Raw genomic sequence first — 549,362 nt, 5'->3', positions numbered from 1 at the left:
ACGCAATCGGTGTTTAATTTCGTATGAGGATTACTTTTCATGTCTAAGGAAAAGTTTTCCTTTTAAGGATCTACAAAAATTTTCCTTCCTATTGTACATTCATCAATGCAGCTGCTAAAATTTTGGCGTGGGTTATCAGATCTTCGATTTTCTGTTGGGTTGATTGCTAAAATCGAAGAATTTTTCTGCATATGTTTCAGTTTTTAGTGTTTTTTAAATGACGCCCTAATGGCTTGTGAACGTTTTGATAATCTGATTATTGTCGCATGGTATAATTAAAAAATCAAAAATTGGGTGTGCTCTCAAGATGTTTTGTGATCAAACAATGTCCTTTAATTAACATAGTTATGACTGTAAGAATTTTGTGACTTTCTTGAAGGCAAGACAGCTATGTCAAGGTCAAACGAACTCTTGATCAGCTGTATCAATGCACGTGCGTGATTCTTCTCTCAATGTTTACGAATGGACAGTGAACTGAAAAATAATGAGTGAATGATAACAATATTTAATTAGAAATTTCTACTTCAAACTTTTGTGGTCGATTTTCAACATTGTGCTGTAATGCTGATCAGTGACAGGAAAATGCTACCCTGGTTACCAGTTTCACTTTATATAAAAAAAGAGTCTGGTACAGTGCGCCTGAAAGAACTTTAGTCAATTTAACAGACTGGAAACTAGGCCTGTAATATGCTTTGCTACTTCGTCGGTTTGCAAAATTGAGCATCGTGGCAAAGTTTCCTTCACTTAAGGACTGGGCCTCTTGACCTCTTGTATAAGATTTATATACTTGGACATATAAACTGAACTCTCTGCAAGCTCTCTTAGATTTAATAACGTTGTTTGTTTGGACTAATATTTCCAGCCCAAAAATTATCCAAGCTGCAACGGTCCCAAACCACCGGTTGCCCAGACAAGGTCAATGCAGCTAATAGAGAAGTCCTTATTCTCTATTTGCGAAGAAGTAGTGACATAACAGAATTTTGCAAGGCATCTGCCACGCAAATCTAAGCCATACACTCACTGAAAGTTGAAATCTCAGTGTTTTGAACAAGAAGTCAAGAAGATCTTCATTTTCAGATTAGGATGTATTTAAAGCCAATTTCCTATTTCTCCGGCATCAAAAACTTGAATGATATCACTGACAATATTCGAAAAGAAGATCCCATCTCTCGTTTGTAGATTGATTTTACAGAGTATTTTTTAACCTCAGACACAGAATCCAGGCTTGGCTTACTTAGTAGAGAGCAACACATTGCTTTTTTTTACTTTCGATTATCAAATGCAAATTTCAATTGGTTAAAAAGAGTTTAGGTTTTGTCCGTGAAATTGTTTATGCATGAATACTGACAGTAAATATGTTTTTGTTCCCCTAAAGAAATGGCACGCACAGGGACGCAGGAGAAGGGGGCATAGGGGGTCAACCACCCCTGTTGCCTTTGTATAGGAGGAGCAAGAGAGGCCAGAGTGCCCTTTTCATTAAAGTGCCCTTAAAGCCGGCCAATTGTAATAATCAGGGTAATAATGCTAACTGCTATTTCTATAAAATACTGATCTGCCTGCTATTCTTATAGATTCCTATAAAATTCTGATTGCAGTGCTAAATTCATGATGACATTTCTCAAAACTTTTAAAATAAACTCTTATGCCAATAGCTAGCCAATTTTAAAGATACCCACAGAAGATCGAAATAAAATAGCAGTTAGTAGAAAGAATGATTAGAAGCTAGAATTTATTATTCAAATGCCCTTTTACTCAAACCTGTCCCCCCTTGTCTCTTTGTCTTTCCGGCGTCACTGGTTCCACAGGGTTCTGCCTCTATCGGGTGAAAAATACCCAATAACCGATAAAACGGGTTTGGAATTCTAAATTACAAATATTTTATATCTGGTCATTACAAAACAATGATTGTTATCACTGGTTTGCTGATAGTGACGCTTGGTTTATCACTTGACAATCAGCAGAGCCTAAAATAAGCCTGGATCTGACCCGCTTTGTGGAGTTGAAAATTATCATTGTGGATTTGTAAAAAGTCCATTTTTTTAAAAGTGCAGCATAAAAACCAATCGAAACGTTTAAATTGAAGTATTTTAATAAGGAAAATGTTTTTTAAACGCAAAATGAATGCACAAAATGTATTGCACTCTATTTCTTAGAAAATTGCTTTATACGAAATGAGTAATGGACAATAAGAAAGGGATAGAAAACTTGATCTGGAATGCCTTGCTATTTTGAAGTAAGATGTACTCAAGATATCATCTTCAGTTAGTATGCATTTATTACTTACTTATGTGTGCATTTTGAAAAAACTGAAAGAATTGGGGCTAATTTTTTATATCAGCCTCTACTTGTGGACTGGTGCGCGTTACAAACTAAATTTGTTTAGCTAAGCAAAAAACGAAGAAGAAGAGACCACCACCATTTGTACATCAGTGAGAGAAGAGATTATTTGCCATATGCAACCAGTTTTTCGTTAGTATCGAAACTTTTTGAAGCAAAGTTTTAATGACGAAGAATTTGGTGGGCTGAATGCAATTTAAAACTTGCCATCAACAACAAGAGACTTAAGAAGCTTCACCCAGCTTTTGAATCTGGCAAAAATTAAGCTGGTTTAGATGCTTGACCACGCAAATTTCATATTACGTTCAGCTGCAAAGATATGGCTTTATAAAAACCAAAATCACCTCAATCATTCTGCTCCAAAGTCTGATAAACAAGATTGTTTTGAAGGGGGTTTGAAGGTGGAAGGAAGAAAAACAACTTTGGCGGAGATCTGAAAAACGATATAAGAGGGTTTCCTTCCGATACCTTTTTGCTGACGAATTAAGACATCGCAACTTTCGTTATAACCAAACCCATATATTGTAAAAAATCGGCTTTTTTCTAATACTTCGTGTCTAAGGTCTTGGCTAATTAGGATGTGCTATTGCCACTAAGGTATTATATGTATTTGCCACACCCATTGTGTCAATCCCAGCAAAATACTATGCCAATTTTTTTAAAAATTTGTGGATCTGTAGAAATAATAGGCACTGTCAATTAAGGGAAAACAGTTAATGGCCATACCTACTAGTGGCTATTAATCAATTTGACCAATTGGTGACTAAAAAAGATGTATAATTGCTATGTGGACAACTTTCATAACTAGATAGGCCCAAAAGGCTTGCATGGGAAGGTGATATTAGTTTGTGTAAGAAAATATGAACAGAATGATATAATAATGAGAATCATCATCAGCTAAAGAAATGAACCTATTCGATGAGAAGATTTTCCCCTGCAGTTTAGGACGGGCACTGACAGATTTAATAGTATTTTGGGAAAAGTTTAGAGTGAGAAAGCGGCAGAGAGTTCAAAGTGTAGTAACCTTTCCCTTGTCCAATTTCGAAACTTTCAAAGTGGCTAGTTAATATTGGCGGGTAGCCACAATAGAGTTTTCAAGTGTGACGCTTTAAAAAGATATCTTCAGGGCTTTAAATTTGTACCACATTACTTAATAGGACCTCACGAATTAGATCCAAATATGCAGTTTCAGTTAGATTTGCTATGAATTGAACGAAGTTGGCCAGTAAATGATATTAAATTTGGAAGTATCCTACAGATTTCTGCTATCTTTGCATGGTTCATCAAATTTAGAGCAGAGACAAAATTTCAGTGATTTGATGGTGACAGAGCCTGGGCTCAAGTTTCTACTTAGCCTCTTAGCCAGTTTACTCAAGTTGCTGTTGATGATAAAGAGGCCCCCTAAAAATGTCCCTCTTCAGTAACGTTCCGCACACTATGAAAAAAGTTTGCGCTTACGGATAGTGGAATTACAAGTATCAATGCAGTGATTCTGCTTTTAAAGATGCTCCTGCCGACCAAACATAGTGTGGTCTTTATCCTATAAATGTTGGTGGCAAACCGGGTGTTGCAGGTGGCAGTGAAGCTGAGACTAAGGATGTATATCCACAACCACATGCTTAGGGCTTAGGCCGCTACACTGTCAGAATGAGCTTGATTAATACCGTTGTTATACCACCTGCAAAGTTATAGATAACTCTAAGTTCTTTCACGGAGATTGATACACACAGCAGTTATTTAAAGGTAGAGATATGTTAGGCCGTTTTTAATTCAGCGGTGTATCCTATTGACAATGACCGATGAGACGCTCGATAATAATGGGTCTTTACAAAATACGACGAAAGCTCCAGTTTATAACGACGACGAATGTGATCAAGAGGTTTCTAAGATTACAAATGGGATTGACAATATTGGTTGCAGAGTTGGAGATAAGAAATCAAAAGATGTACTGGAATCCAGTAACCAAGCGATAATAACGATGGAAGCGAATGTCAAACAAGATGGTGATAACGAAATTGGCCAACGTGAGCAAATGTCTTGCCAGAGTTGTCAAGATACACAGGAGGTAATTTGATTTTTCTCAGATATGTACCTACATTGAATTGCTAGCAAATCACATTTTCATGATGGTCTGAATTAGCAGTGCCCCTGTCTAACACAATAATGACTCCGGTTTTACGATTTTCGCAATATAAGCATGGTTAAGGCAATGAAGCAGCAAAGTCAAATAATGTAATGTGTGTTTTAGACCATTAGCATGTCTACATTTCTTGAAGATACAATTATTACAATTATTTTTAGTTTTCTTTGTTATTTAAATGTATTTGCCTTGGCAATCTTAATAAGAATTAATTTACGATTAGGCTTTAAATATCTCTATCCTCTTATTTTAAATATTTGCATATGACTCTATTTAGAAAACCCTGTCTTTTCAAAAATGCCAAATCAACTTTTTTCTCTCTGTTGGTTGAACATCAAATAATTTCCTTACTTTACTCTTTGTTTAGTAGATGGCAAAATATTGAATAAAAGTGGTTGACCAATAATACAAATAGACCAGGCTGTGGTTACCGCAAGTATCACCTGAGCCTGGACAAAATTGTGGGGCATTTCATTTTCAGAGACTAAGAAGAAAAGCCTCCCAGCTCCAAGTGGCACCAGTAGATTCCCGTTTACCATCGCGATTCTGAACACCCAGGTCTATAGCTAACTGAAAATGCCCATCACAATTTCTCTGGGATCGGGTGGTACTTGCCGTAACCACAGCCTGGTCTAAAATTATTACATGCAGTTGCAGTGACACTGAAATTTCATTTTCTTGTTGAAACAAGTGCCCATTTTGAAACATCAAATAATTCCTGGTTGCAAGAAATAGGTGCAACTTTGGTTGGGTTATGATAATCTTCCATTATTCAGGCCTTTCCTGATTTTTTGCGAGGGCTTTTTTCGGCCCACACAGTTTTTTATAACAACGCCTTTATCGAAAGGCGTTGTTATAAACATTACTTCATCTCACTCTCTAATGTTTTAACTAGCTACCACTATATATCAGGGTATTCATAAATAATGTTGTGTCAAAGAGATATATGGTTTTATAAATGTTGTCATAAAAAGGAAATTTCCGTTTCTTTTGACATCAAATGTTAACAAACCATAGTATTACCTGTTGCAACTAACAATGGAATAGAAGATGGTTGTGCAGGAAAGGAACAACAGATAGCATAAAATAGCAAGAATGAGAATTGTTACACAACATTGTCAAGTACGAAATTTTTGTTACAAACACACTCATTTTTTTAAAAAAACAGGCTATAAGAAACGACATCTGGGCAATCGGAAAAAAATTAAAAAGTTTCAGAAATAATTCGTTTTTGCTCTTTGACTCTTCAACAAGGTAAGTGATAAGTGGTTGGGATTTGTCAAAAACATAGAACCCATCATACACCCTTTCTGTACTCTCTCTTTACTTTCGATCCGCATTTCTGCTTCCTTGTATGCTTTGAGGTTTATGTATATGTCATTTGCCGATCTTGATCATGTTATTTTTTTGCTCTTCTGTGCTTTTTTCAGATTAAGAAATTCTTAAGAAAAAATGGGTATTAGAATTTCCTATACCATTAAGAAACTGGAGTACTCAAAGTCGACCTTCATTTCTAATAGAAAAGAACTGTATTTCAGTTATTCTTTGATGCGAATCAACTCAATCTTCCTTTACCCTTTAAATGACTTTTGAATTTTTTTTAATTTTTGATATGTTCTTTAATTTTTTTTAATTTTTTTGAGTTTTTTTCAATTTTTGTAATGTTTGTGAATTTTTTTGTCTTTTTTAATGATTATGGATATTTTTGAATTTGTTCGACTTTTTTTCATTTTTCTTTCATTTTTTTTCATTTTTTTTTCATTTTTTTTTCATTTTTTCCATTTTTTCATATTTTTTAATTTTTTTTGCATTTTTAATTTTTTTTTTCATTTTTTTCATTTTCTTGAATGTTTTTTATATTTTTTTATTTTTTTGATTTTTTATAAAGTTTTTGTATTTTTTAATTTTTTTGTGAATTTATTTCATTTTTTGAATTTTTCGAAGTCCTGCTCTTTTTCTTTTTGAATAAAGATGAGTTTCGTTGGATACTACTCATTATATCTGGTGTTTCTACACAAAACGTTGCCATTTTGCAAAAAAACCAGATATCTCTTTTGTCATTTTAAAGCCTAGTAATGCACATAAAACAACTGTCTTCTTAAGATAAATCATGTTTACAAGTAGACAATGTGATATATTTTTTGGCTTTTATATTCTCAAATATAAATAGATAAACAACAAATTCTGCAAGGGCTAAATAGCCCACGCAGCCAAACCAGCAGAGGTTTTTTTTAACCTGCGTGCTTTTTATTCCCAGAGAGGCCTGATTATTCATTATTCTGAAATCAGATTGTAAGTTATTTCATCGTCTGTTGTATCTATTGTTTGCAACTTTAAAAAACACTTGTATAAACCTTTGATAGAATCTCAATGAAGTTAAACATTTATTCAACTTTTGTCTTCAAGAAATGGGAGTCGTATAAAACCTCGACAGAAGCAAATTTTTCCTTGCTTAAAGAAAAACTAATGAACACAAGGTAAGCTAAATCATTTGTTATTTTGTTTTCTTGCTTTTGATTAATGTCACTTTTATTATCATTCAATGCAAGCTATTTGGTAGATTAAGATTTCGGAAATCGCAGTCTAATAATGAAATTAATAACCAGTATGACGACAAAGAAAAAAGACATAATGTATTTGTCAACTTCTTGCTACATCATAGACAATTTCAATTTAGACAGATCCATTAAGACAGATTAAGTCCATTAGATTAAATAAAGCGTTTCGACTCTGGCTAGAGTCATCTTCAGTATAATTACAGGCGAGAAAAAATCAACTTAAATACAATAAAGGCTAAACAAAGGGGGTCATAAACCATGTGGTAAAGAAGTAAACTGGAGGAGCAATCAGGATGCCAGAGAAGACACAAGGAATAAACAACATAGAGAGATAAACAAGGAGTAAAGGCCCAACAAAGAAAATAATGCCGGAGAGAAAGTGCATGATTTTATTCACTTTCATTCAATTTCAAAAGGTACACCCTATTTTTATAAAAATTTTGCAGGCTTCTTTCATTTGATCTAATGCAGTTTGATCTTTTCTTTCAGTGAGCTGATTAAAGCATACAAACAAAAATGCTTGGGTATGTACATATGTATTTTTGATTTCTCAATAAAATTTGCAGGTCCAGCCCAGATCATAGGCTAATTGCTAGAAGCTAGAATTTGGTTCACTATTTGATGAAATTTTTTCTCAAATGACCTCAAAAGCTTTTTTACAATGAATTTTAAGAACCCTTGCTTTGATTTTAAACTGCAGAAATTTCTACTTTGTGAATTTAAGAGATGTGACAGAATTTTAATTTGATAATTTGATGAAAATTGTTCATCTTGATAAAATCTAATAATTATTCATTATTAAATTTATTAAACTAAGGTAATAGTTTATATTTAAAAATGTAAAATACAGTTTTTGATTGTCTCTAAGGTACTAGCAGTTGAAATGTTTTCTTGTAGAATGTGACAGTCTGTCAAAAGAAAACCAATCCATGGGAGAAAAACTAAAGAAATGCTACAGGTTTGAAATTTGTTTATATTTTTAGAGCTGTTTCGTGCAGATGTAGCCAGTAAGGATTTTAGCAATTTAGACTGAAAAGTTTTAACTAAGATTAAACCAGTTGAATTATAATGAAAAGTCTTTGATCTTTTCAGTGAGAATGGAGCCTTGAGAGTTCAACTAGAAAAGGCAAAGCAGGCAAACGAGCCCTTGAAAAAGGTTTGCATTCTCACTTTCTTTTTGTCCATTTGTTGTTGATGTTTTATGTAATCCAGAAAAAGCTTCATCCTTTAGTCCTAGGAATTTCTAATTGCACTTACTTAAATTTGAAGACCCAATGTGGAATAAAAAATTTAAACACTTTTTGTCTTTTTATAGTACAGATTGAAAGATTTAATTAAGCCCAATGTTTTAGTGTTCTGAAATACCCATTAGAGCTTGAGGTCTGCTCAATTGTCTTTTTACAAAGAGTCTTTTGCTAAGGAGTACTAACAATTGGTATTGCAGAAATTATTTGGAAAACCCTTTGGTCAACTTCTTCTCCTTTCAGTAAAAGAATTTTTAAATAAGTTATCAATTATATATATAGAAGAAAGCATTTCAAAAGCAGAGGGTCACATGTGGGCAGAAAAAGAGCACCTCCATGAACTGCAATTAGGTACTTTTGCCTCTGTTTTCAAAAAGTGTTTTGTAGGGACCCCTTTGCACCCTGGCTGTGTCCATGTTATCAATAGAACTGCAAGATTATTTGCAGTCAGGTACTAACCTTGAGTTTTTATGTGTTTTCTCAAAACAATACATATTAGTAGATATGCTTATCTCCCTAGAAAAGTATCTGCTTGCAAATATGCAATTTCCCCTCACAATATTACTTACACTTTTATTCTGTTAGTAATTGGGAGGTCTTTTATATATGGCCATCTAATTATTTTTTTACAACATAGCTTGTACTCTCCTTTTGATTTAAAAAATGTGCCATTTACCTGTGTTTTGCTCTCTTTTATGCTACAAGAGTTTAAAAATTGTTCAAAAAAGTCATTTGAAAGTTGGTATTTTGATGTTGTGATGTTCCTTAAAACCTTAAATTTACTGCAAAGAAGTCTCTTTCATAAGATTTTTGTCATGACAGCCCTATCTGCAACCATCATCAAAAGCAAATTGTAGCATTGAAGTTAGTTTCTAAATTTGAATAATCTAAATGTAGCTCCATGAATTATTTTTGCATCTATTATTTTTAGGCTGCTACCAGGTTTGAAAATGAAAAGAAGTACTCTGAAGCACGGATTGAAGATTTGACAGAACAACTAAAAACAAAACAGGTAATTTGAAATGAAATGAATGAAGTTAAACCCCCAAGAAATGCTTTTATGCAAAAAAAGGATTCCTCTTTTCTGTAATTTTCTCTTTGTCTATGTTGGTCTGTCAGAAACCTTTTCTACATCTACAAAAGCCTAGAAGGGAACCTAGCATTCAAGGTACAAATATAAGTTTACATTCTTACTAACACTGATTCTAATCAAACACATTGTTTTAGAGTCATGTTGACAACCTTGAAGATGCTTTGATCGACAAAGTGGCAATGTCAACCTCAATCAATGCCTCTTCAAAGAAGTTCGAGAAAGAAAATGCATCATTAACAACCAAGTAAGTTTCTAAAATTCCATATCATTTTTATCAAATCATTAAATGAAAAAATATTCAATTGTTTGTGAAGAATCAATAAAAGGCAGTCAAGGTCATGTTTTCATCAATTGTTAGGGTTGATTATTTGAATTAGAACAAAAGGTTTATCTTTGTTTGCCCAGCTATAAATACTTTCTAACGTAATTGTAGTCGTTCATTTTTTCTATAATTGACACAAATATCTTTTTCCAGGTTAGAGAAAAAAGAAAAGGAGATTGAAAAGCTGAAAACCCAGGTTAAAACGGCAAAAAGTATGTTTTGTTGTTTGATACTAAAAAAGTTTCTTTTGTTCTTGGCAACTAGTTGTTGGCTGAATGGTTTTGATGAAGATATGTATTATGAAAATAGTTAATATATTTATTCAGTAGGTAGTTGTGGTTTTAATTTGAAATCTAGTAATTCTGATCATACAACTCTCCTCCACAAGCAAGTTCTTGATAGTCTTTTACCGTTTAAACAACATGCTTTAGTGTATATAAATTTTGAAGAACATTTTTTAGGATTAAAGAGGCTCGCGGGGCAAGCTAATTTATGAGGCATGCATTTTGTTTATCTTTAATGTTTATCTTTTTTCCATGAAGCTGCTAGGCGAGAAGCAGATAAAAGAACCAAAGATGCTAAGAAGCAAATTGAAATGATGACTCAGCAGATCAAAAACTTCCAGGTAAAGTTGTTTTTTTACAATCTTTGGTTATCCAGCTCACTATGTTTGATTCATGAAAGGCAATGGACTATTAAGACAAAGATTCCTATGGCCAATTTTCATTGAAAAGTAATGTCAACTCACATTTTATCATGAATGTGGTAGTTTCATTTTAAATAAAATGTACCATCAACTTCGCGTCCCTTTTCTACCGTGTTTGTCATGGTCGGTCACCTGTGGCTAAGCTTTCTTTTTGGAGGCCTTGGGCGTTCAATAACCCTGCTTCGATAAGGGTAGTAACAAAAAGTAACTGCTGGCCATCTAGAATTTTCAGTACATTCAGAACGTGCGGTTGAATTCTCAACATCTAGAATTTAAGAGCGGGCTGCTGTAGGTCCATGAACTAAAGTTTGGGCGCCCCTGGTTTAGAAGCTGCTATACATGCCTCTACAAGCTTTGAACCTTTTAGTGAGCTTTTAATATTACAGCAAGGTTAAATGTATTGATATTGTCAATAAATTTCCCTTTAGTTCACTAGATTATGTCGTGCATTTTCATATATTTATTCAATCTCATGATAACATATTATCTTTTATATGAATCTATTTAGTTTTTTCCATTACAGCTTTACTTGTTGGATTGCTGCTATGATTAGAATTTGTCGGCTCCAATCAAAATAATTCTGTTTGACCTGTAGTTATCTTGACTTATAATTTAACGGATGTCAATTTTTAAAAAAAAAATTTCTGTTGTCAGGATAAACTAAATGGCATAAAAGAATCTCCAAAAAAAGGTGAGTTATCCCTAGTTTTGTATGTTCCAGCAGCTAGTTGAGTTTTGTTTCTACGTTTACAGAAAACAAATCACTTTCCAGGGAAGCCGAATTTTTACCATCACCATTGGATAGAGTAGCTTGACAAACACATGGCACCGGGGATCTTCTGTTATACTTTTACTTTGTACCCAGAATTACTTTTGCAGGAAATTTATAATTGGTTACAGTGTTATGTTCACGGTTTTTGTATAACATTCTTCTTCTTCATGAATTCCCTAGCTTATTTTGCTTGCTTGAGCGGTTTTCGAAGGCTTCTGGGATTCTTTACCCCTCTCCTCTCCTTTGTTGTGGCTGATTGTGTTATTTTAAGCATGTCTTGTTTTAAATCTTTAGGACAGCGCCAAAGAAAGGGAATCAAATCTCAAAAGACTAGCATTCGGTTTGTTAAAAGGTGAGTCTGTTTGAATAAAGTTCCAAAATGTAACGTCATAAAAATCTGTTTCTAGAGTTCTTAAATTTCGACAACATCGCAAGAAAGAGCATTATAGAATAACTCAGAATGTACAAAACCAGTTGAATGTAGATAAAATGTATTCTGTGGGTATGACAGTATAAATCCACAGAAAGCAATCAAATCACTCATTTTAACTTTCAGTGATTAAATTACTATCTTTATACACAGTAGCTGTGCCGGCACACAAAAGAGAGAGGATGACTCACCTAACGGTGAAATTACCAATCTTGAGAATGATACAGGTAATTTCATCATATAATTTCAATGGGTTTACTGCCTCTTTAATCTTTCAATACAACTAGAGAGTAGTTTTGCTTTCGTACCAAGTGCATTTCACTCAGAGCTCTATCATGCACAAGAAAGTTGCAATAACCACTATGCAAATATAGATACTTTGTACATGTGTCTGTTTTTGCATTCTTGTTTATAAAAGTAGCGGAAAAAAGGAAAGATGTTACTTCTTTCTGAATAAAAACACTGTAAAAGCATCTTAAACAACCATCTTTGTTATTTGGTTTGGGCTCTGCCTGACACAAGTTCGTTAAAATTTGATATATTGTCTGTTATTTATTTTATAAAGTTATTTAGATTTGGTTAAAAATTCTGATCGCACTTCGCTTTATGTCAGCTTGTGAATGTTTCCCTAGACTTTTTGCAAATGAAAAGTGACTTGCTAACAAAATATGCTGTGGGAAAACACCACAGGAGTTGAGTCTTGTTTGAATGATAGTATACATGTACAGTTATTCAATCTCTGGCCCTCAACCTTTTGCAACTGGACCCTCTGTCATTTTCTTTCAATTTCATTCTAGTCTAGATAAATTTGATGAAAATCTTTCTTTGCTTTCAGAGATAAGCACCAATGACGTAATAATTGCAGAAGATACACAGGATGACGAGGTAGCTGAAATCCTATGCAATGTTGTACACAAGCCACCTGGAAACTCAGACTCTTTCAAAGACAGCTTTGTTCCCGAATTTGCCATTCCTTCGCCACCATTATCACCAATACCTCCATCTCCAGCTCCAATAAGAAACAGAACCAAAGGGGCTGTCCAAATTCAAAGAGGAATGCAAAAGAAAAGGGCAAAATTAGACTTTAGCAAAAGCGAGAGTACTGTTTCTAATCCCAGTAGATCTTTGAGTCCAAAAATCTGCAAAAGTGATGCAGCGAGTATGCCTCGAAACAAGAATAAACATCGAAAAAGGAAGTTTATTGATCGTCAGTATTCGAGTGACGTGGATGACGACTCGAATGAAGATGTTCCTTTTAAAAATGTCTCTGTTTTGAAAAGGTCTTCTAGTGAACCTGCGTTAAACGCTCTCGCAAAAACCATGGCTGGAAGTTTTGATATAACACTTGAAAGGACCACGTTTATACTTAAAGGCGAAAGAGATGGATCGTCAAACAATGAAGAAACAGAGTGCTCTCTGACTGGCCAAGATGACCTTGTTTTTAGCAATTCAAATGAGGATAATTCCAGCAATATTTCAGATGGGGCTACTTGTAGATTGACGGATGATTTATTAGGCACTATTTCCAGTGATGAAGAAGATATACACGACTCTAATGGCGATGAAGTGAATGGCTATGATGATAACCTTTGTAAAGCCTCTCGAAGCCCTAATATCAGCAAAGAGCAAAGTACTCCGTCAGTAATAGGTGACGCAAACTGTAACACAGTGCCAGGAACGAATGAAGAAGCATCAGATGTCAATTTGGAAGAGACAACAAAGAATTCCGCAGATTTCTCGAACTCCTTTCTAGTTGCCAATTTAACTGCAAGGACTGGAGGTACTGCATTTTATAATCTGAGTGCAGAAAGCGTTCAAGATACTGTTATGCAGCAATGTGAAGAAAAAGATACAAGCACATCTTTAAAGCAAGACACTCTTAAAGAAGACTCCGAACAAGATCAAGTGCACAGTGAAAAAAGGACAGAGGATTATAATGTCAGTGACGTAGGTCCACCAGTTAGTTCTGAGGTATACGAGAATCTCGGTGAACATTCATCAGCTGACCCGGACAGAAATGCTGTAAAGTCTAGTAATGAATCGGTTAAAACAGACACATGTGAATTTCCTGGAAATCACGAGGTTCTATTAAGTGAAGATCGAGCTGTTTTTACAAAGATACACGGAAGTACCCATGATTCGCAAACAGCGGAAGACGAAAATGAAAATGAAGTAAAAGAAAGCAAGGATCAGAAGGGTAGATCGAATTCCTCAGAAAACAAAAAAGACAGTGATGGAAAACATTTAGATGATTTCAGAAAAAGTCACAATAAAAGGTCAATTAAGTCATTGGGTATCTGTCAAGACGAACCATCGGTCAGTTTCAAGAAATCGAGATTCACTGAAGACAAAAAGGAAGAGATTGAACAGGAAATAGTGAATAGCCAAAGAATTGCAACGAAAACTTCCGGGACAAGTTCAGAAGAAAATCTTGATAAAAGTGTTGACATAAGTTCTGCAAAAACTATTACATTCCAAAATGTTAGTATTTCAGACTATTCGGCTTCAGAGAGCGTTGCTAAGAAACCAAATCTCACGTCAACTGAGAGTGTAGATATGTCGGTAAAGAGCAAGCAAAATTTGGTTTCGACTGAATTTTATTTCAAGCGTTCTCAAGCCCCAGCTTATCTAGACAATAGTTCGCATTTAAAAACAGCTGTTACTACAGACGAAGGCCATGTGACAGTAAAGAGTGAACGTAAAGATTTAAAATTACTTACAAAAGTGGACTTTGTTGTTTCTGAACACAGTAATACCGTCCAATGTGTTTCCAAAACCAAAGAAAGGAAATTGGTATCAACTCTGTCAAGTGAAGAAAAATCTCAAAACCTGTGCAGCTTAAACCAAGAGAAAGACAACTTTTTGTTTGAAAATCATGTTTTGTCAGAAATAGAATCAAGTTTCGATAGCAAGAAGTTGTTAAAAACAAAATCCTCGGAAGCTTTGAAAGTTGAAAATAGTTTCAGACCGTCTGTCAAAACCTCTCTGGAAGGGCAAAGTCAAAGCGGCGCTGTATGTGTTGATCTGAATTTGCAAAAGGAGACCAATGGAAAATCATCTTCTGGTTCAGAAGAACCCGGATCAACATTGATTAACAGATTGCTGCAAAGCTCTGATAACTGCGTTTCAACAGCTTCGGGTGATAATGACATTAAAGAACAATCAAGTGGTCCTCTTGCGCAGGCGATTTCTTCAAGCCAAAGTACTGCCATAAAAATGACGTCATCTGATAACGTAGCTGACTTAGGACAGCAAGAGATCGAGATGGAGATCTCCATTGCTTCAATCATGGCGGAGGAGACAGCCTCTTTTCCGCGACTGTCCCCTCTCCCTCCATCTCCCCCTTGCCAACAGCTACCAATGTTGTCCCCACTGCCAATTACTCCATTGCCAGATTTAGTGTCGCCTCTTTTATCGCCACCAAAACTTGCCTCGCCATCATTAATGCATGGCATCAGCCTGGTTAGCAGCGCCAGTCAGCTTTCAATGCTTGCAAAACCCCAGGCAATGCTGCCATTCAATTCAAAACGAACACTGGATTTCACGTTGAAAACAGATGGTTCTGCCAAAAAAAAGTTGGTTAATGGGATCAAGAATGGCAGTGTGCCTCCTGAACCAGCGCTTGCTGAAATCGCCGCTGAAGTCAAGAACGACTCTGTTAATGAAAAGATTGAACTCCTGGCTGGTAGAAGTGCAAACACATCATTACTGCAGGAGGTTTCAGGTCACAGTGCTAAAATTGGTAGTGATAAAAATGGGACAGTTGCAGAAGGGAAAGCAGGGTGTAGGGTTTCATTATTTGCAGATACCAAGTCAATTTTGTCGTTTGATGCGAATTTTGATGGAAGTGTTGAGAGGGGAACTGAAGGAGACAAAGAACAAAGGTTTGTTGATACAGAGAAAAGTCTCCGCAAAGAGATACAAGAGCCCTGTTCCCGTCGAAGTAAAAGAAAGGTGGAAGAAAATTCTGATGAGTTACACGGGCGATCATTGCGAAGTAAAAAGGGAAGTCAACCAAGTATGATTGGAGAAAAGAAGGTAGATGAAGAAAGAATATGTAACAATTTTGACACTTTTGAAGAAGATGCTTCGTCCAGAGGATGCGCCCCTAACAGGAGAAAAGGACAGAGCAAGCCGGAAAGCAAGCGAATCCTTCGCAGCACAGTTCAAGGTAAAAAAGTCAAGGACAATCCATTTGCAAATAAAGTTAACGCTGGTATAGGCAATAGAGGCAAAAAATACACAGGGAATAATGCTAGAATTTGCCAAGGAGATGCCCAGCAAAATGTCAAATCGGAAGTCAATGATATGGGTGATATCAATCGTGATATAGAGTCCAAAGAAAGTTCTTTAAAATCAACGTTGTGTATTCCCACAAGCTGTCCAAGTGATTATGACCTTGTGAATAATGATAAGGTCGACAATAATGTCGCTGAGAAGAGCCTCCCTACCAGGGGTGTTAGGCAGTCCGAAGTAGAATATGCGCAGTTCTGTTTAGCATGTTTGAAGAACAATGCAACACCCAAAGAAGTGGTTCAACGGTTCAGCTCATTTAAGAACGTGTCATCAGCCACTTCAATCGTATCGGCCATAATTGCGTTCTTAAAACTTGAGGGCCAAGAAAATCTTCTTCCTGCTTATCAGAGATTGGGCTGTGTTGACGTCAGTGGCCAGTTTGAGGTTGAAAGCATTAAAATGCAACCGAGGCAAAATGAAACGAGTAATCATGTAGAAAGTTTTAGCAACCTACCCGTTCTTACAGAAATGGAACAGCTGATATTGAGGGTTGTTGCAGACTGTATGAAGATTCCACACTTAAACAATATCCTTAAGCTTTTACTGCAGCGTTTACCCAAGTCGATTCTTGGCGAATCAAATACGAGAAAAGAAGGAATGTTATCGCTAAGGTGAGATACATAACATTAAATTTTAGTAAGTTGTCATTGCTCATTGTGATTTTATAACATAGTACTCCGTTTTTTTTAAAGGGGTGCTCCATTTTTTGTTCTGTGTATCATGCTACCTTCTCGCAGCTTCTCTAAATTTTGAAAATCTTATTTCCTTCTTTTGTAATTTAAATCTATCCATTATTTGTTTATTTGTCAGTTTATTATAAGACAATACACACAAGGCTTTGCAAAAGGGTAATGAATTAGACAATATCCAACAGTCCCTACGATACATTAGAGATATCTGTAAGTAAAGCAAGAATACGAACCTTAACTTTATTGTGTTGTGTTTTAAGGGTCTTTCACACCGCTTGCTGCTTCAGAGTTTCTAAATTTTCTTATTCAGAAATTCCCTTCCTCCCAGAATCTGACAACCCGTATCAATCCAAAATTTGAATCGTTATTAAGACCGTATCAAGAAACATTTCAAGTTTTGAATCACGACTTAAAAGTTATTCATCATTTCTTCATTTCTGAAGCTTCAATAGGACTCCTTGGACATTCCCTCGACATTCATTATTGCAGAAGAACCTCAACCTCTTACTTGGGATCTACTCGAACTTATATTCCATTTCAATTTTTTGCAAAATTGTTCGGTATAAATGATAAATTGGTTTTCGACCGCCTTTCAGCCGACTAATGACAGCTTTGAGTTGTGGCAACCAGAATGTCGATGGCTACAAAGATTTCTTGTACAATGTTACTTGGAGTAAGGCTCTCTCAGAGATTCACGGTGCTATTTTGATTTCCTGCTTTTGCGTGTGGCCTAAGTTGTTTTCGAGCGCAAATGACCCACTAGAGATTCTCGAACGAAGGGATAGATTTGGAACCCAGTCAATTTTGTTCTCAACTCAAGTCATTGCTTGCTACAAAGCATCAGAGGACAAAGACTCGTTGACGCACAAGGTAAGTTTTTGATTCTGTTTTGGAAGATTTGTTTGATATAGAACACTGTAAAGCAAAGATTATATTACAAAAATTCAGTGATATTGCTGTTGGTTTTGTTCGCAAGACAAAAGTAGCGATTGACATTATCCAACGAACTTGGGAATACTGTATTGAACTAATGTCATGAACTTCTGAATGGCGCTTAATCTTGATGCTAAAAACCGCACAGTCTCCTTTAATTGATAGCCGTCGGTACGATTAATATTTCGACATCTTTTTTCAGGCTCTGCAGAAAATTCTTCCGTGGTCTTCGACAAAACACGATCTTCTCGATAGTCTGTGCGATGTACTGATGGACTTGCTGGAAAGTGACCATCTCCAGAATGACTGCTTATCCACAGGTGCGTAATTAGAATCAAGTGTATTTTTGTTTGTCGAATGCATCTGATGCCAGGATGTTTCCCTCGCCAGGCCACAGCTACATTGAGGCCCTTTATCCTATTCTAAAGTTTACTGGTCATACTGTACGCCCCCCCCCCAATCTTAACAGCAGTACCTCTTCTAAAGCTGTGCCTCTCTCCTTCCAGATTTATGAATTTTATTTAGGTTTGCATAAAGATTTTTATTTCTGCCTTCTTCCCCTAGATTCAAACGAGTTCTTTGGACCCGCCGTAAATGACATCAAAAGGTCATTTCTACTCTTAGCAAGACACAAAGGTTGGATCTGGTGTAACAATACGCTAATTCGTGAATATCTGTGGAACATTTTTCGTCGATGGAGTCAGCAATTCTCAGCTAAGAGCAATGCTGTTGAGAAAAAGGTTTCCGATGCAACGATTGCCACATCAATTAGGATTATAGGTATTTCGGTCGATATTATCTGTCAATTTCGTTTTTCTTGGGGGTAAGCTATAAGGAGTCGTTGACGCTGCATGCTGATGTCTTGCTAAGGATTGGAAAAACATGTGTATATTTCTAATGATTCGTCACGTTTACCTCTCGGCGTCGACCACCTTATGATTCAAATTGATTTGGATTTTAGTTTGTTTCATTTAAGAACCCATTTTATTTGCCAGTAGCTGTGTCTGCCACAAAACTCTTAATCTTTGTTGGTTTATAAATTGATTTTCAATCATTTAATTGGGTTTTTATTTCAAGACTGAAATCTGTTTTGCTTCTTCTTGTTTCAGGGGAGGTATCACAACTCGGGCTGGAAGAAGGATACGAAGACTTTGGAATTATTGTCAGAATGTGTACTGGAATACTCAGTAGATCCAAGATTCTTGCTGCAAGTAAGTTGTTGCCAGTTTTCCGAATTAAAAATCAGTCAGAAATTTTTTTGTATGAAATCTGCCATCCCTTAAAATGTCTTTGTATCAAGTCTAATGCTCTCGAAAATGCCTACATTGAGACATTGAATAGTGCAGTTTTGTGCAGAAAAGAAGTCAACAGACTAGATGTCTTAATAGAACGATAAAGACTGGAGCTGTAGAAATAAGTGAGGAAGTAACTAGCGGCACTGCAGCTCAGACCTTTGAATAGCTAAAGCCCATATTTGTTGCTGTCTGTCCACCGTGAAAATGTTGATTAATACCTAGTTAAAATATGCTTAAATTACAACAGTTAAAATATAATAGTTTTAATCAAAATGCAACACTTCTATGGGCTTGCGTGAAACCAACATCTAAGTTCTCCTTTCCTTTATCTTTCAAGATTGATCCCATTTGTGCAGTTATTCTCTGCAGCTGGCGAACCTTTGGGCTCCTTATCTCCAAGCGAAGCTCTTTTTATACTCCAATAATAAAGCCCTCAATTTGCTTCCTATTTATTTGTCTGATCTTTTTTTTCTAGTACCAAAAATTGTTCAGACAGCCTCTGCCTACACCTTGCTAGACATTGTATCAACTGATCGAGAATCAATAACAGCTCAACTAACATCGTGGCTTGCTCAAACAAAATGCGGCATTCCCTTTGAACTTGAGCAGAAGATACACTCCTTGCAAGGTCAGAAAGACTTTTGATTTTCAAAAAGCAGTCCCAAATGGTCTCTCCTTGCTGGATTTGCTATCTCGACACACTCAAAAGTTCTTCGCGAAATTAAAAGTCGTAACATACAAGCGAGTTTTTATAACCCATACCATTTGGTGTATCTTTGCAAGACATTTTTTGTTAATAGTGACATTTCTTATTGTACATAGATGTTATTTTTATATGTTATATGTTTGTGTTTCTTTATAAGATATCAAGCGCTCTTGTCCAGGATCTATTTTGAGTTTGCGCTTCCTAAGAAGACCCTAGTGGAAGACAAGCACTAAAGACACTAATTTTATTCATAGAAAATGCTTTTTAATGTAACGTCACCCTAATACTGCCCTCGTTTTTATACTGAGTTCTGCTGATACGCTCCTTCAGTGCAAAATATTATCAATGCATGCATTTTTCGTCACAGACTCATTGTGTGGCCTTGCATAATAGTTCGAGGAAGGCAGAACTACCCGTTGGCTATATGGTGTAAGCTCTTACAGTGCCAACTTTAGTGTTTGTAATTTCATATCTGTGTTAGAAAACTATTCTTTGACGTTTATGAATGATTTTTACCCCTCCTTGATGAAAAGACCGTACAATTATACCTTTTGCATTCACACCTTAAAAGCAGCAATTATTTGTAAAAACAAACCTGCCCCGTGTATAGTAGCTTACGTCGCAGATTTGTATCATACTTGATGTTCAGATTTATATACCAAAAGTTATTTGATTTATACATGAAAATTTGGAATTGATACTGTAAAAAGACCTCGATTATGTTATACTTTTAAGCGTCATTTTCTTTTGTTGTTATCTTACGAAAGATCAGACTCTAGTAAAGAATTTTGACTGCTATCGAGATTTATGCATAACGGTAGTTGTACCTTAATTATGCTTTCAAAAGTGGAGATCCCTCCACCCTGTATTCTTTACCAGTTGCTTAGCCAGTATTTTGATTAACAGAAAATCCAGCGCACCAAAAGTACATTTTATTGCTAGTTAATTTGCAACTTTTTGTTCTTTACTTTATAATGATAGTATTTTTTAGTCTTTTTTAGTTGGATTGTGGGCTCTTAATAACTTTATCTCTCTATCATCTTAATTCCTCTAAGTACACATTATGTCATAATGTTTCTCTTATTCAGTGCAGTGTAGTTTGAAATTTTTGGCTATCATGTATAAATGTTAATCGTCCATTTTTTAATTAGGTGATGTATAACGTTTTCTATGCTGTACTTAGATATAATGCTTAATAAAGCTGATATTGGTAGGAAAGCTTTAAGGCATAATGGTACACGAATTGTAAAAGTTTTAGAGCCATGTTTTATAGCCTCCCGCCTTTCCGGCCCAAGGGTATCCCGTCCCGTCCACCAGCATACAGATACATAGGTGAAACACTTTCCTCCATGTAAAAGAAATGATTCTTTCAAATGTTTGAACATTTTTAAAAGTTTTCAAAGGTCTTTGTTCTGAAAAAGCTTTTTCAAAATTCTTTTTTTCTCCGGGGAAGGAAATAGACACAAAAAGACGAAAAATTGTCCAGAGAATTTGCAAGTGAGCCATATGATTTTGAGACAAAAATCTTTTGTAATTATATATTCATGTGTCACCTCCTAGATTTCTTTTCCTGCGATGTTTTGATCGGGCGTTTCTAGCAGCAAGCAATCTTCTTACTCTGTTAATGGCATTTCGTTATTCCTTGGACCTGTTCCTATTTACGTTTTTCCTTACCGATGTCTCCGGTCCCAACCGTTTCAAACAAGAGGAAATTCGTCGAGGTTCGAACGGTGAGAACGGTACTTTTTGTCTAATCTTTGTTGCACGTAGGGTTTGACTGTTTCTATGGCTGTTTGACTGTTTATGGCTATGACGTAAAACCTAGTGTCCGACACCTTACATTTCCACCACAATAACCTGCTCCACCTCAAAAAGCACCAAGGTTTAAACTAAAACGTATTCAAACTCGGCAATCTCGCCGTTTCTTTGCATATTGTGGTAACATTCAATCAGTGGATCATCAAATGAAAATCTTCTCTTCGTCATTTAGGCTTTGTTTTTACTTAGGGTACTTACAGTAGATTGTGTTCACCTCAAATGATATTTAACTCACGCTTTAATGCACAGGACTAGATAACAGAAATAAAATTTAACATTATAATGAAAGCAAATTGACGGCTACATATGTTACGTGTCTGTAAGTAACCACTTATCTTTAGGCCTTATCAAGAAATACCTGATACGTTATCATAATTCTGCCAAAAAACCACATGGGTCTGCAAATCGATTTTATTTATATTTCCAATCTTCTTTCCAATATTTATAAAATTGAAATTCTAGCTCTTGCCTCCATTATAAATTAAAAAACCTTATCAAGCAGCTGCATATTATTTCAGTTCCTGATAATAAATGAATATTTTAGATCCAAAGCAAGCGGATAAATGGCTTTGTCATCGATAAATGCATACAACTTTTCAGGGAACTATTTTTATAAATTCTATAGCCATTTCAATATTCCGTCAAACATAACTAATAGCTCCTCGAATTGCAAACAGAAGACTTTGAAACAAAGAGTGCAACCTTTTCCCCAAACACAAACCAGATCTTCAAACTTTATAAATCATCAATTCTGTTCAAAATAAACTAAATAATGTACAATTTATCGTTTTACTAAATATTTATAATCGGCTCCCAATGGAAGCACCACTACACATCTGTGAATAAAACAATCTATTTCGTTTGTATGTTGACTTTGCTAATGATTTAGTTCATAGTAAAAGCAAGTACAAAATGAAATCCAGAGAGTATCTTAGGAAACAATTAAAAAAATGCTCTTTGATGTAGAAATAAAGAGCAGTATACGAGTCGTTCTTTTTGCGTTATTTGTATCAACTCAAAGTGAAATTTCCCATGACCTAAACGAATCTCTTCTACTCTAGACGTTATTTACTTTATGAAAAATCATACAGCCTTACAAGACCGTTAACAAGATCAAAACTAAAGGGGTGATTGCCCTACGATCCAATGGCATCATAAAAGCGATCAAATGGCATCATAAAAGCGATCAAATGGCATCATAAAAGGACTTGATGATTATCGAGGGGCTGAAGTCGTTAAGATTCCTTGCGCGTATATGCAAAGGAGTACATGGGGAATTGTATGCCAGGCAAAATAGAAAACAGGCAAACATTCTATGGATATTGCTAGCTGTGCGTGTTGGAAAGCTTCTTACATAAAATGCTCTGGCTTAATATGGCTTTCAAATAACGCAAAATTACGAAGGACATTTTAGAAATAGGGCATCATAGACGAATCTCACAGTGCGCCCTTGAAGCACTGAGCCCTTGAAGCAGCTGGGTATTGAAAATCAGTGTATACTAGAGGACACGTTTAAAAGTACTGTGATAAAACAAGACATAAGGGTAACGTATTCTATTTAAATACTGAAAAATCATATCCCGCAATTAACTTAGTCACCGTAATTTAATATGTTAACACTAATACTTTATACTTTCAATCAAGCATGGTCATTGTTATACAATTATGAAACAGCACACAGGAGACAATACACAACTCAAAACCATTTACAAACATAAATCATCAGAGAACGCTAGCTTGCCAGTATTGCCGCATTGCAGCTTACCATCCACGTTTTGCAGGCATTTCCTAATTAAGCGCCAACCTGTGTATTCAAACAAAGTCCCCAAAAATGAAGTTGTGGTTGAAAACAAACATGGTGGAGTTTGAATGAATGCTGGATCAATGACATGCGCGCATTTAACACTTCGGACGTATTTCAAACTAAGATGGGGGACTTAACATTCAAAACCTTCTAACTATCCTGCCTTGGCCTGTTTCATTACATTTCACTACATCTCAACCGTCTGAAGCTATATCCTACATGACAACAATATCCTATCTAGATCAGTTGCAGCCAGGATGAACTAACCATCAAGTCAGGATAAAACATTCTCACAAAACTTTTCATGCCAACACAGGCCAAATATCAAGCCATTATGTAAATGGCAACAGGTACACAGCGCATACAATTACGAGCCTCTTCTCTGACCAGCTCCTAATCACAGCCTAGTCACAAGATAGTATCAGGGGTACTGCGGGGTGCTACAGGGCGCAAGAAGGATGTCATGGAGGCGAATTTGTACAAACATCTTGCGCACTTTTTGTACGTTAATTCCCTCTAACTACCCCTGCAAAACTGGCTAGTCTTATTTCCCTTTGTGATTCACTTTCCATGGTCGCAGCACAGCTGGATGTCCACAGTACAACAGCAAAAAATGCGCTATCGCTACACCCTCACTCAATTAAAACAACATTGAAACTAAAGGGAACAGTTTCTACAAAGCTAAAACCTGCGATATGCTGCCATTTTGCGAATTTGATGCAAATCCAGAAGTCGACTGCCTTTTAAAAACATTTCAAGTGCACAACTTGAGAACCTATTTCTGCATACTGATCAGTTGTGACACACTGTTGTGAAAAAGTCGACAATGAGCTTATAACCGATGCACCAGTCCATGTAGCAGTGACTGGATTGTTGGCTTTCTTTAAAGAGAAGTGACAAGTGTGGTCTCCAACAGCAGACAGTTCCTTTTCTAGTCTCTCGGTAAAGCCTGGTAATCTAGTTGTTCCCCCTGTAATCACAGTGTTTTTCATCAACGTCGTCTTCAGGTCTTGTTCCGCACTGAAGCAAAGATAGTCGATTAGAAGTCAACAAATGAAGGCCGTTACAGCTCCCTTTAAGTTTTGGAGGTCCAACAAAAATCAAAAGTTCTCTAGTGAAGGACAATATATTGTATATATAGAAACTACCGAATTCCAATTGCTTCAGAGACTAATTAGAGGGCTGTAACTTTGCACAGTTAAAGTACTCCTTATAACATAAACACAGTATTCAGTATTTCACTCATGAGTTCGTTATAATTGTGTTATTCTATGAATGAGTTGATAACTGGTACTTCAAAAAAAGGGCACGACTTCACGCGACTTCAAAAAAGTTCCATCACTGTTACTGTGGTTCTTCATTCACCAAGATCACAACCCTTTTTAAAGGATTGCATTGCAAATGTTAGCTGTCTTAGCTTTAAGATAGACGTCTGTAGTTTATTACTCCATGCAACAACTACACTGTTGAGTATTTGAAGTCCTTATTGGGAACAAGATAAACAAACTTGAAAAATAAGTTTCAGAGGGTGAGCGTGCCAGCGTATGCCATCTGACACAGCATTCGATGGCCTTTCGAGAATATAGCATAACATACCTTGCAATGCTGTCTATCATCATTTCATGCAAAGGGCTCTGCTCCAATCCCAGAAGATCAGGATTGTACAGTGTCTCGGGGGATTCATATCTCTCAGAATCGATATCAATGATTTGTCCATCTGGAAGCTCATATATTTTCCTTACGTCATCATAGCGTTTCTTCAACAGTTCTCTTTCTGCTTTCAGGTCTGCGAAAGAGCAAGACAAGTCTAAATAATCTGGTGTTTATTAAGCATGAACGAAACCAGATTTACAAAGCGCAAACATAGAATCCTCACTGAAGCTACCTTATAAATGCTAATGAGTACAGGTATGAGAATTCACATGCTTTTTGTGCCATTATTAACATCTGTTGCCAGTAATACGTTCAAATGATCCGAAAAAGTCAATTATTGTTGCTCAACAGTGTACTTTACTAGAATGCCTCCACTAAGCCCTAAGACCTGGGCCATCATTTATTTCTGTATATTTCATAAACACTTATGTTACAGTAAATTAATTTTCATCGCAAAGTTGTCTTCATCAGGGCAACTTTACGGTCATTACTCAAAGAAGCTAATATTGCGAAATTAAAAACAGTTTGATATGAGACAAAACTTAACATACAATGTCTAAATGATATATTTTAGAGAATCGACATATAACATACCCTCAGCAACATAACAAAATTTCTCCATCATGTTTGAGAGGAGAAATTTTTCTGACGATGTACTGAATGCTAGGCCTCTCTCTGACAACAACAGCCTCCCTAAGTAATTCGCAATCTGATTGCCACCAATATCGAGTTGGTTAGTGCAATAAGGTAAAGAATGTCCTTCATATACGGGAATCGACTGGGTCCTTGAATACCCTGAGTTTACACACAAGCCTGTAGTTAGCCCCATTGAGTACAATGATAATGGTCCTTGGTTGGCCAAATAGAATGCCTGAGCTCCAAACCTTTCAAACATTATCTATAAAAGAACAACAACAAAATCATTCACAAATCCACACCAGCGCTAAACACTTGTTATATCAATACATTAAACAATTTTTCAGGAAATAAAGAATTACCAAGGCAAACACTTACTACAGGTTCATGTTGTGGAAATAAAGAACTACCCCTTCCACTCAATATTACAATAAAGCTGCAAGTGCAACCCGTACTTCATATTTTTTACTCTTTCAAAAATATAACCATGGTCAGAAAAATCATGGGTAAAAAAAGCCAAGAAAAAATATGGGTTTCAAACACACATATAAATTTATATCGTTGCTGCTATCTCTTGACATTACATCTGCCCTTTTAAAGCATTCTGCAGGATTTTACCCAGCATCAGAGCACAAAAAAGCTTTACCATAACACAAAAATCAAAAGTTGATTTAATTCGAAATTTAAACCATCACATTAAGCATTAAGGGGCATTCATTTAAATATTAAAAAATAAACAAAGCCAATTCCCTTACAAAGCAGGTACCTGACATACTTTCTAATGTTGATGTTAATTAATCAAATTCTTTCAATAATAAGACCCGTTGATGGTGAATAACCTATCTTAAACATTCACCCTGGCTGCAAGTCAGCTCTTGTAGGCCTTACTCGAGATATGCACAAAGAACAACACTTAAAATTGTCGAATATCCTTGGTAGTAAGTTAATTTTGCAATGGGCTTCTGCAAACACTTTACTTGTGAGTACGTTATTCCCAGAACAGACTGCTAATTTCAAGACTATACATTGCGACATCATGTACAAGCTAGACAGATTGGGATGAGGGAAATTTTTAAAGTTTTGACGAAAGAGCAAAGTCTAGTTGCTTTGAGAGGGTTGTCTGACAAGTGCAAATTAGAGTCATCTTTCAAATTCTAGTTATTGTAGCCCATCTTTTAAATATTTCATACCTCTGTGATCTTCTCTCTGTGTTTCTTTGGCATCAAACCAATCTCGGTGAGCAAAATCGGATGTTCTCTAACATTAACTTGTAATGTTTCTTCAATAACATATTCAAGAAGACTGTAAACATCAGACCAATTTGTGACCTCAGGCTTCATTGGATGATCTGTGTATGAAAAAAGGAAAACTGCAGATATTCAAGCACGTATACATCTCTGTTTCTTGCCTTTTTATGATTCTGTTTAATCTTTCTTCAATATCAATACAGGGTTACAACCAGAAAATCAAAATTTCAGATTCTGTATTGGAAATAAATCTTCTGAAATAGATAAAGACTGTTCTCTGACAAGAATCTGAAAAGAAACATAAAATAAATTTGTTGAGCTACCCAATACAATGTTAGTTAAACTAGCTGGCTCTAAGAAACATAAAACTACTGACTGATGAAAGACCAACTTTCACTTGTTTCAAGTTGAATAATGTTTCAACAACAACCTCAGATAATTGATAAATTTCATGACCTTACCTAACTGAAGCATTCCAGCATGCATAATTGCCTCATCACCAACATAATAGCCTCTTGTCATCCGGCTAACATCTTGAGAAAATCGTCTTGGAATTCCAATCACAGAAGGCAAAATCATATGTGGAGCCAGCTCACCAGCTAACCCAGTCTTCAGAAAACCACATCCAGCATCAACAACAACAGTTCTCTGCATTTCTGATTGAACAAGAAACAGTTATTTCTGTTTCAATCTACAGCAAGGCAGTGTCCAAGCCACATCATATTTTTTAAATTTAAGTTTCAAAATCACATAAACTAGGCCCCTGGGCATGACATGCACTGTCATACATGCCAACACTCCCGCAAATTGCGGCAGTCTCCCGATATTTTCCCTCAATAATGACATCCTGCACGCTATTATCATATCAGAGAAAAACTCCCGGAGTTTTTCGAGTTTTTGAATTTCTTGTAAGAGAGATAATCTTCACTGAAATGCATTCTTGTAATCAGTCTCAAGGGTATTTCAATCTCGCCGGCAAAAATCCGAATGCTCCACTGTTGGAAACAACATTTTTTTGTTTAAACGTTTTTTGATTGACAAAAAGGGCTCACCCTTAACAAAGCACCAACTATCTCCACCTTATCATGTAATAACTCAATATAATTGCCTAAACAAGTTTCTGAGACTCTGCAAGTCTTAGCCTTACAGTAGCAGGGAAGGCATAATGTTGCATAAGGTTTAACAAGGAAGAAGTCAATCAATATCATCATTTTCCGCCAGTGGATATTCATTTTAACATTAAAATTTTACTTTTAAAATTTGCTTCAAAGAATGCAATGCATTACGATTATAAAAAATTTTAACTTTATTTTACCTTTGTCCTAATCTACCTAGCCAAATGTCAGCAAACTCAATTATATGATAAATCAATTGAAAGCTTTTCAAATTCACATTCACATAAAACCTAGAATTGGTAAATTGTACAATTTATTTTGAATATTTATGGATTTATGACTGTTTTTGCCATTATCGATGACATCATCAATCATGTGATACTGAGGCAAAAGATTTATTGTTCCATCTCTGATTCTGAATCTCCATATTCGAAAGTATATAAAACCATCAAGGACATCTCGGTTAGGTGACAAATCAGATTTTTACAGCCATAGCCCTGCCTGATAGCCATAGAATATTTTATCCATATCAGTTGTTTCATATTTATCACTATTTGACAGTTTGTTTGCTTTGAAAGAGCAGATGTAAAATTCATTCATCTTAAATAACTTTGGCTGCCCACTCAAACCTCTAAGCTACTTTAAAATGAAATTAAGCCTGTGCAGGCATATTTGAAATTCTCATTGCAATAAAAGTCTAACCTAAAATTTGAGGAATGTATAAAAAATGATAAAATAACAAGTCGCAATTGACTTACCAGAGCTTGGACTCAAGAGCTGATCATCAGAGAAAACACCCCTCATTGCATCATCAGTATCAGTGTAGCTTAATAAGGAACTTTCAGACAGTGTGCTTGTGAATCGTTCTTGATCTGATGTATCATCAAGGGCATCAACACTCAAAGAATGCTTTCCCATTTTGTTGGAACTAATGGAGCCTTCTGATTTTCTACGGCACTCACTTAGTCTCCTCCGTTTTTGTATTTTTGTACTCAGATCTTCATTTTCTTTGTACTTTTCTTCTAGCTTATCTAATACTGCATTAAATTCTTCATCAGATTCAAACATATCCAATGTGTTATCATCATCTGCCAGAAAATCAACTAACTGTTCCGCATAACTAGACAGAGGTCTATCTGAATGAAGTTTCAATTTTAAATTATTTTTATTTCTAATAACAACTGGAGACTTAAACTCATCATCAGAATAAATAGAATCATCTTCCTCTTCCTCTTCATCATCTGCATCAAAGTTTGATTGCGAGTCAATTCTTTTTGGAAACTGTGAGTCACCTTTCTGATCATAATGGAAGCCATTTGTGTTGCCATTCTCTATCATACCATCAACATGTGTATTCTCTTCTGCAAAGGTAACATTCTGTGTTCGCCCATTCCTTTGCTTTTTGCATTTATCTTCACTGTCATCATCAGTCACCATACATTTCAATTTCACATCATCAAAAGCACTTGACATAACTTCTTTGCCGATTTCATCTGAAAACCTCTTAAGATTTTCTTCAAACAGATCATTTCCATTAACAGAATTTACTAACAATGTACTTTCAGGGGCCTTTCCTGATATTGTTTGGTACTGAACAGTATATTTTGCATCTTTTATTACAGAGTTACTAATGCTAACTGCCAGATTTTCAAGATTTCTTGCAGTTCTGGGAGCATCCCGACAAACATCTTTTGCAATTGACTGGCAGAAGTCTACAGATATATTTTGACCTGATTTTTTACATACAGCTGGTAAAATCTTGAAGTCTGCTTGATCTTTTCTTGTGGATTTGTCTTCAGCTAAGTCCCCATAAATAATGTCTTGGGCTAATCTGTCTGCGTACCTTTCTATCTTCCCAAAAAGATGACTGTCTTCTTTCATGTTTTCTAAACAGTCATTTGTCAATTCGTTTACAAATATTTGTTTACGAATGTCAGCTAAGGTTGAACTTTTTTTTAAATCATCCAAAACATCGCTAAAGATACAAGATGTTGTTTTGTTTGCAAAGGAATCTAACATGTTTGCCTTTTCAAAATTTTTGCAAACAGAAACTGATACGTTTGCTTCTACATGCATGCTCAAGTCATCCAAAATATGTTCAACGACATTGCACGTTTCTTCTTCACTTATCCTCGTGTTGGGTCTATCGTCATGGTTCTTGTCAGTGGCGTCAATTTCACTGTTAGTCCAAACCGAACGCGATTTGTCACCATCCACGCAAGTCCTTGTTTCTGTTAGTCCCATTTCAAACCCGTCAAGTTTGCTGTCATCCACAATTTTACCTGGATCGCTTACAGTTTCATTTTTTATATCATCATAGATTCCGGAAGTGAGACACCTCGTAAAACTTTCCGGTTCCAAAATATCTTCTTGGAGACCAATATTTATTTGTTCGGTAATGGAAGTCATGTTCTTGTCCAGCAAGAAAACTTCCGCACATTCTCTAGGCTTTTCCTTGCAAACATCGTTGGCGCATTCACAAGTTTCCTCGCGACTGACAAACTTTTCAGCAGCTAACTGACCTTTGGCAGACATATTCTGGTTGCCATCTTTATGGATCGATCTAGGCCTGATCTCGCCATTATCAATATCTTTGAGAGGAGGGTCCTTCCTTCTCCTGATGTTATTCTCCTTATCATGGGTTCCTTTTCCTTTACTGTGTTTCAAGCCCATTTCTCCTGTATCTTTCCTTTCTGACCCTTCCTGGTCAGATATTTTCGATTTCCTACGTTCCGTTCGTGATTTGTACCGCTGTCTGCACACGATGAGAAGGCCTAGTATGAACAAGAGATATACAAATACAGCATAATACGTTAATTTGCCCAAAAATCGCACTTCAATTCCCTCTGCCATTCCCACTGTTTTCCAAGCAAGATTATTTACAAATTTATAATGGGTGACGTCGGTCTTTGAGCCTTGGTCAAATGAATCTAACGTCTCCGATTGTTTTGCATGAAAAAGACCTCACCGCACACTGAGGCGCAAACAGTGGTCTGGTAACAAGCATAACTATGGTTTCTTACAGGAAACCCTATCAAAAAAATGCTGTTGTGACGTTGATAACCATTCCTTCTTGGATTTGGTTTCAATTCAATGTGTCATCATGGAAAGGACACTTATATGTAGAAATATTCGTAGCATTCGTGATCAAAACCAATTAGGAGCTAGGCCATAAATACAATCTAACAAATTTATTTAGTTACATTATTGTACAATTATTTAATATGCATTTTCAATAATTTATCTGTGTTGATTGCTCTAAATTTGTTCTTAAATTAATAGGGTGTAAGCAGTGCTATTGCTGGCTTTTTCGCTCTAGGGAGGTGTGTAGGCCTCGTTTGCCAACAAAGTGGGAGAGACAATTTTCATCGAAAAAGCACCCAAACATGGCTAAAAATCCTCGTTTTTGAGGTAAAATGTTGTTCAAAATTGCATTTCTCAGCCTCATTTCGTTCTTAATTTGTTCTTAACCTTTGACCAGTTTTGAGGCTCGTGCTCTTATAAAATTGTTCTTATAAAAAAAAGTAATGTTTTCATGAAAGGGAATGCTTCTTTCTTATAAGGACTTATTGTGCTAAAATAAGCGAATCCCGGTGGTGTGTGACAGACTAGTTGTGTCGTGCTTTTAACAAAAGGTAAGCTAAACGACAATTTTCCTTTTTTTAAATTTTAATCCATCAAAAACTCACGATCAATTACGATTTTTCCAGAAATTGACGAGAATACCTACAAACACAAAATTGTCTTGTCGAATTTCTGCATTGGAGAGCTGGAAAAATTGCTAAACACATAAAATGACTGTTTATTTGCTCGTATCTTATTTATGGAGCTATCGAAAGATATAGGTTTTCTGCTGGTAAAACCAAGAAAAAAGTTAGCGGTCTCCATGCTCAGGTATATATTAACCAACACCATATACTAAAATACATAAAAAATACAAAATACATCACCTAGCCTTCGAATTTCGTATCTTTCACTGTAGACTGAAAACTTAGCTACTGATCCTCGAGTATACCAGTTGATCTTTGGCTACACCAAAGTACAATAACAAATCTCGCATAATCCCAAAAGGCAGGGTACAATAGAAAGCTTCAAGGAAAGGCTAATACGACTGGGAAATATTTGGCCTAATTTCATCAATGCTGGCAATGAATAGAATGGAATAAAGAACAGTCCTTCGAAAAGAAGTTTTTGTTCCTTGTTTACAATAAGTTATAGAAAATGCATCTTATTAAATTTCACAGGGAATCATTACATTTGCCATGCGGTTTAGAACTATTAACCCGGAGTCTAGAAAGCGTAAAGATTAGGTTGCCGCCCAGTCATAACCTTGGTTTTGACGCTAAATTATGACAATAACAGTGAAGCCTATCTATTTGAATTTATTAAGATGGTATGTACACGCAAAATTCAATATGTCAAAATATTTAGTTATTTGGAGAAAAAAGTTGCCAGAGATTTTCTCTTAGTATCATAGTTTTAGTTCAGCAGTGTCCCAGCATCGTCACCGCAACACACCTCCGCGCCGTAAAATTAGTTTTCGAGTTAATAACTGGCCTGAACTTGGTTATACAATTTTGCCAACCTTCTGCTTTGTGCCAACAGTGTCCCAACAGATTTCACTGGTATGTATCAGATGCAGAATAATGGCACGAAACCCTGTCGGGTATAAGAACAACCTGTCATATGAGAAAACCCTCCACGAAAGTCCAATAAACGCAGTAACTTCCAGGCATGGCGCCACTGGGGGACTGAAGCCCCCCCCCCCCCACTTTTCCAGAGATCAAAATTTTTCTACCTCTCTTTCTATTATCTTTTAAAATAGAGTATGGAATCAGAAGAGAACAAAGTTTTTATATACTGCTTGACTTTATTTGATCTATTTACTAACTTATTGAGATATATTTCTTTTATATTTCTTTTATTTGCATTAATTCAATAGATAACGTTCTCTATCACTACAATGTCATTTTTGATGTGTAATCATGGCCCACTGAAAATTCTCGAGGAAAAGAAGATGCACGTGTGTCCAGGAAGTAAAATTCTCTCAGTCAATTCAACATCATTGAGATGTGCACTCTGAACCAATGGTCACCCTTTCTTCCCTTCCCCAACGTCTGTCACCAGAGTTTTAGCATGACTCCTCCCCCTCCCCCAAATTTTTTCTAAAAATCGATAATCAATTTTTTCGTTAACCAAAAATTTTCTTTCGCGTTAGACCCAACCGTTGTGGGTCCTCCTATGGCACTAAACTTGAACATTTCTTAGCCCTCTCAGGTTCAATTTCGTGGCGCCATCTCTGACTTCTGCCAAACTCTAGGCAACCTAATATTAATCAGGTATAATTAATAACAAAATACGATGAGATACGATACGATGTATTAAATTTCTGAAGCAAAATACGATGAGAGAAAGACTCTGGTAGTTGTTTAGCTCGCCAGTTCTGGGGCACTTTATGTGAGTCTCACACATAATATGTAGAATCGATGGAAAATTGAAAGAACAATAGAAACAGCAGTAAATAAGCAGGTAGAATAATAAGTAAGACACAATTTGGAAACACAAACATGGTAGCAAAGTCTTACCAACCAAATGATATACTCTAAATAGGGCCGCCGGAGCCAGGGGTGGGGGCACGGGGCACAGACCCCCATGTTTGCAGAAAGTATAAACAAGTGCCCCTAAATAAACAAGTGCCCCTTTTCGATAAATACGTTGCGTGTATTTTTTCGATACTAGATATTCTGCCTTCAAAAACTCAGTTAAATAACCTAACTCTGTTGGAGGACCATTCGCTGACATTTCCTTACATTTTTACTTGCTCTTGATGCAAAAAATTCAAGCTCCTGTGATGAATAATATCAACTGCAAAGGAGACTGCCATTTTCGCTAGAAAATTTCCTCAGTATGTCTTCAGCAACAAACGCGTTAGTGAAAAGTCCGCATCCTAAAAACTTGTTTTGGTTGTAAGACTGATGAGATAAACCTAATCAATGTTGCAGGGCCTATTTTAGTGTGGTTTTTCCCATATTTTGTGGTCTTGGAAATCCAAAATGTGGTCTTGGAAAGTCAAAATTGTGGAATTGGCTTTTTCATTTTAGCTATATTTTTGTTATAAATATGTTTTTCTGTTGATAGAGTTTTGAAACTTTATAACATAACAGAACAGTACAAAATATCCATGAATCGTAGCGCAAGTTCTTTGTCCAGATTAATCTGATCCAACAAGCAGCTTTTTGCTTTTAAATGGCGTAAAATCCAATCAGAGCTTATAAAATACCCCTGAATCTAGCGATAATAACAGCAATGGCGGCCAAACAGCCACCAAGCTGCGTGAAAGTGCACTACAAACTTCGAACTGCTACAAGCGAAAAAATCTCAAGGCAAAAAAGTCTATGATTTTTTAAATATGTAAGGGTCGTTCTAGATTGTCATCGTGCGCATTTTAGAATTACGCTCCTAAACTGGAGATATGACTGCGTAAAGGTTGCCTAAATTCGCCAAACTCTTACTCTGTTGAATAATTGCACAGGGGTTATTGTCATTAATTTTTTATATCGATTCTCTATATCATCCTCTAACGCTAACGCTGATGTCGATCTCTGAAACCTGAAATAAATGAAACTGATCAGCTTACTCAAAGGCCCCCAATAAACGGACTCCCTTCATTATTAATTTTTCAAATATCTTATAGCCCTCTGCTCTTATCTTATCGTTTTACACGAGTAAAGAAAAACGCTTTCTACGGCAACGGTCGATATTTTGAAATTCCATGCTTCATATACAGCATTCTTTTCTTAAAGTGTGGTCTTGGAAAATTTCCATAAAATAGGCCCTGCACTCCTTGATCCTGCGTTCCACTTACGTTCCTTCACTTGCAAACATAATGAAGATCGTTAAATCTGGGAGTAACTTTCGTCCACCTCCCCCTCCTAAGTTTTCAGGGCTCCATGGGCCTGTCTGTATCCAAGTTATGAAGCCATTCCCAGGGAATCAAGATAAAGTATTTCAACTACTGAAATTCAATTTCCAACAAAATATTTATTAATGGTTACTTTTATTAAACAATCGATAAAAAGCAACAATTAATTTAGCAAATGTCCGTAGAGTAAAGCAAACGGTTGCAATTTTGGTTTGAATCTTTCTATGGCCTCGATCAGGCGGCCGACACTACGTAACCGTATTAGGATGCAAATAACATCCCTGATATTACGTAAGATTCAATGATTATACGACTTACGCCCTGAACAGAACAACAAACACGTCAAAAGCCTTTTCAAACATTTTTCAACAAAACAGTGTTAAAAAGGTCAGACTTTATTGCTAAAGACATCTTTATGTCAGTTAAATATCTGTGCTAGTACGGAATATTAAGAAATAAAAAAGCTGCAAAATTCAGTCGAACATCTAAACATTGATACAAAATGAAAACACAAATAAAATCAGTAAAATATGATATAAATTACAAAAAAACTAAGAGAGAAGCAAGAACTGATGCGAAGTAGCAAAAGCAACTTTACCAAAGAGTAACTGAAGTTTTTGATAAGCAAAAAAGCTATTACAAACATATCAAAGTTAGTTGTTTAATATTGCTATGAATAAATATGATGCCGAAAATTCCTTTCAGGTTTCACTCAATTTATTTCTTTTCAGATTCGAAAACACTTATTCCCTTTTTTGAGCCCAATTATAATGGCAGGCAGGAGACAGTGTTTATTTTGCAAGGTGACTTTCTGGGCCTTTCTTCTGGATGGATTACAATTAAGTCTAGGTTAAAGGCACGGAATTGATTATAACAGCGCTGCAGCACCAAACAAATTTTCAGCCATCTCCACATACAAGTTTATATATAGTTTCATGAAAGCTCATCCATTTATTAGTAAAACTTATGATTTTGAAATTACCAAATCCAGATGCAGATTTTTGCGCTTGTATTTTCAAAGTTAAATATTGCCAATTAAATGGTGTAATGTACAAGAAGAAAAAGGAAAAAAGAAAAACGTGCAAGTCTAAGAAGTGTGCAATTTTGTGATATTACTTCAAGCTTGCAGAGCCATACGAAGGAAAGAATTATTTTGGGGGGGGGGGGGCATTTCTGTTTAAACCCATGGGAAGAAAAGAGATTGTTCATTGAAAGCAAAGGGTTTTATTCAAAATTTAATTGGGCCAAAAACTTCCTTAGGACAAAAGTAGTTACGGGCCTGAAGCTTGAATGATTAAAAACAAATCTTAGGGTTTTTGAATACTTTACAGTGTGTCGAAAATCATATTTGGACGAAGGAAAAGCATGCCTAGCGGGAACAAACTTGATCAATTTTATAAAGGGGAATTGGTCAACTAATCATCACAGACGATCTCTTCAGTGTACCCAAGATTATATTTTTATAATGGGGTTATGGCAGTAACAAATTTATCTAAGCACGGTAAACAACAGGCATTTTTATAAATAGGATTAACAGTTGAGCAAAAAATATTAACCACGAACTTAAAAAAGTATCAAAAGGAAGGGTTTAATGTAACGACAGAATCAAACGAAGGGGTTGCTCGGGCGAACTAATATCAGATCAAATGGTCGATTTTAATGGGAAATTGTTTTTCAATATTCACAAACTCTTTCAGGTTGAATTTAACTCAGTTTCTAGCCATTGATGTTGTAAGAAGATACATTTGATATTCAAATGAATCCCGGGCAACGTTTGGTAAAAAATGGGCATACTAGCTCCACGGTGGGTGCAGTGCAAGGTGGATATACCATGACCTCATGTTCATGTAAAGAATTTAATCGATCCCATTTTTTTCGGATGGTCTATAAAACCTCCAAATATTTTTGCAGAAACCCCAAGGATACGCATGAGGGTGTAGAAACCAGCAAACTGCACCCTCCGGGACTAGTCATCTTTGTGGCTATTCAACATCTTCTGGGCGAACAGGATCTTTTAGCGGTATTACCGATTTCCGATGAACATCCCGTGAAAGGGCCTTCCGCATATCTGCAATATAAAATATGACAGTCAAAATTTTTGAATCAAATCGGAGAAACAACATCAAAGAGCTGGTAGATATCTCATATCGACGACGCTCCAAGATCACTTAAAACTTCTGCGGTAAATTTGTCAGAACACCTTTTAAGTAAAAAGTTTAAAATTCAGAATTTAGATTCCTATGATTTTTAAAATTCAGAACGTGATTTTATCAACACGACTGTTAAATTTAAAGATGATATAGAAATATTTGGCAGTACCAGAATGTCAAACAAACACTCTTACAATATGTAAGCTGATGACGTACCCAAAAACAATACGACGATGACTGGAATTCCTTAAACCTTCCTTAGTCTATTCCTTCTTGATGATTCAATATATGCCACCTGGGTTATCTTATCCCATCGCATTGAAGCTCTTAGACAGTTAAGAACTGATATGCCTATCGGTTTACCATACAAAAGAAAAAACCTGTCACATAGATAGCCATGGTATATGTTTCTAATGAAAAAACCGATAAGCTCCGCCTCTAAAATTTGAAGAACTTCTTCATATGAAATGTGAGAAACAGAGAAAATCCAACAAAGGCTTATTCTTTGGAAACTTCTAATAAATGTTTGGGATTCTTTCAAATAAACAGCTAAGTAGAAAGGAGTCTCGTACATATGTTCCTTTTCGTATTAGAAAAGACTTCATGCGTTTCTCCACAACGTGAAGAAAACTGAAGCAAAGATCCTGTTTTATTCTCTATCCACTCAAATTGATTATCATACTCGACTGTGTTGCTAACTTGACGTCATATGATGTCATTAGGCAGTGGATATAGTATTTCCTGGTTGCTACAGTTATTTCAACTGATAAATAATTCCATTGCAAAGCCAATTGACTTTTTGATATCGTTATTCTCTATGCAAAACACACAAATGAGGTTTGCTTCATTTATCAGGAAAAGTAGTGAAAGAGACTTTTTTGAGTAAAATGACTTTGGGGACTTAAGAATGATTAAAAGCAAGGGCTTTGCCCAATAAAGACAAGAATTCATAGCAGTGAAACATCTCTCGACCGTTTCTTTACCAAACAGGAAGGCAATCAACCTTGAGAATATCACCTGAAAAATTTCATAAATTCAGCGTCCATTTTCCCTTTTAATGGCATTTGTTTAATGGGTGCTTGCCTCTTCAGCACTCAGCCTATATCTTTTGAGGCATCAACCTTGGTAGATATCTACGATGTACACCTCCTGAATAGTTCCCTAGTCCAACCAAACTCCAATTTAACATCACACATTTCATGCAAAGAGCAATGGTATAAACTCATACGATACCATAAGCATCTTCGTCCGGGTCACCCGAATAATATTGCAGTACTGTTCTATAAATCGTGTATCCAAGTTTCTTGTACATGTCAACAGCAACCTTGTTGGAAACTCTGACAAACAAATCGACAAAGAAAGCCTTTTTCCTAAAAAAGATGTTAGCAATATTTCATGAGCCTCGTCATATAAAAGATGTTGGATTTAAATGTGATCGAGGGTTGTACCGATCAATAAAGGCTAGGAAAATAAGTGTTTGAAATATTCAAATTATAGTAGGCAAATCTAAAATAGGACGAGCTAGGAATCCTACCAAGTAAAACCTATGCAAATAAGGAAAACAGAATGTCCAAATAGATTCTAAACTTAATTACATTAACAAATCAGGTGGACGTTCCAAGAAGGGACAAACTGTTTTACGTCATTTGGTTGCAAAAGAAAAATTAAAGAAAAATCCAGCAAGTCCTCGTCCATCGCAGCGATTTCCATGATCTTCATTTGCCCTATCCTTTCGTGAACATCTTTTTCTTTCATTAGTTAATTTAATTGTCATTGCTTTGTGTTTTGTTTTTAAATTTAAGTCCATAGGTATAATCAAGGGATGTATTACCCAAATTTTAGCCTAAATATGACCCATACAGAACTCAACAATCTTCAATTTTCAGACTCATGGCCTGACAAATATTTTTGCTCGCAAAGATATGACCGTAGGGTCCTTATCTAGTAAGATATGACTTTTGTGTCAATTTTTTTCTGTGGTAAGGTTATGTAATTTTCTTTGTCGTAAATTTTTGTGACATTGACATTCTTGTACTTAAATATTGAACACATGCATAAAAGCTTCAATTGTATAAAAGACATATTCATACATACTTCTGTGATACAAATCACACTATAATTACAACCCTCGAACAATGTTTGCAGCTTTGTGCTTTACTTGGTTTTGAAAATTGCTGATCTTCCTATTCAATTTTTTAATATTAATAATAAAATTGAATCATAGCCACGGTTACAGAGGAAGTTAAACTTTTTTGAAGGAGGGGAAAGTTTCTCGAAAATCTGGTAAGTTAGGGGACGATCACAGCGTTCAGCAACTATGCTCCTGGACAAAGCCCATCAGATTTGTCAAATATCTAGCAAAATTTGATAGCTTTTGTCGTGTAGGAAGTTGCCATGGGCATAAATGTTAAGTACATATACAGGCTTCTAGTGCAGCCTGGCTAACAATCACAACTTGACAAATCTAAGAATGAAAACGAACATTACACTTTTTTTATAAGAACCAGTAAATTTAAGTTCAGGCTGACTGTTTTCAAATTTTTCCAAAATCTGAGGCTGGGTTGTTCTTAATTTGTTCTTAATTTGATAGGCTGTTAGCAGTAAAATTGCTAGCTTTTTCGTTCTAGGGTGGTGTTCAGGCCTCATTTGCCAACAAAGTGAGTGAGACAAACTTCATTTGCCGCCAAGTTTAAATATTCACCGAAAACCACCCACACATGGCTAAAAATCCTCGTTTTTGAGAAAAAGTTGTGTTCAAAATTGCATTTTGCAGAAACTCAGCCTCAGCTTGTTGTTCTCAATTTGTTCTTAACTTTTGAAGAATTTTGAGGCTCGTGTTTTTATAAAATTGTTCTTATAGAATGAAAAGAGTGTATAGGCCTTTCTATAAATAATAGGCTAAAGATCTTGAGTCCTTGAGATTAATCTCATTCATTTGTACTAGAAGTTGAGCATAGTTGAACGGGGCCTTACTGTTCAGATATTCTTTCCAGCTCACTCATCAATTTGCCTGCTAAACCAAGTCTTCGGAACTGTGGCGAAACCGAAAGTGCTGTCACGTGCCCATGCCATTGCTCATTTTGCACTGTGCCTTCTGCCTTTCCCATTACTATGGTAAAAGTCATATGAAGTATAAAATTAGTTGCATGTCGATATCCCCATAAATAAGGATCGGGCAGTTGATTTTCATGCTTTCTGCTATTACAGCTAATAAATAAATGCAATTAAAGAATTCAGAAATAAATGTATCGCTGTTTACTTATTTCATTTTCAGATAGTTTATAATAATTTTATTTAATGTTTAATTGGAATAAAATGAACGGAAAGATGAGATAAAATGAAAAACGCGAGGAAGAACAAAAGAAAAAACATAAAGTACAGGGTAGAGGCAATATATATATATGATCCAATGAATATATATATATGATCCAATGGATCTATTCAAAAGTTATCTAACAAGAATTTCTTGAATTTTTTAACCAAGCTTTTTTACTAGAAGATCTTCGAATATTTTTAGTATATATTGTCAACAAGGAATTCAGCTTTCATTCAGCATTCTATGAAACAAGGAATGAAATATCACTAAAAAAACCCGAGGAACACAAGTCTTCATAAATTCAAATAAAACTGAACACACAAAGAAGATATTAATGGCTCTGAAAAAGCAAACATTTTGAGCCATTCATAGGCTTTTCGTCTGATACTCTTAAGGGCAGGCTGTCGGAACCGGGGACTGGGGTGGCTAGAGCCCCCAATAATTGTCAAACCGTAGTATGTTTCCTTTATAACAGTGTACTGAATAAGAAGGAATACAATGGCCAGCCTCCCAATATGAATTTCGTTCCGACGGCACTGAAGAGAAGAAAACGTTAGAACACAGACGTTAGAAAACACGAGGCTAGGAAATATATATATACCCAGTTGTTGGTCGAAATAGGCCAATCAGAAACGCGAGCACACGACAGCTTGCCGCTTGCCTATTGAAAATGTTACAAATGGAGTCCTAAGGTGAAAACGAACTCTTTCTGTCTACACGTGTTTGCTTTCTTCAAAGCCATTTTTAACTTTATACCACGAAGAGATCGTTTGCATATCTAAAGAAGATATTATAGTTTAGCAACACAGATACCCTTTAAGTTCTCAGACTTTCTTAAGGTAAAAACAGGATTGTAAAAAATTGTTGGTAAAATAACAACGGCAAAATTTAATAATAAGATAAAATTTGATTAAATTAGCTAATTGATTTGAGTCTAACAAAAGTAAAATGTCAATAGACCTCTTACATGTCATACTTAATATGTCAATAGTCAAAAATCTTATGTAATTATAAAGTTAGAGACTGCTTGTCTCCTTGTCTTGGAAGCAGCAAATTCACATGTTATTATCTTGACATCAACATCAAAATTGGTACCATTTTGAGATGATGGACGGCCTTGCTCCATGGTGGAGTGCAAGTAGCAGCTGAATGTCCTTCAAGAATCAGTTCCAATAAGAGCTAGGAAATTTTTTTTGTTCGAAACTGTTTTTACTCTTCCTGCCTATTTTGTTGATCATGGAAAGTTTCCTTTCACAAACAAGATTTTGAAGAAACTCCTTTTCATGTCTACAGAACGGGATCATTGCAATTTCTTTGCATTCCTCAAAACGAGCAAGCAGATTGTCTTGCATCATTCAAATTTTGAAAAAAAATAAATCAACCACTTATGACAGCTATGCTTTAAGTCCTCTTGCTAGCTCAATTTTAAGGCTGTAAATAATTGGTAGAAAGATATTACCATAAAAATGGAACAAGTTTTTCATTCAAACTGTGTTCTGCTGGCTACATATTCAATTGCTTGCTTTTCCGTTTTGCTCTTCTTTGTAATTTGTTTTTGAAATTGTTTTAAATCCAAGAAAGAAACTTAACTTTCACTTTCTGAATAATCTTCAATAATTCTCTTGTTCTTCAATGCAGGATAATGAGTATTATGATCATATGAACAATGAACAACTTAATTCCAAGTCCCAAATTTCTATATTTGCTATAAACTCTGATTCAACTGGTGTAATGATGCACTGTATCTATGTGAAGCAGGAGCCATAAGATCAACTTATAATGATGCCAGAAAATGTAGAGTGGGGGAGGGCTCTTTAAAGCCAGGGCCATGATCACAGTGATGATTATTGGGGCACTGGAACAAAAACAGCAATGCAAAAGTTACAAGAAAAAAAATGAATAATTTATAATACTTACTATAACCCATAATTTTTCCATCTGCAGACTCTGCAACTTGGAAATACTCTGGCCAATGTGCCAGATAAGATAGATAAAATGGCAACCCATACTGATAAAAAGTTAAGGTTGCCTTTGGATATCTTGGTTGGTTATGATGAAAATAAATCTTACAGTATACATGCTTGAACAAATTTACTTATGTGTTGAAGTTATATTTTAATAGTGCCTATCTACGTGACAAAAAAGGATGGCTATCTGATTATAGCATATAACTGGGCACTTTTAGAAACACATTATTTTTTGTTATACATTATACAGTGTTCATTATGCTGATCTGTCAAAGTGCATGCACCATATAGGGCTAACTTATGAAATACATTTTATGGCTGATAATAAAAAAGTGGTTTGTTAATAACTTGTTTGAAAAATTCGAGGAAATGATACAGTTTCTGTCAATGGATCCAGATTGCTGAAAAATATCACAATTGATAAAACTATCGTCGAAGACAATGAAATTTATAAAAACATTAAGATAAGATTTTGTTGAAGTCAGGTTGGAGGTCAAGTGCCCACTTTATAAAATACCATCCTTGGTAACACTTCCTTCATGTTGGATTCATGTAATGAGACGCAAGGGCAGGGTCCTGCATGAAAATTGTAACTCTTTCTGGCTCATAGCAGATTATACAAATTTTTATAACCTGTCACAGATATACCTTATAAAGTCGGTGACCGTTCACAGAGTCACTGGTGTGGACCTGAAATGATGCATGTTGAAAGTTTGAGAAACCTGGCACAGCAGACTTTGAGTAAAATTAGACTAAAATCTTCCATTTGATTATATCAACAATACAACCTATTGTTTGTGTACAACTTGCAAGAAATAGACAATCCTAGGTCTTGCTATCTTCTGCTAATGGACAGGCTCTGTGGTTTGCATCCATGGCATGACTAAACTTTCACCCAGAGTGAGGAGAGTTGCCAGATCTCTGTAATTCCAGGAATAGGAATCACGAGGGGTGGTCACATCGGAAGGAAGGACCAGCACACTGCTCGATAAGCATAAGCTTCACAGTGTGACAAACAATACAAAAAACAAAAACAAACATAGCACATCTTCCATCTGCCATAGGCATTTAACAGAGTTAGGCAAAAGGGATGACCATAGGATAAATCAATAGCAAAAAGATATGGAACAATGCCCTTTACAAAGCATTAACTTTGCAGGCTAGATTATCAAGATGTGTATCCAAAGTTTTAACGTTTTTTTCCATTCTGAAAACAAGTTTTGCTGTTAAATCAACGAAGAAATCATGTAATTTCGTTTTGTTTGTTTTTCTTTGCCATAACCATTATGAAAATTGCAAAAGGGCAGTTTTTGGGCGATATAAGAGTTTTCAACATTCCCATTTCAACATGTCAGAATCGGCTTCATAAAGTTAACAGAATCACACATCAATGATTCTGTCATGATTCACATCATGTTATCCTAAAGAAAGTTCTAGTTGGGTAGGATTACATTTGCTTCAGTGAAACCTATGAACTGTTTTGCGGTACTTACACATTATTAAAGCGGAATAGATCGTTGCAAGTAAACGGCCGTAACGTTGTCATTTTCTACAGTAATTATGCCCTTATTATGCCAATTATTTTTCCCTCTTCCAATCAACCCAGTTCTTGGATCTTTGATTTCTTGTTCTATGTAGCAACAACCACATGGAATTCACTTCGAGGCTGGCAAGTGTTCTGGGTTGTGGGCCTAGCCCGAAATCACTGTGAAATTGAACGTTTTACGCAAAAAACGCTCGTAGTTGGAGTATCTGCATAGAAATGTGGTTCACGCGCTTCTTGATGAGTGCCAGATCATTTCCAGGACGAATATGGTCGGGGTAAGATTTTTCATATGTTTTACTTCTGGCACCTCAGCAGACTGCCAGACTACACTGCCAAGTGCAAGAATGGCTTGGGACTGCAATGGGGGAGTTGTCAACAAGTATTGTGTGTACCAGAGCAGAAAAATGCGTGCAAGTGTGCTAACATAGTGTGCAGCCTTTGTTGTTAAACGTATGTAGTTAGCTTCCAAAGGGCATAAAGTGCAGCCTAATAAGAATAGCTCTAACACATTTTCTTGTTAAAAAAAATATCACATAGCCATATCACATATAAAATTTAATGTTGTAAGCGCTGCTGTGCATGTTCAATAATCTAATCAAAAATATAATTTTTTTTATTAATCTGGTTAGAGGTGGCTCAAGAGCAGTGGTATGGATCAGTTGTGAAAAAACCTAACACGTTTAGGACCTACAAATTTAAAAAGAAAAAAATCAGGAACTTTCAATTTCCAAACACAGTGAAAGGAACTTTGGGGGATCATTTATTTTCTTCGAACTTTATTTCTTGGAACTTTGAATTTCAAGAACTCGAAAATCCAAAAAGTTGAGAGAATCAAAAATTTCATTTACTGACATGGCTCATTTCCTTCTGCAGTTGGGCCACCTCAGCTCTTGATTCTTAACATCAAAATAAAAGAAATAACTCTTTAAACAAAAAATTGCAGTTTTAATTTCTGGTCTTCCCAATGCTTATCAAGCTTGTTCTTAAAGATGTTCAAATTTTTCGCCTGGACTACTTTTTCTGGCAAACTATTCCAGGTACTGATGCATCTCTCTGTGAAAAAGTTCTTCCAAATAATATTCAGCCTTCCAGATTGGGATCTAGCTGGGGGCTCCTCTGATATTTTACCTTTGAAATTGTATTTACTTTTTTGTTATTTACAAAAGGAAAAATTTTAAAATTTCTGGTTTGGTTGCAGCAGCTACATGCACTTATAATGGGAAGGTTATAGAAATTAAAGCACAGTGTAACCCCTATCCTCCAAAAAGTATACCAAGCTAGTCAATTTTAAAGGGCAATCAAAATATTGTTTTCATTGTACTTTAAAGATAGTTCATACTTCATGTAGTATAATAATTCAATCCAATATTTTTCATGCCATGCAACTTTAAAATACAGTTAAACTACCATTATATGTGACCCAGGAAAAAACGAAACCTGTGTTGCTTGCATTTCTTTAATGAAGATTCCAATAGAAAAGAAGCAATAGGCTAAAGAAGACTACAAACAAGCTAAAGGCAGCACAGCAAGAGTATGGATATAGGATGGATTTAAACTATAGAAAATTCAGAATCTAATCATCCTGCATAATTAACTTGATAACAGCAGGTTAAAAATCGATAAGTTGATAACAGTAATTTCAGGCCTTGCTGAAAGGCAAATTTCACACCTCTAAATATAGTTTTCTTGAGAGGGTTCTTTGGAAGAATGTTAAATAACAACTGAAATGGGGGAAAGAAATAGTACAAGATTATGAAAAATACATTAACTCGTCAAAGATGTGCAGTTTTTCTAAATATCTGATTCTTGTTTTCATTGAGCCCTCTTCACTGGAAGAACTCTTTCGGTATCACTACTGATCTTTGGCAAAAGGTATTTGTCTGAAGACAAAGTAGCCTCCTTGTTCATCTGTATTCTTAACATAAAGCAGTTTCCATTATGCCACTTCTATTTCATAGCATAGCCATGTGTGCCTGTGTAAAGAAAGCCAGTAGGGTATGTAAGGTGGACACTAACAAAATGTTGCAAAAACAAAAGCAAAAGAAGACTCCAGCTCCATCTTGTCATTGACAAAAGGGATGGTACCCCTTGGACCACATCCCAGCATATATGATTTTGTATCACATTCATTTGAATTCAGTAATATATGGATAAGGGCCTAGGCCAGTTCTATATGGGAACGGATAAGGAATTGATGTGTTTCCAAATGTCATTTTGCGAACGCCTCCAAACTTGCCTCAGAAACTTTACGATGGCTTGATTGAGTGCCTAGAGGATCATTACATAGCTTCTCCCGTTCATGTGTGAATTTGAGAAGTTACTTAATATAAATTTTCAGCCAAAGTCTTTCTTGTATGTGTAAAAACAATAATAAATATGTTCAGACTCTTTGTTGAAAGTGTAAAGTTTTCATGGGCTTTGCAAGTGGCAATTAATGTTCAAATCTCATATGCTATTTTCCATTTGCCTCACTTCTGTGTTGCAGGCCTTTTCATTTGATGCAAGTGATTACTCGCGATCCTGTTAGCACTCTTGCAAACCCAACCATACAAGCATTGAATCGCTCAGGCTCATCAATTAACACATTTCTAGTCATCTTTTGAGACCCAAGCTAGTGGCATAGACGATTCAAAGCCATCAGACATTATAGTATCAAAACAAAGGAAATAAAAGCAAGCTGAATTAACCAGATCTCATGGAAAAATGCATTTAAAGAAATTCCAACAAAAATGTTTTGGAATACTATAGGCACTCAGTATTTGAACTATATTAGCACTTAGAATATTTTCATGGCAGTTAAAGTGATTTTAAAAATGGTTGGAATATTGGATAAGGAACATTGGATGAAAAACATTAGGTCAGGTTGTTATGGGGCTTGTGCCCAGGAAAATCACTGAAAACAATGCTTTTTAGAATGTCTGTAGAAAACAAACTCACCTTAATGGGATATTAGCAGTATGCACTTTGTGAATGGTTTGCATACTGCAGCATCGTGTAGTTTTTTACTTTCAAGGGCTTATGTTAGTATTTTCTAGATTTTCTGTTACATCTTGTTGTAACTGAATCCAATCACTGAATATATACCGATTGCACACTTTCCCAATTGATTGGAAACAATTTCTTCTTTGCAAGGGCTTTTATAAAAAAAGCACTGAAATTTCTAATATGCAGCTTGAAAAGAAGCACTATACTTCTGTTTGTTTGATAAGCATACACACAGTGTTGCTTGGAGTACTTTACATTCTATTACTTTATTAACACAACATCCCATATGTAATTTTCAAATGGTATATTAATTTTATGGTTCATAATATGAAGACATACAATAACTTGAATGAATAGGTCTATTTATATGACATCTGTCTAACTAAGACCAGCTGATTTATTCCAAGTAACCACAGATTTTTACAGAGGCTTCCCTTCTTTCTGCAGAAAAAACAGAAAAGTAAGAAAAGTGACTGGTCACATGAAATACAACAAACTACAAAGAGCCTTGTTAGTCCGCCAAGTTGAAGAAATGATTGCTACTCCATATTTGACAGTTGTGAGTATTGTTGAAATCTCCATTTTGCCATCCTTTGGTTGAATCTACTTCTTGACATGCATGTTGAAAAAAGGTGCTAATCCGATCAGCAAGCGTGGAGACAGGGCCAATGAAAGCAATGTCTATGTATCAATGTTGTATCTATGTAGGTGAAGAATGCTTATAGGCCCCTGTGTGTTTGACTACAGTTTTCTTATGGTTTCTAAAGTTACAAAAATCCACCCTTTGTAAATAAAGTGTTTGAAATTAAGCCAATGTTAATGTTTAAGAAAAAGACCGAGAAATTTTAGTTTATGGTTTCATTTGAAATTTTTTTGACCTCTTGGTTGGTTGACCTCCATACGATAGAAAAATTTTTCCTTAATGTTAGTTTCACTTACTGCACTATCTCTTGGAAAGGCGTTTTTTAAATCTTTTAAGGGCCTGCACAAATGGTTTGAAAAAGTGGTCCAACCCTTTACATGTACAGCAAAAAGGTCTTTATATAGAAAGTGCAGAGCTTAAAATTTAACTCTGATTCATACAGTTCTTGCTCTTTTCAACTGTCCTTCTAAAAATTCTTTGTGTAGTTCTTCACATATAATTTGGTACAAAATGTATTGCTAGAGAACTGAGTCCTTCTATCTGAATATTTATAAAGCAAATGTAAATGCATTCCCTGCAACGTTTCTATATAGGCTTAGCCTTCTTGTAAAGATTCTCGCTGTTTAATTGACCATTGCTTCCTTCTTTGTCATTAAAAGTAAAGACAAACATTACACAACAAGAAATTTAAGGTTATTCTTGTAACTGCTTTTTTCCAGGAAGAGGAACATGGGCACGCTGTCATGAAGAAGAAGGAATCAGTTAGAAAATTCTTTGAGAAGCAAAATAGATTAAAAACTTTAGGACCAGATGTTCTTGGACTAGACAGTTTACATGCAACTAAAAACACCAAGAGTTTTTTAGAGCATATTAATGTTGCAAGAAAGTGGAATCCAGTAGATTAAGTCCTTATGGAATCCAGTAGATTAAGTCCTTATGGAATCCAGTAGATTAAGTCCTTATGGCTCTTACAAATTATTTTCAGTGTTGATTGTTTTTCTTAGTTATGTAATTTTGGTAATAACAGGCTCATTGGGCTGTATTAAAGTGAAACAGCCATTGTACAATGTGGCAAATTTATATAACTCTCTTTGTTTCTTTCTTCAATATACACACGATAAAAAATTTCTATTTGACCAAAAATGAACTGATAAAGCTTCCTATTACTTTTAATCTTAGGGAAGTTTTTAACAGATTAGATGTCAGGGCAAGTAAATTGTTATAATGCACTTGAAAGGAAGATTTCTGGTATTTCGCTTTTATAGCGATCTAAAACCGTAATGCCAGAAATTAGTATTTACACAGTTAACAATCTTGAAGAACTCACAGATGAAAGCGGAAAATACATTTTCTATCCTAATTTTGAAGAATGAACATGACTAATAGTATACGCTTGGAGTGGCGCTGCCAGGAAATGTTTAGCGCAAATCAATTGCAGGAAATTGCTGCTGTTTGCCAGGAAATTTTAAGAGTGAAATCTCCATTGCTTGATTTTAATATGAAAATTAAATTAACGTTACTCACTTTCTACGGAACGCTGTTTATTTGTTGTTCTGCATTACTAAGAAAAAACGAAGATTAGTTTTCAAAACACAACCATCTGGTATTATCAGCGTCTGTTATACCAAATTTCCGGCAATTCTGGCATGATTTTCAGCTACTGATCAAATTCTATCAAGCTAAAACAAAATTCATTTCTCTTTTTACATTAGCCATTAGATAAGTAAAAACACTTAAAGACAGCCAGTCTTGTTACGTCAATTGTATTGAAGGTGCCCCAAAACCTGTGCAGATATGTCCATTATTATTCATACTTTTCTACTGGCAATCGCATACATTTTTCATCGCTAGCTTAATAGAATGTAAGCGTTTGGGATTACATCTTTGCCTCTAGCACGACCCCTGATTTTAACCATTGAAAAATGAAATAGTATTCTTACATGTTGTATGAACTAATAAATGATGATAAAAATGAGCAGCAAACATAAAACCCAGGGCAAGGGGTAGGATACATCAATACTTCAATAGTATCTAGTTTGCTAGTACTGATATGAAATTAAGTCAAAGTTATTATAGATTTTCAGATCTACTAACTTTAACCTTGAAAACAAACTATGAGTATTGTGCTCGATCACATCTCCTTGATCATCTTATAAAGGAAAAACGAAATGATTGCTTTTAGAAAACAAATCAAGCAACTTAAAATATCACTTTCAGTGGCTGAAGATTTTTTTGAAGCTTCTCAGGAAATCTTGAATTTTTTATTTTGCTGACAGGAAGAAAAATCTTTTTTCAAGCCCTGATGCCAACTCATAATCGTTGTGTTCTATTAACCAAAAGCGTGCACAGCTTTGCTAATACATCGAGCACTTTACAGCTGACTGGTTAGCAGTGGTTTTCATAACTAATACAGTGTATATAACTAGATTCCTGGAGAGTTTATATTAATTATATTGAGCTTGCATAGTGCTTATGAAGAATAAACATCTTATCTTATCTTAAGCTATGATTATTATTTGATTTTTAGAACTGAAGCTATCTCTTGTCAGATATTGTAATAGCTGTCAGATTTATCATCTACTCCAGATTTAAGTCATTTAATTGAACGTAACAGATATTTTACTACAGCTCGTCGAAACTGGAGGCTTTATTTTTTATGAGGTCAAATACGTAGTCAAAGTTTTAAAGACTGTCTACTAAATTTTTGAGGACAGACCTTTAACCCGTTGATCGGCCAGGATTCAAAAGGATAGGAATAATTTGTTAATTATAATAAAAGAAAAATGGCATAAATAAAATTTATCGCATTATTTTTCAAATGTAATTAGATCTGACTGGAAATGTCAAACTTGATGATTCAATTATCATCTCATTTTATTGATATTTCTGCCAAAATCCTCTAAGCTACATTTTAACTTTCATTCACTTTTTTGGCACAGTTTTTGGGCCATGGCTTTATGCTAAACGAGACTTTGTGGCCATTTTCTAATGGTCGATTTATCTAATATACATTTGCGTGTTTTCGGGGTCATTGCTATTGTAATTGGTTGTAAACTAACTTAAGTTTTAGACGCACACTGTTACTTAGAAATAAACATTGTAATAATTTTTATTCCAACAAGTTGAATTAAAAGAAGCCTGTTATAAAGGGTGTAAGGGTCCAGAAGTCTTGTTTTCATTATGTTTACCACTTCTTCTAGGAAGTTCACGTTGCGTTGTCCCCCACAAGAGCCAAAATACATTGCTGGCTATTTATGTGTGACTTTATTAGGAATCAAATGTAAATGATAACTGTCAATCTCGCAAAGGATTGATCAACCTCCAGCGTTGGCCTGAACTGATCGATCGATTACTGTAAATAGTTTGTCTGAATTAGTTTTATTTATACGTATTATGTAAAATCAACTTAAAGGAATTTCATAATGATAATAAAATATAAATAAATAAACAAATAATAATCGACTTGAAGCATTGATTAATTGATCGACCTCCAATATAACGATGCTATTTGGACACAGACTTGCCTTTGAATGTGTTTCAACGTATTTTGTAAGCTTTGGTCTCCTTTCAAGAGATTCCATCTGTTTCCGATTTTTTCTGTTAGGCATTGTTCTAGTCGTTCTTTGATAGATTTTTCGCAGATCTGTCGCGCTTTCTGGCAATCCAAACCTCTATGTACGATTAGATTTCACCACTTAGATTCCGAATTTTATCAGTGAGATGTGTAGAGACTCTTAAATAGCGTGTCATCTAAAGATTGGATACATATGTTCTAGGCAAGTAGTTTCTTGTCCCCCTTTTCTTATATGTAACCAGTTTTTTGTCAGTATGAGATGAGATCCTTATATTCTTCTGTTGTTTACAGTGAACCACCAATGCAAATTTCCTTTTTAAGGCATGCATGTAGAAGCAAGCCTGAGCTGTATCCAGCTGTTAAAGATTAATTTGAGCCAATTTGGAGAGAAAAACGCTATTATATAACAAAAGGGCTATAGCTTCGACTTCTTTCAGATAGTGCGCCGACTAAAAAGATAGAAAAGCGGGCATTGTGTCGCTAACACTTTTGGACAAAGTTTATCATAGAATGGCGTGTAAGTATGTACAAGATGTATGTATGTTCTCAGGACAAAGTCTTTGGACAGTTCGTTGATATTTATTTCTTTATTTTTTGCTGTCTTTCTTGTTGGCAATTAGTTTCTTTTTATTCAAAGAAACTGTGGCCATTAAAGTTGTTTGCAATGACAATTAATCTTAGAGACGTACAATTGCCAAATGAGGGCAAAGTTCTGCAGAAGAATACCATTGGTTTAAGAATTGAAATTGGAGCTATAAACTTCAAGACAATTATTCTGATATAGAGCTTTATGAGCCTGTTTTCCATGAGGTTGGGGGGGTGGGGGAACATCTTACAACTTAAAGCGCATTTTCCTTAGATGTCTTAAAGCAATAGAGATATCAACAGACAACTGCCAATAACCTTTTTCACATTACGGAAGGCAACCTTCTTCACATCACATTACGTTCTTAAATATTTGGAGTGCTGGATTAAAGAAACGATAGATTTGTCTATGATTAAAAATCATACTCGCTAGAATTCGATTTTTCATGATATGATACGATATCAAAATTAGTGAAAAAGAAAGCTGTGAAACAGTGTTATGTAGGAGAGTAGGAAACCACATTTTTGACGTATTTGCTCTAAGACTCAAGTATTTGCATTTTGTTTTATTTATGTTTATAATTACAAAGAATTGGAAAATCTTTATCATTGCAACTTGTTGTTAAAAAACAAGTTGTTAAGGCTGCAATACCCTGGGTGCCAGAGCCTCAGAGAGTCAAAGGATGGAGAACGGGGGAAGGAATTGCGAAGGAGGATGGAATAGTAAAAGGGAGAGACGTCTCTCCCCTTTCCTCTTCCATTCTCCTTCGCATTTCCTTTCCCCCGTTCTTCATCCTTTGACTCTCTGAGGCTCTGGCACCCAGGGTAAGGCTGCAACTGCAAAGGTAAAAAAGTTTACATTTTTAATGAATTAAATGGGTAGATATAGAAAACTGATGAATTCTATAGGATAAGATTATTACAAGGTGGCTTGCGAAGAGTGCAAGTTTAGAGTTCCAAGGTGCAATGTTGGCTCAGTTGTTAGGGTCGTGGACTACAGGTCATGGGGTGCCAGTTTGAGGGGAATCATCAGCTTTCTACAATTCCAGGCGCAGGAATCACACAGGCACGAAGCCAGCACTGAAAAGATGGGCGGACAACAAGGGCGAAGCTAAAAGCTTTTTTCGGAGGGAGTGGTACGGTACTATTTCTTCTGACAAAAAGAGCGAATCACACTTTTTTGGGTTGGCCATAAGTTAAGTAATTTCAATATCCAGAATCTAAAATTTCAATTTGAAGTACTTTAGTGCTTTCTTTGGAAGTCAAACTGCTACAGAAATCTTAATTCGTTACAACTGTTACACAAAATTGTGATACTACAGGGTGAGAAAAAATTATGTGCCGACTGACAACATTGGTAGATTCATTTCGATACATTTACCTTTTAAGTTCGTTCTGGGGATAAAAGTAAAAAGAAAGTTCAACTTTCCTATACTGCAACGTACAGTAACCTATCAACAGTAAAGCCTTGAATTCATTGTGATTTTTTACAAGTACCAACACAATTGCATATATAAATATAACAGTATTCTTTATCTTTGGAAGCCTTATTTTTTAAAAGAATTATACGCATAAATTTGTATTAATTCTAATAAGATCAATAAACACATACGGAACGATGCCACATATACAACGCTACAACGAACTGAAACACTAGTCCAGCAGAATGGTGTAAAATAATGGTAGAATTTTAGGTTTTCAGGTAAAAGCATATAATTTGACATAAATTCCGCTGTATATAAATGTTCTTTTTACAATTCAAATAAAGTAAATGTTTATTTCACACAATTAAGGGCGAATTTGAAAGTAGAGGTGGGGCAAGGCTAACGAAAGTGGAGGGATTGTAAAGATCTTGATAGGTAGCACAAAAAAGGTACTAGATTACAAAGGAGCTTCATTTTTCTATCCTTCATTTTCCAGGTTTGTGCTAAAAGCACAACATCAACTTCGGTGCGAAGCGCATCATAACATTTAATCGATGCTAATAATGCCAAAGTTGTTTACTTCTTTCATAAGTTGACCCTTCAAGTTCCTCATGGCACATTACTCCAAAGGTCCAACCGGATAACGAAAGCTAGAATCTTCCTATGAGAACATCGAGTAAGCCCGGACAGAAAATTTTTCTTTCGCTTATCTTTGAAGCTTTACAAAACTTCCATCTTGGTATTTGGTTCTACTTCTCCCGTTTTCAATCTAGCTTTTGCTTGGTTTGTTTATTCGTTTATAATCATAATCTTATTTTAATTCATTATTTTCTTGCATCAAATAGAAACTAATCTAAATTGAATATTTCGCTAATAACTATCTATAACTACATATTTCGGTTAGGAACATTATTGTGTCTTATTGATAGTGAAAATTCGAAATAACTGTAAATGTTTTGATAAATTGCAAGGCCATGTGCTCTGTTCATGGCGCAGCCTAACACGTGGGCAATTAAGAAAGTGGCATTCATAGTTTCCATTCAATTCAATACAATTCAACTGAGTGAGATCCACTTACATCCGGGACCTCGCGAAGCCGTAAAAGCACGTCGATAGAACAAAGCTACACAAGGCAAGGACAGGGAGAGAACAAGGGAATCGAGGATCCCAATCGTCTCGCATTCACTGCCGCCATATCGATTCTTGATCGTAGTATTAACACCTTCGATGGTACGCCGATTGATGCTTTGGTTGAGAAAGAAATCAGGCCCTGACCATCACAGCAACTTGCCATTTAATTAGAGCACCGCGTGCCCGAGAGGAGGTTAGAAAATCCGAGAGGGTAAGAGTTTGATAAAGGAACTCCTAATCGGGGCTCTCCCCTTTAATGAGGAAGTTATTAGATCTATCCGTTCTTCGTTTCAGCTGTTTGTTTTGTGATTTTGTTTTTATAAGAGTCTTCCATAGATCAGATAAGTTGGTATTTAGATCATAAAATTATCCACTGTCAAGACACCGCAACGATACGTATACCCTGACGGAAATACGAGGGGGTCAGTACTATCTGCACCTGATTGCACACTGGGGTAAGACACACTTTCAAACAGTAAATGTAACTTACTTTTATGTTCTTACTAAGATCGAAGTGGCAGGTTCTGCATGACATGTCGTCCACTTATTGGAAGAGATTCGTAGAAACTTTTGGCGCTCAAAATTGATGGTCCTCGGTGTTTGGGAATTCTAAATAGTTTCTTTGTTCGGGAAATAATAGACGATTAGAAGGTATCTGCTGTGATAACGACAAAACGGAAATTGCCTGGATGAGCATTTGACACAAGGATGTGTTTTTTGGAAATTATTGTTACAAGAAGAGATAAATTTTTTTTAGATAAAGTCACATTTCAGAGACGATATGATCTTGATGGGTTTCACAAGGAATGCTTCCAAAGTTACCACTAGCCGAAAAAGCACTATCAAAGTAGTGTTAAACAAGTATTGTCGGCATGCAAGCTACCATTTTAATTTGATGGTGGGGGTTTTATTATAGGCTTCATCATTGGCAAGTTCTAGAGATGCATAGCAACAAGATCTTTTCTATTTTAGACACTGAAAGATCTGCAATTATTGTCAATTGATTGTTTCATTTATGGCATATGCAAACCTACAGAGCAGATACAGTTTCTTCAATAGGTTTCTACACACAAAACCTTCTCATTGTAAGTTTTTGTTGAAGGTCTAGGGAAATCCAAGGGAACCATTTTGATGAAAAGGCACACAGACCCACATTGCACACAAATCCAGCCAGTTTGCTCACACACACGTACCTTGAGATGTACCAAATCTCCTTAATCTACCATGCTCTGTAGATATGGCCCAATGAGATCACTAAAAGCAGAAATACAGATATCTTTATATTTGAGATAACCAAGACCAATATGAAAATCGAGCAAAACTCCATGAAGTGTGTTTCTACATAGAATGGTTAATGTTCTATTTGTCTGCCCCTTGTCAATTACTTAGGTTGTGTTCTTAATGTTCCCATTGGCTTTTTATGATTTGAAAGAACGCGTGATAATAGCAAAAACATTCTACATCATGGATGGTGATGTGAGTTTTCCAAGTGAATTTTACTTAAGTTTGGAAAATGTTGGCTCAGACTAGGGTGCATTAGGAGAAACAATGACATGTTTTTATCTGCAAAATAATTTCAGAAGCCAGAAAATGAGACGAGAAAAGGACTCCTGTCTATAAACAGTCTTTCATTTATTTGAGGTCTATTGATTTTTAACCTATGTGATAGATTCATTTATCAGAATAATTGAATTACTTTAAGAAATACCAGGCTGATATTTATTGCCTTTCTGATGATTGGATATCTGATTGTGAGGCAATGAAATGTCATCTGTCATGTAATCCATTGCTTATAAAACAGGGTTAATTGGCTTAGGTATGTATTGGTCTTATGTTGTAACTGTCCTGAAGAACTGTCTTTCAATAAGTAAGAAGTCATGCAAATGTGCAAATGAGCTTGACATAAAAAACCTGCAGGACTTGCACAGTTGCAAGCTTTTAATTTTTCAAGGCCTGCCACAAGATTTGGAAAAAAAGTGCTTAGTAATGTTATTATTTTGTTGATATAAATAGAAAAGAATGAAATATTTAATTAATTGGCAAATGCAGTCTCAACAACAGACCAGTAAATACACCAAGAAGTTCCTATAAGTAGAGAAGCTTCACTGCTAAAGCCACATTTTTCATTTGCAATCTTTTTAGTTCAAAACTCAATTCAATAATGTTTATGTTATACCAATAAACTAGTTTTCGTTTAAATAATCCTTTAAGAATAATCCTAATACCACGATGTTTATTGACCCACCCAGTCAATTTTCTAGCAGTATTTTGGAAATAATCCAATTTTTACATCCTGAGCCCTTTTATGATAGTAATAAACATCAAATTTTGAAAGAAACCCTCTTTAATGAAAACAAGTTAAATCAACTCAATGCAGAATTGTTTAAAATGCTGAATTTTTGTCTTGATGTTGTAAAATTTGGATGAAAAATCAAGTTGCTGTCTTGAAGGTTTTGCCGGTACACAGCAAAACCTAGGTAAAAATATTTCCTAGAGATGTTTGGTAAACTAATTCTTGTTTAGAAATATTTTGTTAATTTTTCTAAAACATAGTTTGCCGTAATGAAAATGCACAGCCATTTTGATATAGAGATGGTAATGAAAGCTGTAAGAATCTGAAGACACTGAAGTCTAGGGTTGCATAATTTGATTCATTGCATAATTTTAACCTCTTTCAGACCCTTTTTGATGAGGGGTCTTTGCAGCTTGCAGTTGCTTCAGGTTTCTTAGAATTTTCAAAAGTGACCAAGTGTCCATCTTGCTTCCTAAAACCAGCTTTAAGAATTGTTAAGAACACTTGCAGTGATGTTTCCTTCTTAAATGATGGCATGGTATTTGTTGTTGCGTTTCTCTGTCTCTTGTCTATCAGTTTTCAATCAGATTCCTAGTTCAACTGATGGCTCGATATCATCACAACAAGCGAAAACTTAGACTAACAGTGTTTTGGCATTTTTGGAACAATTCTAGCTGTAATCATGCTTGGCTGATTGTTTTTTAACCTGGTTCATACCAACACCAGTTTCATTTTTGCTTCTTTTTCCCCTCCAAAGCATTTTTAATCTTCCCTTCACAGTAAGACTGTCAATCAATATTTGGGCATTAAAGCTCGCTCTGATTCCAAAGGCGCTGACAAACTCGAATATCTAGCAATGCTTTGGCTGAAAAAATCACGTTGGTCCTAGAAGTTCGGGAAGTTCATTCGGAAGCAAATTAAGTTCTTTGGACTTCGCAAAGAAGTTACGACAGTGCTTCGATAGAACACCCTAACCCTAACTCTAACCCCAACTGTTCGATAGAAGCCCTGTCTTTGTAACTTCTTTGCAAAGCCCGAGGAACTCCCTTTGCTTCCGAGGGAACTCCTTTTGCTTCCGAGGGAACTCCTTTTGCCCCCAAGGGAACTCCCCTTTCTCGAAATTCATGTGATTTTCAGCCAAAGCACTACGGATAATGAAATTATTTTGATAAGAAACATTTCAAGTATCGTGTGCTTGTGAGACTTAACACAGACATGAGTTAAGGAAAGACTGATCCTTAAACGGACCAACTGTCCCGCAATCTTCTGCTTCCTCCGCGGTTCTTTTTGCAAATATTCTTTCTAAAAAATCATTTGCCAGATGCCCTGCCTATTTCACATTTGAAATACATCTTTTTTATTTTTTGATATTCCTAAATTCCCCTTTCTCATTACATTATCTATGGACCCCTTTTCCAAAAACAGGTACTGCGATTAATGTCAAATTAGCGCCTCTTTCTTGAATATAAATGAAGCAAGAAGTGTGAACGGTCAAGGTAAATGTAGAAAACGAAACTTCATGAGTAATTTAGTCCAAAAATACACGGTAAAATTCCTCACGAATTCGGAAATTCAATTTTTAGATGGAGGGACAAAATATCCGAATTCAAGCGAATTTGCCGACAGATGACAAATGTTACGACAAAACCACTGAGAACTGTGTTTTAACTGACAACCCGCCCCCCCCAAAAAAACCCTGCAATTATCGCCCCTGGTATCGACAGAGGGGTCGATTGAAGATTTGCGGTAAATTTGATATTTTGGATGTTAACTCCATCCAATCGTAACATATTGTAGCAAAGGTTTGAATAGTCTTTTGATAAAATATAAGTGCAGAATTTTGTTTGAGTTTGTTTTTACTTGAGATCCTCTTGATTTGTGCGATCTGATTGAGCTCATTTTGTTTAGAGTGGAACCCATTTTAGTTGGTTCGAATTAATTGATGGTGATGAGTGAGTAGTTATGTATCATTTTAGGTTGTTTGTGTTTTGAAAGAGATTTTTCTTATTGTTGATAACAGTGGTTCCATTGTGATTTGTTGCTATTGGTAACTGGACGTTGTAAGGAAGATTTGAAAAGGTTGCGTTGGCAACTAGCTATCGTGAATTTATGTAGATGGGAACGAGGCAGCTTTTTGAGCAGGTCTCCGAACAGGCTCGACCTTGCCTGAAACAGTTTTTATAGAAATGGTGGGATGATTTCGTCTTGACAGGCCACTCTCCAAAGTTGTTTTTCAGACAGTTAGGTTGCATTGTTAATGATTTATGCAATCAGCTATTCTGGTGCTCAAAACACCACATCTGCTCTTGAATCTCCATTGAAGGTTTTAATTGCTTCACAGTTCATCCTACATGTTTTTCTTTTCTCTTCATCAACTCAGTAACATTCAGGAACAGTAAATAAATTTGAATTCAGGAAACACCTGGCAGCCTTGATATTTATTCTAAGTCCTGTAATTTGTATTTTCAGGTTAGTGCCATGAGAATTTCCTCAAAGCAACGACAACAAAAAACGAAAAGCCATGGCCCTGCAGAACGCGCCACACGAAGCTCATCTACCCCGAGAAGTCTGCGACGATCTGATCTAAGTGTGAGGAGAACAGAAACGAAAAAATTAAAACGGGATATTGCCGATTTCAAAAGACAATCAAAGGGGCTCAAGAGAAACACTAAATTCTCCGTGGCCGGGCGACGTATGCGGGACGACGCGATTAGAAGTAAAGATACTATGCTGTCAGATGATATTGGCGGACAAGACTTGTCCTACAACGAAGATCGTTTGCCCGAGGACAGGATAAGCGAATCGGGAAAATTAAGGTATTCCGGGGAAAATGGATTTACGGAAAGGCTGCTGGACCAGAAAGAGGCCGAAGTCGCCTCATCGTGCGACGTAGGCGCGAAAAACCTGTCCTCACATAGGCATGAGGGAGACACGGGGAAAGCAAGCCGTGACGTCAGTTTATTGTCTGATTCGGAGGGGGAGTGCACTTTAGAAAATCAAGACTACTGTGGCTTTGAAAAACTTGCGGCTACTGTGGCTTTAGAAAACGATTTGGCAAAAGGCAAACGAAAGAGAAAACGAAAACGCTTTGTTCCAAAAAAGAAACCGAAATTGGCAATTGGTTTCCAAGGTCAATTATTGGAAAATGTAGTGCAGCACAATGCGGAAGGAGATTTGCAGAATTTAAGTATGCTTGGTAAGTATGCTAAATCGAAGCGAAATCGAGACCAAGGAGATCGAGCTGGTATGTCAATTGTTAAGGAGCTACAGACATCCACCGGGTTTGTGGATAAAGTGGATTTAGGCATACCACCCGAGGAAATGGTGCCGATGAAACGTACACCAAGGATGGCAAGTCTTAATGCTATTGCAAAAGTTAATGCTGTTCTTGAGTCGTACAGCCCGATGGCAGGTAAAACACTGAACCAAATTAGAGAAAAAGCCCAAACAAGGAAAGCGGATTACGGCACAAGGCCAAAAGAAGACAAAAGGCGAAAGAGAAGCACTTCTAGTGTGACCCAAACTGATGACATTCTGTTCTTCTCCTCAATGAAAGGAGATAATAATGAATGGATGTTGTCCGGTCCTAGTGACGTATTCAAACAATCTGCAGTATTTTACGATAATCAGCCTATTAGTGACAGTAGAGTTTCGTCAACAAGTAATTGGACTTCTGAAGACGAGAGCACAATGACCAAGGACAAAGCAGTGCAAACTATGGTCAATCACAAAGCCGTCCAAACAGATATTTTGTTACTTGAAGATGTTACGATTGCTAATAGTCCTTCGAGTTGCACTTGTGGTTACTTGGAAAATATTTCTTTCAGGGAAAACGGGGTTTCAAACCAGGGCACAATTATGCAAGAAGGCTGGAAAGGTTCGGATACCCCAGTGACTGTCTATCGTACTCCACCAACTATCTCAACAAATACTTTGAATGTTCCTCTTTGCAGCTCCATAAGTACAAAAACAACAACACACACTATTGCAATCCCATTTACAAAAACGCATTTACTGGCACACACAGACATGTGTGAATTTCAGGCTTTTGCAAACCAGCCCATAAACCCTCCTAGTAGCAAAAGAATGGCTAGTCTGAACGCTATTGCGATGATGAATGCCATGAAAGTTCTAGACAGACCTTTGTTTAATTATTCTGCTGGCCAGGCCTCAAGGACGCATGACATAGCAAAGTTTGAAAAACACAATTCCAGCGGTATAAGAGTTCCAAAGATTAGTTTCCAGGCCACCTCCACGTCTCGTTTCAGTGTCGGCAGCAAGGGTAAAGTTATGAACCCTATTAAAGCTGCTCAAATGAAAAGCTTAACAAATCAACTTGAAAATATTATTGAAGGAAAGAGGCAAGCCATGCGGCAAGGCAACAAGGTACCTACTCGTTTTTCCTATTTACAGATAAAAGTAATTGGCATTGATTTATATAGATATGCAGGTAATTTTATATGATTATATTATCGTGAATTATTCTAAATAAAATCTCTGACCTTGATCTGAGTAATATTTAGATTCATTTAAAGGCTATTTTTGTGATTAGCCCGTTGGCAGAGATCCGGTCCGAAAAATCCCCTTCAAAAATCTTTTAAGGTTTAAGCGGAAAACATTATTATGAAAGCAGAAAAGTCGCAGCTATTCAGCCATCAAATTTTCCAGCTGCTCAGTTGGTCTTAAAGATATAAAACCTTATTATTCCATATGATTTTGATAATCTTTTTGTGAGGCGTGGCGTGGGCGAAGTGCATTTGCAAGTCCAGCCCTCTCTGTTAGAAGCGGTTGTTTACGCCCAACACATGAGATTGCAAGGCTTTTCATTCAGTTGCGATTTTCAACTGCATTTCTTATCAAGCAATTTTAGCTCATCCAAAAAAATTTAAAAGTCTGATCAAAAATCAAGATTGTATCAACCAATTCAGTTCTTGTAGCCTTGCTTGAAAATGTATGTCATTCAAATTTATGGATATATTTTTCTGTTTTATTAATTTTTATTATTGTCTTGAAAGGTTTTCTAACCTTTGTTTAAAGATTACTCCGTTAGTAAGAAGCGCACTTTTTACCCTTATAAATTACTTAAAAATGGCACTTTAAGATTGAAACAAAATATTACAGTGGGTGGTAATAATTCTCTGTCGCCTCTGTAGCTGATTTTGAAATAAAGTTTTTTAGTACTTTTATAGATTAAATCCACTGCATGTTGTAATAATCTGTTCTGTTGTTTTTTGTCAACGTTATAAATAAGCAAACGAGAAAGTAACGTACAATTTAACAGAATACAAATAATATTTTGTATCTCTGCTTTGTTGCATAATGCAACCCCTTGGCATTACTTTTCTATTCTAGTCGCTTTTTTTAGAACTAACTGATATATGTACAATAATCGAATGATTTGTTGCATTTATCACTATTCAATTTTTGAAACTCTTGGGCGAATTGCAATCCTAATTATTGTTTCCTAATCACGTAATGATTCACGTAATCAGATTCTTTTCTGAGGTTAATCAAATTCAATGTGATTCTCAACTCTTCGTCTCTACTTTATGAATTATTTTGGGTCTCAAAATATTTTGTTGTTTTTAGATAATTAATGGTTGGGTGTTCGAAGGTGAGCCCGTGGAAAAGCCTGTTGCGTTTGTGAGTATCCATTATGTTAGTTTCAATTGTAGTTAAACCTTCTGCCAAGGAATTTTAGTTAGGCCAGTTTTCTGTAGCACGGTTTCTCTCATTTTACATTGTTTAAGAAGAATGGCTTGAAATTTAAGTTAACATAACCGAAAACTGGGTCAACAACATTTTACTTATGTCGAAACTTAGATGTTTTTCTTTTCATGGGTTATCCCTCTTTTTGGCCTAGGCCACTTGTCAATACACATCGTCAAAAATCAACTTCCGTCAATGCCAACTTCCGTAATCACCTTCCAGTTTTCTGGTTTAAGTTAAACGAATCTGGAAATTTGCTTTTGTAAAAGCTGTTTTTTGAATGAGTTGTCAAAGGAGGCAAAATGCATTTCTTGATCCTTTTCCATTAATATCCTAAGACGAACTACAAAGATGTTTAACAGAGTTCGGTGATTCCTATTTCATATTCCTAGTTTCAATGGCATTTACCATGTTAACAAATGAGTTCCGTTTTCAACCGTTTCAAACTGCAAAAAACTTGCATGATTTAAGAACGGAATCATGTATTTGCGCTTGTCCAACGAAGCCAAAGTAATACGGAACCGTGCCCAATTTGGAACGCCCAACTAGTATGGAACCATGATTTCACGTGAAAACGCATTGTCGCGTGTTCAAGCACGGAACCATTCTCTTTATCCTACTGCAAACGCTGTCCTCGTGTGAAACTTGAAAAAGAAACTTTTTCTGCTGGTTAGAGAGTTATAGATCTGCAGGTTGGAGAGTTAAACTCACAGCAATTTCTGCTTCACTACAGAACAACAAATATATTTGCATCTAATAAATACACCAGCTGCTTTTTAATGTAATGCTAATTAATAACCAATAGCCCGACACCATCATCATTTTAATGACAATATGATGCATACATCACTGAAGGTGTTTTCCCCAGATTACTAAAAAAAATTTCTTTGATTTTCTTCAGGAGGATCGCATTGTTATTCGGAGGTACTATCCTTGTATGCGACGCAATGAAGAGGTTATAAACGTGCGCGATGCAGTTCTTCTGAAATCAGGGCCAAGGAAAAAGGACCTGCCATTTGTTGCAAGGGTTGCTGCTATATGGGAACAAGATGAAGGTTTGTGCGTTTGTCCTAGACTCCCGAAAATCATCTTAGGTCTCTACTGTATGCACGCAGTGACTACACATCATCGTATGAATAACACTCAATCTAAACAAACTACCGTCCATGTTCATTTTGAAAGGCTCTGAGCACTTAAATTCTTCAAAATTAATTCTAAATAGTCTAAACTATGACCTAAGAATGGCAACCCTCTTGAGATACCAACGACCAGAACTACCAATTATGGGTTCAAATTGCTAAGCGTGCAGGAGGCTCTGAATTTGAAATTCCGTTGCTTCTAAAATAAAACACCCAAGACCTCAAAGGCTTCAAAAATTTGAATATAGTTCAAATGAACAATACGACATTTCTTGCAAGTATATCTTGTCTGCTCATTCTGCAGCAACTGACATTCTTATGCAGTCTCTAATGTGTTTTAATGTTGGTCTTAGTTAGTGTGATCACGATTGTCAGAACAGTAATCAAATAATAATACTTACTGTTTTGTACAATGTTTTGTAAAGTGGACTTTTCCCTCAATATCGATTATAGAAATACCTCTAACTAAATACATATTTTTGTGATGTTTTGGCTGACGATTCATCTGGGGGTAGCAATGTCCTGCTAACACCTTCAAAGGTCAGATTCTCCTGCGCGATTTCAGCCAAGTCTGTCAGCTCAGTGCTTTCTGAAACCGCGACCATCATCAATATTATTATATTCTAGCTGACGTTGGACTTGCTACAAGTCTCTCTTTTTAAAGAAAGGGAAAAAAGAGAAAATGGGAGGTGGGAGGGAACGAGAGTCTCTCCTTCCCTTCCATTTTTCCCTTTTCCCTTTCTTTAAAGAGAGAGACTTGTAGCAAGTCCAAGCTGACGTGTTCTTTCATACCATGTTATGCAAGCTTAATGTCCTTCTGCATTCAACGTTGCTGAACATCATGCATCGTTTTCTCAATCAACCACGATACCAATCATAAGTGATGACATTATTTGATAAGGACATTGAATTAGCCTGCAATTTTCAGGGCCTAGTTACTGGAGGACTTTAATTTCAAGATGATAGTTTGATGATTTCAAACCATTTATTTTGCTCCTCAATTTGTTGCAATTTGCTTGAGATTTCGAAATTAATAGATTTTTTCAACTGTTTTTTCGACTTTCTCGGCCTGTTCTTTTTAAGCAGTTGTTTTTTTGTAGCTTCAGTCATATCACAAAATCTGTTTTTCATCTCAGCAGAATATTCGTTTCTTTAGGTGACTTAGCTGGTGATATGATGATATCTGTTTTTTGGTACTATCGCCCAGAACAAACTGAAGTCGGCAAGTTACAAGGTTATCATGGAGAGGTATTTAGCTCTTCGCTGTATTAATTATTTTATTTTTTGGTAATAAAGTCACAGCTTATCAATATTTTGCAAATTCGTAAATCAAATGGCATGCAACGAGTTCCAAAACAATCTACTTCTTCTAACCTGTTGTCTGCTAGAAGAGCCAAGAACTATTTGCTGTGCTGTGTAACGAAACATTATATCCATATCATGTCATTTATCTCTAACCGAATGTAAGGCAAATTAATGCAAACACCATTCTGGAGGAAACTCAGTACAATTTTATTGTGAATCTTCAACGAATTATTAAGGTTAAAATGGAATCAGTTAATCACTACATCATCATTACCATAGTTGTTTAAAGAATACTTAAATCAGGCTACGCTATTTAAGTCGACGTGTTCTAAAATTGGAGTTATTCCCCTCCTTCTATCGTTTAGCTTCACGCTCGACTGACACCTTTTCGTTTTACTCTATGTCAGAGTGATTAACCAGGCTCTTATCCATTTATGAAATCCAAACTCAGCAAGATCTGGAAGAAAGGCTTAATTGTTTGGTCCAAAGTTAAAGTGGACATTGGTAAAAGAGGCAATCTGTACAGTGTTAAAGTTTGGACACTTTTGAAATTTTCACGACGAGCTTTACTTATCCCAATTTTGAATATACGGATTTTTGGTGTTGTAGACTTCTTCTAGAAGGACTTCATTGTTTTTTATTGTTTTAAGGTAAACTTCCACCCACTTTTTTGAGTACGACTAAGTATTGGTACTTGATTTTATCTGTTTGATGTGCGAAGAAAAAGCTTTCTCTGCGCAGGAAAATTAATTCTTCCCGTAGCTTTACCTATGACGTAGTATAGCTATTTTCCTAAAGTCGTGTCAGCCCCCGTAATTAGCACGAAGCTCCATTATATTTCTCTCTGTTATAACTGTAGAGTCTTGCATTGTTTAATTGTTTTGTTTTTATTCATTCTTATCAGTTGGAAGTCCTTGCATCTCGCCATCGTGATGATAATAGTGCTGCTTGTGTTGTTGACAAATGCTATGTACTCAGCTACCCTCAGTACTGCAGGTAGGCCTATTTTGTTTTCGTCTCTCACCTCGTCACTTTTGTGTAACCTATTACCTATGGGACTAGAATTCCCATTCAGGGGTTCACTTCATTAAGCTGCCATACAACTTGGAAATTATTTTGCTCCTAAACGAATCTTGTTGAGAATGCACGCTTTGCTATGATTGGAGGAGCAACCCCAATGAGCATTTTATGCTGGCCTTTTAATGTTCATTTTGACAGACGATGGTTACGATATTTCAATAATTGCTACAGTTAAACGCAGTTGGTTTCATTCACCTGATAGTCTTTGTCAAACCCATCACGTTATTGATAGAGAACTCATTTCTCTGCTGTTGTTAATTTGAAGAATATTTTGCATGAAATCAGATTGTTGTGATTTTTTTTACTTTCATGCCAACTTTTTCCACAGATTTCGAGCCAAGAATAAGCTATACAGGGAATCAAGAAGTGCACCCTTATCTCCGGTGCCTCCTACCGAGTCAACTCGTCCTGGAATTACACCCCTTGCAAATACAGACCCAAACTTAGTTTTCTTTTGCCGTCACGCGTACGACTCTCGAACTGGAAAGATTCTCAAGAATCCATTCTATTGAGGACGCACATCACTTCTTCCAACGTGTATGTCGTATTTCTGAAATCGACATCGCAATCCTCCTTCTGCTGGCCATGGAGCGAGTTGCTATTGCCAAAAAATTTTATTAAGGCATTCGAGTTGTCTGTATTCTGATGCCTGTAGTATGATCATGCTTGCGTCAACTGCTATTCAAATACGAGTAATCATTGCATTTACGTTAGCCACCAAAACACCATAGTGGTTTTTTGAAATGATTGCTTCAGCGGGTTTGATGTCATACAATAATTTATAGTAACATGATAACAAAAAACGTAAGCGCAATGAATTCAAGTATAATCTCTCAGGAGAATAATATCAACTGCAGATTAAAAGGAGCATTCCCCCCTGCATTAAATCCGGCAGGTTTGATGGTGTCCTGGTCCAAAGGGCCAATCATTAGAAGGTATGTGAAGGCTTTGGGGGTAACGAATTGCCTTTTCCGTCTCCAAATTCCTATGAACCTGTGTCCTGTTTTCAAATAAGGGTAAATAATCAACTTTGTAGCAAATGTTCCACTCATTCCCACCATTAAGCATTCGCCACGAGTTTCCAATCTCAAATAACGCTGCTTCATTATAATTTATCATTTTTGACGTACTTAACGATTTAGATTTGAATCATCAGTGAACCAATCCTTAACTTGATAAGAAATTTTAGTTATCTTATTTCTCTCTGTAATTGATTAAATTATCGTCTAGGTAAGATTTCCTATTTGTAGACTCGTGTATGCTTTCATATAGGTTGGGTTTCATGTGTAGTGGGTATCTGTGATTAGCTTCATGTGTAGTGGGAAATGCTGTTATGCGCATAATTGTAATGTGTATCCATTATAGGATTATAAAGATTCTCTGTAGAGTAGATGGGTAGTATTTACATTAGTCTATTTGCATTACTAGCAAAATGATAGTGTAGAGCAGAATAGGTGTGAATATTTGTAGGCGAGTAAAATTGTCACTAGGGTTTCTTTAAGGTGATTTAAAGACGTTGTCACTTTTTCTGCGTCATTAAAAATACCCAGCTTCCGCTAAGAATACTTTGTGTCTGTGTCACTTGGTTCTTTTTAACTGTCACTTACCTCGGCTGGTGCTGTGTGTGGCCCATAGTAAAAACTTTAGGCAACTGTAGAACCCGTAAGTTCTCAATAAACATGGATTTTGTCAATCTATTGGAATTTCGATTGCCAGTATCACGAGCAATGGAAAATGTTTACAAATTGAGAGCAATGGAAAAATTTATCAGTGAAATGTCGGTGAAATCATTTATTGACATGTTATATTTTGCGTTGATTAATGTTTCAAAGTAAAACATTCTGCCTCAGATTTTCTTGGGGACCCCTAATAGACAAAATATTGAGGGCCCTTATTTGTAAGCCCATGAAGGTTACAGCAATCGTGGTTATTTTTATCAAATACCGTATTTCCTCTTAAAAGCTATTATGGCAATTTTGGTGGAATATTTTAGCTCGATATACCTAAAGCGAGGAGACCATTACCAAAAGAATACAGTTTTACTTTCAATCGACAACAACAACAACACTTTCGTTTCTCGCAATCACTCAGCATCATGGGAAGGAGCATTCTCTTGAACGTTATGGAAGCATGCTAACAAGGCCTAACGTAGGGCTCACGGTAAAAACAAACGTCTAGGACAAAGAAGAACGCAAAACCATGGGTGAAGGTGGAAATAATGACAGTAGTACTCATGCAAACCAGCTTGAAAATAAAATCATTCGGCAGGTCGAGGTAATCTCTATAATCTTTTCGGATATGATCGGGAATTTGATTGACTTTTCGCGTCCATGTGCATGTGCGTCCTAGTTGTTGCTGCATTGCTATTTACTCACGTTTTTAAGAAATCTATCGCTTTTCAGCTAAATGATCTTTGGTAACATCAATATTTTCAAAAGCTGGGTAAAACAGTTAAAAATTCTGTTCTGAGCCCAAAACTTTTATCTGAAAATGAAGGCCTGATGTAAATCCAATGATACTTGCAAACAGCTTTTTTCTCTTTACACTTTTAAAAATACCTCGGTTCCCCAAATACATAAGTTCTATAAAATTATGGCAAATGTATTATGCACTCTAATTTTGTGCATAATGTACTAGATTTTTTTTTAAAAAATTGAATCGCTTTGAATGAAATGGAAATTATAATCTTGAATTTAAATACGTCACTAGGACATATGACTCGATAGCTCCTCGCGAGTTTTTCTCATGTGTCCTTCAGCATAACAAAACCAATTTATCTAATGTACCTAATTAACCAGATTTTTGAAACTGCTAACTTTTGTATTCTAACTTTTAATTCTTGGTATATTGTAATTAACATTTGTTTTTGCTGATAAAGATTTTGATAAAGATAAAGAAAGATAAAGATTTTAGCTAGCAGAAAAGAAGCTGATATCAGCCAAACTATCAAAATTTTACAACAAATATATTGTACTAACCCTATATAAACACATCTTCTGTGATCAACACCAGTGTGGAATCCATGTAGCTTACACCAGAGATATTCTGCATGACTAACAATTTCACATTGTCTTTCTATTGTCTATTGGTGTATATCGAGCGTGAGCTTCACATTGATTCCACCCTGGGATCAACAGGTTATATGTTATTTGATACAGCAGTTTTGAGGACAATTATGCTATCAACTCATTGACTTATGTTGTAGTGAAATTGACTGTTGCCATTTAGGTCAACTTCCCCTTACTACCTTTCTCTTTCACTGATCCCTGTTACATCTCTGTATGTCATGGATGCCATAACTCATCACACTTACCACCAGACTTGGTCATTTATGGCAATCTCAGGCAATCCCCCCATATGCCTTCATTCTCCCATAAATTCAGGAGAAAGAGCACCTGTCCTTCATGAGCTGTCAATAAATTGGCTCTTGCTTTTCTTCTTTCAGTTCAATCTAGAGTTGCCCCTGAAGAGTTTTCATTCCAAGATTAAATCCATCAAATATCAAACACCAGACCATAGATAATTATTTCTAGCATATAGGGAATCATCTCTATTTTTGTTTACATCTTGCATACTCCATTCAGTCTTTCAAGAATATCATCATCTGTTACCATCTTCTATCAGAAGGTTGGCTACCATGACCCTCCAACTGTCTCAAAATCTGGGTTTTGGTTTGTTGTCATGGTCATAGATAAAACTAAGGGGCTAATAGTAGGGATGGGCCCCCAGAACCACCTCTACAGTGTTTTTAAAGGGACACCATCCCTCTTTCCAGGAGTTCTTCCGCCCAAAGCTGTTGACCCCTGGAGTCCTAGCTCATTCGCCCTTCCTGCCGGTCTCCTGCCGAGTTAGCCGTTGTCCATCAAGAATAAGCAATGTATTTAACAGAGACAGAATAACATTTTGAAATCCTGTTTTATGTACTCTGACTCCGGTTAGATTAGACTTACTGATTTGGAAGCAACATTACTGATTTGGAAGCAACAAGCAAGCCAATGGATGAATATTTAGTGAATGTTCCTAAAATGTTGCAATAGTCTCTCAAATGATAATATTTTTATTAGGTAATAGCTAAGTTATGCATGATAAGGCAGAGAGAATTTGAACCATTCTGTAATTCAATAAGTGTTTGGTAATGCAAATTTGAAGATGACGCAAAATAGCAGAAACATATCATATATACTAAAGTACTTGTTGTCAAACACTCTTGAAAGTGGAAATGTTAGATAATGACTAAAACTAGTTGAGAGGTTAGCGGCCACTGATTAGTAAACAAATAAAAGAACCAATCAATAAAGTAATCCTCTCTCATTACTTTCAAAACCAGCCTGGATATAAATCTTCTCCTTTCTTTCGAACATTGTCAATAATTTATATTTTGAAGAGTGTCAAATGAGTACTCCAGTATGTTATGTTTTGACTGTTTTCTGCCATCTTCTCTTTTGTAGTTATAGACTTACTGAACCTTAATATGGCTTTTTCAATTAGGATGAGAATCTCGAGATAATCAAGTATATATATATTATTGTTTTGCAGTACTACTTTGGTGACAAAAATCTTCCAAGAGATAAATTCCTTCAAGACAAGATTAATCAAGAAAATGGATGTATCCTTTTCCTGCAGTTTTGTCTTTGTTTCATTAAAAATAACCTTTTTATGAGAATTCATGTTAGCAATTTTATCCAGAACCTTCAGGCATTTATAAAAGCAAAATGTACATAAATTATTTTGAGTATTTTTTAAAAGAGTTTCCTTAATTGAATGAAAGGGGTTTCACTGGAATGCCTCATTACATTTAACCGGTTGAAGGTAAGAATATTATATATTTGATGTAAAGATAACTTTGTACTTATTACTTTCTTTAAATCCCAGTTATACTTTTAAGATTAAATTCTTCATTAACTTTTTTGGAATGTTTTCACATCTTCCTCAGGCCTCTCCGTGAGCATTTTAGCAGGCGCATGCTCCAACGCACTACTCGCCTTGCTAAGGCGCGCGTTTTACCAAAAAATACATTTACGTTAAAGTAGGCAAAAACGGCATGTTTTCGCATGTAAATACTTCGTATCTAGAAATATCTAAACAAACTACTTAATAGAGCACGAAAAACAAAAAAAACACATTATTGTTGCAGTTTGTCAATGTCCAGCTCAAATTCCGATGAAGAATCGGAGTCAGAAGAAGTGGAAGAATCAAATCGTTCCATTGACGTACGATTCAATTGCTTTCCTGGCACTTCCTTTACAAAGAGGATTTGATAAAATAACGCTTTTGTGTTTTGAGCAAACTTTACACCAAATTGAAACCATTATTGTCTTCCCATTCCATTTTTCGGTCTTTGATCCGATAACTTCGTCCTTGCGATACTTGCGAAAAGTAGATAGCTTTATGGCTTGACCCTTTGAATTACTGGCCATTTAAAAACTTCTGTCATGAAAAAGGAGCCAAAAGAAGCAGAAGTCTGTCTCCATGCACATGTATGAAAGAATGAATGATTTAAGTTGCGTCAATGTGTTGAAATCCAATTATAACAATCAGGAATCACAATGACAGTTTATTGGTTATTGACTGGAAATATATTCAAGATGGGTTTGCTTTAACTTGGCAATAACAATTTCCTCAAAAGAGTCTCTTTGTATAATAACTATTCAAACCAAAACACAAGGAGCGCCATTGAAGGGTTCTTATAAACCAGGCGCGTGATTTATTGCACGTCTCGGCAATGACACAAGCATGCCAAGGTGCGCCTTAAACGGAGAGGCTGCATTCTTTACATTGTGCTTAGTTCTTGAAAGTCTCCAATGTCTGATTTACGTCCTTGTTATAAGTGGATATGTTTTCTTAAAATTAATGTCTAACAATTCAAATCCTTCCATTTAATTTTCAGATATTGTCAACAGATTTTGATGTGATCTTGGGAGCTCTTGAGAAGTCAAAAACTGGTTTATTGGAGGTCAGATCTAGCTTATATATGCCCTACCTGATATGAATGCTGTATCTAACTAAGTCAATAATTAATTGAAGCTAACAGTAATTCATGACATCAGTAATGGCCTTATAAGAAATTTATCTGCTTTTGCATATATTTTACAAGAGAAATGTCATCAGTTCCGTTTTAAAAAGGTCTACTTTTTTGTACTCTTTTTAGTTATTAATATCAGAAACAGTATTTTAATATTGCACAAAGTAGCTTGATATTGAGAATAAACTCTGATGTATCATGACCATTATTCATATAATGAGAATGCACTCTAATATTAATGTATCATAATTAGCTGGATAAAGACAACAAGAAAATAAGAAGAAACCCACAGAAAGAGGTTCCATCAACACTTGATCCCATTATGATGAAAGCCTCAAAGCAAAAAACATTATATGTGGTAAGATAGATTTTCCTGATTCCCACCTTATCAATGAGCAAACATGTGTTTTCTTTATTTATTTGCAATATGTATCTAAGGTAAATTAATGATAAATAAGTAGCATATGATAAATAGACATGAAGATGGAAGTTTATATTGAAGTTCTCAACACACATATGCTACAATCCCAGACAAAATTGGTTGAGACTTTTCAAAAAAATGTTATATTTTCACTTTCCTTTAAAAATAACTTTCTCCCCTCCCCCAATTCAATGTTGAATGCATGATTTTTAAGGAGAAATGATAGAACTACAAGGGGCAAGGTAAGGTAGAAAATTACAAAAATTGCATTTTGTCTTAACATTTTTGTTGGGTATTGTACCTATTGATTTTGTTATTGTCCTTATTCTTTTATGTGTCATGAGTTGAGTCCTCATCTTAGTAAAAAAAATTTGAATTCCAGAGTTGATTTGTTTATGACTTGTTTCAATCTGGATAGCTTTTTATCTATGTAAATGTGTGTTTTCAGAAAGGATTTCCTACTGACTACACCCTTGACCAAGTAGAGGAGTTCTTTGAAGGAAAAGGGGAGGTAAGTTTTTGTAAACCAGTATTTGTTTCTTAGGAAATATCTGAGCTCTAAATGAAATTATATTTTTCATTCGCAAGTATCATTTTCCTTTTTGAGTTGTTCTTTATTCCTTGATTGTAGGTATTCTGGAAATCATCGCAGCCAATAGTTCTTTATTATTTATCGGAAATAATAAAGAACTATTGGCTGCAAGTGATTAATATTTTGCCATTTCTGGTCTTCAAATGGCAGTCATGTAAGCCACTAAATGTCTAGGTTGGTATGTTCCAAAGTTTTTCTTCTGTTTTAGACCATCTTCATCAAAATGAGAAGAGATGGTGAGAATTTCAAAGGCTCCGTATTTGTTGAGTTTGCTACCACAGAAATGGCAAAAAAATTCTTAGATATGGAAGACCTAAAAATTGGAGATACAGTTCTATTGAAGATGACAAGGTGAGCAGAAATCAAAATCATTGGGCAGGCAATGTCGTCATTTCTTTTAAATGTTTTAGAATCTGTTTACATCAAAACAAATGATCCAAACTTGCGTAATCAGAAAGAGTTCGTTTTCTCTCTTTGACTCTTCAACTATGTGAGAGTTTAGCAGTCAGTGACTGGTAAAAACAAAAAAGCCAATCAAAGGCGTCTTTCTACTTTTCACGTTGTTTTCGATCCACACTTGGGTATAAATTTTCTGCTTACTTTCGGTCACGTTTATACTCTGAAGAGTGTTGGATGAAAAGTAACTACAGTATGCTATGTTTCTGCTATTCCGTGACATCTCCAGATTTTGCCGTACCAAAAATTATTTGATTAAATCTTTCTGTTTATAAATTTTTTTCCTGAAATGATATTTGAATATTTTCTGAAAAGATTTTTTAATCAGATTTTTATCAACATTGAAAGAAGAATCTAAATTCTTTAGAAAAGATGCCGAAGACAGAACTGCCATCAATGGCATATTGAAATTACCTTAAAAAATATCCATCACAGAAGAATGTATTTTTTTTAAAGGAAAGTGTGAAAGTCTACCTTAACTTATCTTGTAGAAAACAAACAGATTCATTTAGGTGGAGTCTTTTGAAGTATGGCCGCAAATTTTAAGCAACATTTTTTAGAAAATTTCTGAGGCCTTATTAGTCTGGTGCCATGGGTCACCAGGTGTCGTTCATACGAGAAATGCCGGAGCCTTTAAAGAGGTTTGTGGAGGAGCTGTGAAACTAGGCCTTTTCCAAGAAGGATGAAAATAAACTAGCATGAGATCCCCTTAGTTTTACCAGATTGTCTAATTGTCGGAGGCAGCTGTGTTCTCTACATCTCTCACACTTTCATAGATCTTCTTTACTTTTTGCCAACCTGGCTGAGTCGAAATCGATTTTTTAACTCCCTCATACTGGCCTCTTGACTGTCTTTCAAAGTAACTTCTAGACACCATGACACAACATAAACTCCAGCTAATAGAAATTGCCAGATACCCAAGGACCACGTATTCATCGGAAGAATGTGTAAATACCTCACCGAGAATATTGTTGCTTTTTTGTGTAGCGCTGCCCGAATGGAGCTTTAAATGCGATAAATTTTGGTTGATAAGAGGGTCGCAGTCCTCCCAGCCCCTTTGTCCATAGGCCTATGCTTGATTACACATTTTCTTCTTTCAGGGATGACTATTATAAGAAAAAAGACGAAGAGAAAAAGAGTGAAAAGAAAAGCAAATCAAATACTGAGTATGAAGTTTTTTTACTTAATTTATTATACGTAGTAATAATGTTGTTATTCCGTACCAAATAAGGATATGCATTTAACCCAAAGTCTCGGAATTTGCTCATTTATAGTGGCAAAGTGTATAGTCATAAGATTAACATACATGCAAAATTTCATTTCAAAATCTGAATTTGATTTTTTAACTCTGTGATTATGTATCGCTTAATAAATGTATCGTTGTTATGCTATGCAGACACGGTGGTGTTTTGGAGGAAGCAAAATTGCTCAGATGTCGAAAAAATCAAACCAACTTGATTTTATTTTTTTCAGCATGCAAGTTAAGATCCTCCGCGTGTGTGTCATTTCTTCGCTATATTCCCATTCCGAAACCGTGTTCGAATCTTTCATGTAATCCCCGGCATTTCCTTTTGCTTGTTCTTGTTTAAAGTATGCATTCTTTGAAATTTCAATGGATGGAGCGGATACTGTCGGGAGAGTCCCTTTGATCTTGCCCAATTCATGCTATTCGTCACAACTATTTTTGTATGGGGAATGCCAGTGTTTTGATGAAACTATCCCGGGAGCATTTTAAGCTGTTTATGGTTTAAGGTTATATAATTCTGCTTAGCAGTGCTTGAAGTCCATTTCCAATGCAGTATGTTGTTGCGGCCAGTTTTTGCTGTGATTTCTATTTCAAAAAATCTGTTTATTTTCTTTCAGTGGCCAAAAAGAAGAAGAGGTACGTGTTTTTTGTCTGATTAATATAAATCTTTTCATGCTATGACTTTTGGTATGAGATGGCTAACTGCGTATAAATGATGTAAAAAAGGTAAATCAACAAAGAAGGGATTACCAAGATAGCTTTATGGTGTCTCATTTACTCAGAAAAATTCGAGTTTAAGTCACTCGATTTGTTGTTGACATTACAATTGCTTGCTCTTTTTAGCGCCGGGATTCATGTCCTGTCCAGAAAGCTATCAGACAATATTTTCACGATTTTTTGCAGGTAGAAGATCCATTTGTTAAAGGGTGTGTGATTTATTTTAATGGTGCAGGGGAAGGCACATCTCGTGAAGACTTGAAGGTAATTATCCACAGATTTCCTCACGATATTTTGACGAGTAAGACATATCCTGCCTACGGGATATCTATAAAAATATTCAGTAAGTTTACATAAAGATAGAGAAATTTTCTTTTGGCCTTTTTATTGTAGGGGAACTTTACTCTAAATTTCTGTAAAAGAATCCAGAAAATAAGCAAAAAGGATCTGCAAAAAAGCAGTAGTAAATGGCTGCTCAATTTTAAAACTTTATAAATGAGTCAAATTGACACTGACATTATATGGAGTTACCGTTAATAAGATTTACATCAGCGTAATTTCATTTTTCACATTGCCCATTAAGGAGTGAACGCCTTAAATGTTTCACATTTTATGCTTTCTCGGCATCCAGGATCCCGTTGAAACTAATGCCCCATTTTACTGTTTATTTTACGTCTGATTTTTCTATCAAGAGAGTACTTAAGATAAAAAAAAGTTGATGTATAAGTGGAAAAATACACCACAAACTGCTTGTATTGTATATGAATCTTGAAATAGCTTGGTTCATGCTTTTCTTATCTTCAGACAAAGAACCATTGCAAACAGATTAAAACTCGAAAAACTGTTAGCTGGATTTAAAGCCGTCAAGGCGATAAACATAATTTTTGCCTTCAGAGTAGCAGCAACATGATTTTATTTCTCCAAAACTGTTAAATCTTTAAGTAGTTTCCTTAAAGTGGTTTTTCACAAAACATAGACAAAACAATGAGCATTGAAGATATCAGAACTTGTATTGCTTTTCATGGGAAATTTCCAGCTATTAATTGTTCCTATTGTTCGATTTAATAGTAGTGTTTTTTAATGATCCTATGCAAACGAGGTCTTTACATTGATGTTTACCTTTGTTTAAATTTTAAAAAGTATTTTATAACGAATAGGAATGGCTTTTGGAACCTTTTTGATTTATTTTCTGCTATCCGCCGTAGAAAAGCTTATTTGACAACGATTCTATTAATCAAATAACGGCTTTTGTGCTTATTTTATAATGAAAAAGTTGTTTTTAAGATTCTGTCAAATTTATTACATGTGGCTTAGAATCCCATCATTTTTTGACATTTGCTTTTTGAGATTGTTTTTACAACAGCGATGTTTGTTTTGTCTATTTGATCTTCTTCATTTTTTTGCTTTTTCTTATTATCCTAAGCTAAGAGCAATTGTCTTCTCGCTAGAGAAAAGAAGTATAAAGCTGTAGGCTTACTTATTTTCTTAAAACTCCTAAAGTCCTGTAGCAAATACGTGAATTATGACCACTGCAACCAATGGTTTACTTTTCCTTTATTCACTTACCAAAGGCTGCCGGACCCATTCATTGCAGAATATCTTTGAAGAAGTTTTATATCTAAAAGATTCTAATATGCTTTTTTGTTTCCCTTTTCAAGGCTCTATTTGGAGAGCATCACGAAATATCTTGGGTGGATTTCAACAGAAACGATACCGAGGTTTGTCAGCTTATTCTCAGCATTATCATGAACCTCGAGTCTTTCGCGAAATTCCATTTACATATTTCGGGAAACTCATCATCATCATCATCATCATCATCATCATCATCATCTAGACCAATCAGCGGGTTTGTTTACAAAATGTCATTAGCCAATCACCTGCCTCAATTTCGAGTCGAATGACATTTTGTAAACAAACCCGCTGATTGGTCTAGAACAATGTGCTCTTGTTCATCATCATCACATAATTTATTGTCGCCATTCTTATTGGTTGTAATCAGCATTGATCGTCCTACTCCTTGATCATCATCAGTATCATCCAATCATATAATGATCATAACAAGCATTTCCCTTGGTCATAATCATCATAATTATCAACAGTCATTATCATCCTAGATCTCCATTACCATTTCGTCACTCAGTCTCGTACATTTAAATAATGCTGCTGTTTTACTGTATTTAAATAATGCTGCTGATAATGCTGCTGACAATATGACAATATTATCGTTTGATTTTCGCTGCGTAGCAAATGACCTTGTGCGGGACATGTTTCCTTCCCTCTCGGTTTTGGCTGTCTCGTAAGTTTTATCTTGGCTGCATTTTACCTACCTTGAAGTTTAGCTCGGAGACAGCTGTCATTGAAATCATTGTCCAATTCATTTTGATTCCTACATTTATGATTTGGCAATTTTACTCGTTCAACGGCGGCTGTTTTCAACCTCTCAAGCCTATTTGCCTAATTACTTGCACTTGATGTGCTTTCCAGCGAAGAATCTTCACGTGGTGTGATTGCTTTACATGCAATTAGAAAACCTGCGCTTCTTTTTGTCTCTCCAATGCTGTGTTAAGATATCTTAGTACGCCTTCTATAAAGCATTTTACGATTTTTGACATTTCCCATTAAGATGGCCTGACATTACTGTGTAATTCAGGGTATATGCTTCTCTGCAACACACCTTGATTTCTACAAAGAAGCAATTAATGGCACTAAATCAACAATTGACTGTTAAGAATCTGAGTAGAATAGTGAGTAGAATACGTAGCATTTGATCTCATGACAGGGTCATGTGCGGTTCAAGGAAGAAGGAGCTGCACAGAAAGCCATTGATGCAGTTAAAACAGCAAACGATGACAAGGTCATGATTAAAGGGGTGGAAGCGACAGTTCGTATCCTAGAAGGTGAGTGCCTGCGTATCATTATGTTTTATGCATCTCTTTCAGTTGTTGTATATCTGTTTTTCACCGTGAAACTCGAATTTGTTGATGCTTTGATTTTCCTTTGTGTCATCGAAATTGCTTTCTTGATCACATCCAAATGCGACATAGTCTAATTTTTTATAGGTCTTTCTTAGGTATTATGTAGAAATAAACTCTGAAAACGTGGTTTTTGTTTTATACTAATTAGGAGACGAAGAAAAAGCTTTCTGGGAGAAATCACAAAAAGAAAGAGAGATGTTGCGACAAAAAAGAGGTATTGATGTTACTGTATTTCTTTCAAATATACGTAATTGGAGTTTTTTTTCTTTTCTTTTGAAACGGCACACAGCTTTTGCTAAAGTTTATACCTGCATCAAGATTAAATTCCCATGATTGCAATTGCTACGGTACGATTTTTGCTACGATTTTTAGTCTATATATTTAAGAAATCACAATCTCAATCCATTATTAATGGTAGATATTATGAAATCGCACTATTTGAAATCGCAAGCTGCGCGAATTAATTTACTATTAGAGGTTTCAGTCAAAATTTGAATGCATCTAGGTATCGGTGATGTTAATTATGCTTTCCAGAGGTTTTTTATGCGGCTTGCTATAACGTCTCGTTTGATTGCCTTCGAAGGCATTTGAAGATTATTGGGACCCGAAGCTGACTGTATTTTGAAGTTTTAAAAAACTATCTACAAATGATAGACCTGTTTAATTTCGAAGACTGTCTCTGAAAGACAAAAATCTTTGACAACCAGTCACGGCAGATTTAATTTTTTCAACGGCAAAAGACAAAAATCTTCGTCTTTCAAAGAAGGAAATCTGCTATGTGCTATTGGCTTTAGCATTCAGTTGCCAAATGCTCAATCTGAATTGATTTTCTCCTCTAGCACCAAAACTCAAAAATCAGTGTCTTGCCTTCGCACAGCAAAAGTATTTCACAAGTTTGACAAATGAGTGATGGCGACCGCGTTGTAAACAACGTGGTGATCGAAAATAAAACCACTTTTGTGAAGCCATTAGCTAGACGTCTTTTTATAGTTAAAGACCAATCAAAACAATCTTCAAACTGTTGGCAACAATTTTGATTTAAATATTGTAAAAAGTAACTTTTTAAGAAAGAAAAAAGTGGAAATTTTTATCAGACAATCTCGCAGCTTTGAAACCCTTGTGAAACTTGCTAGGCTTTGTCAAAAAGTTTTGTAACAGGTTCTGTTAATCGCGACATGACAAGTTCAAGAAAACATTTGCAAGATCGCATATAGGTGTTGGAGTACCAAGTTGATCATTAATGGCCTTGTATTTGGTGGAAAGTGGCATATTTTGATCCATTTTATTAAGCCTAATCTATTACAGCTATTGAGGCACTTAAGTAACCTGTTTATTGCGGGAAATTTGGTATTTTCATTTAATGAGAGGACGAAATGTTATTTTACGCAATTTGCAACATTTTTTGTTCCCTTCACATGATCACAATCGGTTGGAAACGATGGACTTGATGATTTGTGACATATTTTGTTGATTGAATTCTGCTGCAACAAATCACGAATCGGCCGCTGCGACTAGACCCATTCGATTTGAATACCAATTCAACGTTCATATTTTAACTAGGGGCTTAGGTAGATGTATTAAATTAATAAAGGCGTTAATGCTTGTCCCTCGTTTGTCCCAAATCATTGCACCCATCTTAGCAACTGCATCAATGAGCCCCATGTCAAGTATAAGTAAGCAAATATACTCTTCGTAGCAAACCAGTTGTTATATAATGCTTGGAAGTTCGTTTATTATTATCCATTTTTTCAGGAAAAGGAAAGCGAAAGCCCGTAAGATATCAAAAGAGGACGAGGCATTCTGCTGGCAGTGGTTCTGCAAACGGAGAACAGAAACCGACTGGCAAGCATAAGAGGTTCGATGATGACGAAGAGCATGAGCAGGTTGCATCGGAAGAGAAACCCAATGCAAAAGAAAGCAAAGAAAAACAATCTGAGGATGAACCGGCTGTGAAGAAAGGAAAAACAGAATAGAGGTTTGATTCAGTTTCAAAGCATTCGATAAATGCAGCAAAAGAACGGTTTTCTTGATGGAAGCAGTTTCAGTGACAGCACACTATTTAGAGTTGATGCAGAGCTTATCCTGTTTAGATATTATTATCACCGAACGTTAGATTATTTTCTAAAATGTAGGTATGATTACTAAAAATAGTTCTACGTCACCAGGGAGACTATAGAAGCCAAACGTGATATTTGTAGGTCGGGTAAATTGGGACATTGTTTTCTTTCCATTTGGATCGACTAAATCGGCCGTTTATGCATAGCACTTTGCTATTCACCGCAAGAGTGGAAATTTAGAATTTTATGAATCCATCCTTGAAACTTTGTAGGTCTCTTCAATATTGCCGTTTGGTTTTTTGCTGTGCAGCATGTTTCCTTTCTCTCTCGGTTTTGGCTGTCTCGGAAGTTTTCTCCTGGCTGCATTTTATCTGAAGTTCAAGTGAGCGACAGTTGCCTTTGAAATCTATGTTTCTACTCACTTTGATTTCTATTATTCTGATTTGACCTGGCTTTGAACAGCAAAACAAAGTAACCTAGCATCCTGACAATAAACGAAGGGAATGATACAATAAACGAAGGTAATATCAATGATATAATATTATAACCAAAGTCTTAAGTGATAGTATCACTGAATTTAGGACAAAATGACTTTCCAGTTATAAGATATATCATGACAATTCCTTCATTCGAGAACCGATTCACTGTTTGACTGAACTACTAATAAGCAGCAGCCAACAGCAACACAGCAGCAGCAGACAAGACTACTTTTACCCATGACTTAAGAACGATGACGGTGATGATAGTGATGACAGATGATTATGATGATGATGACAATGACTGTTATTAAGTATGAGATCCTATTGTTGTTGGAGAGCTAACGAGAGAAGTCTTTTATTAAGTGAGACGACCTCTGTCCGGGTGTCAAAGAGCATAATCATGGAACGAAGTCATTATTACAAATGCTTTGCGACTCCAGGACGGAGGATTCCCTCTCCCTTTGAAGATTTCCCAGCGTTCTTCACTCCAACAAACTGACTGTTTGACTAAACTACTTCTAGCAATAGCAACCAGAAGAAACAAACAACAACAGACTAATGACTACCAATCCACGTGACTTTGGAACAACAACGGGGATAATGATGGTGATGAAATATAATGAAGATATTTCTCTTATACGAGAATCATTTGAAAGTTTGACTGAACTGAACTACAGAGAATGACAGCAGCAACAACAAGCAACAACAAAATGCAACGACAACTGCAACCAGCAACAACAGTAGAGTAAAATCTACCTTGCTTGTGACTTTGATGATAATGATAAAATATATTGGTAACATTTGATAAAAGCAGTTCTCTTGTATGAGAACAAATGCCGTTTGACTGAACTACAAATGACAACAACAGCAGCAACAACAACACCGAGCAGCAGCAACAGCAACAAGCAGCAACATTAAGCAGCAGCAACAGACTAAAGACTACCCATACACGTGACTTTAGACTGATAGCGAAAATAATGATGATGATGAAATATGATGACGATATTTCTCTTATATGAGAATCAATTGACAATCCGATTGAGCTACGACAGCAGGAAAAGTTAGCAACAACAACAACATACTAAAAGCTACCTATAGATGTGACTGTTGCACGACGAAGGTGACGATGATGTCAAAAGATGATGAGGATGATAATGATGGTTCTCTTGTATGACAACCAATTGACAGTTTTGACTGAACTACCAATAACAGCAACAACAACAAATGAGCAGCAACAGCAGACTGCCCATAGACGCGACTTACGAACTACGACGACAATGATGATGATGAAATATGATGATGATGATAATGACAGTTCTCTTATATAACAACCAATTGAAAGTTTGACTGAACTACCAATAACAGCAACAGCAACAGAAACATACTAAAAGCTACCTATACCTGTGACTGTAGCACGACGAAGGTGACGATGATGACAAAAGATGAAGAAGATGATAATGACAGTTCTCTTGTATGACAACCAATTGACAGTTTGACTGGACTACCAATAACAGCAACAACAACAAATGAGCAGCAACAGCAGACTGCCCGTAGACACGACTTACGAACTAAGATGACGATGATGATGATGAAATATGATGATGATGATAATGACAGTTCTCTTATATGACAACCAATTGACAGTTTGACTGGACTACAAATAGCAGCAACAACAGCAAATGAGCAGCAACAGCAGACTGCCCGTAGACGCGACTTACAAACTAAGATGACGATGATGATGATGAAATATGATGATGATGATAATGACAGTTCTCTTATATGACAACCAATTGACAGTTTGACTGGACTACAAATAGCAGCAACAACAGCAAATGAGCAGCAACAGCAGACTGCCCGTAGACGCGACTTACAAACTAAGATGACGATGATGATGATGATGATGATGATGATGATAATGACAGTTCTCTTATATGACAACCAATTGACAGTTTGACTGGACTACAAATAGCAGCAACAACAGCAAATGAGCAGCAACAGCAGACTGCCCGTAGACGCGACTTACAAACTAAGATGACGATGATGATGATGAAATATGATGATGATGATAATGACAGTTCTCTTATATGACAACCAATTGACAGTTTGACTGGACTACAAATAGCAGCAACAACAGCAAATGAGCAGCAACAGCAGACTGCCCGTAGACGCGACTTACAAACTAAGATGACGATGATGATGATGATGATGATGATGATGATGATAATGACAGTTCTCTTATATGACAACCAATTGACAGTTTGACTGGACTACAAATAGCAGCAACAACAGCAAATGAGCAGCAACAGCAGACTGCCCGTAGACGCGACTTACAAACTAAGATGACGATGATGATGATGATGATGATGATGATGATAATGACAGTTCTCTTATATGACAACCAATTGACAGTTTGACTGGACTACAAATAGCAGCAACAACAGCAAATGAGCAGCAACAGCAGACTGCCCGTAGACGCGACTTACAAACTAAGATGACGATGATGATGATGATGATGATGATGATGATGATAATGACAGTTCTCTTATATGACAACCAATTGACAGTTTGACTGGACTACAAATAGCAGCAACAACAGCAAATGAGCAGCAACAGCAGACTGCCCGTAGACGCGACTTACAAACTAAGATGACGATGATGATGATGAAATATGATGATGATGATAATGACAGTTCTCTTATATGACAACCAATTGACAGTTTGACTGGACTACAAATAGCAGCAACAACAGCAAATGAGCAGCAACAGCAGACTGCCCGTAGACGCGACTTACAAACTAAGATGACGATGATGATGATGAAATATGATGATGATGATAATGACAGTTCTCTTATATGACAACCAATTGACAGTTTGACTGGACTACAAATAGCAGCAACAACAGCAAATGAGCAGCAACAGCAGACTGCCCGTAGACGCGACTTACAAACTAAGATGACGATGATGATGATGATGATGATGATGATAATGACAGTTCTCTTATATGACAACCAATTGACAGTTTGACTGGACTACAAATAGCAGCAACAACAGCAAATGAGCAGCAACAGCAGACTGCCCGTAGACGCGACTTACAAACTAAGATGACGATGATGATGATGATGATGATGATGATAATGACAGTTCTCTTATATGACAACCAATTGACAGTTTGACTGGACTACCAATAGCAGCAACAACAGCAAATGAGCAGCAACAGCAGACTGCCCGTAGACGCGACTTACGAACTACGACGACGATGATGATGATGATGAATTATGGGTATGATGATGATATTGACCGGTTACTTTTAGGGAACAGGGATTGACAGCCTGACTGATCAGCTAACAACATCGATAAGAAATAAACAAGACATGTTTGATAGTGATCATGAACCCATAACGATTTGTAACTGTCGTCCATTGTAGTGAAACTGACTAGATAATCGAAAATAATTACTATTACGTTGACGAAAGAGAAACTTGCTTTGACACTGACCATTGGACAAAGACGAAGATGAAGAAGAAGAAATATTACTTTACCGGCAACAACAACAACGAGCACTGACAACAGAATAACACAAAATCAAACTTGACAATTGAGTGACCAGAGAATGGAAATAACGAGGGAAGATAATGAGTAGTTAATGATGCTGACGTAAAGTGATTACACAACGGACGTTCTTAACAGTAACATTAACATTAACAGTAAGACAAAATAAATTAGTAAACTACGCTAAAACTACGCCGAAACTATGCTTTCCCTAAGCCTAAACTTCGACATATTGACGACGTTATATATGATGAAGGATGGAAAGATTATGACAGCTCCTTCTGGAAAGGCAATTTGACTGTTTAGCCAATCAACTTAGCGACAATCATGGCAGCAGCAGAAGTGAATGTAAACTTACTTTTTGACTTGACCATAGAAATATTAGAGCTAGAGTTAACGTGACTGACAATCTAGATTTCGTTTGTTACTGAAAAGAATTCGTTTGTCTTCAGATAAAATAATACTAAGAATATAAGGAGAGTATCTGACTGACAACGACCCTCGAGTATTGGCCTAGACCGTAATGAAAAAGAAATGGTATTGCAACACTTTCTCAGAGGGGTCTTTTGTAAAACAAAAATGGGAACCATCGATTCAGTAATTAAAGCCATTAAACTTTGACTTCCCTTTTAAAATATCTTTCTCTAATTGACTGTTGTTGGGATATAGACGTGAATTTTCTTAGCAATTGTGTGACTGCTTTTTGGCACTTGTCCTGTTCTGTGCTACGCGGAGTACTTCCTATCTGAGAACTCGTCGAGTGCTTCTTAGAAAGATTCCTCACAATGACCTGCTGCCTACTAGCAACTATTTGTCTCATAAATCCAATATGACTATTTTTTATCCAATCTGACTTTTTATATCTCTGACCCAAGGTTCATTGTACTAACAGCCAACCATTTGCATATCCTTAAAAGGATTCGTCTGTATGTAAAATACAGGGGTTCATTTTGGAGGGCGTTCTAAAATGTTCGATTAGACTCCTTGATAAGGCAAACAATGTTCTTTTTGACTCAATGCTGTTTGTATACAGTATCTTATACATGCAATTCTGTTTTATGATCTTACTAATGTTAGATGCAACTAGGAGTGATAGCCGATGTTAGAAACATTCGACATCTTGAACAGATGTCCTAAATAGTCAATGTTACGTTTGTTGCTTTATTGGTTATGAAATTATGGGATACTTTTAACTGCAATTTACATATCATGTCTTCTCCTTTCCTTCTTCCGTTAATTTGATGCAAAGCTTCGCCAATGGCGCTTGTAATCTGCTCGTAACTGATTTATTATTGCTTTAGATGAACAACCTCGTTCTTATGTATTCACGGCGGTCACGTGACAGGAGCTGTAAAAATGGCCTTGTATGAGTTCTTCAATAATCCCAGCACCAATATTACTTTGGCTAGAACAACCAGTTTGTTAAAAGTTTGCTTGAGAATTGATATCAATTCTTTGCGATGTTAATCGATCTGCGTAAATACCAATACCTTAGATGCTAAGTGAGTTTCTGCTCACGGTTTTGCTTATTAGTTTAAGAATGGCATTTTGCATAAGACTGTTCAGTGGCAGAGAGTTATGAATAATGCAACGTGCCGAGCCATGTTTTTGCACCAGACAAGCTATCGTCTGAAAAGAAACTCTTCCCAGCATACAAAGTTTGTTTGAATGACCTCATTTCAGTCAAACAAATTTCTTGGTTTCAATAGCTTTAAAATTTACGGCCAATTGGAAGAAATAATCAATTTTTAATAAGGAAATTCTTTCAATTTGCAACTGGACTAATTTGTTAGACGCTTGATCAACATACCCGTTTGCCAACGCTGTCCACCTGCTTCGCGTTTCCCAACCGCAGAGTGTGAGTTCGCTGGAAAATTATTATGCATTGATTTTGCAGATTAGAGTTTTGCAGAGAAAAGTTCAAAAACGCGCTTAGACGAGACCACAATGTTTTGCCTTCAATGAAAGCCGACCAAAACTTACAATTCTTGTCTTGATAAGATCTTAGAAAACCGTGGTTGCGCAAACGAAATTGACTCCCAAAAATTGGTAAAGTCATTCTCCGTAATGCGATAATCTTTGTCGGTTTTGCGAAATGACATCATACAATTTGGGGAATTTGAAGCTGATCGAAGAGAGCTTACGGATGGAAATGATCGAGAAAGAGCGTCGTAAGTCCCTTAAATCAAATGAAAAGAAACGAAAGATCGAAACTGCAAGATTGCTGGAGACTGCTTTGCAAGATGCGCGGTTGAGGTTCAAAAGGGGTGAGTACGAGGACGCCCTCGTTTGGTTTTCAAAGGTAAGTGAACTTTCACTTTCTTGGACTTTCACTCATCAGGTTTTTTCATTTACGATCGTGTATCTTTAGGGGGCAGCAGTAACTGCGACTTGGGGCCTCATATTTCGAGAGGCCTTGCAGTGACATCCATACCCTGCGCATTTGAGCAAACAGTTTATTGCTCGGTTACCTGGACTTTTTATCCCTTGAGTTTCTGGCCACTGAAGTGCCTGTAGCTTGATTTTTTAGTCTTTCTGTTAACTTAACTTTTATTTTCAAAATATAATACATGTCTTGGGTTAGGCTTCCCAACAACGACTGTAAGCCTAGCGCACCTTTGTCCTTGCTACCTTGACTTAGAAGACACATCGTCGCTAAGACCCAGTTCAGTTGTCGCTGTACCCCAAGAGGACAAACTCATTTGAGAACAAACTCAAGAGTCTCCTTATATTTGTGAACACTCATTGGTTTTACCTGCGACTGTTTAACTGAACGGCGACTGTTTAACTGAACGGCACCTGACATGGGTTTTGTGTTGAGAAGAATAAACAGCTTTCCACCTTTGATTGAAAACTCTTCTTTCGAAATCTTCTTCTTTTCTTCAAACACCTAGCACTCTTCATATCGATAGCAGGTTTTGCAAAGTTTAGCAGTAAACATTTACAAATGGCTTCTTCATGTTACAGTAGATGATAAATATTAACAAGAGTGGCACGTCTTGAAACTAGTGGCACTTCAAGGACACAGTATTCAGCGGGACGAAATCTACGGCTATGTTGATGATATTTTCGGTAAATTTGTCCAGGAATTTTCTCAATGATTTTAAACATTCTTGAAAAACAATAGTACATTCAAAGCGAAATCTTTCGTTCTAGAAATCCGCACTTGTATTTTCTACGGATCAGGGTAAGTGGAACCAGAGCTATGAGAAATATCAACGTATAGAGACTCCAAGAGCTAATCAAACTTTTTACTAGCCATAATGCATAGCCAACAATTTTCAACATTTGCAGACAATTCTAAGATCAAAGAGCAAGGCACTGTGTCCGATACCTTACGAAAGTTCTCGCTTCTTTGTCTTTACTTCCCTCAGAATTTTTTTATACAGAAAATCATTTTTACCCCAAGCTCCACTCCGATATGTAGCAGTTCATTTTGCTCCTCAAGTAGCAGTTCTTTTTGTTCCAATTTGTATACACCGTTTGCGATTATTTCTGTCAATATCTTCCACATTAGAGGAATGCATGTTATCGGGCAATAATTGCAAACAATATTTCCTTAGGAGAAGTCCTTCTGTATATAAACTGTCCTCACCTTTTTCGTCCTGATTGGCACCTCACCTGCAACAATAAGTCTATTCAACTGTGTAGCAGTTTGAGTATGGAGCGACGAAACCTTCCTGTACTAGAACCCATGAACGCCATCCATCAAGCCAGGCGCTTTCAGGTTTCCCAATTTTGTGCGATAACTTTCACATTTTCACTGTCAATAGTCAAATCTTCCCGCTGCTCTTTATTAAAAAGCTCCTCTTTTAAATCTTGTAACCAATTTGTGTCACATTTTCTTTCACGGTTATCCCAGGTATCATTCCAGAAACTTTACTCCACTTCTCAATTTAAGGTATCTTGTTAATCTCTTGTCTTTATTTTTGGTAGAATTTTCCCCTCGTTGCTGTGAAAGGTACGGTTTTGATTGAAATGACTGGTGCTGTTTTGGTGTCATTTCAGCTTGCCGTCTTTAGCTACGATTCTCTCACTGTCCCCCTTACTGTCCCAGATTCTGTGCTTTTCTCCTTTTAATTTATTTGATGCTTTCGCTCGAATCTATAATCATGCTTTCGTTTTATTAATTTTCACTCAATGCTTTCATTCTTTTGCAACCCTGATTCGGCTTCCTGATTTATTGCTTTAATCGTTCCCCCCAGGCGGGTTTTGATCGATTTCTTCTCCTTTTAACATGTTGAGTTTTTCTGCAACAAATACAGCACCAGCCTAATCCAAATCATTAATTTCTGTTACGTCATCTATTTGTTTATTTTGTAAAAGCTTGTTAATATTTTGCCTTCAGTTTGTATTTATCAACTGCTCGCATAGCAGGCAATTATATCTCTGTTTTAAATTGATGAATGTAATTGTTGATAGTAACATTTGACACAGCTGCGGACTTTCAAATCTGATACTTTCTGTCTCCATGCTGATAGTTTAAAAGAACATTTCTTGCATATACCAGGTGATATCAGTTTCAGGTCACTTCTAGTTTTGTATATGTCCATCATAAGTAACAGTAAGTTCGTTTTACAAATGATAGCTACACTGTCCTTCTCTAGTAGCTGACTTATAGGTAGATTTGGTGACCTTCTATGTCATTCTCAAGGTCTTTTCTTGTAAGTTACCTGCTGTGAAACATCGAGATTAAAGGAAAGTTCTGCACAGACTATTAACAATTGACCACATTAAATTTCTTAGTTTCTTCTGATTTATATACGTGGATAAACGGGCAAGTTCATAAAGTTTATAGCTAGCTTTTTGGCAAATTTTCGAAGTGTGGCGGTGGAAGGAGAGTTTTGCACAACTAGCTCTCTTGAGAGCTGTTAGTTACATCAGCGTTTCCAGTCTTAACCATAAGTGAATCATTTAACCTCTGCTTAATGACCTAAAGATAACAGTATCTGCATCTATATTCATGGAGTTGTCGGAAAACCATTCTAAGGCTATATTACATTTTCAAACTTGTTAGTTATGTTGTAGGCTCTTATCGCAATAGTTCCGTTTTGATCAAAAAGTTAAAGATCATTAATGTTTATCCTAAACAGCAGAGGGCCTAAAACTGATTACTGAGAAACACCACGAGCTACAGCTTACCAAGATTTGAAGAAACTTGGCTCTCTATTTATGGTTTGCTAGATAAGAACGTTATTGATTGTTAATGCTTCGTAACAAAAACCATAGGCATGTAATTTTGCAATGAAGATGTCATATCTAATACAATCTTATGCTTTGGAGAGATCCATCAAGAACGGCTTTAATTTACCACCTTCATCCAGGGGCTGCAACCTCAAAACCGCCCTCGCCCTCGGCTTACCATCCTTAAAACTAATCTTTAATTTTTCTAGAAGCCTTACCAAATTTGTTAACCACGATATCCGTGCTTGAAATCACGCCCAAATGAGGTTAAAAAGGTGTAATAAAAGCATCTAAGACTTGTGGCAGAACAGTTATTGACCTAAAGTTAGGCCTAGTCCTAGTATTGGTCTGTCCATTTTTGTGAAAAGTTGTAAAATTTGCGCACTTCAGTTCTTCATACTTTGTTAACAATTTAAAAAGAAATGGGGTCAGCATTTTGATAATCATCTTTCACTTTTATAATGCTAGTATAATTCGATTTATCTTGTTTTTAATGACTGCAAAATGACATGTAAGATAAGATGTAGTTTGGTTTTGGTTCTAAAAACTTTGCGACGAATAATATGTACATAGAAAGACAACATTGAACGTATTAAGAATGTATGAAAAATTGCACTCAAGCATAAAAGGCTTTGTCAGCTTTAAGCTAAAGGAAAATTCCACCTCATGTAGAGTGTAGACGAGGAAAACACAACACACCTGATGTTTTCATTTGTATTCATAATGTTTGGCTGAGAAGGAGCTTTTTCATTATGAGATTTTATAAACTATACATGAAGTACCTCGTTGTCATGACACTGTCAAACCAAAGTTTTGCGGAGGACATTCGGCGATTGTCGCCAACAACACCTATAGCAAAACAAAAGTTAACCCATTAACGATAGCCTGCAAGATGAAAGACTCGTATGAAGATGAAGAAGAAGAGATTGAAGGCCCAAAGAGCTCATTCAGTACTTACTTAGCTGAAGGCGATGCTCTTTATAAGCAAGGAGAGTACAAGAAAGCTCTGGAAAGTTATCGGATGGTAGGCCCATTAGTTACAGTTCTATTGTAATGATCTGTGAATGTGTTGTTTAAAGGATAAATTCCTTCGTGAAATTTCTGTTCGATAAAAGATCATATACGATAATATTACAATTTCATTTGTCTTTAGCAAGAGATACGAAATGACCTTTGGTAAAGAGTTTATTTTTTTCCACGAGAAAATAGAAACATCGGCAAAATCGCCTGGTAACTCTGCATTAAAACTTCACCTGCGATCTGTTAGCAAATTAAATTACTTGCCAGAAAACAAAGTGTGTGTTTTCATTCCAATAAAGATGAAATTCACGGTGGATAAAGTTGAAAACGAGATTTGATGCTATATTATTTTACAAGGTGTTACAATTACTTTAAAAATGATACCATATCTTATATTAATTCCAGTGAGATTAATTCCAGTGAGATTAATTCCAAAAAATGATACCATAGATTAATTCCAGGTTAACACTATCCAAGTTCTGTGCTTTATATGCCCCCCACCCCATAAACCTGATTCTTAATTTGCTGGTCAGTATACCAACAGAAGCAAAACCTTTTAATGTGTTGAAGGCCTCTATTTTGGATAATCAACTAATATGTCATCATCTTTAATTGTTTGCAAGAAGATTTTATGCTTGGTATACATTTACTTTGTGTTTCTGTTGCTGCAAGTGTTTGCATGATTCATACTGGAATTGATTTTGGTCATGCCACAGATGTATGGCATTAAGTGATGCCATGAACCTGGGGTGAACAAGGTCTTCTCTGAGAAGCAAATTTTGCCCAGAAGCAGAGCTTTTTGGCTTGCAAAGGTCCTTAGAAGGAAATCAAATGCTAAAATCAAAATGATTTATCAGATTCAGGCTGTCAGTTTATGAAGTCACAACCACACATTCAAAAAGTATCTATTTGTTTATATTCTTTTATTAAGTTAAAACGATGTCTTTCTTTTTCTGCACCCCAGGAGAGCACTTTGGAAGGGGAAATGGGTGATAACATTAGAGCAGAGAAACAAGAGGCTTGCTTGAGGTTGCAGCAGCCCCTGATCATTTTGTCACATCAGATAAACAGAAATGAGTAAAAGTGTTATTTTGAAAGCCTTAATGCATGTAAACTATTTTTGGGATGAATCTGCAGTTTTCTAAACAAATCTATTACAAACTTAACTCTTTTATTTTCTATATTAGCTTCCCTAGTCCATTTTGGAAGGTTTTTCTAAAAAATTCCCTTTTAAGCAAATCAGGCACTTGTGTTTCCTATATGCATGCATCTCAGAAGAAAAGACACTCTTTGAATGGAAATGTACAGATTCCATAAGCTACTAGGTACTTTAAGAAAGGCTTCCTGACAGAATTGGCTGACTTTGAGAAAAATGTTGTGCTTCACTGACAGAATTCACTGACTTTGGGAAGAATGATTTGCTCAAGGTCCTACTTTAGGTGGCTTTCACCATCCATCTCAATGAAATGGTTTCCAATTCGAATCAGAAAGTGTTATGGTTCCAGATTTATCCTGTTTTGCATGAAAAGTTTTGTCTCTTGTTTGAAGCAGTTACAGCTGCAAATCAGCTCTTTAAAAAATGGTTTCCAATCTCAATAAAGTGGTTTCCAATCTAATATTTTATTTCCAAATCAAAATATACTTGAATTCTGCATAAACCATTTGAATCGGGAAGTGTTATGGTTCCAGATTTATTCTGTTTTGCATGAAAAGTTTTGTCTCTTGTTGGAAGCAGTTACAGCTGCAAATCAGCTCTTTTAAAAAATGGAAGTTGCAAAGTTTTATTTTTTTGTTTTTCATTTCTGTCCCTGAATGCTCTTTGTTTTTCTCTTTTTTATCTGGCTTTTGGTGTGGCCTCTTCATTAAGAAGTTTGCCCAATTTACCCTGAATCACAGAAATAAAAACATATGAAAAGAAACTGATTTATTATTTGTCTTTCTATAATCAGATCTCACAATGAGGTATTTAGATCTCACAATAGATCTCACAAATATTTTAGTGTGGAATGGAAGTATGTGAGCTATCAAGGCAGCTCTTATGATGGGTGTTACATAAGAAATTTTGAATTTGAGTTTCTTTAACCATATCTGGGCAGGCAAGCCTTCTTATGAAAAAAGCCTTGGAACCTGATCAGTATGTCCCCTAAGTTCGTTGATTTCATTATTAAATATCTTATTTTTTTAGACTTTCAGCACTTTATTTTATCTTTCAGCTTAATATAGATTTTTTAATTCAATTGACAGGCCTTGGAAATCCAGCCAAATGATAAAATCTGTCTTGTATCAAGATCAAAATGTTATCTTATGCTTGGTGATCCACAAGCTGCCTTGAGTGATGCAGAAGCTGCACTTGAAGAAGATAAAGAATTCAATAAGGTAGAGCTACTTCATTGCCGGTGCATTACTTTTTCAGTGGTATTGTAGCGCTTTCGAAACCTATTTCTATTCAGTTTGATTGCATTATTTTGAGCTGAATTAATCTTAAATTTCACTAACAAAATATTGTTCAACAAAATGTTTTTGATTAAGAAAACATTTTCTATTCCAAATCTATATTCCTTAATTTTTTTGAAAAAATCAAATATTTACATTTCAAAAATTTGTTTATCCAGGGCTTATACCAAAAGGCTGAGGCTCTTTACTCAATGGGTGATTTTGAATATGCTTTGATGTACTACCACAGAGGTCACAAACTAAGACCTGAGTTGGATGAATTCAGATTAGGAATTCAAAAGGCCCAAGAAGCAATTGACAATTCTATTGGAAGTATGCCAGTGCTATTTATTTCCTTTTATTTTAGTTAACAAAATCTTTGAATAAAATAAGAATATTTGCTTATTTTCTGCTTATTTTCAATATTTACTCAGTTCTTGATTTTTTTTCAATTATCCTTGTTGTTACGCTTCCATGTAACTGCTGTTGAATAAAGGGTCACTAAGGATACATTTTAAAGATAGCATCTTTTAAAGGATACATAAGAATAGCATGTTTTTATTATAATTCATAGATGCAGCAAAGGTGAAATTGGAAAACAAAGGTGATCTGTCATTCTTCACAAAGCAGGATGATCTAGTTAGTAACTTTATTTAAGATATATCAAATTTTACAATGTTATCACTTTAGCACTTTTATGATTACTAAGACAGTTTTTTCAACATCTTCATTTAATTATTTTGGACTAAAGAATATGAAGTCTTGGAGTTCTTTTTTACACATTCAATTGGAAAAATCACACATTTAAATCGACCTTTTATCTTCTAAAGCTTTCTTCATGCTGATCTCTTAGCAATAGGTACCCTACCTGCTCTCCTTTACCCCTTTTTAAAACTACTTTCCCTTACCCTATTCAATATCTTAGATAGATTCAGACTAAAAAAAAATCGGAGACGATATTTTCAAGCTCTCTTGTATTACTAAACACCATAGTTTCATATACGTCAGATTCGATATGAAATAGGAAAGTTCCTGCAAATTTTGAGAGTAGCCTTTTCAGTTAAATCTGATTGTAAAAATTTTCGGGAATAAAGCGCTCCTAATAAAAACGACTCCAGACTTGAACAAATTTCAAATTGAGCTTGTCAAAACGATTTTTAATAGAATTTATCAGTACGTCTAGAATTCAAAAGTAGATTATTTTGACAGTTTTCCTTTGGTGGGTAAGAATCGAATGTTTTGCCATTACTTGAATCTCCCTCTACAATTAATTTTTTTTTACAATCTTGAAGCTCTCTTGACTATTATTTCAAAAACAACTCTGTGACTCTTCTTTTCTCATATGTTCTCAAAATAGTTTTCTTCCTAGCACTTTCAGCCATCTCCTTTGAACTTTCGCAAATATTCTCTCTTTCTGCAATTTTCCGGAAAGGTTGCCCTTTAACAATAGACCTTGTGAGCCAGGTTTCGGCAGTAGAGAAACTTAACTCGGTCAAGCTCGTAGCCAGGTCAGTGGAGTAGGGGTGGCAGACTCCCAATGTCCAATGCAGGCAAGGTTCAAAGTGAAGAGTTTGTAGAGAGGGGGGGGGGGTTGGTTAATGGAAAAACAAGCAAAAAGGCTGTAACATTTCTTCAGCAATCAACCAGCTGAACTTCCATTAAACTGAATTACTTTCAAATGTTATGTCTTCCGTCAAAATTTTACTTCGAAATGCCAGGGATGCAGAATTACTTTCCCTCTCTGTCTTCATGGAATGTCGTCAAGGGGAATCTACCCTTAATAATGCACGTATTGACTCCTCCTCAATCAAGTGCCACTATTTTTTTAACACATTTACCGAGAAAATTCCGCAAGCATCTCAAGCATTGGTCCTCGGTCGAGTTTTTACATCTTTACTGAAGGTCTTGCCTCATTGCTTTAACTACAGACAGTGCTGTGACTCGATTTTCACTGGACGATTAAAGCTGCTTCACAATTATGTTTATTGGCTTTAGGATGTCCATCAGTATGTACTTTGCAAAAATGAGAATCTCACTCAGATGCAGTTATTTTTTAGCCAAGCGACGGTCATCGCTTCTTAAACTTGATTCTAAGAAAATTTTCAAATTTTTCCCAAGAAGCTTTTTTTAGCATCGGAAAAATATCTCAATTTGTTAAGCACCAAGCACTATCTTAAGTCCTACATTGGAAATAGGAGATTCCGATATGAAAAAATTTCTTCAGTCAGTGTTGGCTTGACTCAAATTGCCACAGCAATCCAATAAAAACGACAAAAAAACCATTGAAAAGATTTAAAGCAAAATTTCTCAGGGTGGCGAGCAGCTGGCATTCTTATGTTCCAAAGGTGGTATTGCAGTAATATTTTCCATTATATTTGGTATTGTAGCATTCTTATGTTCCAAGGGTGGTATTGCCGCCCCATGCCCCCCTTATCTATGGGCCTGAACTCGGTACTTCTCTGGATTCTCTGGATTGGGTTAAGCCAAGTATGCATTTCGAAGATCGTACAATGGTTTATAGTCAGCAATCCCATTTTGCCCGTACTTCGTATCTTTGATCAAATCTCAATGTTCTTGTTGCTCCATGTGTTCTGAATATTCAAATGGTAAGACATGGCAACGAAGATAGAGCTAATGGCCCTAAAAAGCACAATAACTTACAGAATGATAGAATGATTTCTTTTTCCTTTGTCTAAATATGTTTATTTTGCTTTCCAAAAAGTGGTTTGGCCAGGTCTATCTTCTAACTTTCATAAAAAATTCAAGCAAGAAATTACATTTCATATTACGGGGTACTAATTGACAATAAATTAAATCCTGCAATAAGATTTAAGTGAGATTTCATTGTTATATTGTGATCGTGGTTTTAATCCTTTTTAGGGTAAAAAATCAAAAGGATATAGCAAGCCAGCTACAAATAAGGCAAAGATTGGAGCAAGCAGAAATAAAGAAACTAAAGCTCCAGCCCCTTCAAACAAAACAGTAAAACAGGTTTGTAATAAGTTTTATTTCATGCTGTTTTATGTCTCAATTCTTATCCAAACGTAGTTTTCTGTTGATAAATGCCGCTGCTCAGCCCAGACCTACAGTTGTCGATAGTATTCTTAATCCAGACTCTTAGATGCCTCGTATAAGCATTAATATTGTCTATCTTACATTGAATAAGGTTGCTGATGATCCTGATGCCGCTGCAGGAGTTAAACCCTATTTATTAACCTGATTGTTTCAATAGCTGTAACGGTTTAATAGTTTAATAGTTAAAATGAAGAAATCTGCAATTTTTTGCCTCACGGACGTACCATTATCCTTCATTCGATTTTATAGATTCCTAACTTTCACTTTTTGTGCTAGTCTATTGACAAGTGTCTGCACAAGGATCTATTTGTGCTAAAAAGTCCTTCACAAAAAAGTTTCCTACAGAGAAAAATTATGCCCATGATCAATACCATTCTTAAATGAATTCCTTTCTATATTAGGTCCCGTATGCCTCGAGGCCCTGGGACATTTTGCCTTCTTTGCCCCCCTCCCACCTCTATCGGTAGCCCAGCGTGTGATACCCCACTCACATAAGCAATATGACTTTTCTATGTATGTGTCTTTTAAGTTGTTCTCCCAGATGCAAAATTCTATTAAGAATCACAGCAATAGCATTTGTTTCTGTAACAGTTTTAAAACATGAAAGTTTATTGTAATATTTACTTGTTTTAGCTTCTTGGTGAACTGTATGCTGATAAGGAATACTTGGAAAAATTAATGCAGGATACAGGTATATGTTAAAGAATGTTTTCTCTGCAATTTGACTAGTTGGAATTGTAATTAAGAATGTAAGAAGATAGGAATTTCTGCAAAAAGTCCTTTGAAAAAAGGTCAAAGCTTTTAAAGCATTTTAGATCAACAGCTAATAATTTTTCAGTTTTATAGCTTTTGCCGAAAATTTAGCTTTGTATTCGCATAATTGTTATGTTATTGTAAGCAGTTACGGGCATCTCGGCCTACATACTTGATTTGCAAGGTTATTTTGTATGTAGTTACGTAGAGTTTGGCTAATTTTTGTCAAATAATTTGTTGCGGAACATCTGGTATTTCTTAAACATGTGCTTTACGTCATTGTATCTTTACAATAGGAGATAATATATGGTTCCATTGCACGTATTTACTCTGTTGCTATCAATAACATATCATGATATAAAATTATCTTTTCTGAATAATTACGAAAAAAAGAAATTGTGGATGCTGAAAATCTTCACTTCAGCACCGATAACCGCCCTGCTTGTGCGATTGCAAAGGAGATGCCATTGCTACTTAAAGTAGCCCGAAAATATCTTCTTCACGTAGATTTAATTATTTGCTAATTTGGGCTTCTGGAGAAATGCAATATAGACTCTTAACCTACTTGCACCATGTTTAAGGTTTTATCTCTACAATCATGTACATAATTTTATTGTAATAGTCTGGCCTAAATGCGACTCGTTTTCCTTTCAATGGAAATAAAACGCATGTATATGTTGGTTTTCTTGTTTTAGACTTTATAAAGAGCGAATCAAACAAGAAAATACACGAACTTGTTGAAGATGGTCTTACATATTTGAACAAGCGAACAGACTTTTGGCGACAGCAAAAACCGCTCTATGCAAGGAAAAAAGATAAGATGTCAAGTCAGAAGAAAAATGTTCTAACCAAAGATCAGGTCTCAACGAAGAAAATGGCAAAATTTATGAAAAAGCTAGAAGAAATTGACGCAGGTTTGTAAACATATATAGTGCGTTTATTCTTATTTATTTTTTACACAGATATGGTTTAAGGCTTGTCAAGTGGTTATTTGCAATATATTCTTTTTATATGACAATAAAAGCATTGTGACTTACTGTTTATTGCTCGAAGTTGTTTAGGCAAACCTGTAATGGCTTTAGGGTGTAGAACAGAACAACTTTGAGAGTTTTGCTTAGTGTAATCACAATAAAAGCAGAGCCGCCAAGAGCGAGGCCGTGCCCTGGAGCAAACAATGCGTATGTGCTCCTTGCTTGACAACGAATATACTTTTCAGAATATGACAATTGACATAGATTTAAAAATTACATGCCTCAGAATGAGGCCTGGCTCTGTGGCACACGCTTCAGCTACACTCTCCTGTCGGTGGTTCTTAATAAAATCACTCACTGTTGATCACTCAATCATTCAGTGTTCAAGTCACTGTCAGGCAATTACCATTCAGTGTTTCAAAGATAGTAGCCTTTATACAACGATTGTTTCTGCAAACATGTCTGATTTCTTTGAACCGTGTACTTCATGCATTATACTTGCTACATACTATTTAATATCAGTATTAGTACTGTAGTAAACCTGGCGCCCACGAAATCGTTACCAAGTCAGGATTAGGAATTGAGAGTCACATCATGAAAATTGGATTTTCTACATTTTTCTTGTAAAGTCTGCACAAAATGTTGTTTTATAAACTTTGAAGTTTAAAATAAACTTCTCCTGATATACTGCACCAATACTAAAGATGTTAACAAAATGATGGATCAAAAAATTTTTTAAAATCTTTGTATATGATACTAGATATAATAACATGATGATCGCATTAAGAGGGAAACTTCGAGTAATAACTTAGGACCGTCCTGTTCTATATACCAACAGCGCTGGCTATACGGCATCGAACGTTTCTTGGCATATCGCTAGACAGTAATGTTAATAAATTCTATGACTAGATTGGAAAAATCTTTTCAAGAGCACAAGGAATATTTTAAATTTTTTAGAGACGTGAGTTGAAGAAGGATCAATTGAATTTCTTTTCACAGACGTTTTCTAACGCCATGCGTTGCTGGTCTAGGCCTGTACGTAGCCAACCATTGAATACTGATTGTCTGCCATTGATTAGATATGCACATTGTTTTCCGCGAATATTTCATAACTCTGATAAGATAACGAGTTTTTAAACTGTGAAAGTGTTGCAATGCCGTTTCTCCGATCACAATTTTCAATCTTTTGCAAGTGAAAAACCATTCAATCCGTATATTTCTCTGATAATCTGGGACAAAAAACTTAACACGTTTATTTATGTAAAAAGGTGTCGGTATATTTGATGCCTGATTTTCTTAAATCTTTAGAAAGCTCTTTTCTCGACAGCGTTATCAGATGGACATGCTGATAAGAGTCTAAAACTGGCAAAAAGTACGCTGAAAGAAGTTGAAGAGACAAGCTCGATGACGCTGAACAATCGTGATGAGATTATCGCAAATCTGCATTCTTGCATTGGCAACGCTCTCCTTGACCTTGAGAAACCGCAGAAAGCTTTGAAACACCACTTAGAGGACTTCAATATATCTGAGAAAAAGTAAGAATTTTGCAGCTGATGATAAGTAGGCTTTATGTTCATTGGACACTTCCTCCTCTAGACTTCTTCTTTTGGAACTCTGTTTTTTCATAGTTTTGAGATACAGAGCTATCCCAGACCTATTTTACCTAGCTTTGGTATTTCAAATTAATCGTTTGAAAACTTTACGTAATACGTACAAGACCGATGCCGAAATCTTTAGTCAATTAATATGGAATCGTTTTGCAGGAAACTCCCTTTGCTGGTTATGTTTGTATTTTGAACATGATCAAAGTCCAATTAAATTCATTAAAGCTTTATTTTCAAGATTTTCATTCCTAATATTCTTGCATTTAAGTCTAATTGGGATTTTCATGGCCTACGCATCTTAATAATCATTCGGTCATGTTTAGTCTGAGCTCTGCGCCTATAATCATGCCTGTTTTATGGTATTTCCCGCTGTCTACAGGCTTCTTCGATTGCTCATTCTCAATCTTTCTAAACATGATTGTGAAGTTAACATGTAGACTGAGCTTTTGTTTTACTTCATGATTTACCTTCACTGATGACATTCTGTTTCTGATGATGGCATAAAACCTTAGAACCGTCTTTTTTATTGGACCAAGTGACGATGTTACCTGTGCTTTCTTTTAACGCATACCGGATTCAGCCCAAGTTGGGCCTGATGCTGCAGCACAAAAAGAGCCTATTATTGGGCTTTTTCAGCTCCAGGAAAGTTTTCGTCTTCTTGTCTGGGTCTATTTCAGGAATTGGCCTAATGGTGCAGCACCAAAAGCACCCACCTCAATCCAGTCCTGCTTTTAACTTTCTCGAATATGTTTCATAGATATTTTCTAGAAAACATAAAGTAAATGATACATTGTAAGACCAGATATGGGTCTAAGTGAAAACACACTGTATAGATAATTATCTCTTTTTGCTTTGGAAGTTGTCGGTTGTCTTTGTCGTCTACTTTTGGTTTGTCTGCAGTGACACACTTGTCTTGATAATCGCTAGGCAACCTTCCATTCATCTTTCAAGATCTTTGATCAAGATTAAAAAATTCCAAAAACAGATTTTTGTGTCGCCATAGCTCAAGAAATCTATTGACTTTTCTGCATTTTCAAAAAATCATGTTTTTTGACTTTTTCAGCCCATTTAAACTTCTATTTGCGTTATGCTGCTATTAAACACATTATCCGCTAAGGCCGGTAGAACTTTAACAGAACTATTCCATAAATTGATTTCTCTATAGCCCACATCACTCGTGAATAGGCCCTCAATCATATATTAATGGGCAAAACGAGATATCCAAAAATGACACCCCAAGTATTTTTTCTGGGAATTTTGCTCCAAATTGTTTTTGGTGACGGATTTTAACCAGTATATTTTTTGTTATTATGTTTTGTGTTACTTGCTGGTTTTAAACACTAGCAAGTTTTCAGTGTTGCGTTTCTGAATATTTGCCTAACCGATCCCATTTATTTTTTGCGCTAGCAATCACAAAGATGGCGAATCGCGTGCTCTTGATAACATTGGAAGGTCGTATGCAAGAACCGGGAACTACGAAAAAGCTATCGAAAAGTAAGTTTTTGGACAAAATATTCTATATTTAACGACTTCAGGGAAAATTTCCTTGAATTGGAAATTCGGAAAAAGTTTGCTTCTCGCCTGTTTGTCTATTCACATTATACCGATGAATTTGAATATAAAAATCTCTTGTGCGTTAGATGTATACAGATGGTTCCCTTTTTTCCTTGCCTCAATTGTAACCGAGATAGAAGAGCTGTTGCGAGTACTAGGGGAAGAACGAATAAGATTGAATTATTATAAAAAGAGTTATGGTATTTTACGCGTGAAAGGAAAACGCTTAAAAGTTATAGCAATTTTCATTAGCCTCTTCGAAATCTAACAGTGTTTACTAGCCCTGTCACAGGTCTGGATGTCTTTATCAACAGTTTCCGAAAGAAAAAATACAGCAAATAGTGGTGCTCCGCACTTCCACCCAGATAATGTGGGTCTTAAAGCTAAAACCAAAACTTTCGAAAGTCAAATTGGATGAAAATGAGGCATTGAAAATAGTGCGAATGAAGTTCTTCTCGTGTAGAGAGTAGGACGTTGCTTGAATTATGCTAAGTTCGTATTCTACCAGAACCTTGTACAGCTTGACTTATGAATCTTTCCATTTCTAAGTAGTTCTTTATCGACAAAATCATTGATGTTGTTCGAAATTTGCTTTTATTTTCATTAATTACGTTATTTGAACGCGAATTTGTTTCTTGTAGTTGGAAGAAGAAGCTTCCCCTTGTTAAAACGCCTCTTGAAAGTACCTGGCTACGCCATGAGATCGGTAGGTGCCATTTTGAAATGGGGGAGTACGATGAAGCACGTGATTATGGTGAGCAATCACTGGAGGCTGCGAAGGAGGCTGAAGATGAAGTCTGGCAGCTGAACGCATCTGTTCTCATTGCACAAGCTGATGGTAAGTCAAACACTGTGCTTTCAGACTTTAACAGAAGATTAAAATTAAGGTTTTCATTTCGGTATACTTAGCCCTGCTAGCCATTTTTGCAGTTGTCAAAGTCTGAACATTTAGCTGAAGTTTGGTCAAATAGATTCTTTCTCGTGAATTTATCAGGACAGACAGTCAGAACAGACCCTTGATCTTAATATTGCTTTTAAATTAATGTTGCGTTATTGGATATAATTTTTCGTGTGACGGAGATTAATATTTCTGAGTGCGTTCTGTGGCCTTCGGTTGGTAAAATAGCTAGAAAAATAACTAGCATGTATTTTGTGATCAATACGATAAAAGGCAATACATTCCAGAAGGAAGGAAGCACTTCTCCTACTGCATCCATCTCAGGACGTCCCTGTTTAAATATGGAGAGCAAAAGGCTGCACTTTATCAAGGCCAAACACTCATAAAAAATAATAATTGTTCAATAAGCTTTTTCGTCTGACACTCCTCAGAGCATAAAACGTCAGAATAGGTTCTGAAAAAACACGATGGAAAAATATATACCCAGTTGTGGATCGAAATAGGCCAATCAGAAAAACGCAAGCACAAGACCGGTTTAGTTACTATACCGGTCTTGTGCTTGCGTTTTTCTGATTGGCCTATTTCGATCCACAACTGGGTATATATTTTTCCATCGTGTTTTTTCAGAACCTATTCTGACGTTTTATGCTCTGAGGAGTGTCAGACGAAAAAGCTTTAAGTATGTTGTAAAATGTTTGCTTTTTTCAAAGCCATTTTCAAATTCTGTACCGCAAAAAAATTGTTCAATAAGGGTAAGTAAGACAGTGACAGTAAATATCAGTGTTGCCACGACCTTTCGCTCCGCTGCTCACATGTATGCTGCCAATATTAAGTGTCGTTTTCAGTCCTCAGTTATTAACAACCGTTTTACGTTGTGGCATATATATCTTCTGGTATTTTCGAATGACAAATAGATATGCTTCAGTTAGCAAATCAATGATCATTTATGGTAGAAGGTAGATATGTCAATTCGATTCCCCATTCAATCATATCATAAGTCGCTGATATCGTCAGTTGCTACATCCACCTTTTATTTTATGCTGCGTAAGTGATTTTGATTTATCGTTCTTTTCGTTTGCACCTGCTTCAAAGTCAGCTGGGGCGGAGTAATCTGCATAATCGATTGAAGAAATGTGTGACTTGTCGTAAATCGCCTTTAACAGAGATGAACGCGAGAATGAGGCATCGTAATCAGTCTTTTTCGCATGTCAATCTCTCTTTGACACTGCCAGACTGCGTAGGAGCTCTGAGTTTGACGTGCGGATTTCTATATAATACCCTAAATAGGTAGGAGGTCAAGAGATAAACTTCTCGTCATCTCAAGAATTATCTTACGAAAAAATAAAGGCTTACTAGCAACTGAGGACTTGGAATTTATATTTGCATAAATGAGCCAGCGTTTAAAAATGTGAAAATTTTCATGACATTGAAAAAGATACAAACAATCTGATCGTTTGCCACGATTTTAGCTCTGAAATATCCACACCTAGATATAGATCGAGCTAACTTCATTATCTGGGTCCTCCACGAATCTTTCTTTGGCGAAGAAGCTTCGAAGAGTTTAAATCGTGTTCATTTTTTATCTGGGAAATAAGTCACAGCTTTGAAAACCTTTGTAACACTGTGAAAACAGGGCGTGGTTCGAACGTGGTACTTGAATTTGTTTTGTTTTCATTTGTCTCCGTCGATGTTTTGATCCGTTCATCTGCCACTATTGCAAATGTGTTATTGGCCATGTTGCTTCTGTCTCAGTCACTGATTTAAGCAGCTTTATTAAGTCCTTGATAAAAGCTTGGGTTGGTAAGGATGCCTCAAAAGTTTGAAGACTTTAGGGTGGGAACGATTTTAGCTCTAAAAGACACCTCTATATGCAGAGTTTGCAATGTCGTGATATTAAATGAGTTGGTCAAGATGGTTTTTCGTCAGGCGCCAGTAGTTTTGACGCAGATTCAGTTCAGTCTATGGTCGTGAAGCTTACCAGACGAAAAGGTTAAAGATACCCGTTTTTTATCTGTATCACGCGTTTTTGCTTTCAATGATGGCTGGAGAGGGTGCTATGGTGAGAACTAACGAGTGGAGTATGAATTAAGCACTGTAGTAACTAGTCAAGTGATATTGTTTTGACGTGCATTCCCTCTTCGGGGTGCTTGGTACTACCGCACTCCAATCCTTGAATACTTACGATCTAAGTGGTTTCAAGTGGCTTATCTAATTTGAAGTACAGCATATGGCAGAGCGTTTAGCCCGCCCACTAACCACAAAGCCCATAAATTAAAATGCTATTAGTGCGATTATCTTAAAAATCTCTTTCGACCCTAGCCGGCTTAGATCATTCCCTCTAGCTTTGCTTACTACTGACGCTTGGAAAGGAACCACTGGTAGAAACTGCATAACTACAGTTTTAAGATCGGCATCAACGGAATCTAGAATTTGCTAGTGTTTAAAAGCTTTTATTGCCTTTACCTGTTTGAAACACAAATAGTATCTCAGGATGAACCTTATAAAAGGTAGTCTTTAAACTTTACATTGCCGGCTACAAGAAAACTACTCCGAAATTAGCACAATTTAAGCAACGTCCTACTCTCTACACGGGAAGAACTTTATTCGCATTATCTCAATGCCTCAATTTCATCCAATTTGATTTTCAGAAGTTTTGGTTTGAGCTTTCAGACTCACGCTATCTGGGTGGAAGTGCGGAGCACCACTATTTACTGTGTTTTTTCTTTCGGAAACTGTTGATAAAGACATCCGGACCTGTGCCAGAGCTGGTAAACAAACACTGTTAGATTTCGAAGAGGCTAATGAAAATTGCTATAACTTTTAAGCTGTTTCCTTTCACGCTTAAGATACCACAATTCTTTTTAAAATAACTCAATAACAAAGTAAAGTATCTATGCCATCAAGGCCCACTCTTATTCGCTCTTCTCCCAGTACTCGCAACAGCCCGGTGCGCTGAGCCTAGCCAGCCCGGGTACCAAGCTGAAGTTTTTATATTATAGCGAAACGCAGTGTATTTAAATTTATGATAGCTACAAAGCGAGCTTACCCGGGTACCAAGACGGCCTAAGTTCTTGGTTGAAAGGTATCATGTATTAAGCCCTTGGTATTTTGAAACCAATCCGACCAGATTTTGGGTTGAGTTGGCAGAAATATACTTTTTAAGTAATTTGGGAACGTTTTCTTCACCAAATAAAATCTGCATCAAAACTTTTTAATGGAGAATACTTTATCCAACATTGAAAATATTTTATCCAAATGGACATAATAAAGCGAAAATTCTCATTTTGCATTTATAGAATAAGGGGACCTGGAAGTGGAAATGAGAAGTTTTCGTCCTTGGTGTTTTCTTGTTAATTTCCCATCCAAAGCTTAGTCTTCTTCAGCTAGAGGGAAATTCCAACTGATATGTTTAGTCATCATTTGCTGTTACAACTGCCGTTGATTATGTAATCACTTAAATGTTAGCGTGACGTCATCATCCTAACAATTGGCTCTAGCGATCAATCGTCAAGATCAGTTTTACCATCAGTTTTACCTTTAGTTTTATCATTCATCAGTGAAGGAGCTTGGAAGTGCTTTTTCATGTTTCACCGCCGTCACAACACCTGTAAATTGTTGATAACCCTCTTCGCTCTTTGCTTCGAAATAAGAAACATGTTTTTAACTTATTGAACTTAATTCTGCCTATTTGGATGCAGTTATTCCGTTGACTTAACAGTAATTGTGCCATATAGTACACCTGGCCTGGATTGGAAGCTGTCTGTGAGAAAAGGAGCGAGACAGTGACACAATTCTAATGATACATAGTGACACATAACAATTTTGTTAACAGTCATCTTTTTTGTTTTAGTTAAGCTGAACGATTTTGAAAAAGCGAAAGCGTCATTTGGCAGATCGATGGACTTGGCTAAATCTCTGGATGACGAGGCGGCCCAAAATGCCATCGCAAAAGCAATGGACGATTTGGAAAGCCAAGTTGCCAACGGTTTGTTTCTTTCCTGTACATTTAGACTATTGTGCTTTTTCTGATGTGTATCAAATTGTTTGAAATTATATTCATAGTTAAATAAATGCTGCTCAATATTCCCATTGTCGGTAATAGAACGAACGAACAGTGAGGTCTCCAAACAGGCCCATACATGGTATGATAAAACGGCAAGTCCTTTTCATTAAAAACATAACTCTCCCCTAAAGAGAACTGCCTCCTCGGTCTTGCAGACCAACAACACAGTAAAAAAATGCGATTCTGTCATCAGGCAGCATTTACTGGAAAACCAAGATTGTGCTAAAAAAACTTTAATGGCGACATTTTTCGAAATATTGGTAGAGCTCGTTGTCCTCCCATCTAGCAGTTTTGGAATCTATCTACATAAACATAAAATTGCTTTTGTGTAGACAGAAGGAGTTCGTTTTTACCTCAGGAATCCATGCACGCAAGCTAGTACATTTATCGATTCTGTTCTTGTTTGTTATGAAATGGTGAAAACCCAAAATGATGTTTTCTTCGAATGTCCTGACGTTAATCTAAAAAAACATAATGAAAATGTTACCAATGAATTCCTAAGGTGAAAACGAACTCCTCCTGTCTACAAAGAAGGAGAGAAGGCAGAAGGAGTTAGTTTTCACCTTAAGACTTCATGGGTAACATTTTCAATAGACAAGCAGCATTGATTGGTCAACAGTTATTGACTCGCGTTTTCTGATTAGCCATTTTTGATCCACAACTGGGTATATATATTTCCTAGCGTGGTGTTTTTATCTATGTTTTGACGTTTTATGCTCAAAGAGTGCTACATGGCAATTTTCAAAATGTCTGCTTTTTTCAAAACCATTTTCATACTCATACATATTTTCCAAATGGGCTGTAGATATTGCGATTGCAATTCCTGTGACTTTTCTTCCCAATGACAGCTGGAGCTGTGCACATGTAGCAATTAAGATATGCAACATATCCACTCAGAAAAACACTTAACTTCTTGTACTTCATTTACATCCACAATAACTCGTGGTTTTTTGCGCTAATTTAAAAAAACTCATATTTCCCGTTTGAGCTTTTAAACTGTTATCAAGCATTTTTCCAACCTTGTTTTCTACCATAATTAACATATTTTGTGCTTTGATGGAGGTCAAATATTTGTATTGAAGTTCAAAGTATAAACTCGTAAAACATGTGTTATAATGGATGTATTTTTTGTGCGGAATGTCTATATTGAATTGAAAGATATAATGTAGTTGATAACGTAACTGCGAAGTCCCAGCAAATTTATCTATCATTTCAAAGGCGAGAGCGGTGAGGGGGAAGGCGATCAGGCAGAAGAGAAACAAGAACAAGCTGAGCCAGAAACTCAAAATGCTAGCTCTGAAAAGAATGATGAAGCAATCGGAGATAAAGAAACGAAGGAAACTGATGAGGAAAGCAAAATAAACGACGACCAAGAAGAACAAGACCAAGCGGAAAAAGAGCATGGCCAAGCGGAACAAGAGCAAGGCCAAGTGGAACAAGAGCAAGGCCAAGTTGTGGCGCAAGAGGAAGATGCAAAGCAGGATTCGGATGACATGAAGCCGGATGAATCATCAGCTGCTGATAAAAACAGTGGGGACGAGAAAGAGTAAATGATTTATCCATTAAATTTTATACGAAAAACTGGAAACGATTTGCGGGATATCGTTGCCTAGACAACGCTGTAATTATTAATGCCTGTCCAATGATACCTATATTTAATACAAATGGCATGTCTTAATACGAATGGTATGTCTGTGCCTGTCTTAAACAACTTAATTCGATTTTCTCTTGCGCAAATAGAAATTAAACGAATTCTGCGATTATATATTTGTGGCGCATTGCGTTGGCACCATACCTTCTCATAGACCAGCTCAAAATTATCTAATCTTGCTAGTGTAAAACCAAGACAATTATAATGGTTCTTATCCCGAAAACAGATTTTAATCACTCAAAATGGCTTTGTCTAGAAAACGTCGATTTACAGACGTAAAATTTTGGCTTAAAAGTATTAAACTGTTATTTTTCGGAAAACGGGTAAATATTAGAATGATACTCAAACGCCATCTTGGCTCCCCAACCTTAAAGATTGAAGTACGCCTCTTTATAACAGTTACCGGTAGTGCTTTTGCGTTTTTGTATGAGATGGCACTGGTCGTCGCCAATTTATCATTTAAGTCTGATATTCAAGATTAAAGATTGAAGATAGCACAACCACATTTCCCTGTCAAAAAGAATGCACCAATATTAGAAACATTGGAGTACTCCAGTTTTTTAAAGCTTTGGCAAAATACAGTTCTTATTGCTTCCTAACAGTTTCTTAATTCTATTTCATCAATATTAGCATTCTTTGTGTATTTTTTCATGCTGGGAAAAAGTTATTTTTCATCTTTTGGTATTTTCATTGGTATTTGGTATTTCATTACGGAAGCTAAGAGACTTAAGAAGTTGGTTTGGTTTTGGGAATTTCAAGAAACATTTGTATAAGTTTATTTTGTAAGGTCATAAAATTTCGGAATTCTACAATCTACCGTTTCATAAATTTCGGTTCATCAGACAATATGTTTTCAGCGGTCCTGTTCAGTGTTGCCGCATAACCTAAAATAGGTGTTTTTAGAGTTTTGCAGGTTGAGGGGAAAACCTTCCCTCGCATGTAGATAATTTTAAGGAAATTATACGTAATGATTCTCAAAAACTCAATTGTTGGAGCAGGCGCGGATCTAGACAAAATTTTGACCGGTTTCGGGGTGCTTTACCCCGCTACAGCCCTATGTCTTACTGGTTCATAAATATTGCTAAAAGATGCTAGTGAGGTTAATGAAATGTGATGGATTTGCCCACACTTTATCTAAAAATGTCAGAATTTACTCCGTTTCAGCATGGCCTTTTATCCTTATCTTGCAACTTCGATTCTAATTCTCTTGATCCGAGAAAGAAAGTCTAGTCCCTCAATACGAAACCTCAGATTCTTATCTGCATCCGTATTTCATTTTGTTTGAAAGCGTCCACATTTTCGAGCTATGGATATCGATATCGAATATGCGTTTTAGTCACCGGTTTTTCTCCCGTAAGGGAAACATATGGGCACCGGTTTTCACAGGTTTTCAGAAAACAATAGCCACCGGTTTCAATATTGGCGCATAGATAGCATACTCCAAACTTCGAGTGGCGACTGATTTCCTCGATTGTGAAATCCTCGGATACTTTGGGATACAAGATTAATTAGGAAGCTGGGAACTCTGTCCGAATCTTATGGGGGTTCAGTTCAGTATGTAAACAGAAAAACTGTAGTCAGTCAGGGAGAAATGCAGCAATTGTTGCAATTTAAATTTAGATCAAAATTTCAAGATTTACAGAAAAACATAGCTCTCAGAATTTTACCTGTTTTTGAAACCTGTGCAACCGGCCTAGATCCGCGCCTGGGTGGACTGTAAGTCTACAAAACTGGCAAGTTTGCAAAAATAATGTACAAGTTAGGGTTTTCTGGTTTTTTAAAACTCAACAAACTTCTCTTTCATTACAGACAACGAATCCTTGCCAAAATTGAAAAGCTGCCTTAACTTTGCACACAGCCCCCTTTACCTCCAATCAATTTTGAATATTTCCCTGCTGATGCTTTATAAACAAGGTTTTTTACGTGCCAACCTGTGCTGCAGTCAAATAAGAATAAAAATTTTAAACCCATAGTGTTAAGGGGGTGAAGAGGGGTTGGTGTGTTAAAAGTTGCGTGGTTCGGAGAAGTAGAAGGAGCATCGTATTGCATTTCCTCGTCAGGTTTTGGCAAAGATTGGAGTAATTAACGTCACATTTTTCTTTCGTTCTTTTATTGAGCACCTTTCTTACCTTAATTGAACATATGTTGGAAATCAATCCTCATTTGTCTTTTGCGCTTATGAATTAAAAATATTGATAGCGAAGGAATGAGAGTATTTCTGAACTTTTTAAAGAAGCTACTAAAGCTTCTAATAAAAACCTTTTCTTCTGAAATGTATGTTTCTATTCATCCTATGTAAATGAATCCTCTTATATCTTTTACCTTGGGACCATTGATCAATCTTGCATCATTTTCTATATGATCAATGAGCTTAGAGGAATTATTTTCAATCACAAAGTATATTTATTATACAATTATGTTTGTGATCCCAGAGCACCGTCTGTTCAATTGGGAGGTTAATTCTGAATCAGAGGGTTATACAGGTTATACATAACAAACTAGAGATAAGATTTTTGTCGCCTTTAAACTTAAGGAATCCTGAAGATTCGTATGCAACCACTAGTGTATTCACCCTCTGGCGTTTAAGCCTTGTCAACGTATTAATGATGGATCAACTTGAATTGTACAAGTAATCTCTGCCTAAAGATAGAGTTTTCATTTGGTTTCTAGATAATACGAAAGCTCTGCGGTTTGCTGAACTTTATGCGAAATACTTGGAGTTTCAACGAGATTTGGCCATTTCTTTAAGCCATGTCATCTCCTCCCATACAAAGGGTCCTCTGACATTGTCATGAACCTTTCACACCTTCTCAAATCCCACGCTCCAAAAGCATTTTCTGTGAAGGTAACACAACGTGAAGGGAATTGTTAACTTTCAAAGGGGCCTGAGGTGAATTCAAGCATGAAGGGGTTCTTTGTTTCCCAACCCAAGAAAAGATTCTTCTTCTTTCTGCTTTTTCCAGGTTAAGATATGCTGGAGGAAGGTGCATTTGATAGTGAGTGAGTTTTGTCATATGCCTACGTTATGTATGAAATGATCAAAATTTGTAATGAATCGAAAGAAGTTAAATGTAATATTTGAGAAATGCAAGGTAAATGCGGGAGGCGTCGGGGAAGTGTTTTCTGTACAAGGAAAGGCCTCACAATGCTTCTTTATTTAGGAAAACTAACTTTAGGTTTTCAAGCCACAACATGTTATGGATAAACAGAAGTAAGAAAATTACATCTGCCGGACATATCGAATGCAGACAGGCAAAATGATATAGCTTGCTGGATGTCATCTTAGCAGGACAGCGCTCCCCGTTTCCAGACCCTAGGCGACCTGCGATTCGTCCATTCGCTCATTCGCCCATTAACTTACCTTTACAAATTCTTCGCAGTTGTTTCGTTTTCATACGACCAAAGATCTGCTACTGCGTTCAAAATGCATAAACTTTGCATTCCTTATTAATTAAACAGTGGTTAGTATTATATGTTAAGGAATTGTGGTTGTGTTGAGTACTTTTTTCACTCGAATTTATCTCTTCCGGATCTTCCGGAATAAAACTAATTCGAATTTAACGAATAAAAGCAACTCTTCCGGATCTGCAGCTAGCTTCGATGACGTCATATTTGAAGAAAATAATATAACTGGTAAGTGCTGTTTCAATGAGAGGTTGCTTACATAAAGTAATATTTTGCATGGCAACAGCAAAATAACGAAAAATTATCGTTGGGACAACTCTCCCCCTACCCCCTAGAAGAAACTACTTATTAAAGATTGCGAGAAGGCAAAATGATCAATTTGGTGCACTTTGACTTTATATAAAATCATAACTTATAGATAACAATTTTGTCTTTTCGTTCTCTATGATAGACCACCACTGGGCTCTTATCTTGCCGCTAGCGCCCCTTACTCACTGGTCAGGTAAATCTTTTTCAGAAGATTTTTTTCAACAGAAAAACCAACTCATTTATTTAATCAGGAAAGAAATGAAATAAAAAAAAGTATTTCTATTCTCCCCAACTTAGTTTCTCTTTGTGGCTTGAAAGAAGCTTTTAATTATAATGCTTTATCAGCCGCTTAGTCTGCACCAATGTACCCTGGGTGCCGGAGCCTCAGAGTGTCAAAGGATGAAGAAGGGGGAAAGGAATTGCAAAGGAGCCCCTTTCTTCTTCTTTTCTCCTTCGCAATTCCTTTTATGTGTTGGGTTCCAATTCCTAATCGTTTTTCAAGGAATTGAGTGCTTTTCTAATTGAGAACTGAGAATTTAGAAAAGAAATTTTTAAAGTTTCTTAATTTTTGGGGATAGCAAAGTATCATTTGAACATGGAATTGAATGTTGCGCCGACTGAGTTTTAACTATTCTCTGTGTCTAAATTTTTGTGATGGATTTTTATGTGTTCCTGCCTTTTTCAGAATTCAATCGTTTCCAAATTTCCCCCATTTCCTAGTATTTGTTTCTTATAGCGAGTTTCTTGTAGGAATGACTGTACTTGACTCAAGCTTTACTCAAGCCTGTTCGCAAGGATTGACTCACTTGATTTCGTCAAAAATGGAACTGAATTGCAAAGAACGGAAATGCTCATAAAAAAGATTCGAAATTTGGTTGTTAATCACTAAAAATTGAACGTAGGTGTGTGAGTTTTAGTTGACCTGATTTTAATACCTCGCTTTTAATACCTCGGTTATTATCATGCACGGTCACAATGGTCTAATGAAAAGCCAAATTAGAGCAGGTGGGGCATTTGGCAGTGACTTTCAAGTTGAATGATACTCTAATTACCAGGAAATACCGAAATAAATTTCTTAAAAGCTATGATACATGCACTCTGAAAAAGGTCATGTGACTGACTAACAATGCCTCAACTTATAGCGTCTAAAATAGTGGGACGAAGTATATATAAAGTTGTCCTTTTTCGTCAATCCGCTTCTATTTAACAATTTAACCCTCACAAATCTTTATCAACAACCACTTCTTACAAATCTTTTCTCAATCGCTTCTACTGTCATTTTCTCTTGCGTTTCAACCCTCCCACTGACAACACGTGACGTAATAATCTCCTAAAAGGATCTGTCACAAAATTTACAGAAACAATCTGTCTTTGGGTGTTTTGAAAAATACGCTTATCCTAAAAGGAAAATATTTGAGTTTCCGAGTCAATTTTTCGAGCCATGTAACGGCGAACGACAAGTACACGGGTCTCATTGTTTGCATCATTTGATTTCTACAAATATTTTCGGTCAGAATTTTTTTGACAGACAATTGAAGATAATTTTAACCATTCTTCCCTTCCTTAAAAATGTTTGTCTCTAAATCATTCTGGCTAACAAAGCAACAAACTTTGTGGCTGCCAGAAAGAGCAGAAACATCATGCTTGATAAAGTAATCACTTTTTAGCAATAAAATTTAGAAAATTGAGCTTTGCTAGCTCAGTTTTAGTTGGGCAGTTTTAGTTGGGCATTCGAAGGGGGTGCTAATAAAAGAGGGTGTTCATGTCGGCCAGTTTTCAATAGAAGGGGGTTGCTAATAGAAGGGGGTGTTCAGGTTGGCCAATTTTCAATAAAATGTCGGCAAATTTCAATAGCAAAGGGGAGCTTATAGAAGGAGTGGATGTTGTTAAATCTTTAATTAAAAGGCAATGAAATTAGTAGGATGGTGATACTGGTTACGTGATAATGGATAGATGGCTAGAGATAAAGATAGACAAACATAACAAGGGGAATTATGACAATTAAAAAAAACTAAATAACATAACAAGGGGAATTATTAACAAGTGATAGATTTGGTCATGACAGATTTGTAAAATTTAATAGAAGGGGGAGGGCAAATTCTTCTGACATTTATACACTAGAGTAGTCCTGCCTAGATTAGGCCGAGGGGCAATTCACTCTTGCAAATAGCGTACGAGATTTTCCTCAAAACCATAAATTTTCCATAAAAGTCACTTTAGTTCAGAACACAAGCCTTTCTAGCAACGGGGTTCTGGATTAAATACCGGCGTGGCTCAAAATGTCTCTTGCAGCGATGTTCACTGTATTGGAAAGGGAGACTTGAACGCAAAAATATGTCATTGACCTTAGTTACCCTCTGTGATGACAGTAAAGCTTTGAAATCTAGGAAGAAAAATTTGTCTATATTGGACCAAATATCCCTTGCGTATAACAAAATGTAAAACAGAATTGGGAAACAAAACGTAGACAACTTTTAACTAAAAACGTACAGACTCCGACTATAAAAAACCTGGTTAGCAGAATAAAAAGAATCTAGATTCTCCTTTTATCCATTCTTAACTTTGTTTGCTGTTTAGCTTCCTCTTGAAGCTTTTCATTATTTGATATGTAACATAACTATTGTTCATCCCTTGGTTGACGTAGACGTATCTTTTATTTTCTCTGCTAATTATTCATCTCTGCATCCAAGAATGTCTAAGAATATCTAAAACGTACAGTAAGAAAAGTAAAGAAAAACACACACAGAATTATATTGCATTCGTGCAGGGCAAATTTTGACGGCTGAATCTGTAACAACAGAAGCCTTTATAAATCAAAAACTTAAAAATGCTAGCCGTCCTTTTGGATCCAGATTTCGCAATTGCTTAAATAATCTCCTTGCCTCTTAAACAAATGCAACATTCTGAAAACGAGGTTTGAGATTATATTGTTGCCAACGCACTGAACCGTTTCAATTAACGTGAAGCCCAGTGTCAGTATAAGACCATGGAAGTGTAAGTTATAGGGTTTAATGGGCTGAGCTTCCATTGTTAAGAACAGACTTGTATAGAGGTATAAAGCTATTTTTCTTCGACTTACTTGAAACAAACTCTGCTATATACAAATAAACTAAAATAGGCTCTCATAAAAATTTCTATTAGGCCCTACCTATGGATTGATTATGTAATAGTCTCTGTCAGTGTTGGCCTACCCTGGGTGCCGGAGCCTCAGAGCGTCAAAGGATGAAGAAGGGGGAAAGGAATTGTGAAGGAGCCCCTTTCCTCTTCTATTCTCCTTTGCATTTCCTTTCCCCCGTTCTTCATCCTTTGACTCTCTGAGGCTCTGGCACCCAGGGTAGTGTTGGCCTTGCTACTTTTCCTGTACTAAAAGGTCTTCCTGCAACCCATATAAAAAGTACGTACTCACTTTCTAACTCACTAGATAATTATTTGTTTATTTAATGTTTCGTGCAAGTCAGTACTTGTGGTATTTTGGAGGTTCTTAAAAAAGCTCTGGCGTTTATAAAGAAAGATGCAATGCTACTTAAACTAACCTTCAATATATCGAGGCGCTGGCTAATTACACTCAAATGCCACAAGCATACTTCTATGTTCATACCAGATTTGAAATTCCGGGAGCGGGGAGTCAACATAGCAATGTTTCCAGACAACATCATTTTCAAGATGCTATGAGCTAGTTTTTCAATTTAGATATCAATGCGAGAAGTGTCGTTGGATAAAGAAAGCCATTTTGCCCTTCTTTTGATCATGGCTTGATTGAAAACCTGAGAGCGGTGAAATTTGATAGACGATTTTACTTAAGACACTGATTGAAAATATCTAAATATTTGAATACGGGTGGCCTTCTCACATCATCTCCAGTTAGAAAACCACGATATAAAAGGCAGTTAAAACCTTGGTTAGCATCCAATATAAATTTGCCATCACATAGATAAAAGCACGAGATATAGTGAACTTTCCTTCCAATGACTTTGATTAATGAGCAGTTCAATCAGAATCTGTCTGCCATAAAAACTGGCAATTGGCCATAGAAAACCTTGAAGACGAGGTTGAAATGCCAGAGGAAAGACAGGCGCCTAAGAAAGAGCAACTGCCCACGTCTGGACAGGAATGTAATTCGAGTTTAGCTCGTTAGAATCGGTAATTCGTGGAAAGAATGTCATTAATTGCAAATCAAGGTTATTATATTATGATATAGTAACGCATCAAGAAATTGAATTCGACTTGTGACGAGACAACTTCGGAAAGCTGCCAGGTGGCTGTAATACTCTTCTGGGCCCCATTATCAACAAATTTTGTCATCGCAAAAAGTTAGAAGCTACACTAAGGTTTTGCGTAGCCGAGCAAGCGCACCTTGAATAGGAACACAAATACCAAGCAGTGCAGGCGGGGCTGAATAACGCCCACTGATCAGTGCTAACGCCCCTCTCGGCAATAGAGAGACTCTATTGACAAGCGCCCACTTGAATGCATTCGAGACTACACAAGCACTTTTTCGCTAAAGTGCTTTCCTGGTAAAGGCTAATCACAGGAAAATTCTTTCATCTCAAAGGAAATCTTGCCTTAAAGAAATATTACAGACCATCACAAGTAATTCATTTGCAAAAAGTTGCTGATGACATAAAAAAGTTTGATTTATATTTATACGTTTCCTGCTTGTCTTCAACAAACTAAGTTCGAATGCATATCTGAGAACTTCGAATTTCAGAAATTCAAAACTATTTTCACAGGAAGTTTTCTGTAGAAACTTTGCGGCGACATGAATTCTGTAAAAACTGACACCTTGATAAAGAATGGTCATAAATTCTTCTTGTGATTATGACTGAATACAAAAATAACCGCTTGCTAGATTGTAATCTACCAAGGATTTCCAGAAAGAAATGCTGATTTTTCCCTGCTGCGTCAGAGTAATTAAGGCTGGCTAGCTGATTGTGCGCGTAAAAGGGTGGGTATTCATGCAAGCAGTGCCTTGCGCAGCAGGGACAGGCATAGTAGGCAATACAAGCATACGCAACGACGTAGGTACGTCAAAGGCACTCGCAAGAAGGTGTGTTCCGTGTGGTTCCAAAGAAGCTTTGCTAATGGCCCAGAGCATTGTATCTAATAGCATTACTGCCTGTGTAGCTTGACTCTTTCATGTTTTAAATACCATTACGACACCATACGGCGTTCAGTTGATCATGCAGGGGAGTAGGTATGGCCTCATTAATTCCAAGAATAATTCGTGGCTACACAGTCTTCGATCTAGAGATGTTTTTCTCTTTGTCTTCTATAATTCTATTACAAATGACCTGACCCCTTTTCAAAATTTATCATTAGCAAAGTACATTTTTATCCACGACCACGGCAAACTAAAACAGTCAAAGGTTTTCCTTTTTTCAACGTGGAAATGAAATAAAAAAGTCTGTATCAGATAAATATAGGTGCATTTATGGGTGTGCGACAACCGACTTCAATTTCCATTGGCTGACTTCTTCTTTACAGTTTTAGGCCAAAGTGCATAGGGAAACAGAGAGCACTGTGAAACTATGAATGTTCACCCTTACAAATTAAAGCAACCACTAATCATATCTTGGGAAATGCTAGTTATCAAATAAAGGTTTCATTCATTGAGATGACCTTAAAGCTGACGTTGCAGCTATCAGATGTTTGTTTTTCTTTGCTGTTCTGAGGTCAGTCGTAATCTTGCAAACGAGGGCTCTATATAAACGAGGCTATATGTCACATCGAAATGAGCAATTGAATGTCGAAAAATGTTCACAACTGGAACCAAACTTAGACCTCTTCTAGACAAGAATCGCTTAAAAAGATTTTCATCATAAACGTTGTAAGAATCAACAGTAATATCTTAGCAGCGCTAATAGTTGTTAATAACAATTAAAAAACAACAAAATTCTTCAAGAATTCAAAGTCTTCCGTCCAATGTGTCCAAGTAGCAATTTCATAATGGGTAAAGACAAATACTCATAATCGTTCGAAAAGGAGATAAACGAGATCTGTATCGCATCAAGCCAAATATATTGAAATAAGTGAGAGGTCTCTATCTAAATCAGCAACTTTTAATCTTTATTTGTCTCTTCCAATAATTGCAATTGCCATGCCTGTGATATTCTGGGATGTCGTTTTAAATTAGCAACTTGCCAGTAATAAAAACAATATTTACTGACATTGCTATTTGCATGTGACGTCTAAAAAGTATCCTTGACAGCCCCCCCCCCTCAATTATCACGCCTAAAAACGTCCTGATTTCGGTCTACCCTCTAATAAAACTGGGAATAATTCGCACGATCTTGTTTCTTATTGTAAAAATCATCAACGCTATAAATCTGTGCAGCTTTAACCATTTCAATTTTCCAAAATGAAATTTTTAATAAGAGTTGCTTGATAAGTTGCAGATAAAATTTTGTTTGGTGGACAAACTCTTTTGCACCCTTAGTTGGTTAGTAAATTGTATCCGAACTTTGAAGAATTGAAGAAATTTTCAAAAAATGACAATTAACCTCGAATTGGCTTGTTGAATTTTTGGCAGTCTAGGTGACTTGGAGTCCTCTAGGTGTCCTCGAATTTCCATTTAACAAGGAAACTTATTTTTTTCAGTACTCCATTGATATGCTAAAATGGAGATAGAATATTCAACTGCTTAGCTCCACAGCTTGTAATGGCGATTTCGTCCTTTTGAAAGAAAAAATACGTTGGTCCTGCTAAATCGCAGTTGGATCGAACTGATAAGACTTACAGCTCCTCCCACTTCAATCCTAATAGCACACAAGTAGGATAATGGTTTTTTTCTGTTGCATAGACAATACGTTAAGACGGACCTGGATCTGCTTAAAAATGGCTGCGGTGAAGTGGATACGAAACCCCCATCAAAAAAATAATGTAAGATATCAGATCTTGAAGCACTTGTATTTTCCCAGCTTTTTAGCGTACGCCAGTTATCAAGTATTGTAACAGACACCAAGGAAAATCCCCCATTACAGTTTTATTATTGTTTTTTTATTTGTGCTAGTGGAGTTGTGGAAGGCAGCCAATTTTCCGAATTAACTCTGCGGTTGCTGTTACCTATATTGTATTGTTGCTCTTATCCTGTGGCTTCTAAATTGCGGAAAGTTCATGAAAGAATGAGAAAACAATTTAAGATCTGTGCTGTCATGGAGGAAAGAATCCGGGGACGCATTAGGGGCATGTAACCTCTCATTCTATCTATAAGATGTGCCTTCAGAATTTTTGCAAAAGCCTTTATATTTTCGAAGACAAGTTTGATATGATAATTGTGAATTAAAGCTGTTGATAAATATGTATAGCACTTAAGATCATGATATTCTACAGTTTTAAATTTATTAATAGGAGGGCTCTGGTAAGGATTGCAACTGGGGGGTCATAAGCCCCCCCCACTTTCATGTGCCTCTTAATGATTCTTTATCTCACATCACTGTGTTTTCGTTGCAGCATTGAGAAAACACGGGGGCAGTGGCATTAGTGTAAATTTCCTAGAAACAGCTGTTTGGCATTTTGAATAATATCTCGATTTCAACTTGAATCTATGTGCATTGCTTTCGAAGTCAGATAAACTGTCACTGTTGTTCTTGAGAGATAAACCACAAAAACGGCAGCAAGCCCACCCAGATTGGGAGCGGTTTTTCTGACTTTATCAGCCAGATTAGCTGATTTGAAAAGTGGAAAGCATACGGGTCTTTCATGAAAATGAAGAAATCAATCATTTTTAATTTTAACTAAATAATAATAATTTAATTTTAATTGAAAGCGAAGTCGGAAAATTGTTAGTCGTGGGGGATTCTCGTCCTGTGCACTAATTGCAATCGTTTTCTCCCTCGAATCAGTGCCTTTATCACTACAAACTTGAGGATTTGATCTGCTTGCCATTCTACAAATTCGGTGCCAAAGCCCTTCTGGCTGTAAAATCTATAGTATTATATAGGGTTGCCAACACAGAATTCTTCCAACCAAATATGAACTCACTTGTTTAGGGGGGCTGAACATTATCTCTGAATTTTAACAAGCGGTGATGAACCCCCTGAGCCCCCTCCACGCCCCAACTGTGTTGAAATATTCAATTAAATGGCTGCAACAAAGTAAGAAATTCTCACAACGTTGTTAGCTGAATAAAAAAGGAAATAGGAGCTTCTTAGCTCTATCTAATTGAGAATTGAATAATCCAGATTTAAGAATTAATTTTTTATTACCAAAATCTATGTTATGCCGCTAGAATTCAATTCAAAATTGAATGTTTTGAAACAAACAAAAAATAAAACGATAAGACCAAACAATGATTCAACGAGTATATAAAATTCTACATTATATAAGTATTCCAAACTTTACACTTAACTAAAACCCAGGAGTAAAATGAAGTCTTTTAGGCCATGCAATTTTTTCCATACGTTAAGCCCAAATTTAGCCAATAAGAAATGCCAATGACTAACGTCTGGCTACCTCAGGCAAAATCGAGAATCACATCACAAAGAAAATTTTGCCAAAAAAATCACATCTCCCAAGACGTTTTCCTCATCGAAATTGAACGAAATACAAGACCAATCCTGCCAAGAACTGGATGGACGCATCTCCCCACTATCGTCCCATTTAGGCCGCCATTGCTAAAAGTCGATTTGCTTTACTCAATTACTATCTTTTCGTTGCGATTGAAGCAAATTCTTTGCTTCTTTTAAGCTACCTGTCAAACAAAATATACAGATAAACACCAGATGGGCAGATTACAAGCAATTATTCTTAGTGCTAGGCACCCAACAATACTTGTAGTTCAAACAATATATATATCTAAAGTATAGTAGACTGCTATTGGATAGATAAAGGGAATATTATGACTGGCGAATTGTTTATCACAGAGACTATTGAAAAATAACCAAAGCTTTTAGACACTGATATGTGAAATAAGAAATGAGGAAAAATGTAAAAGCAGCGGCTCTTCGCGTATCAGAATGAATATAAAATTTGCTAAAAAAATAAGTGAACTTAATTTTTTAAATTGCTTTCGAAAAAGATTAGAAAATCAACTTTGGAAAGGACTTTGATACTATGATTTTTCTTTGATTCGTAATTTTTACAAAAGAAGACAAAAGTTGTAACATTTTGACCAACAATAAGATTTTTTGTGAGTTTCGATCTGCATGTTGAAACAGTCTAAAAGCACCTATAGATTTGTTTCAATTTAAATTTTTAGATTTACGTGATGATAAAAATTAAGATGCTCTGACAATAATATTGCAGAAATCGCTATCGCTTTCAAAACAATAATCAGCGTTATTGCTTGTCCCTCCCCCATCCCTCTGTAAGGTCAAATCTGTTGCATATCCACTGTTAACTAAACATTGTCGCTCTTTAGTCTTCTCGCCAGTTCCACCATTTACAAGCTTTTTTAGCCCCCAAGCCCCCTCGCTATTGGTTTCGCACCTATGACTACATATTTGCTTTACAAAAAACTTTGTTAACAAGAATCGACCTTGTTAAACTGGAATACAAGTCAACAGAAAAGTTTTTTGATTGAATAAGTTACATTTGGAAAGAGGATATGAGTTTGAATTTTGGAACAGCCAATTCGGACTAAACTTTTTAGATCAGTTGTTAGTTGAATGGGAGGGAGTGTTTACAGGAACATAGAAATTCCAACATAAAATATAGTTTCTTCTTATTACCTAAGTTCCTGAAAGATGGAAAATAGCGAAACGACGACCCTTAAAGATAAATTATGCCCGAGGCACCGGCAGTGCTGGATTTATACGATCGATAATTCTATGGCCTAGGCACATTCATCGAACAACAGTTAATTTCAACTGATAATTCTGTGTTTTGTGGTCACTGATATCGATTGACTTGCTAAAGATTTATTGGTTCTAGTGTTGCCTAGGGCTGTTTAATGTAACCACTATGGACAAAGTGTCCACTTTTAATTACGCTCTTGTTCAAATTTGTTAAAGAAATTCTGATGATTATTATGACCAAGAGAACATGGGTTTTAACCACAATGGATAAGGGATAACTCGAGATAACTTATGATTTCTGGCCGATGATGAGAATGACTATTGACTCTGATTGATCATGATCGATGATTCATCGTGATCATGACTGAATCTTCATAATAGGCATAATCATAATCATGATCACGAGGAAGGGAAAAGCAAATGATGTTTTTCTGACAGCGGGCCTTATCATCAACTGTATATTGGTCGTGTACGAAAGTTTGTTTTCAATATTGAGTGCGTCTCCATATAATATCGTCTGTCTTGTTATCGCGTTGGTAAAATCCGAAATACGCAAAGAATTGGGGCACATTTTGGTCTTTGCAGGGCACTAATAGATTTTTAATTGGTCATTTGATAAAAATAAAACAGATTTTCACTGTCATGAAGATACTTGACTCCCATAAATATGCCTTATCAAATACAAGATTCCTATGTGTAAAGCTTATGTTTAATAAGAGGCTTAATTTGTTAAATTTGGGCGTAAGTGTCTTGATCACCGATGACAAGATTATTCGATAATTTTTGCGGCCTAACGAAGCCACCAACCTATGGCCTTACTCAAAACCATGGTAACACGAAGCGCGGCCCTGAATTGCGAAGACGACAAGTGGCCGGCTTCAAATCCGCAGTAAAAATAACAGATAATAGGTTGGAGGCGGAGATGTAGGGTTTTCACGACAGAAACAAGTTTATTAGGTCAATTCTGTAAGGCTTTAACCATGAATGTATTTGGGCTAGCGGATTGAGGCAACGTTCTTCTGACCTTATCTTAATCGGAATTACGCCTCCATTGTCTATTGAAGGATTTTCTGTAAATGCTTGACGGGGAAACAAAAACCTGCTTTTCTTTGATAATCATCTTTTCTGCTAAAAGATGAATGTTGAATTAGACGATGACAAACGCCATTACTGAATCAACATTTGCGGTCACACGCTACGTGATCAAGCACAGTGCTGTTGTAATAGCCTGTCAATCACTCACGTCCGGTCCTCGCTGATTGGTCAACGATTCCTCATTTACATATGAATCACGTGCAAATGAACCCATGCAGCTGCTTGATGGCCGGGAACAATTAGAAACGAGGTACATGCAGAGAATATGCCATAGCAATAAGGAAATTTCGTGCTAAAGACTTGCACGATCGACACGATCAAATTGGCACTTAGAGCATGACATTGTTAACCACGATTGAAACTGAGGAAAAGTTCCTTAAGCCAGAAGATCGAGTCAAGGTAAGCATGTTAATTATTTATCGTTGTATATCGTCGGGAAATAATTGATATTAAATCATTTCACACTTGAAATATCTCACACCCCTCTTCTAATCTTGCCCGCCCCCTAATCGCAGGAAATACAGCCATCGCCGTTAGCTTTACTAGCCGCTGCTTGTAGCAGAATAGAACAGAGCTTAGAGCAGCCAGAATTACGGAGGGCAACTAGAAGATCGACTTTGAAAGGACTAAAAAATAAGGACCAAAGTGACAGTTCATCAAGTGGGGTCGAATTTGCAATTGCCAAGGACCAGAAGCTTTTACTACCAATCACAATGTCTCCAGAACTTCAAAGAAATCTCTGCAAGGAAAGCACTGAGCTGGGTGAACATGAATTGCCATCTTGCAAACATGCTGGACAAAACCCTCCATATTATAACGACGTTTGTGAACAACAGAGGCGATTTAATACATGCCAAGGCCCACTCGAATACCAAGTCATGAATCGACATCATATAAATAATTATTCCCCTTACCATCACGCTCAAATTCAGGGCAATTTTGCAACATCGCCTCTGTCAGTCACCCCAGTTCGCTTCAATAATGACACTCCGCACAGTCAAATGACGACTCCGCCTCAAAGATTGGTTTTGAAACAAGAGCAAGAACAATCTTTGTCTTTGAAGCCAGCCTGTATGTACGGATCACCTTCCAATAATGGAACTCCGCCTCAAGAATTATCACCTCAGTTTTTTCAGCAAGCTCCTGTGATAACTTTAAGCGCAAGCCAAATAAACTACTCGCCTAACCCGTATCAGACGTTCGCTCCGTATCGTTCAAATACTGAGATAAAGCCCCTCTCGCATTTACCGATACAAAACAGACTAAACTGCTTCTCGAATAGTCCTCAAATGCCTTCTCAAACTCGCGACGGATATCAGCAGATGGGCGGACATTTTGAAGAGGCACTTCCTACCCAAGAACAACAGGTTAATTTTAAATGGCTTCGAAGTGCTCCGCCTACTGTCCTTGAAAACACAGCCATGGCTTCACAAACTGTCGCCGTTAATCTGCCAATGAATTCGAACTTATGCGATAACTTATGTGATAATTGCTCTCAGAATCCTCATATAAACAATCAAATACTTGATCCACAAATCCAGTCTTCTATTTTGCAGAATAATTTCATGGAAACTGAGTTGTGTTCGAGCTCTGTAAACACGTTAAACATGATCGCTGGTGTGTCTGAACATAATTTCGCTCCGCCTTTTCGGGAAGGCAGAAGGCCGCGAAGAATTGCCTGCACGTGCCCGAATTGCAGAGATGGGGATAACAAAACTGTTGCAACGAAAGATGGTAAAACTCGAAAATTGCATATTTGCCACGTTCCTGGGTGCGGGAAAATATACGGGAAGACTTCTCATCTGCGAGCGCATTTACGTTGGCATAGCGGGGAAAGGCCTTTCGTTTGCAACTGGATATTTTGTAATAAAAGATTTACACGATCGGATGAGCTGCAGAGGCATCGAAGGACTCATACCGGGGAAAAGAGATTTCAGTGCAATGCCTGTGGAAAACGCTTTATGAGAAGTGATCATTTATCGAAGCATATGAGGACACATCAAGGTCAAAATATAAAAGAAAAATCAGTGGATGACAATGAGGACTGCACAATAACAGAAGGCGAAGAGCAAAACAAAACAGACTTCAAGAACAGTTCTTCATTTTCTGAAGGGGAAAATGACGAAGAAACGAACATAACTGGGGAAAATAGCTCAGTCTTAACAGATAACAAAATAAATACCGAAGTCATAAGGAACCCCTTCGAATAACGGATTTTCTCGGCTGTGGCTTGTTATTGTTTCCCGTCCACAAGGTTCCTTTTGCGCATTCACATAGATCGTTGTAAATAGATATTTTAATGGTTTTATTTTGATAGAAAATAGTTTAGATTTTTAACACATGCTTGTTTAGTTCCTCCTACTTAAATTTCAAATACAAGCAATCACTGGTATGAATTCCTTTTACACAGAGGAATAACTCAATAAATATTTGTGTTGCGAGCACAAACTTTATCACTGAAGGTAATCAGTGTAAATATTTCCTGGCCTTTCCGAAGCCAGGCTCTTTAGTGATAAAAAAATGAATTGAAAGGGTTGTTATTTTGAGAAAGGGCTGAAATTTAGCCTAAGGTGGTAACAAGTATTAATGACCAAAACACATTCTATTGTTAGCAGGTTAAATTAGATGCCCTGGTAGACAATAACCAAACCTGCTTTGTGAGGCCCTGAAATTGAAATTAGTTTTGTGCCTATTACCACAACTTCCTCTGAATAGAACTCTTTTAATAACTTGATAATAAAAGTAGGAATCTAATATTGAATGTTTTATAGTCGTTGCAATCGTCAGTGATACAGCGTATTTTCAGCGAAATTTTTATTAATCGTTCAATGCTTGATTCCTGTTGATACCGTTGAAGGCAGTTTTCCTCGACGTTTACACGAGGTACACAGTATTTACGTGGAATTTTTAGAGGTGGTGTTTGTAAACGAGCTATGAATTTAACAATTGCAGCAGAATTTTGAAATATTGCTGATTTCTACTTTCTAAGAATCTACACATTTTCATCTCATTTGTTGATTACTGTAGCAAATGGTTTTGTAACAGAGAGACGTCATTAAGTGGGAATGGATCTGTATATATGCATGGTTCCAGCCGAATTGGAAGCGTTTCTATGCATACTTGTCAGAATTTGATTTTTCTAATCCTTTAAACAAAATATTCTAGTGATTTCAAACATCTGTGGAAAAATTTGAACCGCTTACAACAAGGTACGCTGTCTATTTTGAATGCATCTTTCGCGAATTAGTGGCAAAATCACGCGACTTTCAACTATTTTGTTGATTAAAAAACTGGGGTTGTTAGGATTGCGTTCAGTGCTCGGTTTCAAAAATATGGTTTCTTCATTGTTTATGTGAGTTTAGGACGGTTGTGAGACCTTCTTAACTGTTTGAGATGGTGTCAAATTATTTACTTGACAAAGCCCAATTAACACTCAGAATCTATCCTTCTACGCCATCTTAGAAAAACTTAGCACAATTCGAGGCACAATTAGCACATGCCACAGCTATGAAAAGATTCTCTAAGTTAAATGTGCTTGAGGCGTTAAATGTTTTTCACCGTGAGACGATTAGGCAACCGCATGACTCAAAAATTAACTGCTCCCCCATACCCAATTAAATTGAAAAGGATTTCATCCAAACACATGTTTCCAAGGCTTGTTAAAAACACAAATTTAGCTTCTCAAAATTTAGTCTAAAAAGACCAAAAGTGCAAATTTTTGAATCAGAACAAAGTCCATATATATTTAGTTGCTTCTCTTTGTAACTAGAATTCATTTTTCGTTCTACAATTGAAGCATTGCTTTCCAAAATGCTTGGCTGGATACATAAATTCACAAACTCGGCAGGCATCAGTTAACGTTGTAGAAATTCAAAGATCTATTGAGGACATTTCAAATGAAAAAGTTTTTAATGTATTCTTTACTTGCAGACCAGAATTATTTCAAATTAAGTTCCTTTTGAGCTGAAATTTGGCTGGAGCTGAAAAAGCTTAACTTGCGTTCAAGCTAGGAAACCAAATCTTTTTGCAAATACTGTATCTTTGATTGAATTGTATTCAAGTCACAGAATCCCATCATTTATGACAAAATTTCAAAACCTCTTGGCGCAGCATTTAGCTGTGAAGCAGTAAATAAGCGATGCAATAACAAAGTCAAACGAAACCATCATACAAAATCATCGAAATTGTATTTCATGTTGCAGTTGTTTTGGCCGCAGTCAACCGCTCAGACCATACTGATTTTGAAACTTTTGTCAACATTATTTAAAGTAAAACCCCTCTCTTCCTATCTGTTGGCAGCGTCCTAACTAAAAACTTAATTTATGCATACAAGAATACAGCTTTTTGTGGCTCATGTAAGCATAAGCTGGGAACAGATAGCATTTACTGTGAATCAGGAAATTTCATTTCACAACTTATTGAGATTTTAAACCTACCATTCATTATTCCTCTAGAAAGGGTATCTTTCTAAACAATGCATGTTTATGGAATTAATGCAACATTACGCTTAAGTTCATGTTTGTGTTAAATGCTCATGCTAGTATTACAAGAAAAACAACTTTTTTAACCGCTGTAGTTCTAATTTAAGTTGGTCCATAGATTTTCTGTTTTCCAAGCGTAAGGGAATGAATCTTACCAAAGGGTTGGCGGACGCCATTCTAGGGCCAAGTCATGTCACTGGCGGGTGAAATAACGTGATTGGATGTAGAAAAGCGAACAGTCATTTGTGTGGATTTTATCTAAGGTTTGCTAGATACATAGGAAAAATTAGGAGTAACAGAATGATGCAACTCTTGAGAACTCCACCAAGGTTCTTGTATCGATAATTATTGGATTTAATTGCCATATATTCCATCAATTTTCACCCCGTCTTTTTAGATAATGTCGCAAAAATTTGCGAGCATTTCATAATTGCCGCTATAATGTTTACTTTGATATGGAACTTTAGGGGGGGGGGGGGCTGCCAGGACGTACAGAGAAATGAAGCTAAACAAATATTAATCACTAGCATTAGTAAGATAATTTTTGTCGTGAAGCTGTGTACTAAAAACTTTTCATTTTCATAACAGTGTATTCACTGTTTTTTTATAAGAAAACTTTCATAAGAACCTTAGCCTAGCCTAACAATTTTAAAAGATTGAAAACAACTTAAGAAGCAGCTTTGACTCAGGTACTGTAGAATGTAATATTAAACACCTCTTCCCGTAAAAACATTTTCATGACACGATACCTTTTGCCAATGTTATTAAAAAACTAGCAAAAACTGTTGTGCCTTATGCACCGCAATTAATTTTGCGCACTGAGATTCTGCCGGATATCCAAAACTCTTAAACTTTGACAATCTAAGATCAAATTAAAAGCAATCCAGCCTCGTGATATTGAAAATTCAGAACAGCCAAGCCATTTTAAAATTAAAAACAATCTTTAATAAGTGTGTATTTGATTTGATAATTACCTTTCCACTTCAATTTCAAAATTTTAAGTTTAAATTATACTTTGCCAAGAGGTTTTTTTTTCAATTTTGATTATGAAATTTATAAATAACTTCACGAAAGACTGCTCGTGCCTTCAATTTTGTTAGTTCTTCAAATCTGAAAATACATTTTGATGGTTGAAGCGATGTTCGTTATAAGAGAGTTTATAAGTGATGTTTGCATCGCATGAATATTGGTTTTATGGTTCCAAATTGATGTAAATTGTAAACAAACTTTTTAGTCACAGGAATCCGTGCTATAGCCTATTTTCGTGAAACTTCATTTTATCAATCTTTTTAATGGCGTTACGGTTACCAAGTCACTATGAACTCAAGCAAAAACAGTTCATCAAACCAAGCTTCAAGAATTGTCAATAATTGTTGTTGGTGTAGATAAATGTCCATAGCTTCTTACTGTGTTACTATAAGTTGGATGAAACAAAATTTTAATTGAAGTGTTATTGTTTGGAGTGACATAAATAAATGGAAAATAATTTAAGGATTCAGGAAAATGTACTGAAAACGTCTTATTCCTTGTTTAAAGCCAGTTTTATCAAAACTAAATCATTTCATTCTGGTTCTCAATTTATTTGCTTACTATATTATCGTAGGTTGAATTAATGTCTGGTATAAATTTATCAATTTCCAAAACATTTTTATATTCACATTTCCACATTTCTTGGTGCCCCTTCTGAAAATTACCTTATTATCACGAGTATGTTTTGAAAATGAAATAATTTTTCCAGGTAATGTCAAAATTTCATATTTGCGGTTTCCACAAAATAAAATTTTCGTGATATATTGCTCATAGTCTGTTTTGTTGCTATTCATAGGTAAAGCGTTATGATGTTATGATTTTGTGCATCAACCACGTCCTCGCGCTGCCAATTATGGGGGTTGAAGAAAGAAACCTTCATTAGACAAATTAAAGGATGGCTTAGCCTCTCATTGATTTCTGAAAGGTACAAAAAGAAAAATATCGGCTTACTCTTTTTAGCATGACTAGCCCCCCCCCCCACTCCCAAAAAATGTTTCTAGTGTTTCCAAGCTATAATATGCTCCGTGGCCTTTGCCTGACACATTTGTATTCTAAATGAAGAAACAGCCAGATGTTGCCAAATCAAAACCTCAGCAAAATAGTCAGTTAGTCAGATGGGCACTGCAGAGGACACACCATATGCGGGGTGAAGTGGTTCCACTAACCCAGCAGAGAAATGTGGCAAATGACTTAATTTAGACATAAAAGTATCTGACTGATCCCCCCCCCCCCCCCCCCCCGTGGACGTGGCAAGAACTACCAGAAAACCATGAGTGCTAAGATCAAATTCCAACAACAATTTTAGGAATATTTACAGAACAAGGCTGTCCTCTCAAAGCGTATTTATGCGCATTTTACAAGGATCTTATTAAGGCAAGAAGCTGGCGCAACTTTTGATCCAGCATTTGCTCTTTTAGCAACGATTGGCTGCCTCGATTAGCAACTATTTTGACTGATATGGAGGTCTGCCCCCTTGCTGCTAAAATAAGGGACGCTGGAGGCACTTAGGGCGCCACAATGTGAGAAGGGTAAAGGGCGTAGGCCTCAAATGACTCTCAGGACCAGCGCCTTTCTACATTACAGAAGTACCGTAAATCCTCGAATTAGCCCCCTGGGCGCTTATTTATTTTTAATATTTTTGGGTGGCTTATACGAGGGGGGCTTATGAATTTATAGTAGACATCAAGAAGACATTAATAAATGACCTCGTATATTTTAGTTGGAATTTCTTTATGAAAATTATATTAATTATTACCAAAAGTATGAATTTTTGTAGTAATTCAATAAAACGCCAAAGGCAACCTCAGATGGCAAAGATCAACAAATCGAGGGAGGCCAATTCGAGAATTTACGATAGCAGTGGGGCTCATTCGAGAGGGGGCTTACTGACAATTTGTAGTTCTAGGGCGGGGGCTTATTTGAGGGGTGCCAATTCAAGGGTTTACGGTATGTCTTTTCGAATCATTTCAGTGCAAAACCTTTATGAAAATGAATGTTTCTCAAATGTCAAATTTTGCTTCTTCTTGACCAATTGGTGCAAAACTCTGCCAATAGTATTTAATTATCTGTAGATATTGTAGTATTAGTTACCTTTAGGTAGCAGACAATGCTTATTCAGCCCAGCTCTCAGACTTTCTTAGCTATTTCCTAATTGCAGCACCAAAACTTTCTTAAAATTTTATAGCGTAAAGTTGGAAAGTTTTACATTACTAAGCATGTGCAGTGATGGAGAAGATGAAATGCTATAAATATGCTATATTTCTCAAAAACCCTCAACGTCATACTGTATTTATCGTTTCCTGTTCAGCACATTACTGCATTGTTGAAATTTCCTTTGAAACTTTGAGATCCAAATTTTTCAGCTAGGTTTCAATGATCCAGCCCTGAACTTTCTTAACTTTTTGAAGAACCGAGCAAAACTTTTTTATAAAATACTTTCTTATTATAAAAGTGTTACGTATTCCCACCACTTAAGATATTTTAGCGCTGTGCATCATGGCCTAGGGGAATCCATTTATAAGATGAAGACCTGATTATGATCTAATGACTTAATTCATATATTTGCACGTCATGTTGATAATTCTTGAGCTAAATGTTTTTTATCTTCACCATTTGTTGTCTATAACAGAAAAGTTGTTGTCTCCTTTTACGTCAATGATATTAGGCTGTGAAACTAATGATGGGTGACGTTAATTAAATAGCAATAAATTTATTAAAAGCTTTCTTGTGAAACGACACTTAAATAGTTTTAATCACGGCTCTAGAGCCAAGAGAATTTCTGACTGCAAAAACGTATGTCGCGACAGGAAATCCTGCAATTGATTGATTCACTTTGATAAAATCATATCTTGAAGTAAATGTAACGTAGAATGTGTTTTGTACCAATTTTTGCCTTCTGTTATTTTGAGTAAGGCTTTTCTTTGTTTATGCACAAACCGACTGACTGGCAACGTTTTTAGGTGGAGTAGCCCTTGATCCACTTAACAAAGAGCCTTTAATTTTTTCTCTTTGGACAACCCCCTTTTGGTTTCTATTTCTTTTTGGCAGTCATTTCACAAATCAAGTCATTTTTGTAAGAAAATGGGCAATGATATACTTATTGAAAGATCTAATAATTGTTTTTTAAAAGAAAGAAAACATTTCTTTAGGATTTTAGCTGAAAATAAACTGTGAATTTATCTTGAAAAAAGTGGCCGAAAATACCCCTTATACGATGAGCAAATTAACAAATGAAGCAAAATGTAAGATATATAAATTATTATTGGCATTTTACGGGTCTAGGCCAGAAAGGCCTCTAGCCTGATGACAGCAAAAACACCGCTTAAATATCGACTTATCTTAAAATGATGCAACTATTTATTACGAATGAACAAAAATGGAATTATTTACTGCACAAATTTTGTAACTCATCTCAACCCATCTCAAAGTAAACAAGCCACTTTTCAACCTATTTTGTTGTCGATCCCTTATGATTACAGTAGAAAGTTTTACGGTGAAAAATCATTAAATTACTTATAAAACATGGTGCAATAGTTTTGGTTTCCGACTCTCATTTATCCTACGAGTTGAAAGAATCACTCACATATGATTTACATGCCATTTTCATTGGTTCTCCATCCAACCATCGGAAATGTGTAACAGAAAGTAATTTAAAAAGTTACGATTGGAGAAAGTAAGCGATGTTAAGAAAATATTAAACATTTTTAACGATATTTCTTTGTAATTCCTAATTTTATCTGCAGTGATGATCATTTAGTTTGATTTTCAATTTGTTCCTTTTCTGCAATTTATGCCACCTTTCTGTTGATATTGAGTTTAATGCAAAGCAAAAGCAAAGCATTTAATGCGAAACTTCGATTAAAATTTTTGCCCTAATTAGCTAGGCCTATTAATCTTGCTCTTGCTCAAATCTTTCTCAATTTTTCTGTCAATTCAGCTTGCAATTTTTCTTCCGTGTTTAGCTTGATGTTGTACTTTCATTCTCTTTACAGTTTATTTTATCAATGTGTAGAAATTCCAGATAACGAAGTTGTAAGATTTCAAGTTCACTTTTGACTTTAAAATGGATAGTTCTTAAAAAATTAATGTTTGTTATAAGAATGAAGAGATACATACTTTGAATTTTACATTTTTTATGATTCAAGATATTGAAACTAGCACTATTTCCAGAACTTTTTTTGAAATGATTGATATAATTCAACTTTTCCTATTATTGCATACTCAATTCATGCCTATATTTTGGCCATTTTGAATAGGTACAGCCTTTTGAGGTCCTCTTTGACAATCCATGATCCTGTCTGAGACTTATAGCTGTTCAGATTAGTACGAAAATTGCCCAGCAGGAATCTGTAGTCAATAAATAATTAAGTTAGGCCAAAACAAGACGAAGACTATCACAAAACAGTGTGCATACTGTACCATCAATAGGATGCTGAATTGTGTAAGGTGGCATTCAAATACCCAAACAGGCAGCCATTGCCTTTGCCGATGCGGGGAGTTCAGATGATATAACTAAGTGTGTTTTGTTTCTATTGAAAATGCAAAATTAGTCCAACGATGAGACAGTTGTTGAAGGAATAAAGCTACAATGCGGGATAACCGTTTGTTTGGTTTGCCACATGCTGGCCTAAATACGCTTTTCTTTGCCAGTATTAGGATGAACGTTGAAATAATGATTTACATAATCTTGATGGCATAGGCCTTTCTAACGCCTTCATATTTATGCATGTATTTTCTTTCGGAATTATTGTTTTTATTGCACTCAATAGTTTTTTGTGTAGTGAAATGTAACATTAATAACTATATCGCCGCAGTAATTGAAATAAAGGCCGGGTTGAAAGTCACAATCGAGTCTTGTGTTGCAGACGGCCGAGTTCTTAGAGTTGAAGAAGTAATGAATATTTATTAAATTAATTCGAAAGTAAATGTTGATTTGTAGCTTAATTTGGGTAATGTTGATGTGCTTTGATTTTTGTGAATGATATGAAAGTTGAAGTTGCACTACATGTTTAGAAACCAGTTCAATATAATCAAAATGATTGTCCTCCATTAAAGTTGTTTTTCCTCTACCTTTCCTAGAATATGCCGTATTCTGGAATGAACCATCAAAGGTGATAGAAGTAACATAAAATACTGTTAATCTTGAATCCGCTCAACGAACAACATTTGGAGAAGGGCCATGGTCCAAAAAGTTCAAACCTCTGATCATTTGCGTTTCTGAGTTTAAACAGTATATTTGTTTAAGTAGGTTTTAGTGCGAGATTTTGCATTTGCAACAAAACCTTTGCAGGTTTTTTAACTTTATTATGGCGTTTCTGCACTTCTTCATGCTTTTCTTGCAGTATGTAAAATCTAAATGTGAGTATGTTCCAACACGCAAATGTTGAATCTCTTTGCACCAGACAAAACAGCCCGACTTATCTGAAGTTCAACTTACACATATGAAAAACCGTATCAAGATCTAAAAAGTTAAGATCATGACACCATCAAATGGAGAATAGATAAAATATTACACTATCGCACCATTTACACTATTTCATTTTCTAAAATGGCCACAAATGTGTGGCTCAAAAGCGCCATCGAGATTAGCACACGTAACAATATATTGATTTTGTTGCAGGCTCCATTCTAACGCGATTTATGACATTTGATTTCTATTTTTCACATCCAAATGATGTTATGATATGCCAACACTACTACTGTTTTGCAATACAACAGAGTTGTAAAGCTGAGGTTTCACCCAATAGTGTTAAAACTTTCCTTTGATGATAAAACAGAAATAAAATTTGGAAGACTTCATATCAATGTTCAATCGACACAGTGTTAGCTGAAAGTTGAGGCTGTGGAGGGCATGCCCTTGTGTAAAACAGTTAAACAGATAGAGCAAAATATAATTATTGCTGACTCTAAAATAAAGCACGAGATTTTTTGGCCAAATGTATCGAAGACTGTTATATTACATATGAAAGTCAGAATTTGGCTACTTTGTGGTGAAGCAGGGTGAGCCAAAGGAATGGCGTTTCTGTAATAGACGGTCACGTAGCTCGACCTTCCTTGGGTTGAAGTTCATAAAAGTGAAACTCATAGATGAAGATCAACAAAATGTCAGTTGCACTTTCACCTACTGTCAAGAATTTTACCGAGCAACTAACGATTTTATAGAACAGCTGAAGATTTAGCGACCACACCCCTTCATGTCCGCTACATAGGCCTATGTTCATAATGTACACAGACGCTGTGATGGTAGAATTGCATTTTGGAGTGAAACAGTAACCTTATAAATACTGTTGCAAAGTAGGCCATGCTTTGGACCAAAAATGTAGAGGAAGAGGTCATAAAGTAAAATAGCGTGATAGTTAGTTGCAAAAGTTTTATAGGAGCACACTTAATAACGAAATCAAGGCTCGATTTAAAAAAAAACACTGAGAGCGACGTTAAAACATTTCCAGTCCAAATTGAAAATTAGAAGCCAAAAAATGCATTTTTGAAGATTTTTACCAGGTTATCAACTGAGTACGAAATACCACGAAAACTTTTGATTTGTGGTCCTAGAAAGATTTTATAGCATGTAAATGTGAATAATTAAAAAAATAAACAGCGAGCCTTAGCAATAAATTATCTGGTTCTTTTTCAAAGAGTGTATTGAAAAGTGAACGTTTCTTTTATTTGGTAAATTCGGCTAATTATGATTCCAGAATAACAAACTTCCTAACAATTGATTACTCCTAGAAAACGCCCACTCTTGAGTCTGAAAATATCCGCCCCCGCAGAGAAGCACAGTATAGAACAAAGATATACATGCAATGATGGAAAGGTTAAAAAAGAAGGCTTTAAATGGTTGATTACTTGCCCAAGGTGAAGTGCAAATATCTAATTGAATTGGTTTATAGGAGATTTCTTTGTATGCCTGAGGCGTCGCTTTGAATATTGCTCGCTGAAAACCAAATCGATAAACCTGTTATGTGAATTCAATTGGTCCAGGGAATCTATTGATCAATATGAAGGCTAAGACAATATTAATAATTGTTGTTTGAATTATTATTCAGTGTTGGTAAATATCTAAGCAATTTATACTTTCTTTCATGCCTAACATTAAAGTAACGTAAGGGAGCAATACAGATTCGAGCCCCAGTAGATAACAGTGGCAGCGTCAGCTATATTACAGAGTGGGAGGGTAATGGGCGCGGCTAGTGGGACCACGCCCCTTTTGCCTCATTTCAGTGATTTGTACGAAGTAAATTTTCCTTAGGAAATTTGATCTACCCCTACCCAGCGTTTTTTAATCCATTTTTAGAAGAAATATGCAGACCATATTTTCAGAAAAGTGAGGGGGGGGGGGGTAATTACCCCCATACCACCCCTTGGCGCCGCCACTAGTAGATAACCATTTTTCCAATGTGTAAAAATTACTTAGAATTATATCAATATCTAGCTGTTTATGTATCTTCTTGCGTATTTTAAATTATAAACGATTGGCTATATAGGTATGGCTGCAAACTCTCGAATGCTAAAAGCAACAAAAGACTCTAAATGAAAATTAATTTCTAGACTTTGCTACTGATTTGTTTTGAAAGTTTCCGGATACTGCTAAAAAAAATCTAAAGTTTGATCTAACTGCTAAGAAAAGCAGAAGTGTTTACCACACGTATTCACTGCCAATTTTTCACCTGCACGTTTCTTTTCAAGCAATTGACAAAAAGAGTAAATAAAGTGAACGCAAGAATTTCAATTAACCTCGCAACAAAAGCAAACATTGTACAAGAAAAATCTCGAATTACTGAATACTGAATGCAAAAACACTTTGTGTAGTTTACGGAAGCACCAAATGATGCAGATTCCTACTTAGTTTTCATTCAGTTGAAGGTTTTGATTATCCAGCTGTTGACCTAATAAATTTGGACATATTTGCAAGTTAACGTCCTTCTGCTTAAATAAAAAAATTGCTAATGGTCGTAGTTGATAATGAAGTTCAAAATGATGCAAAGGCGATGAAAAAAAGACACAACAAGAATAAAGTACCTAGAGTGTGTAATTTCACTTCGATGATTCTTAAACAGATATCATCTAGAGAAAAATGCTCACAACCTTAAAAGGAGCAATATTTCTCGAATACGGATAAAGAAAATATGCAAAGAAATACTGACCATTAGAAGACCAGTTGAGCTGAGTTCCAAATGAAGTCATGCCTGCTTATGGATGAGTAGGGTTGTCGAGATTGCCGAGGCTCGGGCCCAGGAGTGATTCACGAAACTGGGCCCCCTTAAGAAAAATTTCTGAGACAACGTTTTCCAGTCTTTTGGAGAACTAGGGTAGTACCCTATTTAGGTAGTGATAGTTTTTTTAAGATTCTAAACAAGATGGTGCTACAACATTGTACTCATGAAAAAGGTCTTGCAAGCATCCTTTTGGCCTGTGATGAACTTTTGGGTACTGATTGCTGATAGCTTCACTAAGTAGCTGAAAGAATAGGATTTCTGCGTTTTGTTGTACCATAGACCTTGTAACATGGCATAAGATTATGACGGGTCTCATCGGTGCACGGGCCCCCAGCCTCTTGATGCTCCTGCAGATGAGATAAACGTCTTTCGGAGCTAAGGAAAAACAAGCATGTTATTGGGACTAACGCATCCTACAACATAAGCTCAACTATTTCTTTACTTTTTGATAAATAGTAAAATCAAACAATTCCTTTGTCTGTTGATACATGTTGATAAGACCCTTTTCCTTGTCCCTCTCAGGCTTGGGCAGGTAATTATCTTTCCGAATTGCTTTTCATTTATTTTGATTTCAACTTGAAACTGAATTGAGATAAAGGTAGGGGCTGCACGTATTACAAAATGCATTTGTATATCTCACCTATATTGGATCTGGGGAAAATTCCTTTCCACCGTCCTTAATCTTTTGACTCCAGGGCTCACGCCGCAGGTTTTAAAGTAAGAGAGGGGGAGGGGGTAAGGCTAAGGAAAGTTGGGGACAATGTATCTTTCACCTTATATTGCAGCTTTGAAATGATCTGTTTTGCAAAAAGTAGGGGGAGGGGGGGGCATCGCCATCGCCCAAGGTAGAAAGTGATCTAGCTTAGCAATTACCTGACCTGTCCGGGCATATGTCTTTTGATTTTAATAAGGAGCAAATATCAAAAGGCAATAAGAAATATATAAATTCGAGTCCTCCCTTTTCTTTCAAAGTTCCATCTATTTTTTGTACTTCAAAAGTAAACATTTAACATTGGATCGGAGAGAACGGTGAAAGTTTTTTTGAAAGGAAAGAAAAAACGTAAAATTTTCTTGAAATGTCCCAAATATTTATGCCCGGGATCGTAGTTAACGATAGATTTATACGATAGATACGCGTTAATAAAAAATGGGGAAAATTTCTTATCATTATTACCGCGGTAAATTTCGCCGAGTTAAAACGAGGTTTCAACATATCGAAAGCTCGTTGTTGCTGTTGTATTCCTATTGCAATTTTTATTTACGTTTGACAATAAATATTTCGTGAGCAAATCAATATTTTGCAGAGTTTCAGTCTAAGAATGTTGTAAGCACAGTTATGAATCGAGAAATATATTTAAGAGTCAATGTTCTTGTTATGTACGTTTGAAGGTTTTGCACAGACGTTTATGCACAGAAAACAGACCGCGGAACGAATGCGTCGTCGTTATTTTGGCCTAAGTTTTAAGAATGGCGTCGTTTGATCCAAGAGAATGTAAGTAAAATTTTGCATAACTGGTTGTTGAAATGAAAGAAGTGAAGTTTTATTCAAGCAACCTGAAGCAAAGTATTCAATCACTGCTATGTTTACATTTTGTGTAGAACTATTGAATAGTTTCAAGTTATGACATGATGAGCAAAAAGCCAAAAGTACTAGTCTACAGATAGTAACTTAGTATCACTGATACTGTATCAAAAATGAAAAAGATCCTAAAATTACTTAAGGGGTAATATATTTGCCACTGTAAAGGCCCTCAGGGGTGACAGTATTTAGATTCCAAGATAAGAATTTAGGAAGATCTTTGACCTAGAATGTTATGCGCATGTGACAATTTGATTTGGTACATGATGTTGGCTTCCAACCTAAACAATTATATAATTGCAGTATGCTTGGGATATCTAGGGTCATTCCATATCACATCGATACAGGAGAAAAGCTCAATCTCTCAGATTTAAAAAAAAATAGGTTCAATTGCTAGTATCATTACAGAAAGGTGCCAATCTTTTATCCCCATCTAGACATCCCTTTCCAAAATATTAAATGACTCCTCTCTTCTCTTCTAGATTTTCAAATAATTAACAGTCTTGTTTATAAAGGTATTGTCATGTGGGTGACAAATCATGTGTGTGATTTACACTCTCGCTCAGGGCCCCAAAACAACAAGGGGCTGTGGCCCATGCCACCCAATTTTTTGCAATATAGAAGATATTTTTTACAAAATTATTGCCATCCAATTACAAAATCATCTGGAAAATCATTGCCATCCAATCTTCAAAATAACTATTTTGGAGAAGTTTATTTAAGCTGGAGGTGATCTGCACTATTGTAAGCAGTTCAATTTTGTTACCTTTACTTGTTTCTATTACAATTAAACACAAGTGAAAACAAGGGAAGTGACAAAAAAATGAAAATGAAAAAACATTTGAAATAACACAGTCAATCTAAGCAAAAAGGGTAATGCACAATGTTCTAGCACTGCTGCAAGGCTATCTTTTACCAGTGGAATTTAAGCAAAGCACAACGATTAGCCCATTCATATAACAGAATTGGGCAACTTTTTCAAGTGTTAGTTTTTTATCACAATACCCAGGGCTAAAAAACTGGCATACCTGCTTATGGGCATACCTGCGTACAGTTCAGTTCAGTTCATTTTATTTTTAAAAATCCATCCATACAAATCTGTTAAAATACAGCAACAGGTTACAAAAGATTAAATAAATTACATACAATGAGAGAAATAGAGACCAAGAAAAAAATATAGATGATTTTACAAAATCGAAGGAGATTTGCATGCAGGAATTTCTTAAAGGAGGAGCTCCCTCAATAGATAGACTAGTCGAGAAGAGAGCACCCCCTGTGGTAACAATCTATTAATCTAGTATTTACACCACAGGCTGCCCAGGAGGGAGCCATAGGACCAAGGAGAACAACTGCCACACAACCTTCGCCCCCTCAGAAATAGCAAAGACTGTCTGACAGCCATCCCCATCATAATTGACTTGCTCTTCTTAGTTACATCATCATTTGAAAATGATATTTTGCTGTCACTGCAACCTGGTCAGGACCATTAATGCTGAGCTTTATACTGCGATGATGCAGGTACCTTTGGTATTTTGGTACTGTAGTTATTGCATTATATTTCTGATATGCAAAATATTTTTAGGGATAAAGAAAGAGGACCCTCCTGTCCATGCTGAAAAGCTTCCGATCGCAAGGCTAGAACCAACACTTAGAAAATTTATACAAGTTGCACTACCCACAGACCTAGAACGATTAAGAAGACATCAAGTAAATATTGAGAAGGTATACACTATTCATAACATAAATTTCTTTGTAATGAAAGGCTATGGGTTTAATTGAAAATATTATCAATTACAAGTGTAAGTTTTAGAGGATAACTTAATGTTTTGTTCTATCCTATGTAAACAGTTTGAATTTTTTCTCTGCATGTTTCCTTTAATTATTCTTTTAGTAAAAGTATGTCCTTTAATATGTATGTTCTGATATAATCCAATGTTAATAGAAATTCCCCTAGTTGAACATTTTTATCTTAATCTTAATTTTTGACTTTACCAGGTAACTCTTCCACTGCACTGCATTGCTCACATTGTTTACTTAAGCTGCATACTGATGTTCTGCAACACTATTTCCTTTAACTTAATTTTTTTCTTCAGTTCATTTATTTTGTTTTATTCCTTTGTATTCATTTCAGTATGTTTTTGCTAAACGTTGGAAAGAGCTGAATATCGAACAGATAAATGCTTCAAGGACAGTACAGGTAGGTAACTGGCATTAGTCGCATTATTTAACAAACTTTACCTCCTCTGAGTATGCTGCTGCAATTTAATGTAAACTATATTTTTGTTATTGCATTTTATTAGAAATAAGAGTTGTTAATAAAGCATAATGTGCTGAATATTGTAATGATGCTGGGCTCTTCTAATGGGTCCATGAGCAATACAATCAAAAGAAATATCAGGCAAAAATAACATTTTGATAGGAAATATCTGTTTGAAACATCACTAATAATTTTGGCAAAACTTAAATTATCTCAGCAAAACAAGAAGTGATAAAAAGTTAATAGGCCATGAAATTGAAAATCAAGCACTGCCTTCAGCTATAAGGGGTATCTAACACCATTTCTTTTAGAAAGAATACACAATATAATTGATATTAATAAAACTAATAAGGCAGCATCTTGAGAATGATGCATCAACCATAAGTTTTTACTTGACAATACCTGCTCTTGCTGTCAATATTTGGGGCATTTGCTTAGCAATATTTCAAAAATTACAGCGTGGTAAATTATTTATATCATTGACTGTATTGGCTATTTACAAAAACTGTACATTTTTACTTTCATTCCTTCGAATTTGAAGTAAATATTTGCTTATTACGTTATACTTTAGTTTATTACTTTCGATGCATAACAGCTAGGTATCTGTCAATACGTGTTGCAACTGCAAGGTGAGCTTTAAAGTGGTAACATTACGATTGACATGTTTGAGCAGACTAGGGCATAAATACTTTCAAGATATTACTTTCAGAATCGTGGTTTTATGGTTTCTTCTGTTTGTTTTAATTTGCAACAGTATTTGGTCACGAAAGCCTATTTAGAAACTCTGAATCCAGCATCGATAATCACGTTTGAAACAACGGTCAGTAGAAGTATAATTGATGAGGTGATAAGAAATGCCAGTAGTTATGCTGATTTAACAAATGTTTGTTTCCTTTTAAAGCACTCAATCCCCTCCTCCTTCGTCTATAAGTGTAGTCAAGTAACCCGCTCTTGCCGATTACTTAAACCAATGCAAGCATTTTCTCTAAAGTTTTAATAAAATCTTATCTATTTCTAAGCAGGCACGCCGGAGCCGGGGGGCTGAGAGGGGGGCTATACCCCTTCACTTTTTTTGTTGAACTATGATATTCAGGTAATGGAATCAAAGATTGTGGGAGAAAATACCATAGAAGTTTGCAAATTTGTCTAGATCCCCCCCCCCCCCCTCCACTCCAAACTATGTTCTGGCGTCCCTGCTAAGTCCAGGTTGATCAAACTTAGCAGGGACAAAATATTTTTTTTATATTTGCCAACTTCCAAGTTATTCTACATTTAAGCATTTTTTTATTAAGCCAAACGTGTAATCCTTCCCAATGGTGATTACGACTATTTCAGGACCATATAATCGCAGGAAATCGTGTTCAAATCTTAGTTTTAAGCTTTGTGACAATAAAAGTAGGTGCGAAGTTTATAATAAATAAACTATGGCAATTTATCTCTTACTGTCACGTAGAATCCAAAGAGCAAATTGTTGAAACTAGCGAAAGCCCATTATAGAGTCTTTGCTAAATAACCGCTTCACACATATTTACCCAAAGATTAAAGGTCTAATTTAATAGATGGTCTTTTTCTGTGTACGTGTTGAGTTATCGAAGAGAGTTTCTTGAAAAATGAGACCTCTGCAAACAATCTAAGCTTTTCACAGTCAGTTGATGTGGCTCATTGCGTTTCATGCCCATTCATCATGTGAACATGGGGCTACTTGAAGAATTCAAGCGTTAATCTGTATTTGTTACAAAGAAGTAATGTCTTCTAATTTTATTGCAATCTTTGTTTTGAAAAGTACCTCCGATTCGCATCATTAAAATTCTCATCTGGACAGCATTAAAAGCCCTTGACACAGAATATGCTTTTGGAAGCCACTCCTCTCACAAAGGGTTACACGAGAAAAAGTATTTTCAATATACCATGAATAAGCGTAAAAAATATGAACAATTGTTGCCTTTAACTGACTGTAATAAATATGCGTACTTTAAATGCCTTTGTGCAAGAAAATTCAGGGCTCCCTTGATGTCTGGGGCCCTGGCCACAGTGTGCTACATTTTTTTTATAAGAACAATTTCATAAGAACACGAGGCTTAAAATTGGTTAGAAGTTAAGAACAAATTAAGAAAAGGGGGATTTTTAGCTATTCTTGGGTGCTTTTTCGGTGAAAATTCCAACTTGTTAGCAAATTAAGGTTGTCTCACTCACTTTTTGGCAAATGAGGTCTGAATACCTCCCTAGAGCGAAGAAGCTAGCAATAGCACTGCTTACACCCTATATTTTTAAGAACAAATTAAGAACAATCTAACCTCAGATTTTCGAAAAAATTAAGAACAGTCGTTAATACTGTACTGCAAGGGTGGGCAACCTTTTTGAAGAGTGGGCCAGATCCTTCAAACCTTTTCTTTAAGCGGGCCAAAAGCCCTAAGAAAGACGAATAAGATAATCTTGTAATTATGATGATGGTGAAAATAATGAAAATTTTGCATTTCAATTACACTGCAGTTAAAAACCTCTCTATTATACTGTTAGTTTGCAACTGGCTGGCTAGCCTGGGTCTACAAGAGATGACTATCAAAATCGTAAATGCAAAAGACAAAACTGAAAAAATACAACCAGAATTAAAAAGGATTTAATTCAGGGTTTGATCCTAGAAAGGAGATACTTAATTATCCACCAATCAATGTTTGGCATCGGCCTAAGGTCAGGCAATTGACTTTAATAAACGTAAACACCAATTTGTCCAATATGGAGAAAAAGCAACCGAGACATGAAAAATTCGTGGCAAACAATAAGTGCTCTACTGCTATGCAGTGCACACATCGAAATTCGTTCTGGCTGCATTTGTTAACTTTCGCCCCAACCCTCTAAGATTCTGCTGTCCTGTCTTAAGCAGGATGAATTCGTGACAACGGATAGTAATCTTTCCATGATTCCCAGGTTTAACGAAGATAATCTCATTTTGAATCGATAATTATCATACGCTCGGGATATGGTCCTTGCCAAACAAAACATTTTCAGATGACTTTATAATTTCACGGGCTACAAGATATCACTTCCCGGGCCGGGTTTTGGCCCGCGGGCAGTAGGTGGCCCGCGGGCAATAGGTTGCCCGCTCCTGCTGTACTGTCTTCATCGTGTTTTTAACTGGCCTGCCCGAAAAAGAAGAACAGGTAGCTCCAGTTAGCACGGCTGCATTCTAGATTTTTGATGTTTCACTGTACAATGAATTTTTATGGAAATATCCTGAAATCCTTGTCATCGCTGTCATGTCAAGGATTACCTTCCAATAATCGTAACAGTTCAATTCTCATTCTAAAGACCTTTTGGCAGGAAACTAGTTGATTGAAAATAGCGTTTCCTTGTTAAAGGCGATTTTAGTTCTGCAGTTTCTTAATTTTCATAAATGTATAAATGCATATAAATGCATCTATTTATAAGAAACTAAGCTCGGGATATTTTTTCGATTCAGTTTTTTAATTTTCTGTCGATTTGATTACTTCACGTTTCTCAAAGGTTTCTTAAATATCAAAATACTAAGAGCTACTTTTTAGAAGAAAAAAGCATAACATAAAATAGCATCAAACAGAACACATACACGAATTTCCTTTTTATAAGAGCCATTTTTATATGAATATCACGGCTACAAGTTGATGGAATTTTAGTATCAATCAAGATTAATAATCAGCCTCGAATTGCATCGATGTGTGAGCTATGTGTGCTATGGTTGCTTAATTTTTTTGCCATCATAGGGTTCCGGTTTTTTAATGTGGTTTCTTGTGAAAAATGCCTTATTCCAATTCGTTGATTTTAACTAAGGAATTGAGTGTTTCTCCACTTATCCATATGACTGCGACCCATTTGATTGAGGCGAAGTCTAAGTTTCATCATAAAAACGAAAAAAGCCAAAACTTTCGAATTGAGTTTGAGGACATAAACCTCAAAGTAATATTGCATCTACATGATATTTTTTGCTGTAAATTGTAATGGAACTATTTTCGGATAATTCTTCTTGGCATTTAAGTATACCTATCTGTAAATGGGTAGACTCAAAAATTGTTTGGTTTTTCAAAAGCTACATGGTGTTCGGAGACATTTAGCAGAGATTGTAGATCAATTGCCTTTTAACTGCATGCTTCATCATTTACCAAACGTAAAATTGTGCTTCGAGGGGGATTTCTGTTTGGTATCCATAAAGCGTCAACAGGATGCTTGAAATCTTGGTTTGTTGTTGCTATTGGCATTGAAAGTGGCTTTTTGAGATGCCATAAGAACAAAATGGAAATCGCACCATTTTGACATTCTAAACTTTGACACTGTTATAGATGACATTGTTTTGAATTTATAAGGAGCCTAAGCTATATCTTATTTTGTGGAAAATTCAATTCAAATGCTTGTAAAAACCTTAATTTGTTATTGGAGTAATTTTGAGTTGCTCTCCTGGTTTTCCTATTTTCCTGGTTTAGGGCTTTCCTGGAATAGCTAGACAATTTCCTCACCTAGTCTAATTTTCTTAATAACCTAAGATATTTTGTATTGCCATTGTTGGAAGTTAAAGTACGAATATATATTATACATTTACTGTTTTGAATTTTGTTAGTTTAATCAAAATAAACTGATATACACAGCTACGTTCTGAATAATTATTTTCTAAAATACCTATTTTTACATAGATCTGTTTTACTTTTGTGATTGGAGGACCTTTTCGCTAGTACATCAGCCGAAGATGTATTTTTTTAAAAATGTGACACAATAAAGCTTTAATTTTTTAAAAAAATTGTGACATCAGATTCTCTGGTGTAATGGCTCGTAATTTTTATCACTGAACTACATAGATATGCAATAACATGCTTACATGATAAATTTAGCAAAGTGTTATTTTCAATTACATAGCAACTCAAAGCAAACATGAGGGAGCTGGATAAAACTCGGCATCAAATTAAGGTTGAAGACTTGCCAGCCTTCGAGAAGAAAATTGCACCAATAAAACGAGAAGCTACAGATGCAATTAGTTCCTTCGGTGATTTGCAAGCTATTTTAAAAGAAAGACGGAAAGATGACAACTGTCAAGGTACACTTCAAATTCCTAATGAAGAATTATGCTCGAAATGTCCTTGTACAAAATCGTTTTTAGTTTAAGTTCAGATTTTCTCATTCTGCTTCAATACGCTTATCTACATTGCTTATCTTCATTTCAAACTATTCTGGTGCTAGAGTGTTGTAACTTCAGCTGTTGTGGTGAATATTTCCAAAAGATATAGCGGTCTTATCCGTCACACGTCACAATGTTAGAGATTATTGTATTGAAAGTGATATTTCCAGCATATCAGCTGATATGTATAGCATGTTATGCTAATTGTGTGACAGAAAAGGTGTATAATTGGGATTTTTGCACCAGGTGAAGATGTTATTATCGGAGCTGCGTCATCAGAAATCCACTCGCTGTCGCAGACAGTATCAAAGGCAGATGAAGCAGCTGCCAGTGCATCATGGGACGAACTCAGAGAAGTAGGTTGCTCCTTTTAGTATCATAACGACGATATATCTTCGAGCAACATCAATAAGCAATTTAATTCTTGTCTTAGTATTTTCAATTAAACCAATGTTTAATAAAGCATACAAACTAGCAATGTACAAAGTGAATTCTTCATCTATCCGCTGACCAGCGAGCCAAAGCTTTTCTTACGGAAACAGGGTGTGGTCTGGGCGTCATCGTTTAAATTCTTTTGTTTCCACTGAAATTTTTTTCTCATTTTTTCGGATCATGCAACCGGCAATTTCAAGGACTCTATCAGAAGGGATTGGAAGTCAACTTAATTTTCATTTAATTTGATCTGTTTTTGAAATATTAAAGGACAAATAATTTCAAAGAATTGTTATACTAAAGCGAGATGGAAAACTACATATTCTGCAGATTTAAAGCTACGCAGATGAATGGTCTTCGAATTCTCCGCAGAAAACAATTTTTGATCCAAAACTTAAGGAATCCTACTGTGAGGATTACAGCAAAGTGTCCTAGAAAAGTTTCAAAGTTTCCTACTATGACGAGTTTCTTATACACATTAATGCCCCTGACTTGTAACTTGTATGGATGAAGCAGTCACAACGAACACGAACTTGTTTTCTTTTTAGAGTCTAGTGGATCTCAACTGCATCATTCACCAGTTTTCTGACATTGTTATTGTGAGTTTTCATTTTCTTTTTGTTTTTTTCTAGATGATAGTTTCTATCTTGTCAAACGATTTTTAACATATGATTGTTATCAGGTTATCTAGGTATCTGATTATAAAGAATATATCTCCGCTATTGCCAGTCCTACGGAGTGTTTGTTATTATTCTGGGCAAAATGACACTTAAGAGCAGATGTTTTTCTTAAAGTAAGGTCGATTCTTTTTTAAAAAGAACTGTTTTATCTCCAGGCAATTTAAATCAGCTGCGAGCTTTCCACGTGCCTTTTGAAAATTGGCTTGTTCTATTGATCTGTTCCCTTGATAGCTGTTTTCTCAAACAGTGACCAGATGCTGAAAAGGGGTCGAGTCACATAGGGATCAGTCAGATTTTACCAGCTTCCAGTGGATTTATTCTGTGTGCAGAAAACCAATTTCTGCTTTTTCATTGGACACTGAGCTCGCCAGGTCACAGTTCCCCTTAAGGCATGATACAGCGACCTTCTTATGCAAATAATTCTGACTCTAGTTTTATAATTCCGATTGCATATACAAGTAGAGACCCGACACCTGCAAGAGACCCGAGATGACCTGACCAAACGCTTTGATCAAATTTTAACACCCTGCGTTTTTGTATCAGTCAAGAACGTCATATAAACCACTGCGCTTTTGGGGATATAAACCAATGCGCTTTTTGATAGATGGAGCAAAGTGCTATTTTCAATAAAGGCTGTTGGTGAAGGGTTTCGAAATTCCAGTTACTTTCAGATTGCAGTGATTCTTAATCAATTCCTACTTTTTACCGTGACAGTGTGTACAGAATATCAAAACTTTCATGTGCGAGAAGTTACCTCATTTTCAAGGTGCCCACAGCAGTTACAAAAGTTTCAATTTTCAAATGTGAGGAATCATTTTCAAATGTGGCGCTGCCCAGAAGCCTGCCTTTTTACTTTTTATTTGTCCTGGTGTTCCTGGTATTTTTGGCAGCAAAAAATGTTTTTTACCCTCTTTGTATTCAGTTTACCAAGCAAATGTATTTTCCTATTATTAGTCATTAATATATATATACCATTTTTACAGCAACAACAAGAAAAGGTGGATTCGATTTCTGATAATATCGAAAAATCACACAGTAACGTGAGAGAGGCAGTTTGGAATCTAGGACAGGTAAATTTTTGTCTGTGCTTCAAAATCCTTATAGAAAAGCAATCACTTTGTAGAGATGCATATGGAAAATTATTCACTGATGTGACCTGCCATGCATAAATGTAGTATTCTATGCTTTGTCCCATCAGCAGTGATTCAAAGAAGTAAACATATAGAAACTGCTAACATATCTTGTCGGTCTCTAGATATCCCGACTGGCTTCGGCCTTAACAAATAAGAACCAATCAAATTGCTCGGTACTAGCCAATCATATCGCTGGTTTTTGTCACGGTTATTGAAGAAGTTAAGGTTATTCCAATATCGGGTGAATTTGTTCCGACTCGCTGTCACAGGCAGTCGAAGTTTGATTTACAATATGTTTGAAGTTTTAACATTTTAGTTTTGGGTTAAAGGTATCTGTATAACTGGGCTGGTTATTTTTTGCATAGAGTTTCTTGTCGTTTGCGTGGATTTTTCTGCAGTTGCTTTTTGAGAACTTCTGACAGGAAAGAAGCATAGTTGTTCAACTTATATGAATAAGCAGTTTTCTTTCTCGAGGTAGGGAACACAGGATCGCAGAAATTCTAGCTATTAGCTAATTGAGTATAAAACGATAATCCTATTTGATTCGAAATTTCCAAGAGCCCGGAGCTTGGCGTAAAATACTGGAAGCAGTTAAGTCAGCAAGATCAATCTTGATGCATTTAAAGTTGTATCGCCGATGAAACCTGACTGTGATTTTGTCATTGCCATCCTTAGGCCAGTAAGCTGAAAGCAGCCATGGTTCCATTAGCTGGAGCTGTTGTTGGTGGACTAATTGGAGGTCCAATCGGGTTGATAGCAGGTTTTAAAGTTGCTGGTGTTGCTGTAGCCACTGTTGGTGGAGGTGTTGTTGGATTTCAGGGTGGCAAGATGCTGAAGAACAAACGAAACGAAAAAGTGGAAATGGAACTTGAGAAGCTGAGTGATCGAAGCGTACCCCTGAAATCATTAAAAGATAAGACCGCGTAGCTCCCTGGTTTAGGGTTTGTTTCTGTCAACTTTTTAAGGTTGCCTGTTGCCTAAAGGCTAGCATTACAGTTCAAAGCCCTGAACGTATCTGATTATGTGGTATCATCACAGTGAAATGTATTGGCATTCTGTGTCTAAGGCAAGGCAGCTTAGTACAGCTTACTTCTATTAAAATTAAGCAATTATTGTTAAAATATTTATTTATCTTATTAAAGACTCTGTTAAAGTTAAGAGCCAGAGGGAACCTAGAGAGAAAAAGGTTTTAAATGCTTGAACCTGCCCAACCCTTAATGTTGTAGAGACTGTTCTCAGCAAGCTTTTTTCTTAGGCTTGCCAAGGGTTTTATTGGGGCGTTCTCAGGCGTCTGCATGAACTATGGTGATGTTTCCAAGCAAATGTCTTTGGAACGAATGCATTTCATTATAAACTAAGGATTCTCTCTACTTGTCTGTAGAATATTTCCAGGCATTTTGTAAAATAATCCAGGAAAACCCACCTGTGTAATGGTATTGATAATTTATCCCTTTTTCTGGACACAAAGATAGATGAATAAATTTGGTGTTTCGTTTCAGGATTGTGAATTTGCTAGTGACGACTAACATCTGTTTCAGGTTTTTAAGATGTGAGCTATGATCCTGAAAATAAACATCAAAGATAGAGTAACGATGTCAAAAATGACAGTGTTATTGCTATTAAATTTTAAAGAAACATCGCAAAATGCATAAAGTCTGTACTTATTGCTTGGTGCCGCTGGAAGTACTTCTAAGTTTAAAATTTAATCTTAACTTTTTGTGTCTGTTTTTGTCTTGATATTCGATGTTCTATATGCAAATATTAATCGGCTACAAATTTTTATGGAAGTGATAAATTATATGATAGCTTGGTTTCAAATTATATGAATAAATCTAAAAAACTTTGTAGAGAAAATTTAAATGTTCGTTTGTGAGATTCTTAGTACTGGTGTATGGTTATCGTGTCATGAAATCAGTTTTCGAAGGCGATGGCACTCAGGTTTACAACTATAGAACCAAGGATTTCTTTCAAGGCTGAATACAGAGCATGTATAGTTTCATTTTGAAGAAGAAGAATCCTTGAAAAAATATTCTCATTGAAAAGTATTTCTTGGAAGTAATCGTTTGAGGAAAAAGCTGATAAGAAACTCATATAACTTCCGATTTAGTTTGAATATAGGAAAGAATCGGTCAAGAAGTTTGATTTGACGTGTTTATGGGGAGTTCTAATGTACTTAATAATTATACCTTTTTGCTTAGAGATCTTCAAAATGAAACAGCAGGAAATGTGAAAATCTTCTAAATAATTTAACATTAAAAGCTGTCAGATTTAATGGAATGCATTTGGAAACTCTATTTAAAATTCCATGTGTAATTTTGAAGAACAACATTGTCATCGCCTTGAATTTCATTTTCATCAACTTTCTTATGCAACCTGACTTGAAAAGGGTTCCATGTAAATTGTTGCATACGAAGTTAGCTTTTAGCTGCGCATTCTGTTCTTATTTCACAACAAGTTCTGTGACTCTATCTTATAAGATAGCAGTACTGTGAAAATCCACATTTCTGTGTACCTCTACCCAAATCAACCGTTCTCTTATCATTCTTTCCTGAAGTATTTTATTTTTATTATAGTTGCATTGTATCATCCTAACCAACCCAATATTTATCATATGCTTTATTTGAAGTTCTACAGCTAAATCGCCTCACTATTCGAAAACTAATCTAGGAAGCATCTTCTTTCAACAACGTTTCGACCGAGCTGTGTTGTAATGATGATTTTGTTGTTGTATCTTTCATGAAATCTCCGCATATCTTCTTGGCCTAAATACTATGTGATACCATAGAAATCTTTCCCAGACAGCAATGATCGATTGGGCTTTTTGCTTTCATCAACACAGTATTTTTGAGGAATTTTCATATTTTGAAAACCATATCTCTACAAAACTTCCTAAACATACCCAGCAACATCGATTTAATGCCAAACCCCTAGCAAGCCCAGTCGAGAGCAACCATTACGCCAGCTTGTTTTGCATGTCAGTTTTGTATGATAATTCAAATATTATCAAAAACCATGCTGTAAACCATTTTTTGCTGCGGGAGATTCGACTGCCTTGACAGAATTAAGTACGCTTGTCAGATCTTACTTTTAAGTTGAATCTTCTTTAAACATGATAATGAATTCCTGTTTTTACAAATATGAATCTGAAAATTTATAAACAACAGCCTTGCTGCAAGTGTGCATTTGTTGTGCTGTTTGGAATAGTTTTGCACCGTCTTAGATAATATCAGCAAAGTTTATTTGATAATATTTCTAAATTTGACCTCGTGAGTTTGACCCTCTCCAACTTCCAGCCTTAGCAGGGCTTTTCGCCCATCTTTTTAGTAAAGATCTTTTGTTGCTGTTTCTAAGGCTGTCAGGTCACTTTGTGTTACTGACAACTTCTCGAGCTGTATCTTTCCGTTCGTCTCTACCCTGAACCTCCTCGATGTTTCATGGCATCATTTGGCAAGCACAAAACAACTTGTGTCTCAAAATCAGACTGACATGGTTCATTTATCATTTTAATATTATAACAGAATTCGCAAGTGTTGTAGTACTCGGTGGATCAGGAAAGGGGAATGTTAATGCAGTCACATGAACAATCTCTAAACACTTTTTTAATTTCTGGTATATTTGTAGAATCCTTTTTTATTTTTGTAACAACAGCCCCGACAGAATCATACCTCAAAGATTCTCGTTTCCCAATCATCTCTTGTATTCATCCAATCTTTACATCCATATCTCTGATAAAATTAATGCTTTCATTATTCTAATATTTATTATCTTTACGCCTTGGCATAAAGATAAAAAGCTTCCCTAGTCATAACTATGAAGGGGGGATTTGTAGTAATTTCTTGAATGATATTAAATTTTTACATAATTTTAATAAAACTGTTGGAATATGTACTGATATTGTTTTATATAAGTTTGTAAAGAATGAGATGGAAATAGGGGGACCTTTATTGGGGAATCATTCACTTGTCGAAACTGCGGGACTCTTTGCAATACCTTTATTAACACTTTCGCTGATTTGTAGCATTTAGCCATCGAATATAACCTAATTCACATTTCACCATTTTTACATCTTATATTTGTAATTCTACTACAACCATGTCCTGGGTCTTGAACCAAATTTTTAATCTCTAAACTATGAGATGATGTGCATTCTGATTTCAATCACGTGAAGATGATTGGCCCTCCCAGCTGTGAAGTAAATGATGACCCTTTTTAATGAAGAAATACCAAAGTGTTTTTAATATTAAAAAGGCCTTTCTCAAACAGTTGAGATGCAAAACTAGGAGCTTTGTCTGTTCGGTTCTCTTATGAATTGCAAAAGTATTTCACGCACACATGTTGTTATATTTAGTTGTAAAGTTGTTCTTGCTCACTTGCATGCCATGCAATCCTCAAAGGATGTATTGTGCAATTCTATTGTCTGCCAGGTATAAAAACTTCTTACAGCCTGACATCTTAGAAAAAAGTACAAGTAATTAATCATGGAGCACGTTTAGTCGCAACAAAGTTGAGGAAGTAAGTTTATCGTCTTACAATTTTCTTTTGAGCTTTCATCCATATATCTTTTCAGCTGTTTACTCCTTAAAAGCAATTAAATTTTCACACCTGTTTCAGTAACGAACAAACGGCCTTGTTTTGAGGATTTTTCAAAGGTTGTTTTGCTTACAAATTACAGGATATTATCAGCAACCATCATAGCTTCATTGTAGAAACTTGACTGAATCGTTTGTGAGGAGAATATTTTGTTATACGTTGCCATTTCAAAACCTGCTAGGACGTCATTTGGATGTTTTTGCAGGAATTGTAACACGATTTATCCTGCGATAACTTTTTTTACCTTGCTAAATACGGATTGCTAAAGAATTATCACTGTACTCTCAAACGTCCTAGAATCCAAACTTAAAGCTTTTCAATAAAAGGTCACTTTTACTGGATATTTGTCAGTAATCTTTCTATACACAGAAGATTTTAAATGAAGTCTGATCATGCTAACATGTTTTCTCATCTTTCATAATCCATCTCACAAATAATCCTGTTTCAGATTTTTCTTGGTCTTGATTGGCTTATGTTCTAAGCCATCTTGAGCCACTCCCGAATCCACGTTAATCCAATTATAAAAATTAACTGGATCGATGATGGACCTCCAGTTGAAAGATATCCCATGTCAAGATGACGAACAAGCATCACGTGATCAGAGGAAATTATAAGGCACAACAGTCTCATCGAAACGTTCCTACTTACCCAACTGTAAACAATTTGTGCGGGACAGTCGGCGTGTAAGAGAGATTTTGTTATCTATTGTCAAAGCGAAGTGTTTGACAAAACGGTGAAATCTTGTTGCTTGCAGCAATGTTGCTAAGTCTGAATAATTCTTAAACCATCGCTTTCAGCTGTGTACTGTTTGTGAACCTGGGCTTCCACAGATAATTTTGTGCTGTCCCTTCCGTTAAGACGTTTGGACGTTCACTTTTGTATTCCCGCTGCAGTTCAAACGACTTCTTTTTCGTGGACTAATCAGGGGCGAAAATCCTGGGGTTGTGGGGATTGTGACACCCCCCTCCCCAATCTCAAATATTGTGGATTTCGCAGGACAATCGAAGATTTCGCAGGGCGCTAAAAAGAATTTAATTGCAGCGTAGGAATGTTACCTCTTACCCTGGGTACCAGGCTCACTCTATATAATTTTTGAACATTATTTCTCATCTTAAAAAACAGAACAGAATTTATCAGAAAATCAAATTCTAGCAATGTCTTGAAATGAAATATCTATTTAGAGGTCTTAGAAACAGTTTATAATATGTATTTGTGGAAAAATCAATGTTGAAATAAGAACAATATTTAGAACACCCGAACCGCAACTTTACGAAAAGAGATCAATATCGAGCCTTGGCAAAAACTCTTGTTCTCTTATTAAAGTGGCATCATTCTGGTATAAAATAATTGAGTAAACCTCGACCATTGACGAACTTAGACGCCCAGAACTCTTTAAAACTGGAACAACGATGATTTGTCAATACTGAACTGTACCAAAAAAACTTTAGTCTCTCGAAAATCCTTAAAGTCGTTTAATTAAAGTTACCCCAGAGAAAGAATTATATCAACAACTGAGGCTTACAAGAATGTTTTTTATCAAGAGAGTTATGGGCAAGAGTCCCAGAGTTCCTATTGCATTGTCCTAAACACGATGTGTGTTGATATACGCTACAAAAATGAACACCAAGCCAAAGAAAATCTGGAACACAGTCTTCTCCCACCAAATCATTGATTGGCCAGTACACAGTAACCCATTGTAATGAAGTGTCTCCAAGCAGCAATTCAGGGTGTATTTTAAGAAATTTTTATCGCTGCACATAGAGAACTTCTAGATACTGAATTCGACAAAATTTTACGGAGATTTCATAGATTATGATCATTGCTACTGATATATTCTCGTTTTTAATTTTGTAATATGCTCTTTTATAAGCTTTATCTGTCGACTGATAGTTGCTGCAATTTTACTTTTCAATATCAGATCTCTTTTTTTAAGTTTATCACTACACAAAACTTGTTTATCACTGCACAAATGGGTTATCATTGCGCGTTGAAATAAACCCTTCAGCAATCTTTATGACCAGAAAGACGTCTCTAGCGAAGATGATTAGAAAGCCAAATCCAATTATCGAATCGATCAACAAAAAAGTGTACCACAGTTCACTCCATTGGTGTTTAATATGTTAACAAATTATATTCGCCTTTTTAATAACAATATAAAGAAAACAGGCTGTTGGGACTATGATAATTGTAAAGTTCAGAAGAAGACACCTTAGAAAGTACTTTTAACAACAATCAATTATCGCGAAGTTTTTTGAAAAGCCTTACCAGGCAAAATGCATTAGACGGCTGGTTAATTTGAAAGCGTATCATCTGAATAACGGAGGATAGTTCAAATTAAGGTGACTAAGTTAAAATAAGGTTGCTAGGTTGAAAAAGGTGTCTAGGTTGAAATAAGGTGGTTAGTTCTCCAATTTAAGTTTGACAAGTTTTCAATTTCGGGTGGGCCGTTGGCAGCCAGTGAATTTGTTATGATATTCAAACACGATAAAGCGTAGTAAGGTTCTGGTAATGCACGATTAATACACGCTGTGAAATTCTGATATCCCTAGCTATTGTTCCCGAGCGATGCCCAGATCCCAGCTGCCGACAAAGAAGACGAGCTTGCCGACAAGTATGAAAATTCGCTGACGAAACACCCCTATATGACGAAAAGCTCTTGCTTTTAAAAACACCCCTCTTACCCTCAATAAGTCCAGCTTGACTGTGCGACACCACAATATATCCATTGATGTGAGATTTCTTGACTCATTTGCAAAATAAACAAACAACTAGACCCTTGGAACATTAAAATCTATCTCTTCGGTTTTGTGTGTAACTGACCATGTAGCGTGTATTTTCAATCTTAGCAAACCGATAGTGCACTGAAAGCTTTAAATAAAACAAAATGAATTAAAAAAAAATTACAGAGAAGATAATGGGAAATGCCATGAAATGAAAAAAGGTAGGAAGGTTCCAAATTTAGACTCTTTTGAGTCCCTAGGTATCAGCTTTCCAAACAGCTTGAAGAAGGATTTGAACCATAATAGACGATTTTAACCTCAGTAGGTCTCATAAAGTACGCCTGTTTTATTTTTCATACTACATTCACTCATATTTCTATAAGAGCAGAAGGAAACCTTTTCTTGTGCAATTTTCCCTCTTTTAACAACACATAGGACTAAAACTAATTCAAAGCACGAAATTAATGTAACAATATCCATGCGTGGCTTTATCTCAATCCTATAATTCCATTACATCTCATGCAACTCAAAGATTTTTCAACTATTATGAAATGTAGTAAAGATATACAAAAATTTCTTTTCTAAGACACCTTTGATCCGTCTACTTTTTCTTACAGTTACCTTCTCAATTGAATATAGATCCTAACACTTCTATCACTGGTAGGAATGTTGACTTGGAATACAAGAAACGAAAATACAGCATTTTTAACATTATCATAAAACTTTATGTAACCTTAAAAAGATTTTTTAAACATACAAAATGCACTGTAATACAGCCAAATCCATGGCAAAAACTTGGGGTGTATTATATAAATAACAACGGTCACCCAAGTGGTAAACTGGGTCACACGAGGTAAAAGGTATCAGCTTTTAGCTCCGATTGTTTCAAGACTGTTATTTCATATATATGCATTGAGAAGGGATGGTGCGGATGTGGGGTTCTAGAATACTGCCTTGTTATCCCATTAAGCTGTTACATACCTTTACGCAGAAATAATAAATTCAATATCTACGTATCAAAATATTTTCGTTTCACTTGCATCTCCTTTTATTAAAGTTCGTCTCTATATCTTAATAAAGTGTACCTATTCTCGCTTGGCAATAATTTACTAAATACAGTCTCAGGAGGACCACTTTTGGCACCACTTCCACTCTCATCGTAAGTCGATCCCGCTTGCTCCTGGCTAGCTTTGTCAGGGTGTTCTGTCTTTTGCTCCACCTGTGCATCGCCTTCTCCAGCCTGATGTAAAGAGCGACAAATTTGAAAAAAGAGCCAAAACAAAGTTCTTTTACTCTAAAGATTCCACTTAAGTTTACAAAACATTACACAAAATATTAAAGTTTGTCCCGAAGATCCAAAAGGCGTTGGAGTATTCAGTTCCATCACTCTGGACCTGTATAAATTCCATTACGAATAGCTAAGAGAACTAAAAAGTACTCAACGCAAAGCCGCTATAGTTGGTAATACCTTCTCTAAAAGCAGTCGAATAACGACTCATTTAAACTGGCAATCATACTTTAAGGTTTAAGGACTTTGTGTCTGTTCATTTCACTTCCCAAGCTTAAAAAATATGTATGGTAGGTAGAGTGTAATGAGATATCGTTAGGTTTTTTCGAGTTTACCTTGAATGCTGCTATAAGTTCAGATTTACAAAATATAAGGACGGCAAAAATGCTAGCAGATTCGGTAAAATCAACGGACATACCTCTTCGTGAACCTCTATCTGAGGAGGTTCTGTCGGGTCAGGCCCATTGTGGTACTCTCTATGAAGTTTACCCGAGTGAAGATCATCGATAAACTGTTGCAGCTTGCCAGGGGTGCTATGGATAAACGAACAGTTTGTTAGCGTCAATATCTGATATGATAAACATAACGAGAAAACGTTTGGTGCAAAGAGGTTTGGTTGAAGCTGTTATAAATCTAGTTTTTTAAGGATTTCTGCTACACAAGGAACTGACCTGGATGTCTTTGCTTTTCAGGACAGCAACAATACTCAGTACGGGCGGAGAAGAAAGGTGGGTTTTTGAAAAAAGTTGTAAAATTAATAAAGTGGATACTTATTAACAGAAGCGTAATTTAAGACTTTAAAATTTACTAAAATTTAATTGATTTTAATGACATATGCATTACTTACTTGATATCTTCGAATTTAGGAAACAGATACATGTGTCTGAAACTGTCGATTGCTATCATTGGTAGATCCTAAAAGGGAAAATAATATTGTGTAAAAACAATGTTTGTGCACTCCATGGAATCTAAACCCGTTGATTAAGGGATTTCAAAAAAAGGTTAAAGCCTTCCATCCACTTTCATGTGTACGCCTTTTACTAGGAAACGATCATTCAATTTCTGATCATGCAAAATCATAACACTTTTGGCAACGCAAGACAACAAAGTCTGTCTCAAGATTGGAGCCTTTTGGAGCCCCAGATCAAGGTAACCGATCACAGTGAGATCAGACACGAATCACAACGATCTCAGTGACAAACAACCATATATGAACACCAGTAGCTTCGACGCTACACAGATTAAAATCCCAAGGCGGTATAACCTTGCCATCTTGTGTAACCTTGTTTGAGCTGTCGTCAACTGCGAAGGTAATATGACTGCTATTAACTATTTATAACCCTAAGAGCTGATATGATCAAAATACAGCAGTTTCAGATGAGCTTAACTGTTAAGCCGTCATGTGGAAAAGAACTGTTTACCTGTTCACTTTTTTCCAGATGATGGAGTGGATGTGAGAATCTGGTTCCATCCGCATGTAGGAAGTTGATTCTCTCTGTTGAAGGAGAGCAAAGCAGTGAGAAAGTCAATCTTTAAAAAGAAGTCTGTTAGTTTTGATAATTAAGGACAGAAATTTAATGCGAATAGAGACAGGCTGAAGAAAAAAATTGTTAATTAAAAATCAGCAATCAAAGCTCATTTAATGACCATAAAGTGTAAAAAATACTAGCTTTCTGAATTTTTTGCCGTGCCCTTTGCTCTTTAAATTTTAAATACACAGTATAATTCTTAATTTGTTTAAAACAAATTACTATAAAGACCAAATTCAGTGTAAAAAAATCGAATTACTTGGGGAAGTCTAGGCCCGCTGAGAAGAAAAATAGACGGGGACATGGAAGTCAAAACCAAAGGGTCGGTGACGGGGGTCGTGTGCGTATATCACATAGTGGACGGTATTGCGTGTTTTCATTGGAGCTTCTTGGTCCAGTAGAACAAAATAACAAATGCAATTAGAAATGAAAATTTCGGATTCCAAATCCCAACGAAGCTTATCTAGAACTCGGTCTAAGCAAAACATTTTTTTAACCAATAAACCAGCGTTCAAATTAGCTCAGGGGGTTCTCCAAAAATCTATCCTCGTTTATATTCGCCCTACGAGTTTGTGTAATAACAATTATTTTATTTCTGATAAACACATCTAAGAGTTCACGTGCTTGGGTTATTTCTACTGGTAGAATGCAAACCTACCTTTTTCGTGGTATAACTCTTTCGCGATTATATCCTTGAATTTTTTTATACTTTCAGTGTCTTCTGGCCGATGAAAGAGCAATAAAAATGGCAGTCCTTCTTCAGTAAGTTCTTCACCATTTTCAAATGTTATTTCTCTGACAAGTGGTACGCATTTGTCATTGACCCAGGCTTTCAACAGTTCAGACTTCAGCAAATCACCAGTGTATATAAGATCTTGGTCTACCGGGGTCTGAAAGATTTTTAGTTACATAAAACCAATGTTGCAAAGAAAGGTTAAAGTCAGAAAGAATTCAGAAATTGCCTCGACCTTCCTTCGGGTGAAACTTTTGTTTTTATCCAACATTTAACTGGTATTTTTTTAATCAAAGTCTCTAAGAAATGGACTTTAAATAGAACCGTCTATGGTTTGCTTTGTCAGAAGCAAACCATAGATGATTCTATTTGATTCTATTCCATAGATGATTTTTTTCAGCTTTGTCAGAAAAAAAAAGTTTAACCACAACAGTAAATTCCTCTCACTTAATATCCTCTTGCTTAGTTTTGCATTTGCAATGCTCGTATCTACTGCATCATTATATGGACTTCCTCATTTGGAACTCACAACAACTGCCAACAATATAAATTCGCGACATCAAAATGCGGGGTTCGTCGAATAAACAAAAAGGAGAAGCTACAATCTATTTAATAAAAATACTCACCATATCTTAGAAAACAGAAAATGAATGAATAATTATTATCAAACGTTGCACTTGCAATTATCTGAAGTGAAATGAGTTTTATCCATGCAATTGAAAGTTAAGAAGTAAAATTGAGAAAATACGGCAAACAAGGACACAATATAGCGATTCTGACATGTTTTGCTTGTAAATTAACCGATATTGTAAGGCAAGGAGACACCGCGAAGTATTATGAGGACCTAGCCCACTGGGATATCAAAGAAACGGAATGCTCAATTGCCAAATTATATTTCAGCTTACCTGCTTTGCACGGAATACAACACCATCTCCAAGTGCCCTCTCCTTCTGCGATGCTTCGCTAAAATGAAAGGATGGATACAAGTTAACGGAATTCAAACCTTTGTAACAAGACCCTACATCGACCAATAAACTTCTGTGATGCGTATGGCCTTTGACTGGTTCATTATTCCCAAAATTTTGAGGCAAAAGTTTCTTCAAAAAATATATATAGCGTAAGCATAATAATAGAAGATAAAAAATACCGTTACAATTTATTGAAAACAGATGCTGCTTAACTTATTAATAAAAATGGCTCAACGGTTTTTGGAAATTCAAAATGGTTTGGAAAACGCAGACATTTTGAAACATACTTTAGCTTTTTGTCTGATAATCTTCAGCGAATATAACGTGATACAAAAAAATGATTGAAACTCTAAGCTAGGAAATATATATACCCAGTTACAGGTCCAAACTTTGTGCCCAATCAGTGCCGCTTGCCAGTACTGTTTTATGCTCTGAAGAGGGCCGGACAAGAAGTCTAAGTATGATTTTAAATGTTTGCTTTTTCAAAGCCATTTTGAGATTCTGTTCCGCCAAAATAGTCTATGGAAATATAAAACATGAAACATACCCAAAGCCAACCCAAAAGTCACAGTCATCCCGTAGTTCATCTGCAATCTGAAAATGGGGATAGGAAATTCATTAGTGAGTCTAAAAATAGCAAGCTATCACAGACAAACAAGGAACAGAAACAAATTTACATCTTTGCTTCTTGCTGTTACTAATAAAAAGACAGTGTTATGCACTGTAAAGTATTCTTTTTGTCAAAATCTTGGTAAGGCCAGCCTCCAAACATGACATAACTATATTACTATTCGTAAACTTACATAGGATGACCAACAAATAATGGTTGCATTTTTACACTTGTGCTATCATAGATACCTTTTCACACAAGTGACTTACCTTTTCGAATACTTTGTAATCTTCAGAAGTTCTTGATTCAAAGTAGCCAAAAACACTATTTCTTTTTGTCTAAAAAAGCAAGAAAAATTTAATTGGCTAAACAAAAAGTCAGCTAAACAAAAAACATCAAATGAATAACATTTCAGAACGTCAAATCCAAACATATTTCAAAACAAATGCCTCATCTGAAGACCTCTTGTTCGGTAGCATGAGTCAAATATCTTTGAGAAAGAAGCTATGGGATACACGAGCCTAGTTTATGTTTTCATAAACTTTTGAAAGCCAAACGTATAGTTATTGCCTTGCAAATTCATCAAACATTGCTGGTCTCAAAGCTGACTTTTGGTAATTTACCAAGGCAGATAATAACTTGCAACAAACAGAACTTACATCTGGGGTAAAATCTTCTTTCGAATGATATTCCTTTACACTTGGTTTCATTTCCTTTCTGATAAAATTTGTAAAAGCATCGACTGATCTTTGGCCTCTGTACTCTTTTCTCATGGGCTAAAGAGAGAAGAAAAGTTTGTAAAATGTGCCTAACAAATTTACCACAACAAAGTTTTTTAAATTACGAATTAGATTTAACTGAATGTGGTGGAAAGGTACATGTTTAACAAACAATCTGCCTTAAAACGTATCATAAAACAATGTGCTTATTAAGAAAATAATTCTGGCTGAATGACCCTCATTTATATATTGTGAAAGTGCAAAACACTTGACACTCATTATGGTGAATTCCCATACTCTCAAACTTTCGCTTTCTTTTCCATAATTTCTTTCCACTTCCCCTTACTTTGATATATCATCTTGAGCTCAGTTATATATATTGTGGGAATGGAATTAAACCAGAAATGAAAACAGATGACCATGGAATCATATACTTTATAAAATGAGACTTTGATTAAATTAGCCAAAAGTTATCTTAAACTTTTTTCAGTGCTTTATAACTAATCTCAAACTTAGTTAAAAAAGTTAGGATTTTGATGGGACATTGGCTATTTCAAACATTGGCTGGAAAAAAGCTCAGTTCTTATCAGTTCTTATCAGTTCAGAATTATCTGGAAAAAAGCTCAGTTCTTCTATAAAGTTTGAGATAGCTTATATCAACTGTTGCACATTTTTATGATCTTAAAAGTACATCTTGAGCCAAAAGGAAGGAACTCAAAACTTCCTGTCACAGAATTTAAAAGGGGCTGGGTCACGTAACCTTAACATTTTGTGCGGGACAGTCTGCTTGTAAGAGGAATTTTGTTTACCATTTGTCAAAGCGGAGTGTCTGACAAAATGGCAGGCCGTGAAATCTTGATGCTTACAGCAATGCTGTCAAGTCTGAATCATTCTTAAACCATTGGCTTTCAGCAATGTGTACTGTTTTGAACCAGGGCTTTAAAAGACAGATGTTTATGTGCTGTCTCTTTGGCTAAACAGCCCGTTAGGATGGTCATTTCTTATGTTCCTGCTGCAATACAAACTGCTTCTTTTTCGTGGACTGATCGATGAAATGATGTTGAGCAATACGTATAAATAAAATCTTTGGTAAAATCTTCAAGGCCTTGGCAATGAAAAAATAATTTTTTTGTAACAAATGACATTAGGATCTTCCCGATGGGCTGTGATTCTCTGTCCTACCAAATCTCATTTCAGCTGATGTGGTGGATTCAACCCATTCACAAGCATCCACACAAAAACATTGTCCCGCAGCCTTACACATGACCCTGTCCCTTTAAAGAACTCAGATTTATCTTTCTCCGTGTACTTCTTGGCAAGGTTAAAGCTATCACATCCAGTTCTGCCTCATCCAAATGACTTCCAAGTTTTCAAATTTAAAAAGAAATGAAGCAAAAAAATTGTTTTCAAAATGTTATTTAAAAAGACTTTGACCAGCATTTTGGATTTGAATCACAGTGAAATAAGCATCCGAAGCAAATATACCATAAACGTTTTTGCATGGTTTCACTGTCTGATGATATGAAACTTAAGCATAATGTTACAGTTACCATAAGAAACGGATTTGTACAGCAACTGCAGATGGAGCCATAAGTGGCTAAGAGCAAAAACTGGCCAATCTCACCACCAGTAAAAAAACTAACTCATTTACAACCTGAAATGTCATTTTACTAAAAAATAGGCTTCTATCAAATAGATATTTTATATCGTTAGTTAACATTGTTTACACGTTTATCCATATACATACCTTTCCATTTCTGAAAATTTTCAATGTTGGATACTTGGAAATTGCATTATCTGATGAAATCTGATGCTCTGTTTCACAGTCAACTTTTCCTAATGCTGCAGAGTCCTGTGAAGTCAATAAATACATATTATAATTACAAAAAGGCGTTCACAGAAGGGTAGACATAATACATACAACATCTACAAAAAAAGAACTGCTATAAATTGAGCCAAACACAAGAAAATGATTCTGTTATGAGAAATATGTCAACAGGGCCACCCAGAAATAATCGTAGCATGTTTTACATTAAACAAAATAATACATATAGTGAAGGGTAATGAATATTATGTTGGAAAATTATCATCACAATCTACTGTAAAATAAAATGGGTTGAAATGTGATAATACTTACTGGATACTCTTCCTTAATTATTGCAGCTGCCTGGTCAAATATGGGAGCAAGCATCTGGCTAAATCTGCACCTGTAAATATAAATTATCCCTTTAATTTATCTGTGGTTGACAGAAACCTTTTAGTAGCTTTATGACCTGCAGTCAAGAGCAAAAATTAGAAATTTTTTTGGATGAAGTATTCATTTCCTAAAAGCCCTATTAGTGGCTAGAGAAGCTTGCTGAATTCTGTAGGTTTTAGATGATGGAAAAAAGGTGGTGGTTATAATAGAAATGTTATGAAAATGGAGAGCTTATTCTAAACATTAGAGAAAACATGATGTCTTAACAGTTGTGATACAGGGGTGGCGCTAGAGACAAACCTTCAAGGTGCCGAAGTTTATATTCTCCGTAACTGCCGACGCTGGATGTGTCAAATTGCCGACAGAAAAAAAAATCGATTTGCCCCATATAGCAGGCAGGGCCGTCGCGAGGCAAGCCTCGTTGGGGGGGGGGGGGAGGGTGTGGAATGCAAATTTACCTGATTAAAAAATTATTGCCTGAAACTTTTTAGCTAGTGTCACAAACCTCTGCAATACATTTTGTCAATCTAACTCTGTATGAAAATAACCTACTTTCCTAATAGCCTTGTCAAATCTCTATATCGGGACGGGCAAAATGTATAGTTACTAACTGAGGCGGCACCATGGTTGCCGCCGAAGGGGCAGGAAATTTTCGAATTGTGATGCTTCTAGTTCCCTGGAAAATGCACTCTTTTAAGCAAATTTCACTAAAGCAATCCTCCTAATCCTATTGAAAATTATTGTCTTTTTGCAAAACTTTTTTACAGCAGATAAAAACAACAATTTCGCCGTGGTCTTGAAAAATACCAGGTTGTCAGTTACTTTTAAATTTAGATCCCTCTCTCCAGCATGCCTTATGAATGTTAAGAAAAATCTGGAGATCATAATGAATTGCAGTTGAAGCTTCTACTGAGAAACTTCAGGAGAAATGGACACGAGGCACAATTTTACCTAAGATTGCTTGAACCTTTATTGATTTTATGACAGGAAGGTCTCTGAAATACCTAAAGCGTTTCTTCCACCGAGCGGATTTTACCTGAAATTTTCTATTGAGATACTATTGGGGTGGGTGTGACAACCCCCCAGTCGCGACGCCCCTGAGCAGCACCTCCAATGAAGGGGCACCGATATAGAGCATTTTTCCAAGAGCAAGCAAGCATATAGAGCAAGAAATAGAGCATTTTTCCAAAATCGTTTGTTGTGGGTGCAAAATTCTCCCTTGCCCCCTCCCCGTCCCCACTTTCCAACCTATGTCGGAGTCCACGAGATTTTCTCGGCAATTTGTGCCTTGTAAGAAACTTAATGCGCAAATATTGCCTATTGTTGAATATTTCTTCCTATCTATGTTGGAAGAAGTTAATCGATGGTTTTCTCTAAACCATTTGTTTGTCGCAAGCTATGCGGTGAACAATGCTATTGAAAAATAGTTGATGAAAAAGGACAAGAAGTGCTTTTTGAAAGATTTATTACGCAAAATGTGCTCATGATCGAAATGTTTTCATTGGCAATAATAATGTCTTGAAACGAAAAGAGAATCCTTTAAGAAGAAAATTCATTTAAGACTTTTTTATTACAGCGTGATTTTGCTGTTGTTAGGGTAAATTTCCTTGAAACGGTCCAAAACATGGTCCAAATCAAGCATCTCTGCACGTTTCGCATGAATTGGCATTAGCATGAGCAGCAACAGGGATTTCAACCGAAAGGAGCACGATGGTATTGTGGGTCATGCGAAGGAGCACCATGAAATTAAGTCACAGCTTTCACGGAAGCGACAGGATATAATGCCACTATGATAGTAAAATTGCCGAAGAAAAGCCATTGGGAAAACCATAAACCAGCCAGTACAGTTTTCTCCTCGATTATTTATGTCATTCAAACAACATGTAAACCGGGTGACATCCATCAAGTGCCGACGGTATTGAGAAAGCAAAAATTGATTGGCTGCCGACGGGGGGGCTAACAAAAATCTAGGGGGGGCTAAAGCCCCCCCTTGCCCCCCCATGCCGCCACTCCTGTTGTGATATATCTCTGTGATTTTCAAGATTGTGCAGTAGATGAAAGTTTAGGCATTGAACTGCCATGTCAGCACCCTGATCCTATTGTATAAACATGGGGGAAAATTTCCAAAGACCTGTAGCCAGGGTATTTATCTTAAGCTATTTTGAGTTTTAATGGGCAAAGATAACAACAGAATGGACCTTGAGAAATGGAAGACCAAGAAGAGGAAGGCCAAAAAGACGATGAAGAGATGAGATAGAAAAGAAAGCTGGCAGCCTGTGGACTCATGTGGCACAAGATTGAAGAGCGTGGAGACAGCTGTGGAGGCCACTCCCCAGCAGGCTGAGATGATGATGATGATGATGATGATGATGATGATGATGATGATGATGATGATGATGATGATGATGATTTTGAGTTTTTACCAACTAATTTTCAAAATTAATACATACATACAGACATTGCTGTACATCTGGAACTTATGTTTGCAACCAACCACAGGCATTAAATTCTTTATTTGTGAGTTTCAAGCTTATATCAAATTACTCTTTTAATGAGGTTGTGCAAATGTTCAACTTTTTTCAAAAGAACATTGGAAAAATCAAAATTCAAAAAATTTTTATCAACTTTTAGGGATAGGAGATCTCTGTATCATACATCATTTTTTTTCCATACTAATTAAACTAATGGCTTTCTTGGGATTGGAATAAAAAGAAAGATAGTTGCATAAATTCAGATCATAATTTATCATTAATGAATTCAAAAAAGTTACACTATCACAACCACTCTCATTAAAAAAGGACATTTTTTAAAACTCTTTTTGACCGCCTAGCCCCTCCTTCAACTGTACATTATATTATCCAAATCTGCTCAACTCTCACAACTCATTGGAACATCATTTCAAAAGGCAACTAACTGTATGTAAAGCAACTGCTACCATTATCAACAATAAATTAGAAGAAAATCTTAACACAATACAACCCACACCAAATCCAAAGTCACAATCTATCAGGAGGCCTGGCCACATGAATTTTGGCAGGTAGGAGGTAAATCTCTCTACTTGTTTGAGTCAGGCAGGTGACTTTTACATGATGTAGAATTCATCAACTAATTCTTTGAAAGCAACTATTAAATACCATGCAAGTTAGAAGGAAAATATCAAAAATCAAGATGATCTTCAAAACAAAACAAACATTCTGCAACTAAACAAAATGGATCACAAGTTATATCTACTTTTGTTTGTAATCTGATTTTTATTCACTAATTCCTATAACTTCCTCCATATTCTTAACTCCACAGCTGATCTATTTTGAAAGAAGTATCTACCACATTTTACAGCTCAAGACAAGATAACATGAACCTTGAAACTGGGAAACACTTCTCAAAAGATCAATTCTCTGAAAACACTTTCCATTATTAACTTAACAAAAATGCTGTTAAAAAGCGTCTCAGTGTGAGGAAGGGTTAAAAGTGACTTTAGAAAGCACTTGTTTTGATTCAAACATGAACATTTCTGTTTGAACATTTATGATGTAGACCAAAGTAAATTGAGTTGTGTGTAAATGAAGGACAGGCCACGGTAGCAGGCTGCTCAATGGACTCCAATGGAATGCCTGTGGCAAAAAGTTGATAGAAATGTTGAAAATAAAAAACAACCCAATGAAATGCTGATATAGTGTTTTAATTTCGTTGTTGAATGAAACTATGTTGTGAGGTAGTCTTCTTAAAAACACATGGAGATCTGATATTTTCACTAGTTTTATAAAAGCAACCAAATGACAATGCCAATGTTTGGTCAGACTAGGTCAATGCTTGGTGGGACTATTTTGTATTCCCAAAAAGGCAAAATTCTTGACATAGCACTAATATATGAAATATGATGCAAGATATTTCTATGTGATTAACGTAAATAAGTTATGGTATCCTGGATGAACAGACATTCAACATGTGAAAAATATTGTTTAGCTTCAATGCCAACACAAATCTATGGCTGGAGTGGCAGGTGAATTATTGTTTGATTGATTAGTGCTATTGCCTGCCTCATATAGCCAGGCCTTCTATTTAAATGAATATACATTTGCAGATTTGAAAGTTTTAATAATTTAAACCACAGTGAGATCCTTTGAAAATAACTTTCTTATCAAACCATGACGAAGAAAGCATTTATATAACTCATACACAACTATAGTCAAACACATACTTCACAACGCAAAATAACATCTCTTGGTTTGGAACTAACACAAATCTACATCGAAACATTCAAAGCAATTCAAAGTAAACTTTCATGTGAGGTCATCCAGAATCATATGCTATTCTGATTGTATTTATAACCATTTGTCCTTGCAAACTGAGTACACACTGAGCGAGGAAATGTCTTTTAATGGTTTGATGAATAAGAAATGGCAACAACACTGTAAGTGACATGGCAACTTTCAATATTACTTGTTCCCTGAACAACATTGAAATCATCAGGGAAAAAGGAACTGTAAGGCTTGCGACACATCTTAATCATCTAATTCTGCTTTAACATACCACAACATTTTGCATGTATTCTTTTATATACCATACCTTCATAAAATGTGTTTCTTAATATGACAATTTTTTATAAAAAAACAGAAGTTCTCTTACCATTCAGCATAAAAATTGATTAGTGCAACTTTATTGGTATCTGAAAAAAGTAAAATTGAAAAAATTAAGTTTGTAGATGACACAACTTCAAATGATGCTGCAAATGTTTTGTCATATGCCTGCCGAAAGTCTTGGAACACTGAAGTAAGTTTGCAAGGTCAAATTCAGCCATCCCCCTCTCCCCCATGGATATAGCTGCCCATTTGTAGCAATATTCAAGAAATGTTTTATTCAAGCAAATTTCCAATTTAATTCTGATTTAATTGTAAAATTCTTCATTTAAAGGAAGATTTAATGTAAAGCATACAATCAATACAACAAAACGCATCCGAAAATCTGTATTCAGTTCAATAAAAGGTATTCAGTTCAATGAAATATATTCAGTTCAATAAAATATAATCAATTCAAGAAAATGTATTCAATTCAAAAATTTATTCAATGCAAAAAAATTGGTTTTCAGTAGAGAAAATATGTTCAATGCAAAAAACACATTCGAAGCAAAAAGGCATTCAATGCAAAAAATGTGTTCAATGCTAAAAAACAAAGCTATTCAATGCAAAAAAGCTGTCCATTAAACCTTCCTTCAAATAGAGAATTTTAGAATTAAAAAAAGTACTAAATGGGGTATTGAATCAGGTATTGCATGAATAATACATTTTATTGAATATTGCTACAAATGGGCAGCCCAGCAGCTCAAAACAGGTAAGGGAGCAATTAGGAAGCAGCTTCTTTTGGATTTCTCTTTATGATATTTTGCCTTAACCATCAACATTGTTCTAGGGGGAAGAGGACAGAAGTAATAATTTTTTTTGGAAAAGAATGAAAGATCTAAAATTCATCGCAAATTGCTGGGTGTTCCAAGTACTTTTGGCAGGCATTGAAGGTACCACATTTATCAAACTAAAAAAAGCCTTTTCCTAATCAAATGAAGTCTACTGGAATAAAAAAGCCCTTTAAAAATGATAACTTTTTTTTAAATTTCTTATATCCAAAATTTTCGTCATGATCTGTTGTTTTATATTCTGATGGTTATGATTGCTTCTGCACTTTTATATATTCTATTTTATATGCAACTATTTTAACATACCAAGGACATAAATAAACTGGTTTACATTTAATGTGATCCCTGATAGCCAGATAAGAGCCTGAATAGGTCTGCACAAATCTGATAAAGATAACCCCCTTCCCTTAAGACATGTAAACAAATAATGATTGGCAAAATTGTGAATGTAAAATTGCACTTAGAGAACAGCCACCAGCATATTAAATGTTCTTATAACCACATGGTCTTACCTCTGAAAATAAAAGAACCTCTTTGGCAGGTGGTAAATTCAAACGGGTTATCCTAACTGAATTATTGAAAAACCAAGCACATTGTCAGTAGCAACCAAAGTTTCAAGGTTGTAGTGACAGTCTTTAGCAAAATTTATTGGTATTTTACTTCCTAAAGAAATGTGGGTATTTTAAACTTGGAGTTTTCTCATAATTGTATTCTACACTATTGAAACACTATTCAAAACTAAAAGTTGTGTCTCTTATATTTCTTCAATTTTGAATTTCAATTGTTCTTTTACAAAAAATGATGAGAAAAATCTATAAATATAAATAAAAATAATAATATAAATTTAGCAAATTGGGGAATGAGATAGGGAGAAAATTATATGCAATAAGATTATTTATTATTTTTAAAGAAATACTTTGACGCAGCGCTTAGTAATTATTTGTAATCAATATGGTTCTACTCTGATTTCCAAAATTTCATTAAGATAAAATATTTTTAATATATTGTTTATGATTGGAGCATCTGCCTAGCTAAAATTAATGAATGTAGACTAGCTACTTGCCCCGGAAACAATCATAGATAAAATATTTAATCTAGAACGGTGCCGGGGAAGAAAATGGGGCACCGCCAGTGAATTTTCTAAGTAGAATACGGCCAGTGAATTTTATAAGGAAACCATTGAATTTTCGATAAAATTACAAAAATTAAAAAGAGTGAAGCCATCTGACCTATATACCACCAGAATAGAATATATTTGTTGATGAATGTTTAACGACCAATTTAATTTATAGAAAGAAAGCAGATTAAACACTCCTGTATAAACAACTCACCTAAAAATGTTTGATAATTAGAACTGTTCAATTGGGTTGCTGATGAAGCTGATGACTTCCCAATTAATAGGATCTGAATATGAAAATAAAAATATTTCAATATCTTTTGACGGAGTGACCACAACTTTTAAAGGATTTAGGCCAAGAAACGCTACCATGTTGATATCTGCGCAATGGCCTAATGAGGATTTGAAAGAACATTTCAAAAGATTCGATGCTAAAACTTTTCAAGACTTACCGATAATATAAAAAGGGGTGCTCGAAGACACTTAGGCAACATCTTTAGATTGCAGATCTGTAATACAGCAAGGAAATTTGAATGACCCTTTCTTCCTATCGTAGGCCTAAATCGGTGTTTTTTTCTCGTGTGATGTGCTGACGTATTACTGGCTAGAAGTCTCGCAGGTAGACCGTGACTTTGCGCGGGAAATGGCCACCTGTTCGACAGCAAATGAAATGGTTCCATTCCAAGCGGGATTTTTAAACTCGTTATTCACCTGTCGTGTCGTTAGATATTTTGTCAATTTGAAATAAGATGCCTTGACAAAGATATGTTCTCAAAGGCTATTGCGACTGTTGATCTTAGCATATTGTTTTCTATTTTACGTGTTGCTCTCGGCAGACAAAGTAAATGCCAAGTAAATAGGCAAAAAGCAAATGTGTGCCGCCAGGATACACATTGGGGCTAGCAATATTCAATCGATAACATTGGCTTGACAGTTTAATGCCTCACCTTGTTACTTATTATATTGTGTGTATAAACCTTGGAAGCAATCTTTTTAGAAATACGTTAGGTTGAGTGATATCTAAAAATTTGTCCCTAAAGATCTTCATATACAGTCAATTCCACCATAGTCTATAACCCATTTATAGTCATTTCACTGAAAGTCACACTACCCGTTATACAGTCACATAAAATTTAGACCCAAATTTGCCAAACCATTCAATTTAGCTCCGCCTTACAGTCAAACTCAGCTTACATTTGCAAGTTTTAAAGCAACATTTGGTGTGACTATGCCAGGAGACTACTGTATGTTGTTATCCATGCAAAATCTTAGCTTTCATATTAAGCAATAAAAGCCAATATCCATGATATCTATCTACTTTGCGTGTTCTTTTATCTTGGGTGGGCTGATCTAAGCAAGTCTTGAATTTTTTGGGCTATATTTTGTATCTTAGTCATTGTTGTACAAAAACATCTGTAACTGATACCTAAGCAGCTGCGATTTTGCTATTGAACCAAAAGATCCCAAAAAAATAGTTTCTCAGAAAAAATGTGAAAATGACATATAATCTTCAACTTTCCTTTGCAGGGCCGCGGAGAGAATTTATGGGCCCCGGGTCAGGACAAAAATTAAATCATAAGGCAGACACTTCTAGGAGGTATGGGGAATGCTCCCCAGAAGTTTTTGAAAATTATGGTTGCCAAAACTGCTAGGGTGGCTATTTTGGTTGCTAAAATTGCCATGGTGGTTAAACTGCGCTGGTGGCAATGGTGTAGATAGAGGGGGTCAGAGGGAGCAAAAACACCACTGTAGAGCTAAACTGCTATTTTGTCTGAAAACCTCCGCTCTTTTCAAAAATTTAACATGGTTGTCTATGTTTATCTAAATGTCATGTTTTGATGGGAAAAATTTGTATCTAAATGAACATAAGAATATTCAATATATCAAAAGATCTTTTTTCAGTTCTGATGTCGTTATGTTATGTTGAAAATTATGAGAAAAATATAGAAGCTTGTTAGATTTTTGTCGGAAAATCCATGTTTCTCACCCCTCCTGTGAATTAGAAAGAAATAGAAAATTACAGGTACAAAATGATATGTTTCAATAACTGAGAATAAAAAACAAGTGGGATAGGCACAAGATTTAGGGATATTTAATGGAAGAGATATAATTTATCACAAGTACATTTAATACTTTGGGCAACTGTTTATTCTGTTTCCTTCCATATCGCACTGCTTCATTCAACCTGGCACTTCTTAAATACAATCGATATACAATGTACGCATCAAATATCATACTTACCATACCTGATCCGCTGTTTAATATAATTTGAGCATAACTGATATCTTAGCACCATAATGCATGAAAATGAAATTTTCTTAGAAATTCTCAGAGTTTAGAAAATGAAAAACACTCAATTCGTTAACTAAATTGGACCACAACCGACACACTGTTGCAAATAGATGCGAACGCCATATTGTAAATCTGTATGACATACATATTGCCCTGTATGTTGCCCTGCAATCACATTTTTTGTTAACATTCAAAAGCTTTTGAACTTCTTAAGCCCTAGCCAACAAAGATGATAAATTCGTAACAAAATTATATTTAACACTGAGGCAGTCAATGACTTCATGGACCTTTGTCATTATTGTCTCTAATATTATGTTATCTTAATATTGATTGGGAGGCTGGATTATTACTTAGAAATGTTTTTCAATTGAGTTATTATTTATGGGTCCCTAAAGCCAAGGGCCCCTGGGTCAGTGACCCCCCTGACCCCCCCTCTCCTCAGCACTGTTCCTTTGTGCTGATCAGATCGTTTTCAATTTTTGCACTGGCAAAAAAGCCACCGTTACGAAAAATGCTGCTTGAGAATGTTGCTTGTCCAAATATTTCAACATAGATCAAATAGATCAGACAAATATAAAATAGATCAAAATAGATCAAAAATGCTAAAAAAATGATTTTCCAAGAGCCTGAAGGGCGTGGCCGAGAAAATTTGTTTTTGTTCACCCAAGTTTTCTCAAGCTGGCGACGCCACTGGGCTCTGCTACCCAAGGTAAATAAAAACTTATCAATGGATCTGAATCATCAATGCAGCTTGAATGCACCTATAGTCCTTTAGTATCAATAAGAGCAAGTCATTTGTACATATAGAAATATCAGATCATTTATCTCTTCCTGCATAGCAACTTTTCCAGTCTCTTCATATCAGTCATTAGATTGAGTATAATCACAAAACGTACTTTCAAAAAGCTCTCAAGATCAGTTTGATGTGATGAGAGCAAAAATAAATTGAATTTGATGCTTGTGATGAGAGCAAATGAGAGCAGATATGATGAGAGCAAATGTCAAATTTGATGCTTATGAAGATTTCCCAGTCAGCATGAAATGTGACTGCCTTGCAAGAGCCATTCATGATTGGCAGCTTGGTCAGCATGAAAGACTCTTATATACTCCTTATTCAGTTCAAGTACCCTTAATCTCGAAAACTAAAATCTCTAATACGCCATGTCCATTCTAATAATCGCCAATATAACACAAAACCATTATTTTTAATATCAAAGTGCTGTCTGCCTTATCCACCAGTATATGGCTAAGTAAAGGAACGGCAAACGGCTGGCTATTGAAAAGATACGTGGAATACAGCTTTTCTTGGATTGCAGGTGATTTACAATGGTTAAGGTATAAAACATATTTTCCTTCATCAGTGATAGGTGCAACAGTGTCCTTAAACATAACAAAAGCCTGTTCCAAATTGGCAGAGATGTGGCAAATGAAATACTTATGTTTCGGTGTAGAATATTTAAGCTATCGAGGTGCTTTTGATATTTCTTAAGAAGCTTTCCACTTTTTTGATTGCGCTGCAGTATATAACAGGTTAAAAGATTTTTATTTGCTCTCGGCGCATTGCGGCGTTCCTAATTTGCAACATTCCATCGGAGTTAGCCGAGCAGCCTGCTACTGTGACTGTTCCTTGCATGATCTGCTAAAAAATTTAGCTTGTATGATCTACTGTTTTATTTTATGTCCATGGCTATTGCATTTCCTATATATTATTAGATCGATCCTCTTTTAACTAAAAATAGTGAGTGAAAGAGCGGCTTTGTTATGACTGCTTATGATACTAGCCAACGATTTTCAGCTTTTAAACACTGAATTTTAAAAGCTTATGACGATACAAAATGACTTATAACTTTTGAATAGGGAGACCCAAAAGCCTCACGTGTTCCTTCTTGCTCAGAACATAAAGCAATAACCCGTACAAAAGTTGAACATCATTCAGCAAATTTGAGTTTGAAATTTATAGTTTAGTTGAGTTCTGTTAAATAGAATGTGAAAGAATGCTGCCTCCACCAAAAATTCTTGCAGTATGTACTTACAGCTTTCTTCACTTTAACAAATTTTTATTTCTTTTCAAAATTAGATGGTCATGTAACTACTACTGCCTCATCAAAAGAAGATTCAGGCGAGGGGCAAATCACGCCAAGAAAATCTCGTACACCTTTTGTGAAAATCCTATTGTTTTATATGAAAATCCCTAGAAATCCTTTTGTTTTCCAGAAAATCTCGTACGCTATTTGCAAGAGTGAAGTGCCCCTTGGATTCAGGTCTTCTGCACAAATGAAAAATTGAGGGCTAGCTAAGAGGAGTATTCAGACAGTTGTGAATGTTAAAAAATTTCTTCTTTTCTTCAGGATGATCAGGGATGATAGAAAAAGAGTCAGTATGTTTGATTTGCTGAATTACTATTTACAATTCGTGTTCTGATTTCTACTTGATTCATAAATACTAAAACCTCTTATTAAATATAAATCTTCTACCAACGTTACAATTATAAGAACTGATAAAGTAATGAGGAAATTGAAAGCACTGACATAAAATAATACTTGGTAAGAAACTACTGGTAACTCAACATAAAAAGTTACTTTAAGGGCAAGGCATTATTTAAAGTAGCCTAAGAGCTTTGTTTTTATTCTTTGATTTGCTTTTGCACTTAAAGTCAATAGAAAAACTAAATTGCTAAAGATGTAGGCTAAAGATGGAGTTGACGTGTTACTTTATCTGTATACCTATCGTCACAATTGAAATTTAGCAAAATCAAGATTAAGAGAGATTACCTGTATTCAAGAAATTTATTAGTTTTGTTTGCTTTGAAAGCTTTGACAATATAAAATCCAAAGCATTTTCTGTTCATTTGAAAGTTTTGGATCTCAGCAACTTTCAATAAAATTGTAACAGTTTTTATTTTTAACCTATTCAAATTTTTGGGTCATAAATATGAGCATAAATGATTCCTTGCCATGTGAGAAGAAAAATCAACATTTTATGTTGATTCAAACCACAATTGAAATACATCAATTAAACGAACGAAAAACAAATTATAAAAAAGATTGATAATACTACTGTTTATCATATGTTACGCTTTCCTGTTTACAATAATACGCATCAAACATTAGTTCAGATACACTACATAGAACATTTTTAAACTTGGATGATTCGCTTCAGTAACGACACATCACTAAGAAGCAGATAAAAAATACATTTTGCACACTTAGACACAATTCATAAAATACAAGCCTAATTCAACGTTGTTGGAAAGGTCTTACGTTGATTTTGCAAGAACAGGCAAATCATCTACAAAACTATCCTTTCTGTGCTCTTCAAACTTCTTCAAAACATCCTTTATTGTTCCTTCCTTCTTTTACTTGTTACTTTGTCTTTACTTGTTTCTTGTTTCTCGTCATTTTTCTTTCTAATTTCATTAACTATACCTTGTCAGAAACTTCATTTGGCTGCTTTTAATATTCCTTGCGTTGACTATTGAAATGAAATTGCTGGTCAAATTGGTTGGAAATAGTTTAATTGCTGACTTTAGTAACTAATATTCTTGAACGTATGATAAACCACAATCTATAATGCTGCGCCGTTGTAACATCAAAATCATCAGCTATTTCTGAAGCAAACGTCTTTTCAATAAATATGCGACAGCAAGAATATTATATCTTTAACACTGAAATTGTTTAAATAGACGGACTAGAAATTGTGTTGCCATCAATTATGTCTAGCGATCTGAGGTAACAAGCTCTTGAACACGTGTACACACCACTCCAAAAACATCTTTAATGTGTTTCGATAAATTCGAAACGGCATTTATAACACACCTGTTATTTGTTTACGGAATCACTATCATACGATAACACAATCGTTTGGCCTAATTTTTTAGATCTACAACAAGATATTTTTAAGATATTCGAAACACTAACAGAGAATTAGCTTCATATTACGCATATCAAATCTTTGCTGGTATTATGAGTTCGTTCGAAACAGTAACCTTGATCTTTTTGTGCCTTACGCAGCTCGATTTGTCTTCGAGGCATTAAAATTCTGTGAGGCTTTCTCAGCCTTGATACTGACCGTAAGAGCACAGCATTCATTTTCCGGTTTTTTGTCTATTTGCAAGTATAAGACGTAACGTTTTTTCTACAAATTTCACAGTGCACATCACAACAGTATTGAAATGTGCAATTACAATGCTCCTCCAAAATTACAAAACTTTTCTCTTCTCCTTTATCACAGCATAAAATAGAGCAACTGTTTAGCTTTCCATCACCAGGCACACATCGCCTACCAGACGTGCCCATTGACCCAGTCTTTACGTTTGCTTTACAAAAGTCTGGCGAATCATCTGTGTAAACCAAATCAGTAGAAGTGTGGTGCTCAAAGGACTTTTCCTTGGGAAGCAATTTGGTTCCTTTGTTGTCTATCATCACTTTAACTGCGGAATCATACTTCTGGAGAAGAAAGCGACCAATGTCTCTAAAGTCAGGTAGCTTGCGAACGCAGGTTTTCAAGTGACAAGCACCTGAAATTCCATGGCACTTGCATTGTGATTGATGTCCCAATTCCATTGATGTCAGCGCCTAAACGAAACAAAGCAATTTGAATTAACTGAAAAAACATCCAAAACATTGAAAAAGAAGAGCGAAGAGTTGTCATGGCAGATAACAGCCGGTTTCTGTACGATGTCCAACCGGAGCTGGTTAAAAAGCGATGCAATGCAAGTATCAGCTTGTGTTTGAGTTTGAAATCAGAAGTGTTCGTCAAACAAACAATCGTTTGGGACTTTCTCCGAAGACTACAAAGAAAGGAGACTACAGTTGAAAGGAGAAAGAGCACTTCAGAAATAGAAGATCTTAATATTAAATTCCATTTAAAACCTGCTTTTTAACCATCTACCTATCTATCTATCCATCTATTTATCGATCTATGAACAAATTTTTTGGCCATTCAGCCTACTTTGCTACATAAAGTGACAGATAAACAAATTTAATTTTGTACTTTGTTTTTCATTTATGCTTTACGCCTTCTTATCTCATAATTTCATCACGTGGTCAAAATGATCTGCACAGGAGATGCAATAGATTGCAACGATAAAAGCATGCATCGACTCTTTACTCCCTGCTGATGGTACCACATACATTTAAAGCGATTAGATTGTTGGCATTAAAATAACATTGGAAAGCAACGGCAGCGTCTTGCAAATGGTGGGCAGTACTTATTTGTGTGTAGTTTAAACCTTCATGTTGCGAAATTGCAGCATGTGTTCTAGATGCAAGCTGATAAAATGAGAGGTTTACGACAACAACGGTGATGCAAAAATACCTAGTGGATGCCATGAATCTGGGCCATTATTTTGGAACAAAAGAACCCAAATTGCTCTTAATATCAACCCTGCACACAGCTGGAGAAGGTTACGACCTCATAAAGTTTCCTAATCCAATTTGAGGCATCTTCTACAATTTATGCAAATGAAAAGTCTTGTATCTTCTCTAATGAGCAATTTTTTGAGGTGGGGACAAGATTCCATAAGAAACCAAATCTTTATATAATTTTACCTGTTTTACAGAAAAATTTTACAAAGCATTCTTCGACAGAGCACAAGAACGATTCTGTAGTAACCAAAGACCATAAATGATGAAAGACCTTAACATCACATGATATACTTCACCGTCTAGCTAAATTGGCGTTTAAACGATGCAGAGCGAAAGTTGCATGCATTATGAGAAGCTGGTGGCAATACGAAGCAGCTATTGCTAGCACAATGCAACACTTTATTTCAGTAGAAGCCTTGAATATATAAAATCAGAGCAATGTTGAAGTGGTAATTTCTTGCTTATCAAATCACTATGTCAAAGGTATTAAACGTTTGTCCAAGGTAGAGTTAATAGCTAAATCTGTTTGTTGTCATACTGCAGTCGCGCTATGTTAAGGGTCAGGCTTGCGTATCATTTTAACTGATAGAAAAATTGAAACCTAATGGGAGTGATTCATTGATACGACTTAAAGAGAAATTTTGTTTAAAGTATCAGCTTGTAATTATCGATTTTGCATTTTTAAATAAAATTAACAATAAAAAGTTGTAGAATAGACGGACCGTTATTTAGGTTGGATACTGGAACTTCAATAATAATTGCGAACGTTAGGCGAATTATTGACCCTTTTGATGTTGATTGCTTTAGAAATGAGGGATTGTCTTTTGACATGGGAAACCATATGGTGCTTAAGTAATCGGTATCAGGGATGCCTTAACGTGTTCAAAACGTAGGCCATTTAATGGTATTAGTGAGTGCGCATGTAATGTAGAGCCAAATTAAATTAGCGGGATGTAGAGAGTCAATCATTACTGATCTCCTATAGAGCAAGGCATCATCTTATTGAAGCAAGGTTTACGCTAGGATTTTACAGATTGCTATCTTATTGAATACGATTAGCAACTCAGCATAATATGGATCATTAAGTCTTCACGCCGCAGAATTCGCATATAAAAGTACTGTCGAAGACAAAGAATTTATGTCTAGTTAAAATAACGAAATTCAAAAACTTTGTTAGTACAGGTCTGAAAAATTTAAGATTTATCCCATTAGGTTACAAGTTATGGGAAAGTTTTTTGTGGTTTTAAGAATTCTTTTTTGTCAATTATTTGAAAAATTACTCTTATTTTCGATATGATTACAGCCTTTACCTTGTAATTGATTTTGTCACAAATTTTTATCACTATGAATGCATATGTAACAAAAGGTGGTTTTGGGTGTAACATTTAACAAATGGCGTTTATACGTATAAATGCCTTGTAAACCACAAGAAGGTATTTCACTCCTCCCTCTTGAGGCCTGAAAGAATCACGGAAAACTTTAACCTATGGAAGACTTAGCTGCAAGGTGAATGATGGCTGCGATTTGAATTGGGTCTTTGCTTCTTATCAGAGTTTCTTACAGGAATTTAGACAACAAGAACATGCTAAAGAGCATTAACATAGATTTGAACGATATTATCGTAATCTTGTGATTGAGATTACACCTACAAGAAGCGTTGCCCAGGAAATTAGGTGAGCTAAAACTGGCTAAGACGAAGACAAATTTCTCGACACAATGAATTGACATCAATCTTCGGTACAAAATTTGTCTTCTTAAGTCTATTTCAAAGTATGCTGTTTTTCTGTGTCTCAATTACGTACACAATGTTTGAGTGTTTGGGACAATAATGTACAATGAAATTTAGGTCTACCTGTAAACTTAACCACTTTTCGCAAGTGATTTCCTTCGAGCTACTTGTTACAAGATAGGCTTTGCTACTTTTAAGAAGAATTTGGAACAATTAAAAAATATTTTTAAATTTTTGGTTTATTAAAAGTGATCTACTTAATGGTAAATAATAAAGCAGAGTAAGGGGTTTTTTGTCAACATAGTTAACTGAACCACCACATTTCATCTATTTCTCGCAATTACCTGTTTCGTTGATCAGAATCCTTCATTAATCTACTATGGCTCCTAAATAACCTAGACTTCCCACTTTACGTCATGACAACTTTCAATTTTTCTCTACTCACCAGTCTTCCAGCTTCCTTGTTATGTCTGTCCACCAACCCGCGCACGTCCCGCACCTTGTCATTCCGCATTACTTTCCTTGACATTCCCTTTCCATAACTGATTGCTCGCTCAAGGCAATGGTCTGACCAATCGTAAATGTTTCCTTTGTAGTGAAGGTTTCTTTTCTCGTGCTTAGCTAATTTTCGTTGTCTTCTTTTCTTTTTAGATTTACATTGACAATTTGCAAACATTCCCATATGGCAGCCTGTTGTTATAGCGTGCGCCACTCCAGCAGACTGTATTGCAAAAAGGTAGGCCACTTCTTTGTACCCTGTTTTTGAAGAATGAAGTAACAATTAAATTTTTTTGCCTTTGGTAAAAGTTTAGTCATTTTCTCCTGAATATAATAATCTGAATCATAATTACCCTTAGCCAGTCAGTGTTTACCAGAAACATTTCCAGAATGCTAATCTTTTAGCTGCCTGACATGTTGATTTACTGTATCGCCTGGCATAATTTGTAAATGATTGGGTTTTGATTGACGTTTTAATTGACATATTGATTGACAGGTTGATTGCCATATTGACTGACGTCTAGATTGACATCCTAATTGACATTGATACTGGCATTTTAATTGGCATTGTCAAAAAAGACAGTTGGCAGCTCAGACAAATCAAATACTACGGTTATGTGTCTGGAGCTAGCTTCACAGACATCAGGTTTGTTTTGAAAATGCATGTTTTCTTTCAGCTTTTAACGAAATCAGTTCATAGGCTAGGGATACTTTCCTAAAGTGTATAAAGGAGTATTCTAACTAGAATATTTTGTTACCTTGTCCAAAAATAACAAGGGTTGAGGAAACCAGATAAGAACAAACGAAGGTTGACCTTATATCGCAAACTTTTGTTGGAAAGCAAGTGAAAAAAGGTCTCGTGCAAAAGGAAAAACTTTTCAATGTAAGCATTTTATTGCTGAAAATAACAGCAGTCACTTTGATAGGCCACGCATCGATATGGACACAGAAAAACTCTGCTCGGGAAAGAATTAAGTCAATAATCTTTGGGATAATCTAAGAACAACGATGCCCTGAAAACAATGCTTGTCAGTCACTGGTGTGGCCACTAGCCCCCCCACCCCCACACCCCTGCTCCACACTCCCCTTGAAGAATTATTTGAAAATTCCACAAGAAAACGTGTTGAATACAGGATACGCAGGCTCAAAATACCTTTTTAAGGTGTTAGGGCCGAGGTGGCCTCTGGAATTTTTAGGATCCCTAAAGACCTTTATACCTTTTTGTTTCCACGACGTACGCACATTCTGGATACCCTGTCTCCCTCCTTGCACTAATAAATGACAACAGTGTCTTAGGGAATATCCCTCTACTCTGGATACCGTTTTCAAAAAGAGACATTTCTGGCGACCAAAGGCTCTTTTAGGCGAGAACAGAAAAACCGAAACGGACAAAAAATGTCCTTTAAGGTGTTCAGCTACTTGCTGTTGCGACCTGAATCATTTCAGATCACCAGACACCATTTTTGGTTGCGGCTTTTTCTTTCAAACTATTTTTTGCAAACTCATGCCTAAGTTAAGCTGTCCTAAAAGTCTGCGGTATGTTTCAAGCATGGGGAAGCAATTTTGCCGATCAAAACAAACCCAGCACCGAAATCCTTTAGTTTTTAATAATTCATAAAAGCTGAAAATCACAGTTTTGGATAACTGGAATAATCAAAATCATTTAACTGATTAATTAAACTTTATTTCTCAAAGAGATATTTGAGATTGCAGACAAGCTTCTGGCAATATCATCACTATTGAAAAATGAACGACGTAAATCACAAAAACCACAATTTCTATTCACCTTTATTTTATCTAAATTTTAAAAAGGAACAAACAAAAAGCTTTCATTAAGGATTGGAGCATGAATAGGCTTGATGACGTCATCACTTTGGTGAAATCTTCAGATCTTGACTTTTAAGTCAACCGGCACCAAGATTTCCGAATATAAGTTACACAAAGCTCCTATACTTCCAAGCAGATAATAAGATATATTCTTCATTATTAGTTCGAGACCTGCTTATAAACAAGACATTCATTGGCAATCTTAATACCACAATGCCTTGCGTCATAGAGCCTATTGCAAAAAACATCTTCATTTATAAGTTCATCTAGGTCAATCGCCACAGCGACCCGTAATCTTGTCGGTGATTCAAACTCGGGCACGTTGTGACGTTACAATGCTGGATACAAAATGACAGAACAAGTACACAGTGGCTGTGAGTCATAATTTATAGATTGCTATCATTAATAAACACAAGGCGTAGAGGTCCTAAGAGCAAAATTCAAATGAAATATTAATCGCTGAAGTGATTTAATTGCGATATAACCAGATGTAATTCATGGATTTATAAATATGAAAGACTCCGCTTGAGAATATTCACCAAGCGGTTTACTAGGACGAACAAAACCCTGCATCGCTGGCTTATCCAAAAATTAATTTAACATTTCTTGTCTTTGTAGGTGGTGTTTCCTTAAAAACCAAAGTATCGGCTTAGACGTAGCTTTCTTGAGTACAATCTTTGTTTCTATTTGACACTGCCGATGAACCGAGCTCCGCTTTGATAAACCTACTAATATATTCTTAGAAAGCACAAAGTCACCCGGCCTTTTTCAAGGAGGCCGTAACGAACAGGTCCAGGACCATAAATGGATTATCTTATCAAGCCACTTGCCCAGTATCACTTCAAAAGATCGCAAAACCTGTCTATTATATGCTGCTGAAATAACAATTGTTTTTGAAGCTCAGAATGTTAATGTTTTCTTACAAGCAACCTTTGCTAGCACATAACCTTTGTTTGAGTCATGGACACCGAGAAAACATTTTGAAAATCTCAAGAAACCAATGTTTTCCTGGCAATTTCTGAATGTTCTGCAGCTTTATCCGTAACAACTAGTCAGAAACGTGCCTCGTAGATTATGTGAAAGCAAACTAAGGGCAACAACACTCAAGTCAATAAAGTTTAAAGAGAAAATAGGATATATATCCCATTTTTCTATGCGTCTATTTGTCTAAGTGAACACACAGTCTAGCATTGTCTAAGAAGACATTTTGCTGGTCATGACTGATTCAACATGTTTTTATTCCTCTACGGAGACTTCACTTAAAGAAATGTTTTTATCTATAAGGAAAGATGTCGGAGATGAGGTGTGCTGTTGATTGGAATGTGCCAACTTTCCAAGTAATTGCTAGCAGGGAAATAAAACTTTTACTGTTTGCAAGATCAGGACTGACTCTCCTCTTTCATAATTTGCATTTTCCTACATCTTAAGGGTGTGTATGTGCACATCCCCAATTTGTGCTTTTACTCCTTTGTGGATCAATTTCTGCATGATTAATCTTTGTAGGCCTTTTAAAGTATTCATTAAATCATTTTAATTAAAGGAATGCATGTTACCTGAATAAAAAAAATGTTTTACCAAATGTTACTGAAAATTATTTGCATACATTACTTGCAATGTTGTACTTCATAATACATTTAGCTTCTTTTGCAGAGAATCACTACACATGTAAGAAAAGAACTGCATATTATTTCAAATGAACCAACTAACCGTATGAGACGATTGCTTCAATGGATCTTGTGTCATGCGAGCAGTTCCATCGTCTTGATCTAAACTGCTTCTGGCACTCCAAAATGGCCATTCTAGTTCCATTCAAAAGAACCAGGCCAAGCATGGTTTCTTTCACGCTCTCGCATAATTGCGTATTTCTTCTTAGGTAAGCTGGGAATTTCATGCATACAGACAAGTGACTTGTCCGCTGAAATGGATTTCGTGGTCGTCTGTCGATGACAAAATAATACCGCTGTAAGTCTAAATCAGAATTTTCTTATCATGTTTACCAGAAATCATTTATAAATGATTCTTTAAAGTTCCAGCTGTTGTCATGACAATTGTTATTTCATTGAGAATCTTTAAGATAAAGTCATCGTTCGAAGGAATACTTTTCTTTGATTAGAGATTGCTAGCTATCGCTGTAAATGTGGGAATATTGACATGTAATTGAACAGAAAGCTAAAAACTACCAAAAAATTTTAATACTCTTCTAAATTTATCATAATGCTCGTCAAAATTTATAAAGCATAATCTAATTGAAAGTTCTTTAGCTGCTCCAAACAACTTTGGCATTTGCCCACTCATCTTCGTGTTTATCGATCCATGTAGTGTGTTTACTTGACAGTATGGCTCATGGTCCTTCACAAACATAAGCTCATAGGAAGCACATCTGGGCGTGGCATTGTCTCTTGAAGCTTCCTTCATAATTAGAGAACTCCTTAATGAATGCCGACATTCCAAAAAATGGAATATTCTACGCCGAGGGTGTAAGCCGAAAAGCCCCCTAATAATGTCAATTGCCTTTCTGCAAGATAATCGTTGCTAAAACGATTAAATGTAAGCTGCTGCTACGCGTCAATGTAGAATCTTTATGGCTGGAGCCAGTCGTTTTTTAACTAGTCGCTTTTTAACCATTAGATTTGGGCAAAAAGGACAATACAATGTAAGTTTACATGCGACTTTCGTGATATAGTTGATGGCTGTTCATTCTAGTTTACACTATTGATTGATTACTGCCATTTTGTGTTGCTTGATTTTTTGAGCCAAAGTCTCATTCCTAAGCATACACCCTATTTCGCTTTCTGTAGTAATGAAAGCGGGCGTCTCAAAATTACGTCACTACATACAAAAAGCTAGTGATCAATGTTTCTTCAAAAACCTGGAACCTTGAAATCTATTTAAATTGCTTATTCAAAGAATGCAGCTGTTTGAAAGGCAGAAAATTAAAATGTTATCTGAAATGGTTATGCTTTGGTTGGTTTGTGCATTAGATTGATATTTCTGGCCATCTGTTGGAGATTTTTTGGTTTTATACAATAAGGCTGAACCTTGCCACGGGAGTTTCAACAATATTTACAGCTTTCACGCAGTTGAAAAGTACATGAAGATGGGACCTCAATTTATACTAAAGTACTTCAAAGATCTTTGAATATTATATAATATAACTGTTACAAGCTAAGGCAAGTTTCTAAAACATTTTAGATTGTAAAGTATTGATCGAGTGAGTTGAGTAAATTTGCTTTATAGAGAGCATAAATACTTTGGAGATCTCAGGCAAAAACATTTGCAAGTGCGGGGTGCCCATAGAAAGTGATTGTCTTTCTTTTCGTCTTATAAGTATCCATTCTGCGATTTCAAAAAATCTTCATATCACAAAAAATGCCAGTGTCATTTAGAAGGAATCTCTTCTCCATATCAACAGACTCAACTCAACTGGGACACTTTCATGTTCATTTGCTTTGATTTCACTGATATCTCAAAACTGAAATTCTATCAAACTTTTTGCTGTTGAAAACTTCAGATAGAAGTTTTTATGTTGAATATCTTGTATTACTTCGGTTAGAGGTGTGTCAATATAGGATTTTAATTAATCCAGACTTCCTCTCGTTTGAATATGAAAAATGTTTTCTATGCGGTGTTCAAGGTGATGCCTGAGGGGATTTACAGAAGTTAGTTAGCAACAGAGATAAAAAACTTGCCAATGCATTCTTAGCATCTTGTGCAGACTTCGAGCTACTGAAATTATTGCTTTGATCATCATAAAAATAGTTTAAGCAGGGATCGATAAAAAGCATTGAAGGGCTTGTTGAGACAAGTGCATAAGAAACTTACAAAATCCCATATGCGATGTTAAGCAGCATAATTATGAAGATCCATTTTGGTAACATTGCACCAGCTATGCTCTTCATGATGGTTCTTTAGTTCAGCAGTGTTATTGTGTGTTAGTAGAAAATTCTTTCTCGTCTTTATGCAGAAGGTCTTGAAACGCGCCAATCCTTTTAAACTTCAACTCAATATGCTTCCATGCCTTGAGTATTTCAAATGAAAACTGGCTAATTAAAATTCAAAGATTCATGTTAAGTTCCATTGCTCTTCTACACACATCATCTCAGCGGTACATTTTCTCTGCATTGGCTAAAACAATGCGCAAACGGTCTTTCCTTTAGCAGTTCATCACAAACAGCAGTATGTGGGATCGCTGCGCTCCTTTAGGAGAAATGTCAGTTACCCTCGCTTTCTGAGACGACTAATGCACTTACTTGCGCATTATATGAGCGGATACATGAAATCACACATGGGTTTGACTAGTTAGAATAAACAATTTGCCATAAGAGACAGCTAAGCAGCGTGGAATTCCTTTAGAACAAAGGATCATAGGATAATGCGCTCAGCTCAATTTGTCTGTAGCTGTCTTTTCAGACTGACTTTGACTACCGAGTAATGGAATAGAACGGTGACAATTCGTGTATTTTGGAATGCTTCTCTGTGAAACAAGCTATAAGTAAATTATAGAGCTAAGATAGTTTGTAGAATTACGAAGCTTAGTTACATCCTGTACACGTGAAAAGACAGGAAGAAAAGAGAATCGTGCACAGAAAACTTGAACGACTCAACAGCCTTACTGGGCCTGTAAAGCCGGACGATGTCAGGATGGGTGCTAAAATCGTTTGCTCTAAAGTCGATGATGACAAAGTGAAATTCACACGCTCCTAGCTTTGAGTTTAGAGGAACCATCTTTTTCATGTACCGGCGTAAAAGAAACACAGGACATGAAATATTTCCTCAATGTTCGTAGTATAATCCATAGCTTATTGAAAATTAAGAGTTCTTTGTGCATGCAGAGTGCCCAGGGGGGTTGAAAATAGATCAGGGATTATGGTATCTTTGCTAAAAATGCAATAGATGGTCTTTGATGTTTCGATGTGGCTAGTTCTAAAGAATGTTTCATGTTTCAGAACGTTTGATGTGCGTTTCATAGAGTACCAAAGTGATGACGTCACAAAGATCTACTTTTAGGACTTTTCAGTTTTAACCATGTATCCCAAAATATTATTATTAAATATTTCTAAATGTGCAAAATCAGTTAAATGTGTTACAAATTGGATGAGATATGACCAGATGAGCACAGAATCTTGCCCTTTTAAACCTCTGTAATTTGGTCTTGGTTAATAACTTTATTAAACAGACCAGAATAGCAGTAATCCGTTAGCAAACTTGAAATTTTTATTGGCCATCTCTTGCCCAATTTGGAAAACATTTAACTTATTTTACATGTTGATGGGTATTTTATGCTGTTCTTTCCGATTATTTGGTCAAAATTAAGAAAAAATTAAAAATAGGTTTTTGATGACGTCATACTTTGGTACTCTATTGACAGCTTAAAACAGTTGCTTATGTTCAGGGTATGCTGAACCTTTTCAAAGCGGCTTTTCCATGCATTTAAAAGGTCTGGCATCTGAAAATTGCTGACAGCCCAATGCATGTATTTCTCTTATTGTTCGTTCATTTTAAAGATATTATTTCAGCTACCTTCTTACATTTGAATGCTCGTCTTCGTAGTAGTTTTCTGCACAGAAACATGTTTCGTTAAATGAGGTGCAGTTCGTTTATCGTTTACATTCCATCTATGTTATCAAACCTTGAGTGTGCCGTGTACTGACAAAGCATTCATCTTTTGCTTTGGCAAAAAGATTGTTTTTGAATTTTTCCGATTTCATGCACCACAAAAACTTTCATTAGCAAATACCCCCTTATCAATAAGAACTACGACATGTAAAAACCAAGATGGTAATGATAGCTAATACATTCTGCATGAATATACTCCCAAACCAGATCGTAAAAAGAGCATGCAAAATTGTGTTTCTCAGTAGAGTGATTCATTACTTACATGTACCCATACATTGCTTACACATGTCAAATATACCACCCAAAAATGCTTTTGATCTTTTTGTTTGATTAACTGAAAAATGTTTAGATTGAAAACAGAAGCTAGGTTTTTTCTTCTATTTTTTGTTCGAATAGCAGCCAGCTCTCTTCAAAGCTAGGCTGACCACAGCCTTGACAAAGGGAAGTTGGTTTGCTTTTGTAGTTTTTATTCTCCTGATTCTGAATATGAAATTAATTTCAAATATAGCAAACATTCTTAATTGCAACAATCAGAAACTGCTGCTCCAGCAAATACGTGAAATAATTATCTTTCATGAGGATGAAAATGAGTCGTTTCCTAAGAGAATGCCATTTGGAATCTTGTACAATAGATTCAAAAGTTCGTCCATAGCATCATAGGACTGTGAACTTCCATTAAACCAGCAGTTGTTTGACCAGAACTCTTGCCAGTTGTTGGGAGTCATGTTGTACACGGCATTACCCACAGTGAGCCATGTCCGTAATAAAGAATATTCATCAATGATGTTTACTATGTCTCAAATACTGTGAAGAATATTGTTGGTTTATAATATTTTGCGTCCACAAAGACATATATAGACTTGTCATATTTCCAGATTTTCTTATACACTGTAAGATTGTCTTCAAATAAAATGACATATGCGTTTTTCCCCCATGGAGATAGAAGAGCTTTGATCGAATAGGAAAATTTGATATTCTAGTAAATTTGATTTTACAAAGACCTTCTGCTTTCACCAAATGTGCTTAAAGAGTCTATCAAAACGATCAAACTTGAATAATCGACTTGATCACTACATTGTAGATGAAGACCAAGGATTGGTTTAAGTTCTTGCAGAGAAGTAATGTCTTTTAGAGTATTTAGAGCATGTTTTAGGCAGAACCAAGTTGCACCATCATTTCAGTACCGTGTGTAATGAATGGAAACAACTTATAGAGAAGTGACGTAAAAGGTAATGGAAAAGCTTTTGGCTGTAAAGAGCATAACCATTTTCAATGCAGTTTACTAGAGGAAAGTCACTGGAGTTTCCAATGTTCTGATAGGAGCACAGAAATATCTTCATCGCAAACTAAATCGGTTGTCGTAGACATGCGTTGTTGGTGAGCTCAATTTTATGGCGTGCGTCAGTTCTACTTTCAAATCCATTGAATATGTTCCATGTTGACTTGCTTTAAATGAATATGTTCCAGGTTGACAGTAACAAACTTTGCAGATTCTGAACCTGAACAGATGAATCAAGCATGACGAGAGAAAATATTTCTAACTATCGGCAAAACACTTCAGTTGGATGAAAAAGAAGAATTCTGCTGCAAAGGTTGAAGTCTAGTATCTTGAGTCCATCATCCGCAGGCATACGTACACGTTGTAATGTCTATGATTAGACCAAATTGAAGAGATAATAAAGAGCAGGAAATCTTTTAATGGCATTTCGAAGCTGCGACGAAGATCGCTATACTTTCTCATGTCAATGCGCAAATCGGCTGAACATCAAGTCTGAGCCAGATTAAGTCAAGTGCGGGCTCTTTTATGAAGCTTTTACATGCATTGGGCAACCTATGCTGCAATACTGTGTAATCTTGTAAGCCAATTTACTGTAAGATTACTAACAGCACCATACTGTAAAGACTTCCAAGCAAACAGTCTCTGATATCATCATATAACGGAAATATGGTCAATCAAGCCTCCATGTTTGTTTTCAGGTTACTTCGACTCAAAAGATTCACATAGATTTATTTTCAAATTACAAAAGATATTAATAGCCACAATTGGTCTCATTGCTAGCTGATCAGTGCATGGGCACGGCATCAATACCGGTCATACAGAACCTCCCGATCTGGTTTCTTCTTGTGTCGCCTACGTTTGCGATGTCGACAGATTATGCGAAGGAGTCTACCAAGATTCTCTGCGTGATAATGGACCTTGTCGGAAGTATTGAGCTTTTTTGATGCTCTCGAAAAGCAGCTGGTTAAAACTAAACAATGTAAACATAATTTATACTTCCTAGCACAGATGCACCACAAATGATCAATATGCGCTAATTTCTTCTTAATCATCTTTAAAAGGGATTCTCGCTACCTCGCAAATGGAGAGTCTTTTAAAAGTCGAAGCCTTTTTGAGTGCTGCTTCATGACACGTAAGGACATCAGTTAGGAGAACACTCTTTTGCTGAATCTTCTTTTGAATGCTTATGAAGATTTCAAAGATGTCACCTACAAAAAAAGTCAGCCATATCTATTTTTCTTCTCATAACTTTTTAAAAAACTTAAAAGACCTTTCGCGTCTCCATACCTCTTTGCACGCATTCATGTTGGCAATGGCAGCATAGGTCAATTTAAGACAAAATTTTTGCACAATCCTTCGCTCCTTCAACCCTTTTTTGCAACAACGGCAAAATTTTGCACTTTAGTTGACTTTGCAATGTGATTAGCATGTAAGAAAATTCTTACTTTTGTAGGGCCATCTGTTTTTAGAAATTACACAACAACATGTGCACAAATGGCAACCTCGTCGCAGTGCTGTTATCAGCAGCATCGAAGAGAATCAGTCTCTGCTGCTTTTTAGTTGTAGAAACAACTCATAATTATGAATGTTGTCATATTTTCTTAGATAAACAAGCTTTTGTTAGTTAGGAAATGTCAATTTCCCAGGCATTAAAATTTCCTCTGCAATAAACATTTCACAATTGCATGAAAATGTTTAAACATTGCCATTTAAATTGATCTGCCATCTTCATATATCCACTAAATAGAATCACAATGGTCTTGAATGAAATTCTGTGTAGATGGAGTACGTAGAGGAGTGACTTGCCCCCTCGTTACTTTAGTTGCTTTTATTAATGTCTGCCATACTGTTTTCTAACAGAGAAAATGGCACCAACTAGCATCTCTTGAATTTTACTGAGAAAAGGAATGTTTGATTAAGAATTTAGCAGGCTATTTTTGTGAAGACAAGCACTGCAAGAATTCTATAATCAGATAAGAAAAAGTTTTACCCAAGAGAATCTTAGGACCATGTCAAGAATTTGTCAAAAACAAATTGAATTAAGTTGTCAAAGTTTTTGGTGAAACTTCACTAAGTACCCATAATGAAGCGATTTTCATTCCAATCAAGCATGTTTTCTAAATTTCAAGATTTTTGTGCCAGTTATGTTTAGGATTTAGCTTCTATCATATTCAAGAAGGTATTTAACAGCCGGATTCGATGTCAAAAATTTTACATGCAAGTCCCTTCACGTCAAACCGCTAACGATCAGTAAGTCTAAATGCATTTTAGCATAATCGTTGCAAAACTCATTTTAAGTTCTGTATGTCTATATGTGGTGATTGCCAGGAAGTGACTTATATTCATAAAAGCGAAGATGTTCTAAAATATTATATCCTACTTTTTTCATATCAAAAAGCTCTTTGTTACAAACCATATCAAATGGTAATTGCTAGAGTATCAAAAGATTATGTAATTCATCAAGTAAGTCATTGTTAATTAAAAGAAATTTGTTGCTTAGGCTATCATTTGGTTTTCTAATTAAGATTTCGTTTTATTTGCAAACGCAATGGCAAAGATGAATTGTTCGAAATCATGAAGCAAGTGTTTTGAATATGGAAGAAAAGTTCACATGTATTTTCTACTAAGTAGTGAGAAGAACAGTCATGTTTCTAGCCCTGACATAATTTATCTTCATGTGGTAGAGATCAAGAGAATTCTAATCATTATAACCCTCGTGCCATTTTTATAAAGCTTGTGAAAAAGTCAAAGTACTTCTCTCTGCTAAATATTGTTAGATTAAGCCAGGACGTAAAAGAAATGGAAGGGTTTATACAAACTTTCTATTTTCTTCTTCATATCACTTTTTGTCATTGTAAATTTAAAGATTTATCATTAAAAGTTTAAACACTGACGTTTGAGACTAAAGCAAAATTCCCTTTGAAAGTACGGATTATAACAGTGACCTAAAAATGGATCGCAAAACAGCTACGTATTTGACAAAATCAAAATTAGCTACGATATTTATAAGAAAAATACTTGAAAATTTTTAGATATTGTCTTCAAATGTTTTCTTTTTCGGCTTTCATGCTATTTTGATATACTACTCGAAAACAACACATGTTTTGTAGTTTTCAATCAATTCAACAGCAGCTAAATTCTAAAATATGCTTACATTATGGCTTTTTTATGTTAACCTTATTTGAAGCAGTCGAATTATAAATTCTTCACTTTTTATATATTGTGACTTAATTCAAAGCAATCAAGATATGCATTCCTGTATGACAGTTATATGATTAGCTGTCTAGAATCTCGAAAAAGTAAATGAGTTTTATTCAAATGACAACTTATACCAATTAAAAATCCAAAATCCTCCAAACTTTCCAAATTGTAAGGTATTTTGATTATATGTAAGACGATTTTGTCTTTCAAGGTTTTCAAAACAGTTTATAAACATGGAAAAACCTGCTAAACATTTGCGTTGGTGTCTCACCTGGCATATACTTACCCTTCCCTGGGTGTCTCGCCTGGCGTATACTCACCCTCCCTGGGTTTCTCTCCTAGCATATATTTACCCTTCCCTGGGTGTCTTGCCTTGCATATACTTACCCCCCCTGGGTGTCTCACCTGGCATATACTTACCCTTCCCTGGGTGTCTCGCCTGGCGTATACTTACCCCCCCTGGGTGTCTCACCTGGCATATATTTGCTATCCCTGGGTGTCACACATGGTATATACTTACCCTCCCTGGGTGTCTTGCCTTGCATATATTTACCATTCCCTGGATGTCTCACCTAGCATCAGTTTTGGAATAGATTTTTTGTGATTTGTGAATGGCTATAGGGTTGTTATGAAATTTCCACAAACTGCGGTACCGTTATTGTGCTGTTGTTTTGTAGTAATGTATTGAAAATCTTAATGAGCAAAGGAATAACAGTTGATATAAACTACCATAACTGCCTTTCTGTCACTGTCTGATTCATATCTAGAGATAACAGTTGTGGATATTTTCCTTCTCTTATTTATGACAAATTCAATAAGAAAAAGCTAATTTCGATTATAATTTGTACAATTGGCTAAAGAACATAGTTTTTAATTGGTTTCATTCCTCCCTCTCAAAACAATTATTTTACAACTGAGTAAGCAATTCATTAAGGCTCCTTAGAAATTGTAGAGAGGAAAAGAAACATCCGATTTTGTATACAACTATGAAGGTCTGTTCGCGTGACATCAATCAAAGCGAATTCAATAAATATCATTGGAATAGACGATGAGTGATGACCTCGTAGTGCTACTAGTCCCGCAGCAGCTCCACCATAGGGACAAGTTCAACTGAGCTGAAGAGCTTGGCAAATAGTCGCACATTTTCGTAAGAGAAAGTTATACCTTGCGCATGCTTGGAAATGCTTTCAATTTCTCTTGCGATTAAAGCAGATCATGTAGAGACCTGCCTTTAAGTAAATTAAATTAATACTTTGCAGTTTGATTGATATTTCTAATTTGTTACAATGTTTGATTTTCGGGAACACATCCACAAAACAGAAAAGGTTCAGAGCATAAAAAAGACATTCTATGAAAACGAAAGTGATTTATAAAAATTGTCTTAAGCAATACTTATGAAAATTACTGTTTACCGGTCTGTCATAAAGTGCTCGATCCCGTATAGGCTGAGCTGTATACGCTTTTTGGTGTATAGAACAGGACGGTTCTAAGTTACTACTCCGAGTTTTACGCTTAATGCGACCAACAGGCAACTGTTCTGTACACCAAGTAATGTTAAGCAATATATGCATTTTTGGCTAGCCTTTTCACGTTGGAAAGTCTCTTATTTATTGGATTTAAATTGCAATCTAAATTTAACAATTCAATTTGTTTTACGCGAAGGAATTTAAACTAAGTTCCTCTATAAGGTTCCTCTATTATCTATCACTGGACTAGCTTACAGCATACAGTCTATCAACAAAATTGATGATGAGTATCTTTTTACTTTTCTGTTGTAAAATTGACCAGAGAAAGATAAAAGAGCGCTTTACATGTTCATTCTAAAAAGATTCATGTGTTTATCTTTTGCAAATGTGCAGTGTCTACATTATACCATTATCAAGAAATCATTTGTTTCATTTTTATAAAAATTCCATATAATTGTAACGTAGCAAGCAGCTAGTAATAGATTTTCAAAATAATTTCAAAACAGGGACATTGATGGGGCCATTTCTTCTCTTCTTGAATAACTCCATAGGCAATTTGTTATTAGGGCTTTAGAACTAGAATAAAACTTTATTCTGACCCAAGGCAAAATGCCATTGCATGAAAAGACTTTTGTTAAGGGTCACTAATAATGAGAAAATGTTAGATTAGAGAAAAGGGGGTATTTTGAGACTTTTTGTTTGCTTAATGGTCGGCTTCTTAAAGAATGATGATCCATAATACATTTCCCATAAATTAGCACCAACAATTCTACAACAACCGGTGTTTATATCATAATTCTGTTATGCATCCTTTCATTAATAAACCAAAAATAAATCTGCTACATTTACGTCGAATTCATCAATAATGAAAGCATTCCTTGTCTGCCAACTCATTCATTTATTCTTTCATTGATTCATTTCTTCTGGATTTAGATAATTGTTTCTTATTATACAACTCAAGTAAGAGGATTTCTTAAATGCTGATACATCTGCCTCTTAGAACGTTTGTTCAAGCAATAAATTTGCAAATTTTTCCTCATATAACAAATCTTCTTAAAGTATTAGATATTATAAGACTTAATCTTAATAACTATACTTGATGTTGACAAATCCTTGCGGCTAGAACATGCACCAATATTACAAAGTTTTGATTACCTAAACCATACAGTAATTGATTTCTTATAATTAGCTTAATGCTAAAACATGTCAAGTTATTTCCTTTTCTTAATTCCAAAAGATGTCAGAGTTTCCCTCTGTAGATTATACGGTAAATCGAAATAATTCTCCTTGAATACCGACAAAGATATAACAGATTAGTCGATTTTGGCTTGAAGTCTCATGCAAATTCATTAAAAATGACCGCCCACTGCAAGATTAGATTGGAAAAGACTACAATTCTTAACTCTTCTGATGATAAAAACTGATATCACAGTAAATCTTTCGTATTTTAGCAGGAAGTCAAATTTTTGTTCACGGCAACAGGAACTCTGAAAAGGATTATGAACACAGTCACAAGCTTTATTAAAGAGATATCACAACGAAATTCGCGGAGTTTGTGTTTTTATGCATGCCAAAACCGGCTTGTCTGTGTGGAGGATGAGGTCTCTGCGAAGTTCTAGGTGTTTACAATAAATTAAAACCTTCTTATCTGTTTTGCTCAAAAATTGCTTCTCCGTTTAATTTTCTTACGATATAACTAATAATTTTTACTATTGTTAGTTTATTGACGTGCCCAACATTCTACTTTCCTAAGGTTACTGGTTATAATTACTGGTGATAATTTTTGTTACTGGTTATCTAAAAAGATTGGCAATTATTTTACTGTTGCAAAATTAATTATGATACGTATTTTATTGTAAAGTTATTAACAATAGAACTAGTATTGCTGGGAAAATGCTCAACTAATTGTAAATCTAGTCAATAGATTGATTATATGACTTAATCATCAGTCTGTTTTGAATTAACTGATAATGTTCACAAATCATTGCATTACCATTAATTATGTCCAAAAATAATTGTTTCTATTGCCCATTTATCGTAAAGAAACCTAATACCTTGTTGTATATACCTTGTTATCTCTAAAGGGTAAATTTACTAATTGATAATATATATAATATAGATAAATTGGATAATATCAAATAGATATGAAGGGAAAATCATATAGATAATATGAAATTAATGAAATTATCTGAATAAGGTTAATACAGGGTATACTGGATAAAATTAAGCCCCTTTTTGAATTCGGATAATGAGTTGAAAGTCCATGACACGAAAGAAGCTGCTCTCCACCTTATCCTTTTAAACTAACCGATAAGACTTATTTATCAGAAATTTCCTCCCCTTTGGTTTAATTTTAACAGAAAGCTGCGCAGTTACAAATGCTTTTATGCAATGAAATCGTAAATGCTGTTTACAACGTGATGTTAACAAAGATTGACAAAATAAATATTTTAAGGCCAATACAAAACCGGTAAAAATCCTAGATGAATAGAATAATACCCCCTTAATTAGTGATATATTATCCACTCTTAAATTATATTTTCAACTAGGTTGTTTCTCTCTTATTGTATGCAGACGAATTTTTACTGACAGCTACAATATTTTGGCTTGTAATAATGCTTGCCGCGCAGGGCTTTTTCAACATGATAACTAGGGGAGCAATTGTTCCTCCAGTCTAAATGGCTTTCCATTGTTTTGAAGAATTTGCAATTGTCCTCTTCTTTATATAAACAAAGGCTATGCTGGCGCGGGCTTCTTCTTCAAGAAAACGGGAAAGACAGAGGTTTTCTTACAAAATATACCTAAACTTTACGATATAGGCCTTTGACATCTGCACTTGCTCTATACATTCTGCACTGTTCCCTTTTCAGCTTCTGCAGGTCTTTTCTTTTTTTGTTGTTGAAATGGCTAAGTGTTTTTGCTTTCGATTCAGTCCTGTGAGTAGTCATTTCCTACTTCTAAAAACTTTGCATATTTGAGAAAATATGTTCCTTTGAAAAGCTGCATGCATTCAGTTCATTTGCACAAGTCTATAATGCATCGCCTGACAGTCTCATTGCAATAGAGAAAGTCTTCAGACCTTGTATTGCAACCTTATCTTATTTTTCTTTTTGGCAATTGTATCTACAGAGAAACAAAGAAAATTCTTTAGAATTTGCTTAGTTGCCGGAAGAAAATCAAGATCAGTGTACTCTGGGTGACAAAGATGGAACTAACAAGATGAAGTTGTAGAAATCTGCTTTCAATCTATCAAAATACTTTGAACAAGTCCTGAACAGCCAAGATATTCCTCCCAATATTTCTGAATTGTTACTTGGAATTAAGTCAATTACCTTTTTGATTTCGACGGACCACTCGATGAACCGATGGCAAAAAGCTTTTATAATCCAAATAAATGTTTGGAAACCTTACTATGCAAAAGCCGTCTTTTGCTTACTAGAATGAGATACTTTTCAAACTTGTTGAATCGATCCAGGTTTTTGATAGAACAAAAGTTTGATTTTAAATTGTTATAAAATAGACAGTGACCTGAAAAATTCTGCTAAATGACAAAAGAGAGTAACCCTTGTTACTGCAACCAATACGAAAAAAGGTACCTTGCTGAGCTGAACATGGAGAAAATGAAAACAAAAGCTTGATCTTCCTAAGAACTTGTACCTTGATGACTTTGCTGACTTGGAAAAGAACTTGACCTAGCTGGGAAATCGAGCCTAGCAGACTTTGCTGACCGTGGTGACCCTACTGACCTTAATGATATTAAAAATAAAACAATATTTATACAGATAAACTTGTTCAGCAAAATAAATTTGCTGCTTTCAACCAAGGCACTGTTAACCTAGTGTTCCTTAAATACATGTTTTACAATAGATGCAATTTATAAGCTATTATGTCTAGAAACAAGCAATGATAAAGTCGAAAGGAAAATGTTAAAACTCTTGAGCCTGTGAATTAATGTTATGTGTTTTTTTGGGATTTTATTGAATATTTTTGCACCCCAGAAGGCAAACATTTTCCGTCCTTCTACAGATTTCCCTTTTGCAAGTAATAAACTGAATAAATTTAGCAATTTTCAATTCATTCAATTTGATTTCAAGGCTTTTGCTGTTTTTTGGTTTTATCAAAAAGAATACACTCTGTTTTTGATTTATTTAGGTTTATTATAGCTAAGTTATTTTCATTGTACCAGCAACCAATATGTTTTAATTCATTGTTCAAGGTATTTTCAATATCTATACTTGTCTTTCCGGCATATGACATAACTGTATCGTCAGCATATAAAATTATATCGCATAATTTTTTATTTGTCTCAATTTCATTCATCAATAATATGAATATCAATGGACTAAGGATAGATCCTTGCTGAACCCCACAGGATATTGGTCGCATTTTAGAGCTATGTCCATCATGTACAACAAAGTGCTTTCTGTCAAGCAAATAACTGTTATAAAAGGTAACATTATGCTAGATGGTACATCTATTTCTAAAACCAAATTATCGTCTTGAAAGCAGTTTATCTTGATCCAAGTATTCATGTAGCTGTTGATGTACTATGGGATCAATGAATTTCGACATAACTGGAAGCACTGATATAGGACTGTAATTGTCCAATGCAGATCATTCACCAGACCTAAAGATTGGAATCACCTTGCTGACCATACTGACCTTGATGACCTTGGTGACTTTACTGACCTTTGTGACCTTACTGACCTTGGTGACCTCACTGACCTTGCTGACCTCACTGATCTTGCTGACCTCACTGACCTTGGTGACCTAACCGACCTTTGTGAAGTTACTGACCTTGGTAACCTTACTAGACTTGGTGACCTTACTGAACTTGGTGAACATACTGACCTCACTTACCTTGCTGACCTTGCTGACTTCACTGACCTTGCTTACCTAGCTGACTTCACTGACCTCGCTTACCTTGCTGTCTTCACTGACCTCGCTTACCTTGCTGACCTTGGTGACCTTTGTGAACCTAAATGACCTTGGCTGACTTAAATGATCTTGCTGACCCTGCTTACCTTACTGACAACGCTGACTTTGCAGATCTTTGACTTGACTTTGTAGAACTGGACCTCGCTGAACCCTACAAGGAGAAAATGAAGTTAAGGGGGAAAATGACAGAAGAAAAATGTAAAGGATATTAAAAAAGTAATGAAAGTGCCAATAATATCGGAGCAGTTTCATGAAATCAACACTGAAAAAGCATGAATCAATGTCACAAGGAATGAATTTGCATCAATTGTATTGAACTGCATTGGCCGAATTTGCATCAATTGCATTGAACTACTTTATATCATGAACTGCATTGGCCGATCTCCTAGGCCGTCTTTTTTCTCTGATGCATATTCGCGAAGTAAACTGGACATTCACTTTCAGAAATTTCTTACGGTTCAACTTCTTTTTATTTACTCGTTTTTCTATAACTTTAAGGATAAACCACCTCATGTCCATCCTCAAACAGAATAAGTCGCTATTGATTCGGCCAAGGCTTCCGTGACGTCACAGCATAATATTAACTTTGTTTTAAACACGAGGCTATGACCGAGAGCTCCATCACTTTACAATCTATTTCCAACTACCAGAATATTCATTGACTCCGATTACGTCAATCATTATACCCATAGATTTTCCAATGAACCAATTAGCGACCTTGTTTTCAAAACGTGCTCATTTATTGCAAATTCCTAAGAATCTTGATCTTTCTTTGACTTCACCGCCAGGTCTTTCTATGCTATCAAGTCTGAAGCTTCTTAGAGGCAATGGCTCCAAGCATGGTTTAATGCCTGGACACGCAAACCAGTGGCACCCCCTGTGACTGATTATAGACAAAATTGAAATGGATTCAAAAGAAGAGCGACTGTAAATCATCGAATTTGTGGGCAAGAAGCAAATCCGATTGCGTGCTGAAATTTGTAAAACGATTTTGATTGAATAGGGCATGAGTTTATTTTTTATATCGATTTAATAGTGGGTCCGGAAGTCTCTTAGCCAATTAAAACGAGGTCTCATTTTTGGAAGCGCCTAGAAACTCAATAGCCCGGAGTACCTAGAGATTGGCAGATTCAAATGCATATACTTCGCTGGATATGTCGCAATGATTTGAGCAAAAATAGTGCAACTGCTATGTTTTTGTCATATGTTGTTTTCTTAGAAATAAGATTTGCAATGCCAAGGTATTCTGATGAACCTTGTTCTTTTGATAGGCCTTTCAAGCCATACATCAAATGTTTGTTGAAATATATTTTAGAAAATTCCTTTACGCGTCAAATGGGTTCTTTGCAAATCCACGTGACAGCCATTTTCCAGCAAGTGGAGGTTTTTCTCTCTACACACTTAATCATTGATAATGGAAGTTCTTAAGACAATGATCGTAAAAGTAATCATGATTATTTAGGCTGAAAAAATGGCACAGATTATTCAGAAAAGCTTGTCAGTGAATCCAAACCACGCTTTAAAGAAGAGGTAAAGGGATACTTTAGTTACCACAAGTTGCCTAGCGATAACTTTTTAACGTGACACATTTATCGACTAGTTAACATAAGGGAACAAAATGTTATTGGCCTATCTTCATTTCTCGATGATTAACCTTACAGAGATAATTCGCCAAGAAGCGCTTGTGACTTTATAGGCACCTTTGTCAAGTGCAGAATTCACTCAGAATTTCTTGAAAAAAGCCCAGTAGCCAACCCCCTGAAAAATCACGGTAGAAAGAAGATTGCATGCACCAAGTTAGCTATCGCGGCTTTTAACAAGCCTATAGGCATGGATTTAAGGAGAATAATCTGAGATAAAAAATAATCTTGAGGAATTGCTTTCCAATTTACCATGTTGACCTAGACTATGAATTATGGTTATTCAGTATTTTCAGTTACTCTAGCAGTCTTAAGATTTATTGGAAGAAATGTCTTAAGACATGAGACCTTATTGCATCATCACAGGAGAAATTAAGTCTAGCCAAATTTTCATAACTGATTTTATACTATGTTGCAAAAAGTTTCTAAAAAAGTGAAAATTGATGAACTATCCGGTCTATCCATTTTAAAAAACAGTTCTTAAGGGATGACGTCACAAAAAATATAGTTCTAGATATTTTAATTTTGATGTCACAACCTGAAAGAGGATCATGGTATACCTCTTGTGCAAAATAAGTCAAAGGTGTTACGAATTGGCAGAGATGTGGCCTCAAGTGCACTGGCCCTATCAAACCTCTATTATTTGGTCTCTGTTCATAACTTTATGATTAGGGGCAAATTAAGAGTGATTTATTAGCAAATTTCAAATCTTTTATTGACCATCCCGATTTTAGACATATTTAACGGATTTTGCATATTTTGAAGTTTTTCATGGTGTTCTTTTATGTTTTGTGGTTAAAATTCAAAAATTCTGAAAGCAGTTTTTTGTGACGTCAAACTTGAGAACTCTACAAGTCTCATTTAGAATATCAATATCACTTTCAATGATGCAAGAGTAGAGAAACATGCACTCTCTTATTAGAATCTTGTCCCCTCTTTTAGGGTTGAGAGTTTTTAGCTATGGAAGAACGCAAGGCTGATAAAATTTGGTGGTGCAAAGCTCTACCACCTCAGATAAAGCGAAAAACTAGGTTTAAAAGATGCAGTCAAATTGCCGGTCTTGAGATTAAGTGCTAGATTAGAGATGTTTTCTTGGTGTAAAGATTCAAAGATAACAGAGATAGCCATTTTAGCAATTAACACTTCAGCAAAGATAAGAATAAAAAGTTATCTTTATTGAACACAATTAAGTGTCAGGCTCCATTTTGACGGTTGAAATTTTTCATGTCTGATTCCATTTAATGTTGCTGCTAAGTTTCTTTTAACTCTTAAACTCGGCTGTCTTGCGCCTGCGTTCATAAGTGCTGCTTCGAAGGGGTATCCATCCCCACGAGGGTGGGCTAAGCTTTCTACCACTAATTGATTACATCCCATCTCAGTCTCCCTCGCCTTCCTAATAATAACCAGCCATGTTCTATTTGTGGAACATTACCAACGCATCTCTAATCAATATGAGGAAAAGAAAGAATACAATCTTGTTCCTTCTTTTGGAAAAGGACATCTATCGTGGTTTTTTGCGTTGTTGAAACAAAAAGGGACATGGAAGGAGAGATTTGTCATTTGAACCCACTATTCCAACTGTTTTAGAACATCATGGCTTGTGGTCACTAACACTAATTAATTAGGAATAATCACATTGCTGCTGCTTAAGGAAGCAACGAGAAATCCGTTGCATTGTTGATAGCCTTGACGTCATCAATTCTTCAGTCTCCTATTTTCAATGAAAGAAAATCTTCGTTCTGATCTCCTTCTTAAGGAATGGTAGGCGGGTATCAAACTCGTTTATGGATATATCATTTAAATTATTTTTTATTTTTAGTCAATCTGATTATTAATGTACCTTTTTTAAAACAGGAGACTTTAGGATAATTTAGATCAAATATGCAAAAAATATTTTTTTGGCCATGGTATACCTCTTGTGCAAAGTAAGTCAAATGTGTAACGAATTGGCAGAGATGTGGCCTCAATTGCACTGGCCCTATCAAGCCTCTGTTACTTGGTCTCTGTTCATTAATTTATGATTAGGGGCAAATTAAGAGTAATTTATTAGCAAATTTCAAATCTTTTATTGAACATCCCGATTTTAGACAAATTTAACTGATTTCGCATTTCGCATATTATAACACGCATAGTGTTCTTTTATGTTTTGTGGTTGAAACTCAAAAATTCTGAAAGCAGTTTTTTGTGACGTCAAACTTAAGAACTCTACATGTTTCTTTCTAGAATTTGGATTGAATGGTTACTTTGCCTTGATCCAAAAGCAAGTTAAACACCGAGCTTCTAGAAAAATGTTTATTCCACGATATGTTTATTGCCTTGATATTTCTTTAGCTTTTTTGCATTGCCGTGAATCTGCTTATTATAATTTTTAAATTGTGTTTGCTAAATGTTTGCTGAGAAAAATTAGTTTAACGAAGACATTTGAAAGGCTTTCTACTGCTGGGATGAATAGATTTTAATGCTGTAAGGATTCGAGAGAGACAAATAAAGAGAACGACAAACGTTACTAGCATATCCACACGAGGTATATTACAACGAAGCAGCTAGACTTAACCATACTGCTACAATGGACAACAGACATGCTTGTTTACTTAATAATTAGTAAGATGCTTGCAAAAAGTACATCTAGCTATAAGCCAGGATAATAAAAATATAAATTACTGAAAGTAAATTATGTACAATAAATATTTTTCAATACCCAAATAAGAAGTGCTTTAGGAGTATGTGCGTTTGATGACTGGATGCAAATCGGGAGTGGTACGCCCTAGTCAATGGCTTGTTTAATTGAATAGCTTTAAACTACTTTATATCAAAAGGTTACAATGTGATTATAAGTGGTTTGATAAGTACCATAAATGAAAAATATTAATGATGCACAGAGCAAGTAGTATTGGTAGCATAGTCGAAGAGAGTCCTTCACAATTGTATAGTAATCACTTTGATTCCTTTTACAACTCTACCTTGTAACATTTTAGGTAGTTCTGGCTAGCTTGTAGTAGTTTTTGCTAGTTCTAAAGTTTTAAGTATAGATAGACCAGCAAAATAGAAAATTGTATGAATAAAAGTCTAATCGTTTCGTACCTGCATGCTATAAGCTATCTTTCTTGTCATTTTATAATGACCTCACGCCACAGCACACAATAAAGATCAGTGTAATAACACAAAATTCATTTTTTGCTTCATTGAGAATATGAACAAGTTACAACTTCAGCCTTTTTGAAAATTTGACGTCTTGCTGCCCTTAACATGAAACAATGAACCTCATGCCATCCTTTCTACAAAACCTGATTAGACTTTACTTACTTCGTTTAGAAATTGAAATTTTCTCTCACCTTACAAGATCTATTATTCTCAATGTTCAAATCACAAGTAGAATGAGCAATTTTTCGGTGGCCTTATGAGATGTGACTGTCTTTCTATCCTGATTTTGCTGCATTCCAGCTTTCTTGTGACTTTGTTAAATTCCAGCTTAAAAGTTGCCCAAATCTAATATCTTACGTCGCTCTTCCTAATTATTTTTCTTCAATTTCAGCAAGAAATCTGAAGCAAAAATTTTTCTTGCCTTTGCCTAGGTAACAACTTTTTGTTTACTTTACACCTGAGTCTTTCGACTCCTTTCCTAACGATACTTTGCCCTTCATTGGCTCGCTTCATCCCAACAACCTTATCATATTTATAATAAATTTCCTTGATTAAAATTCTCTAACAGCTCTTACGGTTGTAATTAGTTACAAATACTGATATGATTTGAGTGTTTGCACGACCGGCACTGGACATCACAACACCAGGTGAAGCGACAATCACAATTTTTCTGACGGCTAACTTTGATAACCTTCCAACCACGGCTACAGCAAAGCAGATCACACCCGTCTATTCCTAATGATGCGTTGTTGCATTGTCTTCCGCGCGTTCCAAGTGAACTAGTCGACAAATCATAATGGCAAAAGTCTGGAGAGTCTTCATAATAAACGAGATCACCAGAGGTAATATCTTTGATGAACTGCTTCACTGGTTTGATTTTGTGATCCCGAATTCTTCTTCTTGCCTTGACTTGGGCCACCTGAACCCTAGGTGCCGTGTCGTACTTCTCCTTAAGTAAAGCACCTACTTGATCAAAAGAAGATAGCTTTCTACTGCATACTTTCACTTGACATGAACCTGAAACACCATTACATCGACAAGAAACCTCAGTTAAGCTGCTCACGGCCTGTTGAGAAATCAGAATATTAAATCTTTTTAGATATATCCGTATGAGAGAACTAATCGAATTATCAAACTAGATTCAATCTCCTAAATCTTTCTTGACAAAAAGGTTGCAAAATGGCTTATTGAGAGACTTGGATCGATTGGTTTCTGTACTAATATATCAGGGAAGGAGTTTCACAAAATTTGGTGTTTCATAAACGAGATTATTAAGGCTTTTGATGTTCCCACGGATTTTAACGATTTTCAGATATTACAAAAGTATACGAAAAGATGATGGTTTATCATCGATGTCGAGTGTTGTAATTGCTAGAAAACCAAGTTAAACTTACTGTAATCGTTCCTGAAGAACACAGCTATATTTTACTATATATTAATTAAATATCAATCGGAGCTAAGTCATCTGCTTTAAGTCTGTTTTGGTTGGAGCTTACTGATCCTAATGCTGATTTCTCAGTACATAACGCAATCTTCCCTGAATAGCTAAAGCATTGGTTTAGTAGGAAAAGAAAATCATTCGCCAGTTTTCTACATCTGCTTAGAAGAGTTCAATCTTAAAACGCTTGTTCAATCATAATAAAAATCAATTTTGATCTTTAATCCTCTTTTGCATAAGCAACCTTTTAGAATTTCAACAATAATTTTGTCAATCTTGCTATTTTTTATAGTTTGCAGGCTAATTTTTCTCCAGAGAAATTGAGTACACTTGGTAGATATCTTAGATACGTGGGACATAAGACGTAGAAATAAACGAAAACAGGTGAAATAATTTGAATCCGCTACTGCGAATAAACGTTTCCTAGCTCAGGACTTTTGTCACATTTCTGATGTTTCATTTTCTGAAGAGTGTATTTTAAATCTTGAAACAGCACAAAATGGTGACTTGAATAGTAATACTTTATACCAAGTGCCCTTTTTTCGCACCTCATAAAACACATTTAGCCCTTTCGACATGAAAGATCTTTCTTTATATTAGAAATCCTTATTAACTGGGGTTCTTCTTTTGCTCTGTATACAAATTTCTTTTGAAAGTCACAATCACGTTAAATGCTTCTTTAACAAGTGAATGGTAATCTTGGTGATAAAAAGGATGACGATTTATCTCTTAGCAAAACAAAATACTTTGACACTTACCATTCTTCCAGCCTCGTTATTGTGTAGGTTCACAGTGGCGCGGAAATCTCTGCCTCGTTCGCGACTGTCAACAAACCTCTTGCCAATTCGATATCCAAACTTGACATTGTCATGACAACCTTCATACTCCCATCCTTCACTGGTTAATTTGTGTCTGTTTGATGAAACGCATTGGCAGCCTTTCAAGGAGCCATCTGAGCAGGCACGTGTTAATGCGTAGGAGACTCCAGCTGCCGTAATTGCGTAGGCAAACGCTGTTTCTCTACATGCTGTAAACAGAGACAACAAGCTTAGCTTCAATCTTTTTAATCAAAATTTAATGCCTGAATTGGCAGCTTCACCTTTGCAATTAATGTGTGACGCTATGCAAATTATATAACATATATGTATGTATAATATTTTTTAATTTGTACACCTATAATCATTTTCTATAATAATACCTTAATTCATTTATGTAGAGGCTCAATATTCTTATGGACATATAATCATTCTTTAATTTTGCTTAAGAACGAAGTACAAAAATTTTCTATTGTCATTCTTCAGGACAAAATCAATTTAGAAATTGAAACATTGCAAAACAATAAAAATTATGATGAATTTTTCTCAAACTCTTTGCTTTAAAGTCACGCTTGTTTTTTGCTCAAAAATCGTATACATAAAAAGTCACATTTTTGATGAAATTCAAACTTGGCTTTTATTCGTAATTGATTATTAAATTTTCCCATTTTCAAGCCCTACTATTCTTTTGAAATTTTTCTTACAGCAAAATGTGTGTTTAATTTGCTCGTATTTTATTTTGTTGTTGTTAAATAAAATCTCGTTTGAAAGATCGATTTCATTGTCAATAAACACTAGCAGCAAATCAAAACTAATTGGCCATACATTATGAGGAAATCATTCAATCGAAGTAAAATGTTATCCAAGCATGAGGAATACTGGTAGTTTAGGAAAAAAGATCGTCAGCATAATTTGGCTATCAAGTCTAATAAAACAGCTAATGCATGCTTGTGTAACTTGTAAAAAGTTGGGTTGCTTGAAGTGGTGAAAATAACTCTTAAAAGAGCTGATAATTTTGTATATTTTCCATTTTGAAAGAAACACAAAAAATAGAGCAGATAACATAAAACTGCAAAGCTTACAGTTACGAAAGAATAAATTGAGCTATAAATAGGTTTTTGAGAATTATATTGCTATTAGAACAATATCTGCTACAAAAAATATCTGTTCCGTCTTTGTGTAATTTTTCGAAAATAAACCTAGTTATAATATTGGTGAAGTGACATTTACATATGAATTCGCAAGGACGCTCTGGATTTCAGTTACAAGTGACTTCAGATGATTTTAATTTAAATGCTTTAAACAAATTTCATGTTTATCTGACACTGCTTCTGCGCATAAAAGAATTTTGATAATGATTTATACAATATCTACGTCTGTAAAAGTTTATTATAAATTATTGTTCATTGTAAAACTAAGGTCATTTGGCTTTTAAACAGTAGGTGACGCTATCCTTAATCTCAATTAATTGTGATTATTCTTAAAACTTCCTAGCTGTCGTACCTTTTTTAATAACTTTGTTCTGTACCCATTTTGGTTAGATTGTGGACAGTTAAGTAAAATGATTTCCTAAGCAAAACTATTTTATCATAATATCATTGTCGACTTAAAAGTAGGATTTAATTGTACTATTTTATGCAAAAACTAAAGAGATGGGATACATGATCACTATTCATCATAAATTGACTGACATCAGTCTCCCAGACAAAGAATATACTGCCTAGCCACCACCCCTCCCCACCCCCCCCCCCCCCCTCCTCAAACATCAGGGCTGCTCTTAAAAGTGCAATTAATTGCTTGTTTTTTCAAACAATTTAGCTCTATACTGATTTACTCACCCATTCTAACGATTTTGCCAAAAACTGACTCCGAGTGATGGGACGAGCAGTTCCATCTCCGATTTCTAAACTGTTTCTGACACTGCATTATTGCAATTTTTGCTCCACGGGCTATTGATGGCATCAGTGAAGGGTCCCTTCTAAGGAGCCTCTGTTGACTGACTGACAAGGCTTGGATGTGATTTGCCAGCTTGATCTGGTTTATATTTACGTTGCCATACAATGTACCAAGAGTCCTGCAATTCAAAAAGCAATTTCTTAACACCAGTTTATTTAACACATTGCAATTGTATGGATGATTAATATTTTTTACATTTTTTGGCCAATTATTAACGATGACGATCAGACCCAAAAATATGTGTAAAAAGCTGGAAGGTCAAACCTTTAAATCAAATTGGATGAATTTTTGAGGTCGGATTGCTGTTTATTTGAAACTTTATGCTTTGTTTGTGAAATCCTAAGTCATTTCAACAACTGCCCTCTAATCTCTATCTATAAAAAAACTTGATCCGTAAGCGAGACCTCAGATTGTCTTCAGCAATTGTGTGCAAATTTTGACAATAAGAACAATGTTGCCAATTTAGCAAAAAGAAAAAGATTGATTTTGACATGCTTCAAGTGTTTAAGTATTACGACAAAACTTTGCACTAATAAAGGCCTAAGCAACTACATTTTTGACATGGGTCGTTTTATATAAACGCCTCGGTAAACAATATGCAAATAAGTAAAGCGATGAACTATTGCCTTGCTATATCAGTCGATTACGCTCTATATTATTTATTTTTATAGAAAAAAACTAGGGCCTGAGTCGTTTAGCTGAAGGAATAGATATAAGCTTAGACAGAGTTAAGTGATTATATAATCAGACAAGTTAGGCAATAAATGCCAAATCCTTCTGCCACTAGCGTAGATAGAGGGGAGTCAGAGTGAAAAACCATTGCAAATCTAAACTGCTATTTAGTTGGAAAAATTCTGATCTTGTCAGAAATATAACATGGTTGTCTATCTAATAAAAGAGTTACATTTTTGGGAGTAAAGATTTATGTAACTACTTTTAGAGGAGAATACCAACAAATCTTCTTGTAGTGTGATTAACGACACTGAGTAAATGATAAGCCTTTTTTCTGATTTATTTAGCTCTTATGTCGCTATGCTATGTTCAAATGAATGGAAAAATAAAAAAACCCGCATTAGATAATTGTCGAAATTCTAAATTTCTTGCCTAATCTATGAATTTTCATTGCAAAGCCATTCTGCATGATTTGAGAATTGTTTTTTTATAATAAGAGAGAATATAATCCTTCCATATAAACAATGTTTCTAGCTATCATGGGCTGCATGCAAAATTTCATGTTATGAAGTCTCCCTTTCTAGAATAAAACCACTTATTGGATTCATAATTCTAATTGTTTCTTCTAAAAACAGAAGTACGTCCCAGCCCTTAATTTTCAAAGAGGTACCGCTGACCTTACAAGAGCTGCTAGGCCTAACCAGGCTGTCTGTTCAAGGTACGAATATGTTAGATGGCAAAGCAGCAAGTTAGGTCATCGGTTTTACGATGAGTTTGGATCAGGTCGAGATTAGTCAATCGAAAACGCTCCCCAACGTCTTACGGTGAAATCAAAGAGACTAAGACGACTTCAAAATGGCCGACAGTTAAGCTCAAATGTTTCATGCCCTTCTCAGAACAGATTATCCTAACTGTAGTCATTGGATTCTTATTTACTTTGATTTGCTCTAATTTCGTGAGAATTGTTTCAGCTAGCGCAATCCTATTATTTTGCTATATATTTCCTTTATCCATAGTTTAGTGTACTCGAATGTCACATAGGCTAATTGAAACTTTTCGAAATGCTTTTTAAAACGAGTTTAGGCCTGCCTGTTACGATTGCCTCTGCATAAGACGTCTTATACCTGTTCAGGTTAAATTAGGCCTTCTAAGAGTTTCCCTATTATCTAAAGTTACCTTCATTAGATACATAATATGTTCTGATTTCTCATTATATGCCGCTGTTCAAAAGCTCAAATTATTTTTCTGAATTATACCTATTCGTCTAAAGGCCTTCAAAATGGTATTTAGTGCGTCGAAAGACTCATGATGACTAGCTGATTTCTTTGAATGTGGCAACAGGTTGATGCTCATCTCAGTTGGCGATAATTGCTAATGTGTTCTGTTGTTGTTTATGAAATGTTTGTCGTTTACCTTGCCTCGTTTTGGCTTTCGTCTCGGTTTCGATGGTGATGCAAAGTCATTTGAAAAACTTTTCAATAGGACGCACTTCTGATTTCTAAAATATTAATTTCTATAACGTTATGACTTATGAAAATGCATCCATTAGATAATTCGTAAACGTGACAGTTGGAGGGAGCCATGTTTGGAATATAGGCTTTCCAGAATGCTCTGTTATGTTCTGACGACACGTGGATTATTTTGTGTATTACCCGCGATGCAAAACATAATAATTTTTTATACGTAAAAACTATATACGCTGTGGCCTTCTCTTTTCGCGTTACTTTCACGGAAGCAAAAACAATGACAAAAGTGTCTGGCTTTCCCAACGCACGTCTAAACACAGCAGAACACATTCAAATCGTTATAGCCTTAAAAAGATGTATGCCAAACCGGATGGTAGTCTTCTATCGTATACATAAGTTTTGAAACATAAATACACACATGATTTTCCGTGATTCAGTTATGCGTTCCAGTAGTTTCCCGTATGGTAAACCAAACTAAATCAATCGCGTTGATCTTTATTCTAGATATTGTCTAACCAATCAAATCACATATCGATGAGACTGACGCGAGAAGGCACGAACCTAAGCGTTACAATGAAAGCTAATTGGATGGTGAGGTCACATGGTTTATGTATTGCTGCTTCTAAGGTAACGCACTGGTTCATGTTTCGACTCAGCTTATTATTCTCAACGCTTGTTTATGTTGCGTAAGTCTCAAATGAAATACGTCCTTCATACCCATCACACGACAGCTATAAAAGAAAAGCCTACTGAAATTCCCTGTCCACAACCACTCACTTGGGTCATGCTTAAAAAGTTTCTCTTATGCAGCAAATCGGATAATTCAACGGAAACAATAAACAAAAATATATTTAAAGCAAAAAATTGTTTACATCTAACTTATTACAGAGCGAGATAAGTAAAAAGAGATTTGAATTAGGTTTTATAAAATATTCTCTATGCTCCAATTAAAGAGGAATAAGAAAACACAAGATATTTAGCGTGTAGAGTTATTGATCTTGCCTTTTTTTAATATTTAAAACGGAAAGCAATTTGTGAAAATGCTGCAAAGCAGATCAAAATCAGACTTTCTTTTAAATTTGAAGAAGTGCATTTTCAGGCTAGAATTGGTGCCTAATTGACAATATGAAAGTTCTGTATTAGCATTCGGAATTGTATGAAATAGGTATGACTTCTGTTGCATAGCTAAGTACAAATATTCAAGTGACCATGAGCCGGGGCTTCTCAAATTATAAACTTTAATTTAGAGTTTGCTTATCTGCGTCCAAATTGGATGTAGCTGTAAACAGTACTTTGACTTGAGACCGAGTGCCTAAAAGGGGAGTTGCCTGTACTTTTAACAGCAACAGTTTATATATGGCAAAGTTGGTAAATCCATGTTAGAAAGTTTTGCTTTTTAATATTATAAATGCATCTGGCTGAATACTCTGTGCATTTTAAAGTTAAAACTGAGTTACTGTTGTCCAACATATTGTGAAGGGATTGGTACACATAGCTCAATTACCGGGTTCCATGTTACTATCAAACAAAGCTAGTCACGATAATGTACTTAGATATTGGGTATGGCATGCAATTTTCTTGCTTGCTGTTTGAATTGCCACTTAAGATTTTCTACCAATGAATTACCTTGAGGAAAGATAGAAATGAAACATGCTATCAATGAAAAATTTTTGGCGGTTTTCTTTGCTGATAATTGCTACAATTGCGTTGCATGATTCGGCGTGCTTGGGTCCTGACGAAGTTCTTTCCCAGGAAAAGATCAGTGAAAGTTCATTTCTGTTCAGGGACTTGAAATTGGATTTGTTTGAATCCGGAAAGCTGTCCGTAAACAAGAATGTTGATCGCCACTATTCGCTTAAAAAATCTATCCAAACTCTGTATTTCATGTTTCACGATTATATCGTTGCAATTACAGTTTACAAACTTCATAATTTACTTACAATAAACCGAGTCACGACATTGAATTCTGAAAATTTTTCAGCAAATAAAAGAGCACGAGAATGCTTCTAAACACACCGATATAGAATGCTGTATCCCACCTATGCATTTCTCCCTTAATTTCGGGCTTTTAAAAAGATTTGGAAACTGGGGTTTTAAATTCCTAGTTGCCATTCAAGGTTTAAAAACCCTTAAATGTTGCCGACTTTGGTATAGACGACTTAGCAAAAATATTCCAAAACAAGGGCTTAGGCACTTTATTTGTTACGATATTGTTTCCAAAGAGAAGATACAGCCTTATTCTGATACTGAAAGCAAATTTTATTTTGGGACCCTTTCATGTTTCTTCGTACATTGCATGCAAGCTTATTTTTGTTCATTTTTCCTGATTTCATTTAGGTTCTTGTCAAAACAATTTGTTGTAACTTATTTTTTAAGTGGTCAAAGCTAAACTGTCTTATACAAATAAAATCGTGTAGTTTCGCGTTTGGTTATGCTAATTGTTGCTAGCACAAGGTTGATGCCAACTTAGTTGCTGATTCTCTGATAAATTTCGAATCACTGCCGTAGTTTTTTGGTTGTGATTCCATTAATTTGTCTTCTTGTTAATTTGTCTTTTTTTCTTTCGTGACTTTCTCTAAACATTTTATGATTAAAACTTTAAAAAAAATGGAAGAATGTTTCTGGCTTTTGAAATTTCGAGTTATCGAGCGTTCAATATACTGATTACGAGTCAATTACAATCAACCTATAATTTCAATTGCAATCTATACAGCTGCATGGGATCTACAAATACTGGCCAGCCAGAGATTCTGTAATGGATCAGGGAGCTTGGAAATAATCGATTTTCTGTTTAAAATAATTGTAATGCTTAGCCTATAGATAAAAGTCATTTTTGCTTCAATGTTATGTATTCATGAACTGAGAAATCACGATAAAAGTTGCTGAATAACAGGTCTGTTTTTATAATCATGATGTTTCACAGTCCTGCAACCTTGAAGACCCTTTTAGAATGGGTATTGGTATTGCTTCATTATAGCTTTTCCTTCCTCTTTTCATAGTATTAGAACACTGCGTGGATAAACATCACACATAGTAGGCTCTAACAGTCCTAAAGTTTTCCATTCCCAGGAAGGAATCTTCCGTGATCGTAATCTTAGTTTTAAGAAAGTTGCTCAGTTATAGCGACATGTTGGTAAACTCAAATGGTTTGTTATAAAAATGATACAATCAAAATACATTAGTTTTAAAAACTACACATTCTCTCGCAATGTTGAATCCTCAATGTGAGTAAGCAAAGTGCCTCACAAGCGTACTTGAAAATTTTACACTAATGTAACTACAAGCATGTTACCAAAACATCCAAAAGAAACTCAATTCAAAGATAATTTGTTCATAAAATTGAAGGATAATATTTCGACGTGCGCGCCGAGTATTTTCAAGCAATAGCGCTGTGTATGTTTTCAAATAAATACACCTCATCTCCTGGATTGCCCTCTGAAATGCATTACAAAACAATCTATAGTATTTTGCTGATAACGTTTAGTTCCTTGTCTGTCTAGTTTCCAAACGCAATCGACAACTGTTGCTTATCTTTCATACTGTTGTGATAACTGCCAAATAATATTTGTCGTTAGAAATAATTTCAGGGGTTGTTATCTAAGAAATAATACTGCCACTGGGGTTTGCTAACCACCTAACAGGATGCTGCCAAAGGTTTTTTCTTTAACGCTGTATATTCCTACGAACTCCTTGATCAATCCGAGAAGTGAACGTTTTTCAATCATATGTAATTATGACTACATTTTATAATTATATTAGCTGATATTATATGGCGTTTATTCATCTCAATACTATCGCTAGCAGCTGTTGATATACGACGTTGAGCCCTTTTCCAGTTGATATTGGGTCCAAAAGCTACTTCTTCGACAAGAAAAAAGATGTTTGTCCAATTACCAAAAAAATTATCATACTTAAGTCTTATATTAAAAAAGATATTTGCAATGACAAATTTTTTAATGTGACAGATTGAAAGAACACAATAGAAAACTATTTTGGCTCGCAAGTGTACCATTTTTCTCACGAACCAGTGATCCACGATTTGTAAAGATATCTTGAAGAAAAATTCAATGAAATCTATCCTGATAAGCTCAAATCCAGTTACCAGAAACAATTAACTCTTGGGTAGAGCTACGTCTTACGTCTAAAATCAACCGCAATCTGAAAGAATATTTTTTCCACTACACAATCTGCAGACATTTAATATTATATATTTATATATATGATATATTTTTAAGTCTTGTTATTGACAGTGGAGGAGGGCATTTTTCTTCAGAAATACATCGATGCATATTGGATCCGTCATATTTAGACAAACTGCATGATATAGTCTCTAGATTTTTTTACAGAACAAAAATGCTATCTTGTTATTGAAACTTGAATTTTCCAATCCGAAATAATAACTTCAAAAACAAAACTTATAATTTTTGTTAAGTAGTTTGTCAAGATAGATTATTGACGTGAGAGAAATTAAGTTAAAATTCCTGTAAAAATTAAACTAGAAATGGCCTAGATAGACAGTTTTAGACTCATTTGCTCACTCCTCCGCATAAAGGTATGATTTATCATATGTATCTCAAAGACGAGGTGTGAAGAAAATGTAAACAAAGGAACTTAGATTAGTTTTGAATGCCAACAGTCCTGTTTGTTTTGTTGTTTTGATTCATGAAAGGGAAGCAAGAGCCGAGCAGACTGATGGTGTCGTTTTGATACGCAATAAAATGAATAGTAAGTGACGTATAATCTTTAGGCAATGCCTCATTTACAAGCATAATAAAGACGACAGGCCACATTGTGGCTTTTTGAAGCTTTTGAAAAGCAGGGAACCGAGACACGCTGCTTGATGTTTGTTCTGCGAACACGCTTTGCTAGAATTTTTGGAGCCTTTTTATGTACTTGATCAGGACAATTTTGACTAGTTTTTCCTCCCAAATTGCATCTCTAGTTCATCTTACAAGATCATTACCGTTTAACGCTAGGTTCTAAAAGATATTAATAGCAAATGCTGTGACATTCATCGATTTCGTTACCTTCAGTGCTTGAAGATAGACACCAGTCGAATATATTCCTTACTCTTTATTATTTATCTAGGTTTTTCAGCACTTCTTGTTATTTATTCCATTAGGAAAGCGTAATGTTTATTTACTTGTAATATCTATGAACTAAACGAGCCAGTTGTTTTTAGCGTTATTCAGTATAGACATAGCTGTATACGCTACCCTATGTTTCCTCCCAGTCATCATATGCGAATTAGTTAATTAGTTAAATATATTTTAGATCTTTTTTACTGCTTTGTTAACCAATTAACTCCCGAGTCAGCTTTCAGGGAGGTCATAAATCTGTGATAGTATTCGATTACACAGCTAACTTAATAAAAACCATGTTAGTTATTGCCAAATTACTTACTTACTTACTTAGTTATGAATTTTTCGCGCTATTTTCTAACTTGAGTTGTGAACAAACTGCCAAATACCTTGCTACAGAACCAACTTCTCGTTACTACTTAATTCACTAAATTTCTTCTTTCCTCAGATTTTGCAAACTAAATAGGACCAAATCGCATCTATGGAGTGGAAATAATCTCTTTAAATTGCATGGATTGTTTACACAATTCAAGATACATTGTTGCAATTGACGATACGTAATCTACCTAAAAGATTAAGCCAGTTTTTAGAGGTAGCTAATGCCACGTAACAGGAGTAAAGCCCTTACATTTGTGTCTTCAAGCTTTCTGCTTCAGCTATCATCAAGTGCCTGATGAATTCCACGAGGAAGAACTATCAAACTCACATTTCACTTATCTGAACACATTTTTGTGAATTGCTTGTCTTCTATTGTGAGATTTCTCATCAAAAAGAAAAATAATATTCTATGAAATGATGAATAAGGGCTACTATGAACCACTAGAAAGTAACCCATTTTATATGCTTCGCGTAAAAAATTTAAAATTCCAAGGAGACGTACTGCAACTGTTCCTTTAAGAATAGTTATTCAATGATGATATTAGAAGCAAAAATTGAAGTAGCAACTTACAGTTACCATGATATAAAACATCTGTTTCTCAATTGATGAGCTTTTGTTAAATGTCATGCATAAAAGCACACCTTTACGGATTTTTTTGAAAAGTGTATTTGATGATCTTTCCGTTTAAATCTTCCTAATTTGCGATGGTATATAAAAAAAATACGTGAACTGCTTGCAGCGTTGCAATTTTTGCCATAAAAATCGAGGGACTTCATCATAAGAATGCTTGCCATAAGGCGTTGCCATTTGCTGTTATGAGGCAGTGCCATAAAGATCTAAAAGGAACCTTTATCTACTCTCTGTCTAGATATCATTGAAAAAATGCAGTTACTGTCATGCTCGATTTTTTGTAGTAGCTAATTCAAAATGAAAGATGTATTGCGGGTAACAAACTGAAATAATAGTTAAATGCTAGTTTTTGAATTTAGATCCTGGCAATCATGCTCATAGGAACCGACGTCTTTTTAGCAGAGAATGTCACTTTTAAAATATCATTACACGAAACATTCAGCAATTGAAGGCTTTTAGAATGTCTGCATGTTGAATAACTTCCATCTTCTATCTGCATCAGCTCTGCATTTTGAAGTACAGCCTATCTATCTTAACGTAACGCGCAATTTCGGATACTCAATTCTAATGATATCATTACTAAAGACGAAAATTTTGTAGCTAAAGAAATGTTAGAACAAGCATCAAATACCAAAATAAAACATTGCACAAGGTAGTGTTAGCTGTTTGATTTTTAGAATGGAAATCATATTCGGAAGTTATGTGGTACAAAGTACAAAAGACTAGCTTTGTTTACGACGATACCAGAAATGGAAACTACCATTCATTGTCAAATTTTGTGAACTATGTTAAAGCTTTTCAAATGCCATCGAAACGGTTTTCCTATCTAAGCGAGTTATATGTCAAGGAGTTGATCTGTGGAGTAAGAAACTTTGATATCTTGATAATCGAATGCATGAGGGTATTTCATTATCTAAAGAGTTTTGATAAGGATGCAAGCTAAGAAATTAAGATCGCCATACACTATCACGTAGCCTTTTTGAGTGTTCAAATCAAATGGAAGATTGGATAGAACTAATGTATCGAATGCATTGCTAGTTAATCTTTGATACTTAAAGTAAATCTATTATAAAAAACCAAGCAAACACTGGAAAGCAAACAGAGGCACCTTTGAGAAATATCGTTATTTCCCATTTTTAATGCATTCCTAAAACAATTTCCTCTACTTCCTTTAGATTTGATTATTCTGTTTTATTTATTTGATTTCATACGCTCTCATTCACCTACCATGCCATCCCCTGAGGCAAAAAATGCCTCAGCGACAACAGCGACAGGTCACAGGAGGAGTATGGCAATTCTATACTTGCAAGTATCGATGTAAGAAAAGGATTATACCTAAAGTGTATTGTACTTCAGAATGTATGTTTTCGTCAGTTCTTCCAGGCAAACAGATCAAACATTAGAAGATGCTTAACGTCATACTCAATATCTTAAAACCTGGTACATAGCAATGGTATATGCCGAAGTTTTGATTAAATAGGTTTTTTCGTCGCAAAGTTAATTTTTTCTCGCTTAAAAGAGAGACATTGCTGAATTGACAGGCACATGCTGCTAAACGCCTTCAGTATTCCTATAACTCTAGAAATTACACTTGAAGCTAAATGCTAGTTCCGTCTTTTTGATAAAGAAAGAAGCAGAAAATGGGCATAGGCCTATTAAATGCAACGCTTAGGTTACAAAACCGTTTAAAACTGTGCTTATTGAAACAGATTTACTCCGCATAGTAGACTGAAACACTCAAATGTAATATATTTACAAACACAAGACAAAGCGTAGGAAATGCAATGGATATGTGCGACGTTTGCGCTTGCAATGCTAGATCAAATAATCTAGCTGTTTCTTAGAGTTGATTGCAATCTTTACTAACGATTAATTAATCACAATAAACACTGCTCTACTTAGAGAACCGTTTCGAAATATGAAATAAGCTGATACAAGCACCGAAACACATGAGCACATCTGACGGTTTTCAAACCACGATATGAGCTTATCGTTTTAAGTCTAGCCTTCTCAAAGGACGTAGTGTATTATAAATTGCCGAAAAGAATGCCCTTCGTTAGTATCTTCGTCGTCTCATAATATAGCTTTTGCTTTTGATTCCAGGCTTAAAACTAGGGTTCATACATTTAATTTTGCCAATTATATGATCATTTGGTTCTGATATCTAGAGACATCAATAGTAAACATCTTCCAAACTAAAAATTTTGTGAAGGGAAAAGTGTATGCATGCTCCTGATATTAGCTTTTTGGTGAAAATTGTCATGCACGCAAACTTCAAGTGATTTCATCACAGGAAAGTGACAGTGGAACAGGAGTGAACCTTAAGCTTACTTAGCAAAAGAAAAACTGTAAAATAGTTTTTATACTAAGCTGTTTTTGTAAGGAGAGTTAGGGGCAAGTTGCTCTCTCCACTTGCTATTTCTTGAACATAGCGACAATATCTCATTTTTGGATAATCTTTAGATTTAGATGGATTATCATGGGTGAAAATGCACCTTTCACTTTTTCTAAAGCCAGTAAGTTACAACTTTGTGCAAAGGACAACTCTGACTATTAGACGATGGCTATGGAAAGCCTAAAACGACATCCATATTCTGTTTCGGAGAACTCTTTACCGTTGTATATAAGAATATTTGCGGGGTAGAACTGATTGTTTGCAAGCTTCAAAAAACTTCACAAAATCTTTAATAAAACATTATTTCTTTGTGACGAAAAGATTGCTCAAGATATCTGTATAAAAAAATTCTTGAAATTACAGTATATATGACTTCACCCCGTGATCAAAGATTGTAATTACGGATGTTTACATCCATAAAAACCATAGAATCAAATCAGCGAGCCCACACTCTTTCAATTATTTTCAAATAACGAAAAGCGGTAATTCTATACGTTTTATTACACTATTTTGAATATACGTTCGTTGTTATTAAAACTCAATCGTCGATCGAAATCGGCAAAGGCGAAGAGGAGCGAATTGATCTCAAGTAGCTTTCTGATTCCTAAATGACATTAATAAAAGCCAATTAAATCTTAAAATGAGCCTACGGCCTGCAGCATGGATCTGTGACTGAGATTACTGACTGGCCCAATCTTGTTATTTTTAGGACGATACTTAAGAAGACGCAATCGGAATATAGGAAAATAAAAAAATTATATTTCATTAAATTGACTTACCACCAATATGACTGGGTGGAAGATACAAAGCTTCCAACACAGAGAAAAAGTAACCACGCTCTGATCAAATACATGTTTTCTTCTTTTTTGTTCAATGGTTATAGCGACCACATTCGCTTTACCTGTCCGCTTCTGTAGCTCTGTCCTGATATCTGTGCGCGAGACGATTAGGTCGTTGATGTTCATATGCAAGGACAATAAGATTTCTTCGAAGGATTTCAATGAATAACGACCCGAACAAGTTTGACAAAACAAGCGGCAATCTTGATTGATCGCTTCAATTGTCAAGGAGGCAACTGTTCAAGAAAAAATGTCTGGCACTAAAAATGGCGGCTATTTCACACTTATTGCTAACTCAAAGCTGAGCTGATTCCAATTATTAGTAATATCAATCTGGCTTTTGTTCCACTGTCGAGTGACACTTTTACAATCGATCATGATCCATCGATGACGGTACGGGAAAACGGATTTCGTCAAAGATACTTGTTGTAAAATGTCTTTATAATTCTATGCAACGTCTTAAGTTATTGGACCGACCGGAAACGTATTATTGATGCACTGGTCTTTTACGAATCACACACGAGGCTGGCATTGCACAGGATCGGAACCGATCATCTATTTGTAGTTGATTTAATCACGCCCAACAAATATTTGCGAGTTGGCGTGCAAAACTATTGCCCGGCCTATCTACTCAAATTGGCGATTAATGTCGGTACAGCTGCCATGTAACTGACGACTGGCGAAATGTTCCGAGATAGGACAACCATCGAGGGCTCTCTCCTCTCTCTGCTCGCAATGCTAGCAAAAGAATCCTGCTTGGATCATTAACTTCTAGAAAGATTCTCTGTCAGTGACATTTTCCAAAAAACTTTCAATCGAGCAATAGTATAGAAACACTTAATAAATTATCACATAATTGCTGGAGCTTGCTGTTTGTGGATTTTTTATCAAAATTGAACAATATCTTTACAGGCCATTATCAAATCTTTTGAAAATGGTAAGCCAAATATCCAAACAGCTTTTGAGTAATCCCTCAATCTCATTTTTCATCGTTTTGCCTCGAAAAGTGTCCCACCAATCGTTTGACATTTGATGGAAACAATCGATGGAGTTTACATCCAGGCAGGGCTATGAAAAGGTAACATTTATCTTTCTTCTGAAAAATTAGCATGCCAATATATCACTTTATTCGGAAAAATTACTGACTCCGTTCTGTGCTCTTGCACTACACTGAAATTCTTGTATCACAGCTAGGAGGTGTCTTTTACAGTTAAGCACCGTTTTATCCTAGTTAACACGCCTACAGGCAGTTTCTACAACGTTTTTAGTGCAATTATGATAAATGTCACTATGCATTTATGATACATTGACAAGTTTCTGTTATCTTTGTCTCATTGCGCGGATAAGATAAATTGACAGCTCTATTTGCTGTGACAAACCTATTAGATACAAGTAGCAAAATGCATCAATGCCAGAAAGGGTAGACTTTCCCATTACAAGACAGTTGCACAACGAGAGAAATCAATTACGCCATGTTTTATTTTAAGACCGTCTTCTCGAAATGTTCTATTTCAATTCATCTCCAGGTATTTTCATAAAATATAAAACTCAAATGACGATTTAAGGAAGTTGATTAAGTTTTATTAGAGAGATGCAAGCAGTATTTCTTCATTTCTATTTTGGCATCTCGGGATCCAGCACACTATCGTTATAAGATAGAAGATCAGACGTTACTAAGTAATGTGCAAGTAAATTGAATATGCTTGCGCGGAAGATTTTTCGCATGCATTTCATGTTGGAGAGAAATATTAAGCTCTACATAGAGTTTTTCAAAAAGTCGAGCTGTCATCGAACTGAGAATTTCAATCGTTCAAAGATATTTATTCCCAATTTCTTCATAATTTTCTACTGAAATTCTTTCTATACTTCATGACCAACAAAGATGGAACCTTCGAAAATAGAAGTACACAAACAAAAAGGAAAATAAAGTATCAACATTTTTCTTGCAACGTTTCTGTGGAATAACTTGCAAAATGGACCTCATAGGCGATGTCAAATTTAGAGTTATAACGAAATGCGATTACACTGAGACCATCATAAAATTTGAATGCGATTGAGGGTTTAGAATCGTCTTACTGAATTTCTTTTTATTAGAGGTAGAGTATCCGCTGAATACATCTCAACCATATTTTATCAATGTATTCGCTTTCACATTCTCATGTACTTTGAAAACGGTGTGCCAGCTTACGACCATAAACAGGAATGCGAAACTGTATATTCGTACTTCTATTATGCTTATTTCTATTAGGGATTTACTAAATATCAGCTATACAGCTTCCAATAACTTAAATACAAGAGACTTCCTTTGCCCGCCCAATGCCTCAGCTGATCCCTTCCCTATCACCATTGAATAGAAAGAATTCCTTGCCCTCTAATTCATCGTAATGTAACCATGTACGTACATTTTTCTTCATTTTATGACGCAGTTAATTTCTTTGATATCTAAGCAAAACCAGGTAATTGTATTTCTAAACAGAGAGCTCAACTTCTTTGTGTCTTCTTTGAATAAGCTATCCACAGGCGCCTCAAATTAGTCATCTATCCCTGGATCTTTGGTACAAAATGTTGGATCAACTCAAATTTCACTAAGACATCGCTATTTCACACTTTGCGTAAGAGAATCTCATTATTCCGCATAGAAGCGTCCTGTTCTATACACCAGTGCGTGTACTTCTCGACCTTTATGACATTGAGCAATTCATAGAAGACCGGTAAACAGAGATTTTCATCAAGCATCATAGTGTATGCTCACTTTTGCAAGATTTTATGAAAACGATACTTTTTCACCAACGCTACATCTTTCCTTATTCAAAACTCGTCGAGCGCTTGTCTTTTAGTAAAAATCTTGGTAAAAAGAGTGAATTGTTTGTAATCTAGCTCACGATTGTGTAAAAGAACAATATTTTTAGCGGGTAACGGTAATTAAAAGAGGTTCTTTGACATAAATTCTACGTTATCTCAAGCCATCGAGAAGCTCGTCGTGTTTCACAATTTTCAACTAGGTAATATATTCTGTAATCACGTAGAAATCATTATTTACTTGTGATAGTCTGGACTCAGCCAAGGCATTGCCGCATAAATTCAAAAGCAGCAAACCACTACTGGGCAAATGCAATTTATTAGATTTCTTATGTATCTGGTTTGCTTTTTCGGCCATATATCAGGATAACAATTCGATCCCCACAAAATATTCAAAAAATGAGTGGCTGAGCTAGTCCAGAAACGAAGCTCTTTTGATGAGGGCTTCTAGAGCTTGGCACTATTTCTGAAACCAAAGACACCTGAGCTTCACAAAACTCAATAGATGTCCATGCAACGCTTGCATGATATTTCTGTTGGTTGAGACATCAGTTGCTCAAAAATCAACTATCATTATTCTGCTCCCAGTGGCTCTTTCTCTTAAAATAACTTGTTTTTATATTCACCTATAACTATAAGGATAAAAATGATGAAGAAAAAGATGCAATTTTAAACTGGTATGGAACTTGTCATTCACCTCTAATAAATATTCACTTAGGAGACCTCATGAAGCCTCCCGATTCTAAGCTTACTCACTTTGAAATCAAACTTTCTAAAATTTCCTATTTACTTATTGGAGAACGAAAGCTATGTAGACTAATCAATTAACTAGGCATAGCGAAAGGTAGTTTGCTAATGAAGATGTTTTCATATGACTTCCTACAACGATTCAAAACATGCCTTGTGCACAAATTAAGCAGAGAAAGAGATCGTGACTGCAACTTATCAACGGATGACGTTTGCCATGAACTTCAAACGACTTGCTTCAAGTATCTTCCCTATCCAATAAATTCTAATATCACTAGAACTTAACGGATATTTGCAGAGACTTTAATCTTTCCTTTCGTTTTCAAGCAAGCGGTACAAAAACATATCAATTCTCTTTACATGAAGTAAAAACAGTCGAAGTAGCCATTCGACCGCTCTTTCGTAAAAGGTCGGCTTTTCCAACTGCATGTCACTCCCTTGCCAAAGTGTACTAACAAAGCTGCTTCTGTGAACTTTTGAAGAATAACTCTCCAAACTGCTCGGAATTTTCTTTCAAACTGAAGGTTTGTTCCTATAAATGCGCGTTGAAAAACGTTTATAAGTAGCTTGTCAAAGTTTCTGCAGCATTTTATAGATCATTCGCAAGTCTTAGGTTCAGAATAGAAAGTAGGATTCATTGTTGCTGTTAGCAAAAATAAGCTGTTGCTGTTGGCTTTTTCTAAACTTTTACACTTCATACACTGTAATTCGCTGGCCTTTTGAAACAAAAAATAATGAATAGTAATAAATAATCATAACTAAAGGTTGTAATGCTCTTTGGTTTTCTACAAGCTTTGAACCGAGGACCACAGCTTTTAGCCAAGGACCGTAGTGAGATTCTTTTTGGGCAAAGCGTTTTTGACAGATTTTTGCAAAAAGGTGTATGTAGTAGAAAGTAACATCTTAGTTTTGAAATGCAGTTATCTCGAGAATTTTGTACTTCATTGATAGTAAAACCACAACAATTTAATTAAAAAAGTAATAAGAAATTAAGTGCCATAACACTATGTGTTAAGTGCCATAACAAATTTTGATTCTGGGATGAGCAGTGCCCTTGATCGTCGATGCTCGACGGACGTTATCAGATGAGATACCAAAAACCATGAAACGTTAAAAGAAATGTGGCTTTGCATTCGTCAGTAAACAAAATTAGCTTAACATGCCAAAAAGACTGACTCCCTGTGACGTTGCAAACCTCAGCATATGCGTAATAGATGATCGTATTAAGAAATGTCTCTAAAAATATCCACCAATTAATAGAGGACGAAGAACAAAGGGTCTGTGGTTAATAGCAGCGCATCATACTCTGAGGTCAGGAATAAACGAGGCAATTGTTAATTTTTTCGGGATTTTACCCTTCTTATATCAAACTTCATGTTTCATCCAGAAAAAATTTTAAACTATACTCGAAATTCAAATATTCTCGCGATCACACTCAACAATAGCCATTCAATAACGAAGAACCCCCTCTTTTTTGACCTCTCCTTTTTTGTTAGTCTCTCTTGTGTGTTTTTTTACTTGTTCCCCCTCCCATTGATTTAATCCCTCCGTTTATTTCCGGCCTCAGAATAAATTAGTTTGAAAGTTAGCGCAGCTTTAAAGGACGGGTACCGCACAATGTTCACACTCTTCAGACTTAGAAGAAAAAACTGACTATCAATAAGTAACAGGACACAAATTTTTTCCAAAAAATTCAGAATTATTATACTGCTAACATCTCGCAAAGGGCTTTTTTCGAAAGTATTGATACTTGCAAGATAACTTCTCAAAGTTTTGAAGACTTTTTGAAGGCTTTGAAAATTTGAACTGCACGAGTTTAAATGGTCAACTGTCATCCTTAATTTGCTGTATAATAAATATATTTATGTCATTTCCTTTCGAATACATATGCTAGGCGATTAAAGTTTTATTCATCTAAATTAGAGCATTTTATCTTATCATAAAGAAAAGACGCTAAGCAACAGTCTTGACAAAAAAAGCTGATTGCACCTTATTGCAACAGGTGAAAAACACTTACATTGGTTTAGTAAAAGGGGTGGATGATACCATAGGTCCCTGAGATTCTTCTTAATATAAGCAATTTGTAGATGAAAAATATGGGATTATTTAAGGTGGGGGCTGTTTAGCAAGTAAAAGAATTTACTGATCTCTAAGATGCTTTTTGGTATCATAAGCGAAAATGATTTCTTAGCCTTTTTATCTCTGTTTGAGAATGTAAGTTAGTCCTTTCTTCTGGAGGTTTCTAGCATAATGTAAAATCTTTAAAAGCAATTCAATGTGCTTTTTTATGGCTAGATAAATGTTGTGTTAATCGTTCTATGTTATGACAGTTCTCGCCTCAATTTATAATCGAAAATTTTTAATTACCCTATGTATACTTCGACCATTTTCAGATCTCTGTCTAATTCATTAATTCAGTAAAGCATTGTAATTGAAAACTGGTCCTTCTATGATTCAGTTCTTTAAAAGTGAATTTCTAAGTCGTTTGACTAAAAAAATATCGTGCTGTGCGATGTCGAATATCTCACTATTTGTCTTCAACTGATAATTTGGTCTTCAGACAACAAAATTGTCTCAGTTCTTTGCTTTTGTCGCCCGTTTCATATTCTTATAAGTTATTTTGAAGCACATCTAATTAGAATTTGATAAAATATTCCAATAATAAAAACGTAACTGGCTGGTTGAGTTATAGACTCGCTTTAATACGTCACAATGTCTTAGTGAAGGAAATTCAATTTTAATTGTGAGGATATTGGATCTTCAAACATTAGTATAGAAACAGTTTATGAGGATATCTACAGTTTAATGATTCACATAAAACTGTTATTGTTAAAACAAGCTTTTGAGCCAAGTTATTACAAATTACGACATACAACCACCAAAATATTATACATGAACAAGTCACCTTTTAAGATCTGGGAGCCCGTGACAAACAGTCTTGACTTTAGGAGACTGAATCTTATCAAATACATATGGGAACGGCTAGTTCAAAATGATTTGGTAAATAGGCATGAGCCGTGATGCCTCCGAGGATAATGTTGTCTCGGACCAATGGAGTTTGGCACTTTCATTACTTATGGGGGCTGGTATAAAAGGATACCGGCTGTTGTTGTCCTAATTTCCATCAGCTGAATTACCAAGAACGTCTAAAGCTGAGCGCAAAAAACACAAGCAATTCAAGCAACGGCAAGCTTCTGTTAAACATATCCAAGACACCGTTTCTTAATCACCAGATGACGATGTGTAATTATAGCAATAAGGCATTCATGGGGTAGCATTTCTTTGTATCTCGCCCCCACTATCATTTTAAATTGATTCGATTTCACTGTCCTTAATTACTTTGATTTTGCCGCTGACAATTTGCCGTTTATGCACACAGATTTTTATCTGAAAATAGTTCTATAATTTTTAACAAAGAATTTTTAGCTGCCCATCCTAGGAAATTAAGCTGCCTAGAAAAGAAACCTGAAGCTATGAAATGTAATAAAAACTTCGGCTATAGTCACACAAAATGTTTTCTTAAAATTATATGTTAGTAAGCAGTGTCTGGCTGCAAACGGATCTCGATTCAACAGTTGTTTGCGTTGCTTCAAGCAGAGTGACAGAGCTTAATCTTATACTTTGAGTCTAAAGGGATGACATTTGTAGTAATTAAATTACAAACTAGAAGAATTGTAAAATAAAATGTCACGATTTAATAGTTGAAATTTTAAGAAAAAGGGGTTTAAACATTAGATTAATAATTGAATATAGTTTGCCGATTGTGCAATTATGCTCAGAATCAATCAGAAAGCTTAAAGAAATTTCCAAAACGAGATCAAAAATCGAGTTGTTGTAGTTTTTCTTTCAAGGCCTCTTTATTCCGTCTAGCCTATACGGCCATTATTTCAACTGAGGTCCAAGTCCATTAAATTTGCATAAGCAATGTGTAAATTTCCACGAGGAAATGTTTTTGGTTTGCTTTTGGCTTCTGTTTCTAATCCAACTAACCTATTTTAAATAAGATTTGTCGGATTAACAGATGTTTTTACGTAATTGCCTGTGAAAAACTTTATCCAAAGATTGGAAGGACTGCTAATGACGGAATGATCACATCATCATTATCAGAAATTTGTGTGTGATAAACCATATAAATCAAACACAAATATGTTTTTTTGATTTTTGCTTTAGAGAATTTGATAAAATACTCTAAGAGCTGATAACTTGAACATAACAATTGATAAATGGCTTAGCTTATCGATATAGATACTTCAAAACTTGGTTTCATCACTTCTTTGCCCGGACATATCTAATAAGCTTTAATGATATAATAGCATTTACATTTATCGTTCCGACCTTTTTTGGAACAAGACCAAGGCTATCTTTTGACATTTGACAAGTTTGATTGATTCTGTATCTCTTTGAAAAAATTTCTGAAATAACTCTACAAACATCTTCGGATCGTGGCTATTGCTCTTTTTCTTTCTTTGTCTCTTTTTACAGCAGAAACACTGGAATGTAGATTTTTGTACTCGCTATTAACATCACTTAAACTCTTCAAAGCCTTTCCCTAACCAGTTTTATTTTTGCTACTTGAAAGACACCCTGCCAATCTCGCTTAGTATGTCTATTCTGGCGTTGCTAGTGGTAAAATGAGTCTGCCCAGACTGTATTGCTAACATTCGTTTGACAGTTTTCATATATAGCCACCCATTTTGCCTTCTCCTTAGTACCTTTATCAAGGTGGTGATCAAGCAGTGGCATTTATTCAGTGGCATCGCCTGCTCAAAAAACAGGGGTGGACAAAAAAATTCCTTAGACTCTCGGAGAACGTGATAAATGCATTTAAGTATATTTGACCTACAGTATTTCGAAATATTTGGAAAAGCAATTTGCTCGTGCAGCATTATTTGTAACACTGCACAAAAGAAAATCGAAATCAATCTGATCAACCCCCTCCCAAAGATTTTTTAAAAGGATTTCGAGGCATTAGAAAATCGACCTCTTGGAAAACTGGGGAGGACATGACCGCCGAAGTCCAGACCGTGGCTACACCACTGCATTTATTGCTTTCAATGCAAATAATGCGAAACTAGACGCAGCAATTGACGCAAAAGCAAGCCGGGTCTAAGTTGAAGCAAAAATCGCTTTCAATAGCCATCATCAGACTCAAAAACAGAATTACAAGTCTGAAATACATTATTCGTCCGATTACGAATCATGTTTAAGCTACGATTTACGATTCCTTCTTTGGACGATGTAAGAAAAGCTATCAATGCATCTATTTTGGATGTCTGTTATATTAAACTAACGCTCTTGGTCCGCTTAAATCGTGCACGATGCTAAAGATGCAAAGTAGAAAAACCCTTGTTTAAGTTCGTTTGTGTCTTGATAACAAATCAATTCGTCTATATTAAAGTATCGACAAGGGCATTTTGATACAAGGTAATGCAATTTTGCAGTTATGCCTATAGTATGTCTTTAAAAGTTTCAAAATAATACTATGTGGTGTTTCGAAAAGACTTGAAGAAAGTTATTTGATATATTTCAGGAAGCTTAATATTCCTTATCTTATAGTTTTTCCATTTCAAGTTTACGAGCACAGAATTATCGCCAGGAACCGTCTGTTCTGAATGGAAGGATTTAGAAATTAAAAAGGGTGTTATCTTTTAGAAAAAGGCGTTATCTAAAACCGCGACAATGGAAATAATTCAGCTGAAATTTGGGACAGTAGTGTTTGTATTTTCCCAAGTATGTGTCCGTGGCACCCCTTTTCTAATGATAAGAGGAATATGATAAATCTTTTAAGTACAAGCCCTGTAAATTTACGTTTTCTTTGCAAGTGATAGTGCTTTTCCTTTGCTAAAATCCCTTCAAAAGACTCTTATTTTTGTTAAATGGGTCTGCAGTAGCTTACAACGTAGACCTTTGTGGGCATGTGCTGTTGGTTTAAGAGACGTTGCAAGATTCTTTGCTGTCGGCCTCTGGTTTTGCGAATAGGTGTGCTAGAAAACAGTGCAAACACTGTAGTTTATCAGGCCTAATATCTATTGAGATTGTTTTTTTCTTTTAGTAAGAATAACAGAGACCTAAAGGAGATTCTAAAACTTAGCAGAATTTTCAATTGTGCCATGAATCAATTGATCATAAACCTTAATTAAACACTAGGTTTCGGCTCTCCATGGCAATAGACGTAAACAAATATCAACAACAAGGAGCACAGGGTAAAAATGCAGCTAGAGTTTCAATTTGATAGATTAAAAATCTTTGCAGCTAAACAGATATTATGTGCTATTAAATCATTTTGAGTATTGAGTTTTAATCTAAAACGATTTTCCGATACTCTTGCTGCCTAAGAAGCACCCTTGTGTTGGCTGACAGCACACCTTTTTATTCTCAAATTTTTAATTTAAGCCTAAGATTTTTTTCAAGAAATATTGCTCTTCAGCATCACAAGTTTTAAATTTGCCTGAAGATCAGAGAAAAAAATTAAATCTTTGTTGTTGTATTACATCATCACAAGAACAAAACAAGAACGGAACAGAACTGAATAGAGCTAATCGTAAATATAGAATATTTATGTAAATATAGAATCAAAACATAAAACTTAATCTTACAACACCATCTCACTCCGTCTATTTCATCAGTTCCTAAGCAATCTTCGGTACCAATTGCAAAAATAGCTCTGCATTCAGCAAAAGTTTTGTTTAAGTACTCAAAGGTCTGATACATTTGTTTCAAAAAATATAACGTTAAACTGATATTTGTTTTGCTTTCATAAAAAACTCAATGAACAAAAAATCTAATTCTTGATGAAGTTTGAGTCTTGGATTATTCTTAATTGTTTCTAAAATTTCAGCAATTTTGAGCCTTACTATTCTTATTGACTATATTTTTATCAACAGGGTGTAAGTCTGTCCAAAAGGTTGAGAAATTAAAAAAGATCTTGATGTCTATTTTCCCTATAGATAATTTGAAAGTACGTACTGCAAAAGGCAACGAATTTAATCATCAGGCTGGTTTCAAGGCTTTAACTAGAATAGACTGAAGGGGGGAGGGGGGGGGGCGATGGGTTGACACTTCCACAAGCTTGGTATCTGTTGGCAAATTCATAAATAATTGTTGATTTCTTATAGGAATAATCCAGTGAGTACAAACACCTTTTCCAAGTCAATGCTTGGTCTTTTTGGGTCACAGAAATCAAGTAATGAAAAAAAATCGTAACATTCAATGGCGTGTCGCTAGTTTTACACATCTGCTCATCTGATTGTACCCTACCAAGCCAATAGCCACGCCCAAATGCGCTCACATTTTGAAGAGACTCAACAAACGGCAATGGCCTTTTGCGCGTTTTGTCGTAGCATAATACACAGAGACAGACCGTCCCAATCATAGTGACATTCAGACGATTTTACCAACCAACTTGCTATATTTCGATAGTTTCATAGGCGGTGGAGTAGCAAAACAGACCCAACCCTGCACGATATGTACTGGACACACTGGGCTCTTTCCTAAAAGGTAGACAGAGGGGTTGTGATGTTAGCAACTTGTAGAAGCCACACCCAAGACTACATACAATACAATTGCTTTTGTGTTAAAGACTCTCTTCTGTTTTGTATATGAAATCATTCAAACCATTCACCGACTCAAAAAGACTGATAAGAAATTGCTCATTCATATAAATTCTATAGCATAATAAGTGTTTGCCAACAAAGAATACATCCAACCAAACATGAGGGCTGGGCCCTGAGCCCCCTTTCAATGGTACCTCTGTGGCTCGTGACTCAGCTGCATAGAGTTTGTTACTAACGAAAGGGTTAACTTATTTAATTCGCTGTACTTGAAACTCTTCTATTATGCCATCTCATGATTTTAGTACCTTTATTTCAATGACAAATATTTGGCCGCACTTAATACGTGAATTGCTCTCAGAGAAGTCAACTAAGGCTTATAATCTTCGATGACATAACCAGCTCGAGCATAACCTCTTTTCCTTAACAAAAAACACGTATTCTGTTGGATCAGTACCCATTTAGAAATGTCTTAGTGAATTATGACAAGTTTGCATTTTTTCACTTTTTAGTTAAATAATTGCATACCTTTAAATTGATGAAAATGCATTTGAACTACTTTCAATTCATCTGAGATGCAATTCATCGCATTCTAACTTTGTTTCATTTATTAGATATATCTTGACTTTTTGAAAAAAAGTTGTATAAACCAACATTGCCAGTGTACGTACCTTTCCGTTATAGTTAATCTATAAAGCCTCTTATCCAAACAGAGATTACATTTGAGAACCCAATACGCTCTTTGTCGGCCAGACTTCTTTCCGTTACGCAGGGCAGTGATGTCAATCTTACGTAAACTCCTGTGCCTAGGAAACGGCTAAATCTCACACTTTGTGATAATTGGCAACCCCAAATTATCGTTTGCAAAAATATTTACTTACTTATTCAAATCTTATCTTGAGAAATACATGCTTTTGCATCATTGCATTTCGCATCGACTCCTTATGCAGTACTGTAGGAAGGATCGAATTAATATAGGGGCACCATTGTTTTAGAAACTTAGGAAAAAGGGATGCTGTACACCACACCGTATCACCAGGCAAAAATTGTTCCTGTACCCATTCAAAAAAATTGTTGGCTGCGCCCCCGAGTAGTTAATGCCCTATCCTTATGAAAACCTGACATTGAGCTAATGCAGGCAAAGTTTGTCACGTACAGAGGATCACCCTCTGATTCGTGTGGTTTGATACAAAGATGTGCAGCAGAATTTTTTAAGCTTAGAATGTGGTATTCTCTGTTCTAATACGCATTCAAGACATGAAACCACTTGACCAGGCTTATTTCACTGCTTCATACAAGATTAAGGATAAATATAATTTGACAAATTGGTATTAAATGCTTTTAAACGCATTACAAATACCTTATGTACCATACATTGAAGGCATGCACGTCTATTGCCATGGAAAAAATACTTGACCCGATGCGAACGTTTCTATAGGCCGAATTCAGTATTTATCTTACAAAAACTATGCATGAGTGATACAAGAAATTGGTCGAATGCTATGGTCTCGGAGGATATTCGTTGCAAAAAAGTATCTTAATAAAAGCAAATGCTAGAATTAATTGTAATTTTGTTTCTTTGATGTGGCATTATGGCTCAATTTGTATTGAGCACATACATTTTTATGTTGAGTGAGAAAGTATCACTCGATGCCTGCATCAAGTGCATTATGTAATTTTCACTAGCCACCGTAGGCAAAATACCTTTTTACCGTTTTTTGTATCATTTGCAGGTACATAAAGTTTGACACATTCTTTTAGGCGCCTTATTGATGGGGTGGGTCAGAATAAATAGCGAGGTTGGAATTTTTTCTGAAAGTTGATAAACAGTTTTCCTGCAAAGTTAGTAGCCTGGAGTCTGATGTTCAGGCCAAGTAGTTTCGGAGAGTCTCAGCAAACACAAAAGGGAGTGATAATTAATTAATAATCATTTATTTTGAAAAACAGGCAAATGAAACTTCTTAGCCTTTATAGATATTTACAAATGAAATATGAAATGATAATTTTTAACGTAGGTTGAGCTACTTGTACCCTTAAAACATCGACCCTGTTTCTTTTGAATGATACGCTTTATACGAAGCATATCATTTTAGTGATGGTGACTGCCTCTTTCAATGTTTGCTGAGGAACATCTTCCCTGCTGGAAAAATCAATTGCTTAAAATGTTAAATGAAAGAAATCGACAGAACAAATATGACTTAAACGCAGCAAATTTTTAAGGCGCTTAACAATGATTTACTAATTGCTAGCTTTCAGTTTAAGCATGAGTTCACATAAGAATACATAAGTTCAGTTGAAATTTCGTTCAGCTTGCTTAAGAAACTAACCATCCTGGTTCACCACGAGAAGCGCTGGGCCACATCCTCTTTTGAATCTTGGTGAAAATTAATAAAATGAATCGATAAATGATGATGTGCAGCCAACAGACAGAAGTTTTTGAGCAAAATTTTGGGTTGTTTGAGCATTTCTGCATTTTCACGCCTAATATTTGAGAAAATATTTGATGAATGTTGGGTAAATTATTGGATGACTTCAAAGGGTCATAATAATACCTTCAAGATAGCGAATACTTTTCCAAAACATTGCAGCTTGTCGTGAGCAAACATCAAGGTTATTCTTTGGCAAAATTTATAAGCCCTTTTTAAATCGGATTTCGATTTCTGCATCCAGATTTGAAAAGGGAACCTATTCTTTTTGCAAACGCATATGTCAGTCTTTCGGTTAGGTTCTGCAAAAATGACGTCAGCAACAATCCATTAAACAAAAAAATTTATAAACTCAAGGTCTTAGGAGTACTGTTTTGACTCCATAGGTTATTGCGAAGCATTGTGCCCAGTAGCTGGGCTAGAGATAGAAATATTGTGGTCAATAATAGAGCTAGGAATAATAGGAATATTATCAACAATATTTCAGTTATGGAATATTGTTGCTAATCGATGGCAATAAAATTTCTGCTCTTTGCTTTTTTATCTGAAGTTCAGTCTGAAGTGACAAATCTCCTTATTAAGTGAATCAATGATGATTTCAAAAAGTAAATGATACATTGAATACTGCCATATCAAATCAAAGCATAGTAGCAAGAAGTAGCAGAATTTGCATAGTAGCAAAGTTTTAAAATGTAATTTGAAGTTCAAAACTTGTGACAATATTTTTACTTGTATCAACTTTTATCTTTATTGTTACAAAATTATTTATGTCTTTTTTCGAGCAGGACCTTAACGCTAAAGCTCGATAAAGCTTAAGTGAAATACAAAAATCAGCAGTAAGCTGTCATTTCATAGTCGTTAAATGCTTCAGTTCTCCCTTTAATTCATTTGTCATTCGGCAACCTGATCAATAAACAAAATTATAAAATCAAAATTGGCGTTTGAATAGAAATAAAAGAAATGGCAAAACACATCTTGATTTTCAGCAAGTTTTACATGGGTAATTTGAACAAGTCAGGAAATGTTTAGACGATGAAGGCGTAATATAGAAGAAGGTTTTTCGGGCGGTCAATGGCAAATGACTCTTTCATCTTCAATTTTTTTATAAGAAAATTTCATGTGTATAAAATTGACCTTCTTAATATTCGAATGAAATTAAATTTCTTTAACTTGGGAAAAAGCACATATAAAAAACCAACATGTGACAGCTGACTCTATGTCAAATATATCATCCCGCAAGGATAGGAGCTAGGCCCTCTGCTATTTGATATAATAATAATAATAAGACGAATATTTATACCGGATATACACTTCAACGAGTTAAAACTGCTGTTCTTCATGTGTCCTGTGTCCTATGCCTTAATGCCAATTCCCTAAATATTTACAGTTAAAAATGAATCCAATAAAAGTTAATCTTTTTAAGAAATATTCGACACAAAAAAACTTCTAAGATATGTATTCTTCTTCTAAGCTTTTAAGCTTCTGAGATATATATGCTTCTAAGATATGTATTACACCCAATTAATATATTTTCTAGTATTCTTTTTTCATTGATTATCAATTTATTTTTCTAATAACGTTGAATTAATGATCATATAATTAACAGTTTTAGTTGATTACATTTGGGATAGGCCTGAAGAGCCTACAGCAAGGCCCATACAAGGAAAAGAAGGGAGAAAATAAAAGGGATGAAAGAAGCAAGTAAAGCTTGTAGCTTGAAAGAATGAAAGAAGCAAGGCGCTAATATCCTGGGGCGAAAAAGGGAGCCAAGCATTCCAAAGTTGGCAAGTTACAAGATTTGAAGTAGTTGTGATAAATTAATCCTCAACATTGTGCTGATAAACTCGAATAAAAACAATTCAATGATCAATTCAAAATAGAAATATTATACAGTTTTTATTTACTGATGAAGCGACCCGGAACTTAACTCTGTTGGAATATATGAGATAATGAAAACGTTGCATTTACAATATATGTTGTAAAAGAAATGAGATATTTGATAGATCCTGATTCAATGAATATCTAATGCAATGCATTATAACCTTATTCAAAAGATGATCCAAATTTACACTGCCTTCTGAAGGTGAGGTGTATGATTGCACTTCTAAAATAATGTATTGGATGAAACGGGCCAAAAATTCTAACTAAATTTAGGATGAATATTTTTACGGTGTTGAGCTCACTTCATGCTTTGGGGTGAGTCTCAACTGCAATGCCAAAAGAAAGTGAGATACGCCACCAAGTAGAGGTACACAAAGTATGCCACCCTATAACAGCAGATTTTTGAATCCCGTAGCTCTGCTTAGGCATGTGCGATTCCTTGTTTATTGATAATGCCAAAGTCATTTTAAAGAATACTAACCAAGAGCTATTTCCTATTTAGCTCTTAAATTTTAAGCTCGATGATTTTGAATACTGCGATTTTAACAACTTTATTTTGTGAAAACAACTAAACTGATACATTAAATCTTGAAAGACTTGTAGTTGTAGAATAGCTGAAACCAAAAAACAGTAGTTAAATGCAAGCTGTGTTATTTAGGACAATTCTTCTATGTTGGAGTCAAATGATGATTTATAACTCGATATTTCTTTAGTTTTTAAATATCAGCACTCCATGTAAAGACCTTAAAGGTAATCTAACTTTTTATTACAAAGTTTTTATTAAATCTGTAAATTTTACATGAACAAATTTTATGTATCGTGTTTGAAAAATTTGATAACGTCACAGAAGTTTAAGCTCTTTAATGTTTTTTATATAGAACAATAATCAGCGCATTTTATAAACATTATGCAATTAAAGACATGATTGCAAAAGTTCTAAATGATTGCAAAAGCTAATTTGAAAAATCCCGTCACAGATGTATGATGTCGAAATATTTTTATTTTTTGCACGGCGACATTATTACCTTTCAATTCCATAGAGCTTTATATGAATTTTACACAGGCTATATGCCAATGCAACTGTCTTTGACTGCAATTTTAAACTATATACAACAATTCAAATAAGAGAATTGCATAGTTCGACCTAAATTATATTCCAACAGATATCAATCTCGTGTTTTCAAACTTTATTTTAATTTATGCACTTTTTTCTGCGCTACTGTTTGCTAGCAAAGTTAATAAATCTAAAAGCGAAATTTCATTTAAGTGTTTTTTCTCTGATGTATTTTACATCAATTATAATTTCCTTCTAAACAGAAATTTTCAAGAGACGTTTCTAAAACACTTTTTCACAAAAAATATTATTTGTTTCATTTCAGTTTGAAGTTCCAAACAGGTCTTTTTCATTACGTTGTACCTTTATTTATCGCAAAATACGTGTTATTATTTGTGAATGCTTTTCAATTAAAGTTGTTTTTCATGCTTTTTGTGACCCATTCGGATCATATTTTATAAATAATTTTCTTTTGCAGCCTTTGTGGTTTGATAAACCTGGTCAAAGTTTGTTTTAAATTAGATCTGTTATACTTTAGTATCCTAGCTTATTGTAGCACAGTGTAAGGAATGCTTTTCTTAAATTTATTTCACGATAACTTTAATTATTAATCATCAATTCCATACACTTTTACGGAGATTCAGACAAAGTTATATTTTGATGCGATCTTGATTTTATATTTTTACAGTAATTTGAATTCTTAATCATTAAAAAAGCTCTTATTCTTATAGCATAAATAAAACACCACACCCTGCCTCAATGTTATCAGATTCAAACTCTAAATCTTTTTTCATCACAAGCAAGTTGATTATCAACATGTGATGCAAATACTTAATTTGATATTAACATCTTGCACAGCTAATTATTACCCTATATAATGGGCTGCTTCTTTCTCAATTTTGGATGTAGAGTGGTTCCAAAAGAGTTTTTAATGTTAGGAAAAATTACCATATCTGAAAATGAAGCTACGTGATTATTAGAAAGTTTGTAGGTCACAAAAGGTTGTTGGTTTAAGATGAAACCCCTGTTCAAATGTCTTTAAAAGCCCAGTAGCTTAAGCTTTTTACTACAAATTCAACATTTTCAGTTAAAAGCTGCATTAGGCTGCCCTGTCTCCATAAAAAATCGTTGTTGTAGTGTCAGCTAACAGATACGTGACAAATCAGGCCTACTTGAAACACCAAAATTGCAACAAAACATTGTTTGAACAAAGAAATGGGGATGCAATTGAGAATATGAACAGGTTTTTGTATAGTGCACAAATTTTTTTGACAGTCTTTTAAAACGTTGCCTTATCACATATTGAATAGTATAAAGCTTTAATAATGAATACTAATGACGATTGAGATTGCATTTTGGGTCAAGTGTATGTTATTTGCACCAGAAAAACTAACAATAGGTTTTTATCATTGTATAACCAACTACACTTGATATCTTTCTGTACAAAGTACTAATTTGCAACGTGTAAACATTTTACATCAATGTGTTAACCCTTTGTTGTTTTAATTGAAAAAAGTCTAAAGCTTTAAGGAGAAAAGGCACCAGAAGACAAGAACAGGAAACATTTGTTGTTTTGCTGACATTATACAAAACAAACAAGTGTGGTTATTGATAATCTTGGGAATTAATGAGGTACCCGTTCTTCAAAATTTTCCCACGTCTAGAACCTTATTATCACCTATCCTTGTTAGCACTGGCAATTACATATCCCTTGAGAGACATTTCACTCGATATAAGTGGCTGAATTTTTCAACGTTTTTATGCAGTAATCAATAAAAAAAGTTAGCTTTTGCACGAGAAGTTCTAGTAATGAATGGGCAGCTTGCTTCAATGGAGCTTTTATTCTACAGTCAGAAAACCAACTTTTGCGAATGGGAGCTTCACATTTAAAAGGTATGTTTCATATTTAGGACTGAGTTGAATCTAATAGCTATTCTTGAAAAATAAAGAATTCTGAAAATTGCTTGTATAAAGAATTTAGATAATAGCAAAATTGCACAGCTTTGTTTTCTTGTCGAAAGAACTTCATTCTTTTTTTAATCATGGCATATAATATACAGTTATCTTGTGATTGCATTGCATATGAATTCGTGTGAACCAGTATTTGTGCCAAGACTCTATGACTTACAGTAATTAAATTAAAGAATATTTTTTTAAAAGCATCTATGTGAAACATAAAAATAAAGGTCAAGTAAATGTGCAAAAAGACTTCAAAGTATCATTATACAATGCAAATGGATTTGATGGTTGAATTTGGTACAAGTTAGAGCTGTAGGTCTTACTTGGAATTCAATGCCATTTCAAGCTGTCCTTCTTTGAAATGGTGATTTTGAAGAGAATTTCGAGAAAGTACAATATGCGAAATGCAAAATGAGGTTTTCAAAAATTGTAAGAAAATTGCGAGCGAGAAAATAAACAAAGACATAGTAGCATGCAAATCTTATACAAAGAAGAATCTATTCATCAACTATTAGCAACTTACTTACTCGTCCATACTAGTGCTGCAGGCATTTGAAATTGTGGGAAATGACGTTGTAGACCGGGGAGGCCAAACGATCCAAAAGGAGAGAAAAAAGGCTTCAGTTTGCAACGCCAGCTTGCACTTTGGCGATCATGTATATCAAAGAAGGCAGTGGGGGGTGGGGGTTCTTTACACAAATGACGTCCCTAGAAACATCGAACGCCCGTGGTGTTTATAAAACAAACATTTCTGCCCAAGTTACGCGTTTTTTGCTCAAACTCCTTTATTCAAAATAACTTGCTGACCATCACGGTGACGCCTCCTCACTACGCCAATACAAGAGTGTTATTAAGATAGCAATTAAAGCTTTTTTTGCAAGAGACTAAACTTGTAGGTGACGACCATGAGTGAGCTCTCCTTGAGGTTGTATTAACGATACGTGTGAAATTTACTTTAAAGTGGTGTTTTTGTTAAAAAAAGTCTCTACCTTGGCAACCTTGCCTTGGCTACCTTCTTGCAAAGAAGAATTTGTCTCTTTGGAAAATATTTACAGTTGTTATTACTTTGAATGTGCCTTAATTTCGGGTTTTTGTACTGAAAATGTTACGACACATGATTTGGATACACAGCCAAATAGCAAAACATTTCCTTTCTTCTGTCTTAAAGGTCACATTTTGAGATTTACTTTCTCAAGCAAGATTTCTGTATGCTAGAATATGCGTTCCTGGAACTGAACTTCGAATTAAGACATTATTATCAAGGGGTATTATTGAGGAACCTTATTAAGAGAAGGAGTGAATACACCCGCTGATCTTTGCAGTAAGAAGTAAAATACTTAATTAAAACTCCGGATATTTGAAAATAAAACGAAATATTATTCTCTTGATAAATTCCAAAGACGCTTGTTTTTGATAAATACATTGTAGGCAGGCATGTCATCGAGTTTGAAACTGCTTTTAGAAAATTCACTGGTTCTTTTCTTACCATGGGTACCAGAGCAATATAATATCGAGTGCAAAACAAAAGAAAGGAGAGGAGTGGTGGCGAAATCTTCTACCTTCCAATTCCACGCTAAAATTATTTGGCTTTGATCCCCATTGCATCCTTTTCTGAAAATATACAATTTTTTTTAAAGAGAACGAAAAAGATTACATTATTCCCATATTGTCTCTCCAAAATATTTATTTTCATCTAGTAACCAAATTCATCTTATACACTAATTTCATTTTGCAAGAAACGGTCGCAATAAACTAAACCCAAAGTTGAGAAAATTAAATAATGATAGCATTAATCACCCTCAACCTTGCAAAACTGTTCAAAATTCATTTTAATAAATAGATTGAAAGAACAGGCAGAAGAGCTCCATGTGCTTAAAGCACAACATCTTATGTTTTCGTGTTTCTAAAAAGGAGCTCTTTAGCATATGTTATTTAAAAAGTCTTTAAAAAAACTTTCAGCACAGATATCAACAAAAAATCAGCAAAATCTTGTAAAATATGTGTTTTTAAAAAGATAATCACCAAAAATCATTGCGCCTAGTCATATGTAAATGACAGGGAAAAGTTTCTATAAAAATTTATATAGCCTGCCTGGAGTTTCTAAAATAGCTATTCGAATATCGTAAATCCTCGAACTGGAATATATACAATTGCAAATTTTTTATTAAAAAGCAGTTCAACAATGTTTGGTTTAGGCACGGCTGCCGAGTGCCACACCGGATCAAGGGGTACGTCCAGTACTACGTATGCCCCCTCTTACCCAAAGCAATAAACCAAAAAAAAATTTAACATGAATTTAAAATACAAAGAATTTTCTTTTTTATTTCAATTCAAAATTTTAAAGCATTGTTAAATTTTCCGAATTCAGACATGATTCGTTTTTCTTAAAATTATTATACTATGTTTAAGGGTTTGTATTAAAAAGGCCTAGTTAACTACCAGCAGGCCTTTCTTTGCTTATGGGGCCAGGGGCAATCGCACCCTTGTCCCCGTCTCTCGGTGGGCCTGGGTTTAGGTGTGGCTCGAATTCTTTTATTCTCACTGACCCCTCTGACTGTATGTGTTTTTATCACTGCATTCTATGGTTGTAAATGAATGGAAGTCCAGTGCAATCATTGTTGGTGAAATCAACAAGATGTTTACGTCATTGGCATGATGCATCAACACGATTGTCAATGCATATTCCTCTATTATTGGCTTACACGATTTCCTGAAAAACCAATATGCATTTCCCAAAGGGCCTCGTTATCGATGCATTGCTTGATGAATCACAGGCTAAACAATCATCCTGCACTGTTCTGTTTAGTTAACCTGAAAACCCGACCCCTTATGTTACGTCACAAATATGCAGTTTTAATATGATTTAAACAGCCATTTTCATTTGATTTATTTGATAAAAACTTCAGAATATTAAGAAACCTTCTTGCGGGCATTATCTTGCTGAAGTTTCCACCCCTCTTGCTCATTGGTTGATGTGAACGATGCTTTTTTCATCATTTCGGATCTATGACTAACAACTGTTGAATGTGGATGATTGACAGTTCATCGCGGGGGGTGAGACGCGCCTGAGATGCCCAAAACAAAGCTTTTCATCATCCTCAAAGGCAAGGATCGTCGCCATATTTGATCCGAGTTTTGAGGATAGCACAATTTCATGGGTTGCGGTCATGCTGTAGATATGACTGAAACTCGCTAGAATTTCGCGTGCGCCAAACCCGAGGAATAAAGCTGTTTTTCTGATAGGTAAGTTGGAAATATTCTGGAGCTGTAATGAAATTAAATGTGGTAGAATCAATCGACTTTCTGCTCTCACGAAGGCCTATTTGTACTTTGAAGGACACTGTATTTATTTACCAAAGCCTTTAGTGAACATGAAAATTCTTGGGTTGGCCTTATTTAACATTTCAGCATTATTTGTAGCCTAGTTTAAGCATGGATGGAAGTCTCGATTTTGAATAGAGCATTTCAAATGTTCACCGGCTAGTCCAACCGCCAAATGTTTTTGGAAGGAAAAAATCATGGTTTCCTATGTTTGGAATCATTCCAATTTTTGTTAGTGGCGGTGGTTTTACATATTTAAAGCTGCTGTGTCATCTTGTCGGGAAAATGGAGCCAGCTTGTCGGGGTAACAGCGGCTCGTGGCCTGCACAAGAAGCAACTTTGACGTAATCTTCGCCAGACTGGATTTCAACCCGGTAAAGGGATTAGGCACTTGCACTAGTAAAGCTGGTCTTGATATTTTGCCTTGAGTTTAAATGAAAACAGTCTTCACCAATTTCGTCTCATTTCAGTGGCATTATTTTCCTATGTTGAGTAGAATTACATTGGTAGTGGAAAGTTCCGCGGGAGAGTATTTTGGGATAAACAACATTGTAGTTTCTTCTTCGACTATAGGATGTGTCACGAGAACCATTATTGTCATTTCCTGTGGAAAGGGCGGTTCTTGTGATGATGCATTTTTATCAGAGATCGACAAATTTAAAGATTTGTTCCTCGGATTCATGCAGTTGAATTTAACAACAATTATATTTGTGGTAGAGGTGAATTTCAAGGCTTGAAAAGTATCCAAACATCCCATCAATTGGCCTAGCCACAACTCATCAACTACATTTACTTAATGTATGCCACTGTAAGTTCATATGACATAAAAATTGCTAAAATAGAAGCATGTTCATGCATAAGGAAAGTTTCATTTGTTTTAAAGAGAATTTTTGTAGACAAGAGAACTGATAACTGGTATATATATATTTAAATTAATATTATTTGCATTAGGTACTATTGTTGTGTTAAGGGCTGTCCTGTTTTGTTTACGATCTTGATAAATGATATTTTGGATATTAAGAGAATTTTGGAAAAAGGAAACTGGGCCCCATTTATGTCAATAGTATGAAGTGTTTTTTTGAGTTAATTTTTGAGCCAGAAATATTCTTTACAGCTGGTTATTTTCCCCAGTATGGGCAGGGAAGGTTACTCTGGTCTCTCTCTTCCACTTATTTCTGTCTAGAAAATCTTCTCTGTGAAAGGTCTTGCTTTTGCATATTTCTCGCCATTGTAATCATGGTCTGCCCCAAGGCCTTCAACTGCCACTTTCAATTAAGATCTTCTTTCCCTCATTTCAGTTCTTGGATACTATTCAATCCTCACCTTAATAGATGAAGAGCCCAGAGCAACTCTGTAACCTTATGCAATATGCCACACTTCTTATCTTACTGATGCTCTTTTGTTTCTTAACCAATAAATTTAACAAATTGGTTTCAATCTTTCTCAATGAAGGTGAATAGTTTCCCTTGGTAAATATTCTAATCACTTATAACTTATTTTAGCTTTTGAAGCCAAAATTTTTGTTGTTTACTTCTTTACATGAATTCTTGATAAAAATGATTTTGGAAGAAGGCATTGTTTTTTGTGATATTCAGTGTTAAGTCAAGTTTTAAGGCTAATTTAAGGCAAAAATGTTGTCCTTAAAACAAGAAAAAAACGAAAAAGACAAAAGGATTTGTGATACTTTAATATCAAAACTCTTATTTCTCTTTTTGAAATAATTAGTTAAAGCAAACCAAATGGGTGTTTTTAGTTACTAACAAGAATTCTATCAGATTTGCAAATAGGCCAAGCTTATTGTTATTTGACACACCAGCCTATCAATCAAGTGAAAAAGCAGAAATATTCACATTTGGTATTTTATTTAAGTCAGGTAGTTACCTCAATAGATTATGCTTTTATAGTCTAATGAACTACTCTACTTGCACTGGTTACTTAATTGTTTACGGCTGCAGCAATAAGCTGTGAGACAGACAACAGCAAATGGATCTGTTACAAACCTGGATCTTGTAGCTCTGTATGGATGAAGTCCATGCTTTGTTGTTCCCTAACCGAACTAGGGTTCACTTCATGCCAACAAGTGAATCTCATTCAGTTAAATCAATCAAGTGAAAGTCTTTAGAAAAGACAACAGTAAGCTATCAGTATGGAAATTTCTTCAATTTTATAACTTGCTAAATAAAATAAAAAAATTTAAGTTGCAAGTGAGTTGCTCATAAGTTGCAAAATACACATTGTTTAGTTTCTTAAAGGTTGGTTTTTTAAAAATAGGGGATGATTGTTTAATCAATAAATTGGAAAGGCTTTGGTACATCTCAGAAGTACATCAAAAATTTTAGCTGTTTGTTCTCGCAGTTTACAAAATAATTGAAAATGTAAGGCATCAGGAAACTAAATTATGAAATCATGACCTTTGGGGTTGATGAATTTTAACAATTTGTAAGCAAATTTTTCAGCTAATGTCATTTAAAATCTTCAAAATTTACAGGGTCAAGTAAATCAGAAGGGATTTAAAGGTAAAGAATTTAAAATAATTTCCAAAGTCTTGCAAGGTTTTATCAAATATGAGAAACCAGTAGGCTGGCATAACTGATTGATGGTCTCAATACAAAAGTGTCTGCTATTTGAGGATTAAGCTGTGCTAAGAGAGCCAAAGCTTATGGTAATAAACTAATGTCTGTCTGAATGAAACATCTGCAGTCGCTTGATTTCAGACTGAAAAGCAAAACATTTCAAGAAATGAAAGAAGTTGGTAAATAATACTCTTTTGAGTTTGCAATATAAAATTTGAAGAAAAACTACAAGGCAAACAAATATAACATTAATAACATGTTAGTTACAAAGGTTCTAAGCAATCTGTTATAAAATGCCAAATAACTTGAGGTACTTTTTACTAAGTTCTTAAGTATTTTGAGTGCCGTGCCAGAAAAAGATGTAGATTTTCTTCGGGGGGCCACTGGGTTCTCAACATTTAAATTCCTTGTGTTAAAGAGCTGCTCAAAATGAAATTCAGATCTCATACTGACCAGGCTTATTTTTTGCCTGCCTATCTTATCTCTAGCATAGTACATAAACCTAAAAAACTTTGTGCTTCTTGTACCAGGTTGAATCAAAAGATGGTTCTATGCTACTTTAAGGCTAGAAAATTTATCTTTGTAAGTCTCTTGTCAGGTCAACTTGAAGCGCAGTCAGTCCAGGGACTGCACTGTACAGTGTTTTTTAAAGAAAGGCCAAAATGTGATGTTTGCAGCTTGGAAAATGTTTAGCTTTTATTAATCTAGGAATGGCCAGAAACTCACTTCAAATAGAATTCAGGGGGAGAAATTCCAAGTCAATATTCGTAAGATTTTTTACAACTAGGTTCGCTAGTTGTATCTGTTTAAAGGTTGACATGAAAAGGAAGGACCTTGCAAGGTTTTAGAATATCTTAGCATCACAGTGTAAAAGATGGAGAAGAGAAATGAATAAAAAACAGTAAATAAAAATGATTAGATTATTAAATGAAGCATTTCCTATTTTGGTACTCCTTTTCAGACCATAAGTGTCTACAAAATGCATATTAAAATTTTCTGTAGAGAAAAAGAAGATATCAGAGCGAACAAAAGAAAAAAAGAGATAAATCAAATTCCAAATTATGAAAATGTTAGCTAAAAAATTTTTGAGGTAAAAGCATGTGGCGGACCTGATGAAATCTTGTTGATGGCCAGAGTTGGTCTGTAGGCCGGAGGTTAAGATTGACTGCTGTATGGTTTAATTGTCTTGGCTTATCAGCCTCATTTTTCAATTATGCATACCTTTATGTTGTCATCAGTGTTTCCACTTTATACAAGAAGAAAGGTGTGGTAAAGCAGATTTTACCCATCTGAAGATTGTCAAATTATTTGATTTATATGAATTTTTATTTGTTACCTAAACCTTATGTTTGAGCATCTTAGTTATGTAATGTAATCTTTTGATTTTGAGAAACAAAGATGGTGTCCTAACTCATGTGTGCCCAAGCTTGCATCAAACTTTTGAATTTCCTGGTAAACAATAGGATCATGTTAAGATGGAATAATACCAATTTTGAGCTCAATTTAACAAATTCACCATATTAATACCTGCAATTGTGATAGATTTCCCTTTATGAATGAATGCTTTTCAATTATTCACATAAAATGACTTAATGACAGAAACTCAATTGTGATCTCAGTAGGAATATTTTTGAGTGACCATTACTTATACATTATTCAGAAGAACTTTGAAGTTCTTTACAACATATTGTGCAGATCAGATGATATTTACAAAACTGAGAGCTTTCTTTGCCATTTGTACATAACTGGGATATGAATTGATTTTATTATTTTCACTTAGCTGTTCCAGCTATCAACAAATTTATGTGTATTAATAAGTCAAGTCATCCAAAATGGCTATGATGGATGATGCTGCACGTGAGTAGCATAACTTTTGCTATTCTTGAATTTGTATATACTTGTTGAACTTATCTTGAACTGATATCTGCAAATAACGCAATTAAACTTATATTGGCTTGTAAAATCAGACAAATTTTGATATGTTCTCAAATACTTGAAAATACTCTTTCCACTCTAATTTTTAACTTTTCTCTGTTTAGTTAGATTTATCCTTTTTTCACCTCTACACTTCATAAAATAAAACAGTTTGTCTTACTAGTCATCAACTTTTTTGTCAGCAAAGGGCCTTTGCACATTATATCTATCATGGGCACAATATTAATTGTGAGAGTTCTTAAGAATTCTTTGATACTAATGATTTATATTTTTGAATTATATACGCATATATTAATATTTGCTCATACTAAATTTGATCATTTATCCATTTTTTCTGCAGAACGCATGAAGTATCAGTACCAGCCTTACGAGCAAACCCATGAAAGGGTATGTTTTTTACAACATTTCTGGTATCTGTGTTGTCTCTAAACATAGTTGTTTTGATAAACTTGATTCTCATTTTGCAAAGTACAGCAAAATTCTCTTCTCTGTGTTGTCTCCACATGGTCAGATATTTTAGATAGCAGATATATATAAGATATATATGTCTCTCGAAGTCAAGCATTGATAAATTTCCTGTATTATCTTGTCTCACTTTCAATGTTTCTGTAAAATGTGACTATACCATTATTTTTTACCTCTGTGTAACAATATACTAGAAGTTATTATTAATACGTTTAAGCTATTTTATTGATCTGAATATAATCTTTCATGTTTTTAATAGAATCTTTCTTCCCCCATTTAAGGATTTCAGGTTGCTCGAAGATAGAAGGCAAAAACTGATAGATATGATTCAGAGAAATCCTCCTGAAAAGTATGTCTTTGCTTTTTTAAGTATTTCTTTAATCAGTAGCTGTAGCAGAAAATCTTAAATTGAGAGAATAAGGAGTATAAGTTTGACACAGACTCTATAGTAACTTTGTTCGAAATATGCCTTGGTACCACCCCCCCCCCCCCCCACACACAGTCTTAAATGAATGATTGTTTTGCATATTATATTTCATTTGTTGAATAAAGATCTCTTATTTGTGTAAGAGGAGAAAATTGCCATCTGCTTCAAACTGAAATTTCTGTTTATTTCTTTTGCCCCAACATTTAAAGCATGGTGTATTTTACTGTGTTTGCCCAAGTAAGCTATTTTTCTGCAATCTGTTTTTGTTTTTTAGCTTATAATAAAAACCTATTATTGGTGAGTTAAAAGTCACAAACTTCAGCATTTTTATGCAAGCAGCATGTCCCAAACACAAGTTTTTAGAAATTGTTCAATCTAGCTTAAACTTTTTGTTTACTGGTGGATGATGATAATATGTTTTGACAGAATGCAACTTCAAGTTCAGCTTAGAGCTGTTGAGCAAGAAATGCAAAATCAGAAGCATATGATGGCAAAGCAAGGCCAGCAGGGATACAATGTGCCAGGTAAGTGAATTTTTCTTGATGCTGGGAAGGTTAGTTTAACAATTAGATGTTTATTTTTGCTCCATAAGCTGTTGTTATTGTTTAGGTAGTATATATATATTTCAAAAACTGTTTTTTGCTTTAACAAGTTGTATGCCTTGTATGGATTATGGCAATAGTTTTGGGGTGAAGGATTTGACTGTGCAACCTTCTTTTTTGTTTTTTGGGGAGTTCTGATTGTTAGGTTTTGCAAGATTTGATCAAACTTATTGCTTATGTTGTTATTGACTGTCTGTGGAACAGCTTTTTGAAAAATTTTATACTCAGCTCTTGGTACACCAGATCAATCTCGGAAATCGTTTATAGCTACTAACAGTGCAGTTTTGGTACCAAACAATTCAAACAACATTTGGCAACAATATAGATTTTACTATTATATCTGGGATGGAAGTTAGTGAGTAGTATGACTTTCTGTATCTCTGTTGACTCAAATTAAGTGAAAGCAAGGAACAACTTGTTGCAGGTGGTTTTGTTGCAGTTGAAAGAGATGGCCAAGTTTTAAAGTTTATATGGATGTTAAACTGGAAATAGCCAATGAATATTGCCACACACTGATTATATATAATTGACAAACAAAGCTGATTGATAGTTGGAATTAGCAAGGAGAATAGGATAAAATATTATTAGCTATAGACATACTATCACAACATTTGTCTGTCTTTTCATTCAAATGAACTATCCAGTTGTAACATAAGTCAGGGGTAATAAGATAAAATACTACAATGCATCAAAATTGTAGGAGATGCATATCTATTTCTTCTTTGCATCTGCATTAATTTTTGTCCAGGAAAGAGTATAGCCAGGCTGAATACTTTATAAATGCTTTTTGAAAAACTGTTCTACAAACAGTAAATGACAACAGAGGCCATTAATTCACCTAAAAGAATGTATATTTATATATAAAATTTTGTAATAGGTCCTCTTGATGACAAGATCTCCAGCAAACAAAAAAACAAAAAGACCTTTACAGTCAAATCTTTCACCCAAACTGTCATTTTTGTCAAATTACTGCTTTTTATATTTGAGTTTTTTTTTTATATCTTATTTGATGTTGTTTGTAGTTTAAGGCAACTTTACTTATTTGTAGACTAAAGTGCTAATCTTCTTACAATTCACAGGACAAATGAGCAAGGAACAACAGACAGCCATGTGGGCACAAGGTGGCTATGTGGATTCTGGTATTCAATCTGGATACACTACTGCTGCACCTTCAGTCAAAGGAGGTATTCCCGATGATGAAGACATGGGGACACAGTATACATTTGAGTGGGAAACTGGCTTTGGAAGTGAGCATATGGATGCTATGAATGACCAGTTCAATTCAACCAGAAGGTTTGTTGCAATACATTATATATTTGTTGGTTCCCGACTGTTTTTAGTGACAGAGCAGATGATTTTATTGCATCTTCAGATATTCTGTTTATATATATATGATCTGCACATTTATTTGAAAGGTATAATTGTGCTTATTACTCTCACAAGTCCAGCAGTTACTCTTATCCTGTCTTGGTTTTGTTTTTCCTTGTATTTTGATTTTAGCATCACTTCTCTGTTTCCGGTTTTTCCTTTATGCCAAACTCATAGCTAAGAATACATTGCATTTTTTGTAACCAATTATTCAATTTTTCATATCACTTCATCCAGTAAGCTGATCAATTTTTTTAAATGATTTTAACTTTTTTATTTTTCAATTAGCTACCGTGTGAGAGCTGCCATGTTTCCTGAGACAGTGGATGAAGCAATGGAAATACCTTCAACACAGCTAGATCCTGGCAACCCAACTGCAGTTCAGCGACTTGCCGAACCATCACAGCTGTTGAAAAATGCTGTGGTTGATTTAATCAACTACCAGGTATGTAGTGTTCTGCAGCTAACAATTATTTGCTTACAATTCCTTGCCACACCTAGAAAATGCATATGCAGTGTCTGGCCCTACCCTATTTGAAAAGCTTGTGCTTTTATTAATTTGAATTTTTTTACAGGATGATGCTGACGTTGCAACAAAAGCCATTCCTGAACTTGTTAGACTTCTTGGTGATCCTAATCCTGTATGTATTTGCAAATTTTATGTATGTGTAAGTGTTTAAGAAAGAAAATGAAAAAGTCTCATCCTCTACCAAGAGAACGAAATGTATATATTCAAGAAGAATAGCAAATTTTTATACTGCCACTGCTGCTTTTTTTAAACAATCATTTTGATATGTGTATGTAAATATATATGGTAATTCTTGGATAATTAAATTATATACTTTTATATAAAGAAACAACAGGTTATGTAGATAGTTTTAAATTTTTAGCTTTATTGACCTCAAAGAAAATTCAACTAGTTTAAGTATTCAACATAGAGCCTAGAATTTACTATCATGATATCAATGTTGAGAACCTTGTCTTATCATAGAGGAATTTTTTAGGCTACTGTGAAGCAAGCAGCGGTTATGGCTCACCAGTTGTCAAAGAAGGAGGCAAGCAGGCATGCTATAATGAACAACCCAAACATTGTGGCTGCTTTGGTTAGATGCTCAACTAGCTCCAACGATACAGAAACTGTCAAGTGTGCAGTTGGAGCTCTACATAACCTATCTCACCACAGGTACGTTCATTAAATGTATGGTTAGGAAATTTTGTAAAATGAATAAAGGTAGATCACCATGATTGTGATGGACTCATCAGCAAATATTTATGTTTTATTTTGATATATATGTAGTGTTAATAAAAATTACATATCCTAGGTCCTAAGATAAGAGGTTCACAATAAAGTGCGAATGCCTCCACCCATGCATCCCAAAAACTCTACTGGCCAACTATTTGAGCACCTGCCATTTTGTCACAGTCGATTCTTGTATTTTTAAAATAGAGATAGCCTGTGTTTCTTTCTATTTCTTTATCATAAAAGCAAAGAAATTCCTCATGCTCCCAGAAATCTCAAGTTAGCATTCACATAGTATGCACCATTGCAAAGCTGCCTAATTTCCACTTTGGTTGCCCCATTGTGGTTTGAAGAATACACTAAAACTTTTGATTACCTGGCTTTGCTTCGAAACAAAACATCTAGGAGCTTCAAACGACCAACTAAAATGAGGGGCTTGATCAACCATGCGCAGAACATTATGGCCTGATGAAAGCTGTTTTAAGTTGGTTTCAAGGCCATGTTGCGATTCTCCATCAAAAAGGTCATAGTTATTTGTCGCCTTATACATTGTATATTTAGTGCTTATTCCAAAACTTTATGATGTTGAATTCTCTTTCAGGCAAGGCTTACTGGCGATTTTTAAATCTGGTGGCATTCCAGCTTTGGTTCGTTTATTGAGCTCCCCAATTGAAGCTGTTCTCTTCTACGCAATCACAACACTACATAACCTTCTGCTACACCAAGAGGGTGCTAAGATGGCTGTCAGATTGGCAGGTGGCCTTCAGAAGATGGTTGCTCTTTTGCAAAGAACAAATGTGAAATTCCTTGCAATTGTGACAGGTGACTAAATACTAAATATTTTATGTCTAATTACTGCCTAATTTCCAATATCTAACCACTTCTCTTTCTGCTCTGTATGTCGCATTACATCAAAACACAACTTATTTCTATATTTATATGTATTTGTATTTACTCAACAAGCCTTTCTTTTTTAAGACTGAAAAGAAATTGTAAATCTTCCATGTTTCCATTTAGACTGTTTGCAAATTCTTGCTTATGGTAACCAAGAAAGCAAGCTGATCATCCTTGCATCTGGTGGGCCTGCTGAGCTGGTACGCATTATGAAGAGCTACACGTATGAGAAACTATTGTACACAACTTCCAGGGTGCTCAAAGTGCTGTCTGTATGTTCCAGCAACAAACCGGCTATTGTCGAGGTAATGTCGTTGTCAATGCATGCCATTTTGCTTTGCTCTAAGAGGGGAAAGCAATCATTATTGTTTGAAATATGGGTAGAATATTTGGTCCCTGTAAAGTGCTAGTAACTTTCCTAATCTGGGGAAATGTTTTTCTCGCAGAGAAATATATGGATAGTCTCATGTACAGATAGTTAATCTTTGACCCCTCAAATTCGCAAAGATAAAACATTACAGCACATACTTAGTTGTATTATTTTTCAGGCTGGAGGCATGCAGGCTCTTGCCAACCATCTTTCACATCAAAGCAACAGACTTGTTCAAAACTGTCTTTGGACCCTAAGGAACTTGTCTGACGTTGCCACAAAGCAGGATGGCTTGGATGGACTGCTTCAAATGCTCGTTCAGCTTCTTTCTTGCAATGACATCAACGTTGTTACCTGTGCAGCCGGAATATTGTCAAACTTGACATGCAACAACCCACGAAACAAGGTAACCTAACGCCATTACTTGTTAGGTGGGCCCGTTTTAATAAACTTCATCTGCAGGCCGCCCTCTTCTTTATCTTTGTTTAGAACTTCAAGTTTAAAACCTGCTGTAAAACTGGCATAATATAATATCTTGCGAATGATGACAAACATGTGTCTAAAGTGGCCAATTTATCACATATATCCTTTTTCTCTTAACAGCAAGTCTGCTGCCAAGTTGGTGGAATTGAGGCGCTTGTGAGGACCTGTTTGCAAGCTGGTGATCGAGAGGAAATTACTGAGCCTGCTGTCTGTGCATTACGTCATCTGACAAGCCGTCATCCAGATGCTGAAGTGGCACAGAATGCTGTCCGCCTACACTTTGGATTGCCAGTTTTGATCAAATTGTTAAACCCACCGTCAAGATGGCCTCTAATCAAAGCAGTCATTGGATTGCTTCGTAACTTGGCATTGTGCCCAGCAAATCACTCTCCAATTAGAGAACAAGGAGGTCTCCCTAGGCTAGTTCAGTTGCTGATGAAAGCCTACCAAGGTAGAGAATGGCTGCCTTTTTGTTTGTTTACATCTATACATGATGCGCGCATGAATTAAATAATCTGATTTGCTGCCTGTTCACACGTTCACAATGGCTCGCCTTCTTTGAGCATTTAAATGTCTGTATTTGTATCGAAAGTAGTGATTGACTGTGCTGCAAAGGCCAACTGTTTATCAGCTCAGAATTCATTTTTGGTACATACTTATTTTTTATAGACATCAAACGTCGTGGTCCAGGAACACAGAGCATGCAAGACGGTGTACGAATGGAGGAAATAGTTGAAGGAACCGTTGGAGCATTGCACATTCTTGCGAGAGAGGCCCATAACAGAAATATCATACGTGGATTGAACTGCATCCCTACCTTTGTCGAAGTACGTACAATATTTGTATCTGTGTTGATTTGAATTCGTTTTGTTTTGAAAATATCCATTCACTTTGTCAGTAGCTTCAAACAAACACTTTAATTTAATGTTCCAAATTGATGCCAACAAGATGGTATTTGGCACGCATTTTCTTATTTTTAAGGGTATATAATGCCTATTTAGGCTGTTTTTTCTGTTTTTATAACCTAACTGTATTGTTTCTGTAATAGTTGCTGTATTCAGACGTTGAGAACGTAGTCAGGGTTGCTGCTGGTGTTCTCTGTGAGTTGGCCCAAGACAAGGACGGTGCTGATGCTATCGAAAGAGAAGGTGCCACGCAGATACTGACAGAGCTCCTGCACTCTAGAAACGAAGGCATTGCGGCATATGCAGCAGCTGTTTTGTTCAGGATGTCAGAAGATAAATCACAAGACTACAAGAAAAGATTATCTGTGGAACTGACCAGCTCCCTATTCCGTGATGATATGCCGTGGGAAGTAAGTAACTGCATTAATATTTGTTAAATTCGAAGTTTTATCTGCCATAATGAACCGCCATTTATTGAAATTTTTTCAAGTTTCCTTCCTTTTTAATTTTTCGTACTTGTTAAAAATAATAATATAATAATACAGATATTTAAAGAGTTAATTTCATAAACCCATTGACTCGATGATAAATTTAGTTATTTGTGTAAAATATCTGAATTTGTTATCCTCCTACAACAAAAACTGTTTTGATAACATTTCTTCGCGCTTTAAAGCCCAATCTCCAGTGAGACAAAGTATTGCGAAATTTCGTTGCGAAAAACTTCACGTGAACAAATTCCTTTGAATGCTTTTGTTGACCTCATGACATTGGAATGTAAAGTTTGGAAGCGTGACAAAGGAATACGGAATATGATTGGCTGTTGAAGGATTTCGCAAGCGAAAAGCGAAAAAAGTTAAACTCATTTTAGCATTTTTCGCTGAGAAATTCTTCACGAGAAATCCCAGCAAAAGATCACTGCGCATGCCTAAGACGTATTTCGCGCGAACTTTTTCGCCTTTCGCTGATTTTTTCACACTGGAGATTGGGCTTAAACAGCACTAAGACCTCATTTTATTACGCATTTTTAATGACAGATATATTTAATTTATATATCGTGGACGTGCGTCCTGAATACTCATATTGCCCCCACTGTAAAATATATTCCAGTTTTGCCGGTTTAAACCGGTTTTGCCCTGGCTATATAGAGCCAAATCAGTTGTCAAGGCGCATGTCGTGGCCTGCTCATCAGAATTGTCCTTTCAAGTCGGTCCGTTCTATTTCGTAATTGTCAGCATGTGGTCGCATAGACTATTGTACATTTATGAAACTTTCATCTCAGCGAAAGGATATTTAAAGCCGGGGGTCGCCTGTTTTTCTTATGCTGTGTAGAATATGTCCAGAGTAGCCTTAAACTCCCAGGAATTTTTAGTTATATCTGTTAGCTTGCAAATGGCGAGTGTCTTTGGTTCTGCAAGGACCTTTACTTGACAATCGGCAAATTCATTATCTGCTCTAATGCGTTTTCGCTCTCCTTTTTTCCGTAGCCTGGAGATACGCAGATGGCCGATATTCTGACTGCCCAGACCTACCAAGATGAATTGTACACCCCTGCATCACAGACACCCCAGCCTGCCCCTCAGTACCACCAGCAACAGTATGATCCAAACTTTGCGTACATGCAGCAGCAGCAGCAACAACAGCAGCAGCAGCAACCACAACAAGGTGGACATGCCTGGTTTGATACTGACCTCTAGTCTGTAGACATTTGTCCTTTGAACTTTGAAACTTTTAGCATAGTGACTCTGCGTAAAGTGAATGGTAACTTTATGTCTTCTTTATTGTCTAAGAAGTACATGACGTCATAGGATAGCCGTGTCGAAGATGATAATTTTCAAATTACGCATCGTTTTTATTAATTTTCTTGAGTTGTAACCAAAGAACACCTTGTAATGTCTTCGGTATTTTGTTTCTAAGCGTGACATGTTGTGCTGATTGTCAGCTAAGCATGCTATGCATCTTAAGTTTAATTTTAATACTGAATCGAGCCAAGTTTTTATTGCTTAAGGACAAGATTATACCTAAAGGCTCCTCTTTCTCGAATATACCTGAAGAGCATCAATCTCCGTTATTTAGCTATGCAACTTTCAATCAAATGCTATTCCTTTACTGTTTTGAACTTACCTTCTTTACAACGTGATGAGCTGTTATGTGACTTCCGATCAGTGTTCCAAAGAGAAAGAGAGGCCTTTTTAAAATGGTAGCTGTTTGCACGAAACCAGTAGATATTTTAGATCTAGTTGTTTTATTTGCATTGTATTTCTTTGTATAATTTAACATTTTAGAATTTTTACTCGTCTTCTTGCACAAAACTCTACGGTTCCCCTTGATAAGCTTCTTGTAACATAGGGTAACTAAATTTTTATTATTTATCTGAAATTAGTTTTTCTTTTGTCTTACGAGTGAACTTTTTATCTGTCGATTAGTATCTATTGAGATTTGCGTAGATGTAAGTCATTTATTAGCCCTGGTTTAGAAGATCACAGTCGAGTTCCGTTTTGCCGTCAAATCTGTTTTGCATCCTCTGCTCAACTTCATACAATTCTTCGTTTCAATCCAGGAGTGTTTTGCAACTGTTGGCTATGCAGTAACTAGGTCAACGTTGATCTTGTACAGGCTTGGTTTGTTTTACTGTTAAGCTGACAATGGAAACAATCATCGAGAGTTTTGACGGTGCACCAAAGTTGATTCAATTGAAATAACTCTTTTGCCGCCTTACATCACTCACCATTTCACTTCTTCCATTTAACTCCTGGACTATCTGTTACCTGTAGTCGACGTTGTTTTTCTTTTAATATTATGCATCAATGTGCTTTTCTATTTTCTCTAAAGGATTTCGGTTGCGTGGTATCGTCTGTTCATCTGTCAAACTCGGGCATGTTCGTTTGTTTTTCACGTTTTGTAGCTTAGCAGTTTGCGAAAGTATTAGGGTAATTTATGGTGTAGATACCAGTCAAATGAGAATACTTAACTTGTTTAATTCTTGATAAAACGAATAAAATCCAATGTTTATTTTATTTACACTTTTCTTCGCATTCTTGTTTTACGACACCCGTAAGATTAAGAAGGTTAATGCCAGAGACAAAAGTGCCTTGGGGAATGGTATCAAGAAAGTGCCTGGGGGAATGGTATCAAAAAAGGAAATGGGAAAATGGAAATGAACCTTTTTATTAAAACAAGTTTTGTTTTCAGGAAAAAGTTTTCGTATGAGGTTCTTCAACAAGTTTGTTTTTGGTTCTTCAAAAGTATTAAAGAGGGCAACACATGCCAAATGTTATAGATTCAACGTTCTAGTTACCCCGACATAATTCATAGCCAGGTTTTTAAAATGGCTAATTCCAATCAGTTTAATGTTCATAACCACGGAATCTGGATAGAATAATCAATTAACATCTGCCCATACACGTCAAGGAGTTTCTTGACTGTATCAGCAAATGACTGGTCTTCAAGGATCAGGGAACGCTCTATCCAGCGAAACATAGTCCCTATTCGGATTCGCTTAACTGTGCTCTTTTTGCAGAAAGAACGATTACAACAATAACAATTGTGCTTATTTTCTTGCATTAACACTTTCGTTACGTTCGAAAAGTATTGCACCGCACGCCACAAAATGGCAGCACTGCCAAAACTTTTTTAGTTAACCGAAATTCAAATAGATGTAAAAGGGCCTCTCCAGCCAAATTTTGCACTTGCATTTTATTGGCTAATTTAAAGGAGTTGAACCTGCTGATCACGAATTCGTTATTTGTTTTTCGATATTTTTTTACAGCTTGTGAGATATAAGCTCTTGCATTTCGGTAATTGAATTGAATTAACCGACAAAAAGTTTTCGGTTTGGTGACACTGTGACACAATTTTGACGGCGATTCGCAAATTGAACACTGCAAGTGATGGTACTCTCAGTTCTGTTCCACCGGCTTTTAGTTTGAGCATTTCAGACACCAATTCTGAACCCTTTAGTTGTTCATCGTTTCTGGAGAACAACACGCACCAGATGTTAACTTTTTAGTCAATAAAAAAAACTTTTTTTGGCTGGAGAGGCCCTTTAAATAAGCAAGTTAAATAAGTGTTTTAAGATTACTGTTTGGGCTGAGAATAATAGAAAATTTACCAAGGAATAGTAATGAAATTGAAAAATAAGAAAATACGCATTATACTTTCTTATTTCCAAACCATGCCGACCACTGCGAAAACACAAAAAGTGAGCTGTGATGATTGGAGTACCTGTAAAATTATTGCAATAAAAATTGTTTTTCTCAGCATAAACTTGTAAGATTTTATAAAGTTGAACTCAGAGATAATCACTTTCTACTTGTGTGCCCAAAACTGTAATTTCCCTGATTGATAAAGCATTTTAAAAAGTCTTGGTTGCACGTCTTTTGTACTGCAACGGGCCTAATTTCGAAGACGATTTCGTAGCATCTCGCAAAAGAATTCAATCCATAAAACATGTTACTAGTTTTTCATGTTTTCAAGTTTATTGTGATATTGCTTAGTGAACAAATAATACTGTAAATTGCTCAAAATAACACTTCATCTCCTCGTTGAAAGAAAATATCAAAATTTCTGCGATAAATAGTCACGTCACAGGCACGTAAATGCCTTAATGGCATCGAAAGAGTCCTCATTAAAAAACCGTAAAAGTGCCACTCTCTGCAAAATTTAAGTGTAGTACGTCACAACTTTTTTTAGGAATTCCTCTTTATTTAATAATATTTCATCTATGGCACAGTACTTTCAAATAGAGTTGTCAAGTGATGACGTCATAAAAACATGCTTTTAGAATTTTTGAAATTTGTACCCATATCCTGAAAGAGCATCAGAAAATACCTCTAAATATGCAAAATCAGTTAAAGGTATTACGAATTGGCTGAGATATGACCAGATGAACACAAGCTCTTGCCCCATCAAACCTTCTGTAATTTGGTCTCAGTTCAAAATTATATGAACTGAGCCAAAATAACAGTAATCCGTCAGCAAACTCCAGATCTTCTACTAGCCATAGCTCACCCAATTTTTGACAAATTTTACTGATTTTCCATATATTGAAGTATTTCATGTGTTCTTTTATGTTATGTAGTCAACATTCGAAAATCCTATAAATAGTTTTTTGTGACGTCAAACTTGAGAACTTTATTGAATTTTAATTATTTGCACACAAAATGTCTCCTGTGATCAAACAGAAACAACAGAACACACAATATAGGACCTGCTGAGTAAGGCATTCAGTTGTTGCAACGGTATTGTTCTCTTGTTTTTAATTTACAAAAATCATTACGTCCGGAGGAAAGATGATACAGGGGGGGTCATGCTGAAAAATAGACAACGGAAGCCCTTTACTCTGTGATTGATTTTGATGGCATTGCAAAACTTATGCTTTTTATATAAAAATAAGTAACATGCCATATAAAAACAAAATGTAACATCGTTTTCGAAAATATATTTTTTCAGCGGGAACGGTGAGCCAATCGTCAAGAAACACAAATATTTCGAAAATTGCTGCCGTCTACGCTTATCTATTACCAAGATAAGATGCAGTAAATATCAAACATGTAAACAGGTAGTTCTGTTTGAATACTGACCTTAATTCTGTATAAGTAATTAAAATTTATGTCGATCTATCAGAAAATCATTCATATGAAATTAAATACTCTCCTTTTTGCTGATGTAAGCAAAATGTGCTTTAAAGACGCAATTTTTGTAGAGACAAAACACTTTAAGAAAACGAGTTTAGTTCTTTCCTGCAATTTGATATGTTAAAACCATTTGCCCATTCTTTGCACAAGAATTTGGTGATCAATGTGATATGGCTTTCTATACTTTTCTTAAAGATTCGTTTAATCTATTATTGTTTCAGATTTTCACCTCGCAGACAACACGGAGCCAGCAATAGACGTTGTTCCATACCACGGCCTTGGTGCTTGGGAATTTTATTCGGCAATCATGGGAATGCAAAAGGTCATAAAGAAATGATACACGTAACATAAGATGGTATACTGGTAATCTAATGATGCTAAAAGATAATAAATATCACCTGAAGGTTTTGGAAAAATTGAGAAAATTGAATCAACTCTGATTGATTAAGTGATTGCCTAGTAAAGTCTGTTGTACATAAAGCTGCATCATTCGCATATCTGCAGATGTTTGCACTGTTCATTACGTATAAAAGGTTGTTGATGTAAATGTTAAAGAATAGGGTTCCCAAGACAGAGCCTTGTGTCATAGCTAGTGCAGTTTGAGCCAATGCATTGTATGAACCGCTTATTTCAACCGTTTTGATGTCGGTGTAATAGATACCGAGGGGCAAATCACTCCAAGAAAATCTCGTACACCTTTAGTGAAAATCCTATTGTTTTATCTGAAAATCCCCAGAAATCCTTTTGTTTTAGGTAAAATCTCGAACGCTATTTGCAAGAGTGAATTGCCCCTCGATAGATACAATCATTGCCAAAAGTACATTGAAGACCAAGCAATTTGAGTTGTGTTTTCATATTTTTCAATTCTTTTCCCGGATACTCCTATTTCCGCACCCACTTCTCCCTGAAACAATGTTGATAACTTGGAAAATATCATAGAAGTCGCAGAAAAAAACGTTTATCCTAATCCTCTACGTTTTGCAGTAAACCAACATTGTTCAAAAGGGGGAAGGGGAATGGCTGAATTTGCCCTTGAAAACTGACATTAGTGTACCTAGACTTTTGACAAGCATTTTAGCTGGATCTTTGCTGAATTCATATGCTCATAGCTTCTAAACAATCCTTTGATGAGTCATTTAAAAGTAAACCTACAAATCTTCCTTACATAATCATGAATTTGCCGTTCAAAAGGTTTAGAGGCTGCAAGGTAATATTGCTATCGATTTATAATGTATTTTCGAGAACGAGTCCTCTGTATCAAACATTTAAGATATATCTTTTTGTTTCGGATCATAGGGAAATAGCTCTCCGTTATACAAGTTTTGAGTGTACTTCCTAAGGGATGTTGAGTATATGGTTTTATATTACTAGTTTAACAGGTATACTCTCAGTTTCACTGGTATTCTTCCCGTCAAAAAAAACCTATCATGTAAAATATTTTTTTTAAACCCTGATGTGACTAATGTCTCTAATTGCAGTTGCTATTAGGTCTTTTGATATGCATTATAAGAGGTACCTTCATTGAATTTTACATGATTGTTCTGGTAGGTGCAAAGTGGTTTCTAAAATTTCACAATCAAACCCGTGGTAGTTCCTATAACGGACGACTTTTTGTTTATTTTTAAGGCAAACGACAGTTATTAAAGTGGTTCAAGCTATCTGCCAATCAATATTAGCCAATCAATATGCATGTTGCTATCTCACTCACTGTTTGTTAAATTTTAATGAAAGATGGCTTAAGCCCCTTTAGGATCTGTCAATTGCCTAAAAACCAAATAAACTAAATAAAAAAGAGCCAATACCGTAAATCCTCGAATCGTCCCCCCTCTCGAATAAGCCCCCACCCTAGAGCTACAAATTGTCAATAAGCCCCTCCTCAAATAAGCCCCCACTGCTACCGTAAATTCTCGAATTGGACCCCCCCCCCTCTATTTGATGATTGTTGGCATCTGAGGTTGCCTATATGGTGTTTTATTGAAGTACCACAACAAATTCATACTTTTGGTAGTCATTAATAAAATGCTCATAAAGAAATTCCTACTAAAATAAACGAGGTGTTTAATAATGTCTTCTTAATGTCTACAATAATGTTATAAGTCCCCCCTCGTGTAAGCCTCCCGTCGAATAGGCCTCCATCCAAAAATATATTAGCCCCCAGGGGGCTTATTCGAGGATTTACGGTAATTGTCCTACAATATTCTGTTACAACTATAATTATATTTTGAAAACTTGATTTCAAATTTGGCAATGCCAAGTTAATTGTTCTGGGGTTTTCAGATTTGTAGCATGTTGTCATTTTTCAGAATTATTTTAGTCGTAACTATCTAGACAATCGTTGTAACTATATAGTCGTAACGATGTTCCATGATCTTGACCTTGGGCAGCAGAAGATTTTCCAGAAGCTCTACCGATCGTAGAAGTTACATGTTAGAATTGTCGTAAAATCCTTGTTGCAAAAAAAAGTCGGGGTCAAAATCTCGTCGAGGCGGCTTGGATTACTTTATTTTTACAGTTTTAAGCATCTATCCGAATTGATCCTATAGGAACGCTGGTTGGTGTTGATTTGCTCCTATATCAATTCTTTTGCAAGTTCTTTAGAGACATGTATTTAACATGCAGGAAACACGGAGCCAGGAGAGACAATGCTGCATGACCGTTGGGTCTTGATAAATTTACTGACTAACTTAATAAATACAAAACTGGGCGTATTCACATAAAACGAGGGGACGCTACAGAAGTGTTGTTGATAACGTTACTGTGGGTACGGAGACAAGGAAAGGTCTACAATGATATAATAGAGGGCATGGTCACATTCGACAATGATAACTACAGTCCCTCCTATCTAATTTCTATTTTTCAGGGGGTATGTCATAAACGTACAATATTAAACGTAATTTTGAACAATATATAAGATAGAATGTAACAAATTTCAAATGCAGTTTTATGACACTCCAAAAAATACTTAATAATGCAAAAACGGCAATCGATAATGCAAATTTCATTTTTTCTCTCAAGCATGGCTTTCAATTTTCATTTAAATAGGTCAGACGTCGTAAAAGGTTTTATTTCAAAATATTGCGACAACTGAATCTTTCTTGGTAGAAGAAGGTGTTTCGTCTTGTCCTATACATACGTTTAGTTCTATTTGCCATAGAAGAAGTTTGGTACGATGGATAGGTGCATTGGCAATATTACGTGCCGCGACAACTCTTTTGCCATGTGGAGAAGTAGACCAGGTTATTTTTTAGTTGTTCCCAAAAAAAAGTTTAAGTCTTAAGTCTTTTGCGTGGAGGATATAACCTGAAGGGGCCAGTTTTATACACGTGCCTGGAAGAAACAATGAACTTAGAGGATTCTTGAACTTTTAATTTTAGGACATCTTCTTTGGTTCTCCTAACAACTAGTAAATTCAGTTGTTTAATGGATTTTTTTCATACTACAGTCATACTGTTATTTCTAGTCACTTACAGTCTTAGGTGCATTCAATAGAAAAAAATAATGCTAAAATAATGTTAATGTGAAGCTTAAGCTAAGTGAAATAAACTCTTACGATGTTCTCAAGAAGAAATCGTAATAAATGCTGCAGATTGACTCCGTGATTCTAAAGAATAGATATTTTATAAACTGGGAATTTTGCATAACCATCTACCAACCAGCCTAACCGAAATTTTTAAGGTTTAAATCATTAAGCCTTGGGAACCTTCTGGCAGAAGACCGGAAGTCACGTCCACGTTACAAGCTTTTTTGATGGTATCATCAGATTTGAAAAATTCGAATGTCGCAATTTTGCTGACTGTGCATTTTTCATGCTTCCAGTAAATCGACTTCTGGTCAATTACCAGAATGCTTCCAAGACTTAAAATGATCAGTGACCTTTATTTTCATGATTTAAACTTTCATCGAGTTTGAAAAAAACAGTTGGAGTGGAACAAATTCTCTTCACTGTTGCGTGTTCGTGGCTTTTCATAATATTGCCTTATAGTTTGATCTTTTTGCGTAACTTATAATCACTTTCAGCATTACTTATTGACGCCATACTGGAATCAAAGATATGGTCGCAAACAACATTTTCAAGATAAGAATAACTTTTCAGTGAACATTTTAGCTCCAGATAAAAAAAATTGAAGAACGAACAATATCTTTCTGAATATTTTTACCAGCAAATCAATCCTGCATCTAAATGGCTTACAAAACAGTGGTTTAGTAATCTTAGGAAGAATTCCTAGTACGTGTTTGTGTACCCTGGGTACCAGACTCACTATATAAAATAATATTTCATTTTATATATAGTGAGTCTGGTACCCAGGGTAGTATTTGTGGAACAAGCAATGTAGATAAAACATGTTTATGATGTTATTTGATGTTCTCGTCTATTTCGTTGAGATAATAGAAGCCCAAAATATTTGCGGTAGACTAAACCAAGATGACATTAAGGTCAACATCGGCGAGGCCATTGTTGAAGAAAGCTCTGAAGAAAAACTGCTAGGGGTGATAATAGATAAAAATCTTAATTTCAAAAGTCACGTCTCAAATTTATGCAAAAGAGCCAGCCAAAAACTGCATGCCCTTGCTAGAGTTTCGCCATTTATGGGTTCTCATAAACTGCGTCTCCTATACCCTGGGTACCAAAGCCGCAAAAATTAAAAAATAATGAGAGCTCCGCCGCAAAATTTAAAAAATATTTCAATTTTTGCGGCTCTGGTACCCAGGGTACGTCTCCTGACGAACAGCTTTATAAAAGCTCAGTTTAGCTACTGCCCCCTAATTTGGATGTTCCATGAAAGATGTCTAAATGCTAAAGTGAATAAAATCCACGAAAGAGCACTCAGAATTGTTTATAAAGACAGTCATGCTGACTAAGAAGCATTGCTGACATTGGATAATGCAGTATCGATTCACCAACGCAATCTACAGTACTTGATGATAGAAATATACAAAACCAAACATAACCTGAACCCTAGTTCTATGAGTGAGATTTTTTAAACAAGAAATTTACATTATGATTTGCGAACTAAAAATGATCTTTGCATTCTAAAAGCCAGGACAACTTTTTATGGTATAGAAACTGTGAGATATTTAGGTCAAAAACTGTGGCAAACACTACCTAACAAAGAGTTCCAATCTTTGGCAACATTTAAAAAAGAATTAAGAGCACACCCGTAGAATGCGACTGTGGATTGTGTAAAATATTTATTGCTGGGTTAGGTTTTATTTAGAATATTATACCTTGAACATTTCCAGCATTGTACCATATATTTATTTCATACTAATTCTTCATAGTTGGCCTTAATTAGCTTCTCTAAAGGATTTGAAATTAGCCTTAACTGCAATGCAGAAAGGAAACGTTTAAAATATGCTCGCCTTGTCTCAGATCTAAGACTAAGGTTCAAATCTGTCATATTTGTAAATTCTCCATCAGCTCTCTTGACATCTTTAGCGACTCATGCGGCCCATTCCTTGAAATGTGTGACTCTCTTTCCATCGATGATCAACACAAACGATATCTCATTTCCAAGCTTTCTACGATATCCATTCGTACCACCTATTACATTTTTTGCTGTAGGAACAAAACATGGACTAACCCAGAGCTACTCCACTTTTAACGCTTTTTTTCTTTCTCTTTACTACGATTGTAATAGTCTTATTTTGTAAAAACAGGCTAGCCAGTTACAAATTACCTTGTAATAGTGAGATTTGTAATTGTAGTTTTAACTGGAATTCAAAATGAAAAGTTTCCATTATTATCATTATTATTATTATTAATGGCTTTGAAAAAAGCAAACATTTAGTAAACTAAAGCTTTTGGTCTGACACTCTTCAGAGTTTAAAACGGCAGAACATAGATCGAAATCTCTACGCTAGGAAATATATATACCCAGTTGTGGATCGAAATAGGCCAATCGGAAAACACGAGCACATGACTGTATCGGTTGACCAATCAGTGCCGCTTATCATTGAGAATGTTACCAATGGAGTCCTAAGGTGAAAACGAACTCATTTTGTCTACACAGTAGCGGTTTTTTCGTGCTTATGTAGATAGATTCCAAAACTGCTAGGTGGAACGACGATCGGGCTTTACCAATAACCCGAAACATGTCGCCATTGTAGTTTTTTGCACAATCTGGGTGTTCTAGTAAATACTGCCCGATAGCAGAATCGCGAGTTTTAGTTGTAATTTTAGATTTGCAAGACCGAGGTGGCTGTTCTCTTTGCGGATGGGTTTCGTTTCTAATATTAGACGGAACATGTTGTTTTATTCTATCCTCCAATCTTTGGGTGGTGCGTCCTACGTAGCCAGAATCACACTGGCACGTAAATTCATAAACAACGGAACTTTTTTGTGTGGCAGGAACGCAGTATACCGTAAACCCACACTAGTGTATACCGTAAACCCACATTTTCGGGGTTATACACTCGATGATATTCGTTTTGCCCAAAGATTGGAGGATAGAATAAAACAACATGTTCCGTCTAATATTAGAAACAAAACCCATCCGCAAAGAGAACAGCCACCTCGGTCTTGCAAATCTAAAATTACAACTAAAACCTGCGATTCTGATATCGGGCAGTATTTACTAGAAAACCCAGATTGTGCAAAAAACTACAATGGCGACATGTTTCGGGTTATTGGTAAAGCCCGATCGTCGTTCCACCTAGCAGTTTTGGAATCTATCTACATAAGCACGAAAAAACCGCTACTGTGTAGACAAAAGGAGTTCGTTTTCACCTTAGGACTCCATTGGTAACATTCTCAATAGGCAAGCGGCACTGATTGGTCAACCTATACAGTCATGTGCTCGTGTTTTCTGATTGGCCTATTTCGATCTACAACTGGGTATGTATATTTCCCAGCGTAGAGTTTTTCGATATATGTTCTGACGTTTTAAACTCAGAAGAGTGTCAGACGAAAAGCTTTAGCTTACTAAATGTTTGCTTTTTTCAAAGCCATTTACAACTTTTGTACCACCAAAAGATTGATTGATTATTATTATTATTATTTTTATTTTCATTATTATTCTTATCTTATGCCATTGGTATTTTTCCTATACGTAAAGTATGAAAAGCCTTTTAAACCCCTAGAAAGATTGAAAAGATTAAAAGAACAACCCAGGTGAAATATGGTTGGTATCTTGACAGGTCTACAGATCAATTGTCATATAGAATTAATGTTCCCCGGGGTATCGTCTTTGTAGTGTATGTAAAGTAGCGTGTAGTTAAGGTAATACAGTAACTTGTTATGTAACTTTTTGGAATGTATAAGAAGTCAATGCTGTTTTCAAGTAGATAATTCTCACACAACATTTAAAAAGATATTCGGCTATTTTGTTGTTTCATATTTCATACTGGGGCAAAGTTATTTCATATTTCAAAACTTAAAACCTAAATATTTATATTTTCATTCCGAAGATCTCAATTATTTCATATTTCAAACACCCCTTATAGGGACTCACCGAGGCTATGCCCTTTTTAACGCCGAAAAACGCTCCTTTCAGAAGATTCTTTTCCATCCTTATTTATAAACAGTTTGATTCGGACAAGATTTCAATTACTATAAAAAGAGATATAATTAAGCATCAAGATAATGACCCAAAAGAGTTCCGTTATCTATGAATTTACGTGCCAGTGTGATTCTGGCTACGTAGGACGCACTATCCGAAAATTGGGGGATAGAAAAAAACAGCATGTCTTTTCCAGGATTAGAAACAAAACTCTTCCCCAAAGAAAACAGCCTCCTCGATATTGCAGATAAAAAACAACTAGTAAAACATGCGATTCTGCTATCAGGCAGCATTAACTGGAAAACCCAGGTTGTGCAAAAAACTATAATGGCGTCATGTTTGGGGTTATTGGTAAAGCCTGATCGTCGTTCCATATGGCTTTCAAGGGCGGTGCCTAGAAATTCAAAGAGAGGGGCTCGATTTGAAGGCATTATATGACAGAAAAATCAACTCTTCAAAAATGCCCTAAAATGCTACACGGTATGTTGTGCCTATGATTTTATGCGGTACTCAGTTATGTTGGCGATACCTTGGAAGGGCCGGCGAGAGGTTGTCTAAGAAAATTTTTGCGACCCCGCCCTTCAGATTAGCTTAAAGTACATTTCAGAATATTTCTTGCAGACATTTTCTTGCAAAAATATTTTACTATTTTCAATGCATGCTTTTGTTATATTTGATTAATTGTAAAACTATGAAGTTTTACGGAAGTTCTTCTTTACATAAAGTACAGCAATTCAATTAGTAGTAGCAGTTTTATCTAGAAAAATCAACAGTTCGGTAATTAAACATCCAAAAAGCAACGGCGGTGATAATAGGTTCAATTTTACTAAACAACGATTCCACGTAACGGCAACATCGCAAAACGGCACGGATTCAAAACGACTTTACTTGACGGCTTTACGTAACGACTGAATTCACAAACAAGGGCATAGCATAAAAATCACATGACAACACACCCTAATTACGATAACAAAATAATTACTTCAAACAAACAAAAGGACTGATTACAGCATTAGTGGCGATGGGATGATGCAATAACACGGAATATTGATGGCAAGGTGACAAACAACGGAACAATCAAGAACATCAAAAGAACAGGCAACTGAATATCACAAAACTAAATAAAACATAAAACTAATTGCATAACATAATTCCAGTCTCAAAAATGAAATCATTTCTTTATGAGGCCTCTGCTTATTTCTTTGAAATTAAGCGATAAAAGGATTCATTGCACTATTATTTTCCTCTCATCATCTTTTGTTCTTTTCTACATTTCTTAAAAGCATTTTATGCAAAGAAGGTTTTTTATGCAAAGATGGCGCCGCCCATGGTTTTCCCTCTCCGGTTACCCTGTTCTGTGCCCTCAGTAAAATCCTGGCAATAGACTGTGACCCCCGTCTGTTCAAGAATCAGTTTTGAAATTGAGGATGAATACTCGCTGCCACCATTCTCAAGCGGCAAAAACCGATTGTTATCACGAATCGTTTTGTGATGTGTTCAATTTGTACCTTTATGACACGAAATGCCAGTTGACAGGGGTAATCAGCCATGAAGAGACACTCGACAAAAGTTCTTCTTTGTAGGTAATATCTTGAGCTGGAGCATAGGCCATAGGCTTCAAATAGGAAGTAATTTATTGTTTTGAGGCAGCCGGGATACTCAAGGTGAGCGACAATGCATTACTTTTTTATCAGTTTAATTAAATGCAGCATCGAATGAGGCAATAGAATGTTTCAGGAAAAAAGTGATATTTTGAAAAAAATGAACACTTTAAATACTACAGAAACTTGCCGCCTATCTTATTTGCTCCCCCTTTGTCTTGCTTTATGTGTTTATTGAGGTGCATCGTTCTTCTTTGTGTTGTCACTTTTCTGTAAAGAAATTTCCTTCGAAACGTTTCTATGACATACTAATTTAGGCCCTTAACGACGCGAAACGATCCCTAATTATGCTCTAAGTGGGTGAGAGAACATATAGTTTACTGCTTGAAGAAATCTAAGATTCCGGCTGAGTTATTTTCGTCCGATCTTAAGCATTCGTGAATTCGCATGCGTCCAAGCTCTACTTGATTAACTTTTTAATGTCAAACAAGAGCTAAAGATATCAAAACTTTATATTTGAAGCTATCAATTACTTGCCCAACAACCCATTTTTTCATTTGTTTCTGTGCGGTTGCTGTTTCGGGGGGTGTTAACATTTTCCCTATCTAGCATAGCAGAAACATGTTAAATTAGGATTAGTTAAATTTTTGTGACTCTAAGATGTCTATGGTCAGAACTATTCTCTGTAAATGAAAAGCCAAAATTAAAAAATTCCCAAAAGTACTTTGTGATTTTCTGCTAAGCTACAAATGGTTTTGCGAAACTGAATATTTGTAAAATCCACATCCTGAAATGATAAGAAGTTGTAATGTTTATGTTTGAAAGTTTTCAATATCATGGAATTGACTGTCCTTCCTAAAAATCTTGCATCTAAAGGCGATAATTATTAAGGGTTTACAATTTGAATGTTGACATTTCTTTTGATAAGAAATAACATTGAAAGTAGTCTGCATTCACGTTCATAAAGAAGTTAAAACCCACTTATGGTGTAAAAAGGTTAAAAATTAATGATGCTTTCTTGAAAATTTTACTTTATGTTGCTCTACACCATGTCAGCTCATTGAATTAGCAGTTTACTGCCATTTGATTCCTTTTTTGAAATTTTCCATGAGTCAAATAACTCCATGAGAAATTTAGTATGTCAATTTCAGTTTGCCTTCAATTAGAATTAATGTTTATCTTGGTAAGTATTTTTGTAGAAATCTGATTTCTGCTTTAAATGTTTTTTGTTAGGAACTCTCTGCTAGAATTTATCAACATGACCATTATCAGTCCAGGCAAAAGGAAAAAAGTATATGGCTAATTTGCAACTAATTAAGGGCTACTAAGAGCTTTTTTAGGTCCACTAATGACTAATTAATGCCTCTAGCATCCCATTAAGGCCTACTTTTAAAGTGATAATGTCTTTCAACTTTTCATAATTTCCCAACAAAAGATTTTGGAAAAACTGATCAGCCACTTTGTGAAGAGTTATAAATTTTGTAACATGTACAGAGACAGTGACAATAAATAGTTACTTTAACTTCAGTAAACTTTGTTGTTTGCAATTATGTGAAAATAGACCAGGTTGGCTCTGAGCATTCCAGTGGGTAAGAAGGCTATTCAACTTGCCTAAACTGAAAGGCTGCTAACTAATTTTGAACTTCATGAAGAGTGATGAAAAATACTCAGGTTTAGAAAATTATTAGTTTGTTTCAAAAAGAAACATTTTGAGACTCAAGATATGAATATGAAAGCTAGATTTCTACCTCAGCTGTGTTGTTGTTGTCTTCTGTGTTCCAAAATCATGTACTACTTAGGATTAAGATTCCAAAGCTTTTTATTTAGAAGTGCTAAAACAGTGCACCTGTATTGACACCTTAACTGTTTATCATATGCTAAAGTTTTTTTAAAAAATGTATCGTATCACACTCTCTGCTATTCAGTTCCCACTACACCTCTGTTTAATGTCCAATATTTTAAAGCATACCAATTTATGATAAAGCATCAAAGAATTTAGCATTTAAAATCATTGTTACTTCTTGAAGGTCATATTTGATATTATTGGTACAGTCAAATGTTTTATATAATCTTATTATTGTTGTTCCTTCAAACGAGAAAGGAAATGGTGGACATGCATAACTATGCAGGTTTTCTAGAAGCTGCATAGTAATGCTTGTGATGATTGGTACAGTCAGGAGTTTTTGGTTGCTATAAACTTAAGATCATTTGTTTTACATCACCTGTGCCATCATGTTTGTGAACACAATCATTTGTTTTTGTAATTTTCACACTTCCTCAAAATGCGCAAATAACATATGTTGTATATTTTAATCAGATTTATGAGAGGATTTAGGTTGCTTGAAAAAGTGTTCAGAAGTAATCTATTCTATTGATGGATTCAAATTGATGTCATCAATTTTGCATCTCACTATCTACGGATCTTTTTCAAAAATTGACTTCAGAATTGAAATCTTCATCTTTAAATTAGTTTATATTGAAAAATTAATGTTGTTTAGACCGTTCGGTTGCATGTTACTTTGTTTCGAATATTTAGATATTTCTTTAGAGTTGACCGGAACTTGCTGCTGCAGTGAAAAAATTTCACTACAGCAACAAACTCCATTGAAATTTATAGGAAAAGCTAAATTTTGAAAATAGGGTAATTCGCAGCCTGATGGCCCAAATCTATGACCATGACAACAAACCAAAACTCAGATTTTGGGATAGTTGGAGGGTCATGGTAGCCAACCTTCTGATACAAGATGGTACCTGATGATGATGATGATGATGATGGCCTACACAATTTAAATTTTTGGCACAGACTAATTTCAACATGAAGGTTCCAATTCTGTTATCCATTTTTGCCAAATGTGAAGATACAAATTGCTCGATTCCAAGAATTGGTTTAGTTTCATGTCGAGGGATGCCAATGCAAGTTTTGGAGCGGGGAGTTTCAGGCAAGTTGGAAATCTTGCCATACTCTTTGATACTACAACCTTGATATTATCCTTCAGCTAGAAAATGAGCAGTCCTACCCCCTCCCTCAACTTTGGGTTGCCTACATGTATACTTTCAAGATATCAGACAATATTCAATAACTGTAGCTTCTGTTAGAATTTTTGCATATATCCTGTTTAGACTGAGATCTGTTTTCAGTTGTAAAAATTAAGCACTTAGATCATAGGAAGTTACCTTTTCAGCCACAATGCCCAGTACAGTAGCATCAGGTTATAGTCAAATCAGGTACTGATTAAAAAACTACAACAGTATGTGGAATGTGACTGTAAATAGAGCTTAATTAAACAATTTTGTTTTATTTGATCTCAATTGTATATGACTGTAAATTGTAATTAAACTTGAAGCAAAATGACTTTAAGTGGAGTCAACTAAACCTTTATTTACATTATGCGTCTATGAAAAACGCAAAAAATTTTGCTTTTTAAATTGAAACCATGTAAAATTGAGTGCTTTCTAATGTGGAATTGTCATATTTGATATCAAGGGCATACAAGGACAAATCATCCTTGCTAAACATATGCATAATTCAAGCTTAAGTTACTAAAATGAGAAGTAGGGTGGTTAGTGACAGGTACTTTAATTACTTTCAGAAATTTATGTTCAACAGTTTTCAATACATTTGTCTACCTAGCAAAACAGTCATACATTTTCTATGCGTTGTTGAGATTACTGTTTACATATTTGCTGCAAGTGTTCAATGCATTTAGACAAGTCTGTTCACAGTGTGGCGTGTATAAGAAACGGTTGTAAGCTATTGCTCGCAGTTTTCTGTCATTATTTGTACTTATTTTGGTCCAATAAATAGTTTTATAAATTAGAAAAAAGTGACCGCGTTGTAAACAACGTGGTGATCGAAAATAAAACCACTTTTGTGAAACCATTAGGCGTCTTTTTATAGTTAACAACCAATCAAATCATTTTTCAAACTGTTGGCAACACTTTTAACTAAAAGGTTCAGAGAATTTACTTTTTCAAAAGTAAAAATTTTTGACTTTAATTGGACAGTCTCGCGGCTTTAGAACCTTTATGAGGCTTGTAGAAGTTTGTCAGAAAAATTAGTAACAGGTTCTGTTAATCGCGACATGACAAGTTCAAGAAAACATTTGCAAGATCACACTTAGGTGTTGGAGTACCAAGTTGATCATTAATTGCCTTGTATTTGGTGGAAAAAAGTGGCATATTTTGAGCCATTTTATTAAGCCTACTCTATTACAGCTATTGAGGCACTTGAGTAACCTGTTTATCGCGGGAAATTTGGTATTTTCATTTAATGAGAGGACGATATGTTGTTTTACGCAATTTGCAATATTTTTGTTCCCATTACAACATCGTAATCGGTTGGAAAAGATGGACTTGACGATTTGTGACACATTTTATTGATTGAATTCTGCTGCAATAAATCACGAATCGGCCGCTGCGACTAGACCCATCGCAGCTTTAAAAATTTTCGACCAAAACGATCAGGATATTCTCCAACAAAAGTGAAGAAAATGAGCAGTTCTAGACACCCTAGCATAAAGTAAATACACCCGAGAAATGGGAAAAAAGATGACACCAAAATTCTGCATGTTTACAACTCCCCATACTTTAAATGATTCGGATAATTGATTCGAATTTATTGTCATATAGAAGGGGTTTCTTTAATCGGGAAATTTAATTTAACTGGCTTGAAAAGTGTAGTAACTTGGAGTAGAAAGAGTGCTTTTTGGCCTCGTTTGGATCATTAAAGTCGATAAAAACAAATATCGTTAGCGTCAAGCCATCTGTGAATCTAAATTTCATACGAAAGTGAATTTAGTTAAGACATACATTATTAAACAAATCTAAAAAGCGTTGTCCATCTGTTTCTTTGGAAGTGATACAGTGAGAGCTCATGTGCTACATATGCATATGATAAGCTCTTTTGGCGAACATCTTCCATATCTGTATTTATATATTTTTACGGGTTGCTATGTGACCACTGATTAATCGCGTTTGCGTTATCAATTTCTTTTACCTGTCATAAAGCTGAGCAGCAAAACAGGTTGTATTCAACTAACTGGCAATGCCTGTATGACAAATTCCACATTTGAGTGAGTATGTTTTTCAGCCAATCGTAAGAACTCCACAATGATATATTCGGAGTAGTTCAAACATGCAATGTTGTTTTGTGAAGTTTTTGTTTCTGTTTCGCTATAGAAACTAAATTACTTTTCCAAAGCAACATTATTGGCCTCGCTGAGATAGAGAAAGCATCCTGCTCTTTAGATGAAAAGTAGGACAGAAGGGTTTTCAAGAAACAGCTTCAAATGATGGTAAAAAGCATCGTAATCTACACGAATTGTCATCATATCTGTATAATTTTGTATTTTTGTGTTTGCTTTTTAGACATGAATCCGGCCGGTAGAAAAGCAGGCAAGCTTGCCACATCTCATAAATTAGGATTTCTTCTGATACTTCTTGGATTAGCATGGGGACTGTATCTTCTGCGTCTAACAGTTGTCTATGAAGAATCGCAACACAGGGAAAGCGATGTTCTCAAACAACGGATTATTGAATTGTCAAAAAATTACATATCAGCATTAGCGAAAGAACACACCTTTAATCACATTGGACCCCCACTGGAAGGACGAAGTCTAGAGCCATGTGAGTACCTTATGAAATTTTAAAATTCGTGAAATGTTGGGAAATGTACCTTTTTGAAAATGTTTTCCCTTGTATATTTTTTAAATAACCCGGTTATTGGCTGTACAACTTTTGGCAAATTCCAACTTTTTTGGCAAATCATCTTTCTTACTTTTGAGGGGAGATGCCCCCTCACCTCTCGACAAATTAATCCATACCCCCAATTGCTACACTACTGATCATGAGTTGTAGATGGTGGAAGGGAATGGAAACTCAAATTTTGAATTATTTATTCTTGTTTTTGTCAACTGGTTACGAAAATTGACAACAGCCGGTTTTTGTGCTTTGCACGTTCTGCTCGGTTCCACATCTTCTTTCCATGCGGTGTGGTACTTCGTCGTTGATGTCAATTGAATAGAAACATCTTGCTTTTCAGTTGATTCAAGTCGTACTGCAGTGAAATAGAACAGAGTGACCTGACCTTATGCAGGTGGTTAACCATCCAATGAAATAACCATATACAATTATTACCGCTACTGGTGATCGTTTTGGTGTCCTTGATGTCTTTCTGTTAAAGAGCGAATGAACATTTCCGAGTAGAGAAAAGTCACGTGATGGCTATATTTACTTTCTGGAATGATTTGGAAAATAAAGGCAACTGCATTTGCACCTGAAGGGTCATGTGATCACTTATTGTTCAGCCGGTGTTTTCATAAGCCAATCGTCTTTTTGCAAAATTATTTTTACTCACAATAGGTCTTCAAAACGAGAGTTCAAAGCGAATTATCAGAGTCACAAGACTATAAACAGCAGCCGGATGGAAATTCGTATTTGCAATAAAAACAAACTATCTATCAACGAGAAAAAACATTTTATAGAAGAGATGAAATCAGAAAGATCTTTTTTCCTGATTTATTAAAAAGATTCAGGTTTATTAAGCCCAATAGAACCAATCAAACAATAGAAGCTGCTACTTTTGGATTCACTTTTGCTGCTTATCATTGTGAATAATCTACATGTTTTCTAGTAAGGTTCAAGCAAAGATAAACCCTCTTCAACAAAACACGAATTATAGTAACAAAGCGATAAGAAGGCTAAAATGTTGTTATCAAGTCCGACTCTACATCTTTTTTCATCTATATAACAGTATAAGAATGGCCATTAGAAGTGTACGGAAAACCGAGTTTGCCCTTGTATTAAATAAATATTTTCCCCTTCCTTTTCCTATTTCAAGTGGACAGATCCCCTCCCCCTTGAATAATTTAGGAACGGAAGATGAAAATTGCGCTAAACATCTGATACACTATTTCTGTCCCCTCCTCCCTTTGTTGACACTTTGTGTAGAGGGGAGGGGGAGGGGGGTGACATTAAGGAAAAAGATGACGAGATAGTTCCAACAATTTTGCAGTTTTGGCAGGGATCGTAGTAATGCTATACTCATCGCAGGATGTTGTCTCTTTGGGTACTCCTCTCACGAGAAACTTTGCTTTCCCTCTCTTTCGTCTTCCCCGTTTTGTTTTTACAGCAAACGCTTATCAGCCAAAGCGCAAATTACCTACTGTTTTAAGAGCGCGAAGTAAGTTGACGATGCCATCAAACGCAATGGTTGACAGTTACATCCCACCACTTTAATCTTAGATATATTGTTTGACAAATCAAGAAAAGCTTATTGCAAAAAGACGCTTCTTCTCAATAGAATATTGCAAAATAAGAAGACTCTTTTTCTGATCGGATCTTTTTCGTTGTTGATGGTTGGCATCTTTCTAAGACCGGTGGATAATCTAACTGAATCTTTCTTAGGCCTTGAGTTTTGTATTTAATAGTGAATTACCTGAACATTGCACTTAAAGCTCGAGGTCTGTCACGATAGGTCCCCAGGATTTTCTGTTGCGACCCCCGTCTTTTTCAGGCTAATTGTAGCTAAAAGGAATGCACCTTGGTTAGCCTCGATTTTGTTATTCTCTTCAAAATAGACTGGATATCTGTCTAATATGTTATTAGCTTTATGGTTCTACTTGTGAATTCGTTCCAAATAAAAAAGTGCTATTTAAAAAGCTTTGATTTATTTTATTTGTTTTGCACTGCAGTTTTAGGGATATACGTGCTACAGAACAGCAGTTCTGGGTGTCTTCAGGTCCCTGAATATTGACTTGATGAAAGGATTTCATAGCAGAGGTTGTCTTACTTCAAAATGAAAAACAAATCAAAATCCTGTTTAGTACCATATCTATTTGCATGTTGCCAGCAACAGCACGGCTAGAAATATGTCGATGCATAAGAAGACGTATATGCCATTCCTGATACTGAGCCAATTCTTATTTGATCAACCCACGAACAGAAAGTCGTTTCCCGTTTCTAGTAAGATAGCTGTGCGACCTGACTTATTTTTCCCACAAACTGTTTTGTCGTATGGTTTCAGAAACGAAGCAATGGTGTTATTTTTGACCTGACTCGCTTTTCCTTTCAGATTAATATTCTTTCTAAAATGATTTTCTGCTGATAAATTTATTCTTAGATTAAATTAAATTACAGATCACAAGCTTTTGAGAAAGGAATGTTCCTACCTTTACCACTGGACCACCTAACTTAAAATATCCATGGAATAGCTCTAAAGGTTGAAATACACAATCTGTTTTAGCTGATCAGTTTCAACGGAGGGTTTTTTCAGCAGTTTTTCCGATAGGCCTACCCATTTACACGATCAATCAAAACTGATAATCTAGTATCATTTTCCTTCATTTTCACAATGGACAGGGACACTTGCTGCAGCTTTAGTTACAGATGCAGTTTCAAAACTGAAAAAATACGACTTCAAAGCGGAAGAAAATATCTTCATTGGTTGGATCATTGCTTTAAAAACGAGTTAGGTTTTCATGAGAGTGTTTCAAATGAGCTTCGCCTTGAAAAGGCAAAAGAGTATTTTGTATGAAGAATAGCTACAGCTTCATTAGACGTGCGGGTAAAATATTCACGTTGACCGGAACAATGCTCAAGTTCTTAGGCTTGAAGGTGCAAGCCTCGGTCAAAACCCAAAGCACCTTTTTGTTTTTCCAGTGCGTCAAGTGACGTTTTATTTGCCAATTTTTACAGGAATTCATTATTTGTTAGTATTTCAACTTATGTAAATACCAAACCCACTTATGCGCGTCATATTTCAGAAGATGCCGCCTTTTCAGGGGTAATACCCTTCTTGATACTCTTTGGCTGTCTTTCATTTCCCAGATAATCCCATTTACTTTGGATCAGAACGTGCACGTCAGTAAAATACTCTCTAGTTGACAGGCATCTTGCTGAGCATATTTTTTTAATCGTAAAGCTCCTTCTAAGTAGGAGAAATCCAGTTTATCTGAGAAGACATTTACACCAAGGTTAATCATATTCCATCAAATATAGGTGTTCAACGAACATTATCCACGCTTATCTTCTTTTTAAAAAACCCACGTCATCAATCAATAAAATATTCTGATAATATCATGTGGTTTTTGCCCGGTTGGTAGTTTCTTGTAGAAGTACATTTTATGTGAGATACGAGGCGCCTGCAAAATCCCAACTTTTTCATTAAGATTTAGATTAGATTTGTATCTTGGTGAGGAGACAACTATTTCTTAAATTCATTACAGGAGATCTCAGCTTTTTAGCTCCTCCTTTGCGGTCTTTTCGGCAATTCTTGGCCGCAAAAGCCGATTTTGCTGATGAAAATATTTTTTTCCTGTCAAGTGAAAATTTTAAGGATTTTGGTTTTTCGTCTGTTGTGTTCCTTACCCAGAGATAATGTCATCTACAGATGAATATGATTGGTTTTTCATATTATTGTTTAATACTTATTTTTAATCTACAAAAACCTGCCGCCAAATGGAACTTCTCGTTGCCAAGTTTCATATAAATCTCAGTATCGTTATCAGTAAAATTCAGACCATTTAGTACCTTTCCACTGTTTTAGACGAAATAAGGAATTACCATATCAAAGGCAGTTGTAAACATTTGTCTCAAAACTATTGTGTTTATATTGTTTCTCAATTGTATCTTCTTTCCTGCCATTAGAGTCCTGAGCAGGGGTCTTTAGCTGACGGTACCACGAACTTAGTCATAGTTGTTTTGAGCGTGCCTAAGTTGTTCTAGTTCCTGCATGATAGTTTTGAGACAGTGTCCCTGCAGAATGCAAATATATTGATGCTATGAGAACTTTTATGACTTGTTTATTGATTTGTTTATCACAATTTCAAACGGCATTATTGATGATTTGTTTATCATAATTTCAGCTGAGATGAAAAAGGCCACATCTCTTCTTCTCCAAAACATGTTAGACCGTATAAAGAACCTCGAAGATGACCTCCACTACGTCATTATAAATAGCACAACACAGTTTGCCAAAATGACCCAACAGATCGCCATTCTTAACTCATCAATTGGATCGAGGGCAAATGAATCAGGTTTGTCTGACAATCGTTTGACAGATTTAGTCTTGTTACTCTTGATAGTTCATTGGTGGAAGAACTATCTTGTTATTGCTTATTTTATTGGAAATTTTAGTTTACGTTGTGTTACTTTGCAGCTGAAGAGCAGATGATCAGAAAGTGTCACGTGATGAAATTTTCGTAGTGTGATTGAAATATTAGTAAATGATTGACAAGACGTAGAGTGAAAAAATCACGTGACACAGTAAGAGTTAAATTACAAGCGAGTAAGAACAGTGATCACAGATCAAAAGACGCGCTGTAATAAAATATCGAAATTGGTTATATGTTTTAGGAACGGCTACTTTTCCAGGATATATTTTTTCTTTTCAACCCGTTTATCTAGATCGTCATGTGTAATTAAATTTCGGTAGTATTTTTATTATGCTATGGCTCGCAGGAAAGCCAGTTTACTTTTCTCGGCATTGCACTAGCATTGCCGATCTTAAAGTTTCCGAAACCAACAAAATTTCCCCGGCATCTTATGGATAAGGTCACTAAGAGCTGATAATCTTTGTTGCGATATCTTTTAGCATGTCTTTCATTTACCTAATATAGTGATATCTTCCGATCTTTAATAGATATGCATTTTCTACTGCAATTTTCTGCATTTGACATTGCTTTTTTTTCTCAGATGGTGATTTCACTTGGATGTGTGAATTGCCTTTTGAACAAAATTTCCCAAACTGTGTCCAGAAAGTGTCGGTACGTTATTTGATATGATCTTTGAGATATGATCTATTTACAAGTCCAATTCTATGTTGTTATTATTTGCTCAATAATGTTTACAGGAATTGTTTTATTGACATCACCTGGCTACTCCTAAAATAAGTCATCATACTACCGTCTTGATTTAATGAAAGCTTTGAAATCTTTGAAATGAATAGAATTAAACTTTTGCTTTACATCAATATAGTTTTGCTTTTTTTTGTATCTAAACATTTTGCACCATCTAGAGTTATAAAATTCAGATTTAGCCCTTCATGCCGTATTAAGCGCCAAATATTGACAAATTACCTGAATCTCAATGCACGGATTTCAAATTGTGGTGAATCATGAATATTTTGTCTATTTTTTAATTGATTTGTCCCTCGCATTACCTCAGTCTTAAAAACACGGATTTCAAATAGTTGTAAATCATTAATATTTTGACAATTTTTCTTGATTTTCCATGGATTTCAAATGGTGGGAAAAAAACGAATGTGTTTAGTCTATTCATTTCTTCGTAATGCCATTTCTGCGGCAAACATATGTAAGCAAGTTCTAGCACACCTGGCAAAGGTTTTTGATGAAGGAAATGTTATTTTGCAAATGATGTTGAAATTCAAGTAACATGGGTAGTTTCTATAAAAGCTCTCTTGTTTCTAGAAGCTCATGTGTATTTCCATATTTTGCTAATAAACCAATGCTAATAAATTATTGATAAGTGTTAACTTAAGCTTTATGTGGTGGTTTTGCCTTTTTATCAAACCCTTTATGCTATTCTGTCATTGTTGCTGCTGAATCCTAGCTCTTAGCTGTACTGCAGATTTCAAACGGTATTGCTTTATCCCTCTCTTTCTGTCCCATTTCCATTTGTCTTAACGCGGCTGCTATGACATTCGAGGCTTACTTTGCAGAACATTTATGTTTATGCTACAGCATTGAATGGCAAAATTTTCAACAATTTGACCTGTTAGTTTTATATTTTGACTTGTTGAGAAATGCGCGTTTTCCTTATTAGTATTTTGAATTTGGATCTGTTCCTACCATCCAAAGGTAGGTTTTAGGACACTGAAAAGCCCTGCTTATCGAGCAGTGTCTTGGTACTTTCTCCTGTGTGACGACACTTTGTGATTCCTACACCTGGAATAGCAGTGAACTAGCTCTCCACGCCCTAAGAGAAAGTCTGGTCATTGCAATGACTTAAACCCTAGACCCTTGCATCTGTGCCCGTGACGCCAACCACTGAGTCAGCAACCCACCTATCCTATGTTTATTGATCGTAACTGCTTTCCCTATCTTTTCAAGTGGCTGAAAGAAAACTGGCAGACCGACCCGAAATACAAAAACCGTGGTGTCAACGGCTCGTTATGCAGCTTCTTGACTTATCTTAGTGAGGTATGTACTCAATGTTTTTATCTTTAGGAAGGGTGCTTAATAATGTAAAAAAGGCATACCACTTAGCATCACAAGAAGCAAACTTTTTTATTTCAAATTTAAGTATTTGAACTGAAGTGGTAGGCCAAATCATTGCTTTTATAGTGGAATACTTTCTGTATCGTTTTCCCCCGTCCAGTCTACTCGAGTGTTACACGCTTATTTCTCTGACCATATTTATCTTATATATACCTGGACTGTTTTTCAAATGCAACATGAACTCATGTTTAGTAATGATATTCACAATTCTACCATTTAACTCATTGCTTCTGCTAGTGCCATTTATTTTCGTTAAGTTGTGAAATACAACCCCCTCCCCCATCCCCCTCCAAGACAAAACCAGGCATTTCATAATCAGTCTCGCTTTAAATGCAAAGTTTTAAGAAGTAGAAATGCAGACGTTTGCTTCGGTGGCCTAAATCTCCGCTAAAGTTGCTTTTGAAATCTCCTTGTTACAATGATCCAAACGTTTGTTTTTAAATCATTTTCACCTTTTTTTAATCAGTAATACTAACTTGCATTTCCATGCGACCTGTAAACGAGGACACATCACATTGCTGGATCCAACCCAAATAAAACTCAAAATAAAAGTTTTCATTCAACTTTTCCTAACGCTGCAGTTATTTAAGGTAATACATTTTCATATTTACAAAGTCTCATTGTATTATTCTTTTTAGGTCGAAAGCTTCTGCCCTAAAACCTTTATAAAAAGGAAAGTGCCCCTGGGACGCGGGGAGAGACAGAAAGCAATCAATCAAGAGTGCGTCATTCCCAATGATCACGCCTACCCACATTGTACTGCTAAAGTAGCGGTAAGCGCATTCTATTTTCGCCTTGTTTTAGGATTAGGCATTTTATTAAATCTTCTGAATAATTAGGTTTTTTACACGTTTATGGTCCTTCAATCGCCACACTCGTTTTTCGAATGTAGAAAAATGGTCTTGTTATTGAGCAAAATTTGCAAAGTACAGCTCTGTGCGGTTGATTTCCTTATTCATAATTGATAATTGTGCATTCGTTCTTTTCAGTGGATGAAACAATACTGGAAGTCCGACCCATATTATGCAAGCCGGGGTGTTGATGGCAGTGTCTGCTCGTTTGTTCATTTTTTAAGTGAGGTAAATCGCGATCCTAAATTTGAAAATGGCTTTGAACATTTAGTAAACTAAAGCTTTTCGTCTCTTCTCTTCAGAGTCTGATTGGCCTATTTCGATCCACAACTGGGCATATATATTTCCTAGCGTAGAGTTTTCGGTCTATGTTCTGACGTTTTAAACTCTGAAGAGTGTCAGACGAAAAGCTTTAGTTTACTAAATGTTTGCTTTTTTCAAAGCCATTTTCAAGTTTTGTACCACCAAAAGATTGATCCTAAATTTGTTAGCAAGTCTTCCCACGCGCAGAAAGTACTCGGGATGAATTACATTCCTTCTCGAATCCGATAATGAGCAACATATCATAACATTTTCATCTACTCCAACGTAGAACGTCCACAATGTTGAGAAAGTCCTTGATTTGAAATTGAACAATCTTTCTATGTCGTTTACTTAAGAACTGCGCAAATCTAGAAGGCTGTGATTATGTTTCTTACAAATAAATCAGAATATTTACAGTTGAAAAATTAAAAAAAACCAAGCAAATCCTCTGTGAAGTATTTCACAAATTGTCGATTACGTTATTGATTCGCTGAATTTTCATATATTTTTTATCTGTCCGTCTAACTGTCCGTCCGTTTTATATGTCCGATAAAATCACAAATTTCTCACAGGTTGAAGACTGGTGCCCCCTTCTGGACGGTCGAAAGAAAGAGGAAAAACTCTCATGCCAAATCCCAAAAGATCCCTCCTTTCCGAGTTGTGCAGAAAAAATCGCCGTAAGTATAAAAGGTTTTTGTTGAATTCCGAAATACAAAGTTAATTTCATTACGCGATATTTTTTGATATTGTGAAGCTTATTGTATTTAATCAATATTGTTCGAATTTTCTCTTTGCAGTGGATGCGAAATTCTTGGAAATTAGATCGCTGCTATGCAGATTACGGCGTGAATGGTTCAATTTGCTCTTTTATAATATACCTAAGTGAGGTAAGTTAAATACAGCTTTCTATAGAGGATGCACAACTGACTCTTTTTGCATCTTTTGGGAAATCTTGTGCACTATTTTAAAAATCTTTATTCAGCCATTGTAACAACGTACATTTAAAAAGATTACCTTTCAAGAACCAAAGGCTGGAATTCTGGAGACTAACCTCTGAATCAGTAGAATTGAAATAGAGATTTTGAAATGAGCTATGTGCTTGAGAGATATCACTTATGTGGCTTTACTCTTTGGAAATATTCTTGATAACCTTTTCATAGCATTTATCTCCCTAAATGTTTTGATAGTGTTATTTCTTTTTAAATTTATTGCTCTTTTTTGTAAACAAAGTGACATTACCACTTATGTTCTGTTTTGTCAGAAATTTCCCGTCATTTATTTTATATATAGGCTGCTCGTTCCCTAGTTTATAAATTTGAACGAATGACTATTTTTCAGGTTGAGCACTGGTGTCCCTTGCTACCAGGCAGATCCCGTCGTCCGACCCCAACTGTCCCACTTAAGGTTGAAGAGCAGCCAGTAAGTATCAAAGCACTAATTTATTAATCTTTAGTGATATCTGCCAGTTAAACGGAAGTTTTAATTGCCTGTTTTCCCCTTCAACCTTAATGGATAACACTGTTATCACTAATAACACATTAGTCCCTGTATCACTCTTCAAATCCTGTACAGTATGCTCTACCAAGTACTTATACAATATCAAAAAGACGTTGTCCGGTTTCATAGACACGGCGTGGAGTCAATCGAGCTTAAAACTTTACAGCATAGGCACTAAGTTTTCATTCTTATTTCTTTTACCGTTTGGGTTGATTCTTTTTTAAATATAATTTTGTAGCACAATTTGATTTTGTTTCGACTGCTTTAGGCCCCTTTCGAATCCTGGATATTTGAAGGAAGTTATAGAGATTGCGAGCTTCCTTGGCTTACGATTCCCTAAGGCAAACTTGCTTAATGATTGATCTAGCCATTAAGGACCAGTCCTGCAGTTTAAAAGGGTTTTAGTTCCTAAATTTAAATTGACATTTAATTTTGTGAAACTTTTTGTAAAGAACTAAAATTTTGTTTATTTTTGCTTCATTGCTATGCAAGAGTGTGAAGTTATTCAAATGTAAGTATTGTTTTGATAATTGATTATCTTCTAACACCGATGATTTGTTCGTAGAATTTAGAGCAAAAAGGCATCCGAGATTTGCTAGCAAAACTGGAAGATCCAAACAAACACAAGTACAGCTGGATCAAAACCAGGCTGACTTATACGTGGCAAAATTGGCTCAATGCACGTGCTGAACTTGAGAAAAAGCGACCGTTGAAAAGTTATCCCAGGAAAAGGGTAGGCAATTTCGATTTATGTAAATATTCTTTAGATTGACAAATGCTGAAAAACACAAATCTTTTTCTGGAATAAAAAATAGTTTGTTTTGGGGTGTCCATGACGACATTAAATGCTCTATATGCCACAAATGTGTTATTAGAACGGGTAAAGAGGTTTACCATTAGTCGCCACATTATTTATTTATGAAGTAACTTGCGTTATATAATTTATTTCAAGAAGGTAAAATTATGTAACTTGTAACGTTCATTTTAGTTTTTATTTTGAATTTTGGTTTCAGCTGAATTTACATTCCCCCTTTAACTAATTACTTCCTTTGGTCCTGGAGATTGTCTGATGGTAAAAGGCTTTATTTTATCAATGCTTTCACTTTACACCCAATTTCTAGTTTAGAAATAAAAGACTACATTTTACTGTTTTTCTTGAAATTTTTAGTATTTAATCGTGGTATTTCTTCACATCTTTGTCATCGTATAATTGGTCGTTCTTCCCTTTGTTGAGTTTTAATGTAATCAAGGAAGATCCCTGAGCAGATGTATTTTCGTATAAGCGCGTTTATTTCCGATGTTAATCGCCACGAAAGTAACATTTTATCCTGGAGGTTAATCATTTGTGGTACTGTGAGTGTAAAACAAAAACCACTGTCTCAGAAAGATAATAACATGATTTAGAAGAAAAGAGCTTAATTTTAAGCGCAAATGCCCCAAAATGATGTATATTTTAAGATTCTGGTTTCATATGACAACAGATTTGCATCTTTTTTAATCCAAATTACGTAACCTCGCGTGTTCACCAATTTTCGTCTTTTCCCTGTAATTATTAAACTCTGTAGCTGCAGATCGCACTGCATGTGAAACACTTTCTTGTTGAGAGACAAACAGTTAAATCTTTTGGTGAGTGAGGCAACCCTCCATCCTAGAGTCAAAGAGAATGCGCATGGAAGAAAATCATAATTGCATGCACTTTGACGACAGGACGAAGGGTTACCTCACATATTTTAAGATGTTCGCTCTTTCGTCTCCCCAACAATTCCATTCAATTTTCAACAATTCAACCGTGCGACAGACTCGAACCATCGAGCAGCAACACTGCACGTCGTTACTCACCAACTGAGTTACCAGATCACATTTTCAAATCTGAGCCCAAAGCCGTGTCACTCGCTCGCGTTTTTTTTCGGTATATTTTCTCAAGTCCAGTTCTGTACTTAGGTATAAGATAACTGCCTGACATAGAACTGGGGCATTGAGAGGTTTAGGAGAGTTGTTATTTGCACGAAAAGAATTCAGAGGCTAAATTATTATAACGTAAATGATTTATATTTATTTTTTGCTTCTCGGGCTGTGTAGAACTCCATCCATTTTTGCATCTCAATTTTTAACTGAACTTCTATAAATGCAACTGAATTTGATATAAGCTTAGTATCAAAATAAACTTTTGTCTTCAAGTAAAGCACCGTATATAGTCACGTAAAACTCGCTTAGAGCACTGACTTTAGTTTAGAACACAAACCATAATGTCTTTCTGGATTTCTCTATGTTACTGCAAAAATGTTTTAGGTATTTGGTAGCAGAAGTCAATTTGGGATGAGATTCTATCTCCACCTCCAATGCACGGTCATCATTTTTGCACCCTTATAATATTTCAAGGGCTTTTTTCGAAGCCACCGTAAAAATATCCTGTATTCAGGATGTTCTATGTTTTGATGTTTTACACATTAGCTCCACCGAAAAAATTTATGCAATGATAGTTAATCAAATAGCTTGATACCTACTGCTTTTCTAAATCACGTATCATTCTCTTTGTTTGAAGATTCTAATTTTCATTGGACTGCTTGCGGATGAAGGAGTGTATCACTTTGGCGAAAATGCAGCCTCTGGAGGACCTTTGGGTGAGCTTGTGCAATGGAGTGACCTGATTGCCTCTAGCTTTCTGCTTGGCCATGATATCAAAGTGTCTGTTGAGAAAAACCAAATCAAAAGGTATGCGCTGATTTATATCAATTTGCTCTAAGTTATTACCATTGAGATAATTTCTTTGATAACTTCGTGTAGTCTGCAGTACGAATAGCACGGAAATGAAAAACTTTTCACATCAAAGCCTGATCTAAATGCTAACCATTTGTCATAAGGTGATCAGTGAATCCTGCAAAGAACAACCTACTTTCTTAAAAGTTAGACTTTTCATGGTCTTATTTTAAATTTTTTTTCAAAGGTTCTTTCGTTAGATTTTTTTCTAAATGTCGTGTTTTGATGACCAATTGGTACCTTGCTTTAGGGGTGTGTCTTGACAATATGTGGTTAAGGGGACAATGCTTTGAGATGAAAAATACGTTCTTAAACATGGAAAGCTCGGTCAAAACAACGTGTAGGTTCTTGAATCCTTGAACCCTTTTTGCGTTTTAATAGTAATACCCAAATGCCAATCGAACTAGACCACAGGGGAGAGCTTGCAATTTGCTTGTTGGCTTTCAACTACTTAACCCCTAACCAACCCCTAACCCCCCTTCAAAAGATGTTCACTTTGTTACAATAAATTATTTTTCGATCGTGCAAAAATACCATTTGATATTTCCTTATGTTATGAACGTGCCCTGATGACTCTAAAAATCGTGAGCGCTGACGTTTTTAGGAAGAAGTATGTGATAATTATCTTTGATTCTGATGTCTGTTGTTTTGTTTTCAGGCTTCTGGGGGCCTCGGCAAGCTCATACTGTCCTAGCACAAGTCCGTTACATTTTGATATCATCTACCTGGACTATATTGGCCTTCTTCTTGTCAAACAGCTACTTGGAAATATCGAACAAATGAAGTAAGCATCTATTTCATTCAAAAAAAGATATGAATAATCCGATGCTATTTCGATTTTTCAGAGGCTTTACTGGCATCTGTTGAGGACCTTACAAGTGGCTGTATATGCAAGCCGTCTCTAATCCAGCATGTAGAGAGCGAACTGATAAGTGGATGTTCATTTAGATAGCGCAGCTTCATAAGAATATTGGTCATAAGCCTTATTTCGAGATTGTTTTTGGATAAAACGCACAGGCTTAAGCTGTTCCTTTTTTACACGATGATTGATATGGTAATTGAACTAAGCAAACATATTTTTACAAAAAGGACAGTTATCGAATGGCAAGAATCGACGAATTTCAGAGTTGCATTCCGAAGGCCTTTTGCTGTATTTTGCTTTAGTTTCTTTGGCTTGCATTTTATTTACAGTGCTTCGTTGTGACGTTGTTACAACCTATTACCGTCTATTCTGTAATGGTTCAACTTCATCTATTCTGCCACGACTTGCGCTTCTCTATCTTTTTTTGCTTGACTTTCATTAATATTTCTCCTTCCTAGGTGTCGACTTCGTATTGTTGATTCGTTTGGAACCGAGGCTCAGTTTAATCATTTGACTGACAAGGCCTTAAAGACGTCGTTTGGCAGCCATGACCTGCAGCTAAAGCAGTTCAATACGATGTTCCGTAAGAGTTCATCTCTTTTATAAGTCCTTGTTTCCAAAATTCCTAGATAACATCTTGGTTTTGAGTATAAAATGTACTCCCAAAAGCGACGCTTCTTATAGCAAAAGAATTAGGCCCAAAATGCTGTATCACGCTCAACATGTAGGCTGTATATAATGCTGCATATAAGAACACGTGCCCCACGTACAATGTTTGTCAAAAGTCTCAGAAGACCAACGGGCGGATTCAGCCTCCAATTCTTTCCCAGTGGGGTGGGTGGGGGGGGGGGGGGGGGGAATCTTGTAACCAATTTTGGTTTGCTATTGAAGATTGCTTTTTGTGTGACTTGTAAGATATTTCACACTCTACAAACATTGTTTTGGAGAGAAAAGGAGTTAACATTTCTGTTATCTATTACCCTGCATAATACTGCGTGACACTAAAATTTCAAATCATGATTCTGTATAACACAACTTCTTTCTTGCAAATCCCTCATAACTTGTAAAAGTTTTTAATTTTGTTTTGTAGCACACAGTCCTGATAACACTTTCCTTGGATTCGTCGTGGGTCCAAAAGTCAACGAAAATCAAGTGATAGAGAAGAAGCCAATCGCACTGGTTTATGGAAAGCACCGAACAATGTGGCAGGTCGGTTGCATAGTTGTTGTTGCGTCATCATTCTTGTGTTATCTATGTTATCGAAGCGTTATTTGTTTCGCAATCTAACTAAATGGTAAATGGGTTTGCATGCAATAGCAAATAGGCTAGCGATTCAGATTTTTTTGCTATAAAGATCGTAATTTGTTTTATTTTATTCCACAGAATGTGCAAAAGACCCGCTTTCTTGATATTGTTAGTGAATACTTCGAAGTACACGCAACGGTTGGCACTAACGGACAAGGCAAATTTACCATTCCTTCATATATAAAAAACCATGGTGTGTTGCAGCGCAAAGATTTAATGACCCTTCTCAAGTCTGCCAAGGTACAATCTGTTCTCATTACTTCCATGACCTTAAGCTGTTATGCGAATTTTTTTGGTTGTACAATGTTGAAAAATGCTTTCAAAGGGACCCATTTGTAGACATGCTAAAGTTTTTTCGCTGACACTCTTCTGGTCTAAAGACTTTATTTAAGGAATTTTCAGACATTTCTGTCATTTGTTTGTCGTCTATTTTGTGTACGTTCTCCTCTACATATTTTTGACATGAATTTCATATGAAATTGAAAGTTTATTTACACTTCAAATATTAGTTTAGATTTTACAAATAGATAGCTGCTTTAAGGCTTAATTTTTTTTATGAACATTTATGGCAAAAAAATTATTTTGAGGAAGTTTTTGAGAAGTCACTTGAGTATGATGTTTGTTTAACTCCTTGATAACCGCTGTATTTTCAGTGACTTAGCCTTTATAAAGTCCATATTTCATTCCTCAGGTCTTTGTCGGCATGGGATTTCCTTTCGAAGGACCCGCCCCCTTGGAAGCCATTGCAAATGGATGTTTCTTCATCAACGCGAAGCTTATACCCCCGTTGAGTGAGTTCGCTATTACACTATTGAAAATCCTCCTTTTTACTGAAGCGATCAATCAATAAATAAAAACTTTTAATCAAAATCAGAATATTAAGCTTAGAAGCGGATTCAGCAAAAGTTGAAGGGAAGTTTTATGTGATTAACATACGGTAGTGTTTTCTTTTTATTCTTCAACTAGCAAAAGACATATCAACATGAAAACTCAAGCAATTAAACATTGCCACATTCATCATTTATTTTACTTTTAGCAAGAAAATTTAACCACTGCCTCGATATTTCATTTGCTTTTAATCATAGAGAAGCACCCCTTCTTAGATGCCCCATAAAATTTTCTATGGATCTTATCCAAATAAAGGTAAACTTGATGTAATTGCCTAGTTTTATCAAAATTCTATTAAAGCCTGATTTCATTGCCCTAAGATTACAAAGTATTCTCTTTGTTAAATGTTATCGGATAATATTTCCTTGTTTTTGTTTAGGCTCGGAATAAATCCCCTTTGTAAAGCCTTGTCTAACTTCATGCCCAATAAGTAAAAATGTTGCTTTTGCTTACCCATGCAAAATACTGGCTTTAAGTCACCACCACTATCCACGATTTCCTAGGTCTATTAGATTTTTGTTGGTAAGCGCTGAAAACCTTACAGTGCAGTAGGATTGACTCAGTTAATTTTATGTTTCAACAGATCGAGAGAATTCTCAGTTTTTCAAATCGAAGCCTATGTTCCGTAAGTTAGACTCGCAGCACCCTTATGCCGCTCGTTTTATTGGAAAACCTTTTGTGCAAACAGTAAATTTGGACAACAGAACTGAGCTTGAGGTTGCTTTGAAATTTATCAAAAATAACTCGGTAAGTTCCATTTTTAAGGGCTAAATGTCGTATTAACAACTAGAATAGTCTTTATAATAATCAATTTATTTACAGCAGGCGGGTATAATATAGTTATCTATGTACAACTTATGTACAAGCTAATTTAGGCCTACTTAACAAAAATTTAGAATAAAAACCAATTAAGAATGAATCATTTATAACTTGATTTATATATATAAAACAATTAGTTAATTAATGAAAGAAATGAAATTGAAGATTAAAAAAAACTTCGAACTTGTCGAAGATGCCAAGAAACTAGAACGTTAGATTTAAAAACTGGATCCAATAAATCGTTATTCATTTTCTCATCGAAGGTAGAGTAGACAGTTAACTGATTTTTTTGAGAGCTGATGCCTCAAGCTGAAGTTGAATGCAAAAAATATGACTGTGTTGGAAAGTGTATTTTAAAATATTATATTAATCAAATGCTATTTATGAACAATGTTTTAGCCTTGGTAAAAGTTTTTAAATGGGCCCTGCATTCATATTATATATTTCACCCGAACTATCCTCATCTAAATAAATAACACCTCTTAACTGATGTATGCTCTATGAGATTTGTTGTTTTTTGAATTTACATGTCTGTTGTTGGTGTAGTACAAAATATCTTGCGTTTGTAATCATTGACGTGGGACCGAAGTTAGTATCTCGGTGACGAGGCAGGTGAGGTATCTGTTTCATCAGAATCTTTACTTTGTTATAAAGGAAATATCTTAAATATTGGTCATTATTGGAGGGAAGGAGGGAAGGGTGAGGTTTGGCGGAATAAATAGAAATACAATACGTTCGATGAACTGCTTTCATTTTCTGATGCATCTGTTGATCTTCAAATAATTGATACTATGTTGGCTTAGTGTGGTACAATTCTTTTTAACAGATAAAACCAACTCTTCCATACGAATTCACTTTTGAGGGGACTTTGGAAAGGCTGTATGCGTTAACAAAGTATCAAGATTTTTGCGTGCAAAATAACTGGCCCCCATTGCGAAATCGAAAAGTTCTCGCTGGTCGAGACAATTTATCGTGCAAAGAAGTTTGTGAAAATCAAGGTAAGTAACATTACATTTTTATTTTCTATCTTACATTTATTTGTGCCGTCAAAAGAGATCCTAGGCCACGTATCGATAGGACACTTAGTTAATTCCGATTTATTCCCCCCCCCCCCATCTCTAATAGACCGGCCAGTTTCTAACCCTGTGTCGCCCGTATTTACCATCTCAGACACAAAATCCTATTTTGGTTCTAAAGAAATCACACAATTTATTGACAAATTCAAATTCAAGTTCATGTAATTCAGCAACAACAATTTTGGTTTACAATTTATTATGATAATTAATTAGCTATGTATAAAAAAATTAAAATAATTAAAATAGCAACGCTTTTATTAGTATAATTGCCTAGGATGCTGAGAGAATCGAGACGATTTTCGAGCCCAGCACCCTATTTAGTTAACAAAAATAATGAAATTGACACAATTTAAGTAGCAAAATTACATAGAATAGAGTTAGACAGTATGATATAATAAAAATAATATATAAATGATACTAAATATTATTAATCAAGATGCAATTACGAGAATACAATAATTCTCCCTTTTTATGTGACTCGCCTTCGACACTCTTTCTCATTGCTGTTCACTCTTGCTTAATTTTATCCCCGTGTTCTTTCCTCTCAGAATTTCCCCTTTCTGTGGATGTGAAAGAAATATTCAAAAAAATATTTTCAGAATGCAACATTTTTTCTTAAAGGGGCTAATTATCAAATAATCGCACATTCATTGACTCATCGTTACATTTTAATCATTTTAGGTATGATTTGCGAACCAAAATATTTTGCTTCGATAAACACCGAACAAATGTTGAAACACCACACAGGCTGCACATCAACCGATCGAAAAGCTTCTTTTGTGGCACCTGCTGTAAACTCTCAAGGCAACGTCTGTACGTTACAAGACGAGAAACTCATGTTTAGTTGTACTGCAAACAGCCCAACCTTTTCAAGACTCTGCCCTTGTAGGGACTATATAAAAGGACAGGTTGCACTCTGCAATGGTTGCATATAGTCTTTCCAAGCACTAGCACCATCCACAACTCATGCTTCTGGGATATTTCAGAAAATATGAACCGCTGGGTTTGTGCGTCAGGTTAAATGTTCTCAAGCATTTTTCCAGTTCAAAATGCTGTCATTTGTCGTAAAAGGACATTGTTAATTTTGTTCGACCTTAACGACTCTTAGTTTGAGTCGCATCCTATATCTAGCAATGCTTCGATGTTTAATTGTAGTTCGAACTAATCTGGAACAATAATTTACTTTGGAAGGGCTTTTAACACACTCACATCTTATACAAAGCAACCCCTCTTAGTAAAGCAGATTCGTGTTATGGGGAAGTTGCTATTTTTTATACCAACAATTTTATTGAGAACTATCCTGATAAGGTTACGTCATCTGCGTGTTGTAATTATTTGTAGTTAATTGGTACGCAATTTATGCCAGCTGAAATGGCATTGTTTATTCATCAATCAGGGCCTTTCCTGTCGTTGCAGCTCAGGTATCATCGATAAAAAAACTCCATCAGATATTCGCCCTCTCCCCCAGACCCTTTTAGAATTTGCCTAGAGTAGTGAAGGCAGGAACGAACTTTTGCATTTATTTTCTAAGTTGTACAGGCGCTGTTTGTAGTTTATTCTTACAGGATCCAGGTTGTTGCGTTGCTGCTTATCGTATTTTTAAAAGAAGTGTTGTTTAAACAAGGAAATAATTTCAACTAGAGTATACTAGTCAACCTGCACTTTATCTTCAGCGCTTTAGCCCATATACACAGCAAAGCACGTTCCCCTTTTTTTCAAGCTTATTTGTTAAGGTCATTTAATACCCCTCGGGTGGTGCAAATTTACGAAATGTCGCTATTCAATAATTTTTAGACTGTTGCAAGACCATAACTCTGTGCCGAATTTTTATACCACGTCTGACACTTTCTAAGCGTCCAGAACCTTCCAAGTGTCTACGTTCACTAGTGACATGAATATTCACTACCTTTATATACAGTAACTTAGTTTAAATCAAAGATCTTTTAGCAATCATCCGGAAGTTTTATTTAGGATATCAATCCTTTAATTAAGTTTCAACTATTTCTTGAAATAGATTTATTTAACGAGGCGGATATTTTTCAGACCATTAACGGGATATTAAAATTGATTTCTTAAATTTTTTTAGTTGGTAAGATATTTTACCAAATGACTCTCGTAGTGTTTAAACGTGGTGGCGCTAGAGACAACGTTGAAGTTACCGATCTTCTTAATCCAAGTCACTTCCGAAGAAAAATATACAAGTTTGCCGAGAGAATTTAGGCCCAACCTCCCATAAAGAAACTGATAGCCCGAAATTTCTAGTAATTTATTTTTTCATCTGCTTGCCAAACGAAGAAAACGTTTATTGAAAATCAATAAAGATTGGCGTTGTTGCCGAGGCCGAGATGGGTTGTCAAAGGGAGCCAACTCAGCTCACGAGCACTCCTCTCTTATCGCCATTCTTGTATTTAAAATCCTTTGTTTAGAAAGTAATTTCAATGGTGCGCAGAAAATAAGTAAAAAAAGTACATATTGTGTTGGTCTAGGATTTTAGGTAAATATTTAGTTGTGGGTTGTCACAATATTGACACAATTTGCACTCAAGTACAAATTAATTTCAGGAGTTACTCTTCCAGAGATTTCATGTTTGTGGTTATAACTTATTTTTCAAGAATTTGAGATTTGTATTGATGCTGTTTAATACTTATGGTGTAGTGTAATGTTCATTGTATAATATTTCAAAGTTGCCTGTAGCAGTTGACCTCTTTGTTCATGCTGCTTTACATAGCGCAAGATCTGTCTGTTCCACTGTTCAAGGCCAGTAATTTACGCATGCGCAGAGACAGCCAAACAACGAATGAAGAAACTAACGAAAAGATAGCCCAACCAATTTTAATTTTGATGCCCTACTCTCAAGTGTTTTGGTCGTCTGATGGCGGGAAAGCCTTTTTTGCCGTTCTGAAGAGAAAAATTGAGGATTGTGTCATATTGAAAGCCACAATGAAGAAGAAGACTGTTTGTAGGTTTACTTCAATAATATTACCGATGATTTTATGTCATCTATTCAATATTCAACATTTTTTTTCATTACCTAGCTGAATTTTCCCAGTGTGCTTAATATGTTAATAAGGTGCACGCCCAAATTGATTGGAATCCTCTTTCAACTTAGGCCGCGTAAACGCATACTGAGGATCGGGTCCCCAAACCCTACCCAGTTATTCATTTCCCATGAAAAAGTGGTATAAGAACATAGTTACTTATATAACATAGGTATTTCAGCCAGGGCGCCTACACCGGGAGGGGGGAGGGGGGTAGAGGGGCAGAGGGGGCAAGAAGTGCCCTGAAACATAAGAAAATATTATAGAATCTTATCGATGATTGATGACCACTTGGACCACTCTTGTTATGTGAATTTCTATTAGAAAATATTGGAAAGAGGATGACACCAGCACAAAAATGCAAAAGTTGAAAAGTCGGTCTGTGACAAGATGGGTCACAAGGGAAGATGATAGATGATTAACGAAAGACTTGTTCTCTCAGGAGTACTCCAGGAACCTAAGGAGAATAAATCAGTATTAAAACTTAGCGGGCAATCCTATTTTACAACCACCCCATTTATAACAGCAATGATCTTTATAAAAACCAAGTACTGTTAATAGTGACAAGGCCATTTAATACCCATTTTTATGTATGGATTACTTCGTCAACATTTTCTCTTTAGGTGGCACATATCCATGTTAATATTTTATCATGTTACCCTACCATCGATTATGTTAGTAGAAGATTTCTACGATTTGTCCTTAGCACCAACACTGCCACTCCTGCCCTAACTTGTGCAGGCGTTCCTGATCTCAACAAATAAATATTGACAAATGTTATCTTAGCAGGATGAATTCTTTTCTCTCTAATCGTTTAAAGTGAGTTCACAAGTAAGCGAGACACTTAGTGACATTTGTTTGCCGAGCCTGATTAGAATAAATAATACATCGAATTTTGACATATCAACTTAAAGCATGGTTTTCGACGGCAATAAAAGCGAACTTCCAGCTTTCAAAGCAGAGCGATCCAATTTAGAGGAATCTGGAATTCAAGTTAATGATTGTACTATCAAAGAAAGTAAAAGTGTTAAATTACTAGGAGTAATATTAGGCCAACGAATTAGATTCGATGAATATGTTGAGAAAGAAACTGGAGAAAAGGAAAATTCCCCAGCCGAAGTTGCCACAAATTTGCTCTAATATGGATGAATAGAAATGGATTATTAAATGAAAACAATGTTTGAATTATTGGCCACTTACTAGGTGGTGCAGGAAAAGTAATGACCGGCATCATCATAATCATCATATTCAATGATTTTGCCAACAAAATACCCCCCCCCCCCCCCCTTCGACACAATACACGATCTAAACCATAAAATGAGGAGCCCCTCTGTATCAAAGTATGTATTACAGACTATATAGGACCAAGAATACTACCCTGGGTACCCGATCACTTTATTGAGTCTTGTACCCTACACGTGGAGCAGATGCTTTGTAGCTAGTCTGTGTCCCAGGCCCCGAAAGAAATAGTTTCAAGCTGTTAACCTTTTCGTTTAGGGGTCTGGGATACAGGCTCTACATAGCTAGCAAAGCAAATAACCAAAGGCGCCTTGGCTTTCTAAAATTTATTGCGCAAATTAGGCAAAAGAATTGACTGTCGTTTTAAGCCTCGCCAATTTTCAAACGATGAATATGAAATGATGAAATCCAATTTTCGTCAAAAGTGTAGAAAGTTTCGACTTAAATTATAATCGTACTAAACGGCTTAAGGTAGAAAGAGCCAATAAGGCACGAGGGGATCATCTTGTTTTAAAGAAATTTCCATTTATTGTGTTGGAGGCCAGCTTAAAGATTTGAAAGAGAGGATGAACCCATTTTGTTCTCTTGTTGGCTTTCAGTAATTCAAGATTTATTTTGTAAACACGTTTGTGCGAAGGCATGTTTAGTACAAACCATAGCAACGTGAGACCGGATTTAAATTTATTTTCTTTTCCGACGATTTGACATCCAATTCATTGAACTACACTGCTTTTGTCTTATTTGTGATAATTTGCTGGCAGAAATTTATGATACTTCCCATCGGCTCTTCTTTGGCAGGGCAACAAATTGGGCTCTTTAATGTGAAACAGAGATTGTGATAAACGGAGAGAACACATTCATAAAGAAACCGTTGCTTCTCGTTTCGAGTTACCAGAATTGTCTCGTTCACTTCACCCGTGTTGTTAATTCTCTTTATGCGCATTCAGAAAAAGAACAGTCCCCTATGGCTAAACATCGAGCTAGAAATTCAAGGTGGAAACGCATAGTAATTGGGGCTTCATCTTCATGTAAGGCATTTCCTGCTAGTGGTACAGGCTCCCTTTCTACACCCCATATCCTGTCTATTGTCTACCTTTCAGATCACAAACCCGTTTTTAATCACCTTTAATCTAGTAAGCCAGTGGTGGCACCAACCTCTAATAAACAAATGAAGTAAGTATAGTAATTTGTTAATTAGCTTTAAATATGTCCTTTGCAACGCTTTGATCCAATCTAGCTACAGCTAGTGGCCACGCCCGATTGTTATGGTCATCGTGCAATATCCCACCCCACCCCCCCTCCTTTCTCAAATTCAAAAGCATCTAGTAACGGCACTGACTCTACCCTCGAAAGCTCCATTTCCATTTCATATGAATCTTTCTGTACAAAACTCTGGAGTGGTAATGTCCTGCTACCGCTGCTCGCTGAATTTCTCTATAGTGTTAGATTTGGCTTCCTTTTCTTTTTGTCACTGTTATCTTGTCTTTTCGAAACAAAATTCGTAAGAAACAATACTAATTGCATATAACTTTTTCGTGACGAGATTATGTTAAATACAAATGTCATAAGCACAGTCAACGGCAAAGGAAGGCAAACAAACGTGAAAATAACTCAATTGCCACACTCAAATTTCGCCCTTTTTCTTTTTTTTCTAAGAGTATTTTAAGAGCCTATGGAAATATTCTGGCGGAAGAGAAACACTGGACTCTGCCCCTTGCGCAAGACGATATTAACAAATAACAAAATATTGGCTGCAGCCAAGGCTATCAAAATACCATATCATATTCAAACCAGGAAAGAAATTGCTCCCAGCGTTTCTGAAAGGCAACTGCAGGACTAATATATTGTGAAAAGATAAAAAATTGCATAAAGGCATTTGGCTGATAAGCATTGAAAGGGTGGCTTGCTCCTGAAGACATAAAAAATAAGGATAACTGCTCTACGCTTATCTCATCTTTTTAGCTTATCGTTTTTATAGGGTCATTCTTGATGGTATGAAATAATGCAGCAGAAAGATTTACCCACCACAATCACTAGTGAAACTTAAAACAGTTTCTACAAATCAAGCATTTTTTCCTGGATTTACCATGCGTATACATATAAGAACCCCTTGAAAGCAAGCGAATTGGCCATTGTGCAGTTCAAAGTAAGATTCTTGCCTGATTAAATTTTTTCACAGACTGTTTTCGTATATTGCTAAATCATGAAGACATACTTCACAAGGAACCGTAAAATGTTGATGTCAGGCAGAGTTCGAAAGGTGGCTTCAGTTGAGTCTCCGGATAGGCTCTGGATTATGGCGTTTCAACTCTAAGAAAAGTATACCACAGATGCCAAAAGAAACAAGCCTATCGATCATAAAATCCCCGAAACAGTGTAGCCTGCTAAATACGACTAGACTGGGTTTATTCTCCTTATACCATGGCATAAGCCCGGACTGCAGAGTTCGGCAGTTTCCAACGAGATCTCTGGGGCGCAAGAACTAAAATGTTCAAGTGTGCACTTTGTTCTAAGTGTGCACTTCAATTGTGTATAGGGTACACAAAATTACTGTATGCTACAGCGCAAGGATATAGACGAAGATACGAAAATGGACATAAGTGAAAGTTCATTTTAACCTCTCAAACAAATGCAAGATAAAGTCGATCTTGAGAAAACATGATTCTTCTTTCGCTTTAAGAAATAGAACACACCCATTCCACTCCCAGTGTCATAGAACACACCCATTCCATGAACCGTATCTATTCTACGCAAAAAAGTGCAGTAAATGGCACAAACAAACAGGCTATAATAATCCTTTCTATTGGCACTTCGAGCTGCGTGTTACATTCATTGCGTTATTTACGGATTTATTGACGTCAGAATGAACTGTGTAGAATTCCCTTCAAAAATTCAAAAACAAGCTTGTGCATTAGAAGGAAACTTTATCTGATAAGCTTTGTCATACGTAAAAAACAATACAGCCATAATCTTCGCATGTTTTTGAAAGGCCTTCGGGTTCATATTGGACTTCGTCTGTACTCACAGTGTGTACGCCAGTGAAGCACGCTCCACACTTATGCTTTTTATTGGAGCTCTCTTTATATTTCCATTTTCCATCCAGCCTGAATACAGATCCACAACGTTCACATGCAAAATCAGTCCCAAGTTCGTCTTCTGAGATTTTCATAACATCATCTCTCCTATGGAATAGTTCACATTTTTTGTCACCATGCCTTGGGTCATATTCCTTGTGACAACGTACGCAGTGCAGTGTTTCTCCTTTGAATTTCTTTTTTGGTAATAATGTTCCGAGTGCCGCTATCGTGCCATTGTCTCTCTGTTTCAGTTTTCTTTTAAGATAGTTATGCAGGCGTTTTGGGTCAATGTTATTAATTACAGCGGTCAATCGGGTATGTTCGTTCGTAATATCACCTTCCAACGATGACCCGTCGCTGCAAATGCTACTTGAAAGCGACAATGAACGCACATCAGGTAAAAAGTTAATTCCATTTCTAAAACCGTGAATCGATCCAGCGCTACCTGCTAGATTATGTACACCATCTTGTTGGTTTGTCCTTGGGCTTTCTTTTGAGGAGTTTATGTTTAAGTTTTGGATTTCCCAGTCATTTGAATATCCATTTTCTTTGTTTATCAAAGGGCTGTCGGGAGGCAATATATGAGCACTCGCATGATTGCCAATGTCAGCCGCCAATAAACTACCAACGTATCCACTTTCATCAAATTCTTCATGCGATAAACCTTTTTCTCCCCAGTTTCCATGAGGACGCCCATTCCTTTGATGGTACTCAGCTTCATCGATGACTCTCGAGGTTGTCCCCAAAGGAAACTCTCTATTTTGGGGGGACTTTGTCATGTTGACGCCAATGCTTTGATGCTGTAACCTCTTGTTTATATCCTCAGCCGTTATGTCACCGTTGGCGTATATCTGGTCAAAGATTAATGAACTTTATTTTTTGTTGTTGATGTGAATGACTCGTTGGCGAAACCCCGTGCCGTTCAATTCATTGTTTTCTTCCTATATTTCTTTTAACCTACTTCAAATTACACCAGGCTGCCATAAAGCGATACTTCCTTAATACGGATTATGCGTCATACGACCACAAATTTCCGAAATATTTCTTTCGCGAATTCAGAGCAGTGATTATCTAGCAAGTTAAACAACACACTTGACTCGCGACGCACTCCAATTCAGAGCAACACTACTGCATCGATTCCCCTACACCGAATGAAATTCCAGTATTTGGTCTCGAATAAAGCTTTAATTGTTCAAAGTTTGAGCTCTATCAATGATGTTGGTATCATGCATTCGTCTATTGTTCGCAGACTTTCTTATCTCTTCTGCAAATTCAAACACACCGATTGTCCTGAAACAGCAGGTTAAGCATTATGTAAAATTTCCCTCTGTTTTCTATTTATTTTATCAAATTATGAGATTACTGTAGATACGAACGAAAACACAGGCAGTTCAAACCTAATTCTTCATTGAGGCTAGTGTAGTCCAAGTTTTATCTAAACAATAACCATGGAGCCACTGTGCAAAGAGCCAGGAGTGCCAACAGATTAGGTCACAAATGTACATCCTTCCTTGGTCTCTATTCCACAAGGAAAATATTTTCCTGTAAATCGACTGTCTGCTCTATAAAACTTTGCTAATTTGACTTTACAACCTGTTCTTGCAGCTGATGTCCGTAAGATATACTATACCATGAAAATAAATCGAATTATTTAGTTTTGCGTTCTAGAAATTGTAATTGACGGTTTCTGGCCACATAACCTGAAAGAACAACAAGAAATATTTCTCAGTGCGCATGACAAATAAATTATTTGAAGTTTGCTAACAGATTACAGTTATTTCGACCTGTCCCATAAAGTTTTGCAAAATCTTAGCCAATTCTTAATCTTTTTAGCCGATTTTGCATACTGAGGTGTAGTGCTAGTGGGGCCCAGGGGGGGCTGAGCCCCCTTGTTGATATCAAAAATTGGCAAATTTCTACTTTTACAATTGTTGCTCAAAACATTTTGTGCAAGAGCCGCCTTTGTTATTTGATAGCACTATACCACTGCTGGAGGTATCTGATAATGTTCTCTAGGTTATTTGGTCAAAAGTTGTGACACAAATGCTGTATTAAGGCTGATTTCCACGAGGCGAATTCGCGGCGAAATCGCTGATAAAGGCATCAAGGCATGCGCAGTTTTGATTTTTGATTTCGCAGCGAATTCGCAAGTAAGTAGAAAAGAGTTCTACTTTTTCCCGGCGAAATATTTCGCAGCACCTAATAACCAGTCAAAGCATGGTAAATTTGCTTGATTTGTGAGAAAACAATCTTGGAACATTCGCCATGCGTGCAGTTCTGAAAATGGGCGCCTTAAAGTTGAGTTGTGGTGGTAATTATTATATAATTTCGCAGCTAATTCGCAGTCTCATGGAAATCAAAGTCGATTTCGAAGCGAATTTGGTGCGAAATTCGCTTCGTGGAAATCAGCCTTTATCCAATCTAGTTGCGCTTATAGGCTCTTTAAATATACCTGTTAATAACCAACAAATAAGCTTTCTTTCTTCTGTCAAATTATGTCCATCACCATAGCTTTTGTAACCTTGAGTTGAAAATGATAATACTTTAAATGGCACTGAGATTGTGAGGAAACAGTCAAAAGTATCTCTTTTGTAAGGGAAGTGAGGGGAGTGAGGTGAGCGGGAGGCAGCCACTGGCATACAGCGGTTGTCCAGTTTATATCAATCCATCCAATAATCCTGAAATAGAATTGTCTAATATTTCGAATCGTCTGACATGTCGTAAACAGGCTTTTCCTGGAACTATTTGGAATGATTTCAGGCTATAACAGGAAGTTTTTGCAAAGTTTAGAGATTTTTGCCTGACCTCTCAGACACAGTAGCCTGGCTGAGATGAAGCAGAGGGTCAAAATAGGCAGTTCTTTTAGCAGCTGGAAAAGATTATCAAAAGACGTTCCACAGGGATGCGTACTTGGCCTCCTTCTTATTCAACATTTTTACCCATGACCTTTTTCAAGCCTTAGATGAAGTAGCCGAATGAATTGGAGATGACATGAAAAGATCAATTAGCTGGTATAAACCTACCGAAATGGTTCAAAACCCGGACAAATTCAAGTTAGTTTTCTTTGGGCTCAAAGAAAAGCTATTGTTATGCATTGATATTCGCTGCATACCATAAAGATATCTATTACGGTGAAACTGTTACGATGAGCCTCTCCTTCCTCTGGGAGTTCTCCAATAGAAAACTGCTGCCATACAACTTAAGAAAAAGCGACCTTCTCCAACTTCCTAAAACCAAAACAAATAAATATGGAAACGAGTTTTAAAAACAATTTTTATAAATAAATCAAAAAAGTAATTAGAGCAAAGTTGGCCTCTTTTAGCACCAGATATTTCATAGCTACCTATATGTAAATAAACTGTGTTATTATATCATTTAATTTAGCAGAAAATATCTATATAATGACGCATTGAAAGAATAGTCTCTCCAGTCATGAGCATGGCAAGACGTTAAATGATTGCTCTAAAGAATGGGTTTAGTTTAAGTAGGTCTGAACAGAAAGATATGATTCAGTAGAATTAAAGCTCCTTCGAAGCTCTAATGAAAGATTTTTAGGAAGTTGACTTTCACACATAACGCTATCAATGATATCAGCAAATAGCTTGTACAACGGCATCGAGCACTTTATGACTTATAAACCAAGTTTTTCATTCATAGAGCAATCACTGAAAATCATTATTGCCAATTTGATAGTAACCAGTCAACAACCTCCAAATACAGACGTCATCAATATGTCTTACACTGATATGTAATGATACGATGGCATGACAATTCACTCACAAAATGATAGTCACACATGTGAATGAAAAGTGTTGAAATACCAATGGAAACAAACTATGGTTTTTAGCAAAACAATGCTAGATTTCAAATTATGCTAGATTTACTGCAAAATGAAAAATTGTGGCAAAATTATGCTAGAAGCATAATACCTGGTTAAACTTGCTTTTTCAAAGGAAAAATAGTTGTCTCTGGTGGGAAAGATTCGACCCACGGTTCACAAGATAAATCAACAAGCAATGGCCTTGTTTGAGGATAAATATCTATAAATATTGGATAATCAAAAGCTAACCATAAAAGCAGCTATGGTCTCTTTGATATTTTGTTCTAGAGTGTAAGCTTATTCCCTGCTATTCTCTGTACTATTTCATCATGAATTTCACCAGGTCATTCTTTCATTAAAGCTTATTCCAATATTTATTGACCATTGACGGAATTCAGAAGGGATAAAGAATCAATGGGAGAAGTGGAGTGGAATAGCAGTTCGCCAACATGAACTATCTGCTATGTGGGTTGAGATTAGCTTATATCCTTGAACGGGAGTGCAATGGAGGAGTGCAAAGCCATTTTCAGGCTACCGAGAAGCGCAGTTCCTCCATCAAAAGTTGCTCCTTATCTAAATGCCTATTCATTTGTCACAAACCCTCCTTTGTATGTTCCTTTTACCCCTTAGGCCCCTCTCCATAGCTTGCTTACATTTTCCCTTAGGCTCATCTATTTGGGATCTTCTTTTTGCATATTATTATTGTAGGCTTCCCCTGGCACTCACATAAGCAAGTCTGCATCATATCCATGCATCCCTTTTCTTTGTTTTGTTTATAGGTGCGGGATTTTTACAGGATTGTTAGACCGTAATGCTTAGTTTACTCATCGTTGTTTTTTCGTTTTTCTTGTATCACATATATCATTTAAGTATGTTTTGTTTAGTTTAGCGTCATTAAGCTTGTTTTAGCATACCTATTCAGCCCTTCCTTTCCTTTCCCATGTTTTCACGTCGTACTTTTTACATATCTTATGTCGTTAATGAAACTTACTCATGTTTTTCTTATTACATATCCTCTTGCCTTAAAGCATATATATACAGCATGTAAAGTTTAAATTTTCAGAATGCTCAAAGGATTACGTAAACTTTCTGTGTTTGTGCTATCTGAAGTTATACCTTTGGTCTTTAAGGACTTCTGTTAGGAAAGCTAAAGCCTCACAACACACGGTGTGTGACATTCTAAACCTATTTTCTCTTTACTTCATTTTCTCTTAGTAATGCTGCGAGTCAGGAGGGAAAAAAAATTGTTCGTGGTGAATGACCTCATGTGGCACAAACTCTCAACGAAAATGGATTGATTCGGTTTGATCAATGGTAGCAAAAGGTGAGAATTCTAGCGTTGGTAAGAATTAGCGCTAATTATCCCCTACCATAACTTTGCTTCAAATTGTTGACTGTCTCTACCATTCAGAGGTAGGCGTGACATCCCTAAAACTCTTTTTAAGCATTTCAATAGTTTGTGGCCATTTGGCACTCAGAATTTTGAAACGATTTCAGTTTAAATGGGCAGATATTTCTGGTTTCAATTCAATTTAATTTATTTTGGAAAATTTATCTCACAACGTTGGATTCTCGTCGCCGTTTTGCTTTGTTTCTGAATTTTATCCTCGTATTTTTATCATACTCATTGCAAGATTCACAGAATCCGGCAGACAGCCTATCCTGCGGTTCTTCTTTCTCACACGAAAAGTTTTGAACCTTCCTCCAGACAAAAACATCCCAGAAGGCAAACCTTCCTCACAAAACAATAGAGAGTGGGCGTGGCTTGGGTGTGCCATTGGAGCTTTTATTGTTCTTCATGGACCTTCCTCCGGTCAGTGACCGTGCCACCGTAATGAATCTGGGCACACGAATGACATAAACTTGAGAAAGTGGGCAGGGGCTAAAACCAAACAAAAGGAGGTTTGCTTCAAGCAAAATCTAATTCTTTGCATTTTGGCAAAAAGTAGGGGACCATATTTCCGAGACATTTTGCTTATGGTTTGCCCACCCAGCTCCCTTGATAAACATGTAACATATCCACATTAAAGGCAGCCCTGTTTTCATTTCCCATCATAATCAAATTAAGAGGCGGAGAAGCAGAAAACAGCTGATTCAAGAACAACGCTTTTACGATTAAGTAAATTTGAAAATTTGATCTCATCCGTAGAAATAGACTGTTTAAATTAAGCCTGTTGGCATATTGAGGCATAAATTTAATCATTTTTGTCGCTGTGGTCTATTTCATCTCACTTGGTATGCCCCTGTTCAATGACAGCCAGCATATACCATTATACTCAAGCATAAAACGATTAATTCTCATTTATTTTATTCACATAGAGAAGCAAGCATAAACAAATCAAATATAATTCGCATTCATAAGTGATTTAACGTTGCAAAGGAAACGAAATCGTTAGTACGCATGCAAAAATCTAAATAATCTAAAGACATTAATCTAAAGGTAGTAGAGATACAATCTAATGGTTTGAAAAAGCACATTATTATGATAAATCTAAAAAAAATTGGTGGTGTTATCATAGATATTTCAAATACCTTGTCCCTTGTCATTATGTAGCACTTCAAAGATTAGTTGATGGCTTGCCTTTGGCCACACTTATTGCGTTGGTTCTTCAGCATTTGAACAGAGTGAACATTTATCTAGTTACCTTGTGAAAAGAAGGAAGAGGATAAACAGATCATGCGCTGTTCCTAAGCAATCAGCTATGGGCCAATGCTTGTTAAATTTCATTAATTGTTGAATTGGTGTTGATGTGTTGTATGAGATAAGAGAAAAATCATTATTTTGAATATAAGATTAATATTTAAAAGAACTATTTGCAACAAAATCAACACATATTCTTGAAGAGTGGCTTTGCTGCCTTTCACTGTACGTAACATTCAAATCTCTCTCTAACTGCACAAGCAGCATGAATTACCGTTAACAATAATTGACGTGACCATCACGTTAGGGCCTGGACCATACAGAAGTAATGGATGATAACACTCCCAAACATTTAGCGTAATACAAAGCTCGAATACCAGTATTGTTATTCGTGGACACACTGTCCATGCATGCAATGCTTAGAGTTGCACCCTGCCTTGAAAGTTGAGCGTGCTTTTTTCTCGGTTATGACAATTGTTCTGCCTCTCTTTTAGTGGGGACATTGTCGAGGCCACGAATCAAGCAACTTTTTGGGGCATAAAATGCTTTGAAATTGAATTTTACGGGAGATGTAAATGAATTATGCAACCGATCAAGTCGAAAGCTTTATCTCAGAAATAATTTCAGGAGTTATGGGAATCAAATTAAAGCAATTCAGTTTCATATTGCAAGGGTAGTTATTTTACAGTTCTTTCTGTTCCGGATCATTTCCAGTGAAAAATATTTAATGCATGTTTTCATTACAATCAACACACATAGATGAAAAAAGATGTGTTTGTAGACAGACATATCGCTCAAAGAAAAAAGCTATATCGCTTGTGTCACGCTTCTCCAGTTGCCAAGCGATATTTACTCGATTATAAATAGGAATAGCAATCAAACAGTATTGCCGGATTAGAAAACAGAAAATCGACAAAACGTAAACTTTTTTTCATTTGGACTACACAGGCAAGATCCTACATATTGATCCAGTTTAATTACAAGAAATAAGGCAACCGAACTTTGTCTGGCTCCACAGTGAAACTTTTGTGATTTATCTAAGCACGTGTATAGGTTCTTTGTTATCTTAGCATTTACTAAAACCAAATACAATTTTGTTTTAGTAAATACGATAGTTTGTTTGAAATTGGTCTGTGCACAAATCTTTTCGGCCATAGATGATTAAAAATACATGAGACTGATTTTTTTTGCCTTTACTTTAGTGTGCTATGAATGTAGCCTGCGTGAAGACTCTCAAAACTTATTAATGCGAAGAACGCCATTTTGCCAAAACGATACTAGAAGAACAATTCATTAGTAATTACAAAGGTCGTGAAAAGTCTTTCAGTTTAATTAAAAAGCAATAAACTGAAATTCAAGTTTTTTTGTTTTTTTTATCCTCTCTTTCTTTTTTTTGATTTTCTACTCAGATTGATTGTCTTCTTTGTTGGGAAATGAATTCCAAAACCACTGTTTTTGGCAGAATTCGATGGAAAATCCGGATAACCTTTACTGAATTGAATATATAACGCGCAATTTGCCCCCCCTTCCCGCCCCCTTTCCCTCTATTTCGATTATTCTCAGTCTATCAAATTCCTTTTTCAGAGCTGAAAAATTTGAAAGCGTGAGAAAAATGCGTAATATTTTTCCGCCTTGCCTATAAGTACTAGATTTATCATCGCACACTGCACAAATTGGCTAACACTATGGAATAGGAGCTACATAGTGTCATAGGTTTGAAACATATAAAAGATCGTTTCAAGGGCTTTTCGTCAGCTCTAAGTCTCTTTGAAGGTCGTCAACCCTTGATAAAAATCAATTTAATTGCTAAATTCAATTAAAAAAGTGATAAATTTAATAGACAGAGATGCAGAAAATCACCTTCTAAAATCGGATCTTATACAATAAGTAAATTTACAAATTTAATCTTATTTTAAGGGACACTGTATAAAAGCTTAAATAAATCCTGTTGACAATCCAAGGTTTTATGCAAAAGTTTATTGTATTTTTGTGGTATATTCAATCTCACACACAATCTTTTTCTTACATCGAATGAAAAACGATTGTTTTGCCTGAAGTATCTAACTACAGATGATCGTTAGTCTGCATATGGGTACGCAAACCTGATCTGTACAAAGTTTACTTGCCATCAAAAATAATTTGACCCGTACCCCTAAACAAAACCATGAAAAATCAGGTGCACTTGATACATCTGTTTTAAAATATACATTTGAAATGCTCTTCCTAGCGGCGCAATTATCTTCTTCAGCAATTAAAAATCGATTTATTTTGATACGATGCTCCTCAAGGTTCCTGTCTTGGACCTTTTTGCATCATATTTGCTTGAAAAACCAGTACTGTTTAGGCCTGTACAAGATCTTGTGCTTTCATTGTGCCAACGTGGCATGGGACTAAATGCAACTCTTGAAAACCATCAATATTTTTCAGAGCAGGTTACTTTACAGATCATGTTGAATAAACAAAGCCATAGAGATGTCAAGGCCAATTTGAACTTCCTCGGCATTCTTCTGTGCGAAATCGGTATCCACAGCAACAATATCTATCCAAATATAAATCCACACACCTACCAAAGCTACATTATAAAGCCAACCAACGTTTACGAATACGCAAGCTATATTCTACAGCTAAGCCGTTATCCAGAAAGGCTCACTTTTAATGTCTTTATCCGAAATTGGCACGTGCACAGTCTTGTCTTGTAATGAAATCTTCGGGCAGCTGCAGTTTTGTCATCACATCTGGGAAAAACATATTTCCATGGTTGCTTTTCGTGATAATATTTTACAGTTCATTGGAGCTTTCGTTGCTTTTTATAAGTCTTTCCAAGTGGCCAAAAGAAGGGAAACACATAGGCAATGAAAAGTTGCTTCCACTAGTCGTTCCAGAGCAGGATATTACGGAGAACACAACCCATCGGCTACAGGAAAAGCAGAATTTGCTTTTGTTTGTTGCAGTTTTAAACAAAGTAACAGCATTCGATAGAAGAGATGCAGTCAGGTCTACATGGATGTCAAGATGTAGGAAGCAGAACAGAAAGCTAGCCTGTTTCTTCTTTACAGATACGACAGAATCGCTATCCAAAGTAAATAGAACAAGGGTCAAAAATGAGAAATTGCTTCATCAGGACATGTTGTTTATGCCATACAAAGGTTTGTGCTACTTATCCCCGTGAAATTAAATCGTAAAGTTGCGTAATCTCTTCTAATTACTTTTCATTCAAAGTCGAGTTGCATTGCCATTTACAAACAGCCTCGATTCATTGCTATAAGAAATGCTTATAATGTTCGATGCATAAAATTTTAAGGCTTCTACCATCTTGAGTCTTAAGGAATTTGAACAAAACTCACAACATGAGAGAATATCATCTAATTTTTCCAGTATAGCAGCAAGGACTAGCTTCTAACCAATAAGGCTTAAATCTCAAGCCGTTCAAAAGGTTTTTTTCTCGAGCAAATTTTTCTTTCTAAATGAAAATATGATAGCTGTTTTGAAGTTTTGTACAAGAGGAAAATCTTTGATGGCAACCAAGCTTTGCACCCCTCTCTTATGCGGACTACAATTCATCAACACCTGTACAGATCATGACATGTGGTTTCGACACACTTGTATATAATCACTTAGCAATAGCATCTGGCTTGTTTCGATCTTTTGGAATGACTGTTTTGATAAGTGTTTTTTCTTGTTCAAATTTTTGTTATAAGTTTCAAAACATTCTCCCAAATCTTTAAATGTTTTGCATTTTGAACTGCCTTTCTCTAAATTCCAAACTCGTTAGGTGGTGTACACTGGGTAACAAAGCCATAAAATTTCGAGCGCATAAATAGAACAACAACAGTAGAAGCGGAGGAGCGTCTAGCAGAGGAGAAGATAGATGCTCCTCCGCTTCTCCACTCCTATCATCTATTGACGCTCTAGTATAGTGAGGGCAACCAGTGGCAGATTTCATAACAATCGTGCATTTAGTGAAGAAAGCATGAAAATTGGCATACCTATAGATTTTGACATGCTGAAAACGATGAGATCGGGACCCCACCTGTAAAGTACCCCAAAAAGCTATTTTTAGATGATGATACTCGGACCCAGTCCTCCTCAACTAATTCTACCAATTTTACACCACACTTCCATATTAAAAGCATACAGAGTTGTATAAGTGTATAATCAGGCATGAAAATGCAATAATATTGTTATTTCAAAATGAATTGCCCCCATATTCTATTTTTAGATGGGGTTCTTGGTCCCAGACCTCCAGGAAAGGTGCTGATCATTTTTCTGTAGTACCCGGGAGCGAAATACTAAAATTACTAATATCACAGAGATTAAGATCCTCATAACGATGAAAGCAATTTCTCAACTTTCATATTAGGCCCGCAGTCTATTTTTAGAAAGAGGTACTTGGATCCAGACCTCTACTAACGATTAATTGTTCATCAAGCGCGAAAATTTCATTGTCAAAGGAAAATTAGTTCAAATTGAAAGTTTAAATGTCTAATTCTTCGAGGCACTGCCCATTGCACATGCACAATTGGAGGTAGAGTGCAGCACATGTCACTTGGTGAACGTAACGGCAACGCTTAACTTGCTTGCCTTGAATCATACTTTCGATTCTTCCTGGCGTGCTGATGTTGGATTTTACTAAAAGTTCAACCCAACCGCTCCCATCAAACCAATCACCAATGGTTGAGAGAAGGCACATTTTGATATGCAAGGCACCCATCATCATTAATAGCTTTTCCTCACCATAAAGCTCGAGGTAGAGCCATTGCACTTGCTTTGAAATCGCGTATACTGGCTGATCCGCTGTCATTACAGGAATCTGTCCAGGATTCACATGCTGTAATATGAGCTTAACTATCTTCATTGTATGGGCAACTGTGGCCGTCGACGTGATAGACTCTTTCAGAAGTGGCAAGAGCGTTGAAAGTGTTGTCGGAAGTGCTTCGTTTCGTTCCAGCTTCTTTGCATTGTATGCCGACCAAGAAACTCTTTCGAACAAAGGAATTTCTACCTCTCCCAGCAGTGCAAATTTTGCAACCAGCCATTATCTTCAAGCAATTTTTGCGCGTTATTGCTATAATCTTCAGTGTTTGTTCTCTGTAGTGGATATTCCGGTATTTTCGATTTTGTTGGGCATATTTCAGTATAGTAGCTTGGCAGCTCTAAGGGAACACTGCTCTTCTCGATATCATTCTCCAATTGCAGTTGTGTCTGCCCTCTCATGATTTTCGGATGTTGGAAAATTGAGATACTGGTACCATGAAAAGCACTCAATGCTGTAGATGAAGATGGATTGTGGTCAATGTTGTCGATCGCTGCAGACGTGAACATACCATTCTGGATACTTGGTGGGCAAACTACGCCGTTTTCTCTGTAAATTTTACACAACTGTTTTGTAACCGCTAGTTCGAAATTTTGCACGCGATTGTACGGGACGCTTATTCCATGCTTTGCAAGGTTTACTACCAAGCCCTTTTTTCGCGTTTTGCTGTGTATCATCAATCCAATATAGAGAGGAAATGGTGTTTCGTCAGCTTTCATGTGCCGTATTTTTTCAACAATGTCATTATGCTTCTTTTCTTTTCTGATTGTATTAAACCGAATCAACTGAGAGATAGATGTCGCAGCTCTACTGTTGCTCAATTCACAAGGCTCCCCTCCAATCACCGAAACACCCAGGATCATTCTTACTAAGCTATAAAGTGAGGCCGGAACTGATGCTTCATGTTTTGGTTCTTCCTTATCGTCAGCAGACATTTGTTTTCTAATTATTTTGGCTGCTCTTGCAAGGCATCTACCATCATCCTCTCCGCTAAACGAGCACGAATCGAATATTGCTGATCCCGTCTCTTCCTTCAAAGTCAAGAGTATTTCTCTTCCTTTCTTATGCTCACTCAGTTCTGGAAGTAGCTCAATAACTTTCTCCTTGAGGCGAGTGCTGTGAATCTTGCTCTTATATTCTTCAGATGCACCATATTCGACAAGGCGCTTGCAAAAAAGAGTTTTCAAAGCACTTAGTTTGAAAACTGGGATTGTTTCTTTAACACTGCAGCATTCTTGTATGTAGGAGACTATTTCCGCTAAAACGACTCCGTAAATAATTTCGTACTCAACATCTGCTGCAGGTTTAGAAGATTTTATGGCTCGTACTCTATTTCCTAGAATGGTCAAACAGTTCTTGTGGTAACGAGCCTCAATTGCGACCAAGTCACCTTCACTGAGTCTAGCAAGAAGCTTGTCGTCCGATAACAGAATGGCCGCATCGCGAATTCTTTTATCCAAGCCAAGTGTGCGCGCATGGTGCAAGTTTTTGTCGGAATCATGCTCATCACATAATATGCATGTTGGTTGAAAATTATCTGCAGTATACTGAGATCGAGTTTTTAAAGTCACAGTGGAACTTTGTTCCTGGCTGCTTTCATCAACGCGCCTTTTTCTACATACCCTGTTGTAATGATAATTGTCGTAACGATTTCTACAACTTTTATGAAACTTTGCTTGGTATTGAACAAAATTATCTAAAAGATTCGGATTTTGGAACCTTCGCTTCAGAGATGACGGTAGCTGTCCTATCTCCTCAAAACGTCTAAGGTTTTCTATTACAGCAAGATATCCTTGACTAGCATCAGCTCTAGTAACATTCGCTGGACACACGAGCGCAGTTTGATCGACTCCTTGACAAAGAAAACAGAGATTCCAGTCTATTTCTCTATCAGTCTGACATCTATCAAAGTGATCGGGTACGTCCAAGAGCTCAAACCTCTTTCCGGACATGACACTTTTTGGAACCGTTCTGGCTACTTTCTGCTTACAGTCATGTCAAAATATCCCCTACTCATATCATGCCACGCGCCCCTGTATCTTGATAAGATCAGGCTTTTCTTTTTACCAGGTATCTCACTTCAAGGGTAGCGTGCTCGCGCGTTCTTAAGACAAAGGATCTTCTACATGCATCAACGCAACTGATCAGATCAGTAATTATACCACGTTTCTGGAAATTCAAAAGATGCAACGCTTACAGATTGCTTTCAGCTGTTAACTACGGATTCAGCTTCTGTATCGCGAAAATCGAAATTGTCCATCCATTGCATACATAAAGATAGATTGATAGAAAAACTGCTCTACCCCATTCTGAAAAAGCTTTTTGGTACAATTTAATGATTTGAATGAATTCCCCTCTCAATTAACTTTTATGACTTGACGCATTGTTTTTGAAAATTTTGTAGAGGTCTGGGTCCAAGTACCTCTTTCTAAAAATAGACTGCGGGCCTAATATGAAAGTTGAGAAATTGCTTTCATCGTTATGAAGATCTTAATCTCTGTGATATTAGTAATTTTAGTATTTCGCTCCCGGGTACTACAGAAAAATGATCAGCACCTTTCCTGGAGGTCTGGGACCAAGAACCCCATCTAAAAATAGAATATGGGGGCAATTCATTTTGAAATAACAATATTATTGCATTTTCATGCCTGATTATGCACTTATACAACTCTGTATGCTTTTAATATGGAAGTGTGGTGTAATATTGGTAGAATTAGTTGAGGAGGACTGGGTCCGAGTATCATCATCTAAAAATAGCTTTTTGGGGTACTTTACAGGTGGGGTCCCGATCTCATCGTTTTCAGCATGTCAAAATCTATAGGTATGCCAATTTTCATGCTTTCTTCGCTAAATGCACGATTGTTATGGCTTTTTCCCTCACTATACCCAGAGTAATTCGGGAGAGACTGTACGCTGACGAGGGTTAAACGATTGTCATTTGCTAGCTGAAGAGCTTCAATTTCTCTCCACCGGTTTTATTAACTTCAAGATGACCATATAAATATCATAAATTTGTCTTTGTAACTTGTATCCATTTACTTGTAAACCTTCAATAAAATGGTAATAGGAACAGGATTTTGGGCAATTTGTAGCTGCTTCGAGGCTAGAAAACTATCAAAAGTGGTCCCTGGATTAAATGATAACAATCTCATCAACATCATCTGCTTGTCAGGTTTACCAGGTAAAATAAAAATACAAAAAGCAAAGGTTATGAAACTTCATTTCATCCGTGTTGGGTCATGTTACGTTAAAACATCATCAAAAATGTGGATTGGAATAGAAAATATCGTATTTTAAGAAGCCAAATAAAAAAGTTGTCAAACATTTTGTCAAGTAAAATACATTTTAGTCTTGTCCAATATTTTTTCCAGCAGTATTACATGATGGCTAAAGTTCTTTAATTTCATCTCTCCTCTTGCTTTTCCAGGTGGAAATAATTTTGCATTGCGATTGGTATGGATGTTGAAATGGGCTGCTGCTCACTACAACTTTGACTTTTTCCTCCGAATCGATGATGACCATTTTCTGTGTTTAGATCGGCTTGTTTACGAGCTCCCCCACAGACCTAGAAACTCTCTTTACTGGGGATTCATTCATTGTCGCAAAGATATTGTCAGGGTTGATGAAGGTTGGATGATTTTGTCGGGTAACCTCGTTCAAGAAGTTCTTTCTAAAGTAAATTCAACATTGCCATGTCATCCATTTGGCGACCAGGCCGTTGCATTATGGATGCTTGATAGTAAATATAATGTCACATATTTTTACGATAACGATCGTGTCATAAATTTTGCTACATCATACGATCTAGAGAAATATAATCGACCAGATATTTGCACGAAATACCTCAGTTTACATGGAAGCTACCCCAATACAATGAAGATGTACTGGAATATATCTTCTTATATTGAAAATCTTCTTGCAGACAAACCAACGCACTATGAAATACCTCCAATTCCTCGCTACGAAGACAAGTGTCGATTTTCAAACAAAATATTTGATGTCAATAAATTTTGGCCTCAACTTAGATTCAATACAAAACCGTGCAAGGATGAGCCGAGATGGACCAACAGCAATGAAGAATTTCACAGTCGAGAAACGTACGGCGAGGATATCTAAACAACGTGCAATGTTGGTTGTCGAAAGGAGCTGTTCAAAATAGATAAGATCATAAATAGTGATTCAAAATTTGATTATAAAGTTATTTTATATACGGCACAAGTTGTTTTATATACAGTACTTTTTAATCAATTAATTGAATGTTTTGAATGGTAATACGAGTACTTTAGCATAGTTTGCAAAGCATTTTGATAGATAATGAAACAACCTGCAGAATAATTCAAATTCTGTTCTCAGATACACTGCTTGATATGTATCAGTTTTCCACAAAAGTGATTTAGATTGATTAAAGGATATTAAGCAATACGATATACAAAATTGCAATGGCTAGACATGCATGTTGGTAAAAACCCTAATTATAGAGACAGGGAAAGCATTAAAGGTCAATTTGACTCCATTTCCATAACGGTACCTTAGAAATGGTTGCACATAAAATTAGGAAAACAATACGCCGGGGGCGCTTATTTGAATTCTGGCCTCAGCTCATTTTAGAGGGGTGCTCACTGAAAATAGATAGAATTCCACCAATGAAAAACTGAGCTTTGAAATTCAAACTATCATTTTTGTGATAAAAATTAATATTCCATTTGCATCACACTTGTTATAGGGCAAAGATTTATAAGATGTCAAACTATACTGAATCGGAACCCCTGTCGATTTTCATAAATATTGGGTGTGGCCTCTTGAATATCTAAATTTTCAATACCTTCCAAAGGAATTTTATAAAGTTTTGTCAGCATTTGCAAATAACTTTCCCAATCGAAACAGCGTAGGGTTTATTGAATAGGTTCCAGCTGATGACTTTTTCGATGATGCCCCTTATTAGAGAGGGTCGCTCACTAGAGGGAAAGGGCGCTCTTCAGAGAGAATATGCTAACTACGAAATTGGTTTGACATCGTGGGTCTTAATAGAACACAGAGGTCCCATTTTTTTCTATCTGCATGCATTCAAACAAAACTTTTTGTGACCTTAAAAGTTTAAATCTTGGTTTATTTTCAAATGTAAAAGCATGCCAATTTATGCAACTTTCAAGCGAAATAATCAAGGGAATTTCAGAGGCAAATGCTTTAAATAAAGATTTAATCTCACTGAAAATTTTGCAGTACATCACAGAAATATTTCATGAAATATTTTTTTCTTACTTAAGCTTGATACCGGTCGAGATACACGAATGCAAATCTGAGCTAGAGAAATTTTCTTTGAAGCAAAGAAGAAGAGAAAAGTGGCCTACGTTTTTCTAAACATAGTCAGTTTTCTTTGATTGTTTTGAATGTTGAACAGCAGAACTACTCTCAATGTACACCAGATCTTGTAGAAATTTCGCTTTAAGCATTGCTGTCAAATCTAAATTCTGTTTCCAATTCTAGGTGAGACTGAAATGAAAAGTAAATATATCCGTTACTTGCTTCCGTTTTCAAGAATTTGAAATGTTTGTCAGATTAAGTAAAGGTTTAAACTGCAACACCGAATCCTATACAAACAACAGTCAAAAGGAAATTTGTGAACTTTTTCGAAGACTTATCGTTAAAAGTTTATTCTTTCATTTGCTAATTTATTTGTTCATGCATTTTTTCATTCTTTCATTCATTTTTTGTAGGTCTTTGACCTATTGATTTACTTTTTTATTTATTATTTACATACTGTTTATTTCTTAAATTCGAGCACTTGCAGCGGTGTTTTGCTGGCTTAGTAAATGATATTACAAATCAAATCAAATGTAACTATTTCATACTTCGAAAGAAAGTTTCTTTATTAATGTTACATGGAATTATTCATCAAATGGAGTTATTCATGGAATTATTAATGTTACATGCATCGTTGCTACTAGCAACGTAACAATAAGAAGCATGGTATATAATAGTGAGTCTGGTACCCAGGGTAGGTAACCGTGTGTATATTGTAAATCCCAATTAAATTGATTTAAACAAAATTAGAAATTATTCTATTTAGAAACAGCAGAGAACAGTTTGCGAGAACGCACGATTTGACATCCCTTCAACTGGAATGCAGTGGAAAACAACAATAACAACAGCCTGGTTGTCTTAGCGACCATGGCATCAGAACAATGGTAAAGAAGCGCAGGCGCTTCTATATCATTGCATCAGAACCACTGATCTCAAAAAAAGATTTGATCGAGCTTCTCCAGCTCAGCCTCGATTGCACAATGCAGCGTCCATGTTAGGACCTTGCTGTGTTGCTTGAGACTAGAGAGTAATCATGTTGGTTTCAGTTCAACTTGCTTTTTCATAGCAATGAAAAAGCATTCGTAAGTGACGTTAAGCATTTTTGCCGTAGTATTTAGTTTATGCAAGGGAGAATCCACTGTTCACTTACCTTCTAGGCTTGTTGTCTCTTAGGTTATGTAAACTCTCCTCCGCAGAGGCTATTTGGGAAGGAGAATGGGAGGGAAAAATGATGGGATAAAAGGAACTGCGGAAGAAAAGAAAAGGTGGAGGAGCTGCGAGAGAGAAGGAGGAAAAAATAGCGGCAATTTTCATTTCCTCCTCTCCTCCGCCCTTATCCTCCTATTCCCGCAGCTTCACCATTTCTCAATCCCCACCATTTCTCAATCCCCATCTCCCTCCCCAATAGCTTCTGCGGAGGAGAGTCGGTTATTTAAGAATTTAATGATTAATGCACAATAAAAAGCGCAGCACGCTGTTTGTACAGTTTTTACGCATGGCAGCCCTATGCTTTAGGCGCGAGAGGTCCCAACATGGAGAGACTCGGTCACTTCCACGTGCTAATATAGGAGATCAATAGTTTGTTCGATCCAGTCTTTTTTTAGATCAGTGATCAGAACAGGGACTAACTTTTTGCTCCATCGCAGGGTCCTTAGAGCCATTCGGTTTTGTTCTGTTAATTTTTACAAATATTTGTTGTTTACAAATGGCATATTTACAAATAAATTAGGGGAAATATACTAGCTTGCGTGTTGTACAATAAAATGCGTCAATATAACTTTAAATAACTTGAAACTGGACGAGAGAATAAGCGAATTTAAAATAACGACATTTGGAGCGTACCCGTTATCAAGTGCAGATAAAAAGGAAGGCGATAAAGGCATATTTTAATTCTTTTATATTTTCAATAAAATTGGTGAACAAATATAGTTGAAGAGTCAAAATTTTCTGATAAGTTTGACTATTGATTTTGTGACAACATCTGTCCTTAATGCGATAACTTTTACTTATTTGTGATTCAATTAATCACTAGACGGACAGGGATTGACTAAGCTCATGAAATGAATTATGTGTTACTACGTGGAAGGGACTAAGGTATTACACATTATGTTTTTATAATTTCAATATTTTACATGCTGCACAAGACTTGAATAAATAAATACCACGAGGTAACCAGCGTGAGAATGCTTCTGTTTAAACCAAATAACTGTTCTGTACATATTGGTTTACAACTGACTGATCGACGTTTTCGATTTTAAATTCTTTGATACATGTATGATAAAATCATCGAAATACAATGGTGCTGGCGGTGATTGGTAGTGGCGATTAATTGATTGTGATTGGTGATTGCTGATTTGTGATTGATGGTTTTATTGTTGAGATTATCATTACCATCGTTGTCATTATCAAAATACATAATTATCATTCTTTATTTTTTGTATTATATTCTTACAGAATTTTTTGAAACACCAGATTGAATCGAAAATGAGATTTGCAATTGAATCGAAAATGAGATTAATTCATTGTTATTACCATCATTGAAGATAATAGGGATGGTGATGGTGACGGTGGTGATAAACTCCAAAGGATATTTATTCTAAATCTTTATTTACTCTACATCTTTACTTAATTATTCGAATTCACAGCTCCCCGGAAAAATTCTAATCTATAGCATACATAAAAAGTGGGAGTGGAGTTACATTACATTAATATATGGATAAAAATAAATAGAAATTAAACTATCTATCTAAGAGGGGCCATTACTAATAACTATGAGCGTAAATTATAATAAGAATTTACAGTCTCTTAATCTGTTGATCAGTTTGAAACAACGTTGTTCCAAGAGTTCTTCATCTTCTTTGCAAAAATAAAACTTCTGGATTTTGCGTAAATGACTCAAAATTTTAGCTTTTTGCGAGACAGATTGCTGAGCAAACTCTGACGAGATATAGTCATGAAAGCAAAACATGAAATTGACATATTTTACTTATGGTCTCTGCCTCATCAAGATTTCTGTTGTCCCAAATTGCTAAACTGATGGAGGTAGTTAGCGGAAACCGTTGAGCTATACGTCCGTTTGCACTTTCGTATTCAACATCTGCATCTGTTTCCAAAACGTGTAAGAAGTGTGTTGTCTGAAATCAGAAAGTCTCAGCCTCAGTTCGTCGACTTCAATTTCTGCATCGTGGAGTTTTAACCTTAATTGCTCGTTTTCTTCTCGTAACAATGTCTGCTCCTGCAATTAACAGCAAAAGTTGACTCGCAAGAAATTTCAAAGAAGATTATGAAAATTAGGATATTGTCTGGCAAAATAAAACTTTCTTTGGTTTATCAGGCTCTTAAATTATAAGCTTCTTAAAATAAAAACGAGCCTCTGAAATGATTTCAAATGAAAATAAAGCGAGAGAACTTTTCAAAATAACACCATGATCATGTGAAGATATTTCAACACAAGGATATAAACTGCTAATATGCTGCATGTTAAACCAAACACCATAATTTTCTTAATATATCGACGAAAATGTTTTTCTACGGAAGCCTTGCAATATTGGGGTGGGTGACACGTACAAAAATAATTATCTTTGCACTAGGTGGTGGCAACAAATTATTACTTAACCAAGATGAGATACTGGTGAAAACGAACTCTTTTTTTTGCCTACACAATAGCGATTTTTTCTTTTTCATGTACGTAAATTCTAAAATTAAAAGATGAAACGACGACAGGGCACAGCAAAAAATCCGAAACATGTCACTGTATTTTCTTGGCAAAATTTGGGTGCTCTTCTGAATAGCTGTTTTTGGTTTGCCAATTTGAGGACACTTTCCTTCTATGGAGAGGGTTCTGTCTCTACTTCGGAAGGGACGTGTTGTTTTATTGTATCCCCTAATGTTTGTGTGGTGTGTCTGTGCGTCCTACGGAACTGTGATGGGTAGTAGGAACGCAATCCCTTCCAATGTATGGAAGGGCTCTCCCTGGACTGTAAACAATACGAGGACTGACAACAAGGAAACAATTTGTAACTGGCTTTTGAATACGGCTTTCAAATCGCAAGAAAATGATACCGATCCAAAGTGGTTTCAGATAAACTAGGCAACTAAGCAGAGTAAATTTTACTTCAGAAAAAAGAAGTGCAACTTTTCCTTAAAAAAGGCAGGGATATTTTAATTATATTTTAATAATATTTTTTATAAACACTGGTACCTTATTCCTTTCAAATTTAGCCTACCTTCAATTTTGGCTCCCTTAAATTTTCGCCCCTTTAATTTTCGCCCCCTTTTGTGCACAAGTTCGCTCCCTTTAATCGTTGCCCCCAAACCCTTTAAATTTCAAACGGAAAGAAATCGTTCAACCAACAAACCTTCTCTGAGTCATAAAGCTTGCTTTTCAATAGCTGCAATTCGTCATTGTCAATTAAATTGATTTTCTGCAGCGAAATCGGAGACGAAGATTCGCCATTAGAGATTTGTGAGTCAGTTGATCCGCCGAAAGACTGTTCCATAAATTTCAGCTTTTTCTTCAGCGCTTTTGACTTTGGCATCTTTACTGTAAAATTGATAGTAACCACGGTGAGGAAAAACTCTTAGAAAACTTCAAACCTTTCTGAACTTGTGTTACTACAAACCCCTAGTCTGTATAGCAAATATTGCGTGCTCCAACAGAATTATACATCAAAGAGTATAATCTGACTTTGATACTCACATTACTAAAAGATGCAAAAAATGAAGTAGTGAACTCTTCATACCCAAATTATACAATATCAACTGAATCACAAAAGCACCACGCTACGAGACTGAATAATCGAAAAACCCAAAAAGGAACTTATAGAAAAACTGTCAACAACCAACCATCAAACTATTAACTTAAACAGGGAACAATGTAGTATTCTTGACTTTTACTCCCACAGAAACTAAACATGACGTCACTGTATGAAAGCGACAGCCCCATTGATCTATCAATGCAGAAATACCAATTTAAGACTCAGTCTTCTATTTAATTACCCTTCGGTTACGTAAACGGTTGGTTCCAAGTATAAATATAAAAGAGTCATGGATTGCATGGCTTTTGTTATTAGATTCTCATTTTAAAGAACTACGCATCACGCGTAACGGTTCAAAACAAACAGTATCTACGGCTGTTTTCCTTTACTAGCAATCACTTCTTTGATTGTAAGGGAAATCTTTTGATCGGTCTGATCAAGATCAATCAAACTTTATCTAAATGTTTTGATAGTAATTAAATCGACCATTGCTTTTCAGACCGATGAGCCAGTTCATTCACAATTGATTTCCGGGCTCAAACCAACGTCATGCAATAGCTTCTGCATGCAGGTGGGTTGCCCCAGGATTGAAAACACCCCTGTGGAAGCCAGGGCCGTCGCTAAGCACTTTCACTTAGGGGGGTGCCAGTCACCAATTTGCCGACAAAATAGGGCGTGGCCTAAGATATTTCAATGTGGGGGTGTGGCATTTTGACGCAATTGATTTTTTTATCAAAGAGGATGTGCTCGTTAGTCAATCATCGCTTCAATTTTCGAGTGACTGTGGGTACTTAGGTTTCGAAGGCCTTGAAACAAAAACATAAGACGAGGCCCCCCTGCGAGCGAGGTCCCACTTTGCCCCATTTCCCTGCTTACAGTGGCTTCCAGTACCTCCAGGATCAACGTTCAGAGTTTTTCAATAAACTTTGACCCTTCCCTAAACCCTAAACTTTAGGTAGAAATTAAGTTGCCCTGGACATTGGACATTAAATTCTAGACTCCGGCTGCCGAAAGGGAGTCATTTGAAGTTTTTGGGGGACATTTGCCCCTCCGTGACACCCATAGCGCTATCTTTTCCTGTTTTGAATTGCTAAGTGCTTTTGGGCAATACTTTTAAGTTCATACCCTCATCTTATCCCAACTGTTCGCTAAAGCTATTGCTTTGGGAACTTTGAAAGCAAAACCCGACAAAACTCTATTTTAGAAAATTTGCCGACAAGAATTTTCTAGGGTGCCGCAAAAGAACAGACATGATTTGAACCTGATCTTGATCTCGGGATAGAACGACCAAGCTTTCGCGCCAATGAGAATGCCCCTACAATAATCTCATTCTTAAGAGATGGAATGTCATGCACCCTTGGCAATCCTCTCTTGTAGAAAGCTATCTACTCAGGATGAGCATTCTTCCTATTTATTTTTAATAGACATTAATTAATAAATTAATAAAGGGAAAATAATTATTAAACGGGATTCTAAGAGCCGGTCACTGTGTTCTATGAACTGGTCATTCTAAGAAGCTTAGTTGGGGGTCCGTGTTCCATTTGCTGAATACTGTGATGACAAGTGAACAGAAAACAAAGAATGAATGAAAACTAAATCAAAAGATAAGGACACTTGCAATTGTCAAGACAAACTTAAACATTCGAAAGAATATATTTAAACAAAATAGATAAAATTGAATAATTTGAATAATGCAGAAAATTTTGAAATGGAAACAGAAGTTTTCGCATTAATGTGAACAAAAACAAAATTTTGGAAATCTGACCTGAAGCAGAATCTTCGGCAAGGCAAAAAAATTAAAGGTTCTATGGAAACTGGATAATTTGACAATAACAATAAATATGGACAGCATAAAACCGAGTGTCTATACATCATTGTAAGAAACGTACGAGATTTCCACCAAAACAAAAGGATTTCTGGGGATTTTCACACGAAACAATAGGATTTCGAGCAAAGGTGCACGAGATATTCATGGAGTAATTTGCCCCTTTTAAAAAACTTTTTAATGGCTTTGAGGCTAGTGTTTTTTTGAGGCGATTTCGCAGAAAAATCTAAGGAAATAGAATCCTTTATTTTCATCATACTTTATGGCAATTCATACTTTAATGAGAGAGAGGTAAATTTTACTCAGGGAATGTATGGGGAAACTGTGTGTAAAAGCGAGAGGGGAAGGACCAATCCCACTAAAATGGAATACTGAAAATAGAACAGATCGAGCATGATAGAAGACTGTTGACAAAGAGGGCAGAAACAAAGACTGAAATTATCGGTGAAACTGCTTTAAAAATCGTACAATTATTTATGGGTATTTCAATAATGCAAGTGACATATTTTTCATACACAAATAGCAACTTGGCAACAATATTTGGAGCATGCGGCTTTACATAAAGTAATTCGGGTATGTGAACAAAGTCTTCAGTCTTCAGGAATCGTCAGTCAAGAACAACAACTGGCATTTTCATGGAAATACGTAAAGAGAAGTAGTAATGACCAAACTTTAATCGAAATATCGTTTAGCCAATTCTTTTGAAACGGGACATTGAAGTATTGCAAAAAAGGGGGCGTTTTTAATAAAAGGGTGTTGTCCTAAACCTGACTTTCCATCCCTCTCAACGGGGGCTGACGCCTCCGCTGAAAACCACGCCATGACCCAACCTTATTCTCCCTAATGAAAATTTAGCATAATTTTTTTGTAATTCTATTAGATACTACACAGCTTCCGCCATCAGAGAATCTAGACTTATCAAGAAGTCTCCTTGTCTTTCCTCCTTATAAGACCATACCCTATGATTCCATTTCCTAGAATTGCAGTGCTCTGACGATTCACTTTAAATAACGTTTGGTCATTGGATCAGGGACTCGATCCTCTCTTGTATGACTTGCTAGTCTGCCACCATCCTCACACAATCAACTCGGATCTGTCTATTAGTTTAGATAAGCAGGCAAAGGGAAGACTGGCTGCGGCTCCTTATGTTATCTTCAGTTCGTTTAAAGATTTTGAAATACGTAAACTCCTCGATAATAAGGGAAAATCTTCATCTAAGCATCTTAGCTTACAAAAAGCATACCTTTGATGTGATTCTTTTGACGACATTCCATAACAACGTGATCTTTGCAGTCTTTATGACACGTTATCTGGCATTCTGTACGAAAAATATCACAGTAAAACGAAGAAAACTCATCTGGAGTAACAAACAGTTTATTCGATCCTGACTTCAATTATACATGATGGGAACAACAGAAACCGTTGAGCAACAAAAACTCTTTAGTTCCTTTTTCATTCTGTTCTAGGTAATATTAATAATGCTCGCTACGCTTTCATGACATAGACTATTGTTAATTTTGATTGAATGTGGGTTATACGGCTACGTATGGAAGAATACTGCTCGATCTAAAAGACATTTTTACATAGCTGATATCATTGAAATTTAATACAGTTATGCAGTGGTGAATCGTGCAATCTACAATCCAAACATAGCTTTTGAGAAAAAGGCCTTAAATCACACTGGGAAGCATTTATATTTAACCCTATCTACTTTAAAAGATGAAGCATATGCTATTTAATAACAGAGGTATCATTCTTGAGGTGGGGGAGAAGGCACCATGTTGAAACACGGCCTTTCCAGGACTGTGCAAAGGCATGGACCTTTGATTTTAGCAGGGAAGGGCTAACGAAGTCTAGAAAAGAAGACAGACACTCTAGATAAATAGCTAAATAGAGAAGAGAAAAAGAAAACATAGTATTATAAATATTTCTCAAATCCCTGCGAATTCCTATGCTATCCATTTCGCATTCCATAACTGGGTATATATATTTCCCAGGCTAGAGTTTTCGATCTATGTTCTGACGTTTATACTCTTAAAGAGTGTCAGACGCGAAGACTGTTTCAAAATTTCTGTTTCGCTCAAAGCAACCTTTAACAAGAGGCTAGTAAAAACAAGCTTCACGGCTAACGATTGTTAGAGCGGTTACTGAATACGAAATATTTTCACTGACACTCCCAGACCACGCCTATTTTTGACTGATTTCTTGAGGAAGGTTTTCAGAGTTTGCCTGATAAGTTGGAAGAGGGTTGAGCGATTTAAAAAAATGATTACCATGAACAGTAGAGAACTGGCACGAAACTCGTAAGACTGGAAACATGCCTTTAAATCTCAGTTTGAATTTCATGGGCAAATATCATTCAGATATAGAAAAATTAATTTGATAAATACCTTTGCATTTGTAGGCTGATTTACCGAGGCCCCAAAGCTAGAGGAAGAAAAGCAAAAAAATAAAATACTTGAAAATAAATTCAACATCAAAAACAAAAATAAATTTTATATAAAAATATTGGGCAATATACTGTTTGAAGGGAAAGGGCTGCTCCTTCAATAGGTTGAGCTTCGAGAACCTTGGATGTTTTTTTAGGGGAAGGAACAATAATCGTATGACTGGCCAAGAGACAAAAACGTCTAAATCGTCTGGTTTAATGAAAGGACAAAACATTTCTTGGTGTTTATTATTGATTTCACATTCCAGGAACTTGATTTGTATAAAAATTTAAGTATGGAGTACCTCTAAGCAATTTGACAAGGATTGAGCATTTCAAACCAAGGGGAATTTTGAAAAAATCTCTTCACCCTTTACTTGAGATTATATGCGCCTATGAGGGATTTTTAAGTAAGATAAATCAGAAAGTATTGAAAGGTCAAGTCTCTTTATTCATATATGGAAATAAAGAGCATTGAAAAAATTAAATAGAATTTGTGGAAAATTGGAGAGGAAGTTGTCCGAAACAGGCGAAAAACAGTAGCAAATTCACAGAGGATCAGACTTACATATCCTGTACAATATTCACACAATACTGGAGTGATGATAGTTGTCTCCTGGAAGCAGTGGACGAAATCTCTTGTCATCTTGTGCGAGTTGACGTTCATGAAGTAATTTCGCATCTCTTCCCGACTTATGCTGTCATCACTAAAACAAATTTTCTAACCATTGGTATGCTCACATTCTTGGAAAGATTAGGTTGGCCTTTAATTTTAGGAATTTGTGTCTCCAAAGAAAAAGAAATTTCTGGAGTCAGTTAAACGGTTAATTATTTCTACAAAACCGAGGATTGAATCTAGTTGTAGCTGAAAACCGCAATGATCATTAGAATCAATGAAGCAAGATAAATAAAAACAATTTAAAGTCAAATGATTTCGTCATTTAAACCAAAAATAAAGTAAAATATGCAAGATACATAAAATTTGTTCAAAATTTCTTATTCTCTTCACTCTCTAGCTTAACTCTCTTATTCCTGCTGGATTTCTAAAACTGGATTTTGCAAATACGCGAACAAATTTTAAAGGCTACAACTATCATAAAGTTCTGGTACTCTTAGATGCTTAGTAAAGGGGGCTTGGGGTTTTTCCTTCAATCTAACAAACGGGAGTCAACATAAGTGGGTGGATGCGAACAAGTGGGTATTGAATTTGGGAAAATTTTTAAGAAAATAATTACGTCGATGAAAATACGGATATTAGATGCTTAAATTCGATTACCGAATAAAAAAATGTAATGCCATGTAAAATAAAATAAGCAGAGGGTTCTCAATTTGCTCCAGGGGATTGGAAAGATCTACAAACTAGCAACCGGGGGAATGCCTCTTTTTTCCACCTTAGGGCAAGAATCTTATCGACCTACTCTCATAATTCTATAGTCAATGTGCAGTTATACTGTAATAACCTCGCTTAGATCAATACCCAGCCTCGGTTTGCCAACTTCCCCATCTATGTTTACAAGCTGTAAAAGGCACTCAAAAATGCCTCCAATTTGACATCGAAGAAGAAAGGATTTGTTGTGCTTTAATAGGAATCGAGGGGCAATTCACTCTTGCAAATAGCGTACGAGATTTTGTCTAAAACAAAAGGATTTTTGGGGACTTCCAGATAAAACAATAGGATTTTCACAAAAGGAGTACGAGATTTTCTTAGAGTAATTTGCCCCTCGTTAGGAATGGTTTAAGACTCAAATATAACATAGTATTCACATTAATCAACTTACCAATTTGTATCTAGCATTTGAAAGTCATCAATAAATGGAAAATTCGTCGCTATACTTTGAAATTCTGCTTGGTTAATGCTCCCATCCCGGTCTTTATCGTATATTTTGAAAACCGCCTACAAGAGAAAACAACGTACAGGTAATAGATCTGGAAGGTATAGCAACACTGTCAAGAGATGATCAACAGAGCAGGCGGGAAAATGCGGACCAATATGGGAACTTGAGATAAGGGAAATCTAGTAAGTAGCCTGGACCTAGTCAACTGGCTATCGATATCGAAATCTTTATGAATATGTATGGACATTTCCTATGACAGAGCGAGATGTTATTCAGCTTTCCACATGAAATCCCTTTCAATTGATGAGAGCGGACTTGTTTGGATGTTTCCTACCAGGAGAATCAATGCTACCAGGAGCTTGAATACTTGAATATTCATCCAGATTAAAACCCATTGATGGTTTCCAGAGCCACGATTTACTGATCCACCGATGAAGGGGTCTCAGCCAAAATGTGAAAGAACTTCAAGAAGCTTTGGCTTTTTAAGAGCTGCAAGGTTTTAACAATAAATGTGAAAAGCATCCTGGAAAATCTCATTCCAGCAAATCAATTCAGGCACGTGTTGTCAGCTATGTGAAATTTACCAGATGACCTGTTCTGGTTTTAGAACGGTTGGGTCTTGGGGATTCCATGCAGGCATGCCTCCTCCCCTCGGCCTATCTAGATTTACCAGGAAACTATCATATCTAAAAAAACAGAAAGGTTTTGAAGGTTTCAATAGAAAAAACATTTTGAAAGCTTAACCAGCGCCTGCTAGGGAATTCCCTTCACATCAATAAGCTCTATGCCAAGCAACACGAAACTTCAAGTTTCGCAACTTGAAAGACCAATCACACCAGTCACACAGCATCCGAAGTTCTGAACTGAACTGAACTGAACTGAACTCTGTGTTAGGTTCACATCTTATGCAAATGGGCGGAGCGAAAGTGTTTACTGTATAAAAAGACTCACGTCTACCATGCGGTCAACATAACGCTCAACCGTTTCCCTGTCTGGAGTTGCATTTACACCAGCAGCCCACTCAGCAAAGACGGGTTTCAATCCATTGCTTTTTAAGGTTCGGTACTAAAAGACAATTGCATCAAAAACTAGCATAATTTAAAGATAACAGTTGCATTTTGGGAAGGACTAGCAGGCCTATTTTTATTATTGCAGGTCCTATCATTTGGCCATGGGGGTATGGGTATGGAGTTACGGATTACCAGGAGAGCAGCGCGTGTATGATACGTTTTGCACAAAGAATCAGACTTAATAGTTTAGTTGATCCTGAGACAATTCCAAGACGGTTTTTGAACTAAAAGGCATTATAGTCAAAGTTTGAAATAATTTGTCGCTGAAGTAAAGCATCAACTAATAAAACGTGTGAAATACAAAATCATTTTCTGCCAAAAGGTAAAGGTAACAGCTTATGCCTTTGTCAAAAGGGTTCTTTCATGGACATCTGAATGCTGCATGCTACCACCCTCCCTTTCAGACTGTGTTGTTGTCCCACGTTTTCCTAGTTTACATGAACACGATAGAAAAGAACCCTCTAAAGACCATGATAAAATCAATTTGCTATGAAAGCAGAAAGATTCAAGTGCCAAGGCCTACTCACACCTATCGTTTCACATCTTGGTTCACGAGCCAGGGACAGTTCATAAAGCTCCTCTTCACTGTACCTTGGTTGCAAAGAAACCTAAAACGATTTTCTTCATGTTTGTGAGATGATTAATCTAGCAGGTCTAGCGCCTGTTTAAACACCCACTAGGCAAATAGGACGCTACAAATTGTGTACTTCAAGGAATCATACCTGAGAAATAAGTGACTGAAAAGATAAGGAATGCAATCACAAAAAAAGAAGTTTTTAATAATCATTTTTACAAGAAAAATCGAGTTCACAAAGTGAAAACACACCCCCTGTTTACACTTTTGCAGAGTTTTCCATGTTAGCTTAAATTTTTTTCGGACACATCTTCATTTACATTGTAGTAACAAAGACTTATACCACTCAGATTTCAGTTTGCTTTGAAAATAGAAATAATTTTGTATTGATTCATCTTTTAAATTTCAGCCCAGAATTATGGATAGAGTGGGCACAAAGTAATCATAAGCGCAAAAACTATTTATTCTTATCTTCTCAGATTCAAACTTTTCTGCAAAAACATAACCAGGGTTAAAATTTCGAAACAAGGTGTTAGATAGGTCAGCCTGTACTGACTTCCTGCCAAAACTAAGGTAACTTGTAGATTATAAGCTAAATTGGTTGAATAAAACACACCCTTAGCATGGTAACCAAATCTTGTTTTGGGACGATTTCAGGCTTGTGTTTGGCAAGATTCGTTACTTGATGTAAAAGTTGTGCTAACTGAAGCATTTTCTTGTAATTGCAAAATGGCCTCTTTCTCTTCTCAAAGAAATCATTCACAGCCGTGTCCAGGCTGATAAGATCTTTCATTAAAACGCCTAAAATTAAATTAAATCATTAAAACATCGAATGGAAAAAGAACTAGGTTTTATCGATTTTTTTCAATTCATAATAGAGTAATTAATTGCAGGCATTAGTTTCTTGTTCATGAAGTTTAAACTGGGACACAGTGGCGCCGAGGCAGGGGGAGTTACAGCCCCGTACAACACAAAATAAGTCAGAAATTTTGGAAACTTGGCTACTTTGTCGGAATTGGTAGAAAAATATTGTCAAAAAAATTAACCCCTACTGCTCACCTAAGTTTAAAGCAGAATTAATTTTTGCAAAGGTTATAAAGAGGTTTTATTTGGGTTCAAACGCATTTCTTAGTATATAAATTTAAAGGGTGAAGATACTTAAGTCAAAAATTTGTAGGAGCTTTCAATAAAAGAATTAAAAGTGGGTATCTTGTTTTTAGAAAGTAAACAAAAAATATTTCCCGTAACCAAAATATTTAATAATTCTTAACAAGAAAACGAGAAAAATGTTGGACTGTGGCAACTAAAAAAGGATAAATCGAACATAAATAGGTCCAGCTACTTACAAAAGAATCTAAAAAAGTTTCTTAATATCTAGTCTTCGTGATAATTAGGCAAACGATAGTAAAACCGTAAATACACTATTTTCATTTACATGGGTACCTTAACAATATGATAAAACTTGAATCAGGCACAATGCATTCAACAAAGAGGCACAAACCGTAAAAAGCAAGATTTTCTTGGTTTACCAGCATTGCTTAAGACAATATGTATTCTAAAATGATTCTCACCTCTATGTATTTCAACAACCATCATGAAAAAAGAAAAGAAAAATTACTGAGCACAATGTACGTAACTTAAACTGTGAAAAAGAAAAACACGTTATGCTAGGGTTTCTTCTAGAACGTAGATCTTAAAACAACGACAAAAAATAAAACATGAATGGAATCATGCAATAATTGATTATTGACTCTCCTAGCATTTAGAAGTCTATTTCTGCAGAACGAATGTAAACGAAAGTCTAGATATAAGGAAATATTTATTCATCTCTCAGCTATGCGAACTTAAAACTTGATTTTAACATAAAAGACAAGAACAGAACGCATTATAGTTCAGAAAATATTGTTGAGCATAATAAAACAGCTGACATAGTGCAAAACAAATATTTGCAGTTTCAAATACCTGCTAAAAACAGAGTTTTTTGTAAAAATAAATTATCTAATGTCTTAATATATCTTCAAAACCCAAAGCCAAAAAGGAAAAAGACAAAACTTACAATATAGGAAGGTAAATTCCATCTAATTTTGAAACTTCATTTCTGTAGTTACTGTAGTTGTTATCAGATGAAAGTAGCTCGAGCATTTCCTTGATAAACTACGACATAAAAAAGATTATTCACAATAAGGTTTAATTCAGTCTCAAATTGTGTTATATTGTATCAAATGCATATACCATGGATGGCTGGCTAGCTTAAAGCCGTGCTATTTCCATTCTCTTTTATAGCAAAATAATCACTTCTTCCCACTGAAAGGCAAACGTGTCCACTGAAACGGTTTCGAATAATATCAAAATGCGAGGCAGCCAATTTTATGCTAACCCTCAAATATTAGGTCTCAGTTTAGTGGATCACCAATATTAATAGTCTAAATCGTGAGAAAATAAACATTGTTACTTATTTTTTGACTGTTTTCTTAAACTTTATTGAATGTCATTCGGACGTTGATATCCTGAATTGAGAGTGTCAGACGAAAAGCTTCGGTATATCTTCAGCCAGTGGTACTTCAATTTTCATCATCATCAGGTACCATCTTGTATCAGAAGGTTGGCTACCATGACCCCCCAACTATCCCAAAATCGGAGTTTTGGTTTGTTGTTGTGCTCAAAACTTCAATTTTCAGTTTTGCAGAAATTCGATGTTTTTTCCTGTTCATGTTTGTTAACTGCCCAGAGGAGATGCAATTAATACATATAAGGGCTGATAATACTTTGAAATTCAATCGCAAAGGGTTCTCCAAAACAGCTCAAGAATAATTGAAGATACGTACCAATTTATCTTCATTGGACAAAAATTCTCTAGTCTTGTGCATTCTATTCAAAATACTATTAGACAAGCCACCAATTACTGCCATTAAGCTGTTATAATTACCAAGGTCTTTCAGTTCCTAAAATAATCGTATTTTCAAGTTAGCAGTGAATACTGTTTCATATTTTAAAAAGTTTGTTAACGCAATACAAAGACCCATGTCACATAAGCAGGTTGTCAGTGGTCGAGAGTCAATCAGTAATACTGTTCGACAAATACACTTGGCAATCTATGTATCACGCAAAGTAACGCTGGGATAACTGGGCTAGGAGTTTGAAAAGTTTCACCACAATTTAGTAGTTCTTGCGAAAAGGAAAACACGATGACGGATCTCGATCAAACTATGAATGCTAACAGATAAAACCAACACAATCATGACCTGAATTCTAAATCCTGAGGTGATTTCTAAACTTACTTCAAAACCGTTAATGAGAGCTTAACCTTCGATCATACCACGAGAATTAAGCAAAAGCCAATTATTTTAGACGACTGTGCCATGCAATAGCTTTTCAACATCTAAAGATGGTATAGACCTATGCGCAGGAGCTACTTTCATATTCCCTAATACTTTCATATTCCCTATGCGCAGGAGCTACTTAATGTTGTACTATTAAATTCCAACATCGACATCCATTTAAAAATGGCCTCACAGTAAAGTAAACTTGCAAGCGGCATTACTCACTTGGCTGCTCCTATTTCGAGAAGCTCATTTAATCAACTGCCAGGAACTGATAAAACATAGAATGAACACGTAAATAGCAATTTCTTTTACTTACTCTACAAATTTGAATAAACTTTTTGAATTGCCTTGCCCTTCCACTGGCCGATTCCTTTTGTAGTACCATAGCAACAACCCACTTGGAGATATTATTGAACATGGCAATCTGTTTTTGTAAATTCGGTGCTGAGTCAGCTTTTCCTTCTTTTGTATAGTTCCTCCATTCCACGAACTGAAAAGGTATTAAATATCAGTGTAACCTTGATTAATTCAACAACGTAAATCGGATACAAGCAAGCTAACAATTTAATCATTGCCCCACTTTTCTCCGCCTTCCCATCCCGGGGGTTTACTTAATAGTAGTGCATAAGGAACACCGCAACGCGACGAGAATAAACAACAACAAACACACAAACCAGTGATGGCAAATATTTCGCCCCGGCATACGGGGTTTCATCAGAGCAAAAGTCCTATCGTGGCCTCTCCTATTCGCACACTCACATTTACTTAATACACTGACCAACCGGGGGATGTGCCTGCCCACTGGCTCTCATTTTAGGCTGAAAACTTCAGGACAGGTTCGAACCTTTCGCCTAATTTTCTCGGTACAGATATACCAATTGAAGATATCATGTTATCAGGCAGCATATTTTCAGAATTCTATTCCAGGAGAGGTATCATCCTCTCTGAATTTTATTCCTGGATAGGGTTACAAAATATGATCTTGCAGGCACATCCCCGTCATTTTCTTCAAGGTAAAGCCGAAGATGAAACGATAACGTCTTCAATAAAAGTAGCTTTTAAGTTTTCTTTGACCATATGTGTGATGCTAGAAGGACAGTTTCCTTACACGAAACTGGATGGCCCTAAATACCAATCAAAAAGGAGGAGAAAGGTGGCCTACCAAACAAGCGTTCTCTCATAAATGATAGCCTGAATAAATTAAATATTTTAACATTATAAGAATAATTTACTTAGAGAAGTGGACTATTACCAACGTTTCTTGAGGTTTTTTACTTTCGTGTATATTTTGTGATGCAACCTATTATCACACCCGATCAATCAAATGTTTTAGAGACGAAGATATAAAAAATGAAAAACTCAGGAATATTGAACAGTCTAGAATTTCCAGAGCGAATGCATACATTATATGGTAAAGAAGTCAATACTGTAGTACATGTAGAATACTTTTTTGAAAAGTACCAAGCTATTGACGACATTTGCAAAGGCCTCTAAAACCCAGCAAGGGTATTTTCAGAGACTCGTTTGATCTCACAGCATAAAAATATAATTAACGAAAACGCATAGTTCAGATTCGCTGAAAACCGCCCTTGAAGGCTTGTTTTTGGAAAAGCCAGTCTGGTTTAGCATTCAGAATGGGAGTACAGAGGTCTAAGCATAATATCTTGACCGCTAAATCCTCTTAACATTCAAATGCTTTTAGATCTCATTTCGAAAATAATACGTTCGTGGTAATGCCCATATGACTTCATCTATCGATGGTGTGAGAAATTCTATATTCACCCACCCTGAAACGTTGGTCACACATACCCTTGTTACTTTAGAACAAAAATATGGTAAACAGATCATATTGAAATAAAGATTCTAGAACTTCATGAAAAGAAAATCAAATAATTTCAAGTAACTTTATGTGACGTACAAAAAAATTGAAATCTGTTCTCCAATCTTTTGTAAATAAAACCTTTAATAACTTGAACTATAACAACACACCAGGCCAATCGCAAAATTTCTAAGTGATGTTATGGGGCATTTGGGACCCTGCCCCCTTCAAGAGTTCGTGACGTTAGCTAATGACACACATAAGAATATATTTCTAGCCCACCTGTATTTTGCTGATTCCATTCCAGTCAAGATATGTTATATTTGCAGCAAAATCTTTGGAACTGATATCATTAAAATTAAGACTGTCATGTGTTCTTGAATCAAGCTTGAATTTCTGACTGCGTTTAGTGACATTCCTACAACGAAAATTTGTTTAACAGTCTCTTTGAACCTCATCCTATAAACCTAGATTCAAAGTAAAAATATAAAACTCTTTCTATTTTGTAAGTTGTGAAATTGGCAAAAAAATGTCACGATATTCCATTCAAGCCTCGGTTGTAATAAAGAATACAGAATTACTGACATTGATGTCAAAAGCTTTGAATGAAATCACCCAAGAAACATTTTACGACAAAAGTCATTTGAATTTTTCCTTATTGGTCTATAAATTCAACACATAGACAATTGTCAGCTGTTGGTGGTAAGAATTTAACAGGAACCACTGTGCAAACACGCACGTTTCAACCGGATTATTTTCGCCAATGTTTAAAAATAAGCTAATGACAGCTACATTTAGACAAAAAGCTTTCTCTTGAAGGGATTTAGCTTCAAATATAGCAAAAAAGCAACATTCCTTGTATTAATTGTCTTGTATTTGATGAAAAAAAGAATATTTTTGAAAACTATTCTATTGGCAATAGCACTTCACACGAGAGAAAACTTGAAACTGCGCCAATACGGAACAATCTTGTGTCTGATGTCTGTCCTGTCATAACCATTCTATTTGAGGAAAAGCATTGCCTAAAGTTACACAAACAAAATAAACAAAGAATTTTCATAAGGTTTTTTATTGGCTTATTGACATATTTGTTTTAAGGGTTCCGTAGCTGCCCCCCCCCCTCATCCCCCTCGCATTCCTAGCCACTATACTATTCCTAGCCAGATGCCCTACTTAACAACTGACAAGGAATATTAACATACCACTTTTCCAAGTCCAGAAGGCGAGCAGCCTTATTTCCGATATCGAGCTGGACCTCGTTCTGGAACTCGAGTAACTGCATCCTCACATCTTGTGATGATTTAAAATCGGAGCCAAAGTTGTTTATCCAATAACTATAAAGAACAGCGCGAGGTTAAAGTATTTGCAAAATTTGGGGAAGGAATTCAAAACATAGCGCAAAAGCAGCATCATAAACATATTCTTTATCAGGATTATGGCTAATATATATCATATCAGATAATAGACGGGGTTACAAATGATTTCGCGACCTGGCTGAACAGATAGCTTGATGGAGGCGGGGACGGGTGGTAGAAATATGTAATATTCAGTATGAGCTATAACAAAAATAAAAATGACGAAAATACATTGCACAAACGAGTAAGAGATACAAAGTAGAGAACTATGCATTCCCCGTATTTTATGCATTACGCAATCGTATTTTCAGTCAAAGATCAATTCATTTGTTGCAGTTGCAAGAAATATGCGGTAAACCTAACCCACGGTTCAAATGACATCAACTGCTTCTATCTATCACGTGTTACAAGGTGAGTTTTCAGAAATGCAATGAAGAATTTTGAAAATAACACCGAGTTAATATCTTGATGCATAGAAATCTCAGAAATTTGACTTGCATAAAAAACAGGCTAATAGAGGTCTCAATATCATATTCGTATAAGAGAAATAGGGTTTGTTAGCGCAAGACGTATCAGCATTCATGTAAAGATTATTGGGCAAACTGCCATACATCAAGTGTGGGGATAAGCCCTGAAAAGATCTCAGTTAAGTTGTTAAAAAAGGTTTATCAATACGCTATCCTTTGCTTTGAAAAGCCTGGACTAAACTATCAAATTTGTTTACTTACAAAGCAACAAAAACTAACAAAGTTGCTAGCTTCAATAGTCTGTAAAAATGGAACCTCGTTGCCCTTCAATGTTATTTGATGGCCAGCTCGAGGATATTCGGTGACAGTATAGTTTCCCTGCGTGTATCTTAACGCTAAGCAGTTATTGCAAAAGAAAACCCAATTCGAAATATATTGCCATTATAATAAGAAGAGATCGGCCTTTGCCATCTTAAGTGTGGATATCCCACCTCTTAATCTTTTCTTAAAAACCCACGCTCTGCTAATGACCCAAAAGTTTCCTAAAACTTTTTTGTCTTTCTTGATTGGCCAATACAAAAGAAATACTTAGGACACAGTACAACACAGTAGGACACAGTAGGACACAGTAGGACTCAGTAGCATCACTCAACGATAAAAATGTATCAGCTAAATCAAACAGTTTTCAAAGTAGCTAATTATTTCAAGTACCAGCTCGAAACCTTGAAATGAGGTAATGCATACAGTTTGCATACATTATTTAACGCTTAACAGTAATTATGCATTCAAACTATCCAACAGTTTGCTAGAAAAAGAAACCTGCGAGCAGTTTATAAACTCTTTGAATAGACTATGAAGACATAGGAAAGTGGATTTAAATTGAAAATAGAGATATAGGGATAACCTTGTCCAATAATGATATTTTAATCAAATCATATAGTATCATTTTTGGGGAAAAAAAAAAGTGCTAAGCAGTCTAACTACTTCTAAATATTAAAAAACAAAAAATATAAAAAAAACATTTTGAGACAACATCTTCATGAATTAAAAACATTTAAAGAAATTTTTTACTATGAAACATATTGTGAGAGCATTATTTTTTGATCAATTGCTTTTCTTAGGAAAGTTTAGCTATTCAGCTGAAGAATTTCACAAAGAAATCATGTGTTACCTTACTGTTTGACATATCTGGAGCTTTTTGGCTCGTTCCTTTTCTTTATCTGATAAATATAACATCTTGTATCTGTAAAAAATAAAGGAACAGGCTAAAATGAGTATATATTTTCATAGACTGGGTAAAAGAAGTTCATATGTCCTTTGAGCACTTAAACTTTCTTTGTGCATGTTATTCCTCTTAAACTTTCTTTGTGCATGCAACAAGAAAATAAACAATTTGATGCCAATGGCTTTGATAATGACTGATATCAGCCTCCCTATATCAGTGCTTTGCCATTTTACACAAACTGGTGACCTAGTTGTCTGCCTTGTGGCCTCTTTAATCATGTAGTAAAATTTCCAAATCCTGGGTAGCCAGAAAAAAAAAGAAATATATAAATATTTAATAAGAAAAAAAATCATTTGGGGATGGAACACTGGAAGACCCAGCCCTGGCTATCATATGACAGCTTTTACACTCAGTGCATGAGATTGGCATGACAGGAAAATAAGCAACTGGCTGGTACAAAATATATGTACATATATATTAAGTAGCTCATGCACTGAGTGTAAAAAGAATGATATAGGAGATTAAAAATACACTATCTCTTAAATGTTACAACCAAAGTCTTCAATAGGTAACTGATCTATTTAAATATAAATATATATTATGAAAATTACTAAAAACAAATTAGACAACCATATAAAAATTAGGATAACATATAAGTACATATGTATACATATACACATTACCTTATTTCACTAATTAAATGACCCAAGGCTATTATCAATTTTGGCTTTTTTTTGGGGGGGGGGGCGCCTATTTGACAGGGGTGCCTATTCTAATGGGGCAGTTGATTGCAAACTTCAAGAACATCAAAAAAGAAACTTTTTCTAAAAATGGAAACCTACATGTATCTTCAAAGGAGACAGTGACAAGTCTAATTCAGATAATTGTACTGATACCTATACCCTTGTAGGGCACATGCTCATTGCCCATGAAATTGTCATTCATGCTCAAATCTTTCTTGAACAATGTAGAGACAAATGAGATCACAGCAACCATTATTGGGTCCAAAAAAGAGACAAATTTTTGGTTGTGCCTTTCCTCTATCAAGCAACAACACAAAATGAAAACTGGCATGCCCAGGGCATTTATTTAAAACTTTTGCTTCTTCAAGAGGCATCTATTCAAAGGGGCACTTATTTGAGGGGGTGCTTATTTGAAACTTTGGCTTCTTCAGGGGGCATCTATTTGATGGGGGGAGGGTGGTGTTTAATTGAAGAAATATGGTACAAAAAACCTTTTAATGAAAATTGATTTAACTTACCGGTCTGAAAAAAGAGAAAGAAGCTCCCCTGGCTCCAGAAACCATTGATATGTTAGAAAAAATACTGAAGAAAATTTGCATGGCTCCACAACTGGTCCTAAAGCATCTAAAAAAGAAAGACATCTGTTATGCAAAATTTTACACCTTAACAAAATGTCAAATCACTATTTAGTGAAAGTGAAACATACTCAAAAAGGATTTTCTAGGAGATGATAAATGTTCTATTAAAAAAATTGCTAAAATAATGCTCTACTCAGTTAAAATAGCTACTTGCCAAAATCATGTAGCGTTCTTCTCATCAAGTATGGGAAAGTAGCAGCTCTGATAATGAATCCTGCTTCTGGGGACTTTTCAAAATCCACATCATTGATCTCTGTGTCATCTGTTGCTCCCATTACTTGCTCATCACTGTTTTAGTTAACTGTTCTTAAACCATCCAGAACACAGAAAGGTAGCTTTATGCTTTAACATTCCAGCTAATTTGCTGCAAAAAAACAAATTCATAAGTTGAAAATGACCAAGACTGATCTTTATGTAAACCTTATTACCAGAGGCATCTTCTTCGCTATGCCTGTCACTGGATTGCTTTGAGTTGTACAATATGGCAAGAAAGGTTCTTAAAACCAAAAAGTGTTTATCAGAAATTCAGAATGCAATGCAAACATTACAAAATGGTTCAGCTGCAACTTCTTTGTCTGAATATGTAATAACATTGTACCTATTTTGAAACCTCAAACCAAAGTCTTCAATGAATCTAGCCCACAAGATGTCTATTGGTGGATTTTCGTTGTCATCGAACATAAACCAACTTCCTGTCAATGAGGTTTAAGGGCAATACGTTGCCAAAAAGAGGTGCCACAAGTGTATATTTTAATATATATTAATTTCCCCGAAAATGGGGCAAAACATTCTAGTTTAACTATTTTGCTAAAAATATTTGGTTAAGCATCAATGCAGTTTATCAAGATATTTAAAACTGTTAGAAAGAAGGCAATTTTTCCAACTTAGAAGCTTATTAGGAACAGATGATGTAAATTTTAATTTTTTCATTCTGTTTAGATCAAAAGTTGCTTTAGCATGGATTTATAGAAAATTCCAGTACCACTAAAAAATTAGATGTTTTTTTCCAAAAACTCTTTAAATTTCAATTGATGTCTGCAAACAACAATTTGAATAGCGTCCAAATGCGTTGATCTAAACCAAACCATTGCAGAAAAGAGAGTTTGCAAGATCGAAGATACTCAACGGAATATTGTTGATACAAACTGGAATTTTTCAGTTAAATACTAAGAGGTGAAAACTTACTTAATCACACTGATATCAAAATCTAATGCCAATTTACATTAATGTAAGGAGTGAACAAATCAAAGTTCTCGCTCTGATGTTACCTGTCAATGTACTGTCAAAACTAAAACCTTTCTCAGTGCAGCTTACACACATGTACCTGTTGCACCCTGGTGTTTTTCAGGTAATCTTCACTTCTGAAGAGAAATCATTGTATTCTTTACAATTCGGTTTATCTTTGCCTCAGTATATCCAGTCAAACAAAAGATTCTTCATGATAGCATCAATTTTCTGAAAATAAGGCGAGCTGAACACTGATTGACTTGAAGCAAGTCTTCAAGTCAGTGAAAGTGGAACTTTTACAAGTAGTTTTTGAAATGAAATTATCCTGAACAGTACAACATTTTCAGTCCTTGTTTTCCGGACGTACATAAACAACAAAACGAGATTATCCGATTACATATATGAAGCCTCTGTCATATTGAGTTGATGTCTCACAATATTCTAAAACACCCCGTTTTATTGAAATTAATAAGAGAACAGTTCTTTTCCCGTCTTAGAATCTAACGTAGTTTGTAGCTGAACGAAAAAATATACAAGTATGGGCTAAAGTTTACTTGAAAGAAGCAAACATCCATTGTCCTTTGTTGTGTTTGATCGGCTAATCAGTGCACACATTCTCACGTCCACATATTCCAAGTAATTAAGTAGCAAACATTGAATATACCTTGCTCAGTCTTTGTCTGTGAAGTTCTCAGACATTGTAGCACTTGTACACTTCCCATTATCAATTGTGCTGGGAATGTTGAGAAGTTTGTAATTACATCGGCAGTTCCGCGTGGAGATCTAACAAAACAACTAACTGTTCAGGTGGATACCGGAAATGACATACAACCATAGGTAGACCACATTAATGTGTCTAGGGGCACGGTATTAGCCTGCGTATGATTATTTCACGTAAACTTTTAACCTTGTTCTGGGACGGAAGGGACGGAAGTTGTAGTATTCAGAAAAAGAATGAAAAATAAAATGATACGACGCAAGTATCTTGGTGTTCCAAGATTTTATGCAGGCATTGTAGGTACAGCCCTCGCAACATTTCTCCTGCACCTATGGAGCTGGTCTATGGGGGTTAGCGCACAGAATTTAGATACCTTACTTCTTTTCGCAAAAATTATTAATCTACGATGCAGCAATAGAGAAAACATACCAGAATATGATATTTACTCATCTTATGATTGACTCTCTCTTGATTTTGATAAACTGAATAGGGTACCCAGGGTAAGGGGTTTTTAGGGAATTGCCTTTTCCCTAAATTTCTTCCGAATTATAAGAAGCAAGTTCATTCAAAAATTTCAATGCTTTGAATATCTCTTGGATAGAGATAAATTACAATCTTCCTACATAGGCTTTCCATACTAAACCGAGCAGCATAAAAATAACACTCAAATGAGAGGTATGAAACCAGAGTCCAGAAAAGTTGTTAACCTTCCTCCAGACAAAAACATCCCAGAAGGCAAACCTTCCTCACAAAACAATAGAAAGTGGGTACGGTTTGGGTGTATCATTGGAGCTTTTATTGTTTTTCGTGGACCTTCCTCCGGTCAGTGACCGTGCGACCGTAATGTTTTCCTGGCTCTGTATAAAACTACCATGCAGTATTCATACCAAGGTTGCGCCGACTGCTATATCTTTTCTTTTATACACCTAATCTTAATTGATTTTTTCTTCCATGCTGATATTTTTAATTGACAGAAACAACATTTCTTTCCATTCTCCGACTATGACATAATTATTCAGACTACAATCTTTTTTAAAAGAACCAGTAAATTTAAGTTCAGTCTGACTAAGACAATTCTTAATTTTTTCGAAAATCTGAGGCTAGATTGTTCTTAATTTGGTCTTAAATGAATAGGGTGTTAGCAGTGTGATTGCTAGCTTTTTCGCTTCAGGGAGGTGTTCAGGCCTCGTTTGCCAACAAAGTGAGTCACACAACCTTCATTTGCCGATAAGTTTAAATATTTTCCAAAAGAGCACCCACGCATGGCTAAAATCCTTGTTTTTGAGAAAAAATGTTGTTGAAAAATTGCATTTTACAGTAGTTCTTCAGCTTGTTTTTAATCTGTTTTTATCTTTTGACCAAGTTTGAGGCTCGTGTTCTTATAAAATTTTTCTTATAAAAAAAGAAAGTAAACCTTCCCTATATATGGTGGGCGGTCGTTTGTACCCAGCCTATAATTAACGTATGTTGACTACAAAATTATCGATTTGTGGTGTTGTTTCGTAACTTAAATTTTGGCATCACAAGATAAACAAACAGATGACTCGTAAAAATTCAACAAAGGGCTTTCCAAGAAATTTTCCATAAAGCAAATTGCTATGTAACTATCATATAAATTCCCGGAAGTAAGCAACAACAACATAATGAGACTGATTGCTTATTTCTATTTATTCCCGGCATTGTCATGTCATCTTAAAACGATTGGTGTGAGAATTCATGCTTTGAAGCATGCTCAATGCTGTTTCCATATTTTGTTTTAAACAGGATTTCCATAAGAGACACCGAAAAACGGAGTTGCAGGAATGACACTTTGAGGAAAAAAAGCTATTCTTTAATCTTTTCTAATGCCTTCCCTCCAGTAGGTAACCTCGCAGTTAGAACGTTGTACCTGGCTCAGACCTACAACGGTTCTAATGGAGTTTTAGGGGTCAAGAATGCCTAGTCAACTCCTTTTCCAATCTTTTTTCACAGATTCTTTTTAATCGATTGATGTGGGAATAATTTTCTAAATTATTTTGGGATCACTTTTTTCTGTAAAACACTTAGCATCGACAAGGTATCTCTATTTTGTAATTTATCCGCATTAATTATCAGCTATAAGCATCCTCTGATCAACCTTTTCATATATCCGAGACATGACTGAAATGCATAAAGACAGGTTCTTATCAGCGTAATCATCTTTTAGATTTTCACCTGCGCTGTTGATTATAATCCTTTCTTCTCCCAAACTCTCGTACTTGCTGGCCAAGCTCATTTACATCACAGGGACAACCTGTATCTTAAGACTTCGACAGTACATAATTTTTATAAGAATACCTAATTTTATGCTGAGCCTCAATATTTTGTTTTTTTGGCCTAAGATTATTCTTAAATTATTCTCAAATGACAAAAAGTGTAAATGAGACACATTAAATTCTTGATGAAGCTTGAGCCTTGTATTATCCTTAAATTATTCTTAAAGCAAATTTCAGCATTAATATTCTTATAGACTATATTCTTTCACAAAATAGTATACAAAATAGTAAACTCTATCTTGGCAAACACAATACTTGGTTACCCCTGTTCTAACTCTTTCAGCTCTTCTCTCCCTGTTTGGTCTGAAATTTTCCTCTGGACAAAGTTTAGTCTCGCCACTTTTTAAAGCAACTTTTTTGGCACAAATTTTGGCAGAGCAGCATCTCTTTAACAAAACCTTTTAACTTTAAAATTACCCAGAGTACTGTTGGGAATATGACTATCTCAAAAGCAGTGATGCCGGGACCGATAAAACCATATGATTTATCTAGTTTATTCATGGTTTTTCACACGATTTTCACATCTTTTTCGTGATATCACGATACCAAAGTCGGAGTGCAATCCACAGATTTAGGTACAAACGCCAATCCAGATTCTGCTTCATTCGGAAAAACGCTTTCATTTTCTTTGCATTAAATTTTTACATCAGAATTGGGTTGAAATCCGGGATTTTAGCGAACGCACAAGTTAGGAAAACTATTACGGATTTGACTGTGTTTACCGACTGTGGGTGGAGAGTTGACCCGAAATGACTGTGCGGTAAATCTCTTGTAATACTTTTGAGCTTATATCAAGATTAATCACCATACCTTTATCCCCTGTAAATTTTTCATACTGTTAGTAGTTGAATTGCAGATTTTATGATGATTTTTTGTTTGAAAACGTGTAATGGATTGTACCGCAAAAATGTTTCAGGTGAACTTTTCACCCTCATTCGATCATCATGGTCAAGACACTTATGAATTTGTCAACTTTATGGTATCAAAAAGGTAAATTACATGCATTTATGTTGTTTAAAATTATCAAAACAAGCATTTTCGGCTTTCCGCTTTGTTTTAAGTGAAACCTTTCGCGAGGGCACCGTCCCCTTGTTCATTTCATGGTAATGCACCCTATTTATCCCCTCAAAATAGAGTACCAAAGTGATGACGTCAGAATAATCTATTTTATCGATTTTTTTATTTTGATCCCAGAACCTGAAAGAGCATCATGAAATTTACAAATTCAATTTAAGGCACTACGAATTGGCTGAGATATGGCCACATGAGCACAGGCTCTTGCCCATCAAATCTCTGATATTTGGTCTTGGTTCATAACTTTATGAACCAGACCAGAATAACAGTACTTCATTAGCAAACTCTAAACCTTCCACAGAGTCAGGAAAACATCATGGCCCCACGGTTACTGGCCGGAGGAAGATCGTAGAAATAAGATAAATAAAAAATGAAGAAGGTGTCCAAAAATTTGAAAATTGAGGAAGTTAAAAATATCGCCGTTTTTCAACAAAAGGTTAAGACAAAAGTTAAAAAAATCAAACAATATTTATGAACCTCCTGCCTTTTTGATATAAATGTGTTCGCAGAGCTGCTTTGCACCAAAATTTAGGCCTTCTTTTTCTAAAATTTGTAAATTTAGATCATGGCACACTTGTGTTGTCAATTGATATGGCACGTAACTTTTCATCAGTCGTAAAATATATCTATGATTGAAAACAAGCTACCAATTTTTTAATGCTTTGGAAAAACAAGGAGAGGCGATGTAGACTAGTTTAGTATCTCCTGTCTATGCTTACTTTAAATCGTTTCAAAATGAGGAAGATTTTGTAGTAAGATTTTCTTGGCCGGAGGAATGTTGACAATTTCTCTGGAGTCTGAACTTCCTCACCAATATTTTGCCCAATTTTAAGCATATCCAACTGATTTTGCATATTGAGAGGTATTTTAATTTGCAAATTATATTAGTTTAATCTATTTGTTTTTACCATGATATTCTTTTCAGCTTTGCTCACCCAGATAGTGCTTCCTGGCGAAAATTTACTGTGGTCGTGATGCCCTTTAAATTTTATATTCCATAAAGCTATTGACATTAGATAATTAACATTTAAACGAAACATTAAAGGTAAAATCACTTTCTGTCAACCATAAACAGGGACTGCGAAGAATATTACGGATTGGAAGGGGGCTAAAATTTTGTTTTCTGGGGTTAGGGAAGCATGTTCAAATCAAATAGCCTGTGTTCCAGACAGACCCCTTACTGGAAAACTTACTTTAGGGGCCTGGAGCACAGGCTTAAAACCAAGAGCTTTAAAGATCTAATCTAAGTATTTTGAAAAAGTGAATTTGTAGAGCCAAAGCAAGGATTGCGAAGCAGCTAAAGCGCCCCCTCCCCATGCTTCCCCGGTCCCTGACCATAGAGAAGAAGAGGTGGGGCTCAAGTGGCAATTCACTCTTGCAAATAGCGTATGGGATTTTCCCTAAAACAAAAGGATTTCCGAGGATTTTTAGATAAAACAATAGGATTTTCACAAAAGGTGTGCGAGATTTTTTTGGAGTGATTTGCCCCTCGGTGGGGCTTAAGGAGTAGCCAAAGTTTCCTTTACTTCTTATGGATCATTCATCGCTCCGGACCCTAAAGACTTACCTCTTTGTTCTCTTCTCATTTGCTTTAATTTTTTAACGTTAAGGAAATGAAAACGAATAAGCAACCCCCCTTGAAATAGCCCCTTTCTATAAGTATCTAAATTAATAAGCCTCCGGGGGTTAATTCGAAAGTTTTCGACTTTCAATTGTCACCTGTCACCCTGTGTCCTGTATTATGTTTTCGAACTACAATTGCTATTGTATTCTGGCCAATTACAGCAAAGCATGAGTTTTGGAGCGAAGTTCGTTTTTGAGTTCTGGCTTCAACTGTTCGTAATTTGACCCAGTCTTTGATTTACAAGTCGATTTTTTAAAGGAGAGTAGTTGATATATGAACAAGATAGTAAGACAAAGTGGTGATGGAGTGATGGACTTGAATTTTAATATTTGGTAGCTGTTTGATCGGCGCCGGGTAAACAGTTCGCAGTTATTAAGGTGTCACATGACGATCGATGTCAAGAGAAAAGGGCCTACCGCCATTTTCGCAAAGAAATGAGAAATATATTTACTTTAGATTGTAGAGAGACAGTTCGTCATGTGGTCAAAAAAATGGTAAAAGATGATTTCGGAATAAAAGTACCGAAAGAGAAGTCATCCAGGGTATTGTATATTGCAATTTGTTGATTTTGGCTTGTTTACAATGAGGCGTGGTATTACACTCATTTTTTTGTAAGAAACAAAGGTAGATGTTGAGTACTCCATTTTCTTAATGTTCTGGAAATTTGAATACTCACTGTTTCTTTTGAGTGACTTAATTATGATGTCATGAATGAGGTTATGAAATATTCGTGACCTTTTTTATCACATCAAGAGAAAGTTTCGTAAAAAATCTCCAACTAAGTGCTTGGGTATTTGCTTTGAAATTGTTTAAAGTTCATGTAAATACTGGCAGTAAAATCCAAAAAGTAGCAGAAGTCTGACAGAGCAAAACCTCGAGGGTTTTTTGCTTGATATACTTGCTTCAAATTTGGTGACAGAAGTATACAAAAATAGATTTTATTCTCCAACCCCTTTGAAATTGAAACTCATAGAAATTAACAGAAACTTTAACTGAATTTTATAAAACAAAGCATATCAAGTTTCTAATAGAATGATACTACAAAATTTGAAAATTAAACAAAGTATAACATCCAAAGGTAAGCAAAAAAGCTATATCCAGATGCAGATGAAAATAAAGTGAGAGAAAGAAAAGCATATGTTTGATTGATTCTTTGATTGGTATAATAATACTACTAGACACCTGACTCCTTGCACCTTCCATGTCCCCAGAAAATGTAATGATTTTATAATTTTTAGCTATGAATGATATATTTTTCATCAAATTACAGGTAGAGGAAAACCCATCAAAAAGCAAGGTCTTTGGTGTTGCTTTAGAGAATGTCCCATCCACCAATATTGGGGATGACTGCTACTGTCCAATTCCAAAGTATGTGCAAGGCTAAGTACTTATAAATAAACAATGTTATGTTAGCATATGCTGTTTAAAATATGCTGTTCCCAAGCCATATGCTGTTTAAAATATTTACCAAGAACATTTAGTGTTTTATATCAAATACCTGAGCAACTCCTTTGTCATGCAAAAAACTTATCTAAATGGAATATCTCTCAGTCATCTGATTGCTCTTTTTGCTATATGCCAGAAACATCACTTCACATTGTGGCAGGCTGCAAAACATACCTAAAATAAGACCATACTATTCTTGGCTATAACGCTGCATTAAACTTTCTAGCACAGACTTTCAAAGCTGTACCTTATTGCTCTCTTTGTGTACACCTTTCAGGCTATTTCTCACCCTCTATCATAACAGGAAACCCTCTACAACCGCCTATTCATACTTGAGCTTGCAGTAGGATAAAAAATTAATAAATTTAATAAAACGCTAATCGCAAAAGAGAGAGATACTGGCTTGTCATTCACAGCCTAAGCTCAGATTATTCTTCTATCATGTTTGTTAACCTTTCTATCAGTTCCCTGGATATCTTTGGTCTCTACTGCTCCTCTTTCATTGACATGTTCAATGCTCTAGATATCAGAGAGAATCATCTCTGCTTCGTTATCTCTAAACTATCCAAATTAACTATCCGCACTACCTATTACATCTTCTGCAACAGAAACAATTCTTGGAATAATCCTGAACTTCTTCAATTCTAACAATTTCTCCTACTGACAACCTCCAAACAAACAAAGAATAAACACACTTTTTCCTTTTTTCCTAATTTATTTTGTTTATGCTTGTAATAGTTTTTTACTTTGTGATCCCAGGCTAGCCAATTGCAAATTACCTTTGTGATAGTGAAATTTGTAAATTGTAATTTTAATTAAATTGAAAATGAAAAGTTTCCATCATTTGCAAAAAAACAATTTAGAAAACCTAGGAAAGTTCCATTAGTTTTTCTTCCACTTGATAAAATTTTCCTTCCTTTCTAAGTTGTTAATCTTAAGGGAACTTTTTCTTTTCTTGTAATGCTATATCCAAGTTAATCTCCTTTTGAATGTCTCTCTGGTCACAGTCATTGATAAGTTTTAAATACTTTTGATCTGGCTATATTAAATAAGGATAGTAATAACAAGCACAACCTAACAAATTTATCTTAAAGCAGTGGTACTGTTTGCTGATTGGAAGCATTCAGTCATGTATCTAGCATTTACAAAGCCAGCTGGTAGTTAGACAACCTTTTTCTAATGCTTTTGATTGGTTCGACTCAAACTAGTGTCAGGAGCTACAATGTTCAAAGTTGGAGATGCTATAAGTGGTACTGTACTGAAAGTTCTTTGTCCAGTTACATTGTCATTTTAGAGGTAGTCCTAAACATCTCTGAATCAACACAGACTTTCATTCTATTCAGTATAGCACTCTTCATTCTTGTTAACCTAGAACCCTTGAACTCAGCAAATAGCATCATTGCTTATATCATATGCCTGTCAGCTGTATCAATACAAGACCCTATGTTACAACAACCAAATTAGCAATAGACCCAACCTCTTTTTCAGTTTCAAGATAAGATTCCTATTATGCAATGCTTATTGAAAAAACCTATCTTTGAAGACTGTAAATTGACGGTCACATTGTTTCAAAAGCTTCAAATTTTTCTGAATTTTCAGTTATCAAAAAGTAGGTTATATCAAATCTTATTTATTTACAAGATTTTTCTGAAGATTCCCAGCTATCTAAGAAAATAAATTACAATCATGGTTCTTAACCACAAAAATAAAATAACCCTTTAATCCAATGCGTTTGGGTGTGCTGTTCTTTATAAATGCCACAAGCTAAGTAATTGATGTTTTCTTTTTAAGTTACATCATTACTCCTTAGATTACGACTTTGAAAGGGATTTGATGAATTTTTCTAAATGCATTTGTAAGTCAGGCTGGTTTTTTTCTGAACAATTGTATATATAAATACATCCCAAAGAAGAATAGTAATGCTTTAGATTGTCTTTACTCTTGCAATAATACTATCTGCCTGTTTTGGACAATGATAATATCTTCTTATTTAAGGCCTCTTTGTCTGGTAACAAAGCTTATTTGTGTGGCTTTTATGGAATTCAGAATCTTTTTGCTAAAATAGATTAACAATTAATTAAGCAGCTCAAAATAATGTTTCCGTGGATGCTTAAAAAGACTTGCTTCTTAGAAATAGGTCAGGTGTGCCAACAAAATTGCATCTTATTGATTTAAGTATTTTCGCATAAGATGTATGTATCACTTTTTGAGAATTATCGGATAATTTCAAGCTGAATTTAGATTTCTTTTTTTAAACATCTTGGCAACCGTTTCACCTGCTTTGAGATTATAACCAATGATTTTCTCTGAAGTTTATTTTTCGATGGCAAATGCAATTTTCAATATATCACAACAATTTATAAAAATATTATGGGTTCAATTTAACTGACAATAATCGAGTCTGTTTCAGATTCCCAATAAACGATCTATTTTGGTATATGTTGTGAGCACACCTTTTCAACATAATCTATACAGATAGAAGTTCAACTTGCATCTGGTTACCCAAAAGGATACTCGCATAAATAGTAATTACTAGAAATGTTCGCCTAAGACCGCAAGACCTATTAGGGTTGCTTTCTTGCTACTAAATTTTGTTTGTACATAGTAAAGGTTTAAATTTGTTTTTTGGTAACACTCCGGTGATTAAAACTCAAGCACCACTAGAGCCAATCATTATCACTGATCCTTGGATTTGGACAAGTAACATTGATCGTAAAAGTTTTTCGGGAATGGGAATGAAGTATTGCTCGTTTATATTTTTTGAGGCAACTACTAGTTTAAATTAGTCTATGTTTTGTCCATTTTCTGAGCCAATCGTTGCTTCGACCAGTTCCTAAAAAATACTGGCAAATCATGCTTCCTTCGCCCAGAATGCTTGCTAGGCTGCAAACAGATCAGATGATTGGATGCAAAAGCGAAGATAAGAAATATATTGCTAATGTAGTTTAAAGTTAATTGCCTTTCTTAAACCTAACCTATGTTTCTTGTGCTGATACAAGGCTCATAATACAATCCATTGTATTTTGTACTAGAAATTCAAAATGCTCACTTTAGGTTTCTAGATCTCAAAATTATTTCATTCAGGTTCCTGGTTGAAGCTGTGAGCTTTTTAGAGCCACACTTGAAGACTGAGGGATTATTCAGGAAATCTGGCTCACTGGCAAGGCAAAAAACTATTCGAGTGAGTTGTCATTGTATTTTAGCGTGATATTGACATTCTAATGGGTGGTGCAGTTGTACCGAAAACTGTACAAACAAGGAACGCCAATTTTACCTGAAGGGAACGCCCATGACTAACTTTTGGCTATGTAAAGGCAGTTTAAAAATCATAGGATTACATCACAAATAGGACGTTGCCAAAATATTACCCCTCCCCCAACAATTTCCCATCGAATTCAGGCGAAATTCAAAATTTATCTCGCCGAGAACCCCCCAGTCCCCCCATGGCGCCGCTAATGAGAGGGGGGATTTAGATCCCCAGATTGGCCGACAATAACGGTGCTCCTGAGATGTGACCGTTGGCAGAAAAACAACGTTGCCAAATCTCTTCCAGTGAAATCTTGAGCTATTTTAGAATACACAGGCAATTTCTCAGGTAGTAATTGGAAATATGATATTGGAATTTGTTTACCCTTATTCATATATCTTTAAAGTTTACTCATTAAAACAAAATATGATAAACCTATAATCTAGACTTTTTGCCGACAAACCCAAAGTTGCCAACAAATCCAAAGTTGCCGACAAGCCCAAACAACAACGTGCCATGTCAAATTCATTTACAATTGCTAAAAGTAATGTCGGACGGACAAAAAATATGAAAATCTTGTCTAAAAGTTATTTTTAAAAACACTAATGTTATGGTTAGGTTTTGATAACTTATAAAAAGATAAACAAATTTAGAGCGTCTTTTTCATCTACAATGATGTTTCGTATAATCATGACAGTGGATTTTTTTATCTCCATAAATGCATAAATTTTTAAAGACATAAATTGATAAAGAAACCTGAAGCTCAGAGTTGCTGTTAATAAAGGAATTTTACAAGAATCAGTACAGCTAGAGTTGAAATTACATTTCTGAAGCCGGTAATCTTTATTAGTCAGGTAGTTAGAAATATTCTAAAAAGCAGAACTACAGTATCATACTCAAAACCGTTTACATATTGCAAGGTTTTCAGAAGAGTAGACAACATTTTGTGACGAAATGTTGAGATGAACAATTTATAGAATAAGAAACGCAATGGTCGAACTCGATTTTAGATAATAAAAGCCATCGCTAAGTGACTGTTTGATTTAAGAGCCAATATCCTCTGCCTGATATGGCACATTATAAATATATTGTCTTCAGTTAGAATGTCGTATTAACGCCACTGTTAAGAGATTCATTTTAGCAGAGTTGAATAACTGTTTAACTGGGCCTTTTTTCCTAGCAACAAGTTGAAAGTGGAGGCTCTAGCCATGCAGAAATTGCACAACCACATGACATTGCAAGCATGATGAAACAGTTCTTACGAGAACTGCCTGACTCGGTACTCACTTCCTTACTACACAATACGTTTCTCAAATGTTTACAGCTCAACACACCAAACGAGCAAGTAACCTCGCTACTAATGCTGTGTCTTTTGCTGCCAGACACTAATCTCCGGCTGCTTCAATACTTGTGCCAATTTGTTTCGAAAGTGGCCGCTCATTCGAAAGAGTCAAAAATGACCCTAAGTAATTTAGCTATTGTGCTTTCACCAAATTTGATGTTTTCGAACAAGGACAAAGACAGTGATAAATATATAAAGGAACAAACGGAAGTGGTTGATATTTTGTTCAGGAATGCTAACTCAATTGGCCTTGTTTCTGATGAAATTATCGAAAAGGTAAATTCGATTGAAGGAGAGCCACAGTCCATGAGCACATCTTCAGCTGATGAGCTAGATTTGGCTGCGCACACAAAACAGAGAGGGCATCGAAGAAGAAGCCGCTCTATATCAGGTATAACTAACACCTTTTCACCAATCATCTATATTTCCTTTCCTATCCTAACCTCCAAAGGCACATACGCACATATCTACGTAGATATACAATTCTTTTTAATCTGGTGAAGACAACGTCGATTTCATGCCTTTCTCGTTAACCGTAATTAATAGGAAATACTTTCAAAACTCAGGGGTTATACAGTAGTGTTAGGCGTTTACTAATCAAGGAGACACGAGAAAACAGAAGAAAACGTTTCGCATCGCCATTTTTATCAATTTTTTCGCTTTTGGCATGCCGACTATTAAAGATTATCACGTCGACAAAGCGCAGAAAAACCATCAATGTATCCAGGTCGGCTTCTACGTTGAAAGTACCGAATGCCGGCCAGACCAAAAAGGTTGGCTGTATGTTTTTACCTAGCCTTCTAAGGGAAAATCTTTGTACGAATCGTATTGCTATTGTGTAGCTACTTGAGGACTGAAGTGAAGTTTAAGAATAGTCGATCCCCATTAAAACTTTGTAATTTTTAACTATCAACCAGAGCAGTTTTTCTTTGTGAAATATAAATGCTTTTCTTACCTTGTTGAAGTAAACTTTTCTCTCGCTTATGATGAAATCCCAATCTGAAAAAAGTTTAATAGCTTTTCAGAATGCGAAAAATTTTGGCTTAAAATTCCAATCATCCACCATCTCTGCCTGCATATTCTTAATCTTCTCCAGGTGCAAAGAATCAGAAAGCGATTATAACCAGATAATTGGATAAGATGCCCTGTTGCATTTATAAGACAAATGGAGACTCACACGAAAATTGGATGTTCTCAACATCTGTTAGGCCTTTCAGTTTTCATTTGCATTTTAGTCTGATATACCTTCATTCAAAAAACAACGTTTTTTACAGGGTTTGTTAATGGCATTGGGCGCAAAATAAAAGGAGCTAACACTGGAGCTGGCTGTGCCCCCGGAAATGAAGATGATATAATGGCAACACGACGCGCAAGACACCGACGCACAAAAAGTGACAAGACTATTGAAGTTGAGGACTTGCTGCGCAAAAGAGGACGCAGTGAGCTGGATGTTCGGTCAAGTGGCAAGTCGAGCTACTTCGTCTCATTCAGTTACTCTATCATTTTTATTAAGTAATGCCGAACTTTGAATTGCTTTGTAAGGAAATATTTGATAAGTTTTGAACTTTTCTGCTTCTTAAGTTGCTGGTCTATTTTTATTTGGAGTTGTTCTGACTAAACTCAGGCGAATTATTTCTAAGTTTTCATAAGCTGCAATTCATGTTGCTAACTAATTGTGTACATTAAATCTAAAAATGTTTTAAACTTAATGGCCTAAAAGACCTTCTAAGCATTGCTCTTGCCCTGCTGTAATTGAATTATTATTCTGTTGACAGAATTTTGCATCAATAGTCCGTATCCTAAGCCTGGAATGAGGTCGCTAAAAAGACGTATTGGTGTCCAAAGGACATTTGGACATACTCCCAGCCGTAGGAGGTAAAATCATTAGTTTCGTATCTATCTTTATCTTGTCGGACCAATAACTGCTCATAAAACAGCGGTATTAGATTGATGAAAGTCACTCGATGACTTCAAAGGCAAGCCAAAACAAAGTATGAAACAGGTCATAAGAAAAAACTCACAACCGGTCTCCATTGGTTGTCTGTTTTTAGCCTGCCCAGACTCCAGGTACTTTTACATCTGCCGTGTGTCTTTAAGCATTCCGTAAGAAATTTGATTGCCCCGTATGACAAGTTGAAATTGGAAATGTGTCATGTGGATGTCTGCGTTACTATGCAGTACTTATCTGTTCTGCTTACTCTACAAAAGCAAGAAAGACAGACTCCATTTTGTTTCATTTTTAGATTAAATTTACTTTATCATAGATATGAAAGAAACTAGAACAGCAATAGTGCCTGAAACCTCGACAGTCTAACTTCTACATGCAGAAAATTTTAGCTTACAATCCCTGCAAATATTCTTGGAACACTTATGTCCGTTTTCAAAGCAAATTCAGCCATCTCCCTCCCCTAGGAACAATGTTTATTGTCTATAGAGAAAAGAAAGTTGTTATGGAGTACGCTTTTTCTTGGGGCGTGTACGTTTTTTTCTAAACTATCGACATTGTTCTGGGGGAAGAGCAATAGAATGTTGGGAAAGCAATAAAAAATAGAGAAGCCAAATGCAAATTGTTGGGTGCTTCAAGGCATGGTAGCTGCTTTCAGAGTTGTTTGAAGTTGTTTGAAAACGTTTGAATTACTGACGTCCTCATCGAAAACATTGTTTACTGGTGTATGTGGAAACTGTTAGATTGAACTCGTTTGTTCTCATATGTCTCTTTCCGTTGTAGTCCAAAGCTTTCAAGACGAGCGGAATCATGTCAAACAATTTCCAGTCCCATTCTAATATCGATGCCAAATCAATTTATGCTGTCAAATAAATCATCTTTTATCCCGATAATGAGATCCCAAGAGGACGGTATGTAAGACAACCCTTAGATCATATTTTTATGTTCTTCAATCTTTCTAATCGATGATACATTTTAAAGGTATTCAATATCATTGTTGAAACTGTTTTATTGTTAGCTTTTTTAGAGTAAAATTCATGGACACGGTTTTCAACATTTTAATACCTGTCAAAATATTTTTGAGTTTGAAGTCTTCAAAACAATCAATCTTTCCATATCTTTAAAAGACTACTTTCGAGAGAAAATAACAGAAAATCTTAATCAAAGATCATTCATTTTCTTAAAGTTCAGATTTCTCAATACATTGTAACACTATAGGAAGGCATACTATTGCTATGGTCTCTGCAAAATGCTTCTTCAATAAACAAAGAGAAACAAAATGCCCATCTGCATGCAAATTGCTGCAGTACATGCAACATTGCCCAAGTCGACCGTTTTGTACAATGCTCTCTGATCATTCTAGCACTTTCAAAACCAGCATTAAGTATGCTACAAAGCTGTTCATTGCTACAAGACGTGACATTACAGCCCTGCAAATGATTCCACGTTGATTAAATACATTTGAACAGTTAAAAAAGATTCACCAAGTGGACTGTCAGGCTGGATATATGTTGAAAAACCCCTTTTAATTATCAGTTTACAAACTTTTTTTAAAAAAGCTAAATTCTTAATTGAGAAAGAAATTCTCGTTTGTCCAAGAATCCAAAAATGTAACGATTACTTCATATTTTTTACTATGTAATGAATTTAACTGCTTACAGTAGTTCTTAATGCTGATAAACAGTATAAGCAGATTTGTGGACGCGTTTTCCGATGATCGTTTTAACTGTAAAACTCAGAGTTGCAAATTAGAACTCTCCTATCCAATGCGTTTTGTACCATATGTACAATAAAAACCTGCAAAAAAGAAGATTCAGACAACTTAGTGTCTTCACTGTATGAAAAAATCTTTTTAAATGGATGAGATCCATTTCAGCCTTTCTCCGAAAATCACGTGATGATCTCATCCTGTTCTTAGCATGTGTATCTTTCTGTGTATCTTAGCATGTCTGTGACTAAGCATGTCTTAAATGGCAAGAAATGGCAATCTTATTTCCGTTTGAAGCCATCTAATAAAAATGATTTTAACAAAACCATTTGTATTTCCCTACGTACAGTATATAGCTGACATTGCCAAAACTGTAACTTGTACTTACTGAAACATGCAAGGTATGTTACTATAACATATAAGAAAATCTTTGTGATCTTTTCAGTGAGGCATTCAGAAGATGTGAAAGTCCGCGGAAATAGCCAGGCCGATGAGCCCTCCAGTCCTACTTTGATGTCTAGCAGATTCAGTGTCAATTTTGATGATTTCAATGATGAGGCTTTCGAAAAAGAAAATTGCAGTCTTCCGGGAAAATATTCAGTAATGAAGGAGAAGCACTTGCAAAAGTTCATCAAGTGAGATTGTTTGGTTTCTCTATAATTTGTATTTGTTACCGTTGACATCAATCAGGTGGAGATTTAGCTATAAGGACCAAATCATGAAATATTTTAAGATGAGTGTACAATTATAAAGTCGTGAGAAAAGCTAGAGGATTCCGATCTACATTTAAAAACCAGAATTTTCATTAATCTTTTGATATGGCACCTGTGGTTTATTGGTACCAAGAGGTAAATAGATTTAGTTCAGTTTGGAAAAGACTCTAAGTTACCTTAAAAGCCCATTTTTCTCACATATTTAAACAACCCCACATGTTTAAAACATTTTTAGAGTGTTTTTGGTTTAAAAATACTTTTTGATCATTAGGCAGATGTGGAGTTCTTCATTACACATTAAACTTCAAATAGGTGCTTCAGATAGTCTGCAGTATTTCGTTGTCGAAAATTATCTTTATTTCTTTGTGAATATTTAGTAAAACCCTCTATTAAACGCAATAGTTTCTCGTTTCTTCCTTCCTTCCCTTCATTCCTCTGTCCTTCCTTCCTTTCTTCATTCTATCCTTTCTTTCTTCCTTCCTTCTTTCCTTTCCTTCTTTCTTTTCAAGTGGAGAGAGAAATGATGAATTCTCTGACATATGCGTTGAAATTTTACATCCCAAAGGTTTAGTTCTTAAAGCTAATACTCAGATTGCACTCAGTTGAAATATTCTAATATAACTGATCGTTCACGAAGTATGCTTTACCTATCGCCTTCAATCTTTCATTATAAATATGAATATAAAATCTATGTTATAATACACCATCTAGTCAATGAGGATAATCAAGAGCTTCTGGCAGCAAATGTGACTCACTAAATCACACCTAGTCGATAATTAAATGCTTTTTTTATATTATTCTATGGTTTTCTCCATGCTGTCAGCAGGGCGTTATTTTCCCCGTGATCGTGTGACCATTGGTCACAGGAAATCAGTTAGAACATTTTTCTCACAGGAAATTTCTCAACCATGGATGAATAATAGAAAAGTTTTATACACTTTACAAGAAGTTAAGCAGGTTGGAAGGAATCTAAATGCTCAGAATAAATCAACTCATTACACCGAAAAAGATCAAAACTATGTTTCGAAAAGTAATACTGTGCTTAGAGAGCTCAAGGGGATCAGCTTTCGTTGCAAAAAGTAACAAATTATGTCACTACTGATATGTCATTAAGACCCATACCGTTATTAGTGTTTGAGATATTTTTAAATGCAGGCTATAAAGAAAGAACCAACATCTCGTATCACAGGTGTATTTTTGCAAGAATTTGCGGCTTGTAACTCACTCACAACACTACAGATAATTCTCCTTTGTACAAAGATATAGTTTTTGTTATGAGTCTTTCATAAAATCGCTTTATTTATCAAGACGCGGGAGTTGCCATTTTAATGTTCGCTCATTGATGCAAGAATGGCAATGTTCCTCATTTCTTTGCCAACCCTTTGAAAGAGTTTTAACAATAGCACCCACTATAAGTGGGGCTGCTGAAAGGGGGGATGAGGGGCAAAATGCCCCAGGGGGCCTCAGGGCTGATTGCACGATGTTAGGAATGGAATTAATCAATTGTAGCAAAAGTATGCTCAAGAACGTAAGATGTTAAAAAATTTTCAAGAAATGACTGCAAGAAATATTCTGAAATCCATTTTAAGCTAATCTTAAGGGCTTGGTGACAAATATTTTCTGTTCCCTCCGCTCACTGGGGGCCTTGACCTTCGGCTTTGTCCTCGGAACTTCGAAACCTCTTTGCAGTTCTGATTATAAATATGGCAAAACATTTCTGATAAAATCTGTACTTTCATATTTTACTCATGTGTCTCCTTTTGTCTTCAACAACATAATTTTATCGCATTATTGAGGTTTTTGAATCATAAAATCCAAACTAATTTCGCAGAAAAATTTTTCAAAAAGTTTACGGTCACAAGAAATCTTGAAGAAAATAACACTATGGCTGTCAGACGTGCTCAGTTTTATCAGAGATTTTATCTTTTGCAACTTATTCCCTGGCAAGAAAGAATCAGGGTTTTGAATGTCATGAATTTTTTATGAACGAGTGCCTGATTTTAATATTTTGTGAGCTTAGTAAATTTGGCCAATCAAAGTACTGAAAACCATTTTTCCGGGAGGTTGAGAAGTTGAACCCAATTCTCTTTAAAATGTGATATGGTCCATCATACCAGAGTATTCTTAATGTATTCGCGTTTACTTTCAATTCTCAATATATTCCTAATGTGTTCTTGTTTTGTGCCACATCTGAGAGAAACCAAAGCTTAAAAATTAGCACTTGTTTTGAAAGAGTAACATTCTGCACAGACTCTATCACAATCTAAGATTATGTACAGAGCATGATTACACTTACGTTGTCGAAGATTAATGTAAAGCAAAAGCGCCGCAGTAGTCATGGCAGTTCAGAATTGACTGTGTGATAATCCTTTCTTATTTCACACCAGTTTTAATTATTTTTATATTTGAATCTAATTCGCTTTTGCAGAATTTGTGATTCTTTTTACTAAACTCGCTCAACTTTTTTCAAACACCTTGCTTCTCGTGATCTTCTTTAATTTATTCTTTATCCACTTTTACATTTTACGCAGTAACAAATTAAATGTTTACTTTTCATCATTAAATGCTATTTAGTATTTTGTTCTTCCTAACTTTCTCGTTTATATTACAGACAAGCTTCGACGGAAAACGACTGCTCTCCAATGGGTCAACCACGTTTAAAAACAAAACTTTTCAATGTGAGTTTGCGCCTTATTTCTTCATTTACGATCCCATAATGTTCTTATATTCTCCATGTAGGATGTTGAATGATTGACAAAGATTAAATCTTGCGCAATTCTCCGTCTTTTAATTAATGCTGTATCGGATTTCCTACATAGCATTTACAAGCTTTTATTATTGATATGAAATTTTAACACTCGTTCATTTAAAACAGGCTTGTTTCGTGAAAGAGTCGATCTTTCATCTCTTAGATAATAAAAAATCGAGTTTGTTAGGCATGCTGGTTGACTGTGTGCATCCAGCCTAATTCTATTCACCAATCAAAACTGGTTGCATGATGGTTTCGATTTAAAGCTTGTGTCAATATTTTAATGAGGAGACAAAGCTCTTTTAGGCTTAAAATAAATGATTCACAGAATTAGGCTGGAATTTTGTAAGATTTTGATGTCTTTCGTCACTACTATGACAGTATCATATTCAAACAATCTTTTGGCGGTACAAAACTTGAAAATGGCTTTTTTCAAAGCCATTTTCAAATATCATATTCCTTCCAAAACCAAACCGTCGCCTTCAAATCGATGTAGAAATCAGCCAGTCAAATGCTGAGGAATTTTTTCGTTGCAGGTGGAAGCTCACGATATCCCTATGACATCTCCATGTACTTCATCTAGACTTAAAAACAGAAGAGCAAAGATACTTTCAGATGGCTGATAAAATTGGGTTCACTTGAAGGCAAAGACATTGTTCTTTTATAATGTTAGTTATGAGTTGACCTAATTCTTTTAAATGTAGCTTAAAGATTTAGCCATAAATAGTTGAATTACATCATCACTGAACATCCCCTAACCAAATTATATATAAAAGTAAGTAGTTGTGAGCTAGCAGAAGGTTGTTTGGTTAACTGTTGGTTTTTTAGAAGCATCGATTGTCGAACTGTTCTAGATACTTACGTGAAAAGCAGTTGTTGTGCTGTCCAAGCAATTTCGGACCTTTGGGGTACGTTTTATTATTTCACCACTGTGACCCAATAGAGTTTAGACAAGTGTTCTTCTTTGTTAATAAATTATCGATGTCTAGCCAAAATTAAAAGGCAGATCGATTTTCCTGTTACTTTGATGGCATCTAATTCGCCTAACAATGTAAGCTCGCAAAACCATCTGGAGTTTCAAAGTATTAATAAATTTCAATACAGCTCAATGTCACAAGCTCCCGGTATATTTTTATCAGAGGTTTAATTTCTTAGAATAGACAGCCAAATAAACGTTGGGAAAGTCTAAACTGTAGTTTCTAAATGCAGGGAATTTTTTTATTGAATTAGAACCAGATCGATTCTTTTTTACTACGAAGACCTATCTCATTACTGGTCTTACCTATGAAGGACAGCAGTTCGTACTACTGATTGAAATGAAGGGGTTATAAAGTATTCAGTGTGCTGAAAACAAAGAAAACGTTTGTGTCTATGTTCAGTGTATAAGTCTGTGTACTTATGGGGAATGCTTGGGGAGCGGTAACATCCTGCCATCCACCGCAGTCTCTGCCAACCATCGACAGCTTACTTTGAATTCATTACCTAAGATAATGCTTATGAAAACACTCCTAACGTAGTTGAAACCTTAACCATAATATAATGCCTCACCGAAGAACATTTTCTTCAAGAATTTCATTCATAGAAATCAAGAATAGGCCATGACTTCACCGGAATATATGTTGACGACTTTACTGAAGTACTTATTTGTTGCAGTTTTTGGGCTAACTCTTCTTTTAATCAAATTTCAAAGCTGAACACACTCTCATCAGACCACAACAATCAAATGATACATTTTTCAGGGATTTTAAAAGCCTATGTTTCTTATTCTACCTTTTTAGAATTTATTGTCAATATCTTTGCTTGACCTATTGTATTTTTAAAGTTCGATTCTGTTTAATCGTAATTTTAATATCAAAGTAAGATGTGAATTTTTTAACTCACCAAGTGCAGTATATTCAATAAAAGTACAATGACATTGCTGTTTTTCTTTGAGACTTGCAAATCTGTAAACAATTTATTAAAATGATGAAGACGCTTGACAAAGCCCGTTTCAAAAAGGTCGTAAGTTCGTATTATTAAGAGAATCCAGTTGGCCACAAAATTAATAAACATTCACAGAGAATTCAATGTTTTCGCATTCTCTCTTTACCCTTGGCTCCCACAAGCTGTCAAAGAAATCCCGCTTTAACTTAGACTGAATGGTAATCTCAACGGATTAAGAAAAAGGAGAATTTTTCAAAGCAATTCATGGCTCTTCCAAGAAAATCAATCTTGTTTCTTTAATATTCTAATTTAAACTACACTCGAAAAAAGCTTTATTCGTTTAGCAACGTTCTGTTATTATATTGGTTCTCAAATGTTCATAAACAAATAATAATATGAAGTACTTTAATTTCAATTCCACACGGTTCATATTTTGCTTGCTGAAAGTGTTTTGTTTTTCTGAGTGAAGAAATGCATGATTTTTCGAGTGAAGCTAAGAATTTCTGAAAAGAACCTTTACTAAAATGGCGGTGCTCAAACGTAAGAAAATCTGTTTTGAAGAGAAATAGTACTTAAAAAACAGTGGGTAGATAGATAGATAGATAGATAGATAGATAGATAGATAGATAGATAGATAGATAGATAGATAGATAGATAGATAGATAGATAGATAGATAGATAGATAGATAGATAGATAGATAGATAGATAGATAGATAGATAGATGAAAGATAGATAGATAGATAGATAGATAGATAGATAGATAGATAGATAGATAGATAGATAGATAGATAGATAGATAGATAGATAGATAGATAGATAGATAGATAGATAGATAGATAGATAGATAGATAGATAGATAGATAGATAGATAGATAGATAGATAGATAGATAGATAGATAGATAGATAGATAGATAGATAGATAGATAGATAGATAGATAGATAGATAGATAGATAGATAGATAGATAGAGATAGATGTGTAACGACCGTTTCACTTTGTTGACGAGTATGTTGTTTTTGTTCATTTTTGCAAAATACATAATCCATTGTTCAATGCATAATTAATTCGTGTCTTTGCCTCTGTCTCTGTGTTCTGCTGATAGGGTTAAAGTCTTGATATAGAACTAGGTTGTGGACGCCACTTTATATTAAAATCTACGCTAAGCAGGTGATCTGGTCTCTACAGTACTGTTGCTGAGCTAGTCTACCATTTGCAACCTAATTTACATTGTTTTGAGACAATTTCCCCAAAAACATGGATAGCAAGGATAGCAAGGATAGCAAAAGTAGAGGGCCAAGGTTTCTTCCACTTTTACTAAAGCTCTAAAACTACTTGCTTCGCAAAAAACTGGGGAGGGGGCATGGCCCTTCCGGCCTTTCCCGGTGGCGTGGGCCTTGTATGACATAAATTATGTTTTTCTCAATCTCTTTGTTACTCTCTGCGTCTACAAAATTTTGTAAGTATGCTTTTGATATTATGGCAGCTTGCATTTATCCTTTTGTGATGCTGAAGCAACGATTAAAAAAAACTGTCCCAAAATTCGTTATGAATGCATAAAAGGAATTTCTAAAACGATGAATACCTGGATTCCAACACTTGATAAACTGCTACCCAGAACGCGAATCCATAATTTGAGGAAGCAGTCACGTTTGCTTTGGCCTCTACTACTTATGTTGGAGAAGCTTCCATCAATTTTAACGCATAATCTGTTGATTTTATTTCCATTCACAATCGATGAGAAAATCTCTTGGGCAATCACAGAGTACTTCACAGCTGCCTTGCTGTTGCACAGCGCTTGTTAGGTGCCGCGTATTCCCAGGTGCCCTAATTTCTATCATAAGAACTGCACGTATGTCTTTGAAATTCCTCGGAATATTTGTTTCAACTATAACACATGCTCTGCTGTCTTGGAGGCAGGAAAAAACATGTTGTACATGGGCTTCGACACAGGTTTAAGAGTGGGGAGGGGGGGGGGCAAGGGAAAATTCAATACCCAAAGCAAAATATTTTGAAAAAAGCTCTATTGTTTTGCAAGTGGGGGCTATGCCCCCCTTTGTCGGAGGCCCTGTTGTGGAGAAGGGAAATGTATGTCTTATGCAGAATAATGCTAAAGCTACCAAGGGTTTTAACGTGGTTTTTTTTACCGTTTTATGGTATTGTAAATTTGTTTCTGTTTCAGTCAAATAGTCAGGACTCAATTTTAAAACTATTTTACTTTTGATCTCGGCTGTTTATTGTCTTTGTCAAGTTCGTTTAAGGTAAAACTTTCTGCATCTGTATACACCCCTGGCCCCTTACAACCAACGCTGACTTTTGCTTTCTCTGCTTGTTTTTGCCTTCTCTTTCGATTTCAGTCCTTCAGTGGACGAGATTCCAACTTTTCGATTACTGGTATATTAAAATACACAAAATGTTTTGTGTGGCAAAAGCGTTCTTGAAATTTTACTTTTTACTGCATCTGTATCACAAGCTATTGCTACAAATTAATGAGGAACACGTCGTTAGCATCATCGTGAACTGTGATTGCTTTTAGTTAATCCTGATGTGTGTGCAGTTTCATTTCTAATCCTTCTACCCGTCAACCCAAAAAGATTTTTACATAGAAAGCATTGGTTCTTCACGGCATTGGTTCTCGTTTCGACATCAAGGAAAGAAAAGTGTCGCTTTGAATTAAATCTGATATCTCTTGAAGGCAGAAAGCACATCTGATAGGCAAGCCCGAGAGTTGTTGTCTGAGAGGTTTTTTTTCTCTGTCAAGGACTTAAGAAAGTCATAGTTTTTGCTTTGAATGAGTTTTGAAATAGACGGCTGTTCAGTTCCAAGAGGTCAAATGCAAATCAACATGCTCATAAAGATACTCTGTGAAGTGCACTCAGAAAGAATTGTCGGTATCTCTTGACTGCTGGTCTTTTTATCTTTCGCAATTTTTCTTTGCTCCCATGTTCGTACACCTGGTGTGTCGAAATTTGCATTGAGTAAAACATACCGCCCTCTTTAGCTCTTGAATATTTACGGTCTTCCATACCTTTTTTGATCCACGGCATATTTTCATAAAAAAAATGTTAGAAAATGAGACTTTGTAGCCTTAATTCACAATTTAAATTCGTCGTCATCGAAATGTCTTGACTAAAATTATTTCAGCATAAAACAAAACACTCTTATTCATTCAGGACCTGTTTATTAGACCAATTAGGTGAATTGGAGATTTTCCACGGCATAACAGATAATATCTGACGGCAGACTAGTTTGCCGCCGCACAGTGGTTGAAAAACACTGTCCTTAGTCAAAATAAAGACTTATTTGTAGAAACCAGTGGTTGTAAACCAGTTTGTTATAAACCAGTGGTTCTCATACCCCGTTGTTGCGGTTGCTTTTGTCATTATACAACTTTACAGAAAAATTCCCAGCACTTGAATTTGTAGTGTTGTAAATTTTCTTTAGAATAACCCTTGAAAACTACTTATTATTCAGGAAGTAAACAATTTGAAGTATTTCTTTATGTTTCTCTACGTTTTCATTTTGCCAACTGTCCACCTTAAAGAAAGCTAACAACTTGCAATTATGTAATCTAGAAAGGGTGGCTTCGGTTAAGGATGAGTAGTAATTCTAAAACTTTGCAAAACCAGTGACGAGAACAGAGACCTGGGTCCAGTGATTGCCTCAGTTTTCAAACGTTTTGAAATGCTTTATCATCAGGGTGGTGATGGCCACCTAGTCTACAAGATAGAGGCAGATTGAAAATCAAAACAGCGATTATCTTTGATCTATCTATAAAATCTTCTTTTCAAATTAAACCGTACTCAACTTCGACGTGAAAAAGTATGTTTATGATCTTAAAAGCTATTTATAAAATCTACAACGCGGAATGAAACAACTATTCAAATCTATATCCCCACCCATTACAATCTTTACCCCATAAAAACAAAACCGCAATTGTCAAGTGAACATCAGTAGAATGTTTGTCAGTAAACAAACAAGGCCTAATAAACGGGCTGTCGATATTTAGGTCTATTGCTCTAAAGAAAGATAAAGAAGTAGATGTCTTTAAATCTAATTGGCCTATCTGCTATTGAAAGACCTTAAATCACGTTGGAAGATCGTTTAAATCGAAGGTTCCTTTTAGCATTATCTGCATACATTTACATAGCAATATCTAACTGCAAACAAGCGAGAAATAAATACTTACGAGCTTAAAAAAATTGAAAGGAAGCATACTATCTTGTGTAATATGCTGGTGGCCTTTAGAGAAGGAAATGGCTGCACAAAATAGCGATTTGCTCCAATTTAAGGCGTTGTTGCATCAAATTAAAAAGAAGGAAGCATCGAATCTTCATTCCTCCTCAGAAAACGATTTTTATTTTTACTGAAGAGCAGCTTCTTATTGATCATTCAATTCTCTTTATACTTTGGACTCTACTACAAAAATTATCTATTAAACACCAAACTGCAATTTCTAGGAAATACAGAAACCCTCTTACGAATTTAGCATCGTTTATAACTAAGTTGGTCTTATCTAAACAATCTAAATTGACAAAAGGCAAATCAAATTATACTGTACTGTCACAATCTTACGGAACGTACAATGATATCAAACTCATTTTCATTATCGTTGATCTAATTTTAATTTGTATGCTGATTCAGGGGAGTATAAAAGGTCAAGCGATATGAGTCTCATACGATTTCGCAACACGTTTGGTGGATTGTCTTAAAGTTTGAATAGGTATAAAATTTGGTAAGGGTAGGAGCTCTGGAGGGTTGTGTTGCTGACGTCTCGAAATGGCTGAAGAGAAGAAGATCAGGACTTGAGTTGAAAAATAATAAATCTAGGGTGAATTCGGGTGATATTCAAGAAAGAAACAAGGCTGAATCAGGTAGCAAAAAAGAAACTTCTCAATAAAAATGAGTGTTAAAAGTAAAAACAAAATTTCTCACTTAAAGGCATTATTTCAAAAAAGCGCCATTAAGCCAAAATCTTAGGCAAAAATATAAATAGGTTGATTTGCGACTCAATCGGAGGCAGGATAAGCTCATTCTTTTTCACTTGCGTAACGATCCAGTGGACAGCGCCTTGTAAATTCTTGGCCTCTTTCGTGAATCCATTTATTGGCAACTATAAGACAGACATGTTATGAGAAATTGCATCATCTGTTTCGTGAAGGGACGGGAGAAGACATTGCAGATAATTGGTAAGAACAACAGGGCATAAAAAGGAGCTGAGCATGCATCCTCAACAAACTGGTAATTAGAAACTTACATTTAGAAAGCGGTTTATGGGGACAGGATATTTATACATAAAAGGTGTAGCATTAGATTGGCACCATGGAATAAAAAAGTATCCTAAAAACAAATGAAACAAGGGTATGTGTCAGTCTCACCCCATTTTTCTCCAAGAAGTACGGGACATGCTGCATGTCTTGTATTGTAATTTCCCATCCCATCTTCATGAAGGTTATACCAGAACACCGCGTCTCCCTGCAGAGAAATGTAGAATAATAAGGTACAGATATTGTCAGTTTGAAGGAAATAACTTACTACAGTCAGTTGAAGGGTGCACGGAGAAGGGGTGTTGGGTCCAGCAGTAACAAAAGGGCTCATGTTTGGGGTTCCTTTTCATCAGTGGTGTAATGCTTTCAAAATAAGAAGGGGAGCTCTTACACAAAATGTTGCTAAAAACATTAGCAAAAGTAGAAATTTACTTATTTTCGGTATTGTCAAGGGAACTCAGCCCCCCCCCCCTAGGCTACACCACTGCCTCTAATGGCCTATTTTTGATGAAACAGGCTTATGGAAATGGCTAGCGTTGCAGTTGATTCCTCCCTGATTTGAACTTGCATTGCCACCTCCATGAAATAAAGTCGAAATTGAAATGCAACAGTGTGTAGTGCTACATGATGACAAAAAATTGAAACCAGAAAAATTAACTTTCGTACGGCATATCCAAATTGCAACAAAGAGCGAAAAAATTCTTCAGTAGTGTGCGGCAAAATGTTTCTTGAAATAGTGACATGAATGTAAATAAACGAAATTCATATTAAATGTAAAATTATCGGTTTTCGCCTTGTGATAATTAACATACCTTGCTTGGTCTTATTTCAATGTGAAGATTTGTAAAAACCGTTCCACCACCCATGGAAACATCAGAGAGCTAGAATTACAAATAAAGATATTAGATATTAACAAAATCAAAGTACTTTTGATTATATTGCTGATAAATTACAAATTATAAAATGATTAGCAAGTAACTTGATCCTGCTTGGCCAAATGCTGTCACCACCCATTAAATATTTTTATCAAAACATTTAGACCAGGCGAATATATTGCCGACCTTTTTAGCTACCCTTACCCTCTGGTAATGAGAAAAATTTTGGTAAACGGCAGAAACCTGCTGTGTTTACCAAATATGGGCATTTTCCCCAACCAGAGGTTACGGCCAGTTCTGAATCACGTGCGCTGCAACCTTTGCTGTACCGACTCTTATTCTACTTCCGAAATAACATGACTCTATTATAGTTAAAAAGCTTTTCAATACAGTAGCAAATTATATAGTACATATATACAGAATCGAAATATGAGATAAAACTAGATATCTGATGATCGCATTAAGCGTGAAACTCGGAGTAGCAACTTAAAACCGTCATGCTCTATACACCGAATAGCGTAAAACTAGATACAAAAAGCTAAATACTTATATAAAATTTTGGAGTAACTTCAACCAAGAGAACCCCTGTTTCACTAAAATCTTTGGCAAGCATAGCATGTGCTCTCACTCAACTCGTCGATAATAGGATGATGCTCTTTGTCTAAGCATGCAATGTGATTCAAATGTTACTTTCAATAAACTCACATAAATGAGACTGACGTGTTTCAAAAGCAAAATATTAAAAAGGGTGAGGTATCTGTTTCATATGTCAATTGTTTTCACTCAATTCTCAATCAACTCAATTAACCCGTCGATAATAGGATGATGCTCTTTGTCTAAGCATGCAATGTGATTCAAATGTTACTTTTAATAAACTCACATAAATGAGACTGACGTGTTTCAGAAGCAAAATATTAAAAAGGGTGAGGTATCTGTTTCATATGTCAATTGTTTTCACTCAGTTCTCAATCAACTCACTTAACCCTTCAAAAATAGGATGATGCACTTTGTCTAAGCATGCAATGTGATTCAAATGTTACTTTTAATAAACTCACATAAATGAGACTGACGTGTTTCAGAAGCAAAATATTGAAAAGGGTGAGGTATCTGTTCCATATGTCAATTATTTTCACTCAGTTCTCAATCAACTCACTTAACCCTTCGAAAATAGGATGATGCTCTTTTTCTAAGCATGCAATGTGATTCAAATGTTACTTTTAATAAACTCACATAAATGAGACTGACGTGTTTCAGAAGCAAAATATTAAAAAAGGTGAGGTATCTGTTTCATATGTCAATTGTTTTCATTCAGTTCTCAATCAACTCACTTAACCCGTCGATAATAGGATGATGCTCTTTGTCTAAGCATGCAATGTGATTCAAATGTTACTTTGAATAAACTCACATAAATGAGACTGACGTGTTTCAGAAGCAAAATATTGAAAAGGGTGAGGTATCTGTTTCATATGTCAATTGATTTCACTCAGTTCTCAATCAACTCACTTAACCCGTCGATAATAGAATGATGCTCTTTGTCTAAGCATGCAATGTGATTCAAATGTTACTTTTAATAAACTCACATAAATGAGACTGACGTGTTTCAGAAGCAAAATATTAAAAAAGGTGAGGTATCTGTTTCATATGTCAATTGATTTCACTCAGTTCTCAATCAACTCACTTAACCCGTCGATAATAGAATGATGCTCTTTGTCTAAGCATGCAATGTGATTCAAATGTTACTTTTAATAAACTCACATAAATAAGAAATGTTGCTATTCTGTTTCCATTTATTCCTACAAGTCGAGAAGCTTTTGGATCCTGCGAAAAATGAATTAAGGAAACAAGTTTCAATTTTGAACAAAATGCCGATAAAACGAGAAAGTCATGCAACAACAGAGTCGATAAAGGCAATACATTCATGAATACTGAAAAACCCAAGGAATATCAGAGATGTATGACATTGTCCCTCTTTTCCGTGCTATTTTCAAATTTTTCGGTACCAATGGCTTATTTGAACATTGTAACTTTGTCATAACATGAAACTTTGCATCCTTTGCACCTTCTTCATATCATGCAACTGAAATGATAGATTCAACTAGACATGCATCGTTTAAGTTTAAAGCATGCCTACTATTAAATATCATCTACCATCTAAAATAATTTTGATTTTAACATAGGATAACCTCATTTGATTTTATAAGTGTATATGACAAACTGTAAATTTCATTACCATCCCTCCACGCAATGTAACCTCTTCTTTTTCTCGACGCCATGGTGGAGAGCGTATAGGGGTTAGCTGTAAGAAGATCAATTTCATAAATAAGACAAAAGTGAGTAATGGTGGAAGATACAATTACAAAAATGGCGTCGATAAATCTATTGTGAACCTTCAACTGAAGCTGATAACCTTCATAAACTAATGAAGCTTTGTAATGCTAAGGAATTCAGTATCACCATTGTATTTGGCTCTATCTTAGATTGGTGTTAGGTAATATGAGGAGCACTGTGCTAGAAGAACCGCCTACCACGTCAATGTAACACTTTTTCGCTAATAAAGCGGTTGTTTGTTTAGAAAATCGACAGTTTTAAGTACAAAAAACCTTCGCCCCTTTTCATTTTTCGAAAAGAGTACGGCCACTGCTTTAGGGTTTATCAAATTATGGTGTCATAAAAAGACTATTTAGAATTGTTTAATTTGCATCAAATAGCCTTAGTTAACATTATGAAATACCTCAAAATATGCAAAATCAGTTTTATGGGTTAGAGGATCGGTTATAATATGGCCACATGAGCACAGGTTCTGTCCACATTCTGTGACAATAACTAAGTCACTGTTCTAAACTCAATGAGCCAAGCCAGCAAAAAAGTGATCCGTTCGCATACTTCAAATCTTTCATTGGTCATATCTAACTCAATCGTTAACTTATCCAACTGATTTTGCATCTGAAGACGTATTTTATGGTGCCCAGATTATGTAGTCTAAAGTCAAAAAATTTAAAAAAGGATTTTTTCATGATACAATGTCGTAAATCCTCGAATAAGCCTCTCCCCCCGGGAATTATTTGCAAGAATGAATTCTTGGGTGGGGGCTTATTCGAGGGGGGAGGCTTATTCGAGGGGGGAGGCTTATTTCACTTTTTTCCTCAAAGGTCGACATAAAAACGACAAAATTCTTCTAACAAATCTAACAAAAAACTAAAAAATACTATAATTTTTTGTCATCACAAAAGTCACCTTTTTGCTTTTTGGTCTCCAATCAAAGGAAGTAATACTGTAAAGCTAATGTCCTGTTGGGGCTTTCTTGAAGTAAGATATTATTCGGCAATTGTGCATTCCTCGAATAATCCCCTATGGGAGCTAATTCGAGGGGGGCTTATTTGCCAAAGTGATTTTTTCAGGTGGGGGCTTATTCGAGGGGGGACTTATTCGAGCGTGGAGGCTTATTCGAGGATTACCGGTACTTAAGAACTCGGAGAATCCCACGGCGGACGGTCTATTTAATCGTTATTTCCCTCTGGCAAATCAAGATGGTTTTAAAATTAGGTGTGAACTCAGAACAAAAAACCTTGTGGTTTCCTTACTCTGGCTAATATCCTGCGTCTTATAGGATCAAAAAGCAATATTAATAACATTATGTAAAGCATGTCGTAGCATTATCGTAATCATCTGCAGTTTTAGGCTCTGCAATGCTCATTACATAATTCCAGCCAGGGGCGTAGCTATTGGGAGTGCAGAGAAAGTGGGGGGGGGGGGGATTCAAATCTGCTTGCTGTCGTAATACCTATTATAACCCAAAAACATTCATTTTTATTCCATAACTCATAACTCATAACTCAGAACAGCAGTTGTTCGAAGATGCTTGCAGTCTGGGGGGCTAGGCCAAGCTCCTTTGAACAATATTGCAACTTTTGACGCAGCCTGTTGTAAAGCAGTCATCTCGACTGATGGGGCTACCTTGTATAAGTAATGAGAAACTATTGCTACACTTGTTTTTTGATTAAGTGCAAGTAATAAATTATCCAACAGTACATAGATTACCGAATAAACAAGCCCAGGGAAGATTTAAGGGCCATATTTCAGAAAAGAAAAACCTAAATAAAGCTGTGTTAAGCATGTTGTAACTTGTGTTGGTAACACTGGTTCCAAATGTCACTGACGTCAATGAACATGCCAGTTGAGCTCAAAATGATTTCATAAGGAAAGAGCCAATATGATTCACATAAAAGAAGCAAAACGTGAAGGTGCCAAAAAATATGAAACCATCGTCATAGAGAATAAACCATTATCATTTCTATCTAGATTGACAAGAACGGTTATTCAAAAGAGAGAAGTACACTGTTTGACGTTAATCGTGTTTAAATTTAAAAAAACACCTTTGCCACAAGAGCGGCGGCTTGAACCCGAAAGGCACGTTGCTACCGGTACATAACAGAATTTTATTGCTGTTTTTGTCTAGTTATCCTTCCTTCGAGACATAACTCATCACCAAGCAAACATGTACTCATCATTTTGAGGCAGAACATAGACGTAGAAAGCATTTCAAAAGTGGGGGGGGGGGCAAATGTATGCAAAAAGAAGCACCAAGTGAGCTGCAAGTAGGTACGCAGCCTATGCTTCTGAAAAGTGATGAGGGCATTGGCCTCATGTGTCCTCTGGTTCTTTGTCTATAGGGAGAGGGCAGAATCAGCTTTCAAGCAAACGGGCGCCCATTATTTTTATCATGATCAGAGCTGTGAAAAATATTTTCCTGGGAAACAGGAGAACAAATTTCCTGTGAGGTGGATTGTGTTTAATAGGTCTACAAGTAGCACACACAAACTTCCCATAAGGGCTTTTAACTTATAAGGTGAGGAAAATGTTTCTAATCAAATATAGTAATTTTGCTGTTTCTTGCATCTTTGTCATCTTTGGCAAAATTTGACTATGCAAAAAAAGTAACAGTGATTTGTGAAACCAAATGGCGATATGTTTCTTGACTGGAAGAAACTTCAACATAGATGGTGCGCTGCAATTAACTGGTGTTTAGTAAAGATAGTTAGCTTTAGAGAAGATGAATCTGGTTACCTGTTATACTTATCAGCCAGTTATTTTTGCCTTTAATTTCATATGATGAGTACACATGTCAACATGATCTTTTCATTAATGAATAGTGACATCTCAATATTCAAAGGGCAAATGTGATGTGAAAGAACACAAGGACGGACTTCAATACCAATCTAAAACTTTGCCAAGTCTGTCAAGATCTCAATCAAGACTCAAGACTTTGCCAAGTCTGCCAAGACCTCAATAAAGACTCAAGTCAATAACTGTATAAAAACTTTTGTTAGTGCAAAAAAACAGCTGTCTTCTATCAAGTTTTGTTGGAAATTTTCTGCCAAGCCAAAACATTTCCTGGGAATCTAGTTCCCGAGTTGCAATACTTTCTGCAGCTGTGATTATGATGAAAAAAGAGAGAAGGAAAACGCTTGCCTATTTAGTTTCTTGTAGCTTTCATAAAAGTTAATGATAATTACCCTTGTACTAACTATCAATTAATATTGTCTAGGCAGAGAAACCTGCTAAAATCTCATTTTTAAAATTCATAGACGCGGAATCTGTCTTTAGAAGTTTCCCTCTTTTTCCGTGGATTATCGCGATTTAAGGGGGTTAGAAAATGTTTCAAATTATAATCTTACCCTTGAGAAATCGAAGTGTGTGTCATAATGGCCACCAATTCCATAATTTGCGATCTAAGGAAAATGAGATGCTGAAACTTATTCAGATATCAACAATTATTCACTGACCTTCAAATATCACAAGTTTGATGCTGATAAACTACACATCTTATTCTTATTAAAAAGGAGACATCAGTATAAAATTACTTAACAGTACCAAAATTACTTAACAATAATTGAAAGGCCTGAAATGACAAGATGAATGACAAACAGACCGAATACGAATAACCCATCAAAAATATTTGGTTGTGTTCAGCTGTTATCGTACTTTCTATCCGTGGGAGAGTAAATAGAACATAGATGAATTGAAAGATTAAACATCAGTATTTAATCAGTGGCTTGCTTTTCGGTCGGCAAATTTGCTACCATGTCAGGTGTAGGCAAATATTTGAGTGGGAGCACTTTAAAACATGAACTTTGGTGGACATCAGTTAAAAATTCTGGTAACAGAGCTTGGAACTCTCTGGTCAAAAATATCGAGCTGCTCAAATCAACAATGGACTATATAGTAAAAGAAAAAACGAATTAATGTTGTTGTTATACTATTCTTTGTTTATTGTCTAGACATTATGTTTAAAAACGATGATTTCCAATGGCTACTTTTGAAAAGACGTATTGACTGCAAGCTAGTTAACTACCAACAATCAACGGCAAAAGTTTCTGCCAAGCAACACCGGGGCATTGCAAAGTAACAGCAACGAAATTTGTAAGGGTAAACAATTCTATTTACATGATAATAATATAAGAGTCAAACTGACGCAAAAAAACAAACAGGACAATTGTTGAAGAGTAACTGTGGGCCATGCAACTAGGGACACAATGCAAATTCCATAAACAAGATTAGTTAGTTTAAGTAAGAGAACACCAAGCAGAAACAGTTGGGTTTTGAAAGGAAATCATAAGATCACCTGTAGGCTTTCGGCTGTTTCCATGGTCAGATTTGTCATTGCTTCGATCTTTGTATCGATTTTCTTTATGAGCGGGTCGAGACTGTCTTCCAGCCATGCACTGAAAAGGGTTTCAAGTTTAAGAAGTTTGTCCGCATTGCGTACTGAAGAGGCATCTGTGAGTTAAAAACCCTATCTAGCTCCCCTCAATATGCCCCAGGGGCTTGATAGGGTTCTTATAATAAATCTATTTTTGCGCCCAACGTTTTATATTCAATCGAAAGAACTATTAAACAGAAAGGTTTTTTACAACGCAATTGCTTGGTGCAAAGCGACAGTCTAGAAAAACTACGCCAGTTTAACCATACAAATCTACATGATCTCTCAACATAACTTATTAAAAGGCACTAATTCATGAAATTAGATCTCTTTGACACCAAGAGAGAAATGATGCCACAAGTAATCATTTAAGTGTATCAAGTAAGGCCGATAAGAATCTGGCAGGATGACCTCAAAGACTGAACTTGACTAGATCGTGCAATGTTAAGCGACAGATGTCGATTACCTGTCCGAGACTGGGTGCAACAACGTTCTCACAATTTGGAGACGATTAAGACGAAAATTGTCATATAAGAGATGACGAAGAATGATGATGTTTATAAATCATTGATTATAAATTGTTTATAAATTGATTATCAATTGATTTATAATCATATAATCATTGTTTGAGGATTATGATTGATGATGATTCAGAATAGTGATCGAAATAATGATGACAAATCATAATTGTTGATGATCCAGACTTGTGATAACGATCAATGATTGATTATTTTGATGATTGACGTACATGATGATGACAATATACATCGTTAATGAGCGAACAAAGTGGCTCTGAACTAACTTACAATAGCAAAAGAAAGTTTAAAGGAATCATCCATCCAGTCTTGATGATAGGTACAAGACAACTTTGATAAGTAAAAAAGACTTGACAAACCATTAAAGGTCAACAGTCAACAACGTGGTGTTAAGGATCTTTGTTATAAAAAGTGTTCGGTTTTATAACTAGATTTTCAATTATATTCATGAACGCCGAAATTATTGGACTGGAAACAGGAGTTGTCGAAACTTTTGCATGCTGGTTTATGTCAAGAGACAAATGAGTGTGAAGAATTGAACGACGTCTCAGTAGCGACGTAAAGGAGTGGCTTTCGATGTTAGCCATTAGTCATTCTATACCCTCTGTCGATTGACAGTCTATATTACAAGAAGCAAAATGAGCCCTGCTGTAAAATCACACATGGGGGAGGGGGTTATAAGCTGCATTATTTAAGGGAATGGATCGACAGAAACAATTTCAAATGTTGATTGAAAATTGATTGCACAAATCGAGAATCTCTTATATTGATCACGATCAATATTACTTTGAACAACGAACTCAAGAGCTCGATTAATTCCTTATGTTTGATTATGCCTCAAGGTTGAAAAACGCCCACGCGATGTAAACAAGGCATGTGCAAATTTTGTTATTTATTACTATTCTTTCATATAGGTTGCTTTATGTAAGTTTAATTATATTACTAATAGAATATCTTGAAAGGTTGATCAGAAATATAAGACTCAGGCTGATTTTATCTATGGAATTTGGTGTGGTGCAGAGATGGGCCAGCTCATACTTTCTGTAGCATGGTTCGCTTAGTCCCATCTCCTGGAAAAGCTGTAGCGTCTTGGTAGCTATTTTAGTCCTAAAGTAATCCAGTATTATTAGTATTTGTAATATTATATTTGTAATACTTTGATATCGTACCTTGATATTTTATAGTTAAGAAATGTATTTTTGACATTGGTTTACAAAGAAATGATATTATACAAACAATATTCCTGGTAATAGTGCTAAAAATGGACAGCGAGTCCTCATTTGCTAACAAGTCCAAATACACAGTTGTATTTTCGTCAACAAGGGAATGACTTTTTGGTACTTATGTCTAGTTTAAAATATAAATGGCACCAAGGACATGCAATTAACAATTACAATAAATACTTAAAAGTATCAAGCAATTCAGTAAACAATGAACGGAGCGAAACATGGTCCTTATCTTATCTGTGACTGGAGCATGGGGTTTTGATAACAAGTTAAAACTAGTTGCAATGCTGATAAGAAAAATCTCTGTCCAGACAGTCTATACACTGGTCCTAATAATAACCTTTTTTAAACGATAATCAAAACAACTAACCATTCCTTCGCGCAAATCCCTTCAAACTTTTAAAAAATGTTGCTAAATATTAGGAAGTTTTGTTCAAGAGTAGACAATGTTGAAAGATGGATGAGAGGCAGGTTCAAAAGCATGGATGGTTGAAAAAGCATTGAGAGGCAGGTTGAAAATTCTAGAAGACTGTTTCAGCCTGACACGATCTTGAGGTTGAAAACGATAAAGGTGAATGCAGCCCAGTTCTCTTTGCTGAAAATCATTGCGATGCATGTTTTATTTTGTTCAGTGTAACTATTCTATTGTTAAATTATAAGGTTTCGTATCTATTCTAGCAATGTTCTAAATAAATTCAAAAGAAAATGGATGGGTTCGTTGGCTATTTACACGCGGTCAACCTTTGCAACACTATAATTGTGTCACTGTCCAAAAACTTTTCTTTCAATCACAGTTGTTTCCAAAAAAAACACTATAGCGGAAAAAGGGACAGGGGTGAACATAATTTAATACTCGTACTACAAACATTTTAATTTTTTGTGTATGCGACAACACTAGACCTATTAAAGAGCTTTCCAAGAGAATGCTAGTAATAAACTTGCTAAGGAATTTTGTTTTATATGACCGGTTTATGTAAAGAAATCATCATCAAGAATTCTCTACTGTTGCAAATGTTTTATAGGAACAATAGATTATGAGGAAGCCAAACGACTTTAAACTTGCATTTGGACAAACCACAACGTTGGCAAAGAGCAGATAAGAATGAAATTGTTCTATTGAAACTTTCGATTATAACGTACCTCCTTAAAAGAGTATTTGGTACAAAAATGAAAAATGTTCAAACATTTAATTTGGCGAGATTCATTAAAGAATAATAGATTGCACCATTGCATGGTTTTAATGTAAGACTGACATTCACGCCAGCTCTATCATGATGAAAAATGGCCTCTGAATTAAAGTTGAACTTTTCTATAGAAAGCACACGATCAATATGGGAAGTACGGCAACGTATTAAGCTACATGTTGCTCGATCATGCAGCAATAGTTCCAAAGTTACATGGCATTTCAATAGTTTGGTCGAATGTACAAATCTTTGTATCCTCCGATGAGTAGAGAGAGTTATAGGGGCTAACATTGTCAGCGCAAGTTGAAGTGTCAAACTTGATTACAGGATAATTGCCAATTCGGACAGGAACACTCCTACCCTACCCGCAGGAAAATTGAGTTTTAAACAGTTCTCGTTTATAGATTGTTCATAATTGAAGGGCAATTGGTCTTCAAGTAGCTGAATATAAAGCTTTTCGCTAATCTCACCTTTTGCTTATTCTATAATTTGCGAATTCAATTCTGCCTGTTGAAGGGTTGTGTACTGTGGCACGGTTAAGCTATAGAAAAGAAAATACAATAAAAAGAGTAAGATGGCTAGAAAATGAGACAGGAAAGATAAAACAACAAATGCAACAAAGATAAGAAGAAACTGGCTAAACTTTAAGAATTCAGAAATTTGGTTAAATATGATCCAGTTACAAGGCCATTAAGAGACTTATTTATTATCGATCAATTCCACTTTCAGTCTCACTCCTACATCCTATTATATATGTGCACCACAAAATATTTTACTCTGAAAATCGATTGGCTTATCTTCATAATATTATTATAGCTGAAAACACTGATTGGAATCGATTCAATTTGACGTAGCGAGGTGGACTGAAGAACCCACAAGTAATTAAACTGACCACGAATACAAATGTGTTGTGCAAGCAGCTTTTTAAAAAGCAACTTTAGATCAGTTTGCGCGTTGAAATTTACGTCAAATCGGAAAGGGGGCTTGGTTTGGGGTGGTTTCCACAATGGCCTCTCGACAATTTGCCTGCAATAGGAGCTTAAGTATTCAATAAAAACTATATGATATGATACATATTTAGCAAAATACAAAGTTACATTGTATAAACTGCTAAGCAGCTTTAAAGAGAAATACCCTTGTCCCTCAGTTCTAAACCTTTGTTTTGTGGAGAAGGTAAGGTACCCCATATGATTCAGGGAATGAAGGCAGGGGACTGGGCAACTGACGTCTTTTCATACAGAAGGTAGGTTTCATAATTAAACAGAAACATTTCAAGACAGCAGTCGTCTGCTAAAGTCCACAGATAACGCATAAAGGTTGGAACCGTGTGTTCTTCGGCCTCTTAAATCAGGCTAATTATTCTGATCAGCAACCACAAACCACTTCCTTTGAATGCTTATATTCATTGCGAAAATAATATATCACCTTACTTATACAATTCTGTACCCCTGGTCAGTTATCTAGTACCTCTTTTACTCTATGCTTTCAAACAGCGAAAGAAAAGCTACCACAAGGTTAAAATAAGAAGACCTTTTACTTGAAAGTTTTCATCAAAATCGAACATTCGACAAAAAAACTACAGTATGTTTGTAACAGATTTCAGCTAGAGATGTATGGACAATGGTGGAGGAAAAAATATAGTTTAATAGCAGTAATTCTTTTTACAAGCTGTACAGTATCCTTCTATCGTTGACAGTAATATGAAATCAATTTAAACCATTACTGTTTATTCCATTGTTCTCGATAACGGGTCAGTGACATTTGAAACTCCCCACCGTATAATCCGCTGTTAGTTTTTGTACCGGTTCTTTATCTACTATGAGTGAACGAATTATTGTTAATCTTTACTTGACTGATATCCACTTGTACCTACCATGGGTAAAGCCAGTTCTTTGATCCTTTGTACTTCGTTGTCACTTAATACAGCTCTAAAGAGCAAGACATCAGGATTCACATACACCCTCTCCACTTTTGCTGGTTTTAACTTCAGCCGAGGGTGCCATGAATCGCACCAACAAACAAGTTTTCGTTTATGTCGTTTGGGCTGAAATGCAGCAGAGAAAACTTGTTTGATTCCGCGTGAATAGAAAAGGTTTATACTACATCCTAGCGATGTAATTTTCATCCTATCGACGTTATACAAAAATATATCACATGATATACAGAACTAGATTCAATGATCATCAAGACTCGATAAAGGCTTTAGGTGCTAATAAAACGTAACTGTATAGTTACGTTAAAAGGACGGAAAATGCCAAGACTTAGCATACATAAGATAGCATACTGAAGGAAATAACATACTGAAGGGAAGGCAAGGTCGTTTTTTTAATTGTTTTGGAATCTGTTCACATCGATACAAAGGATCTCGACTTATGTAGAAAGAAAGAGTTCCTTTTCTCTCTTGGGCTTTTGAACTAGGTGAGAGGTTAACGGTCGCTGATTGGCCAAAAAGAACCAATCAAACGCAACTTTCTACCCTGCACATTGTTTCCGATCCAAATTTGGATATAGTTTTTCTGCTTACTTTCGTTCATTATCCGATGTTTAAACACTTAAGTTTGTCGGGCGAAAAATGCTTCAGTATGCAATGTTTCTGCTAATTCGTGCCATCTTCAAATTTTGCCGTATCAAAAACTTACTGTTGTTTAAAGTACCTAACGTTTTCCAAATCTACAATTTGAGAATACTTGCATTGCAAGGACTGCAAATTGTAGGAAGTTTTGGATCATTAATTCATTAACTTAAGAAAAGTGAGTTGCATCGAAGTCACAGCCTGGTTTTAATAATGCGTTTACTGGGAACTTTGACCAAGTTCTGCTACTTGAATACTCGATATTTCCATAATAGAAAAACGCTTCAATCAATGAGACATTATGCTTTATGAATAAAAAAAGGATACTTTGTCTATGCTTGTCTATAAAAATTTTCTATCGTTTCTAAAAGCAGAATCATTTACTGATGGAAAGAAAAGCTTTTTACCTTAACACTAACCTCAGACTAACCCTGACAAAACTCCTACCTTTTTTATTAGATAATAAACTTTCTAAAAAAGAATATGTGTGGCAGGGCTGATAACCTACAAAAGGTCATCAATAAGATGTAAAAACAACCATTATCTGGGCTGACATCTCAGTAGAAAATACCCTGCAGATACCATGTCTCGGTCTCTACAGTGACTAAGTACATACGTAAACGCACCTAATTTCGTATCAGAAAATGTATGGGAGGTTCTTAACCATAATGGCGGGAGATCAAATATTCTTTAAGCCTGTCAGCAAGCCAGAATATACGGCTCAGAGAAGACCATAGCGGACAACATTCCATTCTGTCCTGAACAGTTTATGGTTTGTGCTATCCGCGATGAAGATGCGTTTGTCTCAATTAAAGACGTGATTAAAACGTGATTATATCCGTGTTCGTATTAGATTAACCTCGAAGTTACAATTTAATATGCATATAAAAAACATTGATGCTAAACTTCTCATATTCTTTCTACACAATAGCTTGCTTTTCTTGCTGTCAAAGTGTTAAAAATTTTGATTTTTAAGGGTATCGCGTCAAATGTATAGAAGCCTACATCTACTTCTATTTTCTTATCATATTATGTCCTACATTTTTCCTGTCTATATTTAAATGAGGACATACAAACAAAATAGATCTCAGCACATGAGCCATACTGAAATTTATAAAGGTCTTGGCAGGGACGTATTTAGATTCTATGGTACATGTTTGCCCATGATAAGCATAATCTACTTTTGACGTTTCAAAATGCGATGAGATATGTCTGCAACATAGAAGAGGTAGCACTTAATAGAACCTAGCTTCTTTTTTTACAATAACCCTATTCATTTAACACATTCTGGAAGATGACACATCGTGCCCCTTGCCCCACTAGTCAATGACAACGCTATCAGACGGAAGAACCTTTATCATGAAGCATTTCAAGGTTTAGTAGCAACATCAAAACATCATTTATGGTCATACTTACGATTGGCTTCGTCTCCCCTCTGCATAATCTTTTGGCCACCACTTTCTCCAACAAATACCGTTGATAATGGTCTTCGTCATTCGTATAATAGAATTTCGGAAACTTGCGTTTTGTCGCTGCTTTCAGTCTGCTTTCTGAATCTGTCTTTTTATTAAAACTACTCTTTATTCGCTCCTCTGTTCTTTTGTTTCTTAAAGTTTCTTGAAAAATAACCAAGTTTGCTTTTATTCTTTGATTGCTCGGGTCTAATGTAAAGAAGGTAATATAATTTCAGAGTTTTATAGAATGCTCAAGTTTACATTGACACCCTCAAAAAACTTTAAACTGCTTCCTTTAACATACCACTGGAAGGTACATAGAAATCGAATATAAACCATCTTTGCATAATCCATCAGTCCATCTTAGAAACCATTGGTTAGGCAATGCTACCCCCTTCCTATCACATGGAAAGGGATATCGTCCTGTAGCTCTCTACATCCTCCCACCCTAAAAACAGGAGGGGACCAGGATCTAACAAAATAGCTAGAAATTTTTCCTTTACGACGAAGACAAGCGAGAGCTGAACTTTTCTTGTGAAACTTCAACAAGCAAATAAGGAGGTATGTACCAGTTATTAAGGTGGCAACTTAACGTTCATTTATCGTATGCTATGCTGGCAATGAATTCATGCCAATATCTGGTGGCAGGGCCCACTGAAACATGTCGAAAAGAAATCGAAATGTAGTTCCGAAAATCCAGTCTTCAGATTTAAACATAATTTGTCTAAATCAGTCAGACAACAGTAAGCAGTAAAGTAGCAATAATGAATGGCAAAGAGGAAATAATGCAAGCCATATTTTCCCCAGTCTGCTATGTAACAACTAAAGAATGTCTACAGAAATCATACTGCAGTCAGTTCATATTTTAACTGCACGCTGGGCTCAATCTCTCCTACTGTGAATACTGTGATACTGTGATACTGTGATACGGTCGTGGAATACTGTGAAACAATCACTGATGCCTGCACATAAGAAAACTGGTTAACCTACTAAGAGTAGAGGCGTCTCATTAGGGTGTAAAAATGGTTTTATTGCTATTTACTAATGTATTGATGAGGGAGAAGGTTTAGTCCGCAGGTCAAGTTCGAATCAAAGTTGAAAAGGTGTTGGAACAAAATAATACGGAGTTTAATTTCGATTGAAATGCAAACGATGACTAAAAATTTTAATCTTCGAAGAGGTCAGCATTTCTGTTCCTGCTCCAAAAGAAAGCATGTTGTGCGGAGTCTTCATTTGTAAAACGAGAGGAAAACCGAATCCGATTACATTTGAATGCTTCGTTGTTTGCACTTCCACATCGTTACCTCAACCAGAAGGGTTGCTGTGCTATGTCAATAATGATCGTTACAGCTGTTAAAAGCATTTGTACGTTAAAGTTATGTCGTCTCCATAGTCATAATGAGCAGACGAAACTACTATCAGTGGATCTTTAGAGAAACCACGACCGAAAGCCACAGATAGGAATTTGAACGAAGCCTATTAATGTATCGATGGAGAAGATAGTCCTATCATGGACAGGCGCTTAGCAACGAAATGTGTCCTTTTGATTGGCCTACAAGTTACACTTAATACATAAAGACTATCTAATAGGCTTTCAGAGCATAGGAAATAGCGTTAACAACGTACGATCTAATCACATGAAGGGCAGATAACAATCTGATGAGGCTACCCTCTTTGTAATGCAAAGACTGAACAAACGAACAAATACAACTTGATCCTTACTAACCCGAACACAAGTAGATAGAGGGTAAGGTGAATCCTTAAATCGCGGACCTCCCCGGTCAGCAGACAAATAACTGCTGTTAAAAATTCATTTTCTTCTGAATTCAAAGCCGGTAATCACTAAGCAAATAACAGTTACGTAATACGGACGGTTCCACATGTGTCCGCTATGGACGTTCCATTGTACAGAAAAAAGGGAAAACTAAAAGCGAGGCCCTATACCCTAAAATCAAGTCAGCTTGGACAATAGACTGAATATCCTGAAATGGTCTTAAGCACAGAATGCATTCTTTAGTAAGAAAAATGTCAGGAAAACGCTTAGAATTTAATCGAGGCCTTAGAGTCAGGAAAACATCACGGCACCACGGCCACTGGCCGGAGGAAGGTTGTAGAAACAAAGAGGAATTGAGAAAGGTGACCAAACATTGGAAACTTGAAAAAGTTGAAAAAATCTCACTGCCTTTCTGATTTTGAAATACAGTCAGACAAAAAATCGAAAAAATATGTTTATAAAACTCTTCTTTCTAATATGAATGTGTTTGCAGAACTACTTTGAACTGTAAAACTTAGGCATTGATTGTTCATAATTATTTTTGAATTATGGTTTTTGAACTTATTTTATAGAAGCCTATGACTTTGCACGTCTCAAAAATTTCTGCAATTGAAAACAAACTACAAATTTCTAAAAATGTTTTGCAAAAACAGAATTGCAAGAAGAGGGAATCAAGACCAGTGGAGTACCTCAGTCTTAGGCTTAATTGCCACAGATCCACAATAGCACACACTCTCGCCAATCATTAATACTGATAGGATAATCACGATCACCAATCATAAACATTAATAGGAAAATCACACTCACCAATCATTAACATTTCTTTACTGTGATTCGCGGCTGATTCGATTTTGCCAATCTACCATATAAACAAAAAAACAACGCTCATTAGGAGCACGGGCTAAAGAGTTGCAGCATAAGATGCTGCTAAAAAGATAAAATGTTCTTATAAACAGGAACGTAATACAGAAAGATGAGAATAACCTCAATAAAATCCTCAGTCGGAAAAAAGCACTATCTTTGGTTACTTGATTCAATTAAACTGAAGGAACACATTCTCACTTTACGGCTGTGGTGTGCTCTAAAAAGTGTCGTCATATAAGCTCGCATAACTTTAGTTTTATTCTCTCAGAAAAGGCTGAAATCTAAAAAACTTGGAAAAACTCGTTAAAACTAACACATGAGCAACGTTATCGGTATTCTATCTTTCTGGAGCAGATTGACCAAAATAGACACTTTGCAAAGCGACATATGAGACAGATACTTGAGGCGTATCCCCTGCAAAGAGCGTCTTCTCTCAAAAGTGCCTATCTGTTATACCCAATGACGAATTCGGACGAAATTAAGCTATTCTACCTCCTGCTCGGCAAAAGCTAAGTAATCGAGAACTTCAAAGCGAGACGGAGCCTTGCCCTGCGTCCTTCCAATTCCCAACAATCGCAGCGTCTCCCTCATCCACAACTCACACTCAACGTAATCCTCCTTCATGTATGCTTCTTTTCCAATCGCAAATGTATCATCAGCACTCATTCTTGTAGATGAGGGGACATCTGGGGCGATCCCATCTGAAATGGTTGCAGGGGGGAGATCGTAGGTCTGCTGTAGTCGCATCAGCGCCATTTGGGCACCTTTGAAGTCGTCTTCATTTGGGAAAAGGTTTCTGTGGTGTTGAAGGCTCTGAACTAACGCTGCCAACGAAAAGTAGAAATTATAACAGTTCTTGTTAAAAAAGCAGAAGTATTCTAATAAAATCAACAAAAGAAGAATTCCCTGTTACCACCAATGGAGTACCTTGACCGGTCATTGCTTTCTAGCCTATATCAAGACTAGGGGTTTGAGGGTAACGAAAAGTCAATCCTGACGACCTTCTTGCTCTACCTGCCGTCAAGCAAATTAACCAATAAACTAACTATTTTGCCGACCAAACCAACCAACCAATGAAAAACTGGAGGGATCACAAACCTTTAATCCCATTCAGAAAAGGTTTTTATCTTTATATTATCCCGATGGGAAGATGTATTCTTATTCATTTTATTTCATTTTATCATATTTATACACAGAAACCCTATCAGCTACTAAGTTAAACAAGAAAAAGTAAAGATTAATTTATATGCTATAGTCTTCCTAGGGATCGGTCATTGGGAAATTATGCTAATTTTGTAGGAATTCTTTTAATTTCTTTTTGAACGTGGTTATCGTGGAGCATAGACATAGTTTTATCTATGACCATGGCAACAAACCAAACTCAGGTTTTGGAATAGTTGGAGGGTCATGATAGCCAACCTTCTGATAGAAGATGGTACCTGATGATGACGATGAATCGTGGAGCTCATTCTTATCTGTAATGGAATCTCGTTCCACGTCTGTGCACCACAATAGAAAAAACTCCTTTTGGAGAATTCTAGGTTTTGCCTTGGGATGTCTAGGTGAAGGCAATTTCTTGTTGAATAGTTAGATATTTGGGATCTTGTTACAAGTCTTACTTTCGAATTTTCAGGGCAGAGACCATTTATTATTTTGTAGATCATTACTGCCCTGTCAAATTTGATACCGAAAGCCGATTGCAGCTCCACCCGTCCTTTAATCTTGAGCCTTCTATTAGCGTGCGCGCACTCTGTTTTGTAAACGCTCGATGATCGAGCTTTGTGTTTGACAATTTGCCCCATAAATCATCACTGTATCTCAAATGGCTCTCGAGCAGCGCCTTATAGACCTGATCCAGTTTCGATTGCGGGAGTATGTTCTTTAGTTTCCACAGGGACGAGAGTGTATTTTTTATTTTACCTTCAAGGTTTTTATATTGCTCATTCCATGTCAAGTTTCGTCGACCGTAATTCCTAGGTATTTTACCTTTTGAGCTCGTTTGATTGGCTCTCCATTTACATTTACTTCTAGTGGGCCAAGGATACGGTTGGTTTGTCGTTTATGACCAATAACCATATATTCTGTTTTTTCAGTATTCAAACTAAGCTTATTCTGACGTAACCATTCTGCAATATTGTCTATCTCAGCTTTTAGATCATTACAGAAATCGTAGATATTTTCGGCAGAACAGGTGACACTGGTATCGTCCGCATACATGTTTGAGGTGCATTTTTTGAGGCACTGCTCAAAATCATTGACATACAGGATAAGAGGAGTGGCCCCAAGCACGATCCCTGGGGGATACCGCAGTGAACAGTTTTTAAGCTTGATCTATGGCCATTTATTTGACAGTATTGTCTTCTGCCGGTGAAATACGATGTGAACCACCGAAGAGATGCCCCTTCCACTCCGTATTTGGTTAGTTTCAAAAGAATAATCCCGTGGTATCAAACGCTTTTTTAAGGTCGAGAAATACGCTTATTTTAATTCTATGCTTGTCAACATTAGAAAACCATGAATCTGTTATGTTCAATAGCGAGGTCAGGGTTCTATGCGTCTTTAAGAATGCATGTTGACTTTCAGCAAATTTCTTTTGCTCTTTCATGCAAGTCGAGACTTGATAGCACTGATATAGACTTATAATTGCCCATATCACTTTTAGAACCAGACTTGAAAATAGAGGTTACCCTTGCTATTCTCCTTGTGTCTGGAAAAATACCCATTTTGAATAAAGAGTTGAATATAGCAGCTAGTCGCTTGCATAAAATTTCTGCTGCGTCCTTCACAAACTGAACTGAAAATCTTATCATAACCCGCTCTCCGCTTTCCTCTCTCCCAGTCTCTATTGTCGAGACTCAAGAATCAACAGTAAACCATTGTACTTCATTGCAAACAATTTAAAACCCATTTTTTCTTGGTGTCTAGTTTGTTTGATTATGAAAGCATGGAAGAAAATCGGACTAAAAATTATAAACGAGACTCGGCATCACTCTAAGCAATTGCACACACTTTAATTTATAATAGTTTATAAAAATATTGAGGCTCAAAATTGCTAAAATTCAAAAATATATTTAAAAAACGAAAGGCTCAAATTTCGCTAGAATTGAATTTTTTTATTAACTCTAGCTTTTTTGCAGGTTTTCAAGCTAATTAATTGTTTTTAAACAACTAATTGCAAAGAAGTCTGATTTTCGTGAGATCTGGAAGAAAATTCAAATTCATGCAAAGCAAAGAAAAACAATATCGAAAATTTTCAAGAATATCGAGACCCAGAAAAAATTAAGGCATCAAAAAGTGAAATTTTGGCATTTGAACCGCTCTGAACCAGAATGCTGTGAGCAAGAATGGCCCAGAGCTGGGTTTCTTATATCAAGAACTCGAGGTCAAATTTTTGTAATCCGGAAAGACACTGCACCGGACCCTGGAAATTATGGAATTCACAACTCAACTGCCACACCTGCAAAGAATAGTCTGTACAAATGACGAGTATTATGAATCATACCAGAGTAGCGAGTCAACCCTCACCTTACTGTCATCAAATAGGGTTTGTACACTTGCAACTTTGGGCGACGAAATTGTCACTACAAACGAACAATCCTATAACTAAGTTTCCTTACATTTCGGAAAGTATTGTAGATCTTAATCAAGAAAAAGAAACGAGTCTAAAATAAAACATAAAAAGACACCTAATAGGCCGATCCTTTTGAAGGATTACAAAAATAACTTTTCAGAAAATGAACCTTTATTTAACTATATACATTGACAAATTTTTTTTAATCCTTGCTTCAATGCAAATAAATGAGATTGGTACTAAGAAACTGCCTATGGATCTTAGTGGATTATTGTCAACAGAGAAAATACGTAAGCGACAAATGACATTTGATCCTGATTCATGGCAACTCCTAGTGCTAAAGGTACAAAGTTCATAGACAAAACATTCCAAAATCAGGTGTGAATCTTAGCAGAAAAATGAGCCAAAAGAGCTAAGACAGGGCCAGGGCTTTGGTCAACCAACCGATGCAAATATAAGCACCCTGCAATGACTTTTTAAGAGGAAATGGCTAACATAGCACCTTGGTGACCATGGGCGTAATGTGTTGAAGAACTTGTATATACTATTTCTATGAATAGTATATGTGGAAGAGCAATACATGAGGAAATCCCTAGTTTACACTAAATATCAAAGGCGATAAAATCCTCTAGGACGAGATCGTTTGTCATGCATTTTTTTAATATCCTGTACTTTATCAATATCATGAGTAGCTACTATATAAACATAAGGCCGTTGTTCTTGGAAAGAGGCGTTCAACATCGGCTATTTTTTATGAAATGATTGGCAAAAGTTCGATAAAAACAGAAAAATGATACAAAACCTTTTTTGCTACTATCTACTCAGTTGCCTAAGATTAAAAGTCATACTTTTATATAAAGGTTCAATGTGACAGTAAAACCCGAGTGCCCTGTATATGAGCAAAACATCTGGGGTACCAGACAACATTTCTGCAAAACTGAGGAAAAACAGTCAATAGAATGTGCTATTGCTACGCGAAAGGGATCTAGTGCCAGTCCAACGTGTCTCTTGCTTTATTTAATAAAATAAAAGGGCCATCCTTGTTCACCACAAAGGCATCGCCTAATTTCACCTTCCTCTTCTCCACAACACTAATAATTTTCGAACTACAGAAACTTTGAAATGGCATTGAATAATACCATACGAATATCAGATCCTCCATTCTAACAGCTCAATTTCAAGGGTGAAATTGATGCATTGAAATTTAATGCAATAAGCCTTAATGCTGCATCTGTGGGTTGTAGATAAGGATAGCAACAACAAAAATTCCCTTCTATAAAATGCAATTGAAAGAGTTTGGGATTTCAAAATACATGTCATGATCTCGAGTGCAAATATCGCTTCCTTAGATGTGTTACAAGTATAATCGCTAACTAGAGTGCAAACAACTGCGTTCCTCTGACAACCAATTAGTGGTTAACAACAATGAATAGATGGAAATACGAATTAAGCACTTCGTGAAGGCGGCTTAAATACTAGCATAAAGGGCTGTCTGGAAGATGAAAAGGTCGGGAGGGAAAGACTTAGCTTTAGGGGCCTAACTGTTTATCGTGTGAATTATCTGGAGTAAGAGCTTTGAAGATTTGAAAGTCTTCAACAAAAGAAAATGGCTGCATTTCATAAAAACAAATTAGTTCATTTTGAATTTTAGCATTTTTGCCTTGTTTGCCGCCCAGCGAAAAATCGTCAAGATAATATGGAATATTGGGCACATCGATAAGACGACAAATTAATCAATCCCAACTTATGTTTTTTTATAATGCACTTCTGATTATATAAGCGTCAGGTGGTGCGTTACACTATCATTATAATTGCCAGTGTCCTAATATATGACACATGGGCCTCTAGGAAACAAGTCCAAGGGGTTGAAGAAAAAAAGGGTGGTCAAATTGATAATTGCCACCAGATGGATTAATCAAGAGGGCTTTGAGTTTAAATCTTCCTTTTTAAACGCTCATGACATGAGCAGGAGATCGATGACATAATTGATTATCAAATTTTTAAAGATTTTTTGTAGAAATACAACGCAAATATAGAATTATCTTCGGCAAGGGAGAGCTTCTAATCCTAGACATTGAGACACAGTCAAAAATAAAATTTAAGTTAGAAACATTCTACTTTCCAGATGAATTGCTTGTTGAAACAAGTACCCGAGTAGAAAAGACACTATGTTATGGGGATCAGCTTACAAACAACTGAAAAAGACTCAAAATACACCAGAACACTGGATCACATTTTAGAGTGGGGGGCGGGGGTGGCTCTAGAAAAATTGGCAAACTTTTGTTGTAGTTTTCCCTATTATCTCTGATGTCACTCCCTGAATTTCATAGGTCAGCAAAAAAGTGAAGGGGGCTATAGCAAAAAAGTAAGGGGGCTATAGCAAAAAAGGTGATGGGGCTTAAAGGTGCTTGATAGAGCAAGCTGGGGGTGATGGGACATACTCTAGTAATAGTTATCCCAAACCAGACCCTTTGAAACTTTCACATGAAAATCCTTTGATAATCTTTAACATATTTTCATGGTCTGTACAAAGAATTTCCAGTATAATGTGCAAAAAAATACAGCAGAAAGACAAAAACATAAAAGGCTGTGATGAAAAATTACTATGGAGTATGGAACTTTATCTCCACACCTCAAAAACTTTGTTTATAAAACAAAGAAACAAGCAAGGCTTCCATTGCTAGTTAACAGATTTTGACAGTTTCCTGAGACAAAGTGACAGGGCCAAGGATGTAGAAACCAAGGGGCATCAGGAAACTTCTAAAAAGGGCATACAAAATTTGACAATGACATTTGGTGGAGAAAAGTTGCAAAACTGAATAACTTCCATTCCAAAATGGGTGTGGTCACTGTCTTTCACTTTTCAGTTGTTTGCACACCTTTGATTTTTGAGATTTTAGCTTATTTGCAAATTGCAGGCCTCAAATGTAAGCCAACAGCAAGTCTGTAGATTTTTAGATCCCAAAGATAGGAATGCATTTGTATTCTTTGGTTTACCAAAATAGAGACACACTTATCTTGGTGGTTCCAGAACTTGAATGGTTAAAATTGCTTTCTTCTACAGCTCACCTATGAGCCAAGTGGAGTAGATGGAAAGTCCTTTTTACCCCTAAATTGATCTTGCAATGTTGTAGAAAAAAATTTTGTTGTAGAAAAAACATTGATAGGCAGAAGAAAGGGTGTGCCATTTTGAAATATGAAAACATATATACCTCAACATTTATAAATTTTCCAAAAACCCTACCCCAAAACTAAGATACCATATGAAATGGATACCCTTGAATTTAATTCAAATTTTAGATTAATTATTAGCGCCCAAAATTGAAGCAAAAATTCAATAACACAACCAAGTAAATGAAAAAATATATCAACCTTCCCTTTAAAAATGATACCCAAAAAAATCAAAGTCATGCTGAAAATCAATACCAATATTTATGACCAAAATTGATTTAACAAAAATTGATACCCCAAAATGTATTTTCTCCTTAGAAAAGGGTACCCCAAAAATGACCCACAAGGAATAAAATTGTCTTGCCATAACATGAACTTCTCAGAATTTCAGAAAAGTCTAAATAAACCTGATTTAAAGAAATGAATAATATTGAGTTAATTTTCAAAATAAAACGGCCTTATCATGTTCGTCGCAATATCGATGTCCTTGCCCTTGATAATAATGTCCAGTCGACCTATAATTAACAATGTCAAACACAGCTAAATTCTTTTTAAATTAATTTGGCGCATGACACATCCTATCAATTCTGTCGAACACGAAATCGCACTCTACCCTTGACAATAAGAAACTAAATTTCCTCCGATAGTCTTAACTGTATCTTCAATCATTGTAATTCACTTTTCGTCTTAACATAAGAAAGTTCGATAGACAAAACATTGCATTCTCGAATCCGCAAACAAGATTATGCTTAATCGCTCTAATCATGTAAAAAATTAAATGTTTTGCCCTCTTGCGATAAAATATGATACACTATCTTTCCCTGAGTGCTATTACAACATTGATTAAAATTAAACCTAAAACATTAGCTGAATGCCTGGGGGCGACATCAGATAGCTCTGGAAACTTCGAGAAACTTTCGGTAACAAACATTTATTGATCATCCTAATCGTCTCAAACAAAACAACGGGATTTGAAAAATTAGAGAAAGTCGTTTCAAGTTTCAAACTTTGGCAAAGCAGCTATTTTATTCAAACAGGGGATAATATAAGCAAATAATCAATAAACACAATTGCAAAGTTTCAACAGAAACGTTACCTTTTGAAAAGTCGATTTCAATTAACTGCTCTATAGATTCGAACTCCAGAAGCCTCCTTAGCATGCGATAACTTTCGATTGGATTCCCAACATATTTCTCCACTTCAATTTTGTTTGTAAAATTCAACCCTAGCAAATGTGACGATGCATTGTAAACACTCAAAATCCTGTCCAACCTTTCCTGTTCGTTTGCTATAAATTTATCCAAATATTCGGTCAGCTTTCTTTCAACGTCTACCAAAGTTTTCAAGTGACTTATAGCAGTGAAAACTTCACCAGAGGTCCATGGTTGCAATAAAAACGACAAAGTCACCAGGAAAATTATGTTGGTAGTAGTAGCAGCCGCCATGCTCAATAATCGCTGGCTTCTGAATCGTGTGGATAAATCACACTTCTTCTATAATCTCTTTTTACATCAGTGAACAATCGCACTGGAGTATTATCGAGTCAGCAATCCATGGCTAATAGACAAAGCCATCTAAAAGGCCTTGATTTCCGTATTAAATTCACGACGCTAGGCTTCCTATTTGAAAGCAACGGACAGAGAAAAGTCTGCGTTGGTTAGCAAGGCTTTTCTTTTCTTGACACCTCCTTTCCCAGTTAATTTATTGACCTCAATTGTGACATTTGGACTGCGGTCGTGTTTCTTTTACCCATGCTCCATTCAACGCACGTTGAAACAACAGGGTTTCCCGGAGAGTAACAACTGGAATTACAATGGATGTGTAAATTACAGTTTAGGCAAACAATCGGTTTTGTTTACATTCACACTGAAAGCTGCCACAGATGATCGGTAGAAAGATCGGTTTGTAAAACAGCCGAGATCAAACCACCGAAAGCCTCCCTATCATATATTGTTTTTTTCGACCGGGTAGCTTTGGTCTGATGCAAGACTGGCCTATGCTTCTAATCTGGCAAATTCCAGGTAAAGAACAGGCTAAAAACAGTTCTCCACTGTGGAATAACAACGGAGGCGTCCAGCTCACTCACTTTTTAGAGACATTTTACTCTTCATAAGAGTCTCCTCATTCTTCAGAATGTTGATGTTCAGAATGTTGATCTTCATTGCAGGCCAAGTTTGGTCGAGCCTACCTACATAACTATCATCCTGCTCTAATCGGAGATGTTGCTTTCAAACAACACTTCTTGTCACAGAACAATCTTTTTTCTTCTTCTTTCTTTTCTTGTATCCGTTCTTTTTCTAGCCTCACTGAAAAACAATCTATCCAAATTTGTGAAGCCATGGTGAGTGGAGTTGGAGTGGAGAAGCCATTCATCAAGACAAATACGAGGCTTGAGGTAGTACGCCATCGCAGTGACTGTTAGAGTGTATTATGATATTTCCCAAAAAGAACACGATGCTTCTACAATATACAATCCTTTATATAGGAATAAAGTCTATAAGAATATAAAGGCTCACAAAAGCTGAGAATATTTTAAGAATAATGTAAGGCTCAAGTTTCATCAAGAATCAATTTTTTTTGTTAATTCAAGTTTTTTTGGAAAGGAAACCAAATGCGTAATTTGTTTTGCAATACACGTATCTTCCCTAATCAATAAAGTAGAATCCATCATGAATATAATGTATAACACCGGCACAATACCAAACAGCCTGTCTAGATCAATATTTATTACATTGCCGAAAAAAGCAGGCACCAATAAATATGAGCTACATTATTAGTCTAATGAGCCACAATACGAAATTAATGCTGAAGATCCTAATGAAAAGCATGGAAAGACCTATAGGGCAAGAAATTGCAGATGTACAATGTGGATTCACTGAAGGAAAAGGAACTTCTAACGCGCAATTATTCAACATGCACAATTTGATTGAACGAAGTATTGAGGCCGAAAAGGATATATTTTTTGTGTTTTATTGATTACTCAAAGGCGTTTGAGAAAGTTCGACATGAAAAACTGTTTGCAATACTTGATAAACTTGATATCGATGGGAATACTTTGCTATGGATAAGAAATCTATAAATGGGAACAGATTGCTGCAGTTGAAAATCAATTGAGTGATTGGATTGAGATCAAGTGAGGTGTTCGGCAAGGCTGTGTTTTGTCGCCGGACTTGCTTTCGTTGTATAGTGAAATAATCTTGAGGGAAGTCGAAGATCTGCATGGAATGATTATAAATGGACGCAATGTGGACAACATCAGATATGCATATGCAGATGGTACTGTTTTGATTGCTGAGACAGGAAAAGATCTCCAACATATTCTAGATAAAAGAGAGTGAGTCCTTGGGGTTGGTATTGAATGCGAAGAAAACATACTCGATGACAGTATTAAAGAAGCAAAGTCCACCGACATGTACACTTAAAGCAAGTGGAATCGATACAAAACACGTCGAAAAATTCAACTACTTAGGAAGCTTTTTAACATTTAATGGCAAATCTGATTGTGGGATATAGCAAAGAACTCTATTAAGTCAAGAGGCATTCAACAAAAAGAGATCTATTTTAACAAGTTCAAACATTACCATGTCAACGAGACAGAATCCTAAATTGTTATATCTTGTCCGTCCTTATATATGGATGTGAGGCATGGAGTATCTCATCTGTTATGCAAGGCGTTTGGAGACAACAGAAATGTGGTTTTTAAGACAAATGCTAAAGATTTTATGGACTGATAAGATATCAAATGAGCGAGTACTCACATTTGCTAACGTGCAGCGAAAATTGTTACAGACCATCAAAAACAGGAAAAAGACATTTTTGAGATATGTTATGGGGAGAAAAGGCATAGAAACCTATCGCTAACCGGAAAAGTAGAAGGTAAAAGAGCAAAAGGCAGACAGAGAATGACGTCTTTGAGCAACATCAAAGAATGGACAAACAGGACAAATGGAAATGAACTCATTCAAGCATGTCAAGATAGAAAAGATTGGAGGAGCATGATCGTCAACGCCTTAGCGCATGATACATAAAGAAGAAGAGAGAAGAAGTATCTGCCCCAGTCATTAACATTATAATGTATCTCAGTCGCAAACATTTCACCCAACATTTCAGCCAACACGCTCTTTTCGCATGTTGGCTCAAATGTTGGGTCGTTTGGCCACCATGTTGGGTCACCCAACATTGTTGGGAAAGATGTTGGCTGAATTGTTGGATCTATTTGAAACTGGTCAAAAATGTTGGCGGCTGTTGGATGGTAATTAAAATAATCCCAATTGTTCAAGGTGTTGTTTGGCGTTGTTGGCTCGTTTGGCCGGGCTGCCTAACATTTGTTGGCTTCACGCAAGCGCTGTAAACAATTTACAAATGTGGAAGTACAAGTTTGAGTTTGTGAAGCAGAGATCAAAATTGTAAGAAAAAGAGCGTAGAATTGATTTGGACGACTGAAGAAAATTTGATAATGGAAGAGTACTAAAAAAGAGATTTAGTGAGTAAAGATTAGTACGACGAGGCCGTAATGGAAATGAATACAGTTTTGGGGAAAAGAAAAGCGTTGCTTTCAAGATCAGGGATGGCAGGCTTAGGTCGTCTTGGACTCAATCCGAGTATCCCAAAAACGGTTGTGCCAAATGTTGGGTGAGTTGTTGGATCGTTTGGCCATCCTTCCTAACAACTCCCAACATTGTTGGGGAAGATCTCGGGTTAAATGTTGGGCGAAATGTTGGCTCGTTTGGCCAGGGCCTAAGAATAATCTTAGGCTCAAAATCTTAAGAATTTCAGAATATTGAGGCTAAGCAAATTAAGTATTCTTATAATAAATGTGTGTGCTGTAGGTTCCAAATCTTTAATTGGCTAAGATTTCTGATTACGTTCGAATTCTCCACCGGTTATGGCCTATTTTTCACGCATCGCAGCTAGATTATGGCCTATTTTTCACGTTTTTGCCAACCCCGGAAAAAGTATACTTGTAACCGAAAAGGCTAAGGGACTAACTTTTAGGAAACCTAAATGAAGATTTTCTTATAGTTTTCACAAAATTATTCAACAAAATATTTGACTCAGCAAAATTTTCAGAGGAATGGGCAGTAGGCGTGATAGCTCTTTTATCTAAAGGTGGTGAAAAATCTGATCTTGATAATTATAGGGTGCCATAAGGTTGAGAAACAGTAATAAGACGTAGTTTAACTTAAACTAGGCCCTAATCATCGCATAATCAATAGTAAATCAAAAACAACTACGCTTTAAGTTTGAACTAAATAGCAGTGTGTTCTTTGTTGAATGTCAACACAACCTGTTCAGTTATTTCTAAGGAAGGTGTCAAGTTGACATTCAAGTTTTTAGTAATTTTGGCAAACTTTTCCTTTGTGTCCTTCTTGAAAGAGTTATGGGATATAGGACGGTTACAAACTTTTAAGCAAAAATTGCTTACCGAAAAGGGCATCGAACTTCTGATCATCTTTTTACATTAAACTCTATTGTAGAAGAAATTTTAGAGAGAAAAAATTCGACACTTGACGTATGCTTTGTAGCTTTCAAAATAGCATATGACTCTGCTAATCACACCTTATTGGTTGAAAAGTTACTCGATATTTGTATCTCAGGTAAATTTCATAAAATGATTACAACATTTAAGGCCGATTTCCATTTGACATTTTTTGTGCGCGCGGGCGTAGCGCCCAAATCTGAGCATGCACAGTTAAAATCAAGTGTTCTCGATTTTGCGTCCGCTGTGAGAGCCAGAAAGTTGAGACCCTATGTTTTTTGAAAACAAGCGGAGCTTTCTTCTAAGACTAGATTATAATTTACATTTCTTGTGAGGCCTTGGAACCAATGGTAGATGTTGTGATGATCAGTGGTGTAGTGCTGTCAAAATAACAAGGGCGCTCTTGCACAAAATGTTGCGAAAAACAATAGCAAAAGTAAGAATTTACCAATTTTCGGCATCAACAAGCCCCCCTGAGCCCCCTAGCTTTACACACCTGGTTATGATGCTGATTATATTGATAATAATAACAATCATGGTAAAATTGGTAGACATTTATGTTGATGGTACAACTTCATCTAGCCCTAGTGTGCAATGTGTAGAATGACATCGTTTTTAAAAGGACGTCCTTTTTGGATAACGTGTAGTTAAAATGGATGATCTGGCACATTGGTTGAGTAGACTGAAGGTGCTAAACAGATTAGAACTGATACTCGAGAAATCGATTTTCTTAAGATGTTAAATCTGTTAACCTTGGTAAAAGCAAGGCCACATCCAATTTAGTCTTGTCTTGTGATAAAGGGCTGCTGTTGGATTTCATTTTTAAGTCTAGTAACGTCTCAATTTAAGACTGCTATGGTACTGATAACAGGGTGACAAGAATGTCTTCTTTTAAAAAGGCTTTAAAATGTTTACTGACAAATTTACAAGTTGCGCCTTGGCTGTCCTTCGCAGTGGAAAGCAGTGGCGTGGTGGCTCCAAATTTGCTAAGGGGGCACCAATCCATTTGAGCGAACAAGCAACCGGTTGCTGGTTCAGGCAATTAACCCCATTTCTGAATGCAATAATAAAAAACCAACTGTCTATACAAAATTGCAACTTAACGTACCAATAAAGCCTGGTTCCCACTTGGTCGTTTGGGTCGTTTGGGTCCTTGGAAAATACCCAAACGACTGAAAAGACACAGTGGGAACGGACCTGTCAACGACCCAAAATACCCGAAAGACTCAAACGACAGTTGTCGCAGAGATAGAAAAAATCTCCGCGACCCAAAATACCCACGCATGAATGATTTTTGCAAGTGGAAACCGACAAACGACTCAAACGACTCAAACGACCCACGCTTTCGTAACTTTTTCTTCAAGAATAGGAGATTTTCTTGTAACCGCGTGTTTGACTAGAACAAGAACAGGATAGCTGAATATTTCACAGAAAGCTTTATGGAAGAAGTTTATGCAAGCTATTGCACTGAAATTTAGTGATCTAACATCGTCGTCTGTACAAAGTCACCAGAGGTGGAAATAGTTGACTTTGCAACATCAGTTGTTGTTTATCAAATGCTACCATCGTTCCTTCCACGCATGCCGCCAAAATTAAATGAGCGATGCATGGTGCAAGCCATGAAAAGCATCAACAACAAACGACTCGAAAGACTCAAACGACCAAGTGGAAACCAATGTGTTCTTTGGGTCGTTCGTGTCTTTCAGGAACGACTCTGACGACTCAAACGACCCAAACGACCCAAACGACCAAGTGGGAACCAGGCTTAAAAAAATCATTCAAAGATTTTCTATCTATATATGTCAAACTTTGTGTACATTTTCATGTATATAAAGCTTGCAATGCATTTAAATCTGTCAGTTTTTTCTCTCTTCTTCTTCCGGTTTAGCTGTTAATGGCTGACCTCTGGTGAGGCAACTGTTCTTAACAGCTTTCTTTGTGTTATATGGTTCTTGGCTGTATCCCAGCTCAAACAATGAGGGAGAGGGGCGGTTTCGCCCCTGAGCCCCCACCATAACATCCCTGGTTATACCATATTTAGAGATAATTCGTGGTGTTTTATTGTCGCAACTCGCCAATTCTAAATGCCTCGGACGTTTCTAGAGATTTATTAAAGCTCTTGTGTTCAAGGCAATGTCAGGAACATTTCCTTGAGTAAGATAGAAGCGAAAATAATGGATGAAGGTCATCAATCAATATAACTCTAATAAAAGGGAAATCGGAAAGAATTTTAAGCAAATAAAAGGACATTTTTGCAAAAAGTGGAAGCACCTGGGAAAGAAGTCTTCATACTCGTTCATATTGAAGTATGCACCTCTTTGGAGCGCAGCTATTTCGAGTTGCCTTTTACCAGCACTTTAGTTTTCAACGGGCCATTGGGGCCCCCTTTTCCTCTGGTCGCTGGAGGGGCACGCCAGTGGTGGAAAGGGTGTTAGAAAACATGAAGACTCTGCGGAGGACACATTGTAAATAATGAGTATTGTTTAGTTTATTTCCGTGATGTATATAAAGGGATTAATTCGAGGTTGGGGGACTTTCGTTGATGGGACCTTCGTTGATGGGACTTTTGATTGATAGGACTTGGATTGTTGGATTGCTTGAATGGAGATGGTTTTCTTGATCGATTGGAACACGAACGCGTGTATTGAATAAAGGTTGATTATGTTTCGCGAATATATGGATATTGTTTAGTAATCGGTTATGTTGGAATCTAGATTGAAGATTCATTGTTTACAAATACCACTGATTGAGAGAACCTTGGAATTATAACCAGTTTGTTTTCCTCTTGTTGATCTTGAACTGAATTTATCGTACGGGAACATTGCTCGGTTTAATTATTCCGGCAGAAATAGTTTATTTGGCAATGTTATCCATCAAAGGGAAGTCTGCACGGCACAGGCCGGTATTGTGAAAGGTACACTGATATCATCTGTCCATGTAAACGTGTTAGTGCTTAGTGTCTTCACCTTTTACGGACTCGAAGTTTATATACCAAAGGCTAAAAACCGCGTGTTAGAAACAAAGTGTACATAGGTATTTAAGTAACATAACAAAATTGCAACATAAGGGTAACATAAGATACAGGGGCGGATTCAGAATGTGGCACCGGTGGCACGTGCCACGGTCAGAGTTCCAAATTTTTGGAAAATAATGGACTGTTCTAAGTATCCCGATATGGTCCTTGCTGTCTAACACTTCCTCTTCGCTCCAGCGTCTATTTACCACGCCCCCTCTCCGCTGTTAATTAAGTAGTACGCCATGTCGGATTTGCTTATTGTTTGCCTTTTGTTAACCAAAAAATAATTGGCTCTACCAAATAACAATCGTGCCACACTAGATATAAATAGAAGTATGCGCGCACATTTTTAAACAATATGTTTTGAGACCAAATGGCTGTGCTTTTGTTCTTGTGCCACTGTCGAGGCTCTGTATGCTTCTGTTGAGACCCGAGAAGTGGCACCGTGGCACAAATATTTAAAAAATGTGCTGTCGAGTATGAACTTGCTTAGGTGATTCCGGTGATTGCTGGGTAAACAAACAAAACGTGTTCGGTCTGCAGGAAACTGGCGATTCAGCACGCAAGAATTTTATTGAGTTCGAATTTGAGTTTATTGCAAAGATTACCTTGGCTTTGGCAATGGATATTCAAAGAATAGTTGAAAAATCTATTAAATCGCGAGTCCATGCAGCTTTGAAGGAACTTTTCGTGGACGAGCTGTCGAAGCTTCGCAAAAGTATGCCTAGTTTAATTTGTCAATAATTTGATCTGGCTAAAGATAAAGATAATTTTATCTGTGAGTTGTAAGAACTAGCCATTATTTATAAATTTTTAAATGTATATTATTTAAGTGCGTCCAGTGACTGGCTTACATCAGTTTGCATCGTTATTTGTTTGCAAGTTGAAAACATAGAGCCAGTATTGTTTAATGATAAAACGACAGGAGCGGTGACAGCTTTGCGCTAAATGTAACTATGTTTTCGCTATAAAAGCTATACCCATCTCTGTATGCTCAGACTGGGCGTTTCCGAAAGACCAGAGGGCGTGGTCACCTAACACTATTCTTGTGCCACGGTCATGATTTTTTCTGCGTCCGCCCCTGCAGATAAAACACCCAAGAATCTTTGTCAATTGAACAGGAAAAAGGTGCCTGATCGTCGAAGAAAGAACCATTTCTATCTCATTTTTAAACTAAGGATTTTCGAGGAGTCTCTCAAGATTTATGACGATCAGTCCGATGGTTTTCTATTTTTGGGGGGCTTGCCAAGGTTTCTGTTGGCAGTTTTCTATCAAAATTGAGTGTAAAGTAACAATCACAATTCTATTATTTGACTATTCTTCATGGCCTTGAATTTCTGAGCGATGGAGGATTAAAAACATAAAATTAGGAATTAAGGTCAGATTGATGGAATCATTTAAATATTTCAAAAGCTACACGTTATTTTTTCAAGTTCCACCAATGTTGACTTGATGGATTTTGATGAAACCCACTCCCATTTAGCCGTATTTAATGCACAAAATGTAGCCGACGATTCTATGTTTTTCACCCATCAAGGTTTTTTGAGAGACGGGTGTTTTTGCAAGGAAGGGGATGCCTTTTCAAGATTGGGCGCTTTTAATGGGAAATACGGTATGCACACCTCTTTGCATTTGTAACTTTCTATAACAGGGCTGCTCTGTTGTAGGCAGTGATAATGATGTTGAGACATTTTAGAGGGAAGTGTCTCTGCTGGGATGTTTTTTCCCATTTCACCTGTAGGGGGATCCTTTTGTTTGAGTTAAGGCCATTAGTATCTGAGTACCTCTTCTGTACACGCTTTTTTGTAAGGAACCACCCTATCGCCAATAAAAGAAAGGCATAACAAACATTAATGTCTAAAAGGACAGACACCTGGGTTTTGTAGATGTCCTCTATGTTTCTGATGCACACCTTGACTATGAGGCTGAGGTAGTTCAGAAATTATCTTGAAACTCCATCTAGTGGTGTACCACCAAAAAAAGAATTTAAGCTGCCTAAATGGTTTAGTTTTCGTTGCACTACCTTTCTCTTCACGCGATGCTTGTAGTATCCATCTCAATAGCAACATAATGGGTGACATTAAATGGTTTTTCCGTCGACAGAGATTTGATCCGGGCCTCCTAGTGTTATTTTAACGAGTCTATAAGCCGTGTTTGCTAAAGAATTGTGAACTTAGTTTGACCTCAATCGAAATTCCACGCATCATTTGGATCATAACAGATTAGATACTCTGGCAAAAGGTTTCGAAATATAAAACAGCAAGTGAACCTTGTTTGTACGACGAGGATTGTCCATTAGCTTCTGGTTCCATTCCTAGACAATTCACATCAAATTTCATTCGAAAAGCCTATCCAATTTTCCTTTCCATTATTGACTGAAGTTAATTCGACCACAGGCCACGGACACAAGATATAAAGAAATTGTCAGTTTCGATACTTTAATAGACTTCATTCTTTCACAATTTACCTCAATAAAAGAAATAAAATCGTCTAAATAATTGATCTCTAAATCACTCTTAATATAGTACATGCAATGCGTAAGAAATGATTTACTATATTTTGCATGATAGATTCGTTAGATTAAAATTGAAAAATATTTCGTCGTTACTCAGATTTTCATGCTTGTGCATTCATCAGACAGATTATCTAGAACTCTGTAAGTCTGTGTAACGTATTTCAGATTTGGTTTGATCTATGTATAATATGATTTTCATTACATGTTTAAACGATTGTCTTCTTGCAGTAGATTTCTACGTTCTCACGCGAACCTCCCCTCCTAGACTTGGAACCTATCCATGTATAACGTCACAACCATTGTTCAGACAAGGGCATCTAAACATTTTGAACTATAAGTCGAACATGAAAGCTTCCATTAAAGAACTTTATCAGTTATGATCTAAATAAACAAAAACGCTTGCAAGAACGAACCCAGGGATAGATTGGTTGCCGGAGAAAAACCTGTTTGAAAACTAAGGGGATTGAAACAGAGGCCCCGTTCACATTGCTCCGGATTCCAATGAAAATGGATAAAAAAGTATCCGTTTTCACCTTGCGTTCACGCTGCTCCGCTGTGAAAACGGAGACATTTGAAAACGCACTTTGAAAATGGAGACCTTCGAAAACGGATACCTTTGAAAACGCTAACAACAACAACAACACAGCAAGATGCTTAGACCGCGCCAATTTGAACAACTTCTCTTAACATGACTGATTCACTCGAAGCTAGTACACTACTTGGAGGAATATTAGTGGTAGTGAGTTGTTTGAAAAGTTTATCCGCAGTCGCAAGGTCTGTAAACCAGCTGGTGGCGTTTTATTTTTTATCCAGAGCGGAGCATTGTAAATGCTTCATCGTTTTCACGCCGTTATCCAATGTATCCGAAGCAGTGTGAACAGGTAAAACGGATCGATATGAAAACGGATAAAAACGAATACGGAGCAATGTGAACATAGCCAGAGACGCTGTCAATGTCACTTGTTTTCAGTGTTTAACAAAAAGCCCATAAATAAACATAGAAACTCAATAAAGATTAAAGATATAAGAAAATATATAAGATCAGAACAAAATCAACATCCTATTTAAGTTGTAAAGGCTTAACTTCAAAGTTTTAAATTTCACTAATACATTAAAAACTAAACTTGAAAATGAATACATCTTTATCATGCGCAACAACAGGCACATAATTTTTTCTTCTTTGCTGCTTCTTCACGCTGATATTTGGCAAAATTGATGAAAACCTAAATAAAGCACAAAGTATGTCAACATTGAAAGATCTTTCTGCTATATGTTAATATTGGTTTGATATGTAGGCCAAAAAGATATGCTTAACAGGAAACATTAAGAAATTGAAAAATGACTTGAAAACACTCGTCTGCTCATTATGCTTACAGAATTTCTTTAACGAAGCAAAAAACTTCAAAGACAGCACTGAGGGAATCAAGATATCCACGACAAGTGTTGGTTAGTTAGAATTAAGGAAAATTAACAAAAGTTTTACAATAAATTTGCTTGGCTAGAATATCACAGATATGCTTGGTCGTATCGTACCAAATCACAACATGCGATATAAGCAATGAAAAAATAACGGTTTGAATCGCCATCAATTTTTGAAAAGTCACGGAATTATAGATTGTAATAGTTTTTTTAAAACTTTACATTCGAGCATATAAAAACATTTGAAGCTTACTTGCTCAAGTGTGATCTGACTCAGGATGTAGTCGATTATTCCCAGATCTGCAGCATTGTCTTCAAGTATTCCAAACATATACGACAATGAAATGTCTGGGTTCATGATCTGGTACTCCAGCATTCCCTGAAAAGGTAATCATCTGACTCCAGCATTCCCTGTACCTACTAACTTTTGCATCATTTGCATCGTTCTGAATTCAAGCAAATAACCCAAAACAAGGACCGAGACAAGCGTAATTTGTAATGATTACCGTAAAAACACAGTGATAATGTAATGATAACGGAAAAGTTTCTTTTCCCATCACTATTTTACACAATGTCTTGTAGGTTTGCAGGTAAACAAATTCGCGAACATTATTTGACAATAATTATTCTAAGCACTGAACTAATTGCTCTAAAAAGACAGAAGCGGATCAGCACTATTTTTCATTCAGCTTAAACAAAGCAAAGAGGAAATAAAGTGGGCCCTGATGGGGAAAACAGGATTATGGACCTTGCTAATTTCGGCACTGGCTCGCACAACCTCTATAAAATAAATGTTCCATAACATATCATGTTATTCTCAGCTCACAAAAGGTCAGAAGTGAAATATATTCGCATTAACGATATGCAACTGGAGACCACAGGCACGAAAATCTTTCATACAGCATACACGCTTTTGGTCATAAAGAAACCAAGTCCAATGCAGACCAGAATATTTAGAAAAAATAGCATTGATCACCCTCGACCTTAAAAAAACTGCTCAAAATTGGAATAGAAATTACTCTTTTTTGAAGATTAGGCATGTTCGATTGTCACTGATAATAGAAAGAGGGATTCCCTGTGACTGATAAGGTGCTCTATTTCATGCCAATCTTAAGTTGCGTTTAAGAAACCCCTAGCATCAATAAACAATTTAAAAAGGGTACAAATCCTTCGCTTAACTAACTTAGAGTAAAAATGCATCCATGCCTAATTAGCTTTAGGCATTGTGTGAAGTAGACAGCATGACTGGAAAGTCGAAAAACCTTAAATTTGAAAAATAACTTTAAGGGTGTGTGCTGAGCGGGAACTTAAAACTTACCACAAGCTAACCGATGCATCGGAATTGAACTATTAATGGTCACGAAATTAAATTAAACATAAGAAATTATACAGTATTAGCCAGAAGAGGTCCTAACGAGCAATCCAAGCAAATTGTTATCTACATTTGAGCTTGGAAGATAAATAAAAATAAATATTTTAAAAGAAGTCTCCTCCGCATAAGTATTTACTATTTTCCCCTAGATTCCAGACCCTCCAATCAAATGCACAATAATTCTTGATTACAGTCAAAGCAATTAATATTGTAATTGAAAGCCTCACCTTGGTACCAGAGAAAAACACAGTCAAGTGTGTTAATAAAAAAGAGGAGAGGAGAGGAGAGGAGAGGCGGAGAAGGTGGAGACACAACTGACCACAGGGGCGGATCCAGGCCTCCACAAGCGCCTTACGTAATTTTTCAAAAAGATGCTAGAAAATCAGTGGCGGCTCGTGGGGTAAATTTTTGAGGCTATTGACGTAATATTTGAAATCTAAAGCCATAGACACGGAACGCCAAGAATGATAAATAGCCTTTCCATTCTTTACTACCTCTAATTAACAAGGCTGTCATAATTTTGAAAGTTATGATTGAAAAAAACAAGTGCCACTTTTTATTATGTATAATTTGTAATAAGCGAAGTAATAAACTGTGAAATGTTGGTATGCTCAACTCTATTTATTAAACTGCGCTGGACCGTTTCTCTCTTCACAAAAAGGGAGTTCATGGGGGATGTGCATAAAAAGACTACGGGGAATTGACCCCTTACAAAAAGACTAGGGGGAATTTGTACCCCCTGAATAACGTTCATATCACGCAAGAGTTGGTTAAAACGAGTTCTAGCCTCCCCATGAAGTTCCTCATCCCAGGATAATTTGTCTTCGCATAACTGCTGGAAAAGAATCTTCAAATTAATGGAATATACACTGAGACAACCAAGGGGTTCAAAGATTTTGTGGTTGCGGAAACTGAAGTAGTGTTATCTTGCTCAGATTCAGTCCGCTTGTTTGCGTTGAAAATTCTGAAACAGATAGTTTGGTGATGTTGTCCCCGGCATTTTTGACATCTTTCACTGCAATCTGTTGCCCGATGGCCTTTATTCAAACAGCAAAAACAAACTCTCTCCCTTAAAATGATCGCCTTTCTCTCTCTTACGTCCGTTATTGTTGAACAGTTTAGTGACAAATGTTCCCCTTTGCAAAATGTGCATACCCGTGGAGAATTCTTCAAACTTCGATTTTCAGTCTTCGTGATGAATGATTGTGTTGTTCCTACTGCCTTGGATCGGGAAACAGTTGTATATTCTTGAGGCCTTCTGTTTGAAATCGCTGCCTTTTCGCTAAATTCTTTTGCAGCGATTTCGTTACCAATAATCTCAAAAATTTCGTCAATCAGCCAGATTTCTTGAGTAATTTTCCGTGCGATTTGGGTAGTAATTTCTTTTGGCTTCCTGTCCATGATTATTGGAATTAGAAGTAACAAAGCGTTCAGCGGGCATCCCTAGCGATTCAAGTCCGCGTACGTGAACTGTTATTTTGTCAAAAATGTAACGCAATTGTGGCGTTTTTTCATTTGAGTGTCCCTGTAACCGAAGCAGCGCCGCCATATGCTCGTTTATTATTTGCTGCTTATTTCCGAAGCGTGTCTTTAAAATTTCAATGGCGTGTTCGTAGTTTCCTTCCGTCAATTCTAACCCCTCTAGCGCCCGCCTTGCGTTTCCATTCAATAACAACAGCGAATAACTAAATTTCTGGAAGGCAGGCACTTAAGCATTTCGATGGACTGTGCATTCAAAGCTCTGTCAGAATGTAGGGAAGCTCGTTTTCGGCAGTTTCAACCCTAGGTTTCCCATTGATGAATGCGACTGAAAACTTCCGTTAAAGCTCTGGTTTGTAATTATTTCTGCTGCAGAAATGCCAGCCCTTACTGGCGTCGAAAATGCAGGAACAGCTTCAGCTTCTTCATCATTTCCAACATGTGTTGAAATGGAAGTGTATCTGCCCTGCTTAAAATGCGCAATTTTTTCCAATGTTTCCAAAATACGTTCCTCCCATTCTGAGCAATCTTCGATTTCCTTATCTATTTCCTCGATGCTGCAAAGTCCCAAAATTTCGTCGCTTACTCGTCTCAGATAGTCTTGCTTTGCCTTAAGCAAGTCCGAAATTGACTGAAGTCGTGAGAGAACGTCAGGCTCTGTATATGAAATTGACCGAGTTTGAATGATTTGTGTAACTTCTCCTTGTAGTTAAGCTACTACCGAACGATTTCCTCTCCGATAGGCTCGAACCCTTGTGAGCTGCCGATCGATTTGCAGCTCTCCCGTGGTATTTTCTAATCTGATGTTACCGACTGTGTAGCCATGGTGGTATACCCTTTTACGCTCCTTGCCCCACGTTGGGCGCCATGTTGAGTAGTTTGCATTGTGGATCAGAAGTGCAAAAGGAAAACGTCTGTTTTGCAGCTTTAGCATATATATTTAAGCATAATTATTTTCTACTGGATTACATGTTGGCTACCGCTGAGTCACAACTACACTCTGATTCTGTCAACATAGCGTGCTAATACATGACGAATACAATATCACGTGACTACCCCCAGAATATGACGTAATCTCTTCAATACAGTGTTTTAAAAACAGGGTGCTATGTAGCCAATACAAAGTTCTGTGAATTAGGTCTTTCCTCAGAAGTCTGCCTTCTCAAAAATCAGCTATCCAGAACATCTTTTAGATATTTCTGATGCAGTTCTGCAATGCAATTTAGCAATTGCAAGCTGAGCATTTTTTAAATTTGCAGTCGACGCAATGAAACCAACACATATAATACGCAGTTCTAGATGTCTGATACGGGAAGCTGTGAAAAAGCCTTTCTGAAATTCAGAAACATGTCTCTAATGCCATTAAATTAAAGTCTTGATGCTGCATCTAGGTATCAAAGCTCCTTCAAGGTTTCCAAACCTTCTTATCAAGTCCATTTTCATCACAACTAAGCAGCAAACAGTTTACTAAAAAGATAGCAATTCACTCTGCTGCAGATATGATTAAATAAATAGGAAAATCACGAAAAAGTGTCATTTTTGTCTTTCAAAGCTATCTCATGAAACGTTTAACGTTTATTGCCGTTGATTTGATCATTGTTAATATTTTTGCCTTTGGTGTTTGGCTTCCCAGAAACCAATGTGGTCATCAAATTAATTCATGTGCAAAACTGTTTGTTACACTTGCAAATTTCTGACTATTTTCTTTAGAAATAGGCGATCGGTAGAAAAATTCCTTCTTATCAACAACATAATTGCAATGACAAAGTTCATTTCTTCAAGCACAGACATCAAATGTATTATGATGGGGAACTGTGTGGTTTGAAAGTGGCCAGGTCTTATGGCTAATCGAGATTTTTGAGCTAGTTATACTAGTAATATATACTGGTAATATTCAACCAACATTAGCAATTAACCTAGCAATTAACTTACCATTGACTCCTAGCAAGCCAAAACATTGCCCATAAGGAATTCCCACTGAAACAGAATCAACAGCTCTGACGTTGTTACTTTTAAAAATCTGCGACAAAAGATAATTAGTCTGTTATTACTTATACCAAATGTCAGATGTCAGATGAATTTTGCTCAGATCATAAGTAAATTGAATATTTATGCCGTTTTATAGCTAGTAATGGTCGAAATTATGATCAAATTTCGTTCTTCTTACAGATCTAATGTTCTTATGTGTCAAACAAATTTACAACGGATTAGACATCAAACGTTTGGTTTCTTAGATTACAAATAAAACACGGCTCCAATATCTAAAACTCTTTTGGACAATACTGTGCAAAATTAGTTACCAAGAAACAATCATTTTGCTTTGAATAAAATTATTTAGTTGAATAAAAGTGCTTGAAATGGAGGGGGGCACTTTTAATTAATTTCTTGAAGGAAAATTAGGTGATAGCGTTTACAGCTGGCGATATTTTCGATCGCCAAACCCAACAAGGGGATTATAAATTCTGATAGATTGTGAGTTAAAACCGAGGCGTAGCTATAGAGTAGAAATTTTTGATTTTGACCATCTATCCTTAAAGGAATAATTGTCAGCAAAATCAGCTTACTGAGTTACAAATTGGCTGAGAAATAACCGCATAAGAACGGGATTTTTTCCCATCAAACCTTTGTAATTTGGTCTTGGTGTCAAAACTTCATGAACCAGGCCAGAATAACTGTACACGTTTTCTTATGAGAAAGTTTTTTCCAGCCAAGCCCTCAAAACTTCTTAGCTATTTTCTAATTTCAGCACTAAAACTTTCTTAAAACTTTCTTAACGTAAAATTGGAACGTTTTACGTAACAAAGCATGCGCAGTGATGGAGAAGATGAAATGCTATAAATATGCTGTATTCCTCAAAAATCCTCAACGTCATACTGTATTTGTCGTTTCCTGTTCAGGACATTACTGCATTGTTGAAATTTCCTTTGAAACTTTTAATATCTAAATTTTTCAACTTTCTAAGGTTTCAAAGATCAAGCCCTGAACTTTCTTAACTTTTTGAAGAACCAAGCACAACTTTCTTATGAAATACACTCTTATAAAAAAACGCTTTATCCGTTAACAAGCTTGAAATTTTCATTGGCCATATCTCGCCCAATTTAAAACATATCTAACTTTTTCCAATTTTAAACAGTTGTATTTTATGCTGTTATATTCAGAAATTCTAAAAATATATTTTTGATGACGCCATACTTCGGTACTCTTTTGAAAATGCTTGAACGTTAGAAAGAATAATTGGAGAAATCATAAAGAGCCAGTAAAAGCATCAGTTAAGAACTAAAATTGAATGAAGAACTCAAATTTCTTAGATGAAGAGGGCGAAGGAAAAGAATGTGAAGATGAGCTGGAAATTGTATTTGTTGATTACGAAGGAGAAAAACTGAAACTGGATATTGATATGTTTTGATGTATAAAAATTCCCAAACAGTAGCAAGATCCATCGGCGTAAAAGGTATTTTTTCTAACGTTGGAAAATTTCGGTAAGAAAAAATTGTTGGTACTTAATGTACGTTCTATAAAAATGAAGAAACCTCGAACTGCATGAAACATCTTTACAAATACATTGGATTAAAATTTCGGATTCTTCAAACTGTAGATCCCGCTGGTGTTGGCTTGGGTAAATTTGCAACAAACGGATTAATTTGTTTCTGAGAATATCTTTATTAAATGCGAATATTCATGTTCTCGACTTGGCTTGACAGCAAGAATATATCGGCTATCTTTGAGAAAGAATGTTCGGTTTTACTCATAATTGTATCATATTTTGTCATATTTCACGGTTTAATGACACTTTCGTATGTCATACTAACATGGTCTGTTTAGAGTATCTTTTTTGCCATGCAAGACCTATCAAAATGCCAAGTGCATTTGTAGATGTATTTCTACGTAACTATGCCCAGATATAACAAACGAGGCTGCTCAGTTGTGTTACTAGAATTATCAAAATCAATTCCTGCGAAAAGACTTTTATTGGAACAATGACGTAATTTGTCAAGGGCAAAAACAGCCAAAGTCCCGTTCTCCCCTTGGAACAAAGCTGGTTCACTATGAAACGACGTAGGAGATTAGAAAGCATGTTTATTCGTGTGTCTTGTATGGGATTTTCCTAATATTTTAACAAAGGAATGGGGGGAGGGGGAAGGGGGGAATAAATTGTAACATTGAGGCAAAGGACTGAAAATATATAACAAAGCAAAGCTAGGTGTTCCAATCAATTTTGTAAGGAATTTCGGCAAATCGAAAGCAAAAGCTACCTCGATTAATATAACCAAGGCCAAGTAGAGGAAACATTCGAAAAAGATGTACAGGAACGTCCAGCCAACACCTGGATACTCAGTCGAGAAGGAACTGCTCTGCCACATGGTCTTTTGCCTCTTACACGCAGCCCTGCAGGATAGAGACACAGATCACTGTCAGCTTCCACAAACACATATAACAAATTCATTGAAGCAAAGAGCAGTTCCTAGCAGACTTTGAAAGCTATGTACCTAGTGTCGACCGTAGCCGTTGACATCTTGACGAGGCTAAATTATTACTGAAGTGTAAATATACCCGAGCAAATAATTAAAGACAAAACACTTTGGTATATGTGAATGATGGGTGAGCTAAATGAAGGGTTGTTCCTTATATAACCATTTTTGATACTAAAGATCTGCAAGCAAAGTTATCATGATATAATTGTCACGTCTTGTTGCATTTAATGAGGGTCGTGTTTTGTCATTCTTTCTTCGAATGGTAAGAAAATGGATGTTTCGTCTTGTTTTCTTCTTGAACTCTAATTTTTGCAAATATAGGAGAACATTATTGGTAAATCACAAATGTGTTAGTGCATACATTTTTATTGGAACGGGAAGGGCACCAAGGACACATTTTGAAATGTTTCCGGCGTCCCTGTATTTGACTTTTATAAACGCTTCTTGGGAGCATAGCAAAGGCTTCAATCAATGCTGCTGTATTGTGCTGTATTGCGGTGTATTGCGCTGTATTGTACTATGCTGTATTGTGCTGTATTGCGCTGTATTATGCTGTATTGCGCTGTATTCTGCTGTATTCTGCTGTATCGTACTATAATGTGCTGTATTGTGTAATTTTAGTATGTTTTGTAAAGTTTAGGAATATTTGCAGTGTTGGGTGTAAAGGCAACTTGATAACGCTATGTTTTTTGTCTCCACCTTTACAATAATTAACTTGAGTTTGTAGTTGTTTATAAAAATGCTTGCTGTTGAGATAAAAAATGCTTTTTAAAAACGACGTAAACAAAACAATTTCTATAGACCTAAATAAGTGCCAATGTTTAGCAGAACTTTAACAGTTTCAAAATTTATATGGTCACACACACTCCCGTACATCGATCGGTAGTAGCAGAAATAATTTATGCATTTCTAGAGCAGCACTATAGCAGAATCTGCCTTCAAAACGAGAAATGAAGACTGCAAAAGCCATGGCCTAGAATTGAAAATAGCAAGCTTATTCATCACTGGAAAAGTAAATCCAATGGATAAGCCAAAGACAAAATGAGGCGGCTAATGAAAGTCTCATCACCTATCCTAGCACTCAAAGAAGAAATATTTTTGGCAACAATTGGAAACCATGGCTGACTAGGCCATTTTGGACAAACAAGAATAATAACGCAAGCTTCATTGGTGATTTTATGCAAAACTCGACTGATTTGGCTGAATGGAGGGAAAGCATAGCCAAAGTATTCGTTCCATGGTTGTGAAAAAGCATTAATTGCCTTACAAAAATGATCAGGCCTCCATGAGAAATAAACCGGTAATTATTTATTCTTGAAGCGAAAAAATCTGTAGTGGAAGTTGTGAATTTATCACAAATTTTCTTAAAAATTCCCTCGTCAAGACTCCATTCAATTGGTCTGCAACTGTGTTTTGAATGCCCGGCAAGTGGGATGCTGTTACAGAAATCTTTCTGTCAGAACACCAAAATCTTCTACACGATTAATCGGCTACTTCATGAAGAAGGTTATGTCGATGTAAATGGAAAAAAGAATTAAGAAAAAAAGGGAAAGGGAAACACATAGGACAAGAGCAAATGCCAAGATGCAATTTGGAGCTTGAAAAATTTGAGGCGTATGACAGATCCCCCCCAAAAAAATCATAATTTGAGTTAAAGAAAGGTTGCTCTGTTATCGTATGGTTTGAAATTAACTAAATTAGTCAAAGTAAACATGGGAAAAACAACAAAGTTATGCTGCAAGAGCGTTCTTAAAGGCTACTAATGAGTTTGCTTCTACTATTTCCTGTGGGAGCCTATTCCATTCTCTAATTGTTCGTGGAAAAAATGAAAAATTGTAGTATTGCTGGCCTGACCCTGGTATCTCATACGCTTGGTTATTAAATTATCTAGATGGTCTTAAATTGGATGACTAGTCGCTGTCTCCGTCTCCTCTCTTCGAGTGAATCCCATCGGAGTTCTCTCAGCATTTCAATTAAACTGGCATATTTTTCGTATCTGTTTGTCACATACCTTGCTGCTCTACGTTGGGTCATATCAATGGCATTTATATGTTTCTTTGTGTAGGGATCCCATATTGCACTAGCATACTCTAGGGTTGGTTTAATGATAACTTTGTAGGCCTTCGACTTTAGGTTTTGAGAGTATTGCCTAATATTTCTCGTCAGAAAACCAAGAGTTCTGTTTTCTTTATTTTCAGCATTATTAATGTGTGTATCCCATTTCATCTCACTGGATATTTCAACTCCTAGATATCTTGCAGAGTCAACATATTTCAGAACCTCACCCTTAAATTTGTAGCCATGCCTTACTGGGTTCCTGCTTCTTGTTATACTGAGTACTTGACACTTTTCAAGGTGGAACTCCATCTGCCATTTTGCTTCCCATTCTGCTAATTTGCAAAGGTCTTCTTGTAACTCCTTAGCATCCTCTTCACAATTGATTGTTAAGTAGGCTATTATATCATCAGCAAATAGCCTAACTGTGGAAGTGGGGGATTCAGGTAAGTCATTGATGTAGAATAAGAATAGACATGGACCCAGTACTGAACCTTGTGGTACCCCTGATGACACATCTGCTTCGTATGATCTCTCTCCATCCAATACTACTGTTTGTTTTCTGTTTTTGAGAAAGGCTTCGATCCATTCATTAGTTCTACCTGTAATTCCATAAAACCTTAACTTTTCAATGAGCCTGGCATGTCCAACTTTGTCGAAAGCCTTAGAGACGTCCATAATCAAGGAACCAGTTTGCTTTCTACCTTTCATGTTTTTGATGACATCTGATGTAAACTCAAGGAGCTGGGTTTCACATTATCTTTTGCTGCAAAAACCATGCTGCAGATGATAAAGAATAGCGTTGGAATTTGCATAGTTCATTATATTACTTGTTTTTATGTGCTTCATAATCTTGCATGTAACACATGTGAGTGACATTGGACGATAATTGCTTTCTAGTGATTTTTTGCCTCTTTTAAACACTGGTACAACGTTAGCTGATCTTCAATCATCTGACAATGTGCCAGTTACATAAAATTTTCGAAATATGTATGTGAGTACAGGGGCAAGGCTTTTAGCTAGCTCCTTCAGAATTCTTGGGTTAGTCATGTCAGGGCCAGTTGCCTTGTGCACTTTTAAACCTTCCAAAATTTTCTGCACAACTTTTTTTTTTAAATGAATTTGAGGCGTTTGTGATTCTTTGGAATGATCCAGAAACCCTGGTGTAATTGGTGTTTCCTTTATAAAAACTGATTCAAATTGCTTATTGAATAGATCAGCTTTATCTTTAGAGCTGCTAATCACCTCATCCCCTTTTTTCAGTGTTCCTACATTTACATAATTGCTCCTCACTCTCTTCATAAAGCCCCCAAAACTCTTCAATCCATTATAGGGGTCATCTGCTTGAAGAGGGGTGATTATGTCTTCAACATACTTCCATTAAGCTTGTCGAAGCTTTTTCTGTATGATAGATTTTAATTCTTTACATTTTGTATCTAGGTGTTTAAAATGTGGTGTTGAATAAAAGTTCCTCATAGCTGTTTTCCTTTTCCTGAACAGTCTGTTTCTTTTCTTGATTAACTTCGTTATTTCTGTTGTAATATATGGTAAACTATATTTGCTCTTAGCAAGTTTAGATAGAATGTATTTATCAACTAGACTGTGCATGGATGTTTTGAATTCATTCCACAACTCATTTATGGTGCTTGAATGATATCTCTCTTCTATAACTTTCCTTAGGTCTCCTATCTTAGACTCCATATCATTCCAGTTAGCTCTGCTGTACAATGAAACTTTCCTAGGCTTTTGCTTTCTCCTGATTGATCTTACATCCACTTCAATCCATGGTATACAGTGATAAGCAATTCCTGGTATGATTTCAGTTTTATTTATCCTTTTCAGTTTTTTTTAGTTTGACCAGTGAATCTTCAAGCTGTTCTGAGCTTTTTTCATCTCCCTCATGAGGTCTTTGGTAGGCACATATGTGCATTGTTTTTGTTCTATATACACCCAATCTGTACTATAGAATTTCACAGTTGGTTTCAAGTTCTTCTTCTCTTTCAATAATCAGATCTTTCTTTGCCACTACAAAAACACCACCATGGTTATCATTTTCTTTTTCCCTGTTTCTTCTAATGACTTCGAACTGATCAACTGGAAATACAGTTGCATCATTGTCCTTATTACTAAGTCAGGACTCTGCTCCAATGACTACATCAGGATTCATATTGCATTGAAGGATTCTCTATTAGCATTTAGGCTCTGACAGTTGACAATAATGACTGTAATGCTAGTTTCAAATTTTCTTCTGGTTTTGTCACTTTTCATTGGAGTTGAAGCATAGACAGGAGAGCCCAGGGATTTGTGTTTATACTAGACAAAATGCTATATTTGTTCTCAGTGCAAATTGTTGATTTGAAAAATAAATTTTGATTTGAAAAATAAATCAGTGCTAACATTCATCAGTCCACAATAACAACATAACCATGATGCAGTTAGTCCTGTGTAATGTATCTAGCCTGTAATTGATCTATATATCATCATCTTTGTATCTTGTTTGTAATGTACTGTTGTCACTATGTTTTGTACTCTGTTGTTGTTTAGCTTGTTGATTGATTGTAACCAGATTCGTGTATGAAAAGTTAATGTAACTCAGAATGTAAGGCAGTTGTGTCTTTTATTAGCGTTTATGCTACACCTGCAAGCCGACCATACTCCCAGGCCCTGTGAATCCAGTAATCACACGCATCACACTGTACTGCACCATCAGACCAATCAACATTTCTTTGACTTACAAGGCATGGGAAGGATGTGTTCTTGCTGCAGTCGTTGTCTTCAACTCTTACTCCAGGACAGGGACCAGGATTTATCCAGACATCAAGATTAAGACCAAGTTAAAAAGAACCAAATTTTCTTTAGCAGGAGCATTCTTCTGGTAGTAGATGTACTTGAAATGCTTGTATATTTGACAAGCAGATGTTGTTGCAGCCCAAAGAATATGCTCACAGACTGACCCTTCTTGATGTCTTGAATAGTAAACACTAGGATCATTTTTTACAATTAGAATAGCGGCAAAGAAGCAAACAGAAAGCGGAGCTATAAAAAAAATTTATAACCGCCATCTTGCTAGCCTCGTTTCTATTCGGCAATGAGACTGCGTTTTGAAAAAGGAGAAAAGCACAAGTTTGATTGCTTTTAATTCCAAGATGTTTATGTGTATTTTGATTTCAGTAGCAGACCATTTACCCTGAGTTTTTGAAAGCGTTTTCTCTTTGTAATCTAAGAAAGCACCCCAACCCTCAAGACTGGCATCAGTATAAACTTCGAAGTTCGTTGTGTTCTGAATTGTATCAGAAATTGTTATTTGCAACGTTTTCATTCCACCAGCGTAGTTCGCTGATTGCGTCTGTAGAAAGAGACGCTAGGGCATCGTAGCTGCCCATTTTCTTCAAGTTTTCTGTTTTACATATTTCTAAAAATCGGCAGTGAAGTTGGCCCCAATGTACCGCCATACATGCCGACGTCAGCAATCCTATACATTTTGCTAGGGTACGAATAATAATTTCAGAAGAGTATAAAATTTCTCTGCAAGTTGTTGCAATTTTTTGAACTTTTTCTGAAGGCAGGGAAACTGACTCTGTTTTAGTATCTATGATAAAGACTAGTGACAAATACAACTAGACGGAACTAAACACGATTTTTCTGTGTTCAAAGTAAATCCTAAACTCTGAAGTAGTGAAATCGCAAAATTTTTATTTTTCATTGCTTCCTCGATGGAATCATTTATATAAAGCGAATCATCTTAGTAATATGTGTATGACACGCCATGTTTACGGAGATAGGAAAATATTGGTTTCATAACTTTTCTGAAGTAAAAAGGTGCAAGGGATAACCCGATACACAAGCACTGGTACATAGGAGGATCGATTGTTTTTCCATTCAAAGCAAAGAAATCTTTTGTATTCTTCGGCTATGGGCAAGGAGAAATAGGCATCTGTTAAATCTATTGATGTTAAAAAGGCATCCTTCTTTATTATAAGTAAAATTGAAAATAGGTGTTTCATTTTAAAATGTTTTTTCTCGATAAACTTGTTTAGTTGCTTCAAGTTAATGATTGTTCTTATTTTTCCATTTTTCTTAGGAATTATGAATATATTCGAAACAAATTGTTCCGAGCATGATTCAACTTTCAAAACCGCCTCTTTTTGTAGAAGGGATGAAATCTCCTTATCTATTAAGCTTTCTTCTATTGGGGAAAATTTAATCGGTTTTGGGGTAACCTTTTGATAAGGATTTTGACAAAGGGTAGCTTGATGCCTTTAACTAAACTTCGAACAAAATTATTTGTTGTAAGTTTGCACCATTCATTAAAGAAAAAGCGTGTTTTGCCAGTTACCTGTTTTACTGCTGTTTTTGTGGTGTCGTCACATTTCGCCCCCTCTTTGGTTGAAGAGGCTTCGGTAGTTTAAAGGCGGTTGTTGGAACTTGACTTGTTGCTGTCCAAACTGTGGCTTGAACTGGGGACGGCCTCTGCCAGCACCACCGCGATAGAAATTTTGCGAAAAAGTTTTTGAAAGCCTTTGAGTTTCATTGATTTCATTAATCGAATCGGGAATTTTGTCTCCGAAAAGATATTTCGTTATCGGGACTGTAGAGCTACCAAGGGCTTGGTAACGATCGGCTAGTGCTGGTTTGATCAACTCACGTCTATAGTTGGAAATCTTCAAAACAGAGGTACCCAACAAGGCCATCAAAGAGCCGAGCTTTGCATTTACATCGGCCATCAAATCTGAATCGGACTGGGGTTTAAGAAGTTCTTCCCTTGCTTCCGCAATGGCTTCAACCATAAGATTTTGGCATGTTTGAAATTTGACATCAGTGACTTTCAATCGGCGAGGCAATTCTCCCAATATTTGTGGGTTGACTAGCGGTACTACAAGGGAATCGCAGTTTTCTGGTCTAATAACTGTGCCTGTCAAATGTTTTATATAGTCCGATTGTCCGATTGAATTTTTCCCGTTGTGCATTCTTTCACAAATTTGGAAGACTCTTCAGAAATAGGCGGAGAAGTTATTTCGTCTCCTTCAAAAGTGATCTTCGTCTGAGACAGCGGATTGGGAGTTGCATTAGCAGAATAAATTTGCGCTATATCGGGGATAAAATCTCCTTCAAGTGAAGAAATCTCCGAATTGTGTTCCATAACATAATCATCACTCAAAGGAAGCTAAGCTACACTTTGAGCATAAGCCTCTCTTAAATTTGGCTGGCAAGGGCCTTTGGACTCCGTAGAGTTTCCAGGCAGAGCTGGAATATCAACTTCAGATTTGCAAGAAATTGAAAACTACTAGCAGACTGAGCTGCAACTGCAATGTTACAAGACTGAGCTGTAATGGGTTGTGTTGGCATCAAAGACTCAGACCCTCCTATACTAAATTGGTCATTGTTTAATTTTAATCAATTTTTGTTGAAAAGCTAAGAACGAAGCAGTCAGTTTCTCAACCGACTGCTTCAACTCATTAAAATCTCTTTGTGAAACGGCTTCTCTTTCACCTGGTTTTGGAGGAGGTGGTGACTGGCGTCAACCACCAGCTTTTTCTTTTTGCAAAACTTCTTCGCAATTTTCCTTCGACATTTTGAAAATACAGCTAGGCGAGAGCAAAAGCTGAGGAAATGTGGGTGGTGGCTGAGTATATATATACATATACATATACATATATACTATATATATACAAGTTTTTATATTTCTTTCAACAAAGGGGTCAAGACAGCCAATCAGTAGCTGTCTCATATTGAAAAGAATTGATCATGTGGCGCAGTGAGCCTCGATTCGAAGAGGAGACGAGATAGAATCTTCATAGATTTTGATGACGTAAACCCCACTGATGAGTGGTTAACATGGGAAATGCCACAATCGAAGAGGCGAAAAAGGCCAAGCTATTTGGAATAACTTTAGACAGCAAACAAAACTTTGAAGAAAATATAAAAAACTTCTGTAAAGAAGCAGGTAAAAAGATAAATGCCCTAGTAAGAATCGCCCCTTATATGAATGAATATAAAAGATCACTTTTGATGAAAACCTTTATACTTCATTTGAACTATTGCCCTCTTTTATGGATGCATTGTAGCCGCAAATCTGGAAAACGTATTGAAAGTATCCATAAAAGAGCACTGAGAGTGGCTTACAATGATTTTGAATCAAGTTTTGAAAATATTCTCTCACAAAAAAATGATGTCAGGATACATCAAAGGAACCTACAACTACTAGTAATAGAAATATACCAAACAGTGAATAACTTCAATCCAGTATATATGAAAGAGATATTTCAGTTGAATGAACTTGCATATAATTTACGAAATCAATCGTTTATACAAAAAAGGCCAACACTGTTACTTATGGGCTAGATACAATATCCCAAAGATGTAATGAATTGTGGAATTCTTTGCCGTTAGATATTCGATCGACAGAAAATTGTAAAGTATTCAAAACTGAAATTAAACAAACGGATCTTACTTGCTCGTGTAGACTCAGTGGCGGATTTAAAGGGGGCCAACCAGGGGCAGTTGCCCCTCCCTCAACGAGTTGAAGCAAGTCTGGCGCCCCTTTTTGGAAATTGTACGCCCCTTTTGAAGAATGAGAATCAGATGAAAAAGGTTCTCGGACCGATAGGGTAATTTTCTTCAAGGATTACCTCAAAGTTATGTTGTTTATTCTAAAAAGGTATCTGAAATTGTTGTATAAAACGTACTCTCGTAACCAATTTTTGAAAATTTTTAGCGCCCCCACTACCAACTGCCCCTCCCTCAAATTTGCTCTGGATCCGCCCCTGTGTATACATACACTTCACGGAAGTTTTTGGTCTGTGACGCAGGCTACCCCTGTTTCCTTGTAAACCAACATTAAATGAAGTAAATGAAAAGAACAAGTCTCGTTTCCATTTTCCACTTCCGGGAAAGACCAGAAACTGTCTGCTGAAACGAAAATCCACTGCACTGCACTCACTGCACTGCAGAAGAAGGAAGGAACTGCAGATATGGCGGTTTGGACAAGGCAGATTCGACTCTTGATATGGAAAAACTTCATTTTGCAGGTTAGCTACAGTTTCTATATCAGTCTTCATCTAATGTTAAAGTTTGATAGGGAGATTTGGACGGGAACGGCATTGAATCCTCCATGGCGGCCATCGGCGCAGGCAGGGCATGCTATACGTTTAGTGTGCTTAGTGTGACACTTGCATGAATATTATTGCTTCATTGAGATAGAAAGGCCCTGATGGAGCCTGAAATGCCATTAATTTTGCCTGATTAAGGAGGCTGCAGCCCCCCCCCCCTCTTCGCCGAGTGCTAAAAACAGGCCTTTATTATAAATGTACACAATTATAATACACGACAATCTTCTTCTGAAGGTTTTTCTCTTCCATCCATCTCTACAAACTTTAAAAAAATCTTTCTCACTTTCGATGGTATTAAATTTTGGAACTCCCTACCTATAGAGTTAAAAAAGATGGATAATAAACACCACTTTGTGAAACAGATGAAATATTTTCTTACGAACAAAATTTGACATCTGTAGGCTTGATTACTTTTTGATTTTTTTATAATTGCACTTAGCTGTTATTACAATATTACACATAGTCTTATTTTTATTTCGTTCTACTTTATTTTATTCTTGTTATATCTTACTGTTATTATTCAAACTTAAAATCGTCATTATAAACACGTCAATTTGGATACATGGCTCGATAGCTTGCCCAAAGTTCTTTCCATGTGTCCATCAGCCTAAAATTGTTTAATTCTCATTGCTCTCTATAAAATATTGCGATTGACAATTCATTGTTATTTAGCCATATTAACTTGGATATTTTATATTTAGTATAATTATGTTAACCGGTATATTGTAATTAATCAATTTTATGTTGAAAAAAATATTTTGAGTTTGAGTTTACCTTGAAAAAAAATTTTTCTTCCTGGCAGCAAAATAAAAAATTCAAGATTTCCTGCTAAGCTTCAAGAAAGTTTCCAGCCACTGAAATTGATATTTCAAGTTGCTTGATTTGTTTAAAAATTTGTCCTAAAAACAAACTGTCACACTAAAAAGAGTTAATTGTTGGTCCTGCAGTCATGATCATAGCTATTCGAAACAGGAATCATTTTGTTTATACTGTATTGGATGATCAAGGAAAACGTGATCAAGCACGATACTCATAGTTTGTTTTCAAGGTAAAAGAAAGTAGATCTGAATATCTATAATTACTTTGATTAAATTTCATATCAGTACTAGCAAACTAGATACTTTATAAGTATTGATATATCTATACATCTTGCTCTGGGTGGGTTTATCATCAAAGCTAGTAGTTCATACAATATGTAAGAATACTATTTTTTTTCAATGGTTAAGATAAATGTTTTAAATCAGGGGTGGTGCTAGAGGCAAAGATTTAAGACCAAAACGCTTACATTCTATAAAGCAAGTGATGAAAAATATATGCGAATGCCAGTAGAAAAATACGAATAATAATGGACATATCCACTCAGGTTTTTGGGCATGTTCACCTTCAAAACAATTGACGTAGCAAGATTGGTTGTCTTTAAGTGTTATTACATATTTAAAATGGCTAATAATGTAAAAGAAATAATAATGAAAACAGCATTCCGTAGAAATATTGTAACATGAATTTAATGTTCATATTAAAATCAAGCAATGGAGATTTCACGCTAAAAATTTCCTGGCAAACATCAACAATTTCCTGTAATGAATTTGTCCCAAAAATTTCCTGGCAGCACCCCTGCCGGCGCTGCCGGACATTTTCCAGCCCTGGCTAAAAAACCCATCAAATCATCACACTATTCAAGCGCAAGTCAACACTCAATACCAAGTTGAGCTTTCAATCATTCCAGTTTCATAGCAGAATAAGGATGTTTAGAAAATAGTTTTGTAACAATAGAACCAACATTTATTCATTTAGCAACAATTTTCATTCTGTTGCAATTTATCTTTGATTTCCTGCTTGTTGTCTGTTTTTACCTGTTCAGCAAAACAATAAATATCCTGAGTAGGCTAATGATGGGTAACAAAAATGAAACTTATATTTTGTCAGTCAAATATTTGGTCACTTAGGTCATGCGTTTAGGTTGCTTAAGCATCCAAATCACAAAATAGGAAATAGGCAGTAGGGTAACTTCTGCCCATCAGGTGAAGCCTGAAAATTCTAGCGCATGCGTTAGCATATACGAGGCTTAGCATGTATCTGTCAGGTAAATTTAAAAAAAGTTGAAAGTGGACAACTTTATTGAGACGAAATGCCCCACAAAAGTAAAAAAACGTATCATAATTCGTTCACTATCTGATTAATAAATTATAATTTGTCACAACCAAATTCATCTAATGAAATCGAGGTTTAAGGGGAATTGAGAAATTCTATTGATGAAAACAACAAAGGAACCGACGAGAGTTACCCTTCTGCCTATTTTCTATTGTGTGTCCAAATATAGGGCCACCTAGGAAAGCGTCCTTCTTGAAACTTGGCCTTCTAAAAAGCATAGCAAACAGCGCAAGTTTCCAATCATTGATAGCAAATATGTCAGCCATCCTCCTTGAAAAGCATTTTGCGAAGATAGCAGATGAGAACAGAGAAAGCGAATGAGAGAAGCTCTTTTGTTAGCTCTTTGTTTACAATGATTTTTGGTGCCAAGCTTTTGACACATTGTGCAAGTCAAAAAAATTATGTCACTTGAGCAGCCCTGTGTAAACGCACTGACTAAGTGACCTCATTTGTGGCTGAATTCAGCAGCAGGCCAAATTTTTGGCCGGCCACATATTTGGCTAGCCCTGTGTAAACGCAGCAGCCCCGTGTAAACGCAGCTGCATACGTAGACGCTACGCCACTGCTGCTGCTATGCATAGATGGATAGACAGACAAAGTAATTGTTCTCTAAATTATTAAGCATAATCTATACTTTATGTAATCTTAGTATGGATTCCATGGCAGCTGCACTTCTATAAATTTTTGTAAAACATTGGGTGCACTCTTGCACACCCAAAAGATAGGCATGGTTTGGGCATATTTTTGGATGTGGCTCAAATTAAAAAGTTTTTGTCAACCAGTTCTTTAGATTATCTTAAAATACACTTCAGAATATTCTTTGCAGTCATTTTCTTGCAATTGTTTCCATAGGTATTACTTTGTTTCAATTACTTCATTGTCACCTTTTACCATTATTCCATTCTATAAACAGATTACTGTCATTTCACTATAAAGAATTAATTCCATAAAATGGGATTCCTTTCTTTATGAGGTTCCCTAGACATCAAAACCCTTTGGCAATTTGCCTCCTTGTGCCCCTCCCCGTGGCCCTGCTTTAGATCATCCTTTATGTGTTAGGATGCTCATGTTTTGGCCTTTTTGAACGTTATCTGTCAAACTGAAGGCAGTGGTAGGTAAGCATAGTTCAGCACTCAATCATGAATTTTCCTGACGTAAAATTAATGTTAACAGGAAAAGTGTCGGATAGAATATGAACACACCCAAGAATCACTGAGCAATTTGATGCACACTCAAATGTGCACACTTATCTCAAATGCACTCTTGCTCTCCCAGGTAATAGCTTGTGCACTCCCGAGATCTCATCAAAAACTGCCATGAAATCCAGACCGGATGTAATCTAGGGATCTGAAAGAGTGTTTTGTATCATTGTTTTGACAATTTTGGCTTGGATTGTTGAAGGTTTGTGAGTCCAACTCTGCATATGCAGCAACTAAGTTTCACTTTGTTGAATGTAAATGAATTTATAAACACGACCACAGAATAAAAACAAAGAGAAAAACATTAGATATTGTAAAAATTTAAAATTTGCATGGAGAGGAATTCCTTGAAGTAGGCTGTTTCAGTAGATAAACTAGCCAAGGCGAGATCAGACCCCGTGTTAACAACATGGTAGATTATTCAACCACAAAAACTTATAAGATTGAATATACACATTTTGATTGATAAAAAGTAGTCATTTTAAATTAATATAGTTCTGGAAAATTGTGTGGTGTATTGTTTAGCACAGAATTCTGAAATACGAAATCAGCCCATTCGTTCTTTTACTCTTTTTCTTTGTGCTTTTTCTTTTGTTGTACTCTTTTTAATTAGTACATAATGCGGAAACTGCATGTACAATTTTTTTTGACCGACTCGAAATACAGACAGAATATTATATAAGCGTTCACTAGGTAAAAAACAAGGGAATAAGTAAATAAATGCCTCACCAACAATGGCAAGAATTAAACAAATAGAAATTGAGGTTGCCTAAATCGTGAGTAATGAGTCATGAGTCGTGAGTTATGATTAGTAATACATTATATAGATATACCTCTATGGTGAGGCTACATGAATAAACTGGATACATATGGACTTGGAATTATAAAAGACAACGTATTTTACATGTTTCTATATATTATATATTGCAGTATAGTATATCTATACTGACACAGGCCAGTGTGATCTGGTTGAGGTTGGTTTTTTCACTTTTTTTTCCCTAGTTTTTGACAAGCTGTGCTTGTCTTTTTTTATGGTTTCAAACAAACATTCAAATTTGAATGTCATATTTTTATTCAGCATAGGAAATTGACATTGCAACTCATTGTGACTCATTGCGACTTATGACTCTTTGGCTCATTGACTCATTGGCTCAAACGCTAGTAAATCTCATAGAAATTGGGTTGTTTTCAACATGCCCCTTCCCTAATTCCACTTCCTTGTTTCAACAAAACATTTGCAGATACTTTCTTTCTTTCAGAAACTTGTGTTATTTATTGTATAACACTGCTATAAACTGTTAAAAAATGGCAGTAGCACATTCTGTGTCACCATAGCGCAGAAGAATTATATTGAGAATTGGTAGACCAACTCTCAGTAGATAGTTAAAACTTGAACGTTGAAACTGATCAGTTAAAACTGATTGTGTTTTTCAGCCTTATGATATGCAGTGTTTGAACTATATGTATTCAAAAGCTCATAGTGTAAAATGTTTAAACGATGGTATATAGAATCAAAGAAAACACTTTCGTAAGACATTTCACTTTGTATCATCAGTAATGAATTAATAATGATTTCATCAGTATATCTATATTTAAATATCTGAATTTCATGACATAGTTTTCCACATATTGCAAATATTTTAAGTTGAGAGTTGTTTTGCTTTTGAAAACTTCAATGTAGTTACAGTGATAAATAATTTTTCAAAATAATTCTGTAGATCAGAAGGCCTATTGGAACAGCAGTGGAGATCATTGTTCCTGTTGCTCTCTCAGCTATTCTTATTGTTGCAAAGTAGGTAACTTTGTAATGGATTCTCCCATTAAGTTGATTCTGTCACTTTATTCAACATTTTAATTGATAAAAGTTTATTAATCTGTTGATGTTTTCTAATTTTTATGTACATTTTTTTGTTAACATTTGTCTAGATAACTGTAACTAAACCATATCTTTCCTAGAAATTTTGAAAAAGAATTGGGCCATTTTCTAATGACAACCAAATCAAGCAACCCGCCCTTTGTTTCTTCGGTTTAGCTATGTACTGAAGTTTGGAGATCCACAATTATGCACATATTTAGCATGCATCAAAGACTTGATGGATCAATCACTAGGGTTTCTAGCATGAAGCTGGTTTGAGTGTGATTTGATTTCATTGTCTTGCTGAAGAAAAGACTTGGTTATGAATGATGATTGCCTGTACAATACCCCAATTTCAAATATAGAAAAACAACATACAAAATTTTGGTTTCAAATAAAAGAAACAAAAGAAAACCAGCGATACAGCAAAACAGTAAATCTAAGAAACATGTATTATTGGGTAGGTTCTGAAAATATGCACAATATAGTTATTTTGATTAAGTTTAGAATTTGTCATGCTAGCCAAAAATTCAATAGAGTTATCTGATATACCTTTCATGTTCAGCAAATTAATTGGTTGTTATATCATTTGTATATTGAATATATTGTACTGTTTTCTTATTTTTCAGAATTGGCCTTAAGGATGCTACATCTGAAAAATGCTTTAGTAAGTAGACAGAAATCTATAATATCTGAATATAATATAATATATTGCTTGTTATGAATATTGTACAAAAGCCACCACTAATGAGCACAGCGTTTGTCTTTTACCAAACTCACAGCATGTTTTGTTTGGCCAAGGCCTTGCAAGGAGTGGACAGGGGTTTTCTTCATGTTGATTTCGTATACCGTAAATCCAGTCTAGACAATTCTTTGGCATTTTTTTGTAGGTACATTTGATTCAAAAGATGTATCACAAATTTCACACATGTACTACCAAAGCCGGTACTTATACTATCCTGACCTTGGTTGGGGTATGTATAGTCGTGTTACATCTTAGTAGCCATACAAGATGCCTTTATAAAAAATTTTTTAACATTAACTTCTTTTTCAAATATTCGAATCAAGCAGATAGAAGTTTGTTGAGGTTTCATGACTATTATTATATAAATTCACAAAAATCCACTGCTCCAGTGCACTGTCTAGTATTTGTCCTCTATTATGCTTTTTCATTTACCCTAGACCATTTTCAGCCTGTGAGTCTTTTTTTACCAAAACTGGTGAATAAAATTTGCTTTTAGGAATTTGATGGTCATGTTATCATTGTGATTTTATACATCATTATAAAACACCATTTCAAGGCCTAACTCAGAAATTTTAAAATATTTCTTCATATCAAATTTTCAACCTTGGATTAAGGTTTTGCATATTAACTTAAGTATGGCTGTAAATTTAAGGATATAAATTGTTTTAGATTCAAAACATTGCTCTGAATACTTTGTTTTAATATCACACCTTAATCTTTTTATCAATATTATAGATATTGAAGATAAGATTTGCCATTTTAAGGGAAATATAAAATAGAATTGTGTGAATAGGTAAAAAAAATTGCCTGGGTAGGGTAAGGTAAAATCGGAAAGGGTTGGCTATTGTATTAGTTTTACATCTATTCCAACTATTTATTTTGTCTTATTTTATTCTATATTCTATGATTTTTGTAAACTAGCATTGCTAAATGGGCTACCTTGCTTAAGTGAATGAAAACGAATTAAAGCTATTTGCAATTAGCTTATAAGCAATTTGAATGCATTGAAAATTTTGGGATATTTTCACTTTTCATTTTATATTTTCAAATTTTGGGTATATTTTCATATTTTCAGAATCAGGAACTATACTTTTCTTCACAAAATGTGAAGCTGTTTTCTTCACCAGTGTCTCAGTGGTAATTTTGCTTCCTGCAAAATGGCCAGGTCTCAATCGCGGACATCACGGATTCACATGTAGAGAGATTTAGGCGTTTTAAAGTAAAATTTATACTCCCCTAAAACATAAACCTGCCTCTTGGCCCAGGTTAAGGTGGCATTTTGCTCTCCTATAACGTACCTATACACAAAAGGAGGCACCAGGAGGAAATTTTGCTGTAAGAGGAGAACTCAAATTTACTGTGGCAGTGATAACAAAAACTACTATTGCATCATCCCATGCTTTCGTTCATACATCATTCCATACAGTTGCACACTTCACAAAAAGGATCCTCGTTTTCCCCACAAACATGAGCATCTTCAGTAAGACTGATGTAATTCCATTGCTAATTTACTTCAGAGAATAGTATAGCAGAATTATGATGCCGATAATTTTCTCAATTCAGAAAGGAAATAACTGTAAAAAGTAATGGTAATTTTCAGTGGGTTAAGGCTTAGTACAATTTTTGTACATAATTACAGTTGGCTTATTGTCAGTCAGAAATTTTACACCCTTAACAGAAATCCATCAATTTACATCCCTTTCCGCATTTTAGTAATTTGATATAAGACGACTATATGCGATAGGTCTGCTAAGATGTCCGCCTTTAAGACCTTGCTGCTGCAAAATAACCATTGCTATGTTGCTACAACTACCCAATCCTTTTGAGCTGGTGATGACCCTGCACCCGAATGCTCTTTTATCTAATTCTCGTGGATTTACTCATTCATTGATACTTTCGTACATCTAGTTTTTCCTCATTAAATATTTAAAGAGACATCAACATACACCTAAACTGACCTGCACTAACAAAATCTGCATCTAGATTAATGCATGTTTTTTCCTTGTAGCTCAAAAAATTGTCAATGCATCGGGAAGATATAGAAAGTTTTTCTTTAATCGTGATAGACAAGGGAATAAATTGACTTCAGAAGAGGCTGTTGCAAGGTTGGTTGCTGAGTCCAAGCAATATTATGATGGAGGTAAGCCAATGAATTCTAGTTACAAGGAACAGTATAACTACATCGTTTTAACTCTCTCTCATACAGGGGTGTAGTGCTATCAAAGTAACAAGGGAAGCTCTTTCGCAAATTGCTGCGAAAACAATAGCAAAAGTAGAAATTGGCTACTTTTCGGCATTACACCCCTGCTCTCATATTTCTTTTATAGTTTTCTCTTTTAGGTGATGCTCTTGCAAATTCAATTAAGGGTTTTTCATTTTTTTTACAATTTTGTTTCAGACTAGGGAAAGGTAGAATAGCTGTTTATAAACAGGTAGAAAAGTGTTTAAAGATAAAGTATTTTACCCTTCATTGCCACATTGATGTAAACCTTTGTGGAGCTGTTTAAGAAGAGAGTTGGGTTGACAGGAGCTCCAAATTCGTTTACTTAGAACAGGTAATTGGATGTTTTTATTTCACAGCAATTATCTTTAAAGATGTTACATCAGATAGTATTCCAAAGCGTGTATCATACAAGATTCGACGGCTTCCTTCAGACTATTCTGGAACAAATAGGATTTATCGTCAGTTCCAGTCTCCAGGGCCAAACAGCTATTCGTAAGTTCATCATCATTTTTTTCTTTATCTTTTGCTTTAAACAAAATACTTTGAATGTCAAACATGATTTTCTGACTACCCCTTGTGCCTGTAACTGTGTATGTATTGTCTTTGTGATGTCAGAAGCAACAGGCTGTTTGAATTTCAGAATATCATATCAATTTACGTTGGAAAAATGAGCATGATAGACATCTGATATGAAAACAATCTTTTACAAGGTGGAGATCACGAACCCTTGCTTGAAAGCCTGTAATGTGTTACAGTATGCATAAGGAATAATGCAGCGATAAAAAGGCAACAAGATTCACCTGTCTTTCAGAGTTGGCTATTTTTAGCCGGCATTTTCTTCTATTTGCTCGGTCAAAATCTCTGATTTTTGAGACAAATAGCTTCATATCAACCATTGGAAACAGAATCTAACTAGAAACTAATCTGGAAATATGATTACGTCCTAGAAATGAATTTTAAATTTTTGATCACGTTATCTGCAAGTTCATTATAGAATTTTTTACATATCTTAAAGAGGTTAATATAACCAATATTGGTAAAAATAAAGGCCAATAAACCCATTCAGTTTTTGATTTATTTGTTATTTTGTCCTGGTTCTAATCACCCATATCACTGTTTTTTGGTCCCGGTTCTAATCACCTAAATCACTGTTGTTTGGTCCTGGTTCTAATCACTCAAATCACTGTTATTTGGTCCTGTTTCTAATCACCTAAATCACTGTTGTTTGGTCCTGTTTCTAATCACCTAAATCACTGTTGTTTTTATTTATTATGAAATTTCATATACTCGCTCTTCTTGTATCTTTGTTTTGCAAGCTTCTCGTTTAATGTATACTTGAATTTCTTGTAGCGATTATGAGTGGCAATTTTTGCCAATGCAATGGCTGCTTGATTCAATAATCATAAAACTGCAAACCAACCAGACTCAGTTTACATCGCTTGACAGGTTAACGGTAAGCATATCATTTTTCTAGACAGGTATTTTTTTTTATTATTAACAAACTCCACTGTTCCAATATTCTATCCTTTCTCAGATAAATATAATCCATGTTGCTCTTTGACGAGTTATTAGTTGGCCTGTACCAAATCTGCGTAGTTGCTACAAACAATGATCTTCATATTTAAATGTTCGTGACATATTCATAGCAGAGCTAGTGATGTATTTTAAGATAACCTAACCGTTGTTGTCCAAGTCCTATTTTTAAATGGAAATTAATCGCTTAATTCGAGTTAATACCCGCGGGGAAAATGCACAGATCCCCCTTTTCTAGAATCAGGTGGTCCCACACGTATATCCTTAGTAGGCTGTGAATATCAAGTTACCTTAGCTATTTGCTAATCAGCTTGTGGTGTTTTCTAGGTGGTCTTGCCCTAACATATTTTTTTAAGTACAGTGATGCAGCTCGGGTCACGTCATATTTTGCAGCAAGACTCACGCGTTGTTTGTACGCGTTTCCCCCTCCCATCCCTGTCCAATTGTACTCGTTTCTCCTCTGCCTATACCCCGTTACACACTTCCTCCTGCCTTCTCCTGTCTCACTTCTTCTCACACAGTCATTCAATTGTGTGACAGGTGTATCAGTCTGATTGTCGGGGTAAAAACCAAGGCATTTTTTCCCTGGAATCAAACACCGACCATAAAATTGTGTCATTGCTCAGGAAAGACAAGGGCTGATGCACCAAAAGCCCAAAATGTTTTTCCTGAGATTAGGGTGTTGTCTATCATAACTAAGGGGCCCCCTGCGATGGAATTAAACGATATCTTACATAATGCGAAAGTTTTTATCTACAGCAATTTCCTTACCCGTCGTACAAAGATGATCCATTCATCGCAACCGTACAAGCACTGATGCCCATATTGTTTGTGGTTGCCTTCATCTACACCGCTGTTTGCATGATCAGGGTGGGTATTCAGAATATGTTCAAAATAAATTAACATAAATTAAGTAGGACTGATGTACTTGTGGCTATACTTTTCAATACATCCCTTGAGACGAGCATTTTTCCTGATTTATGGAAAATGACTAGGGCTGCACCCATTAACAGAGACGGCGATAAAAGTGAAAAATCAAATTACCATCCAATATCGGTTTTGCTAATCATTTCAAGGCTCTTTGAAAGAATTGTCTATAACCAACTGTACCAACATTTGAACTCAAATAACCTATTTGCTAGAGCCCAATCCGGTTTTCGTGCCTTGCACTCTGTACCAGTCATCGGTGTCTTTCATGCCGTCTGATAAATATTCTGGCGCTAGTCCATTAAGGGTCTTGTAAACCATAGTGTTAATTTCAGTATTGATCAAATCCTGAAGTGGTTTAAGTCCAAGAGTATTTAACAGTGGTCTAGCACTAGCATCAAAGCAGCTATTTGTAATTAGTCTTGCTACTCGTTTTGAAATAGTTCTTTTCGGTTGCACCACAGTTTTCCCAAACTGAGCAACAGTATCTAAAGTGAAGGTCAGCAACGATTTCTAGCTTCCATTCCTTACCCAATCAAGTCGAAAAGGTCTGATAGCATCGTTTTCTTCTATACTAATGTCTGATAAAGAGTATTTTAATGTTCTATATTGTTATGCTCACCCGTTCCCGAAACACTTCCAGTTGCTTCAAGTGAAAACCTTTTTACTGTTTTTTCCCGAGAAAGTGTCTATAATCAAGACTCGATTTAAAGACGGCCTAATGTAAAGGTACTTTCATAGGAAATTGTAAGAGAAAAGAAAGAGCGACTTAAAGAAGCGATGAAAATGATGGGACTTTCTAACTGGGTCCACTGGGTGTCGTGGTTCGTTAAAAATTTCGCTTTTTTGACGATATCTTGTGCCTTGATAACAATTGTCCTGAAGGTAAGTTGAGTCTCTATTGTGTGTGACTTTTTAATTGCACCTTCAGTTCTGGTCATGAAATTCTTCACAGTTGTTCAGACACATAGTTAGAAGGCGTATTTAGTTTTAATTGAATGGTGTATATAATTTGCCTCTGTAGGACCTTGCGTATTCCAAAATCATAGGTTTGTTAAATTCGAGTTGAAAAGATAAATTTGAGTTAGCGGGAGTAATTTTTTTCTTTTTTCTATCAAAATACTCATTTGTGTGTGGGAGTGTATTTGAATCCTAGAGAAAGATGCAAACTAAAAAACGTTTTTGGCAGGTAATCGGGTATACCACAAGTCATCCCTGGGTAGCAAGCCCAGTTAAAACGATTCCCGTTTAAAAATTTCCTGACCAGGGAGTCCCCATTCGAAGAATTCAATGCCTCGGGCATTTTTCCAATTCCCAGCATCCCTTGCAAGTGGAAATTTTTTCCCTTCCGTCTGTCTCGCGTTCCCGTTTTAAAATTTTTATTTCCCAGCCAAAAAATACACCGAAGTTCTCTCTACGGCTCTCTATGAGGCCTATTTCTCCGATCACCTTTTTACCCATCCGGCACAAAGCCAAGACATATCTTAAAATCCTCTGCCCTATTTACCTGCTATCCCCATGATAAAAAAACTTGCTGGTCTTATTACACAGGTTGTTACCAACTCTTACTATTAGGTAATAGCTTTTCGTATTAAGAGCCATAGATTTGTTGTATACAAGTATTTTATTTTTGAAATGCTTTCACTGCTCCAAATTTTCAAAATACCTCAATTCCATTTTCAATTTTTTCACCAGGCATCGAAAGTGTTCGAGTACACGGATGGTTTTTTGCTCTTTGTTTTCTTTCTGGCCTACTCATTTTCAATAATTTTCTTCTGCTTCGCTATCAGGTTGGTGTTAATCTCAATTCTTGCATTTCAAATATTTTCCCAATGGTGTTTAAACTCTGTACTAAGCATCAATTTTATCTTCCATTAGTTACCTAAATTATTATTAAGTTAATCAATGTATCGCTTTGGTATTCTAATTGTTCATTTGGTTTATTTTCTAATAAAGGTAGGGAAATTATAACTCTATTTTCTGACTGCTTGAAATTAGACTCATGCTGAGTGTAATGTGCAAAATTTCCCTACTGTAGTTTTAACATTTTACACACTCAGGATTTTCAGAAGTCCTGCCCTGACTGGTTCAATTGCTCACATTTTCTCTCCGTTAGTTTAAAAAGTATGATATCACTGTTCAATGCGGTCCTTGAGCCCTGATTTCGACAAAACCGTTGCTAGATTGATGATTGCAGTTTTTTTAATTTGTGTTTGTTAGTCTGTATAAAGATGAGTTTACACAATCTTTTCTTCAAATCAGATTCTTTTTCTTATGTTTGCTTGAATCGAATTCAAGCGTCTACACGGTGGAATATTTTCAAACCAAAATTCAAGATGTATGGAAATAACAATCTCCGTAGAATAGCAATGCGCACATGACGCGAGAGCATGCGCACTGAAAAAGATCATGACATCCTTGGTACGATCGTTCAGATTCTTTCGGTGTTAAGCCTGTTTATGAAAACGTTCTCTTTCAGTGTTTTCTGTTGCAATGTCATCTGTGGAATGCTGGTCGGTGCGCTGTTTTGGATCGCTACCTATGTACCCTATGCAGTTATTGCTAGTGGAACAAACATATACGACACCATGAGCGTGTACGGTTTGCCTATTTGACTTTTGTGAATTCAATTTATAAATCATTTTTTCATTAAATGCAATTTGTTAAAATGATGAGTGGATATAGCTTCGCTCAGTATGACAAGCAAAGGCATGTATTTTTTACCGTTTACTTGAAGTTCTTGATTGTCATTGCAGACAACCAGGAGACCTTCTTTTTTCTAATTATATCATATACATAATCATTTTTATTATCAAAAGCAAAGGACATTCAACTGTCTATAGAATCCAAATATCAGCTTAACCCAGTTAAGCTAAACGTCTCTGTTTCTAGTTCTTTTTTCCCGTTATATCTTAATTTTTCTAACATCTGGAAAGTCATTAGCTGCAGGAATGAAATGAAAGGAAAAATAACACAAAATTTGTAAAATACTTTCCATGAAAAACGACCAGTCTGTTTAGAAAGGTTTGGCACAGAAATTTTGCAAAACGGGATTTTTGTGATGCAAAAAAGGACCTTATATCAAACAAACATCACTGGACAGCTTCTTTCCTGCACAGCTTTATACAATCATCCTTGGATTGGCCTTTTCATTGCTGTTTTAAATTCCTGCTAGAGACTCTTTCACTGAAAATGCCTTTATCCTCCAAGCTGAAACCGAAACTGTACCTTGGGTCATGTCACTGCTATAGTTAGCCCTCTTTCGAAAAATTTTCCCTGTTGTTGGAACTTGTTGGAAGTATGTAAAAATTTTTTGATCCAGCGTGGATTGTGGCTTTAATGGAGTCAAGTATACCATCCTATCTTTTGGTTAGGCAACCATAAGGCTTGCATTCATTTTAATTATTCCAACTTTATAAGAGTTTGGTTGATTAATATTTGTTACTTGTATATTTGATTCTTATTACGATAAACCTAAATGATGTAAAAGACCCAATGAATATAGACGTTATACTTTTTATCCATATGTCAGGGAATTTCTTTTGCCAGGTGAAGGACAAATGGGGCATACCTCATATGTACTCAAAATCCTTAGAGTCCTGACCAGATTGGCAGTATAATGTCATATGCAATTTAATTTTGCTGTCATGTGATTCTTATCAACTTAGGAGCCAAAAAGCAGCTGCTTGTCTACTCCCAAACACGTGCCTCGGAATCGGTATTCAAGTCATGACAAATCTCGAGGCTGCACAGATCGGATCGCAGTGGGATAACATTGCCATGTCATCATCTGTTGATGAAAACTTCAACCTTCTGATGGTTATCATCATGTTCTTCGCTCAGTCGTTGATTTGGTGGATTATAACATGGTATCTCTATTTATTTTTATTCACCGAGAAAGACAGTTATTTCTAAAATGCATTTATAAAGGGGCACTGTTTTTTAATTTTGTTGAAGTTTTCAGCCATGATCTTGAAAAGGACCTTTATGTGTTTTTAAAATAACTACGATTCTGGTTCTTGTTTTATACAGCCATTGTTTTCTACTATCAGATAATTTGCTTGCGATACCCAATTCAGTGCAAATTGTCTATCTGCTTGCCTATTTACATTGTTTCCAAGCAAGAGTAAACTCGTAACATTAAACACCAATAACTTATCATGCACTTTTTACCCAGGTTTTTTACTATTTGTTTGGGAAGGACGTCTGCTGTGCTAAACGCAAAGATTTTTTCCAATCTTTTTTTTCAAAGATACGGAAACAAAGAAAAATTATTATGTTATGTTGAAAAAAGAACGACTATGTAGTGAACCCGCTAATTTTAGATGACATTTCTTTAAAAGCAATCTGAATTTTACTGAATTCAAACGAAGAAGCTATGTCACGAATTTGCTAAAGTGAAGCGACCTCATTACCTCATTAAGATGCGCTGTTGAGTAACACTGAATTTTTCCAAAACTTTTCTCTAGGTACGTCGAGGCTGTTTTTCCTGGAGAATTCGGTGTCCCAAAGCCGTTTTACTTCTTTCTCACTCCCAACTACTGGTGCAAAACTGGCATGTGCAAACAAGATACTGGCTGTCTCGATGAGGTGGGCAAATATTTACCTTAGCAGCATTGTGGTGTTCAAAATGCTTTAATTTTATGGACGTGATGATGGTTCTGCAGCCTCTTGAAAGAAATCATTCCACTATCAATAGAGCAATGGTTTCTTTGGTATCAACAAGATGAAATATCAATAATGTCATTCGTGTATACATTGTTTTATGACCCTTAAGGCCTTTAGAAGAAACTTTAGAAAGTAATTTATTAGCTAAAAACTCAGAAGGGAATGAAATGCATGGCTTTGTTTCAATGCTGTATCAACAGGCGGTTGATATGTGCCATTGTATTATTGTTCCCTGCCAAAAGCTATTATGACACAACTTTTTATCGGGAAAAATGCAATTATATAAATTCATGAATCAAAATACGATTTACAACAGAATTCAGTTACATAAAAACGGTTTTCAACTACTCTAAAGTCTTAAGTAAATGAGACATTTTAATAACTACTTTACCTTATTCCAGCCTTGTTGCCCCACCAATGGAGTTATTTAACTAAGATTTAAAATTTTCTTTGCAATAACTTACAACGTTGCTTTTGAATCTGAATTTCTCGATCCCCGCGTTTATTAAAAGGCCATGTTTTTAAAGTTTTAGACTTGGCAAGGCCCCTCCACCGCCAAAATTTCGAATGGTTCTCTGAGCAGCCCGACGTGCATATCGCTTTCTGAAGTAATTTTTTGCCCTAATTTTTTGTCTTGATCAATGTTTTCATTGTATAAATTTAAGCATCGTTTATTGACTGTTTTCCTACTCCAATTTTCCTTTTTTTCTAACAAGAATTTGGAGATGATGGTAAAGGAAACCAATCCAGATGTTGAAAAAGAATCGAAAGATTGTAAAGTAGGAATTGACATAAGAAACTTGACTAAGGTTTTCAAGGTATGTAATGTCAAGAAACGTTAGTTCCTTTTGTTACAGAGTATTATTGCAACCGTCAAAGTCACCCTCCCCCCAAACTGTTGAAGCTGTTGACTGTTCTACTGGTTATTCATCCCCCTCTAACATTGCATTTCTTTTATTTAGGGAGCGACTGGGAAGAAAGTGGCGGTAAATGGCTTGAATTTGAGAATTTATAAAGGACAGATCACCGCCTTACTTGGTCACAATGGCGCAGGTTATTTATTTTTCCGATACTTAATCTTCAGTCATAAATAATAATACGGGAAATGTTATCATGTGCAAACGACAAACTTTGCATCTGTTTTTCACTTATCAGGGTCAATACCTTAGTGGATATCAGGATAGATTTTTTCGAAGATTCATTTTTGTATGAAGAGTAAGATTATGACGTAAAAATGGAGATTCTTTTGTTAAGGTAAAGATTTAAGTTGCCCAATCCTAACTATTCAATTTCATTATGGTGAATTTTTATTTACAGTAGGTCCTTGCAATCTCAGGCTCCGACTAGTGTAACTTCGTATACGTTCCTTCGAGTTACATCCAAACTAATGGTTTTACATTGTGTCTAAATACCCCAAGCTTTCTATTTAACTTCGTTGTTTATCTTTTAGTATTATTCATTTTTTCATCTTTTTATCGTCGGGGTAGGGAAAACGACAACTATGTCGATCCTTACTGGTCTGTTTACGCCAACAAGTGGAGGTGCAATGATTGCAGGGAAGGATATCAACACACAAATGGATGAAATAAGAGAAAGCCTTGGTTTATGCCCCCAGCATAATGTTTTATTTGATCGACTGACCGTACAAGAACATCTAGAGTTCTTCATTGCTTTGAAGGTATATAATTGCACGTTGTAGGAAAAATGGCTAATAAATCCATTAATTCATTAAGTTGCAAGAGCTTTGTTTATTTATACATTTCCATTGCTTGTTAGGCCTTATTATTTTCCTTTAGCTCTTTTCCCATTTGAAAATACAATTAAATTGTTCAACCTGTCGTTTCAATACACCAATACGACTTATGGTCACCTTTTGTAAATCTCCAAATCTAATTATACGACTTTTTCAAGCTCAGATTTGGTTTTATCACAATAATTTTAGGCCGGATACAATTTTTCATATTGTTTGTGTTCGTATTTCAAATTTTATGGAGAAATGAAGTTTGAAAACTTTTAAGGGATCTAACCGCAAAAATCATTCCGGGTGAAACTTTACCCCCTAGTCGCCAATCACGGTAAAATCCCTTATAAAATTTTTTATCTTTATGTCGTCTTTAAATCAATATCGTGAGCAATACTACAATGAAAACTTAAAAGAAGACTAAAATCATTGCTCTCAATCCGAATCTGAGGTAGAAAATGTTGTACAAAAGAATTTAAAATTTTTTTCAAAATGATTCCGTAAGTCAAATTGGTGTATTGCTTTTTAATTGTACTACCGGATTCAAACTTCAGGGAAATCTTTAGCAAGAAAGCTGTTAATCTGAAAAGTTACGAGGTGTTTTATAAAATTTGATCATTTGAATTCACTGGTCCAAGTCTGTTTATGACATTAATTAATTTTTTGTGTACTTTCAAGGGTACGCCATCAAAGACTGCAAAATTGAAAATTGATGAAATGCTCAATGATATAAAGTTAGCAGACAAGAAAAATGCCCGTTCGATGACTTTGTCTGGAGGAATGAAGAGAAAATTATGGTAACATTTTTGACAAAGCATTTGCCTCAGTTGACGCCCTCTCTTGTAATAGCAAAGCAACTTCATAAATGCAAACAATTTGCAATTTTTTCTTCACATTACGTTCGTTACATTCGATTCGTCTTAGCGCAAAAATTAATTTTATTGTAATTTTACCAACATAGTTTCCTGTGTTCGTTCTCAGCCTAATGCTATCTAGTTTTGAGCGCGATAAAAAAATGCATTTCGTTCTAGCTGTGCTATTGCTTTGATTGGCGATCCAGATGTTGTTTTCCTTGATGAGCCTACAAGTGGTATGGATGCATATGCACGCAGAGCCACGTGGGATCTTCTTGAGAAGTATGCAAGCAACAAGACCATTGTACTCACGACGCATTTCATGTACGTCTTTTTAAAAATTCACTCTTTAATGCATTTGATTGACGTAATGTTGACAATGAATTGCCAGCATCGAGGTTGCATAATCGTATCAGTTCAATGGCAGGATCGTATCATTTGTGTCTAGTTTGTAGATTTGTCTGATTCGTTTTACAAACTTTCAATGACGCTGTAATGTATTTCTTCAATGAGATGCTACCTCTATCAAGACTTTGGTTATATGACGTATCCGACCCCATGTTAAAAGGCATGATGTCTTACGGCGAATGTATGCAAGTCTTTCGAAATTAAACTAGATTGAACCTTTCATACATGTTTGTATTAAACCAGGTATCGCAAAGACATCTTTGCCTTATGTGTTGCAAAAGCTGTGCCAATACCTGAGACCTCCAAACGGTGCTGCTGCTGGAAAGTCAAACTTTTATGGCCTACAGAATTTATGGAAGTTGGCTATCTTTGAGGGAGATTAAGGAAAGAGTGAACTCCGCCTCATAGTATACAACATTTCTTTGCCCTTATGATGGTGTTTCTTTGTGCAATTGGATGTTGCATAACAAGTCTGTCGCCCATCACTAGGCTTCAATGAGAATATAACGACAGGTCTTACCGCTATCAATCCAAGTATTAGGATTCAAAGGAATAGCCTCATCCTATTTATAGATGCAGGTGACATTAGCTGTGTCTATCCTGTTTATTTGGGATTCAATTTCCCTGGCCGGAATGGCAGACAGCCAAGGGAGACGTGGCGGCAGCATGGCATCACCTCTTTATGCACAAACGCTGGTGATATATGCTTACCTGTCACTGTGCTTTACTCGTCTCAAATGTAACAAAATATGAATGGTTTAGTTAGAGGACCCACTTCAAACCTTTTATCGATATTCTTGTTTTCTTTTCGTTTAAAACAGGGACGAGGCTGACTACCTTGGAGACAGAATTGCTATAATGGCGGACGGAGAGCTGCGTTGTTGTGGTAGTTCACTTTACTTAAAGAAAAAGTGAGTGCAGTTTCAACTTACAATTGCGTTTCAGAAGTAATGGTTTTAACAGTCTAATCAGTAAAAAGATTTCTCTTTAGACTTCTTAAGGGTGAGAAGATTTGCTTATAAGGTGGTATATTTTCCAAATCGTTATAATTTTTAATCTTTAACATAACATGAATTCATTTTTTGATTAAAGAATATACCAACAGGGTAGAAGTTGATTTTTATGGGGAGAGCTAAAGGATAATATTTTCCTACCAGAATTTGTACAATCTATTTCCTGCATCCTTATCCTTCCACTTGTCCCTGTTTTTGAGACAGATTTCGGTCAAAGACTATTGAAAATCGCGTATTACTTTTTAATCCCAATATTCGTTTTGTTACATTTTCGTAGATATGGCGTTGGATACCACTTGACGTTGGTGAAGAATAGTGATTTTAATGAAATAGACACTGATAAAATAATTGTAGACGCTGTTCCTACAGCAAAAATGGCAAGTAATGGCCAATCAGAAATCAGCTATCTCTTAGAACACGAGCATTCGAAGAAATTCAGAGATTTGTTTGAAAAACTCGAGGGTATGCTTCTATATCGAATTGATTTTTCCTTCAACTTTTCAGTGGAAATGATGAATTTTTTATATAGTGTCAGATGTCTTGCAGTTGTATTGATGAATATTTTGATCATCATATCGATCATCTTATTTTTATCATTAACGACTTCATTAAGGCACGAGTAAAGACGTTTAACAAAGAAGCAAATGATTTTTTCATGTTAAAAGAAGCAAAAAAAGGAGCAAATGTATTGTCTTTGTGTTCTATCAGATAACTTTATTTTGCAACTCTTTCTTGGTACTAATTTTCACTGAATAAATGAAAGAAAGTATAGCAGAAAAAGGATACATTTAAAATTACATTTTAGCTAAATATTTAACCCTTTTTTGTAAATATTTTCGCACACCTTAGGGAAAAAGGAAGAACTTGGTTTGCGAAGTTTCGGAATTTCTGTCACAACAATGGAGGAAGTGTTCTTAAAAGTTGGAGAAGGAAGTGATAAGGCTTTTCCAGATGGGTAAAATCCTCACTTTTTTGTGCATTGTATACACGAGAGCGTTGTGTGCTAACAAGCAATACTGTGAATCAAATACAATTGAAAATTATCGTATGAAAAACTTCTTTGCTTGGTTTTCAAAAGTATGGTTAACAAAATTTCATGCTTTCAGGCAAAATTGATTTTTATCGCAATATGTCATGGGTTGTTTATTTATATATGAAATAGCATGTTATTTATTTAGTGTTGTTCCAAGATCAGATGAGACCACTATGAAAGGGATTTGCAGCGATCAAGGTCAGTGTGCCATTTGATGCAAGTAACTTAGAGATAAAAGCCATATTTTGTGAGAGATAAATTAGCGGTAGATCGTTTTGCCTCTTGTCTCTGTTCTAGTCTTATGTTTATTAAATTTCGGATTTCCCACGTACCATTCAGCTTGACCTTGAGAATCGATGTATGGTGAAAGAAAATATGATTATAGTGTAACTTTTCTTCATAATATGCATAAGTTATGATTATTTTCATGGGAATCTAGATTCGTTTTTATTTCCAAGTATTATTTTCTTCAATTTCAGAGAAACTGACAGGGATTGCACTCAGCCTTGCACAGTTCCGTGCCATGGTTACAAAAAGATTCTTGAATTCGAAGCGCGAAAAGAAAGCATTTGTAACCCAGCTGTTGTTACCTCTTGTTATGATTATCGGTGGTTTGTCTCTAAATCTAGTGACGTCATCGACAGCAGACCAACCACCTCTTGTTCTCGATTTGTCCATGCTGAGTGATCCAGGACAGACTACGCATGCCTATATCGCCAATTATAAGGAATGGAACCAATCAGATACTTGGCAAACCTGGCAAAATGTAGGAGACTTTTCTTTAAAAGTTACATTTGCTAATATTATATAAACTCTACAGACCCACCATTTTGAAGTACTATTTTCAATGGAAGTGAGCCTTTTTAAGTATATTCCTTTTCTCATCTTGTATGTGAAATCCCCCTATTTGGCCTAAGAAAATTCCATCAGCGGCTTTTCCTTAGTTGTGCCTTTTTTATTGACTATCTTCCGTATCAATTATATGGTTAGCCAAATCAAACATTCTTTGCAAAGTAGTGGACTTGCCATTCCTTCAACTTGAAGAAGCGTATATGTACAATTTTTGTTGCTTTAGATCATCGGAAATTACTTCAGAAGTGTGAGAGTGTCACAGCAAGATATCACCAACGACTCCTTAAAAATACGAACATTGAATACAAATAACAGTGTCACTTACAAAGGGAAAACATACCAGCTAGAGGACACAGACAAAACAGCCTGCTGCAAATATGGAGACCTTGTGCTCAATGCAAAGTGTAAAAAAGCTGTGAGTCTTTCAATTTTCTAAGTAAAATTAGTCATTATGAAACAGAACGCTATAAGGAGTTTAGGTTGGTTGAAATGTAGAATGAAACAGAGCGCGAGATGGAGATATGGTTTCTTCACAATCTTCTTTATCATTCAGGGATTGAAAATGTTTTGATTTTTTGGAACGAAAGTTACTCGATTGTAGATAATTTGTTTTGTTATAACATGTGTTATAGCGACCTAAGCAGCTTTGTGACATAATCGTCATAGCGACTCAACCAATGCGGGACAACAGTCGCTTCGCCAATATGTCTTATCCATAGTGACTTATCATTTAACAAAAATGACGTAAGGGCCTAACCATAACTGCTTGATTGGAGACAAATTCTTTTGTCGATATACGACATGAAGTAAACCAATCAAAAAGAAACTTTTTCGTTAAGTCATATTGGCTATATCTTTCAGGGTTATGTCTTCAAAAGTTTTTTCACTTCAAGGTTGGAATCGTTTGTTGCTTAAATGGTCGGTTTGTTACGCCCCGGTTGCTTTTGGAATGAAATGAAAAGAACAAACTATTTACAAAGTGGTTTTTTGTCGCATATCCTACCGAAACTCTACTATTTTCGATAGCTACAGGGCTCCATCATATTTTAATGTAAACACTGTCTTTAAAATGCTCTCAACTTTACAGTTTATGAGTTTAAATTTATTAAAATAATCATGGATGGATATATGATGATTTAAGAGTAGAGAAATGTAGATCTGCTATTTACTATGTTTACCGTAATCGTTAATTTGTTCAAACGATAATAACTTTATTTTACTACGCAGGTTGATTCCAAAGAGAGTTACGTATCTCTGTGTGGCAAGAATGATAAAGGTTTTGGCTACTCGTCGTGCAAAGATTGTATCAATGGAATGTAATCATACTTTTTTTAGTTTTAATTATACTTTTTATTAGTATTTTATTCAAATAAAGCAGTTTATGGTCTACAAAGGTTCAAACCTTTACAAACAAATGTAAAAGCTTTTGGCACATACTGAAGCAATATTTAAAATGGAAATGGTGGACAGATGCCAAAATGATTTAAAGGAAAGACGTATCATGAGATTAATATCCAGTATATTCTGTAAAAACACCCTTTAATCAAGAAGTAGAAATCGTTTTGGCGCCTTTATCATTTGTTTTCTGTTCTTTTATATGAAGGTTTTTTCTTATTATGGAAGGAAAGAAAGTTTTTGAGTGAACTTATAATTGAATTATTTACTAGTTGCAGCGTATTTCAGTTCCTTTTCAATACAGATGTTTCAAATTTCAGATTTTTCAGATTTCATCAATTTTTGGTAACTTCTTTAATTCTTTTCTGGTCTGTAAAGGCCATATCGAGATTCATTTGATCAGGGGTCCTACTTAGCGTGGCAGATCATTGTATATTGACTAATCCTGTTTCTGTTTATTTTAGCCAATCCCCTTACTCGTGCCCAGTTTCTGTTATTAGCACAGACTTAGCAAATCCAACCACATTCTACACTGAATATGTTTTGGAAAAGAGCAACTCGAAGAGATTTTTCAGGAAGTATGTTGCTGGGATAACTTTCAAGAATAAAACCTGGAAAAGACAATCAAACAGAGATTTCGAAATGAATGTGTGGTATAGTAACCAGGTACGTACCGTATTACCCTTTTATAGGCGCACCTCAATTAAAGGCGCATGCGCTCATAAGTGAATCTTTATCTTACCGATTTTGCGAGAAAAATGTAGAAATAAGAAACAGCCACATGGCTATCTATTTTCTCTCTGACAACGTTCAAATGCGTCCTAGATTACTTTTCTTGCACTATCCATTTCTTTAAATTGTCCTTTGAATATGAACTGACCTGATGACGAGGACAACTATTTAAATGAATAACATCTGAATGAAGAACTGATGATCATTGATAAAGATTCGGATCCCGAGAACAATTGTTACAATTTCCAATTTTTTCTGTTGAAACATTACTCGTGCACATTTATTTTCAAAAAATTTCTTTTTTTATAGGCACATCCACTTGTATCTGAATAAATTTTTGTATCCTGTAAGAAACGACAAGTCGTGAATTTCCGTTTATAAGCGCATGCGCTTTTAAGCGGGGTGATAGGGTATTAGTTTGAATGCACTTTGGCTGCAATATCTTTGATGTTTGAGGCTTGGCATTTTTCTTTCAAGAGCGTGTCTTTTTATGCCTAATTTTTATGGTGTCTGAAGGTATAACTTGAACGAGCACAAAAACCAGCATTCTTGTTTAAATTTTTCTTTAAGGAGGCCTCCGCATCTGCAATGTGCCTTGAAAGATGTTATATCTGAGTTCCGATTCTAAGAGATGCCGTAATTTTTAGCATTTTTCTTTGAAAAAGGCAAAGTCGATTTTGTGAAGTTCTATGTTTCCTTATAAAGTTTAATTAATGTTTTCATGCTATGTTATAAATTGGACACGCAGGTAAAGTGAAAGTATCCGTTGCTGGTGCTTCCCTAACTGCCATAGATTTTGTCATTGAACCATACGACCTCAATAGAATCATTTTAAGCTGATGCCTTCATAGATGTTAGTATATAACTATTGTTGGCTTAATGACATTTTGATTGTAGGCTCTGCATACGCTGCCATCAGTTTTCAATGCCGCCAGTAATATCGTTCTAAGATACCTCAAGGGTGATGAGAGCTACGGCATTGAAGTAACCAATCATCCTTTGCCACTGAGTAATAAAGAAAAGGTATGGTATCTTTTTCGAATCAGACTTTCTTCAATTCTGATTGTGAAGCCACTGATCTTGTTATAATCTCTGACAGCAAACCTTGTTTTCATTTTTGTTTCAATAAAACTGCGTTTTCGTCACAAAACTAGCTTTTTTATTTAATTTTTGTAAACGCCAACTTAACAAATGTAGGTGTGCATAATACTGTATTTCAATATTTTTGTTTTGGTTTATAGCAAAGACAAAGCGCTTTCTCAGGGGGAAACATCATCTTGACAATATTTGTAACCTTGGCGGCTACTTTTGTTGCTGCTAGCTTCATCGTTTTCATTGTCTCCGAGAAAAAATCAAAGGTATATTCTTTTTTTCTGAATTGATTCGTTTTTTTTATCAACACTAGACAAATTTCTCTTACATCTACCCATTAAGCAGGTTATCTTAATGTCTCTAAAGACATGTAAAATGCAATTGTTCCTTCTACACCCCCTCCTTCCCCGTCCTAATTTTGTAGATCATGATGTAAACACGTACGACCTTGCAAAGGGGGTTATCTGTGTTGCGGTGGGGGGAGAAGTTAATAGTCAGCATTGGTAAGAAAGGATAGCTTAAGCTAGACCTGGTTTTTCCAACATTTAAAATAAGATGTTTAATTTTTCGCAAATTAACATGGTCGTGCTTTTTATCTTTTATCTAAAAGGGTGCATATCCAAAGACGTGTTTCAACTTGACCAGCTATTGTCAAAAGACTTAGTAACCTTACTTCTGAGCATGTTCACAATTAAATTGCCTCTTTCCCTACCTTCGCCGATTCTCTTCTTTGTTGGTTTGCTTTCACCGAGGTCGCACAAGAATATGTATCAATTAGAAACCGGCTGTCGTCTTTAACGCGATTTTATTCTTAGCCTTTAAACCTAGTCTTCGCTTGCAACTAATTTAACTGTGCAATATTGGCTTGAAAATCATAATCATTCGCACATCTATTGTGAAATAATAATGGTTTCTAAGTAGCTGCGTCTTGTTAGATGACGACGCCATGAAAAACTTTAAAACGCCTATCAACTGCGCTAGGGCTTTTCCCCCTATATGCTGTCTTTACGATGACTGTATGGGCTTAACAGAAGGGTTCTGTCGATTCGTGACTGTTTAATTTCATTTTTCTTTGAATGGAAATCAAATTTATTCTAGTAAATGAAAACCACACTGTCATGATGCGTTCAGGGCCAATTCATTCTTTGTAATTTTTTCCTTTCAAGGCAAAGCACATTCAGTTTGTAAGCGGTGTCAATGGGTGTATCTACTGGGTGTCTTGTTTCTGCTGGGACTTCATCAATTATTTGCTGCCAGCTGTCGCAATGGCCATCTGCTTTGCCGCTTTTCAGAATACTTTCGTCAAAGGCAATGACCTCTATGCCCTCTGCTTAATTATAGTGAGTTTTTATACTTTATCCATGTCAATTACCCTTTCTCTATGCATATCCTTTTCTGTGAAAATTTGTTGCTGAGCAAATTTAAATATAGTGCATCTTTGTTAATTTTTCATAGATGTATAGTTTCATGTTCATTCTTTATTCAGGGTTGGACAATTCGGTCTCCCGCGCACCCGGGATTACCGGGTTTTACCTGCGGCAGACCGCTTATCGGTAACTGCCGGACCACCAAGATGTCAATGAAATTGTCCGGCCCTATTGCCGGTGTTCCCAGAGACCACAGAGAGCCCATTATACTGGAATTGTCCACCCCTGGTCATTGCAGTTTGTTTTACTGTGCTTCTACAATAACAAGATATTTTAAGCTTGTTTATATTGACTTACTATATTTGTTAATTTGTGACTTAATTGCCAATTGTTTCTTTTTTTAAAGTTCATGCACGGCCTTGCCGCTCTCCCGTTTACATACTTGGTGTCTTTTATCTTCAAAAGTCCCTTCGTTGCATATGCGGTAATGTCCATTATCGGCTTTGGAATCTGTGTGGTGAGTATTTCTATTCAGTTATTTTACATCATTATTCTGCTCATTTTTTATCTCTGTTTGTGTTTGTTTCTAACTAGCATCTGAAGGTAGTTTTTAGGGCACTGAGAAGCCATACTTGCTATATGCTTATCGAGCAGTATATCTCGATGTGACCACACCTTAAGCTGGCCCCCTCCCTCTAAGTGAATGTTTGATAAAGGTCAAAGGCTTCAACCCCAGACTCTTCAATGACCATTTGTCTGCAATTACGTTTTTATATCATCTTTGTAAAATCCGCGAAATAGAACATTTTTATTGCAACATGTTATTACCCTTTTAGACAGTCGCTACCACAACAAAACTTGGTATAATCGTATTCTTTAACCTCGTTTTCCTGTTGCTAAATATATTCTGTAAATATAATCAGTAGCCCACATTTAGTCAGGTCCACGATGATGCTAACAACGTAATGAGATTACTAATAATGTAATGGGATAAATGTTTTGCAGGAAGAAACTTACGCGAATCGAGCAAAGCGTGAATTTTTTCGCAAGAATAAACTTTCACGTTTTAGTAAAAATGAATTCGAATTAGAATTCGTTCAAAACAGCCATTCACCATCAAAGTTTCCAAGGGAGTCAATAGTTAATATCTCTGGACATTGCGAGAATAAACTTCGTGAATTTCGCATTTAAAAAACGCGAAAATTGCAAAGCTCCTTCCCCTAAAGTACCGTAATGCTTACAAATTTTTTTTCAATACCACGATCATCTGGCTGCTAGCACCGGAAATGAGACTTTGATTAGCAGTTTCATTCTGTCCTTGGCTTTTTACTTTTTCAGTGATGAATAAGGTTGCTATTTTAATTTCTAGGCAATGACTTTTGCCGTCTTCATCTGTCGTTTTGAAGGCAGTTCCTGCACAAGTGCTGCTCCAGTAATGCATAAATTGTTTCTGCTAATACCGATGTACGGGTACGTGTGACTTTGAAAATTTTGAAAGTGTCAAAGTTCTGCTAAACATTGGCAACTCATTTAGGATTAAGGGAATTATTTTTTATGTCGTTTTTAAAAAGCACTTTGAAACCTGTGCGATGCTTCCAAGAAGCGTTTATTTAAGTCAAATACAGGGACGTTGCAATCAAAATTGTAGAGACACTGATTGGAAGTCCACATTGTCTCAAAAAAGGGGTTCAGACAGAAAAAGGGCACTTATAAGAAAAGAGGCATTTGTCCACAGGTCTGGGGCACATGCCCTGGTGCCCTTACCGTTCCAACAAAAATGCATGCTCAACACCACTGTTACAATGCATGCTCTAACACCACAACAATGTTCTCTTATATTTGCAAGTATTAGAGTTCAAGAAGAAAACAAGACGAAATTTCTATTTTCTTACCATTCGATGAAATGACAAAACACGACCTTCATTAAATGTGTCAAGACGTGACCATTATATCATGATAGCTTTGTTTAGTATCAAAAATGTTTAAATCAGAAACGACCCTTCATTTAGCTCACCTACCATTCTCATATACCAAATTGTTTTGGCTTTAATTATTTGCTCGGGTGTATTTACTCTTCAGTAATAATATAGTCTCGTCAAGATGTCAAGGTGTGTTTGATATGAACCAATCACCTTCCCACCTTTCATCTTTTATTTTTTGGTAATTGACTCCTTTTTGGTAATTGCTGGGTATCAGATGTACTGTAACGAGACCATCATTGTACGTGCGTAGAAATTCACGAGAGATGACAATTTACCTTAAACTGTGCTAGAAGAATCATTTTTGAACCTATGAAGGTCTTTTGGCTTAGTCTGATTGCGTAGTCTGATTGCTTATGAACGCCATTTTCAGTCAACTGCCTGGGTCCTATATGCTGCTAAAGCACTCCTATGAAATATTTCTGGGCACAAACGTCCATTGACGATAGCTCGGGTCATCGTGGTTAGTTCATTTCTGAATCTGTTATTTTGATTATTTTTACAGTCTTTCAAGCAGTGTCCTTGACATCAGCAATAATGCAAACAACAGGGAGCTCTGCTCAAAAAGCATGTAAGTCATAGAATCAACTTGTCTTGCTTTTTATCACTTGCTTAGTTTTTGTACTTCTCATATATTTTTTACCTTACTTAAGGTGTTGATAATATCAAGATATCTTCACAATCTTCTCAAAAGCATATTTGCAAAACGTAAAAATTTAAATGGTGATCATTCCTCTCATCTAATGTTTAAGTCATCTATCTTTGGGCGATCGAAGTTTTTAAAAGGAATGCATATAAAATATTTTCAATTTATAGTAAAACAACGCATGAATAAAGGGACAAAACACCATTGATTATTTTGTCAAAAGAATTGATTTGGTATCTTCGCAGACAAGTTTTAGGATAATTTTGATCGCATCATTTGTTGTCCTTCATGTGTCCACATCACTCTCGATTAAACGGAAAGCTAAGAATGGTTTAAACGGAAAGCCAATCCGTAAAGCTTTCGATATGGATCAAAAAGTGATCTGTAGCGGTTTAAACGGAGCCTTAGTCTGCTTAGCAATTCTTAATTCAGTTATATGATATCCAATCTTTGTTAGTTTTAACGGCCACTATCTAGGTACGTAGGTTGAAAAGGCTGCTACGAACTGCTCTTTGCTTCAATGAATTTGTTATATGTGTTTGTGGAAGCTGACAGTGATCTGTGTCTCTATCCTGCAGGGCTGCGTGTAAAAGGCAAGGGACCATGTGGCAAAGCAGTTCCTTCTCGACTGAGTATCCAGGTGTTGGCTGGACGTACCTGTACTTCTTTTTCGAATGTTTCCTCTACTTGGCCTTGGTTATATTAATCGAGGTAGCTTTTTCTTTCGATTTGCCGAAATTCCTTACAAAATTGATTGGAACACCTAGCTTTGCTTTGTTATATATTTTCAGTCCTTTTCCCTAATGTTACAATTTATTCCCCCCTCCCCCCTTCCCACATTCCTTTGTTAAAAGATTTGGAAAATCCCATACAAGACACACGAATAAACGTACTTTCTAATCTCCTACGTCGTTTCATAGTGAACCAGCATTGTTCCAAGGGAGAGAACTATTTGCAACGTAATTTTGCCCTTGACAAATTACGTCATTGTTCCAATAAAAGTCTTTTCGCAGGGATTGATTTTGATAATTTTAGTAACACAACTGAGCAGCCATGTTTGTTATATCTGGGCATAGTTACGTAGAAATACATCTAAAAATGCACTTGGCATTTAGATAGGTCTTGCATGGCAAAAAAGATACTCTCAACAGACCATGTTAGTATGACATACGAAAGTGTCATTAAACCGTGAAATATGCCAAAATATGATACAATTATGAGTAAAACCGAAAATTCTTTCTCAAAGATAGCCGATATATTCAGATATATTTTTGCTGTCAAGCCGAGTCGAGAACATGAATACTCGCATTTAAAGATATTCTCAGAAACAAATTAATCCGTTTGTTGCAAATTTACCCAAGCCAACACCAGCGGGATCTACAGTTTGAAGAATCCGAAATTTTAATCCAATGTAATTATTAAAATGTTTCATGCAGTTCAAGGTTTGTTTATCTTCTAAAGAGCGTACGTCTTTTCATTTTAGGAAAACTTCTTTGTAAAACGTCGACCAAAAGCTCCTCCTCCGCGTTTAATGAATCAGTATGAGGTACTTTTAAGTTTCTCTGTTGTGACAAATTCTCACTTTTACAATGTATTAGACTCAAGGTGCCATGTAAATACTGTTGCTGAAAATCTGGATAGATAATATAATTGTATCATAAAGGTATTGGCATATTTGCAAAAACCGATTCTATATAAAGCTCACAAAAGTAAGTTGGATTTCCCATTTTTAGCGTATGACAAACCTAACATGCTTGATAAAATTGTTAGGACCTCCGAAAAATCTTCACAATTTTGTAAAGTTGTTTCCTACCTCTTATGATTAGATGCATATACACCTCTGATGTAGGAATCAATCTGAGGGAAGGGGAATATTTAGTTGAAACGTTGATAACTGTGAAGGAAATAAAATCTCGGAGTTGCAACTTTGAGCAATGTTATTGTGTTAATCCAACTGTTATTTGCAAAGAATTGTTCCAACTATTTTGTTCCAACTATTTTGTTCCAACTATTTTGTTCCAACAATTTTTGCACGCTATATTGAATGTCAGAGGAGCTACAAACAGTTCCTTGTTAATATATTTATCGTCTGGATGTTATCTTTGCCATTTAGAAAATGAGTAAATGCCGCTACAAATAATTTCTTCTCATCTTCAGGATGTAGATGTTACGCAGGAGAAAGCACGTGTTGCCGACCTTGCACCAAATGGTATCAATGAATCTGCAGTTGTCATTAGGGACCTTACCAAGGTGAAAATTTTGTGAACTAGGCCAGGTTTAATTTACTTTCTTATAACTGAATGTAGAATTGTTACTGGGTAAATTAAAAAATAGGATCCTTGCGTAATATCTGTCTGTCTGGTCGTTGGATCTCTCGAACTTTTTTCATAAGTACTATTGGCTAATAAAAGCGACGTCAGACCCCGTCCACGCATATGCGTTTACAATTGTTATCGTTTACTTTTCTATGCGTTTACCCGTTTTGTCTACACGTGAATAGGGTTCCAGATGACCATGAAGGCATACTTCTAAAACTTCTTTTTCGCTTTTCAATTCTTTTTCTAAACGCTGACATCAGAGCCACAAATTTTTAAAGTTTTCAGACGGTCTTTTATTATAATTATTTGGTTGGCATAATTTCTGCATTAAAATTTTGCATACGAACCAAAATTTTCATATTGAGTTTGCTCACGAACTATGCGAGAAGAAAAATTAATCTTGTTTAGCATAGTTTCCTTCTCGACGCACGACGCATGGAAGCCACAAAACTAGTGCACATCAGGAATGCGAGTGATGAGACATGTATCGTCATATTGTTTATATCTGTTGACTCAACTCACTACATGTGCATGAAGGGCTTAGTTCATAGTGCTTAGATCATGGTATGGGATCATGTGACGTCAGTTGCATATATGGAAATAGTACATATATTTGCAGTCGCTTCAGCGTCTACGTATGGACCAGCTAAAACACCCTGTAAGCAATATAAAAGAATCTGTGTGGAAAGTGAAACTTAGTTTGCCTTTGTAAAGGAAAACAATCATAAACGTGTCATATTCAAAGTTCCAAGGACAAATAATTGTCTTCAAAGCAAAATAATTGTTACTTGGTAACTAATTTTGCATAGTATTGTCCAACAGTGTTTTAGGTATCGGAGTCGTGTTTTATCAGGCTGTGTTTTATTTGTATTCTAAGAAACCAAACGTTTGATGTCTAATCCGTTGTAAATTAATTTGACACATAAGAACATTAATTTTGTAAGAAGAACGAAATTTGATCATAATTTCGACCATTACTAGCTATAAAACGGCATAAATATTCAATTTACTTATGATCTGAGCAAAGTTCATCTGACATTTGGTATAAGTAATAACAGACTAATTCTCTTTTGTCGCAGATTTATAAAAGTAACAACGTCAGAGCTGTTGATTCTGTTTCAGTGGGAATTCCTTATGGGCAATGTTTTGGCTTGCTAGGAGTCAATGGTAAGTTAATTGCTAGGTTAATTGCTAATGTTGGTTGAATATTACCAGTATATATTACTAGTATAACTAGCTCAAAAATCTCGATTAGCCATAAGACCTGGCCACTTTCAAACCACACAGTTCCCGATCATAATACATTTTATGTCTGTGCTTGAAGAAATGAATTTTGTCATTGCAATTATGTTGTTGATAAGAAGGGATTTTTCTACCGATCGCCTATTTCTAAAGAAAATACTCAGAAATTTGCTATTGTAACAAACAGTTTTGCACATGAATTAATTTGATGACCGCATTGGTTTCTGGGAAGCCAAACACCAAAGGCAAAAATATTAACAATGATCAAATCAATGGCGATAAACGTTGAACGTTTCATGAGGTAGCTTTGAAAGGCAACGTGATTTTCTTCATCATTTAATCATATCTGCAGCAGAGTGAATTGCTATCTTTTTAGTAAACTGTTTGCTGCTTAGTTGTGATGAAAATAGACTTGATAAGAAGGTTTGGAAAATATTGAAAGAGCTTTGATATTTAGATGCAGCATCAAGAGTTTAATTTAATGGCATTGGAGACATGTTTCTGAATTTCAGAAAGGCTTTTTACAGCTTCCCGTATCAGACATCTAGAACTGCGTATTATATGTGTTGGTTTCATTGCGTCGACTGCAAATTTAGAAAATGCTCAGCTGGCAGTTGTTAAATTGCATTACAGAACTGCATCAGAAATACCTAGAAGATGTTCTTGATAGCTGATTTTTGAGAAGGCAGGCTTCTGAGGAATAACCCAATTCAAAGAAGTTTGTATTTGCCACCTAGCACCCGGTTTTTAGCACACTGAGCAGCTGTGCTTATCAAGCAGTATCCTGGTCCTTCCTCTCGATGTGACCACCTCGTGATTCCTATGCCTGCTATTGCAGAGATCTGGCAACTCTGCCCACTGGGTGGGTGAAAGCTTGGTCCAAGACTCATCTACGGACCCTTGGATCTGTATTCAGCGCATCTAAGCCCAAACCTTCAAAATTACCCTATGTAAATCGTCAAATCTCAACCATTGGGTGACCCCCCTCCCGAATAATACCATTAATTGCAAACATATTTATCGGGAGACATGGTCATTGCTTCAAATAAGCCTCCACAGTGAACTAGATGGTGTTTTTTATGTGTTTTGTGACGGCAAATCTTGAGGAGCGTTACAAACGGAAGCACGTATTATTTGATAAAATTAATAAACGTCGCTGTCGTCCCTTGATGTCTTCAGTAGAGAACAAGTTTTAGCTATGACTTAGGGTTGTGATTTTTTAATCATGGTCTCCATACTTCCAATTGCCAGTGAAAAATATGTTCGTGATTTAATCTGTAACTCTAGAACTGATTTTTATCAAGATTCAAAAAAGTGAACGAGCATGAAAGCCATGATAACTAAATAATGTCTGCAATATCAGGAAACATCCGTACTCGACGGAAAAGGTGTTTTGACATGTTGCACCAAGAAATATATACAAGCCAACTCTAGCAAAAGAGGGCCGCAGTTATCCAAAAATTAATGCAAGGCGAGAATAGTTCAGATTGATTCCACCCTTTTTTATTTTATTGTTATTTTAGTTCAAATACTGATTGTTTTTTCTTGGAAGCCTACGAAAAAAGTTTTACTCCACTCTTTAAAATGCCGATAAGCTCCCTTGAATAAGCCCCCATGTGAAACATCTTGATGAAAATATGCCCCCATGTGCTTATTCGGGGATTTAGCTTAGGAAGACATCCCTTTTTCAGGAAAGCACCGTTTTCTGAAACTGAAAGCACTTCATTTTATTCGAGGTTGAGATAGGTAGAGTAATGAAACATTGCTTTTACTGTGATATAATTTTTTATTACTTTTAAATTCTTTATCTCGTAAGGCGCTGGGAAAACAACGACGTTCTCGATGCTTACTGGAGAGACTAATATCACTGGAGGAACGGCTTTTTTGAATGGTCTTGATATTCAGGCCCACCTACGCAAGGTAATTATTTCACAGTTGTTATTTTGTCACACTGAATTTGAACTTAGAAATTGTACATACATGTATTTATATAGATAATTATGCATAATGAGCATTACTGTTTATCTGGCTGTCATATAGTGCTCGTTTTCGTATAAAAGGGCTGTACCTTGCGCCTTGGTACATAGAATCGCCCAATCTTATGTGCCAGAGCAAACATACACATATTTTTCTGTTGTGGTTGCTGTATGTTATCCATAAAAGTTTCATTTTTTTATTAATTTTTCATTTTGTCAGGTCCAACAAAGGATCGGATATTGTCCACAGGTAATTCTTTATTTTCTTTACAACGCTGTCAAAACAATTCATACAATAATGTTTATTTTGAATCAAACCAGCTAACTTGCATAATTTGAAGATGGCACGAAATAGTGGAGACATTGCATTCAGTATGATAACCATCTAGTATTCTATCTTCACCTATATTACCATCACCACTACAATCATTTTTGCCATTATCGACATCATCACCACTTTTGTCATCCTCATCAGCATTATCAACATCGTCGCCGTCAATACATCATCATGCTTACATTTATGCTGTATGCAACTGTTTTTTTGCACTTTGAAATAGTTTTTTTTCAATGTACGTATGCCACATAAAAACTACCTTGTAATAGTGCGGTTTGTAAGTGTTATGTTTTTCAAAATGAAATGACGACTGGTTTAAAAATTATTAATCAAATCGACGAGGAACCATTAAATGATAATTAAATCTAATTTGAAAATTCAAAAACATTTGAGAATAAATTACAAGTAAACTGATTTTTTGAGCTCGTGTACACAGTGTTTTCAGAGCAAAAAGTTGTCCCTTATACCGGGGCGAAATATTTGTCAACTTAATGCATTTGTTAACTAAATTTTTCCTCTTTTTTTGTTTTTCAAGTCAGATTTAACTAACGTTGGATTGTTCCTTGTCGCGTTGCGTTCGTCCTGTTCATCGTTTTTCCTGAATTTGTCGGTTATGATTCTAAATTTTAATTTTACACAGTTTGATGCACTTATTAACCATCTGACTGGCCGAGAGATGCTCGAAATGTTTGCTCGTCTTCGAGGAATACCATCATACAAAATTCCAGATGTTGTTAATGCTGTCATACATGATCTTAATTTGGAAAACTACTCAGACAAAATGTGTGGAACGTACAGGTATGTCCAATTAGACCTCTACCTTCTCCGCCTCTCCGCCTCTCCGCCTCTCCGCCTCTCCGCCTCTCCGCCTCTCCACCCCTCCGCCCCTCCGCCCCTCCGCCCCTCCGCCTATCCGCTCCTCTTTTCTATTTCCGCACTTGTCTTTGTGTGTCTTTGGTACCAAGGTTAGGCGTTCAATTACAATGTGTTGAAGCAGTCAAGCGAAATTTCCGTCATTTATTTAAGAATCTTTCTTTCCAAGCCACAAGTTTTTCAATTGCCAGGAAGCCCGCATACTTGATACTTAGTTGCATGTCTGTCTGTCTGTCTGTCTTTGTTTGGAGACATTTGGTGATTTCAAGATTTACTTTTAACTATGTTCCCTATAGCAAAAACGCATATGACCCGAGGTACAGGCCATTGTAAAGAGTTATCCGTTCTCTTGGGGTTTTTTTCATTGCTTTGACTGTAATCAAGAAGTATTGCCCATTTGATTGGAGGGTCGGGAATCTGGGGGTGCCCGTTAAAAAGGGTGTCGCTTGTACAAACATGATGCGGTAACTGTGTGTCTTTCCTAACAGATGTTTATTTATTATTCTTTACGCACAGCGGTGGAAATAAGAGAAAGCTAAGTACGGCCATTGCACTCGTTGGTGACCCGCCAATAATTTTCTTGGTAAGTACTGTCTTTCTCATTACAAATCTGATATGAACGTACTCGCAATACTGAACACGAAGTCCTGTTCTTCGTTGTTACTTATATTGTTTTATCTCGTAGAGCCTAAGTTATGCAAAATTTGAATGAGAATGCAAGAGAAAAAACCTGTTATGTTTCTCTTCACCTTCTTCAAAATCTTTGCTGGTATTTAAGTGTTTTCTTCAGCTTCATTAAGGGAATGATACATTCCCCGCACAACCATTCATGTTGTATGTAAAATAAACGTGACTACCTGGTGCAGCGCAAGTATCATTAACCAAATTCTTTGGTAATTTTCCTGAGTGACAGTAAAAGATTTTAACAGACAGTGAAATGAATAATGCGGTTGATAAACTCGCAGATCTTTAGGCATCAAGACTCTCAAAGCTCCATTAAGTCTGCGCATAGACGCTATCGGCTTGCATTTTGATTGGAATTAGCTTTTGCACTGCCCACTTTTAATCCTTTTCCTCAAATGTTTTAAGGGCACTATTGCACCCTATTATACCCTAAATACTTTCCTGTAGAACTGTGTTTTTATTGTAGGACGAACCAACCAGTGGCATGGACCCGGTTTCGCGCAGATTCCTGTGGAATACGTTAAAGAATATTTTAGATTCTTCACGATCGATTATCTTAACCTCACATAGGTACTATATCTTGAGAGGACATGAAGAATCCGGATAGGTATCATGTATTGCTGGATGTCATATTGGTAGGAGAGCATTCCGTGACCCTAGGCGAACTGTGATTCGTTAAACAGTCAAAAAAGTCCTCGACGTGTATAGCTTGAGGTTAATCAAATTTTCCTATCCGGATTCTTCAGTTTCGCCTATGTCTCCTTCCTGTTTACTCTTGTGCTAATTTTTCAATAATATTGCAATAATGATAATGCTAGGTCTAAAATGAGATTTGTATGACGACAAGATATAGTTGTTCTGCCTCAAGTGGCAATCGTTGCATAGAATATTGAGAATTTGTTCCATTTGACGCGCACGAAGTCTTCCTAGATAATCGAGGTTTTCATCAGCCTCATTCAACAATGTGAATTCAAGCGAGCGGCAACCTTTGCCATAACCTCTGAACCTAAGAATTCTGAAGGCTTCAGGAAGCCTTCAACAGATAAAAAGAAGCCTTGGCTGCGGTGAATTAAAAGATTTTTAATTATTTGTGGTCATATGGTTCTTTTTCAGCATGGAAGAATGTGAAGCATTGTGTGATCGACTTGTCATCATGGTTAACGGGGAATTCAGATGTGTTGGTGGGCTACAGCATATTAAAAGCAGGTCAGTTGATGCCTTGGTTGACGAATTAGTTAATGAAAGACCCATTTAGATCATCCAAAACAACCTTCTTCTTTTCCATGTCACCCCTTCCTTCCTTACCCCTCTATTTGTAATAACCAATACAAGACAGCAAGTTCCAAAACTACGACGCTAAAACAAGGCCAAAGACTTGATTAGGGCTGTTGTTTTTTCCATCGGGTGCTCAACGGGTGGTCTGGAACAAGAATTTCGTGGGTGGATCTTAATCGATTAGTGGTTATGATAGCGGACTACCGATCCAAGGGTCTGCGGTTCGAGTCACTGACATGACCAAACTCTTCATAAGAGTGAGGAGAGAAACGAAATGTGGCTACATCAATAAGGAATAACCAGTACCCTGCTCGTTAAGCAAAACTTTCCCGTGTCCAAATAAATAGCAAGATAAGTAACAAGTATAACCAAAAAACCACCATATTCCAATCCACTGTTGCTTATAGTTCATTTAGACAGACCATCACTTCGAAATTTTGTTGGAAATGGTCTTCATCAGCTATTCATGTCATTAACTGGTTTAGTAATTGTTAGCTTTAACCGTAGGTTCGGACAAGGCTATACCATGATGATTAAGATTGGCGATAAAGAAATAGAAAGGCGACATAGCTTCAGAAAAACAGGTTAGCAGAACTATCCATGACTTCTTTGAGCTTATCGTAAGCTGCGACCCTGTCGAGTAAAAAAACTTGCTTATGCAGTGAATTTGTGGTATCAGATCTACCATTGTTGTTACAGGCTCGACGACCAACAGGGCTTACAACGTCAGCGTTTCTTCTAATGATGAGGCTGCAATAATCAACGAGTTAGAACAGGCCACTGGTAACCTGTCAGCCCAAACTGACAATCAAACAAACATTAATCAGTCGACAGAGCGGTTGAAATCTTTCATTGCAAGACATATAAAAGATTCTCATCTTCTGGATGAAAGACCGGTTAGTTAATGCATTATTACGATTCGTTTTTATCAGCTTACCGTTTTTTGTCATTTGTTTTTTTCGTAAACTTTGCCAACATGAGAAAACGAAAATCCAAATATTAATGCATTGTGATGATTCCTAGATAATGATTTATTTAGTCCTGGGCACTAGCCTAACACAACTCAAATATCATGGCTCTTAAGTGCGTAAAAACTACACCAAACTTTTCATGAAACATCGATTCCACTAACTTGTAGATTGAGTGCCATCTGGACAGATGACACAACTAGCTTTTTACGACCGCTAGGAGAAGTGCTAAATCGTTTGAACTTTAGTGGTGGAATCATCAGGATGAACATCCACCCCGTGGCTGGCTTCCCTAGGATAGAAAGAAGGCAAACGCGATGCCTCTATTTGGCTACACTCAGCTTGTTCGCGCGAAGTCGCTTTGGGAGTACAATCACAGCCTACTTCAAAGGCAATTAATTTTCTCTGCGACCAAAGCGATCCCAAATACGCATACGCAATTTCAGTGCGCGCTAAAAAAAGATTGAAGTGGAGGTGACCTGTAGACATTGTCAGATTAACTGTTTTTGCAAACTGTTGGCTCAGAACAGGAGAAGAGCTGAAGTGAAACGTCATTCATGAATATTTGACGTATTTTGGTAGCGTTCGCGCTAATGTACGCAAGGCTGATCAAGATAATCAAGATCTTGAAAAAAAACTTTGTCGTGATTTTAGCGAAGGATGCTCTTCCTCATAGACTGCAGCTATGCAATTGCTTTTTGCCTTAAAAAATCATCACATCGTTTATTACGGTTTGTCACGTCTTCCCTTGATGGGGCTTACCAACAAAAGTTGTTCACCTCATGTCGACAACCAACAAAGGTTGCACGGCGAGTTTCCTATTTTTTTTTCCTATTTTTCGCTGTGACTCAACGTATGATATGTTTAAGAGTCAAATGTTTCAATCGAATATCAGTGCAGTCTGTTGCACAATTGCTAATTTGATATCCTTATTGCACAAGGTATAAATCCTGGTGGCTTTTTGGGATTGAAGGCCCTTTTTGCAACTTTCTTCGTCGAAATTTCACATTGTAACTTGACGTTGATTTCAACCTCTGCTTAGGTATTTTGATGCATTAAGATATACTCTGTCTCCTGATCAATACCCTTTTGCTGCCGTTCTCTGACTCTTTTTACAATTTGAATTCATTCTTTCATCGAGTTTGGCATTTATCATGAAGTCTCGCAGTATGTGCGTGCATAATTCAGAGGCTTTTTGTTATGTACTTTGTTATGCCTACGAGTTCTGGTAGATGGTAATCCAAAGAGTTCAACGTAACAAAATACAACTGACATTTCATTTCTTGATATCCATATACCACAAGACCTCATTTAAGAGGCACTCTCTTTTACATAAATTTTCACTCTCTTCCGAGGAGTCTTCTTTTCAAATATTTATTTTTATTTATCTTCCAAGCTCAAATGTAGATAACAATTTGCTTGGACTGCTCGTTAGGACCTCTTCTCCTCTACTTTGAGTTTTTGACATTTGCCTAAAGCTAATAGCATTGATGCATTTTTTACACCAAGCTACTTAAGCCAGGGTTTAGTACTCTTTTTGATAAATTTTTTATTAATTCTAGTGCTAGGGGTTTCTTAAACGCAACATAAGATTGGCATGAAATAGAGCACCTAATCAGTCACAGAGAATCCCTCTTTCTATTGTCAGTGACAATCGAACATGCCTAATCTTCAAAAAAGAGTAATTTCTATTTCAATTTTGAGCAGTTTTTAAGGTCGAGTGTGATCAGTGCTATTTTTTATAAATATTTTGGCCTGTCTTGGACTTGGTTTCTTTATGACCAAAAGCGTGTATGCTGTATGAAAGATTTTCGTGCCTGTGGTCTCCAGTTGCATATCGTTAATGCGAATATATTTCACTTCTGACCTTTTGTGAGCTGAGAATATCATGATATGTTATGGAACATGTATTTTATAGAGGTTGTGCGACCCAGTGCCGAAATTAGCAAGGCCCATAATCCTGTTTGCCACTTCAGGGTCCACTTTATTTCCTCTTTGCTTTGTTTAAACTGAATAAAAAAATAGTGCTGATCCGCTTCTGTCTTTTTAGAGCAATTAGTTCAGTGCTTAGAATAATTATTGTCAAATAATGTTCGCAAAATTGTTTACCTGCAAACCTATAAGACATTGTGTATAATAGTGATGGGAAAAGAAACTTTTCCGTTATCATTACATTATCACTGTATTTTTACGGTAATCATTACAAATGACGCTTGTCTCGGTCTGTGTTTTGGGTTATTTGCTTGAATTCAGAACGATGCAAATGATGCAAAAGTTAGTAGGTACGGGAAATGCTGGAGTCAGATGATTATCTTTTCAGGGAATGCTGGAGTACCAGATCCTGAACCCAGACATTTCATTGTCGTATATGTTTGGAATACTTGAAGACAATGCTGCAGATCTGGGAATAATCGACTACAGTCTGAGTCAGACCACACTTGAGCAAGTAAGCTTCAAATGTTTTTATATGCACGAATGTAAAGTTTTAAAAAAACTATTACAATCTATAATTCCGTGACTATTCAAAAATTGATGGCGATTCAAACCGTTATTTTTTCATTGCTTATATCGCATGTTGTGATTTGGTACGACCAAGCATATCTGTTATATACTAGCCAAGCAAATTTATTGTAAAACCTTTGTTAATTTTCCTTAATTCTAACTAACCAACACTTGTCGTGGATATCTCTGATTCCCTCAGTGCTGTCTTTGAAGTTTGTTGCTTTGTTAAAGAAATTCTGTAAGCAAAATGAGCAGACGAGTGTTTTCAAGTCTTTTTTCAATTTCTTAATGTTTCCTGTTAAGCATATCTTTTTGGCCTACATGTCAAACCAATATTAACATATAGCAAAAAGATCTATCAATGTTGACATACTTTGTGCTCTCTTTAGGTTTTCATCAATTTTGCCAAATATCAGCGTGAAGAAGCAGCAAAGAAGAAAAAATTATGTGCCTGTTGTTGCACATGATTAAGATGTATTCATTTTCAAGTTTAGTTTTCAATTTATTGGTGAAATTTAAAATTTTGAAATTAGGCCCTTACAACTGAAATAGGATGTTGATTTTGTTCTGATGTTATAAATTTTCTTACATCTTTAATTTTTATTGAGTTTCTATGTTTATTTATGGGCTTTTTGTTAAACACTGTAAAACAAGTGACATTTTTTTAGTTTTTCCTATTTATTTCTAATTCCTTTTTCCAATGTCAACAGCGTCTCTGTTTTAATCCCTTAGTTTTCAAGCAGGTTTCTCTCCGGCCACTCCTCTATCCCTAGGTTCTTTCTGACAAACCTTTTTTGTTTATTTAGATCATAACTGATAAAGTTCTTTAATGGAAGCATTCATGTTTGAATTTGTAGTTCAAAATGTTTAGATGCGATTGTTTGAACAATGTTTGTGATGTTATATACTTAAATGTGGATAGGTTTCAAGTCTAGGAAGGGAGGTTCGCGTATGAACGCGCGTACTTTCTAGAAAATCTACTGCAAGAAGACAATCGTTGAATCATGTAAAGAAAATCATATTATACATGGGTCATTCCAAACCAAACCATCCAACAAAACCGACACATTTCTGGCCTCTAGTCTTTAGGAATTTATACAATTTTTTACACGTTATTTCAATAAAGATAGCGAAATTCCCGAAATTCCTCCAAGAACAATACGTACGAAATCCATGCTTGCAATAACAAAACGTAAGAAATTCATATTTGCATTAATGTTTCTGAATTTTTTCCCCTGCAATACCTTTTTAACTTTACAAATAAAGGTAAAAACGAGACTATTTCGCTGGACGAAAACCTACCCCAACAACCCCAACATGATCAGAGGTTAGTGGCATTTTATAAGGAGGAGGTTGGGGAGCTGCTTACAGTTGCATTGCCAGTTATCGCCATTTTAGCCTTATGTATATCATAAACAATATATCCGATAATGCCTTGATTGTTCTGTAAAACGTTACACAGACTTACAGAGTTCTAGATAATCTGTCTGATGAATGCACAAGCATGAAAATCTGAGTAACGACGAAATATTTTTCAATTTTAATCTAACGAATCCATCATGCAAAATATAATAAATCATTTCTTACGCATTGCATGTACTATATTAAGAGTGATTTAGACATAGATTATTTAGATGATTTTAATTTTTTCATTGAAGTAGATTATGAAAGAATATAGCCTATCAGAGTATCAAAACTGACAATTTCTTTACTTCTTTCTATCTGTTTAGACTTGAATGTTTATTATGGCTTTTTTTTGGCGATAGAGAATAAGTTATGCAGGCGCGTCCTTTCTCTTATTGTGTCAAACACTAATGAGTGAGACGGGTGGGACTCGTTCTCTTACAATTAGAATGGAGCTAAAAGGCCACCTCTTATAGACCTCCTCTTGTAAACATTCTCGCCTAATTAAAACCACACACACGCTTTGAACAAGAAACCGAGCCCGAGGCCTAGTTCATGAAGTTCGTTATTTTTGGACCTCTTTTGATCGAATTGCTGTGCTAAAAGTTCCTTGATAGTTCGTTAGTTTAACTGCACATTTGGTGCCCTGAAGATTGCACATAGTACGTTGAAATTCTTAATTAGTGTAGCTAGATTCTTAACAGTTGCTTAAAACAAAGGTGTTAAACAGAAAGAAGACTAAAAAGATGTTTGGTACACGAAAAAGTGGAAATTAAATCAAGAAGGAAAATGAAACACTCGATAGCTACCTGCGTAACACACAATTTAAGAGATTATCAATTCCAAATGAATGGAGTCAGCTTTCTAATTCTTGATCGTCGGCGATGATAAAAATGTAGAATTAAAAAGCGTCTTAGGGATTTCGTCTTTAGTACTAACGGTTCTTTAATTTTTTTCTGCTTTCTACGTGTAGGTTCTTTCTTAAGTGATTCCTTACAGAAAGAAAGCATGTACAAATGGCCTAAACTCAAATAAAAGGATCCCCTACACGTGAAATTGAAAAAAACGCCCCACCTTTAGACACTTACTGTAAAATGTCTCAATATCATTAACACTGCCTACAACAGAGCAGCCCTGTTATAGAAAATTACAAATGCAAAGAGGTGTGCATACCGTATTTCCCATGAAAAGCGCCTAACCTTGAAAAAGCATTCCCCTTCCCTTCAAAAAACGCCCTTCTCTCAAAAAACCTTGATTGATAAAAAGGATAGAACCTTCGGCTACATTACTACCATATAATCTACACAAAATGGAAGGTTTAACGATTTCATGAATTGAATACGGCTACAGTGATCAGCTATCGGCACTTGGATTTTTAAATTGGGAGTGGGTTGCATCAAAATCCATCAAGTCAACATTGGTGGAACTTGAAAAATAACTTGTAGTTTTTGAAAAATTTGAACCATCCGTCAATCATGACCTTAATTCCTAATTTTATGTTTTTAATCCTTCATCGCTCAGAAATTCAAGGCCATGAAGTATAGTCAAATAATAGTATTGTGATTGTTACTTTACACTCAATTTTGATAGAAAACTGCCAACAGAAACCTTGGCAAGCCCCCCAATAATAGAAAACCATCGGACTGATCGTCATAAATCTTGAGAGACTCCTCGAAAATCCTTAGTTTAAAAATGAGATAGAAATGGTTCTTTTCGACGATCGAGCACCTTTTCCCTGTTCAATTGACAAAGATAATAGAGAGAAGAACTCCTTTGACTGGTTGGGTGTTTTATCTTATGTTACCCTTTATGTTATCATTTTGTTATGTTACTTATCAGGGCTTAATTTAGAGTGGTATTGGTCATATTCATGGATGATGACAATAAAGTGTCGCCTTTTTGAAAAAAATGTTGAAACTATAACTGAGAAAGTTATTTGCATTTTAATTTTAAAATTTCAATGCTGACACAGGGTGAGTTGCTCCACTTTTGACGTTAAAGACTTGCTTATCTTAAATTCTGATTTGCATAAGAAAATCAAAAATTTAAACCAAAGCGTTCTAGAATCATCTGCCCCCTAAGTCTTTATGTTATTTAGCAAGCCAACGATTTTGAGCACGTAAAGCCTTTGAGCACGTAAATGGAGAATTTCCTTCAATCCAGATCATACTAATCAAGCAGTCGAGTTGACTTTCTTCAAGAAAAGATCTCCCCTAAATCACCCACCCATATTATTTAAAAACGTCCCTATAAAAAACGTGCAAGAGCAAAAACACTTTGGGATCATATTGGACTCCAAATTGTCCTTTTCTAGTCACATCAGATCTGCCGTTAGAGCTGCCATATCGAAAGCCAGGCACGGAATAGGAATGTTAAGGTTTCTTTCCAAATATCTACCACGACATACCCTCAACGAAATGTACAAATTGTATGTTTCATATATCACATCCCACATAATATCTGCGAATTTAGTCATGACGTTGTATTACCTAATCTAATTGAAAAACTTGAAGCTGCCCAAAACTTGAAGCTGCACTAGCAATAACGGGTGCCTGGAAGGGTACGTCCCGTGAAAAGTTGTATGACGAACTTGGGTGGGAATCATTTCGATGATGGAGCAGACGCCTCATCCTTTCTTATAAAACAGCCAACGATCTGACTTCAGATTACACAAGATATCCCATTGCTTACCTACAAGAGTCCAGCTATGATCTTCGCAGACGCGTTACAATTTAGCAAATGCGTGCAAGAACGCTGAATTTCAAATCAAGCTTCTACCCGAACTGCTAATCGGAATGGGAAAGGCTCGACCCTGAAATTAGACTACCCAACTCTTTCAATATTTTAAAGAAAAAATTACTGTCAATTATCCGCCCACCCCAAAGCCGGACTATCGTATTTATGCCCAAAAAGGCTTATCCATCCTAACACAGCTACGGGTTGGACTAAGTAAGCTACATTTTCGTAAATTCAAACACAATTTTAGGGATACTATGAACCCTTTATGCCAAACAAATGATGGTGTTGAGGATACGGAGCACTATTTTATGTTCTGCCATACTTATGATGTAAATAGACGTGGTCTTCTCAACAGTGTACATGCGATCCTGTTGCCTCATGGTTTGTTAAATCTATGGCCATGAACAGTTACCAATTGATCTAAATGCAAAATCCTTACGGCAACATTGAAGTATATCCAGGCCTCCAAACGGTTTGCATAACGCAGGAACAAAAATCTTTGAATCTCCTTTCGATTTCTTTCGATTTATCTCTTTTGTAGTTTATTTTATTATAAAATCGCTTTTAATATTGTGTTCTACGTATATTTCTAGTGCTAGGAGGTAGTCATGATATATTGCTCCTTCTGGCCGTTCTTGTAATGTAGTATAGTAGTTTCCGTTCTGTATAGTTTAAGGTAATTTTGTTTGTAACTTTTTATATCGAATAGAAAAAAAATATTGAAAATAAATAACAGCCAAGGGGATATCTAGAGAAACACGTTGCTCGTTGCACATTCTTTATTTCAGCAAGTTACCTTAACCATGAGATTCAGTGGATGTCTAACTAGAAACAAATACAAATTTAGTGTAATAAATGCAATAGTAAATACTTGATACCCGCCTAATAAATACATTCTTATAGAATAAACATCAATAGCCTAATGATACTAAATTGTGCTTTAAATAACACTACCTAACAAGTCCACTGTAAAATAGTTCCAAATACCATTAATGAGTTATAAAAAGTAATAAAGGTATGGCTTAAACGTAAATAAAAAAGAAGAAGAAAGAAAGTGATGAATCAACGAAAGTGAATGAGGAAAAATGACAAAGTGGAGAAAGAGAAGATTGCCAGTTTCATTTTAAGTCTATTCGACTGTACAGGACGAATATAACATTGTATGTTTTCCATCAGATTGTCCAGCTGTGAGGTTTATTACGTAATTTTGGCAATTAATCGCATTGAAGTGCAAATTGACAGATTCTCTAACTTGGGGGGGGGGGGGGGGTGTATTGGGTTTTAGGAAGAAGCCTCATGTCTCCATGGCTGTCAAAACAAAGACCTGAGTAAGAGGACGTCAGATGCAAGAACCCAGTAAGGTATTGCTTTAACTTCTTTTAGTAGATAGTTATATTTCTAGTGCAAAGAATGCCCTCACTTTAACGTGTGAATATTACTCCAGTTAGGGTATACTGCATTGAAAAAACAGCTAATCCTCCTAATATTAAAACAGCTATTCATGCAGCGAATGGCTATATGATGGAAAGGAGAGGTATCTTTAATTAGAGATGAAAACAGTTAGAGTTGATAGTAATAGCTATCCTACGCTGATAATTGGGGTTGGGGGGGAGTTGGGGGGGGGGAGGGGGTTGGGGTTGGGTTCTGGGTGTTGGCAGAATTAAAACTGTTAAGATGATAAAACTGATTAAAAATAAGCAAATATCTAAATATTGCTCCATCCAGAGCATTAAATAATTCACCAACAATGTTGGAGCAACTATTGATTATAAATATGTCGCATCAATGATTGAAGTTACGCTGCAATTATATACATCCACTTAAATATAAAAATGAAGATGTACGTGACCAGCACCAAATAACCTAAATGTTTCAAATTGCATTGCAGAAGAGACTTTTAAATACATATGTCTCAAAACAGTGTCTACACGACTAAAAAAGAGGCCAGCCTTTGCTTCATGTTACTGAGGAGTGAAAGAGTACAAATTCAACGTCTCCTTTTGCAAAATGAGGACAACCTGATCATGGACAAAGGAGATCTTCTCAATAAGTTGGTCAAGGAAATTGATATCAATTGACCCCGACAAGCAAATATTTACATTGTGTATATTTTAAGCAAAAAACAAATAAAATTACAATTTAAATAAGCAATAGATAGTACTATCTATGATGCTCTTAAATAAAAACCCAAATACTTGCTAATTCTGCAACTTTAGTATGCATAACACTTTAGTAAGCACTTTAGTATGCATAACATAAGTATAGGAAGTGGAAAATCCCAAATGAAGCTATTACAGACAGGAACAGCAAAGATTCTTCTTGAACTTTCTGCCTTCAGAATACTGGTCTTTTGCAAAGTTTAAGAAGACCTGGAAAATTGGATAGATTGTGTGAGTAACAAGAAAACCATAAGAAAATACAAGCGTTGTTAGGTTACAGTTTAATAAAGGTCCTAGTCAATGATATATTCCTCGCTTATATATCATTGATCCTAGTAGGAGTGCGTCCGAACGAGGCGAAGGATGGAACAGAGGACACGTGGAGCTGTATTCCGAAAGTAGAACAGGCCAGTTTCATCAGAAGGCTGACGATTATCTGTCGATAAATAAGCTTATTAACATATAATAGATGAAAATAAGAATGAAATCTGGCATGTAACGATAGGCAAGGACAACGAAAAACAAAGGAAAAATTAGAAATTAATCCATGTTCATATATTGAAAATATTGTACCGATATATCTATTATTTGTCGATAAGAAGAAAATTGTAAGTAGCTTTGACAATGTATCACCTGTTCAAGAGAAGTTTGACTGAGGCTGTAATCCGAAATAGCAAGTTCTGAAGCATTTGATTCAAGGATGTCGAACATGTACGACCATCGTAAATCTGCATTATTTATTTGGTATTGCAGCATGCCCTGTAAATAATGACAAAAAAGCTTTAAGAATTATTCTGTCCACTTCTTAGTCCCTTTATGACTTTTTAGCTCATTTTTTCAACGAAACATTTCTTAGTTGTAGATTTGAAAACAAAAATTAGCTATGCACGTTGGGTTAACATCGAAACGTAATTATGACACGATGACCTAGTCCACTCGGCTACATTTACATCACTTAAATCGTATTGATGGTGAGCAGTTTGAACTGATGCAATCCTTTACGAGCGAAAGCGTAGAGTATTTAAAACGGAACTGTCTGACCAATGAGATGGTCTAAAAAAAATGGAGTGATCTCAACAAAATTTTTAATAAAGGAATGGAATTGACTTTCATTGAGCTTTCTAATTCTTTAAAGCGACGGTCTATCATTATTATCAAGTTTCTAATCAGACTGTGCTCCCAATCATTTCTTCGATGTAAAAGTAGTTACAAAGCTCGATAAGCAATGCGATCCAGATGGTTTCGACATTTTATCTTCATGAGTAAACAACACACATTATTCGAACGTATCCCTAGCAAAAATACGAATATAAACTGTTCAAGTATTACTTGTTAAATACAAAGTTGCGAGAAAATAAACTCACTGATCTCTCATCAACAATAGCGGCACCTGGAAAGTGATCTGCCACAAAGCCTTTGACTTTCTCCATTGCTTCAGCTGGGCGAGAGGGTTGCCCAAGTTGAACCTGATCAGCGTTTCGGTTGAACATAACAGGGGGTACCGAGTCACCTTTTTCATATGCATAATTATCTAAAATTTGGATTGCAAAACATTGCAAAACAAAACTAGCAATTACAGAAATTCTTAAAGCTCTTTCAGAAAGACATCCGTCAAAACTCCATTAGGGATATAAGCATACATATAAAAACAGCTTCATCATTAATTCACTTCATTCACCAAGAAAACTAGGTTAGAAAAGCACTATTCTTACACTGCTGGCCAATTTTTCTACAATTATTTAGCACAAATAACACAGCTTTAACGCAAAGAAAAAGATTCAAAGAAAACCAATAAAGTCCTGATGCAGAAAATTACATAATTTTTAAGCGGACTGATAAATCAAACTCATAAAAAATAGATCTGATAGTTTAATTGAATACAAAACGCAGGAAATAAATAAATTACATGCAGCATGCCTACCTGCAAACATGCCATTATCGATTGTCACTCATTTATAATGAAAGTGGGACAAGAAAACAGTTCATATAAGACTAAACAGAATGTATTTATTTAAGGTTTTATAATGTATTTATTAATTATTTTCAATAATAATTCAAAGAGTTTGATAATTTTTTTTTCTTCAAAAAATTAGTTATAACTGCAATGAATATTTTAAAATATTTACTGTTAAAAAGTGTGAGCGGTTAAAATGAAGGCAGAGTGTTTGGAAAATACCACAAAAACGAGGAACTACAGGGAACAGTGTGATGGGTGCATTTAATGTTGATTTAATACCTGCGGGTGCAGTGGAGTTAGAAGCCTGGTCAGGAACACTATTGTTATTTTCTTTGCCACCTTTGCCTAAAAATCCAATCATTACAACAACTGCTGCTGAATTTAAATAATAAGGTATTCTTTGGGTCATGGAATCCTTGCTTTATTGACACTTTACAAAACATGACTTGATTTCATATTGTTAATTAATAATTATCTAATAAAGACACGTGATCCTGATGATAACAGTGTGCTTGTTAAACTGATAGCTTTATTCTTGTAAAAAACTAGTGTATTATTATTGTTATATTTGTTTCTAAATGGTGCGTTGAAATAGCAAGTGGGCTTCATACGGGTTATTTGGGGGATGAGTACAAGAGTTTAGGCCAAAAAATTAGGATCAAAAGCTTAATCAACAGCTTATATCAAAGCTTTAGGTCAAATTATTTGGGTCGATATTGTCATCAATTATAACCTACATTTAACTGTGCAAGAAGGGCCAGAAGGGCCAAAGGACCGAATTAACATAAATGAGTAAAGAGGCTGACCCCCCTCCCCATGTGCAAGGTGGAAATTGATTTAAACGGTTTGCAATTTGATACCAGCTTCAAATAAGTCTCGGTCTAACATCCTTCCTGCAGCCACAGCATAATATCTGCAATTCGTCTTTAGCATTATCTTATTGCTAGAAGTGCAAGGCTATAAGCTATCTTATTGCTAGAAGTGCAAGGCTATAAGCTATCTTATTGCTAGAAGTGCAAGGCTATAAGCTATCTTATTGCTAGAAGTGCAAAGCTAAAACCATTAATCTGAAAAAAAACTGCACATGGGGCATATCAAATGTTTGGTAAAAATATCGTTTTAAGTTTAATGAAAATGTTGCATGCAACATTGGATATGTTTGTGTCCCAAACAGTTTTCAATTATTAAAAAAAGCTTCTTAGTATTTACAAATTTACAGAGTTTAAGAGCAACGCTATGACTACAAATGGGTCATTTTAATGCCATAACATAATTTTTTATGTTCAATAGAAGTGAATGTTGGCAGACACCATGCATGATTTAAGATGTTGCCAGATTGTAAGAAATATATTGACATACCAAAACTACCGTTGTTTTTCATGTCGACTTTAATCATCAAGGTAAGTCCTTTGCCATATCTGAGAGGAAAACTTGCAGCTATGATAGTGAATGACATCACCATGTCTTGTTTGATTTACTTTTACTGATAAATATATGAACTAACTAGCGCAAGGTAAACCGATGTACATATATTTATTTCAAGCGGTTTTGTTTCTAAAGCTTCTCGAGCTAACCCAAAATTTGGAACATAAATATATTACATGGGCACATGGGCCTGATTTTCTAATCCTACATATCTACTGAACTGACTCTATTGCTTTTCTACCCCTTCCTCCCCAAAGTATTACGAGTGGAAAAAGGCCACGGATAACAAATCGTGGGTCCTTGTAGCTTGGGATGGAGAAAACAGAGATCCTTCACACCATTAATGTATCAATTTATTTTCTTACTTGTTCTTTAAATGTTGAATACTACCAAGGCACTTGAACTTTCCATTCACCATAATTGCTAGGCGAGTGCACAAAGCCTCACATTCTTCCATGCTGAAAGAAAGCAAAAACAAGTGAAAGATAAATATTTCCAAAAATATCACGGTTTTCTGGCAATACCTCCAGGGTGAAGATTGTATGAATTACTTTCAAGGCTACAAACTAACTTGATTTTCAGAACAATAGCAGGTCATTTTATGACTCTGATGTGTTCAAGACTAATAAATGCGTCTCGGCCTCTATTTAATTTGGCCCATCCCACCTTTTCTCAAATTGCTTGATTTACAAAATTCAGTTAAAAGGTACCAGCCTCATCTGGATAGTCCAAGGACAGGATGTTTATACATTAGAACACCCTAAAACATTTACCTTTTCGAATTATTTTACTACTATATTATTTGTAACGTTGCAAAAGAAAACCATTTTTAAAGCAAATACTGGAGACATTAAACGTTATAGACTAACAAACCTGTGAGAAGTAAGAATAATCGACCGTTCGTTCGTAAGGAGGGCGCTCAGTGTATTCCACAGGAATCTCCTTGATGCCGGGTCCATTCCACTTGTTGGTTCATCCTGTTTTCCAATAAAGCATTAATTGAAATATCTTCCTTGTATGAGAACGGCTATCGGTGCCATCATAAATTTAAATAGAAAATGCCAACATGGAAAATTTGTTTCTTATTTCTGAATTGTTCTTATGTATTTGAAATGTTAAAGGAAGCGGTCCCCTCCCCCCCCCCTACTTTGGAGGACAATGATCTTTTGCTCTAAAACAATGAGATAACATGATAATATGATTCAAACAATAGGCTTGCCCCCCCAATATTTCTCCGCCCCTGAATGTACCGTCAGATTTGACCAAAGAAATCTTTTTTGAATTCTTAATGGAAAAGGCTGATTGATTTTAGAAGCTATAACGAAATTTTAGGAAAGGCTTGAAAAGAGCTTAAGATGACTGGTCTGAGTTAAAGGCCAGTTCTACAATAATGTTCAGTTTACTGAAATTCGGGCATGGCTGCAAGAACTGTGATGATAATTGATGAATGAGAATCTTGCATGGACGTTTGTTCACCCATTTTGATTGGATGATTATCACATCTACTGTTGGCAAACCGGAAATGCTTGGGTACCTCCTCTTTAAATTTCACTTCAGATTTGTTGGAGAAAGGGATACATGTAGCTCCGTATAATTTATCACGATTGATGCAGAAAGGAGCCCAGATTTAAGGAAACCACAAATTATAACAAACCCACTTTTTTATATAAAATACAGTCTATTAAAATATTAAGGCTCAAAATTGCTGAAATTTAAGAATAATTTAAGAATAATGCGAGGCTGAGACTTCATCAAGAAAATATTTTTTGATTATTTGAATTTTATTGTTATTTTGAGTCTAAGCAAAACAAATGCGAGTTCCTGGCAACATAAAAAAGTTTGTATGCGAAAACTAGACAGTGAAAAATAGTTTGACTGAATTACGAGGGAATCAAACGATCGAAAGCTACTTTTTTGCAGCATTTAGATAATTTCAAGAAAAACCTACCAGAAATATGATTGGGGGGTTTCCAACAAGGGCAAGAGCTGTACTGAGCTTTCTCTTGTTTCCACCACTGAAAAAATAATTCACACGTGTATACTTAATATTCAGACACGAAACTTTACACGCACACACGAAACATGTTCACACACGAAACCTTACACGCACACACGAAACATGTTCACACACGAAACCTTACACGCACACACGAAAAATTTTCGCACACGAAACCTTACACGCACACACGAAACATTTTCGCACACGAAACCTTTTCACGCACACACAAAACATGATCACACACAAAACCTTACACGCACAAATGAACATGTTCACACACAAAACATGTTCACACACGAAACCTTACACACACATACGAGAAACCTTACACGCACACACAAAACATGTTCACACACGAAACCGTACATACACACACAGAAAACATGCTCACACACGAAACCTTGCTTAAACATAGTTCAGTAATTGTTATTTGTTATGTGTACCTGTAATTGCCACACATTTTTTCAGCCCATTTCGACAAATTCAACTGCTTGATGGCTGCATTGACAATTGGCTCCATTTTATCGGATCGGATTCCACGAAGACGTGCAAACATTTGCAACATTTCACGTCCAGTCATTTTGTCAACCAATGCATCAAACTGAAAGTGGAACAAGTCAAGAAATGCATCTTATTTTGGCGGATGTATCAATGCTTCTAATTAGCGCAAATGTATTTATTTCCATTAAATCAAGGGTATTAAATCAAGTAATTCATTAAGGGTATTCTTTTCAAATAAAACTAAACTATAAAATAGCAAAGGAAACTTGAGATAAAAATCAAAAGCAAAATTCCACGTTGAATTATCAAAAATGATACATCCAAATCAATCATTTACTTCCTGAAAGTCTCTAATTAACACATTTGGTGCAAAAAACCAACATTTACTAAAAAAGTTGGCAAATATATCCAAGATTCATAAGAACAGCGGCAAATAGAAAACCAAAGCTAAGGTTTTTATTCCCTTAAAATGAACTATATAGGGATAGATAAATAAGCGAAAGAATTAACATCCTACCTGTGGGCAGTATCCAATCCTTTGCTGTACCTAAAATAAATTCATTTCAAGTTATAAATTTTCTTTGCATTGGTGACACATACGTCAGTCTGTGCTCCAGACCCCTAACTTGAAAGTTAGGGGTCTGAGACACAGGCTAAGATATATACGTAACAAAAAGTACATACATACGTCACAAAGGGTACATATTTGAGTCAAGTAGTCTACACATAAACGTCACATAGAAAACATACAGATGTCAGGTAGTCTACACTCGTAGGATGTCACAAAAGTACATTCATATGTCAGCAATTATGTACTCAGAGCAACATTCTCAGTTTTTTCGTACTCAGAGTAACAACATTTTTAAATATATATATAAAAAAGGTCTAAGCAAATGTATCAAACTATTTTTATGCCTAATTAATAACATAATTCCTTTCAAGATTGCTTTTGAGACTTCTTAAAAACGTCCATGGAAAAAGACACTTTGTCAGTTTTCATGATGTACCAGAATCTGCATTATTTCATTAAAACGGCTTGGCAGCCAAGATATGTAGATGTAAAAGGTATCCAAACTTTAAGATTCGGTAACATTGCATCAGAATGAAAAAGAATTAAAACTAGAGTCCTATTCCTTCAAGATTAAATAATCTTATTCTAAAAAGCTCCATTAGTTTGAATAGCATCTTTAAATTTTCTTTTAGAAGTAGCTATCAAAATGATAAGTAAAATTTTCGTGAAAAACTTGCCTGTCTCAACTGGGTCTGAATATTAAAGCCATCGAGAAATGCAGTACCGGCAGAAATCCCCAGCTCTCCAGTTAACATCCCAAAAGTAGTTGTTTTCCCGGCACCTGATGTTTACAGAAACGAAAAAGTGATTTACAAGGAAGTTAGAAAATCATTGGCATAATACGGTGGCCTTAGTACAGAAATGTTGATAACAAGTCAGGTTAGTAATGGCAGGTGTCTGAGTTTTAACTGAACAGTTCAGTAGATTAAATTAGAACTCAATATTTACGGCTTTATATATTAATGCAATCAACACAGTGGCTGAAAATAATTGCACAATTTCAACATTTGGAGACGTAGAGCACGATATAGAGTTAGAAAACATTCATAATCGAAAAAGCAAAGCTAAACAAAGTATACAAATTGGTTTTTTTAATCGTGCAACACAACGTTCGCCCATGAGCAAGTTATGTTAAATGATTACTTGAAGTGAAATATATATAAATATATATCTATTAATCAGAATTCTAAATCAGAAGTGTTGCAAATGGTGACATAGACTTTGATACAGCGCTCTTCAAATCACGGAGGATGTTTTTTAAAGACAATATAAAGCTGCATTAAAGAATGACGTGTTGGATCTATGTATTACCGTTAACCCCTAAAAGCCCAAAGCATTCTCGTTTTGGTACTCCGAGAGACAGATGATCAACCGCAACCAGCTGATTGCCCCCATAAACTTTGGTAACATTTCTCATGACAACAGCTTCTTTGTCGTAACTGGCCTCGTCCATGGCGAATATTCGTCGTTGCTCTTGACTGACGTCAGAGTCCTTTGAGTGAAAAAAATGAGAGTTCGTCGAAAAACAAATTCAACTGGCTATTGCAATTCCGTAAATCTTCGAATTGCCCCCCCCCCTCAGAACTGGGAGATTTTTATTAAATAATTCGAAGAAGTCATGCATGTCTTAATATCTAAACAAAAATCTTCAGGAGTTTGCTGAATACTAAAATCATCTTGCTTACTACTAAAAACAGTTCGTTTACACTCAGCAGACAAGGAAGCAAAAGAAGTAACAAAGGGGGAAAAAAGTTCCACTTTTTTAGCAATCTTGAAGATTGCAGTACCAAATGAGATAAAAATTAGAAACATACGCTTTCCTGAGTTTGACTCTCTTCTTTCCTGTTTGCAAAGAATTTACTGAGGAAAAAATTTTCCTAAAACAGAAAGAAATATATTGTTTTTCTAAGTAGCATTTCAGAAAAATAATATCCAAGATAATGTGTGCCTAGGCCGTACAACATTGTAAAATTCTTAATGCCACATTTTAGAATGGAACACGTAATAACCTTATTGATATCTTGTACTGGTCTACCAGTAGCATCAATTCGCACGCACACACGCACGCACGCATCCCACTCGCATTAAAACGCAAGAGGCTAATGGTTTTGATTGTTATCTAAGATAATGGCAACTCTTGACAACAACTTAAAAGAAAAGTTAGCTAGACGTGAAGCAAACCTCGATGAGTAACACAAGCACAAAGTAGATCACTGCTTCTACGGCCATGTATAAACAAGCAGTGCCACTACCAGGATAATTCCACGCTAGGGCACTTTCCTCCCACTTTGTGTCCCGTTGTTTGCAAATTGCTTTGATTCTGAAAATGGAAACAATAACATGCATTAAGATACTAGGATTAGGATACATCAAGGTGTTCGCATTTATTTCAATAAGCCTTAAGTGACAACTCATGCTTAAAAGAGCAAAACAGATCCGTTGAAACTATTTCTATCAACTACTTAAACGGATAAAAACATTACGCAAGAAAGCAGTCTTGACTCATTGGGAAAACAGTAAATTAAACTAACGATTCGAAGAGACGCCTGGCAATGTATCTTTGCAATCAAGAGTGATGTTAACGTGTGTAAAGAAGTAGATTTGGAAAAGAAATGATTTTTCGAAAGCGTAAATATACCAGCCCTATACCTTTCATCTACTGTGCATGCCTTTCTCGATCCGTAATTTACTGCAATATCCATCAGAGCTTGAGGAAAGCTACGATAAAGTCATGAAAAATATAAATCGCTGGAAAGGTATCTCAAAGATACACAAATTGATTTTACATTTTTAAGCCTCATCTCTGCCAGTGTCGCGTGCCTTTGGTTTTCAAGGCTAAAAGTGTATTGCATAAAAATACCATCTTCTTTAGAACCTATATAAACCTCCCTCAAGTATGAAGCACTATATTCAATGTCATGCTATTCTGTAGAAAATTCATTGATATTATAGCAAAAACATTGATCAATTATTTTAAGATTTTAGGCTAAAAACCAATTGCAAAATCGGATAGAAATGCAGCGTTATAAAGTAAAGATGCTTTTGAAAGGCCATAATGAAGAGCGCAGCAAAGATATATCTTCACTTATTTACACGGTGTACTTAATTAACGAAAGAAAATTTTTCCTCACAGTACCTATAAGTTGGCAGCAGCAAAAAAATATGATGCATGATTTCTGCTTCTTTCAGGTATCCTAGCTGCGGTATGCGGCAGACAAACACGGCGATGACGGCAGTCTGCAATTAAATAAAATACATTAACCTAAAATTGCAGTGAAAACGTCCCCTGTAAAGATTATAACGGGTACAGAGATGACAAATTTCTGGCACATGCAAACCATTATTATGAACATGAATCTCTTTCGGTAAATATTTCACAGAAATTGTATATCCAAGTATGGCCTACTAACGCTGAAAGTAGAAATGCAGCAGTTAAAAAAGGCAGTTTTCGTACAAGGGAACTTTTACAATTGTTGATTAGATAATCTACTGTGAGATCTTTTTCTTTAAGAAATTCTTCTTCACTCAATCTCCAAATGTTCCTATTTTTGTTATTGTCCTCTGGTGACTTATTCTAATTAATATTGCTTTTGAAAATGAATGTTGTTAAATTCTTCAAACAGAAAATTTAAACTTAATAGAAATTAAGTGATTTACCCTGATAGGCCATGTAAAGTAAAAACATAACGTATACAACAGATTAACATTATTAAAAACACTTTGCTTGAAATTAAAATAAAAAGCATATTGTTTATACTTACAAGACTAACCAGCATAAGCAACATAGACACAACTGAGTATGCAATCAAAGGGCTTTTGAAGGCGAATGAGATGAGATAAACAAACGGCAAAATGCTTAACCCAAAAAAAATCTAAAAGAGATGAAAATACAAAATTACAGGAATTTGTAATCGGTGATTTACAAATCTTTTTATCTTAAAAAACAACTTTCAACTGTCACTCTTATTGTTTTCTTTGCTGTTTTGCAATTGTATATTTTTGTTAGCCTTTTTTCCAAAAATCTGCTTTCCGCCATCTACTCTCCATCCTTCTTCACGGTCTGTTTAAGGCTTGAAATAATTGCCAGCATACAAAGACCAAAAAAATGACAAAAATCAACTTTCTTTTTAGCTTTTGTCGGCCAGAACTAACATAAGGCTAGAAATTCTTACAACCAAAATGTACATTTTCAATGACACTAATTATTAACAAATAGAGAAAAATTAATCTTAAATTGAGACTTCTATGATTTAAAATGAAGCCCCGTAGGGGCAGAATTTGATTATTTGATTAGGCCAAGTTGAGCTGCAATTAAAGACAAATGAAAAATTTGCCAATCAACAATGTTTAGGGGGCGAGGGGATGTTATTGTGTTGTTAGGAGTTAGGTTGTCCGGAGAGGTTTAAAGGGCGCTGTATTGCATAGATTTAGGAATGAAAAGTTAGTACGCATATCTGTTTTAAATACGCTAGGCTGATTCATACAAGACAGAATCATATAGGCCCATTCTCGTTTCCGTGGAGTATCAGAGCGAGGTGTCAACAAAAAAGCTTAGGATGCAGATATGGCCTTACCAGCATAACAACGAAAGCCCCGAGGTCGTCTCCTTTGTAGGTGTCCAGTTGGAAAGCAGCAAAAAGTATTATAATACCAATGGCTGGAACCACGAAATTGATAAGATCCCAACAGTACGTTGCAAACCAGTAGGTGAAGGAACCAACACCACTTACGAACTGGATATGCTTTGCCTGTTAAATAAAAGTGAACGTTGAATTTAAATGTAATTGAATGATAATTTCAATAGCTTTTACCCTTTTCTGATTATACTGCGGCCTAAATTCGCCCTGTATGGCGGGGCGAAAAATTGATCAACTCTAATTCACATAACAAAGTAAATATTTTTTTTTAAATTTTAGCTCTTTTAGTTAATTCTCATTGTTCCTGATAACTGAAAATTGTCATGTTTCAATTCAAATTTTTCTTTTCCCAACATCACTGAGATTATTGTGAAATTCTCACCTTAGTAACTTTCTCAGTAACAATGAAGGTGATGAAGCTGGCCGCTATAAAACACACTGCCATTGTGACAAATATGACAAGCGTCAAATTTGCGCCATTCGTAAGGGACACGTCCACCTGTAATAGGAAGGATAAAGTCTAAAACAAGCTCAAAGGTTTGCTTGCATGTCATTGCTTTAGAGTTGCAGCCTCTAATGGAAAGAATACACTTCATTTTTGTGTACCTAGCTTAGCATAAAACATCGTATTGAAAAATTTAAGTAATGAACGATTTCCAATTTTTTTTTGCATCATTGCCTAACTTTTTAATTCATATGTGTAAACAAAATGAGTATTGCAGTACAAGTTGTGAAGGGGTATCTGAAATGCAGCGAAGAGATGAAGAAAATGTTCAACAGGACGACGCTATTATCGATTTCTGCAAAAACAAGCATTTACGCTTTCAACAAAAAAAGGCAAAAACATCTTTTGCAGTAAACCGACTTTGGGAACTGTTTTGCCATCTATTCTTTATCAATTTACACCTAAACGAGACGCCATCACTTAGAGAACGTAAAACAAAAACGCATCAAGATTTACGACTTTTCGGTGCGATTAAGAACGACTTTGGTTATTTCAGCTGTTCTACTTCAGGGCTCAATATAGTAAATAAAAGCTTCTGCTTGTTACCTCCTCCTGAGGATTTCTTGGAAGAGGGTGGTTGGTGACTTGGATACCATAGCTTGAATCATTTTTCATGTGTGACAGCATAATATTGTTGGCAGCACTATAGGCAGATGCAACGGCATGAAGGGCCTATAAAATCAAAGTATTATTGATGGCAAATCAAAACGAATCTTTTATGTTACGTCGCAAAATTGTTCGCCATTACCAATAGGCATTTCAGAGAGATTTATTTGCGGAATATTTTTCAAACAACTTCAATGAAAATATTGAATCGTCTGGTTAAATAAGTCAAAGGCGTAGTTTTAGTGTTTTTAAAATGAAAAGCAATATGACTTTCCTCCGTTCTATACAAAATTGCAAGGCAGAAGTCATTGAAAACAACTTACTTGGTGACTAAACCAAGATCTTGCTTGATAACCGTTATTCTTATCTTGCAATGTTATTCCAGCCAAATGGGTGTCAAAGAAAGCTTTTTTGCCCTTGCTCTTTTCCAAAATAACTTCCGTGAAGTACGTGAGGTCATCGTTAAGGTTTGTCTGCCTCACAGTGAATGAGGAGCAGTCTTTCCCACCACTGAAACAATGAAACACAATAACGTAAATACGAATAAAAAAAATATGTACAAAAAAAGATGCTAATTGCCTATGATTGCAACAAATTAGGCCTGCATAAGAATTTACACAAAAAAGGATAAAGGTAAACTTGCGAATGCCAAAAGCCTGTTGGGTTGGGTTTATTTGCGATAAAATGTATTGCAAGGTATCAGACTTGCCAAGAGTACTGGAACCTTGGAATTAGGTTCCCAGAAAGTTGTGAGAGTTGACGCGAAAAGTTGTTGAACAAAACAATTTTAGATAAAAATAAATCATATCTTGAATTTTTACAGCAAACGATAAATTGCCTTTGAAATTTTCAAGCACCTAAAGTTGAAAATGCAAATGAAATGAAAAATTCTCAATTTTGGCAGATAATACTTTTTGCCAGGAATAATTTTTGCTGCCAATGCAGTATATGTAAACCTTCCGATCTGGTCTGGAGAAAGACAGAATAGCATTATGGGATTTACGGAAATTAGTATACAATGACAATGGTGTGTGAACAGGCCTAGTTTGAAAGAACACGAAAGAAAAGCATACGTTCGGTCAATTTGATACATGTTATGCATCTTTCCACAAAGAATAGTCTCAATTTTAAGTTTTACAAGAATAATCTAAAAATACTTCATGTTATGTTTGATAACTTCTGTGGCTGTACTTTTCAACGAAAGGAAGGCTGAAGATATTTCTGCTATGAGAAGACATCATTAAATTATCGACTACTTACCCATCTATGCATTTATAGCAGTGTTTGTATCCAAATTGCTTAACATCTTTACAGAGGTTATTATCTGCTATTATCTGTAAGAAGAGAAAAAGATTTTAATTGTGACAATCTTATTGGGTTATTTCGTAGATTTGAGCTAAATTAAAGTTAAAAAACCAAGAAATGAAAAAGCAGCTTTACTGAAATAGGAACAACTACTACTGATCTAATAAAACAATTCGATATAATAGTTCTGTCAACATGAGAAGATGGCTTCCTGATAATAGCAACCATATTTAGCAATATTTTAATTAAAGTTTATGCACACAAGGTCATTCTTCCTTTCAAGGCAGTTGGATGATGCCGATGGTTTCAGTGTTTTGCTAACCTTTGCTTGGCATTTAGAATTCAGCACAATGTCTTGAAAATTACAGCATTCTTTAAAATCTGCTCCGATGGTGTACTTATTTTGATGAGAATAAATGCTGTCGTTTCTATTTTCAGTGTATATTTTTCTTGAATACGCCGTAACATCTTCCACATTCAGTCTTTCCGCTTCGTAGGCCTTTTTAACGAGCTGTAATGAACGATAGCATGAATTGGCCACAGATATTAACAAACATGAAGCTTATAAAACTGTACAAGAGCATCTGAACTTTAGACATAAAAAACTGGAAATCTTTCCATCAAAAGATGATATTATTTTATTTTCCATTCAAAAAAAATTTCTTAACCTCCAAAATGCCTGCCTATTTGTAAGTCAGGCAAAACAATAGAGAATTTTAGTACCATTTTTCCATGACGAAAATGAGAGAATGAGTCCACGAGAGCTAGTTTAACACACTTTGGAAAAGAAGCAATTTAAGAACGACGCTTAAGTGTCTTCAAAAGAATGCAGCAAAAGAGAATGTTTGTCGATAAATCCTGTCTGCAATCAAGAGTAGAAATTGACAAAACCAGTTCAGAGAAATTGTGAATTTTATCAGGTGCGGACAAAATATGTTTGATGAGTGGAGATTAGAGGAACTATATAACAGAAGAAGGAAAATATGTGAAATGGCATAAGTATAATAGAAAGGTGTTTAATAAAACTCAAAAAATTACGAAAGAGCAAGTATACCTTTGAAAAGCTGGCATCAGGACTCAATCGATAGTCGGCAAAATAAGCATTTCCACGAACACCGGCTTGGAGATCAGACGAAAGTTTCATTACTCTTGCGGGGTTTTCCTGCTGCGTAGGAGAGTTCTGGGCCAGCAGCAAACCAAGTAGAGTGATTATCAACGGTAAAAGAACTTGGGTGACGACCGCCTTTTTCTCCCGCTTAGAATTCAGGAATCTCTTTATAAACATGGCCTTGAAGTGACTGAGGCCCAATGCAAAGCCCGTGACCAGCTCTGAAATTACATGAAGCACATAAACATAAATTGATTTATAAGGTGGCTATACGTGTCTCACGACAAAACTGTGTGGTTGTACACATACCTATGATAAAAACTCTCAGAACAGATACAACATAGTGAAGTTTATTATCTCAGATTTGATTAAAGTCAAACGTTTAAAGTCAAAAGTTTCTCCAATACATGTATGCTCGCAAAATGATATGCAAAATTTAAAACATCTTTCTTGAATACATAAAACAACAGTCATTCCCATTCAATAACAACGAATAGAGCTAAGATAATTAACAATATTGTTTACTTGTTTCAGAATTTCGAAATATTTTCACAACAGAAGGTCGAAGAAAGGAAAACGTCATCTGTTGTCAACAAACCTGACTTATTTGTTTCAATATCAACCAAGAGTTTGACGTCATTAGTATCTTGACTTTCTTGCTCCCTGCAAATACAGAGAAAATAACCTAGACAATAAAATCTTTTTTCCCTTATGCCATGACAAAAAAGTTCACACGTCACCGAAAAAATAAGAAAAAGGCTATTAACTCGAGCCGTAACCACATATTAAAATAAAGATTTGAATATCAATATACATTTGCAAATTTTCATTTTATATAAATATACATAAATATATATTTATATGAAAATTACTGATAACCGGTCTGTAATCGACGAAGTTCTCTAAGGTCCAAACAAGTACTGACTTAGAGAGCTTATGGAGAATGAAGGTAAATACCAGTGCATTTCATCAAAAAACTTTGTGCATCAATTCCAGAGCAACTTCCCGCAGTTATCAGAGCCAGAAGCAGCTGCACAAAATGTTTGCTTAATTAAAAGTTGTTCCATTCCTAATTTAAAATTTTGCAAAATGTAAAAGGAATGTTCGAATAAACGCTTCATTGAATTCACTGTCTTATTTGCGCACACAGCTTAATCAGACAAAAACAGTTATTGCCTGATCTACCATTAATCGCCTTCGCAGGTGTTACAATACCTTTGTCCTGGTAGTGTACTTATGGCTAATTCTCTACAAAATGCAAATACTAACGTTGGAGCTACACTGTGATCCAGGCCTTCACCAACTTTCAAGAAAACCTCTTCCATAGTGGTGATTGATATACCAAAGCTACTTATTCCGAGCTTTTGTCCTCTTTCTGAAACAACGATAAAAATAGCAATGCAACCAATTCCTAAGCAGTTTATGATATTATATTTTTAAGGCAACACAATGAATGTCCTAAAGTCCAACTAAAGTCCTTCGAGAAACAGAAGACCAATTAAATCTGATGTTTGAAACTGAAAATTATAGGAGAGAGTAGAATAAAAAATAGCTATTTTGCTTCTACCAACCTCCTTCAAAGGCGGCAAAAAGGTCTTTAAAAACTTTGGAACTCTCATGCTCGAGAATGTAAGACATCTCAGCTCCTATGTTACCAACGAGTTTGGCAGAGGGGACCATCTCTCTGATCAGGGATATAACATCATTTTCTTGAAATAATGGTTCCTTCACAAGCGTGAGATGATACCCAACACCATACCTGTATGGAACAGAAAATATTTCTCCTTACAATAGGTTAATTTTACCTATCGTTGTCATTTAGGCTAGGATGAATCGAGCTCAACTCAAAACGTTCTCACAATTAGTACATTATAAAGTGTATTCGAACTTGCATACGTCTTGGTCACTAGATCATCAGATTGTCAAATTTACTCGAATCAAACATGGCCTAGTCAAATCTATATTTCGTTGGAACATTAAATTACCAGACGAGATTGTCTTCTTTGAAACTAGTGTTTTTCGTCGTGGTCCTTATCTAGTAGGTTAAATGAAGGTTACCATAAAATGGATGTCCTAGCGATACATCAAGATATAACAAAACAGAAAAGTTCCTTATCCTGACCATTTTTGTCTTAAGGACAACAAGGATTGAGATTTTACCTCATGGAACGTTTTGCAAGATCGCATTGCAATAAAGGAAACTAATGGTCGCATATGCAAGGAGCTATAAAGGAAGTGTTTGAGAAATGATTAGCCTTTGCTTGCTAGAAAACGTCATATACCCAACGTACAACGTTCAACGTACCTCTTCTTTAAAAACAGTGAACTACCACAACAACGTAAACGCCCATCAGCCATAATTGCAATTCTGTCACCAAGGTAATCAGCCTCGTCCCTAGGAACATTACAAGCAATGGTGTAACTTCAACAATAATTATGATGATAATGATGATGATGATGGTTCTTTGGATATACATCATCACAGAAACGGTTAAATAATTCTTCTAGATGTTTATAATTCACAGTCTTGAATTTGAGTAGCTAAGCTTTATTGTCCAGTTGCAGCTCGCTTTATGGTAACTAATGACGTCAGTTTCATGAAAATAGTTCGAGACATAATAGGTGAATAACTCTCAGATAAAGGAATATTCTACATATGCTCTTTCTACATATGCTCTTTAAAAACCAAATAGCATTTAATCGATAATTGACATTTTTCTCGCCATGTTGTACAAACGTGCGTCGTAATATACATACAGTCTAAGGAAAACAAAATAACGTTTACATGAAAATACATATAATAATGATATACGTAGTTATTTTTTTTAAGATTTTTATTCCTTAGTGTTGAACAACATGAAAATGTTGGTGCTGCTTACATGAAGTGGGTTGTGAGTACCATCGTTTTGTTTCCCCTGTGCTTTTGCAAAAGATCCCACGTAGCTCTTCTGGCAGAGGGGTCCATGCCACTGGTGGGCTCGTCAAGAAACACTACCTCAGGGTCTCCGATCAAGGCAATTGCACAACTAAAAGCACGCACACAAATTTATAATTTATGTGTTATTAGACAAGATCGTGTTATTAGCTTTGCTCACAAAAATTTCAAAATCTTTGAAATGTAAATTTCTATTCCTAACAGCCTTAACATCCCTGCTCTCTGAATAGTCAGCCTAATGCAGAAAAAAAACTACCGATCCACGATATACCAATGGCTTCAAAAATTTCTTCACTGATTCAAATAAAAGAATTTCACCAAAAAAAGATTCAGGCCTATATTCACCCTCTTATTTAAAATTTGACGGTACAAGAAGCCAAGGTCCTGGTCCTGCTATGGTTCTTATTCACCTGTCTTGTTCTATCAGTTAAAGTAAAGTAATAAGGATGAAATGCTTTGAGCTTTCTTTCTACATACTTTTAACCAGAAGACTTTGATCGATCAATAATGAGATAAAGATCTGGCTTTATCTAAGCAAAACAACAACATAAAGAAGCCTCGGTTGAATTGCCCAGGAAAGATATCAACAAATCAAATAATTGTTTATTTGCCTGAACGCTTGAGTAGAAATGTTTGGTTCTCTCTAGCACGAATAAAAGAATAGAGCGTCTTTGGTGTCTGCCTAGCGTTTTTAAAAGACTCTTGTTTTGTAAGCTTGAATATTATATTCAACAATACCGTTTCAATACACTTTCATAAATGCTGTGTTAAACATATTTTTTTGTAACAGATTTCGAAAAACAATTCATCAAATAAATATTCTCAAGTTGTAACCTCAGTTTTCTTTTCATGCCACCAGACAATGTTTTGGATTGGGCATCCTTCTTGTCGATCAGTTGGATATCCTGTAACATTGCATTTATTTTGGACTCTGCCTCTTGGCCTTGCACTCCCTGTCAAACAGAAACATTTCATCATCATCGTACAACAAACAGGGCAAAAAGTAAGCAAATAAGGGTTTTGGGTTTTTAATAATTCAATTTTGATTACATGGCCAAAACCATCCTATATAAATTATTCAAAAAGCAGTTATTACTTATTACAGAAAGATATTACTTCGAAAGACACGAATATGGTTTGAGAATTACTCGTCAATGATTAAGGAGAACACTTTTGGAAAATTACTAATAGCGAAATCTTGACCCTTCTAAATCAAAGTAACTCTGGTATTCTAAAAATATGTTACAGTAAATTTCAAACATAGCTAACTATCTGCTGATTATTATGCTGCGTAAGAAAAGAAAATAAACCAATTTACCATTGCATTAATCACTTCAAGATAACAAAACAAACCTTGAGAGAAATGAAAAACTTCAAATGTTCTTTAACAGTTAATCGATCAAATAAAACGTTGTGCTGCGGACATAGCCCTAAACTTTCTCTGATCCGATCCATCTCAGTTGATATGCTTCGATTGCCAACGAGCGCTGTTCCTTCAGTTGGTGGATAAAGTCCGGTTAATATTGACATTGTGGTTGTCTTGCCTACGAATAATTGAAGAATTCCATCACAACATAGCAAAATAAGGAGACAAGAGGGTTTCGACTACTACGAAATATTCACCGCACACAGGAAATCTAGAAAGCTGGATGGCTGATCTGTGGACAGACACGTGATCATCGACGTGATCGTAAGGCAGGAAGAATCGCGAAGATCCCAGAAAGAATACCCTGCCACATAATCTATGGTTTTCCTACACTAGAAACAAACTGTAACAAACTCTGGTCTTACCAGAAACGAGACGATATTGATTATTTTCTGCTCAGTTATTGTTGAAGGTTTTTTGAGTTTATTCGTTATAAGTTAAAGTACATTAAAAGTTACAAAAAGGTACATCAAACCTGAGAGAATTTTCCGTATAAAAACAATGTGTTATCTGTATCCATAAATTACATTCGAGATTTTCATGCTGAGCTTGTTCATGCAATAAATGTTTGCTAGTTTATTGACTTTGTATATTTCGTGCAGCCAATTTTTTATTTGCATTAAAGATCTTTGGTGGAACCCATAATTGGGTCTTGTTAAATAAAATCTCTTTCTCATTAACCAGGGAGGGATGATGATTGTTTTCAAAATCTTTCTAATTTTGCTTGTGTTATCATATTCATTGAAGGGATATTGTAGACTTGGTTAAAAAATCACAAATAGCTGTACGTTGTTAATTCGATAATAAAGTCTGTGCGATAACTGACATCCTTTTTGGTTTGCATTTTAGTCTAAATTTAGCGTAATTTAGCTTCAGAGAAAAAAGCAAGTCGCGTTGGATATCAAGCGACTAAACTTTATAATAAAGGAAACCCAACCTGCTCCATTATGACCAAGTAGGGCAGTTATTTGACCTTTGTACATCTTCAGACTTAAACCATCGACTGCCAGTTTCTTTCCTGTTGCACTCTGGTAAAGCAATTGGAATGAAAATATTACACCTCTCTGTGGAGAATTTAAAATCGAGGTAACAAAAGCGGCTTTGATCCAATTAGTACAATTTAAGATATTTATGTCGTTCCATATAAACCTGAATAATTTCCCGAATGAAGAAAAATTCAGTTGGAAGAAATCAGTTTGCTAGACACATCAATAAATTTCTAAACCAATATGGCCGATTGTTACCGAGAAGGTTTTCTTCAGGCCTTGAATTGAAACGCCAACTTCAAGCTCTGCAGACTCTTCCTCAACATCTTCATTCTCCTCCACAGCATCCATGTCTATATCCTAAAGAATCATCAATATGCATGTTAAATGCACGGATTAAAGATGGAAGATTAAATACTTCAGCTGAAAAGAAAGAATAAGCTGTATTTCAATGATTAGATTGAAGATTAAAAAAGACAACAAGATTCAGCATCTAGAATATACTTTTGCTAGGACAAAAAACTATACTGTCACATACAGTGGATAAGTAAGTCAGTCTTGCGAAATACAATTTGTTCTATGACTAGAACCGTTTTACGACCGGAACTTTCAACCGAGCACTCTCCTTTTCTTTCTTTCCTTTGCAACTCTTAGAGGAATGCCCAGCAAACGAGTGTCTGCAATAGGCTAGGATAATCAAACGTTTGTTGTTCAAAACGGAAAAATTACATCATTAATTGTTCAAAGTTTATCAACAATATCATTAGGTTGCTAAGCAATAATATGCAGTATTTGACAAACATTATAGCTTTGTGCTCGAAAAAAACGCTCACAGTAAGAAGTAAAATATTCTCACCCTTACTTCATTCTTTGTGCTTGGTGAAGTCCCGCACCAATAGGAAGATGTAAAAACAAAGTAGAATGGTTTTGGAACACCATATTCACCGGGAAATACAGCCTCAATATACCTAGAAGAGAATATTAAGTAAGAAGCCAAAAATGCTAAGATATTTGTTAAGAATGCCTAAAGGGAAATTTTCCCATATTTCCAATGTGATCTTTAAGAAGAATTCCATACATATATAATTTTTTGTAGCCTTCTTATAGGGGCTAGGTGACGCAACCGTAAACAAACATACTGTGCGGGACAATCTACTTGTAAGAGGAATTTTGTTTGAAATTGTCAAAGCGGACTATCTAACAAAATGGCAGACAGTGAAATCTTGATGCTTACAGCAATGCTGCCAAGTCTGAATCATTCTTACTATTCGTGAACCAGGGCTTCATAGACAGATGTCTCTATGCTATCACTTCGGCTAACAAGCCCGTTATAATGTTTACTACTTGTGTTCCTCCTAAAGTACAAAAGGCTTCTCTGTCGTGGTCAATGAAATAATTTTGAAATATACGTATAAAATCAAGCTTTAAGGCTTTGGCAATGATAAAATATTTATTTAGTATAAAAAAACGTTGAAATTTTCTTGATTCGCTGCGATTTTCTGTCCTACCAAATCTCACTTCAGATGATGTGGTAGATTCATCCCAACAACATTGCCCCGCATCCTTACACGTGACCGAGCCTCTTTAATGTGTGGCATACAGTTTACTCACCAAGTGAGGATCCAACAAACAACAGACTGTACAACCATCATCGCAACAACCATGGCAAGAGAGAAATTCTCATCGATTGTTGGTGGGTCATTAAAATTGCTCCAATTGACACCAATTTGAGCCTCTTCGTACTTTGAAATAATCTGCACTCCAATTCCAAGACATGTATTTGGGAGAAGACAAGCGGCTGCCTTCTCAGACCTGATATCATAGAGACAAAGTATATCAAAATTTCATTTCAAGCCTGCCATTCAAACACTGCAAATATTGCTTATCAAATATGAATGAAAGGCATCTTAGATCAAGCTCATTGAAAACAGGGGTACAGTAGGTTCCCACATATAAGAAACCCCCTTGTATAAGAAACCAGCCTCAAATTCTTTTCAAAGGGCTCAAATTCTTTTCAAATTCTGTAAGAAACAATTTTAGGTCTGAAATTGAAATGTTTCTTATTTTCAGATCCATCATACTTTATTCCTGTATGCCAAAAAATAATCCCCTAAATTTTGTAATGCAATGTAGTGGTCTCAAACAGAATCAAAATTATTAAAACTAAAGATTTGTTTTTTTATAACAAGTTCTGTGCCGAAAAATACTATAACAGTTAATTAAACAAAAATTCAGAGGAAATAAATTTATGTTTCTTTTAATAATAAATATATAACATAATTGGCATAACCAAACACGGTCCAACACTTTAAGCTTAGTTGCTTATTAAAAAAATGTGTAACCTATATATAAGAAACTTTTACCCTGATTATAAAAAGGTATGTTGAAATAAGAAACGTTATGAGGCCTCAATCTAAAAAGTGGTTTCTTATATGCGGGAACCTACTGTAGGTCTAAAGACCATACTACCAATGTAGTTTCAAATGAAGTTCTAAAAAATTTAGTATAAGGCAAATTTTCATGAAGTTCGTGATAGTGAAAAGTAGATCTTATAGATGTCCAATATAGATTAGTTAGATAACAGGTACCAATAAATTCAGAAAACGGGGGGGATTTTTTGGTACTAGGCCCCTTCTCCACCTACTTAAGGACCATTTCAAAATTACACAACAGGGCTTTGTCATGTAAAGAATTACTCAATATATGATATGCTATCTGTGTTGTACGTGTCTTGAAGGGATGCATTTTTATCGATCAATAGAAAGCAAAAAAGGCGTTCTAAAAAACTTCCAATTTTTTATTTGGTTTCAAATTCGTTTTCATGGTTATTATAAACACCGTATGCGAGTTGACGAATGAAAAACAGATAAAAATGTTTGCGTTTTCAAAAACATCCATATACCTGCGGACAGAGTCTTCATCATTTTTCTGAACATTAAAATATGAAAGTATTTCAAAAATTTTGTTTAAATTCAAAGTAGAACATGTCTTGAACGTACGTGCTCATGACATCGTATGTAGCCGGATTGGCAATAACAGTGTATGGTGCATACGATGCAAACCAAAGAACTGCTCCAAACAGCATGCCTCTTATAGCATTTGAAAAGAAGACACTGGCAAGAAAAGTAAATACATGTAAGCATTTAAGTGAAAGCAACCCGAAATAGCTGGGGAAAACAGAATTTGAAGAAAATTCCACAAGATTTTCAAAAGCAGTGATTCTATCTAAAGCAATTCTAAGCAATAAAGAATTCAAGTCAGCAAAGGTACATCAAGATAATAAAAATATTTGGAGTGACGATTAGTGAAAAATTTCAGCTGTGATATTTCCTGGCTGCCTTTGCCTAGGCATACCGTAAAAGCTCTATTAAGTTCTCTCGGGGTTTATTTATTTTTTCAGTCCTAGAAAGGGGGCTTATTAGAGGGGTCTTATATTAATTCAAAGTAAAAATGTTATAAAAACGCCCTAATGCTGTTTTTGCTATAAAAATATCACAATATTATCTCAAAAGACTTTGCAAGCAGCTTCGAAAGTTTATTGAAATTAATCATTGATAGTGTCGTCATCTACATAAGAATCATCAGGATCAATTGATAACCCTGGGACACCTTCTAAACAACTTTCGTTCTCTGGGATTCCTTCGAAAGGATCAACATCAGTATCCTCTTGACTTGTAAGGCACACATAGAAATCTTTACATGGTATTTAATGCACGTGATCTTATCATCATCACACCCATCAAGAGATCAACTCAATGCGCATGTTTTCTTTTTTTGACATCAAGGGCGAGCTAAATAGAGGGAGAGCTTAATAGAACTTTTACGGTATTCTATCTTCAAAACCAAAAAAAGGCGGAAACAAAATGCAAAGAAAAATTCTAAAGCAAATTTGCTCTGGCATGAGAAATTTGATTTAATATTTATATTGCATTCAAGAGATGCTGACTCACCTGATAAGAAAGCAGAAAAATATAGCAGAAACAGAGTAGAAGATCAGAAATATAAATATGACACCACCGTTTGAGAATTCAAATATTTTTGCAACCTAAAATAAGATAAAAACCTTTGATAAAAAGGACACCTACCCTAGAGAAAATAAAGATTAAAATCAGATAATATAATAACTAGAATAACTAACTTAACAGCTTAAATAACAGCGTAAAATAATTAGAAAAGTGAGCTAGGAAGGTCATTAAGATAAAACAAGCTATGCTTTAAAAATGCAAACCGGACGTAAGATTCCTGTTTCACGTTAGATACTCGAGACCATTTTCATTTTCATTTGATTGATCGTGAACCTTTTATAGTAAAACTTTGAGCTTCTCGCAAGCGTGCAATAAGTACGAAGACACATGTTGTTACACAGTCCCACCTTCTGATCACAGCTGCTCTAAAAACGAATCAACCTTGTCTTTTAGGGTGGTTCCAACGACACCATATATTTCAATGGGGACTAATGCAACAGCGATGAATATTTAAGTGAATGATTTGAATGAAGTTTAAAGTAGACCAGTTTCCTCTTACATCGAGTTCGAAAATAAAAAATATGTCTGTTTTCTGAACACTCACTTTAACCAAAATGGTGATCAGGATCGTTGAAAGCATCAGAAAAATGAAATTTTTAATGAACCAAGCAAGCCAGTGAAGCCAATTAGAAAGTCCCATCATTTTCATCGATTCCTTTAAACGATACTGCTTTTCAGCAACGAGTTCCTGGAAATTCAAATCAAGTTGTTCAAACCAATATAAAACAAAGAACAGGTGCATCACTTAGTTGTTCAAACCAATACAAAACAAAGAACAGAGATCTAACTAAAACTCATCGAGTATCTTTCCCTTTCGTGGCTTGTTTCTTAGCAGAAGAATCATTGTTGAACAAGACTATCATTGAACGTGTTTGCATAAACTGAAGCGCGACGCTTGAGAAATAGAACGAAACTCAATTCAGAGGACCCATAATTGAACTTTAAAGTACATAAACAATTTGAAATCTTCAAATTTGTACGTGTCCATCTGTTTCCGATTTTTTGCAATACTTGCTGGTGTTCCGTAAACAAATTGACCTACGCAAAATGCAGGCTTGTAATATGAGAAGCAGAGAACTTAACTACAGAAATTGTTACACTGAAGTTCGATAAAAAATTAGTATTAGGATCATTTCAATGTCACATGCCGAAAATTAAGGCCGACTGACAGACACCATCCAGAAAGCATAACGTTGCTCTATTGATGCTTTTTGGCACGAGTAATCTCGAAAATAGGTAAAAAATAGGCGGTAAAATAGGAAGAAGGATAGGCCAATAAAATAACTTCGAAAAAAAAACATCTTTAAAATATGCAAAGTGAGCGAAAAATTTATCCTTTCACATCGTTAGGTGCTACTACAAAAATGAACTAGCTTCTAAAATCTTCATGTGTTCTTTTCCCAGAATTAATAATTGATCCTATGTGCTTAATTTTTGCGGCAATTAATGTTGATTTGCAGCAGTTTCTACTTTCAAAGACTGCGAAACTGTCGTGTTTTTTATAAGCGGTGGGCGTTGAGCGCACGCACTTTGAATCGAAAAATCAAGTTCGCCTTGGACACAAAAACAAAATTTAAGTGTAGTTAGTGCCCACGTGAATGTAGAATCTGCACTGACAGGACATACTAGAAAATAAGCACGCTTTGCGTCTTAACTATAGACTAAATTGAGTTAAATATTGTAAGGGTCGCAAACTGACGGTAAGATTTTCCACCAGTTAAAGGGCAAATCTACTTAAGATAAAACAATTTTTCCTCGAGCATTTTGAAAAATATCAGCCTGTTAGTAGCAAGATATTCCTTTGGCGCGTTGCCAAGGTGCGCCTCCCGCTTCTACTATTCTTCTTTTTACTTTTGACTTTGAGTTGCAATTTAGCAGAGTCCAATATAATGAATAAGATTCCTTGCATTTGAAAAGATCCTTACCTTGATAATCATGATAGAGGTGTAAATAAATGCAAGTGTGAATAGCAAAGGCAACAATCCACGGACAGCGGCTATGAATGGGTCGTTGAAATACGAAGGAAACGGAAATTGCTGCAAAGATGTAAGAATACAGAAATCAGCATCCTTGGTGCAATTGACGTATGATACAAAAAGTAATAAAATTTTGATCACAATTACAATCCCAAATTTATTGTGTCGTATCAACACTGGATAGCATCAAGGGTTGGGATAGTGGTGATGCTCAAGATCACGTAATCTACGGTGGAAACGGTTTGGGATTTGGATAGCGATATAACTCAATGTCCGTTTTACATGAACATTCCCTTGAATAAAACTGTCATTAACGAAGCAATGAGAGTCGGTTAGTTTTCGTGCAATCCACTGTATAATCTAAAATTTATAAAAATTTAGCCCGCCTAATTACTTCAGAACAAATACGGATAAGAATCTGTTGTAGGAATTTTAAGAGTTTTAAAACGAACTCACGTTGATTGTCGTTGCAACAGTAGCGTTGATGTTGTTTGAGTGAATGCGAGCAATTGTGGTGTCAAGCGCGTATTGCAAAGGAAGAAAGCGGCGAGAATAATCACTGTTGAACAAGTCAAATAGTATCAGTAAAATTTAGAAAAAACTCGATGAATACATTATAACACATCAATTTATAACCTAAAGTTAAATAAATAGAATAAAATCCTACACCCATTGGGTTTTTATTCCCTTTCTACCAAAGAATTTTAGTGACCGACTCAAAGAGTGATGAAAGCTTTAATCTTACGGGAGTTCGTCGAACTTTCTCGGGCCAGCGGCTTTGAAGAATGGGAATGAGCGCTGTGTTTGCCAAGAGCCTCGTGTTGACGCAGAATTCGATTGCAGCTGGTGACTGAGACGAATCTTGTACTTTATAAATTTTGGCATCGCTGTTTCTGAATGTTCAAATATAACAGCTGAAAGGGAAATTTTTAAAGCTCAATAGAATAAAGCATCAAATTCAGTTGTCCTGATAACTTTACCATTAAGAAAACATCTCTCGTGCCTACTTTGCCTGGCTAAAAAAAATCGAAAAACCAGATTCACCGATGCTAGAATTTAAGGCATCTAAAACCAAACAATGCCGTTTATTTCAGCAGAAACCGCTCTCTTCTATAAGATCTCTGGATAGAAATGGTCTTAAAGATGCTAAAAATCTGAAACGTCGAACAAGAACGAAAAGCACGAGACAAATTAAAACTACGATAAACATTAAATGCGTCACTTGAACCATTTACAAGCAGACAGTATTTCAAACCTCAACAGAACTGAAAAAATAAGTAGCTTGCCTCCAAAATATTGGCTAAAGAAATCTGAAGCCTCCTTTGCAGCATCTCCTTCTGATGTGAATGATTTTCCACTTAAATCTTTGTCGGTTGCCTTAAAATTCGGTCCTAATAATGCCGATACTTTTGTCGCCACATCCTTTGCTACAATTATAAGAAAAATAACCTTTAGAGGCGATGTTTAAGCAGGTATTGATTTAAAATAATAGAATCTTGACAACCTTAAATACCTAAAAAAACTCATAATTACGCTATTGGATCAAAGTTATAAAGTTGAAATCATAAATGATCAAATCATTCTTTTGTAAATGCAAAGTTTGTTCTAAAGCATTGGAATCGTAAGACGATGGACATTTGAAAAAGAGATTCCACTTAATCCAAAATAACTGAAACTTACTCCACGCATTTGAAGGATAGAAGGCTAAATATGTTGTTGTGTTTTTTCTGACAAGCGGCAAAGGGAGGCTCAATATCTGAAAGTGTGGAACAAATCTTGCATCGAATGTTGCTGTGGACAAAAAATAAGAAATAAGAATGCTTCGCAATACAATTATCGGAAATAACAACGATTTTTTACTAGTAACAAGTTTTAACATACAAATTACCCACTTCACTGCGATTATAAATAAACGATTCGATTTTACGATCATATAAACATTTCAAAGTTGAGTTTACGTACAGAAACATTTCGTAGCTGTATCTGTTTTCAGGCCAACCCTAGGAAAGAAAACGCTTTAATAATGAACACTGAACGAGGCTAATCACGAAAAGCACATTGCGAGCTGCTGATATCTCTCGTTCGAAAATAATGCAGATAATTAGTTGAATTGGAATAACCACAGTCTTCCCTTCTGTCTGAAAACATTGTACCGGGAAGGGCCCCCTCTTAATGGAGTGTTGCCTGTTGAAAGTAAAGAATAGTCAACCAATGAGGTTACTTCGATATAAAAACCTTGAGCAATACTCTTACATTTTGAGGGCAACTTTTTGGTGGGAGTGAAATTTAACACTTATCCTCATACACTTACACTTATACAGGGCCGTCATTATACAGCTGTAATGTATCTTCTTTATAACAGTGTACCGAATGGAAAGCAATACAGTGGGCAGCCCCCCCCCCCCAATAAAAATTTCATTCTTATTGCACTGTTATAAAGCTTTCTAGAGGTACATGGTTTCGGTACTCGAAGTGCACAATCGAATCCTATATAGTGGTGTATGATCCATAAAATACTTACTTTGCAATTATGAGAACTGCAGTCAAGGCAACGGGCAACAGCAGCTCGATGCATGTTCCAATCGGCCTTCGGAACTAAAAGAGAAAAAATCATTTCAAGGCATTAAAAGAAGGCTTTATTGCCAACATGCCCCTCAAGACTACACCCCTCGACAAAGGAGTCTCAGGGTTTGGGGATGTAGCCCCTTCCAAACGTTAATCGCGGTCTTGTTAACTTGAGTAGAACGGCTTGCCACAAAACATTATTCATCCTTTGTAAGGCAGTTCCATTGTGGAAAGGTTGGTAAATAAGTTCACAGAGTTGCGCAGAGCTTACTTGTTTCATTAATAATTCTAAAATCCTATCAACAAAATGTGTGCAATGTACGCAAATTAAGTGTCCGGTGAAACAGGAAAAGGGAGCTGTCGTACACCAATGTCTTTTTATTTATGCAAAATCACATTCTTGAATCAATCTTTAGCAGCGAAAAATGCACTACAATGTGGTATATTTTGTTTGTTTATGCGAACCGGACGTTTTCGTTGCATCTAAAAGTAAAAATCGGCTAAAAGGGAAGGCAATATAGGATAGGACACGATAAAAATATTTTTGCTAATTGTTGGGGTGGTTTAATGAAGATGTGCAGTTAGTCATGATCAGAATATTTAATCTGGACTTATTCAAAGATTTTATTCTTTTTGAGGGCGGTCATGGTAACCGGTAACAACAAACAACAACGTGCATGGTACCACCTGCAAACAGAAAGAGAACAGCCCTTACAAAATTTGGAAAGATTTACAGAAAAATTCTTATATTTTAACAACTTCATGCGTTGTTCCAACGTTCTAAACTAATTAAATATCAGCTTATTTAATAGCAAGAGGCAACGTGATTGTCTTGCTCTAAAAAAAACCTACTTTCAAAATAGACTAACATTAAGTAGAGACAGGGTGCAACTAGGAAGGGGAAGATAGTATAGTATCTACTTCATGAAGTCCAAATGTTCCTGGCAGTGATCTTATTTCACGATTTCTTAATTTCACATGTCTCTTTCTCATTTTTTTCTCTGCCCAATGAAGGTAAAATAATCACAGTTTTATTCAACAAATGTTCATGGATAAATTGTGAATGCAATGCATATGGGGTGGATGTCTTTTCGCTAGCATTTTCCTTAAAAATGTTTACTTTATATAAGTGAAAAAATAAGCAATATCTCATTCTCAAGTTAATCAATTTTGATACCATGGTTTGACCTGTGATGATAATCTTAAATTCCTTACGAAGCTTATTTCTACGTTGGGAGTTATCAAAGCTTTGTAAGAAATTCATAGGGCTTATACACTACAAAGGAAAGTAAATGTCTTTTTAAGATAGCCTTATTCCACCTTATCAAAAAAGGACATGTCAGTTAATCACAAAATAACAGATGGGCTAAAAGACCTGCCATTTGTCCACATTGAAAAGGCACCCACAGTAAATATGAAAAATAAAGTCATCAGAAATATATACTTAAAATCAGGGTAATGTTTCTTATACGAAAACCCAGATTATACTATTGATCATCTACTCAGACACAAGCTCAATGATTGTGATAAAAATATCATAATATTTTGAGCTGTATTTGTAATTTTTCACTTTTAGGAAAAACTACAATTATTCCAGAAAATGCTTTTGCTTAGTTTGCATTCAAAATTCTTCTTCATTTGACCAGGCTCAGTTTGATTTGTTCTGTTTTTCAAAGGATGAAGTTATATGAAAAATTTTGAATAAGAAACAAGCATTTTTTCAGACCTTGACCAGTTTCTTATCAAGGGGTTAATTTTTTGAAAATCAGGGTCTGTGTTTCTTAAAATTGTGTTTCTTATATACGGGACCCTACTGTGGTCATTGAAAAAAACACTGGTCACTCAGTTGTATTAACAAAACCATGAACAGGACAATTTTAAGTTGCTTTGTGAGTTTCACAGATCGGGAGTACAGCTCTGCCTTTATGGCATCAAGCACTTTATGATAGACTGGAAAACAGTAACTTTCATTACTAAAATGTAACAAAATGTTAAATGTTCAAAACAAAAGGGGAAGGGTCAATTTGTAAAGAGCATGACTTGATTGGCTTTCAATTTCTTAATGGAGAGATGGATCCCAGAGAGATGGGACACAGAGGCTGCAGATAATAAAATGTTTTCTGATAACGCATCAAGAAAATTTTACAGTAGAGTCTATTTATAGTCACACCAAATGTTGCTTAAAAAGCTGTGACAGTAAGCAGGTGTGACTGTAAATGGAGCATAATTTAATAGGTTTCTGTAAAAAGTGGCAGCCTCGAGATGGTTGATCTGGACCTGCAGATTCAACTGTATGATGTATGCATTAGTAACAGTGATAAGATGGGAAGAGAAAATAGGGGTTCATTTTCTGTAAAACGGTAAACCAACATAAAGAAAGGGGAAAACTCAAAAGACAGGGCACACCTTTAATATCCTTCAAACTTTTCATAGGCTCCAGATTGATACTTTGTCATAGAAAGAAACTCCCTCTTTTGCTTGTGATATGAAATGAGGCTATTGGGATGGTGAAATGGCTAAGCTTCTATTCAAGTAAGTCAAATTTTATAAAACAGACGATTTATAAAATATTTTTGCAATTGTAGATTATCTCATTTAGTGTATAATATTAATGGTAGAATTTAGGGTTACCAAAGCCCACTAATGTTTTTGCATTTTCAATCGAGCTATTCTTTTAATCTTTATCTTTTTAAAGGCATCAAATGACTAATATTAATTGATTAAACACTAAAATCTTGAATTAATAAAAAAGAAATAAAGTGCTTTGACTTTATTTTGAAAGGTATAGCAGCTAGGTTGACATAGGGGTTCATAAGCTTAAGCATTCCCAATAACTTTTCAGAAGTTTTATATTGCGTCATTGGGTTTCTTTTACATAGTTTTCTGAAGACTATGTCAAAAAATTCTGAAGAACATAGTTTTCACAAGGCAGTTTTCAAGATGGATCAAAGGATGGTCAATTTTGCGTAATTCAAATTTTTGGGGTCAATGCAATTTTCTAAGAAACTTTTTACAGACAAGGAAAATACATTTCCATTTTTTACCACTGAACTGGATATCATTAAGGAATTCAGACAATCTATATATGCATAAATACAAGTATGGCTCTGTTTTTTGGAACCACATTTTTCAGTTCCTTACACTGTGGGAATTCACAATCTTAAAATGTACAAACTTATGTGAATTGACATAGCACCCTGATTTCACAGAATAAAAGAGGGATACTCTTTAAAGCCTAAGATTTATCCTGCATCCATGTTGTTAAATCTGCTGTTCAAGAAAGGTAAACCTATTAATGCAAATACAAATTCTTATGGCAGAAGTAGATGGCCTACACTTTAGTACACATTCACTGGTCTTTCAATGTCTCTTACAGGGTGTTCAACAACTGTTTTTTTATTTCAGACTATTGGTACATGCATCCATGTTGCTAATGTGACTGTCCAAGGAAGATAACCTTTTTTGGCAGTACGAAACTTGAAGCCCTGCTTACTATCACCTTGCCCCCCCCCCCCCCCAATCAGCAATGTTGTCGAAAAATTTGGGCTTTTGTCGGCTAATTGACAACCGTTTAACGTGTCAAAATTACTCCAAGAAATTGTTCTTAAAAGAAACTTTAAGCTAATCTAAGGGGACTAATTGCCAAATTTCCTGCTCGCTTTGCCCGCAGGTGATCTGATCTGCATTTTCCTTTTTTACCCCAGGGGCCACTATAACCTCTCTGTGCCCTTTTTGCAAAATTTGAACATAGCATAGCTGATAAAATATTAGTAAGTACTAAATAATCAATCAAATAATACATGACCAAAACTGCTTGTGAATTGTACATAATAAACAAATAAATAATATATATAATATTTAATTTCAATTCCGAAATTTTCATCAGATTCTTCCAAATAAAAGTTATTTTCAAACGTATTTCCCACTGACGAAAACAAGATAAAATGCATAAAATGAACGTACAACTTGTCAAAAGTGTAATGTGTTGACTTATTGTATCATCAATTGCCTTAGCCTGCGTCACAGACCAAAAACTTCCGTGAAGTGTATGTACATATCGATTTTGATATCAAAAATCATAAATGGATTGTTCTTGGTACTTAATTATGACATTGTCAGCAAAGATTTCTGAAGGGTCTCGTCAGAAAAATCATCTATTTTTATCAAAATGTGCAGTTTCTTTAAAATTAGACATGATCCAATATATTATCTTGTCGGAAAATCGTAGGCCTGCCCCAACCCCCCCCCCCCCCCAATGATGTCATAATGTAACACCAAACTAAACTTGGAAATGAGCGCATATTTTCAAATTGTCATGCTGACTGCTTTTAGTTTTGTGTCATAACAATACCAAAGCACGCAGAAGGAAGTTGCTTTCAATCTACGGTCTTGCAGTTACGTAACATAAAATCAAATATCCCTTTGCGATTTTCAAACATATCATGAGACTTTCTCAACTCAAAACCACCTGTAACTTATTCTATTAAAGGCAAAAGCAAGACAGAAGAATTGCATCCATGAAATTTGCCTTTCGCCCGAGCCTTGCAAACAGATTATTTTCTTACTAAAACGTCTCAATTTTGTTTCCTCGGAGATTCAAGCAAGTCAAAATATTTAACTTCAAACCGATTAAAATGTTAGTCCTTCTATTCAAAATAAAACGTAGAAATAAATTTTGCTTATTAAGCGAATTCAACATAGATTCAAACTACGAAGGCGAAGTAGTTAAATGGAGCCGTGATAAAACTTGAAATAACCTCTCGATATTAAGAAAATAGCAATGTTTTCAAACCTGAAGAACAAAGTTTTTCCAAAGGAGAAGCAGCAGCTGCCTCAAATTGCGCGACATTTCCACTTCTTAGTACAGCAGGTCTGGCGGCTTGTTTTGGAGGAACTATAGCCTCGCTTGCACACAATGTAATTCACAGATCTAATGAAACGAAGAAAATCGCATGTTACGCATTTCACGACGACGGGGGAGAGTGATTATAAGAAGAGGCTCCAGGGCCTGATCTGACAAAACTTAGATGAAGAATGGACAAACAGTATCTTAAGTACACACATTTTAAGCTCAGATCAGATAAGACAAACTCATAACTCGTATTTTTTATCTCATAATGATAATTTTGATCTTTCTTTATTTCAGGATAAAAAGTTTCTCTAAATTTTTGCTTTATCAAAGTTTTCAGCTCTAATCTATGTAAAGAATCAGATAGAGTTTGTAACTTCGTTCCAGTAAAATGAAATAAGAGACCAGACCCAGTCTCAGCTTGATAGTTGACACAATTTTATAAGGAATTCTAACATAAATATAAGTAAATGAAATTATAGGGTTTTTCTCGACCGTGACTGTAAAATTAATCTCTTCAACTAAACGCATCGTTTGAAGTCATAATGATTTCAGAAAATATATTTTTACATAAGGGGTGCTCTCTCCTCGATTCTTTATACATTCTCCGTCTTTGTAAATTTATCGATTTATATATCTTGTATCTATTGTTTGTGTTTTTTATACTAAATTCTTTATAATGAATGTATATTATATCGAAACTTGTCTATTGTGAATTGTGAAAATGAAATGATCTGGACTGAACTGGAACGAACTGGTGGTTGTTAATAGTATTGTACAGGGGCAGGGGGTGTTTTTGGTTAGAGGTAGTTGCAAATTAGTTTTTTTAAATTATTGCATAATAAGCAGTGTCGGGGCTACTGTAATACCGCTACTCCAAGCGCTAAGCCTCGCTCTTACCTGCCTCTTTTGCGCATTTCCTTCGCCCCATTCATCCACTCTCCCAGCGTTAGTCATACTTGTTTGTGCATATTCTTTTACATCAACTTGCATCGCACTCTTTGTTGCATTGCGTATACTAGTAGGAACACTTTCACTAAGGAAACCCACCCTCTATTATAGTATTATTTTAAGAACTACACTACGTCCCCCCAATTTTTCAGGAGCTGATTCTTTGTGAAGCCATAAAATTGTCAGTTATTTTGTAGATTACCTTTTTTGTTTCTTGATATTGTCTGCAATGCTCTAAAATCTTCTTTTAATAAGGAGCGAGAGAGATATTTCCAACAGAATTGATTTATCGACTCTTCGAAAATATTTGCCGTCAAATCGAGGAAGCTGATCTTATAGTCCATAATACTAAACAGCTGAAAACTTGGTCTATCGATTAGAACTTTGCATCCTCTCAAAAACTTTCGTGAGCTATTTATACCTTGAACAGATCGTTGTATTAGATTTCGTGACAGTGTAGATTTTGAAAGTTTATACTAGTAACACTTGATTATAGGTCTTTTCATTATTTTTACACAACTAAAATTTCTAATTTCAAAACTCTAAAATTAAGTTTCAGGCAATAGTGTTCATTGCCAACGGTAAATTAAATGACAGTTCTTGGGAGACAAGGGGTGTTTCCTAAGGAAGAAATGCTTCTCGTGGGAAAGGGGCGTGGCCCAAAAGAGCGTGGTCCCAGACCCCCCTTTTGTCCCTCCCACTTATCCCGGGCTGGAGCCGCCAATGATCATAATTAATCATTTGTTACTCAATTTGCTTTCTTTCACAGACATAGGCTGGGGAAGGAAGAATAACAAGCATGATATGCAGAGCAAGCAATCCCCCCTCCACCAGCGTTCATTTAACAAATGACCCGTGTCAATTATTACAGTGTTTTGCGGTATTGTTTGCGGCGGAAAATTATACTATTATAGTATACGGGGGAAATATCAAATTGAGTTCTTAAGAAGTGACGTCACAAAATGTGCAGAACCAGTTAATTATGTTAGGAATCTGAAATCTAGTCACATGAGCACAGGCTCTTTCCAATGAATCGTCTGTAATTTGGGCTCAGCAAAATACCAGTAATCCGTTTGCAAATCACACATCTTTCAATGGCCATATCTCACCCGCTTTTTGACATGTTAAACTGACTTCGCCTATTTTGAAGTATTTCGTGGTGTTTTTTATATTTGGATAAAATTCAAAAATTTTAAAAATAGATTTTCGTGATGCTGATCCAGAGTACTACAAAGATAACATAACCTCCCTCGAGGGTTAAATCACTCCAAGAAAATCTCGTACACCTTTTGTGAAAATCCTATTGTTTTATATGAAAATCCCAGGAAATCATTTTGTTTTAGGGAAAAATCTCGTACGCTATTTGCAAAAGTGAATTGTCCCTCGACCTCTTTAAGTGTAGAATTTTTCCTAAATCTACCACTTTTGAAATAATAGTTAAGGGAATTAAACATTGAGGGCATCAGAGTTTGAAATGTGAATCGAAGGACAAGATACAAGTAAAGACAGTTCTCTTCACTTTAAGCAGGATTTTAGAAACAATTCTCAAAATAATTTGCGAATAGCAATTCATGTACTTTTACGAAAAGCAATTCACGCGTGTTTAGGTTCTAAAAAACTTTCATTTTGCTTGACCAAAAGGCTTTGTTTTTGGCCAAATATCATGTGGGTGAAAATTTTGAAAGAACGCTTGTAAGAGCTTGTAGATAGTAACAACATATTGTCACAATGCTAAGCACACAGTCTTGCTTGTAGGCCAAACATTTTGGGTACAATATATTTTGAAAAATGCTAGCTACATACTCAGAAATGTGCTTAAAACAGGCTAAACTATATCATCTACGAAAATGTTGTTGGGGATTTCCAATTTTCTGCCATGCCTAACAATCTACTTTACGCATTTAAGCGACTATGTAAATCACGTATGAAGTTACAGTTTTGCTATTTTGTTGTTTTAATTGATACAGAAAGCCTCACTTTGGTAATGAGGCGCATGAACCAATGATATATAAGCGAAAGTTGTCTCATTGGTTAACGTATATCTTTTTCTAGTATTTAACTGGTTTTGATTTGTTTGTTGGACCAAAAACTCAGTTAGTTGACCTTGTTTAGAAAGCGCATGGTCAGGGGCGTAGTTGCCGGGGCGGGGGGGGGGGGGGCGTGGCCCTCTCTGTCTTCAAGATTTGACGGATTTTCAGAAAAATCATTGTTATGTCGGAAAATTCTTATACTTGTGATGTTGGTAGAAAGGAGAAGTGAAACAAACCTTTTAGAGACATAAATTAACTGGGCTAAAATACTTTTCGTATTGTCGAGGGGCAATTCACTTTTGCAAGGGCCAAATTTGGTCATGGAAATCGGTCAGTATTGGACATAAATCATATCTTTATTTTATATTAAAGACCAATAAAGACCAGTAAAGTGCCAATTTTGTGTCTAGCTTCAGATTTGAAAAATGTTGTCCCATATTTGAAAATGCTAGCTGTTTTGTTGCACAAGGTAAACATTTGAAAACGAGAAGAAGGAAGTCGATAAACACAATAGCTTTCCACCAGTGGATATTCATTTTTAGAATAAGATTTATTTGTTAAATTTTGCTCCAAAGAATGCAATTTCCGGCGAACTTGGAGCATCAAGCATATGAATTTTTTTTGTTAAGAGCAAACGAGTTTCAGTAATGTTGTATTGCATCAAACCCCCTCTGTTACAAATATCATAAATCGCACCCTCGCTTTCAATAACAAATCGTTATCTGATGGCTAAATCAGTCCCCCGTTTTTCGCTATCTGATTCAGGGTGAATTGTCTTAAATCATCTACTATAGTTTGCGGTTTCGGCTATAGATATTTATGTTATTTTAATCAATACTGATGGTCAGGAACTTAGCAATCTACGTAACAGCTTTTACATTACTCGAATTCACCGTACGTAAGTCGCATTTCATCAGCATTACCATTTTATATTGTCGAAAACCATTCCCACAAAATAACGTTGAATCTTTCCTCTTACTCTTTAAATGAGTCATTAAGTGCACTCACAGAGAACGACTTCTTTGATAGAGTTTTGGATAAATGTCCTTTTGGTGCGAATTAGTATTATAGGTCGGAGGCTGCAAACAATGGGGGAACTCGCCTGTGGTTTGCTGTGGCATTAACAAGACCCACGCATCCCTACAGAACAGTTAAATGTTTTAGGCGAATGCAAGAAAATGACGTCAGGAAATCATTCTTTAGTTTAATTGCCCGCAACTCGCGCGCGATAGCGCGCGAGTGAAGGGCTTATAGTCTGCCCCGCGTATAAGTAGCATATGGAAGCTTCAGTTCATGTTGTCAGCACTTTGTCAGCAGATTTTGTCACTTTTCTGCTGCCATGACAACTGTCAATCAATTTCATTGTCAATCAATCGGCTTTGTCGAGGAGGTCGTTAACCGCCACCTCTTTGTGCGGAGGGGAATTATCTTCGGAGCGTTGCTCTGCCAAGACTCTGTTAAAGGCCTTCGGTTTTTTTGGCACGAAAACGGTGCTGCATCACAGCTCGGTTCTCCGCAATGGATGGAAGTTTTGATTCGAAGTTTTGGGAATCAAAACCAGTCGAATGCCACACCTTTCTCCCAAAAACTCGAGACCATACGAGCAAAAGTTATGATTGGCGTGACTATCGAAAAATAAATGTCAAACCCTTGAAAAACTTTCATGATTTTCAAAAGGGCGTTGGACTTAAATCAAAGGCAAACTGAACGCCAAAAATTCTTGATAAAAAGAATAGTTTAGCATCAACTAGAGCAGCTGTTTTTATAAAATTGTGAAAACCCAAGATGGTGTCTTCTTCGAATATCCTGACCTGAATTTTCAAAACAATCATTATCAAGGAACTAATTGTTTGCGGGCAGTACTAGCAAGAGCTATTTCTAGTAAATATACAGGGGCGTGTTTGCCAGATTTTCTGCTTACTTCGGGGAATTTTCTGCTAAAGCTGGAATTTAGCTTTTTCTCCAAGGGTTTTCAATTCATAGCACACACAAACAGAGAAAAACGGGGAAATGTGTCTATTCTATTCTAAAGCATTAAAAAGGCCCTGTTTTGGAGCACTTTCTTATAGTTGAATCTAAAGAACTTGTTTTACTGCGTGTGCAGCTACGAAAGCTCTCTCTTACGTTTTCGCCTGAGTCAGAGTAACTACCATTGATAATTATGTATGTTTAATTATGTATTAAGCTCTTGCTAACATTTCAGATAACTGGTTTTGCCGCATAAGAACATTATCAAGCGTTTTAAAGAGAGTTCCCCGACAAAATTTGCTGTAATCAAGCCTAAAGTCCCTTTTAGAAGCATTGCGTCAGTCTTCATTTTCCATAGTTTAGTGTTAAGAACATTGACTGAGATGAGGTATTGGCAATTGACATAGAAGTTGAATTTCATGCCGCTTGCAATAAAGTTTTTCGTCAAATGGTTGGAATGCGATGACGTCATACTACCACTCGTGCATTGGTTGCCATAGTTTGTATGACGTCATGACTATGATCTAATGCCGACCAAGATTAAATATAAGTGAAATCGAGGTTTAAATATTTCACATTATTAAATACCATCAGAAAAGCATTGTCAACATGTACTCTATACAGAACAAGAGATAAAATTGGAGCATATCTATCAGTAAATGAGAGTGGATTTAGACCCTTCAGAAGCACATCTGATATAGTATAGACTCACAGATGGTATGCAGCAAAAATAGCTTTGTCAGAAATAGACATACATACAACAGGAATAGATATGTCATCAGCCTTTGATACAATAGATAGAAAGCTGCTATTGGACATTTTGAAAAGTATATTAGATGAAGATGAGATGAGATCAATGAGGTTCTTATTCGGAAATACCATCTTTACGTTTTTCATCTTCAAACATTTTCTTTCTTATCTTCAAATGCTGTGGCTTTCTCTTCCTGTACTTCATTTCATTCTCTGCATATTTTCTTCTTCATTTTTCTATTTCTTTTCTTTCTCTTTTTTTACCTTCTTTTGTATCTTATTCTGATCTATCTTAATCTTCTTCTTATGATTTCTTATCTTAGGCATTTGTAGCATTTGTTTTCTATTGTGTTTGAATGTATGTTTACATTTCCTTCTTACATTTCAAGCGAAGTCTGTAATGTTTTACTGCACCTTGATTTGAAGGGTGTACTTGCATAAGCTGATTGTGAATGCTTAAAGGAGAACTGACACGCAAAAATGACTTTGGCTTATTCGATGCAAAATTTTTCGCTGACTTCAGATCTGGAAAAAGTTTTCTTCTAAGATTCGCCGTTTTTCTGATATTTGCACTTTTATCCGTCGAATACGTCACAGCCAGGACTCGGGAATTTCCCGAAGCGGAAACAAGATTATCGCCAGGAGTTGTTAAAATTCTCGGTTGACGTCACAAGTGACATGTGTAAAATGAAGTATTTTCTTTTTTAAAACCAAGATTCTTCAATAGCGATCGTATAATCAGCAGCAACCAACAACTACAAAATGACGACTTTATTCAACGAAAACTTCGACTCGACTGGACTTGCACTCAAAGAACATACGCTTTTAACAACACGAGTGACGCACATAAAACCCTAATGACACAAATTAACGGCAAATGAACTAATAACAACTAAAAAGAGATGGCACGATGACAAACAAAATTACTGACGCAAACATCGAAAGACATTCTCATTAACAATAACGAACCACAAACACGATGCACGACAGACAAAACTAGTTGTATAACACATGTTAACAATGCCGTTGTAAAGGCTTTCACCGCAACGGTGAAAGTACAAATGAAGTTTCGTGTTTTATTGAAAATAATCCGCGGTGAAAAGACAAAAAATTGTCAGGCATTTCATTTATAAGTATATCGAAGCTAGAAAATCCTAGCTACATGTCTGCTAAGACGCTTATATCTACATACAATTTATTTTTGTGCCATGATATCTTCGAACCAGCATGCTTTGAAACATTGAAAGAACCTCTAAGCTTATGAAAAAAGGAGTCGACTTTGTTTGAAAACTGATACCGTTTCTTCAAAGTTTTTATTTTTACAATTACAAATAAAATCGCAACATGGGGGTGGGGGGGTGTGGTTTGAAGCATTAGCCAAAAGACAAACGAAATCTAGTGGAGACAGCGGTAAAAGTGATCCTGCAACCTGCTTTGGGTGCAGAAATATGAATTCAAGAAAAAGCCTTGGTTGTTGGGAGCTGCGAGTGTGACTAAATAATAATTTCACGGAACTTGATTATTGTATTTTAACAGAGGTTGAGATACTAGGGAATAACCTAGTCTTCGAAAAGACCATCCCCCACCCAAGTCAAAATTGATTGCAAAAGAAGATAATGTGTCAGTTGATATTCCTATGACAGCTAAACAGCATTTTCTTCGACTAAGAAATCAAGTTCTTTGGCTAATAGCTAAGAGCCTATTTCGTAAATCCAGATTTTTCGACTGCCAGGTAACTTATCAGTTCCCGAAACCCTTCACGCCCGGTGAAAATGGCATATAATCCGCACAAGTCGACTTTTAACTCGCCTTCACTATTTAATATCACTATAGAGTTAACGCGTTTGAAACATTGAAAAACAATCATAGAAAGTTACATTAACAATGAATAACTTGCAGTTCCGTTTAGGGCATCATAGGCATTTCAGCAAATTAGGCCATATACAAAGCAGTCTATCTGAAATCTGAAATGAAATTCTAGTTTTAGGATACCTGATCTCATTTAGATTGTAGCAATAGCATTGTTTTTAATAGAAATTCCATATCAGTTTATACATCCAGTCTGTTTTTGTTCATAATATCGTCACTGTTGAGCCATGGGACGACTGTCTGCCCAAGCGGCAGCGCTGGTTGGTAGCAAAAACTCAGACGGCTGAAACTCTCCATTTGTTTCGAAATCAGTGTAATAAAACTCCGATTCAGAGTCCCAAACCATTGAAAAAGTCAATTATGTGTCAAAAATGCAAAATTAGCACCTTTCACATGCACAAAATAAACATTTGTCCGCAGCATTTTGTTAAAGGTTTCTATAGAGAAACACATTACGTGCTGAGAACATGTCACTTGTGACGTCAAAGATGATCGCCCACTCGTGACGATTTTCGCCTCTAGTCTCAAGTTGTCGGAATATTTGTCGTTTCTCAACTTAAAACGCCTGTATTTCAAAAACGGTAACTGTGATTAAAAAAATTTTTTCGATCTCGGAATTTGCTTGTCACAAACTACCGTTTTAGCCAAACTTTTTTTTGCGTGTCAGTTCTCCTTTAATGACTGTCTTGTGATAAAGGCTTATAGTCATTGAATTGTTTATGTTGCATAGTTATGTTAGACTGCAGCACAGTGTTGAGTATATGATTGGTTGCTGACTGTGCTGTTGACTTCTCTCTCGATGTTTACTCTGCCGGACTCATATGAACTCTTCTCTATTGTTTCTATATTCTAAAATAAAGCTTTCATAATTAAGTATGCCCTAGGTACCAGAGCCACATAAATTCACGCGTGGAAACAGAAAGGAGGAACGGAGAAGCGGAGAAGCGGAGAAGCGGAGAAGCGGAGAAGTGGAGAAAAGGAGAAACGTAGAAGCGGAGAAGCGGAGAAACGGAAAAACGGAGAAGAGAACGCTTCCACTTCCGAGGTCGAAATTTTGTAGCTCTGCTATGGTATTCAGGCCGTTTAAAGATATAGAAGTCTTTCAATCAAAAATTTGCAGCGAAATTCAATAAAACCAAATTTATTCTTGAAACAATTTATAAACATCACAACCTTTTTATTTAGAAAAACCATTTTGCTATTATCACCGGCAAGAATAAGGATCTTTTTACTAAGTCAAAGTGAAGAGCGTAAACATGATGTTTGAAAGGTTGAAAAAAAATGAAATTGGAATGTTTTAAAACGACGTGTTTATGCATTTCTGAGTAAATAAAAATCGATCAATTATGTTTCTGTTGCATGGCATTGATTTTTTACGCTTATTTAAAATAAATAGCGGGTGGCTTATTTGAATTGATCCGTGGTGTTTGTGGCAATGAGGGTTTAAAAAGAAGTCAGCAATTAATTATCTCATTCAAGGCCATTTTTAACGAAGCCATGTTCTGAAATCTGACTACAACATGTTTGTGTTCAATAGAGGATCCCTGGAGTCCTTCTTCGCTGCATTTTTTGCTCTTCTCACTACTACTTCATGCCAAGATGTATCATTTTTTGGGATAATTAAAAACCAATCTGGCCAAGGTAATTTTCAAAATGCATCGGAGAAGCTTAACATCACAGAAAGCAGTTTTTACTCAAATTGGAACTCGAGTCATGGCTTATCATTTGTAATATCGCAAATGGAAGAGCTTAGAACGAAAATCAATCGGAGTGATTCCAGCAAGAATATTGTGTTTAGCGATACTCAGGGCATGCAAAGCGAGATGGTCAAAGAGCTGTTGCTGATTCAAGAAGATATGACGTCGCCAAGTTACAACAAGACTGTTATTTATGACGATTGCTTAGGAGGCAATCATCAGGTAAGACTCGCCTACTTGTGATTGCAAGGCAATGTAGGAATTTTTTTTATTTTGAATTTCCTTCTTGTTTAAGAGATTTATATGATTTTATTCGAAAAGAAATAAAGAAAAGAGGATTAATGGAACTTCTGAGCTGTAGCGCAATGCAATTTAGAGCGCACCACAGGGGCCCCTCAAGCGATATCTACAGCCGTGTTTTCTCAAACTCACCCTATTCAATCTTTTATCAAATTCACCCTATTTCCTAAGTCCCTAAACATTCTTCAATTTCAGCACATTACTCAGCTTCCCATACTTAGCGAGTAAAATTAGCATTCTTACATTTGCTATTGTGGTTGTTATACCTCACATCCTTAGATGGGCATTCTTGCAGTCCGTAAATAACAGTTCCCTACTTCAGATTACTTCAGGCTGGAGGTTTGTACTTGTGATCCAAAAGGTTATGTTTTCTCTACTGTCCTTCCTCAGATCACAACACTTTCTCCAATGATTTATTTTACATACTTCATGACCTTTTGATGTCTATTTTAATCATTTTGAAGTAATTCTTTACAGCTTTTTTCACAGAGAGAGAATCACCATCAAATGGCTAAGGACATGCTCTCCTTCTTGAATACGTTGGTTCTTCCTTTGAAAGACATCACAATCGTCACAGATTGGACAGAAACCGGCCAAGCCATCCTAACACAATTGATACAAAGTGCCTACCATGTTGGAAGGGGCACGATCACTATTCAATCAGTCGAAAAGCTGATTGCAGATCAAAACAGCGTATCGTCAACTTTTTTGGATTGCAAGCTATTTCTTGTCGACTGTAATGGAGCGTTGGCTGCAAAGATGTTTGATATTGCTAAATCGATGGGCCTAACTGGATTGATGGATTCAATTAAATGGATACTATCTGAACGCACGATGGAATCTCTGCCTCAAAGCTGTTCTATTCCTGGAGGTGAATACTATGGACGAGTGCCATCCCAAATCGCCCTTAACGGATCTTACATCTTAAGGAAGGTCAAGCAATATATTAAGGAGGATTTTATGGCGCCGAATTGCTCGAAAAGGCAAGTGTCTTTTGTTTTCAATACGTAGGAAAGATCAAACAACTTATGAAAGGTAGAAAAGGTAAACTAAATAGTTATCAAACTATCAAGAAGTATGACTTAAAAAACAAAATTCCGAATTTGTTTTGGAATGTATATTTCTAATTCAAAGCGGCTCAAATTGTTAAACGCATACAAATGATGGAAATAATTCTTTGACACGCTCTTTTTCTGATAAAGTTTCAATGAATTTTTTTCCCAATGCTTAAAGCCAGGAAAACCATCATACTATATGAACAATTTTTTGCATCTTTCGTTAAAGTTATCACACGAGAAGTATCCGCAATGATTGAAGATAGGCAGAAAATTAGTCACTTCGATGCTGTATAAAACAGCTGTTAATTTTATATTTTGTCATATGATTTCGACAAGCAGTTTGGAAGACTGGTTTATGAAAGAACCTGGTACCAAAATTGTACGTTGTTTTGGCTAAATTCAGAACACTTTCTTTGAAAAACCATTTCCGTCAACGTCATAGACATTAAAAACATTTTTAAAGCTACAGACGTCAACCTATTTATCATTGTTTTATGACAAGTAATTCTTCTAGACAGAGATGTGCCGATCGGGGGGACGTGGGGGTGGAATGTGAGGAAGCGTTACGCCCCCTCAATGTCTGCAAACTTCAAGAAAGTTAGGCATGCAGCGGGAACCTTAGCATTAAATAGGAAGTTTGATTCATTCTTTTTATTGGTCATGGTTGGTGATAGTCAACTTTTTTTTGTAATACAATCTTTTTTATAAGAACAACTTTATCAAAACACGAGCCTCAAAATTGGACAAAAGTTAACTCTAATTCACTGGTTCGTACAAAAAAAGTGTACTGCAAATAACTTGCTATAAGGAGCAAGCTAACGATTATAAGAAATGACTACAAGAAATAACCGCAAGAGTTTTCTGAGATGCATTTTGAGCTAATCTAAAGGCTGTGGTCGAAAAATTTTTCTACTCGCTCCGCTCGCAAGGGCACCGTTTTTCCATTTTGCCCCAGAGCCTCTGAAACCTCTCGGCTACCTTCCAGCCATATGTGCCATTCAATTCTTATTTAATTCTATAGATTTGAGAAAATTATAAGCTGAAAATATTGTTATGAGGAGCTCAAAAGAAGCTGTAGTTCATTTTTTCAGATAATCCTAAAATTGGCTTTTCGCAAAAAGATGCTCATGGATTCAGCCAAAAACGAGAAATCCAGGAATATTAGTTTCTGCAAACTTAATTTCCTTATACTTTGATGCCATAATTTGCTCTTACTTGCTGTCATTAAGTGTTTATATGAACATTTATTTCATTGTTAATGGATTTTATATGGAGAAATAGTCGGTCAAAAACGCAATTTTGGTCACTTTTTTTTCTGAACGCTCCTCCCAAACAAAATTGTCTAGGCACATCACTGCATACTAGAAAACGATAGTCCTTAAACCCTCGACATTTCCAAACACAAATTAATTTATTGTGGATCCATTAGTTTGATTGATAAAGACGCAGATGAAATATAAATTAATGAGCTTATTAATTTCTAACTTGTAGAATAAAGCCAAATAATCAAGAAAGAAATGAACCTATTGAGAATGTGATTTGAGAATGGCCAATATTGGCAACATTATTCAGAAGATTTGGTTTGACTGAAGAGAAACTGGGAAGAATATCGATTGAAGATTAATGTATTTTTGTTGTAGAGCATCGGAAGCAAAAATATTTAAACCTTTGTCAATCCGAACCAATGCGTTTGGAAACATGTGGAAAGAAGATATGGAGATGTACGATTATATGGTGAGTATGATCATAAACAAACAAGGTCTGAACCCGAATGCACCAAAACTTAGGGTATCAGTCGTTGAGTTTGGACAATTTGTCATGGTTTACAAATACAATGAGACGTCAGAGAGCAACCTTCCTTGCCAAATTTCTGGAAAGCTAGGCATAAAGAGAAGACCAAATGCATCTTACGAGTTAGTGTGTATGAATGGCTTTACAATCGATATTTTAAAAGAGCTGGAAGCCATTTTAGATTTTGTTGGTATCCCAATGTTGACTAAGGATGGCAAATATGGCGGTTATAATTCAAGTACTGGAGAGACAGTCGGATATATTAGAGACCTTGTTCGCAATGAAACTGATATATCGATCGATCTGTACCTTGATAAAAGACGAAGCCAAGTAATAGGTTACACTGCGCCATATTACATTAGTTCCATGGGTTTTGCATACCTGCAGAAGAATCAATATGAAGAAGCGGCTGTATTAAAACCATTCAGCCTTCATCTATGGCTGTGTATAATCGGAACCATAATTATGCTTATTATTGTCTTGTGGTCCTTGGAAAGGGTCAGTCCATATAGCCAGCATCAAATTAACAAGCGGTCCTTAGACGACACAAAAGAATTCACCATCGTCGATAGTGTTATTTACGTATGGGGAACATTTTTCACCGGAGAAATCATTAGCAACAAAGCAATGGCTGTTGGTTCTCGTTCTATCGCCATATTTGTATCATTTGTGTCGATTTTGGTGATGTCTGCATATTCAGCAAACTTGATTTCGTTTCTTGTGGTATTAGATGAAACATCATTGGTGACTGGCCTGCTAGATGAAAAGGTAAGAAACTGAAAGGTTGCAGCGTTTGAAAGTTACTTGCAGTAGGGCTACATCCAAGGGTTGGAGGGGGTGGGGCAGCGGTGAATGGGGGCGAAGGATATTTTATCTGAATGTCAAGTAGATTGTTTGAATAGATTGCTAAAGAAATTTTCAAATAGGCCTTGTTATTCATAACAGTTTCGAGTTATATCTAATTGCAAATCTTGACCTATATCCGCGACCCTTACAAAGCCCAGTTTCACCCCTTTTAAAATTTAATCACAAATTTGTTTTTTTCATTCTAATAAAAGAAAGAATGATATAACGAGATATCAAACTTGCAAAATAATGAAGGCCAAGGACATAAGGAGAATCACAATGAGATTCTCAAAAGATTAACAAAAATTGAATTTCAGTTTGCCCTAATAGGCAAAATATTTTCTCTACGAATTTTTTCCAGTAATGGTTACTTTTGTAGCTTATCAAAAGATCGAGCGAACTTCGCATGGGAGTTCAGGAAAGCACATTCCCGGACAATTTCTTGTTGACTCATTATGATCCAAGAGTAAGAAGCATGTCGAAGACGAGGGTGAAAAGGTACTCTAGCTTGGATGAGTTACTCATCACTTTAAAAAACAAGTAAGTATTTTAAATGTTCATCTAGATATGCAAGCGTGAAGAACGTTATGAAATGTATCGCTTTCTTCTAATTATTGACTGCAGTTATACGATTCTTTCAAGATCTAAATTTGTCAATCCTGTGAGACTAGTACCATAGTGATACCCACGATATTTCTGTGAAAAATTGTTTTAAATTCATGGACAATTCTTATGGCCCATTTTTGTAATGTTATGTTGCAATGCAAACAACACACAAAACAGACCATTATTGTTACTGAATTTCAAAGCAAAGAAGCTTGGAATTGCAAAGAGGTTTCTTAAGATAATTTTGAAGATTTAGCTGAGTCAATCCAGCAGGTTTAACCTTTGTGTTGTATGCATCAGCCAGGTTCTATTACTTGTTGTATCTAAAGATTTTCATGTTTAGTTAGCGGCAATAGTTTTATTACGAAATTGTGAACTTTTTTAAGATATTGTGCTTTACATTTTGAAAGATAAAGATCAAGAAAAGATAAAAACGATTTAAAATAAAACTATTTTTATTCTTTACTTTTTTATTATCTCAAGACAGCAGACAAAAAGAGAAAGTTCCATTATTTTCACGATTGATTAATAATTTTGGCGTTCTTCATCTTTCAGAATTTAACGTGGAAGTAAATTATATTTGTTGTAAATGAACCGAATAATGAAAAATAACAAACATAATCTGCTTTAATTTCTGCCACAAGAATGGATTTAGCGAAAAAGTCAGTCAAATTTGGTAATTTCCTGACTGATATTTATATGTAAATTATTATAAATTTGTTTTGTTTTGAATAGAATCAGCTCTTTGTATGGAATCAGTTCTTTTCATTATTGATTGAAGATAATTATAGTCAAATCTTAAAGCAATTCAGGTCTTAAAATATCTGACGAAATCATATTTTTCCAGGAATGTTGATCTGATATTAAGCAATTTCAACGCTTTAGCATTGAGAGCAGCTGAAGACAAAAGTTGCTCGATAAAAGTTATCTCACTGAAGGAAAAAGAAGTGGGCATGGCGGTATCATACAACAACAAATCGACATGGAGTAGAATGCTAAACATGGGAGCATTGGATCTAGCCCATTCTGGGAAAGCTGACTCAATAGCCAAAAAGTGGTTCACTTCATCACAATGCACCCATGCAAGTAATTTTTCTGCCCTTGATGTGACCAGAATGAAGGCTTTGTTCATATGGTTATCTGCTGGAATTGCTGGTTGCCTTGGTATTCTTGTTTTCACTGTCTTGTTGCGAAAATGTGAAGCATTTCACAAGAAAATGACAGAAGAGGAAGATGGATAACGAATGTATGAATATTTAGCAAATTACAATATCGAGCTTCCTTTTAACCGTATGAAATTGGCAATCTGACTGTAGACTGTTCATTACAATTAGATCATATCTCTACTATGAATAAACTCATTTTTTATAAGGAGGACACTCGCTTTAAGAAACAAGAACTCGGAAGTCGGAAAAATAAAAATCTGGTTGCCACAAAAATTTGGACACCGAGAAAGAAAACATATTTCGAAATAGGCCAGTCAGAAACACGAACACATGACTGTTGGTAGCATTCTCAATAGGCAAGCGGCACTGATTGGTCAACTTCAACAGTCATGTGCTCGCATTTCTGATTGTCCTATTTCGATCCACAACTGGGTATATAAATTTCCTAGCGTACAGTTTTCGATCTATCTTCTGACGTTTTAAACTCCGAAGAGTGTCAGACGAAAAGCTTTAGTTTACTCAAATGTTTGCTTTTTTCAAAGCCATTTTCAAGTTTTGTACCACCAAAAGATTGTTTAAAACATATTTCCCTGATCTAAGCAGGACATTAGAACTTGATAGAATTGTCACTATCACTTTAAATAGCTGCAAGTCATCCCAACAAACATAAACAATTAGATATAGGGTCCCAAATGTCAGAATTGATTTCATTCATCTCAATAAAGAAACTCTTAGGCAACAATGGATTCTGGAAATTCCTGAAGCACTAAGAAACTGGAGTACTCGACATTGACCTATATTTCTTATAAAAATTGAGTGTATTTTACAGTTTTTGTTGTACTTAAATTATGATGTATTTAGGAAATTTGCTATATTATGAAGCTCAACAGATTTATTCTAATGGAGGTTACTAAAGAATAAATGCAAAATCTAACGTTTCCGAGTAATACGCAACGAATAAGCAATACCTTTTTTTAATTAAAGTGTGTTGAAATCGTAGTTGTAATTATGAGAGCCATAATGAATGACGGAAATGGATGAATCGATTAATAATTTAAAAGAAATCATCTTTATAGATTATAATGTTCAATGTTTTGCTTCTGGGACAATGTTACGAAAATGAAAACCTTGCTCACTAAACTAAGTAAGCATTGGCTTAGTTTTTTAATTGTGCATGTTAAGTAAAAATGTGATCTCTCATCCAATTTTCTTTTTCTTTCGCACCTGGTTCTCAAGCATCACTTAGAATGATGGCAAACAAAACTTTGCAGTGAAAATTTAGCAGTGAAATACTTCCGGTTTATTTAAAAATTAGAGTTTTCATCGCTTTACAAAATCGAATTCTGAAAACTTTTCAATTTTCCTAAGAGAACTATTGTCATGATGTCCTGTATTCACAGCCAGTATTCTGCTGAAGGAAACCTGTTGCTAACAGGATAAAACAAATAGTAAAAAAGCAAGAGAAGCAGAGAGAATGATGTTTTGAATAGCATCAAAAATGGACTATTAAAGACTGATAGTAATGAATTCTTATAAACTTGTCTAGATGAAAAGGTTGGAGGGACATGTTCGTCCAAGCTCCTGCGCATGACATGTAGTGAAGAAGAAACTCTAGAATCTGGTTAAAGTGCCACTGAATTGAGAAAAATGAAATTTTTTTTATTGTTGATTCCGATAGACTAATTATCGCTAATTTCGAAAAAAAGTTTAGTTTCTTAATTCATGGCACACAACCAGGAGTTCTGGGGTTCTTTTGCGAGTTAGTCTTGCGAAAAGAGGCTGGGGCGTGTGACGCATTAAGATTTATATAGTCAATTCAGCCATAGAGAGGGCTGTAAGAAGATAAAAAGTTACAAATTGTGTAAAACATGACACAAGCATGAAACCTGATAGAGATCGGCAGTTTGATACGCCGAAAAAGATAGGGTGTGAATAGACGCTGCAAAATATCCCCTTGTGCTATTTATAGAGTGGGGTACTAGGTTCCAAACGTCTAAGCAGTAATTGACATAATTTAGCCATTAGATCGCGATACCAGCATGGAACGTGGTAGTAATAAGAAGTTTGATACGCTGATAAAGATAGGATATGAATTGACGCTGAGGTACTTGGTTCAAAACCTCTAAGCAGTGATTGTCATAATTTAACTTTTAGATCGCGATATCAGCATGGAACTTTTTAGAGATAAGCAGTTTGATACGCTGAAAAAGATAGGATGCGGATAGACGCCGAAAAATTTCACTTGTGCTATTTATAGACTGGGGTACTAGATTTCAAACATCTTAGCAGTAATTGTCACAATTTAACCATTAGCTCGCAATACCAGCATGGGTTCATGCGTGGAAACAGAAGAGAGGAACGGAGAAGCGGAGAAGCGGGGAAGCGAATTAGCGGGGAAGCGGGGAAGCGGAGAAAAGAGCGCTTCCACTTCTGAGGTCGAAAATTTGTAGCTCTGCTATGGTATTCAGGCTACTAAACATAGCTACTAAACAATAAATAGTTGATAAAAAAAGAGAATCTTCAAAATTTATGTGTATTCCTAGCTGCAATGTGGGTATAATTATCTACAGTGGTGTTGCTGCACTTCAGGAAAACTTATTTAAAGACAAAATATAGTCTTTAAATCTATTCAATTGGTTTCATGCACTCTGAGTCATAAAGTTTAAAGATATAGAAGTCTTTCAATCAAAAATTTGCAGCGATATTCACTAAAGCCAAATTTATTCTTTAAACAACTTATGAGGTCACAACCTTTTTATTTAAGAAAACCATTATGCTATTATCATCAGCAAGAAACAGGATCTTTTTACTAAGTCAAAGTGAAGAGCGTAAACATGATGGGAAGAAGAAACGTAAGAGCGTAAACATGGTGTGTAGATTGAAAAATATTTGAAATTGGAATGTTTTAAAACGACGTGTTTATGCATTTCTGAGCAAATAAAAATCGATCAATTATGTTTCTGTTGCATGGCATTGATTTTTTACGTTTATTTAAAATAAATAGCGGGTGGCTTATTTGAATTGATCCGTGGTGTTTGTGGCAATGAGGGTTTAAAACGAAGACAGCAATTAATTATCTCATTCGAGCCCATTTTTAACGAAGCCATGTTCTGACATCTGACTACAACATGTTTGTGTTCAATAGAGGATCCCTGGAGTCCTTCTTCGCTGCATTTTTTGCTCTTCTCACTACTACTTCATGCCAAGATGTATCATTTTTTGGGATAATTAAAAACCAATCTGGCCAAGATAATTTTCAAAAAGCATCGGAGAAGCTTAACATCACAGAAAGCAGTTTTTACTCAAATTGGAACTCGAATTATGGCTTATCATTTGTAATATCGCAAATGGAAGAGCTTAGAACGAAAATCAATCGGAGTGATTCCAGCAAGAATATTGTGTTTAGCGATACTCAGAGCATGCAAAGCGAGATGGTCAAAGAGCTTTTGCTGATTCAAGAAGATATGACGTCGCCAAGTTACAACAAGACTGTTATTTATGACGATTGCTTAGGAGGCAATCATCAGGTAAGAACCTGCCTACTTGTGATTGCAAGGCAATGTAGGAACTTTTTTTATTTTGAATTTCCTTCTTGTTTAAGAGATTTATATGATTTTATTCGAAAAGAAATAGAGAAAAGAGGATTAATGGAACTTCTGAGCTGTAGCGCAATGCAGTTTAGTGCGCACCACAGGGGCCCCTCAAGCTATATCTACAGCCGTGTTTTCTCAAATTCACCCTATTCAATCTTTTATCAAATTCACCCTATTTCCTAAGTCCTTAAACATTCTTAAATTTCAGCACATTACTCAGCTTCCCATACTCAGCGAGTAAAATTATCATTTTTACATTTGCTATTGTGGTTGTTATACCTCACATCCTTAGATGGGCATTCTTGCAGTCCGTAAATAACGGTTCCCTACTTCAGATTACTTCAGGCTGGAGTTTTGTACTTATGATCGAAAACGTTATGTTTTCTCTACTGTCCTTCCTCAGATCACAACACTTTCTCCAATGATTTATTTTACATACTTCATGACCTTTTGATGTCTATTTTAATCATTTTCAAGTAACTCTTTACAGCTTTTTTCACAGAGAGAGAATCACCATCAAATGGCTAAGGACATGCTCTCCTTCTTGAATACGTTGGTTCTTCCTTTCAAAGACATCACAATCGTCACAGATTGGACAGAAACCGGCCAAGCCATCCTAACACAATTGATACAAAGTGCCTACCATGTTGGAAGGGGCACGATCACTATTCAATCAGTCGAAAAGCTGATTGCAGATCAAAGCAGCGTATCGTCAACTTTTTTGGATTGCAAGCTATTTCTTGTCGACTGTAATGGAGCGTTGGCTGCAAAGATGTTTGATATTGCTAAATCGATGGGCCTAACTGGATTGATGGATTCAATTAAATGGATACTATCGGAACGCACGATGGAATCTCTGCCTCAAAGCTGTTCTATTCCTAGAGGTGAATACTATGGACGAGTGCCATCCCATATCGCCCTCAACGGATCTTACATCTTAAGGAAGGTCAAGCAATATATTAAGGAGGATTTGATGGCGCCGAATTGCTCGAAAAGGCAAGTGTCTTTTGTTTTCAATACGTAGGAAAGATCAAACATCTTATGAAAGGTAGAAAAGGTAAACTAAATAGTTATCAAACTATCAAGAAGTATGACTTAAAAAACAAAATTCCGGATTCGTTTTGAAATGAATATCTCTACTTCAAAGGGGCTTAAATTGCTAAACGCATACAAATGATGGAAATATTTTTTTGACACGCTCTTTTTCTGATAAAGTTTCAATTAATTTTTTTCTGAATGCTTAATGCAAGGAAAACCATCACACTACGTGAACAAATTTTTGCATCTTTCGTTAAAGTCATCACACCAGAAGTATCCGCAATAATTGAAGATAGGCAGAAAATTAGTCACTTCGATGCTGTATAAAACAGCTGTTAATTGTATATTTTGTCATATGATTTTGATAAGCAATTTGGAAGACTGGTTTATGAAAGAACCTGGTATCAAAATTGTACGTTGTGTTGGCTAAATTCAGAACACCTTCTTAAAAAACCATTTCCGTCAATGTCATAGACATTAAAAACATTTATAAAGCTACAGACGTCAACCTATTTATCATTGTTTTATGACAAGTAATTCTTCTATACAAAGATGTGCCGATCAGGGGGACGTGGGGGTGGAATGTGGGGAAGCGTTACGCCCCCTCAATGTCTGCAAAATTCAAGAAAGTTGGTCATGCAGCGGTAACCTTAGCATTAAATTGAAAGTTTGATTCATTCTTTTTATTGGACATGGTTGGTCATAGTCAACTTTTCTTTGTAATACAATCTTTGTAACACAATCTTTTTTATAAGAACAACTTTATAAAAACACAAAATTGTATAGATTTGAATTTGGACAAAAGTTGACTCGAATTCACTGGTTCGTACAAAAAATGTGTACTGCAAATAACTTGCTATGAGGAGCAAGCTAACGACTATAAGAAATGACTACAAGAAATAACCGCAAGGAGTTTTCTGAGATGCATTTTAAGCTAATCTAAAGGGTGTGGTCGAAAAAATTTTCTACTAACTCCGCTCGCAGGGGCTTCGTTTTTCCAATTTGCCCAGAGCCTCTGAAACCTCGCGGCTACCTTCCAGCCATATTTGCCCTTCAATTCTTATAAAATTCTATAGATTTGAGAAAATGATAAGCTGAAAATATTGTTCTGAGGAGCTCAAAAGAAGCTGTAGTTCATTTTTTCAGATAATCCTAAAATTGGCTTTTCGCAAAAAGATGCTCATGGATTTACCCAAAAACGAGAAATCCAGGAATATTAGTTTCTGCAAACTTAATTTCCTTATACTTTGATGCCATAATTTGCTCTTACTTGCTGTCATTAGGTGTGTATATGAACATTCATTTCATTGTTAATGGATTTTATATGGAGAAATAGTCGGTCAAAAAGCAATTTTGGTCACTTTTTTTTGAACGCTCCCCCCAAACAGAATTGTCTAAGCACATCACTGCATACTAGAAAAAGTCAGTCTTTAAACCCTCGACATTTCCAAACACAAATTAATTTATTATGGATCAATTAGTTTGATTGATAAAGACGCAGATGAAATATAAATTAATGAGCTTATTAATTTCTAACTTGTAGAATAAAGCCAAATAATCGAGCAAGAAATGAACCTATTGAGAATGTGATTTGAGAATGGCCAATATTGGCAACATTATTCAGAAGGTTTGGTTTGACTGAAGAGAAACTGGGAAGAATATCGATTGAAGATTAATGTATTTTTGTTGTAGAGCATCGGAAGCAAAAATATTTAAACCTTTGTCAATCCGAACCAATGCGTTTGGAAACATGTGGAAAGAAGATATGGAGATGTACGATAATATGGTGAGTATGATCATAAACAAACAAGGTCTGAACCCGAATGCACCAAAACTCAGGGTGTCAGTCGGTGAGTTTGGACAATTTGTCATGGTTTACAAATACAATGAGACGTCAGAGAGCAACCTTCCTTGCCAAATTTCTGGAAAGCTAGGCATAAAGAGAAGACCAAATGCATCTTACGAGTTAGTGTGTATGAATGGCTTTACAATCGATATTTTAAAAGAGCTGGAAGCAATTTTAGGTTTTGTTGGTATCCCAATGTTGACTGAGGATGGCAAATTTGGCGGTTATAATTCAAGTACTGGAGAGACAGTCGGATATATTAGAGACCTTGTTCGCAATGAAACTGATATATCGATCGATCTGTACCTTGATAAGAGACGAAGCCAAGTAATAGGTTTCACTGCGCCATATTACATTGGTTCCATGGGTTTTGCATACATGCAGAAGGATCAATATGAAGAAGCGGCCGTATTAAAACCATTTAGCCGGTACCTATGGCTTTGCTTCATTGGAACCATGATTGTTCTTATCGTTGTCTTGTGGTCCTTGGAAAGGGTCAGTCCATATAGCCAGCATCAAATTAACAAGCGGTCCTTAGACGACACAAAAGAATTCACCTTCGTCGATAGTGTTATTTACGTATGGGGAACATTTTTCACCGGAGAAATCATTAGCAACAAACCAATGGCTGTTGGTTCTCGTTCTATCGCCATAGTTGTATCATTTGTGTCGATTTTGGTGATGTCTGCATATTCAGCAAACTTGATTTCGTTTCTTTTGGTATTAGATGAAACACCATTGGTGACTGGCCTGCTAGATGAAAAGGTAAGAAACACATCAGTGTAGAAGAGAGGTACGACAGTCTAGTGTAGACATACGGCAGTGTAGCGAACCGATGTAACCAAATCAACTTCCATTTACGAATGTTTTGCTCATGAATCTTTTGATATGAAACATTTACAACGATGCTTACTTTTGCAGCTTATCAAAAGCTCGAGCAAACTTCTCATTGGGGTTCAGGAAAGCACTTATCCTGACTATTTTTTGCTGATTCATAATGATTCAAGGGTAAGGAGCATGTCAAAAACTAGAGTGAAAAGGTACCCTAGCTTGAAAGATTCATTCAAAGCTTTAATAAACAGGTAAGTATTTTTAATTTTCATCTAAAGCAGTGGTGTCAAACTCAATTGAACAAGGGGGCCAAAATCCAAAACACGATTTAGATTACGGCCCGAACAGAATAAACATTTATTGATGACACTATATAAACAAAATAGTATATAATGATCTCACATGCCGGATATAATTACACGCCGGGCCAGATGTGGCCGGAGGGTCTTGAGTTTGGGAAATATGATCTAGAGAATAAAGCATAAAGGCAGTTATAGAATATTCTGTCTATAATCATCGCAGGCTAGTGAACTTACTTCACTACTTAGTTCCCATAACGAACACATAACATGTGTAACTCAAGTATACTTCTGACTTCATTGTATAAAACGTTGGATGGAATCATTGTCTTCGTGCGGATCGCAAGTGGCGTGTGTGATTGATTCCTTGTTTTTAACCAATCCACTACCGTAAACCTACCACGTATCGTGTTTCCCATAGTCCCTCGCATATCGCCGTGACGTTAACTGAATTCCGAAAATTTTTAGATGCGTTTTATTTGGGACTCGCCTGCAAAAGTGGGAGGTTTCTATTTGAAAGTAAAATCTGAGGATTTTTTTAATTGAAACTGCAAACAGAAGGCATATTCTTATAACAATTTTAGTGAGCAAAACATCAATTACCACAAGAGCTGTTATTCCAATAAGTTTATAGTGTAACTTTTTTTTGTCATCGTTCAGGTAAACTAAACTCGTTTGTATTTACTCTATATTCTCTTAAAAGCCGCCCAAGATGCTATGTTCATTAAAAGGAGCTGTCTTTTCATTGACCAATCTGTAAATGCGGTGTTATACTTTAGTTTAAGATGGTGTTTGAAGAAAGAGAGAAGGTGTCTTTTTAAAAAATTGCGGTCTGTCAATTGCGGATTTAGAAATCGATGAGAGAATGCTACCAAAGGCAGCATCTAAATGATAAGAAATGATATATTTCTAGGGACGTTGATTTGGTCATTAATGATTTCGACGCTTTAGCATACGAAGCATCGCATGATAAGAATTGCACAATGAAAGCCATGCCTTTAAATGAAAAAGAAATGGGTTTTGCGGTATCATACAACAACAAATCGACATGGAAGAGAAGACTAAACATGGGAGCAATGGATCTAGCCCATTCTGGGAAAGCTGATTCATTAGCAAAAAAGTGGTTCACTTCATCAAAATGCACCCATGCAAGTAATTTTTCTGCCCTCGACGTGACAAGAATGAAGGCTTTGTTCATATGGTTATCTACTGGAATAGCTGGTTGCCTAGGCATTCTTGTTGTCACTGTTTGGTTGCAAAAATGTGAGGCATTTCACAAGAAAATGACAGAACCGGAAGATGTACAGGGAAGTTAACAGACAGATGCACGAAGGCTATTTACGTTGAATGAAAACTAATTATAGAGCATGTAATCGTTATCAAGTTGATAACGAGTACATGCTTAAAACGTCGTGTTTTTAACAATCAAGCTATCATATTTTCATTCTGGTACTAAATACATTTGCTAACTGTATTATCGTTATTCTGGATGAAGTACCACATGCAACGTACATATTTACACGCACATGCTCTTTCTGATAAGACCTTCAAAATAGCATACTTGCGTCTTTCTCCCCTCAGTTTTAAAATCCCTTTCACAGGCCTATGCAGTAATAACTATATTTTTCACATTCATAACTTAACCATATATATACAAAAAGGAAATAGAAAAGGCAAAAGCCACTTTCAAAAGTTAAAAAATTGGCTGGATAGGCCTATCTATTTTGTCAATATTCAACAGATTGTGAAGAAAATTGATATTGCGCACTGTGTTATCTCATGCTATTTGAGTTGTTGATCATTTTTAGCATATTATAGGCATTGTTATGTATAACTTAACCATACATAACTTACACATTTTTCACATTCATAACTTAACCATATATATACAAAAAGGAAATAGAAAAGGCAAAAGCCACTTTCAAAAGTTAAAAAATTGGCTGGATAGGCCTATCTATTTTGTCAATATTCAACAGATTGTGAAGAAAATTGATATTGCGCACTGTGTTATCTCATGCTATTTGAGTTGTTGATCATTTTTAGCATATTATAGGCATTGTTATGTATAACTTAACCATACATAACTTACACATTTTTCACATTCATAACTTAACCATATATATACAAAAAGGAAATAGAAAAGGCAAAAGCCACTTTCAAAAGTTAAAAAATTGGCTGGATAGGCCTATCTATTTTGTCAATATTCAACAGATTGTGAAGAAAATTGATATTGCGCACTGTGTTATCTCATGCTATTTGAGTTGTTGATCATTTTTAGCATATTTTAGGCACTGTTATGTAATTGCTATATAGAAAATGATACTTTTCACATCATATAACGGTACCTCATCTTAAGGCTAACGAGGCTCAGCGGCCTCCAACCAGTACACGACGAGAGGCAACAGTGTTTGCCACTATGCTACAGAGCTACGTCACATTTTATCTAAGCCAATAAATTCACTTTACAGTTAAGAAAACACGACAATGCTTTAAATATTTTAAGCATCTATTTATTTATGATCCATATCAAATCTCTGATAAAGATTATGTTTTAGACACTTGAAAATATCGTATCCGCCACAATTTAAAAATAATTATTTAACTTTTCTCTCAAGCTGCAAGTTCACATTATGGTACATCGATCTGAAGGCCAATTGGATTTTTTAAAAACTCTATTTGACGTTATTGCTTTCTATCACATAAAGTGTAAGTCAGATATACAGACTTTTCCCATTCTTCTTTAGGTTTTCTACGTGACTCTACTGATTTTGTTGACGAAAGGAATTTTGCAACCGAGCTTAAACTTTTGAATCGTTTATCGTTTATCTATAAATGTATTCTATCACTGTAGTAATGATATTAGGGTCATAACGATGTATCTTAATATAGATAAAACCAACCATGAGTATAATGGTAGCTCAGCTTTAAGCAGAAGACGACTTCAAAATCAAGTGATGAAACTAAATGACAAAATGTTCCCATAAAGTGACCTTAGACAACAATCCATTCTTGGAAATCCTGATGTCGGATAAAGAAATATCACTCTACGAAATGAAGAATACATTCAATCATCTAATTATACTTTATGAATGTCAAATTTTGTATTTTATCATTTACTCTACGGCAGAATAATCACACAAAAAACACCAATTCCGGTATATTACCAAAAGTTTGAATAGTTCAATTTGCATTGTTTGTGAACCAGGTGCTATGTTTCAGTTGCAAAGCATTGAGAAATCTGTCTATGTTCTACACTCAGTTTAAGCCGAAAGCTGGTGGTTGTATTTGGCCTTACTCCATCACGTTAATACAACACAGGCTCTGTAGCTATGATTGACGAAACAACGGAATTATACATTCAAAGCATAATTTCATAGAACCTATTACCGGATCTTGCTACAATAATTTTGCATTTACAAGAGAGAGCATGGGACCTTTCTTGGCTGTATTTATTGTTTTTATCAGTACTTCATGTGCAGATGTATCGTTATTTGGGATTTTTGAAAACCAATCTAGCCCAAAGTATTTTGAAGAAGCAACCGAGAAACTTAACATTACAGGAAGCAGTTTTTACTCAAATTGGAACTCGAGTCATGGCTTATCATTTGTAATATCGCAAATGGAAGAGCTTAGAATGAAAATCAATCGGAGTGATTCCAGCAAGAATATTGTGTTTAGCGATACTCAGGGCATGCAAAGCGAGATGGTCAAAGAGCTGTTGCTGATTCAAGAAGATATGACGTTGCCAAGTTATAACAAGACTGTCATTTATGACGATGGCTTAGGAGGCGATCATCAGGTAGACTAACACTCATATCTACTTTAAGAAAACACAAGAATTTTCTTTTGATTTGCTTTACTGTTCAGCAAGACAACTACTTTGTACTTTGTAATTTCTACTTTGTAGAATTAGCTGGTGTTTAAATGAAAATTATTCTATAAAATTAATGCCGCTGATTTGTTGAGCATTAGTTTACAAGCCATTTTTCATGTCTATCAGAACTTCCAACTTTCTTCTTTGTAAACAGATTCTTTCTTGATCATCAATACATACACTGATCTTGAAATTAGTGTCAAGAAAAATTTTGAAAATATATTTTATTTAATGTATTAATTATCTCTTTTATAACGCCTTAGCATCAACATAAAATGGCTAAGGACATGCTCTCCTTCTTGAATACGTTGGTTCTTCCTTTCAAAGACATCACAATCGTCACAGATTGGACAGAAACCGGCCAAGCCATCCTAACACAATTGATACAAAGTGCCTACCATGTTGGAAGAGACACGATCACTATTCAATCAGTCGAAAAGCTGATTGCAGATCAAAGCAGCGTATCGTCAACTTTTTTGGATTGCAAGCTATTTCTTGTCGACTGTGATGGAGCGTTGGCTGCAAAAATGTTTGATATTGCTAAATCGATGGGACTAACCGGATTCAAAGATTCAGTCAGGTGGATACTATCGGGACGCACGATGGAATCTCTGCCTCGAAGCTGTTCTATTCCTAGAGGTGAATACTATGGACTAATGCCATCCCAAATCGCCCTTAACGGATCTTACATCTTAAGGAAGGTTAAGCAGTGCAAAAAGGAAGATTGGCAGATGAAGTATTGTACGGAAAGGTAAATATGTATTTTAGACTAAAATGAGTTATATATTTTGATGACTTTCAAATAATGATTTTGTTTAAATTGGATATTCAGGAGAAAGCTGTTTTGTGAAAGCAAAAACAGCTGTCTTGATAAAAAGAGTTTTATAACTGAAGTCTTACTTGCTAACAAATTTAAATGACTAATAAATCATGTATTCTCTTATAAACCTAACAATGTATTGCTATGTCGTAAACAATTTTGCAGAGCAAAAATGATTTAGAGCGTGATACATTGTGTAGCTGTTCAAGAGCCTTTTTTGCAGCTTTTTTTAAAGACCTTTTAGTAGAATTCACTTTAAATTGCAACTTATGCTGTTCCAATTCTTTACGGTTGAATTTTGCGGTAGTTCGTTGTTACGGTTGGTAGGGCAAAGTTATTGTTTGTGGCTTGACGTAACGGTAATGTTTTGTGTTTTCTTTAAAGACGTTACATAAGACCGGTGTACAGTTGTTTTTTGTCTATTTCGTTCATAAATGTTGCACATTCCACTTTATGGCAGTTGTGGAAGTTCCTGACCGAATCTTCTTGGCAGGTCCTGAATCAGCTTGAAAACCTGTGAACCAAGCCAAACTACCCGTAATCTCTCAGTAAACTTCAAATGGCCATATCGCACAAAGATGCAACATATATGCCTAGGTTTGCACATTTAGAAGAAATAAAAATTTTCAAAACAATTAAATTTATTGCAAATTCCATATTTTATAGATATATATTTAATGCAGAGCACAAATTTTCCAACCTAATGTCAACAATGCCGCTTCTGCTTTTATTCCAGTGATGCTCTCATTATGGGTCAAAGATTTACTTCTTTTAGCACGAGGCCCTATAAAACAGAGAGTCCTAGGCCATGGCCTAGTTGGCCTTTGGGTTAATCCGGCCTTGCTGTACACATAAAACAGGGTAGCTATACAGATAGAGATTATGTGCAGTAATGTAGTTTCTTTCCCCTCCTACGATCAATTAATCATGGATGTGTAGTCTTATTAAGCATCGTTGAATTAAAAACAGAAGAAACCTTGTCAAAAGGATTTTACTCCAAAAAGTCTGGTTAAGCACTTATTTGCAAAACCTCTAATTTGCAACACTAAGTCAATGCAAAACCTGTAAGTGAAATCGCTTGAAGGATATTCACAAGTTTTGGTTGAACAGAGCCTTGACATGTTGAAAAGATTTAAAACTTTGACTCAAATTTAAACGAGAAGACGTGCCTGAGAAAGCATATAGTAAATTTATATAAGCATGTGTTGTTTTGCAGGGACTCAGTAGGGAAGGCATTCAAACTTTGGCCAAATGAAAATGCAACTTTCGGAAACAACTGGGTAGAAGTAAAGAAGGGAAGTGAAACTTTGGTGGACCACATAGTCGAAAAAGAAGGTAGAAATCCAAACTCACCGAGACTCAGAGTATCAGTCGTCGAATTTGAGCCGTTTGTCATGGTTAACGGATACGATGAGGCATCAGTAGATAACATTCCTTGCCAAATCGCTGGAAAACTAGGCATAAAGAGAACACTAAATGCATCTGATGAATTAGTGTGTTTGAATGGTTTTACCATTGATATTTTAATAGAGCTGGAAACCAGTTTAGGTTTTGTTGGTATCCCAATTACTACCAAGGATGGCAAATACGGCAAGTATGATCCAAGTACCGGGGAAACAGACGGTTATGTTGGAGAAATAGTTCGTAATGAATCTGACATATCAATCGATCTTTACGTTGGTAAAACACGCAGCCAAGTAATGGGTTTCACTGCGCCATATTACATTGGTTCCTTGGGTCTTGCATACATGCAGAAGAATCAATATGAGGAAGCGGCTGTATTAAAACCATTCAGCCTGTACTTATGGCTGTGTATAATCGGAACCATAATTGTGCTTATTGTTGTCTTGTGGTCCTTGGAAAGGGTCAGTCCATATAGCCAGCATCAAATTAACAAGCGGTCCTTAGACGACACAAAAGAATTCACCTTCGTCGATAGTGTTATTTACGTATGGGGAACATTTTTCACCGGAGAAATCATTAGCAACAAACCAATGGCTGTTGGTTCTCGTTCTATCGCCATAGTTGTATCATTTGTGTCGATTTTGGTGATGTCTGCATATTCAGCAAACTTGATTTCGTTTCTTGTGGTATTAGATGAAACACCATTGGTGACTGGCCTGCTAGATGAAAAGGTAAGAAACAGTCATATCCAAAGATCTTTGAATCCAAAGTTTAAAATTTTTCTATGGTTGGAATAGGAAGAAAAACGAACAGGTGATTTGAATATTTTTTTAAATGAAAAGACTTATACAGAGAAATGCACAGTTCAAATTTTTGGAGGACGTTAATCTTTAACTCAGAAATTGCAGCGCAATTAACAGTTCCTTGAAGAAGCCTGGCTAAGGTCTTAGGGTGAAATAGTAAGTTTTTTATCCATGATTATGTGCAGGGATTCTGAGTAGCTAAATGGAGAGGGTGTCAAATGTTTACTTAAAGTGGTATTTTGTATTGGAAAAATAATTTTTTTTTAAAAATAGTACAAAATTTAATTTTGTTGCGCAGATTGATTAAGCGAAATTTTGCAAAAATGCATCCATTGGTCAGTTATCAAACCGCAAATGCCACAAAAGCTAATTGAGGATCATTGGCATTTCACCATGAACAACGAATCGAAGTTTCGATTTAAAATGCATTCACCTCTAGTTCTTGACATAACATATTCTTAACTATTTTAGGCATATTTCCAAATCGTTTATGACTAAAATTATGTTCCAGCTTATCAAAAGCTCGAGCAAATTACGGATTGGAGTACAAGAAAGTGCCTATCCGGAATATTACTTGTTGAACCACGTTGACCCTAGAATGAGAAGTATGGTAAAAACTAGAGCAAAAAAGTACGCAAGATCCAAAGATTTAATGCAAGCATTGAAAAATAAGTATGTTTTACATATGTTTATCTATAAATGTTAGGATATTGACATTTTTTTATTTTAGACCATATTCTCCTTTTATTCCCGGCCCTGAGTGTTGATTTCATAAAAAGAACTTTTTTGCATCTAACTGTTTGGAAAGCATCAGTCTACCAAATGCTTTAGTTGGTGAACATAGCATATCTTTCCAGAAAACCTGCCTATGTTTTGCTTTATTATAACTTTTTTCCCATATAAGAACTTTCCTCCCCTAGCAGTAACCGAATAAGACTTTTAATTGACCATGGATGTACTATTATAAACTTTGCTTTAAGGCTACAATAACGTATATTTCACAATCAAAGGTTATCTTCTTAAAAGAAATATGCTTTTAACATGTGACTTTCAAATATATAGCCTGTTGTAAGTTTAATATAGAGTGCATGTGGTAAGACTATAGGATGTTATACTTTAACAAAATCAGCAAAGACAAGCTCCTTTGTGTATCGTTGTTGAAGAAGCAGGATTTTAGTGCTGAAAAATCTTAATTGATGGCGTTTTATGAATAGGATTTGTTTACTGCTATTGCAGTGGAACGCTTTATCAAACTTACAAGGGTTTTAAGGTTAATGTCATGTTTCTTTAAGATTTTAACTACATTTAAAAAGCATTTATAATGAAAACATCAATAAAAATTGGTGAAATCATACTTTTCCAGGGATATTGATATTGTTTTTGGTGACTACCTCGGTTTGGTCTACGAAGCAGCTCGAGATAAGAATTGCGCATTGAAGGAAATGCAACTGAAAAACATGGAATTGGGTTTGGCGGTATCATACAACAACAAATCGACATGGCGTAGAAGGCTAGACGTTGGAGCGATGGATTTGTCTCATTCTGGGAAAGCTGATTTGATAGCAAAGAAATGGTTCTCTTCACCAAAATGCAACCATGCAAGCAATTTCTCTGCTCTTGATGTGAGCAGAATGAAGACGTTGTTTATGTGGCTAGCTGTTGGTATATTTGGTTGCCTAGGAATACTTTTCTTCTCTGTTTGGGTGCGAAAATGCGAGAAGTTGTAGTATCTGAAAGCAGAACAAGAAGGCAGTTGAATTTCTTAAGAAAAACTTGATACTTTAATGAAATCTGATCGTTGACAAAGACTACACGACCTTCTCTTGAGAAGCTTGGCAGGCCATGAAGTTTATAATATACGGCAGACCTTTGAAATTATGACCTCCCAGAAGTCAGACTTTAGTTGGTTTAGAGCCGTCTCTATCGCTGAAAGACTTTTAAATTTTTTTGTTTGTCACCTAAACATAATTTTGAAGACTGTCCTTAGAGAAACAACGAGAACAGAAAGTGGCAGGGGACTGCCGTATTTATTCGACTATAAGCCGCTATTTTTTATAAGTTGCAGCGAATTGGGTTCTTAAAAAAATGTAAGCCGCATCAACAAAACCACGCAGGATACTTGGTTCAAGATGACGGACCAAAAACTGATAAAACCTGATTATGTACTTAAGCAAAAGAATAGACATTAAATCTTCAACCAACAACAATATTGTCCAGATAACAAATCATCAATATCGTCCAGTAGTATTTCTTTCTCATCTTCCATATATAAACCTCAGCTTCAAGGTACCAGGAAACTTTACGGGATCTGGATAAGGTAATCTAAGCCTCCATCTTTTATAAGCCGCCCTTGGTTTTAAACCACAGAAAATATTGCCAAAAATAATTATAAGCCGAGGCTTATATTCAACTAAATGCTGTAGTGATGGAATTCTATTGAGTACAAAGACGGTTTTCCCAGTCGCTGAACATGCAACTGCTACCTTTCCTCGACTCTGCGTCTGTCAAATTTTGGTAGATTCTATACTCAAAAGCATCCTTCTTTGTCAAATAATCGATTCTCGGTCGATAAGACAAAATGGTATCGATGTAATTTGCAGAATAAAAGTCATTTTTAAAGCAGAATGAAAGACTTTTAAATATAACTTCATTGATTGCTAATAACTGAATATGCAACACGCTTTACGTAAAATTCTTTAATAATTAGCATTTAAGTACAACCACATTGCCTAAATAAAAAATGTGCTCAATTTTTCAAAACGCATTCATTAATTTACTAGCAAATATCATTATGCAATAAAAAGTTTCATATGACGATGTTTGCTTGAAACCATCTTGCAACAGGTTAGTATTTATCGCTGCTTTAAAAGGGATGCTCAAAGATATCCTACGGTGCTAAAGAGAGGGTTTCAAAAAAAATCCAAAATTTTTGGTTTCCTGTATTTGTAACATAAGGAAGCAACTTAAATAAATATCAGGTAGCATTTTCTTTTCGTGTCCTTTTGTCTCAAACAACATATTTTAAGTATTTGTTTGAGAGTTTTTATGCATTTCTATTCTGGTATTTGTGATCAGCTCTTAAGAACATCAACAATGTACATAAAGGATTTTAAAGCGGGTGAATGATTTGTTTAGATTTAAATCAGCGGCACCTTCAGTATGTTTCAATTGTTTGTTTATGTTGCTGGTGGTAAGGACAGTCGGCCATCCATTCTCAATAGCCAGATTTAATGAAAACAACAGAGGAATCTTTGGTATTTTGATAATACAAACATGGAAGCCCGGTGATTGAAAGAAATCGTTCATTCACATCAAATTGGATTAACCACAGGAGTAAAAGACGTTTGGGTTTGGCTTGTATATGTAAATCAATATATCCTTTCAAGTTGTCACCGTTCAGTCTAGTTCGGATACAGGAAGCATGATAGTGATCCCAGTTCGAATACGGTAGGTGAAACTATGTTGACGACTTTTTCAAAGAGCATTGACTTTTCCAATGTTGATGAAATTTCGTAGATTGCTAACGGATCATTTCATTTCAAGGAAGTCAGTCTTTCGAATATTTTTGCTATAAGATTTGTTTGTAGAAGCTTTTTTGTTCTGAAATCAATTTAGAATCAGCTTTTTCTAGGTTGAAAATCTAACGATTTCGCTAAACTGGTTAAGCACCCCATCTAAAGTTGACTGTAAATTGACTTCACGTCTCTCGTCATCCTAATCAGACATCTTTTTCCTTGTATGATAGCTTAGCATCCATAGATTTTGTTGAAACATCTTTTGAATCTTATTTCTTTCAGAAAGTTCATGTTCGTTTATCAGCATAAAACTAGATCAAAGACATTCATTGAAACATATCTAAAATCCCGATCAACAGATTTACAACAATGTAAATAGACCTCTGTGAAGCGATTCCTTTGATCAATGGTTATGAACTGTCCAGCTGATAAAGAAGATTACTTTATTTCAAAAAGAAGAATCATTTGTGTAATTAAATTTGATGCTTTGATTTGATGCAGATGTTTATTACTGCTAAAATTTGTATTTTATTCTTAGGAAAGCCAGCATTATTAACGTTTCTTTACTTTAATCAAGACATTTCAGCATTCAGTGAAACAAATTTGTAGCATAATTTAGTGTTGTCTACATATTTTTATTTCACGTGTAACATAATCTCGTTCCCTAGGCGTCAAATGCGAAGAATGGATGAAACATACACTGTGCAATATTTGTTTATGTCATGTATAAATCTCTTATCTTTGGTAAAAGATTCAGACGTGAAAGAAAGAAATTAATTCAAGCATGATATGGGAAGCAGGAAAGAAAGACTTGGCTACCATTCTACTGCTGGGTTGTTTTTTTGGCCATGCAACTTGTAGAGACGCTGTTTCAGTTTTTGGAGTCTTTCAAAACACCTCTATTCTTTCTTCATTTAAAAAGGTGCTAGCTGACGTGAATGCAACACAAAGTATATTTACCACAGACTTGCATTCCAGTCATGGATTGGCGAATCTAGTAAATAGAAGTGAAGAGGTCAGAGAAAGAATGCGTCAGAGTGGTGCTAAGAAGAAAATTCTGTTTACTGACACCTACGGTATACGAAGTGAGATTGTTAAGGAGATCTTGCTTGAAGGAGGTCAAAGCATCGATTATGACGATTCACTAAACGGCCATCAGCAGGTTTGTCATTAAAGTGAATAATATATGAAAAATAGGAAATCTAAATGCCAAATTGATAAGCACCGGGGCCTACTGCAAAGGGAGCAAATTTCATGTGTATGCCTCTATGATGTTTTGCTTGATGTTTTACTGACCAATAATGTAGGTATCAAATTATGTTTGTGCTTCGATTAAAATATGTAAATCAAAATAATAGTTTCCTTGAAGTATTTGTTTAAAGATTCATATTTTTTAAGTCTTACATTAATATGTAATATCACATCGATGTTATCGTCAAAGATCCTAGAGGTACTCATTTTCCTTTTTGTTTGCGATCTTCCGTTAAGATCTAGACTTAGGCCAATGGCAAGAAAAGGGAACAAGTGCTCTGCAAGCTGATTTATATATTTATATCATCTTATAGTTTTGTTTAATAAGCCAAAGACATAAATAAAAATACGAAATTTTTTGAGTGCATAGCTTGCAGACTGGAAATAAAAATAATAAAACCTTTGAAACATTCTTTGAAACAAGATTTTTGAAACATTCTAATGTTTTTAATCTCACACTTAGATCAAATCCTATATCGGTGCTATCTTCAAAGATCAAAGAATAATCTGTTTTCCTTACTGCCTCCAATCTTTTATTCTATGAATGATTTGCAAACTAATTCATCAAAACGCCAATCTAATGTTAACTTCATTCACAGGCGTATCTTCAAGCGGCTGCTGGTATGCTATCTTTCTTGGACACACTGGATTTTCCATCGAGGAGAATTTCTGTTTTTGTTGATGATACAGAGTTTGGCAAGGCCACTCTCACCCAATTGCTCATAGCAGTGCAACACAGCCAGAGAAAAATAGTCTCCTTTGCTACAGTCAAAGAGCCTTTCAAAAAGGAAAATCTAACCCCTTTTATTCTAAAAGGGAGTGGTGTCTTTCTGGTCGACAGTGAAGGAGGCATTGCTGGGAAATTGTTCTACATAGCGCAGCAGCTAGGCCTAGGTGGTTTAAGGAACTCTATTACATGGATATTGTCAAAGCGAACAATGGATTCTCTATCACTCACTTGCAGCTTTCCTCAGGGAATATACTATGGACTGCAGACACGCGGAGCTGTACCAAATGAAAAGTACATTGCACAAAAGGTGACAGCCTGTAAGGAACAGCTAAGCAATGGAGAAGATTGCCCTAAAAGGTAGAGCCTTGTAGAGGTGGTTTAAAATATAACTACATCGTAGTAGCTTTAAACAATAAAGATTTTAGTTGCAAGAGAAACTGTCTTGAAAAATAAGATTTTGCCGCATTAGAAATTATGACAAAAGGTAACATGTCAAAGTTAAGTCTTTTTCAAAACTCTCAAACTTTGTAAATGCATACTTTCGGAAACGGTTTATTGTTACCTAGCAATGGGAAGATACGTTGTTGTCTATTGCTAACAAAATGCTAAAATATTCTCTTTCTGTTATTTAGAGAGCAGTTAACAACAGCCTATCAGTTATGGTCAAATCCGAATGTTTCAAGTGGAAGTGCTTGGTCTAGAGTGACACAGTTCGACCTGGAAATGAGCAATGTGATCGTTCACAAGCATGGCAGGAACCCTTTTTGGCCACGGCTAAGAGTGTCAGTTGTAGAAAATTCACCATGGACAATTATCACAAAATATAGAAAAATTTCAAGCAGTGAGAGCCCGTGCTCTCTAGGAGGGAGACTTGGTATCAGACTCGCGTTGAACTCTTCAGAACTCATTTGCTTGCATGGTTTCACTATAGATATTATCAAAGAGCTAGAGAATCGACTACAATTTGTAGCGATCATCCATCTCTCTAAAGATGGCAAGTATGGATCATTTGATGAAAGTAAAGGAATGATAGATGGAATAGTTGGTGAACTAGCCAGAGGAGAGGCTGATTTTGGCGTTGAATTGATCGAGGACAAAACTAGAAATCAATTCATCAGTTACACCAGCCCACACACAATTACCTCTATTTCAATGGCTTACTTACAGCGATACGATTACAAAGAAGCTGACATATTTGAACCATTCAGTGTCGAGCTATGGTTGTGTATTCTTGGCACAATATGCCTTTTGGTGGTAGTAATTTGGATTTTAGAAAGAGTCAGCCCATATAGCCAATTCCAACTCAACAAACGAATTCTTAACGCTGCGAAAACGTTTGATATCGATGACAGTGCCAACTATATCATGGGGACATTTTTCACTGGAGAAATTATTGATCAAAAGCCGAGGACAATCGGCTCCCGTTCTACAAACATCGTTGTTGCTTTTGTCTCTATTTTGATTATTTCTGCGTATTCGGCCAACTTAATCAAGTTTCTTGTGGTTTTGGACGAGGAGCCTATTGTGACTGGCCTGAAAGACCAAAAGGTAAATACTTTTCTTGCAAAGTAGTAATTGAATTTTTTTCTTAGAAAATAGAACATGAGGGGGGGGGGAGGGGGGAATTGATGAAGGAAGAATGAGCATATACCCCAAACTATGGTAGAAAATCTGTTAGCTTTCTCGGTCTAAAGATATGGAATAAAGTCATCCTAAATTGCAACTCAGTTCAAAATGCATAAAATTACAATGCTTGCAGTCAATAGAACCCATGAAGCAATCTTCTGAATTGCTGAATTGCTTTTTGCTAATATACTCTACTGTCTCTACCTTTGTAAAACTATCAATAAAAATCTAATCATCATTATTATTATCATACCTAATTGCATACTGGATGCCACCTACAGATCGCTGTAGATCTGAGGTCACAGAACAAGTGATATTCTACTACATTATGAAGGCTAAACGAATACGATATGAAACTGTGCTGTATACGCCTCCCGTTTACACTATGCTGGTATAGTTTTCACTTAATTATGGAAAGAATTGAATACGGCATGCCAGCTTGCTTTGTTGTTTAAACCGTTTACTGTAAACGGCGAAAACGGCATCATTTGATCTCGATTCATATCGAGGTCATAATCTCGCATTATTAAATTATTTATCTCTGTCTAGGCAGGGCTATGGCTGTGAAAATCTGATTTCTCACATAAACGAGATGATCTCGATGGTTTTATATACCGTAGAGTATGGAGATTCAGAATCCAAGATGGGACTAAAAAAATTTTGCCTGAGCATCACGTGATTGATGACGTCATCGATAACGGCAAAAACAGTCATAAATCCGCCATATATTTCAAATAAATTGTAAAAATTAGCAATTCTAGGTTTTATGTGAATGCGCATTTCAAGAGCGTTTAATTGATGTATCATATAATTAAGTTTGCTGACGTTTTCTTATTTTGTGACGCCATTAGTGGATTTTCCCAAGTTCTGCCACAACATTTATGCTGATAACTAAATGAGTTGGAATCCATTGAAAAGGCACTATAATTATGTTGATTTAAATATGTTTGATACCTCTCGACATTATTTGACTATGCTTGACACTAAGAAGTCATAATAATCATCATAATGCACCTATGTTGTGCAACAGCATTGACGAAAAAGCAGTTTATTTACAAAGCCACTCTACACCTGGTCACTGCAAGCGTTTTTACAAGTATTGAAACAGGATTATCTAGTATATATTATTTGAAAGCTAATCTAATTCCAGTGTTGAGCTAAAAGTCTTCTCTTTGCTTCTTGGAATAATTGCGTGCGCGTTGGTAGTGAAAATTACGTTGCAACCTTAGCTTCCATAATTCCTGCCGGCAGTTCATCGAGGAGTTCTGCCACATCCTTCCTGGAGCTTTCTGCTCAAGACGCACAAGACGACACAACTACCGTCGCAGAAATGGCTGTTCCGCTTGTTGTATTTTCTTTAAGCCATATGGCAATGTAGTTGGGTTTTTGCTGATCATGTATGTACTTAAATGAATGCTTAATCAGATGCCATCTTCTATGTTTCTTCACTGGCATCCAGTCAATTGTACCACTTCTTTCTCTTTGGCGTATCGGCCTAGTAGAATACCTGTATTTTTTAGCCCTTTGCCATCATTTTAGGAGTCTCAACGGAAGAGGTCGAAAAGGAACGTCAGTATAGTCCAAATTGGACATAGCGAGAAGTTCAGCAGCTTGTCTCTATAATTTTAATGGAACGAGTTTTCTCTGATTTTTGCTATTATGGATCCATGAAGATGTTACATTGGCTATATGGTTTATGATCCCTCGATATTGCAGCAAGCAATTTACTAAGTGTTCTTCTTCAAGACCCATTCCCCCAGTCTGTAGAACTTGATTATAGTCTTAAAGACTGTGATGCTTTGACAGATGTTTTGTACACAAAACCATAAACTTTGTCGTACTTCGGTTTAGAACGAGATTTGTGGATGAAGACCAAGAAATATACTTTCAAAGGTGTTCATTTAAGGAAAGGTCAAAGATGGAGATATTGTTTGGCCTTCCATGAGCAGGTATAGCTAAATCGCCATAGTACTGAAAGCAGGGTAGCTGGATTTTATCTTTAAGGTCAATAACATGAAAGTTGAAGAAGAAAGTGCCTTGAGATGATTTTCACAGCCATAGCCCTGCCTAGTCCTTTGAAACTGTTTCAATTGCATTGTCTGCTGTCGGACATTTTACTGCATTTTCTCCAGCTAGACACCTTCAAACTCGGGAAAACTTGAATACGGTATGATTTTGTACCGATAAAGTGTTAATGGGTCTGGGAGAAAAAATAGAGATAAATTTGCTTCTGTGCATTGATCCTGACAGTTCCAGAAATTGAGATACCTGGAAATATTAACTTTAGAAGATATTTAGATATTATACCGTCTATTAAATGAATAAACAATGCATGTATTGGGAGGCTGATACATCAGTATTTTTGAAAGTCATCGTTAACACGATCTTACTCGCAACTTGTGATAGAAAGTTATATTAGAAGCAAAAAACGTGTTAAAACATTGATTAAAACTGGAAAATAAATTCTACATGCTGTCAGTCATGGGTTAGCCCTTACCAAGCTTAAACATGCAGGAAGACAAACATAACCATTTAAGTATTGATTAATGGCTCTGTAGAGTCTATAGAATATCCAGTCTCCAGTCTTCAATTTTCTCTATTTGCAAAATATAATATGAACATAATATAAATAATGTGAAATTTTTAAGTGGATCTTGTCTTCGTTAATTGGGCTCTGTTGGATGCTTTTTTATATCCTTTCTGTCAAATATTCACATCGCATACCCTGAGGCTCAAGCTTCTTTGGAAACAAATGAATGATTATGTGACTCAAGAAAGATTCCTGGCTCTTTTTTTGTGAAATAAATAAGAAGATAAAATCGAAAAAATACAGTGTTTGTTCCAATTATATTTACATGCGTAATGCGTAATGAATCCTCAATGCGGTAATTGCTATCATTTTAAACGGAAAATATGATTCATGATAAATTTCTTTCGTATGCATTATTCATGAAAAAATTCTAGCAACGGTCATGGAACTTTGTCTTCGTGTGATCCAGATCTGGTGCCATTTACAAAAACAGCGTTATAAAACTTCATGTGAATGCGAGGCTCGCTTTGTGAAGAAAGAGGTTTCACTCCTTCAACAAAATTAAAAACATTGCGTCATGTCAAAGGTTGTTTAGAGCCATTTTAAATAGTTCTGAAGGCCACTATTCATTCATTGACTTTTACTTTGCAGTTGCTGAGTGACTCAAGTCAGCTGAAAGTTGGCATAGAAGACAGCTCGTTCCTCCCAAACTACTTGAGAACCAACTCAGATGCCCGGATACGAAAGCTTTACTCTACCAGAGTGATAGGTTACGCATCATTTGCAGAGTCGATAAAGGCACTAAAAAACAGGCATGTCTAGATTATCCTATTCTGCTATGTCCTTCATTCCATTTTTATCTAAATTATTTTGATCATAATATTTGTATCAAGGGTAGGTTGTTGAAATTACGAAATGAAATGGATTTTATCACGACAACTAGCAAAAAAACTTGCTAAAGATTCAACAGTCTTGGCTAGTATGTCGTAAAATAAAGTGTACATGATAAATTTGATAAACTTTTCAGCAAGAGAAAGCTCCCGGAAAACAACAATACTCGAATTTGTGAAAGCATCTGTTTCCCATGAACAGCTTTCACAGTGGCGATGCCTACGCATAGTGTTGTATGCTAAGAGAAAAGTCAAATTGGACTACCTTAATTGTACGTTTACTGGGCTCACCTATTTTATCTCTGGGACCACCTATGTTTTTGGTAACTTAATCGTGAAAGATGACTAGCTAACAAACTTAATCGCGAAAGATGATTAGCTAACGAACTTAATCGTGAAAGATGACTAGGTAACAAACTTAATCGCAAAAGATGATTAGCTAACGAACTTAATCGTGAAAGATGACTAGATAACAAACTTAATCGCAAAAGATGATTAGCTAACGAACTTAATCGTGAAAGATGACTAGCTAACAAACTTAATCGCAAAAAATTATTAGCTAACAAACTTAATCGTGAAAAATGACTAGCTAACAAACTTAATCGCGAAAGATGATTAGCTAACGAACTTAATCGTGAAAGATGACTAGCTAACAAACTTAATCGCAAAAAATGATTAGCTAATAAACTTAATCGTGAAAGATGACTAGTTAACAAACTTAATCGCGAAAGATGATTAGCTAACAAACTTAATCGCAAAAGATGACTAGCTAACAAACTTAATCGTGAAAGATGACTAGCTGACAAATGTCCCAGGATAATTCCTGTCCTTGCCAGAATTTCCCAATCGCAGAAATATCTAATATTCAATAAGAGTTATTTTATCTGGATTTTCACAATTAAGTTCAAGTAAGAAAACAAAACTTTGACTTCGAGCAACTTCTATCTAATACTCGTGGAACATAACACAACTGCTGCAGGTGTTTTCTTATAGTAAGTGCTTAAACTTTAAGCACTTACTATAAGAATTTGTTTCTTTTGTTTTAACTTTTCAGCATTTTGAGACCGGGTCTCTTAAGAATCTTTCGCGGGCAAGCTCTACTCACTCCTCCTTCCTAACGTATCTTTTGTTTCCAAAGTCTAAGAGTTCTGACTACCCCACTGTAAAAAGTACAAGTACAAGGTCTTGGATTTGTACAAGGTCCTGTAGTTGTACGAGTGAAATATTGCATAATGAAAATTGTCTTTTGTTTTATCATGGCTCCCTCCCCCCCCCCCCCCCTCCAAAAAAAACAACAAAAAGTAATACCATTGGACTGACTATTATCAATATAGAAAATGCTTACTGTTGTCCTGTTTGCATCTGTGTGACTATTTAATTGGTTTCCTCTTAGGAGCGTTGACATCGTTCTTTACGATTACCTTTCACTTGTATACACTCAATCAGTGGACAGAGACTGTTCTCTAAAGATACTACAGCTCTCCAATGCTATAATGGGGATCCCAATCTCACTAAACAACCAATCAACGTGGAAGGGAAGACTAAATGCAGCAGCAGTTGACCTCACTCTTTCAGGTACAGCTGACAACTTGTTGAAGACGTGGTTCAGCCAACAATTGTGTAAAAATAGTAATATATTTTATTCTCTTGATATCAGGCGTATGGCAACATTATTCTTTTGGCTATCAGTTGGAATTCTATGCTGCATTGTCTGCATGACTGGCATAATTCTATTGAAAAAGTTAAAAGAGTTCTTCACAGGCAACATATAAAGTACCTGAGAAATGGAAGGCCTTCACAGAACGGCAGAGCAAAACCCAGGAAATAAAGATCTATGTTATGCTCCTCTCTCCAGAAAAATAGCAAACATCATGGCAAATCAGTTTAATTTCACTTTCTATATCAACATCAATGGGTTTGGTGAAATGTTATGACACCGAACAATCTTTTAAATTGCAGATTCTACTGGTCTTTTTTAGCTACAAAAGCTACCTAAGCAAGAATGTCAAATATAGTTATTTAAAGAATATTACATGTTATTTTAAAATGGATCATTTATCAAGTAATGACGTAACTGAATTAGTTGCCACTAAGACCAACCTTAACGTCTTGTTTGCATAAAGCTTTAGATTGACTTTAGTGACAATGCTATAGATAAATCTGCCAAATTGATAATGTTTTCTGTATCATAAGCATCATAGAGTGCCAAGGCGTAGGTAAGGGCTCACTGGGTACAAATTTAATTGCCTCTTTTACTTGGGCGTTCAAAGTTCGGGAAATCTGAGGTAAAAATTAAAGACGATTAAGACCTTTGGGCTTAACAAACTCTAAACGTTTATGATGGCTAAGCCTTGGTCTTACTCGAATATTGCTGCTCCTTTGCGTTACAATTGCATTAATGAGCCTAAAATTTATTCTTTTGACTGATTTAAGGGGTGGGGAAGGGGAGGAAGGATTGCAACCCTCGTAGCCCCTTTTTTTCCTACGCCTATTATGGACTAAAATATAATGAGAGCTTCTAGGACCTTGCCCCTGGATTTAACTGAAAGTCTTTTCTGCACCCAGATCGAAATATTCCAGTACTCGTTTCGTGCTCAACGGTTTTTTCAAAAATTCTTGCAAAAATATGAACCCTCAGAAATACTAACGCAACATGATCTATCACGGAAAACGCCTGTTTGAATATAAAGCAACTGATTGAATATACACGAGTGTTCCCAAACAGGTGTTATTGCCGGTATGGATCGTATTAGTGGTCATGATGCAATTGTGAGATATCACATAATAGACTTACTGAAGGCTTTCGTTAAAGTGCTTGAATGCTTACAATTTGAATGCTTACAATGCTTACAATTTAAATTTTAAACATTGTAATGAAGAACCAAAATAATGGTCACGCTAGAAAGATTTTAATCAGGATGTTTTGTTTTTCTTTAAACATATGCGACCAAACACGATAAAGTTAAATGTGCAACAAAAGATTTTTTCCACGCTAACCTCTTGCAAATGAATAGGGCGCTGATTGTAACGTTAGAAATTATTCATCAAGTACCATGGGTCTTCGGATATCCATATAAAAGTAGGCTATTTCAAGTGACATAGAAAAATAAAAAAAAATGTTTTCTGGCGTAAAATAGGCACTTCAAGGCTATTTTCTTTTTCAGCAGTTTGGTTATTGTCCAGAACTATTGCGAGCCCTTCTTTAGCTTGAAGCTTGGTCCTGACAAGTCCTTAGTAAAGTTTTCCAGGTTTCACACCTACACCCTAAGCGTGGATATCTTTACAGTATATGAACAAAGACATAAATAACTTTTATGAACCGCAAGAGACAAATGATTTATGCTCCTTCAAGACGATGCTGTGAAAATTGGAATGTTCAGTCATGTTTCTTAAACTATTGTTGTCAGTAGTTTGTTAATATAATGTTCATTATAGTTGTTATAGTTTCGTAGATGTTTTTTTGTAGATATCATCTAATAATCTTTACCTATTCTTATCTCAAGCGATGTAAACAAAGCGTTCGGATAAATAATACTTACAGTTCCTTCCTAGAGGTTATTTCTGTTGTACCCCAAGGATCTGTGCTGGGCCCAATCCTGTTTAACTTTTATACAAATGATTTGTTTCTTTTCATAAAACAGGCAACTCTCTATAACTATGCTGGCGACAATACTCTTGCTTATTTCTCTAAAAGTTTGCCCGATCTTATCAATATTGTGGAAAAAGAATCTGGAGTTGCTCTAGCTTGGCTAGAACAAAATGAAATGATTGCTTATCTTGAAAAATTCCATGTTTTACTGCTTAGAAAAAACCAAACAAATACTAGTGGAGAACAAATTAATATTAACGGTAAAATAATCAAATCTGAGGAGACTGTGAAACTTTTAGGAGTCATTTTGGATTATAGACTTGATTTTGACCCACATGTTTCGAATCTTTGCAAAAAGGCTGCAACGCAATTAAATGTTCTCAAAAGATAAAAGACATTCATTGGCTTTCAGGAGAAGAAGATCCTTGTTCAGAGTTTCGTATATTCTAATTTTGACTATTGTCCTTTGGTTTGGTATTTCTCATCTTCCAAATCATTGCAGAAAGTAGAAAAATTACAAGAACGTGCTCTAAGATTTCTTTATAATGATCATACCAAAGAAATCCAAATAATTTAGCACATTTTAGGCTTAATCAAACAACTTTCGAGTCCAAGAGTCTCAAACCCATTGGGCCACAGATTTGGAATGGCCTACCGAATGAACTAAAATCGGCAGAAGATCTGAAAAGTTTTAAGGTTTTAATAAAAAATGGGACGGTCCCAACTGCAAATGTAGTGCTTGTGCTTGCCTACCAACTTAATTGTATTATTAATTGTATTACACACAATTTAATCCAGATTGACAGGTGTGGGTATAGTATTTGGTCTATCAATTGGAACTTGTTGAATCTTTGTTTAATATTTCCCACTTCAATACTTCCCATATTTTTCTTTGTGACAGATCACTGATAGCTTGGCCTTTTGAAAGCAGCTGTCTCTGAAACTTTGCTGGTAGGATTTAATGTTTATCCTCTTAGATGAGAAAAAGGAGCAAAGAAATGAATGCTATATTCAATGCTGTGGCTTATGCTTTCGATCTCAATCAATGTAAGCAAAAGAAACCTCTTAGGGTTTCCCTAACCAGCTTACCAGTTCATAGTGAAATGATTAATTATTGATGCTTCACATTCAGTGAAGTAGTTTGTTAGTTCTTCACCAAGGGTAAAAGCAAATAATTTGTCTGGCTTTGTAAGCAAAATAATTCTCCATTTGAATCGGTATACGCTGTTTACTTTTATCAGAACAAGGATATACAGAAAGGCAGCACAGATACCTTTACATGCGGTACTGCAAGTTGCATATACCTGTCTGCAACAGGAGAATGATATAAAAAGTTTACAAGGGCTGATGTAGTTAACGTATTTGATGATGCAGATGGTGATGCACGAAATAGAATGATGTAACACGCCCTCAATATGCTGAAAAGGACATCGAAAGCAGTGTTGATTATATCGACATTGCTAAACATTTATTCAAGCGCAGAAGTGTCATTATTTGGAGCATTTCAAAGCCAGTCTGGTATTGAAAAATTTCAAAATGCTACAGCCAAGCTAAATATGACAGATAAAAGTTTTTACACAAAATGGAACTCCAGTCATGGCTTATCCTTTGTAATATCGCAAATGGAAGAGCTTAGAACGAAAATCAAACAGAGTGATTCCAGCAAAAATATTGTGTTTAGCGATACTCAGGGCATGCAAAGCGAAATGGTCAAAGAGCTGTTGCTGATTCAAGAAGATACGAAAACAAATGTTTCCAGGAATAAAACGATTTGCTATGACAATGGGTTAAATGGAAAATACCAGGTTAGCCAAGTACAGCTGCGTAGATCCTAAGTATTTTTCTGGTTTGCCTTCAGAATTGATAAAATAACAGCATCGTAGAAGCCTCGCAATAGGAGCTTGGCATTGTAGGGTATCATGCATACTAAACAGATTTTTCGTTCTTCAGATAATTTTCATGAGATATCTCTTTAAAATCGTCTCATTTTCTTGGTTATGTTTACATATAAAACCCATTGCCATATTTCTAACAAAACAGCCACGAAGAAAAGGCTATTAATTGTATGACAACCCAAACAGATTGACAAGCACCTGGGTGACAAAATGCTTAAATTTTCTGACTGAAAGGGCTTTTGAAAAATGCGGCGTCCTACCTTGATTTACTCCTTTATAATGTTGTCTTGATTTCTCAACTCTTTCGATTTCACACAGTTAGTTTTGCAGGTAATTTGGACACTTTGCGGGTTAGATTCAGCAGAAGCGTCATAATCTTGATAAAGAACAAAAAATGAGTCTTGATAAGAACAGAAGTTGTATAGACTATCGCCTCATGAATATCTTTGACCGAGTTTTCTAGTTTTTGCAATTTGTATACAATTTCAACTTTCGTAAAGTTTTGATGCTATAAAGACTAGAATAAAATCTATGATAATTCAAATAAGGAATAAATTCAACATTGAAACTAACATACAAGAGATGAAACCTTCATTGAAATAAATAAACATGCCTTTTGTTTTTTGTTATAACAGATTGTATTACTTTTGTTGCTAACATTTCCATGTTCTCAAGATTTGAAGTACGGTAAAATCACCTGTAGATACTTCTTAGAAATATCATTTTTTCCCAGCCATCTGGAGCAGACAGCCTGCTATCCGTTCTGAACAAGGTCAGTTTCCCATCAAGTTATGTTTCAATAGTTGTCGACAAAACAAGATCTGGTGAAGAAACACTAACGCACTTGATCAAGAAAATGTATGACATTAACAAAAACGTTGTTACAATCTCATTACTCAAAAAGCCGTTCACAAAGGAAAGTTTTGAATCTTCTGCATTGACTGGCAATGATATTTTTCTGGTTGATTCTGACGGAGTCTCTGCTAGACAGGTATTCGATTTAGCCGAAGAAGCTGGTGTATCAGGATTGAACGATCCTCTGAAATGGGTATTATCGAAGCGTACTATGGACACGTTATCTTCAACATGCCGCCTTCCAGATGGCAAGTATTATGGTGCCCGACAAGAAGCTGTGATACCTAATGAAGGATACATTATAAACAAAGTAATGGAATGCCAACAAGATACCTTTGCATGTAGACGTTGCTCGCAAAGGTATTTAGATTGTCCTAAAATCTTCTACCCTTGAATCAGCTATGAATAGTATTTTAGTAAACAATCAGTTCTGAGTTGATTGTCAGCGAATCATTACTATATACTCTATGGAATATAAACAAGTTTCACGCGAACTACATTCCGGACCAGGGGCGGACTGGCTGGTCGGGCTATTCGGGCGATCGCCCGAAGGGCCGGTCGGTTTGAGGGCCGGCTGATAAAAGTGCAAAAAAATAAACTAGCTTAAAAAGTGAATGCGAGGCAAACAGTATACCCGCGTGTTGATCTGTTTGCCTTGAATTTTCAGAGACTTTGTGGGAAAGAATAAAGATACACGCGAGTACTCGAGAACCATTAATATTACGAATTCATTTTTGTCACGGCAGCCCAGACACACTTCTTCAGGAAACATGTTATTGTTATATTTTCACTTGACGGTATTTCCTTTTTGGCGACATACTATACTGTAACACCCTTGTTTCAATGCGATACATAGAATTTTAACCTGCCTTTTAACCTGAAGGATCCAGCTTGAACTCATACAAGTTATGGAAAGTTTATTAGGCCTACACTATCGTACACTATCATAAGTCAAATGCACCCCCTGCCCAACAGGGATATGGTGCTACAAGATAAAATTTCAACAGGGGTGCCCATGTTTTCTTTGGATGTTTTTTGGTTGCTGAAAATCATTGTGGTTTTCCGGAGGATTAGAAAATTATTTGTCACAAGTGGAGTGTGATAGGAGCTTTTCCACTTTAAAGATATAAAGAACAGGTTACGTAGTAATTTTTCGCAGTCAAACCTGGAGTCCTTCATGTTAATGTTCTTAGAAAAACACCTGTTAGATGACATCCAGAACGATCACATTATCAACATATAAGTTACTGTATTTAGAAAAAGAGTCAAACCAATGAGTTCAAATTTTTGTTTATTTACCGTTCAGTCAGCAAATGACATATTTAACATTTTCTGTTAACCAGCATTCATCCATGCACAAAATTACTGAATTTAGAAACTTATTTTCCTTACAGACAAACATTTACTTGTATTTTCCGAGGAGTTTTTTATTTGCTATTATTGCGGGCCGGGGTGATCAAAATTTGCCCGGGCCAAAATAATTAGCCAGTCCGCCCCTGTTCCGGACAAAATTGTTGAGACAAAATGCAATTTCGGTAATTTTGTACTTTATATCGCCCCTATAAATTCGAACCCCCGTTTTCCCCGAATCAATGTTAAATTTGTAGTTCTATCATTTCTCCTTCAAATCATGCATTGAACATTGAACTGGGGGAGGGGGAAGTCTTTTTTTAAAGGAGAGTGAAAATATAAACTTTCCTTAAATGTCTCAGCCACTTTTGTCCGGGATTGTAGGTTCAAAGTACAAAGACAAAAATGCTTTAAAGATACATTGAGGTTTTATGGAAAATTTTTGCAATTCTGTAACAGAAAAATATAAGAAGTATTTCATCAATCTTGCCTCACTATTCAATGATAGAATCGACGTTAAATACTTTGATAAGTTGATAAACAAAGAGATTATTTTTCAGCTCCAATTTTTCAACTGCTTATCAACTATGGACAAACACAAATTCAACGTCTGGGTACTCCTGGATAGAGCTTATGAAAAAGAATCAACCTTTAGACGACCATATAGTTTCGATGCAAGGCTTGAATCCTCTTTTAAGAAGATTTAGGGTAGCAGTGGCGGAAACTGCACCTTGGTTGATGGTAGCAGAACTCTATAAGTTGCACGAGAGTAATCTTCCTTGTGGAAAAAGTGGAAGACTTGGGCTTCGGCCTAAATTGAACAATTCAGAGTTCGTCTGCTTCTATGGTTTTGCAATTGACATATTGAAAGCTGTCGAAGAAAGAATGAAGATTGTTGGTATCATAAAGCTTTCCAAAGATGGAAAATATGGATCAATTGATCCAAAGACGGGACTAGCCGATGGGATAGTCGGAGAAATCGCAGCTGGCGAAGCAGATTTTGGACTTGATCTTATTGAAGACAAAACTAGAAATAAGGTCATTAGTTTCTCATCCCCATATTCCGTAACATCCTTTGCTGTAGCTTATTTACAGCAGTTTAGTTACAAAGAAGCTGATGTTTTTCAACCATTTAGCAAGCAATTGTGGCTCACTATTGTTGGTACAATTGCCTTACTGGTTATCATAGTATGGATATGGGAACGAATCAGTCCATACAGCCAGTACCAAGTAAATAAGCGTACTACAAACGAATCACGAGCTTTCGGCTTGGATGACAGTGCAAATTACATTATGGGTACATTTTTCACTGGCGAGATCATCGACCAAAAGCCGAAAACTTTTGGAAGTCATGTTGCTATCATAGTGATATCATTTGTGTCAATTTTGGTCATATCCGCATATTCTGCCAATTTGATCACTTTTCTGGTGGTGTTGGATGAGGAACCTCTGATAACTGGACTTACTGACGAAAAGGTAAAGCTCGTAAAGTTTCATAAATTTATAAACCTTGCCAGCAAAGTTTGGGTAGTGATCTACATTAAAAATTCAGCAAAGGAAACATTTAAAGGGAATTTTGTTTTGGGTAACAAAAGCGTTAGATAGATATTGCTAGAAAAATATTTTTATGAAGTTTTATTGACAGTTTCTATATAGAAAAGTTGATCTTTATAGACCAGACTATAAAAACTTCATCATTAATTATAGAAAGAAATAGCCTATGTTGTTATTTAAAAAGAGTCTTTAGTAGTAGCTAATGTTAAACGGCTATCAAGATCATATCTGTTTGCTAAATCTGAAACAGCTGCGATTTCTAGGTTCTAACGTACAGGATGTCTTAGCGACCTTCTTTATAAACAAAACTTATTGGTATCAGCGTTCGTGAATCTTTCAGGATTAAACTGTGTATCCTAAATTGGCATCTACATGGTCATATCTATATTATTTGCCGATTCCCCCTTCTCCTATACTATACCTCGAGTAGGGGAAATACGGCCTCGCATGCTCTTAACTAATTCAAAACTATCTATGTTTCAGCTTATTGGTGATTCAAGCAAACTTACGGTTGGAATTCATGGTAGTTCAGTGGTATCTGGATATTTGGCCTCGCATTCAAATCCTAAAGTACGGAAGCTGTCAGAATCCAGAGTGAAACATTACCGACAGTTTGATATGGCTGTGAAAGCTCTTGTAAACAAGTAGGTGCTAGATTTTTCAACAGAGGTATACATATAAGATATATCTAGGGGTGATTATAGAAACTATGCAAGTCCTTCCATTTTAGGCTCTTTTTTAAATCATGAATGATGCTCATGCTAGGCACCTATACAAAGGAATAATCCATCTCTATCAACTGGATTTTAATTATTTGGGTCCTTTTATGCAAACCAAACATTTAATTAAATCATAGCCAGTTAGATTTGTCTAATTTGCTTGGGACGTCAATCAACAATGTCATACTACAGGGAGGGGTTCTCGCCTAAATTTGGATTGGAGTCTACCGCGAACACATTCAAAGTAGTACCGTCGGCTAGAATAGATTTTACGAATATGGTACCCTTGGCTAGAGAAATTACCAAAAAAAGGATAACCTTGACTGCATTCATTTCCAAACGATTCAAGTTAGCATATATCTCAAAATTTTTGGTTTGAATTGTAAAAGGTCGATTACTTTCATTTACTAGTTTATTACCAACAAAAATGAGTTGTCAGGAAGAATGTCCTACTTTAATAGAAAGGCCGCTCCATAGATTCTTGATATGACCAAAATTGCAAAATCTTTACTTTTTTGACGTTAGCAACAACAGTTTGGTAATTAGAAAAAACCACTAACTGCTAATACATATAATTTTAGGTGCAGAAAGTCAAGCTTAAATTAAGATATTAAGGTTTTTTCTATGACTCTGTGTTTTCTTCGCGTTAAATAGGATTGGATCAGAAATAGCAACTAAACCTTTTTACGGAGGGTTAAGTACACGTTCCAATTTGAAATCCTTAACTGTCTTGAAAAATTCATTAAATTAATTTCCTTGCTCAATCTTTATTTGCAAAAAAAAGAGAAAGCAAAACGATACAGAAAATTCAATAATCAAAATCTCGAGAAGCATAACTTTTTTTTCATTGGTCACGAAGGCAGTATTCATAAACATTAGTTTGTGAAAGAGCATATGACAAAGCAAATGACAGCAATATAAGGCTCATCGTGTCACGCATTATTTCGAAATACATGGTATGTGAAGCCGCCACCAAAAGAATAGCCCTGGCTCTGGCTTGAATAATGCAGATTTCCTTATACGGGGTTAAAGATCTTTAAAAGATTTGAATATAAATATTGTTCAGCTGACTTTGTGAGAAATCCATAGAACCAGGCAATTTTGGGAGGTTATATCAATTCTTTTATCACATCTTTCCATGATCTCGTCCATTTGCAAATTTCATCTCGTTTACTCTTGTTGTATCAAGTAGTGCTGAATTAGGCTTAAATCAGGCTTGATGCTCATGAGAGAAGGGTATTTTATTGGCCCTGTTCAGCTATAGAAAAAATGTTTCATTTCAGCAATGGACCTAATGCTGCAGTACCAATAGTACCCACCGTAATCCAGCCCTTGACTCAAGTCTCGTTACATGTAACTCTTTCTTTGAAATGGCTAACAAAATGGATTGCTTTGCTTAATAGATCGTTTGTCTTACAAAAAACTTTATGAAAAATTTCCCCCTCTTATTATGTCAAAAATGTCGAAAATTTTAAAGAAAGACTTTACAAAAGTCATGAATTGTAGAAAAGATTTTCAAACCAAGAGCACTAACTTATCTAATTAGAATTTGACAAGGTTTAAGAAACGTGAGGCATTAAAGACTAAAAGCAAAAACAATTTCTGAATAGACGAGGGTATATTGGGAAATACAAAAGCATAAAGGGAGTTTATAAAGATTTTGATACTTGTAATTGGCACAAGTCCTCGAAATTAAATCTTTAGCAATTCCTTATTTTGTAGATAGTTTGTTTGAATTAGTTTATTCCTATCAATTGAACCAACTGTAAATAGTTTTATAATTACAATCATTAAAACAACCCATTTTTTTCTCCCACTTCATTTCCTACTAACATTATAAATTCCTCATAGGCATCAAGAAATTGCAAATGAAATTCTCATTTTCACTTAAAAGCCATGCGAAATCTGGAAGATTCAACTTATCTTTACCGGTTAAAAGAGTGTGTTTGTTCACTAATTAATTGATAAGAAACCGTTATTTTCTTTTTTAGAGAAGTGGACCTTATTCTGTATGACTACTATTCTATTGCATACACTCAGGCCCTAGACAGAGATTGCATGATCAAAGTACTCAGACTTAATGACGCTGAAATGGGTGTTGGCTTAACGTTCAGTAAGACGTTTGCATGGAAAAGAAGATTGAATTTAGCAGCTATCGATATATCTAACTCTGGCAAGTCAGATGATTTTGTGCAAAAATGGTTCAACCAGCAGATATGCCGTAGCTCCAACATATTTTATTCGCTAGATATCAAACGAATGTCATTATTGTTCGTGTGGCTTTCTGTTGGAATTTTGGCCTGTATAGTCATAATGTGTATTGTTGTACTGATAAAGAAGATAAAAGCTCTAACTAGGAGGGGATGAATGTACAACGAAATTGGAAAAACTGGATGAAATCACAAATATCATTGAAAGTAATTATATGTTAAAAAATAAAGCTTATCAATAATCTATTTTTATCACAAAAAATGTAATTTCACAGTTTGTATCGCACATAATTTACTTACTTGGCAATCAATCCACCTTTTCTAGCAAAACAAATCATTTCACGTATCATTTGAATACCGCGCACTGATTGGCTGACGCCGATATTACAAGGTTTTTATAGAGCATTTGTATCAGTCTGATTATTTCGATAAAATTACGTCACGAAAATGGTAAAAAACTATGCTTATCTAAAGAAATGTCCTGATTACCCAGCAATGACCAAAAGATCCGGAGAGAAAGTCAGATTCTGGCGTCTTCCTCTTAGATAGTTTCTAGATGCTGAGGCTTTGAAGTGTATGCAAGCCTGTTGTCGGCCAATAATTTTAAGAAGATCATTGATTGGATTCCTATAGGAAGAGCATGACTTTTAGTACAAAATTCTGGAGTAGACTCAAGCTCAATGCTACCGCTGCAGCTTTGATAAAACCCTGAGACTCGAAGTAGGGACCGGAAAAACTTTCGAAAGGTTAAATAACCCTTAAAACATATACTCTGATGGATATCACATTCTTCGCTTCCGCTTTGCTGAATCAGCCGCTTTCTTTCCAAATTTTCTACTTTCTAAAAGCATTTGTCGTCACGCATCCTAGACTTGCTTCTAACACATCAGGATGTGTTGTTCGAATAAAACGTGGGACAAAATGCTCTTATTTAAAGGTTGGATTGATGAATAGATTAAACTAGACTGTAACACGCAGTTAAAATCGTTATTAGCGTTTAATAAGTAACAAGTAAATGAACAAGACTCTTTTATGTTGATGATTCTATCATGTGAAACCATATTAAAGGACTGTAAAGCGTCGAAACGAATCAATTACAAAGCCAAAAGAACCAACTTTTTTAACACCTCAAGCTGATGAGTTAAAATTTACGATCTGTGTTCTGTTTCCTGAGGCACAGATCTAGTCAAATTAACCACAAAACCTGTAAATTTTGATATTTGTTATTAATTGAATTATTCCTGCTTATAGTGCTCAAAATGGTAAGAAAATATGCATACCCTATTCTCCTTCCTGCTCTCTGGTCGTGTTAGCCTGATCTAACAGTAGAAGTAACTGACAATGCAAAAGTGCAGACAGTAAACAAACTTGAATACGTCACGGGACAAGAAAACGTCACGCGTTTTAAGCTTGGTTTCCACTATGGTTTAACGTGAGATAATTCTGAGCTAAATTGAAAATTAACTCATGGTCTAAATTCAAGTTAACTTGAGATAGTGTGAAATAGCGTGAGATAACGCGAGCTATCTCAAAATTAACCCATGTACCGATTCGGTTTCCACTTGAGATAGAATTAAGTATTGAAATTTCAGAAATCACATTTTATTTGAGTCTTGCAGCTATGGCGGGCGTCTTACAAGAACAACTTATTTTACTTCTGCTTTTGAGAATACTTAAAAGGAAAATATTTTTTGCTAGAAGTGCCGTTCGCGATCTGCGCCAAGGTTTTCGGTACGGAGAGTCTACCAAAAAAAGATATGCGTTTGGTGAATACGACCACTTGCAACAGGATCTTAGAAATGAGAAAATGTTTCTCTTATTTCACAATTAATTTTTTTAGTAAAGAAAACTGTTTTCAACATCTAAAGTAATACTCAGTGCAAGTGTGTTGCGTAAGAACCTCAGTGCAAATTTTAGCACATTCCCCTCCCACGCATCGGCTTCTTTTGATAAGATGTTATCTCAAGTTAACTCATGAGCTTGAAATCAAAAAATTTTGTTTCCAAGCTCATGAGATAACGTGAGTTAACACGAGTTAATTTTCATGAGATAATTTTTAATGACCGCTTCCACTATGAGATAATTTTTAAACCATGTCAGATCACAAAATTATCTCAAATTAACTCACGTTAACTCATAGTGGAAACCAAGCTTTACTCACGAAACGCTTGCTATAATCTGTGCCGGATGTTATCTATAGGCTTATCAAGCTGGAGTACTAGGCCTTAAAGTATTAAGGGCCACCAGCCAGCGTGTATGACTTGTATACCTTTTCACGCGGGCTTTCCTTACCTATTGTACACTCCGAAGCTTTCAGAAGTGTTCCTTATATATTTTACAAAGTCAGCAAAGATAGAAATTAGATTCATCATCGAGTTCCTGTTCAAGTATTTCTTGTTCACTCCAGCCAGTCTAAAGAAAAAATATAGGAGAATATGATAAATTTGAACAACAGATAACAATTGAACATTGTGACAAGAAAAAAGCGTAAAGGAAAACAATATTTATGGAATTATAGAACAAGCCAGACCAAAGAAGTATTTAGTGTTAAGAAACTTAATTTCCGTTTCAGCCTTTGCTATTATGCTCATACGCTCAGAATCATGTCCCATTCCCTAGCCATTGAAAATCAACAAACTATAAGGTAATCACATTAAGGTTTATTCAAATAGGTATGCTACCTAAAAGCTCAAAAGGGTACGAGCATCAGGTCTAGGGTTACCTTTGAAAAAGTTTTTTGGAAGAGAAGGATCTTTATGAAAAAACATGCAAGAAGGGAATAAAGAAAAACATAAAATTGTATGCATTCATTGTATTGTTGAGCTGTTACGTACCTCCTAACCATCAAACAAACTCTCTTAAATAGAAGTACTTGCTATAGTACCTGCTCAATGATCAGGTACATCTATTTAAAAACGAGGGTTTGTCCGAATGTTATTTACGCAGATACACACATTGCCAGTGTGAAAAGGCAGTCTTGAGTGATTGCATAGAAGAGATTGGTGAGGAAAGGTATTCTAATAGAGATGATATGTTAGACACACACAACAATGTACCAGAAACGAGCCGAAACGACTCAATCAAGAAATAAAAAACAATT

General features: G+C 35.7%; 28 protein-coding genes and 4 long non-coding RNA genes across 49 annotated transcripts; 18 read left to right on the top strand and 14 right to left on the bottom strand.

Annotated features, from left to right (window-relative positions):
* The first annotated feature begins 2,394 nt into the window (after positions 1-2,394).
* Positions 2,395-20,249, top strand: LOC135681715 (uncharacterized). 2 transcript variants are annotated; one of them, XM_065196304.2, is made up of 18 exons: positions 2,395-4,402; positions 6,884-6,954; positions 7,525-7,559; positions 7,933-7,993; positions 8,128-8,191; positions 9,211-9,291; positions 9,507-9,616; positions 9,848-9,906; positions 10,237-10,319; positions 11,055-11,091; positions 11,467-11,524; positions 11,759-11,829; positions 12,438-16,509; positions 17,184-17,457; positions 17,723-17,840; positions 18,085-18,300; positions 18,630-18,731; positions 19,291-20,249. In XM_065196304.2, the coding sequence occupies exons 1-18, from the start codon at positions 4,130-4,132 to the stop codon at positions 19,458-19,460; spliced, it is 5,955 nt and encodes a 1,984-aa protein (XP_065052376.2). In that variant the 5' UTR covers positions 2,395-4,129; the 3' UTR covers positions 19,461-20,249. The 2 variants fall into 2 exon arrangements, with proteins under 2 accessions (XP_065052376.2, XP_065052375.2); XM_065196303.2 differs by having other exon boundaries at positions 2,396-4,402; positions 11,756-11,829.
* Positions 20,250-22,042: 1,793 nt separating this feature from the next.
* LOC135681716 (uncharacterized) lies at positions 22,043-31,138 on the bottom strand. Its single transcript, XM_065196305.2, has 6 exons — positions 28,553-31,138; positions 27,141-27,335; positions 26,623-26,780; positions 25,391-25,694; positions 24,740-24,929; positions 22,043-24,163 (listed from the first exon to the last, which is right to left on the bottom strand). The coding sequence occupies exons 1-6, from the start codon at positions 30,645-30,647 to the stop codon at positions 23,887-23,889; spliced, it is 3,219 nt and encodes a 1,072-aa protein (XP_065052377.2). The 5' UTR covers positions 30,648-31,138; the 3' UTR covers positions 22,043-23,886.
* Positions 31,139-35,065: 3,927 nt separating this feature from the next.
* LOC135681720 (N-alpha-acetyltransferase 20) lies at positions 35,066-43,801 on the bottom strand. Its single transcript, XM_065196312.2, has 6 exons — positions 43,643-43,801; positions 42,526-42,550; positions 42,100-42,190; positions 39,840-39,975; positions 38,100-38,236; positions 35,066-36,784 (listed from the first exon to the last, which is right to left on the bottom strand). The coding sequence occupies exons 1-6, from the start codon at positions 43,693-43,695 to the stop codon at positions 36,699-36,701; spliced, it is 528 nt and encodes a 175-aa protein (XP_065052384.1). The 5' UTR covers positions 43,696-43,801; the 3' UTR covers positions 35,066-36,698.
* LOC135681721 (large ribosomal subunit protein mL63) lies at positions 43,798-48,408 on the top strand. Of its 2 annotated transcripts, XM_089111725.1 has the most exons (4): positions 43,798-43,970; positions 47,128-47,239; positions 48,043-48,238; positions 48,289-48,408. In XM_089111725.1, exons 1-3 carry the CDS (start codon positions 43,912-43,914, stop codon positions 48,226-48,228), a joined length of 357 nt encoding a protein of 118 aa, XP_088967851.1. In that variant the 5' UTR covers positions 43,798-43,911; the 3' UTR covers positions 48,229-48,238; positions 48,289-48,408. The 2 variants fall into 2 exon arrangements, with proteins under 2 accessions (XP_088967851.1, XP_065052385.2); XM_065196313.2 differs by having other exon boundaries at positions 48,043-48,408.
* Positions 48,409-51,327: 2,919 nt separating this feature from the next.
* Positions 51,328-67,126, top strand: LOC135681717 (uncharacterized). 3 transcript variants are annotated; one of them, XM_065196309.2, is made up of 7 exons: positions 51,328-51,414; positions 58,800-60,716; positions 61,920-61,973; positions 62,941-63,094; positions 64,335-64,426; positions 65,388-65,479; positions 65,892-67,126. In XM_065196309.2, the coding sequence occupies exons 2-7, from the start codon at positions 58,809-58,811 to the stop codon at positions 66,073-66,075; spliced, it is 2,484 nt and encodes an 827-aa protein (XP_065052381.2). In that variant the 5' UTR covers positions 51,328-51,414; positions 58,800-58,808; the 3' UTR covers positions 66,076-67,126. The 3 variants fall into 3 exon arrangements, with proteins under 3 accessions (XP_065052381.2, XP_065052379.2, XP_065052380.2); XM_065196307.2 differs by lacking the exon at positions 51,328-51,414 and adding an exon at positions 53,981-54,248; XM_065196308.2 differs by lacking the exon at positions 51,328-51,414 and adding an exon at positions 54,255-54,492.
* A 539-nt stretch (positions 67,127-67,665) lies between these two features.
* LOC135681718 (lupus La protein homolog) lies at positions 67,666-85,276 on the top strand. The gene is made up of 14 exons (XM_065196310.2): positions 67,666-67,837; positions 70,100-70,169; positions 70,332-70,372; positions 71,451-71,516; positions 71,839-71,943; positions 72,455-72,517; positions 72,807-72,949; positions 74,155-74,220; positions 74,918-74,936; positions 75,204-75,281; positions 76,676-76,735; positions 77,797-77,914; positions 78,141-78,206; positions 79,745-85,276. The coding sequence occupies exons 1-14, from the start codon at positions 67,763-67,765 to the stop codon at positions 79,963-79,965; spliced, it is 1,191 nt and encodes a 396-aa protein (XP_065052382.2). The 5' UTR covers positions 67,666-67,762; the 3' UTR covers positions 79,966-85,276.
* A 142-nt stretch (positions 85,277-85,418) lies between these two features.
* LOC135681599 (outer dynein arm-docking complex subunit 4) lies at positions 85,419-107,917 on the top strand. 2 transcript variants are annotated; one of them, XM_065196147.2, is made up of 12 exons: positions 85,419-86,379; positions 92,526-92,657; positions 92,894-93,047; positions 93,289-93,353; positions 95,595-95,705; positions 96,423-96,480; positions 97,238-97,456; positions 98,841-99,048; positions 100,525-100,611; positions 101,313-101,509; positions 105,420-105,554; positions 106,851-107,917. In XM_065196147.2, exons 1-12 carry the CDS (start codon positions 86,173-86,175, stop codon positions 107,180-107,182), a joined length of 1,905 nt encoding a protein of 634 aa, XP_065052219.2. In that variant the 5' UTR covers positions 85,419-86,172; the 3' UTR covers positions 107,183-107,917. The 2 variants fall into 2 exon arrangements, with proteins under 2 accessions (XP_065052219.2, XP_065052220.2); XM_065196148.2 differs by lacking the exon at positions 85,419-86,379 and adding an exon at positions 90,039-90,285.
* An 11,371-nt stretch (positions 107,918-119,288) lies between these two features.
* On the bottom strand, positions 119,289-122,870 carry LOC148958753 (uncharacterized). Its single transcript, XR_016144449.1, has 2 exons — positions 122,741-122,870; positions 119,289-119,686 (listed from the first exon to the last, which is right to left on the bottom strand). It is a non-coding gene; the product is annotated as an uncharacterized LOC148958753 (long non-coding RNA).
* LOC135681600 (uncharacterized) lies at positions 121,663-124,797 on the top strand. The gene is made up of 2 exons (XM_065196149.2): positions 121,663-122,225; positions 122,342-124,797. Exons 1-2 carry the CDS (start codon positions 122,163-122,165, stop codon positions 124,034-124,036), a joined length of 1,758 nt encoding a protein of 585 aa, XP_065052221.2. The 5' UTR covers positions 121,663-122,162; the 3' UTR covers positions 124,037-124,797.
* An 11,989-nt stretch (positions 124,798-136,786) lies between these two features.
* On the top strand, positions 136,787-148,588 carry LOC135681605 (syntaxin-17). Its single transcript, XM_065196153.2, has 8 exons — positions 136,787-137,044; positions 138,714-138,853; positions 139,263-139,328; positions 144,267-144,444; positions 144,772-144,881; positions 145,506-145,556; positions 146,621-146,707; positions 147,446-148,588. Exons 1-8 carry the CDS (start codon positions 137,020-137,022, stop codon positions 147,695-147,697), a joined length of 909 nt encoding a protein of 302 aa, XP_065052225.2. The 5' UTR covers positions 136,787-137,019; the 3' UTR covers positions 147,698-148,588.
* Positions 148,589-154,390: 5,802 nt separating this feature from the next.
* On the bottom strand, positions 154,391-169,261 carry LOC135681601 (endoplasmic reticulum resident protein 44). Its single transcript, XM_065196150.2, has 14 exons — positions 169,101-169,261; positions 168,863-168,935; positions 166,751-166,790; positions 162,065-162,134; positions 161,675-161,779; positions 159,868-159,984; positions 159,478-159,546; positions 159,146-159,192; positions 158,536-158,593; positions 157,556-157,787; positions 156,790-156,863; positions 156,216-156,283; positions 155,787-155,901; positions 154,391-155,320 (listed from the first exon to the last, which is right to left on the bottom strand). The coding sequence occupies exons 1-14, from the start codon at positions 169,140-169,142 to the stop codon at positions 155,132-155,134; spliced, it is 1,299 nt and encodes a 432-aa protein (XP_065052222.2). The 5' UTR covers positions 169,143-169,261; the 3' UTR covers positions 154,391-155,131.
* Positions 169,262-173,322: 4,061 nt separating this feature from the next.
* LOC135681602 (protein Wnt-6) lies at positions 173,323-184,675 on the bottom strand. Its single transcript, XM_065196151.2, has 4 exons — positions 184,183-184,675; positions 182,068-182,297; positions 178,481-178,791; positions 173,323-175,514 (listed from the first exon to the last, which is right to left on the bottom strand). The coding sequence occupies exons 1-4, from the start codon at positions 184,257-184,259 to the stop codon at positions 175,044-175,046; spliced, it is 1,089 nt and encodes a 362-aa protein (XP_065052223.1). The 5' UTR covers positions 184,260-184,675; the 3' UTR covers positions 173,323-175,043.
* Positions 182,234-232,858, top strand: LOC135681606 (uncharacterized). The gene is made up of 3 exons (XR_010515625.2): positions 182,234-182,322; positions 208,493-208,615; positions 232,441-232,858. It is a non-coding gene; the product is annotated as an uncharacterized LOC135681606 (long non-coding RNA).
* LOC135681607 (uncharacterized) lies at positions 194,037-197,962 on the bottom strand. The gene is made up of 3 exons (XR_010515626.2): positions 197,369-197,962; positions 196,947-197,011; positions 194,037-195,045 (listed from the first exon to the last, which is right to left on the bottom strand). It is a non-coding gene; the product is annotated as an uncharacterized LOC135681607 (long non-coding RNA).
* On the bottom strand, positions 201,000-217,393 carry LOC135681603 (protein Wnt-4). Its single transcript, XM_065196152.2, has 4 exons — positions 217,253-217,393; positions 205,733-205,968; positions 203,838-204,106; positions 201,000-202,707 (listed from the first exon to the last, which is right to left on the bottom strand). The coding sequence occupies exons 1-4, from the start codon at positions 217,324-217,326 to the stop codon at positions 202,225-202,227; spliced, it is 1,062 nt and encodes a 353-aa protein (XP_065052224.1). The 5' UTR covers positions 217,327-217,393; the 3' UTR covers positions 201,000-202,224.
* A 5,952-nt stretch (positions 232,859-238,810) lies between the features above and the next one.
* LOC135681341 (catenin beta-1) lies at positions 238,811-253,314 on the top strand. The gene is made up of 16 exons (XM_065195765.2): positions 238,811-238,971; positions 243,403-243,479; positions 243,898-243,944; positions 244,304-244,371; positions 244,876-244,973; positions 246,131-246,344; positions 246,708-246,864; positions 246,995-247,060; positions 247,424-247,602; positions 248,261-248,481; positions 248,677-248,858; positions 249,102-249,329; positions 249,527-249,857; positions 250,076-250,233; positions 250,455-250,721; positions 251,796-253,314. Exons 2-16 carry the CDS (start codon positions 243,455-243,457, stop codon positions 252,003-252,005), a joined length of 2,451 nt encoding a protein of 816 aa, XP_065051837.2. The 5' UTR covers positions 238,811-238,971; positions 243,403-243,454; the 3' UTR covers positions 252,006-253,314.
* Positions 253,315-264,850: 11,536 nt separating this feature from the next.
* Positions 264,851-290,331, top strand: LOC135681214 (alpha-1,6-mannosylglycoprotein 6-beta-N-acetylglucosaminyltransferase A). The gene is made up of 20 exons (XM_065195548.2): positions 264,851-265,107; positions 270,412-270,669; positions 274,908-275,078; positions 275,737-275,807; positions 277,113-277,202; positions 277,919-278,053; positions 278,270-278,359; positions 279,007-279,111; positions 279,232-279,321; positions 279,773-279,853; positions 280,497-280,664; positions 282,474-282,643; positions 283,347-283,472; positions 284,009-284,133; positions 284,641-284,759; positions 284,934-285,095; positions 285,547-285,646; positions 286,327-286,490; positions 287,389-287,560; positions 288,320-290,331. The coding sequence occupies exons 2-20, from the start codon at positions 270,414-270,416 to the stop codon at positions 288,571-288,573; spliced, it is 2,649 nt and encodes an 882-aa protein (XP_065051620.1). The 5' UTR covers positions 264,851-265,107; positions 270,412-270,413; the 3' UTR covers positions 288,574-290,331.
* A 4,488-nt stretch (positions 290,332-294,819) lies between these two features.
* On the bottom strand, positions 294,820-296,584 carry LOC135681553 (uncharacterized). The gene has a single exon (XM_065196090.2). The coding sequence runs from the start codon at positions 295,769-295,771 to the stop codon at positions 294,857-294,859; it is 915 nt and encodes a 304-aa protein (XP_065052162.1). The 5' UTR covers positions 295,772-296,584; the 3' UTR covers positions 294,820-294,856.
* Positions 296,585-303,592: 7,008 nt separating this feature from the next.
* On the top strand, positions 303,593-310,601 carry LOC135681216 (uncharacterized). Its single transcript, XM_065195554.2, has 2 exons — positions 303,593-304,599; positions 309,694-310,601. The coding sequence occupies exons 1-2, from the start codon at positions 304,152-304,154 to the stop codon at positions 310,380-310,382; spliced, it is 1,137 nt and encodes a 378-aa protein (XP_065051626.2). The 5' UTR covers positions 303,593-304,151; the 3' UTR covers positions 310,383-310,601.
* Positions 310,602-313,736: 3,135 nt separating this feature from the next.
* On the bottom strand, positions 313,737-335,677 carry LOC135681215 (RAS guanyl-releasing protein 2-A). Of its 3 annotated transcripts, XM_089111732.1 has the most exons (19): positions 335,518-335,659; positions 334,895-334,987; positions 333,781-333,990; positions 333,507-333,612; positions 332,192-332,263; positions 330,401-330,532; positions 329,481-329,616; positions 327,696-327,869; positions 326,882-326,998; positions 326,115-326,210; positions 324,673-324,861; positions 324,010-324,090; positions 323,364-323,477; positions 322,356-322,471; positions 321,146-321,284; positions 320,540-320,576; positions 319,393-319,467; positions 315,926-316,110; positions 313,737-314,802 (listed from the first exon to the last, which is right to left on the bottom strand). In XM_089111732.1, exons 3-19 carry the CDS (start codon positions 333,899-333,901, stop codon positions 314,632-314,634), a joined length of 2,061 nt encoding a protein of 686 aa, XP_088967858.1. In that variant the 5' UTR covers positions 333,902-333,990; positions 334,895-334,987; positions 335,518-335,659; the 3' UTR covers positions 313,737-314,631. The 3 variants fall into 3 exon arrangements, with proteins under 3 accessions (XP_088967858.1, XP_088967856.1, XP_088967857.1); XM_089111730.1 differs by lacking the exon at positions 334,895-334,987 and having other exon boundaries at positions 335,518-335,677; XM_089111731.1 differs by lacking the exon at positions 334,895-334,987 and having other exon boundaries at positions 335,408-335,653.
* A 5,057-nt stretch (positions 335,678-340,734) lies between these two features.
* Positions 340,735-356,174, top strand: LOC135681148 (uncharacterized). The gene is made up of 10 exons (XM_065195456.2): positions 340,735-341,105; positions 341,834-341,931; positions 345,094-345,190; positions 346,437-346,989; positions 347,873-348,061; positions 348,374-348,473; positions 349,327-349,454; positions 350,697-350,886; positions 353,576-353,642; positions 354,250-356,174. The coding sequence occupies exons 1-10, from the start codon at positions 340,998-341,000 to the stop codon at positions 354,334-354,336; spliced, it is 1,617 nt and encodes a 538-aa protein (XP_065051528.2). The 5' UTR covers positions 340,735-340,997; the 3' UTR covers positions 354,337-356,174.
* Positions 356,175-359,390: 3,216 nt separating this feature from the next.
* On the bottom strand, positions 359,391-387,197 carry LOC135681147 (prolyl 4-hydroxylase subunit alpha-1). The gene is made up of 13 exons (XM_065195455.2): positions 385,925-387,197; positions 378,579-378,910; positions 378,030-378,081; positions 375,411-375,655; positions 373,296-373,466; positions 371,893-371,963; positions 368,399-368,498; positions 367,452-367,505; positions 364,007-364,072; positions 363,532-363,594; positions 361,714-361,782; positions 361,013-361,109; positions 359,391-360,747 (listed from the first exon to the last, which is right to left on the bottom strand). The coding sequence occupies exons 1-13, from the start codon at positions 386,271-386,273 to the stop codon at positions 360,665-360,667; spliced, it is 1,752 nt and encodes a 583-aa protein (XP_065051527.1). The 5' UTR covers positions 386,274-387,197; the 3' UTR covers positions 359,391-360,664.
* Positions 387,198-393,188: 5,991 nt separating this feature from the next.
* On the bottom strand, positions 393,189-402,368 carry LOC135681149 (phospholipid-transporting ATPase ABCA3-like). Of its 2 annotated transcripts, XR_010515580.2 has the most exons (3): positions 402,041-402,368; positions 397,511-401,318; positions 393,189-397,061 (listed from the first exon to the last, which is right to left on the bottom strand). XR_010515580.2 is itself a non-coding variant. In XM_089111672.1 (2 exons), exons 1-2 carry the CDS (start codon positions 397,631-397,633, stop codon positions 396,984-396,986), a joined length of 201 nt encoding a protein of 66 aa, XP_088967798.1. In that variant the 5' UTR covers positions 397,634-402,368; the 3' UTR covers positions 393,189-396,983. The 2 variants fall into 2 exon arrangements, 1 of the variants encoding a protein (XP_088967798.1); XM_089111672.1 differs by having other exon boundaries at positions 397,511-402,368.
* An 8,143-nt stretch (positions 402,369-410,511) lies between these two features.
* LOC148958752 (uncharacterized) lies at positions 410,512-411,667 on the bottom strand. The gene has a single exon (XM_089111860.1). The coding sequence runs from the start codon at positions 411,600-411,602 to the stop codon at positions 411,000-411,002; it is 603 nt and encodes a 200-aa protein (XP_088967986.1). The 5' UTR covers positions 411,603-411,667; the 3' UTR covers positions 410,512-410,999.
* Positions 411,668-413,504: 1,837 nt separating this feature from the next.
* On the top strand, positions 413,505-456,033 carry LOC135681796 (phospholipid-transporting ATPase ABCA3). Its single transcript, XM_065196412.2, has 46 exons — positions 413,505-413,663; positions 418,813-418,886; positions 419,579-419,616; positions 419,840-419,923; positions 421,703-421,834; positions 422,275-422,410; positions 423,269-423,371; positions 424,211-424,321; positions 425,120-425,263; positions 426,074-426,168; positions 426,858-426,974; positions 428,047-428,247; positions 428,848-428,968; positions 429,763-429,864; positions 430,009-430,099; positions 430,534-430,724; positions 431,466-431,584; positions 431,819-431,965; positions 432,871-432,960; positions 433,340-433,524; positions 433,912-434,017; positions 434,241-434,293; positions 434,575-434,861; positions 435,171-435,362; positions 436,175-436,263; positions 436,807-437,008; positions 437,972-438,097; positions 438,316-438,432; positions 439,333-439,506; positions 439,940-440,050; positions 440,903-441,003; positions 442,018-442,083; positions 442,737-442,869; positions 443,642-443,704; positions 444,316-444,408; positions 445,556-445,643; positions 447,535-447,638; positions 447,915-447,944; positions 448,669-448,826; positions 449,418-449,484; positions 450,052-450,155; positions 450,699-450,791; positions 451,368-451,444; positions 451,560-451,756; positions 454,149-454,274; positions 454,720-456,033. Exons 1-46 carry the CDS (start codon positions 413,607-413,609, stop codon positions 454,795-454,797), a joined length of 5,373 nt encoding a protein of 1,790 aa, XP_065052484.2. The 5' UTR covers positions 413,505-413,606; the 3' UTR covers positions 454,798-456,033.
* A 3,205-nt stretch (positions 456,034-459,238) lies between these two features.
* LOC135681797 (phospholipid-transporting ATPase ABCA3) lies at positions 459,239-494,104 on the bottom strand. Of its 4 annotated transcripts, none has more exons than XM_065196413.2 (46): positions 493,952-494,104; positions 489,116-489,189; positions 488,557-488,594; positions 488,275-488,385; positions 487,881-488,021; positions 487,340-487,508; positions 487,051-487,153; positions 486,544-486,654; positions 485,163-485,306; positions 484,544-484,638; positions 483,593-483,706; positions 482,205-482,405; positions 481,450-481,561; positions 480,852-480,953; positions 480,545-480,635; positions 479,535-479,725; positions 479,016-479,134; positions 478,126-478,272; positions 477,552-477,641; positions 476,818-477,005; positions 476,516-476,621; positions 475,845-475,909; positions 475,193-475,467; positions 474,461-474,649; positions 474,094-474,167; positions 473,157-473,343; positions 472,774-472,899; positions 472,105-472,221; positions 471,660-471,833; positions 470,847-470,957; positions 470,222-470,322; positions 469,735-469,803; positions 469,267-469,405; positions 468,900-468,962; positions 468,397-468,577; positions 467,763-467,866; positions 467,032-467,061; positions 466,457-466,614; positions 465,963-466,029; positions 464,888-464,991; positions 464,380-464,472; positions 463,949-464,007; positions 462,869-462,934; positions 461,997-462,163; positions 461,266-461,391; positions 459,239-460,842 (listed from the first exon to the last, which is right to left on the bottom strand). In XM_065196413.2, exons 1-46 carry the CDS (start codon positions 494,006-494,008, stop codon positions 460,765-460,767), a joined length of 5,427 nt encoding a protein of 1,808 aa, XP_065052485.2. In that variant the 5' UTR covers positions 494,009-494,104; the 3' UTR covers positions 459,239-460,764. The 4 variants fall into 4 exon arrangements, with proteins under 4 accessions (XP_065052485.2, XP_088968081.1, XP_065052488.2 ...); XM_089111955.1 differs by having other exon boundaries at positions 474,097-474,167; XM_065196416.2 differs by having other exon boundaries at positions 481,456-481,561.
* A 4,084-nt stretch (positions 494,105-498,188) lies between these two features.
* LOC148958751 (glutamate [NMDA] receptor subunit 1-like) lies at positions 498,189-510,401 on the top strand. Of its 3 annotated transcripts, XM_089111705.1 has the most exons (6): positions 498,189-499,818; positions 502,461-503,495; positions 504,051-504,556; positions 506,272-507,190; positions 507,648-507,808; positions 508,722-510,401. In XM_089111705.1, exons 2-6 carry the CDS (start codon positions 503,097-503,099, stop codon positions 509,113-509,115), a joined length of 2,379 nt encoding a protein of 792 aa, XP_088967831.1. In that variant the 5' UTR covers positions 498,189-499,818; positions 502,461-503,096; the 3' UTR covers positions 509,116-510,401. The 3 variants fall into 3 exon arrangements, with proteins under 3 accessions (XP_088967831.1, XP_088967832.1, XP_088967830.1); XM_089111706.1 differs by lacking the exon at positions 498,189-499,818 and having other exon boundaries at positions 502,257-503,495; positions 504,063-504,556; XM_089111704.1 differs by lacking the exon at positions 498,189-499,818 and having other exon boundaries at positions 502,257-503,495.
* A 1,488-nt stretch (positions 510,402-511,889) lies between these two features.
* On the top strand, positions 511,890-518,296 carry LOC135681227 (uncharacterized). 2 transcript variants are annotated; one of them, XM_089111702.1, is made up of 5 exons: positions 511,890-512,567; positions 513,124-513,629; positions 515,364-516,282; positions 516,439-516,599; positions 517,561-518,296. In XM_089111702.1, the coding sequence occupies exons 1-5, from the start codon at positions 512,169-512,171 to the stop codon at positions 517,961-517,963; spliced, it is 2,388 nt and encodes a 795-aa protein (XP_088967828.1). In that variant the 5' UTR covers positions 511,890-512,168; the 3' UTR covers positions 517,964-518,296. The 2 variants fall into 2 exon arrangements, with proteins under 2 accessions (XP_088967828.1, XP_088967829.1); XM_089111703.1 differs by having other exon boundaries at positions 511,896-512,567; positions 513,136-513,629; positions 517,561-518,293.
* A 1,778-nt stretch (positions 518,297-520,074) lies between these two features.
* Positions 520,075-526,217, top strand: LOC135681224 (glutamate [NMDA] receptor subunit 1). 2 transcript variants are annotated; one of them, XM_065195568.2, is made up of 5 exons: positions 520,075-520,446; positions 520,785-521,272; positions 522,558-523,476; positions 524,060-524,220; positions 524,912-526,217. In XM_065195568.2, exons 1-5 carry the CDS (start codon positions 520,075-520,077, stop codon positions 525,273-525,275), a joined length of 2,304 nt encoding a protein of 767 aa, XP_065051640.2. In that variant the 3' UTR covers positions 525,276-526,217. The 2 variants fall into 2 exon arrangements, with proteins under 2 accessions (XP_065051640.2, XP_088967834.1); XM_089111708.1 differs by lacking the exon at positions 524,060-524,220 and having other exon boundaries at positions 524,912-525,037.
* On the bottom strand, positions 521,267-548,413 carry LOC148958750 (uncharacterized). 2 transcript variants are annotated; one of them, XR_016144444.1, is made up of 4 exons: positions 547,543-548,413; positions 524,904-525,278; positions 522,695-523,464; positions 521,267-521,855 (listed from the first exon to the last, which is right to left on the bottom strand). It is a non-coding gene; the product is annotated as an uncharacterized LOC148958750 (long non-coding RNA). The 2 variants fall into 2 exon arrangements; XR_016144443.1 differs by lacking the exon at positions 547,543-548,413 and having other exon boundaries at positions 522,695-522,795; positions 523,334-523,464; positions 524,904-525,042.
* Positions 526,850-537,538, top strand: LOC135681226 (glutamate [NMDA] receptor subunit 1). Of its 2 annotated transcripts, none has more exons than XM_089111707.1 (6): positions 526,850-526,995; positions 527,732-528,225; positions 528,914-529,401; positions 529,677-530,592; positions 533,852-534,012; positions 535,484-537,538. In XM_089111707.1, exons 2-6 carry the CDS (start codon positions 527,848-527,850, stop codon positions 535,860-535,862), a joined length of 2,322 nt encoding a protein of 773 aa, XP_088967833.1. In that variant the 5' UTR covers positions 526,850-526,995; positions 527,732-527,847; the 3' UTR covers positions 535,863-537,538. The 2 variants fall into 2 exon arrangements, with proteins under 2 accessions (XP_088967833.1, XP_065051642.2); XM_065195570.2 differs by having other exon boundaries at positions 526,872-526,995; positions 527,815-528,225.
* On the top strand, positions 538,827-547,510 carry LOC135681225 (glutamate [NMDA] receptor subunit 1). The gene is made up of 5 exons (XM_065195569.2): positions 538,827-539,484; positions 540,308-540,789; positions 542,340-543,255; positions 543,817-543,977; positions 546,044-547,510. Exons 1-5 carry the CDS (start codon positions 539,095-539,097, stop codon positions 546,417-546,419), a joined length of 2,325 nt encoding a protein of 774 aa, XP_065051641.2. The 5' UTR covers positions 538,827-539,094; the 3' UTR covers positions 546,420-547,510.
* Positions 548,414-549,362: the final 949 nt, after the last annotated feature.

The sequence above is a fragment of the Rhopilema esculentum genome, chromosome 12 (genome assembly GCF_057945365.1).
Source record: "Rhopilema esculentum isolate cy_ngs chromosome 12, ASM5794536v1, whole genome shotgun sequence".
Lineage (NCBI taxonomy): Eukaryota > Metazoa > Cnidaria > Scyphozoa > Rhizostomeae > Rhizostomatidae > Rhopilema > Rhopilema esculentum.
Note: the sequence above shows the minus strand (reverse complement) of the source record. Positions and strands in the feature narration are given on the sequence as shown.

Bases quoted from the DNA above. Each gene is read 5' to 3' on its own strand.
- LOC135681715 (XM_065196303.2), top strand. From the start codon at position 4,130: ATGACCGATGAGACGCTCGATAATAATGGGTCTTTACAAAATACGACG. The intron at 9,292-9,506 runs GTAATTTGAAAT...ACATTGTTTTAG, and splicing joins AACAACTAAAAACAAAACAG to AGTCATGTTGACAACCTTGA. The intron at 18,732-19,290 runs GTAAGTTGTTGC...TTTTTTTTCTAG, and splicing joins ATCCAAGATTCTTGCTGCAA to TACCAAAAATTGTTCAGACA.
- LOC135681716 (XM_065196305.2), bottom strand. From the start codon at position 30,647: ATGGCAGAGGGAATTGAAGTGCGATTTTTGGGCAAATTAACGTATTAT. The intron at 27,336-28,552 runs GTAAGTCAATTG...TTGTTCAATCAG, and splicing joins GCTCTTGAGTCCAAGCTCTG to AAATGCAGAGAACTGTTGTT. The intron at 25,695-26,622 runs GTATGAAATATT...GTTCTTTTATAG, and splicing joins ACAGAGAGAAGATCACAGAG to ATAATGTTTGAAAGGTTTGG.
- LOC135681720 (XM_065196312.2), bottom strand. From the start codon at position 43,695: ATGACAACGTTACGGCCGTTTACTTGCAACGATCTATTCCGCTTTAAT. The intron at 42,191-42,525 runs GTATCATTTCCT...ACTTTTTATCAG, and splicing joins TGGATCCATTGACAGAAACT to TATGGGTTGCCATTTTATCT. The intron at 38,237-39,839 runs GTAAGGCCCCGT...CATCTTTTTTAG, and splicing joins CTGGAAAGAATATCTGAACA to GAAAAAGGCTTTCTTTGTCG.
- LOC135681721 (XM_089111725.1), top strand. From the start codon at position 43,912: ATGTGGTTCACGCGCTTCTTGATGAGTGCCAGATCATTTCCAGGACGA. The intron at 43,971-47,127 runs GTAAGATTTTTC...TTCTTTCTGCAG, and splicing joins CCAGGACGAATATGGTCGGG to AAAAAACAGAAAAGTAAGAA. The intron at 47,240-48,042 runs GTGAGTATTGTT...GCTTTTTTCCAG, and splicing joins CTACTCCATATTTGACAGTT to GAAGAGGAACATGGGCACGC.
- LOC135681717 (XM_065196309.2), top strand. From the start codon at position 58,809: ATGAGAATTTCCTCAAAGCAACGACAACAAAAAACGAAAAGCCATGGC. The intron at 61,974-62,940 runs GTGAGTATCCAT...GATTTTCTTCAG, and splicing joins TGGAAAAGCCTGTTGCGTTT to GAGGATCGCATTGTTATTCG. The intron at 64,427-65,387 runs GTATTTAGCTCT...CATTCTTATCAG, and splicing joins TACAAGGTTATCATGGAGAG to TTGGAAGTCCTTGCATCTCG.
- LOC135681718 (XM_065196310.2), top strand. From the start codon at position 67,763: ATGGGTGAAGGTGGAAATAATGACAGTAGTACTCATGCAAACCAGCTT. The intron at 70,170-70,331 runs GTATCCTTTTCC...ATTGAATGAAAG, and splicing joins GATTAATCAAGAAAATGGAT to GGGTTTCACTGGAATGCCTC. The intron at 76,736-77,796 runs GTTTGTCAGCTT...ATCTCATGACAG, and splicing joins TCAACAGAAACGATACCGAG to GGTCATGTGCGGTTCAAGGA.
- LOC135681599 (XM_065196147.2), top strand. From the start codon at position 86,173: ATGACATCATACAATTTGGGGAATTTGAAGCTGATCGAAGAGAGCTTA. The intron at 93,354-95,594 runs GTTAGTAACTTT...AATCCTTTTTAG, and splicing joins TCACAAAGCAGGATGATCTA to GGTAAAAAATCAAAAGGATA. The intron at 105,555-106,850 runs GTTTGTTTCTTT...ATCATTTCAAAG, and splicing joins GGAAAGCCAAGTTGCCAACG to GCGAGAGCGGTGAGGGGGAA.
- LOC135681600 (XM_065196149.2), top strand. From the start codon at position 122,163: ATGACATTGTTAACCACGATTGAAACTGAGGAAAAGTTCCTTAAGCCA. The intron at 122,226-122,341 runs GTAAGCATGTTA...CCCTAATCGCAG, and splicing joins AGCCAGAAGATCGAGTCAAG to GAAATACAGCCATCGCCGTT.
- LOC135681605 (XM_065196153.2), top strand. From the start codon at position 137,020: ATGGCGTCGTTTGATCCAAGAGAAT. The intron at 138,854-139,262 runs GTATACACTATT...TATTCATTTCAG, and splicing joins ATCAAGTAAATATTGAGAAG to TATGTTTTTGCTAAACGTTG. The intron at 146,708-147,445 runs GTAAATTTTTGT...TGCCATCCTTAG, and splicing joins CAGTTTGGAATCTAGGACAG to GCCAGTAAGCTGAAAGCAGC.
- LOC135681601 (XM_065196150.2), bottom strand. From the start codon at position 169,142: ATGTTGCCTAAGTGTCTTCGAGCACCCCTTTTTATATTATCG. The intron at 158,594-159,145 runs GTATGTTTCATG...CTTTCATTTTAG, and splicing joins GACTTTTGGGTTGGCTTTGG to CGAAGCATCGCAGAAGGAGA. The intron at 157,788-158,535 runs GTAAGCTGAAAT...AAAATCTTTCAG, and splicing joins TTGTATTCCGTGCAAAGCAG to ACCCCGGTAGACCAAGATCT.
- LOC135681602 (XM_065196151.2), bottom strand. From the start codon at position 184,259: ATGAAGAGCATAGCTGGTGCAATGTTACCAAAATGGATCTTCATAATT. The intron at 178,792-182,067 runs GTTAGTTGGTTC...CTTCAAAAACAG, and splicing joins TGAAGCAATCGTCTCATACG to GGTACAAAGAAGTGGCCTAC. The intron at 175,515-178,480 runs GTGAGTAGAGAA...TGTTTCGTTTAG, and splicing joins ACAAGGAAGCTGGAAGACTG to GCGCTGACATCAATGGAATT.
- LOC135681603 (XM_065196152.2), bottom strand. From the start codon at position 217,326: ATGTATTTGATCAGAGCGTGGTTACTTTTTCTCTGTGTTGGAAGCTTT. The intron at 204,107-205,732 runs GTGAGTAAATCA...CTCTGTTTACAG, and splicing joins TGGCAAAATCGTTAGAATGG to CATGTAGAGAAACAGCGTTT. The intron at 202,708-203,837 runs GTAAGTGTCAAA...ATTTCTCAACAG, and splicing joins ATAACGAGGCTGGAAGAATG to GCCGTGAGCAGCTTAACTGA.
- LOC135681341 (XM_065195765.2), top strand. From the start codon at position 243,455: ATGGCTATGATGGATGATGCTGCAC. The intron at 243,480-243,897 runs GTGAGTAGCATA...TTTTTTCTGCAG, and splicing joins TATGATGGATGATGCTGCAC to AACGCATGAAGTATCAGTAC. The intron at 249,858-250,075 runs GTAGAGAATGGC...TATTTTTTATAG, and splicing joins GCTGATGAAAGCCTACCAAG to ACATCAAACGTCGTGGTCCA.
- LOC135681214 (XM_065195548.2), top strand. From the start codon at position 270,414: ATGAATCCGGCCGGTAGAAAAGCAGGCAAGCTTGCCACATCTCATAAA. The intron at 279,854-280,496 runs GTAAGTATCAAA...ATTTGTTCGTAG, and splicing joins TTAAGGTTGAAGAGCAGCCA to AATTTAGAGCAAAAAGGCAT. The intron at 285,647-286,326 runs GTGAGTTCGCTA...ATGTTTCAACAG, and splicing joins GAAGCTTATACCCCCGTTGA to ATCGAGAGAATTCTCAGTTT.
- LOC135681553 (XM_065196090.2), bottom strand. From the start codon at position 295,771: ATGACAAAGTCCCCCCAAAATAGAGAGTTTCCTTTGGGGACAACCTCG.
- LOC135681216 (XM_065195554.2), top strand. From the start codon at position 304,152: ATGAAATCTTCGGGCAGCTGCAGTTTTGTCATCACATCTGGGAAAAAC. The intron at 304,600-309,693 runs GTTTGTGCTACT...TTGCTTTTCCAG, and splicing joins GTTGTTTATGCCATACAAAG to GTGGAAATAATTTTGCATTG.
- LOC135681215 (XM_089111730.1), bottom strand. From the start codon at position 333,901: ATGGGAGCAACAGATGACACAGAGATCAATGATGTGGATTTTGAAAAG. The intron at 326,999-327,695 runs GTAAGTAAAAGA...CGATTATTTTAG, and splicing joins AGTTTATTCAAATTTGTAGA to GAACTGAAAGACCTTGGTAA. The intron at 322,472-323,363 runs GTGAGTCTTTTT...TTTCTCTTGTAG, and splicing joins ATGTTGACCGCATGGTAGAC to GCGGTTTTCAAAATATACGA.
- LOC135681148 (XM_065195456.2), top strand. From the start codon at position 340,998: ATGAGAAATATATTTACTTTAGATTGTAGAGAGACAGTTCGTCATGTG. The intron at 345,191-346,436 runs GTGAGTTGTCAT...CTTTTTTCCTAG, and splicing joins CAAGGCAAAAAACTATTCGA to CAACAAGTTGAAAGTGGAGG. The intron at 348,062-348,373 runs GCAAGTCGAGCT...TTCTGTTGACAG, and splicing joins GCTGGATGTTCGGTCAAGTG to AATTTTGCATCAATAGTCCG.
- LOC135681147 (XM_065195455.2), bottom strand. From the start codon at position 386,273: ATGGCGGCTGCTACTACTACCAACATAATTTTCCTGGTGACTTTGTCG. The intron at 373,467-375,410 runs GTAAGTATGACC...GCTGCATTTCAG, and splicing joins GAGGGGAGACGAAGCCAATC to CCCAAACGACATAAACGAAA. The intron at 364,073-367,451 runs GTAAGATTATAA...ATCTTCTTACAG, and splicing joins CACACTTCGATTTCTCAAGG to CTAACCCCTATACGCTCTCC.
- LOC135681149 (XM_089111672.1), bottom strand. From the start codon at position 397,633: ATGCTGGAGTACCAGATCATGAACCCAGACATTTCATTGTCGTATATG. The intron at 397,062-397,510 runs GTAAGCTTCAAA...TGCTTTATTTAG, and splicing joins GTCAGATCACACTTGAGCAA to GTTTTCATCAATTTTGCCAA.
- LOC148958752 (XM_089111860.1), bottom strand. From the start codon at position 411,602: ATGCACAACGGGAAAAATTCAATCGGACAATCGGACTATATAAAACAT.
- LOC135681796 (XM_065196412.2), top strand. From the start codon at position 413,607: ATGGCGGTTTGGACAAGGCAGATTCGACTCTTGATATGGAAAAACTTC. The intron at 430,725-431,465 runs GTATATAATTGC...TGTACTTTCAAG, and splicing joins AGTTCTTCATTGCTTTGAAG to GGTACGCCATCAAAGACTGC. The intron at 434,862-435,170 runs GTAGGAGACTTT...TTGTTGCTTTAG, and splicing joins CTTGGCAAACCTGGCAAAAT to ATCATCGGAAATTACTTCAG.
- LOC135681797 (XM_065196413.2), bottom strand. From the start codon at position 494,008: ATGTCGCGCAATTTGAGGCAGCTGCTGCTTCTCCTTTGGAAAAACTTT. The intron at 489,190-493,951 runs GTTTGAAAACAT...TTTCTCTTTTAG, and splicing joins GGAAAAACTTTGTTCTTCAG to TTCCGAAGGCCGATTGGAAC. The intron at 479,726-480,544 runs GTTGGGTTTCCT...AATTATTCGTAG, and splicing joins ACTTGGTCATAATGGAGCAG to GCAAGACAACCACAATGTCA.
- LOC148958751 (XM_089111705.1), top strand. From the start codon at position 503,097: ATGTTTGTGTTCAATAGAGGATCCCTGGAGTCCTTCTTCGCTGCATTT. The intron at 503,496-504,050 runs GTAAGACTCGCC...AATTCTTTACAG, and splicing joins GCTTAGGAGGCAATCATCAG to CTTTTTTCACAGAGAGAGAA. The intron at 504,557-506,271 runs GCAAGTGTCTTT...TTTTTGTTGTAG, and splicing joins GCGCCGAATTGCTCGAAAAG to AGCATCGGAAGCAAAAATAT.
- LOC135681227 (XM_089111702.1), top strand. From the start codon at position 512,169: ATGTTTGTGTTCAATAGAGGATCCCTGGAGTCCTTCTTCGCTGCATTT. The intron at 516,283-516,438 runs GTAAGAAACACA...TTACTTTTGCAG, and splicing joins CTGGCCTGCTAGATGAAAAG to CTTATCAAAAGCTCGAGCAA. The intron at 516,600-517,560 runs GTAAGTATTTTT...ATATATTTCTAG, and splicing joins TTCAAAGCTTTAATAAACAG to GGACGTTGATTTGGTCATTA.
- LOC135681224 (XM_065195568.2), top strand. From the start codon at position 520,075: ATGGGACCTTTCTTGGCTGTATTTATTGTTTTTATCAGTACTTCATGT. The intron at 520,447-520,784 runs GTAGACTAACAC...ATAACGCCTTAG, and splicing joins GCTTAGGAGGCGATCATCAG to CATCAACATAAAATGGCTAA. The intron at 524,221-524,911 runs GTATGTTTTACA...ATACTTTTCCAG, and splicing joins ATGCAAGCATTGAAAAATAA to GGATATTGATATTGTTTTTG.
- LOC135681226 (XM_089111707.1), top strand. From the start codon at position 527,848: ATGATATGGGAAGCAGGAAAGAAAGACTTGGCTACCATTCTACTGCTG. The intron at 528,226-528,913 runs GTTTGTCATTAA...CTTCATTCACAG, and splicing joins CACTAAACGGCCATCAGCAG to GCGTATCTTCAAGCGGCTGC. The intron at 530,593-533,851 runs GTAAATACTTTT...TTTACTTTGCAG, and splicing joins CTGGCCTGAAAGACCAAAAG to TTGCTGAGTGACTCAAGTCA.
- LOC135681225 (XM_065195569.2), top strand. From the start codon at position 539,095: ATGCTGAAAAGGACATCGAAAGCAGTGTTGATTATATCGACATTGCTA. The intron at 539,485-540,307 runs GTTAGCCAAGTA...ATTTTTTCCCAG, and splicing joins GGTTAAATGGAAAATACCAG to CCATCTGGAGCAGACAGCCT. The intron at 540,790-542,339 runs GTATTTAGATTG...ATTATTTTTCAG, and splicing joins TGTAGACGTTGCTCGCAAAG to CTCCAATTTTTCAACTGCTT.